The following is a 523,156-nucleotide window of genomic DNA, read 5'->3' as shown; positions in this document are numbered from 1 at the left end:
TGAATCAATTCCACGCTCAGCAGATTCCTCCTGGTTGTGTTTTTCCAATTAAGTGTCTGGATGGGTGCGTGAAAAGAGCGGTTTAAGGAGGTCTGGGGGAGAGGTGAGGTGTTTATTTTGCTCAGTAAATAACATTTATGCAAATTCCCCCCCGGGATGGATTGCTGACGGAGGTGTAAGGCATGTTAATACAGACATTTTTTACAGTCAGGTTGCTCCTCTAGACCTCAATATAGAGGCTGGATTAAGTCGAGAACTATTTGGTGCCAGGTCCACTACCTGAGGAGCTTATCGAAACTTGGAGTGTGGAAACTCAAGACATAAGCAGAAAATTATTACAGTTTAAAAACCATAACTGAGCACTGAGTTAAGGGGATAAGAGTCAAAAAAATTCTGCAACATGACATAGTACTTTTAAAGCTCGTGTGACAAGCTTTTGTTTTTGTCAGTTTTGGCGCCCCCTGTGGACGAAGCTAAACGGCTTATCTCTGTTTGTTTGGCTTGCATCTAAAAACTTTTTTTCAAACAAGAACTCTCCTGCTTTAAGTTAAACGTCTACTGTATTTTTCACTATGAGTTTAAAAACACCTCACAGGAGCTTTAAAGCCTAAATTTTGTCACTCTTGTAGTTAAAGTCTTGATCTCTCTGGAAGTGAGTGTAGCTGTATTAGAAGCTAGATCTTGTACCCTTACTACATTTTGTTTAAACCATATAGTCTGCAAAAAAAAATAAATCAGCAAGAATCAGAAAGCGCAGACCTCCACCAAGCACATTGTGATTGTCACCAACACTTTAGTCCAACTTTAATGTTATACTCCCTTTCAGCAGATTGTCTGCTACAATTTGGTGTTAGTTGCAGGTTTGTACGATAATTTGTTTCCTGACAGTGTTAAAAATTATGATGACTCAGTTCATATTTCATATTCTGGATCTTAGTATCCAGAATATTGCCAGGATCTGGATCTTACTTTTACACCTGTCAGAAATTATGGTGACCTTGTCTTGTATTGTTTTGCAAAGCAATCTGACCATTTATGGTGGAGTTATATACACACATGGTGAAAATGGCCCTATCTCACAATGATAAAGAATCCTTTACAAAAAACCTAGATCCAGAGTGTGATCCAAAATTTAATCACTTTTTCCTCATCCCATTTTGAAGATTTCCTGAAAATTTCTGTTTGTTAGTTTTGAGTTATGTGGTTCACAGAAAAACAGATAAACTTTCCAAAAGCATAACCTCCTTGGCGGAGGTAAATCTCACTTTTTTACTTCCTGATGTCATGTTTTCATATTACCAAATTTAAGCCTTAAAAAAAGTTTGACCCTCAACAGAAAAAGCAGCTGTAGAGACCAAAACTGTTTCTGCAGTAGGCTGTAAACATGTCTTTTTCAGCTGTACGAAGTTTTAACATGTGGCCCAATGGGAATTGATGCACTCTTGAGGTCAGCCTCAAGTGGTAGCTTAAGTTACTGCTGTTTTTTTGGCACATAGGCCTCATTTCCATTTCTTTACCCAGAAGCTCGCAGCTTCGAGCCAATTCTCAAAAACTGTTGGCAATCTGTCAGAAACAAGACTTCCATGAATACTTTCAGAAGGGGGAGTGTTTTCATTTCATGGAATATGAACACTATATAAGTTTTATTATATGAGATGAAAGTTTGACAGATAGTTTAAGTCTGTGAAAAAAGTGGAATCAAGCAAAAGAAGGATGGATGTGTTTCCCAGATGATCGTAAGCCTCCGCTTAGCTTTTCCTGGAGTTCTTCTGCCGTCTAGTGACCACAGAGACCGTTGATGCAGTTTAACATTTCAGAAAGGTTTCAAAGCGTGTTCCCTCTCAGAAACAGACGGCTAACCTGAATGTTTTTAAAGAGAATGGGATTTAAAAAGAGAAACAGAGTGAATGGCAGTGAGTCGGCTTGTTAATCCTCTCTGTGACCAGCCACTGACTTCAATAAGCTGCAGAGATGCTGTGTGCATGCATGAATATCAGTCCATCTGTGTCTGCACGCCTGTCCACACACTAAAACTACTCAATGTGTGTGTGTGTGCGTGTGTGTGAGTGTGTGCAGCCAACACCCCGGCTCATCCCCTCTTTTCCCTGATTTCCCCTTGGTAAAGAACTGTGGCTGTGAGCTGACCTGCAGCTCATTATACCCTCTGCTGAACCTCCTCTTCATGCTCCTCTCTCCTAATCTAACGGGACTTTCTCTCTGTGTATCTGTCTCCAGCAGCCCGCCGTATCAGGGTTCCACTAAAATGACTTCCTCAAGGCCAATGCCAGTATTTTCATTATCTGCCGCCATTATCTGCTGCTGGTTTTATGCCACATGTTCCCTCAAATTACAAATATTCCCTGGGAATGTTTATTTTTATCCATGTGGAGAAGGCCTCTGAATCTGTGTTTAAATAAGAATATATTTATCAGCATAAATTTGGGGATTGTGCAGGAATATTTAGGTTTGGAAGAGGGGGGTGAAAAAGACCCAGTTTGGCACTAATGAATACAAACTCATGGTGCTGCCTTGGAAATTAAACCAGCCTCAGAAAGAGTCTTTAGGGGAGGTTTCAGCTTGTTCTGAGAAGGTGGAAAGAATTATTAAAACTCAGTGGTTTGAAGTTCGTAAGTGTAAAATGAGCTTCAACCAGGAGAAGAATAGTGTCTACTTCAACAGAAACTAATCAGTTAATGTCAAAAAATAAATCATGTTGATATACTTTGCTGTGCAGCACAGCATTCTTTCATGTATTGGTTCCTTTTTGTGCAGCCCATTGGTCCATACTGGTCCATGTACTTCCTGGTTGTCGGGTGACAGCCAAAGAGTGTCAATGGGAGACTCGAAACTTTGCAGAGAAATGCAGTGGTGTGCAGGGGGGGGAGGGGTCGAAAAACACGGGCTGATGTGCTCACTTGAGAGCCAAAACATGTACCTAAGTGGCCTCTCAAATTGGGCGCTAAAGTGCCCTCTTGGAAGCAAAAAACAGGCACGCACTAAAGTATTCACTTGAGGAAACCAAAACAAGCACTCTTAGGAGCAAAAGCCCACGCTATAGTGGCCTCTTAGGGGCCAAAACTCATGCTAAACTGTTGGCTTGGGCACTAAAATGCTTGCTGAGGTGTCCTCTTGGGAGCCAAAATGAGCACTAAAGTGCCCGCTTAGGAGCCAACAGGGGTGCAAAAGTAGCCTCTTGGGAACCAAAACAGGCAACCGCCAGAGTGGCCTCTTCAGAGCCAAATTCAGGCCCCAAAGTGTCTTTTTGGTGGCCAAAGTGTGCTGATGTGCTGTTGCAGTTCTGGTGCCCCTGAACCTTGACCCCACCGTGGCCCTTCTTCCTCACCAATCAAGTATTTTACAATAAGACGCTTTGGTAAAGTGCCAATGTGACAGGTGGAACAAATGGGTGTGACACTTGTTTCCAGTCAGACCCCTTGAGGCTGATTTATGCTTTACCTGTCGGCAGGGTCCGTGTAGCTTCATGCCTATGAAGGATGTCATTTTTGCAACTTCATCCCCTCGCGTGGTTCTTTTCACACGATTAATTTCTGCACCGCGCACATTTGAAAATTTCCAACCTGCCGGGGGGAGACGCACAGACAAGATGTGGAAGAACAGGATCTCCTAGTGGTCTAAATGCAGAAATGCAGGCAACTGTTTGACTCAAAAAGAATGTCATGGAATTGCGGCCACTGGCACAGATATGTAAATGTGTTGTAAACAAAGGCAAACTTCTTCGACTCTCATCAGGTACTCTGATAGACGTACGGTAGTGATACACCGCCTCCTGCAGTTTTGGAATGGACACCAACGGACACCACGTGGGGTGTTAAAAAGCATAAAGGCTTCAAACGTTCTCTCGTACGGATCTCGTGTGTCTCATTTTCCCGTGTCACGTTGGGGAAGAAGGCATAACACAGCCTTTAGAGTGCTACACCAACAAAAGCTCACAGACTGCTGCACATGTGAAAGAGGAGGTGCCGTCGACAAAATCATCCAAACAAGATTGTCCATGAAGAATTTAAGTAAACAAAGATATGAAGTAGAGTCTGAAGGAGACCAAATTTTTATATGCTCGAACGCGTCTTAGTCCCTTTTGTCACAGTTAAATGTGCCCCTCTTACAACACCCCTTAGCCCCACCCTGATCCCCCCAGTAAAATTGGTCTAGAACAGGCATGGGCAATCTACGGCCCGGGGGCCACATGCGACCCGTTGAACATTTTAATCCGGCCCACCAAACTTGAAAAATTAAATGAATAAACCTTGTTAATGTTTTATTTTCCCGGAGAGCCGCTGTCCCTGCAGCAGGAGAATGAGAGTGGGGCGCACCAGAGGACATGAAGAACCGTGTGGGCCAGCTCCTCTGATATTTCTTGGTTTATCTGAGAGCAGATCAGACAGCAGCAGACTGTGCACTGACTGTCTCATTGAAACACACGGGAGTGTGCAGATGCACGTGGATAAGATGGAGTGGATAGTCAGCGATCTGTCACTTATAAAAAAAAAAAAAAAAAAAAGCTCAGGAACATGTCTGTATAAACCTTCAATGTGAGTTATTTGTCTAATTTTTATTATATTTATTTCTAGAGATGTTCACATTTTATATCAAAATATCACACAAACAATTTTGACACAATCTTGTATTATTTTTTGTTTTTTCATTTTTAAAACCACGACAGAAAAACTGCGTTTAGAACTGCGTTAAAAATCCCTTTATAATTCCATTCTCTCATATTCTAATTTTAATTTTTAAAAAAATCAAAACAGCAAAAAATTGACCATTATTTGTTTTCTGATTTTTGATTTGAAAACGAAAAATTGAATAACAAGTCGTTATCCATTTTCCGATTTTGGATTCTAAAACGGATATGGATTGAACGAATGATACCCTGATAGTTACCAAAGCACTCCATCCATCTGCTCCTGGTCCGGCCCCTTTGTGAAATGTTAGAACCCATTGTGGCCCACGTATCAAAAAGTTTGCCCACCCCTGGTCTAGAACCACCTCTGACAGTGTGCGCTAAAGTGCACTATTGGGAAACACCATAAGCCTGCTCTGAGGTACCCTCTTTAGAAAGAAGATACAGTCTAAAGCAGCGTTTCCACCAAGCAGACCGGTTTGGTTTGTCTCGGTACAGCACCCATTTTGTGGTGTTTCCACTAACTTACTGGGAAAGATCCCCAAATAACCGAGCTGAGCCGTCCCACTTTATGGGACCCTTCCGTATGAGTGCCAGACTGAACCAATCCACTCTCTGAAGGTGGAGCTACAACACTGCAGACTAATGATTGGTCAAAAGAATCGTCGCTTACCCCGACAGTGGCTGCTTTTCTCCTGGCGGCACACAGTCTTCTCTGAAACAAAGCTTGATTGCACTTTGTATCAAAGAGCTACATGCCAATCACAGAGAGGACGAACTACTGGATGTCTTCCTTTGTCGTTCTTTGTTTACTGTGTTGTGTTTTTCTTCTTCGTTGGATTTATAAGGGCGGTAAACTGTGTCACGCTTCTACAGTGCCAAGCTATTTTTTAACAGCTGCGGCTTTCGGCATCCAGCTTACGTGCCGCCTACCACGAGAGGGCACAGTTTGCTGTGGAAACGCAAACAGAATGAGGCTTAACTGTACCAAACCATGCCAAACCGTACTGAACCAAACCAGACTGCTTGGTGGAAACGCGGCTTAAAGTGTTTGCTTGTCTGGTTTAAGCATGACCAACTGCCCTCTTGGGGGTGCCTTTTTTTTTTCACTTTTGCCCTTCAAAGAGTCTGTGCACGCCACCGGATAAAAGCACCCCAGCTATAAAAAAACAGCATCCTGTGCAACTTTCCATACAAAGTGGTGGGTTTCTGGACCATGAGAATTTTTGAACATGTTGAAATAAGAAAATATAAACAGGCTCAATAATAAATCAAGTAAGTAAAGAAAGTTCTGCAATACCTTGTTGTGGCCAGTAGAGAGCAGGGGACATTTTTATAATCTGCGTTCTTAGTCAAATTTTTTTGCCTCTGGTTGTAAAATAGTCAGGGCCAAACCTCCAGGCCTTCAGTGAGATATGTATGGAAGAAACAGATCGTATCACTTTCTGAAGTTGGCGTTATCTGTGTTACGAAACAGCTCTTATTTATGTATCTCTGCCTCTGGGCTAGTGGAGTCTCCCAGTTTAACCCTCTTCATAATAAGATGATTGTGTAGTGATGCAAGCGCCGCACCGTCCATGCAACCCCAGCAATCAATCCAGCCACGTAGACTCCCCTCAGAGAGCCGAGCGGCACAACAGGCCCACACTTGTACTTCAAATCACCAAAGTCATAATTTAATTTCACACCTGCTCCTGCTTTCATGGGATACAGATGAGCTTTCTCCCAGGTGGAACGGGGACTTAAACGGCTCCAGCACCTGCTGCCCCGTCTCGACTCGCTCAGACGCGACTCATCTATTCAGCTCCACAATGAGATCCCTGAAGGACTGGTTCAGTCGAAGATGGACAGAATCCAGTGAGCTTAAAAAAAGGCTCAATGCAGTTTTTTTTATTAAAAGCATCAGGTTTTCTCTGCGCAGATCAGATGACGAAATGTTAAATTCCAAACTTTCATAAATATCAAAACAGCAAACGGATAAAAGGGAACAAGTTGAAAATGTTTGTCCTCTGCATTCATATATATATTTTTAAAAAAAACATTCAAATGCGTCAGATACAGAGTGAATCTGAATCGCTAACATCAAGGCTGGAGTTGTAAATCACCAGATTCCACTTGGTGCACACAGAAAGTCGGCCATTACAGTAGAGGCTGACATGATTGATGGTTGCAGCTGCGAGGACGGGGAGGGAAAAGTGACAGACGAAGGAGGGACAGCAGGAAGTGTAAGAAGGCAGATAGATCGTCCTTCTGCTCTCCCTTCAATCTGTCTCTACTCCCAGAGCACTGCGGAGAGAGGAGCTCCACAGATGTCGTCACCTTCATGAGTGACCCAACTTTTATTGAAAGGCCTGTGTCTTTACATCAAACCCTTCACACTTAAAACTTTAGAGCTATGGTCTAAGATTTGGAAGCTTGGTAATTATTAATAGCACCGTTTATGAGGCTGTTATGGTTCAATCTATGCAATATAAAAAGCAAAAAGAACCATTCAGTGCATCAGCTGCAAAACAGCATAATAACTGACCACTCTGAATCACCGTTCCCCTCATTTCAGGTTTGTGCGTGAGTCCATCCAATCCCCTGTCTCCCCTGCTCTGCATCGTCCCGCTAATGGTCCCGCCTCATCCTTCCCCACTACCCCTCTCACGTCAGCTAGCTGCTCAGCTACTGAAGAGTCATGGAGCCAGAGAAGACCAAACCAGGAGGCTATAACTGTTACCCTCCACAGCGAAGGGTAGAAAACAAAAAAAGTTTCGAGGAAAAGGCTGAAGCCAGGAAGAATTATGAGTGATACAGGTGCCACTGGCTAATGACTGAACGCTGCTGGTTGGAACGGGTCGGCTCTGTCAATAGATTTTAGCATAAGTTAGCCACACATCTTTAGCATTGTAAACTAAGCTGGTGAAGACACGCCGAGAAAGGTAAAGCCTCGCCCACAGTCGGCTCTACTCTGATCAGCTGGCAGTGGCAATGCCAGACCTGCTTCGCTGGCTAGTTTATGGTTTTGATCACACCGGTCCAACTGAAAAAGCTACCACCCTGTGTTACAAGGGGGATTACTGTCTTGTTTGTTACATTTCCTGCTGGCCGGCTTCTTGCTCTGTTGGAGGGGGCACGTTGTTAGGAGGTGAAGTAGGGCCGTACGAGCTGGGGGGCGGGATCTTGGAACACATAGGGAGGGGTGAGTGAAGCTGCATTTTTCAAATGTGACTCATCAACCAAACTGGGTTTCAGATCGTAGACCATAGCTTTAATTCACAAACCGTCCGACAAGTCAAGCAGCAAGTAAAATCGTCAATAGGAAAATAAATGAGTCCCCCATTGACGGCTTAAACTTTAGTTTTCTTTAACCACTGAAAAAACTTCTGTCCAATGACCTTGTTGTTAACTTAGATCATTTCACTCAACTTTCTTTTGAAAACCTGAATTTACTTTCAACATATTGCAGTTTTTTCTTGCAACACTATAGCCGAATATCAAACAAAATTGACAGCTCAATATACTTATTCCAGTCGATTCCATGGAGGTGGTTTCAAAGGTCTGGACCAATTATAAAACTTTTTTGTTGGGAAGAACTTTTATTTTTTTTTTATATATTGTTTTTATGGAAATACTCGACCTGATTCCCATCTTTCCCTCCAAAATGTGTATTATTACAACATCTTAAATAGAGAATGTTGTGTATTTGGATTAAAAAGAGTTTTTTTTTTTTACTTTTTACAGCCTCAGTGAAGCCCTGGAGGTTTCTGAGTCTTTGCAGCACCATGAAAACCTCACTTGAAAAAGTCCCAGCTCCTTCCTAATCCTTTGAGCTTTGATTGAAATTCACAGGGACCATTAACACCCTGGGGGTCTCGTCCAATTCAGGGATCCAAAAGGCCCTGTCGGGGACCCCAGCATGGCGCCGGTCCATCCTTCTTTTTCTGAGAGCTTCTCTGTCATATGTCAGGATTAGTCAGGCGGCGAGTGGACCTTGTTATTGAAAAGCTCACCTGTCTCACTCACCTCACTTTCTCCGGCTGAAGGAAATGTCCAATTTCAGTGATATTTTACTTTGTAATGAAAGTGTCAAAGGGATGTGAAAAGGAGGAGACGCACCATAAATCCCCGCCCTGGGAAAACAGGGTGGAGTGAACACTTGTCTGATCCGGTCCAAGTGCTCGGTGAGTCGATGTTTTATTCAGTCTGTCTGCGTTCTCTGCTTTGCTTTTGCTGTGGACGAGGAGAACGCTCTCCAGCTGAAGCCCACGGACAGCTCATCAATCCTTTTTTTTGTTGCTGTTTTATTAACCTCAGCTGTAGTTTCTGTCAAGATAGTTATTTCAAACCCTTTACAGGTAAAAAGAAAAAGGAAGAATAAAGAAATGGCTCCTGTAGTTCTGTAAAACCTCGTATTCTGATTTATCTTCCTTTTTTAACGGCACATTTTGTCCACATAAAGAAACTCAGAAGCTTCAAACAGCTGGTAAACTTTTTCACTTCTCCATAATGATACTGCCTCCCCTGTCACGCCGTGTTCTTAACCAACATACGGCCAATTTGTCAATTTCAATTACAACCTCCACTATCAGCCTTCAGGGATCTCTGTTGCTGATTGGACGGACGTAGATTCATTAGCCGAAGGAAAACACAATCACTTCTCACTTTCCTCCCTGTCTTTATCTCAGTTTCTATTCCCTCTCTGTGACACGTCTGCGTGAAAACAGGCCGACTCCAAAAAGTGTGGAGAAGTGACAAGGAAAACATGTCTGCATGAAGGATTGATTGCTAACCCGGATCTTAATCTGAAGTCTCAGGGTCCCCACAGGCTGCGAGCTGCATCCCCACATAGAGGAAAACATTGTTTGTGTCTGACAAAAAGCTGCTGTGATTTAGGAGTAGATGGCTCTAAAAGGAGAATGTCAGAAAGATAAGTCATGCTAGACCTCAGAGTTTCTTTCAAAATCGTCAAATCATCTTCATAAAATCACATATTTTTAAAATAGTCCCAGCTTCAATCAGCTGCTTCTGCACACAGCTTAAAGTCTTACTACTATTTTTAAAACACTTCTAAACACGTTTGGTGTTTTAACACTACTTTCTTTGAGGTGTGTCTTGCTTTTAGAACAAGCCTCTTGTGGACACTCTTGGAACTGCAGATTTCACCCCTTGGTATACCATCTGCTCCAGGCAGTGGTAGCTGCTGGTCAGTCAAGGAGGGGAAGCTCATTTTTTTCTGGCCTACATCATAAATTTGTTCATTTATTTAAACGTAAATTCTACCCTCCACTCCTTTTTCGAGGAAATGATCTGTGACCCTATCAAACCAACCAGGTGTTTTTTCCAGTGATTTTATCAGTGTTCTCTCAACGCTCGTCGTTTTTAAGAAAGGTAAACTCTCTGGGGATTGATAAAGCCTGTGGATCAGTCCAGAACAACTGAGAAGATGCTTTGGTGGGTGGTTATATTTCAAGATCGCTGACTGGCTCATTTCACTGTCAATCAAAAATGGATTCGGCCTCAGACAGATCATCCAATCATCATGCAGAAACCCAGCGTCCAGGCCAGCCCACTGCCTCATAGACCCCCAGAGACGCTCAGCGTCTGATGGGTGGGACAAAGCCCAGCGCTTATCCAATTACCGTCCAGTTTTCACAGTGGAACAACCCACTCTACGCTTCCCCGCTGAAGTCAGAAGACGCTCAGCGTCCGACTGTGTTAAAGCGCTGAGACGCTGCTGAGATGAATGAGAAGGAGGTGGAGCCAGTTACCTGTGATAGGTAGCTGATTCTGAACAAAAGATGAAGGAATTCTAATTCTCTACATAAAACAACTCCTTCTCTGTTCTTCTCTGTTCTTCTCTCCCCGCCCGGCTTCCTAAGCCTGGCTGATTTGACCGTAGGCTGGTGGCTGAGTTATTCCTGGGAGCTGCAGATAGACTGAAGCTGAAGCAGGCGGCTGATGGAGGAAGGAGAGGGCCGGGGGAGGCAAGGAGAGGAGGATGAGTCCGGGCAGTGGAGCGTTGACTCTGGATTGGATCTGAAGGAAACAGATTCAGAGATAAGACGTCGGGGAGAAGCAGAAACACGGTTGGAGGGATCTGGGTCTTCATGCAGCCCTGTGGACAGGAATGGTATTAACAAGATGAAACACGGCGCATGCTCTTCCTGCTGAAATTAAACATGTGGTCTAATGAAACCTTGAAGGCATCAAAGTCAGTCAGTAGAAGCCGTCATTCTTCAGCATCTTTCACCTTTTTGACTTCACCTCAAATGACAAGTGACATGAAAAGATCGGTGAACACACACACACACACACACACACACACACACACACACACACACACACACACACACACACACAGATATGACCCTCATGTCCCATGTCAGGACAAAGAGGAAGAACTGAATGAATGTGTGTGTGTGTGTGTGTGTGTGTGTGTGTGTGTGTGTGTGTGTGTGTGTGTGTGTGTGTGTGTGTGTGTGTGTGTGTGTGTGTGTGTGTGTGTGTGGGTGTGTGTGTGTGTGTGTGGGTGTGTGTGTGTGTGTCCTCGTCCCTCCCATTTCACCTCCTTCAGATTAGACCTTCCAGTGCAGTGAGGAAAAAATTAATTTAATTAGAGCTGAGATGTCCAATGACCTCCACACACAAAGATTCAAACACACACACACACACACATACACACACACACACTGTCCAAATTGAATCAGACTCCTCTCTGGTTATTAGCCCGACAACTTGAAGCTGCACAAAAGTGACCCAGGATGTACGCTGAGTCGTCGTAGTTCCTCAATATTGTAAAAAAACAACAACACTTTTTTAATATGTTTGCAGTTTGGCAACTAGAGTGTGTGTCCTCCTAGTTTAAATTCACCTGAACACACACTCAGAAACACACCATGTGTCTGCAGGGAACAGAGCAGCAGGAGGCTGGATGTTAGACTCCACCCACCCTGAGGTGTTAGGACCCAGCGAGTGGTCCCAGCAGGTGCAGGTCGAGACCCTCCTTCCATCAGGATGTGACTGACGTGAATCACGGCTTCAGTGACGTCCATGTGGGATTCTCTCACACAGCCGGACGCCACACAACAACACACAGACACTCTTACTTCGCAGATGCTGACTGATGAAACCACTGGGTGCTTTATTTCCATAAGAGCAAAGGTCAGAACCAACACTCCGCTGCTTCACGCCTGAAGGCAATAATCTGCACAACAAAGTGGTTTAGCATTTAAAAGGTCAGACATGCAAGATGAAGAGTATGTCTCTTTTTGGAAATATGACACTTTGTTAAGTGACTTTACCTGAAGGCGTGGCGTGTCAGAGGGTGTTAAACATAAACCCCTAGGTCCATTTTCATACAGCCTCCAGCTTTAATCTTACAATACATTAACTGTGACAGTGAGTCCTTCAGCAGCTGGATACACTCTGCAGAAATACAGACAGAGCAACAACTTGGAGGACAAACCAAGATCTTGGCATACAAGGGTTTCTTCAGCAACAAATGACTGCATCCTGATCCACATGTGCAGGGAAAACCAGCAAAACATCAAAGGAGCTTCAGCAGCGGCAGTCAAACCAAAGTGTTGTCCACCACACTCAGTGGGAGACAGAGGTTTGGCCCCAAACACACAAGAACTGGACCGCCGGGAACTGGAAGAAGATTCTGCGGTCAGGTGAGTCCAGTCTCCAGTTTTATCTTCCTCCTGTTAACGTGAGAGGACGCAGGATGCCATGTCCTCACGTAGCCAGGTATTTGGGAAACCACATTTTTTAATATATATATGTTTACGCCTGTCGTCCACACGAAACCGCAGCTTTACATCACAAAAAACAATGTTTTCTTAAAACTACGGCCAAAGTGAAGATTTTGGAAAACTCTGGTTTCATGGTTTCGTGTGGACGCCGGTAAACTGAGTTTTCGGTTCTCAAACGTCACAGCTGAATGACGGGGGCTCATTCTGATTGGCTGGCATGAGTTGTACGTCAGGAAAACACTGCTCACTATGGGTTTGGCGTGCTCGGAGCTGCACTCACGTCAGATCAACCCGTTGCATATGGACGAAAGTATTTTTTTAAAACAAACGAGGGGAGATCACTCGTTTTTGAAAATACCAATACATTGTCACAATGTTGAGAACTGACATACTGAACCATTTAAGACTTTAGTTTTTCTTGTAAATAATCATCAAAAGAATAATCATTTATATTTTTTGTGTCTGTCTAATGCAGCCACACCTTTTGAAACACAAACAAGATTCTTCTACAAATATTTCAAGATAATATTTAAGATTGTTTCAAATTTTGAGGGTGTCCAAACAATTTTTCAGCACTATTTATTGTGATGTGAAAAAATATGAGTTAAAAAACACATTTTAAAGGCACAACACTCTGTAAAAGTTAGGAATTGACGCATAAAAGAAAAAAATGTGAAGAAAAAGAGTTTGTAATACGAAATTAAAGATACTTGGGACTTAAAATGTTGTTTGCAGCAGATTTTGAACAAAACTTTCTGAACATGAAAAACAATCCAGGTAGGCTTCTGCGACGATAAACCTTGTTTTTATCTAACCTATTGATCTGCTCAGCTCTCACTAAAGACTGAATTGTTGAGTTTTCTCTTCCTTTGTGATCTGATGATATTGTTTTTTCCCATTTTCAGCCCTTTCAGCTCAGCGTGCTGTTTCAGTTGATCATCAGCGAGCCGTGAAACTGAGAAATCCTTCCACATTAATGAATCACCTCCACTGTCAGACACACACACACACACAGACGCTACTCCAGACCTCGTGGGGACTGTAATAAAGGGAGATGATTTCTAGGTGAGTGGAGTTCCTGCTGCTTCACACACACACACACACACACATGAACACACACTTACAGAGTGCCTCTTGCAGCAGAAAGCATCTGGTCTCAGCGATGACACAGGTGGTGGAGTGTGACTCTGACCACCTGGCCCCTTTAAGTATCCTTTTATAGATGAAGTGAATGACATTATGCCCCTATGTGTGTGTGTAAGTGTGTGTAAGTGTGATCTCATCAAAGCTCTCACCCTGTGGAGCCTCTTTATTAAAACACCTGTTGGTTTTCTCTGAGATCTCACCTGTCTGTCATGGTGCAGGTGTGGGTGACACTTTTACTGAGAGTGTGTGTGTGTGTGTGTGTGTGTGTGTGTGTGTGTGTGTGTGTGTGTGTGTGTGTGTGTGTGTGTGTGTGTGTGTGTGTAAGTGTGTGTGTAAGGTTTTTCTTTGTTCCTCAGACCAGGTTTGAGCACCTTAAGAAGAATTTCCAGAGGAATATTTTAATCCCAAACCACTCAGATACAGATTTTAACATAGTTTATATCCCCTGATAGATCCAAACCTTATAGAGAGGCTCTACGTCTTTCATCAGCAGGATTAATGGATTATATTTGTAGTAGAACTGGAGAGCCCAGGTTGAGCTCAGATCTGTGGAGAGAAGCCACAGAGTTTATTTCTAATCATGAGAGACTCAGCCCAAAGATGAACACCTGCACATGTTTATTTCCAAACCCAAAAACGGACCCTGAAGACCTGATTATTGGAGCTAGGAGCCAGAAACAGAACCAGGAAAGAGAGCATCCTGAAGCAGAGAAGGATTTTGTGCTGAACTGAGGAGAGGTACTAAGAGCCAAAACACGCAAACACAATCCTCCTGAAACACAGTCCTCGGTTTGGTGTGGCGCACTGCAGCACATTAACAAAAATTTACACACCCTGACATCCAGACAGGCCTTTGTACGGGCTGCCATCCCACAGTCTGTGAGGCCACACATGGCTCTGAGTCCAGGGCCAACACACACACACACACACACACCACACACACAGGGCTAACCATCGCTTCCAACATCCACCGTCTGCTCTGTCTTCGTGACCGGCCTATGAATGAAACATACACATGTGTGTTCCTATATGTGTGTGTGTGTGTGTGTTTGAGTACATCTGTCCTGGTTGGCATCAGATGACAGTGGAGTCTCCTCTGGGTCCAGCTGTTAGGAGTAGTTGAACTCTGATGATGATACAGCCACTAAAAACACGCTGACTTCAAAAGAAGTTTGAGCTTCATTCAGAAATAAATTCTGGGGGTTTTTTGCAGAAAAATGAAACGTGTAGAAGCCCCATGCAGTGATATGACACATATAGTATCCTTAACACATGCACCTTTTTACTTTTATGAGTTGTTTTGTCAGAAAACAGTCAAAGAAAATCAAAGAAAAACTTCCCTGAAAGCTTTTGTGTCACCTTCAGGGTGCTTATCAGAGACTATTTTCGAGGAATTTACAGTTTAATGAAGGAAAATGATAAAAAATGTGATCAATTAGGCATCACTGCATGTATACAGATTTCTTTAAAATGCAAAATAGAGACTTTCCTGTATTTTATTGGCTGCTCTCATGTATATGAGGCCTTAAATTGAATGCAAAAGGCAAACAGGAGAGGACCCATAACAGAACCCTGGGGAGTACCAAATCACAGAGTTCTAACATAGGAGGCATATTTACCAACAAAAGTGTTTCTGAAAGTTAAAGGCTCACCTATTTTTTTTACAAATTTCAGTTAATGAGTTCGTGTAGTTCTTCTTCCCCTTTTTATGGGTAATGTTTATACTTGTGTTGTGTTATTTTTGCTCAATTGTCTCCTTTGGAAGTTCTAGCCACTGTGTTGTAGTTTTTAGCTTTTAGTTAATCTCCCTGTTTTTCTTATTCTTGCAAGGAAAAAAGATATGTGATGCAGAACAGGAGTCAAATAGGGAATTAAAGGGGCTCAGGAGCATTTAGCTTTCACCACACGACATTACTCACTAGCAGGACACACTACAGGAAAGAGGACACCCATATTTCGTGATCTCAATATTTCCGTTGTTGGTTAACAGACAGGGAGAGTTTTATTGATCAGTAACTGGGATTTATGTTGTTCCCAGAACAGCCAATTTAACACTTGAAGGACTCTGCAGCTTCAGTTCAGACTGATTGGACTGAAATAAATCCGTCCCGCTGAGATCCTCCAAACAAAGCCAGCAGACACAGACAGAAACATCCCCCAGGAGACAGACCTTTAAAATGAATGAAGGTGAGTATCCTTCCAGCAAAAGCCCAAATCCCTACTTCCCAGGATGTTTTTTATGTTGTTGTTTACACAGTTTCGGACAGAGTCTTCCTCCAGAGCAGCAGAAGCAGCATTATTTACTTTCTCCTGTAGTGTATCCCAGCAGAGGCGTACATGCTGCGTATCAGGACGGCCTTAAATCAAACACGGTGAATCCCTGGCAGGTCAATTACTGTCTGACCTTGTGAGTTCAAAGTTAAACATGGAGTGAATCACAGTACAAGCGCTGACAGCTGACACTTCGTGCTGACTGTCACTACTGTGATTTATATAGCTGGAATAATAAAGTCTGAGAGGCTGTCTGCTCTTCTCTGACTTCCCTGATCTCTTTTTACAGCTTATACTCTAACAACACAGACACAGAAGGGTTCTGTTTTGGGTTTTTAGTAGGTTTACAGTCTGAGTAGTGTCAAACAATTTATGTATCAGCAGGAAAAGTAGTTGTGAGGGGAGCAAAAGCAGGCAGAATGACAATTTATGACTCTTTAAGTGCTTTGTAGCATCAAACCAGGTCCACACCTTAACTGTGCCTCTTCCAGCACAACTATAAATTCAAACCCATCACTTTCCTAACCTCTCTTCTCATTTCGCTATGACATTCTGCACCCCTACCCCACACTTTTTCTCTTGGTGTCTTTCTTTCTTTCTGTACAGAGACCTCTAAAAAGAAGTCCAGCCTGCCCAGGAGCTACGACAGATTTCTTAATAAGCCTCCACAAATCCACAGCAGCGGGAATTTCAACATCAATTTCAAAAACACTTTGATTATAACAGTTGCTAAGCACTACTCAAGTGGCCACTTGTTGCAGTAGCTCCTTCTCCCTTCTCCTTGTCTTCTACTTTTTCTTATCTTTTTGTCATCTTTGTATTTGGAGTCCGTGATCACTTTTATGTCTCTGTTGCCCATGGAAACCAAACTGGTCACATTTGCAGAGGTTTTTTGTTTGTTTGTTTGTTTGTTTTTGTTCCTGTGTTTGTACAGGGATCCTTCCTGTAATCATGGTCACATTGTTTACAAACAAGATCAGCTGTTAGGAGCCTCTAGCATCTCAAAGCTAACTGGTGCTGGGCCCAATGTTACCCGCTGGTGCTGCGGTTGGAGATCAGATGAGACAATATCTACCTGTCTTTCCATCCATCGATTGGTATGGGGAATCTAAGATCTATTTCCATTAAGACGGACAAGCTAACAGTGCTAACCCAGCAACAGAGCACACAAATGCTACACCAGAGGGATTTCACTATCTAAGTTACTCTTACAACATGATTTTATGTGATAAATTCTTGTAGTAAAGGTTTTTCACGGTACACTTTTTCATTTGCTGCTGTAACTCTGTTAATTCCCCTGCTGGGAACAAATGAAGGTGTCTATTATCTTATCTTACAGTGTGGTCCTTGCAAGTAAAGCAAATAAGGGCATGAAAGTGCAGCTAACAATCTTTCAGTTTTAGATTTACTTTATTTCTCTAACAAAAATTTTAAAAGCTCTTCTCTTCATGTCTTGAGGAAAGGGTTACTTTACATTTTACAAATCTGCATTACAATGTCGTTATTTCATCAGACATAAGACTTTTTAATCATGAAAAAATTGTTTATTTTTCAGCGTCATACCACTTATACCAGACTTACTGAGAAATTGGAAATTGGGAGTGCAAATGCTCCAGCCCTGCCTTTCCTAAAAGAATTTCTGTCAACAGGTTTTGATGCTTCATGTCGTTTCCAAAATCTTGAAAACTTATCTTTAATTTGACAGAATAATTCTGGAGGTGGTTTTAAATGATTCCCTTTGCAGCTTTAAAAGTGTTTGAAAAATAATAATCCTCCTGATTCTTCCAAACCTCCTCCTGAAGTGACAGGTTGTCTTTTTAATCCTGAAAACACAGCCTGACACGACGCCCTTCAGAGGACACTCAGGAGAAATGTCAGACGACAGAGGTGAGGCAAAGCACACGCAGGAAACAGACACCAGAAAATGTTAGCCAAAAAAAAAAAAGCACAACCATCACATTTGTGTGTTTCTGTCCTTGACTGCTCGGCTGACATTTACAGGAGCTTCGCTGACATCAGGGCACGGGCTGTCTTTCATCAGGACGACATTTGTGTCACAGGAAATCTGGAGGACACGAGCGTGCAGGATGTCAGGATGCTTAAGAAGCCAAAATGTGGCGACAGACAGCGCGGTTGGTGTGATTAGGAGTCGGGAACGATGGCAGCTCCATTTTCTGCTGGAGGCGGTTTGATTACAGACACTTTGATAAACAAGTAGGTGACACCTGAAGCGGAAAATTTCCCTTGTCAATTTGATTCTCTCATCTCTGTCCCCTCCTCACACACAAGCCTGCACAGCTGCACACACACACATTGTCTAATAATGCCTTAACTATGGCCCTGATAGAAAGCACTGGACTGTGACTGCCCTATAATAACCTCAGACACCTTTACCTGCCTGCTGGAGCCCAGCTGTGATCGAGCTCAGAGAGAGCCCAGTTAACCTCTCAGAATGCACAGATTTTTATCAGGATACAGTTTGTGGCTTTGTTTACCACAGATATGAAAATGTTCATGAAAGGAACGTCATTCTGATGTTCACTGTGACCCTCTGCAGCTGGATTGCACTCACAGCAGCATCACATTTACTACTTTAACTTCTTTTGATTTGTGCATTGTGCAGTGTCTCCATGACTCAGCCCTCTCACCTGACCAGGCGCCAACTCGTTTACTGCTCCAACATGAAAGTAGCAATTAGCCGCTGCAGCTCCTTCTGCTGTGTGTGACTCCAATCCAAAAAGTCTGCAGAGTCTCCAAACAAATTAACAAGACACTCAGAGAATCCAGCTGTTTTCAGCTTTGTTTCCAAACAAAATCCCTCTGTCTGTGTGTGCTGAGCTGCTGCCACACACACACACACCAACACACACGCATGCATGGACACACAGAGTTGGCTAAGGAGCCCAGGGCATCTGGGGCTTGGATTAGAAGCCATGACAGGGAGATGGAAGGGGGATTACTCTGCCTGCCTCGGTTTGTTTGCATAAGTGAGAGGAAAGGAGAAAAAACAAGATTTGGAGGGGCTGAGTGTGTTGGCCTTGACGTCTGCTTCATTATTGGAAAACAACAACAAAGAAAAAACAAACTGAAGCCCAGAAACACAACAATTTAAACAGTTTGAGAGTAGGGAGGATTGCAGATGATCTCTGGGTAAACAACAGCAGCTCTCAACAAATCTCACAGTGAGAGAAACGGCTGGGGGATGGTTTCTTCAAAGTAAAACACAAAAAACTGTGTGGGAGCCCGTTTTTTTTCTCTCAAAGTTATAAAAGCTGAGAGTCAAATCAAAGGCAATATGAGGACTATACGTTTGGGGTTGGTTGCAGTCTTGGATGAAGACTCTCTTTCCCATGAGCACTTGCACCTACTGTTGCAAAGCCATGACTCTAGCCAAGGCGTCCATTTGTTTTGAAAGCAAATGAACCGAGAGCAGATCTTCGATGAGGTAATGGGTTCAAAGTTATGTAGGGCTTTTGTTTGAAACCTGACAACAAGCAAACTTTGTAAACTGTGGTGTAGTTTAGTGTTCAGAAGGTGAGCAGACTTACTATTAGAAAGCCCATTAGTCGGAAAATTAGTTGAAGTTCTTCAAAATCGGCATATTTTTTGTTAATGATTTATGTTTTCATTGCCGTTATTCTTCTTTTTTTCTAATATTTATACTATTTCTTCTTCTATCCTTTGATCATTCATGTTATCTGTACCAGATCTGTCTTAATAACATCACAGGGCAAATCAGTACGTTGGGGCCACTTAAATGCTGACTTCTATCAGCAACCAAAAAAATGCAAAAGATAAATCTAATATTTTTTCATCAGTCTATGGGCCTGCCCTGGGCAACTTTCCACAGTGCCAATGAATAAAGACAGCTCTGAACTGTAAAAATTTTATAGGATACAAATTACTGAAATACTGGTCCAAATGAAAGAAGGTCACCGGTTCGATTCCCAGCTTGGGCGGTGGGCAGTTTGCATGTTCTCCCTCTGCATGCGTGGGTTCTCTCTGGGTCCTCCGGCTTCCTCCCACAGTCCCAAAACATGCTCACCAGTTTAATTGAGCACTCCAAATTGTCAGTAGGTGTGAGTGTGTGTGTGAATGGTTGTCTGTCTCCATGTGTCAGCCCTGCAATTGGCTGGGAACCAGTACAAGATATACCCCGCCTCTCGTCCAATGACAGCTAGGATAGACCCCAGCCACCCCTGACCCTGCACAGGATAAGCGGTTTAGAAAATGAATAAATTAATGGTCCAAATGATAGGGCTGTCACTTTAATTCGAGTTTTGAAACATGAGGTAAAAAGTTTAAGTTTGAACTCTAATGGTGAGTTTCATTTGTACTCAGAAGGTGGAATTGAGTGAGTTCCTAATTGGAATGCCCCCCCGCAGATGGCGGTCTGGATTAGTCTGCTGACAAGAACACACGCTCAGAGTGCACAGACATTCCTGGAACACACAGATATTTATGGGCCAGCTTTGCGAGTACCTGTTTCAACCTATGTCACACTGCGTTCCACTTGTACTCGTAAGAAGGAATTTCTGAGTTCCAAGTGGGAACGCCCCGCTGGAACACCCCCTGAGGCCGGAAGTTCTGACTAGTAAGTTGGAGAACCCACACTTCCCCTGGGTTCCCAGTAAGAAATTCTGAGTTCAGGGGTAAACGGTAATTAAGCTCCTGTTAAGGCAAGTTTTTCCTACTTGGCAACTGGAACACTGAACTTGGGTACGGCGTCACTCCCACTCCCGACTTCCCAGTACTGAGCACAAATGGAACAGCATAATAACCTGCTTGAAACGCCAGCTGCAGTCTCAACAGATGAATCTACCCACCCACTCTAAGAATTCACTACCGTGTTAACCTATCACTCAAAAAAGCTACACGAGAGCTACAGTGGGAGAAAAGGCAGCTGCTGCCCTGGGTGTGATGGGGAGCCTGTTTGGGGATGACTTTGGTAAAGGCAGCCAAGACGGTATCCTGGAGATGCAACCCGACATGAAGGAGACTCCCCTGTCTGCAGACAGACACCCGCTGTTTGGAGGAGTAATGCTGCGTTCAATTTGTACTCGGAACTGGGAAGTCGGGAGTGGGAGTGATGCTGTACCCAAGTTCAGTGTTCCAGTTGTACTCGTTGCCAAGTAGGAAAAACAACTATACAGCTGATCTATTGCGACAAACACTAGTTAGAAATTCTAAAATAAAAAGAATATAACAGAAGTTTAATTACTGTTTACTCCTGAACTCGGAATTACCTACTGGGAACTCAGGGGTGGTGTGGATTCTCCCACTTACAAGTCTCAAAGTCCGACCTCAAAGGGGCGTTTCAGCTGGGTTCCCACTTGGAACTCGGAAATTCCTACTTCTGAGTCCAAATGGAACGCAGCGTGACATAGGTTGCAATAGGTACCCACAAAGCTGACCCATAAATACCTGTGTGTGCTAGGAATGTCTGTGCACTCTGAGCACGTGTTCTTGACAGCAGACTTATCCAGACCGCTACCCATCTGCACCCCCATGCAGAGCAAATGTAACCCGGCCCTTCATCATACAAAAATTAATCAATTACACAATCTCATAACGTTTCTCTTGCTTCATCTGGTTTAATAATGCTTGTTGTTATTACATCCCAGAAATCAAGTTTCCTGATGGCAAACATTAATGTAAATGTGTGCAAATATTTATTATCCAAACGGAACTCTGAGCATTTAATTATGTTCCAGTTTGCAGGATAAATATTGTCTGTGTGGTCTGCGGGGCACGAGTCTTGGATTTTATCGTTTCTGATCTGACGGAAGACTTCCTCTTTAATAACTGTCCTCAGCTCAATATGCAGCAGATGCCAAATCCAACTGAAGGAGTGGCTTACAAGCGTCTCTTTTTCACGATTACAGTGAATGCATCAGGAGGATCACTCTGCCTCACACTCTCGAGGGAAATAAACGGTATGATGACCAGACCTTTAGATGGTTTTATCCTCCCATATCTCACCACAGAGGCGGATTGAAATGTCCACTTCCATATGTATCATCAGAGTTTCTTACATAGAAATATTTTGGCTAAAGTTTGGATGAATTCTGAGGAAAAACCTGCAGAAGACTTAAAACATAAAAGCTGCAATTTCATGAGTGGCCACTTGAGACTGGCTCCAAAGAGGAGTGAATCTCCTTTTGGGCCCATATTGAAACTTTTGCACCTAAGTTTGATTGTGATTTTATTGAAGCTGTCGTGAATATTTTGATGGCTGGAATGTGTGATTGTGTGGTTATGGTTCATGTGCTGCTCTGGTCTGGTCTGTGGTGGTGAGACTCTCTGTGATGTCTTGAATCCCAGGTGAGCTCCTGAGAAACCCATCGGCTCAGTCATTTGTATTCTGCTGATCCTTTCTTCCATCTTTTCCTAATCAGACTTGTTCCACCGAGCATCTTCTCCAGAGTATTTTTCATTCTCTTCCACTTCTCTGATGTCATTTACTGCAACTTAAGGAATGAAGCATCACAGATTGGAGGAGTCGGCTTCGTTTGCATTCACAGCGGTCTGTGTGGGTCTCTCTGAGGCAGCGAGGACTCGGTGACTGGATGAAATACACCTCTCTGTTTCCACAGACTGCTTCCATTCATCACTCGTTTCTAATCTTCTTCAACTAAGAACTCAATCATGGAAAAAAAGGAGTTAATTGTGATTGCCTCTGATCATTGATGGGGAATAATCTCAGCAGGAATCCACTTTTGTCACCCTGTCAGTTAGCCAAAATCTCACAGATTAAAGGTGTAGTCAGCGGTCTAGGAGAAAACAAGTGGAGAGGTTGTTGATAAACTAATTTAGACCCGCCTCTTCCCTTCATACCCCAACCCTGGCTCCACACCCGAAAGATGATGGACGTGAATCATGGTGGAAACAAACGGAAAAACTGCGTAGCTGACCAACATGGCGGAGACTGGACCAGTGAACACTCGAGGGTCAGTTCGCTATAATACGTGAAGCCGTAATTACTGTTTCAAAAATAGTAGTAGTGTGACAAGTTTTAGTAGTATTGTAGCAAAAGATATTATAATATCTAGATATATGAATATTTTCTGATCAAAGACGTGCGATGCTCCACAATAGAAAGGCCGAGGTTGTTGAGCTTGGCTTTGAAAGAGACTTGACCCGCAGATGTACGACGGAGTAGGAGGACACTGTCCTCGGGAGATTTAGCTGCAACACTCGCCGGCTCCAGCTGTTTTAAAGGTATTTCTATCTTTAGCTCGCTAATATTGTTTGGGTTTTGCGGTTCTTTGATTGTCGAATGGTGTTTGATGTTCACTCTAATCTTGGTGCGCTAAAGGCGCACGGTTGTGTGCGCACCGGAGGGAGAGAAAGAGAGGGAGGGACATGGCTTTTATTGTGGTACAGTGCCTTGTATATGTGAATTAGAACTTGGTACACACAATGGTAATGAATCCAGTAATGAACAAGAATTTGTGCCCCCTGCACCTGTCATAATGTCCCCCTGTTTAATTTTGTCTGACGCCGACTCTGGGTTAGCACACTGCTAAGCTGCAAAGCTAAGGTAACCTGACTCCTCAGACAACATAGCCACAACTCAACTGCCATAGTTGATAACGCCACAACAGTTCATTTTGGCAGATTAGACAATAAGATGAACGCCCGACGGCTGTTACTGTTATGTGAAGCACCACAAAGCTAATCTTGCTATCCTGTCCAGCAGAAAGACGGTGACATCCGCGTTTTCAGCTCTGTTAAATTGCGGAGTTCCCTCCACCGTCGGAAAGCCACACCAATGTTGACCCAGGTCTTCCCTCTATTATGGTCACAGACCTTCTTTTTCATTTTATGCTCTTCTCTCCTTTTTCTTTTGGGCTGTTTTTCAGCCATTGCTACTGTTTGTATCACACTGCTTTCTTACGCTAACCGCACACGCTACGTAACATACTACTCCCCCTCCCCCCTCTGTCTGATCTGCAAATGAGTATGATCCGCCCCCTGGGTGTGTGGGGGTGTACCCTGTTTTGGTGGCTCAGTCCAAGCCACAGTATTTACCTGCTCAAGTTCAGAGCCAAGGCTGTGTATTCAAACCAGACTTTTTTCCAACATGCTGTCAGTGATGATATCTTGTGAATGGAGAGGAGAAAAACTGTGATTTTGGCAAATAGTTCAGATTAGATGATCACTGACTACACCTTTAAGGAGGGTGTCAGGTCATTTAAAATAATAAAGTGATACATTTTGATATGTGCTTTTCTATCATGTTCAATGAGTCACATGTGGAGCTAGTGTTTCTTTTTTTATTCTTGTTGCATAGATAAGCAGAATCCAGATGAGAGCAGGAACAGGAATAGCTCATTCATCATTGTCCTCCTCCACTTTATGTTACTTTTAGTCCGCGCGGAGGGATTGTGGGACAGCCGCTCTGCAAACAGTTTGTAAAGCATCTTCCAACTCAAACAGATTAAGATCTTAAAACTACTGGAGGGGGTGGGGGGGACAGCTCTCCGCATCCGTCCCCCTGGACTGCAGATTTAGCCTCAGATTTAAACGCCAGCCAAGAGCAGCAGCGAGGCTCTCTGTCGCTCTCAGAAAGACTCTGACTCTTTCTTCATCCAGATACACGGTGACAGAAAATTCACAAGGATATCAAAATGAAAGCACATTAGTCATCTGACATATTTTTGTGGAAACTTTCACAGGCTACAAAAGAAAAATACGCCTGTGTTGACTCTTAAGCCCCCGTGCACATAAGACTACGCTCCCTGCAGCTGAAAAATTGACCTCAAGTGCAATATCCCCCTGCTCGAGTTTGGAAAGTTCACCTCCATCTTTCACCTGCTGTTTTTTTCTGCTCAGTCTGTTGAGAAATCCTCACCTTCCGGCTATGTCTTATAAAGTGTGTTGACTGTTTGGCTAACAGATCTCTCCTTGATTCCTGGAAATGCAAACAGCTTCATGAGAGCACGTCTCCCGGAAAAATGATGCAATCTACAATTTTTTCCAGCTGACAGGTGAGACTGAGAGCACGCTGAGTTTTACAGCCGGTCGTTTAAGAGCTATACATCCTGAGCTCAGATTTAGACAACAACGTCCTTGGATTAAAGATGTATGAGTGGTTTTGTACAAATGAAACTAAATCTTTATCATGCACAGGAAGAGACGGGAAGTGGGAGATCAGCTGGCTAAATTCTATATTTTTCATCATGTCGGCAAAACTTAATCTTTCACTGTCCTTCTCCTGACTCAAGGTGAATCTGCTCGTCTTGACACATTCCTGTTTGAAGAGGTCAGATCCAGACCTTCCACTGACCTCAAGATCAAGAGGCCTTGAATGATCTATTGTAAAATCAATAGCAACTTCTGCCCGGAAGAATCCTGTAGCATACAATGACATATGACTGTCAAATGGAAGGTCAGAGGTCAAATGTTTTAAAGGCACATAGAAGTTGAAGAGACAAAAAAAACAAACAAGGTGTTTGGAGAAAGAATAATGCCAACAATCAGCTTCAGAAAACCATCTTATATCTCTCAGCAGGATTACTAAAGGTGGCAGAAATGAAAGTTTCAAAAAGCCGAGTGCACCAGAGAGCATGAAATTTGTTATTGATCTGAATTCCCCTTTGACACAGAAATGTGGGGAGGGCGGCTGAAGAGCTGCAGCCGCAGAACGCTCTCCTGAACTGGTCAAGTGAAGCAAACCAATCGCACTGTGAGCATGAATTACGGCATGAAAGTGAGTCCAGCTCTTGCCTCTGTGTTGTATTCAACACATGATTCACTGCATGGTTTGTCAGGGATTAGGGGAGATGAAGAGTTCATTTCAAATCAAAACATTTAACTTTAGACCATCGACTTCTCAAACATCCTGGTTGTGTTTGGTGACTTCCAAACTCTGGAGTCTCAGTTTCACTGGAAACAGTAAGAGCACAGGTTGAGATATTTGTCTCTTGCTGTAATTTAAACCATTAATATTCTTATCTGCCAGTTGTGCTCACCATAGAGTGACTTCTCTAACCCCATTTCCTCTCTGTGTAAAATCTGTCCCACATCTTCTCAGCACACTAAATTAGGATTGAGAGCAGTCCCAGATTATTCACTGTACTGTATGTTTCAGTGTTTGGGATTACTGATATTCCTCTCAGTGGCTTTTACGTAATACAAATTGGGTCAGCTCAGAGATCCAGATGCAGGAGTTTGACTTTTTTTTCATCAGAATGTTTGCAAATAACATCTCTGATGGATTATGACAAGATCAGCAAAGAAATTGCGCTTACTTTGTCCACAGGGGGAAGTCCACACAAACCAAAAACTCCTCAAAGAATTTTTTAACCTCTTAAAGATCCTAAATTATGCTATTATTTAGTGGGCATGACCTTCATATGTAAATGAGCCACCACTGATACCGCCCCGCTCTTCCATGTCACTAAGAGCGATGCCAAGAGCTCTGAGTGCTTAGATGTTGTTTAGAAAACAGTGAGGCTCGTTTACCCTAACATTACAGACTAAAACAACAGGCTAACCGCAGCTAAAGTTAGCATCCTGAAGCTAACACAGAGACAGGGGGGACACTGAGGAAAAGCTCTTTCATCTGCTCCACAGCACACAGCATTTAAAATACTCACATTTCCAGGGTCTGAGGTTTGTTGGCGGATGGTTGGTAATGTGCCTGGATTCAGGACCAGTCTATTGGCTAGCCCTCTGTTGGACTGTCCAAAGTTGGAAAAGCAGTTGGCCGTGAAGTGACTAGCACACACATGCACAATTTTACTGAGTGTAGCGGGCACATTTTCTTAATAAATGAACTCCAGCCACTTAGACTTGTCTTCCTTTGAGATGGGAAGCTTGTGCATGGAACTATGTGGCTGTTCACAGCCAAAAACAGAGCAGTGATGGCTCCTCAACTTTGGCGTTCTCCTCTCAGGAGGAGTGGGGTGGGGAATGGGGTGGGGAGTGGGGTGGGGAGGGGGTTTGGGGGTATCTGCTCCGGTGGACCAATCAGGTCAGACTTGCTCCTGATTGGTCAAAAAAGGGAATCGCTGACGTCGGCAAATCTCCAAAATCCAAACCGCTCGTTTGAGGGTCAGGATTTTACATTCACAAGCACTACTAAGTACAGGTTTTGTCATTAAATATCACATTTTGTGGGCTGGGAGGAAAGCCAAAGACCCACAAATTTCACTAAAATACTTAATAAAGTGATTTTTGCATAATATGGGACCTTTAAGACCTGAGCTTTTGTCTGGTGTGAAATTCTAAACCCACTTTGCTAATTGGGATAAGTAAGAATAAGTTTAAAACTAAACTTGGTCATTGTACAGGAAGTTTGACTGTTTGTGTTACGAGTTATCTGTTAGTTGTTTGTAAGTAGTGTTATTTTACTCAGATACGTTGGGGGTTTTTTTGTTTTGTTTTGTTTTTTCACTAGAATGGGTGTAATGCTGTGATTTCACCAACAGATGGTGTGGGTAGCTTCCCTAATAAGGCTAATAGGTCAGAGTTTAAAAATATGAAGTATTGTGGTTCTGAGAGGCAGAAATGTAATGTCCACATATGTGGACCCTGGGTCTTAAGAGGTTTAGAGGAAACCGGATATTGATCAGTTTTATACTTTGTAGCTGTTTGAAAAGACAGTAACTGAAATGATGAAATTGGATGCAATAAGTGAGTTTATTGGGAGCTTATATAATTCAACAGTAAACCCAAACCAAAAAGCAATGAAACCAACAGAACAAGTCATTTAATACGAGAATATGTCAAATCAGATCCCAGGAAGAAGTTGTTGAAAATTATCAAACCACCAAAATTATTACGATTGAGAAATAGTTCGAGTCCAAAAACAAAAAAAGTAGAATAAACAGTCTGAATTCAGTTTCATCCTTATTATCAGCCAATTAAAGGGAGGTAAAAAGTAGTTTCAATGTTTTTTTTCTGCGTACAACCAAAAGATGGTTGCTAAAAAGAAAGTACAAATGCCAAATTTTTGGTCATGCAGGGATAGACCAGACCACATTTTGTACAATATATATTAAAAAATTTTATCAACACTTTGTGTAGCATTAAACTGGAAAGTCTATGAGATTGTGAACACTACCGTAAAAAAGAATAATAAGAGGAAAATCTTTACCTGGAAATCCTGAAAATACCAAACAGAGCTGGGCCGTGGTGATTCAAATAAAACCCCCTCTTGTTTTCCTGTATTCAATTTTCCAGACTTAAATCATAGCTTGTCTTTTGCAGTGAAGCAACAATTTGATTTGACTCACAGGTGAAACTAACAGCTGAAGCTGTACGTCGAATGAAGACTTCTTTTAAGCCAGTGGAGTTGCCCTCTGCTGGACACTAGAAAGAATGCAGGTTAAAGACTCTACATGTTCAACTCTGAGGCCAAATACAATTCTTGGATGCAGTTAATGCCCATGCTTTGTGTAAGTGACACCATTTTGTGAACTTGATTTCAGTTTTTACCTTTGTTTTTGATTTTTGTGTCGTCATGAAGGACCAAACATAATATAATCAAGAAATAATTAGCTTAAGTCTTATAAGTTGGAATACATGGCAAATAAGACAGAGAAAGAAAGAGGAGAATTTTAGGAAAGTCAAAGCACATCATTGGCTGGTTAAGAGGAAGATGAGGGTCTCTTCTTCAGGATCCTCCTCCCAGCCTGTCTGGGGACAGCAGCAGGAGCCGGATCAGCAGCCGGGGCAGCGTTGGCATTGTTAGCTCCTCCTGCCTTCATCTCGTCAATGAAGGTTTCTATGGCAGCAAACTTCTCGGTCAGGTCGCCCAGGTGAGATTTGAGGGCGTTGAACTCCTTGTAGAGGTCATCCAGAGCTTCAGAGAGCGGCTGGATCCTGAAAAACAAAAACGGAGCAGCTTCTCAATGTGAAACAGAAACACTGCAGCCATGCATTCAGCCAGAGCTTGTTTTGAATAAGTGTGGTCATCTGAGTGTGATGAGAGTTTAGTTTAGTCGTCCTTGGTGTTTTGAATGTGCTGAAATGAAACAGCCTGGGTGGTGAGTCTCCACAGGAATTTGGCAAATCCTTCAGACTGAAATTACGTCCGGCTCCGTTGGGAACGCTCTGTGACCCAAGTCGTCAAAAGAAACTGCTCCTGAACGTATAAAAATACACGTAAGGGAGCTTTCCGCAAGGAATTCTGGGGTTTTCTGCTCCTCACCGCAGTATGGAGGACAAGACGTCATTATGGTCCATCATTACAGAAACATTACTGCAGAGGACATGAGAAAGGGATACTCTGCCACCTCCACATCCAGAATTTTTACCTTTTTTGTTCTGTTTTTATTTTTCAGTATTCATTTATATTTTTTGTAAAAATATTTCTTGCAAGTTTTTCACCAAAGTTAATCAAACCATGAAAGGAAAGTTTAGAAATTTGTTTTGATGTCTTTAGACAGAACCACTGAGGACCACAAGAGGTCGCCTTCTAAATTCAGAAATAACAAAATATTTTTGCAATAACATGCTGCAAATATGATCCACACTGTTAAAGTTGTTAGAGTAAGTGCTAGGAATATAAATTTTCCGTTAAAAAAAACCTTCCAAGGCCTTGGTTGGTCTTGTTTTCATGTTTAGCTTTCTAATCATGAAGATAATGTTCTCCTGCAGAGCTGCAGCTTTCGTTTGTTTGCTTTTGACTCAAAATGATTTTTTCGACACAAACCCCACACCTCTTCGTACATTAATAAACACCACCAGCTCTCGTTGGAAACCCTGTGAGTCAGACTGAAGGCTTTTGTGAGCTCTCGGCAGCTGGAAGCAAACTTTTTAGCAGCAGAGAAAGAAACAACACAGAAAACCAAAATTATGACCTTGAGCTGCAACTTGGCAACCGTGACAAAGTCAGGCTGGTTAGTCAGAGAGTGAGGATGAAAAGAAACCAAAAAACAACTCAATGACTACTGGGGAAAGTGAATCTACTTATGAAGATGAAATTATCGGGTTAAAAGCTTTAGAAGGGACACTTAATGGATCTTGTGTCAGGAGTATTTCACTAACTTGCTGTCGTCATATTAGCTGAACATCTATTTATTATCCATACCTGGCGTAGTCGGGCAGCAGAGACTGGTGGTCGTTCTGTAGGAGTCCTCTCATCTGGTTCAAGATGTCGAAGCGCCAGTTGTCCAGAACCTGAGTCAGGTTGGCCACGTTCCGCATGTTCACCCTCTCAGCTGGAAATAAAAGAAAGCACATGTATTGTATTCATTTAAAGGTCCCTTATTATGCAAAAATCACTTTATTAAGTCTTTTAGTTAAATTTGTGGGTCTTTGGCTTTCCTCCCAGCCCACAAAATGTGATATTTAATGACAAAACCTGTACTTAGTAGTGCTTGTGAATGTAAAATCCTGACCTAAAACGAGCTGTTTGGATTTTGGGGATTTGCTGACGTCAGCGATTCCCTTCCTGTTGCTAGAGAAATCTCTCCAGCAGCGGGAAGGGGAATGTCAAAGTTGAAGAGCCATCACTGCTCTGTTTTTGGATGTAAACAGCCTCATAGTTCCATCATGCACAAGCTTCCCGTCTCAGAAGAAGACCAGACTAAGTGGCTAGAGTTCATTTATCAAGGAAATGTGCCAGCTACACTCAGTAAAACTGTGCATGTGTGTGCTAGTCACTTCACCGCCGACTGCTTTTCTAACTTTGGACAGTACAACAGAGGGCTAGCGAATAGATTGGTCCTGAATCCAGGCGCATTATCACCCATCCTCCAACAAACCTGGGACCCTGGAAATGTGAGTATTTTAAATGCTGTGTGCTGTGGAGCAGATGTAAGAGCTTTTCCTCAGTGTCCCCCCTGTCTCTGTGTTAGCTTCAGGATGCTAACTTTAGCTGTGGTTAGCCTGTTGTTTTAGCCTGTAATGTTACATTAAATGAGCGTCGCTGTTTTCTAAACATTGGGCACCTGAAGCTCGTGGCACCGCTCTCAGTGACGCGGAAGAGCGGGGGGGTATCAGTGGTGCCTCATTCACATATGAAGGTCACGCCCACTGAATCAGAGCGTTCTGAACAGAGGGGCTATGACAGCCTGGAAACAATGCTGCTGTGCTTCATTTATTGGCTTTTTGGACCAAAACATGTTACTACCATTTCATGAAGACATCAATGATCCATATTAAACTACAGAAAAGGAGCATAATATGGGACCTTTGAAGGGTTATTGCACCGAAAATTAGTTGTGAAGCTCAACGGCATACTCTAGATGAGCTTTTTTGCCACAGATGATAAACCAAATGGAGATTACTGAGTCCAAAACCTAAAGAAAAATCAGAACTTTGGCTAAAGATGTAGTGAAAACTGAAGTTGTCTTTCAAAGTTGAGGAGCAGCTTTTTGATAAGCAGTTTGAATCTTTACAAACATAAATGAAGAAAATCATTTACTCTAAATTTCTAAAAAAAAAAGATTGACACCTCGAAACAGGGACTCTCTGTGCACTTTTACACGCAGAAGTTTGAGCAAGAATGCACGTTTTTTTAATTTGATTTTAAGCAAGAATCAACAGCAAGGATTCAGCGTAATTTTCACCTCTAGCTTTGACATCACCATGAGGAGCCCTGAACTTGACCTTTGACCCAGAGAAAACAGAGAGTAATCTGGGTGCTCACAGCCATCCCTGTAGTTCCACTCGTCCGTGGCGGTCGATGTGGATGTCGTGCGTCGTCTCTGGGCCAGCACAGTTGCAGTGGTGACTGCCAGTAACAGCAGCAGCACGCTCAGTTTGGAGGCCATGATCGAACCAGCTCCTGGAGGAAGGAGTTACAGATTAATTTAACAACCAAACCCACAAACGATGGCAGTCATGCCTCCTTTCACACGCACCTCTGACATCACAGCAGACTTGTTCATTTGCAGCATGTGTTCAGCCAGTTCTGTTGTTATCATTGCGTTTAAAGACAATTTGTAAAGAGCATTTTAAAACTGTCCCGGGCAGCCTTTTGGATTTAAAAGCATACATATTGTTCAGTAATGTGTGTAAAATCATTTTTTGCTTCCCCTTTCAAACTGACTTCATGACTGCATGATGTCTTAGTTCTGTATGCCAGTCTGTTAGCCTGCACTGCAAAGTCTGCACACTGCAGGGATTAAACTCTTCCTTTGCAAGGTGTTAAAACCCTGTACGGCTTTGCCACCACTGTGGACCATCACTCCTGATAAAGCAGAGAAAAGGAAATCTAACTTTTCAGAGTTAAACTTCTAAGTCTTCCAGGCGTGTCAGAGGGTGGAACGGGAGACGAGGCCCCGAGGCTAAACTCTTGGCTCCTGCAGTCGACTCACATTAAGGAATGAGTCCGAGCACCAGTCAGAGAGCAGAGGCACCGGGCGAACTGACACAGAGACTTGGAAAAGTGAGACTTGGCATGTCTCTGCAGCTCTCCTCCAGAACTACCTCAGCAGCTTCATATTTGTTCCACGGAAATACACACCAAATCACACCCACCCACAGACGCACGCACACACACTCACAGACACACACACACACACACACACGCAGCTATAATAATACACAGACGCTGCAGAAGACTATACAGTTTGTCATCTTTGACATGTGTGTTTGGATAAATTTCACATATTTAAACGTGAACCTGCTCGTCAGCTCAAGTTGGGCCAGATGTGGACAAAACCCCTTTGTGTGACAGTCTGAGTCAAGGAGAAACAAAAAGAGCATTTACATTTACAGTCCAGTCCTCAAAAATTTGCATCCACATTAGTAACTTGTTTTTCAAGAGATTTTTTTTTTCAAAAATATCAACAAAAACATAGATTTTTCTCTTCCTGATGTTTGCTGCAGCACAAACAGTTTAACAAATGCAGTATTTACATGTGTTTAAAGATTCTTCAGTTGAAATCAGAGCCAACAGAGTTGTGAGATAAAAAAAAAAATTCATTTTCTGTCCTTTCTTAAGTAGTTTCCAAAATAACATGAGCGTTATCCTTTAATCCATAATAAGATTAGACATAACGGGAACACTTGCAGGATGTGCTGTCATTCTGAGTGAACACACATTAAAAAAAACTGTTGTCTTTTGAATATAAAATATTAATATTGATAGTAACTTTAATGCAAATAATAAAAGACACATTAAACACTAGTAAACAGCCATCTGCCCTCAGGCATGCACGCACTGAGACGCATTAAAACAACCACAGTCTGCAAACTTCTTCCCCTCCTCTGTAGGTTTTCTCTGATCAGGCTTTTTACACAACATAAATTATCTGTAACTAGACTCAGTCTGACCACCATGGATTGAGTTTGGCTCTGTGGTGAGAGAAGACACATGGGGGAAATTTCCCAGTACCATTCAACATTCAAAAGGCAGATGCCTTATTCAAAATCCTGCTCAAGATTAATAACGAGTTATTCAGTTTCATCTCAATCCCTGCTCATGCATTCATGCTGCATTCATACTCCCTTTCAAAGCCCTGACATAAAAAAAATCTTTCAGCTATAAGAGATTTTCATTAAAGCTACTGTTTCATGATCTTTATTATTATTTCTTTATTTCAATAAAGTAGCTTTTAAAAAGACAAAAGAACAAAGTTAGCATACAAATAAGAAGATAAATTAATGCTCTTTGCACATACCTGCAAAAAGATGGAGTATACCTGTTGTCCTGCAGCTCCTCTACAGTAAAGCTTCCAAATAGTCTTTACACAAGGCACTGACAGGCATGAAAGAGAAGAAAGAGAGAAGAAACACACACACCCCTGCTGCCACAAGCATGCATCCACATGCATATACAGTAGTCACACACACTCTTGCTTTGCTACACACACAGCATCAACTCTTTCCCCATCATTACAGAGGCCCGGTGGTCAGCACATTGTGGTTTGGGTTTGAGTAGAAGCTCCAGCACCAAAGTTGGTTTCATGTGTTTCAACCACTGATTGTGCACATTTGTGTTTTTGTGAATGTGTGTGTGTGTCTGTATTTTATACAACCCTTGTGTAAAGTCACATCTTGGAGTACATACAAGTATGAGATCATCAATGAATTTCACCAGGCTCTGCTTTTACTTAAGGCATAGAAATAGGGGGGAGCAAGATATGATCTGGAAATACTGGTAATTAAAAAAAAAAATCTGCATGTAAAAAGAGACAGACAGTGAAAGAAAGAAAGAAAGAAAGAAAGAAAGAAAGAAAGAAAGAAAGAAAGAAAGAAAGAAAGAAAGAAAGAAAGAAAGAAAGAAAGAAAGAAAGAAAGAAAGACGAGATAAATGAAATAAAGAAAGAAAGACGAGATAAATGAAATAAAGCTGAGATTTTCGCTTGTTCTCAAACATCCACACAGGCAAAGATTGGGAAAGATAAACGGGCCGGTTAGCGTGAGCATGTCCTCCAAAGTGATTGGTTGATACGCACGTCCGTCAATTGATTCCTTTCCGGTTTCCTCTGTTGCTAAGTAACAGCTCCTATGCGCCACTCAGTCCACCAAACACGAGCTAACTAGATGCTATATCAAAGATTTTTACGAATAACAAACATTTTATGTGACTTTTTGTCGTTGAAGTAACTCCTCTGAGACCATGACAGCCATAAAAGACGGAGAACACACGGCTACGATCTACAAACTGGTGAGAATACCGCTTTCTTTAGCTGCCAAGATAGCAAATAGCTCCAACGGTGCTCGAAACCGCATTCAGGAATTATTCAATTTTAAGTCCACTAAGACTGTAAAATACAAAAATAACTCACAGACACCCATCCGAAACGCTAATGATCTCCAAGTAAATTCGGCTTAAACTAAAACTACCCAGTGCTTTGAATTAACTCAAACTGGTATACTTTCTATAGTCAACTTGAGGGTCTCTGTAGTCTTCAGCTCTCAGTTTTAAAGTCCAGCTCTATGATGAATGTAACCTAATAAGTAGACAGGCGTTCCTTATAGTTCCACAAAATGTTAGAAATAGTTCAACCTGTGCATCATCTCGTCGTTTTTTGTGTTTCGTAACTGAGCACAACTAATTCTCACATTTCTTTTAGATTAAAGAAGGACAGTACGTGGAAGCAATTCATATCCTAAATGGACAGCTACAGAAACACACTAAGGTAAGTATGGGAAAATGTTATTCAGGTAGCGTAATCGGGAGTTTTTGTGTTTAATATATCTGTGAGCACTTTATGGCTCTTGTTTTGCAGATGTTTGGAAAATAAAAATATTTTACTGTACACAACCAAATAAATTAAGTTCTCCATATTAGGCGCATGCTGTAGAGTTAAATAAGTATGCACATGATTTTACTGTTGTATTATTTTCATTTTTCTTGTGTGCACATCATAGAAACTATGCAAGAGCATGTTATCTTGTGCTCATAGGTAGTATTGCATATACATGATGTTATAATGATTGCACAATAAAGCTACCTTGTAAATAGTAAATGGTAAATGAACCAGTGCTTATATAGCGCTTTTCTAGTCTTATTGACCCTTGTAGTATCTTTTGCTGACTTGACACTTAAACACACAAGAGATTTACTAGTTTGCACAAGATAAAAAATTTTCTGGATAAGACATAAACTTTATTTTGAAGCAATTTATTTTGAATTCAAGCTTATATAGTTTATGATAATAGTCAAATATTAATACCATGGTCCTCTAGTTTGAAAAAAAAACCACACCATATATTGTATTTGGGAATTTGTTTTTGGTTAAATAACTGGTCTTTCAAATGTACAAATATCGTGCTTCTATCATCTATGTGTTGTAGTTTTTTTCTTGAATGGGGGGATCTGGCTGGGTTTTTCCTCTGTTTTGTTTGTAAGAGGTCTCTACCATGAGTATAAATGCTGCAGGGTTAACAGAGACTAACCTTTATTTCTACTGTGTCTCAGTCCAGGGCGGCACTATCCCTACTTGGCTTCTGCTACTACCACATCCAGGACTTCACCAACTCTGCAGAGTGCTACGAGCAGCTGACCCAGCTGCACCCAGAGGTGGAGGAGTATAAGGTGTACCACGCCCAGTCCCTGTATAAAGCTGGTGCTTATCCTGAAGCCACCAAGGCCTCATTCGCGCTGGATAATCCAAACAGTCACACAGAGGTGCAGCACACACTCACAACCACACACACACTCACATACTATACCTCCAAAAGCCAACTTCTCAGCAGCTACACTTTCATTGCTTTTTTATGGGGAAGTTAAAATGTTTGGGTCCAGCTGTTCTACCACTGCCTCCAATTTGCTTTTTATCAACAACTCCAACTTATACACTTATGGTTTTATTCACTCTGTTCCCTCCATCTGTTACACACTTAAAATCACTGGAAGCTGTTGTTCAACAGAAGTTTTTTAACAAACCCATATGGACCATAAGTGGACGACAAGCTCTATGTGGCTCAGCAAATAAGAACACTTCCCTTTTCTTTTTAAACAAACGTGAAATAACAATAATGCTCGCCACTAAAATCTCATCTGTAACATTATTGAACCACCTCACATAGAATTCGTATCATCTTTTATTCGTCGCTGTCATTATTTTATCCGTGTTATGTTGTAAAACTCGAAGCATGTCTGCACTTAAAATTCATCTCTTATTTTGCAGACAGATTATGGATCATAAAATTAAATTATAGGTAGCAGTTTGGACCTGAATCTGTGGCTCGTGTTGATGCATGCAAGCAGCACTTGGCTTTCTACACCATGCCTCTGTTTTAACTTTGGTTCACTCCTCCTCCATCCCTCTCTGTCTCTCTTTCACTCTCCCCCTCTGTCTCTGGCACAGATGGTAAAGCTACAAGCATGCATCAAATATTGTGAGGAGGATTACTCTGCTACCAAGGTGACAAGCGCTCTCACATTATCTGTTAAAACATACAAATGATGCCGGTTTGGTTCAATATGGTGGCAATTTGGATCATCATTATTATCTGGCACCAGACCTGTGTGCTTACTCATTTTCTGGGTGCTGTAACTGTATTTGTGTATGTTCCTGTGTGTGTGTGTTCAGTCACTACTGGAGCAGCTGCCTCAGGAAGATCCAGACTACATCCACAATATGGGCTGTTTGCTCTACCAGGATGGGAAGCATGAGGAGGCCTGCAAGAAGTTCACGTCAGCCATGCAAGTGCTGGGATATGTTCCAGGTATACACATGGAAACACCCTCATTAACATTCAGCGTGGGTTCTCTTGTGCATTGCTTCAGATTTACTGTCAGAACAAGTCTTTGTCTTTGTCTCAGGTTTCATGAGAGAGTTTAAAGTTCTGCAGGTGTTCATGATTTATATCAGTTTTTCATTTTTACAGAATTTGAGATATTTGATCCTGAAACCTGATACAATGATCATTTTAGGCTACGTTCAGACTGCAGCCCTTAATGCTCAATTCCAGTTTATTGCTCAAATCCGATTTTTGTGTTTAGCTGTTCAGATAGCACCTGTAATGTGACCTGACTGCAGACTGTGATGTAAACAGCTCATGCTTCAGAAGTGACACGCATGCTCAGTTTAACATTAATGACATCACGCACAGCACGGTGTGAAGAGGAGCAACAAACAGAGCAAAACTGAGCTTCACAATGCTGGAAAGTTTGTTTCCATAACGCAAAACCTGATGTTACAGCAGCTCACTTTGAGTGAGCTCTTTTTAAAGTAATTACAGCTATATTTTATTTCTTATAAACCTTAAGGCGGACACTCTCTCCCGCACCGGGGTCTCTCCCGCCGGCCCTGCTACATCTCAGAGCGGTAGTGCGCTGAACAGGTGAATAAAGAGGCAAAAACTTAGTTTTGTCATCTGTTCTGATGTTCGTAGTTTATCTGAGGGCAGATCAGACAGGAGCAGATGGATCTCTGACTGACGCTGTCTCGTAGGAAAGTACAGCAGCGCACAAATACGCTCGGATGAGATGGACAGCAGTGGATCATCGGTGTCTCTGCGTCCTGTAAACTGTTATTTTAGCCTGATTAATCCATTCAAAAAGTCGGCGCAGTGTTAATAAACTAAGTTTATTAGATATTATAAGACAAACGTATGATTCATTCACTTTTATCCTTTATTGTGTGTGTAATGGAGACGCCAGTCGATCGCCCCAGCGCTCTCTCACTTTTTTCTCATCCTTTTATGCATCGTTTGATCAAGCTCGTAGCTGGATAAATAACTAAAACTCTTTATTTAAAAAAATAAAAGCATACACTTTTTAAGAATCATGTCTATATAAACCTCTAATTATGTTTTGTCCATGAAGTGACTTTGAAAACATTCGTCCTGAGGTAAACTGACGTCAAAGTAGCATTAAATGCGACCTGGCTGTTCAGACCGCAGTCGCATTCAAAAAAATCGGATATGTATCTGATTTAGTACCACATTTGAAAGTGGCCTGAATCTGGTTTGAAAAGGTCAGATTCATTGCGATTTGTGCTGTTCACACTGTCAGAAACAAATCAGATACAAGGAACAGATTCAGGTCACTTTTAACTGCAGTGTGAACGTAGCCATAGAGTCAACATTGGTTCCTCTGTGTCTTTCCTGCAGCATTGTCCTACAACATCGCCCTGTGTTACTACAGCCTGAAAAACTACAATCAGGCCCTGAAGTACATCGCAGAGATCATTGAACGAGGCATCAGGGAACATCCAGGTAAAAACACACCTCACTGTATCACCATCATCCCATCTCTGTTTGTTCTGCTGTAGACAAGCTGTCACCTCTGGTTCAGCCTGATCCTTTGGTGTGACATTACTCATCAAGCTCACAACCAATCATTTACCTGAAGTGTTTTTCCTGTCTGCTAGAGCTGAGCGTGGGGATGACGACTGAGGGTATCGATGTCCACAGTGTGGGCAACACTCTGGTACTTCATCAATCTGCCCTGATTGAAGCCTTCAACCTCAAAGCTGCCATCGAATATCAGCTGAAGAATTGTAAGATACTCTTAGTGTCTCGTAATGAAAAAGTGGTTTCTCACATGAATACAGCTACTCAGAGAAAACAGAGCTTTGCCTGTTATCTACAATCCCCTCAGCAGCGTCTGCAGCTCATGAGCTGACTGTATCATGCACAGGCACACTGCATCATTTTTATAAAACAGCTTTCCTGCACAAATTCTAAAAATTGGGTTAGAACACCACCAAGCATCGCAACAATGGCTTATGGAATAACAGTATTATATCTTATACAACCACAGGTTCTGTGATTCAGTCCCAAATCAGATCACTTTCATGCAGCTTTAAATGTAGCTACAGAGAGGGAGACAGGGGCAGAAATCTCCTGGAGAAGCACTTGTAGAGCCTTTTATCTTCAAAAGTGGGGCTGACCTCCTTCCTTTCTCCAACATCAAACAGAGGCTGAAGAGATGAGCTCCCATGTAGAGCTTAAAAGGAGTTAGAGGAAGTGTCCTGATACCCAGGTGGTTAAAGGACTTAACCATGAGGCCTCAATGTCCCTAAATTATCCCTTTTAATTCTCTTTTTTTCCTCTCTCTTTGATTTTTTGTCTGTAGCTCATCTCAGAACGGTATGTTAGGGGCACAGAAGAAAAGCTTGAGTATTTAGAAAACCCAAAAAGAAAAGCTCAATTGTTACCAAATGATGCCCTGAAATAGACACATATTGCTCTACTGGTGAAAATTTGGAAATAGCCAGTTCAAAAACACCCAGGGTGACCATTCTCATCTACCTAAAAGTTTCTTGTGGAGTTTTTAACCAGCTCTGTCACTGTGGGGCGATCTTCTTTATGAGGTAAAGGGAGGGAGGGATGCAAAAATGGAATTAGATATTCTGGATATCCCAATATACATAAAATCTGGATTTATTAGACCAAAAATGCCTTTGACAGAACAGAATGAGTGTTAGTTTAAAAAAATCACTGAAGATAAACAAATGTTCTTGTTCACAGGGCACCTCCCAGTGTTAATTATTGAGTTTCTCCAAAATCATTTTCGAGGCTGTACTCAGCTCATTTTGCTCATCCCACAACGAAAACTCACAACAGCACTGAAAGAGATTCAAACTAACTGCTCTCAATCCTCACTCCTCTGTTTCTCTGCAGTGAAAGGAGCTCAAGAAGCTTTGACGGACATGCCCCCCAGATCAGAGGAGGTAACATCACGACCACCGTACACCTTGGGAGTGTGTTTGTGTGTGTGTGTGTGCACCTTGGTTCCCCTCCCCCCTCGGCTAAGTGTGATAATTCTGCAGTAATGACAATGAAGGCTGTCTGGACCTGCCCCTCTGACAGCCTGCAGATAACACAGATTAATAGAATATCAGGACAGAGACGAGGTGTGGAGGCTTACATGGACATAGCTGTGATAGTTTTATCATTTAAATCTGCTTCATTAAAATTAATGTGCAGACGGGGGCACTGTCTATGGATCAGTCTCTAATTGTCATCCAGTGAGTCATGGCTGTTACGGTGCAAGCAAGAGCAGTGTGTAACTACTGCCCCCTTGTGGCGTTTGATATTAAGTGCATCTTTTTTTTTAAGATAAATTATTGTAAATATCGCTCTGTTTTAGTTTTTTTTAATCCTTAAGTTAAACCCTGATGTTTCTATGTGTTTTTCCAGGAACTTGATCCAGTGACTCTCCACAACCAGGCTCTGGTGAACATGGACTTGAAACCCTCAGAGGGTTTTGAGAAGCTGGCCTTCCTGCTGCAGCAGCCCTCCTTCCCCCCAGTCAACTTTGGAAACCTGCTGCTGCTCTACTGCAAACATGAGGTAAAAACAGGCCGAGGAGCAGGCTGCGCTTAATCTGAGGGGTCCCTGGAGCTGTCTTCATTAAACAGAAGCTGTGTTTCCATTACACCTGGAAATGCGCAAAACGTAAAAATCGCAATAAAAAAATGGTAATGGAAAGCCACATTTTCGAAAAACCTCTTAAATTTCGATAAAAAGTTTTTACGCTCTTATGAGGTGTTTTCGATATTGAAGTTTCTCGCAAAAGTGCAATGGAAACACCTTTTTCGCAAAAACGTCATGTTGTCATAACAACACACCTCCCTTACCTCCTTGTACATGTCCACTGCCACACAAACAGACTCTGACAGGATGGTTGTGAGCGGATCAGAGAGCAGCAGGAGGCAGGGGTGGAGGTCTGTGTGCGTGAGTGAGAGTATGTGAGCTGGAGATGATGATCTTCATTCATTGTTTTGTTCATGCCTGTTTTGAGTTAGCATGAACACGGCCGACAGTTTGAGCAGTGAAAAAAACACTAATGTTCAAGAATCAGCATCATCACGACTGCAGCATCCAGACGGACATTATGTTTTACTTTACTCAAGTTGTGCGCAATTCTGGTCATAATGGAAACACCGGCAAGGCAAAATTGTTCTTTATCGAAAATTCACAAACATCGCTTTGATTTTGCGAAAAAGTGTAATGGAAACGCAGCTAGAGACTTGTCATCAAGGTGACCCTGTGAATAATGAGGGGATGAGAAGGGGGTCTGCGTCAGTATTTCCACCATATGGTAAAAAACTGAGGTTCCACACAAGGAGGAACAATGTTTCTAAAAGGATTTGGGGTCATGTGATGTAAGTTCATTAAAATGGTGTTAAGACCGCTGCTGGATAGTTTCCCCCCTTCTCCCCTCTCTCTCAGTACTATGACCTGGCAGCTGACGTCCTGGCTGAGAACGCTCATCTCACCTACAAGTTCCTCTCCCCGGTAACTACCTCTCTGCATAAAGCATGACCTCTACAAACACATTAATATTCCTCCTCACCTGCACACCTGCTCAAATGTTCTCATCAATCATGGAAGGTTTCCTCTGCAGCAGCCATATGTTTATGTTTTTGTCTTTTGCAGTACATGTACGAGTTTCTTGATGCTTTGTTGACCTGCCAGACAGCCCCAGAGGAGGTACTGGACGGCATTCTTTACCAAAACCACATTCCTTGTTTTTGTTTTGTTCTGTTTTTATGTACCTGAGTTCTCTCATATCTCTTATTCTTAGAGTTACTTTTACCAAGTTCCCGTCTGTTTGCTTTGCAGGCTTTCAGAAAGTTTGATGAGATGAACGGCAAACTGACAGAGCAGTTACGCAAGCTGGCTAAGCAGGTAGCTATGTTCAAATTTGGTGGAGCGTTTTTTTCTTTGCATAATAATGTTTTATTCTGTATGAATTCCAAATTTCACATATCTTTTCTTTTAATTTACAATACTAATGTACCATACACATTTTTTCTCCTGATTATATATCCTCATCTTTGAGCTCTTCTTCTGTCTAACTGCAGTTTCTTCAGGAAACTTTATAAAGTTATAATTAACACTTTAACATGTACAAAATGTGTCTGTATCTGTTGTTAGTTTTATGCTAAAGCAAAATGCAGATTGTGAGGTAGATACAATCTGGCTCAGTTTGCTTCTGCATGTTTTTTTAAAGGTGCAGGAGGCTCGACTTGCTCGGGACGATGAAGTTCAGAAGAAAGCTTTACAGGACTACGACCTAATGCAGGAAAAGTGAGGATACACACACACACACACACACACACACACACTGTACATGTGTACAAATTGCAGGAATTTCAAACTAATGCTAACAGACTGAAGTCAAAGTTTCATGATGGAGATAGGAATGAAAGTATCATTTATACCAGCTGGTTGTCCTTGAACGAGTGTTAGCATTGTAAAAGTGAAGACATCATCTCGTCTCAGGTACATCGTTGTCCTCATGGCTCAAGCCAAGATCTACTGGAACCGAGAGAACTTCCAGATGGTGGAGAAGATTTTCCGAAAGTCGGTAGAGGTGTGTAACGAGGATGACACCTGGAAGCTGAACGTGGCTCACGTTCTCTTCATGCAGAACAAGTACAAGGAGGCCATCGGCTTCTACGAGCCCATCGTGAAGAAACACTACGATAACGTGAGTGCAGCAGGGGGACTTTAACACAGTCAGCTGCTCTGAGAGGAGGAAGTCAGGTCTGAACAGTTTGCCTTTTTGTCCAGGTGGAGCAGTGTAACATTCAGGAGTGTCCCTGCAAGTGCAAACCGTCGGTAAAGATAGACTGAAACGCTTTGATTCTTCTGGCGTGCCCTGAAATCTGTGCATGAAACAGAATTTTTTGTTTTCTATGTGGTTTGTTGGTTTGCAGTGGTGATTTTGTCGTTTACTTTTTATCTTTTTTTAACATCTGATCATGGATATCTTGGTTGAAGGTCTTTTATAGTTACTGACTGAAGAGGTACAAGAAATAGAAAATAATTAAACTATTGGATTGGCATTGTTTAGTAGAGTTATCATCCTGTGCAAGAAAAGTCCTAAAATGATAAAAGTTTAGAAAAGACTTAACATTTTCATTCCTTCTAGAGATTTGAATGCACCCACTGTTCTTGAAATAAAAGAGCGAACAGAGACAAGGCCATAAAAGAAGTTGTTAAAGAAGCTATTATAAACTAAAATGTGTGTGTGTTCCTTCTGTAGATCCTGAATGTGAGTGCTGTTGTCCTGGCCAACCTGTGTGTGTCTTACATCATGACCAGCCAGAACGAAGAGGTGCGGCACACAGTAATACAGAGCTGTTTATCTATCGTCAAGTGTCATTAGAACAATAAAAGGGTCCAGTCTGTTAGACAGTAACTGATCACAGAGATTTGTTGGCTTACTCTGTGCACTAAGCACTAATTTAAGGTGAGTTTTAAGATTTTATGTGACTCTTCCCTTACTTCAATGTGTTACAGAGGGACTCTGCTAACTTTCAGATTTATTTGTATGTACATTTTGATGGCAACACCTGTTTACTTCTGTTATCAAAAGTGCTCCAATTCCTAGTTTCTTCTTTCTTTCTGTCTCTTACCGTTCCGGTTCAACAGGCAGAGGAGCTGATGAGGAAGATCGAAAAAGAAGAAGAGCAGATCTCCTACGACGACCCTGAAAAGAAGGTTTTTCACCTCTGCATTGTCAACCTAGTCATCGGGTGAGTTCCAGATGCTGCTGCTTGTTCAATAATCCTGCTGAAAAACTCATCCAGGACTAGGAATGAGCATTGATAAGATTTTATTGATATCTATCCTCTTATCGATTCTGCTCATTGATTCAATTCTTTATCGATTCCCTTATCAATTCCTTCTTTTTCAAGTGAATAAATAAGTAATTGGTCACTGGATCTGGATATCTCCCGGCATAAACATAGATAAATAAATTAAAATTGCATGTCATGTGACGTTGATATACAGTTTTGTAATGTTATTGACTCAAGTAAGCCATCTACTGTCTCAAAGTAACTTTTCTTTCATTTGCCTGAAAGTATTTTGACATCTGGAGTTCTCAGTATTGTTTAAAAAGAGTAACTATGATATGCCTCTGTGATGAAAGTTGAGATTCTACTCTGAAGCCAAAGTTATACCGATGTATGCTAACCGCTAGCGTATCAATGCAATTTCCGGTTTACATTAGCATCAAGCTAGGCCTAGTTTGTTTATATTGTTTTTGGTAAATAAGGAGATTTAAATCATGTTGAATGTATTAAATAGGAATCTCCTGTGAGAGAGTAATTTACATTTCTTTGTGTGTTCAGTTCGTTAGTAAAACTTCCAGCTGGAAATCCTTAAATAGAGTTTTCTTGGGAAACGATACCTAACTGCTAAGCTAAGATAGCTGCTGCAGACTAGTCACATCAGAATTGTTAAGCGCAAAGGCTAACGATGTCGATGGATTGAAACATTTCTTATCGATTCTCAACAGGAACCGGTTTTTCGATTCCCAACCCTATCCAGGACCAAAACACCCATGGGCCTTTTTAGCTGCTCTGCTCCCCTTTAGAATCCAAGCTCCCACATTCGGTAACAGGAACTATCTGCTTTCAGACACCTAATCTAAAGCTGTGTTTTTAATTGTTTCTCCTAAGAACTCTGTACTGTGCTAAGGGGAACTACGACTTTGGCATCTCTCGAGTAATCAAAAGCCTGGAGCCGTACAATAAGAAGGTCAGATATTTATAAATGTCTCACTCTGCTTTGTTCAGACACCCTCACAGTCAAACTTTGTGAACAGATGACACAGAGGACACACTTTTTAGGTTTTATGGTCCTCATTAAAGTCATTGTTTGACCTTTAAATACCAAACATGAAAGAGGAGCATCATGTGTCCAACCTAAAATAACCATCTGAGCCTTTCAGGGGTCTCCCGCTGAGGTCTCTCCTCTGAGGCTGAGCTGCTCTTTTTAGGGACCTTTTGATCCAGTCCAGTCACAATAGCAGGGTCAGGCTGCAGCTGAGTCCACCAAGCTCCAGCTGAGAAAAACAAGCCGTCATTCCTCACAGTTTCCCTCTCCCAACTCCACACACAGTTACACACACAGTTAAACACACAATTATTGTAGATATTTTTTCACTTATCAACCTGTTTCTGTCTTTATTCTGCTGCAACACCTGAAATTCAAGTCTTACCAAATCCTGAAAACCAGCATTTAGGATATGTGTGTGTGTGTTTGTGTGTGTGTGTAGCTGGGGACGGACACATGGTTCTACGCCAAACGCTGTTTCCTATCTCTGCTGGAGAACATGTCCAAACACATGGTCATGCTGAGGGACGCTGTGGTGCAAGAGTGTATTCAGTTCCTGGAACACTGCGAGGGTAAGCTACAGTACACACACATCACACACATACACACACACCTGTGAAAATGCTAGCTGCCTGCGATAGCCATTGCTCAGAAATAAGAGCTGCTTTTGTTTCTCTCCAAACTGTGTGTGGATTCATTAAGAGTAGAGTCTCCTCCTGCTCATTTTAAGAGTCATACAGTAACATCTGTTGAAGCTTTTTTACGTCCGCCTTTCAGTTAAAAAAGTGTTTCTGTGTCATCTGCATGCAGTGTACGGGAAAGAGGTTCCTGCCATCATCGAGCAGCCTCTGGAGGAGGTCCGCATTCACATCGGCAAGAACACCGTCACCTATGAGGCCCGGCTGCTGAAGGCTTTGTTCTACGAGGTCATTGGCTGGAACAAGTGATGTCATCACACAGGTGCTGCTGATGATTCCATCACTATTTCACAGAATAATGGACTGGAGGTGGGGGACAGTCATCATGCTTGTACTGGTCCACAAACACACTCTTGCACTTCCACACTGATGTGTTTTGAGTTAAGTCTGTGTACAAGGGAAACAAAAGATTTCCAGTACCTGACTTTATTCAGGCAGCTTTTGGACTTATTTCACAGACAATCAAAGTCAGAGAGGATTAACATTTATTAACATCATTACACACTAATATGGATGATAACATGTTAAAAAACAGCATACTTTAATGGTTTCTTCATTCTCTTACATTTAATACATTATATCATTTTGTATGCAGGTTTGTTAACATGCATTTGAAGTGCATGCACATATCCGTGCTGACTCTTTCTGTGGCGTAAAAGGTTTGTGAAAATCGATTATTTAAAGAAAATAAAGAGTAATATTTTTGGATGAAAAAGTAACTCATTGTATTTTCTTTGAAGCTACTTTAAACAGGGGATGTTCCAATTAGATGCAGTTTCCAAATCATATCACTATCCAGACTCTGTAGAAAAGACCACAAAAAAAGGCAGATAAGCTTCAAACAAAAAGTTGTTTGATCATCAAAACCCCCTATCTCCAACTTCTGAAACTTTGTGCATGTATCTGTTATATTTTTACCTTAACTAAACAATTAAATCAACAAGCTGCTCTGCGATTTTGTGACCCATCTTTACAGCAGCACACAAATAAGAAGAAGGGCAGCAAAACATCACATTGAAAAAGCTGACATCAGTTTTATCTCTGTCCAAAAACACCTGAAAAGATCCATATTATCAAACACTGTACAAGTAAGACTTAGAGAGAAACACTGTGTTTTCTTTATCTCAGTAATTGGTTTTCAACAGGGGTCTTGTTTTCACAGCTGTGATCAATAAGACGCTGTGGCAAACCTCACTGGCGCATTCTTTAAAGAAATATGAAACTTGGTCGTACGCACACAAAAATCCTGAAAACCCCTCATTTTATTCAAAATGTGAAAAAAAAAGCTGAGCTTGTTTGATCTAGGCTCCCTGCAACCATGTGTGGAAACAACATCAGCAATAAGTTTTTTATTAAGATTACCTGTTAATTATAACATGAGGATAAACGTAAATGAGGCTTGTTCAGGATAATAAAACATCTTCCTCATTATAATCTCAGAACATAAATTAAAGTATGTTTCCACTGTAGGCCACATCCCAGAGTTTGGTTAATCATCAATCGTATCATTCTGTTCATGAAGCAACATAAAATGTCAGGGGCCTCTACCTGATGATCTACAAAGTTTGTGTTGGGGGGGGTACATCTGTGATGGTTGAGAAGGATTAGCATCCATGGAGGGAGGTTGTGTTCAGGAGAGCGGCCTCTTGGTTATGTCCTGTTCTGTCAGGTAAGAGTTCAGGTATCCTCCCAGAGCGCCCACAGCCACTGCCGTCATGTGACTGGAGCAGCCATCTGTGAAGTGAGAGGAAAGAGCAGAGCAGAAGTTAAGGGTGTCTTACTCAGGTGCCTGTGAGATGTATGTTTGTATATTAATCAGGTGGCTCCATCACCTGGCAGTATTTTCTCCCTCCTCTTCACTCTCCTGTGAGGCTGCAGCTGTTCCAGCAGCTCGTCTCCGATGATCTGAGAGATGATGCTTTCTGGGATCAGATGCAAAAAAAATACATTTTGAATCCATCTGTACAGAGCCTGTGCTCATTAAATGGATAATGCAAAGAAAGTTAAGATTCAAATTCAGAGGGGCTTGTGTAAAGTGAAGCTCAAGAACTTACTGTCCCTCCCAAAGCAGCCTACTTCCTCATCCTGGAGCCTGAGGATGTGCTGCAGCCAATCAGCTTTGTAGAAGTCTGAGAAACCAGCCAATCCACAAATGAGGACTGTTGATAGAGAGCAGAAGGACTCAGTCAGACAAGTCTTAAAGAATAAATCAACTTTTCTGAGCTGCTTTCCACCCTGCAGAGTCAACTCGGACTAAAAAAAGTTTAAAAAAGAAAAAAAAAAAAGACAAAAGAAAGCTGATGATCCAACGTTACTGGTGTTGATATGAGCAGACACTCACTGTTTTCGATGAAGATATCCACTGTCTGCTCAGTCAGGCCGTCTCTGATGATGTCCTCGTTGGTTTTCATCATGTTGGAGCAGAAGATCCTTTCGTAGCTGCGTTCAGTCATGTTGGCTCGGGATGCTCGAGTGTCGCCTTTCAGCAGGTTGGTGCAGCCTCTCTGAGGGGGAAACAGACAGATAACACTGAGTTATAAAACTGCAATTGTTATATGTTTATTTCTGGTGCATTAAATAAAATGAAACACCTTTCATCCTTCAGGAATTTGACATCCAAAGTTTCTATCTTTAATGAAAGTTTCTATCACTGAAAGGTTTCAGCCTCCATGACTGAAAATAGTTGAATTCCTCTAAAGTTAGAAATGCTTTTCCTCCGCTGATGATGTGCTGACATATCTCACCATTTTCCCAATCATGAAGTAGAGCAGCTGGTGGGACAGAGAGTAATGTGGACAACCAAAGCGAGTCATTGTGTCTCGACAGGGTTTAGTGACGATGCAGGGCGTCCCGTTCATCTTCCTATTTAGACACAAATAAGAAAAGTGAGCACAGTGTCTCAGGTTGTAATCTTTGATTAAAAAATACTAGGGATAGAACAATTATCGCCCGGGCCAATTATCAGGGCCAATATTTGGCATTTTGGGGCACATCTGCCTTTTTTTTAATCCAACAGCCGATAAGAAACTCTTTCAAAACTGTGTTGTTTTGGCTCTGATGCTTTTCTGGACAGAATTTCTCCCCGTCTACACTATGGAAGCCCTAGATGGTCATTTAAAACCAGTCATGTCAAACCAAACAGAAAATTAATTTAACTGCATTACATGCCTGTAAAAGGCAGCACAAACTCAATTCTGTCCAGTTTTATTGCAGTTAGATAGAAATTTTGGAAAACTTTATTTACTGTAGAAAACTTAAGCTATCTTTTTTTTAAGTTTTCATTTAACTTTACAAAACATGCTGCGAAGCGTGGGAGCTGTTTAATAGACATATGCTTGAAGTTTTGGAGTTTGTATAGTTCAAAATTTTTTACGCCAATATTTTAACTTTGACTGCAAATTAATACCGGCTTCAAATATCGGTCTATCTCAAAAAAAATACCACCACATTAATTAAATTCAGTATTTGTTAAGCAGACTATCTTTATATCTTGTTAGTGCCCAAAATTTCAAAGCGTCCTTTAAAATCTTCCTTATCTTTTTACTCTGAAGACTTGGCACACAGTATTTGGTTCAGACAAGCATCTCTGGCTCAAGTCTGGCTGCAGATCACCCCAACAAGCTCCACCAATCAGAGAGGAGATCACCCTGGCAGGCAACTGAGGGCGCAAATGCTGAAGTTTTCTTGGGGCTCCTCTTATCCAGATTTTGGCAGCTGAATTGTAAAAGGACTTAAGTAATTAAATCACAGTTGAAGCTGGGAGACCAAAATAGGTTCAGAAAGTGGATTAATTATTTCACCGTCAGCCTTCTCTTTAGTTCATGTGAGTGTTGGCAGCTGAATTGTTTGCTAAAGGCTTGTGAGGGAGCTTTTTTTAGCAGGTGAGAACCTCAGTCTGGTCTGTGTTATGTTTCCAGTCTGTTCTGTTTCTCTGTAGGTGTGTTTTCGTACCAGGTGCCCAGCAGCAATGTCAGACATTTGTCGCTGAGCTGCTCGTCATAGCACTCTGTCGTCATCGTGGAGGAGTAGACCAGGCTGGGGTCTGTGGAGCTCCACGTCTGAGGAACCAACCAGAAACTCCAAGACAGCAGGGGTTCAAACTCTGCATGGAGAGATATAATTAAACAGTGAAGACATGGCCACCTTTGAAAGAGATATGTAAGCTGTGAAATTTTTATTGTACTTATTTCAGGAATGAAAACTGAAGCTGCATTCACACATGCACAAAACTTCTCCAGGTGGGCTGTATGTGTGAATGGGACAATTCAGATGTACGCCCAGACTTCACCTACACTTTTTTCTACCAGCCTCCATTAAAGCGTAAGCTGTGCAAACCTGGAAGAGTGGCATGGATGAGTAAAAATCATCTGAGGCTAATAGAGAATCAGCTGAGCGGCAGTCGCCACTCTGAGATAAGAGCAGATGTTAAGATGTTAGTGCATCCGTCACAAAAATGCAAATACTGTCTGCAGAGTGAAGATCTGTTGATTCACCCACCACCGCCCTGACTCTTCCAGAGTGCTTTTAATGCCATGCCCTAACACTAAGGACTTACACACACACCCCTGCACGACAAGGAAGACCTCCCACTGTGAAGGACTTGTGTGAATGAGCAGCCCTGCAACAGAGGCAGAGCTCCAGAAATTTCAACTGATGTTCAGGAAACAGCTGAAATGGATATCTTATATTTTCTGCAGACATCTTTTTTAACCACTTTTTATTCATTCATTCCAAACATGCTTATCATTATTTTTATATAGTTCATATAGTTTATATAGTGTGAAACCTAGTTCTGAAAATGCTGCAATAATCCAACTGGCATTAAGTTTAACAATTGCCTTTTTTTTTTTACAACTTAGGGCTCCACACAGAAGCTCAATGTCAGAGGGCACGTTTCAGTATAAGTTTTTTTAAACTTGGAATAAAAATCTAAGCTACTCCGTCCGTGACAAGAAGAAGCTCTGTAAGTGGATCTTCTTTGATCCGGCACATTTCCAAGAAAGATTACTCGCAGGCCTTATGGTCAGCTTCAAAGATGCTGGATGAAGCGATCTACAGGTGGAGTCTTAAATTTTTTACATCCTATAATTGTTAACACTTGATAAAAGTTTAAAAATTGTAAAAATAAAAAAAGGGCCCAGCTTTTCTCTCTGTGTTACCTTTGACTAAAGCTCTGTGGACCTTATTGTGACTCTGTCTCACCTCTGAAGTATTTTGGATCATTCTGCTGCAGGGCAGTGACAGCCTTCTCAAAGCTTTGGTCCAGTCTTTTGACCAGAGCGACAGCTGTGGTTCTCTGAGCCCAGCTGACCGGGTCAGTGTGAGGCCACGTACGGACGGCTTCTTTCAGTTCAGCTGTGAGGAAAACAAGACGCAGAGAGAAATTCAGATCAGTGGATGAAATAAAAATCTAGTCCTAGCACAAAAACTGTAATGTGCAAACATTTAGTGTCCCCTGGGAACAAACCCTTCTGACTTTCTGGCAACACCACGAGGTACGCAAAACAGTCAAGAAAGGGGAAAAAAACTTGTTCAGCCTACTGAAATCGTGATATAGTTGCCCAAGGATTTACATTATCACACAAAGTCATAATAAAGAAATTCAAAATAAAATTTGTGTCAAACTTTTAATTTCCTACTAATTTTTCCATCTTTGGCAGGGTTGTATCATTTGTCAACATCATGTATGGTTTGAGTAAATACTTTATCATCATTAGGAGTTCAAGAGCCACTCTAGCTGCACCAAACCGTGGTGGATATTTTTAGTTTCAGATGTTTCCTTCAGCTGGAAGGTCATGTTTTGTCCTCCCTGCAGCCTGTTTGCAGCCGCACTAGCCGTGAGTACGTACCCTGCAGCATGAGGAACCCCACCACCCCGTCCAGGTTGATGTGCTCGTGCTGTTGCTCCAGGAAGGATGCTCCCCTGTTCAGGCTGCTCAGGATGTCATCGATCACCTCCGCACGCGACCCGGACACTGCGGCAAACAGAGCCAGGACTGCGGCCAGCGTGTGCGCCGCTGCCCGCATCGTCTCACACGGATAATCCCAGCCTGGAGGCTCCGGGACGGTTTACCCCGACCAGAAGGAGACCGAGAGAGGGGCAGGGAAGACGGACTGTTTCTGCTCCAAAACAAGGGGGAGTGAAAGTGAAGAGGCTGAGGGAGGAAACAGACATGACGTCAGAGAGGCTCCTATTACGAAAACAGAAATTAAAACGTTTAAAATGCTTACTTTTTAATTATTTCAGGGTCAGGTGTAATTTCACAGTTGTGTGTGTATTAAAGGAGGGATTTAGTGCAACCCTTTGCAACGCTTTACCGACAACATTATTTGTATGAAATAGAGGAAAAAATGTTGAAAAGTTTTGGTGTCGCGACCAAAACTGCGCGCTAAAGTCAAAATACTTAGTCACACCAGATGCATTATAAAAAACATCTACGATCTTTTATTACAGGTTGAACTTTATTTGATTTTATTGTTGTTTTTGTTTGTTTCATGTTTTGTGGAACCATCCAGTTTAATATCAAAAGTAGTTGTAATACTAAAATCATTATTATTATTATTATTACTATTATTATTATCATAATTATTATTAGTAGTAGTATTATTAGTATTATTATTATACATTTTTGAAAATATCTCTAAATAATAAAATTAAGAAAATGTATTTAAGAAAAACGTTTTTATGAGTATGTGCAGGAGAATTTTATGGTATCATAGATATCGCCAATCTTGTCATGAGTTTTTTTTTATATTTATTAAATGGCCGATTTTATGACATAGTTTTATGATCTGGACCAATAAGCTTGAGCACATCTCATATCCCTTTAATACTTATCTCCTGTGACATTTTGAGCAAGCTGCTGAGAACAGCCTGCAGTCTTATCCCCTGGATTAATCCAACACAGATTGCCTGATTACAATCTCACACTCATTTTATGGGTAATATTTATATTTATATTCAATCTGTTTGTGAAAGAAAGAAAGAAATAAATAAATAAAGAAAGAAAGAAAGAAAGAAAGAAAGAAAGAAAGAAAGAAAGAAAGAAAGAAAGAAAGAAAGAAAAGCATGATACGGCCAGTCTAAAAAGTATCACCCATGGTACTTATGTATGAAACATGGTAACCTACTGCTAATGTATTTTTACTCCCTAAAAAAAGACATGAAAGAGTGTCAAACAACTGTCTTTTGTTAAAAATAAATAAATACATTAATTATTAAAATAACAGTAATAATAATAATGGAAAAGAAATATATAAAAAAAATCCTATACTTACATAAAACTACAAACAGGCAAACTAGTTAATTTCCTGCCTCTTAAAAGGCCAAAACGCCAAAACATGAGACTTTATTTCAGTGTAATCTGATTAATTTGGTCGACAGTTTGGACTGTTCTGTCTCTTTAAATCTGAAGCCCCGCCTCCTCAATAATCCACGTCATTATAAACTACAAACAAACATGGCGACGTCCATCGCCTGCACAGCTCTCCTCTCTGCATTAATTCTCTCTTTTGCCCTTTTTCTGACTTTTTCCCCTTCCAGCTCGGGTATAACATGGCCGACTGTGTCCACCACGGTCGTAACCGTCCTCCTGCTGCTCTGGTTGTGGAGCTTACGGCGGCGGGACGCTGGGACCGACCGGCGGGTGTGTGTGCTTGTGCTTGGGGATATTGGTCGCAGCCCACGGATGCAGTATCACGCCTTGTCCCTCAGCAAACATGGATTTAATGTGACTTTTGTCGGATTTTTGGGTAAGAAAGTCACAAAAAGAAGAGAATGAACCCCTAACTCAGCCAACAAGGTTTGGTTGAATTGTAAAGTTGTCTCTTTCTTTATCTTCTAGACTCCAAACCTCATCAAGATGTGTTGAGAGAAGAGAAAATTAGGATCCTCCCGATAGCGGAAGTAAAAGGTGTCCGTGGTAAATGAAAGAGCTCTGTACTGTTACATGTTTTCACTGCTTCAGTTGCTGATGTCAGGGAATGAAGTTTGTGTTGTGTTTCTCTCTCAGTTGGACCAAAACTCCTCACATATGTGACGAAGGTGATCCTTCAGGTTGTGCAGCTTCTGTTTGTGCTGCTGAAGATGGACACACAGTCTCATATTTTAATGCAGGTACTGGATTTAAGATTAAAGGAGGAAATCTTTGGTTGCATAATTAGAATGACTACTGTAAAACCTTCTTTGTTTGAAAAAACCCTTGAAGTCTTACAGCTAATTTGACAGAAATTAATTGTCAGCGGTATATATGCCAGGCCTACATCTGCAGGTGACATCAGCAAACTGAGTTCAAGCTTTATTGTATACTATTTTGTTTTGCAACAATTAATGTCCAAAAGTATTTTCCACAGGTATCAATCAGACTGAAGTGCCACAGTAATTGTGTTCTCTTGTAAAGGGTGAAATTTGTGGTGTTTGTTTGTCCCCTAGAATCCTCCAGGCTTGCCCAGCATTGCTGTAGCGTGGCTCGTCAGCAGCCTGCGTGGGAGTAGATTCATCATTGACTGGCACAACTATGGCTACACCATCATGGCCCTGAGTCACGGACAGAAACACCCACTGGTCAGAGTCGCAAAGTGGTCAGTTAACTTAATGTTTTTAATCTATTAGAGACAGATTTATGACTGCCATATTTTATCCCAAGCCTACTAGATTTTTTAAAACTTTATCCTGTATTAAGTGTATTTAAGTTTCTAATTTGTGGATGTGTCAAAGTCCTCTTTAATTTCTATCAATAATCAAATTTGTATTCAGTGTTTTAATTTTTCTTTCCTCCAGGTATGAACACTTCTTTGGCCCTCTGGCAGATCACAACCTGTGTGTCACCAACGCAATGAAGGATGACTTGCAGAAAAACTGGGGCATCAAGTATGATTCTCTAGTAATAAACTATGTTAACATAAAGTTTATGGGGCATCAAGTTCATCACAGTTACTTCTAGGATTTGTTCCAAGCCTTTTTTCTTTTGGCTTGACGCAAAAGATTACAGCTTCTCTCACCTCTCTGGTTGATATCATGATATAAAGTCAGTGTTAAAGACAGTTTTTTGCCCACTCAGAGCAACGACGCTGTACGACAGACCAGCCTCCATCTTCAGAGAGACTCCACTGAAGCTGCAGCACGAGCTCTTCATGAGACTGGCAGTCACATACCCTCAGTTTCAGGGTAAAAGGTCAGAAATTTAGCTGGATAACACGTAACATGTAATGGTAACGATGTCATTTAGTGTTTCAGATGTTCAACAACAAACATGTAGTCATCTCTAACCATCTGTTGGAAGTAGACATGTTTTCAGTTTTCAGATTAAGCTGTAATCTGACACTGGTTGGACCTGGTGTGTGTTTCAGGTCGGAGGAAGAGGAGGAGGTTCAGGTGGAGAGGACAGTTTTCTCAGTTCATGATCGCACTGACGACTCAGTGACCTTGAGAGCGGAGCGACCAGCACTGCTGCTCAGCAGCACCAGCTGGACAGGTGAGAGGTCAAAACTGCTGATTTTACACTGATCCCAGTCTCAGCTTTAGGATTGAAGCTGATTTGGACTGTTTTTTAATTGATCATTGCTGACCACAGTTAGAAAGCAAATGGGAAAAATAACTGCTCAGTATTTACTGCTGTTTTGTGGCGGTATTGAGACAGACTGTCTCAACTCCACACAGGAACAACACAGGGCATGACATCACTTTGCTGCAGTGACATTATTGATTGAATGCTGTAAAGCAGAGCAGAATATGGAGGGAACTTGGAGCTGGGAGCACAATGTATTAGAGTCAGACTCAGTATCAGCAGATTGAAAATCGAATGCCTTGGACTTAGACTCAGGGGCAAAAAAGAAAAAAAAATTGATTTGGACATCCCGGGTCGCAGTGAGGCTGTTTCTCAAGGATCCTAAAATCAGACACTTTTAAATTCATGCTTGTTCCTTTTCTCCACAGAGGATGAAGATTTCTCCATCCTACTGAAAGCTCTTGAAGGTAAATCTCTTCTGTTTACCTCAGATGATGTTAAATATGTAGATGTCTTCACCTCTCACCTGTTTGTCCTCAACAGAATATGAAGGTTTGATCAAAGGAGGAGCTTCTCTACCTTCTTTAGTGTGTGTGATCACAGGTATACACCTGCTGTCTCTCTCTTTTTATGAATTTGAACTGGTTACATGTTTAATTTTTGTAAGGGTTTGTGTTCTGTGTGTGCGTGCAGGTAAAGGTCCTCAGAAGGAACACTACATGAAGGTGATTGAGTCTCTGAGTTTGGATCATGTCAAGATCTGCACTCCCTGGCTGGAGGCTGAAGACTATCCAGTTTTATTAGGTCAGACAGCAGAGACTAAAGGAACACAACCATTTCTTCTATTATATCAACTCAAAGCATCTTTTTAAGTTATGACTACTGAGTGTGCATGTGTGTGTGTTCAGGTTCAGCAGACCTTGGTGTGTGTCTCCACATGTCATCCAGCGGTTTGGATCTGCCCATGAAAGTGGTTGACATGTTTGGCTGCTGTCTGCCCGTCTGTGCCATTGACTTCAACTGGTGAGTACTGAGCAGGAAGTGTGACTCTGATTTAAATTTAGACTCAACATGTGCAAATATTTTTTTCCTTCTTTCTGCTTCTTTTTGGTTCTTTTTCAAAGTGATGAATACAAGTTCAAGTTTCAAGGCGTTAAATTCACATCATTTGTCGTTAACATTTATTTCCAAGTAGATTTTAAGTTAGTTTTGTCACAACAACTGGAAACGAAGAGGATTCTCTGTTATTCCTCAGTTTACATGAGCTGGTGAAGCACGAGGAGAACGGGCTGATCTTCAGAGACTCTCAGGAGCTCGCAGAGCAGCTCAGGGTGAGAGAGACACCTGAACATGAAAACACAGACACATGAAGGAGTGTGATCATGAGATAGATCAGTAGGATGTGATATTCAACTTTCTTCTTCTTAACTAATCCCTTGTAAAATGTTTCTGTGTTTCAGTCTCTTCTGTCAGACTTCCCCAGCTCAGACGGCAGACTGGCTGCATTTAGGAGGAACCTCCGCACCAGCAGAGGGCAGCGCTGGGATGATAACTGGGACCAGAATGTCTTGCCTTTGCTTACTGCTCCGTGATGATCAGCAGAAACACCAGTGAGAGTCTTCACAGACAATTTGATTTTCTTCAGATCAAAACAGTGAAGACTTGTTTTCTTAGCACTGTGCTGCATGGATGACTTTTATTCAAGACCAACCTGCAGGAACTCAAGTCTGAAACAGGAGATACAGAATGAGAAGTACAGAGAGAATATGTAGAGCCACAGATATTGGGGACATTTGTTTTACTGAAAGCATGAAAGCAGTATCTCTTATGAGTTTAGAAAGGAGCATGATCATTAAGGTTTGCAGATTTTCCAGAATGATAAAAATTTTGCTTGAAGAGCATGCAGTATCAAAAAACACTGCAACTGAAATGCGGCAAACTAAAGGGATGATGCTCTGCCTTTTCATTCCTACTTCAAAGCACTTGAATGTAAAAAAATGACTTTTTTAAGATGTACATTTGTAAATAAAACCTCCCCCTTGGTTATAGTTGTGTCACGTGTACAGTTGGATTAGTTCTATGTCAGAGTCTCTGTTGTAAGGAAACACGTGGCTGATGGGTTCTGTGATCACTCGATGCCTGATTCCTGACGTTTCTGTCAAAACAAAACAAACATGTCAGATTTTACCAGCATCAAAAAAGAAGCATGGCAGATTTAAAGTGTCTTGATGCGATCAGACTCTGATATCTGTACATCTAACCTCGTCTCTTACCGAGCTGCTGCTTGAAGCCGCTGTATGTGGTCTGGTTTCTGATGGTGGAGCAGATGAGGACCTCAGGAAGGACTGTATGAGATGAACACTTCAGGATCTTTGACAGCAGCTCCACCAGAGTCTCAACAACGTCAGGGTCGTACACAACATCTAAACCATAGGAGAGAGACCGGCTGTGTCACAAGCAATACTCCTTTATAAACATCTTGTAGGATGATGCACAGGATAAATCTGACCTGCAGCGATGACCACATCAGCACCAATCTGTTCAATCTTCTCCTGTGTCACTGCCCTCCAGTCCAGCTCCTCCACACTGACCTCAGGAGTCTCCCTCTTGGTTAGACTGTTCAGCTCCACGTTGTTTTGGAGTTTCTGCAGCACACTGGGGTGACAGTCACTAAAGACAAATCTGTTTGGGCTGCAGGAGCGACAGATGGTGATACCGGTCAAACCCACACCACTGCCCAGCTCCAGAATTGTCCTGGAAGCCCAAGGAGAAGCAGAGCTGAAACATGTGGTCCCACAAAATCCCTCTTTGAGAGCACCTGTTGGCTTGATGGGTCAGGTACCTGCCAGTAAAGGTTTGCTGGTGATCCAGAGCCCACTCTGCCAGGTAGAGAGCAGCCTCCCAGGTCACCAGGCCGGTCGTCCCCTCTGAGATCAGAGCTATGTTTTCCAATAGACTGACAGCGTCACCACTGGGCTGCAGGAGCCAAAAACAACACTGAAATGATGACGTCAGGGGAGATTTAACTTTGATGTTCAACTTTTATCCTGCATCATTGACACACAGATCCATATTATGTCCCATCACCACAGCTTTATACCAGTAAGTAGCTCTTGTAGCACTCCGACTTCTCCTCAGCTCCTACAACCACAGCCAGAGCATCATACAGCTCGTCCAGAGGATCACAGCCTGCAGCCTCCTGCTGCAGAGAGAAAGGAGGGGATTAACCCTGAGGAGGGTTTAGCTCCCAGACTTTTCCATTGGTAAAACTTTCCCTTTATTTAGAATTAACCACCAACCTGTTTGATGAGCTCAGAGAGAAATAATCTTCTGAATCTGACTGAAGGAGGAAACTTCTGACACAAGGGGTGAAGACACGTCTGTAAAAAATATAACAATAATTCAATAAAATAAGATAAAATAAAAACAGGGAAGATGCATCAATATTGTTAATTTCATAAAAACTCAACTGTTGAACAAGTAACAGACAATAAAATGTCTGTGCAGGCCGCCGTACCTGTTTCAGGATATCAAAAATCAAGTCTGAGGATTTGTTTCTTTCAAGGTCTTTCTCTAGAAACTGAAGAAAAGAGTTATTAGCAATCATGTACTAGATTGTTATAACTTTAACATTAATACTAAGAACATCTGCTGAATTATTTATAAGCCGATTTATATAGAAAAGTCCAAAGATTAGTGAAATAATACAAATCAGTGATTATTACTTATATGAAATGGAGTTTGGCGTGATGTTGCTGCTACATGATTTATAGAAATAACTCAAATAAACCTCAGTCACACTTACTGTCCAGGGAAAAGACACCAGGCGACACATAGCGAAAAATGAGACCTGAAATTTTTGCAAAATACCCGGATAATCATTTACTTCTCTGTCTAAAGTTCGGTTCTGCTCTGAATGCGCCATCTCCAACGTGCTAGTGTTTACTGTACTACTACCCACAATGCATTGCGATCATCTCACTAGACCTACCGGGGATTGTAGTTTTTCTTTGAACTAAAAAATTAATAGCGCTACAAATGTAATTTTTAATAAGAAATGAACAATGAATATTTTTTATATGTATATAAAAATTGAGAAAATTTGACAATTAAGTAGCAGAATGTTGGGGGGGGGGGGGGGGGGTGTTCATATTTATAGATTAATTGTAAAGTGAAGTTAAATATTTCTCAATAAGTTTAATTTATTTCGCTTTACTTTTACAATCAGGCCAATTATATTTACAAGGAAGGAGAATCAATAAGTTAAGTTTATTGTGTTTTCATTTAATCCAGGGAGAAAAACAGCCTCCTTATCATTATAATGGAGGACATTAATGTATTCCTGGCTCGCAAAATTGAATGCAAACTCCAGATAAACTAACATTTTATATTTATTTTGTTATCTGAAGATTTTCACGGGGCTTTCTTCCCGCCTTTTGTTGCCGTGTCACTGCTGGGCGAGATAAATATCGGGACAGTTGGGCCAACTCCTCATTAACAACTCTGACAGAAAAGTCACACACACTGTGCAATACATGGTAAGTTAAATGATTTATTATTTTTATTATTATAATTCGTGGTAGTAGTAGTAGTAGTAGCAGTAGTAGTAGTAGGGATATAAGTTATGTTTTATGTTAATAAAATATAACCTACTGCAGTAATTCCCCATTTACACTGAAGAATGTTTCCCATACTTTGTCTCTTTTGCTGTTTACTTATGTCTAGATTGGGTTTATATTTTACAAGGAATTCTTATGAAGACATTTCAAACCCTGAAGTTAGTCTACCATGATGATTCCATGTATTTAATACATTCATTCAAAGATTTATCTTCAGGTCTTGTTTTATCCTTGACTGATTCCAGTGATCAGTGTGCTGCCCTCCATGGCCACATTATGGCACTGCGACAACTTTTGTAATGCATAACTAAAATTGCCCAAACTTGTTTTTTAAATACAAAATTACACCAAATTCAATGACAAGTCAATGATTACAACTAATAGTAAAAGACGTCACGAACCTTTAGATAATGTTATGACAGAGTCAAGACGAACAGGATCAATTCAATTTAAGATGAACGTTAGCTTGGGCTATCAAAGCACTTTAGTGGATCTACAAATAAATTGATCAAAAGTAAATACACTCTACAAATAATAGTTCATATATTTAATCTCTACCTTAATTGAATTTCTTTCATTAATAAATAGGTGAACGGGAGAAACATGAACGGAACTTATTTCAGCCTGTGTTTCTATCCGGGCAGTTATTTCAAGGACTGTAAACAATAAGTATGGCGCCGCTCGTCACTTAGCTAAACTTGCCTCGATGAAATAAATGGAAAGAATCGGCTTCTTTGGTGTCTCCTTTTGAGGTAATATGGTTTATATTCTTCACATATATCTTGTATCAATCTTAGGTCGTCATGGTCTTAAATTTTCGCCGAATTAATTCATTTCGTTGTTAGTAATTGGGTTTGATTTGAGCGTTTTTAGGTTAAGTTCACTTTTGTGGATTTGCAATAGGTATGTGTCACCTTATACAAAGAGTAAAACGTTTTTTAATCTGTTTAATTTAGTGAAATGCTTGTTTAATTCCTATATTTGTCACTTTCCTTTGGATTTTCGCGTGCTAACACCACAGCTAACCTACTTTTATGTGCGCTCACTCACATCAATGACATCCAGCCTCGGGCTTTGTGTGTTGCCACAACAACGAGCTGCTAACTCAATATATGAAGGACATAAAGGAGGTCAGCCGTCTCGGCTTTATTCGTCCACTTTATAAAATCCCTTTAAATATGAATGGATATTGTTCTAACATTTATGTGAATAGGTAACAGAATGCCTAGTTTTAATTAATACGATTTTTAATCATATTAAAAGAAGGGTCCCCTTTGAAATCCTTTTAAAATAACAATCCCCCGTTTTGATTCTACTTACATCAGGTAAAGTATATTCTACTTTGAGCTATCATTTGTGGTTGTAATGTTTGTAAAAAGCTAGACGCTTTTTTCTCTTTCCTGTTCAAACGCTGAGTTTATTCCACTTTTGCAACGAATGTAAGACCAGTTTTGACCTGGGAATTTCTATTTTATGTCTGAAAGACAGAAAAATTGGCATTAAAATGCATAATTTAATGGTCACTCCTGTTTTCTTAAAGGGTCAGTTTTTCATCTGTTTATATTGTTACTGCACCCCTAAACTTAAATTAAAGTAAGTTTTTACATCACAGTTATTTAAAGGTGTCTTGCTGACATTTGACTTTTGGCAAACTTATAATGTGCATTTAGATTTTATGATTAAAAAAAACCTGCAGGACATAGGCAGCATTGCGGAGTAAAATACACTCATGAACCTTTATAAAGTATAGCTTTGAATAAAAATTATGTTCTGTTTGATGAAGATTTATGTCTTTAGGGGTAACTATTTGGGTTAATAGCTCAGAGCCAAAGATTCAGTCAGCAGTGAGACATAAGCCAACAAGTTTTTGTTTTATTTTGGACAAATGTTAATTGTCATTAGCTTTGTCTTTCTGTTCAGTCCACCAAATGTGAAAATCAACAAACTTGTTTGTTTTTTTGTCTCTATTTTTAGATCATCAGAGCACTGGAAGGCTAAACGCTGAGCTTCAGTGAAGCCATGGTGCTAAAGATCTTCTTCCCACAGTGCTGTAACCGGGCAGACAGCGGGCTTCTAGTCGGCCGCTGGATCTCTGGTCATGAATCCGCTGTGGTGTTGGCTGTAATCCACTACCCATTCATCCCTGGGCAAGTCAAACAGTACATACAACAGGTGGGTCCAGCATGGAACACACAGAACAAACCTCTTTGACCTGTTTTTGTAGTTGTGTCTTTTATTTAACCCAAACAAAGATAACAGCCAAAAGTGACAGTTTTACTAGATATAGTCAACATATTTTGTTGTCAGGGAATAAAAACTCTTTCCTTCATGTTTTCTTCCCAGATGCAGGCTCAGAGTGGAGTGGAGCTTTCAGTGCTGGGTTCATGGAGTTTACCTAAAGAGGGTCAAGAAGGGATGGAGAGCTTCCTCAGGGACCTCAGCACCATCTTCCCTCAGGAACGCTGGCTCCAGATCAAGCGGACGATGGGCAAGACAGGCTTCACCTGCCAGATCCTCAACAGGGACCAGAGTAGGTCCCTCAGACTTTTGTTTGTGTTTGATTTCTAAACACAGCTCACAAGGAATTTCTATTCACAGATTTTGACAAATAATAACTAATATGTTAAAAATATGTTTGTTATGACCAGATGGAAAGATAGTTCAACAGGAAATTACAAAGAAAAAGAAGAAAGTAAAAGAGGAGATTGAAGATGAAGACCACTGCGATGGAGGTGATAACAAAGAACAGAATCAGGAAGAAGAGGAGGAGGAGGGGGAGAAGGTGATCTTTGTTCACTATGAGCAGAGGAAGGTGATGCTGTCGCAGCTTCACCCCATTGAGAATGGAGTCCCAGACACCAAAACTGAGCCACCATCTGAGCTGAGACAGGTACGAGGCAGAGACATGGAGAAAAACTGCTCATTCTCAGTTCAGTTCATGCTAACTGATTTTATAATGAAAGTTAACTCATAAAAAACTGCAGACTTGGGCTTGTTAGGTAATGATTGCTGTGGGAATGAAAAAAATCCTATTTTCTTTTAAATGCTATAATGTTTTGTTGTGTTGTTTGAAGTAAGAGATCAACCTATAGACCATATAGAGGAGACTACATGTGTTAAAGCAGCACAGGTTTCAGGCTGACCTGCTCTTCTGTGTTCCAGGTGTTTCAGACAGTGGCCAGCAACCAGCCCCTGTTCTTCCTGGACAGATACGATGACGGGCCTCTGAAGTCAACACACTGGCAGTCTGAGGGTCGAGAGGCCAGCATCATCGTGGAGCTGCTTAAACAGGCTTCTGTCCCTCTCTGTTTCTTCATCAGCTGGCTGCTCTCCATCTGGACCTGGGTCTGTAACATGCGGTGAGAAGAGGGAACTTCAAGCAAAAGGCAAAATAAACACTCATCATTATCTCAAAACATTTTTTGAAATATCAACCATATTTTGTCACCAGGGTCTTCAGTCTTTACCCACTTAAGTTCCTGTCCAGTAAACTGTCCACCTGCATCCAGCTCAGCTACAGGACAGAGCACATGAGGACTATCAGCTCATCAACAGCAGCAAAAGGACACACAGAGTTCATGAGGTGATTGTTTGAAGAAGCAGTTGAGAAACTTCTAGAAGATCTGAACTTTTGAACTTGCATGTGTATGCTCTGTTTGGGTTCTTTATATGTGTGTGTGTATGTGTATTTGTGTGTGTGTGTTTGCAGGAAAGCAAACGTCTTGGTGTCCTTCCTGGTCGATGTGGCTCTCGGGTTGTTGCTCATCTCATGGCTCTACAGAGACAACCACATCAGCACGTTAGCCAACACACTGGTGCCTGCGGCCGATGTGAGTGTGTTTGTCTGTGTGTGTGTGTTTTATAAGTTACTTTTAATGGAAATAGTTCTCTCTTTCAAAATGTTACCATCCTCTTCTCCTTAGCATGTGGCGAAGGAGCTGGAGGAGCTGCTGCAGTGGCTGATGGGAGCTCCTGCAGGGCTGAAGATGAACCGGGCTCTGGACCAAGTTCTGGGTCGTTTCTTTCTCTACCACATCCACCTCTGGATTAGTGAGTCCCACTCAGAGCTTTATGTTACACTCAAATCCTCTTAAAACTCTATTTGGACATTTTATACCAAAATAAAACAGTAAACATCACATTGGTCAGACGTCAACGCTGAGGCATCTCTTTTCATTCAGGCTACATCCATCTGATGTCTCCTTTCATCGAGGGGATCCTGTGGTACGGTGGCCTCTCAGCCTGCCTGGGCCTGACCTTTGCCCTCTCGCTACTCTCTGACATGGTTGCCCTGCTCACCTTCCACATCTACTGCTTCTATGTCTATGGTGCCAGGTCAGATATTACACACTTATTATTATTTTTATTATTGTTATTATTATTATTGTTGTTGTTGTTGTTTTTATTATTATTTTTTTACTTCCAGATCCTTGTTACTCTAGTGTTAAAAAATTAGCAAATCAGCAAAAACAAGACTCAGTGTCTGCAGCAGCCACCTTTTTCACTGAATGACATGAAGCTTGCATCTAAAGTAGCTTTGAGTTCCTTTGGGTGAAATCTATTGTTGTTATCATTTGATTACATCTAAGTGACAAAATATAAATCATCTGAACCTGACTTTCACAACAGGAAGTTTTCTCTCACTTAGCTGTTACATAACACAGTCAGAAGGTCGTAAAACATGATTGAGTGCTTCACACCGTTTCCTTCAGCCTGCGTCACTTTAAACACCCTCTGCCCCAAGTTACTGTGTGAACGTTTAGGCGATATATTGACGACAGAATCTGATTATCTTGTGCTCATAGAAACTAAATCCTGTCTCTCAGGTTTATTCTCAGGCCCACACACCTCCTTGTTGTCTCTGTTGAAGGCTGAACACTGTGATAACAGTCTTGAACATTGCAGGAGGAGGATTGACTAAATTATGCATTTGCTCTAAAGATAGCTCGGCTCGCTCGCCTGTGGTGTATAATGAAATATTACCCACTTTCCTGGTTACATATTCATGCTTCAACAGCTTTTGGGAACGAGTCAAATGCACATCAAAGTCAGACTGAGGACCTTCGTCAGGGCTGGGCAATAAATCTGTATTATGTGGCCTAAATATAACTCCTGAAGAAAAGCAGGAGGGGACGGTGTAGGAGATGATCTGGCTGTTTCTCTGTAGGCGGGATTATGACGAAACGATTCAAGCCCAGAGTGTTTTAAGACACAGAAAGAGTGAAACTTGAAAGGATTGAGACTTAATCAAGATCTAGACCCAGACAAAGTGAGAAGATATCTGTGTACTTGTTTAGAATCAGTTTCTTGGATAAATTTTTGAAACACAAAGTTAAAATCTTAAATTCTGTTCTCTAACAGTGTTTGACCCACTTCTGTCTCCTTTCTTCCCTCGGTCAGGCTGTACTGTCTGAAGATCTACGGCCTCTCGTCTCTCTGGAGGCTCTTCAGAGGGAAGAAGTGGAACGTCCTGCGCCAGAGGGTGGACTCCTGCTCCTATGACCTGGACCAGGTAACACACACACACACACACACACACACACACTCACACACATCATTGACATAATCCCAGAGATGCAGATGCTAACTCTGAATGTTTGTGATGCACCAGCTCTTTATTGGGACCCTGCTCTTCACTGTCCTTCTGTTTCTTCTGCCCACCACGGCGCTCTACTACCTGGTCTTCACTCTGGTAAGGAAAAAACACATTTTTTATGAATGTGTAAAAGCTTGATTTAATGTGTGTTTGTTTTCAACATCTGCCCATCCCTGTATTTTTGCAGCTGCGTCTGGTGGTAGTGCTGTTCCAGGGCGTCCTCCACCTCAGCGTAGACTTTATTAACTCCTTCCCTCTGTTCGCCATGGGCCTCCGCATCTGTCGCTCCTACAGACTGGCAGGTATGTGTCCTTTAACCATTTCCCAACCTGCCTCTTGGATATTTCTGGATGTTTGATGAATGAGCTGGTTTCCTGCCTTGCTTGTTGTGTTTGTTTTATGTTGCTTTAAGTTGCACAGAGCTGGACGTTGGAAAACAAGAAAAGAAAAGTTTGAAAATGCCTCTTATGAGCATTTGTTCTAACTATAATTTTGCTTGTACAAAGATCAAATTGTGCTTTGGATAGTAGGGGAATAAAAGTTGTAGCTCCACAGCTGGATGAATGGATGGATGTCTTTATTGAATATCCTCTTGGTGGTGGGTTTGTCACGTGTGTTTCAGAGGGAGTAAAGTTCAGGGTGCTCTGTGAGGAGCCAGGGACAGCACTTCACCTGCTGATGGAGGTAAGAGGCCATGTTTGGTTTTCTTTGGGATCTTTGGCTACGGTCAAAAAGTCTGTCCTATCGTCTTTTCCCAACCACTTTTCCTTGACCTCGATGTGAAACGTCAAGGAAAGATGTGTAAGAGAATTCAGAAGGACTCAGGAATAGACAACCGTGGAGTTAAGAGAATCCAACTGCACTTACATGAGGCTATGTAATCATGCGACAGCAGATGTCAGTGAGGTCAGTTGGTCCTGGAACTACAATGTCCCGAAGATGGACTACAAAAAGCGCATCTCAGATACTCTATCCCTATTGTGTCATGCAAGCTATGTAAACATGGCCACCACAGTGAGAATATGACTTCATTACAAAGGTCGGAATTGAATTTTAAAAGGAAACGTAGGTTACTAGTCACAGTAGTTAAACACTGAAAATAGTTTGTTCATGCTCACCCTCCTGAAGGCCAATTGTATGAAAATAAATGTCAAAATGTAGCTTAAATTTACTTAATTTGCCATCACTATTTATCCTATTAACGTTTTGCCCCATAAATACAGGATACTTACTCCCAGCCTGACTTGGCCGCATTCCTCCTCCCACTGAAAAGATGCTCCAGTCGGACACGTGCCTTTATTAAGGCGAGCTTGTCAGCGTCTGTGACTTCAGTCAAATTAATTATTATTATTAATTATGATGTTGCTTAAGGGCCGCCAATAAATCAATGCTCAAATGACAACATGACTAATGCACACTTTATCTATCTTACACTAAAACATTAACTTGAATTTCATAATGTTACAACAGTAGGGCGACGTTCATAGTTTGTGTAAAGTATTAAACATACTGTAGAGAGTTCAAAACATTTAACGGTACGCATATTGGGAAGTTATAGCAAGAGATTGACAATGCTTTAAAATCAACAGTAACTTACATGGTGATCTCCGTCCTTTTTTGGTCATGTTTTCCTCTAGGTACCTTCTTCTTCGGGTTTATTCGTTTGTGTTCGTAAAGGGTTGGTCGCTTTAAATATTGTTGCCACAAGGAATTGTGAGACGACATTGTCTCCTTTCCTTTCGGAAAGGATGGTCAGGTGTACTCTACGCTAAAGGAGATTCGAAAGGAAGCATTGAATCTCCTTTCCTTTGCGTCAAGAGAATTCGAATAGCTTTTATCATGGCTGCCACTTGAATACTTCTGGGTCATTTCACTCCGTTAGGAACCTTCCTAAGCAAAAATGACTATTCGACCGCAGCCTTTGATGTTGTGGTTTTGTGAGGTTTGGCAGGCTGGGATAAACTTCCTCTCACTTGCTAATTGTAATCAAGACAACAGTTATGAAACAATCAAACAGAGGCTCTATTTTACAGTGGCATTTACAGCAAATGAAAACAATGATTTGATTTATCCAGGGGAATCATTTCTGGTGAATTGAAACCCTTCCTATTTATCAAATGTCACTTTACTGTGTAATACTTTAGAGCAACTTTGCCGCTTGAAGTCTGCACAGTCTGTTTTTCTTTAAAAGAAAGGAAAGTTTTTCTGAGGTTAAACGAGTATAACACCTGTAGGATTTAAGACGTCAGAGCCAGTTTGGATCATCATGAAGTATTCAGCTTGCGCTCACAGTGTGACATGGAAACCTGAAGTTTTCAGGCTGAGAACATTAAAAAATGGCTCAGCATTGAAGAAAAGATGGCTCGCTCTGTTAATGTATAAGTATTTTGTTTGATCATGTGCTAAGGGCTGTCTGTTTTCTTCCTCAGATTAACCCTCTAAAGTGCAGTACTGTGATCCAGACATACCGCACCCCAACATACAGCTGCTACCCCAAAGACTCCTGGGCAGCTCTGATCAAGAAACTCTTTGTCGGGGAGCTGATTTACCCCTGGAGACACAAAACCACCAAGACCGACTGAAATACATCAGATAGAAAGGTGTGTCAGAGAGGGAGAAAGGAGAGATGAGGGAACAGAGGAAAAGGAAGTGACTGAATAAATGATGAGGTGTAGACAGATGGAGGGAAAGATGGAAGCAAAGGTGAGTTCAGTAGCAAAAGCTGAAGGGTAACAGTGCTTTCATGTTTGACAAATAACAGAAAGAATAAGCTTCTGAGTCATCTCACTCTCTACATAATCTGTTTTCTGATCAGAGTGCACAAGAGAAACAAAATGAGTCAGAGTATTAGAGCTCAACGAACACGGCAGCGTCATCCATGGACCTAAAAACCAGCAAGCTGTCACGTCTCGCTGTTACAAGTTTTCTCACAGGAGCTTTAAAATGAAATTGGATTCCATCATCACATGACCGTAAATTACCTTTGGTATCTGTGACGTGATGAAAGTACTGTTCATCTTAAGAAAACCACTTTGAGTCCACTCCATGTTTGTATTAACTGCACTGACCAAGTAAAGAGATGTAACTTTCAGACTTAGATCATTAATATTACTCTCTACTTGAAGTGATGCTGACTGGACTTATACATTTGTCTTCATTTGTTATGTTTTTTTCTCAATCTTTAGTCTGATTCAAATGTTTATTGTATTAACTTGTGATCATTTGTTGCCATATTTCCTGCAAACACTGGAGCTGCTTGCCTCTGACAGACTGTTACAGAGAGAAATCAGCAGTCTTGCAGTTCTGTTGATTGTGTTAGTCTTTTTACGATATATTGTGCCTCCTTATGTCTACTTTAATCAGAGTGTTCTTTAATTCTTCATTAAGGATCTTCATTTCGCCTGATTCAAACCTTTTTACCAAGTCTTAAGCACACCCAGACCAATCTCTGTACTTGAAAAACAAAGAAAAAAACTGTGATTAACATTTTTATTTTACTCCAGCATAAGCAGAAAGCTTCATTGATTCCCACAATGTCAGAGTGCTTCTTTAATGTGAATTATTGCTGTTTGATTTGACCTAAATCCTCACAATGTACCTTGTAGCATCCTTCGATTAGATCTTAATTTCTAGACCTGATGATTCATGATTTATTTTGTAAACCTTTAATTTATCATGTAGCTTTACTAAATGTTAAGATGCCATTTAATTAAATTTAAATGTATTTTAACTGCTTGTGTCTTTTTTTTTTTTTTCAAAACAATCTTATCCTGTGTTTTTATTCAACCAAAACATCATATCAGACAAATCATCTAAGTCTTTCAGGATTTTATGTCAAAACAAGACAAGAAACAAACCTTTGAGCTGCACCATTATGGATATCTGTGTGGGAAGTATTTTACACCCACTAAAATAAACACAAAGAATGAAAGCGACAGACTTCAGAATGCATGTAGTTGCAGCAGGAGTAATACTGTTATCAGTTTTACACAATTTATAAATCCAAACTGATTCCTGATCAGTCAAATGGGACTGTAGAGGAAATGCCTGTAAATTGTATGTCCTGTTTCTACTCTGAATGAGCTTAACACATCATCTATTTATCATTATTGCTGTCCAAGAGATGCCTTACATACATATCTGGATGCTTCATTCATTATGTGTGAGTAGGTGCTCATCCTCAGCAGATTGTTCCCGCACAGCCAAAGACAGATGAGTCATGAGGAGATTAGACTTATATGTAGCATCAAATTCATGCTCAGCCTGTTACTGTACTTCACAGCTGTTATTAATATTCATGTTCCTTAATGCTATTATAAAATCACGGGAAGAAATGGCTTGAGCCCATTTTCTCTCCCACCTTTCAGTATGGCATCAGAAATTTGTCATTCTTTGAAGTAATGTGGGGAAAAAAATCTATTTTGCTGATAGAAAAAAGCCTGATATCAGGAAAAACAGTCTGCTAAGTGAGGCAGACGGTGTGAGCTCATTTCCATTCTTTAGATCATGTTATCCTTATTTTAAGCTGTTGATATGCATATTAAATGTACTCGAATCCCAACTAAAAAGCACATTCTAATTTTTCTTAGGGCTTGAAGTGTCAATAAAAAAAATATGATATCTCTAAGGTACAATAAAACCATGTTTCGTTGACGTGAGAGGTTGTGATTGCCATTGTTCTGCAAGAATTCAGTGAGAAATGAATCATCTTTGTTATCCACATTCCCCTTACCATCTGCGCGTTGTTGACAACAAATTATGATGGACGTTTTTCCCAGCCAATGCCTGGCCTCTCGTGGGCCACAGTGGAAATGTTGTCCAATCACCGAATGAAGAGGCGGGGCGTGTTACGAGAGGGCGGGAACAGTCAGAGGAGACAGGAGCGCACTGTGGCCAGCAGCCGATCTGTCAGCGGCGTATTCAGTGTTGTTTTGCGATATTTAGAAGCCACAGCTGTGATTGTAATTGGATATAATGGAGAAAAATGGAAAGATCACCGATTGAAATCACTGACTACATCTACAGAGATTTGGATTGGACGTAAAACTACAACTGCGGATACCATTTTATTCTGGATATAACGCAGTGAAGTTACGTTAATCTTTGTTACCAGACTGAAGGAAGACAAGGGGGCCTGAAATTACACGGACGACCGTTGAAGTTGAGACACGGGCTGCGCTAGCTCAGTTAGCATTTAGCTTGCTGTGAAGTCGTTTTGACCAGTGGGTTATTGGCCTACAAAGGGTAACACAATATTATACGTGACTGTTTGTTGTTTGGCCTAACGCTTAGCCGCTGACACTGCTTTTAATTAATCATCACGGCTCTTTCTGTTAGCACAAGCTAGGCTAACGAGCGAGGTATGTGGTGGGGCTAGCCTGTTGTTCCTCTGCTAATTCAGCCAGCAACCGTCCTTCAATTAGGCACTAAACACCTAAAGCTTTGATAGTTTCCTTTTTTACAGGAAAAATATTTTAGCAGAAGTATATGCTCGTGAAATAACTGCATCTACTACCGCCACATTGATTGTTATGATAATTATTGCAGACAATAAGCATGTTCTTCTTCCCTACATAGACTTTTGGTGGAGTCGTCCCGTCTGGGTGCAGGTTAAGTGACTCTGCCTTTTCCTCTTAGTCCTAATAGTTGGTAATCTGTCACTAAGATAAGGTTTTTTATGACTCAAGACTAAACTTAAGCTCATTTTTATTGTGGTTGCACCTATTTAAAAATGATTGTTTACAGGAGTTTTTGATTTGTCAACTGAGCAGCAACTGTGAGCAATATTTTTCCCCTTGAATTTAAGCAATAAGGAAACACAGCCAATGTCTTGGGTCCCAGTGTATTTTTCATAAAGAAAATTACCCCAAGTTTTCTATTTCTGGTGGTTTTATAGTATGAAAATTACCTACTTGGACACAGTATTCGTGGATTGTTAAGTTAACCAGGAAAAAAGCAAGGACTTCATGTTGTTGGACTCAGTTTAAGTCAATAAAGGAACGCACAAGAGGCTTGATTTGCTGGTTACACATCCTTGCGAGTAAAGGAGAAGATCAGAAACCCTCATCTTCACCCCCTGCCTTCTGGGCTCAGATGTGAGAAACGATGGGCAGCCAGGGCAGCCCAGTGAAAAGCTACGACTACCTGCTCAAGTTCCTCCTCGTTGGAGACAGCGATGTGGGCAAAGGAGAGATCCTGGACAGCCTGCAGGATGGATCAGCAGAATCTCCGTATGCTTACAGTAGTGGTGAGTCACTCCTGTCTCAGCTGATAGGGGATCATTTGGTTCTGTTTTGCCCTCATGCGATGATGAGCTTCTCCTGTTATGTCATGCTTGCTCATCACAAAGTCCTGAAAATACTAGCTTCTCGTTTTGCTGCGTGGACTGTGGAGAATACACAATGAGCCCTGTGATGCTCATCACACACAGCATTCATATAGATCCAAGTCATACAGTCATGACTGTTTGTGCATTGTTGTCGGGCTGGTGGGTTGTATCTCTAAATAAACAACAGTCTTTATGACCTCATTGACAGGACAGTAGGTTAAACCTCAGTTTTAAACACCACATATTTTCCAGGCAGTATCATCTCCTTTGTGATTCTTATCCTGCTTCTTTTTTTTCCTCAGAGGAAAATGCCCCTCTGTTAGTCTTAATTCATAATAGGTTTAAAGTATTTTGAAATTTCTGTATTGGACTGCCTTGGTTGGCAGCCGCCCAACAGGCTGTGATGGCTGTTAGAGTAATCTGTCGGGGCAAATGCGATCAAAGTATGTTCCTATAAACGCTTGTTTTTGCCACTGACAGTCTCTGATTGTTATTCGAAGTGATTGACAGTGTTACAGAGAGGATTTCCACACAGAACGACCTATTTCTGACTGTGAGCTGAAGCTATCTGCAGTTTGTTGTTTTCTAGTAGTCATTTACATCTCAAAACATGTTCAAAAGGGACCAAGGTGCCAAAACCAGTTAACAGCCTCACCTGTATTCAACTCTAGCTTACTGCATGTATGCACATGTGTTCAAGCAAGAAGTTACATAAAGGGATAGTTCAGTTTTTTTGAAGTGGGGTTGTATGAGCTCTATGTGACCACTAAGGACATTAGATACAGTAGAAAGTTGTCTCCTCTCCCTCAGTAAGACACAAACTGTAATCGATGGTGACAAGGAAATAGGCGCTAACAGGGAAAGACCGTACCAAATTCAAAGGCTATTTTCTCTGCCTACAAGAACTAAAATCAAAAAGTAATACCACAGTTTAAGAGTACGCTACATAAAATATTTTTTAAGTGCATTAAGTCTTTGGAAATATAAACATTTATCAGGACCTAACTAACTGGTCATGTGTCCTTCCGCGCAGCGCTAGTGCGCTCCGTCCCCCCTCCTCCTTTCAGCTGTAGGGAATGTAAACAAGCTATGTTATGCCGGTTGTAGCCTTGTGTAAGTCTGCTCAAGTATCGTAATTCTTTTGTTTGTACTCTAAGGATTGTGAGGCAGCGTAGGAAATTCAAAATGAGTGACTATGACAGCGACGATGAAGTTCAATTTTTTTTGGAACCAAAAGGAAACCTGTATGAACCGGAGCACACAGAAGAGGAGTTGCTACAGATGGCGACTGAAAGGAATACAGAGGAAACATCCACGGACTCTGGACATCAAGATGCTGAGTGTTACTGCTGCCACGACTGTTGTTGTTGTTGTTGCTGTTACAGGACACTCCAGAATTCAGAAGAGCAGGGAAATCTGTGTGATGAGTTATACAGACGGTTTGAGAGCCAGCAGTGTCCTCAGACAAATCCTGAAGAGTGTCTGTAACCAAGTTCCACTCGTGACAGCAGTAACACTCAGCATCCGTGGGCATTGAGTCACAGCTCAGACATTTACACCACTGAGTATTTCTGACTCTATCTTGATGTCCAGTGTCCGTGGATGTTTCCTCTGTATTCCTTTCAGTCGCCATCTGTAGCAGCTCTTCTTCTGTGTGCTCCGGTTCATACAGGTATCCTTTTGGTTCCAAAGTGAATGGAACTTCATCGTCGCTGTCATAGTCACTCATTTTGAATTTCCTACGCTGCCTCACAATCCTTAGAGTACAAACAAAAGAATTATGATACTTGATCAAACTTACACGAGGCTACAACCAGCGCCCGAAGCATAGCTTGTTTACATTCCCTACAGCTGAAAGGACAGAGTGCACTAGCGCTGCGGGGAAGGATACATGACCAGTTAGTTAGGTCTGGATTAATGTTTATATTTCCGAAGACTTAAAAAATATTTTATGTAGCGTACTCTTAAACTGTGGTATTACTTTTTGATTTTAGTTCTTGTAGGCAGAGAAAATAGCCTTTGAATCTGGTACGGTCTCTCCCTGTTAGCGCTTATTTCCTCGTCACCATCGATTACAGTCTGTGTCTTACTGAGGGAGAGGAGACAACTTTCTACTGTATCTAATGTCCTTAGTGGTCACATAGAGCTCTTACAACCCCACTTCAAAAAAACTGAACTATCTCTTTAATCATGGATGCAAGTATGCTGCTTGTACCTGTGAGATCATGTAGAGGGTTGATTTGGACATAAATGAAGCAAATTGAACTGCATTGTTAGTTCCGAGGGAATTTCCTTTGTTACTGTTGCTCCATGAAAACACTTCTGTGGTGCAGAGCTGATAGAGCCGTGCCCAGTCAGATGATGCCGCCCTGGGTGTGAGGTCTCAGTTCACCCGCCTTTCTTGCTGCTACTGCTCCAGGGCTGTGAGTTATCTGATCACTGCCTGCTGCTGCAGTGAGCTGGTGGGCTGCGGCTGCTGTAACACCCACAATCCCCCACACCTATCAACGTGAAGCCTCAAAAAGAGAGCAGATCAACCACAGGAGAGAAAGAGACATTTTTATTGCTTTTCATCCCATTGTCTATTTAGTATCTTACACGGCTTGGTCTTTATAAATAGCACATTGCTGCAGCTTCAGCGAGTCACACGTGAGTTTGCTTTGTTGTTGCTAAAGTATTTTCCCTTCTTTCTCGGAACACTTGCCAGCATTTCTTTCAAGGAATAAGAAGAAAATAAATCAAAAACTGAATTCCAAATGAATTTTGAATCACTTTGAACAGTCCGATCATGCTTAAATAGGTTGTTTGTTAGGAGACACTAATGGGGTTCTCAGCAGGACTTCCATTACATGCATTTCATTTACTCTCCTCTTCCTCTTTTTCTATAAAAGCAGCTCAGCTCCTCAGGTTTTGAAGGCAAAATGTGTCCACAAAATGCGCACGTTAAGATATTTGCTCAGGGAAGTGTCCCTCATCAGAGATGCAAGATGATTCCCTAAGTATCCGTTTAGTTTGTGAGATGAAGCAGATTTCATCCACTCCCCTCAGGATGAAAGCTACTGTTCATGAAAAATACATCAGTCCGCAGAATGACCCCTTTTCACCAGCGCGCATCTCTTAATGAATTCTACCAAAGAGTGGTGCTGCCTGTTGGCATTCTTCAGCAGTATGAAGACCAAAGTCATGTGTGTTTTCAACCCCCCACATTCACTGAAGGACTAACTTTTTGATGTAGCCGGGTACTATCAAAAACAAATATCCCTCCCCTCATTTTAAAAATACTTTTGTCGACACGCAGCAGAAAATCCGCTGGTGAGTGCAGCTTGACCATAGACTGTATAAAACATGGGCGTAGTCTCCCCGAAGTCACCCGTCTGTTTCCGAAATGGTAAATGAAGCACATCGGCTATGGCGGCCATATTGGTAGTGGCAGCTATAGGGCGCCGGTTCGTCACGTGACCCTGAGCTGTGCCTCTGATTGGGCAAGCTTGCGATCTTAATATCCTAATAATTATACAAAAAAAAATCACCCCCCGTACAGTGGGTGCAGTTCGTAAAATTAGCGACTCAGACAGGAGACATTTTTGAACTAAATAGGTTCATTTCTGCTTTGAAAACAGCTTTTTTGGCTTGGTGTGTTTGTGACTTCGGCACTTCCGGAGCCAGTCTCAAGCTGACACTTGGGAAACAGCAGATTTTAGTTCTTCTGCATTGTCTCATATTCTTAGACCAGAGGTTGCTGCTTGGGCTTGACACATGCCAAACCCATAATGGGAAGTGTTTTTCAGGACGTTAAACCTGTGCTGTCCAATCAGAATCAGCCCCCATCATTTAGCCGTGACGTTTGAGAACCGAAAACTCCGTTTACCAGCGCCATGAAACTGAAGTTTTCCAAAATCTTCACTTAGGTCAGAGTTTCAGAAAACATAGCTTTTAGTGATGTAAAACTCCGGTTTTGTGTGAGCGACAGGCTTTAACGTATGGAAATAAATGCGGTTTCCATAATATTAGGCTACATGCGGACATGGGTTTAGATTTTCTGTATCTAGGAAATAACAGAAGACCAAAAAAATTTGGCAAACTGCTGCTGGATGAGTCACAATTGGCAAAGTTAAGTTAAGTTAAGTAAAGTTAAGTTGGAATAAAGTCTTTTGTCTGAATGTCCTAAGTGCATGGTGCAGTTAAAGAAAACAACATAAATGCTCTGAGATGAAACTTCACTTGACAGGCTTAAATGTATTTCCTCAGAGCATCTAATTAAACCTTGGATGTTTTGGAACACCAAGCCAAAGGAGAACTAGTTGTTCTTGGAAAGAAAAACTGTCTCATAACGTGAGCCTGACCAGCTCCGGCTGCGTCCTCTCTGATTGAGGATGTTGTCTTAATTGATGCGGGCAACATCAAAAGCCTTCAAACAGCTTCATTAAATATGGAGGGCTGAAACGAAGGCTGCTGCTAAACGTGCTTCAGCCAAGATGTTTATGCAGACAGAAGCTCTGCTATTGATTTCCATCCCTCTGGCAAAGAGGGGTTAGCGGGGGGACTTGTGGGGAGCCTGAATATTTCAAGAGGAGAAAATCAGGAGAGAGGAGCAGGATTTAATTGGGTGACATCGTCCACAGGCTGTGATTGATGCTGCTCTTCCTGTTTTTGGAGCAGCTCTTGAAAATATCACGACTGGTTTCCTTCGATGTACGACTGGACATTAGAGCTGCACACTTTATTACGGTTTCTGTGTTATTGTAACATGAGGATTTGTAATATTTATTTCATGGAAAAAGAAAATAATCTGATGTAAACAATCCGTGCAACGAAACCTGCCACCGGCTATTCTCAGAAAAGCTTGTGCCAAACTATAAGCTTTGGGATGATTTTTTAAATATCTTTGTGGTAAAATGTGTAGTTTCCAGCGCTGACCCTTGATTGAAAACAACACGCCACTCTCTATCAAATATCCCAAACCTACTCCAGTTTGGAAAAAGATAAACACCTTCAGAGTACGTCTTTTGTTTCAGAACAATGATGATGAACACCACTAAATGATGGCAGAATAAGTCCAGCTGTAGTGTGTCTGAGCAACAAAGAAATCTGACAGGATCTGAAGATTAATTTGACACACTGCACGAAGGTTTTGAATTTCACAGTCGGTGGATGTTAGCCATCTGATAACGCCAGCCTTGGAGGGTTGAAGCCAATTAAAATGCAAAATCAGACTGAAAAGACACTTTTCAGAGCAGCTGCGAGACAAGTGGGACTCTTAAATCTTTTTTTTTTTCATTCAGCTTTACTCTAACAAAGGAATATTCCCCAGGGGTCAGGCAGGCACGGCGGCCCATTGTTCCTCTGCACCACAGACTGGCTGTGTTGACAGTCGCATATCCATACACAACAGTTATCTCTGGATGCAGGCCAGCTCACAGATACCCCCCTCCTCCTCTTTCCTCCTTGACGCTGCCCTGGAGAAGAGGAGTGGGATTAAGGGGTAGAAAGGTGAGCATAGAGCTGAACCTGATATAATCCTGCTGAACGATGCACAGACTGACACACTGAATGTTCAACATGAGCAGAGCTTTACAGTAAACAGAGTCTCTCTGCTGTGATTTACTGTACTCCTCTTCTTCACATTTCATTCACACCAGCACTTATGTGTTTCATAATTTATGTACATGTTAACAACACATTAACAACCCACTGCAGGTTTATTTTCTCTGTGATAAAGCAACACACACACAGTAGTGTGTTTCTCTACCAGGTTCCTGCTGGGGTAAAAATTCTTCTCCTACTTTGCCTCCTGGATTAATCTGCAGAAACATGACGTGAATTATTTAGGCCCACTGGAAAAGTATAAAACCCTGCTAACAATCCATGAAAGCAAGAAGTGAAGTGGATTTTTCTGAGGACTGTGGTTTGTTCTACGTCTGATGTTACGAATCCAAACCAGATCCAAACCACTGATGAGACTGTGACACTGTGCCTGTTTGGGAACAAACTCTTCATTAACGCTGGATACTATATTTTTGTTGTTGGTGTGTTTTTGTCTATAGCAGGGGTGCTCAAACACTTTTCAGTGAAGGGCCAAAAACAAATCAAGGTGAAGGGTTTCGGGCCAAAACTAAACATGTAGTCATGTTGCAGCGCATGATATCAAATATGGCTGTAGCATAATTGTGCAAAATAAATTACCATACAAGAAAACACTTTTCTTTATTGTATTTCACAGCATAAAGTTACTAAACATCCATATGGCACAAATGATAGGGCTATGTCTTTAAAGTAGTGGTGGGACTTGATTAAAATAATCAATCGAATTAATAAAGCCATTTGTAATTAATTAATCATAATTAATCACATTTTAATCACATCAATATTCAACATCAGAAGCAACACTTTTCAATTCAAACAGATTTTGGTAGAAGACTAAATCATTGAATATTCTCATACACAAGGCTAAACAACAAAATCCTGTTAATTTTGGTCAGAAGATGTTTTTTTTGTGGACACTACTTTCAAGTACATTCATCAGCCATTATGTGGTAAATAGTGCTGTCAGGAGATTAAAAAATAATTAATTAATTACAGTATTTGTAATTAATTGATCTAATTAATCAGATTTTAATCTTATATCTGCTTAAGGTCCCCACATAAAGAATTTGAATTTTAGGGTATTACAAAATTATAGTGCGTGACTAATCGAATGAATACACGAAAAAGAGACGTTTTTTTTTCAACTGGACAATATTAATTAAAATGTCTGTGTTCCCTGCCATTGACATTCGATTACTGTTTACTGCATCTATAGAAGTAAATTATATTTTTCAGCAGAGGGAGGCAGAGTCTGGTGGAGCTTGTTAATCAAAATCCTGCTTGTAAACTACTGTGGGTGAGAGCAGTGTGCTCTTTGGACGAGAGCTCAGCATGGATATGAGGAGAAATGTAAGATGACAGAGGCACAGCGAGATGCTGCCGGTCAGAAAAGTTCAGGCAGCTCATGCTCCAACTGAGGATGTGTCGCGGTAGTTCAGAGAAAGAGCAGCGCCATTGTGAGGAAAGTCGACGGAGATCATGGAGAGGATCAAAGGATGGAGTGCCCGAGGTGAACGCAATCAAAAAAGTTTGAAATTTCTATTTTTTGGACCAAAAACAGGAAGAAAGACATAAAAGAAGAGAGTCCACTCCTCTTACATGGTCAGAGAAAACATTATTATTTGGGTCTTAAAAGATCGTTCAAGATGCTCTGAAAATGGCTGGCAGCCAATGAGTTAAATCTTGCGTTGATTTTTATAACGCGTTAATGTGCGGTTTAATTAATGAATCTAATTAACGCATTAAAGTCAAAGCCCTACTTTAAAGACATTCAGTGCATAATAACCTAAACAAAATGGGACACAACATGCTCCTATCAAACAAAACTAGAGCACTTTCCATCCTTTTAAAATAAGGAATAGTAATAAAACTGGACACCTGCTTTAGACTTACTACTATATCTACATTAATTTACATTGATTTAAAGTATGTGATGAAAATTCAAATATGGGCTGCAGGCTGAAAAAAAAAAAATGCTTGTAGGCCAACTTTGGCCCATGGGCCCCAGATTGGACAGCCTTGCTTTATAGGAAGTAAACAAACGGAGAGGATGTTGGCTTTGAGAACTGAAAAAAAACTAGATTTTAATCCAAAACCCCTAACACTTATCTTTCAACAGACGATTTATCACCCAGCACTGCAAAGTATAAACATGAGGGACAAAGTCTCACTTTTGGTCGCAGTTTTGCACCAACTTGCAAGATTACATCCCAGAAACATTAACAGAAAAAAAAATCTGATCTGTACAGATGTTGCCTAACATTGACTATTTCTTGCATTATAAAACCTTTAATCTCTTTACTTTCTTTTACTCAGTTACGAAACTGAGGCAGACCTCTGAGGTTAACGTTTCCATCAACAGTCTCTTCATTGATTTTTTGTGAGAATCTTCTCATAATTAAATCTACTAATGACATTTCCTGTGAGGATGCTCGCATTAACGCCCACCCCACAAGTCTGTGTTCTGCGCAGTCCCAAAAAACATCATCTCATTACCACAGAGTTAAAACATAGCATCTCTGACACACTTACACAAAAAGTGAACATTAAAAGCTTCACACAGCTTTGAGCACATCCACAGAACAAACACAGTCAGCCTCGTCCTAGAATAGAAGCCGCCGCGTTCAGCGAAGACATCAGAGACATCAGAGAAGCTATTGATTATCCAGGATATCTAAGTGAGCCTTGGCAGCGCAAGGAGAGGAGAGGAGAGGAGCCACTCGGTACGAAGCTCTGCACTCACTCCAATTAAATTAGGCGAGGCTGAGCTCAGCACTTTAGCCCAGCAGCAGCAGCTTCATACCGCCTGGAAAATTGGAAGATATTGCTAATGTTGTTAGCCAGCAGCTGCTACCTGCCAGAGGCCGAGGCACAGTCATGTGTGAGGGTCTGGGAAACAGATGTAATGTTAAGGTCTTTTTCCCAGGAGTGTTAATAATAACAGAGCTCACATTAGAGCTGGCTGCCTTCAGGTAAAAGGCTGTGTATTCAAAACAAACTGAGTGAGCGCAAAAAAAGACACACACATTTCTTCCTGCTGTTCCTTAAAACGTCTGGTTTGCTTCACTAAAGATGCAAACAAATTATTTTCAGTCATCCTCTATTTTGGGGATTATTTTTTATTTCAGTCATTGCTTATGGAAATCCATTCACACTTCAAGTGGCAAAGTAGAGCAACAGATTCTCCTCTCACACCCATGAAGCTGAAACCATCTGAGGACTGAGCGTGCTCAGATCAGTTAAGCTCCTGTTTTTGGTAGAAAAGTAAGCCAAACACCATTTAAGCGCGTCAGGGCAGGGAGAGCAGCATTTTGTAACACGTTTTACACAATCACACATAAATCTGGTGCTTAGCAGAAGATAAACATCTCCCAGGCTGTGGAAACACTGATTATCTGAGTGGTTCACCTGTTTGGCCTCAGGTGCTGCCAGATTCAGTGAAAGCCGCGGAAAGCTGGTGAACATGTGGAGACACGGAGCAGCAGGGCGACAGGTGTAGCAGTCAGACAGGTTAGTCAGGGACGTGTTGGCCGCCTGGGGGTGAACGCAGCTACAGACGTCATGACTGTTAAACCGTAAAAGGGGGTTTTGTAATATTTATTTAATTTTTATTGTGCTGAGATCTGAGCTTAAGTGTACTCTGAAGAAAAATATAATTTGATTAAATCGTTGATCCTCACTCTTTTCTCTCTTGTGGTTTTTGGTCCAGTTTTTCATCAGCACTTAGGTTATAATATTATTTTTGAAATTAAAGTCCGCATGTTCCTAGCTTCTCTCTTTCAACATCATAGAATAGAATAAAATAGAATACAACAGAACAGAATAGAATAGACTTTTTTTTTCCCGGGAAGAAATTCAAGAGTCACAACAGCAATCAAGGAAACAAAAGTAAGAAAGTATATAGAAAGTCCAAAAAGGTCCGTAAGAATATATGATGACAGCTTGTCCATCATTCTCCAGTTCAGCCAGTCTCCACTTCCACAGGGTGCAGGACTGAGCTTCTTCAGCAGTCTGTTCAGTCTCTGTCTCCTGTATCCTGTCTGCTCACAGCAGGTGAAGCTCTTCCAATGTAGCAGCATTGAGGTGTTAGGTCTGTTAGCCATGTTTGTGAATAGCATGATGCTACTCTGCCCTCTGGTATTCCCTCTGTTGCTGGGTTAGCACAGCTAGCTTGTCCATCTTATTGGAGATAGACCTTATTTTCCCAATAATGATGGATGGAAGGACAGGTCCATGTCGTTACTTCTTAGCTCACACCTGAGAACCAGCACGTCATTCTCACCTCCTTCTCCTCACCTTGTGGGAAGACATCAGGCCTTGCACCAGTTAGCATTGACATGCTACAGGCTGCTAACAGCTGATTTCACATGTAAACAATGCGGTCAAGGTTACATGAAGGATCTCCAGACAAACACAGGAGCAGGAGTAGTAAAAATATCACTGAAGACAAAACCAGTTTGGTGTCCATGACCAACAAATGAGCCATACAAAGTCATGATGCACTCCAAATATAAAGATTACAAAAAAGAGACGTAAAAAATACAAGAAACGGACAAAGAAGAGAGAGCTGCCACAACAGGGCGGTGCCTAACAACAACAACAACAAAAAAAATCATTATCATCTGATGTTGATAATATTTCATGGTTTATATAGCGGAGAGATCTCCTGGATCATATGCTCAGGATAAGTTAAAGTGTTATGAGTTTCAGGTGTGATGTTCAGTCTGTAAAGACTACTTTGCTTCATATTGTCTGAACTGATTTTCAAGCAGTGCAGATGTTCTTAACTTGATGTGAGCATTAAATGCTCTAAAGGGTGGAGTGTGATGACATGACATGCTGCACACCACTCAACAAAACTTGGTATACTACTAAGCTACATACCAAACATAGTTTGTACATTTTGGAGCGAGTTGAGTCTCAAGGACACTTGTCCTCCTGGAAGAGGTGAATCATTTGACTACTCGCTGTGGGAATAATGTCCGAAAAAGGAATGTACACGTGTGACAGTGAGTTTGCTGACTACAAAGCTAACTTAATAAAAACTTATTGGCACATTCAGGCGAAGCACTCCTGGTGCTGGTGGATGTAGCTGATTGCGACTGAGTCATGGTCATCTGTCCTGTTGTTTTGTCTTTGAAATGACCACATCTTTGGTTCGTGATGATTACTTTTGTTGACTGATAATGTTCTAGTTTTCAAGTTTTGTTTTTTGTAGGCTTGGACGAATAACAAATTTTGTTGGACGATATATTGCCCCACAGTTATTGACAATAAACGATATTGACAGTATTAATTTGAGACCAAATTAACCACAAATATAAATATCTCTAGCCATTTTTATACACGTTTGTCCTCTCAGTCATGAGGCTTCATTAGCCTCATTAGCTTCATCCCAAACTATAAACCCTCCAGTTGTCTTGGTTTAAAGTGTTCGGAATACAATTTCTGTGAGTGCACACTATTTTGCGATGGTCTGTTTGTTTGTACTTTGTCAATCAAACTTCCAGTGAGTGTTGACAGTGGGAACGAAGGCTCTGCATCTGCAGTTTCTTCCCTAGCTGGGCAAACAGGGTCGGGTGGTTGTGTTTTAGATGGGTATGGGAGTTTGTTGTGTTGCCTTTTTTTGTTGCTGCACACTGGCTGCACCTTGCTCATTTGGTTTTTAGCGGAAATATTTTTACATTTGGGCTGTGGCGTTTGCCTTACAATCATCTGTTTTCCTCCTAATAGAATAGAATAAAATAGTGATGTCCTTCAATTAGGCCTGTCACGATAATCAATAAATCAATTAACTGAACGATAAATAAAAACGTCCTCGGTAAGTTTGCCAGCCTCAATAAACTGACACGTGCATGCATGTTTGCTTTCCTCCTCTCTTTCGACCAAAGAGGCTGAATGAGAAGATGGCTCACTACGTCTATCTTTCCTAACATCGGGGTGCATAGGTTCTATAGCGGATTTAGCAGATTTATAGCGGAGTGAGCATCTGTCAAAAATGCGATCTTTGGGGTGAAGACAGGGCTGCTCGCGTGTACACACGTAGAGAGCTGAAGCGAGTGTCCTGAGGGGTAAGGAGGAAACACACGCTAATATGATTAATGACACGAAAGATACGGTTCTTAAGCCACCTGCCACAGTCCCAGTGTGGGAATATTTTGTTTTTTATCAGAATGAACAAAGTGTGAGCTCATGAACACCAACGAGCTGATATGTCGCATTTGTTTGAAAATAGTGGCGACGAAGAAGAAGAAGAAGAAGAAGAAGAGGGAGGTGCAGCGGAGCCTTTTTCTTTGACAATCCGCTCTTACTGAGGCTTTTGGTCTGCGAAGTAAATAGAAATAAAAGCGCCAAATGGTGGCGCTCAAAGACAGCTACATTGCCAAAGAAATGCAGCCCTTCCATACGGTTGAAAGCCAGAAATGTTAAAAATGTTTGACAGACAGTACGAATTGACTGGGAAAAAGTACATGTTACAAACAATTCAGGAACTGTATAAACTCCCTTTTATTTAGGCTACAGTTTTTATTGTTGTGGGTTTTTTTGGGGGGGAGTCTTTTCGTTTTTTCTTTAGAGACAGGGTCTATGTTTTATTGTTTTTGATTAGTATTAATTATTTTCACTGACATGTATTTTTTTTTAAAAGAGAGTCAATTTCATATTCATTGTATTTTTTCTCTTCCTTGTTTGTTAAATTTATTATAGTTTTTGTTTAATTTATTTTATTTAAAAGATCCTGACCTTTTAATTACAGTTAAATACCATTAAGAAATTAAAGTTTCTTACTTTTGATATGGTGTACTCACTTTATTATCCCATTTATCATAATTACATCAATGAAAAAATGGAGAAAAAAAAATCAAAATAATATTGACAATAATATCGTTTGTTGGCAATAATATTTTGGAAAAATATCATCAAGCAAAATTTGTAATCGTGACAGGCCTACCTTCAAAGTAACAAAACAAAAGGTGTGTGGTTAAGTGTGGTAACAGACAGCTATAAATGTTCAAAAAAGAGTTAGTAACGGAAGAATTTAACGTCTTTTCTTGCATCAGAATGACTCGCTCTAAAAAATGTCTTAAAAAATAGTTAAACACTGCCTAACTTTGGATTCTTTTATCTCTCTGCTCAGGTATCGACTACAAAACCACCACCATCCTTCTGGACGGGAGGAGAGTGAAGCTGGAGCTTTGGTAAGCACACATCACAGCTGTAACAAAAACCTCTTGTTGTCTGAACAATAGAGAGACACGGCTGCTCTTTTTCTGGGGTGTTCCCTTAGATTACTCAGAGCAACAAGGTTAAATTTTTAAGGCCAGACAAGACAACCCTCCACACACACGCACACACACACAGATCCCTGCGTGGCTAATATTCACTATCAGTGGAGATGCAGCAGAAACATGTAGCTGTCAGTAAAGCCACTCTGCAGTGTATCTCCCGGCCTGTTTGGTGGAAGTAGGCCAAAGAATCCAACTCCTCAGCGAAGCAGCAACGCCTCGTCCTCCCTGTGGATGCAGAAGTTTAGACGCAGTTTGCTGAAGGAGAATCTTCTCTCCTCTTTCCACCATCACACAGCTCTCTCTCAGTCTGGATGTTGACTTTTCTTCTACCATTCTTTGCTTCATCATGTGTTTTTTTTCCATTTCTGCCTTCTCTGCCATCTGTGTCTACATTCTGTTATTTATTTTGACTCAGTCACATATACACCATCCTCCTGCCGCCCCAAATACTGAACCAATTCACTAATCCGACACCAAATGTGGATTAATCCACACCTGAAAATAACACCAACAAAGGGGCTGTTTATTCAGATTGTGCAACACAAAGAAAACCACTTCAGAGGTGGCCTGTTTTTACTCCAAATTAGACGTAATAGACTGTGAAGAACAAAAAGTTTTGGTGGAACGTCTAGTACTCCTTCTTGTTCTTGAGGGTTGGGAAACTACAACCATGTCCTGACAGAGAACACACGAGTTCTTCGATCTGTTGGTTATTTTGTGCAGATTTTCTCACCACACCTCAACAAAAAGATCATCTCATGCCAGAGTAATACGAGCTCAGAAGATTCCTCTTTCTCCTTCCAAACTTTCTGTTATCCTAGGTTAAATAAGCATTAGACTCACAGTGTGAGGTGAATTATAACAAATTTAAATCTCATCCCAAATCCTTTTGCACCCAAATCCCCCCTCACATGATCCTTTATTAAATATGTGTGTTTGTTGTTTTGTAGAGAATGAAATAAAGCCTTTCTGGGAATAGGGAGGTGTTTGTTCCTGGGACATCAGCTTTTGTAAGTCTACACAAAACCAAAGACTAAAGTGTAAAATGTGACCAGCCTTAAAAATACTCCCCGATGAAAAGTGTGAGAAAGATGAGGTGGATTAATACCAACATTAACATCCACTTTTAGTTTATGTTGTGGTCTATGAATAGATCGTAAAAACCAGGAAAGACGTGAGTTAAAAATGTCAGATCAATGAAGATTTCAGTGATGAACTTGCAGCTTGCAGCACTCTGACATTCACTCGTTTTGACTTGAAACAAATTAAAAACAGTCGCTCTGCAGAGCACCAGCACTCAAACGAATGTACCACATGGATCCTGATGATCAGTGTGAATTTATTCACGTTGTTCGTCTTGTTGTGCTCAGTTTGGGGAGCTGCTTCTCTGCTTCTCTGAGCCAGGACATGAAAGTTTGATCACTGCTGCTCTGCCAAAAGCGATGAAGACATTTTTGGATGAGAAAGTCAGACTCGTTTCCAGGCCAACGTTTTGTCCTCAATGCTGAAGCGTCTCTTTTTCCATCCCTGCAGCTGAGGAAATGTGAGCTGACTTTAAATCTCTCTCTGTGTCGTTTCTTTTCCTCCTCAGGGACACGTCGGGACAGGGGAGGTTCTGCACCATCTTTCGCTCATACTCCCGAGGGGCTCAGGTGAGGAAACATAACTGGACTGAACTGAGAGCTGCTTCACTCTGCTCTCGAGTCTCTTGGCGGCCTGTTTATCTGTGATTGTATCGATCAAATGCAGATTTAAAAACCAGCTGTTGTGCTTACTCTGCTGCTCAGAGACGTGTTGTTTATTCTGTGTGTGTTTATGTGTGTGTGTGTGTAGGGGATCCTGCTGGTGTACGACATCACTAACCGGTGGTCCTTTGATGGAATCGACAGGTGGATCAGAGAGATTGATGAGGTGAGTCCAGGAGATGAGTGGATCTGTTATGACTGGATGTTGGCAGCTCTGTCTAGACTCATGAGGGGAGTGAGTCAGATTTTGAAGAGACAGTTGAAAGTTGCTGAACCACATCAGAAGCTTAAAATGTGGTACCTGATTTCAGAGTTATCCCTAAGACTTGTTTTTTCAGGGATTCTTTGTCAGGGTTTATTTTAGGGGTGGGAGAAAAAATCAAATCCATATATCGGGATTTTCTTTTTTACAAATATCAAAATCAGGATTCTTGGTCAAAAAAATGTTTTTTTTTTCCAAATCCAAATTCTTCATTTCAGTCTTTGTTTATAAACTGGATTGGAAAAAAGTTACCATTTTTCTCTAGCAGAGGGTGAAATGTTTCTCTCTAGATGCATTTCCATTACACTTTTTCGCAAATTAAAGCGATATTTTTGAAGTTTCGATAAAGAACAATTGTGCCTTGCTGGTGTTTCCATTACGGCTAGAATTGCCCACAACTTGAGTTGAGTTAAGTAGTCAGCATCATCATCAGTGTAACGTCCGTCCAGACGCTGCACTGATGATGATGCTGATTCATGAACATTAGTGTTTTTATTCACTGGTCAAACTTTTGGCAGGAACAAAACACTGAATGAAAATCATCTCCAGCTCACATACTCCCTCTCACACAGACACACAAGTGTCGTTCAAAAACACAAACATCTGCATTGGACGTATAAATAAGAACAGAGCTGATAAAATATGAATGCTGCAGTCTGTTTGTGTGGCAGTGGACGCGTACGAGGAGGTGACGGAGGAGCTTTGTAATCACAATGACCGGTAAAGGTGTTTCCATTGCACTTTTGCGACAAAGTTCAGTATCAAAATTTCTGAAAAACCACCTCATGAGAGCGTAAAAACTTTTTAGCCAAATTTGAGAGGTTTTTCGAAAATGTGGTGTTTCCATTGCCGTTTCTTCAATGCGATATTTAGGTTTTGCCTAAATCTAGGTGTAATGCTTCTGACTCACGTGATGTGCATATTATGGGAAAAAAAATTTAAGGATGCATGATTTATCATTTTTAGACATTTCTAGGGATGCACGATTTATCGGTATCAATATCGTTATCTGCCGATGTTGGTAATTTTTTTAACATATTGTCATCGGCTTATGTCTAAAAGTGGGCTGATATCTACTCATTAGCTGCCCGCCATTTTCAGAGCATCTTAAACAATTTTTCAAAGACTCAAATAATATCGTTTTCTATGACTATGTAAACACCAAAACTACCTAAGAAGAGTGGACTCTCTTCTTTTATGTCTGTCTTCCTGTTTTTGATCCAAAAAACAGACCAAATGTACTTTTTTGATCACGTTCATCTCGGGCACTACATCCTTTGATCCTCTCCATGGTCGTCTTTTCTCACAGTCGTGCCGCTCTTTCTCTCAGAACTTCCTTAGCACATCAACTCAGATTTTTTTATTTTTTTAACCAGTATTGATATAGGTAAATATCGGTTATCGGCCATAACAGCAACATTGATATTGATATCAGTATCGGCCAAAATTTTTATATCGGTGCATCCCTAGACATTACAGCCCGACCGATATGGGATTTTTGGGGCAGATGCCGATACCGATACTGGGGGCAAAAAAAAAGCCAATATCCAATATATCGGCCTATATCCAATATATCGGCTGATATATACAATAAATTCATTGATCTACACAGGATATATACTGTATATAAACACAAATCATTATAATACCCATATGATTCAAGCCAGAGGCAGAACACTATTAAATTAAACCAAGGAACTTAAGTTATAAAACTGTCAACATAAGAACTGTAGTATTAACCAATGATAAATAAGAACAAGCTGTAAAAACAATAATAAATTAAGAAGTCAAACTGTAAACACCTTAAATAAATAAGTCAAACTTTAAACACAGTAAGTATAAAAAAATTAAAACTAAAACACAATGAGCAACTTACACGACGTGAAAACGCTGTATTATAGTCTTACATAAGATAATGGTGGACATATGAATTCACAGTAGTATCTATCTCTGTTTATCTCACAAAAAAGCAACTCACTCGATGTTAAAACGTCAATGTTGGACGGAGAGGGCGGGCACTCGGGCAGTGTGCAGCCCAACACACAGACACACAGCAACAGGAGCGACAGAATCTCCATGGAGCAAAAATTTTTATAATCTGCTCCATTTTGGCAGATGTTGATTAATTGGTGACAGGCATAACCGGTCGGGCTCTACTAGGCATTGTTATCATTTACCATCATTTAACTTTTTCACATGGTCTGGTGTCGACAAAGCAAACTAAAAATCATAATAAATCAAAAAATAGCAGTTTAAATTGAATCGACACGCCAAAAATTGTTACAGAATCTAATCACAAAAATAGCGTATCATCCCAGCCCTAGTTTATTTGTCGGGGTTTGGGACAGTAATGATCTGTTCAGTTTTTTAAAAATGTTGCTGGGTCTCCACGTGACACCAGGCGACTAATTTGATTTTATCCCTTTGCTTTTAGACCTCAGCAATTATAAAAACGTTCCACTTCTATGAGATGGAACAAAGGGTCAATGGAGGGAGTTAAGTGAACCACTTGAAGACAACCACATCTGTGTGTGTGTGTGGGTGTGTGTGTAGCTGTGTGGGCTACTCTCATCATGTCCTTCCTGCTGACTTGGAAAAAAAGGATGTCCTGTGTGTGTATGTGTGTGTGAGATATTTTCAGCCTGTGGAATGTATGTTTCAGTTTGCTCTTTCCTGCTCCACCTCCGCAGACGTGGTGTGGTCAGCAGCAGAGTGAAGGTGGTCAGATGGAGAAGATGGAAACTATGTGTACGCTGAAAGTTAAACCGTGGTGAACATTTGAAGACATGCCATACAAACTTGAGACCTCTCTTTTGAATGTGGGAGTCTTTGGATTTAGGAGCGTCTGTTGTGATAATGTGAGATGAGTCAGACACTTTATCACTTGTGATCTTTATGGACACTCAAGGAACAAAGTCTGGAGCTTGTAAAAACCTCCTGCTTTGGTTATAGATGTTAAAGCTGGTTCTCTTCCCCCTGCTGCTGCTGCAGGAGCAACCTCTGTGCAGAGCCTCAGAGCATGAAAAGGCAAGAGAGAGGCCTCACAGAGGAGAGGCTGATGAGCAGTGACAGTCAGGAGGAGAGAAGGAGTGAAGGAGGAGAGAGGGCGACCTTTTGATACCATCATGTTTTATCCAGTTTGTCAGAACAGACGGGGGAGGAATCAGAGGGACATGAGCCTGAGCGGCAGGATGAGACTCAAGCTTCCTCTTTGAGCTTGTTGAATTAATAACAAACCTCTGCAGGTCCTTTTTTTATGAATGCAGCATCTTTAATTCACTCTCTTCTCTGTCTCGTGCTGAAAAACAAGCAGAGATGCTGTGTAGCTGACAGAATTTAATCAGAATATGACAACCGTGTTGTTAGATGTTGTAGAAATAGGAGTGGAAAAACAGAGCTGCTGTTTTTGTGTTTGGTGATTTGATTCTATTTTTGGTTTATTTGAACTCATTTAGTCAAAGGTGTCTCATTGAAAATGCTCTTTTAAAGCAGAGCTGCATCAAGACTTCATCAAACTAAGACTCTGTTTAAGTGTTAAAAGAGGTTTTAACAGATAAGTTCCCTTTGATTTCCAGCTTCTGTTAATCCTCTCCCATGTCTGATTTTCATTCCCAGCATGCTCCAGGTGTGCCCCGTATCCTCGTCGGTAACCGTCTGCACCTGGCCTTCAAGCGGCAGGTTCCCACTGAGCAGGCAAGGGCGTACGCAGAGAAGAACGGCATGACCTTCTTCGAGGTGAGCCCTCTGTGCAACTTCAACGTCATCGAGTCGTTCACGGAGCTGTCGCGCATCGTCCTGATGAGGCACGGCATGGAGAAGTTCTGGAAACCGAACCGGGGTGAGTGGACGAGTTTGGTGAACTGTGGAAACTGAACGACTCTGAAGAAGTTTCCAAAAGAAGGAGGCCATCAAGAAATGTTAAAAAGATTGATTCGTTTTATAGACCTGACAGCAGAGAGTGGGCGAGGGTGAGGAAACAGAGGAAACACCAAAGACTCACTGAGTCAGATGTTAACACTGCCCTAGTTCTCTTTACAAAGAGCTGATGGGATTTTTCCGAGGAGTGGAATAAAAACATACCACTTCTTTCTATGCTGTGGTAAAAGAAAACTTAAAGAGAAATGACAGCAGGGTTGAGCCCTGGAAACAAAAATTGGATACTAGACTAGATTTCTGATTTCTCTGCCAAATTTTAAAAAGCTAATGTTCTTAATGGTTCCAAGGTTTCTGTCATCACCACTAATGTCCCAATTCTTTTTAATGTAGCGCAGAGCCTTTTAATCTCCCTAATATCCTCTTTAGTCTCATGAAGCCATTTGAAAGCAGCTCAGAAAAGGCAACTTCCTCAAGGCTTCCTATAAAAACCTTGAGAAAAAGGACGCAGACGTACAGAAATATTGAAGACATCTCATGTCTAGAGTTCATTTCTGCAGCATTGAGCAGTAAGATAGCTGTAGTCAGGGACTCTAAGACATGGAGACAGTGTTGGAAACAGAGAAATGAAATAAAAAGTCATTACCGGCCTCTAATACAGAATTTATTGGTTTGCAGCAGTGATTAGTCAGGATTTATTTGTTAGAATTAAATCTGTCTTTTTGAATAACAATACGATCTCAGCTGGATTAACCGCTCTTCACTGGATATTCAGCACTCTAGAGGCCGCGCTCTGCTAATGTGCCTCAGCCGTCTGATGGGATGACACATCGCCTCATAGGCTAATTAATTCTCCCTCATGCCTGTCATCGTTTTGTCTGTAATTAAAGAGGAAATCAGGCTGAAGTGGTGTTCTGCTAAACCTTAGAGAATGGCTGATTAACAGTTGACTGGATACAAAATAAATCACTTATCTTTTGTTCTTTTGAGGTCATAAAAAGTCTGAGAGCCTCCTCACATCATTGATCAGTCTGTTAGATGCTTTTCTACTCTTCTCAGGGAGCTTAAAGGTTCCATATTCTGCTCCTTTTCTGCAGTTTAATATGGATCATTGATGTCTTCATGAAATGGTAGTAACATGTTTTGGTCCAAAAAGCCAATAAATCAAGCACAGCAGCATTGTTTCCAGGCTCTCATAGCCCCTCTGTTCAGAACGCTCTGATTTAGTGGGCGTGACCTTCATATGTAAATGAGCCACCACTGACACCACCCCACTCTTCCATGCCACGTGCTCCAAGTGCACAATGTTTAGAAAACAGTGAAGCTCGTTTACCGTAACATTACAGGCTAATACAACAGGCTAACTGCAGCTAAAGTTAGCATCCTGAAGCTAACACAGAGACAGGGGGGACACTGAGGAAAAGCTCTTACATCTGCTCCACAGCACACAGCATTTAAAATACTCACATGTCCAGGGTCCCAGGTTTGTTGGAGGATGGTTGGTAATGCACCTGGATTCAGGACCAGTCTATTCGCTAGCCCTCTGTTGTACTGTCCAAAGTTGGAAAAGCAGTGACTAGCACACACATGCACAGTTTTACTGAGTGTAGCTGGCACAGTTCCCTCATAAATGAACTCTAGTCACTTAGTCTTGTCTTCTCCTGAGATGGGAAGCTTGTGCATGGAACTATGTGGCTGTTTACAGCCAAAAACAGAGCAGTGATGGCTCTTCAAATTTTGCATTCTCCTCCTGGGGAGGTGAGTGGGCGGGGAGGGTGTCCGGGGTATCTGCGCCGTTGGACCAATCAGGTCAGGCTTGCTCCTGATTGGTCAAAAAAGGGAATTGTTGACGTCGGCAAATCCTGGAAACTCCAAACAGCTCGTTTTAGGTCAGGATTTTACATTCACAAGCACTACTAAGAACAGGTTTTGTCATTAAATATCACATTTTGTGGGCTGGGAGGAAAGCCAAAGACCCACAAATTTCACTTAAAAGACTTAATAAAGTGATTTTTGCATAATATGGGACCTTTAAGGCCTGAGTGCTAACCTCTTAACCTCTGCCCTCCTCTCTGCAGTCTTCAGCCTACAGGACCTCTGCTGTAGAGCCATCGTGTCGTGCACGCCGGTCCATCTCATCGACAAGCTCCCACTCCCAGTCGCCATCAAGTCCCACCTCAAGTCCTTCTCCATGGCTAACGGCATGAACGCCGTCATGATGCATGGACGCTCGTACTCGCTGGCCAACCCTGCCGGTGGCTCTAAAGGCAACAGCCTGAAGCGCTCCAAGTCCATCCGTCCACCACAGAGCCCTCCGCAGAACTGCACTCGCAACAACTGTAAAATCTCCTAATTGGGCGATTAGCAGGGGGCGGGGTTAGAGACAAAAAATGACGCACAGCATGAGATCAGGAGACGGAAATACAGGTTTTGATTTTTTGAAAGAAAGGAGCACGTCCCTGCCTGAAGAGCTGAGGAGCAGAATGATGGATAAAGGGATGGATGAGCACTACCTCTCATCTTTGTGTTTAAAAAATACTTTGCAGGTGGACAGAGAGGTGCAAGAAGGTGCCTGAGGACTTCAGAGAACAACTGTAAACATGAAGGTCTCCACAGACCCGATTCTCACCACTTCTAACTGCTATGAATGAGAGAAAGAGACTCTGGATTCACTCTCGTCTGCTTGAGATTTAACTACATGTACAAAAATCCTTCACCAACTCAAGCAACTGTATTTAGTTCCTCGACAAGACGCACGCCACGGTTTGTGTCTGTGCATCACAGAAATCACCTCAAGAACGGTTCTTCACCTATTTGTCTCACGTTTCTGTTCGTCCGTCTGTCTGTCTGTTTATATTTACACCTCTTCTTCCCACATGGGCTGTTTTACCGACCAATAAGTTAATGAGCGAGACACTAATAAGCAGTCAGTCGGTTACTGATCATTATTTATCCCCAGCTGGTGTGAACAGATGAGTTTGAACACTTGTTAGAAAATGAGGAACACTCGGGGAAGGGGAACGGTGGTGAAGCTGGGTGAAGGTCGTGCAGGTCGTAACACAAACACTCACCCCGCACTACCATCACCACTTCACAGCAGAGGAACCTGATGTGGGTTCAGCAAAAAATCAAATCTCATCACAAATTCACTAAATGTGTTAAAACATACTGTAGACATGATTTTACTGAGGTGTCAGATTGATGAACTGAGCCACTTGATGGAAAAATGATATCCAGCTCTTGATTTGGTTATCCTATTTCAAGTAAAGCTCATGAATATTTCACGCTTCAAGCTTCTCTGATGTGATGTTTTGCTGCTTTTATCCCTCAAGTGTTTTGTTTAACTTAACTTTTTATGGCTGTTGAAGCTGATCGGTAAAAACGAGTTAGTTTATGGTGTGTACTTAGACTTTGGAGCATTTTTAACTCTTCTTACTGTTTGCCCTCCAAAATTATAGAAAATAACACAAATGTTAACAATGCAAAGATTATAAGGCAAGTGAATCAAGCAGTGTTTTGGCCCGGATTGATGGTTGAGAAGTTCTTGTTGACATGTGATACTTTAAAAATGTAATGCCTGCAGAGACCAGTGTTTGGGGTGATAACCCATTTCCAGTCTGAGCGTGAAACCCCCTCTATGCTTTGACCTCATGTGTTTCCATACGTTTGTTTCAGCGTTAGACCCAGAGGGAGAGGAAGCTCGGATTTCTGAGGTGGCCTGAAAAACGTAGCTCCAGGTGGAGACGCAGTGATGAGGGAAAGTAGAAACCGGTCAGAGTAGCTGGACAGGAGCAAGGAATGAGGAGTGTTCAGGTAAAGTGTTGACAGTAAACAGATACCCCTGTTGTGTGGCCAGATAGACCCTGTGTCACTGTGAAGGACCAGGTGTTTGTGCAGGATTCAGTGTTGTCTTATGGTGAAACAGCAGATCTTAAGATAACACGTCCCCCTTATGAGGCTTGCATGAGCGACTGTTCAGTTTGTCCGTTACAGGCTACCATACAAAAACAACCTTTTTCTGAGGTTTGAACAAGAAATTTTTTCAAGCTATTTCTTCTCATTAATGGTTTTCTTTTAATGTTTTATATCATGGTTTAATCAATTTTGGAGCAAAAATGCCAAAACATTGCTTTTTAAGACACTTTAAACTGTGTTTTTGAATAATAGTAGATTTAAAATTTGGGGCTCCAAAGAAAGACATTTTGTCAAGGGTGAAAATTATGTTGTGATTTTTCACCATTCCTACACTTAATTCCAGTAAAATTGATGGATTAGTCGACTCTCAAAATAGTCTTTACTATTTTAACCCATTTAAAAAACTTTAACGGTGAACATTTAGTCATATTTATCTGGAAGCACCGATCTAACAAACAGCAAACAGGCTTTATACTCAACCTGATGCATTTCCTCTCAATGCTGCGTTTAGGTCAAGTGGGAAGAACCACAAACACAGGTGGACCAGGTGTAAATATTGTTCAACAGCATTATTACATGTCCCCACTGTGTCACATCCTGTGGGTGAAAAAATGATCCGACAGTCGAGTCTAAACAAACTCCAACACGTGAACTCTTCCCCGTCGCTGTTTTTTTAACACCAAACCTTTTCCGACTGGATCTCCCACGGGAACCAACGCAGCATGTTTTCTTCTCTCTCCCCCTTCTCTGATCTGCTCCACCGCCTCCGCCTGCTTGCTGTCCCATGATTCATAGCTGCTGAATAATAGATGCTCTTTTCAGAGATCTCTGGAGGGCTTCATCAGTACGCCCTGGCTGCGTCTCTCTGTCTTTCTTTCTCTTTCATCCTCCTCGCTGCTCCTCCTCAGGAAGCTCAGAGTGGTTTGTTTCTCTGTGCTCCTCTCCTCTGCTATCTTTTATTCTCCTCTTATATAAAAAATCTGCCTGGCTGCTTCTTGTTTTATCTTGTTTGAGTTTGATTTTGGTTGCTCCTCCTCAGTTTTTCCTAGTCCAGTCTGAACTCCTCATCTTTTCCCCTCCTCTTCCTCCTGCTCTGATCACAGTTGTCTCAGTCTTTAGACTTTGACATGTCTTGACACACTCAGCAAAGCTTCTCTGCTTAAGGGAAGCTTTCATTGATCCAGAAACACTGTCACAATGATCTTCAGCTTGCTTCAAAGTGTTTGCAGTGAATCATTTGAACCTAAAATCTATGGTTTGACTTCTGCTCAAACAAAAATAGTTCTGCTGTCTTGTGACACCTCAGCTTGTAAGGAGAGTGATTATTGTTGGTTCTACAGCTGATAGACTTTTTGGTTTGAGGAATTAAAACCAGAAGCTGCAATAATATATTGAGAACACATTTTTAAAAGCAGAATAATCAAGAGTTTTAATCTGGCTTTATGAGAATCTTATTTTCTCTACAGTCAGGAGGTTAAAGAGTGAAGGTGAGTTTTTAGATCAGCTCATGTTTTGTTTTGTCACCATCAGTGTTTTATAAGAGCAGAAGCAGAGAAATGCCAAGTTTTTAGTAAAATTTTCCTTCTTAGGTTTTTGTTGCTGCTGACTTGTAGAGCACATTCGCCCTCATTGTTTTCGTGTCGTATCTTCCTCCCATCTCCCTCCTTGTGTTGGATCTTCATCTTCTTTTCCCCTCAGTGTTTGTGTTTCCCTGAACAGATTTTATATTTCATGAGACATTTTTAAAGATGATTGTGTAGGACGGTGAAAGATTCAGGGACACTCTCTGATGTATTCAGTGTTTGTACAGAGGAGCAGACTGTTGTGATAACGAAAAAAAAAAACATAATACACTACTCTGGTTTGTGGCTGAAGCTGCTGAGTAATCTGAAGTGAGTGAGTGAGTGTGTGTGAATGTTGTTTAAACACCAAGCTGACCGTTTTTCTTATTTTAAATTATTGATTGTACAGTTTCAAGGCAAGGGGCTGAAGAGACTGACTTTTTCACAATAAAACTATTGAATGTTGGAGTCAAGATGTCTCTGCTGAGTGATTTTGGAGTTTACCTTGACTTGCTGTTCTGAAGTAGTTTGTTTCATTTGAGAAGGATGCCATCTGCTGGACGTTTCACGACACATCTGGAGAAAAAAAAAGACTCAGGCCACTTATAAACAACTAGTGGCAACAAATTCAAAAGCACAGAGTTAAAAGGTAACTATAAAATACATTTAATGAAACAACTAAGAACTTTTATGTTGTTATTGTGAATCTTATGATCAAATTTCAGCAGACTGAAACTGTATTTTTAATTTTTGGCCCTACTTTTCATCAAAACCCTCCACTCCAATCCAGGTAACATTTTGATTATGTGTTTCAAACCCAATTATTTGACATTTCAAAACAGTTTTGAGTCCATATCGGCTATGGAAACCATTTTTTACCAGGCTTCAATTTGGGAATCAAACAAATGCCTTAAAATGTTTCTAATGATTTTGACTTTTAGATTTGTTATTTACTCAAACATTACTTCATGGATTACAGTGTTACACGTTAAATGTGCAGAAGTGCATGCACAAAATATCAGTGTGTCAATATACTGTGCAGATTTCCAGAGATGATTCTGATAGGTTGCTGATGTCCAAGGATTCCTTGTTAATACAACTTTTTAGGCATTCTGGTATTCTGTTTCTTAGATGTTCTTTATTTGTAAAACTGTTGTTTCAGTGACAGTAAGCATGAACCGTCTCATCGCACCAACTGGAGAAGCTGAGTCCTCCACATTATTGACTGGTGAGTAGTTTGCAGCTTTGATTATGGTTACCCACACAAGTCCAAAACACAGTTGATTTTTCTAGTGAACATCAAATGATGTTCTTACTATGATGATGATAATCTTCTAAAGCTCCTGTGAGGAATTTTTTTTAAGTTGATTTTGGTGCCCTCCTTGGACAAAAGTTAACATGTTGGTCTCATTCCTTCGCTGATTTTGGCCTGCTCATGCCAAAGTAATATCTTTTGGGACAAAGACCTGATCCTGCTCTTTTTGACACCTGCTTTTCTGCTACTCCTTCATTTGTTGCTGGTGGTTTTTATCAGCCTTTGTAGATTACAGAGAATCACTATTACTGAGTTCAGAAGACAGACTCAAATGTGTCAGTGTGGAACTTCGGTGTGTAAAACATTAACAAGTGCAGCTGTTCAGCACTTGTTGTAAACTTTTGTTAGAAATAGTTTGTGAACCCTTTGGAATTACATGGATTTCTGCATTAACTGGTAATAAAATGTGATCTGATCCAACATTAAGTTCTAACATATACAACAGGGAAACCATACTTTTTTCTTGCAACTGTAAGTATTAAACATAACTATGGAGAAATAATAAATGTTGTTGAGGGTAGTCTAGTTTTCCTTTAAAAAACAAAAACGAAGTCACATGTTTTTATTTCAGTTATTATTATTATCATTATTATTATTATTTTAGTAGTAGTATTATATCATTATTATGACTAAAAACTCCTCATTTGAGTTTTAAATTGTAGTTTATTTTAAATTTTATTAGTTGGTTTTATTTTGAAAAGACACCAGATATGTTTTAATCATTGGCTGTATAAAACATTTTTAATAGCGCAACACAGGAACAACATCCGGTTTAAAAGGAATATCAGGAGCTTGTCCAATCAGAGGAGCAGCTCGTGTGACTGACAGGTCTGGTACCTTGTAGCTGTCAGTGAGGAGGCTCAAAGCCCGGCTCTGGGGTCAGCGATCCCAACATGTCCCCCGCCGAGCTTTGGCTTCATTACTGTTTTGTTCCAGAAACACTTTCTAACTTGACATAGTGAACCACTACAGCCGAGCTGCGGTTTTCGCTTGTGCAGACAATGTACTGAGACACACGATGTTCAGCGTCTGAACACAACCGAGTGCCGGTCCGCAGTATGTCGAGCATCCAGCTGCTCAGGGTGCTCATCGACGAGCGTCTGTCCGCGGCGGCGGAGGAGATCTTTGAGGCGGTGAAGAAAATCATCGTAGGCCACGAGGAGGAGATCCTGCTCTCCAGACGGGAGACCCGACGGCAGCGCGGGATGCTGCAGACAGTTTCAGGAAGTGGCTATAAATTCAACGCAGACTCAGGTTGGTTAATTATAAATATTCAGTTCTGTGTTCTCTAGTCCCACTCGTTTTTTTTGTCATTACATTTCATGTTTATGCAAGTTTACCTCTTACCACTACAAGCTCGTAATAACTAACTTTTAAAAAACATTTCCTGTGCCTGAAGTCAGTTTACAGTAGAGGTAAGTTGGGAATACAAGCTAGATTAACTAGAAGCTGCAGCCCCAGTTAGACGCAGTAAAGAGCTCCTGTCTTTATCAGGATGCTAAGTCATGTAGATGTCCTCGATGCATCAGGTTTGTTTTACCTGCCTTGTTTTTGCCTTATTCTCGTTTCATTCTTAGATCAACCACAGCTCGCTCTCTCTGTCTGGGATGATGGGTTGTGCCCCGGCCTAGAGGAGTCCCTGAATGATGAAAAGAGTGAGGTGAACCCCCCTGGCAGCCAGGAGGAGGAAGAGCCAAATCAGCAGTCGCTGGAGGACACCACCATCAGGATCATCTTCACACCTCCACATGAAGAAAGCGAGCTCAACCTACAGCAGCCAGAGTATGAGACTACTCAAGAAGAAGTAGAAGTAAAAGTCGAAGAAGATTCTCTGCCCGGCACTTCAGACGAGCAAAATGAGACAAACGCTGAGGCCGAGGGTGAAAGTCCTCCCAGCTCTCCTGCTACTGACGTCAGTGACACTGAGTGGAGGGGAAGCGCAATATCTCAGAGTGAAGACAGTGAGAGTGAAAGCGACCCGGAGAGGAAGTCATCCTGTCTACCAATGGCTCAAAAGCTGAATCCTACTAAAAAATTAGGATTAAGAATCTACTGTCAAGTCTGCAGGAAAGCCTTTCACGCTGTTGTTTCTCTGGTTAATCACATGGAGGTGCACCCAAAGGACGTGTGCGGTGTGTGTGGGGAACATTTGGAAACAGAAGAGGAATTTGAGGTCCATGTGAAGACGCATGTGAAAGCTGCAGTCTGCGGCGTGTGCGGGAAATGTTTTAGGACCTCAAGCTCTCTGCAGACTCACATGAGAGTCCACACAGGGGAGAAGCCGTTTCTCTGCAACGAGTGCGGGAAAACCTTCAACTGTCGCCACAACATGATACGTCACACCCGGACGCACACAGGAGAGAAGCCGTATGCTTGCATAGTGTGTGGAAAATGCTTTAATGATTACTCCACGCTCAAACGACACCTGAACATTCACAAGGACAAAAATGACCCAGTGTCTGGCGTAAAAGTAGAAAATGGTGAAGACGGTGAAAAGACAGTAAAAATATCTCCACAGAAGAAGCAGCAGGCTCGGACCGTTTGTGAAGTCTGCGGAAAAGCCTTTCACTCCATTGCTTCTCTGGTGAATCACGTCAAAAGTCACTCAGCCAACATGTGTGGCGTGTGTGGGACACATTTTGACTCTGAGGACAGCATGAAAAACCACCTGAAAACTCATGAAAGTGGAAAAGTGTGCGCAGTGTGTGGAAAGTGTTTCGACAGTCAGAGGAACCTGGAAATGCACATTAGGATCCACACAGGGGAGAAGCCGTTTCTGTGCAACGAGTGCGGGAAATCTTTCAACTGCCGCCACAACATGACACGTCACATCCGGACACACACAGGAGAGAAGCCGTATGCTTGCACAGTGTGCGGGAAATGCTTTAACGACTACTCCACGCTCAAACGCCACCTGAACATTCACAAGAACAACAGTGACCCAACACCTGCAAACAACATAAAAAACAGTCCAGACGGTGAAAAGGATGTAACATCGACACCAAAGAAGCAGCAGACTAGGACTGTTTGTGAGGTGTGTGGGAAAATGTTCCACTCCATGGTTTCATTGGTAAATCACGCCAAAAGCCACTCCGCCAACACATGTGGCGTCTGTGGGATACGTTTTGATTCAGAGGACGGCGTAAAAAACCACCTGAAAACTCACAAAAGTGGTAAACTGTGCGAAGTGTGCGGGAAGTGTTTCCAAAGTCAGAAGAACCTGGAGATGCACATAAGGGTTCACACAGGGGAGAAGCCGTTTCTCTGCAACGAGTGCGGGAAATCTTTCAACTGCCACCACAACATGACGCGCCACATCCGGACGCACACAGGAGGGAAGCCGTACCTGTGCAGCGTCTGCGGGCGCTGTTTCAGCGACCACTCCAGCCTGAAGCAGCACAGCAGTACACACAGCGGAGAGAAACCACACCGCTGCGAGATCTGTGGAAAAGCTTTTTACAGAAAGGCTTACCTGAAGCTCCACATGAAGAGCCATTCCACAGAGAAGTGATCTGATCTTGTACATGCGACAGCAGCTTTTTCTGGCAAAACTCTCAACTTGCTTTCTGTGATTACTCAAATGTGAATATCTGATGTCGTAAACTCCAAAGAAAAGCTGACTTTCTACTCACTGAGTTGTTTTTTTACCTGTTATGCTGCTCAAATCTAACTTTGTAAGAATGAAAAAGCAGTAAATATCTCTGAGGTATGAGTAGTGTCCTTTTTTTTTTCCTCTGCAGTTTGCACACACAAGAATGGGTTATAAAACATCTCATCAGTAAAGTTTTGTTATTTTCACTAGGTGGCAGCAGAACAAGCTGAAAAACCAAAGATCGTCTGAATGAAGAGAACATCACCCTCTGGTTTGTGCTTTGCAACCTTGAAGCTCTGAGTGTTGCATGTTGTGCAACCTTACGTAAAAACATCCCATGTTTTAACTAAAGTCTTGTAAACTTTGCTACTTTAAGTTCTGACATAATGCATCAGTCACTAAAAAATGCAAGTGTTATTTTTATGTCAAGAAAATGTAAGAATTTGGTGCATTATGTAATAAATCACCAAAATGGGTGTAAAAACTTATTACATAATGCAGCAAAGTTTATTACACATTGCAAACTTCAGTATAAGTTGGGTTAAAGGGTTTTATCACAAAATTTGGCAAATTAATACACAGTGATGCGTTATTACGTAATGTGGTGCTACACAGCGTTTTGTCTTCCTGCTTCTTAAGTCTACTCTAAGTTTCACTTCTAAAGTAGGGATCCTTTTATGGATAGACTAGCTTCTTTGATGTTTCAGTTTTGTTTCACTTGAAATCATCAGCAGTGTGCAGCGACTTCAGTCGAAAATGAGGTGTGTCGGGATGTGACTCAAAAAGAAATTCCTCCCTTAATGTTCAGTTTTTTACTTTGAGCATGTTAAATCAAAGCAAGGCGTAGACAGATTGACCCCAACTAAGACAGACAAAACTTTATGATCCTACAGGGGGACGTTCAGGTGTGGCAGCGAAGTGAAGATGGAATAAAGAATATATTACTGTGTGGGATAAACTGACACTGTGCAACATGATGAATAGCAAGAAGTTGACCTCAGTTCAGTGCACACTGTGACATGAGTTAAAACAGACTATTGTAAATCCAAAGACTTTTCTTATAATATCTAAGTCTGTAAACAATAATAATAATATGTTTATGTGTAGCACCTTTAAAAACATAAAACTTACAATGTGCTTAGGCAATCAAAAACATGGCAGAGAATCAGAGAGATGACAAGAAATATTCAGCAGAGGGAGGTTAGTGGTGAGTGACTGTAATGTTTTTTAAAGACAAAAAGATTAAAAAGAAGGAGAAATAATAACATCAAAACAGTTGATAAAAAGGAAATAGATTGAGATAGAGATAAAAGAAATTAAAACATTGAATGACATGTATATATAAACATACACATACATACAATATATACAAGGGTAAAACCATTAAAAGAAGATAATAAATGAATTAAAGTCAAATGAATAACAATCAAATTAAAATCAAAACTGCTTCAGTCACAGCACTTTTTATTCTTTAATGTATCCCCAATGCTACATTGTAAATATTGTTTGCACAAATCATCTTGTGAATATTTTTCTTAAGGCACTTGAACCTGAAAAGTTTCCCTGAAGAGACAAAGTGTCTTATATCACAGCCCAATGCCACACATCTCATAGTGATTGCATCACATTTTAAGTACTAGACTTGTAGTCAAGACCACCAAGACCAAGACCTCGTTGAGACCAAAATAAAAACAAAACAAACTAGTGTTAGAATTAACATTACACAATAATTCGCATGAGTTGTAGAACAAAAGCACTATACCAGGGTTTGGCTGAACAATGTTAATATTAGGTTGTATTATTTGAACTACAGGCACAACAACAGGTACATATGTCTTATTTTGTCACCATAAATGTTTTTCACCAATTGGGTAAAACTCAGGGCTGTTACTGCACTTTTAGAGGACTGACTCTTGTGTGCTGGCGAGAACTGACATGACTACTGGCTAGTCCCAAAGTCCAACTGTAAAAATAACAAACCTCCCACACCACATTGTACCTTTAACAACTGTATAAGGAATGGAAAATATGTAACCGATCTAAATTAAATTGAATATATAGATGAGAACATATCATCACTGAAAAAGCTTAGGCCTAATGCTTAGTCAACAACACACAGATGTTATTTAAGGTCAATGATGACATTTATTTGGTCAAACAATGCCATCATAAGTATAATACTGTAATCAAACAGCACACAGGCACACTCACGTTAGACTGCGTGAGACCGCTGAGACCAAAGACTGTCAAGGCCGCAACAAAACCAAAACCTCCTAAAAGTGGTCTTGAGACCAAGACCATTCTCAATGTATCGCATCAAACTGCAACATGGTACTGTATCCAATTCAAACATTTAAAACATCACTAACACAGCTCTATACAAACATTAAAAAGTGGTGCTTCAGCAAAGAGCTTTATACAAAGTCTTTCAACCAATCATAAAACTAATAACTCAGTAGAAAATAGCCTTGAAACTTTGGGAGTTTCTCCACCTTGCTGTAATTTCCGCACAAATTCTCAAAACATCCCAACGCACACGTATGCAAACAGAACCGTCTGCGCTCCGCTATCTTTGCTGCTCAAGGTAAAGTTTCCAGTTCTCCCACATCAGCTCAAACAACCAATCTTTCCTCTGAGAAGACACACGCAGAAAGATCCACAGTCGGCTGTAAGTACTTTCTAATTCACTGTTCAAAGTTTGAAACTTTGAGATGCTTATTCACAGTTTGTTTGTTGAAGTGTTGTTCTGTGGTTAAGCTGTGAAAATCAATCACCCATAACACAAGACAAAAACAACAAAAACACTGCATGACAAAGTTGAAATCTGTGTGTGAAAGAGGTGTTAATGCAGAAAGAAGAACAGATGAGTCAGGATGGGTGACGTGTTTTGGATTAAAGCAGATACTAAAAGGTTTATGTGTCATCAGTTTATCGGTGTCGCTCAGGAAATATCAAATTGATTTACCCCTATCCTGACATCTTATTAGGTGCTCTCAATCCTGTATGAATGATTTATTGCTGTTTCAAGCTGAAGTTTCATGATGAGTCAGCATATTAAACACTCACGGTCTGTTTCTGTCACACTTGGGGAGGAGAAAAAGGGGTCAACCACCAAGAGCATCAAGTGTTTCATTGATGCGTTTTCTAATGTGATCTTAAAATAAGAAGAGAGTAGAAAAACAAACTTTTTGAGCAGAGCATCAAGGCAAATGTTGAATAGATTAATGGAAACTGATTTGATCTGCTCCATTCTTCAGCAGAGGAACACGCTGTGACGGCTGCCCTGATTTCAAAACTTCCTGGATTAACGTCAGCCATGACAAGTATTTCCTCGAAGCACTCATCATGTTTATTTTTTATGTTTTTCCACCTCTGCATTAACCTGCACCCATCAAACCCCTGCACAGATACTGAGGTTAGACAATGAATTTGTGATTTCTATTTTAGAAAAACAGTATTTAACACTTTTCTAAAAAGGTTGCTATAAAGAATAGAATATAAAAAAGAATAGAACTTTATTGTCATTGTAACAAGTACAACGAAATTGAAGTCACAGCAGCAATCAAGAAAACAAAAGTAAGAAAGTGTATAGAAAGTGCAAAAAGCTCCATAAGAAAATAGATGCTGACAGCTTGTCCATCATTGTCCAGTTCAGCCAGCCTCCACCTCCACAGGGTCCAGGACTGAGCTTCTTCAGTCATGCTCCATCTTTGTCTCCTGGATCCTGCCTGCTCACAGCAGGTGAAGCTCTTCCAACTTGGCGTTTGTGTCTTATGTTAGCTCTGTTAGCCATGTCTGTGAATATCATGATGCTACTCTGCCCTCTGGTATTCCCTCTGTTGCTAGGTTAGCACAGCTAGCTCTTCCATCTTACTGGAGGTAGATCTTACGTTCCCAATAACGATGGATGAAAGGACAGGTCCATGTCGTCACTTCTTAGCTCACACCTGAGAACCACCACGTTGTCCTCACCTCCTTTTCCTCACCTTGTGGGGAAACATCAGGCCTTGCACCAGTTAGCATTGACATGCTACAGACTGCTAACAGCTGAGTTTACATGTAAACAATGTGGCCATGGTTACATGTAGGATCTTCAGACAAACACAGGAGAAAAGTAGTAAAAATATCACTGAAGCCACAAAAAGTTTGGTGTCCATGACCAACAATAAACCATACAAAGTAATGATCCACTCCAAATACAAAAATTACAAAAAAGTAGAATAGTAAAAAATAAATATAATAATACAAATAAATATAAAATAGTACCAAAAAAGGCCTGAAGTCACACAAAAACCCACTCAATCTGACAGTTTCAGGCAAAAGAAGGCACAATCTCAAATCAAAGTGTTCCTCTGTATACGTCACTTAAATTTGGATTAATTCCCTCTTTAGCTCCAACACTTACACCAGAGTAACCACATAACCTCCAAACGGAGCTTCTCTTGTCTCTCAGCAGGCTCCAGCGAGATAGTTAAGGCAAAACAAGACAGCATCAAACAAGACTCCACACTGTGGAATGTAGGAAGTACCTGAACACCAGCCTGTCACTGAAAGTTGAATAACTTTCACTAAATATAGATTTTAACTTGCAGTGCAGGTCATCTGCTTCTTTTTTTGTTTTTCTTGCAGGCCCCTCCAACAGAGGAAAAACTTTATCCACGACCTAACAGGAAAGTCCTGGGAAGTCCCACAACTTTCCTGTTTACTGCCACAGCCTTCCTACTGGCAGCTCTTCAAAACAAAATATGTGAATGAAAGTCAAAGTTGAGAACCCATGAAATGAAAGTGAAACTGGGAGTGAATTTACCGCCAAAAGCCTGAAGTTGGTATAAAAGCTCAGTGACCTCGCAGCCCACCATTAAGGAGGAAAGGCACAAGAGGAAAGGTATGTGGACTCACACTTTGTTCCTTCTGCTTGTATTAAGTGACAATTTATAAGCACAGCACACACAGTTTGTTAGTAATCTGATTCAAATCTTGATTTTATTACAGGATGTTTTGTGTAAAAGTTTTTTGTCACACTAAAGCAGATTGACGAAAGTCTCAGAACAGAGTTTCATAAGTGAGAAGCTGATGTTATTCTTTTTCCAGAACTTTAACTTTTACTCGGCTTGTGCTGATGACTGAAAGATCAGTTCTCACTGGGCATCTAAAAGTTGTTTTGAAAAAGAGGAAATAAACGTAAAATCATACGATTATGCTGTTTCAAAAAACAGCCAGTTCATACCACCATAAAAACACAGTGTGTACCAGTTAAAGGAGTCAATTTGTGGAATAAATGCAGTGAAAAAATGAAAACATGTAGATCACTGAAACAGTTTAAACTGATTTATATCAATCTTATTCAAAGTAGATACAAGAGTGATATTGAAGCAAATGTAAACTAATTTAAAAAAATGTTGTGTTCTTTTTGTTCTCTTTATTGGGATAGATTTTCTTTTCGTCTGTTTTGTTTTTCTGCACATGCTCAGACAGATTAGATTATAAATATACAAAAACAAAGGGTTTGGACTAGAAAAGCTTTCTGACTTCACCCTACACCCTTTCAATCAAGGTATAAAGATCTATGTTATTAGAGTGGTTTCTTTAAATGTTTTGGGTTTTTAAATAAATTTTACATCTTATTTATCTCTGTTCTGTTTTTGTTTCGTTTTGTTATGTCTTTCACTTGTTCAAATAAACTAATGAAATAATTGAAAACACACGATATAGTGTGGAAGAATTGGGGGATGTTTACTCAGCAACAGAAAAATACAAAAGACGTTTTGAAGACAAGCTGACTCCTGTACTATCACTGCCACACAGCAGCAACATGTTGTCAAAGGCAGTTTGTGAAAATGTAAAACTGAATGGAAAATAAAGTCAGGGACCAGTGGTGTGCACAGTCTCTTTGAAGGGCAGAGGCAAAAACAAAGAAGAAAAAAAAAGGTGTGTTCTCATCTCCTAAGAGGGCATTTGTATCACATTTTAATCAGCCTAGGGAAAGTTAAGTGTGTTTTCCCAACCAAGAGGGCACTTCAACGCATGTTTTTTTTTTTAACAATTTGGTCACTGGGAGGTCAACTCCCCCCATTACCACATGCATGCCAGTGTCAGGGGCTGTTACTTTTATGCACAAAGAAACTCACTGATGGACTGAATTTGGGAGCCTGTAAAACCACTTATGTTATATTCATATCTGACACAGTAGAGATTTCAGATTGATGACGTGATCCTCTCTCTTACAGGGACCACTCTGACAACAACATGTCTTATCAGTGGGCTGAAGACGACGGTGGTCTACCCTATGGGGTACCACGACTGGGTCACTCTGAGCCAATCAGTGGTAACAGGTATGTTATGTACCACGGCACCACCAAGCGTGCTGCTCAATCTATCTTGGCCAGTGGATTTCGCCAGTCTGCAGGCGGGATGCTCGGTCCTGGTGTCTACCTCAGCAGAGACCTGGACAAAGCCAGCCGCTACCCCATAAAACACCCTGAGTATGACAAGGTCGTCATCAGGGTTGTGGTCAACGTGGGGAGTGTGATCATCATCAATCGCCAAGGCCACCCTCGTCAGAAGACCTGGCATGACTCCAGATTCGGCCCAGTGTATGACAGCGCCTGGGTGCCACCAAACTGTGGGATGGTGCCGAGCGGTCTGGAGGAGAATTGTGTCTGGGATCCCAATCGAATCCAGATCATTGATACCATCTCACCACGTCCAGTGCAAACTTTTGGTGCATATGGCTACATGTGAGCTTAACAAGCTGTTTCCAATTGTTAAATGGATGTATTTATATGCATCGGGTTAAAATCAGTTGGTACTGTATTTTTTACTTTACGCTTAGGAAGTAACTTTGTTCTCATGTTGTAACTTCTTTATTCGATTTAACTGCATCAATCTTAATGTATTACAATACAATCTATAATGTATTATTAATTCTTATCAGTTTTTACACCTAAAGTCTTCTTTATTAATGATTTTCATGGCCATGTTAAATCAAAAATGGTTTCATTAAATATTCCTCTCTCTCTCCACAGCAACAACTCTGACAACAACATGTCTTATCAGTGGGTTGAAGATGATGGCGATATTCCCTTTGGGGTTGGAAGACTGGGGCTCTCTGAGCCAGTGAGTGGTAGAAAGTACGTCATGTACCACGGCACCACCAGTCAGGCTGCTCAGGCTATCAGGACATCAGGATTTCGCCAGTCTGCAGATGGGATGCTTGGCCGTGGTGTCTACCTCAGCAGGGACCTGGAGAAAGCTAGACGCTATCCTATTGATCATCCTGAGCATGACAAAGTGGTCATCAAGGTTGTGGCGAATGTGGGGAAAGTCATCGCCATCAATAAACAACACCACCCACTTCGGACTACCTGGCATGACCATGGATACGACACCGCCTGGGTGCCACCAAACTGTGGAATGGTGAAGAGCGGTTTGGAGGAGGATTGTGTCTGGGATCCCGATCGGATCAAGATCATTAGTACCATTAAACCAAAAGCAGCCCCAGGCCAAGTCCTGGTCCCTCGTGAATGTGCTGCACGAGGCTACATGTGAGCTCCTGGAGCTGTAACCAGTTTTATTTGTATGTTCAAATGTATTTTGATATATTTGGCTGAGTCCATGATGTCACATTTTGTAACATGTCTGGTACTAAGTTGAAAATAAATTGGTTGTGTTACTTTGTTTTACTGTCTGCTTTGATTTCAAACTCAATTAGATTTTTTTTTTATTCGAGATTTTTTTTTATTATTAGAGATATTCTCTGTCACCTGCTGCCACTCTGACACAAAGGAGATAAGTTAACAAAGGCCTTCACAGGGATTGGTTCACTTTTGGAAGCAGCCTTAGGTGGCTGTTTTGGGGATTGCAGTTTTTGCTGTTAAAAGGTTTTATTTGGCAAACCCCTAAAAGTCTGATAGTTTGGTATAAAATCTCATATAAAAGATTTAGCAAAGACAATATAAAAAAACCCAACATTTTTTAAATTTTATTTACCAATGAAAACAATGTGATACACTGAAAAAAAACGCAAAGCTATACCTCACACAGGTTCACCAGGAGGGCAGACCTCAGTCCAAGATGTTGGGAAACAAAAGCCTGAGAGGAAAAGAGGGAAAAAAAAAAAGTTGTGGAAAAAGGGAGGGCACGTCTATTTTTAGAATTAGTTCAATTAGATTGCTGGCACTTCTCCGCGATCCGCATGAAATCAAACTAATCTGCCGGAAAGTGTATTAATAGGCAAGTAGAGCAAGATTCATGGAGCCGCTGGAGCACAAAGCATGTGCGTGTTTTCTGCATGGCTGAAGACACATAATGTATGGAGAGGTAATCATCTCCTCCAACCACACAAAGGACACTTTGTTTATCACTTTGAATCATTCTAGGATTGAAGGAAGGGTAGCATAGTTGCTTTAAACGCTGCATAAATAAATGACTTTTTTCTGTCACATTTTGTTAAAAATAATGGATTTTTCCAAACTGTCAAAATTAAAATGTATAGTGCAAGAAAAGTTCTAAATTAAACTTTTGCTTATTTGAACAAGTGAAATCTGAAGTTTACAGTTAAAGTTGGTTTTTTTTTAGCAACTTAAGACGTTTCACCTGCTTTTCTTTCTTGAGGAGAGGTTACAAATTAAAACAGATAAAAATGAAAGAATCAAAAAGGAGCAAAAACAAATTAAAATGACCTTTGATCTCTAAAAATTTATTACTAGGGATGTGACAAAGCAAAGCAAAGGTTTTAGCATTTGCTTGATTAAAGTTATTTGTTTATTTTCTGCAGATAGCCTCACAAAAATTACCGTCTTCAGTTTAAGTTTTACAATCAAAAAACAATGTAACCTTAAAACTTTTTATAGCACACACCAACCACCTTTGTTTTCTTCTAATAAATGCATTTTGGGCAGCCTCAGTTTGTATAATATTCAGGTGATAATTCTTCTTCTGTTCATACTGCACTTTACCTTGGGTGGATGTTAAAATTTAGCCCAGGCCGTGCAGAAGTAGCTGACGGCCCTGCAAAGACAGCCTCAGCTTAGCGTCAATTCAGCTGCGTCATTCTTTGTAATTGAGGAAATAACAGCTTTTACTAAACTGTTGATTCGTTTCTGGCCACAGGGGGTCGTCCTCGTCCTCTCCGCTGCTTCCTAACCTCTCTCCTCATTTTAAGCCTTTGCCAAATTCCCTCCTCCCTCCCTCCCTCCTCCTCTCTGCCTGCCAGAAGCCCCTCTCTGGCGGTGTAGGGGAGCATTCACACCCCGCTGTCGGCGTTTAGCGGATGGGGCTCACAGCCTGAGCCGGAGGGAGGAGGAGGAGAAGGATGAACGGTAACCCGTGTGCCCGCAGGCTCGCCCGGCGCTCCAAGTCCGCCCTGCTGGTCGCGGCTCTGGCCGTGCTGCTCGTCCAGACTCTGATCGTGTGGAACTTCAGCAGCTTGGACTCTGCTGGCGGGGACGGAGGCGCCAGGAGCCGGGAGAAGAGAGAGGAGCGAGTCGGGGGTCTCAACAAAGCCGACAGGGAGCACCCTCGGAGGGGGCTGCAGAAGAAGAGCGACCCGCCGCCCCCGTTTGGAAAAGCGGCCGTTCGACACAAGCTGCAGGCGGTAGGTTTGAATGAAATCTGCCTCAGTTGTCGTGTGAGCGGGGTTGTGTGTGTGTGAGTGTGTAACGAGGTTTTAACACCTGTGTTTCTCTGCCATCTGGAGAATGAGCGATTATCCCCGAGGAAAGCCGCATGGCTGCGAAAGAGAAGATGCTGCTGAGCGGCTGCAGCTGCTCGTCTGTTGTTTTGGCGTTTGCATCTACAGTGAGGCACAGATGTGTCGGCAGGCCAAACTTCATATCAGAATCTGCCAATTTTAGGTCAACATGAATGGTGAAGATATCCGAGCACACACATTTCATGATAATATAAGCTGATGTTTATTTCACTGGAATCAGCTGACGAGCTCAGGCTTCATTTACACAGTTTGAGCAACTCAGCTGGAGTCAGTGTTTGTTGCACCCCGTTTTCCCTCCTTAATGTAGAGCTATTTACACCTGAGCATTTACAGAATTTATTGATTCAAAATACGCCGAATATAAATATGTTATTTTTTGTGCCAAGATATCTAAATTTTAGTGCAACACCTTAAATAAGTCGATGGCAATCGTACAATTTTGCTTTTTTTGAACAGGATTTGGTGCAACATCCCTGTGCTCGCTTTTTAAATGACGTTTTCTGCCTTTTTTTAATGTTTATGGTTAAAAGTTTCTTATTAATTGACCCTGTTTAAAACCTTAACAACCACAGCTTTTAGTTTGAATGTAATTCAGAAAAAAGCTGTAAAGGTTGAAGGTGTGAGCTTTGATTTAGTGGTTTAATTAAAACCCACCTCTTTGTGGTGTTGGGAGACCCTCTGACACCTGAAGAAATCTGGGCAAGCTGACGCCACTTATATCAAAGGAAACTGATCTCTTTTCCTGTATCATTTTGGAAAAAAAAGTAAGGACCAAATCACTATAATTTAGATCCATATACATCCTGGGATATCACCAGTTAAGCTCTCCTAATATTAAGGGTCTTAGACTCACATCAGTGTAATCACTGCGCTGTTCCCACATGTCTCATCTGGTGATTCTCTTCTGAAAATAATGCTTTGTGTGTGTGTGTGTGTGTGTGTGTGTGTGTGTGTGTGTGTGTGTGTGTGTGTGTGTGTGTGTGTGTGTGTGTGTGTGTTGCTGTACCTGGTGGGATCCAGGTGTTCTCCTGTGTTGTTAGGACATGAACATACTGTATATGCTGCTGCTGTGTGTGTGTGTGTGTGTGTGTGTGAAGGAGAGAGAAGCAGAGACGTGGGCTGTGTTGCAGGCATCCGTTTTTACGTCCCTTTCATTACAGTTAACCGGATACCCTGTGATCTTCCTTCTGTGTGTATGTGTGTATGTGTGTGTGTGTGTGTGTGTTAATGTGTGTGAGTGGTGAAATGTCCTGACAGTTATTGGCTTTAAAATGGTAGAGATACATGCCAGCACTCTTTATAGAAAGGGAGTTTTGGGAGGAGAAGAGGGAGATAAAATGAAGCTCTGACTGTGAAGGAATGACCTGCGTGAGGAGGAACTTTGTCATATTGAACGTCTTAAATCTAAAACACTGAGCCGACACTTCACTCCTGGAGATTTACTTATATTTAAGTATTTTCAAAACCTATGAAACAGCTCTGAATTTTTCCAGGCACTTCTCTTCCTCTTTTTGTTTTCCTCCATTTAACGTCGCTCTTTTGTACTTTTACGAGGTGTCAACAGCTTCAGGTGAAGTGTGCTTTTTTTTTTTCTCCTATCCTTGCCTTTGATCATGCGCCCTCTGAAACTTCCTTCATTGATGCACTGATGGAAGGATGTGAAGATGATTTAGCTCTGTGTTTTGAGTATAGGTCTGTAACTTAATGACATATTTAGTGCCAGCATAAATTACAGAAAAACAAACCATCACGTCCTCCAGATATTAAAGTTTTACAGCATCAAGCTCTTTTGCTCCTCCTGCATCGCTAATGCTTCAATTTTTGCCTCCACTTGTTCTTGTTTCAAGCAGCGCTTCAAGTGTTTTAAAACTGAGCAGGCTTGTTGGTAATGGTTAGAGATATGTAGCATTTTGTTCCATCACTTCATGTTGTAAATGAAGAGAAAGGTCACAAAGCTGCGTCTTACTTTGTGGACTCAAAGACTTAATCAAAAGTGTAATGTTGAATAAAAACGAAGTCTAGAATGATCTATAAAACTAACGATATCACTTCTTATTGGTGCTTTTAATACAAACATATTCTGTGGTGCAACATGACAATGTTGTGTTAGTTGTGTTGTGTTAAGTTCAGGTGAAAATCGGTGAAGGTTGAACATGTGTAGAGGTGATAAACTGAGTGGAGAGGTGTGTTTATTGACAGGAAGAGGCATCCTTTTTCCAATAAAAGATTGGAGGCAGCTCAATAAAACCTGTGTGTGTGTGTGTGTGTGTGTGTGTGTGTGTGTGTGTGTGTGTGTGTGTGTGTGTGTGTGTGTGTGTGTGTGTTTAACTTTCACTGCAGAAACCTTCACAGTAAACACATTCACATCTCAGGTACCCCAGAATACCAGCAGTGTTCAGCTTTCCATCAACCAGACTGCAAGAGAGGTGTGTGTTTACAGGTGTGTGTATGTGTCAGTGTGTGTGTTGCGCTACTGGCTGTCGATGTCCAGTGGAGTGTGTTTACAGCAGTCGAGGATGGCGCCGCGGTTTAATAACTCTTACATTCAGCACACCAATGAGGGGATGCATATACAGACACACACATACACACACACGCAAACACACGCAGTGCTGACCACATGTGTTTCCGGCAAAGCTGTTTCACATCCTGACAGCCAGGTCAGATCAGATTAAAGGATTGGTTTGGATCAGGTTTCTCTGATGGGATTTATGCTTTCTAATCTAGTTTAGATTGTCCAATAATCCCTAAATACCGTGTGTGTGTGTGCATGTTTTTGTGTCTGTGTGTGTGTGCTCTGTTACATCCCAATTTGTGAAGACCAGTTTCAGACCTTCACAATAAGGGGAATTTGAAACTAGGTTATTTAGACCTCAAAGCGCCAAACACCTTGAAACTTGAACACCTTTTTTTCTAAGTTACTCCTCTGTGGTCAGTATTTTAGGAATTCGCTGTTTTACTGACTTCATATACTGATGGAAGTCTCCACAGCTTACAAAAACGAAGTCAAAGTCCTCCCATGACAGAGAAATTAAGTGCTGATGTCTGACATCCTGATGAACAGTTTTTGTGTCTTGACCGCATTTTCCACATCCAATGTTACTAAGGGTTTTTTTTCAACAGACCAGAGTGTACAACCACATTTGTTTGTATTTTTAGTCACACCTAAAATGCATAAAACAATCACACCTGGTGCTAGCACTGGTTCAGAGTTGGTTACCTCTTTGCCTCTAAACCAGTTCCAGGGCCTAATCTAAAACCAGTTCGTTGTGTTTCTCCCACAAAAGAAACCTTTTCGGACCTAAATGTTTTTTTTCACAAGACATCATGAATTATAAGCACATGTTTCTAGTAGAGATGCACCGATCTGATCCTGGTATCAGGTATCGGCACAGATTGGTGGGAAATGATTGGTCCAAACTTGACACTATGGCTTAACTATGATTTTGTCTACAAGGTATGAAATTTTACAGTAGGTTTTCCGTAAATGTAGCATTTTCACTCAAACTGCTGTTAAACATTTAAACACTTTAAGTTTAAATAAATATCAATTTCAGTCATTCCATATGTGCTCATTTTTGTCTTTTACTCAAAACATTACCAGTCTTATCCCACAGTAGAGCATGCAGGTTATTATTTAACACTAGTATCAGTCCAGATGATGACATGGCTCTCTTGTGCCCCTGACCTGGCAAGATCGATGCAATGACAGAAACTATTTTTAACAACTTTTATTTGATTTGAACTTTTATTTTGAAAGTTGACTCATGGACCATCTCTAAACATGGAGAAGGCAGGCTTTATGCCCCCTGTCAATACTGATGCCATTATCAATTCTGCTTGTGGGTCTGATTCTTTATCGATTCCCTTATCAATTCCTGTTGTGAATTTTCTTGGTACAGAAAGTAGCTTTACAGGTTTTCTGTGTTAACAACATTTAATTGAGTTTATACTGTAAGTGAATAACATGTAATTGGTCCCTGAGTCTGGATATTTCTGGGCATAATTATACAGAAACAGGTAAAAATTGCACACAATATGCCGTTGATGTACTATGTTGTAATATTTCAACAATTCAAGTAGGCCATCTAGTGTCTCAAAGTGGTTATAGCAATGGTTTAAGTTGTTTGGAAGCTTTCCGTAGTTATGAAGTCAGCCATGAGCCTTTAAATTGCCTGTTAGCTTTTGACATTTGAAATTCTCAGTATTTTACACAAAGAGTTGATGTGATATGTTTCTGTGATGACAGTTGAAATTCTATTCTGAAGCTGAAGTAATACTGATGTATGCTAACTGCTAGCATATGAGTGCAGTTTCCCATACAACACGGTAGCTTCAAGCTTGCGCTATTTTGTTATTTTGGTAAATAAGGTGATTTATACCATTTTGAATGTACTGAATATGAATCTCCTGAGAGATAGTAATGTACATTTCTTTATGAAGTCAGTTCTTAAGTAAAACTTCAAGCTGAAAATCCTGAATCAGAGTTTTCTTGGCAAACGTTATCTGACTGCTAAGCTAGGATAGCTGCAGCAGACTGGTCAACGTAAGGCCCGGCAGCTCCGGCACAATGTATAGAATTGATAAGGGAATCATTTAGCACACACGCTAATGATATCGATGGATTGAAACATTTCTTATCGATTCTCATCTGGAACCGGTTTTCGATTCCCATCCCTACCTACTGCAGCCAGTCAATGGTGGGCACTGAAAATGGTTTGTCCTCTCTTAGTGGGAGTTATGTCGTCCTTTTTTAAGTGTAGATTTCGTCAAACACACAAAAGTCTGTACTCTTTATCCAAAAATCCCCCAGAACCATATTTACTCCTCATTCTTTAGATCCTTGTTTGATATTCCCTTGCATTTCATAACCTCACTCTGTAATTTACAGTTAAAAAGACTCTTTATGTGATTTATTGTGATTTTGTGTCATACGTCATTGTTTTGCCAGCGGGCTTAAAGGTGCAGCATCAAAGTGCAGGCAGAGCGTCTGATTATTCTCTGTTTCATCACGCTGGCACGTTTCTTCTCTGTTTGGCGATTAGTCTGAGCTCACTGCTGTTAAAACCAGAAAGCTGCTTTATGTGTGTTTTTTTCTATTTTCTTTGGGATAATTCTCACTAAATCTGGTATAGATAGACTTAATGCCTGATGTAATCCCGCCCCGTCCTGTGAGTGCTGCTGCAGCCAGGTTTCACAGCACCACGCCTCCTCTTTAGAATAGTCCATTTAGCTTACTTTCTCTCCATCTGGCTCCTTTTTTTTTTTTTTTTTTTACTTTTCCTCCACCTCTATTTTCAGCAGAGATAACCTCCTTTTTATCTTAAGTGTCTTCTCTTGCTTTAATCCTGAACTCCTTTGATCCTCATCAGCTCCTCAGATTTTCTCTTACTACTTTTACTGTTTTTTTTTTTAAATCATCGTCACGTCAAATTATGGGATTGGCGGAGTGAAATGTGCTGGTTTTCTGTTCTGTACATCAGCAGAGTCAAACATATTTGAAGCCAGTGTATGAGCAACGTGTAACAGATCATGTTTCAGTTTTGATCCTGGTTTAATGAGACCCTTAAGTCTCTATCTCCTCTGATTTATAGTCGGGCTGAGCTCTTCCACACTTAAGCTTTATCACAGGCTGCAGATCTAACCTGTCATTCAGCATTTTCAAGCCTTCATCTTTGTAACGTCAAGACCTGGGCTGACATTTCTCTTAGGTTAGCCTCTCATCATGCTCACTCTGGTCTTCTTTACAAACATACACAGCCTTTTATCCAGCCTTTACAGCTATGAATACATTTTTGTAATACAAAGTGAAATCAGGCAGTGTCCTCAAATTTTTTCAGACCAAGGACCACTTGTCCCCCCAGAAAAACCTTGTGGGCCACCAGGCTACATAGCCCCAGAACAACACCTCAGAGAAAAAATAAGAGATACAATAAACTCGAATCATACATGTCACAACTTGCTTAGGCTGCAACTAACAATGATTTTGATAACTGATTAATCTGACAATTACAAACATAAATTTTATTTCTTCAACTCCCTTTATTCAGAACTAGTATTTTTCACAGTAACAGTGACTACAGAGTAAAACGTATGGTTTGTTTTCTTTCAGAGTGAGGGACCCAAAAATCTGAGTATAACTACATTACTGAAATATTATTCTATAATAATACAAATTTTCAGCATTTAAATACTTAAGTGCTTTGATTAGATGAAATTACTCACCACCCTCTGTGTCTAAATACTTAAATGTCACCACTCAGACTTTCTTTTAAAGAATTAAAAGTGTTATTTTCATGGATTGGGCAACATGTGTTTGCTACTGTTATGTCAAGTTAAATTAAGTTTAATTTAAATTAATAGACGTTGTTATGGGAGTTCCTTGGCTTTCCTTAATGTCAGTAAATATGTTGGATTTATTACGGTGTAACGTGAGAGGCTGTTAGCCTGTCAGTCATCACTGATGTGACCGGTATCTGTATGAGAGAGCACGCACGTGATTGGCTGATGGGCAAAGGAGGCGGGTGTTTTAGTGTGTGTGTGCCTGTAGCGAGCCTTTTATCGATTTGTGTAGCAAACTGCGGATTTTGGTCAAGAAACATGAAATTCCTGGGAGAAAAGGAGCTGCTAACATGTTTATTTAAGGTTGAAACCAGTGCAAGGTGATTCACAGCGAGTGCTTAAGGGTCTTGATTAGTTGTTTCTTCGCTCCTCATGGAGGTGAGTATGATGCGAAGCGACACACGTCATGACGTAAAACGTACAGAAAAAGCCCGCGCAGAAAGTTAAAATGTCATCACCCATGCCTTTTTGTTTTATTGCACACAAACTAGTTGACCTTAGAGAGCTGTGAAAAGTCGATTTATGAATAGTTTTTATGAGTATCATTTTCCTGTGACAAATGCGTTAGTTGTCTTTTGAATGGGAAAAATGTCATAGAAGGGAGAAAAGGAAAAAAAAACGCAAATGTGCATACTATGTGCAACCAAATCAAATTGTTGATATTCGTATAATCATAAGCTTGGTCTCATAGAAATACTAATGTTTCAGGGTTAGATGGACATGAATTAAAATTTAATTCTATGTTTTAGCGTTGCAGTAAGTCCCACATTGTCCCGCACAAACACACTCCTTGTCCCACATGTGGCTTATAAGCACTGGTTACCTTAGGGTTGTCTGAAGCTAATGTGTTCATCATGGTCTTTAAAGAGGTTTTTCATCATAAAAAGCTGGAATTAAATTATCTTAACTGTTAATAAAGAGTTTGTTTTCAGTCTGAGAAGCAGTCTTTATATCATCTCCAGTGTAAGACTTTAATCTGGACCCAGAGAGCAGCTTCTTATATGCAGCACGTTCCCGAAAACCCTGCTCAACCTTTCGTATGATTTCATAAACACGGGTCACACAAGGCTCTTCTTCTTAAAGACATTTTTTCTTCACCCAGCAACTGAAACAAATTCGCTCAGTGTTTTCCCTCAGGTGAACCCAGCACAAACACACATGCTGAAATGTTTGATTAATGCATCAGCAGGGCCTCTGGGTGCTGTACACAGGCTGCTGAAAGAGCTCTTTCTCTGAAGGTGTTTTTAACTCACTCACACATTTATGCTCACCCTGTTAACGGTTCATTATGAAGCAGCTCAGATGTGAAAAACCAAAAAGGAAAACACAGAAATCTCCTTAATGAGTGTTTGTGCTGGATGATGAAGTGAGGGCTCTAGATTTGAAGCTGCTGTTGTACAAAATTTACAGATTTGTCACCTATGAAGTAAAAAGTCAAGTTGTGCTGTCTCTGCTACATTTACATGTTGGAAAATGTCTGTTTTGACTGACACAGATCAAACACTCCTCTCCAGCTGTTTCACTGGTTGAAAATTCAGATTTCAGAGCCAGAAAGTGACGTTTTCTTGATTCTACCTCAAACATGGCCTCACGTCAACAGATGTCAGAGCAACAGGTCTTTTCCTCCCCCCTCTTTCTCTTTCTCCTCTTTCTCTTTTAATGTTTCTCACCCTGAGGGTTCGAGCTCTCTTGTCTCTTTTCTGCTCGCCTTTATCACCGAGCAGCAGGCGGTCTGAAGGCAGCGTAGACGACTTCAATAAGAACCTGCTGAGGAGGAGAGCAAACTGACTCCCACAACACTCAGAGAGAAAGCAGTCACTCTGTGCAAGTGTGTGTGTGTGTGTGTAGCTGGTGTTTGTATAAAGAATGATGTCTTTGTAGGTAAGCGGTGGTATTTTTGCTTGAGCTGGTCTCCATGGAGTGCAAAGGCTTCTGGGAAAGAAACTAAGGCAGAGAGAAACGGCTGTTTGTATCAATCTGTGTGCAAACTCAAACACTTTCAGCAACATTTTTTAAATTTTGAAAGTATGTTTTTTAATGTCAGTAACCACTTTGAGGGGGTCTTAGCCACAACTTAATGCTAGACTTGAATCTGGAGTCTCGTCACTGAGGAACCCCCGTGCTTCCTGTCCCAACAATGAGCCTCTTTCTAGAGATGAGTCGTGATTTTCCAATATTCAAATAACTGTTAAATTATTTTTAAAAAATCCTATCGTCCACACAACTATTATATCATCTTAATTTTTCTTAAGAGAATAACAAAAAGGTTTGAGCTTGGATTCAGCCGGACCGCAATGGAGCAGATCCAGTTTGAGTTGAGTCTTTGAATTAATCTGGTGTTTTCTAGCTGTTAGCAGTGACTCTCAGATAGATTTTGCTGTAGATAATTTATTTTGACTCTATTGGTGTCTGAAAAACCTGGGCTGTGTCCGAAATCACTCCTTATATACTATATATAGTGAATACATCATTTTGTAGTGCTGTCTGAAATCTGAGTGAGCATAGTCATTCACTATATTGCCCACTCAATGTATCCCACAATGCATTTTGAGAAGTAGTGTATTAGCGTTGCTCACTATATTAGCAATATTTACCATCGTGCATTTCAAACAGAAGAAATGGCTGATTACATGATTAGTGATTACTGATAACATGAAACAACATTTAAAACCGTCATAGAATAACACTTAGCTCTCTGTTTAACTCTCGGATGAGCCCGTCTCACACCTTCGAGCAGAGAAACAAACAACACGAACGGTAGTCGCTAAACCGTTAATCGCGGGTGATGCATTCACTGGACATTGTAATTCTCAAACACGGCATAAGTTGCTGCGCAAATATACTTTTAAAAAATAATCTGTAATACATGTCTCTATTATATTTGTAGTATATTTGTATATTTGTAAGTATAATATCGTTATCACTGAAATAAGTACCATTTTGTAGTGTTTCAGAAAAATGATAACTACATTCCCAGCCGTCCGAGAGTGACGCGAGAGTAATTACGTCACTGTCAGCGGCTGGTGAGTGAGTGAGTTATTTACCAAATGTTGCTGATTGAGTGGACTATATAGTCCTATATAGGTGTTTTTTTGTTTGTTTGTTTGTTTGTATTTTTTTTAGATAAAAAAGTGTTTTATTTATAAAATCAACCAGGTATTTTAATGTCGTTGCTCTGTGCTGATTGATGCTCTGTGATCCGGTATCCAAAAAAAAGACGTCTTGTGTTGACTCAAAAAAAACCTAAACGTGTGAACTCTGGCTTTTTGGAGGCAGAAACTGAGCAGAGGCCATTGGGTGATTAAATGTGCCATCAAACTCATGGAAGGCTGTGTGGTTCAACTGGCAATACAAGAGAGAAAAATATTAACTTTAACTGCACCTACACACACAGACACACACTCACACAGACAGACACACACACACACACACACACACACACACACACACACACACACACACACACAAAGGCATATTTCTTAGCTGATATTACAGATGAGATAATAAAAGCCTATGTGAGGAGCAGGTGGGGGGAGCTGATATTTCTGCCTTCTGACAGACTCTCTGAGTTTTGTGTGTGTGTGTGTGTGTGTGTGTGTGTGTGTGTGTGTGTGTGTGTGTGTGTGTGTGTGTGTGTGAGAGAGAGACAGATGCAGGTTGGTCTTTGGGATTAAAATACCCGTCAAGGTCACGTGTCTTTGCTAATAAAACTCACACACAAACACACGCAGGTCTCTATCATCACCTGACTCTGGGAGGTCAAGGCCAGAGCTGCAGCTGTCTCAGGGGTCAGAGGTCACATGAGCTCATTATCAGGCCTTCTCCTGTTTCCTCCTCCTCTGGGTTTTTTTTGTTTCCTAGATAGAGGAAGGGAATGGGATATTGTACCTGAGTGTGTACTTTTTCCTGCTTGTACTGCAGAAAGTTTGTGAGTGAAGAATCAACTTTGGAGAGGCAGCGCTTCTTGAATTCTTATAGCTTTAAAACTGTATTTCTGAAAAAAGTTGTAGATTCACTGCCGCTCATATGACTGAGAGATTCTTCAAAAGGAGTTGAAGAAAATTGTTTTTAGTGATTTAACTCTTCTTTTTTTTATCCTTCACAGGATGTTTACCATTCCCACCGCCCAAAAGAGAAACTTCGCCCTGACAGCAACAACAATGAGAACTCAGTCCCCAAAGACTTTGACACCATCGACAGCAACAGCAACCTCGGAGCTCGGTCTCAACGCCAGCGACTGCCGCTCCCAAACTCCAAACGCAAGCTGGATAAAGCCCAAGCACAGGGAATTCTGGGAAACACAGCAAACGAGGTCCTCAAGTACCCCGCCATCCAGCCCAGAAGTGGTGGCCACAACCACAACCGCACCCTCAACCGCAGACCCCATCCTCAGATTCCCACCATCTCTGCACCGCTCCAAGGGTCCAATCAGGATTCGGCCCCTGACCAGGTGAAGAAGTCGGGGCCTCTGCTGCAGACGGGTTTGGAGGCAAGGAAGGAGCAGCCGCAGTGTGAGATCAGCGGGAAGGAAGCCATCTCCGCTCTGTCCAGGGCTAAGAGCCGGGAGTGTCGGCAGCAGATCGTAGAGGTGTACTGCAAACACAAAGAGAAGGCGCTGATGCCCGAGAAGGTGCCTCGCTTCTGCCCCATCGAAGGTAAGAGCGTCAGACTGAGACTTAAAGACCCGTTAAATAAAACATAATCTCACAGAAGGCCGCATTACAGCCTGCTGCTTGGACCCAGATGATCCGGTCTGCTCATGTAGGTCATTACGAGGCATCACTGTTCACTGTGGAAGTCCCTAAATGACAGACTGAGTCACTGAAAGGAGGAGGGTGAGGGAATTAGACCAACAGTCAGCTTCTTTGAAGTCAAAGCGACATATTTTCTCCCAATTCAGCCTCTAAGAAACATTTTTAACCCTGCACGTGCCGACACCGCAGGGAGGCTTCCAGCTTTTTCTATTCGTGGAGCATGAATGGACACAGGGAGGCTGCTCGCCACCAGGATACTCATCCACCATGATTACACTCTAATTAAACAGTTTGTCGTCTTATTTTTGGAACGGCTGACTAATGATTTACTTGTAGCTGAGCTCTCAGAACCTCCCTGTGCCGATTGAGGTTTCATTTATATGATTATAGGTTACTTTGATGATACAGTAGTCGTTATACCCAAAGACCGAAGCAGCGTCACGGCAGCGCCTTCGAGCTCCTGAATCTGTGTAAGAGGACTGATGGGTCCTTGAAACCTAGGTTGGTGGTTCTGCGCTCACGCAGGCATTAAAGTGTACATCCCTAACCCGTGTATGACATCCCAGCCTCCCTCTCCACTAAGCCACCTGATTACAGTCATTTCTCCTCTAACTCCAATCCCAGCATGCCCCACAGCCGGGGAAGGTCACTAATTATGCCGAGCAGGCCTCAACCAGTGCCATCTTTAGAGCGAGCAGGATGATGGAGAGGCATTTCTCTGTCAGAGGGTTTTATATACAAGACGCAGACTTGGCTCGGTCAGCTCTGGACACAGAATGTTTCCAGGAAAGGCGGAAATGAGGATAAAGAGAGTGAGTCGTAAACTAAGAGGCAAGAGGCTTAAATCTAGAAGTGGTAGTGTTTTTTCTATTGTCTTTGTGGAGTCTTGATAACTAACATCTAATATATTAGTGCTTTAAGTGGCTGATTAAGAAATCTTCAGACTGCAGACTTTTTAAAATTTTATTGCAAGGATTAAATGCCGCTAATTCTTCAAATTTACTGTTTTATTTTGGATAAAAGAAAAAAAAAGTGTTTAGTTAATTTTGCAATACCTGAATTGTTGATGTTCTGATAACAAAGAGAGCAGGAAGTCTTGGCATTTGAAAAACTGGGACTAGAGCTTGGATCCCTTGACTCTTGACTCCAAAGATTCGAGCTGCAGACACTGTATGTTGTAGGGCTGTAGATCCATGTTGCTGATCTAGGCAACCAGCTCTAGGCCTTTATTTTACCGGCGCTCTTTGCCACTTGATTTGAAATTTTTCCTGTGATGCACTTGCTTTGTTTTTTGCTGCATTATCAGTCTACAGGGTATAAAAGTTTACATTTGAAAAAAACTTGTGTACAGTCTGAAGAAGTATTTTGATGGGTAACGTTTAAATATTTCATACTTCATTGATTCCATATCCTCATTTTTTGCCTTTTACCCAAAACATTATCTCATAGTAGGGCACGCAGGTTGTTTTTAAACACTGGTATCAGATTGGTATCGGTATCGGCCGATACCAAAGCCTAGGTATCGGTAGAGCTGGGGGATATATCGAATTTACTCGATGTATGGCAGGTTTTTGCATGTGAGGTGTATAAAATGGCTATATTGCAACCATTGAGTATAAACAGCAACCTAAATGTCTTCAGTCGTCGGAACGTAAATCTCTTCGGTGATTCGCTCGTTTCACTCTCTTCTGCCCAGATGGTGCTCCTCTCACAGCGAGCACAATGCTCCCCCGCCCACCCAGTAAAACTTTTGCGCGCCTGCGTATTTTCATATTAGGAGAGGAGACAAGAAAGTCGCTTGCACGTCATTTCAGTCGCGGGTTGTAGGTTCCCGGGGCTTGTTTTCTAGAGTGTAGTTGCTTATTTGGGTTTGCTTTGCTGCCTGTATGATCCCTGATTGTCTCCCAAGTTCTCACAATGAGAAACAAACACGACGTGTTTGAGTTTCACTTTCGCTTTTCTGCGCACTCTGCCCCCCCTCTGAGTGCCTTTCAGTCACGGCAATCAGCTGTGTGCTGCCTGAAACATGACAGCCGATGAGTTTGATGCAATTTAAAATACCCCTTGCTGGGATATTATAAGAAGACAAACCCAAATCCAACACAATTCAACCAGACCCCAGGCTCAAAGACAGAAATCACTAGAGTCCTTTCAGCATGACCAACATTATGAAGGTAGCTGTTGTATGGAAATAAAAGTAAAATGTTTGCCAAACTTTACCTGATTGAGGTTTCCCTTTTTTGCATTCAAAGTTTAAAAATCCAACTAAAAGGTCTGCTTAAACCATTAATGTCATTTTATGCATCAAAGGGCTGAATTAATTTAAATAGAGATTTAGGAGGAGAAATCAGAATTTGAGATATGTATTGTTTGTGGAGGTATAGCCCACAAATATCGAGATATTGGATTTTGGCCATATCGTGCAGCCCTGAGTATTGGTCTCTGTTGGAGCCACTAATGACAGAATGCAATATAAGTTCATAATTTCCTTGATCTTTAATTTTTTTATGTTTTTACATTTAATATTGAAATACTGTGTTATAGTAGTTTTGTCGCTGCATTTCTCTATTTGTGTGTCTTGCTCTTTAAGTTCGGCCATCGTAAAGTGTCAGCTAATGTCATAGATGACTAGCTGAGCCAGAGGAGGAGTAAAGCTCTAGTCAGAAATGTGTTTCGAGCAGGACGAGGAGCAACAGTTTTCTGACACTGTTAGGATGTTAGGAAAGATAGCAAGCATAATATTATTTTGTAACCCTCAGCTTTACTTCCTGTTTGTGGAATAAAAATGTTCCCTTTGAATTGATGTCACTTTCATGTTTGGATCCTACACGAACATCCAGGTCAGAAGTAACAAGTCCTGCTGTGAAGTCTCATGGGAGCTTTTGTATGAATTAAGTTGGTCACTACAGTATCAGAACCACAAAAGTTGGATCAGTGCATCCCCAGTATGTTGTATTCAAAGAGGATATAGATGCAAAAATGTCAGATGTTATATTTTGCATGTTTTTGTCTCCAGGTAAAGCTAATGTGAATGTACCGTGGGATGATGACCCCTTGGATGCTTCCCGCTACGTGCCTGTACGGATCGCCTTCGTTCTGGTCGTTCACGGCCGAGCCTCGCGTCAGTTCATGCGTCTCTTTAAAGCCATATACCACACCTCACACTTCTACTACATCCACGTGGACAAGGTGAGCCCACCGACTCACATTATGTGGCTATGACATCCAAAGCAGGGGTCACATCAGCTCAACTTTTTCATCTTATCTTTCTCAGAGGTCAAACTTCCTCCACAGAGAGGTTCTGTCACTGGTTGGCCGGTATTCCAACGTCCGGGTGACTCCCTGGCGGATGTCGACCATCTGGGGCGGAGCCAGTCTGTTGACGATGTACCTGCGCAGCATGGAAGACCTTCTCAAAATGACTGACTGGTCTTGGGACTTTTTTATCAACCTCAGCGCTGCAGACTATCCCATCAGGTGAGAGCCAGTCACAAAGAGGGTAAATATTTCTGTTGTTTCCCATTGAGTTTGAGTTTTAAACCTGGGTCATATAAAGAACATTTATGAGTCTATGTTTTAAAATAGTGCAGTTAAGATTTCTTGGCTTGTAGCTTTAAAAAAAAGCTGCGAAGGAATAAAACACATGGAATAATGGACACTTCTGGTCCCCATTAGTCAGCCTCCTGAAGACACATTGATTTGTAAAAACACTGTAGCAGCTAATGAACACCAAACAGCGATCCGCCAGGTTTGGTTTGGTTTAAGGTTTTATGGATCCGGTTATGTAGCCTGAAGTGCATCGACTCAGAATGGATCATGAGTCCACACGGCTGTAACGGCTGTCCTGCTGCTCCTGGATCTGAGGGGGTCTTTGTTGTTGAGGAAGGATTGTGATCATTGGAGATATTGACTGATGATTTACTCCCTGCAGCAGTGAAGGAAGAAGATAAAATAACGAGGTGTTGTGTTTGGTTTATTGATGTGTTTTAGCTCAAGTGGGAACGTTGTGTTTCAGCAGTCAGATAATTGCAGCTGGGTGTTTCCTGGACTTAGGGGCTAAGTCCTATTCCTTGTTTTGGCTGCTCTGCTGTATGTGTGTAAGTTCAGGTGCTTGTTAACCAGAGGTACCGAAACCTGCCCTCCATGACTCCTCTGACCCAATAAAAGTAATTGCAGTAAACCTCTGGACCAGCAGAGGGCAGGAAGATGGTGCAATGGATGGGCCGGTAACATCATGTATTAATGCTACGTTCCGTTTGTACTCGGAACTGGGGAGTGGAGAGTGGGAATGACGTCATCTCCGAGTTCAGCGTTCTAGTTGCCAAGTTGGAAAAACTTGCCATAACAGCATTATTTCTGTATTTGAACACTGAATAATACTATAAATACGGCTGATTTATTACGACAAACACTAGTCAAAAATTTTAAAATTAAAAGAACACATGTATAACAGGACCTTAATCACTGTTTACCCCTAAACTCGGAATTTCCTACAGGGAACTCAGGGGTGGTGTAGGTGTTCAGAATTACAAGTTGGGCATTCTGACCTCAGCAGGCGTTCCCACTCAGAACTCAGAAATTACGACTAATGAGTACAAAGGTAACGCACCATAAACTACAGTTAGCCAATCATGGCAGAGATTAACCATTGCTTTAGTTAAAAGAACAAGTTAGAGACTTTGAGTCGGATGTGTCTGTAGAACATCATTTGATATTTGTATGCTGTGGATGTTTAAAATCTTAACATGAAACTAAACTAGAACATGTTCCCGAGGACTTCTTCTTCTGTGTTTGAACAGCTGTTGTAAAATGTATCCACTGACATGTTCAGGCAAAGGTCTCCAGTTTACAGGGTCACTCTTTAAAGTGTAACACCAGGACCTGACAGAGGCGCATTTTACTCTGTCAGGCTCAAAGAAGACCATTGTTTAGAAGTGATCAAACCAAGCCAATCACAGCTAGATGTCATCTTATTGTGGACAGAGGGAAGGAGCTCCAACAATCACAAACCTTCAGCATTGCAGGCCCTGCCCATAGATTTTATAAAACATGGCCGAAGCATCAGTGACGTCATCCGTCTGTTCCTGAAACCGTGAAATGAAGCCAATCCGCGAACACAGCCAAATTCGCTATGATACCGGCTGTGTCCGCGAGTTTTTCTTGGAGCAGCTACTGGGCTCCTGGTGGTCATGTGACCTGAGCTGTGCCTCTGATTGGACAATCAAACGATTCTAATAACTTCCAAACTGCAGAGATAGAAAAAAAAAGTACTCACCATATAGTGTGTGCTGGTAGTGAAATCAGTGTTTGAGACCCAAGCCGTTTTTTGAACCAGGCTGTAAATATGTTTTTAAATGCTATAAAAGTCTTTTTTTATGGCTGGGTGTGAATGTGACTTCTGGTCTTTCTACAGCAAGCCTCAAGCGGATTCTCAATGAACAGCGACTTTTAGCACTTCTGCATAGGCTTCATTTTTACTGACCGGATGTTACCCCTTGGCCCCGCCCCCAAAGTTCCTTGTCTTTTGGAAAATGCTACAGGCTTCTCAGGTGGAAGATGAACTACTCAGGAACTACTTTTGGACCATAGAACTTGCTGTCAAAATGCAAATAGTTAAGAGAGAGATAAATCTTTTTAAAACTTAATCCCACGTCTGTTTTTAACCTTGAATTTAATCTTGGTCTCTTGCTCCAAACTGAACCAATCCCAAAGACGTACCTGATGTCTGAAAGAGCAACGCTGCAACTTTTATGTCTTTCTATTCCAGTGAGTGCTCCTCACAAGGTTAAAAATACAAGACACACACACACACACACACACACACACACACACACACACACACACACACACACACACACACACACACTGATGTGCTCTCCTGTCCTCCCATCAAAGTGACTGTTTGAACAGCCTCCCAGCTAAAATCCATAGAGCAGCCAGCCGCAGCATTAACACAACCATCAATAGCTGTGACATCATGAGGCAGCGCGGAGAGTGAGTCAATGGAACTGTGTGCGTGTGTGTGTGTGTGTGTGTGTGTGTGTGTGTGTGTGTGTGTGTGTGTGTGTGTGTGTGTGTGTGTGTTAATAGCCACTGCATGTTTCTCTGTAATTGTCAGGAGAAGGTCACGTCTTCTTGTGAATATTAAACAGAGGTTTTCCTCCGTCCACTGCCCTACATTTGTTTAAAGCTTAAAGGAATTATAATGAAGTTTTCCCTAGTTACTCTCAGAGAAAAAGACAAAAATGATCTTCCTCGTGAAGCGCTCTCATTCAAAATATCGTATCCAAAGAGAAAGTGGTTTGTGATACATAACTCTTGGACGAGAAGGATCCTGCGTGATGTATGACTGTCTGTAGGTTTAATACCCAGCTGCCTCAGTGAGATTTAAAATGTGTGTTGAACACAAACATGCCCACAAACACACACATGCGTGCCTGTGGTTCATCTTAACGACTGTAATCACACGTAATCAAAGTGATCCGTCTGTCTGTCCGCTCTTCTGTCCACTAATTAGTGCGACACCAGCACCGAGTCGTGCGTGTGCTCACAGCTCACACTGCGTGAGCAGAGAGGGTCTCTGCTTCAGGCCACACTCTGCAGATTAACTGTTTTCTCTCAGCTGGAGAAGGAAGCTAAATAACCGGTCCAGCTGTCCCAAACACAGTCACACTGAGTCTCTTTAATGCCCTTTAATGGAAGATTGTTTTACGTTGTTTGCAGTTAATGTCGTCCTGTTTGGACATGATGAATCCTGATTGGAGAAAAGCCTCCTGTGAACAGTGCTGAAAAACAGCTGTTCTGATCTTTTTTTTTTCTTCTTGTGGCTGAATAAAGATGACTGTAAAGCAGATGTTTTCTAATGTAAGCACAAATCTTCAAATGAAAGGTAAAGAAGGTGAAAATATAAGGTTGTGCTGCAAAGAGTGGACTCAGATTTGATCATAAAAGTGTTTGAAAACATCAGATCTGGCCTCTGAAGTGCAGAATGGAGAGTTCAAGGATCTGAAATGAAATAAAACTCTAATTCCAAAAGAGTTAGACTTTGATGAACTCAGTTAAAATGGTCCAAAGGCATCAGATCAGATGTTGAAACTGGAAAAATGGATTGTTTTATAAAAGCTATCTGCTGATTTTAGATTTTATTTTTGATGGCAAAGACAGAGACATGTTTACCATCAGCTCTTCTTTGGACAGCACTCTGTGAACTTTTGCTTTCCAGTCTCTGGAATTTGGCAAGTGAAGTATTGTCCTGTTCTTCCCCAATAATGGATTTTAGCTGCTCAACAGTAACTGGTCTCATTTCTTTTTTGCCAAATATTTTAAGAAAAATCACGACTCCAGGCTGACCAGTTTAGCACCTGGACTCTTCTACTACAGAGCCATTAAGTTGCAATAGAGTAGTTTGACATTTGAGTGGTGAGGGGACTGGAGAAAGTGCTATATTGGGACAGGACTTTTGAAAAGTATTATTTTTTTAGTTTTTGAACATTTGTATGAAGTAATTTGTTTGAGCTGATTATTTCTTATGTCTTCCTTCAGGACCAACGAACAGCTGGTGGCTTTTCTGTCAAAGTATCGAAATATGAACTTCATCAAATCTCACGGCAGAGACAACGCTCGGTAAGAGAGAAGCTGCAAAAATGGATAGATTCTCTTGAACTCAATACAGACTTTCTTCTTTTAAAATAATCTCATTCTGAGCTTTCATTTGTTTTTCTATGAACTGGACGGTTTTATGATTCCTGTGCCATTTATCTTTTTTGATGGAACATGCAAAAACTGCAGCTACAAAAGATTCCATGCTATAGTTTAAGTTATTCCTAAAACGACATTGAAACAGATTCCTCTTAATGTTCATTTTCTAAATTTTAATATTATTTATTTGCATTTTTGCCTTGAAGAGACAGTAAATGTGGTGAGTAGAGAGCAGGGTAAGACATGAAGCAAAGGCTGAGAGTCAAATCAGGGAGCGCTGCAACAAGGGCTCGACCCTCTGTACATGGGGCGCATGCTTTAACTGCTGGGCCAACCAGCACCCCAACATCTGCTTTTTTTTTACTGTCCTTAAGTTTTGTTCACACAAGTTATGAAGCTACAGACTACATTTGAACAAATTCAGTCCCAAATACGCATACAGCAAACCTGTTTCCCATTTTTGTGTTACACTAAGTTTCAGCTGAACCTTGAATACCATGTCTCCTCTCAGGTTTATCCGTAAGCAGGGTTTGGACCGTCTCTTCCTCGAGTGTGACACACACATGTGGCGTCTCGGGGACCGCAAGATCCCAGAGGGCATCGCGGTGGACGGAGGCTCCGATTGGTTCCTGGTGAACCGGCCTTTTGTGGACTATGTGGTGAACTCCCAGGACGAGCTGGTCAGCAATATGAAGCGGTTCTACGCCTACACACTGCTGCCAGCTGAGGTAACACACACACACACATACACAGACACACACACATGCACTGGAGTAACCCTTCAGACACAGTTAACACCCTTTTAAAAGAGAACATGAACACTCATCAGATACTTCAGGGTTGAGTCAGAGTCTCTTTAAATAAGCTAAATTACAGAATCAGCCTCGTCACCTAGCTTGCGCACTCTTCCTCCTGATGAAAATATCTTCTCTTTAAATCCTCTCATGAGTTTTGTCTTCTTCTCCCCCTTGCAGTCATTTTTCCACACTGTCCTGGAGAACAGCGCCCACTGTGAGACCATGGTGGATAACAACCTGCGGCTCACCAACTGGAACCGTAAACTGGGATGTAAATGTCAGTACAAGCACATCGTAGATTGGTGTGGCTGCTCGCCAAACGACTTCAAGCCCTCGGACCTGCCACGCTTCCAGGTGAGACTTTTGAATATTTAACACATCTTTCTGACTTTGCTTTGCTTTTCTTAAGGTGATTTTATTTTAGACTTTTTTATATCAAAGCAGAAACTTCTTCTGCCCCTTCACAGCTTGTACAGTAAAGAACAGCTACAAATAACCTTCACCGTTGGGTCATATAACCATAAGCTTTAGTCTCTCTCAGGCCCTCAGAGGCTGCCGACCAGAATAGCCTTGTATTCACAAATTAGCGGTGCTGCTTTTACTCGCTCCCTGGCTCCTCATAACGACAGACCTGGACACAGACCTGTGGTCGAGCTGCTGATGGTTTCTATAAGAGGAGCTGATCCTGGAAACAGCTGTACTCGTCAGCCAGTCGGTATTTTTAGAGCTTTGTAGCTCGCTGCCGCTGAGGCTTTATAAGGTTGTCATTATCATAATGCCAGGGTTTGCCAGCTAGAAAGGCGGCTCGGAGACCTGAATGTAAGGTCAGAACACACATGCACAGATATACAGTAAAACACATACTCTGTTTCCATCTGTCACTCTGGCTTTGATGTATGTAATCGACACAAAAGACACTTAAAAATCTGATTTTAGGGCTCAGATTGGCACGAAAATAACGCTGACTGAGTATTTTAACCAGCTCCCAATGTGGCTCGGCGCTGGTCGACAAACCGGGAAACTTCGAAGAAAGGAGTTTGGCAGGAAGTCTGGACAAGATTTGGACGCTTGCTCTGTTTAAGTTTGAGGAATTATTCTGCTTTTCAGGAAACAGCAGTGAAACATCAGCAAAGACACACAGTGCACACAGTAAGCATCCATTTAAATGAGGAATTTGCTCAACAAATGTCACCAAAAAGAGCTATTACCTAGTTAAACAATTAGATAATATTTTTTTAAATTGCATTTATTTGTCAATCTGTGAGTGGAAATGTCAAAGTTTATCACCCCAGCTCCCAGTTTGTAAATATTAACCAGTTTTTCATTCCTCTTTATAAGTTAAACTACATTTCTTCTGGATGAAACTTTGCTTAAATATCTGAAAAATTAATTTGGCAGTTAATCTGTTATCTGGTTTTTTATTGTTGATGTAAAGAGCCTGTTAAATATATCATCATTCAAACCGTCATATACAAGAATCTGACATCTCTTGCCCCTCTATGTGTGTGGTCACGTCGTCAGTTCATTAAATGTTGATCCAAGTGTTTGAAAAGTTGATCCCCAATAAAAGAATTTCAGCTCTAGTCTGAATTAAGGCCGAAATAAAACTGTCTGAGGATGGATCAAAAGCAGCTTGTTCTGTAAAAACCCCGTCCCTGTCGAGAGCAGCTGCTGGGGTCACATTTGGCCGCCTTCCTTCAGGGAGGGTAGAAAACGTACAGTAAAGACACGGCTCCCCTCTGATCCTCTGATGAAGGACTCTAAAAGGCCTCCTGACCCTGTAAGTAGTGGTTGGCTCTGTTGTCTTTAGCTGAGAGGACACGGATCGTTTGGTCACAGTCCCAGAATTAGCTCACAGATTGAACAGAGTCCACTGGTCTATGATGAGGTTTCCTGGAGCTGCCGGAGCCCACCAAGAGCTCTGGTTTGGTGAGGTCACGCCTCAGGCTGGGCCCCAGTGTGTGTGTGTGTGAAAGGGGTGGCTAAAGTGTCTGCATAAGTTGGGCCACCCTGGTCCAAAAGGTCTGAACACGCCTCTGTGTGTGGAAGTCTGCAGAGATGGTTCTGAAGAATGTGTGTGGATAGGAGCGGTGTTATAACCGGTACGGTTAAAGGCGTCACAGGCACAGCCATTGGTAGCAGTTGTGCAGCCAGAGTCTGCTCAGTAGAGACTATGAGGGATTCTGGGAGAATCTGAGTGGAGCTGGGTGACAAAAATGATAGTCATTTTTCCTTCTGGAGTCTAATCACTTCCTGACTCTACCTCCCGACATATTTTACAGTCCCCGAAAAAAATACACGAGAACGGCAGCTGTCAGTCTTCGTTAAATACCTTGTTTTTAACCTCGTATAACTAATGAAAATGAAACTTTTCAGAAAAAAGAGGACTTGAATACAAGGCAGCTAAATAATATCTTCAAACCACCACAAAAATCAGACGTGAGAAACATTTCTACGAGGTGTGTTAATTTAAAGTTTGACTACGGTCCATCTGGAATGACTGGAGAGCTGGATTTTTTGACCTATACTGCAACCAGCCACCAGAGGGAGCAGTTTTGTGGCAACCCCACTTCAAGCCGAGCAGGCGGACGTCCATTTTTTACAGTCTCTGGTTGTAACATGTGGTCTAGTTTTATAATGGAATGAAAACCTGAAAATCTCTGTTCAAGCTCTTGAATATGGAGATAAAGACGTTAAAATTGTTTGTTTTTTTTTTAACTCAGGTGAGATGTTTAAAAGGGTAAAAGGATATAACTGGCATATTTTAGTTAATTTTGCTCGGTTTCGACTGTTCTCTGAGTGTTTAGACCTTCAAACTCATTTGGTAGTCAGAATTTAAACTTTCTGCTCTTGTCATTAGGATATTTGAAACACGCAGCAAACTTCTCAACAGTTTGTAAGGTTTGTCTGATTTCTAAATGCTATACAGGGTTGGTAAACTGTGATTGGTGTTCATTTGTGCAGCGTGGTGCATTTCTGTCGCAAACAGCCCTGAAGCTCTGAAGCTGCTTTATTTGCTGTTGATCAGTTTTACTCGAGTGGTCGCGGAGGCATGTTGGACGTAAACACAGGAAAGTGAAAAGCATCATTCATGAACTCCTCAGGCCTCCCATAGCGACTGCCAGATCCTAAAGAGGGGCCAGATATTCCAAAGTGCAGACTTTTATTTCAGGAATATTAGAGTTGATTACTGAGTTGTCATTGTAACCACATTAGTTTTTAAGCATCTAGAGTCTCCTGTCTCTCTCCTCTCTGTCTTCTCTGACCCTTTCCTCTCTTTGTCTCTGACCCTCAGCAAGCGTCTCGACCAACCTTCTTTGCCCGAAAGTTTGAAGCCAGCGTGAGTCAGGAGATAATCAACCAGCTGGATTCGTACCTGTTTGGGACGTACCCCCCAGGTTCCCCGAGCCTCCAGGCCTACTGGGAAAACATCTACGAGAAGGAGACGGACGGCCCAGCCAGCCTATCAGACTCCACACTCAGCCACTACCACGCCTTTGTTCGTATGGGGCTCTCCCGGGCCGCCAGCTCGCTACAGGGACATCCCAATGACAACAGCTGCAGGTAGGAGCGTGTGTACCAAGCGTGGATTAGGATCTGGATTTAGTTTGGCAGAGTCACCTTGTCACAGTGTTGAATAACAGTTCTTGAAAAAAGATTAAAAGGACTTTGCCCCTGAATTAAAGATCTGAATCATGAGTAAGGAAACATAAAGTTACTGTAAGCTTCTCAAAGAGTTCTGTCGTCACCTGTTCAGGGTGTGTGAGGTTTCCACAGACGTTAAGTCGTTGTGTCAGCATATTTCAGACAAACTGCAGAGTCACTGTCTGAGCAGAGCGAGGACTGAGCGAGGACTGAGCAGGGACTGGCAGATAAATGTGTCTTTCCACTGAAATAACCAGCGCCTATTTTTGTGAGTCTAAATTAAATACAAAGATAACGTTAGCTTGTCTCAGGACACAATCAGGCCACAGTGTGAGCCCAGACTGGATTTTTCCAGCTGTGTGTGTGTGTCGGGTGGAGACCCACTGTAGGTACAAGGAGGTACTTGTTGGAGTTTTGGTGGGGACTGGTGGTTGGAATGGGTGGGAGGGGTGGAGGGAGGACATGGGGGAAAGTGTGTGTGTATGTGTGAGTGTGTGTGTGTGTGTGTGTGTGTGTGTGTGTGTGTGTGTGTGTGTGTGTGTGTGAGTGTGTGTGTGTGTGTGTGTGTGTGTGTGTGTGTGTGTGTGTGTGTGTGTGTGTGTGTGTGTGTGTGTGTGTGTGTGTAAAGGGGGGAAAAGGGAGGGGGTAAAAACAGGACGACTCTGTTCCCTTCAGTTTTAGTGTTGCAACATCTCAGATGTGCCACCTACATGTTAGAATCACAGATTTCAGTCGGCATCAGAAACTAGACAACCTTTCAAAGAGTGCAGACCTCCTTCAAGCATATTGTGATTGTCACCAACACTTAAGTCTGACTTTAATGTTATACTTCCTTTCAGCAGACTGTCTGCTACAATTTGGTGTTAGCTGCAGGTTTGTTTGATAATTTGTTTCCTGACAGTGTTGAAAATTATGATGACCCAGTACATATTTAATATTCCAGATCTTAGTATCCAGAATATTGTCAGGATCTGGATCATACATTTACATCTGTCAGAAGTTATGGTGACCTTGTCTTGTATTGTTTTGCAAAGCAATCCAACCATTTATGGTGGAGTTATATACACATGGTGAAAACAGCCCTATCTCACAATGATAAAGAATCCTTTAAAAAAAAGTCCTGGATCCAGACGGTGATCCAGATCACCTCCAAAATTTCATTACTCCTTCCTTATTTTATTTTGAACATTTCCTGAAAATTTCATTAAGATCCGTTACTTTTTGAGTTATGTTGTTCACAGACAAACTCTCCCAAAAACATAACCTCATCGGTGGAGATAACAAACAGAGAATTGTGTCCCTTCTCTTTCTCTTTAACCTATGAAATAATCCTGACAGCTTGTTAAAGTAGATTTGATGTTTAGCACTTAGACTCTTATCTTTGACATTTCCATGCAGCTGATGTGTGATAATTCTCTCATGCTGTCCCAGAACTAGACGAGTCATTTGATTGTCAGTTTTTGCCTCACAGAGCTCCGAACACTTCCTGGGATTCAGCTCTCAAACCTTCTTTTAAAGCACTGATTTTTAGTTGCGTGTCTGAACCACTTTGCTCTGGAGCTAATCGATGAGTTTGGCTTCAGTCCAGCCAAAAGCAGCAGACCTATTGACAGACCTGGTTCTTCATGGAGCCGTGCTGCCAGAGTGGCTCTGATATGACCCCAAAGTGTATCAGGTGGTGAGATAAATGGGTCAGCCTGCTTACTTTGGGTTTAACTCAATCATGTCGGAGGCTGGAAGCAAATGGATGCAACAAATTTACAAATATTCCATGAGGAAGAAAAACAAGACATAAATTATTCATAGCAAGCTTAAATTCTCATCATTACTTAACATTTTGTCGTCTTTTTTTACTCTGTCTGTAACCAAATCTTCCAGCAGGTGTGTTAAACTCTTGAACCTCTCTGTGCTGGATTGTTTCCTCTCCTGCAGTGATGGTTTGAACAAAGTGTGTGTGTGTTTTTTCCCAGGTACGTAGCCATGAGCCATCCAGTGTCGGTCCACCTTTACTTCCTGTCAGACCAGTTTCAGGGCTACCTGGTGCATCATGTGGCCACTAACCGAGCCTCAACCCAGCTGGAGACCCTGGAGACCTGGGTTACCCCCAGAGACCACTTCACCTTGGCTAGTCCAGCCTACCCCAACAACAGGCTGCAGCACATCCAGGTAAAGCAAATACACACACCAACAAACACACAACATACAGCATGTTTATGCAAACATCAGTCCTTCTCTAAATGACAGAAGAGAAAGAGGATTTGAGCCTCCTGAAACACATTTTTTAGAAATTGGGCTAAGAAGTCTGATTTTAATCGTGAAATTCTCGAACTCTGAGAAAACGTCAGAATTCCATCTTTAATCCTAAAATTCTTGAAATCTGTTTTAGAAATTTGAGAATAGAAAGAATATGGACATAAATTTGTCAGAATTCCACAAAAAATTTAACACTAGAAATTTGAGAATTCTGAGAAAAAAAAAAATTTTTAGAAGGTAATCCTAGTATTTTAGATTTCTGAGAATAAAGTAATCCTGATTTTAATCTCAGAATTCTAATATTTTAGAAAGCACGATCAGAAGTCTGACATTAATTCCTAAATTCTAACATTCTGAGAAAAAGTCCAAACTCTGCGAGAAGCTTTCAGACAAATCCAGGCGCCTGAGCTGCCCAGTGAACTTCACCCTTTCAGTTTGTGGTGTTCCCTAAAGGACTGATGTCTTCCTCCTTCAGGTTGGGACAGACTGGGATCCCAAAGAGCGTCTCTTCAGGAACTGGGGAGGTCTTGTGGGGCCAGAGGACGAGCCGGTGGCGGTGCAGCGATGGAGCCGCAGTCAAACCAACCTGACAGCCACGGTGGTGTGGATCGACCCCACGAATGTCATCGCAGCCACTTATGACATCCTGGTGGACGCCTCCGCTGAGGTCACCCACTACAGGCCGCCGCTCACCCTGCCTCTGAGGCCCGGTCTGTGGACGCTGCGGGTGCTTCACCACTGGAACCCGCTCGGTCAGACCAGCTTCGTCGTGGCTCCGCTGGAGTTCCACCGACAGCAGCCTTTACTCCAGGGTGAGTGATCCAAACCACGTCACGAGTTCACACCCAAGAAAGATCAGTAAACCAGAGGGTTTTATCAAGATTATCCAGATGTTTGAAAAATAATAATAATAATACATTTTATTTCGGGGGGCGCTAGCGAGCAGGTGATGGAGTAGGCAGCAGAAACGACAAGCTCTGCTGAAATTTGGATTAAAAGTTGTTTTAAGGCACTTTATACCCACAAATAGAAACGAAGTACTATTTTAAGTTTGTTACTTTCATTTTCTGTCAGTTCAGCTGTGAAATAGCCGTGATAATGGCTAACAATTTGCGAAAGTTCAAGTATACCGGAGCATCCTCCAGTGCCGGGCCCAAAGCATCGAGCTCGAGTGACTCACCGACCGAGAGCGGCACTTCGCCACCGCGGCGTGATAACCAGACGGGCATGGCGGATCTTAAAGTTGAGATCTTGACGTCATTGAAGAAAGATATCTCTGCAATGCTTAGACTGGAGTTAAAGACTGCCCTGTCCGAGGAATTTGACGTTGTTAAGGCCGAGCTACACGCAGTGAAGGCTGAGGTGGCTAACAACACCGCAGCCATCCGCTCCGAGGTGGAGAAGATGAAAGCTACTATATCAGACATGGAACAAGGGCTCTCATCGTGCTCAGATGACGTGACTTCGCTGATAACCAAGGTGGGGAAACTCGAGACAGAGGTAACCAACCTCCGGGAGAAATGCCTTGATATGGAGGGGAGAATGAGGCGCTCCAATATCCGAATACTAAATGTCCCCGAGACCCCAGGCTCAAGCACACCGGCTGCAGTATCCAAGCTGCTTAAAGAAGTATTGAAAATGGAAAAAGATATACTGATCGACAGATCTCACCGGGGTCTACAAGCAAGGAGACCAGACGGCAAACCTCGTGTTATCGTGGCGAGAGTGCATTATTACCAAGATTGTGCGGACATTCTTCGCCGTGCTCGGGAGTCTGGACCGCTGCAGTTTAAAGGTACCGCCATCTCCATATTTCCGGACTATCCCCCCAGCGTCGCACAGGCCAGATCCGCTTTCAGCGAGGTGAGACGTCTGCTCCGCGGAATAGATGGTGTTAAATACGGCTTAGTCTACCCAGCACGGCTTCGTGTCACTTATAATGGAACTGAGAAACAGTTTCAAAACCCGGTGGATGCCATGGCTTACGTGAGAACCACGATCCTACAGGATGCTGCAGTGGACTGAATGTGAGTGATATGGTGGTGATTAACCCACATCAGAATAAGGTTGGTGCTGTACACTCTGGCGCCTGGATGTATCACTTTGACTGATATATTGTGTTTACAAAGTTGTTAGTGAACTTTGTTTTGATTTGAAGCTCACTTTTCTTTTTTTCTCTCTCTTATGCATGTTTTATATTTGTACATAGTGAGCAAAGCCACTGTAGTTGGTTAGGATATTGCTGTGTTTACAAATATTTTTGATAAAATCCACCCTTCCCGTGGCTGACGGTATAATGTGGGCTTCTCTATTGCTTATATACTTCGTTTCTCATTATTTTTCTTTTTTATTGTTATGTTAAGATATTGTTGCTATAAACTTCACACACTTAATAAGGGAAGAGAAGATATTATCTCTACTAATTTTGCACACCTGCTTGTGATTATTTTTATTTTATTTATTTATTAATTTTAATTTACCTTTTTTTTTTTTTTTTTTTTTTTTTTTTTTCATTGATCCTTTAGACTGTGCAGCAATGGGGGCAATATTTTACTTTTTATGTTTCTTTAATAGTATTAATAATACTGACATCAAGCAACCCAATGTTGAGATGACATTGGGAAATCCAATTTATTTCTTATTTCATATTTTTATTTTTTATCCTTCCTTCTCATTCTTCTAAGTTGAAGTAATTGATTGCATTTAGAGTTTTAAATGTGCCTTATATTAAACTATGTTCTATTTACAGTAGAGTTTGGCCTTCTAGAGCTAGTGCATCCTCATACAAACACTTAAATGTGTAGATGCTATTGCGAGGGGTTTGGGGATCACCTTGTTCTAATAGGTGAGGGTTGGGGAATTACTGTACCAGACTTCATTAGATGTCTCCTTTTCTTTTGTTTTATTGTTTTTATTAAGGGCTTCTTTCAGTACTCTAGAAAATGTAAGATTTTCTGTACACCTTTAATCTTCCTTCTTGAATATGACCACAGCTAGTTCGAACTCCAGAAGTTGCGATGTAACCTTTATAAGCTGGAATGTAAAATCCCTAAACCATCCGGTCAAAAGAAAAAAAGTATTATCCCATCTGAGAGATCTTGATGTGGGCATAGCCTATCTTCAGGAAACACATCTTCGAACTTCTGATCATTTTCGACTCAGGGGGGGTTGGATTGGTCAATCATACCATTCCAACTTCCATTCTAAATCCAGAGGTGCGGCCATCCTTATTAACAAGAAAATTCCATTTGTTATGTCAAGAGTTGAGGCAGATACATCAGGACGTTACATAATCGTAGTAGGCAGGATATACAATACGCCAGTCATCCTGGCTAATGTCTATGCACCACACTGGGATGACAGCTCATTCTTTCTGAATTTTTTCACACAACTTCCAAACATGGACACACACCACCTTATTCTTGGAGGGGACATGAATTGTGCATTATCACCTACTTTAGATCGTAGTTCATCCAGAGTAATATCCCAGTCTAAGGCTGCCTCTCAAATACAGCTATTTCTTAACACAAATGGTATATCTGATGCATGGCGTTTCAAAAATCCAACATCTAGAAGTTATTCCTTTTTTTCACCCGTGCACAGGACATACTCCCGTATAGATTACTTCTTTTTAGATAAAAGACTTCTCCCATTAATGAGTAAGTGTGACTACCAGGCAATAGTTATCTCAGATCACGCCCCCCTTCTGATGACTCTATGCATACCAATCTCCCACAGCAACTATCACCCTTGGCGCCTCAATACTTTATTACTCTCAGATGAAGATTTTATTAAATTTATGTCATCTGAAATAACATCCTTTCTGGATTTTAATCAGACCCCAGGAATGCGTCCCTCAACAATATGGGAATCAATGAAGGCCTATCTCAGGGGACAAATAATAGCATACAGCGCACGGCAAAAGAAATGTCGTAATGCGAGGCTTGAACAACTAACAAATGATATTCTTAATTTAGATGCAGCACTCACCCTTATGCCATCTGAGGATTTATTCAAACAACGTCAAAACTTACAAACAGAATTCAATTTATACTCAACTAGGCACATTGAAAACCTAATTAATAAAACACAAAGTAAGACATATGAGTTTGGAGAAAAGGCTGGAAAAATTCTTGCTCACCAGCTCCATCAAAAAACTGCAAATAGAACAATAGCCGAGATAAATGATGAATTGGGAAATAACCACAGGGAACACTCAGAGATTAATTTGTGTTTTCATAAATTCTACTCAAAGTTATATGCTACAGAGTCTCTTGGGAATAGTGCTCTTTTTGACTCTTTTTTTGAGAAAATAAATATTCCCACAGTTGATAACGAGATTGTATCTGATCTAGACAAACCATTCTCTATAGAAGAACTTATAAACGCGATTAAATCCATGAAAAACGGGAAATCCCCAGGACCAGATGGGTTTCCAAGTGAATTTTTTATGAAATTTGCCACCCAACTTGCCCCTATCTTGCTCTCTGTATTTGAGGAATCACTTGCTACTGGCTCCCTTCCTCCAACCATGCGGCAAGCAACTATTTCTCTCATCCCCAAAGACAACAGAAATCTTTTAGATTGCAGCTCTTTTCGACCCATTTCACTCTTAAATGTGGATAGTAAAATTCTTTCAAAAATGTTGGCATGCCGTTTAGAAAAAGTTTTACCCTCGATAGTTTCTGATGACCAAACAGGATTTATTAAAGGCCGCCATTCTTTTTTTAATATCAGACGCCTATTCAATATCCTCTATGATCCCACTCCACCCGACATCCCAGAAATATTAGTATCACTTGACGCTGAGAAAGCTTTTGATCGGGTGGAGTGGGATTATCTTTTTTATGTCCTTAAACAATTCGGCTTTGGTGAAAGATTTATTTCTTGGATACAAGTGCTTTATTCCTCTCCCTTAGCGGCAGTCCGGACAAATAACAATCTCTCCTCCTTTTTCCCTCTCCACCGCGGCACTCGGCAAGGCTGTCCCTTGTCACCACTTTTATTCGCTATCGCGATAGAGCCATTAGCAATTGCGTTACGCAATGAGGCCAATATAAAGGGAATACAAAGAAATGGCTCTGAAAATAAAGTATCCCTTTATGCGGATGACATGCTTTTGTATCTGTCTCACCCTTTAACTAGTTTACCAAACACTCTTACCCTACTTGAAGAATTTAGTAAAATATCAGGATACAAAATTAACCTACAAAAAAGTGAGATCATGCCAGTAAATCCTGCAGCTAAGCTCATCAATTTTGGCTCATACCCATTCAAAATCAGTACACAAAAATTTAAGTATTTAGGAATTTGGATAACACAGGCCTTTAAAGATATTTTTAAAGCTAACTTTTCACCTTTATTACATAACCTTAAGCAAGATTTGGAGCGTTGGAATTTATTACCCTTATCACTGGGAGGAAGAATTAATACAATTAAAATGAATGTGTTGCCCAAATTTTTATATGTGTTTCAGTGTGTTCCCATATTTTTGTCAAAATCATTCTTTATAGCAATAGATGAATTGATATCAAACTTCATTTGGAATAAAAAACGTCCTCGTATACGGAAAGGCATGTTACAACGGCATCGTCAACATGGTGGACTAGCCCTTCCTAATTTCCAGCTTTACTATTGGGCTGCCAACATTAGGACTATGTTATACTGGAAGGAGTCTTTGCCTAATGATAAATGGTTGCAATTGGAAAACCTATCTTGTTGCCACACATCTCTGTACTCCTTGCTTTGTTCCAAGCTCCCTCTTTTGGACCCTATATCCAAGTACACCTCAAATCCAATCGTAAAACATTCTTTCAAAATTTGGACACAATTTAGACGATTCTTCTCTCTCAAGGACCTCTCAGTCTGTGCTCCTATTGTGAGAAATCATCTCTTCGCACCATCAACTATAGATAGAGCTTTTGACGAATGGATTAAGAGAGGGATTGCCACAATAGAAGATTTATTTATTGATAATACATTCATATCCTTTGATCAGTTGATGCTGAAATTTAATATCCCCCGTCCTCATTTTTTCAGATACTTACAGCTTCGCAATTTTGTATCAACATCGTTCACTTATTTTCCATCACAGCCACCTAGCTCTCTTTTGGACTCAATTTTGAGACTTAATCCATGCTCCAAAGGGATTATTGGAACAATTTACTCCTTACTAACTGTATATAACTTGGAATCCTTGACATCGCTGAAGAATAAGTGGAGGGAGGATTTGGGGATTGACTTTTCTGATGAGATTTGGAATAACGCCCTTAAAAGAGTACATTCTTCCTCAATATGCCTACGGCATACAGTTATCCAGTTCAAGGTTTTACACCGCCTTCATTGGTCGAAAGTGAAATTAGCAAAGTTCACATCTAATGTCAATCCTATGTGTGACCGATGTATGCAAGCATCAGCCACCCTCGCACACATGTTTTGGTTTTGTCCAAAATTAAATAGTTTCTGGCGATCAGTATTCAAAACCCTTTCAGATGTCCTAAAAATACCCATAGAACCCTCTGCTGTCACTGCAATATTTGGAGTAATTCCACAAGATACGCACCTTAGTCGACAAGCAAAGGATGCAATAGCCTTCATATCTCTTCTAGCCAGACGACTTATACTCCTTAAGTGGAAGGAGAAGTTTCCGCCAACCTTTAAAATGTTGATTAAAGACCTCTTACATCATTTAGTGTTAGAGAAAATTCGTTACTCCACAAGAGGGTGTGCCCAAAAGTTTTATACTATATGGCAACCTTTTTTGACATACATAGAAAAAGTAGATGACACCAACATTTGAAATTTATAAAATAGATCCCATATTGTAATTATTTATAGCCCGTGTATATAAGTTGCATTTTTGTTTATTTGTTTTTATGTGTATTTTTTTATTTATTTATTTATTTATTTATTTATTTTATTTCTATTTTTATTTCCTTTTATCATACTCTGAATACTTCCATATTATCTTGACTGTTATTGTATTTATTTTACTTTTATTTATCCATTTGATTTATTTATCTTCTGACTTTTATCTTAAATTATTTTTATATTTTTAAGTACGAGAATAACTCTTTATAAGATTATCATTATTTAACTATCTAACGGTACAGTAATACTGTTGTAGGGATGGGGCTCTGTTGAGCGGGGGGGGGGGGGGTTGTATTGTGTTCATGTAATTTCTTCTGTATACTCCTATGTATGATTTGAATATGTCAATAAAAATACTTTGAGCAAAAAAAAAATAATACATTTTATTTCAAGGCGCCTTTCAAGACACCCAAGGACGCCGTACAAAACATAGTTTAAAAGCATTTTAACAGAAGTTAAAACAAGAAAATGGATAAAAGTTTAAAAAGAAAAATGATTTAAAAGATGAGATGGATGGAGGACAGTCAGGTTAAGCAGGCCCGGCGGAATAGATGGATTTTGAGGCGGGATTTGAAACAGTCAGAGTCAATATCTCTACACTAAAAGGTTTACCCTGAGAGTCTTTAAAGAAGCACTTAAAGTGTCCCAGTGGGTTCAAGATCTTGAAAAAAAAGATGTAAGGGGTCAGCCCATGTTTTTTTTTTTTTTTTTTAATTTCACAACACCAGAAAAAAGTCCTGAGAGTTTTTTTTACCCCTAAGCGTGTTTTTATTAGGGCGCTAGGAGTGTCTAAGTGTGTTTTTTTAGCATTTTATTTCTGCTCAAAATCCTGCAAAAGACATCAGAGGTTAGCCCATGTGTTTTTTGGGGCCCATGTCCTTTTTTTCTCTTGAAAATTCCTGGATGTTTAAAAAATTACTAAAAGGTGAACCCTTAGGGCTCATCAACCCCTCAGAGCCCTTGGAGTGTGCCCGAAATTCGAAAAAAAAACGAAATTCTGAAAAAAAAAGAAAAGGGTCACTCTTAGGGCTAATATGAAGATACTGAAGGGGTAAATAACCTCTCAGGTAATGCATTGGGTTTTTGGTATCTCATAAAAAATGAGAAGTTCTAAAGCCTGTATCTTTTTTTTTTCAGAATTTTAAAATGACGTAAATTTTGTATTGATCCTTTCCTTTCCCTTTGCTCTGGGATCCAGAGGACGCTCTACGTCTGCATGGTGGCCCAGCGAGAAACTCTTACATGGAGCAGAGCTTCCACGGCCTGAACCCGGTGCTGCGTCTGCCTGTGAGCCTCGGTGCTGTTGAGGAAGCAGAGGCTAACGCTGGCCTGACCGGAGCACCACTGCGTCGCTGGCTGGACAGTCTCCTGGAGAGCCACTGGACCACCTCAGACGTCTGCTCCATGGGACCCAGCGCCTGTCCTGTGATGCAGCGATGTCCTCAAACGGTCTGGAGCTCGGCCAGCCCGGATCCCAAGTCTGAACTGAGCACACCCAGAAAGGATGGACGGATCAGGTAGCAGGCAGACGGACTGAGGGAGGGATAAATGAAGGAAGGCACGGGCTGTTGTCCCGTCTGCGTCTGGTATTTATTTATTTAAAGTGTGCAGTGAAAGTAAAGAGGTGGACCAAACTCTGGAGGCGCTGAGAGGAAGAAGAGGAACAGATCTGAAAACTGAGGAATGAAAAACCTCCTTCAGTCCTCTTTCAGTAATTTGGGACTATACAGTGTACTATATGTGTGTGTGTGTGTGTGTGTGTGTGTGTGTGTGTGTGTGTGTGTGTGTGTGTGTGTGTGTGTGTGTGTGTGTGTGTGTGTGTGTGTGTGAAGAACTTTTTACCTCTTGATGTGAGTGTTTCACTGAGTTAAGTTACGGCCGTGTGTTTGACATTTATCTTAAAGCAATCACAACCCTCATAGTGCCAAAACTCAGCGCTCGCCCTGACGTTACCTCCATGACAACAAATCCTTCTTCATATTTGGACCCTGTCTGTGTGTGTTCATGGGTAATGTCTGGAGCCGCTGTGCTGGGACTCAGAAGAGAATTCCCTTTCTGACTTTGAACTGTACACTTTTTATTTTTCTTTTGTGACTGTGTCAGAGTGTGAGTAATTTATTCAGAGGTTTATATAAAAGGATTTTAGTCGGTGACTAATGTTTGATTTGCTGATATTTGGTGCAGCGGGTGGGATTTGTTTCTGCCTTTGTTTCTAAAGGCCTTGAAGTATTCGTCAGCCCTGATGTTTGTTTGTATCCGTCAGTTTTGGGTGGATCTCCTTACTTCTCCTTCTCTCATCGACTCCAGATTCAACCTGCATAACACGATACAGGCTACAAATACAATATATGTTAAAGGGCATTTTGCAGGTGAATTTTTTTTTTTTGAGTTAACACTTAACATTGTCTGATAAAGGCAGTAGATTAAGTCAGTCGCTGATTTAATATGATATTCAACAAAAAAAGGCACAAATTCAGAGGAAGTGGCTGTTTTCAGTATTGCTGTTTAAAACGCTCTTTTTTTCAGCATCACATCATTTGATGTAACAAAAGCGACTCGCTTACTCCGCTTTGAGCTAATGTGAATAACAGGTTGTCATGAGTGAGATTGGGCACTCTGGGTCGTACTTGTGTTTCTTCCTCAGTATTATTTAATTTGACCATCCATTAAGATGAATCAGAGGTGTTTGGATGGATGGATGCAGAAATATTAGCTTAACAGGACATTGAGTCCACTTTTTCGGACTCGGTGGGTTAGCTTTTCGTGCTCGTTTTTGGCAGATTGATGTGATGGAGTCTGTTTATTAAAGTCTATGTTCTACGTATTCATAAATTTTAAGCTACATAATCCATACACTTGCACACATATTACTCTCCTTTCCGTTGAGTTGGCTGCAGCAGGTGAGGAGGGGGAATTGGTGGAGGCCGCCCAAAATTTTTAAATGCACCTTTAACTTCAGTGCTGCTGCTCAGTGATGGATTTTAACGTCCCTGAGAAGAGTCAAACAGAGTTTTACTTGCACCAACAAGGACTAAAATCCCTCTCTGGAGGTTTTTATGATATTTTACACTCATGATGAAAATAAGTGCAACCTCTAAACCTGTTTAGTACATTTACGTGAGGCTTAACTTGCAGATTATTTGGACTAGACTTTAAGTCAAACTCAGTTTTTTTGCAAATAGAGCTTTGAAAGTTCAGAGGAAAGCATGAAATTAATAAATATGTCCATGTGAGGACCATTAGTTAACATGTGATGGTAAGAAGCCAGAGCACTCATAGCACATACAACAGATAGTACAAGAGTTAAGAGATCTGAAGCCAGTCTAACTTGCTCATAAATGCAGATCAAATTTCTGAAAATGCATCACAAAAATCTCATGATATATTTCAAATTTCATACTAATAAAGCTTTTCTTTTTGGTGACATCAGTCTTTGATATGTAATCACTTTTTCACAGTTTTCCCTGGACCAAAACTGGAGAGCAGCAGCATGATGGTTCACCTCAGTTTGACAGTCAGCACTTAAAGAAAGAATCAACTGGAGAAACTGTTACTTTCTGTTTCTGCTCGAGAGGTTTGAAAATAAAGAAGAGTCTTTTTACTGGATTGATGTATAAATCAGTGTTTTGGAATCAAAACAGTCATGATGTACAGTTTTTTTAAATTAATGATGTTGAAGATCCAGCTGTCTTTAAGAAAGTGATGATGTGAAAAAAAAGTCTTCAGACTCTTGTTCTTTTCATCCTAAAACACCAACCTCATCCCTGTTTTTTGTTTCCTTGATCCATGTATGGTCTCTTTTGTTAATTTGTTTCTGTCTCTCTCTCTGGGAGTAGTGCTGTGCCTTAGCTGTGCTCCTGTTTTAGGAAATCCTCTCAAAAAGCATCAAAAAACATCCAAAAACCAAAAGAGAAATGTGTTGTGAATGCCTTATAAATGACTGTAGTGGTTCTGAAGTACAATTTTTGACAATAAAACAGAATCTCCCTTTAATTCATGCCTGTGCTCTTTATTTCATATCTTAAGAACTAGAAATCAAACTTTTGCTGAGCTGTGATGTAATTTCCTCTCATAGTAAATTAAATTATTTTAGAATGTTTTTACTAACAGGATCTTAAAAACTTCACATCTGAACCTTCACAAACACGTCATATCTGCAGTGAAACTCACCCAGAGCCAGCAGGGATGGAATCATCAATACATGTGATCGATGGCACGCCGCTGGAAGGACAGAGCTAATTATTTTCTGCAGCCGGCGACATGTGACACTGACCATCTTTAACCCTGAAACTCAGGGATCAGACTGAATCTAAGAGGATTGATCTTAAAAAAAATTGGAAAAATTCAAACAGACATCTGTGCCACCACATTGTTAAATATTAGAAATAAAAATACTCCTCTTTGAACTTTATTAAAACAAAGTGTTGGGGAATTTGCATCAATGAGCAGTTTTATTTATTGGACTGAAATGAATCGTTGAGTATTTAGACAGTTTCACATGATAAGGGTGATGGTAACAAATAATTTGAAATGTAAAAATAATTTCAATGTATACTTTATAATAATATTTATCTATGACTGATCTGAAAAAAGTAATCTTAATATTCTAAATATATTTAAAACAAATGATAAAAGCTAAATGTACACATAATTCAAAACTCTAATAATATCTGACATAAATCAATGATACATTTTTATTTGGTGAAGAGCAGATTTCTGATTTGATTTCTCCAGATTTCAGTACAGTCCATGGTGATGAGGCAATCGTTACCGCTTACAGACTGTTACAGGTACGGGATCCGCCTACCAATATGTGATCAGTACGGGTTCCATCTCTTTGCTACAAACAGGGTCAAACTCCTGTACCTGTACCCCTGAACACAAAGCTCCCGATTTACCAGTTTTCACCTGTTTCTTCATCATCCAGCTGTCGTGAGCTCTGCAAGTTTATGATGGAAAAATAACAGAAAAAGTTCCAACATCACAAACTATGGAGGAGAAACACTAAATAACTTCTCAAGTATCTTTATTCTATGCTTGGTCGATTTCAATCAAGACCGCAGACAAATCAGAATATACTATAAACATTAGGTAAGGTTGGTAAGGTCATATCATGGGTCATACATCACCTTTGTCAATTTGCTTCTCAAATGTGAGTTAGAACTCTGCTGCCCCCTTGTGTTCAATGTTACAATTACACTTCAACTATCACCACTACCAGCTTTGTTAAACAATCACTTTTAGCCACAAAGCTGCCTTCAGGTTAGATCCAAAACAAAACTACAACACCAAGTCTTATTTACTCTGTCAAAGAATGATTAAGCTTTTAAAAATTCACCTGGTTCTGATTTTTTTTCAAGAAAAAGGAGGTGAAGACTTGTGGTCCATGATTGATTGAAATCTAACATCAATAAATACCTCTTTCCTTAAATATTAGGAATAAAATTTGCCTCTAAAACTAACGCACACATAAGTAATAAAATCACCTTTACTTAGCTTGCTGAACCAGTGAGTTTTGATGCCTTTTAAGAGTATCACATGAGCAGACAACAGGCTATGGTTTAATCATTCAGCTACCTGAACTCTATATAAATCGAACTCTTCATGTTGATGTTACTGTAGTGCACTCTCCCTTCTGAGAGGTGTTTTTTCCTGATGCTGGTAAAAAAAAATACAGGAGGATTTGAGACTGTTTCAACTCAAAAGCCCTCTCTTGAAAAAATCAAAAGACAAATGTTTGATTTTCTGAAATATATTTAAGAAAATACAGACAGATGCTACCAACAGCTATATACATAAAGTTTTCAGTACAGCAGAATGTGGCTGAGTGAGGATGTTATAAAACAGACGAACTGATGAACAGATGACTCCTCTCCTCACTTCTTGGACAGCTTGGCTTGTTTATTTTTAGGGGGCGCCCACTTCAGACACATTGTGTCCACTGTGAAGAGATGAGTTGAAGCGTCAGAGCAGGAAATATCAGTGTTTCTGAACGACTCATTGTGGTTGTCAGGAGATGAGGTCTGGACTTACCTGTGATGGGGGGTTTCTTGTACTGAGCACTCTTTAGATGCTCCTCCACCAGTTTGGGTGTGACGCAGATGACATGCTGACCTTTCCAGTACTTCACCATGTTGAGCGACTGCAGTGTGCTGATGATGTCGCTCTGTGTGATGCTGGTCATCTGGCTAGAGAATCAGATAAGAAGAGGGGAGGGTCAACATCACAACAGTTTAAACTAATAGAAGAAGAACAGGAGTGTGTGATGGTGTTTGGAGTGTGTACCTGAGGTCTTTGATCGACAACGTTCCTCTGAAGTCCCTCAGGATCTCCAGCAGGACCCACGACCAGTAACTTCTGTAGCTCAGTTTCCCAAGATCTGACAGAGGCTTCTCTGGAGAGCCGACTGCACCCTCCAACTTAGACAGTTCATAACCTGAACACAGACACACGGACGTCAGGACAAGACTGACTGAATGTGTTTGTCTTGTTATACACTGATGCAAAAATTGACAGCAAGGCGAGCTAATGGCTGCTAAATTCACGTTTGTTTCCACTGAACTGTATCACAAAGACCCAACAGATGCAATCAATGTGGCAAACACAGAAAAGCAAGTTCATGTTCAAAACTGCTAGCTCTCATTCACTGAATCACCGATACATTTGCTAACTTACTAAAAGCGATGAGGAACTTTCCGTAGCCTCTGCGTTGGTACGGTGGCAACGTGAGAATACACGCCACATTATTGCCATCTGGGGACTCTTTCTCCTGGAAAGGAATGCAGACAGAAGAATCCAAATTTAAGAATAATACACTTACCATTAGGGCTGCACGATTATCGCAATCGCAATCGCATGTCAGCACATGCAATTACGTAATCGCAACAGAGGATATCGCAATCGCAATGTCAGCACATGCAATTCAGATTTTTTTCCATGATAACCAAGCAAGTCTGTAGACTCATCATGACACAACTTTTTTTTATTAAATCGCACGCACAATCGCAATCGCAATATTGTCTACCTAATCGCACCTTTTCCCCAAATCGTGCAGCACTACTTACCATGTTCAGATTTTGCTGTATCATAAGCCACATTTCCACCAAGCAATCTGGTTTATAACTTGGCTATAGTAGAAATGTTAATACATATAATATAACACAGGCCCAGGAATACACAAAGTGTTTCTCAGAACCCACTGAGGACAAAGCTAGCCTTTTAGGTTTACACACAAGCCTTACTTTGGAGAAGTAGCCGACGATGTGCGCTCCCTGTTTGTTGACTTCAGTCAGGATGTAAAAGATAAAAGGCTCCACGTCAAAATAAAGCGTCTTGTGGTCAAGGAATAGTTTTGCTAGTAGACAAAGGTTCTGACAGTAGATCTGTAACAAAGAATCAGAAACATGGAGAACTAAATTAGTTTTTCTTTATCTTAGTTTTACAGATTTTCCATAAATCTTACATCTTCTGACCCTTCACTCACCTTGTGGTCCCGCCCATCTACTTCATACACTGATATGTTGCTCCTTCTGTAGATTTCTTTACCAGACGGCTGTTTCCACTGACAGTGAGACTGAGGAGACAGAGGGTCAAAACTATTAAAGGCTGCAAGAAATGCACTCTTGACTGATGACAAAAACTTTGGAGGAACACACAAAAATGCACACAAATGGCTTCACCAGAGTCCTTCCAAAAAAAAATTCTGCCATATAATTAACAGTTGAATTCATTTAACTTAATTTTTTGGGGTCATGTCTCCTTTCTTGGACTCAAAAATGATGACAAAAGAAAAAGACAAGCAGCTACTCCTTCCTGATGTTTTTTAAACACTATAGTTAAACTTTTTGTAACTTAAGGATGTTGCAGGGCAGTTTTAACCTCCCCCCCATTATCTGAGTGATAGATGCACTCACCAGGTGGTGTCTGAAAGTTTTTTCGTACTTCATATATTTAAGGCAGTACTCGCAGATCCACAGCTTTGGCTGTTTGCCGTAGTCCTCAGGGAACGGAGAGAAATACCACGCATCAATCTCATAGTTTCCTATCTGGATCTTGTCCACGTATTTCACTTTCGTGATCTGAGAAATAAACAGTGTACAGTAAATAATACGAAAGTGTAGTAAACAAAAGGAGATCATGTAAAACTGAAACTACAGAAAACTTACCGCCTCATGTTCCTTTTCTAACGCAGCTGTTGTTGGGTCCATCTCTGCATACGTCTGCAAATGAAACCGTATCATGTGAATACCAACTACTTTATATTTCAATGTAACACCACATACAGCTTAAAACATGCTTCTAACCTTCTGTACATGGTTGATCTCATCATGTTTGCGCTTCTGGTTGCGAGTGATCTTCCTCTCCGGCTGTTCTCCTAAATCACCCACTCCTCCAATCTCTGTGCTCTTCCTCACTGCGTCCTTCACTGTCTTGGTGAGGGCTAGGCGAGCTTTTCCCACCCACTCATCTAGACGCCTGTTGACTGCATGCAGAAAAGGAGAAGACAATCCCTCAGTTATTGTTTAGACAAGTTTAAAAATTGTAATAAACATCATACCCTGGACTTGTTATCCATCTATGTTTCTATCACAGAATTCTGACACTGTTTCATCTCTTATCTGTTGAGTAGAGACACTTGTGTTGTACTTACATCCTACATAATGAACATAAAACTCCTCTCTGCCCTCCTGTTCATTCAGCCGGGACTGAATCACCTCTGCAGTATCTGAAAGAGAGAAAGATTCAACAGTTAACGACACTTTGTCTGAGCTATGCACGCTCTTTATGTTATCAATGAGCTGACTCACCGAAATCCATTTAAAATATACTTTTAAGCCACTCTAAGGTCATAAAACAACTGATAAACTGTCAGTTTACATGGAGAATAATAACGTTTGTGTGCCTTAGAGCTATTATCCAACTAAATAATCATGTAGTGCCCAAAAGCTTAGTGTTAGCCAAGTTAAAACCATGTAAAATCTACTTCCAGGGGCAGCTGTTCTATATTTTGGACTGTTACAAATATCATTATAACGTTAAAATATGTACAAAAAAAACTCCTTTGTTCAAATTTGTTCAGAAGTTGGATCCATGACCGCCTTTGGTTAGCAATATAATCGTTAAATTTCAATTTTATGAATTTAATTCCACGAAAATAAATTATCAAGCTTATGGAAATAGATAATATAGATTTCATAACTTACGCCATGACTTGTCAGCTCGTTGGCATAAATACGTTTCTCCAATTTCGACCGACACCTCCTGCTCCCTGCCGCCGCAGTAAACCCCACCTCCGTCCGGGATATGCTGACTACTCGAGCCTCCGGCTTCTCTGGAACGTCCAATGGCCTCCGCCTCGTCCTCTTCCCCGCCACTGCCGTTAGAGGAGCACGCAGCCGGGATACCGCTATCCAGTTCGCCCCGCTCATTTTCAATGTGACCAGAATCCATATCAACATCCATCCCTGGCTCAGAGTCTTTATTATTGTTATAGCTTTTGTGAAACTCGGTCCCGCCAGTCATCACCTCTGCCGTTTTGAAAACAACAACACGCCTCTGTGAGGGGCTGGACTACAGCGAAGAAATATCCAAGATGGCGTCGGAAGGACCCACGTTGTATTCATGTGCTGCAAGAGTAATCGGAAAATAGGCTTGTTGAGTCTGTCGTGTCAGACTTACTGGACGGTTTGAATAAATGTCGATTACAGGCGTATAAAAATGTTGGATTTTAACATTGACGTCACCTTTCATTTCATAGTTTGAGCGTCGTTTATGCTTTGTGAACGCGCTTCAGTCTAAAGATTTTAGAAACTCCGAGCATCCGAGAAGCACGTGAAGGCACCAAAGGGTTTCGTTTCTCTCTCCCATAATTCGCGTAGCTCAGATACAAACTACAACTCCCAAGAGCATTATCGTAACGTTACTTTATTCTAACTTCTTTTAAAATTTAAATGGAACGCACAAACAATTTCTCGTCCCTTAAAAAACGCCATGATATCACTTTCACGCATTAATGTTAATATTTAAAGAAAAAAAATACTAAAATACAAGAATCCTTCTGTCACAGGGTTTTTAGATAATCTAAGTTTTGTGTAGAGTGAATAATAAAACTCATTTTGTTAAATAAAACAGCACAAATATGCATCCTGGAAGCAATTGGTTAAATATAAAGAGAATGTTCAAATTAGGTCGTTCACTGCTCCTTATATGTTTCATTCCATTGTGAAATCTCATATCTAAATAGAAGATTAAAAGGACAGAATTGGAAATAAAATTTCAGCACAGACTCAGTTATATCCAGATAAGATTTAATTTGTAGTTCTTTCAAGTCATATTGCACCACAACAAAAAGCAACAACCATCCGCATCTAAAATTTGTGTGCATGAGAATGCATAGCAGAGACCAGGGGAACAGTGATGTACAGAAGGATAAGACACTACACTGAATGTCATTTCTGGTGCAGGGCTTTAATCTATGCAGACTGATGATGGAGGCACTCATACACTTGTTCATCGGCCCTCCTGTAGCCCTTTGTCATAGCACCTCTTCTCTGCCTCTGTCTCTCTCCACCACCCTGTGGTAACCCCTGCCATGACCCCTGCGAGGCCCCCCTCTGTTGAAATGATTATTGGGTCCACCCCTGCTTCTTGGAGCCCGTCCGTCCCAGTGGTAGTGTGCAGGCCCAGGGGCCCCAGTGTAGTGGGCAGGCCTGTAAGGACCCCTTCTCCTCCCAGGATGACCATGACTGCCTGTTGCATCTGCAGGATCTTTTGCGAAGCCTGCCTCCAAGGCTTCCTGGCATGCTGGCTGATCACCCAGAAGCACAGGTCTCTCTTTTTGCTCATTAACATCCCTGCCTGCATTAGTCTGACAGAACTCTACATTTGATTGCATCTTCTGACCATCGTAACCCTGAGCTTTGGCTTTATTTGGTCCTTCAGTGCTGTCTGAGGACAGAGAGAGCTTGTCCAGGTGCTCTGTGATGGGGGCTCTTCCATGTTGTGGTCTGGACCTACCTCCCCTCCTCTGCCCCCTCATGTGGTTTTGACGCCTTTGGCCCTGCCCGCCTCTGCCATGGGACAGTCCAGGAGGAAACCTGTCTGCTCTGGCACCGGTTTCATTAGAGGTGGCATTAGAAGCAGAGGGTAATGGGGGGTCAGGAGAAACATCTTCATCCAAGTTTCCGTTTTCAGTGGGAGGTGGAGGCTGTGAATTACAACATAGTATAAATAAAGTATGAAGGCGTGCTTGAACACTCCAGAGTGAGCTGGTAAAGCAGAGAGCACCGGCTTTCAGTTACTGTTAAACGAACTCCAACAATAACTCTTCAATGCGGGTCTACACTGACCTCTGATTTATTCTCACCTCATTGATATGGATAAGGAAACGATTGGACTCCACTTCCGGGTCGATGATCCCGCCCTTGGATCTTTGCCTTTCCAGAATCTTTTGGAGTTCACACCACTTCTTTTGAAAACTTGAACCAATGGCAGCTTCATCCAGCTAAACAACAAACACAAAGCTTTAAAATGCTCTGATCATTCAAACACTGAAAGCAGAGACTAAGTGTCAAAGGTGTGTACTAGACGCTGGTTCTACCTCTGGCAGCTGAGGTGCAGGGGAGGCCAGAAGCTGATCTGCATCATAGGTCAGAGTCTCTCTGCAGACCGGACACACCACTGTCAGCTCCTGTGAGAAGAGTCAGTAATTAGAGAGCTTGTAGAAAAAGATTTCTTCATACTAAAGTGTGCGTCTGATCCAGACCTGATGGTCTGATCTGTCTCTGGTCTTGTCCTCCTCCAGCTCCTTCTCCCTCTGCCGCAGCTCGCTCTCAGAGTGGCTGACGTAGCGGCCAAGGCAGTGGCAGTGGAAGTAGTGGTAGCAGCTCGTCTTGGTGAACGTCTCTCCCTCCTGAAAATCAGAGAGTCAGAAATTTGTTTCTACACAGACCCTTTGAATAATGTGCAGAGTTTCTGAGAAGGGACTCAGACTGCAGACAAAATGAGAGATAGGAAGCAGCTTACCTTAAAGCCATAAAGGCAAATGACACAGTTCCCATAAGGAATGTTGCTCTCTGTCAGGATTTCTTTTGCTTTCTGAAGAAAATAGGGAGAGGAGAGTTCTTGATGATCCTCTCAGCAGGAGCATCAACATTTTAAATATATTTGTTCATTTATCATACATTTAAGCATACATTATCTTACCTCAATGAGCTGATATAACACTGGTGAGCCCAGACAGGACTGAGCCTCCAGCTGCAGACACTTTTGGACACTAAGAGAAAGAGGAAGCTCATGATTACAGGGGTTTAATTTCAGTGTAACGTAGAGAAGCTTATCAGTGCACAGCTTCACTGTTTACCTGCTGAGCTTGTCATCAGAGAGCCCCCGAGGGTTATGAATGGAGATGGCAGGAGAGGAGGAGGGGTACTGGAGGCAGGAAATGGACAGAGAAGACCATAACTCACTTATAAATAACCATTAATGAAACAAGAGTTGTTTCTCTGCTCACAGAATCTCCAGGATAAGATAGTGTACAGCGTACCTGATGATCAAGGGTCAAAGTCAGGGTGAGTCGCACAAACTGGGAGACTGAGTCCTCAGCTGTGGACGGGTACAAGACCAGGCTCACCTCCCAGCTCCTGGAAGAGACAATACAACAGCAGCTTTAGCATCAGTTCTTAAAAACTGGAGTGAAGTGAGTGTAGGGCAGTCTCAGCATAAAGGACTCATATCTCTGAAAGACTTTTATGGTCCAGGGCGTCGCCCGGGATTCAGCACACCATGAAAAGACAAATTAAAAACACAGTTTTTATAACCACACCTCCATTACGTAATCAATACTTTGAATTACTACACCTGAGATGTTTGTTTTTGATTATGTAACATTTTTGTATTTTTTTCAGTATTTCTGGTTTAAAAAATTCTCACGACTTCAACAATTTAGTCCTAAATCATTCAAACAAAGAACTATTTTGAGGAACATGATACTTCGAAAAAAACAGTGGGCTCCCCTGTCCTTGGCCAAACTTTATATCTTACCCCACTATGTTAAATACTTGGTTTTAAATGGTCAAAAACCCTTGAACTTGATTTTAAACCCAGATGAGTGATGCCAATCACACGTCATACTCCATGGCCGTGGTTATTTTCATGTATCACTTGTCATTTTATTTCTTATAATGTGTCATAATCTAGGCTCATGTCTTGCATGTACAGATACTTATTGGTTAGATGAAGTTTTGTTAACTGGGCTGCTTTTCTTTAACAGAATAGTCTTGAAAAATAATTCTCAATGCCTTTTCCTGGCTCACAAAAGGTTCATTAAATTGAAATACAGTAAATTAAATATAGAAACAGGTGATGTTTGAGACAGGGAACTCAGAGCTTCATTGCAATTCGGAAACACTAATTACAGACTGAATGGCACAGATTCTTTCCTCGTGTATTGATCCTCAAATATGTTCAAAACAATGATACATTTAACAAACACACCTCAAAGCTAATGAAAATGGTGAATGTGAAGCTAGCTGTTATCTCACCCGTCCTCTCTCCTGTTGACCAGCAGTTCATCCAGGTAGATGGACTGAAGCACCTCGATTTCAGAGAGCACACTGCAAAGAAAAACATACGACAGATTACATCACAACTACTCTGAGATATTTTATGACACAAATTCTGCTAACATTAGCATGCTAGCGCTTTAACGACATTTAACGCCAGCTAACTCCAAAAAGCCGGCTACTTAAAATTTTACGTAAAGCGTAGTGAATATATTATTACATAAGCTGTATGTTGAATGAGCTAAGTGTCCTGTAATGTGTCTGAGACTTGCTGTCAGTAAACTTACTCGCACTCCGCTGCCATGATGATGTTTCTGGGGTAGCCGTGAGCAGCTAGCAACTACACAGAGAACTACAGACCCTTCAAAACAAAAGTAATGGAGTACAATATATCGTTAAGGTGGGTCAAAAACATTAAAATCAATCGACTGTTAATTTCTGTTACAGCTACGACCCCCTCATTTCTTCACCTCTCTACCCAGACGCGTTGGTTCCGTAATAAAAAATGGAAATTTTATTTTGAAAGAAGGTAACGGAAGTATCGGGGTATTTCTGTTTTCCGGGTTAAGGAAGAGTGTTTACTGCCCTCTGGTGGTCACAGTGCGTAACTGCATAACCTTATTTTTTTTTTCTAATGAATCTTGAAATTTTGTCATAATCTTATCATATAAATTGATAACTTTGTATAATCTATTTCTTTTTCAATGAAATGAATATTGATTTAAAAAAAAAACCAGACATCTGTATTGAGCAAAAAGGGACAACTTTCTTGTTTAATCCCTTTGTTAGTTTATGTGGGTTGTAGGTTGTTTTTGAAAAATATCTTATTCTGCTATCTCCCTTTGTTTAAATACATATATCACTAAATCAGACTTTCCTTTTAGTAAAAAAAAAAACGCGTGAATGAAGCACATAAACATTTTGATTGCCAAATTACAAGTTTTTATCACATTCTAAGGAGAAAAATACAGAAATAATGGTTTGTTGGGATAACGTTAACTCTCATTTCAATGCACGAAAAAAAAATCGCAGTTCACACTGTGACCACTGGAGGGAAGTCATAATCGACGTTGTGTCCAGTTTCCCTTAAATTTACTAGACGAAGAAGACTTCGATAACATAGAAGAAGAAGTAAACCCGCCAGACCCTGTTACACTATTTAGAATCTATAACTTGATGATTACTGATCTATAAACTTAAACTTCTTATTTTATAACAGCGTTTTCTGCAATGATGTCTTCAAGCACGCATGTGTTTGCGTCATGTGAAAAGACCGGCCTGATTTACCTCTACTAGCTTGCTGTTTTTGGCTGAAGAAAGTGGAAAAAATGGAAGAAATAATGATGGAATCGGAACCAGCAGAGCTGTCAGGATCCGCTTCACATCAAGGTGTTGCTGAAGCTTGGGAAACTGTTACTGCAGCTTTGGTAAGTGGGCTTTTTCCCCTTATATGCTATCTGCTACATTGACATTGCCGAACCACATTAGAAGAGTTAACGATTTAGTGTTTTCCTCCATTAGCGGAGGTTTACACACAGTTAGTAATGATTACTGGTATTTTACTAAGTACTAAAAGTGTTCGGTCAAATTCGGCTGTCATGTAATGCTGCAAACCATCAAAACCCCTGGAGAAGTAGCTGGAAGAGTACAGCTTGTTGTGCAGTCCTTAGGTACAGTGCACCTTTAAAAATGACCTGTTGATGAATAGAGTTTGGTGAGGCGCACTCTATCTTTAATAGCATGAAAAGAATCTCCTGAAAATAGTTATATTTACAGTCCTGAAGTTTCTACCGTCTTTAAAAAAAAAAAACTTATCTTCATATTTCAGGTGTCTCCTGGCTGCTCGGTGTCAGAACAGAAACTCTCAGAGTCCCTGGCCTTGCTGTCTCACCAGGGTCTCGACCACCTACTTGGGAGCTGGTTGCTTGAGACTCTGCAGATGCGTCTGTCCTCCTCGGTGGTTCCTGAGTTCTGGTCTGGACTCAAACAGCCAGAGAATGAGCTGGAGGAGAGAGGCAGGGCTTGGGTTCTCCTCACTGCATTTCGGACTCTGTTGGGGCAGCTGGAACCTTTCCTTGGTACCTGAAGGAGCTCATTTCTGTACTGATCATGGTTGTTTATATGAGCAGCTTATTCAAGCATTCTTTCATCTTCCTGATAGATGGATTGGAGAAGCTGGGGATGCGGCAGGATAAGGGTGAAGGCGGTGTCTGCAGCCCAGGATCTAAGGGCCTCCAGGAGCGGGCCTTCACCATCATCAGGGCCCTCCTCCTCTTCTCCCCTTCTCCAGTCCTTCAGGAGAGAGTGCTGGAGTTTTACAGCAGGACCTTCACCGTCTACATGACCCAGGAAGGAGAGACAGAGGAACCAGAGGGTCCTGAGGGTGGAGGGGTCTGCCGGGGCTGTGGGGTCCTGGCTCAGCAGTGCTGGTGTCGGGAGGCCTTGGAGCAGCTGCAGGAGCTCAGCCACATACTGTAAACAAGAACACTCATCTACTGCTGCCCTGCCTGTTAGCTTGTTTGAAATATTGTGATTAATTTATTTCTCTATGACTGTTATGTTTCCTCTCTTTGGTTGTAGTTCCAAACTCCAGCTGCTGGAGTGGGTCAGCTCTGAGGCCGTCACCTCCATCCTGCACAAGCTCATTGAGCAGCGGATGGAGCAGCACTGCAGAGGAGAGTACGAGCGCTCCTTCCTGCTGGAGTTCCAGGAGGTAAAACATCCCCTGTCTCTACTTTAACACCGAATTTAAGGCGTTTTCTTGATAAATCTTTAATTTTAAACATGTCACGTTCCATGAGTGCAGTGGCTGGAGCTGGTGCTGGGATGGCTCAGCAAAGTGTTTGCAAGCGAGGCAGAAAAAGAGGGTCTGACTTCGACCCCTAGTGCTTCCACTACTCCCAGCGCGCAGGTCGGCCAGGCTGCCAGCTCCGTCCTAAAGCAGTGGAGGTGTCACATGCATCAGTTCTTCTGCAGGATCTACGTCAACATGAGGATAGAGGAGCTCTTCAGTATCATAAGAGGTGAGAGGAAGATGGATCAGTTATTGCAAAGTGTCCCAGCAGGGTCAGAGATTAATAACAAGCTTTCTATTTCTTTGTCAGATTTCCCAGAATCAAAAGCAGCCATCGAGGATCTGAAGTTCTGTCTGGAGAGAACGAATCAGAGACAGCAGCTCCTCACCTCACTGAAATCTGCTTTTGAGAGCCGTCTGCTGCACCCAGGTCAGACCGGAGGGGAAAACTCTCTCTGAATGTGTCTTATAAGTATTTTTTGAGATTTTATTTTACTAAAGCTGTGTTTGCTTTCTCTTCCCCCAGGAGTTCACACATCTGACATCCTCACTGTGTACATCTCAGCCATCAAAGCCCTGAGAGAGCTCGACCCGTCCATGGTCATCCTGCAGGTCGCCTGTCAGCCGATCCGCAAGTACCTCAGGTGAGTTACGTTGAATTTTTATTGAACTTAAACACATGAAAAAGAGATCTTGAAAAATTAAAGAACAGTAAAAAGACTTTCCAAATAATTAAACTGAAAGAGAAAATAAGAAGAAGAATCCTCTTTCCCGGTGTGTTCAAGGACCCGGGAGGACACAGTGCGACAGATCGTTGCTGGTCTGACAGGAGACGCTGAGGGCTGCACAGATTTGGCCTCTGAGCTGTCCAGAGGAGACCCAGTCACTCTGGAGATGCAGGACAGTGATGAGGAGGGAAATGACCCTGAAGACTGGACTCCAGACCCGACCGACGCTGTCCCAGGTCAGTGAACGCATCACTACTTCTTGTTAAGTTGAACTTACAGCATGTGCTGTTTGGTTTCACTGACAGTCGATCGTGGTTTTCAGATAAGATGGGCTCCAAACGTCGTTCCTCTGACATCATCAGTCTGCTGGTCAGTATCTACGGCAGTAAAGGAATCTTCATCGACGAGTACAGAGCTGTGCTGGCCGACCGGCTACTGCACCAACTCAACTACAACACTGCCAGGTACAGCTATACACACACTGACTGAAGATTCAGGTCTTATCGTAAGAAAAGTTTAATCTTACGTTTATTTTCAGGGAGATCCGTAACGTGGAGCTTCTGAAGCTGCGGTTTGGAGAATCTCACATGCATTACTGTGAGGTCATGCTGAAGGTAAATACTCAGACAGCAAGTCTCAGTCATCCTGGTTTTGATACTTTTTATATACCTTCACACCATCACACATCCCATCCTCTGTCTTCGTCCAGGACATGGCCGACTCACGCAGGATCAACAGCAACATCCGTGAGGAGGAGTCGAGGCTGAGCGAGGAGGAGCAGCCGCCTCTGTCCCTGTCCGCCATCATCCTGTCCTCTGAGTTCTGGCCGCCACTGAAGGAAGACAAGCTGGAGCTCCCTCCGCTCATCTGCCAGAGCATGGAGGCCTACACACACCGCTACGAGAAACTGAAGGTGGAGTTCAGCTCCTGCATGACCCCAAGTCATCAAATGATTTAAAAACAACCAGAAAATCGATCTGCGGCTTAAAGAGAGAATTTCATACGCACAAGTGAAGTTTTTTTGGAGTTAGGTGATAACAGTGCTCTGTCTTCTGTGTTTCAGGCCATGAGGACGCTGAGCTGGAAGCCTCACCTGGGCTCCGTTACTCTGGATGTGGAGCTGGAGGACCGCACACTCACCAACCTCAACGTCTCTCCCATCCACGCCGCCATCATCCTGCACTTCCAGGAGAAAAGTAAAGGCGTTTACTTCAAACTGACGTCATGTTTGGTTTCCTTCGGTCATTTCCTGTCAAAATTTTGTCGTTGCATGTTAAGAGACTGAATGCCAGTTTCCCTCCCATCAGGTTCGTGGACTCTGGAGGAGCTAAGCACGAAGCTGGGCGCTCCAAAGGAGCTGGTGCACAGGAAGCTGGCTCTGTGGCAGCAGCATGGCGTTCTGAGGGAGGAGGCGGGCGGGCGCTACTACGTGGTGGAGACAGGCTCATCCAAAGAGAAGATGGAGAGAGGCGTGATGCTGATCGACAGCGACGAGGAGAGAGACTCCAACACCACCACCCAATCCGAGCAAAGGGAGGAGAAGCTGCAGGTACTTAAAGAACATGTTTATACAGCTCAGAGAAATGAAACTAAAAGGAAAATTTAAAGCAGAAAGTTGGAATATGAAGGTGTCTGAAAGCTCTGTCTCTTTCCCTGCAGCTGTTCTGGGCCTACATCCAGGCCATGCTGACCAACCTGGACAGTATGACGCTGGACCGCATCCACTCCATGCTCCGGATGTTTGTCGCCACAGGACCCGTCGTCACGGAGATGGACATCAATGAGCTGGAGGCTTTCCTGCAGAGGAAGGTTCGGGAGCATCAGCTGCTCACTTCGGCAGGCGTCTACAGACTCCCTAAGTCCACCTGATGGGTGAGGAGCAAGAGAGCCAGACGGAGAGTGCTGCAGCGTGATGCTGCGTTCATGTGCTGTGGGAGTCTGTACTTCCCCTCCACGAGAATACTTCAGCTGTGAGTCATGTGGTTTGTTTGTCAGACTGTCAGAATCATCACACAGCTGAGAGACGGACTGCTCTCCAGTTTCCTGAGGATCCAGCAGACGGGACATGGACTGATGTGGATTTTGAATTCAGCTCAGTTTGATGAAAACTGTTCCCGTGTAGGGTTTGGGTCAAATAAAAGCACTGACTAATCCCACTTGCTGTTAAATTATTAAATTACAAAGTTAACTAGATTGCAAGGCAGCACTTGTCTCTTTACATTAGTAACTTTTACAAAAAAACTCTGGATTTATTGCTTTATTTGGATTTTGACACTTTTCGCTAGGCCACAGAGATTTACATTAAAAAACATCTTAATAATAAGTTGAACAATTTGGGCTTGGACTGTGTTGAGGTTACACACACACACACACACACACACATACTGTAGTCTTGGATTACTGGCCTCATCTGGAAATAAGGCATACAGACTGAACTCATCACACCTGTTAGTGGCTCACAGTTACAATTTAGTCACAACTCCAACCAGTTTCCCTTTCAGTGGTAAAAACGATTTTACTGGATTAAAAAAAAGACAAATTTTAAAACGTTGCTCCAAACAGTGGTTCATGAGTGCAGAGCTAAAGGAGCAGTCTGGTGTTTTTAGATCCCTTTGTTCACCAGAATCTAAAGCAGACTTGTCCCTTTGGCTGAATGTTCTGTGATGGATTGTCAAACACATCAATAAAACTCTTTAATCGGAGCGTTTAATTAACGATTATTCTGAGGTGTTTAGGAAAATCAAATGTTGCAGTTGTGCGATGTTTAAGTCTTATGTGAGATATTTGAATAGAAATTTGAATCATTACCATTCATCCCGCTGGGAGAAGAAATCCAGTGAGTATCTTTCCTATATTTAAACTTCATGATGCTCTCACTCTAAAGGTGAGGGCTTCAGAAAATTTTAATAATGCTAAAAGAAGCTACTGAGACAAAATCCTTCATGTTGATCAGAACAAAGATTTCTGTGTTAGGATTTAATTTTTAATCTTGTAGTAGCCGTTGTTTACTGAGTTTTTGTTCTCTTGGGGCAATAAATTAAAAAACACCAGAGTGATCCTTTAACTCCTGTAACCCCAGACTGTCCCATGAGTCAGTGCAGACAGACAGTTCCTCCCCCTCTCTGTTTCCTCTACACCCGCAGTGAAGCACACCGACCTGTCGCCCGCTGAGTTGTAACTCTGCATAGTCAACAGCGAAGCGCTCAGATTCAAACATTCACGGCTGCAGGATGAAACTTCTCTCCTAAGGCACGCTTTCCTCCATCTTCTGTCGACGCTTTTTCTGTGCGAGCGGCGAGTTGCTTTGGCGTCTGTGGCGGGTTTCAGCAGCACTTCTTCCCTCTCTTCCGGCGGTCCCGGTCTCTCTGGGCGTTCATGTTGACCGTGTCTTTCTCCCGCTCGCGCTCTCTTTCCGCTCTGTTCTGGCTCTGCTTCTTGGCGCGGAGAACCATGTGGGTGAAGGCCATGAACATCTGAGGGAAACAACAATGACAGGGGCTCTTAAAATGCAGCTGCGACGAATTGATGAGTTGATGTGAAGAGTAGCGATGGTTGAATTTATGATCAGCAGAATATTTAATAAAAAGATGATAAACAGAATAAATCATACCTCTTCTACATTTATGTTCTCTTTGGCACTCGTCTCAAAAACTCGGACTCCCATTGACTCCCCAAAACGTACAGCGTCCTGAGTGTCCACCTGTTTCTTGGCGGGGTCGTCGTTCTTGTTCCCGACTGAGAGAGAGCATACAGGAAACTCTGACTTTAACTTTAGACACTGGTAATTGGAGGCAACTTTCTTACTGTCTTCATCAAATTTCAAGGAACTTTAACTTGATTTAACATCAGGAACTTTGCTCCAGTTTTGGTTCCTGGGTCTTAAAAAGTTCCTGCTTCAAAAACCAGCCGATAAACCAGGGGTGGCCAACCAGTCAGAGACCCAGAGCCGCACAAATTACCGTGGTACTACAAAGACCCACATCACACACGTCTATCTATCTATCTATCTATCTATCTATCTATCTATCTATCTATCTATCTAGATAGATAGGAGCGATTGAGAGGAGCACATGTAGAGAAGAGAAACCGAAACTTAAGTATCAATCTCATCACCCAAGTATAGATCAAGAGTGATCTCAACATTGGCATCAACACGAAGATGTTTTAGATTGATTGGCACACCACCACTACTCATAATATCTGTATTTTTTTATGAATGGACCGAAGAGTCGTACACTGAAAGGCAAAGAGCCACATGCGGCTCACGAGCCACAGGTTGGCCACCCCTGAGATAAACTGAGCGGTGGAGCTGTGTGAGTGATAAATGAGCCAAACTGGGGGTCGACTTCAAGGTTACCTGTGATTAACGCAGCCAACAGTCTAAGTTCATCAGAGGTGTTTTCAAAATGCATAAAACTAAACCAGCCAATAAATTTCTTTGTATGTTGGATCATCAGGTAGCCCATTAAAAATAATTAAAACTGCAACAATCTCAAACTTACGGGACCTGTGAGTCATTTAAACCCCAAAATATGTTTGAACAAAAAAAGCCCAGTTTTGAAAATTTAAAGCTGATCCAAGGTTGTTTTAGTCATGATTTAAAGAGCATAAATTTTCCTTCTTTTAGCATGACCAACAACCAGCACCAGAAAAAAGTGACAAAGTGCTCAGTAAAAACTCGATCCTCACCTAGTATCTTGCAGACGTTGTCACAGTTCTGAGAGATTTCATTCAACCACCTCTTCACGTTTACGAAGGACTCTGGATTTGTCACGTCGTACACGATGATGACGCCGTGTGTGTTTCTGTAGTACCTGAACACAGAGAGGTGAAGCAGAAAGACGTTAGCAACACCCTCATCAGCAAAACAGAAAGCTAGGATCATAAAAGCAGCTTTATTGTTAGTGTTTTATTACGTTGATGTGATGGTCCTGAACCGCTCCTGCCCCGCTGTGTCCCAGATCTGCAGCTTGACCCGCTCGCCATCTATGTCCACTGTGCGGATCTTGAAGTCGACGCCGATGGTGGTGATGTAGCTGCCTGAAGGAGAAAAGAGTGTTTCAGGAATGACAGCATGAAAGGAGACGCTGTACATTTTGCTAAGTGGATGCATTGATGTAATCAGCTGAGCTGTCAGCTGATGGAGCTGTGTCATGATCAGGTGATGACTTTATGGCCTGCCTGAACTAACCCGATGCACTCTTTGTGGTCAAGGAGGTTCTTCAATCTGTTCTTTTACTTTCACAATGATTTTCAATCAATGAGTCAATAAGCAACATCAAATCCTACAACCTGTCTGACAGGATTCATTTGTTTTCGCTTTCATTTCTTCTCATGCAGTAATGACTCCCCTTATTTCCTGAAAACAAACATCAGTGCTTCTTTAAAGTGTCTCTACATTTACATGGACTGAGAGGTGAGTATTAGAGCTGAAACGATTCCTCGAATGATTCGAGGTACTCGATTACAAAAAATACTCGAGTAATTTTCTCCGCCTCGAGGAATCGTTTAATTTTAAAAAAGATCAAAGAGTGGTATTTCAAATAGAGCTGAGGCCATATCAAGAGAGTTTTCAGACCCCTCAAGCTACCTCTTATACAAAATAGCAACTAGCAACAAATCTAACTTCTTTTCTGGAGTTTGGAGACTAATGGGTCATTCTACGAAACGGGTGCCATTTGGGTCTGCAACATTTGATGAGATGTACAAGGCACAAAAAATGTGTCAAAGTGTATTTACAAATTTTGGAGCTACCAAAGCAAGTGCTCTTATTGACATGCTGTATCAGAAAATTCTATTTCTTAAAGAGAAAAATTTTCATGTGAAAAATAACTGCTCTTTAACTAAACAAAAATGGATTTTATCCGATTACTCGATTAATCGATGGGATTTTCAGTAGAATACTCGAATACTAAAATATTCGATAGCTGCAGCCCTAGTGAGTATGCAGTGATGTTTGTGCTAACAGTCTCCAGAATCCATGTCCTGCACCTGTTCAGCAACTTAACACATATAAATTATTTTCTCCAAGATGTTGCAGCCTTTGTTTTCTCTAACACAGGGAAGATTGAGGATGGTGATAAAATCTATAAATCACATTTTGAGGGCTAATCCCTGCTGCAGCAGCTGCACGTCCCTGCTGCCAAGTGAAGCCCATTCACACCCTCTCCGTCCATCCTCACAGATGTTTTCACTCACTCAGGCTGCTATGGCCTCTTGTCAGAGCTGTGTACGAGTATGCATGTTGAATTACATTAAGGATATGGCATCTAAACGTCTCATTACTGGTACATTCTTAGCATGCAGTCATCCAGAAGTTGGAAGCTGTTGAACCCATGAACCCAATGCTGCTTCTCTGACACTCCTTTAGCTGTTAACTAAATTATTTGATTGCACTGTAATAAAAAAAAGGTGGTGTGTTTCATTTTAGGGTGGTATGTTTGGTTTGGATTTACAACTCTGACCTGAACAGGTGTCCTGAAACCACTTAACAACAAACTGAAACCTTACTTAAAAAAAGAAAAAAACATTGTTTTTTTGGGCGACAAAAAGTGAGATGCTTTCTCTGCATCGATGTTCATCAATATTCATAATGAATTCTAAGTATTATAAACTGATGTTACGTACCAGAGAAGGAGTTGTCTGCAAAGCGGAGCAGGAGGCTGCTTTTCCCCACATCTGAGAGAGAAGAAGAGATGAAAGGGAGGAGATAATCAGCGAGACACTCTGACGACATGAATGTGAGCGATCAGGAACAGCCAGTTATGTTGTGGTTTACTTTGAGGAGGATTAGACCGTCCCATCCCGAGTGACAGACTGAAAGTTGTCATGAAATACCAGAAAAACAGAGGGAGAAACAAGAGCAGCAATCAAAATCCTAGTGGGAAGAAAAACACCTGAGGAGAACTTGCTGAAGTGAATAATCGCAAAGGAACCTGTGCTAACTTGTTCAAATGTTGACAAACCAGATTGAAGCAGCAGCAAACTGGAAAATATCAAGATTTGTCTGAGATTATCTACAAACAGATATGCATTTGTTTAACGCTGAGAAATTTCTGTGTAACCCACAGGAGGAAATTAAAAACTGTCAAAGGGTGACTACCTGCAGGCAAAGAGGAACGACTGACTGTGAGATGAGAGGTCATACAAGCGAAGCATCGGAAGTGAAAGCTGTGATGCTGCACTTAAAAAAAACATGAACTGAAGATAAAAGACAAAGCTGTTAAAAGATGGCAAAACTAAGACAAAGTTCACAGGAAACAGGATCAGAAACTGAAATCTGTAACCTTCCAACAACCCATTTACAAATGATGCTACATGTTGGAAACAGACTCAAAATCTGTCCTGCAAAGTGAAAATTTAATTTGAAGATGTGATACCTCTTCACAAGACTGTCTTATCAAAAGGACTTGAAACTCTGAAGACAAACTACACAAGTCAAAGTAAAACAAGAACACAGTTCAGAAACGAGAAGCTCTGCTGCACGTGAGCTGAAACTTGTTGATTAAATGAGGAGAGCGTTTCAGAAACTGTGTCACTGAAAGTGAATTTTGAGGCAAACAAGCCGTCAGCTGATGGTACTGGGGTTAAGAGCAGCTGATTTTCTGTGGGTTGAGCTCGATTTCAAGGACTGCCTGATCGAACGCTATGCTGAGTATTTGCTGGGAGTGTTTGGGTGCATTTGTCCTCAACGATTACAGCGCAGCTGTGACTTAGACTCTTACTTGTGTTAAAGTTTGTCCAAAAATGTTTTAAAAACTACCTTATAGGTGTCACCCTTCACCTCTCGGACGCCATAACAACAAATTAAAATGTCAGCAAATCTCAGAATGAATGAAAAAAATGTACTAACTGGAGTCTCCAATGATGAGCAGTTTAAAGAGATGATTGTAGTCCTTCCCCGCCATTTTCACAGCCTCTTATTGGACCTCCAAGTAAAGTCAATTTCATAGGAGGAGCTAATTCTCTTTATCTTCCCAGTGTTTTTGTTTTTGCTCCCACCTCCTGATGCTACGAGCTCTGAGCAGTCCAACAATCAGGCATTCCCATGCTGATAAGAGGACACTTCCAGTTTAAACTCTGCCTTTGGGTTTCAGTGCTAATGTTCACATCATTTCCTCTGGTTTCAAAGTGAAACCGCAGCAGCCAGCAGAAAAACTAAGCGCTTCTGTAAAGCTCGGCACTAATGATTCATGCTGGACGGTGGAGCAGGATCGCATGCTTCCACCTTGGTTCCAGTTCCACCCAGTGACGCTCCAGCGGGGATTTCCAACTTGGGAGGACTCATAGATTTCTGCATTGATTTCTTAAATTCACAGTTGTGTCAGTGCAGTGTGGACACTCCCTTCTGTCTGTCATGTATGTTTTCACAGGAGTCTCTGCATTAAGGCGCTGAGAGTCACACATCTAAGGATCTGTGATGGAGCGACTTTGTGGTTGTTCCTCTGACAGCTTAATGGAGGGTTGAGATGACGTTCACTCATGAATCCAGTTACTGCGCTGAGCTCCTCCACTGCTCACTCATTAACTCCATCCCTTTAAAAAAGACTGAGTCCTTCCTCTTTTTACTCCAGTTCAGTAGTGGTCACATCTGCTGAGGTTCCTTTAAACTGATCCCGTAGTCCCACTTCAGTTCCTCTGGTGGGCGGGTAAAGAGTCAACCGTTCCCTGTTTCGTTACATGAGAAGGACTCTCGCTTCTTGCTTCTCCACCAGGTGCTAAACAAAGACAGGTAGAAAAGAAGATCAATCACTGTAGCTGTCATATTATCTTTATTTGCTGCATGCAGTGTGTGCCCCTCCTTTCAGTACCTCCCTGCTCCTCAAACAACAGCTGAGTCACTAAATATAACTTCCTCATCCTGCTTTATCCACCCCCATCCTATATCTTAACAGGGTTAGCTAGGTAGCAACATCACAAGCTCCCTGACAGACAGCTTCTCTTGTTGTCATTGCCTTTTCCTGATTCATTGGGTTGAATAGGGAAGTTTAAAAAAGGCAGCTGGGCCTGTTAACGTTTGGGCAGTTTTCCATGAAAACAGGAAAGGCTGCTGTGACTTTCAAAGTAATGAACCAAGCCTTTTGATTCAAGAACAACTGAGTGGCAGGACGACTACTCGCTTTGAAAATGCCACACATTAATATTACTTGTTCAAGAAAAGGTACTCAATATCTTTTTATAGAATTCCAGCTATCATCGAGTCTTACTTTTGAAGTCACTTAAATCGGCTTGGTTTAAGTTTCAAAACCGATCTGTCATTTGATGAAAGTATCAGACTAACAAGGTTGTGCCTGAAATGAAAGACAGCTGTTAGCCAACAACAGCAAACAGCTTGTTTTGAGTCTAACACAGTGCACAATTTAATATCTACATATGCCGAATTGAAGACGAATATCTATTCGTCGAGATTAAGTCTCGATACCTTGAAAATCAGAAAAGGCAGCATGCCAGAAGACGAGCAGGTTTCTTTTACCAAGATTTTGAACGAAGTTTGCGCACGAAGACAACACTCCGGGTCAACCACCTAAAAGCTGAACACAACTCTACAGCTTCAACTAAAAGTCAAATTTAACGTCTACATCAGCAGCTGTGGTGACACTTATCTTTACTATAGCAACTATAACTGAGCCGTTGCAGTAATAAGGTTTCTTGTTGGTTCACCTCTCCTTGAATGACCCGATCCGGGCTCAAGCGCACCAAACCTCCAACGTAATTACACTGATTTTTGGAAATCAAAGTCATTGACGCTCTCATACGCGATAACGTGACATCTGTGAAGGTGTCAACATAAATTAGAGGGTGCTCTTGAATTCGGCACACCTTAACAAACTATTGCGGTTATGTACGGACGATGAGATGCTTTCTTTTAGACTTGTAGCTACAACAGCTTTCCTAAAACGCCCGTTGCTGCTCTTCCATAGACGTTGTGAAATCATGCACTAGTAAAGCGTGGGAACAGATTACTTTGTCGTGAATGGATAACAATATATATATAAAAGCTTTAGTTTATTATGTCTTGTTTGATTGGACCTGTTACCAAACCGCGACAAATCATCTAAAATTTTCGTCCCAGTGTGGAGTGACGGTCAGTGGGCCTGACCCCGGCCTGCCTCTGGTTCGTTCGCCCCTGATGCCAAGACGTCAGAAAACTTCTCACTCCTTCAAAAACTTTAAAAAACTAGCGAATAAAATCAGACTTACTCTGGTCTTAGTGCTGTACTTTGTATTCCGAAGGTGGTTCATGGTTATAGTGTCGCAGTAGGCGCTGTTTTTGTTCCGGAGGAGTGATCTGGATCTCCGCTCCGGTCGGAATGTCTCCCAGCCGACCACACCTGACTGTCTGCAGCTGATGACCCATTCTCATCATCTGATGCTGCGTTCACGTCATGTGGGAAAATCTATGCAAAGCAAATTGGGTGGGCCAACTATACTATAACGTATTTCTAAAATAATGAAGTTAAACTAAGGCCTTTTAAAAAAAAAATTATGTTAAAGGTAACACTTTTTTCAATTGCAACCTGCTCTGTTTTGATCTCAACTTTTTTTTTTTATTTCTCACTTATTTTCTTTTGCTTACAAATCTCTTTTTTTGTTACAAATCTATTCTTTTTGATTGAATAATATAGAAACAAAATTCTCTCCATATAACACTAATTCAAACAAAAAAAATGGGTGAAAATTGTCGATTGTTTTAGTGAATTAAATAAAACATGAAATAATGTAAGAGCTGCATGATTGCTGGATCTGGGTGACATAAAATTCAAAATCTGTGAGTCAGCTTCACATCTTTTCCACTAAAGCTTATTCTTTTATCAAAAAAATAAAAGAAATTACAAACAATGACACAGCTCATACTGATGTCGCCATCCCTGTTGTAAAACTGCAGACAAGGCAAAGTTCTAGTTCCGGTCAGTTCAGCTTGAGTAATATTTCCGTTCGTTACTCTTACTACTTCTGAAAACTTAAGCAATACATTGGTTGGCCTGTCAAAATTTTTGAGTGTGTAACCTGAAAAACAGAGTTATGTTCTTCTTCTTTTGGGAAGGAAATATGTTTTTATGCAGCCATAAATGAAAAGATTTCCTCCTCAACTGGAAGCTTCAAATCCCAACCCCAAGTTAACAAAAAATCACTTTTATTAGTTTGTTTCTTTGCTAAGCTTTTTACAAAGTAAGATTTCCAGATCTTAATCTCCAAAAACACCATACAAACACATATTTAATGTGTAAAATTGAGAATTAATGTTTCCTGTTTCATTGTAACTCATTACACAAACTCTTCCAAATAAAATGTACAATGCGTTTTTATTATTATTAACCATTTCAACAAAGAAATTACCACATTTCAGTTTCTGTTACATCCGTTACATAGTAATAACCAAAATACAGACAGCTCATATCTACAGGTAGAATGCAACAAACAGTACAAGCACAGAGGAAAATTGTTAGAGTTACATGTCACTACACTGTGATTGTGTATGTGATGTGCACGTCTTTTATCTATCTCATCAAGAGAAATGTTTACGCCAGCCTCTGCTTGTTGATAACTTGTGTGTTGTGGCTCAGAACCAGTGCACTGACATTCACAGTTGTATCTCTTCTGGCCGCTGGCTGTTCAGTCCAGTTGAAACCATCAGGTGCTGAGCAGAGAAACAACTTAGAGGGGAAAGTGAAGCGTTTCGAGCTCTCTCCTCATTTCCTTTGTCTGCTGCTGGACGGTCGGCTGGGTGACTGCCTGCTGCCGCTCCTACCAGGGAGAAAAAGACGGGAATGATTAGAGCAAATATTAAAGTTCTGGTGTCGTAAAAACCCTAATTCCATAAAGCTCTGACACCAGCTGTTGCAGGTTTCGAATTAAAGCTGCTCTTGGATACAGACCTGTGGCTCTGCGAAGACGGCGCGGCTCTCATGTATCTCGGAGGAGAGTAACTGAGTGAGCGTGAGTCTCTCAGCGAATCAGCCGGCACCCTCCCAGGCCGGTCAGGGCTGTGGGGGAAAACACAGGTGTCACAACTTTGGCGAATGAAGTTCATTGAGAAATTCTGTGTTTTTTCTACACTCAGAGTGACATTAGTTTACAGTTCTTTTCTTACCGTTCTTTCTTTGTGTTGCTTTCGTCCTCTGATGAGGATGATGATGAAGAAGAGCTCTGAGCTTTATCAGCTTTACTGTAAAAAAACAGTAACAAGAGTCAAAACTTTTTTTAATTTAAGGTTTTAATTTCATGCTGTAACTCCGCTCTTCTCATGCTTACCCTTTTCCTTGCTCAGCTTCAGAGTCAGAGCTGTCTGAGGAGGAAGATGAAGAGGAGGAGGAGGAGGAAGAGGAAGATGATGATGAGGATGAGGAGCTGGAGCTGCTGTTCATTTTGGCGGCTTTGGGCGCCTCTTTCCCGTTCACGGCGCTCTCACTTCTGGCTGTCTGGTGTGGCTGTTTGGGGGCGGGCACAGGTGACTCCTTCCTGCTTGGACCATGTGAGGACTGTTTGCTTTCTGATTGGCTGACAGCTGGAGACCTCCTGGAGGTCACGTCAGAGCGCCGGGAATCTGGCTGTGAGCTTCTCTGAGCATGTGAGGAGTCTGTGGACGGTCGCTGTGAAGAGGAGGAGCGGCTCTTCTGCTCTCTGTCCTCCTTCTTCTCGGCCTCACGCTCTTCTCTTCTGTCTCTCTCTGTTGGTGCTTTGGTCTCTTTCCTCTCGCGCTGCGGGGAGGGAGAGGAGGAAGAGGACGAAGAGGAGCTTGAGGAGGAGGAGGATGAAGAGGACCTGTGTGATTTTGAAGCATCTTTAATGGGAGGACGCTCCTTTTCTTTTAGTCTCTCTTGTTCTAACGCCCTCTGCTTGATCCTCTCCTGTTCCTGTTCTCTGGATAAGGAGCGGCTCGTCCTCCTCCTGCGCTGAGGCGATGGCGAGCGGCTTGTTATTCTCCTGCGCTGAGGAGAGGGGGAGCGGCTTGTTATCCTCCTGCGCTGAGGAGAGGGGGAGCGGCTTGTCCGTCTGCGCTGAGGAGACGGAGAGCGGCTCACCCTCCTCCTCCGCTGAGGAGACGGAGAGCGGCTCATCCTCCTCCTGCGCTGAGGAGAGGGGGAGCGGCTTGTCCTCCTCCTGCGCTGAGGAGACGGAGAGCGGCTCATCCTCCTCCTGCGCTGAGGGGATGGAGAGCGACTTGTCCTCCTCCTGCGCTGAGGAGACGGAGAGCGACGTACCCTGAGGAGAAAAGCAGAAGGTTAAATGACATCATGTAGGCGTGGAGGCGGCTGACAGGAGATGCTCAGTGGTCCTTATCTCACCTGCTGGGTGGGCTTCTCCTCCTTGGACTCCTGGATCGGCTTCTGCTCCTCCTCGCCCCCCGCTCCCTCTGCCTCTCTCGGTCGCGCTCTGACCTGGCCATGGGAGGAGAGGCTCTTCTGGATCGAGGCGCTGGTTCCTGATACTGCCTTGGCGGAGTGCGTCGGGCTGGGGATGCTGCGGAGGTTTTCTGAGGCGGGGAGGGGGACCTCCTGGCCGGGGGGCTGGACCTCACAGGCCTCCTGGCTGCCTCCCTCTCACGGCCTCTGTCCTTTTCGCTCCCTTTCAGCTCTGTCCGTGTTTTCTCTGCTTCAGTCTGAGAGGGGGAATACCTGCTGCTGCCTCTGCCAGGGCCGGCTCTTCTTGGTGGGGAGGCAGGTGGACTGGGGCTGTCCATCTGTGAGGGGCTGTAGCGCTCCTGACCTCTGTTGCTGGAGGAGTAACTCTCTGGAGGAGCTCTGTTGGAGCCTCTCTCCTTCTCTTGCTTGTCTCCTCCATCACTTCTCTCCCTCTGAGCTCGCCTGTCCCCCTCAGGCGCCGGCGGCGGGCTTTCCTTCCTACCATTGGATAAATACCTGTGGACCGCAGCGCCGATGGCTGATGCAGAATTTTTGGCAGGGCTACTTTTTGAGCCAGCTTCTTTGCCTTTTCCTCCTTTGCCCTCGTCTTCAGAGGAAGAGGAGGATGAGGATGAAGATGACGAGGAGGATGAGGAGCTATCACTGTCGCTGTCACTGCTACTGTTGCTACTGCTACTGCTGCTGCTGCTCTCTCCTTTCTTCTCCGCCTGTTTGGCCACAGGCTCCTCTTTTTTAGGAGGGCTTCTTCGCTCCTCTTTCCTCGCGTTGGTTTCTTCTTTTTCACTTCTTCCTTTCTCTGAAGTCCTCCCTCCATCTCGCCGACTCTCAGCAGATGGTCGGACGGCGTTGTCTCTTTTTCTGCTTCCCTCTTGGTCTCTGTCCTGCTCCCTCTGTTTGTTCATGTTCCTGTCCCTCTCCTCCCTTCTCCTCTCCTCCTCTCTGTCCCTCTGGCGCCCGGTGCTGACAGGAGAACGTGAAGGGGGTGAGACAGAATCACGGGGAGGAGGTCCATCCCTTCGTCTGTCGTTTTTCTGCTGGTAAGGAGGAGACCCATCTCTGTCCTGTCTCCTCCCTGTGTCTCTCCTGTTGTCCGATTCATTTTGCAGCCTAGAACGCACGTCTCTGTCAGTCCTGCGCTCCCTCTCACCACTCCTCTCCCTCCTGGACTTTTCCTTCTCAGGTGGAGGAGAAGGGGATGAGGAGTCGTGTCTTGTGTTTTTCTCCTGCCTATTCCTGTCTTTTTCTCTACTCCTTTCTCTCCTAATCTCCTGTTTAGGAGGAGGAGGAGGAGGAGGAGGAGAGCAGGAAGAGGAGGAGGATGAATCATGTCTGGTCTTCTGAGAAACACTGTCCTTTCCTTTGTCCCTTCTTTCCTTACTTCTTGATCTCCTCCCTTTATCCATATCCCTGCTCCTGGATCTCCTCCCTCTCTCCATATCTCTGCTCCTGGATCTCCTCCCCCTCTCCATATCTCTGCTCCTGGACCGCCTCCCTTTCTCCAGGTCTTTACTCCTTGATTGAATTAGTTTCTCGCCCTCTCTACTCTTGGAGCTCTTCCGTGTCTCCCTCTTGTTGTCTCTGCTCCTCGACCGCCTTCCTTTCACAATTTCCACACTTACTGACCGCCTCCCTCTCTGTCTCTCGTCTTCCTTGCTCCCTGAATGTCTTCCTTTCTCCATCTCTCTGCTTCTGGAGCGTCTTCCTCTGTCTTTTTCATTCTCTATGCTCCTGGAGCGCCTCCTCTTTTCACTCTCCTTCTGTTTGCTTCTGGATCGTCTCCCTCTTTCCCTCTCTCTGTTTTTTTCTGGTGCTGGAGAAGGGGATGAGGAGTCATGTCTCCTCTTGGTGGAGGTCTTCTCTGGCTCCCTTGGCGGCTCTTTTTCTCTCTCAAGATTGGGCCTTTTCTAGACACATGAAAAAAAAGCTCAATTATTAACAAAAAAAGAGAGAAATTTATAACACTTTATATAAAATAGGATACTTTGATGTAAAACACTATGAGCGACAGTTTCAGCCTTACCCCTTCACCTCCACGATGCTGTGGGCTATGCTCCTCGTAACCACGTCTTCTCCTGTCTGGTGATCTCCCTTTTCTACCTTCATCAGTTTTTCGTGCAGCTGGTTCCTGCTGACGTGATTTTGGAGGAGCTGGAGATGAGCTGTTAGAAAAGAAAGAACACCCTAGTTTGTAAAAGAATTGGAAAAATTTCCCCTCAAAGCTCATCTGCGATTGAAAAAGCCTTATCATCATCTCTTACCTGTTGGCCGAGCTGGAGGAGACACTCCTTCGCTGCACTGTCTTTGCTTTTGGAGGACTGGAACCATCATGCTTCCTCCCCTTCTTCTTCTTTGACACTTTGTGCTTCTCATCAGAAGAACTGAGCGAAGGACAAAATTATTGACCAAATGTTCTCACTGATTTGTGACAAAACTATCACAGTAAATTATTTGGCTTTTGTAAAACTAAGAATTACATAAAATGATTAAATTTATGGAAAACCTACCTCTCTTCTTCCTCATCTTCAGATACCTCACTGCAACGACAACACGAAGTCAGCTGATAATCAATGTCCATGTGAAATCAGGAATTGATTAAAAAGATAAGAATCTAGTTTTACCGTTTCTTTTTCTTCTTCTTGGATTTCTTCTTCTCTCTCCGAGGAGATGGAGAGGGACTCTCTGAGCTGTAAGAAAATATAAAAGTCACACCTCTTCTCTCTCTGTCATAGTGACTTTTTTTCTGCTCATATTCAGTTAATTTTCTTACCTGTCTCTGTTCTTGTTTTTCTTCTTCTTCTTTCGACTGCGCTTCTTCGGGGGAGAATCTGAATCATCTGAATCCTCCACCAACCTGAGAGTAGAGAAGCAACAGGCCACAAGTCAGGGTGGTGAAAGTGTATCATAAACTGTAAACATACTTCAAACCATACTCAGGAGAAGAAACAACTGAACTCAGAAGAAGAAGAAGAAGAAGAAGAGGCGTCAATCTAACGCCCATCAGTGTCGTGACTTTATTCCGTGCTCTTCCTACTCACGTGTATTGCTGCTGCTTCTCCCTCTCCAAGCGTTCCTGCTCTCTCTTCTCTTTCTCTTTCTCCTTGCGGTCAGCATGGAAGGATGACCCATCAACGTAGTCGCTGGCGATTCCAAAAGCAGCGCGGAGACGGTCATTCTTCTGCTGGTTTGCTGCAGCCAGAGCATGAGTCTCTGTTGCCCTGGGAGAAAATAGATACACACCATTGTCTGACTCATTCTGTGAAAGATGAGTGGAAGCTAAAAATAAGGTTTCATCTTTTTAAAGATTTATTAAATGGCTGCTTTTGTGAGATGAGAGATTGAGAAATCCTGCTGCCTGAACTTACGTTGGTCTCTCATTTGGGGCAGGAGCTGGCTCCTCCTTCTCTTGGAGCATCATACGGAAACTGTTCACCTTCTCCTCGATTTCCTCAGCTGAATACCTGACAGAACCAACAGAGAATATTTAAAACCACACATATTAGCGTTAACAGCTCCCCTTATTCTTAACCCCTTGTATCAAGAGCTGTCTACTGTATGCAGTCTTACATATCAAAAAAATTAGCGGTCAGTCCCACTCCATCCCTCCTGATCTACCTGGAAACAAAATAAATCAAAGCTGATATTTACCCCTGCTCCTCCATCATGTCCTGCAGCTCAGCACACTTGACCTCCAGCTGCCTCTTGCGTTGGTGCTCCAGGATGTCCGCATTGGGCTGCCTGTTGAGCTGACTCTCTAGCCTTTCCCGGTCCTTCTCATCACGCTCGCCACCCCGTTCATCCCGCGGCCGCTTGACCCGCAGGCTGGACAGGTTCCGCTGCACATAGCCATTAGTGCCACTGCCCCGTGGAGTCGTCAGGCCAATACCATTGTACATGACTCTGCAGAAATAAGAAGAGGACACAGATAAGATTGGAGTTACGATCCACACCAGGTTCAGACATTTCTTTAAAAAAGTGCAAAAAAAACAGTAAATGAAGAGCATTATCTGCCTCCCATTCGTGTTTCAGGGATGATGTCATCTGCTACAGGAAGCTTAGTTTGATCATAGTGTTGGTAAAACGTCTTCTGACTTAAACACAAATCGTTATGCAGGCATCTTTGAAAACGTAAAAGAAGTTGCAAATTCATCATCGACATTCAACGTTTCATCAAGCAAAAAAATCCACAAGCACTTGCTTCTGTACTTTCACCACTAACCATTTTGACCATTTTAATATACTGAAGGACTTTGTTATCTAAAATGGCTGACATAAATAAGACAGGAGACTCTCGAGACTAGCACTGGCTCTATTTGAAGTCTTTGAGAAGATGAAGCTTAATTACAAAAGAACACGGTTTCATGAGATCACAGAAACACTCTCGTCCAGCTGTGGATGCGTTTGCTACGGATGACTATAGGTTTGGTTTGTTGACAGCCTATTACAGTGGTAGCCCGGACCCCTTATACAGTGTCGCAGTAAACGAATAAAAAGATGATACGCGTTGCTTTTTCAAAGTTTACTAAACGCGATATTCTGGGTCTTTCTCCAACAAGTTTAGGCGATATAATCCAGTTTGACTTGCATTAACACGTGCGGCACAAGAGGCCTGTTGCAACGTCTGAATGTGAAACAGCGAATACATGATGTCTAAGACCAAAATTAACAATGTAATGCTAACTATAATTCATTAGATCACTCTTGGAAGGCTTATACACGCTGCCTTAGTCAATAGTTGAATAAAAACGCGCTAAATTTAAAACCATATTAACCAAGGCCCAACTTTTATCTAAGCTAGCTTGCTAACGTATTTGTTACGTACCTGTGTTTCCTCCTCGAGCGAACAAAAATCTACGTAGCAAGTTATTTGCCGTAAAAAAATTCCCGTGTACCAGAAAACCAAAGAAGGGCTTTAAAAACGCAAAAATGTAGACCAGTGGAGATATCTAATACGGTTTGTTAGCTCTTGTCTCGCTAGTTAGCTTTCAGTTAGCCGCTCTCTCAAATCGGAGGGGGAAACGAGATCAAGTGACGTCAGACGTACGGTACTACCGTTTTACGCGTGGTGCGTTCAAGTGCCGGGACCAGCATTCACATTAGATAAGGGCATTTGATCGTCAGTTAATGTATAGTTTATCTAAATACAGGAATTTTTAACCCATGACAAACTTTTTTTTTTATTTTTGGCTTTTTCATTTTCTGATATTTGCAATGAACATTTAAAAAATTGAAATAGAGCTTATGTGTAAAATAAATAAATAAGATGTATTGATAATGGGCCCAAAAATGAAAGCTATGAAAGCACTGTTTCCACTTAAATGACAGTATCAAGGAATCAAGATTATTAACCAAAACGCATTTTTTGTCAACAGGGCTGTCGGTAGCCAAGCCATAGAAAATTTTTGTACATTTATAGTATTGCTAAAGCTCTATTTTGCAGAAATGCCTGTATCAACATCTAATTTTATTTCTAATATGGCACTTGTGAATGAAGTTGATAGCTTAAGGAGGTAGAGATGTTAAGTTCTTGTAAGACAGAATATATTGGTTAGAAGTATCCTCTTATTCATACCTGAGTATGTTTTATTGTCTATGAAGTCTAGCATGCTGGAAATAATGAAGTAAAAACTCCTTGGTGACACAGTTTATGTAAAAGAGAAGTGGGAAAAAGAGGCTAGTATTACAATATCGATAAAGGAGGGAAAAGAGATGAATGAGCAAATATGGAAAACAACCTGCTCCCTCTCATGGTGAGAGTTTGATTGGAGAAATATCATGAGGTATTTCATTATCACCAACACAACAGGAGTATAACACAAAAATACAAGGTGTTGGAGAGGTTGTAGAGAGGGGAGGGCCAATCACTTTCATATCTTTTGGACTGTCTCTCAATAAATTCTTACTGGCTGGAGATCCGGAAGAGTATAGAGACCATTATGAGAGCTACGCTTTGTGGAAGCATCATTTTCTATCTTAGAAAAATGACAGCAGAAGGATTTGTAAAGAAATATATGTTCAGGGTAATGTTAGTATCAGGTTAAAGGCCATACTTTGACCATACAACTGTCAAGGATTTGAGATACTAATAACTTTTAATGCATTAGGGTCAATAAACAACATCAAAATTTAGTAATAAGATATTCACTTGGTTCAGCTGTGAATGGAAAACACTTCATTATACTTCTCCCAAGCAGCCATATCCTCTTTGGTATCAAAGAACTCTCCCTCCTTCCTTCATGCCCTCCCCCACATACCAGTGAACAAAGGCGCGCCTTACCAACGTCAGATCAAAGTTGTGGTTGAGCAAACCCAAGGCCTCTTCAGTGGTGGTGGTGTTGCTTAAAACCTTCACATCTCCCTCCCTCTCTGGTTGAAGCCAGCCATGATTAGTGGAGTACCAGTCCTTGAACTGGTAGATGAGCTTGATCTTAAATGGTGCTCTAAGAATGATATAACACCATCTCTAGTCATTGTTTTCTGAAGATTTATTTAAAAAGCACTCTCAGACTTGTTGCAGTGTTCATGTTGGTGATAAAATCTTTATTAAACAATCTTTGATTTCACTAAAGCTCAGACAAAGTGAGTGAGGTACATCCATACAGTCAAAGAGTACACTGACATCTGGTGGACAACAAAAGCAACTTCAGAGACATGAGCTGTGTACGATGAACAGTTTCTTATTACTTTGATTTAACTTATCCGTCATGATCACATAACTGTTGCAGCTACAAATCATTGGTGCATTAGTACTGCTGTTGATCACATTTAAAAAAAGTCGAAGTCAGTTATCAGTTATGGACAAGAAGGTGATATTTTTACACACATTATTCAACAAAAGAGGTCCACAAAAATAACAATAAGACAAATCTTTTCCAACATTCCCGTCATCTTACGTCTTAGTGTTTGAGTAAAATGTCCGTGTTTAGAAGGCACTGAAGGCACACTGAGATCAGCGGATACGCTGTCTGCTGGATGGGCACTACCTTGAGATGATGGAGCTGGCTTGTGATTGGCTGGAGGAAGTGGTGGCAGCACTCAGTAGAGAGAAACCACTGTGACTGGACTCCAGACTGCTCATGGATCCCCTGGAAGAGGAACATTTTAAAAAATGTAACGGTGTGTTTCTTTTAAAACAGAACAAGCGCAAAATATCTGACAAACATGGAGATAAAACTTTGAACTAACAGGGAGATGAAGATGCTCACCTGAAGTCGTGGGAGGCCAGCACCTCAGTGTAGTACATGATCTTACACTTGTGGGATGAGACCTGCAGTGAGGCCAGCACATCGTCTACGCGAGGCAGGCTGGAGGCGGTGCAGGCTGGAGAGCTGTGGAAGCGCCACTGGAGGATAAAAAAGCCGGGCCAGCGTGTCACATGGGAACCCTGTTAGACCAGAGGAAAGAAGCAGAGATGGGAAACTGAACAGAGACAAATTAAGTTAAGCTGCTGAAAGAATACACTCCTCCAACTCTTCTCCCACCTGCACACTTTCCCCCTCCCTGCAGATCAGGGCTTTCTCCACCATGCTGTAATCCTGACCCAGCACCCAGCTCTTGTCTATCAGCTGAGCATTAACAGTCCCAAGGGATGGTATGCTATGGGTTCCCAGTGTGTCCCTCTTTGGAGGCTGAGGGGTCCTCTTGGAGTGATAAATGTTGAAAATCACATCTCCTTTGGAGACATCAAAGTCCCAGGTGATGACAGAGGAGGCTTCTGAGATCTCGATCAGCATCTGTGGGAGGATGTGAAATGAATGGACTCAGAAAAGCAAAAAGTCTGACTTTAGGCAACTTTTCTCCAGCTGGTGGCACTCTAATCCAAAGTATACAATCAAGCATGGGCACATTTCTAAGTAGTGACAGTTAAGACGTCTAAAAATATGAGTAAAAAAATACGGTACAAATAAAAAATTGCGAGATAACAGGTCATAATGAGTGATCAAAGAGAATAACATGAAGAAAGATTCCCACTGATGATACAGAGAAGTCTAACTAGAAAATAAAAAGTCTAAATCATAGAAAAAGTCATAACTATGGTATTAAGTCATAAATCATCCATAACTTTAAGATAAAGTAACAAAAAGAGTCATAGTTGTGAGTAAAACATCAAAATAGCAGCTAGGCAGGTGGTTAATAAGAGTTAAGATTAGACCTTTCAAGAAATACATGTGATTTTAACCCACAGAAGTGACCTCAGGTCTTATATTTCCTACTTTTAGTTTCATGATCATTATAGTGAAAAATCTAAAAATGTTGACTTTTTCATCCCACAATAACTTCTAATTTTCCTTTTATTATTTTAAACTAACTCTGAATCATAGCTTTCCATCTCTTACTGTCTTCTTTTTTTATTATAAGATGGTCATTATTCAACCCTCCAGCTCTGTGTGCAGGGTTTGAAGCGGGAAATGTACCTCATACGGAGCTCCCTTGAAAATACTGGCACTCTTATAGACGGAGTCAGTCAGCAGGCGGTTTTCTTCACTCTCCAGCTCCTCTGCTGTCCTGTACAGAGATTTGGGCACCAAACCTCCTTCAGGGATGTCACACTAGAGAGGAGGAAAGAAAAAACAAAGCTTAGCCAAGGCAACAAGAGACAGCTCAGACTGCCGCATGAGAGAATTCAGAGTTTGGTTTGAATATTTTCTGACTTCTCTTTGAATATAAAACCTGGGAGCATACTATTCATCCTTTTCAGAACACAGGTGCAAAGATTTTAGGGTGCTTCTGCTGTGATTTGAGTCTCACCATGCAGTCCCCTCCTAAGAACTCAGGGATGATTTCTCTGTCGATGTAGTCGACGAGTCCTCCTGGACCCTGGTAGTCATTTCCAGCATAAACAAGAAACTTCTTCCGGGTGTTTTCATCAATCAGAGGGCTGACCTGTGCAAGAAAACGCCAAGCTTTGAGATGCTGCCCAAAATCTTAAAGCTTTTGGTCCTTTAACACCTCGGCTGCGTGCAGTTTTGTAATTTAATTACTTCCTAAATTATTCCTACATATTTGTGCACTTGTACAGCAACTCATCTTTATTACTCTGCAGAGCATCATTACTCATCTATGAACTATACCATTGTATGTTGGTGCAGCACTAATCAAGTTCCCCTCATGCATTATGCATAGCTGTAATTATCTCCCTCACCATTTCTGCTTTATTTTATTTATAATTCACAATGTTTCCCTCCTCAGCCATTAGGAGCTCCAGCAAGAGAAAAATCCAAAAGGGGATTCTGTTACAACTTCTACTAAATCCATTTTCTCAGTCAGAGGATTAATTAAATCCACATTAGCAGGTGCAGATTAAAATAAAAGCTCTAAAATGTGTCCTCACCAGAGTCCAGAGCACTGGAAACACTCTGGGCGCCCTGAGGATGAGCAGACGGCCCAAAGTTTCAGGGTAGTTGGCCTCCACCACCTCGATGATTCTCAGCAGAGCTTTCACACCTGGTCTCCACAGGTGACGCATGTTCAGACCCTCCAGATCCACCAAGCAGGTCCAACAACTTCAAGAGAAAAACATGGACGTTACAAGGCTGCATGAGCGAGTGTGAACATCTGATTAATGAGACACAGAGAGAGGAAGGAGTTTTTATGTATGCACCTGATAGGTCGGCCAAAGACTCTGGTGTTTTCTTCACATCGTCTCAGACCCTCCTCGTTCAGGGACAGGACCTGCGTCATGTTCATCAAGTTAAAAACAAATGTAAACAAAAATACTTAAAACTAAGGCTGAACAATCTTGGAAAATAAACTTATTGCGATTTTTGGGGCCAATATTGCATTTTTTGGGGGGTGGGTGTTTATCTTCTGTACTTTTCACTAACACAAGCAATAAATCATCTTATAGTGTGACCAACATGACAGAAGATACTGTTAACATGTAAACAATTCTTTCCTGTAGGACAGGCCTACATGTTATGATAAAATGAGATGAATTAGTGCATGAATTGATACAAATAAGATATCTTTATTTGATTATTATGACCAATGCAAAATATTTACTGATTGATTTAACTTAAAGCCTCGTAGACGTATAACATTTTTTCCAGAAAAAACTACATATTGACTTTTGCTGGTTTTAAGAAAGAACATGTACAAGTTTTTGTATTTCCCCCCAGGTCTGTGTACATGAAACTTTTTTGTTTCTTTATTTTCTAATATTATTTATTTATTTATTTTAATTGCAGCCTTTGTGGTTTGCAAATTGCATTCCTTTTTGATTAGCTGTTCAGCCCTACTTAAAACTGAGAATGGCTACATATGTACACTGTGAGGTGGAAGGATCATGTCACCTGTCTCAGTAGCACCTCCTCTCCGAGAGCTCGAACCAAACCTTTCGTGTCCATTTGCCCCAGACGCAAGACATAAAGAGGACGGCCATCTATAACAGACATCACACACACACACACACACACACACACACACACACACACACACACACACACACACACACACACACACAGATTTGTTCAATGGTGAATGAGTCAGATCTTTTTATAGAGATAATTTTTCTAAGCTTAGACTCATTTCTTGTACTTGAGGTTGCAGTTTCACCTTGTTAAAGACGTAATAAAGCGTGTGAACATAGGGTTCTTCCTATGTGAATGTCATCAGGTTGATAAGCTGAGCCGTTAAAAGCGATGACTCACCCTCCAACATGTGAGCTCAGACAGATGGTGCTCAGACTGAACAGTTAACCATTAACAGAAACTCAGACTGGTGTGGACTTTATAAATACAATGTGAAGTGAATCACTCCGCCTCATCGCTATCTTTGTTTTCACTTTCACTCAACACAATACACTAATCTCATGAAACAGCACAAGTCATGATGCTGGCTACACGTGCCTCTGTCACCACCTGGATTACAGAGGAAGGGAGGGATCATCAAAGTATTAGTCCCTCATCATCACCTCTGTCGTGGTGATGCCAGCCTCCAGTGTAGTAGTCCTGCATCAGCTGTGGGCGCTCCCATGTGTCCAACAGGAAATCCACCTGGTGCTGCTTCCTCCAGGTGAGCGACTGACACAGCAGCTCTCTGCTTTTGTCCAGGTTGAAATCTCTGGCCCTCAGAAAACGCAGCACATGCTGATCTTTGGGAATCTGGAAAGCAACACCAAAACCTGTATTTTTATCGTGTTACATTCCCAACTTCTGGCTTTAGCAGCAAGAAATGAGCCGCAGATTGTCTGAAATATTTTCATGGAGGTAAAAATGCTCGGTGTTGGTGTATGTCTGACCTTGCCCTTGTGGTTTTCTTGGAGCCACTGGCGCAGTCGAATCAAACAGCTCTCCTGCATGAGCGTAAGATCACCAAGGTAACGCCTGATGTAATCAGCGTCCAACTTGTCTGCAGGCGGAAACACAGACGCAGTATTAATTTGGAACATATGGCGTACATAAACATGACAAAAAGGAACAAGCAGGTTATCCCAGCAAGCCTTGTGGTGTTAGCTGCTGCTGAATAATGTGAGCAATAACATTTAAACACTGAGTATAGAACTGTTACATTTAATCACTTTAATGGTTTCCTTCTACGCCTTTTTGTTATGAAATACTGACCGTCAGGAGAGCCAGCCGGCAGCTCTGAAGGGCCAGCCAGCTCTTTGCTGTCCTGCCCGAGGTTAGCTCCCCTCCCTGGGATGGCTCTGGCTAGAGAGAGCGTTAGAGGCTGCAGCCGAGCAGCGGCAGAGCCAGAGACGACAGGGGGCGTCCACGGAGGTATGTATGTGACGCCTTCTTCCTCCAGCTCTCTGAGGTAGTACTCGATTATTTCTTTCCCCTACGGCACAGGAAAGAGGATAACTTCAAGTCACTGCAACTTAGGTTTTCAAAGCCTGAGGCTGATTTCCAAAAAGCGTCAAACCTTTTTGATGCTGCTGGCGTACTGTTTCATAGCAATCTTCTCTGCTGAGCTCTCAAAGCCAAAAAACGACTTGATATCGAGACTGGCTGTTTGTTCAAAGCACGTCCAGTCCTCATTTTCTGGATGAACCTGAGAGAGATGAGCATGAAACAAAAATTACCCAATCAATAACAATCAGACTTTCCTGTCTCCTTGTTTTTGCTTGGACTCACCGTGTAGTTGCAGGCCTCTCGAACTATGACTCTGTTGGAAAAAGTCTCATTGTGGACTTCGATGTGGAGCGTCCTGTCTCTGCGATTCAGAGTGTTCTTCTGGATGAAGTAAAGGTAGTCGACACCGGCGATCTAGAAGCAGAAAGAGAAAAAAGAAACAGTTTACAAAAATATTCAGAAGAAGGGGACAAAAAACTGCAATCTAGGTCAGCAGAGATACCCTCTTGAGCAGCCGTGGGGCCTCGATGTCAATGACACATCGCCTCTCCGTCACCAGTGTAGATCCGTCTTTGCTTTGGCTCTCGTTGATGATCTCACTGTCTACAAACACAGGGATCAGGGGACACTTCGGGAACCTCCTCATGTAGGCCTAAGGGAGAATATCATGAGAGTCAGAATTTATAGTTATTTACTTTTTAGCAACATCCTTTCTGCTTCATTGAAGCTCCATTTACCAGTCAGTGGCTTTCCTTTGTTCATAAAATTACAAATAAAACTGAACATTCAGCACAGCAGCAGCCGGTATCTGTGCCAGCTTCCACAGCCCTGATTACTCCGTGTTTTATTGCTCATGGTGAGAACATTTGTCCTGACTGATCCATCCAGGACTCACCTGTCAATATTGACTGATCAGCTGTTTCAGGATATACAGGAATAGACCCGGCTATGTAACAAGTGACTGAGTAACTACAGGCAGGGAGGGAACTCTTACACCACCACCAGCTGTGTGACGCAGGGAGTGGACAAATATTACAGATTAAAGAGCAACATACAAACCAAAGACACAGAAAATGTATAAAAAGTGAAGAAATCTTTTTTTTCTTATCCTGATTCAACCTTAAAGACACACACCTTCACAAACAAGCCAACGCCTGTATTGATGAAGCACAGCACGCAAGCGGCCCAATCAATACGATGACATTACTCACTGAGCTAATTGATAGGAGAGCTTTTCTTGGTAAATAAGCAGCATTGACTGATCTTACGTAACTCACAGACTCCACAGTGAAAACAATGTGTCCCTGATTGCTGACAAATGAACAAACTACAACCAAAGCACGAAGGCCTGATCAGCTGTTTGGATCTGTGAGCCACGAATGAGACAAAACCAAACCAAACCATGACATTGTGTTTGCTTTTGACCTTTGTGATTCAGAGTTTACAGAGGAGGAATGAGACTCAGCAGACTGAAAGAAAAAGTGGAGAAACTTCCATGCTAACCTGGTAGATATCAGGGGTTTCACCTACTAATCAACAAGTCAAGGCTGTAGGCACAGGTCAGCTAGATGTGTTCAGACAAAACCCTACTAGAAGCTTACTGGCCATTCAAGCCACAAGCACTCCAAGTAACCCTATTTTTTCCCTCACAGGAAACACTACATCTCTCCCACATTGATGCCTTAATTTTCCTCAATGCCTTGTTTATTTGTTTGCCTCCGTTGTCATGCCACCAACATCAAGCTGCTGCATCTCATTAATAAAGAAAACTGTTTAAAGCTCTTCATTCAGAAAGGCCGCACTGCCACAAAATGTTGTTAGAAATTTGTCATACATTGTATTCTGAATGGTGTTATATGTCACAGTAAGGGATGGGTTCTGCATTAGGTACTTTTATAGGTACCGACCGAATTCTGTCAAAGCACCAGGTATTGATTCATGTAAAATCAAAAGGTACCATGTTTAGGTACCTAAATGCATCCTTGTGACTGTGAGGGAGTAGAAGAGTAGGTGATTTCTATGCTGGACATGAACACAGTATTGCAAGGTTATATATTGAAGAATAAATTTGTTAAATTGAATAAAATTTGTATTTTATTATTACACAAATTGATATTTTTTACCACATAAACACAAAAAAGTACCCAAAAAATTGGTACCGTTACGATCCCCAGGTACCAGGCATTGGTACCGTATCGTTTCAAATGTGAAAGGTACCCATCCCTAGTCACAGTGGAATGCTTAGATATGATACCAATATTGCAGCCTTGAGTAATGGCAGATGCTGATATTGATCTGATAGCCCAAATGGTGTGACGTTCAGCTCTATATGTAGGTCTTTGAGGTTGAATAAGCCTTCTGGGAGTTTGAGTTTAAATGTATAAAAGTTCATTTAAGTTTGTTTATTTGTTTTTATATATTTTTTTTTTATTTCTCTTTTTATTTCCTTTTATCATTTTCTGAATACTTCCATATTATCTTGACTGTTATTGTATTTATTTTACTTTTATTTATCTATTTAATTAATTTATTTTTTGACTATTATCTAAAATTACTTTTATATTTGTAGGTACAAGAATAACTCTTTATAAGATCATCATTATTTGATTATCTAACGGTACAGTAATACTGTTGTAGGGATGGGGCTGTGTTGAGCAGAAAGGGGGGAAGGGGGGAAATAGGGTTGTATTGAGTGCATGTAATTCCATCTGTATACTCCTATGTATAATTTGAATATGTCTATAAAAATACTTTGAGCAAAAAAAAAAAAAATGTATAAAAGTTCCTCAATTCTTTTTTAGAGTTTGACCACAGCTCATCTGGAATGGCTGGGGACACCGATATTTTGACCTATACTGGAGCCAGACACTAGGGGGAGCATTTTTGGGGTGATTTCACTTTAAGCCGAGGAAGATGGCGTTCATTGTTGATCGTGACACAACCCATAGACTGTATATAGAATGGACTTTGCCATTTATCATCGTACGGTTTTGAAGCCAAAATACCCAGTCACAGGCGCCGCCATTGTGCAGCCAGAGTCTGTGCAGTAGAGACTGTGAGGGATTTGGGGAGAATCTGAGTGGGGCTGGGTGACAAAAATAATAACTTTTTTTTTCAAGAGTCTAATCTCTTCTTGACTCCACCTCCTGACATATTTCACAATCCCCCCCCAAAAAACCCACAAAAACAGCAGCTGTCAATTATCATCATCATGTCAAACGTGACGTAAAGCCTTATTTTTAACCTCTTATAACTAATGAAAATGAAACTTTTCAGAGAAAAAGAGAACTTGAATAAAAGGCAGCCAAATTATATCTTCAAATCACCACAACAATTGGATGTGAGAAACATTTCTACGAGGAGTATTAATTTTTTAAAGTTTGACCACAGGCAATTGGAATGACTGGGGAGCCAGATTTTTTGACCTATACTGCAGCCAGCCACCAGAGGGAGCAGTTTTTGGGTGACCTCACTTTGAGTCAAGCAGGATGACGTCTATGATCGTGACACACATCACAGTCTATGTATTATGTTAACATTACCGAAACGTTGTCTGATTGTCATCATCAGACGGCAGAGACAATTGTTGAGTCTATGGGGGGTTAAGTCAACACCTCCTTTGGCTCTGTTACAGTGCAGTCTGCTGAAGTTTGTTGCACACGTGCCGAAGTGAGGCTGCGTGTGGCCCCCTCGGTGTCTGTGCAGTGGCATTTGTGCAAGTCTTGAAGTTTTTGCTTGTTGTTATCATGTGCTTATATGCTGAGGTGTTTTTTTTTCTTGATCTCAAACTTTGGGACATGGTATGGACTTTACTTTCTTTCCCCCTCTCCTCCCTCTTGTTTTCATTTTATGTCTAAACTGAAACAAAAAAAAACTCTACACATTACTGGGTCAGTCTGATCATTTTAAGCACCTGTTCTTTAAATTAATGTCAAACCAAGATGCAAAAAGACCAAAATTCATTATAAAACAGCCAGCTCGGCAAAAGAAAAGTTGACTTGTTCATCAGTAAGTTTCCAAATCGAATTAGCTTTCTGACAGCTGAGTAAGAAAAAACGCCCAGTGATATTTGGCTTTCTCAGAATTACCTTAACTGGAGCTAGATCTCGCTCTTCTGATCGTATCTTTCCTAAAGAGCCTGAGCTCATGCTCATCCCCTGTGGTTAACACACTTACTATTGACAAGTATCAAATGTTAGCAGCCCCAGGAGACTTTTCAACTTCAGCAAAAACACCTATGCCTCCACCATACTTCACTTGGGCACAGCTATTAACAGACTAATGGCTGTAACTGCAGAGCAAAAGGAGCTTTATTTCCTCCTGCAGTATTGATTGAATGGAATTATGCTGTTTAAAGGAAGCATAGTGTATCTGTGTGTAAACAAACGCTGTGAGTTTCACTAACAGGAAGATAAAGGAAGTCTAAAAGTCACGTCGATGTCTATGTTTGATGATAACATAATGTCCAGGACACTGAATCTGGTTGTTAGCAGGAGGAATAACCCAAAGACAGGATCAGTCGGGCACTAATGAGAAAAACTAAGATACATGGGAGCCGAGCAGGGTTACTCTTTTCACTGGATTCTCTCTTTTATTCCGTCAAGGCCTGGATCTTTTCATTGGAGCTGTTACTCTCCACAAAAAGCCTTTTTATGATCCTTTTCAATAACGTGCAGCGATGCAGGAGGAATAGGAGAGTGAAAGAGGGAGATATTTCAGGGAAAATGCAGCTTGTGTAGGTGTGGACTCGGACCGTTGGGTGAAGGAGCTGCAGAGCAAAGTGTGAGTGCCTGCAGCATCACGGTCTTTACCCCACGCTGAGGATGTTTCATAAGTCTTTGGTTTAATATGTAACAGCAGAGAACAATAAACATAACACAGAAGGAGAAAAAAAAGAGTCTTTCTCATGAAAATGCACGCTTATCTTACTTCTGACCTACTTTTGCTTCCCAGTTTGCAGCATCGAGTTTTAGTTTGTAGGTAAAGAGGAAACATATGAGTAAAGGTTTATTCTTCTCTAGACTGTGTGGGCTCATCTTGTGGTGAAAAAGAAAGTCTTAAAAATTAAAATCTTTTCCTTTACATTAGCAGATTTCCTTAGGGGGACTGCGGAACATGGCAGCACTGCAATGTAAATATTTTGACAGTTAAATTAATTCAGTGAGACACGAAGGAATTCAAGGAATCTTACATAACTCACCATTTTTTTTCACTGCAGCAATACATCATAAAAATAATAATGGCTCAATGACCCTCTCGACTTCTTGAAGCATTGTATGAAAAGCAACCATCACAAAAAAAACAGAATCATCCAAAAGTTGCACAGATTTGAACCCGGTATTGAATTAAGAGAGAAACTTCCGTAAAGGTTAATAAGCAGCTCTCTCACAGTCTGCTCCCTGAAGATTACTGTATTTATCATCCCATCGAAACAAAAAAGCAGAAAGGAGACGGTATATTTTGCGATGAATGCCGTGCACAAACAGCATTGATGGCAGGAAAGTGAATCTCTGTAGAGAGGTGGATGACCCTGTGAGGCAGACAAGGCTACAGACACTTTGTAGGTGTCTGAAAGGTTTTAAGTTTGCTGTAAATTACCATCTCTGCTCAACAAACAGGAGATTTCATACATTTTCTCACCAGTTTTGAATGTGACTCCTGAGATATAAGCATGGTTAGGTCTCACAGTGGGTCCTGTACATGTTGTCTTATCATGAGATCTGTACAGTAGTTGGGATGTTTATGGTCAGACAAAAAGAGGAAATAAATGTCTGTGTTCAATGCTTCATACCTGATTTTTTTCTGATTTTTTAATCAGGAACGGCAAAAAGAGTTGATCTAACTCATAATTTGTGAGGATTTTCTGTTTTTTTCTGAGACTAATAAGTATTTTTTTTTGCTTTTGGACAGCTCCAGTGAGAAATTTTATGTTTGTGTCTATTTTTGCACCACCTGTAGACAGATCAGCAGCTTATCTCTATGCAGATCTTGTTCTGCAACATTTAGTGGAGTTAGCTGACAGAAAATCTGATCCTTTCTGAAAATCAGTGATCTTTTTTTTCTTCATTTTTATTACTGTGTGTTGTTTTATATTATGATTTTATGCTGTGTAAAGCATCACTGAGTGTTTAGAAAGTTCTATATGAATAAAATGTATTATTATTTTTATTATTATCATTAGCCCTGTGATTAACTGGCTAGTCCAGAGTATACCCCACCTCTCGCCCAATGACAGCTGAGATAGACTCCAGTCGCCCGTGACCCTGAACAGGATAAGCAGTTAAGAAAATGAATGAATTATTATCATTATTATCATTATCGTTATCATTATTATTAATATAAAATTTGGAATAAAGGCACTTACGGCCATGCAGTGGGTACAGGCATCAAAATTTACAAAAAAAAACAAAAAAACTCACTTTTATATCAAGTCATTTTCAGAAGTGGCTAAGAGTTTCTTCACAGGAGCTCCAAATAAGCAGACAAAGAAAACTTTTAAAATTTTCAAAGCTACCCAGATTTTGATCCAAGGGACTTAAGTTTTTGTTGAATATGCATTTTATTTTCCCTTACCTTTTGGGATTAGTACCTAATACAGGGTATATGCTAAAATCCTGAGGTTGATTTCAATACCTTTTTCAAAAACCTTTAGAAAAGTTTTAAGACTTTATCGCAACTTTCAGTTGTTGTTCACATCCACTTTTTAACAGTTGTAGTTTACATTTTTACAGAAATAATGTAAGCTAAGGAGGAATAAAGCTTGATAGAACAAATGAAACTAAAAGCAGGTTTATCGACACTCCCACAACAAGAAACAGTAGTTATTAAAGGCCAACTTGCTGAAGAAAATGAGAAATTATTTAATCATTTTAAAAATTTAGGACATGTGCCGGAGATTGTGTGATTTGCTTTAATGTTGTATTTAATTTCTCTTTACTGACTCCATCGATTTCTGCTGTTAACACAACATTTTTCCAGTTTGGGATCAATAAAGTAACTCTATTCTTTTCTATTCTATTCTATTTTAGAACTTTATCAACTGAATGTTTAACGTCCCAATCAGGGGACAGTTGCAAGGAGGAAAATAAATATTCATGAATATTTTTTGGGTCAAAGCTTGAATATCTATGAAACTTAATACCTCATAAAACCACAATTAAGACTTTTTAATACTTTTTAAGGCCCTTAACTTTCCCAAAATTGAATTATCAACTTTTAATACTTTTTAAGACCCCGTGGACACCCTGTAATAAGTGTAAAATCTGAGCCCTGTCCTGGAATAGGAATTAGTTCATGATGTTCTCATATGAGGACCTTTGGTTTTAAACACCGTGTAATACAACAGAGTACTATGCCACAGAAAAGCATAAATGTTATGTCCCCATATGAGGGCACAGGGTCTCAGGAGGTGAAGTCCCAAGCTGTGTTATGCAAGAACCTGATAAGGAAGACACTCTGGATCTTCACTTGGACTACAGCCTGGATAATAACATTACTCACCGCCATTATAAGCTCAAAAGGGTGCTTGTAGACCCGAACAGGGGACTGGTATTCCTGCACCATGGTTGATTCTTATTCACAGGAAGCCTCTGTTAAACAAACACAGACAGAAACATAACACAGCTGCGATATGACATTTAAACCAGCTTGAGGGCAATTTACATCATGTGGTTTTTATTGAAGCGGTAAAGGACTAAAAGTTTCTATCTCAGACAGAGAGAGGAAAAAGTTCAAAATGTAAAAGTAACACGGCACTGCTTTGCGGTGAATTCAGAAGGCGCATTAATCTGAACCATAGTTATCACAGGTTATATGGGCTGTGATAGTTGTTATTGAAGTTACATAATACTGAATAACGGCCAGAGAAGGACCGTACCAGGCTGGTGTTTGCAGAGACAAACGGTCCGAACAAGCAAGAAACAAAGGCGAAAATTACTTACAGGAGTTTTAAATCCAACTTATAAATTTATAATGAGTCACTGTCCGACTCTGTGCGTATTTCCCATGTGTTTGGACGGTGTTTACGCCGTATTTCCCTCCATAATAAATTAACAAAAAACTACTTTGCGTTGGTCTGTCAGTCCCGAGGTCTGGTTCACTCCCCTATCACGAGTGGGCGGAGTCTGATTGTTGCTCTGTATGGAAAGCCCACAGGGTCATAATTCATCTTCAGCACAATACATGAACGTGTGTGATTGCGACCTTCACTCTTTGTCTTTTACATTACAGCCACTGAGTATAAGCAGTTCTTCACCCTGACACATTTACAGTTGATAATGATCGACAGTACAGCATAAGATAACTTCATCCAGGAAATTACATTGTGGAGGTACTCACTGTCTCTGTACTGTTTCTAACATGCCCTTCCAGAGGGATGCAGCTGGCCCCCATTGAGACCCCTGATGCTGCAGTGATGTGAGAGGATTCAAAGCTTCTGAATTTGGCAGCCTACAAAAGGTACTCCAGTCCAGCATGGGAGTTCCTGAGAAGGGGAAGTGGAGTTCAGATAAGCTCTTTTTTTCTAATCAGCCTCAGGCAAAAAGAATTATTGCTCTCAGCAACTCTTACCCCACAATTTTGGATTTAAAAAAAAAACTTTGGCACCTTTATTGAACTACAGTCGTTTTGCTTTTTGTCGGAAAATGCTACAAAGTATATGAGCTTTGGGTTCATTTCTCAGTCATTGCTTTGTTAAGGTCATGCAAGCTCAGAGTTACATTAAAGAGGTAATCTGTCATTTTAACAGTGATGGATGAAAAAAATCAAAGTAACAGATGAATGTTGAAAAAGAACTGCTTTATTTATTTATTTACAACAAAGTTATGACAAACTTATAACTTTTGACTTTATTCTCACAACATTAAAACTTTTCATGGATCTAAGACAGCTTTATTCTTGTTACATGACACATTTATTTTCATGGCACTTTAACTTTATTTTTGTAGCTTTACAGTATCCTTCTCAGAATTGTACAACTTTTTCCTGTAGCTTCTTCACTTACTCTCCTTACATTACTGCTTTAATCTTGTAACTTTCATCCTATTATTGATATTTTTTTCACTGTGGCCCTAATCATGTGTTGTACAAAAGATACCCAGACTGAAAATCAATAATGTTTCTGGTATATCTGATAAGAGGGTAATTTTGGTTGTTTATTGTAAAAGCTTGGGTTCCATTTCCATAAATAACTGGTCATGATGAATAGAAAGCCATAAACGTCTCCTTGAATCCATTATGACAACAATTATTGTTTTGAAATCCGTGTTGTGCCAGCGAACTCCACCCTGTCAGAGTTACACGACAAACACCGTGACTCATCCGTTCCCTCCAATTAAAATGATCTCCCACTCTCTCTGTTGTTAGTTAATTGTCATCCATGGTTGGAAAATATGGAGGTTTACTCATCGTCTCCTTTCAGCTAGGCTCATTGCGTCTCAGAGCTCATCATCCTTCCTACAATCCTCTCAGCACTCCTGTCTAATTATCTCCAATAATGACTGAAGCATATTGGATGTGTTTCTTTGCCCAGACTTCCAGTGGCTCCACACACCTCCACTGCTGAGCTGAAGCCTCTGGCAATAAATTCCACGGAGATTATGCGGTCATACGGCTTTTTATTCATGCATTGGTGATTCAGGGCACGAATAAACCTCTTTCATCAGCTGTTCACCTACAGTAATAAAAGAATAATGTGCTCCGAATGGATCTGTTAAATAAAATTATACTTTTAAACACTATAGGAAAGCTATCCATAAATGGACTCATTATGTGTCCTGGGTTAATGATCATTCGTGGGCAGATATCCACTCATGTTTGTTAAATAAGAGCATAGGTGAAGTAGTGCGTTTGTCTTCTTCTGCCTCTTTGAATGGATAAAAAGTCAAATGGGAGATATTTATACAGATGAGGGGGCTCTGGACATTTAAATCTTGTACTTTAAGTTTGACTTGACTCATGAAATTTGCAGCTTTGAGTCTGTTTTTCAAGGATTTGCGTTTCAGGGAGCAAGTTTATTTGAGTAAAAATAGAGGCCAAATTTAACACCCCGATTTGAGGAATTCAAAAGACTTTTCAGTCAAAGACTTTATTCAGAACCGGCAGGGTTTAACACTTTGAATGAGGTCATTTTAGGTTTAAATAAAGATCCCACTGACCCAGTTCTACCCAGCTCTCTAAACCCCATAAACACAGATTAATTAAGTGTGTAAGCATGTTAATGGTGACACTCTCTGTGCCCTGTAACTCCTCATGAGCATTGTCCTCAAGAGTATTATGGGAGGTAGCCGGGGTAGGGAGAAATACATCCTCTCTTTTTTTAAAGATTAAAACTTTTTATAGTTATTAAAATGTTTGAATGGACATTTAAATTCTGTCCAAACCGCTCGACTAAAAGAATTTTTTTTAAAAAACGGAAACAGTCAAATTTAGCATTACAAATTTAGCATAGCTAACACAGAATCACAGAGTCTGAAGGTAAATAATGTCAAACTGGCTGTAGCATGGCGCCACCCTGCTGGCTATGGCTGCCTTTTGCAGCAGCTCTCTCTTCTTTGTCCGTTTCTTGTAGTTTTTTGTCTCTTTTTCATAATCTTTGTATTTGGAGTGGATCATTACTCTGTATGGCTCATTTGTTGGTCATGGACACCAAACTTTTTGTGTCTTCAGTGATATTTTTACTACTTTTTCTCCTGTGTTTGTCTGGAGATCCTACATGTAACCATGGCTGTATTGTTTACATGTGAACTCAGCTTTTAGCAGCCTGTAGCATGTCAATGCTAACTGGTGCAAGGCCTGATGTTTTCCCACAAGGTGAGGAGAAGAAGGTGAGGACGACGTGCTGGTTCTCAGGTGTGAGCTAGGAAGTGACGACATGGACCTGTCCTTCCATCCATCGTTATTGTGAATGTAAGATCTATCTCCAATAAGATGAATGAGCTGGCCGTGCTAACCCAGCAACAGAGGGAATACCAGAGGGCAGAGTAGCATCATGCTATTCACAGACATGGCTAACAGAGCTAACATCAGACACCAACTGCTGTGAGCAGACAGGATCCAGGAGACAGAGACTGAACAGACTGCTGAAGAAGCTCAGTCCTGGACCCTGTGGAGGTGGAGGCTGGCTGAACTGGACAATGATGCTGTCAGCATCTATTTTCTTACGGACCTTTTTGCACTTTCTATACACTTTTTTACTCTAGTTTTCTTGATTGCTGCTGTGACTTCAATTTTGTTGTACTTGTTATGATGACAAAAAAGTCCTATTCTATTCTATTCTATTCTAACATCATGACAAGATAAGGAGTCTTATCTCATCTTAATCCACCATGAGTACAGGACTTTGCAGCATTAAGCAAGTTACAATGGCAAGGAAAAACTTCCCTTTAACAGGCAGAAACCTCGGACAGAACCAGACTGATGTTAGACAGACATCTGCCTCGACTGTGATGACTGTATGTTGATCATATAGCACACACTGTTACATGAGCCATAAATGCTATAACGCTAATAAGCCACACATGTTGTTGATGCTCTATGAAGATAAGGGAATCTCCCCACCTTCCGGGGATTATTTCTGACTGATGAGAGAGAAAAAAAAATGATTGCACGTGGCATTTTTTTGCCCCTGAATCGGAACAAAGCAAACTAGCCACAGGTGATAATACACCGTAAGAGAGCTTTAAAAATTACCGCTTTGAGTGGGTTTGAACATCATACCAGGATACTTATCATGCCTCATGTCTTGGAGTGCATGGAGCACGACCTCTCTGTCCTGCAGCTGGGGATCTGAGCTGTAAGGTCTGATTTGAGCTGACACATCAGGCTAAAGCTCCAACTCTTGGGCTTTCTCTGCTAGCACAGCCTGCAGCTTCACCTCAACCTCAGAGTCTTATAAATGTCAGGTTAATATTCAGATTCAGAGAGCCGCTCCGGGGCGTATGACACAGAATGAGATACTATACTAAAAATATTCTATCATTAGTCCAGATACCCTCAGACCCATCGTCCATCATCGGATGATGAGAAAGCTGCTGGGAACGACGGCCAAGGCTTCAGGGCTTCTGATGGAACCAGTGGTTAGTGACATATTTCCCAGGTCAGGAGAGTCTGATACCTGTTTGGAGATATTATTTAAAGCTATTTCATCCTAACACGAATACAAATGCAGCTATCCTAAAGGCTAGTTATACACTTATGAAAAAGCAAAACATGTTAATTAAGTGTTTGAATATCCTTGCTGAAAAATTTTTATTGCAGATTTTAAAAACGCAGAGTTCACTCTCTGAGGTAGAACAAGCACTTTTGTGCAGTTTGAACCTCAAGGCTTTTTGTTATTAGGAAGCTTCTAGAGGCAGGAAAAATTCTTCACATTCACCTCCTGCAATATAAATCCAATTCTACTTGTGTATTTTTCTTTTACAGTCAAATATTTTCCTCTCTCGGTCTCTGAACACCCACACACTCTGGCCCTGTGTGAAAGCTCTGGGCTTCTTCTTCTGCACTTTCATGAATCTAACTTTAAAGAGCGCTGGCATGAAGAATAGAGCAAGGATGGATTACAAAGAAATGCGAGGTGGTTTTTGGGCAAAGTAAAAACAAACAGTGTGTCCTAATTAGAGTTAGACTCACTTTGGAGTGCAGATTTCTGTCAGGCCTGGATTAATGCATGGATATCCTGTACAAGAAGAAGCATAGAAGAAGAGAAAACAGCAGAAGAAAAACCTTTAGATGAGGATGTTTTTTCTTTGCACTTTTCAAAACTTGATGTTTTCTCTCAGGGTTTACGATCCTAAAGATTGCTGTCACCTGGAGGCTTCTTCCCTGTAAAACGTCCAGCCTTCAAACAGAGTCACAGTTTTCAATAACCCTCACACTAAAACTTTCACGCAAAGCCTTCTGAAATAAATCCCCTCTACACAGCCCAGATCAAACCCTGCCAGCTTCAAGCGTGCCCCCGAGGATAAAAATCATAAACAGAGCGGAGAGATGAGGCGTGATTAATGAAATCCCATGCCTCTGATCTGAGAGGGAAAAACAGATTCTTGAAGTGCACATCTTTCAAAGAAACATCAAGCAGAGCAAGGAAACTTAAAATTAGTCTTCGTAAGTCACAGAAAAGCACATTATTGCCTCAGAGTGGGTTAAAATAATTACATCTGAGAGCGATGCAGTCCAACAGTGGATTAAAAGAGGATGCTGAGAGCAGGGAAAGAGGCCCAGCAGACAGAGAGGCGTGAGGAGGGAGGCAACATCGTGATGAAGAACATTACACAGATGCTGTTTTCAAGCTCCCTCCAAACCAACAGGCGTAGTCGTCCAGGAGGCATGCTTCCTCACTACACCTGTGAAATGCTGGCAGAGAGGCACGCACAGATGATCCGCGTGGAACAGAAGAGCTCCACATAAGGATGGTATGCAGGAGAAATGTGGCTGAACGAGTCTGGGATTACAGAAAATCTGATTTCATGCACATTTAAAGACGGATTACAGAGGAATTTAACATCTCAGTGCAGATTTATAGCTGGACAGTGGATTGTGCATGGAGATTTCTTTAAAATTTTGACAAAGATCTTTTAGCAGCATATAAGCAAATATGAAGAACTTAACAGTTAATACACTCACTGGCCTCATTAATGGAAATTTCTAATCAGCCAATCACATGGCAGCAACTCAATGCATTTATTCATGTAGACATGGTCAAGATGATCTGTTGTAGCTCAAACCGAGCATCAGAATGAGGAAGAAAGGTGATTTAAGGGACTTTGAACGTGTCATGGTTGTTGGTGCCAGACGGGCTGCTCTGAGTATTTCAGAAACTGATGATCTACTGGGATTTTCACCCACAACCATCTCTAGGGTTTACAGAGAATGGTCCCAAAAAGAGAAAATATCCAGTGAGCGTCAGTTCTGTGGGCCAAAATGTCTTGTTGATGCCAGAGGTCAGAGGAGAATGGACAGACTGGTTGGAGCTGATAGAAAGGCAACAGTAACTCAAATAACCACTGGTTACAACCGAGGTCTGCAGAAGAGCATCTCTGAACACACAACACGTCCAACCTTGAGGCAGATGGGCTACAGCAGCAGAAGACCACACCGGGTGACCCTCCTGTCAGCTAAGAACAGGAAACTGAGGCTACAATTCACACAGCAACACCAAAACTGGACAATAGAAGATTGGAAAAACGTTGCCTGGTCTGATGTGTCTGGATTTCTGCTCCACATTCAGATGGTAGGGTCAGAATTTGGCGTCAACAACATGAAAGCATGGATCCATCCTGCCTTGTTTCAACGGTTCAGGCTGCTGCTGGTGGTGTGATGGTGTGGGGGATATTTTCTTGGCTCACTTTGGGCCCCTTAGTACCAACTGAGCATGGTTTAAAGTCCACAGCCTACCTGAGTATTGTTGCTGACCATGTCCATCCCTTTATGAGCACAGTGTACCCATCTTCTGATGGCTACTTCCAGCAGGATAACGCTCCATGTCATAAAGCTGGAATCATCTCAGACTGGTTTCTTCAACATGACAATGAGTTCCCTGTTCTCAAATGTCCTCCACAGTCTCCAGATCTCAATCCAATAGAGCACCTTTGTGATGTGGTGGAACGGGAGATTCTCATCATGGATGTTCAGCCGACAAATCTGCAGCTACTGTGTGATGCTGTCATGTCAATATGGACCAAACTCTCCGAGGAATGTTTCCAGTACCTTGTTGAATCTATGCCACCAAGGATTAAGGCAGGTCTGAAGACAAAAGGGGGTCCAACCCAGTACTAGCAAAGTGTACAGATAGAGTGGCTGGTGAGTGTATATGCTGATTGTAAAGTGATTGCTCTTCTTCAATAAAGAAAGAATGTAAATAAAACAAAATTAGATTAAATATTGACAAAGAAAGAAGCCAGATTTTTTTTTTTTTTTTTCACACTAGAATGTGCTGCTCACCCTGTTGATATTCTAATTTGTATGCCACCTGTTAACTCACTAAACTTGACTCTGTACCCAATTAATTTTATGAAACTGATAGTTCTTCAGTCTCAAATCTGGGCTGAGATTCTCCCTCTTGCTGTTTTTCTCTCCATCCTCTTGTGTTTTCCTTCAAGATATCAGCACACAGAACAATTCATAAGACATCCATACATGTACTGTATCGCACTGACATCACAAGCAGCACAGCACACGCTCCGCTCCTAGCAGCCCAGACTGTCTCTGCAGAGATCAAGCGTGTGCTGAAACTTGAATGATGTTGGAGACAGAAAGTGGGAATCCTCAGGTGTGCCTTTGTTCTGCGGTGAGCGATACATAAGTTAGTGTCACCGGCAGCTGTGACGTGTAATCTGTGAACAGCTGTGTCTGTCAGCGGAGGGGCTGTGTTATTGATTAGCAAGGAGCCGCGGCATTGATCAAACGTCGTCTCTGGTCTGCCAACAGGTGGAAGAGCTGAGGCTGTGAAGGGGAGAAGGAGCATCTTGAGTTAGTGAAAACACTGCAGAGATTAACCAAACGGGAGGAGGGTTTTAGAAAGACAAGCTGGAACATGAAGTCAACAAATGCAAAGAAAAGACAGGGATGATAAGAAGAAGATGAGATAATCTGCAGCTCTCCTTTGTTTAGAGACTTTTTAAACCCATGTCTTTGTAAGTTATTCCTTCTTTTTCCATGTACCAGGAATTATTAAAACTTTGTGCTTGATCAATAAGAACATACTGTACAGATCACCCACATTCAGCCTCAATCGCCAGCTCCAGTCAATACCACACTGAATAACTCATAAGAACATGCTGCCTGAAGAGTCTGCAGATATCTCTGAAAACTTTTCTGCACTGATCCAAGAAAAAAAAACATATTTTCAGGATTCCTATTGGAGAGCATTCACTTTTTTTCTCTGCTGTGAAGTTTGAAAGAGATGACTTTGAAGTCACGCAGAGAAACTGTTGTAAAAGCAAAGATACACACATGCTGCTTTCCTTTCCTTTCTTTTCGTCGCTGTCTTTCTACATTCTCTCAACACCTCTCCATGGCCTCTCCTCCAGTCTTTTTCCCTGCTTTTCAATCATTTGTCCTCTCATCTCTGCGTTCCTCCCTGCTGGTGCATTTTCTCTGCACCATGGTCAACCTTCTCGCACTTTTCTCCCATAACCCAATCTCCCTCACGCCACCAAAATCACTTTCCATTACAGGCTGACAGTCCATTCAGACAACAGGGTCACTAGGGCGGACTGGCTGTCCTCTTTTCTCTCATACACCCTCATCCGCTCTCTCAGCCTGTTATTTGTCAGGACTGAAGGTGTGCAGTCTCAGATCTACCTTAAAGCTGAGCTGCAGACAGCCAGCCCCTCTCCTCTGTCTGAAGCTGCCATGTCTGTCTAACACGAGCCTGTGGAGGATTGGTTCATGCGTCTGGTGCTCTTCTCCTCAGCTTTATAGATCCAGTAATGGATTGGCCTCAGAGGTTCACTCTGAGACAGCTGTGACAGACGCAGGCTGGAGGTTTCTGGCTCTGCGACACACATCCAGAATGACTGCAGAGAGGCCTTTTGACTTCGTCTGTGTGCCTCAGACTCCCCCTCAGGACAGGCATTACTGAGGCAAAACACACAGATACAGAAGGTGTAATGTGAAATGTGTCAGTTTACCATAAGAGGGAAGGATATGCAGCAAAAGGAGGCTCTACCTCAGGGCAGTTACTGTCAGAGAGGGAATGGATTTTCCAGGATTCAAAACTTTGACTCTTCTTTCATTTGGGGACAAAAAGACACCCCCACTTGCTCTCTAACTAAACTTTTCAACCAGCTCAATAGAAAGAAATAATTCAGCATGTCTGGGAGTTAACTTATTCTCAAGTCATATGGGAAGACTGATTAGACACACAAGGCTTACGACTTTGAATAAAGGCTGGAAGAAGTCATCATGCAAAATTTAAAGGTTGAAAAGAGTCAAGTCTCCCAGCACTTCTGAAGCTCACTATTTAATGATGTATTTGTCAGAGTCAAACAGAAACAAAATAGCCGAAGTATGACTCCATCCAAATTCAAAACCTGTATGAGAAAGCAAGACTTTCAAGTCAGGTGTTTGAAAATGTTAAAGTATTACCTGCAGTAGCTGATTCTTTCCACGAGGGGAAGTGCAACGTAGAATCGCATCTGCAGTCGCATGTTGCATCTCATCTCTAAAGCTGTTTTTGTGTCGTCCAAAGAATTGATGCACATTGAGAGTGAAATTGAAATCAGCTTGGATATTGTACAATGAGCGTTGCAACATTAAGGGCTAGTTGTTCTTTCGCCTGGCTCTGTTCGCGGGTGGCGTGCGCACCTCAATAGAGCGCAGTGGCATTTATGCTTGGCGCATTCTCTGCGTGTGGCTGCGTCCGCAAATTCATTTCAAGTGTCAGGAACAAACGGGTGACGTCGTGGAGGCTACATCCATATTTTATACAGTCTATGCTTTCAACTTACGAAGCCCCGCTCAGTCTTTTTTCAGTTTATTTTAAGTTAATTCAGAAAATGTCCAAAAGAAATGGTTTTTTTTTCCTATTTCTAAGGAGTTAAAACTGTGGCTAACACAGTTTTTCAAATGCTTTTGTTTCACATGTATTTTCAGTTACATTTTTCCTTATTAAAAAAAACCTTTGGCCTCAAAAAGGTCTCGATTTATACTTGATTTTACTGGTTTAAAAAGGCACAATATGTTTTTAATCACCCCAGTGTTGTATGTTTAGTTTAGCACAGCAGGGCATCATATAATCATCTAACAGCATTCAAACTTGCTTTACGTGTTTACATCAAATCCTTCAAAAAAACTAGAAAAGCACTCAGAGCGCAGACCTCCACCAAGCATATTGTGATTGTCACCAACACTTTAGTCCTACTTTAATGTTATACTCCCTTTCAGCAGACTGTCTGCTACAATTTGGTGTTAGTTGCAGGTTTGTACGATAATTTTTTTCATGACAGTGTTGAAAATTATGATGACCCAGTACGTATTCAGGATCTTAGTATCCAGAATTTTGCCAGGATCTGGATCGTACTTTGACATCTGCCAGAAATTATGGTGACCTTGTTTTGTATTGTTTTGCAAAGAAATCCCACCATTTATGGTGGAGTTATATACACATATGGTGAAAACTGCCCTATATCACAATGATAAAGAATACTTTTAAAAAGTCCTGGATCCAGACGGTGATCCGGATCACCTCCAAAATTCAATCACTTCGTCCCTATTCCATTTTGAACATTTCCTGAAAATTTCATAAAGATCAGTTCTGGCCTGAACTCTGAGTGACCGTTCTAGTGCGTCCATCCTGTGCTACTGCAAACATGGAGGTTCAAAATTTCTCAGAGTGTGAATAAAAGCACAAAAGCTACGTTTTCATTCATTAATCTGCATAATGAGCAAGAATTCAATTACAAGAGTGTGTTTTTTTCCCCTCGAGGTAAGTGATATTATTTCCCTGTCACAGCTGGCATTCTGCACATTATGAGTAAAAAGAAGGCAGGAATAGATTAGGAGAAAGATGGTTCCTCTATCTGATTTATTCCCAATCCACTAACAGTTTAATTCCTTTATTAATTGATCTTTATTACATACAAAACTGCAGCAAAGCCAACATTTACCTGGGGCAGAGCGCTACATATTAAACTGACAAATACGTTTTTCATTCTGCAGTTATTTAGTCATAACACTCTTCGCTGAGTAAATTCTGGAGTGACAGTTTTTCAGATGTCTGTTCTTAAAGAGGACAATATCTGCATACAGAGCACACAAACACACAAACAGCAGGGCACAGAGTCATTGTGTGTGTGATGAATTTCTCTCTGTGGGAGGCAGCGAGAGCAGACGGCAGCCACTTTTTTACAGAAAACAGAGAGAAACACAAGTGAAAGGCTGGATTTGAAGGGCACAGAGAAGTCATTTAAAAGACGGAGTGATTAGAAAAACCTTCTGGAATAAATTATCTTTAGTTTCAGGAGGTGAAGATTGAGATTTTCAGATAGAAAGGAGATTAAGATCCAGAGAAACCCTGAGGAGTTATGGAGCAGAGAGGACATCAGTGAGGAGGAGGAGGAGGAGGAGGAGGAGGAGGAGGGATGAAGGTCCACTGGGTGCAGAGGAACATTAATCCTAGTCTGCATAACCTCTCTGCTCAGCGAAGGTGGTCTGCGACGCCATGAATCAACTCTGTTTCATTCTCGAGCGATGAAAACAGGGTCGATGCGGTGCAACACATGCAGACATGTCGAGATTTGTTCCATGCACAGGCAAAACATCACACATTATTTATAGGCTTTGAATAAATTAGCTTACATATTTCAAGGCCTCTTTTTTAAAAATGTGCAGATATTGATTTCTCTGTAAAATATGCACAGATTTTAACGCTACTTTTTTTTGCAGCCTCCATGTTTTTTGGCACTTTTAGACGCTTCTCTGTGTAATGAGCAGATTTACTTCACCTGTTGAGATGATAAGAAAAAGTTCTCTCTAACTTTAGCTTGCCCTGTTACTGGAAATATCCCTGCAGTGCCACTCTGGCTCATAAAATCTCATTTTTCCCTGCGTACTGATGACACTTTGGAGGCGGTGAGGAGCAAAAATAGAGGTTATATCTTTCTATGCACCTTAATACAAAAGTATAAGCTGTGGGTGCAGCTCTGCAGGTTCGGCCTCTTAAAAAATACGGTTTCAGAAAAACCTGAAGTCGTATATTTATATTCTTCCTCCTTTGTAGCTTTAAGCCTCAGAGGGTTTTGTTCACCACGCTGACTTCTCACCATAACAAAGACTTAAAGCTTTCCTTACTGCTGCTTCCACACACACACATATATATTTTCTTTTGCCGCTGGTTTTTGCAGATCACGAGAAAGTTCAATATTAGTTCAGAGATTATATACTGTAGTGGAGGGATGAGTATATTGTGAAATGGTCCTTACTATCAGTCAAAGAGACACCAGCACCATCATTAAATGAAAACCGTCTCACACTAAGGCTGTCTTTTGAGGATGTCTCATTAAAATCCTCTTATCTTGGAGGAGGTTTCAGCTTCAGTGGAGCAGCAGGGCTCTCCGTAATGACTCCAGTGACATTGCTGCATTTCAGAGCAGATTATGATGTCCATGTGTAAAGGTAATTTTAAGTAGCTGAAGATATTCAGGGATGTTTCCGTTGATGAAGTCCACACAAACAAAATAACAGAGAGGAGACAAATGGAAATGTGCCTGAAGGTTTCAGACGTAAAACTGTTTGTGCATTTTAAAGAGCTGAGCAAATAAAACATCATCTCTCTCTCTGTTTTCATAAAATATCTTTGTCAGAAAGGACATTTCAAAGTCAGCCTGCAACCTCACACCACACAAAACACCTTATAGTACTGAACACTAGTCATGTAGAGTCTGGTGCCTCCCTCTAAAGCAGCTCCATTGTTTCTGCTTGTATATCAGAGACGTGTAACACATTAAACCTCACTTCATCCCTTCAGGCTGTTCTCATATCTGTACAAGCTACCTGTCATTATTTTTCTACTCTCCAGACCAGCACAGAGTGTTTTACCACAGTGTCAACAGGCAGAGAGGAGGTGCAAAATACTAATTCAAATGGGTTAGATTATTACAATGTGTGATCAGGCTGTTTGTAGCTTCACTTTGGTTACTGAAAGTTAATCAGTGTTCGATTTTCACCAATAAGTTATCACCAATAAATATTCTATTCTATGGCATTGTATAATGTATAACTCTATTGTCCTCTGTTGCATTCTTTTCCAGTCAACTGTATTCTTTATTCCATTATACTGTATTGGACTCTACTTGTGCTCTACTTGTGTTCTACTTCCTTGATTCCATTCTGTTTGATTCTATTTTATTACTATCCTATATACTATACACTATTTCATTGTATGGTATTGTATTGCGTAGCATTCTGGTGTCTACTAATTGATTCTATAGAATTTATTTTCATTCTACTGTAGTGCATTCTAGTTGATTTTTATTTTTATTAAACTGCATGGCTGTTTCATTATATCCCTATTCCATTGCCTTTTATTGTATTACACTGCATGTTATTATGATCAATTACACTGTATTCTACTCTATTCATTGTATTCTATTTTACTGCACTGCATTCTTTAACTATCAAGTCTATTTCATTTTGATTTAACTATCCTAAAGCTATTAATCATATCCCATTCTATTGGATTGTATTCTTTTCTATACTATTTCATTGGGCCCTGTGCTTTTCTATTTAACTGTATATTATATTGCAATGCAGTCTATAGTGTTCAATATTTTTTATTTTTATTTAATCATATTCTACTATCAATTTGGATCTATCCTATCAGAAATCATTCTATTTGGTTCTGTTTTATTCTATTTTATTCTGTTTTATTCCGCTCTATTCCCTATCATTACCTCCACCAAGGAGATTATGCTTTTGGGAGAGTTTGTTTGTCTGTGAAGGACATAACCCAAAAGGTAAGGAACAGATCTTGATGAAATTTTCAGGAAATGTTCAAATTGGTATAAGGAAGAAGCAATTCAATTTTGGAGGTGATCCGGATCAACGCCTGGATCCAGGACCTTTTTAAAAGATTTTTTTTATCATTGTGAGATAGGGCCGTTTTCACCATATGTGTATATAACTCCGTAAATGGTCAGATTGCTTTGCAAAACAACACAAGACAAGGTCACCATAATTTCTGACAGATGTAAAAGTATGATCCAGATCCTGGCAATATTCTAGATACTAAAATCTGGAATATAAAATATGTACTTGGTCATCATGATTTTCAACAATGTCAGGTAAAAAATTATCATACAAACCTGCAACTAACACCAAATTGTAGCAGACAGGCTGCTGAAAGGGAGTATAACATTAAAGTAGGAGTTAAATGTTGGCTGACAATATGCTTGGTGGAGGTCTGTGCTCTTTGAGTGCTTTTCTAATTTTATTTCATTTCATTTTATTGCAATCAATTATATTTGATCCTATCCTACTCAATCCTATCAGAATTTGATCTATTCTTATCCGTCAACAGGCGGTGGTAAAATGTGACAGAACTTCTCGGACTGTTTGGTTTGGTGTGAAGTGTGATCAGATCGATTCTGTTGTCATTTTTGTGGTTGAGAGTTAGTCGTTGTTGTTCCAGGTTTCCACCAATCATCACCAATAACTTCCTCTGCTGGAGCCAGGAGGGAGATGAACACTTGTTTCGTCGACCACAGCTCTGATGTTCTTTGTATTCAAACCACAGACTGCTTTACAAACCAATGAGTGTGAGGAGCTCTGTTTGCATATAAATCACGCTCTGAAAGAAGTTATTAGATATTTCCCACTCTAAGCTCTGAGAAATGGACTGTTAAAGATTAATGAGATCTTCTAATTGAACTGAGCCCAACTTCTTAATAAAGAAAATTAATCTGAATTATTTCCTGTTGTAAATAACAGCCGCATGTTTTTCCCTCATTGTTTTATTAAACAACACTTATGTACAAATATATTCATTACAGGACATGTAAAATAGTACATCTCATCATGGTGTAAATGGCTTTGGGTGCATCTAGTACAAATATCCAAACTCCACAATGAAACTGTAGGTTTTCACACAACACCGAGTAAACACACTTGTGAAATTCAAGCATCTGTAACATTTTTTTCAAAAAGCTGAACTTCTGATTGCTTACAGTCCTTCAAAAGATGCATTTTAAATTTACTGATGCAGCCATGAAAACCTTGAAACCAACGCTCACACCAGGTTTAGATACAATCATGCAGTTCCCTGAGAGGTAAGAACTTTACCTTCTTTGGCAGCCGGTCTGTGGTCAGAGGTAAAGAGCAGACTCACTTCATCAGCGTTTCCCACAGACTTTCATCTTCAGAAAGAAAAGAGTCTCTGTGCACGGCTCCCCCTCTGGTCATAGGCAGTCTCTGCACAGCGCCACCTGGCCGTTCACAAAGTCCCTGCAGGGGCACAGGCGCTGGTATTTGGGGCTGGAGCCGGCACAGCTGAACAGCAGCGGGTCTTGCTGCAGGCCACATTCAGCGTGCTCTGCTGAGAAGGCAGGGAAGAGGTGGTTCATCTCCGACTCCACACCCTCACACTGGAAGTCCAACCTGAAGGGATGCAGAACGACAGCGCGAGGACAAGAAATGAGTTCTTATCCCACTCATTCAGCACACCTACACGTGTAACATATGGAAGTTAGCTGGAATGCCACAGGGTCTAAGTGATTATTCAACAGATATGTTTAATATTTATAGTGCAGCGCAGCCTTGAAGACCTCAGGGGAAGAGGAGAAATATTCCAGGAAAAGGGTGAGCTGGTGTCTCCTCCTGTACTTTCTCCCAGCTGCATAATTCTAAAACTACGAGTGCAAATGAGGCGTGATGTCTGGAGGGAAGCTTAGTTATTCAAATTTATTGTTGTAAAAGAATACACTCACTGAGAAACAGCATTTTCTTCCTGGAAGGTCCTGACAAGGCGTTCTATTAAATTATCAGAAATGCCAACGGTGCATTGAAGTAGAAGTCATTCTTAGCTTCATTTGGTATTTAAAACTCCTGAGAACCAACGTGTGGTACGGCAAAGTCTGCTCCTGTGTGCTTTTCACAGTCAAATGTGGATCTCACAGAGAATCTCTTTGTGGGAAACATTTCTAAAGGAGTTGAGGTCTGCACACTGTAAGTAGCTTTGTCACAAACCAGCCTACAGCGATGTTTCTAGGTATTAAAAATGACTGAATAGCAGACTCACACCTCATTCCCTCATTTGTTTGGCAGGTCGCAGGTATCTTTATTCATTTCTATACAAAAAAAACTGAGCCAGAGAAGAGGAGAATTATTTCAAGAATAAGTCTCAAATTTGTGTCACTCAAGGCTCATTTTTGTGTGATTAAGAAGTGGCACAGTTTTAGGGAAAAACAATCAAAAGGGTATGAGAAAAAATAAATTCTTTACTCAGTAGGAAATAAAGGGTTAGATTGTGGTCCTACTCAGTGATTCCATAACTCTGCACTAAAAACTTAATGAACAGTACAAGAACAACAGTTTGGGCTCAAACACTGAGTCCTGTGGTTAGCTCTGCACACGGCCAGGCCTCCAGAGGGCTGGCCAATCAGATAGAAGGGGGTCTATGGAGCAGAGAACCTTAAAGAGACAGCAGCCAAAAGAAAGATGGTCACACTTGCGTAATATAAAGACAAAGTCTTTTCTTATTTCTTTGAAATTAGCACATAACTTCTTTAAAATAATGTCCAAATGTATTGTCGCAAGTCATAATTGGTAGGTCACTGTTTTTTCCCCAGTTTCTTTTAAATTTAGTTCAAATTGTAAGGTAAAAAGGTGACGATTAACAAATAATTTAGTTTTCAAAATGTTTTTACAAGTATCTCAACGTTTCTGCTATTTCCAGAGAATCAGGTGATAAATAGCTGCTTAGTTCTTGAAAACAGAAGTTTGGTTCATTGTTTCCTCTGATAATTACCTTTGAAATGTTAAGTGAATAATTCAGTTTCCCAAAAAGCAGTTGATAGTTAGCTATTTCTTATTAGATTTCACCAAGTTCTTTAGTACCAAGTTTGTTGATATGTACAATTGAGATCACATGCAAAATGATAAACCTTTATGATTAGGTCTATAATGTTTTACATGATACAACATGATACATTGCCACTAGGGGGCGCTGTACTTTCTGGTTAAAATAACGAAATGGCTGTGTCCGGGGTGCAACACTGAACATGTATGTCTATTTTCGTGCAAATTGGACATAGTTGAAAAATTCCGAACTTAGAGCCAATGTCGTAGCGACAGCGAAAAAAATAAAAAAAATTTAATTATGATTATTGATCTTCAGTGAGTGTAGTATACTCAGGCCAAGTTTGGAGTTGAAAAGTCAAAAAACATACAGGTGTGATATTCACCATGAGTGGGGTTGTAAATTGGCCTTACCTGATTGTGATAGACACTGTGAGTACAGGCGCACTGCAAAACAGCATCTAGCCAGAAGTTATGTGCTAATTTTCACCAAATTCTCATGAAATTTCGGGGGTAATTCAAAGAAATAAGAAAAAAACTTTGTCTTATTATTGCCTAAGTGAGATGAAATTTGTGGACTTCTAAGGTTAAGTGTGTCAGACGGAGGCTGGAATAAAAAAATTTAAATTCAGGGTGAGAAAAATAGGGATTTTTGGAGCTATAGATCATGTTAAGTCACTTTGGGGACCAGCAGGACAACATGAAGCCCCACAAAAACTTCCCCTCAAAGTAACTTGTCATGTCACAGAAAATTACTTCCTGATCAGTCTGACTATCAACGGGCTTGAACCAGACCAATGGAATTATAACTGAGTGGTTAAGGTGAAGCATTGTTATTCTGATCAGGCTCACATAAAACATGGTTTATTCAAACACAGGAGAGTATTGGCTTCACTTTTCTGCACGTTGTCCATCTTTATAGCCAGTCTGTGTTTGAACTGAGTATTTCTTTAACAGATTTGAGCAGATTCTGCCCAATCACTGTAGATGTGATCTCAGTGCAGGAACGTCTTACGCGCTGAAGGTTTCCTTGATGTTGATGAAACGATACAGGGCGGGTTCACAGATGAGTCCTGCGCTCTGACACGCCTTCACACAGGACTGGCCCTCGGGCGAAGCCAGCAGCCGCAGCGCACTGAGGGGGGGCCAGGATGTGTAGGAGGTGGCGTTGGAGGCCCAGGTGAGGATGCTGGAGTTGGGGAGGAGGATGAAAGGACTTGGAGGGCTGCCGGGCCAGGAGCCAGAGGAGTTCGCAGGAGGAAACGGAGCCTCAGGGGAGCAGAAGTCCTGCAGGTGTAAAGATATAACCCAGATCAGTCCTATTTTTGGTGTTCAATTCAACACACTCTGACCCGTCAGCTCAAATGAAGCAGCGTTTCCCCCTCACACAGTTTTAAATTATACCTTCAGCTCAGCTCGCACAACCTCTGACACAGGAAATAATAAAAGAACTGTAACAGTACAGAGCTGCTTATCAGAGCTGACAGTCCTCGTCAATCATCCAGGAAAAGATACAAACAGTTATGCCACCCAATAACAAATGAGGACCGGAGGCTGAATTAGGCTCTGGTGAGAGGCCTGATTAGATTCCCCCTCCAGCTGCGGCTTTTCATAAGACCCGAGTAATAACATTTCTCTGACATATCCCACTGGCCTCCAGACCCGTTTATTAAACAGGCTCCCAGCGCCCACAGGCAATAACCAGGCCTCCAATCTCTCCATCTCTGCTGCAACTTCACTCCTACAAGCAGACAGCAACTCTGACACAAACACAGGCGCCAAGACAGAAACGCAAGAGCGGGATGAGCTACTCAAGGAGCAGAGATAAGGTTGCGTTATGTTGATTTCATACATTTCTTTTCATAATTTTCATTGACGAATGGATGGAGTATTAAAAAAAGCAGCGCAGCTTGGAGGTCAGCAGTCTGCAAGCAACATGGGGCGCCATCTTTTCTCAAACAGTAACAGAGCAGAAATCTAAGTTGGAAAAAAAAAAGAAGTTGTGAGAGAGTCCAGAAGTTGGAAATAAGAAAGTGTGACAGCTGAAGAAGAGACGGAGAGAAAGAAAGAAGAAGGAGAGAAGAGAGTCTGACCTTAAACATGCGAGACGGGCAGTCACAGTCTCAGTCGGTCACAGCTCACTGATCAGTGTGTGTGTGTGTGAGTGTGTGGGTGTGTGTGTGTGTGACAGCAGGAGGAAGAGGTGCTGTCAGAGCAGTGCAGAGGCTAACACACTTCCTTAACCTGTCACAGCCAAACACAACACCAATTTACACAACATGACGGCTTCACTGCAGGACAACCTTTCTAAATATGCTGCAGTCGTCTGGACTCACTGTGAGTTTACCATCACCTGGAGAAACCCCCTAAACGAGCCCCATTCTTCTGTAAAATCATTTTTTTTCTCAAGGTTGAATAAAATTAGTGTGTGGCTCCAAAAACTACAACACCTATCAGAGCAGCAGAAGTATAAATATTGTGTCCAAGCGGCTCAGGAAAGCAAAGGAAATGATCAACCTTCAAAAATCCAGTGTTTTTGAACCTCTATAACAACATTTATTGAAAATCGTCACGACACATCTGACCACATCTGGTCAAGGTCGGCGGAGTAGAAAAGATGTGAGCATAAATCAGACCCAGAGCCAGAGGAATAAAAGGGCTGCAGGTGATCATTGTTGTCTCAGAGCATCAGACACCGACTGACACGGCACCTTTATGAATCATGAAGCCAAACAAGAGAACACAGGTGTGTCATTCAAAGCACAGGCTGGTGTCTGACTTCCTTCTTTCCTTCTCTGTGAGATCGATTTGTCTTTTGCAGGATGCAAAGCCACGAGGTGATGATGGAGTACTTTTTGCATATGATATTCAGAAATAATCGAAATGACTGTTTCAAACAGAAAAGTAAACACAGACGTTTCCCTGGGATGATCACAACTATATCTGAGTCTAAACACACTTTGCACAGTCTCAGTCCCCGCTTCCCGCCCTGCACCGGTCTATTATTAACACCAGCTGCAGGAGTCACACACCACTGACCCGACAATTAATCTTGTGGTTCCAGCGCCGATTCTCCCCAAACTGTGACCAGCCTAATCTGCTGGGAGGTAACACACGCAGCTACAAACACCTTCTGTCACCTCATAACGACCCCCAGCAGCCCGCACCTGATGATGCTGTTCAGTCCTGACACACACCTGGTTCTGGATGTAGGCATGAACTCTCTCCAGCATCCCCTCGCAGGTGTACTCGTAGGGCAGGAACGGCTCCACCTGCAAGAAAAAAACGAGGAAGAAGTGTGTGAATGTGTGTGTGTGAGATAAAAACAAGCCCCTGTAATTACAGGACCTAAAAAGCAGACAGTTAATCAAAGCTGACACATTCATTAGCGTAATTGTGAAGGCTTATATCATGCCACAAGCCTCACATTAAAATCAATGACCTAATACATCACAGGTGACAGCTTTGAAAATTGATTTCATTATTTTTAGTGAAGACTCCATCAAAGTGTCACACAATGGATTTAAGTGACAGCAGAGGACTGGTCAGCAGGTAGAGAAGAGGCTGGAGTGTCTGTGCACCAGGTCCTTCGTAGGATGTCTGAAAAATCACTCATTGCTCGACTTTTTGAGCAGCTGATGGATTTATTTACACAAAGAGCCCTGTTGTGTTTTTTTCAGAGCACTTTCAAGTGATCAAGCTTCTGCAGAAAATAGAGAATGCCTTCTCATTATTATGTTCAAATTACTTTTCTTATCAGCCGCTTAAAGAGACACACTTTCCATTTTTTTCACATTGCAGGATACGTGTTTGTGTTTGATGCACCCAGGAGATCACGCAGAAAACTTTCTCTTTCATTCCACATTTTTATCTTTTCAAAGATCCTGAAACAAAAGGCTCGGTCTCACTGAAACTGAGGAGTTGGGGTGTCATCACACCACCACACACACTTACGGTGGTCCGTTTGTTGACACTCAACAAGCTATCAGCATGTAAGTAGTTGCATATCAACTGTGTATCAGTTGATAAATAACAAGACTAGGCAACAGACAAGTAAAACACAAGGTGCATTACTAGTTGATATGTAGTTTCATATCAACAGTTTATCAGTTTGTATCTAACAAGACTCATCAGTCTGTCAGTTAAAATACTTACCACAGATAAGACAAATTCAAGCTGCTTCTGGTTTCCTTCATGGGATCTTTTTCAGAAAATAATTGTACAGTTGTTTTTGGGAAAAAATAAGTAAAAGTATGCTGATATGTCATCATAATTTTTTGTGACTACTGAGTATGCTTTGTAATTCAAATAAATGTGCTTTCCTTCTCTGATATGGAGTTGTGCAAACTTGTCTGTGTTTGGCTCTGTAAAAAAGGCAATTTTTGTAAATGTAAAACCTTAAAATGCACCTTAAAGTCTACTTATAGTTAGTTGAATGTATGTTGTCTGTTGAAAAATTTACATTGAATGTCTACTGATAGCTTGTTGAGTGTCAGCAGACGGACTATCAAAATAAAGTGTTACCCAAGCATCTCTTCCTAGACCTCTATGGCAGCATACTTAGGAGTAATACCAGTCCAAACAGCCAATAATCATTTGTAATATGCTGATGATAGGTGCATCATCATCATCATCATCATCATCATCATCATCATCATCATCATCATCATCATAATTATAAGGCTGTGATATGTTCATTGTCATGTGCAAGATAATGCTTAATGTTATGGCTTAAATATGTAAACAATCATGCACAGTTTTACATTGAATATAGGGATGCACGTTCATGGATATTTGCAGATATCCGATATGCCGAAATATCGAAACCCCTTTTGGCCGATACCGATAATCACAAGTTTGTTTGTTTTTTTCACTGTGAAGAAAGCTAAGTCTATCCTGTACTGGAATTTATATGTTACTCTTAATGTGACGGTCTTATTTGTTTAAGAAACACGCATAAAACAAGACAAAAAACATTTGATTTTACCATAAATAAGAAATGTACTATTTGTTCAAACTCAAGACATTCAGTATTGAAATACAGAAAAATAATTTCTTTAGATCACATGAACTTTAAATGTACAATGCATTTTTAAACATAACCAAGTTGCATTTGATTATTTTAGAGCTACTGTAACAACCTGGTGACAGACACAGAGCTCTGCAGTGCAAATAAATGAAGTGCTACATTTTATTTAAGGAGCTTATTTTTCAGATGGAAAATAATAATAATCCTAACTGAATAGCACCTTATCGGCTGTGCCTATCTGCAGAAATTTTCATATCTGCCGATACCGATAAACGTGTTTTTAAGCTTTTATCAGCCGATACTGATATTGTGCCGATAATATCGTGCATCCTTAATTAAATATGAGAAATATTGTGTTTACGGTAATGTGCAATATTCTAAAAACATTAGGCTGTAATTTGTCCATTATCATGCACAAAAAAATCTTTCATATTAGGACATGTTGAATGTGCAATATTACTTTTCTATAAACCTTATCATGAGTGATATAATGGTAAGAAATTGGGATTTATTGTGTTCAATAGCATGTGCAAAATAATGATAGATATCAAACTTAAACACCAATTTTTTTTTTTTACATTTAGTACTCTAGCTTGTATTTTTTCTGTTGTAGCTTTGGAGCAAACTGTTATCTCAGACAGAAGCAAACATGAGACCAGGCGCTGGCTGAAGGTGACACATTTGCTGCATGTGCAGAAAAACCGAGTGCAGGTTGATTTCTTTGGGGATCCGCTTGGATTAATCACTTCGTCCTGAGAGCTTTTGTGTTTTGATATCTTCTGTAATGATGAAACATAGCAGACTGTGATATGTCGTGTCATGATGTACATCGCAGATCCCCTCTGAACATGTCCCGTGGCAGCAGCTGGAGTGAGATCTCATCGTTTGCTATCGGGCCACTAAAGCACTCAGGCTCTTATATTGATAAATGGTCTCTTTCAGTGTTGTGTTCCTCTTAGCACTCTCTTATTACTTTATTTCATCTGAGTTTAATGAAATGTATCTGGCACTTCATCAGCCTTTCTGCAATGCAATTTGCCTTTTGGGCATCTTTATATGATAGAACAGAGGGAGGAGGAGAGAAAGCTTCATCCAGAGTGATTTGAATTCCAAAGCAGGAAACATTTCTGTGCGATTTATATCCCTAAACTGATTGCATTGCTCTGCTACTAAAATATGCGAGGAACATTCACCATTTCCTGCCGTCAGTGGTGACATGGAATGAAAAATCCTCAACATTGCTGGAAGCAGCCATGTCCAGGAAATGCAAACAAACCCAGCTCGCCGGCGCGCTCAGGCAGGTGCTCTGGACATTTCACAGCTTCCTTTATTTTTAGCGCTTCCTACTTTCTTTATCCGTCACAAAGTGTTGCTATGGTGCCGTGAAAATCTGAAGTAACGGAGCTTCAGACAGACAGGCAGCCCAGCAGCAATAACATGAGCAGCTGAAAACAAATAAAGCTTCTCAGAGAAACGCTGCTGAGTAAAGAAAGTGATGAGCTGAGCAGGCTGTGGGTATATTAAAGGAAAAAAAACTGCTCAGACTCTGCACAGGCTGTGAGCTGCTTTTTATGGTGAAATCTTTGTGTTTCTGTGACATTATGACCGCTGACAGGTGAAGTGCACAACATCAGATTTCTCTTTACAACAGCACCTGTCAGCGGCGAGGCAGCAAGTGAACGTTTGTCCCTGAAGTTGATGTTGGAAGCAGAAGAAAAGAGCAGCAGTGAGGATGTAAGAGATGTAACGCCCGTGTGTTTTCTTTCTGTCACAGAGGTTTGGCTCCCCCTTGATGCTGGCTATGTCCTGGTCTCATGTGGCAGAGTGAGGCTTCCTGGTTGTTTGGAGGCTTCGCTCAGCTGGGATGGCTGACAGTTAGCGCCTGGGCAGGAGTGCAGCACAGCCAGCTCCTCTCAGCCTTCACTCTGTCCTGAACAGTCAGCTGTCTGCTTTATTTGTTAAAACCAGCTGATCATAACGCTGAATTTGTAGAGGGGTGATTCTTTTTTCCCATATTTCAATCACAGATATAAAGTAGAAATGCTGGATGTTCAGACTCAACGTGTGCAGATTTTAAAACCTCTACAAATTCAAACTTAGTATAAAACCTGAATCTCTCTGTATACTGATCAAAACGCTTTGTTATTACAACAAGACGAGTTCTGCACCAGACCTGCTGAGGTGATGAGGTAATCGTTGCTGGTTACTGTCAGCTGATTGGTTCATGACACATTGCAGGGGTGAGCCTCAAACATCAAGGTCTTCACAAAGCTCTCCCCCTGACAGGCCTAAAAAGGGGCTAGCCAATCATACCACTCCTCCATCATAAGAACCAGGGACTGGTTCAGTGCTTGTGTTCAGTCGGTTATAATCAAATTTTGCCTGAGAGTCGGTTTAGGGGGCCGCCAGAAGGTACTGGGGGGCCTTAGAAGATTGGAGGGAAGGGAAAAAATATTATTTTTAATTCATTTAATTGCTTTTTTATCTTTATAACCATTTTTCCTGAACATACAACACGTAAAGTGCCATAATTATCAGGTTCTCAAGTTTCCGATTGTACCAAACTGCACCTCGTGTGACAGCAGCAACTTCAGCATGATGATGTCATGATCCCTGTTGACCTGGCGGTTTGCGCGTGTTATAAAGCTATTTAAAAAAATTAAACTGAACTTTGAAGCTCTTCTCCTGTCTAACTACTGGCTACATGTAAGAAAGGACTATCCCACCTTGGCTGACAGAGCTCTGAAATACGTTCTCCCTTTTCCAACAACATACTTGTGTGAGTCTGGATTTTGTTTGTTAATAATTCCCTGTTCCAAACAAATGTAGTAAATATTGAAAAGTGAATAAAAGTTAGAAAATACATTCTTAAAGTTTCTTTACATATTTTGAAAAGTTGTCTGTTTCCAAAGGGGATCCCCAAGCAGGAGGAAGTGTTGTTTGTGGGGGCCTTGGCATAGTAAAGTTTGAGAACGCACATCAGTACATTACTGCATACCTGGCCATTTACCAAAGGAAGCCCACAAAGCAACAACAGGGGAGCCCATCGTATGCATGCACTGCTGCGTCAACATTGCCTCCATTTCAAGTTCGAATGAGAAACTCCATCGAAACAACAGACTCGCTCAGCAGCTTTCTTTTTAGAAATGTCTGTTTCCCACCGCTGGTTACTGTTAACGTTAACCCCAGCCCCTGGTGTAGCACATGGTTTACTCTGGCTGGGCAAAGGGTGCTTGCTAAGGACCAGCTTTTAGCATCTGGAGGTAGGGCTGCACGATATGGCCAAAATCTAATATCATATTTGTAGGCTTTATCTCGATACACGATATATATCTCGATATTCTGATTTCTCCTCTAGATCACCATTATTAATGTTAAATCCAACCCTTTGATGCAAAAATTACATCATTATAAGGATTCAAGCAGACCTTTTAGTTGGATTTTTAAAATTTAAATGCAAAAAGGGGAAATCTCAATCAGGTAAGTTTAGCAAACCTTTTATTTTAAACCAAACTTTATGTAGTTATACTTTAAGTTCCAGTAAAAAAAATCATTCATATATATATTAAACTGGCTTTATATTATATTATATTATATTATATTATATTATATTATATTATATTATACTTTCAAAATATTATGAACTAAAGTTGGAGATAATGATACTCTTATTTCCATAAATCAGCTCCCTGGATAATGTTGGTCATGCTGAAAGGACTCTAGTGATTTCTGTCTTTGAGCCTGGGGTCTGGTTAAATTGTGTTGGATTTGGGTTTGTCTTCTGATAATATCCCAGCAAGCACTTTTTTTTGTATTCAACTGTAAAATAGCATCAAACTCATCTGCCGTCATGATTTGAGCAGTGATCAGCTGATTGCTTTGACCGAACGGCACTCAGAGAGTGAGGCAGAGTGCGTAGAAAAGCGAAAGTGAAAGTTTAAAACATGTCGTGGTTGTTTCTCGTTGTGCAGAGCTGGAAGAGAATCAGGGATCATAAAGGCAGCAAAGCAAACCAAATGGGCAACTACACTCTGGAAAACAAGCCACAGGAACCTGCAACCCGAGACTGATCAGACGTGCAAGCGACTTTTCTTCTCTCCTCTCCTAGTATCATATCACGCATGCGCAGGAGAACCTTTCTGGGTGGGCGGGGGAAGCGTGGTGCTCGCTGTGAGAGGAGCACCGCCTGAACAGCAGAGAGTGAAACGAGCGAATCACCGAAGAGATTTACGTTGTGACGTCTGAAAAAAAAAATAGTTTTCTGTTTATACCCGAAGATTGCGATATAGCCATTTTATACATCTCACATGCAAAAGCCCACGATACATCGAGTATACTCGATATATCCCCCAGCTCTACCTGGAGGCACTAACCTTGGGCTAGCACTATCACCAGCTTGGTCGCAAAGGAGGTATCAGAGGGGAAGGGGTTTGTGGATGCTCAAACTGACAAGAGTGTATCCCTTCATCTGCAAGCTCCATTTGAATCATTCTGGTGTCTTATTGAAGGGAACACTTCTCAAGTTTGTTCAGAGGTGTTAGTATTAGTGTTTTTGTCACTAAGAAAAATAAGAGTTTCACTTCATGCCTTTTGTTGTAAAGCAACCTCAAAGTCCCCTGACTGAGGGACCTTAGGGGTCAAAGGGTTAAAAAGCCAGCTGCTAAAACAAAGCAGTTCAGACAGAGGCTGAAATAAAGGTTTCCTAAAACACTAGTGAGAGGAAACTGGGATTTTTTGGGAGTTATCAATGATGTTTCAAAGTTGAAAACTGAAAAAAAGGTGCTTTAAAAAACAAAACACAGAGCTTTGCTGAGCGAATTTTGTAAAATAGTGAAACTAAACTGGTCTGGGTTGATGAAAATGTAACACAACCATTAAAGTGAGCAAGTGTTGAAACTTTTGAAGTTTAAATGTGACTGCAGATGAATAACTGTACATTTCAGGCTGTGAGGAGAACAAACACACACATGCATGTACCCATTTTCCTGGTAAAGATCATGAAAAATGAAGCTGCTTAGAGTTTCACTTGATCGCCTTAATGTTGAGTGAACTTTTTAAATATTAATCTGCACCACAACTGGCACTTCATTTCCCCTCTATCAGCAGGAAACAGGGTGTATTTAGCACACCTGACAGGAGAGCCACACACACACACACACCCACCCTGGCACTGTGAGGCTTGGTGCTGTGGCTCCACGTTGTTCTGGTGACAGATTGAGCACAGCGAGATTGATTAACATGATCTGCTGCGGATAATGCTTCCTGCCGGTGGGTCTCGCCTCTGGAACAGCGCCATGTGATCCCAGGTGTGGGCAAAGTTTACCTACTGAGCCGCTCGATATCTGAAGTAATTAGCGGTGCGCAGAGCAGAGGGGGAGCCAGCTAAGCATTTTGCTGTAACGTCGGATGCTGTGATTAAGAGCTCCATTAAAGGCTTAGGGCTGCAGAAGTGGGTCAAAACAAACTTTGAAGTGTGCAGGAGCAAATTATCATCATAACTATCATCACACAGCAGCTTAAAGTGCTGACGTACTACAGAGGAACTTTATTTAAACCAGCAGAGCTGAGAGGAGACGTACTTTACTCCTCATGATCTCACGGATGGTTGCATCGAAATCTTCGTGGTTGTCGAAGTCGATGGTGACGACGTGCGGCTTGCCGATGTACTGCTCTGCATACGGGTGCTGAGACGCCACCTGAGGGAGGAATAAATACATCCCATTAATAATGAATACACCTGCATATTTTTGCTGAAGCTGAAATTTGATTTAAAGATAATGTATCTACCTTCCTGGAGGTGGGTTTCCCTCTGAAGAAGTCATGATTGAGGGAGCTGTGAGGGGGGTTGAACCTCGGCTGGAGGAAGACGCAGCCATTGGCGATGGCCTCCAAAGGGGCGGGGCCTTCGTAGGGGAATCCAAATCCGATAAACAGCTTGAAAGCAAAGTGAGAAAAGAGGAAAACGAGGAGCCAAAGCTGAGCTACTCATATTCAGGTTGAAGCTTTATCAGAGGAACCTGGATTTGTAATAACTTATCAATCAATATAAATAATTATTTTTAATATCTGCAGCTCATTTATTCACAGATTTGCTATTTTTTTCTCGAACATCTGAGAGTTTCCTGCTCCCACCTTTGCCTTCCTGAGGAGCTGCTGCAGCTCCTGCTGAGGCAGCAGACCGTGGTTCTTTACAAAGGCCGGCACCTCGGGGGGACGCTGCGTCTCATAGTACACCGTGCCATGGATGTCCATGTAGCGGTGCAGGATAGAGAGGAACTTCTCCTTTCCCTGAGAGGCAGAAAGAGGAGGCAGCTGATTAACCGATGGAGAGCAGGATATCTTAGTTTGTATTTCTTGTGATTTTTTCATCGCTTTTTCATCATCTTTGTATTTGGAGTGGATCATTACTTTTTTATGGCTCATTTGTTGGTCATGGACACCAAACTGTTTTTGTCTTCAGATATTTTTACTATTTTTCTCCTGTGTTTGTCTGGAGATCCTACATGTAACCATGGCTGCATTGTTTACATGTGAAATCAGCTATTAGCAGCCTGTAGCATGCCAATGCTAACTGGTGCTAGGCCAGATGTTTCCCCACAAGGTGAGGAGAAGGAGGTGAGGACGACGTGCTGGTTTTCAGGTGTGAGCTAAGAAGTGACGACATGGACCTGTCCTTCCATTCATTGTTACTGGGAACGTAAGATCTATCTCCAGTAAGATGGACGAGCTAGCTGTGCTAACCCAGCAACAGAGGGTATATCAGAGGGCAGAGTAGCATCATGCTATTCACAGACATGCTAATGGAGCTAACATCAGACACCAACGCCACATTGGAAGAGCTTCACCTGCTGTGAGCAGACAGGATCCAGGAGACAGAGATGGAGCATAACTGAAGAAGCTCAGTCCTCGACCCTGTGGAGGTGGAGGCTGGCTGAACTGGAGAATGATGGACAAGCTGTCATCATCTATTTTCTTATGGACCTTTTTGTACTTTCTATACACTTTCTTACTTTTGTTTTCTTGACTGCTGCTGTGACTCCTGAATTTCCCCTCAGGGATAAAGAAAGTATTTTCTATTCTATTCTAAGGACAATATTTTCTCTTTTCTGCTGAGAAACTTGTTTTTAAGTCTGTGAGCTTGTTGGTTCAAACCATCTTTGACCTGAGGTGTTGACAGATTTTCTGACAGCTGTTTAAGTTTCTTTTATAGGCATGGATTTAGCATCTGTTTCTGCAGTGGCAGCTCTCAAACAAGCCTTAGTTAAAAGACTGAAGCAGATTTAATGAGTTTAGAATCTCCTTGTTAACATCACCATAAAGCCTTCATAAGTGACACCAAACCAAACCTACCTGTAGAGTTATGAAAGAACTGAATCAACAGATGGACCCGAGATACCCCTTCAGAGACAACTCACTACGATCATTAACAGATGGAAACTAAATTAGTTGATCCTGAAAAGTCTCCCTCAGGGAAGATTATGAATTATTCACTATCGCAACAACTTCAAGGCATAAATCCTCTTTAAATGTCATCTTAGATTGATTCTGGTTTTTCATCTTCAGTTGCTTTAATGTCTTTCAGTGGCACAAAGGGGAAGTCCATCTCACTCTTTTTTTAATGAAAGTTACAAAAATCTCCTTTGAGAATCAAACATCAGGGATTAATAAATACTAAAAGTTAACTTTTTTCCTGTCATTAAAAAATGTTCACATCTTGCCACTTAAGGATTAAATCTGGATGTTTGATGGTGTTGAAAAGAGGCAATATGAAGGCTGAAACTCCTGGATAGAATTGAGGTGTGTATTTGTTAACCCCCTGTGAAAAAAAACAGGTGTAACTTTTTTCCTGACAAAATGTTGAGGAAAAGTTTTGGTTTGCGTTTTGGCAGCACTTGAAAAAAAGGTGTTCTTATTTGAAGCTTTGTGAATCCACCAGCGTTGCATCATGGGACGTTGAACACAGAGCAGCACCAGCTGAGCAGAAGTGCTGGTGGAAGGAAGTCAATACACTGGCAGGAAAAGAAAGGATAAAGACTTCAACAGTCCTCTCATGTGTGCCTCAAACTGGGGAGGAAGAAGTGATGCAGCGATCTGGGAGGAGGGGGCTTCATCGTCTGGAGGAAACTGATACACTCTTGGCTTTTATACCGCAATCCTTGGCTATGACAAATGTTACACAGCAGCTCAGGTTCTGACAAACAGCGAGTGTTAGAGCAGAGCTGGAACAAAGCTGCAGTCAGATTCAATTGAACCACACCTTTGGGGGAGGCAAACACACTTCAAAGTTACAGTAAGAGTGAGAGACCGCGCCAGCAGCTCAGAGGGAAAATTGACTCTAAACAAAAACAATTGTTCCTCTACCAGCACACCGCAGGTCAAATTCCTGCAGGAGTCACCCGCTCGCAGGAAATGTAGCATCAAATGTGTGTTCAAAGTGAACGTTTGGAGAGGAAAGTTGTGTTCAAAGGCTTCCTAAACTTTATACTTGTCCTGAGTTTATCGGGTTCAAAAAGTCTGACAGATGAGGAAAAATCAAACACTTTGAGCTCCTTTTATAACCTTAAACAAACAGAAAGGTTGCAGTCTTGATTCCTTACAAGCTATTAAGTGGTATTCTGACTTACAAGTGTCCCAACTAACATGTTTTTGGCTGATATTTGCTTTCAATTGAGAGTTAAAATTCAAGTTATGACCTAGGGGCAACATCCATCCATTTCTGAACCACTAATCTTGTTCCGGGTCGCAGGTGGCTGGAGTCTCTCCGAGCTGTCATTGGGCGAGAGGCAGGTACACCCTGGACTGGTCGCCAGCCAATCACAGGGCTGACACAGAGACAGACAACCATTCACTCATACACTCACACCTAGGGACAATTTAGAGTGACCAATTAACCTGGTGAGCATGTCTTTGGACTGTGGGAGGAAGCCGAAGTACCTGGAGAAGAACCCACACATGCACAAGGAGAACATGCAAACTCCACACAGAAAGGGCAAGCTGGGAATCGAACCGGTGACCGTCTTGCTGTGAGGCTGCAGCGCCAACTGTTGCGCCACTGTGGGGCAAAATCCGGTTAGTAAAAATAAAGTCTACGTGGAAGTGCTAAACGTAGCTGCTCGTCGAGAATCCACTTGGGGTTGACCGCAGAAAGACCAGAAGTCACACACACACACAGCCATAAAAACAGACTTTTATGACATTAAAAACATATTTACAGCCTGGTTCAAAAACAGCTTGAGTCTCGAACACTGATTTGCTGATCTAGAACACACTGAACAGTGAGTGAATTTTTTCTATCTATGTGGTTTAGAAGTTATGGGATTGTTTGATTTTCAAATCAGAGGAACAGCTCAGGTCACCGGACCGCTGGGCGCCTTGTAGCTGCTCAAAGAAAAACTCACAGCCGGCGTCAAAGCAAATGTGGCTGCGTCCATTGATTGGCTTTATTTCATGGTTTCAGGAACAGACGGGTGACGTCGCAGAGGCTACGTCCATATTTTATACAGTCTATGAGTATGACCCTGCTTCAGATACCCCACTGTTGGTGCAACACCCGTTAGCATCCCATGTCTCATTCAATCACTTTAAGCGGTTAGCTTACAGTGGTAGCATTAGCCTTATGCTCGCATTTGTGCATGCAGTTATTTTGCAAAACTTTTGAACTTTATTCAAAAGAAACAACCAGAAAAAATTGCAACTGGGCGTGGGACGGCGCCCAACTCTAAAAAACCTGCAGATGAAAGTAAGAAAAGCGTGGCAATGAGGACAAAATCAACCAATAAGATTCAGTTATTCGTCTCCATTATTATGTCTACAAGATATTTGCTGAACATTATATTTCATAAAAACAGTTTATTGCTGTAAATTGTACTGTACTGTGTTTTTATACGTTATTTTAAGAACATTTTTATCATTTAAAAATGTAACAAAAAAAACGGTGGTAATTTGGGGGGTTTGGAACGGATTAATCGCATTTTAATTCATTTCAATGGGGCAAACTGATTTGACAAATGAGTAATTTGAGTAAAGAAACTTGTAAGTCAAGGCATGACTGTAATTGTTTCCTGTTTTTACTTTTTGTTTCCACTCTTGACTTTCTTATTGAGTGATACTGACCTTCCACCTGCTGGCTTCTTTCCCGTAGACAACAGCCATATTGTTCACTTTGTTCCTCTGAATGTTCAGCCTCTCCGTCTCATTCAGCTCTTCCGCCACAAAACCCATAAAAGAGTTATCTGGAGTGTGAGCTGTCAAGGACAAACAAAGACAAAACAAGTAATAATAGTTTAACAAATGAACCGAAGAAGCTGCTGTGCGGAAAACAGGACGGAAACCTGCAGAGCTGAAATTCAGAAAGTATCAGATGAGAAGTGCACAGCTCACAAACCTGCTGCTAATTTTACCAACATGCATTCACAGACTGTTTCCACAGCACAAAGCTCTCCTGCAGCACTCAGAGATGTTGTTGAAACTTCGTCTCAGTCATTAGTGTCACTGTTTCTGTCACAATCACTCCTTGGTGGATTAATATCTGTAATTATAAAGCTGAGAACAGCCTCGACGTGCTCTTTGTGTGAAGTGACAAGAGATAACTTTTTATCAGCTGTTAGAACAAAATCTGACTGAGTGATTTTTTTTCCAGCGCTGAGCTTTTTCATAACAGCAAGTTCTCTGGAAACAGCAGGGCAGCAAATTAACCACCCAATAATTAGAGATCACACAAACAGATGAGGATTCATCGGCTGTGATTTGCAGAAACTTGGCCTCAGGCGTACAAGGCGATTCCTGCAGGAGTTTTTCTACAGACCTGGTTTAATCAGATGATATTAGGCTGATATCTGAGCAGAGTGGGCCAAGGTGGGAGTCAGGATAAATGCCAAGAAAGCTGAGGTCACCACTGACAACGTCCTCCCAGACCATTGGCCTGAAAGGACAACAGGAGCTGCTGGACTAAAAGAGGTCAGCGTCTTCAAATATCTGAGGTCACAGATTCGCTGGTTGGAGAGAGGAGGGCTGGAGCTTTTAATGTCAGTACGTGGGAATCCAACCTCCTCTAAAATACAGTCAAGATCTGAAAAATACAATTATGGAATTTCATTGTCTTACATTTAGATCCAAGATTCCAGTCCAGTGGCTTACACTGACTTTTTGGAGGGCAGCAGCGAATAAAAAAGGCACACACAACACGTTTTTACCACCCAGAAAGGCAATTTATCATATTTTAACCAGCCAAGATGTCAGTTTAGTGGTTTTGCCAACCAGGAGAGCATTTCAGCATGCATTTTGGCTCTAAAAGGGAACTTTGGTGCAGGTTTTGGTTTCACTTAAGGGGCACTTTAGCAGGTATTGCTCCCAAGAGGCCACTGTAAGGTGCATTTTGGCTCCACAGAGGGCACTTTAGCACACATATTGGCTCTTAAAGGGAACTCTGCATGTTTTGGCTTAAATAAGGGGATTTAAGCACATATTAGCACCCAAGTGGGCACTTTAGCACACATATTAGCTCCCAAAGGGGACTTCGGTGCATGTTTTGACCCCAAAAAAGGACTAGAGTGTGTATTTGGCTACTGAGAAGGTAGTATAGGGCATGTTTTGTCTCAAAAAAGTGTCTTAGGTGTGCAGTTTGGCTCAAAAAAAGGACTTTAGCATTCATTTGTCTCCCAAAAGGATACTTTAGCTGGTGTAATTGCTCCTAAAAGGCCACTTGGCACCCAAGAATGCACACATAGTGGCTTGAAAAAGGGACAAAAGCACTTGTTTTTGCTCCCAGGGGTTAGGGATGGGTACCGAATTAGGTACTTTTATAGGTACCAACTAAATTCTGCTAAAAGCACCGGGTACCGATACATGTAAAGTCAAAAGGTACCATGTTTAGGTACCTAAATGCATCCTTGTGACTGTGAGGGAGTGGAAGAGTAGGTGATTTTCCATGCTGTCATGAATACAGCATTACAAGATTACATATTGAAGAATAAACATGTTAAATTGAAAAAAAAACCCATAATCTATTATTCAAAAAATTGATGTTTTTTAACACATAAACACAAAAAGAAGTATCGAAAATGGGCTTCATTGAGTAGCATAGGTACCTAATAGTTCCAAATGTGAAAGGTACCCATCCCTACCAGGGGGGCACTTAAGCACACGTTCTGGCCTCGAAAAGGGCACTTTAGTACATGTTTTGGCTCTCAAGAGGACACTTTATGGGGCCTTTTAGCTCCACAGAAGACACTTAAGCTTGCGTATTTGCTCCAAGGCACTTCAGCACATGTCTCTAAAGAGGGCACTTTATAGTGCATGTTTTTCACAATTTGGCCATGTGCTCACTGTTTCTTAGCATCGTAGTATGAAAATCCACGTACGAAACATGGTCATGTACTGCTGCCCGTGCAGGTTCCAGTATCCCCAGTTGGTCCTGTAGCCGTGCAGTGTGGCGTACTCCTCGTGGTTGTACGCAGGCTCAGTGCCGAAGGTATCAATCACTCGTATGTGGCATCTGTGAAGAAGAATGAGAAAATCCAATGAGCTGAAATGTGTCTCAGATTTGTCAGAAACGTGTCTCATGTAACCGTGTTTTTCATTTTAAAATTTGACTCATATCACGCCATCTCACTCCCTTTCAGAAGGACTCTCACACAGCTTTCCATCCAATGTTACTAAAATGCAGAGTCTGCGATGCTGAGGAAGAATAACAGCGACCCAGAGGCCTGCATCTGTCTGATTTATCACTGTGCAAAGAGGCAGAATTGGATTCCCCCCAAAGGCTGAGTTCTGTGGTGCAAAGTGAAGGAACCAGCCTCTCAATAAGCCAATAGTCAAGCTTTTAATGAGGAATCAATTACTGCTTCCAAACAAACAGAGCACTGAGGGCTCGGCAATATTTGACGAGACAGAGACAGAGAGGGAGTGCAGCACTGACTTGTGTTTCCTCAGGGACAGACCCATGTGCTGCTTCATCTGCTGCAAGCCGTGGTAGTCTGTGTAGATGAGGTCGAAGGGGAGGGGTCCTGTGAGGGGGCAGCTTCCTCTTCCTGGAGGGACGCCCAAAAACCTGCAGATGGAGCAGTTCTGATTGTTAGCATCAAAGTCAGCCAAAGAGCGAGCACAGAGGCAGAAAACAATCAGACAGAGGAGATGACACACAAAGAGCCAGCAGGGAAGAGAGAAGAAGAGGAGGAGCAAGTTTTCCTCCTGACAGAGACTCAGAAAATCAGAGAAAACATAAAACTGAAAAAGTATTTTGAAGCCCTTAAATGCAGGTTACCATGACTCAAAATAACTTCAGGCTAATCTAGAAACTGTCCCTAGGCTTAGGTCGATAAAAAATTTTGTTGGACGATATATTGTCCCACAATTATTGACGATGAACAATATTATTGACAATATTATTTTGAGACCAAATTAACTTCTAATATTAAGAAAATATCATAATAATGCAATACACTCTTTCAAATGCAATAAACTTTTATTTCTCAAGAATATTTTATTAAAATGGTATTGGAATATCAATAACTTTTAAATATCCCCCAAAAAACAACAAAAAACAAAGAAAATGAAATGGGCTCTCAGTCAAAAATTGCACTTGAATAAAAAACTGAGTTAAATGCAGAATTTCTTTCGTGATGTAACAAACTACTCTCTCTGTGTCCATGTAAATTCTCATCATCCAGGTCAGAGTTATTCTGAATGCTCCAAACTGAGGCAACTGGACTGTTCAGAGTTTGTGAAGACGTTGCTCCTCTTATCCATATGGTTCCACCTGATTCATCCTGAACTACAAAAACAAACACGCATGCACATGGCGATATATTGAAGCTGGCAAAATGATTGAGTTCATTTTATTTATTAAATGATTAATTGATTTATTGACTATCGTCCCAGGCCGAACTGTCACAGAGGTGGGGTTTAGGCCTTGCTGTCAGGTATACAACTGCTACATGCTCACACAACCCTCAACACAGTTTAGTAAAATTATACATGTACAAGTTTAACTCTTGGCCTCAATGCCAACTTAATCTCAAAATCTCCATCAGATGTGTTTTAAAAACCCTGGACAGATTTTGAGAATTGAGAATTGAGGTATTGATGCCAAAACTGTTTTCCTTTGGCCTGGGTGTTATTGAAATGGGCCCTAATGGAGACTCTTTGGCTTTTTGGAAACAGCCTCAAGTGGACACTAAAGAAACTGCAGTCTTCTGGCACCTCTGCACTGGGATTTTATTTTTTGTACACCAACAGTTGCAGCTTAGTTTGAATAAATTTCCAAAAAATTACCTTTTTTTTTCTTTAACCAAAGCTGAACTCACTGACCAGTTGATGTTTGAAAAATCATTAAAAATAATGATAATGAAATAAAAGAATAAAATGAAAACTCAGACTGTTCTATCATCACACATGAAGCAAAGAACATGTTTTTGAACTTAAATATTATCTTTATGGGCTCTGATGGGGATTGACTCACTTTTGCATCCAAGGAACTGCAACATTAAATGTTATTCCTTTGCTTAAATATATCATTTTATATCTGACTGTCTTGTTTTTATAACGTTTTTAGATCTGCAACATGACTTTCCTCAAAGTTACCTCCGCCAAGGAGGTTATCTTTTTGGAAGAGAATGTCTGTTTGTCTGTGAACATAACTCAAAAACTAACAAATGTATCTTGATGAAATTTTCAGGAAATGATTAAAATGGGATAAGGAAGAAGTGATTAAATTTTGGAGGTGATCTGGATCACCGTCTGGATCCAGGATTATTTTAAAGGATTCTTTATCATTGTGAGATAGGGCCGTTTTCAACACGTGTATATAACTCCACCATAAATGGTCAGATTGCTTTGCAAAACAATACAAGACAAGGTCGCCATAATTTCTGATGGATGTAAAAGTACGATCCAGATCCTGGCAATATTCTGGATACTAAGATCCATAATATGAAATATGTACTGGGTCATCATAATTTTCATCACTGTCAGGAAACAAATTATTGTACAAACCTGCAACTAACACCAAATTGTAGCAGACAGTCTGCTGAAAGGGAGTATAACATTAAAGTAGGACTAAAGTGTTGGTGACAATCACAATATGCTTGGTGGAGGTCTGCGCTGTCTAAGTGCTTTTCTAGTTATCAGAATAAATGTTGATCAACCGAACAATCTCTGTGTTACAGCATCGTTCCTCTTCATCCAAAATAAATGAATCTTTACGACCATTACAGATTCATCATGGTGCAATGATTTTACAGACATGGTGAATTATTCTCCATAAAAACACTCTGAAAAAGACAAATGCTTAAAAGTACATCCAACACTCTAAATGCTAAAAAAAGACTAACAGGTGGTGTCAACGGGACTGTCCTACTTTTCACAGCTGTTCTCTCCATTTTCTCCCTTTTCACTGAATCTCTGTGTGTGTTTGTGCGTGTGTGGGTGTGTGTGGTGGTTTGCATGTATAAGTTGAACGTGTTTGACAGAGATAGTTGAAGAAAGGAAGAAAAAGATCCCACTAGTGTTGTGAAGCATGTCAGTGTTTTCAGCGTGCGAAGGCCGAGCCATTCAGCCGCAGAAAATTTAATTCAAGGCTACAAAGCATCAAAACGTCACGTCAGGAAGTCAAAACAAGTTCTCACACATGAAAACACACATATCATCCTGACATGTTAGGAGTTAAAACCAGCCCAAAAGTTTCCGGTCCCCAGAGGATGAATCCACCTCACTTTCCTGAACCGGTTACGTTAACTCCAGCACCACCGTGAGTGTGTGAGTTTGCTGTTCTCTATTCTGACTCGGCTTCATCAGTCTCTGCTGCCTGAAAAATGAGACTTGTCTGAAACCCAGAAAAGAGCAGAAGCAGGAAAGCTATGAGACCAAAAATAGTGAAGACAGGGGGTATAAATTTGTTTTCTTCTGTGACAAAGTACAGCACAGATTCAGAGCGCTGAGCTTTCAGCTGGAGTTAAGGTAGCTCTTTGTTTGAGCACAACACAATCACCTAAGTCTGTTTTCATTACAACCGAAAGTATTACTCTGTCAGACTTCAGCAGTTCTTATAAGCAACGTCACAGAACACAGACTGAGACAAAACAACCTGCAGACTTGGATATATACACGCAAAACACTTTATCAGGGTTACTTTGTTTGTCTTGTGGTTAAAAATCCACGACTTTAAAAATGACTTCTATTCAGAAACTTAGCGCTGTCAAGGCTGCTCTTTGAATAAAAATGACAGCCTCATATTTTAAACAGCAACAAAGCATCAGACATCAGAGGAGTTGATTAAAGTTAATAAAGAAAGGATTAAAATGGGTCACTGTGCATTGGAAATATGAAGCTTTTGTTGTTTCAAACTTCAGATAAGTTCCTACAGCTGAGGTCACAAACTCATAAACCTTACATTTCTCTGCTGCTCGCTCTAGAAACACAACAAACACACACACAAACACACACACACCTGCAGAAAAGAAGCTTGCATTGATTTTTCTTCGGACAGAGAACTTATTCTAGTCAGCGACGCAGCCTTGTGGAAACGGGCACAGCGGTTGGTTTCTCAGGATAATGAGCAACAGGGTGTCAGCCACGGTGCTTTAAGGTAAACGCCTAGGTGATCACTGCTTACACAAACAAAAACGCTCCTCTCTGCTCATGCTTCAGTTCTTTAAAGTTTGCAGCCAGGTTAATAAAATCAGTGAGATGGTGAAGTTCTTTAAATTAAGGATAGTGAGAGTGAAGCACATATTAATGCACTTTCTGCTGTATTTGAGTGTGTGTTTGATGTGAGTTTGTATTGGATTACGCTCACAGTCTAACAGTAATGTGAGAGCAGAGGTATTACAGCGACGGGGAGCAGAACACTTCCTCACTCCTCTCTGTTCCTCTGAAGCTGCAGCTCAGGTTTAATTGGATATATGTAAATCCAGGAAAACTTTAAGGGAAGAGTAAAAGGATTAAAGGGCATTACGCAGACAGGAGGGGGAAATGGAAGTGTACTAAAACACACATATATACGCTTCTACAGTACGGCACAAATAACACACTCTGTCTTCATTTCACTCTATCTCTCACACACACACACAGATTAAAAGATGAAGCTGGTATTATTTTATCTGTGAATCATTATCAACAAAGTCCACTGAAATCTCTTTGTAAACCAGCAACAAATCTATCCCAAGACGTCACTCTCACTGCAGTGGACGGTGGAAGTAGTGATGTTGGCATTGGGCTGCAGTGTAATGAGGTTGGTAATTACATTGAAGGTGTGTTTGGGAGCTTTTAAAGTAACAGAAACAGAAAGTTGGTGAGTCATTGTGTAGAGAAACTTGCAAAGACAGACGTTACCACCTTACAGGTTCCTTCGCTAACCAGTTCACGTATTTCAAGAGCCCTTTTCATGGTTGTGGGTGGCTAGAGCCGATCCCAGCCAGGGTACACCCCAGTCAGTCTATTAAAGGGCTGACACCATAGACTGTATATAGAGTGGACAGCGTGGCTCCACCTTTTTTACGCTAAATTTTAAGCTAAAATTCCCCCGTCACAGGCGCAGCCATTGGCAGCAATTGTGCAGCAAGAGTCTGTGCAGTAGAGACGATGAGGGATTCTGGGAGAATCTGAGTGGAGCTGGGTGACAAAAATAATAATAATTTTTTTTCTTTTGAGAGTCTAATCGCTTCTTGGCTCTACCTCCTGACATATTTTACAGTACCCAAAAATATACACAAGACCGGCAGCTGTCAATCATCATTAAACGTGACGTAAAACCTCATTCTTAACCTCTTATAACTAATGAAAACAAAAATTTTCAGAAAAAAGAGGACTTGAATACAAGGCAGCTAAATGATATGTTCAAATTACCACAACAATTGGATGTGAGAAACATTTCTACGAGGTGTATTAATTTCTTAAATTTTGACCACAGTCCATCTAGAATGACTGGAGAGCTGGATTTTTTGACCTATGCTGCAGCCAGCCACCAGGGGAAGCAGTTTTTGGGGAGACCTCACTTCGAGCTGAGCAAGATGACGTCCATTTTTTTTACAGTCTATGGCTGACACACAGAGAAAGCCAACCTTTCTTGCACACACTCAAACCTGTGGGCAATTTAGACTCACCAATTAACCTGATGAGCATGTTTTTGGGCTGTGGGAGGAAGCTGGAGTACCCGGAGAGAGCCCACATATGCACAGGGAGAACATGCAAACTCCACACAGAAACGCCCAACCAGCCTTGACCGGGATTTCAGCCCATAAAAAATGTTAAATTCTAAATATCTTAAAGATTTAAGACTCCTGGTCCAACCACCTCTGATAGGAAACCTGCAACAACCAGGAGGAGCCAGAGAGGAGCAGACTTGCTACCGCGCTACAGACAGGTCTGGTATGGATTTAGATTTGTGTCAAAAAGAATCAAACAAAAAAAAAGGGTTAGGGTGCGTCCTCATCGGTTGACCAGTTTTTGGGCGACACCTATAGCCCAGGATGTTGTTCTGTGCAGCGGGTGACACCCTTAGTCAGCAATGGTAAACCACAGCAGTTTAAAATAATAACATTCAGGATTTTTTTTTTCAAATTTGTGTATCCTTTTTTTAAAATTGATATCTAATCATGAATAAAAAAACAAGACATTAACAGTTCATTTTGCAATTTTTTTCCTTTTTGAAATGAAAACAAATAAATGAAAATCTGTTCATTTTTTAATATTCTGTTTGATAATATAGCTCACATAAAGGGAAGTTGAGTTATGGTCCAGGGGCTGATTTTGATTCTGTTATTCTATTTCTCTGATCATCGTGACCCAGAAGCTGTATCTTCTCTGTTAAGAGAGCATGGAAGAAGCTGGTTTAAAGGTAGATGTACGCATGCTGATGGACAGCTACGTTTGGTTCAAAGGAGCTAAACGAGCGACTCTTAAGGATGACAATCAGCAGTATGTTTGTTTTCTTATGAAATACGCCATGCGTTTCTCATTAAGCTGTTTACTTTACGACAAGTGTTGCTGGGGTTTCCCTGCATCCTTTGCTTCTACAGCTCACGAGCAAGGCAGCAAATGCAAACAAAGCTGTACCCAGAGCCAAGAGGATAACTCCAGAGAAGAGCAGCTTGTGGCGTTGTTTACCCAGATTCTTTTCTTCGATTTTTGTCGCTGTCGACAGAACACACGCTAGGACGGCCAGCTGACGACGTTATTCACCCTCTGTGTTTGTTTACCTCTTGCAGTGTGGTGTAGCAGTCTTAAGAAACTGTTCAAAATCTGTCCGAACTGTTATGTCTTGTCTCCCAAAATTTGAAACACTAGTTAAGATCTTAAAGTCGTCTTCTGTGACGCTGACCTTACTTGTTTAGACTTCACATTGCACAGAACAAAAAAACACCAGCAGCATAATTGAGGCTACACAAAAGATGGCAGGAAAGACAGGTTTTGAGGGACGGATTTAAAAAAAAAAAGAGACTCCAAAGGCAAAGAAAACTGGCAGCAACACTTCTGTAAATTTCCAGACAAAACTGAAAAACCACCATCGGGCACAATTTGTGTTTCACAGCCGGCCACTGGCACCGTGGCAGCTCAGCAGTTTGGGGAAAAGGAGAAGAACCAAAGAAATAAACAAGTGTAAGGGACTCCAGAGTCACACTGCATTACTTCTTAAAGGAAGGCTGCACATGTCCTGCAGTGAGGGGAATTGGCCGGGGCAGATTTCCCAGCACACACGAGGGGCTGCAGCTGGGGGCGAAGAGTTTACTGAGGGCTGCACGGAGGGCGCGCAGCATGAGGAGAATGACACGGGCAGAAAGAAAGCTGATGTGCCACTGTTTGTGAAGCAAAGGAAGTGGGGTCTGGCATGCTAATCAGCTACTTGAGACAGCAGGATGGCGGAGAGGAGACAAAACTCTGACGCTGGCTTTGGTATGATCAGATACAGCTTGTGCGCTGCTTTGATGTGAAGTTCCTGCCTGCAATTTCTATTAAAATAGCTCGTAAAAAAGGCAGAGCTGTCTGTTTCTTTGTCAGGAACAGATGTAACAGCACAAGAAAAGATCTAGGGCTCATTATTTTTAACTTTTATCTAAAATAAATCTTTGTTTTTTACTTTGTAAGAGGGACTGAAGTGCAAAATCAGCAGCTCCTTTCAGTTTTCTTACCCATTTCATTTCTCAAAGCTCTCTGTAGGCTGTCAACAACACACGGGGAGCTACTTATATCTGAAATCAGTGAAATGTCTGTCGAAAAAATGATAACTGTGAGCATGTGAGGACTGAAACACAATGAGAAATTAGCTCAAACCTTTCAGGTCGTTGGAAATTGTTTTTTTTTTCAGAAAGCAAAACAAAGCGCTAAACTTACAGGGTCAACATCTATTAAAAACATCTTTAGATGTTTGATCTCAGGCAACATGAGCAGTCTAAATTGCGTGATATCACACTGTTTGATTGCAAAACAAGCATTTACCTTAATTAGTCGCCACTGATGTATGATGTAAAGGCTGAGGATGTTGTTAATGATGGCCGACACTGACTATTTTTAACCACACTGCTGTTTCTCTTTTCATCTCGGAGCAGAGTAACAGAGCTCAGTAAGCAGAGGGCTGCAGGGTGACAGTGCATCAGCACAAACTGAGATTGGCAGCACAACAAGGCTCTTTGTTGGTGCTTTAATGTTTCCTGTTACCACAAACCCTGCACATCCTCTTCATTAAATCTATTAAATCATTCCTTAGGGTTATGGATCACACAAGACTGTACATTTGCAACACGGTAAATTTAACCTGCAACTGTACTCGTGCTCAAAGAAGCCTTGAACATAACTAATGGGGGCCTGAGAAGCTGTTACACTGTTGTTCTGATGTGCAGCAGATTTTATTTGACAGCTGTTAACATTTACTGCCTTTCGCTCAATAAGCAACTAAAAAGACAACCAGTGTTAAAACCCAGAGGGGAACTATGTCATACATCAAGTAGAAACGACTCAATTTGTACCTATCAGCTTTGAAGTTCCAGTTCCTCGTAAAAATAATGTCAGCTAGTAGGCTACACCTTTCCTGTTGTACACAATAAACACAAACAATAGCTAATAATTCGTCAAACACCTATGTCATGTTGTCTGAACCTACCTTCAAATGCTATTACCAGTTAGGATGTGTTTGCTAGGACATTTACACTGTTTCTATACTAATGACATGATTTTTTTTCTTTTTAATTTGAAACATGTCAATTAAGCTCATATTTCTGTTGGCTAAAGCCATTTAGTTTTATAAGCGGCAAAATTATTTTTTAGTGGCTAAAAGCTAATGTTAGCTGTTGCTGACATTTAATAGGCTATGAAACATTTTCTAACTTGAACTTTTACACCCTTTTTATTCTATTTTATTTTATTTTTTTGTTTGTTATTGATTTATTTTATAAAACTTAACTAAATATAAATGGCTTTTAGCTAGTAGCAGAGTTGTACTCCTATGTTAGCTGTTGTTTGGCTTCAGCTAATGGGTTAGCCTGTTGTTTTTACTTGACTTGGGACATTTCCTCCATCTTTTTCTTGGCTTACATTGTCTTGACTAGGAACCTGTGTTGTTCTTAACACTTTCAACATGTTATACTTTCTAGGTTTAGTAATGCTAATGCTAGTGGTTGTCTCATATTTGATGATGAATGATTAATGATTTCTTAAGTACTTGAACTTCAAACGTGTGGCCTGAAACTCCTGAAATTACTGTTGTATTTTAAAAAGATTAAATCCTTCTACTCTGCCAAACAGTAATATTAGCTTTTACACTTTAGCGAGTAAGTGGCTAAATGCTAACGCTATCTGTTGTTTTACCACAGCCATGAGTTTTATGCTGGTTTACCTTGAAATGTGGCTACTTTTTTACACTTTCCTTGTTAATATCTTGAAATTAACACAACTCTGATGTATCATGTAACTAAACAGAAACATTAGCTTCAGCTACAATTTTAGCTTTTAAGCAGCTTAAGTTTTAAATTCATTGTTTAAACGTAAAGCTAAACTTTATTTTCTGAAGCCTGCTCTCTGGCAGATATTCTGTAAACAGGAAACTGAAACCAATTTTAGCATTTAACTTGGCTATATGTTAGTATTAGGTGCAGATACTGGGTGGTTGAATATGTTGTTTAGCTTGAAATCAGAGATTTTCTCTTTTCCCTGTCTTGTCATATGCAGATAACTTACAAAGGCCTGAAATACTGTTTCCTACAGAGTCTCTGGATCACATCACGACTTCTTCCCCTGCAGCAGTGAGTGTGCATTAATTCTGTACTCTGTCGACAGAACAAGCTGCTGATATTCCTTACTCCTTATCCTCCCTCGTATCTCTGTTTCCCCCTCCACCCCCCCATCCATCCACATCACTTCAGGTGTTGAGACAGCATGGTCTGTTGCCGGCTAATTACCCATGTCGCACTGAGAGGAGATGAGGGGATATCCCCGGGCAGAAGTGACAGCTGTCTTGCTCCTGCATCGACAGCATGCCACAAGCGCCGCCGGTACCAGCAGATATGATGTCACAGCCAGCAGAGCCTCGACTTCGATTAATAAACATGCACAAGGGCGAGAGACGAAGAGCGCTTCTTTTTGTTTCCACTCCTCTGACTCTCGGAGCTTACTGTTAAACTCCTCTCATAGTCTAACTCTTCAATTTGTCTTCAAGGAAACGTTGACTGATATTACACGGAGTGATGCATTCTGGTTAGATCTGAAAATGTGAATGTTTCCGCATGGTTGTTTCCAGAAATTAAACACTGGTTCATCTTTGGTGTTGAATCAAACCTGCAGTGAAACAGATGCCACAAAAGATGTGAGCAGATGTGTTTTAAATTTCACAGCCTGTGATAATAAATCAAGATGAAGGAAAGTTTACAGACATGCTAGCAGCTCTGTGGAGTGTTAACCAAGGATGCTGATGGCTTAGACTTGAAGAGAAAAAGACTGGACTGGAAAATGAAAAGACTAAAATGCCTCCATGGCATGGCAACAATGGCTACCTCAAACTTTTTTCAGCAGTTCTTGCCTTGTTCATTGTAAGGCTGAAAGGAGACAGAAAATGAGGGTCCAGGTGAGTTGGGACATTGCTGGAAGTCACACCAGCAACCATTGCCTGCAGTTCCCTCCATACATGGGGTACATGCTTATACTGCTAAGCTATCTGGTGGCCGAGCTAGTTCAAACTCAACACAAGAGCAGCTCAGGATTATGGGAATGCTGTAGTTCATGAAGAAATATTGCACAACACATGTTTTGAGCTCATCTTATGTGTAGATAGATTGAAGCATTGTCAGGATGCGAGCACACATTACAGCTCTGCACAGCTCAGAGTGGAGATGCCAACAGCTCATCTCACACAGAATCTTGAGCAAAACTGGAGCAAACTGTGTAGGGTTGCAGAACTTGGCGGGCCCTTTATCAGATCAGGTTGTTTCCTGAGACCTAGCACATTTTTGTGCCCAATTAGACCTCTCAACCGCACCAACACGGCGATTTCACCCACATGAAGAGAGATTTTTAAAACAGATAAAAAAGTGAAGAAATAAAAAGATATCAGGTTTAGTGGATCTGTGTAGCGTCGTTAAATGGAGCTGGTGTTGACGAGATGATGACAAGCGCCTAGCAACAAGTCACTGTAGCAATGGTTGCCAACAACGAGAACGATGGCCGATATTTACCGCGCTATTTCTGTGTTCTTTGCACTTTTTGCCCTCATTACAGCTCTACAGATGAATGTAATGTTGTTTTTAATGTCCATAAAATAACAAGTCCCCGACTCAATTTCATTTTATTTTTTTATGCCATCTCCTTACTCCATTGACTGCTTCTTCTTCCTGTTTTGACTGTGCATGCTCATAACGTTCTTCTTCTATGGTGTTCACATTTTGCTAACCTGCCACTTATTGGCCAGGCATTGCATTGCAGGCTTCAGAGGTGATCGTTCTCAGTTTTGCCTCTTCATATGAACAGAGATGTTTCTGTGGTGTGGACTGAGTTTTTTTTTAAACAAGGACAAAAAAAATATCCATATACGTGTGGTCCAGGCCTCAATCCGACCTTGAGATGGAGTGGGTGGCAGGGGCAGGTGTTGCACAATTCTTGGTGCCATCACTTCTTTACAAAACCAAACAAACATGTCATTTTCAACGTATGTTCATTATCATGCTCTTTCCTTCCCAAGTAAACAAAACAATATTAATTAAAGCCAAAAGAAGAGAGCAAAAACTGCAACACAAAATCAGTCTTTGCACTACCATCTGTCCCATCTGTTGTGCACAAAGCTGACTTAACCCCACATGTTTTAAAAAAACTCATTTTAACCAAGTAATATTTACTTGCTGAATTTATTATTAAAACAGTCACAGTATTTGAAAAAACAGCACACCGCAGATCAGAGCATTCCTTGAAAACATTTTAGAGTCTGTGGAAATAGGAAAAGACTGGAACATCTTGTTCAGAGATAAAACCTCAGCGGAGCATCTGCAGGAAATCTAAGCTCCAGATCTCGCGGCAGAAAAAAAGGCTGGAAGAAGGATGTGTGAGCATAAATGATCTGTCTGAGAAGGACAGCAAAGGGAAGATGCCAGCGAAAGCGACATCTGAATAAAGCCACCAGAGAGCGTGAATGTTACCCATTAGAGGCAATTATGTGCTGCAAACCAACAGCTTGACTCCGACTGTAACTAAGCTCCTGGTGTGGCTAATCTGTCCATCTGAGGAAAATCCAAACATATCCACAATCCTGTCCACACAAGAGCCACAGCAGGCCGCTCAGTGATATTAAGCTCCTTTCCAAAGCCTGGGTGGGAAAGTGAAGAGTGGGAAATGTAAATAGATACAAGCCTGAGGGAATCTGTGGGAGCACAACCCACATAACGATCTGTCAATTTAACAGCGTGTGGGAGTGTAAGAGTAAGGGATGGAGAGAAATGTTCCCTTTCTCTTCTCATTAATAGTCACAGAGAGGGAATTCATAGATGTTCAGCATCCACCATTAGACGGCCAATTTGAGGAGCTGTTAAAAGAGTGGGAAACGTACACATAGGTGTGTTTGAGAGGCTTAAAGTGAAAGGGAAGCTCACCACTTGGGTTAGACTTCAGCTCTTCATTATATTCCCTCTCACGGTGAAGGTTTCGTTTCCTGATGGATTGAGTATCAGTACACTAAACTGCATATATACTGAGAAAACCTCACACGACTGTATTCAGCTACTGGAGCTCTTACCTTCACCTGTGTTTCTTTGCTGTTTCTGTCAGAACTCTGTCTGCAATTTTTATGAACGTTCCTGGTTATTCTTCCGATGATTCAATACACAATGACACCAATTAGCGGGCTAAATAATAACCCAGGCAGCAGAAGCATTCCATCTGCTGCATCTTCCCCACCTCTCTGATCTCTGCAGACTGTTTTTATCAAAGCGCTTTTCTTCACAGCCTGAAATTTAAGATCAAAGGGCAGCTCTAACTCATCAATGCCCTCACCTCTTCCCCGCAGCAGAGGACCCAGAGCTCAATAACAAGCACACATTATCATCAGCATGTCTGCTTCACATCTCCCACCAGCAGGGAAAAAATTGACAGCAAATCTTGTCTAGTACGCGATTATTTTCCCCCAACCAACCAGCGTGGAGCCAAGTTCTGAAGGAGTCCACAGCAGACCTGGACCAGCCGGCTGTCTGAACTCCTCTCTTCTCACCTCACAGGTGTGAAAATCAATACTCTTACATTTCAAGATGAAACCATCTGCTCCATCTGACTGAGAGGCACAGTGTGTGTACATATGTTTGTGTGCATGTGTCCTCCAGCAGAGGCACTTCTGTTTGTGATGACAAGCCACAGGCCCGTTATCACTCTGGAGTCAGTGAGCTGCAGCAGGAAGGAGACAGCACAAACTGTGGAGGGGCTATCAGGCCTTCAGGCTGAAAAAACACTATGCAGGAAGAACAGATAGCTTATCTATGTGCGGGTAAAGGGTGATCAAAGAAACAGCATGGGGTTACTGATCATGTTCAGAGCACGCTGAATAGACAAACAGTCAAAAAGTAGAGATCTAACAGCACAGATAGCGGTCAAGGTAACGCCTCCAGTACGCAGTGAAAACAATAATCCACCAATCTAAGTCCAGATTTCATTAGCTCCCTAAAAAAATCAACTTGTTTCTTCTTTTCTAACACAGTAGACTGAGCAGAAATAATATATATTACAGCTGCCACCGTCATTGATTGCATTAAAGCAGAAAAGAAGAATTGATTTCAGGTACATGAGCATCTGACAAGAGAGGTGCTGGTAAATGTGTGTGATAAATCAAAGCTGGAGAAGTGGCAGAAATCTGTGTTGCAACATCAACCTTTAAAGGTTTCATTTAAATATATAAAGAGAGGATGACTGGAATGGAAAGCAGCAGAAAACAGATGATGGAAAAAAGGCGATGCATAGCAGCGGTGATATCACTGCTGCAAAATATTCACAGTAAAATAAAATATAAAGTGGCGTATTATAACCTGATGTACCAAAACACGTTATTACAATGTTGATTATTGTCATGTACGATATTGTAACATACCATATCAAAACATATGGTACCATAAAGTACAAAAACGTAACATGTCACATTGTAATAAGTTACGCCTGAAATACACCAGATACGTCTGCAGTGTGACTCCATTGGGCTGCGTCTTGACTGCGTTTTTGAACTTACACCGGCTGCGTGTCCAGTCCCACACGCAGCATGACTGACAGACAGCTGGAGTCACAGACCGGGCTGAAAACCTCAAATCTGTTGACTCCTGGTCTGGCTCCACTCATTAGGTCCGTTCATCGTCGTTGTCAAGCTAAATACATACTGATTTTGACACTTAAAAAAAAAAGTTTTTGAAAGTCACTTGGTGTTTTTAGGTAGTTTCTGGTCACGTTTTCCTCTTCAGCTGGATCTCCCCTGCTCTGAATTGATGCATCACAGCTCTGTGTCCATCAAAAATAGGATGGCTGCGTATTTCCTGCAATACAACAGACCAGCCACGCAGACTTACTGCAACAGAATGTAATTTAGCCGTTCTATCCAACACACAACAGTGTAATATATATCATAACATGCCAGGTTGCATCATGTTGAAACAAATAATTTCATAACCTACCAATTCATTACGTGCCATACAGTGGTGGCTGCTGGTCAGTCAAGGAGGGGAAGCTAATTTTTTCCCTGCCTGCATCATAAAATTGTCTATTTATTTAAACGTAAATTCTACCCTCCGTACTATCTGCTATGATGTGCAGCTTGCTAGCAGTTGGAGCTGCGTGAGACTACGACAGGCTGTAAGTGTGAGTGACAGGGGGAGAAGCGCCAATAAGCAGCTGTAGCCATTTACTGGTGAAAGGAGAGAGAATCTTTAAACACAACACTTGTCGTTTTTAAGAAAGGTAAACTCGCTGGGGATCAATCAAGCCTCCGGATCAGTCCAGAACAACTGACTGTAAAACTCAGAAGATGCTCCAGTGGAGGGTTATACTTCAAGATCGCTGACTGGCTCATTTCACTGTCAATCAAAAAGAGATTTGGCCTCAGACAGATCATCCAATCATCATGCAGAAGCCCAGCGTCCAGGCCAGCCCACTGCCTCATAGACCCCCAGAGACGCTGAGCGTCCGAGGGCGGGACAAAGCCCAGCGTTTATCCAATGACCGTCCAGTTTCCAGAGCGGAACAACCCACTCTACGCTTCCCTGCTGAAGTCAGAAGACGCTCAGCGTCCGACTGTCTCAAAGCGCTGCAGGGATGAGTGAGAAGGAGGTCGAGCCAGTTACCTGTGATAGGTAGCTGATTCTGGACAAAAGATGAAGGAATTCTAGCGCATATTTAGTCAATAAAATGTACACACAGCAGTACATATCACCACTTTTTTGGGGACATTTTAGGGGAAGCTGAGCTTCCCTTGCAGTCTCAGAGCACTCGCCACTGGTGCCATATCATAATATGTCATTCCGTAAAGTTTCATATTGTAACACAACATATCACAATGTATCATATCTCAATGCACTATATCGTGGAATATTATACCATATTGCAAACTAGTTACTAATGAAATTGTAACATCAAATTGTAATGTGTGATATGGTAATGTTTTGTGCTGTATAAAAACATATTGTGTGTTGTATTGTATCATTTTGTATAGTATTGAACAATGATGTATCATATCATATCTCTTGGCTTTGAATGTCTCAGTGGTGTTTTTGTAATCAGAACTCACATGATTGAGAACTCTGTCACCTTTGGTTTGAGGAATCAGGGAGGAAACAAATCTTTCTACTTTATTTCCACTCCTACACCTCAGACAGGTTCATAACACAGTCAAATGAAATGGGCAGGACATGACCACACAAAGCTGGGTTTGGCACAGGGACTGCAGTTTTCTTGCCCTCGGCATGAAAACACTGATCAGAGTAAAAGTCGAGTCCAAACTTACCCATGCAGCTCTTTGAGAGAAACTGAGACCTTCAGGTCGTGTCCGAGCACATGGAGGGCAGTGAGGATGTCGGCCCATTGCACCATCTCACCCAGAGGCCCCCCCTTCAGCACCTTTGGACTGAACACATCCCCTGACTCCTCTGTCAGAAATCCCACGTGAACGAGAATCTGAAGGAGAAAAGTGAAGGCAGGAGAAAGTTTAGTCCACACAGCAGCGTGATGGGCGTCAGGACAATGAAGGAGTCGTTTCAGATGTTTATACTCCAGTCCTGCGTGTCGAATAATAAAGATTTTGTGGGAGCAAATTTCATCATTGCTTCGTACGCTTCACATGTGAACAATTCCACATATTTGGCATGGATCAGTGATGTCAAATTTAAATGTAATTTACTCTCTAATGAAAGGGGAGAAAGCAGAGTGACAGCATTTTCACAGCAATGTGACGGCGGAGGAATACAATCAAGTGAGTCGGGAGCAGAAATGAAAATTGATCTGCTGACGGCTGATTGATATGCAGGAGGATAAAGGAGCGCTTTAATTGCTGATGAGGAAGGATAGATTTCCCGGGCTGTTAAATATGTAATGAAATTAGATTTTTCAACAGATGGCGGCATTTAATCTTTTTCTCAATTACTTTTGTCCTAAAAAAAATCCTGCAGAGACAGTTTAGTTCATCCGCAGGAGAAAACTTTCATTTGTTTAGAGGAGATAACTGCTAATTCTTTTTTAATAATAGACATCAACATGATCCCTTTAAACAACTGTTTCACCACACAGCAATTTTCATGTGTGCTCGTTCTGTATCCAATTAGAAAACTAAAAATCCTATTCCTTCTAAACTTCCACACAAAATCAATTTCTCTTTTCAGAGCAACAAATTATCTTTTGGAGAGATGATAATGAGGTTTTAAAAGTTGAAAGATGACTTTCATGTTTAGTGGGCTAGGCTCCTACAGTCTGATTTGTTCCCAAACCAGTATGTTTTTTAATACAACGAAAACTATTGCTGTGGCTTCACAACAGTTTTCCAGTTACTCTGTTCGTGAGACAGAAAGCTGCATCAATGTCCACATGAAGCTTCACATGTTAGACGTAAAACTTTCAGCCACAGGGTAAAATGTGGCTGTGCTCGCAGGAAAAGTTTCATCAACAACAGGGTGAAAATATCAGCCAAGAAACTGCCCTTGTCAGAAGTTTTGCATCATTTCTCTCATGGTTGTCTCCATTTTATTTTATCTTTATTGAACCTTTCTAGGGCTGCAACAACGAACTGATAAAAACGATGAGTAAAAGAGTTGACATTTTTCCATAATCAATGCACTGTGCTGCGTCATTACTGTATTTGTTTTTTTTTTTTTCAGTTTAATTGTCTTCTTCCTTTTTGTTCGATTATTAGGCGGTTAGCAACTAGCTGAAGGTGCTCTACCGCCACCTACTGGACTGGAGTGTAGATTACCTGGGCTGCAGGGGCTGTATTCATCACTAGGGGTGGGCGATACTGGGAATTTTGGTATCGATCCGATACCAAGTAAATACAGGTCTGGTATCCCCGATACCGATACTTTTTACATGAACTGTAAAGATCATTGAATAATTTTGTGATTTTGCCTTGAGTTGGTTGATTATGATTATGATTTTGGTAAAACACAGCACAAAGGTTTTAGGTTCTAAAAAGTTTTTTTTTTTAACTAACCACAACAATAAAACAACATTTTAACTCTAAAAAAAAAAGTAATTATTCTACCACCACAATTGTTTAGGGAAAAAAATCACAAGTGCAAAATAACAAAAAGTTCCCTCCCATTTCCACAGGAAAGTAAAGTAAAGTAAATTGCTGGACGACAGACACATCTTGGTATCGATACTATCAATATTTAAATCGATACATCCACCCCTATTCGTCACATGTAAACAGATCAGCGCGGCGGAGGAGAAGCTGAGCCGGCAGGTGAGGGAAACGAGTAAACACAAGAATAATGGCAGAGCTGGAGAGGCCGTTCGTCCAAATTATTCCTGAGTTTGGGAGTATTTCACACTGAGTGAAAGCACACAGCGTGTTAATTGACAAAAATGACATCCCATGGCACGGCAGTATGACTGCAATGATCCAGCACTCATAATACATCGATGACGAGCCTGGAGCTCAACAGCGAGGTGAGAAGCTACAAAATCCCACATACACTCCTTTATATGTTGTGAAATGCATGGTATGTCTTTTGTGACTCTTTTAGTCTTTTAATTAAATCGTCACCCTTTTTAAAAACCACGAGGAGTTCATTAAACTAGCATTAGCGTTAGCGCTAGCTGCTACAGATAGTGGTAGAGCAGAGAGGGTGAACTGTTTGACTCACAGGTGAAAAGATTGAGGACACATTTTTATTTATTTGCCTTTTTAGCCCACTAAGTTCTTTATTTGATGACCTAACAATATATTTTTCTGTTATTTTTCCCAAACTGTTGATTCTTTAAGTGACAAGACATTTATGTCGTTTGTTATACTTAATAAATGCAGCATCTGATCAACTTTTTATGTTTAAATATGTTGTTTCTTTGTATATATCTTTAAGCAAAGAATAGTCCTTACCTAAAATAACAATGCATGTTTTCGTTTGCATGCGTTCTCATCTTTTTTCCTACTTCTATCAATTATTATCGTCAGAGTAATCTATTACTAAAATAATCGTTAGTTGCAGCCCTAAGCAAGGTTAGTACACTTGGATTAATGTTCTCGTTTTCAAGGAAAACCACGGAGCAACGCAAAGTTTCCGCAGTAAAACAACTAGAATCATACAGTAGAAGAAGTCATCCAAGTCACTAGCATACAGAAAGCCTGAGGTCACACTTATAACTTCTCTAATGTACTGACTGAATATGAGGGGGAAGACTGCAGGGCTGACTTCGGACCAGGTTTTGGATAGTCTATGGTGTAGTCACCTTCAGGGTCCCAGAGATAGGAACACACCACCTGCACACCTGATGACATCACTGTAAGATGCTCACGGTGCCTCCTGGTCCTCTTTCTATCATGCTCTTCCCTCTGTTCTCCTCTCTTCCTCTGTGGAGTGTGGGTATAGGTGAGAGCATGTTGGAGGCTGAGGTGTCTACTTGATAACCTCAGTGATGTACTGGCTCTGGCTACTCATTTATCTTCACGCTCGTACCGCTGAGGACATTAGGTGTGGTGGGCTATGTAACTTATCGGTGGAGAATAAATATCGGGATGGGACCACAGTGGAACAGGTCTGGGTGTTTATCCTTTTCATGAGAGCAGAGTATCTCGTGTTCATTTGAAATACAGACAGATGGAGCAGAGATAGAAGGCATTGTTGTAAAACTGACTCACTCTTGGTCACTGATTTCATTCTGAAAGCAGAACACAGAGTAACCACAGAGCAGGAGAAGCTGCAGCAGCATGATAGAAAGTTGGAACGAGATGGAAGTGAATGCATCATGTAACCCGGTAATCCTCCTCGATACAAATGAGTCATCACGCTCTCGTTTTGCTTCAGGTTGGAGAACAAACAGATGGAAAACGCTCGTCTGTGAGTCAAAACTCTTATTAATGAAACACTAACAGAGGAGCACAAACCAACAACAGTCAAAAAAAAAACAGCAGGAAGCAGAAAAACAGAGCAGACTGGATGGAGACTTAACATAAAACTCTCTTCAGATTTTCATTTCTATTTTGTCTCCTGCATCAGCGTGTCAGTGATGGAGCCAAGCCTGCAGGCTCTGCTTAATGGACAGTCACCATTACTGTCAAACACACCATTACAATAAACAAAGCCCTCTCCCCAGCGGGGGAGCAGGGACAGCGTTTAAACAGAGTGTAATGTTATTTACAGAACGAGCTCCCAGCTTTGATTTATCCAGCCGAAGGAAACCGATCAAACCTCACACACACACACACACACACACACACACACACACACACACACACACACACACACACACACACACAAACACTAACACACACTAACACAAGCGTGGGGCAGAATGCCAGGATGCCGTCAGCTAATTTACAAAAACAAAAAAACTCTACGAATGAATTTATTTTGTTTGTTGTGTTTGATTTGCGCTGTTGGAGCTTCAAACTCACAGCTGGGTGGCGGGGAATGATGACAGACAGTTTTGACTGACAGAAAAGTGTTAAACTCCTTAAACTGTTCACCAAAAAGCTTTCTGCAGTTTGAAGAAAAAGTGCTTCTTTAAAAGTTCAAAAGGCAAAAATAACTCAGAAATCAAAGGATGAAGGAGAAGAACTTAGAGCAGTAACTCAGCGCTGTCCAGGGTGTGAGATTCCCTGCACCAGTGTCAGCGACTGTAGCTTTTAAATGTTTGAAACACACCAAAAGAAGCCTCATATTGTTAAAGTTTCTCAGTCTGCTCCCGCTCGTGCTACTCTTTGACACTTTGTGGAAGCGTCCCTGTAAATGTCAGCAGTGAAAGTGCACCAAAGGCAATCGATGCAGGCTACAGTTCCTCCCCATCATTATCCCTGCAGTATGGCTGACACCACGAGTAGCCACAGATTAAAAGAGTAAATGTTAGTCAAACAAAATGCCACAGCTGTTCTGGTAACTCAGCAGCAAAGCAAAGAGGCATTTAAAGACAGACTGTTTCTTTCTGATCTGTTTGATCCAAAACATCCAGCAGTAAGTGATTCTCTTTCTTTACAGCCTGAACAGATGGATTTGCATCAAATTAGAGGCTGAGTAAAGGAAAAAAACAAGAAAGAGAATCTGTTGGGCTACAAGAACCTCTTTGCTGGCTCATCATGTTGGAACTGCCACGCCACTTTGAAGAGATGAAACAACAACACAGACTCTTGTCCTACACTTTCATCCCCCGGCCGGTTGCAGGAGCAGATTGCTGTGTGTGTGAGAAGAATGCCACCTCACCCTTTTCTGCTCTCTCCAGCGATTTCTGAGCTTGTCATCAAGCCGGCGAGCAGCGGAGGCCCACTGTGCAGCCAACCTGCGGATGCGTCTCTTCATGAAGCTCAGAGATTCCTTCCCGGTGCCGATCTGCTCCAGCAGAGTCCCGATGTCGGACTGGAAAACGGCCTAAACCAGAAACAGGGATTTTCATATTAGAAAAACTATACAACAGGCTGCTCAGGTCTATGAATCCTCCTCTGTTTAGTCAGAGGCTGTTATGACAGTTTGTTACCCAACTGTGTGCGACTCATGCTGCGCTCTATCCAACGCCACCTTTCAGTTAGACTTCTGGATGTCGACGCTAAATATGAGCAAAGTTTCAAACTGTGAGGTAAACATGTTGGCAGGATGAGTCTGCACACGGCACTTCAGTGCTTGTTTAAAAAGTCACACGAAAATTCAACAAGATTAACACAAGATTTGAGCAAACTGTGAGATCACAAGTTGGTGAATCTACAAAAAAGGGGCATTAGTCATTAAAATAAGGGGCCATATACACAACAACAGTTTTAAGACGATATGCTAAGGTACTGTTACTTTTAAGACGGTCATTTACCTGGAAAAGGGGTTTAAACCAACCTAAAACAGAAACCTTTGAAAACAGCCTCCAGAGTGGAATACTTCTGAAACACTGTGGCTGTGTAAACAGAAGCTGGTGATTTCAGTGGAAACGCTGGCGTCACACTTAGCTTTGCATATGAGTATTACACTTTTATTGTGGCAACGTAAATTTCTATGCACAAACCAGACAACAACGGTAACGATGGAAGGCTGTCGTGTTGTGCTTGAGCTGCTGAATCTGCTGACTGCCTTTTGACACAATGTGCATCTGTTGCATCCACAGACTGTAAAAAAAATGGACGTCATCTTGCTTGGGTCAAAGTGAGGTCACCACAAAAACTGCTCCCCCTGGTGACTGGTTGCAGTATGGGTCAAAAAATCCAGCTCCCAGCTCAAAGTCATCCCAGATGGGCTGTGGTCAAACTTTAAAAAATTAATACACCTCGTAGAAATGTTTCTCACGTCTGATTTTTGAGGTGATTTCTAGATACCATTTGGCTGTATTGTATTTAAGTTCTCTTTTTTCTGAAGAGTTTTGTTTTCATTATAAGAGGTAAAAAATTAAGTTTTACATTGCATTTAACAATGATTGACAGCTGACGTTCTTGTGTATTTTTTTCAGGGACTGTAAAATATGTCAGGAGGTAGAGTCAAGAAGTGATTAGACTCAGGAAAGAAAAAAAAATGTTATTTTGTCACCCAACTCCACTCAGATTCTCCCAGAATCCCTTGCAGTCTCCACTGCATGGACTCTGGCTGCACTACTGCTTCAATGGCATCGCCTGTGCAAGGGAATTTGGTACTTTGGTGCCTGTGACTGTACAATGGTAAATGGCGGAGCCACGCTGTCAATTCTAAATACAGTCCATGGTTACACCACCTCTGAATCAGGGAAGACACGTCAATATATACACCAGATGACCAGCCCACCTCTACTTCACCAGGGAGCTACCAAGACACTTCATTCAACCGCTGATGTCCAGCATGGATACTCGCCTACTCTTTCACTCCCTTACATTCACAAGGATGCATTTAGGTACCTAAACATCTTTTGATTTTACATGAATCAGTGCCTGGTACTTTTGACTGAATTTGTCGATACCTATTAAAGTACCTAATTCGGCACCCATCCTTAAATCAGAGAAAACTCTTGTCGTGTTGTCACTTATGTTTAGTTTGCATTTTTACTTCAACCTCATCTTTCATGATGTCATCAACTTTTATTTTGTGGTCAAATCTCTCCACTGGTTTTGGGCAACTTCACATCCTGTGCTCATGTTTTCCCACCAATGTGATTGTGAACCTAGCCCTTTATTGTTTCCTCCTGTGCCCCATTGCCTCTGATATAAAAGTCTGTATCTACCTTTGTTTTGTGCCAGATCCTTAAGTCTTCACGTTCACGTTCATCACATTCATGTTTCTGAGTTTCTATCGTTTTTAGACTTAAGTGAAAACTGTGATTTTAAGTTAATTCTTAGTCATCCAAGTTTTCTTCAGCGTGGCTGAGACTTTAGTTCTACTTTTGTGTGACAATTACTCAATTAAGAGTCTTTTTGTTTTCATTCTGAGCTGAGAATTTCAATCTTTGTACTGGTTGTCTTTGTGACTTTTCTGTTAGCATGATTTTATTTAACATTTAACCATATTTTGACTTTGTTATCAAAAAATGAAGGATGAAATTTGCAACCTTGAATCTGTTTTTTGAAAGCATCTTGCAACCCTTCTAAAGTGTTTTGACCTTCACTTTGGGACCCACGGCTCTACGGTCTGCAGTAGAAAACATTGTCATATATTCAGCTGAAGTAGCCCAGACAACTTAGAGTCACTAAAAGCATCTCAAAATCAATATTTTCAGGTTGAATTGTTGACTTCTTTAGCGAGAGGTCGAATTAAATGCTGAAAAATGTGCAGTGACGAGGTACAGTCATGGCCCTGCCTCACCTGTACTGTTCCAGTCTGCTGTAACAAGCGGCTCACTCTACATTATCCCTTAGCATAGAGAGCATTTCAGACTCTGTTATCTACAACTGCCATGGGGCCAAGGCTTTCAGACAGGTTGACAGAGGGATTCCAGGTTTCTCCTCATAAACAGACCGTTCCCATTTTATATCTCCTCCTCTGTGAGCTATTATCACTGCTTCACAGCACAAATAGCAGCCAGAGAATATTAATCAATGAAGTAAGTGCATCGAGGAAGCACAGCGGACTTATAAAAGTACAGAAAAGAAACCGACACTCACATACTGCCTGTCCTTCTCAAATACACCTACGCTGTAAAAGTAACTGAGACTCTTCCGACCCTCTCCAGGACTGAATCAATATGCAGAGCTGTACAGTACTCGCACAATGCAGGTGAATTATTGCTCCGGGAAGCGACTCCCGTACGGTGCAGCAGAATGCAGAGCACCCAGGGGAAGCTTTGGGATTAGACTCAGTGAACGCAGACGTGCAATTAGAGCAGGAGGTAGAGCTGCAGAGTGAATGCACATCAGGGCGCGCTGTGCAGGCTGAACATTACTCTGGGGAGCGAGGGGCGGAGGGGACCGAGGTAAACTGGGGGATAGAGACGCAGGAGGGATTGTAGCTATCATGCATTGGTGCTGAAATTAGAAATTAACAGTACAGAGAGACAGAGACGGAGGAGAGCTGCGTGTTTAAAGTCTCCTAGGAGTTATTGATCAAACAAAGATGTGATAAGTGCTCTACTTATGCTTATGCTACCATGTCTCAAGAAACCTCCAGCAGTCTGTCAATCTGTGCTGTGCATTTTCACGTCATTGTCAATCAAGTTCAGTTTTCCCCAGACCTCGTTTCACTGAATGATAAAGAGTTTTTCAGCCGAGGGGTGTGAATCTTTTCTTCATAAGACAGACTGATGGACACACACCCATTAGAGATTTGATTACGTTTATTTCATTTTAAACAAAGTTATAAGTTAGATCTAAAAATGAAATTTAACTTCATTCAGGGTTCAGAGAAATGCATAGTAGGTAGCAGCAAAGTATCGTCTGCATAAAAAGAGATGCTACAGTCAGTTATTGGAAAAGTCTATAAGTTGTTTTTTGGTTCCAGATAGCTTGCCAATCAAAAGAGAGTGGGCTGTAAGGAGAGAAAGTAAAAGTAAAGAAAAAAGTACAGAGGCACCTTGGTTTACAGGTGTAAATTTATAATCTAAATAACTTGTGTATAAAATAAATTTTCCGGACTGAAATAAATTAAAATGCCATTAACCCATTTCAAAATCTCAAAAAAATGTAATTTTTTGTTACATGTTTTTAAATAAGAAAAAATGTACTTCTACATAAAAGATAATGAAAAAAAAAACAAAAAACAAAAAAACACAATATAATTGATTGGACTGAGTTAGCCAGGTGTCATTACATAGCGCTGCTGCACGCCCAGTTGCAACTTTTTCTGAGTGTTTCTTTTTAATAAAGTCGGAAAATTTTGCAAAAATAACTAAATGCACAAACATAAGCACAACACTGATGCTTTCGGCGCGAGCTAACCGCTTAAAGTGAAGGAGTGAGACCCAGGATGCTGGGCCAGTGGTGGGGTATCTGAAGCCGGCTCTAACCCAAATTTAGCTCTCAAGGCAAGGCAAAAATCAGCCAGAAATGGCCTGTATCTCAAAAAACTTGTTAGTTGGGAAAATCATAAATCAAGGTTCCACTGTACCCAAAATCTCCTGTGTCTCCTGAGTTTAAGGCTCACAAGGGTTGGATAAATAAGTTGTTTGTGAACTGTGAATCATGGAAAGCTTCTGCAGAAGTTTTATAGAATGAAAATAAAAAGTTTAAAGAGTTTCATATCACCGTTCAAAAAATTATAATGTAAAGAAGACAGGACTGAGGGGTGATCCTTGCGGAACACCACTTCAACACAAACAGTACTGGAGGGCATGGAAATGTTGTCTCACCTGTTTCTTTGGCGGAGGCTTCAGTGTGGGTGTTACAGTCTGGTTCCTCCACGCCAAAGGGGGACAGAACCACTCCACCTCACTCAGGTAGACCAGAAAAGAGCAATCAGAGCCATCTACACCGTAGAAAGCGTAGCAGGGGTCTGAGGTCCAACGAGCCCGCATCCACTGCAGGATGAAGAATAAGGTAATTAGCTAACAAACACATCTGATGGATCCGTGGTTTATTTCTGTGACTGGAAACTAAACCATAGTACAGCGTTCTGGATAAAATTTGGATCAACATGAGTCTGACAACGGTGTTAGCTGGACTAAGTTTAATGGGATCACGCAGTATAATACAACCCATGGTTATACATGAAACTCTCAGACACTGCTACAGCTTCAACAAAAAATGTGCATTGTTCTCTCTCTTCTAATGTGTTTACTCAGATTTTCACAAAAAGAAGCACATAAAGGTAGTGCTGCATTCTTTGTGCTCCCCGTACACACTTCACACTTGTTCTGCAGCGCATAAAAAGGGCGCTGATAAAACCCTCCTTTGTCGTATTGTTTCTAAAATGTTGTTTTTCTCTTCTTTCACCCAGGACAATTTATTCCTCAGACACACTCTCCTCTACAAAGAACCCTTATCTGATTTCACCAAATTTATGTTGCACCAAGGTGAGCGGCCGACAGGATGAGGTTTTTCTCTGCGTGTGAAACAGTTTGGGCTGAGTTAAGATATGAGGACTTACATCCATCTTGCTGGCGCAGTCTGGATAACGGGGGTCTTTAGGAGTATCACATTGTCCTAAGCTGCCATCCCGAGCTGGAGAGGAGAAAAACGCAGGGTGTTTATCGAAGCCTGTAAACACACTCCAACAAAAAGACCAAACTCATCAGACACTGGCACCAATCAGCACAAAAGCTGCGGCGTGTGGGTTTTTTTTCCAGACAGTAAATGGACAAGAAGACAAACACAGAGAGGAAGGTGAGAAAAACAAACACAGACAGTCTAAAAACACTCTTTGGTTTTATATCTTTGATGGCAGTCTGTTCAAAGTGTACGTTTTATATCTCAATTAGCATCTCCTCATAGCTTTTATTTTGCACTCAGCAGCTCATTAAAATGATTCAGATTAAATGTTTGTTTTAAAACATGCAGTAACAGTTAAACCAGAGCGATCTGAGTAGGAGCTGTGGTGCTTTTCACACGGACAGTCTGCTTTATTCAACTAACCAGACAAAATGATCGGCAGTTTAAGTCCAGGATTAAAGCTCCTGTAGGAAACTGGTCTTTGCTTATTTTATCTTATACACATACAATTATTTTATCTTGACAACTAATCTCATCTGGGAGTTGTTTATAACCAATCGTGGGCTTTTCCAGCTCCACTTCATGTCAGTTAACCTCAGAGCTCAAAGATGATGCACACACCTGATCAAAACTTTAAGACCAGCTGGAAAATTGCACAAAATAATATTTTTCACTGTTGTATCTTAAAAATGTTTTGAGTAGAGTTTTAAAATGCAAAAAGAAGAAATGGGAGTGAGACAATTGAGCAAACAATTTAAGTTTATTCACAGTTGAAGTGAATGAAATAGGCTGTTAATCAGCTGATCGACAGTTAGAGATCACAACCTTGAGATGTAAACAAAGAGCAAACATGGAAGACATACAGCAAGTCGTTCTCTTTGTGATTGGCATGTAGCTCTTTGATAGAAAGTGCAATCAAGCTTTATTTCAGAGAAGACTATGGGCCGCCAGGAGAGATACAGTCCTCGTCAGGCGGTAAGCGATGACTCTGTCGACCAATGAACGGTCTGCAGTGTTGTAGCTTCACCTTCCGAGATTTAGTCTGAGTCGGTTTTGTTCATAGAATGTAAAAAAAAGGCAGCATTTGGCTGGCTCAAAATGAGGTTGCCACAAAAACTGCTCCCCCTGGTGGCTGGCTGCAGTATAGGTTAAAAAAAAAAAGTCCAGCTCCCCAGTCATTTCAGATGGGCTGTGGTCAAACTTTAAAAAATTAATACACCTCATAGAAATGTTTCTCACATCTCATTATTGTGGTGATTTGAAGATATTATTTGGCTGCCTTGTATTTAAGTCCTCTTTTTTCTGAAAAGTTTTGTTTTCATTAGTTACACGAGGTTAAAAACGAGGTTTTACGTAACGTGTAAGGATGATTGACAGCTGCCATTCTTGTGTATTTTTTCGGGGATTGTAAAATATGTCGGGAGGTAGAGCCAAGAAGTGATAAGACTCCTGAAAGAAAGAAATAATTATTATTTTTGTCACCCAGCTCCACTCAGATTCTCACAGAATCCCTCATCGTCTCTACTGTGCAGACTCTGGCTGCACAACTGCTACAATGGCTGAGGCTGTGACGGGGGAATTTTGGCTTTCAAACCGTACAGTGGAACGGGATCTGTCCTGGGATTAGTCAACGGTGACACCATAAAATGTGTGCCAGACAAACCGAACTGAATTGTTTGGTTGAAACGGGGCATAAGATGGACATCAGTTCCAGTCCGTGGATGGTCTTCTATGAAGCCATCTTCACCACCTTGAGTAACGTCCCCCCTAGCCTCCTGGAAACTCTTTCATCAAGCATGCTGAAACTAATGTTTGCAGTGATCAAAAGGAACGGTGGAGCTCTTCTTTTCTGAGTCCTTTTTCAAAATTGTATTTCTATTTTAGAGAGGTTTTCAGGGTTTTTTTGAGCTGCGATCTTAAACTTTGATCAGCCGATGAACGGACGATTTCACTTTTACTGCTGTAATGAATTGCTCTCTCATATTTTTTGTCTCACTCACATTTCTTTGTTGTGCTGTTTGAAACTCTACTCTACTCTCTTCCAGAGATCCAACAGTGCAGAATATAAATTCATGCATTTTTTCAACTGGTCTTTTAGTTTTGATCATGTGTTCATGTTCCACTGACTTGTTTACATGAAAAATTCATGTTCCAATCATCGTGCAACAACACGGAACCCTTACTCCCGATTGGTCAAATGTCAAAGGAGGCCATTACTGTGTTTACCTCAGCATTACACCTGTTTGTCTTTTACATTACAGAATATATCCTCACGCCGTCGGGACCAGCGCTGATTAATTAGCGAGTATGGGAAGCTTACAAGCTCCTGTAAAAGCTCAGCCTCCCCTGCTGATTGGCAAATCGTCTTTTACAGCCCACTCACTGGATTTACTATAAATATACCGCATTAGTGTGTTTCATAAAAATCATTATCCCCTTTTTTTTTGCTCTGACCGTCTTTCTAGTCTCTTTTTACTGCTTGGCCAACTCCCCCTCCCTCTCCTCTTCCTTCCACTCGCCTCCTTTCTTCTCTTGGAAGCCGACACTTTCACCGAGCCCAATTAAAGGAGCAGTTGCAACTCCTCCACCGCCATCCTGCAGAGCATCCGAGAGCACAATCACAGAGCAATAATTGCCCATCGTTCGGTCTGATTAGCATGACAACGGCAGACCTCTCACCGAGAGAAGAGCAGCTGCCTGCTGTTGTCAAAACTTATCCAGGTTCAGGTCATCCTCGTTTAAACGATCCCGCACATTATGAAAATGATCCAAACCCTTTAATGAGACACGACGCGGCAGAGTTTGAAGCTCCTAAATGCAAAGCAGCACATATGGAAGACAAACTGCATCACGTTTGATCATCCTGTCTGGTTCCTCTTCTGTGTGCGATACGGAAATTGAGAGTGAAGGCTAATAAAGAAAGCTGACAGGCTTGGATCCTATTAACCATGCAGCACTTCATCACCATGATTTAAACATCCTGCGGTCGAGTGGTTTTGACAGAGCAGCAACAACAGGGCTCTTCCACCCTGACACCAACAGTTGCTTGCTATTTGAACGGGTAATGCGGCGTGAATAATGTCTGTCATGTTCTATATGATCAACCAGCAAGTGTGCTTTAGACGTTAAATGTGCAGTGAAGCGTTGGACTGGATCCAGGCCTGACAGGATGGAAAGTGTCTTCAGATTGGAGGGTTCGGAAAATGACTCGGGGGATTCATCTGGATATATCTGGTTCACCCCACATGTGAGTGTGTGTGTGTGTTATGTGGAAACTCTGTGTGTGCTGGTACCTCTGTTTTTGGCCATGCTGCGCTGCAGGATCTGCTCCACCCTCACCGCCATGTCAGACATGTTCTGGGCGATCGCTTGAATCCGCTCCACCAGGCCCACAGGTTGGATCCTGTTCACACAAAGAAGGAGAAAGAGCGTCTGACACCAACACAAGAAGCATAATCTGCTCTTAATTCTCTGTTTACTTCAGAGGACTATATTTTTCATTCATAGGTCCGCCCATCCAGCTGTATATGTTGTTTTCTGGCTCATCACAGTTAACTTGTTGATGTGGAAGAAATTGTAGCTGTCCAGAATTTGAGGCATGAAATCGAAAAAGCTTTTAAAACACAGACGGATAATTTATTTGTTGAGCTTAAAACGGAAAGCCAGCGTACTGAAATTGGTCTCAGGGGGGAAAATACAAACAGAAGACAATTAGGTTGTTAGCAAATATCTTTCACTGGACTTGACCTCCACGGCCTGGAAGCTGTCGGGCATAAATTTAGATAGAAGAGGGAGTGAGGGGGATGAAACGTCGAGTGAATAATGAGTAGGAGAGGGTTAGAGACCAGGACTTGGATGTGGCAAAACCTGGACTTGAGTATTTACTGTATTAAAGGAGGATTCAGGCTTGTCATTGATGAGGATTGTGTACCAAATCTTTGTTTTTTCAACAAGGTTTTTGTTGAGTGGATGTTCTCAATTATAACATGTTGTTGGTTGTTTATGTTTTTGTGTTTATTATGAGAATCTGTGGGATTGTTTTTGTGGGCGTGTTTAATAAATGGCGTGCACCTGCAGCTGATTCTGGTTGTTGCTGTTGAGTAGCTGCAAGATGAGAGCATGGAGTCCCGGTTGATCTTTTTCCTTCTTTGACCAGTTCTTGATTATTGTTCTTTCTTTTTTGGTTCACGTCACGAAATCTCCACAAAAACTGCTCCCCCTGGTGGCTGGTTGCGGTATAGGTTAAAAAATCCGTCTCTCCAGTCATTCCAGATGGGCTGTGGCCAAACTTTAAAAAATTAATACACCTCATAGAAATGTTTCTCACATCTCATTATTGTGGTGATTTGAAGATATTATTTGGCTGCCTTGTATTTAAGTCCTCTTTTTTCTGAAAAGTTTTGTTTTCATTAGTTACACGAGGTTAAAAACGAGGTTTTACGTAACGTGTAAGGATGATTGACAGCTGCCATTCTTGTGTATTTTTTTCGGGGATTGTAAAATATGTTGGGAGGTAGAGTCAAGAAGTGATTAGACTCTAGAAAGAAAAAAATATATATTATTTTTGTCACCCGGCTCCACTCAGATTCTCCCAGAATCCCTCATCGTCTCTACTGCGCAGACTCTGGCTGCACAACTGTAGAATGGCTACACCTGTGACGGGGGTATTTTGGCTTCAAAACTGTACAATGACAAATGGCGGAGCCACTCTGACCACTCTATATACAGTCTATGGTCTTGACTTCTTTTTGACGGAGACGAAAAGAACTACGAGCTATGGGAGGCAAAGTTCTTGGGCCACCTTCGTTCGCAGAGCCAGAAAAACATAATTGAGCTGCTCAATAATGATGATGGCAAAAATGCCGAGGCGTATGCATAACTCATTCAGTTTCTGAATGATAAAAGTCTATCACTCATTTTGCCAGATGCAGCCGACAGCAGACGGGAAGCTCTGAAGATTTTAGGAGACTATTACCAAGGCAAAAGAAAGGCATGTATAATCAGCCTGTATACTGAACTGACATCACTTAAAAGCCAGGAAGTGAAAGTGTGACTGAGTACGTGATTCACGCCATCACTGCGCTGAGGGATGCTGGTGACGTGTTAAGTGATGGACTACTGGTAGCTATGGTTCTGAAGGGGCTGCCCAAATCCTACAAACCATTTGCGATCCATGTCACACAGTGTGATGAGACTGTATCCTTTGCTGAGTTTAAAACAAAGCTACGCACGGACACGGAGAAGATGCGGGCTGCAGCGAGTGATGAAAGTGCACTGAAGATTGTGAAAGACATGCTAACCGCAAGGTTTGAAATGAAGGACTTGGGCAAACTTGGATATTTTCTTGGCATTGGTTTGTTCCAGACGGTGATCCAGTTCACCTCCAAAATTTAATCACTTCTTCCCTATCCCATTTTGAAAATTTCATCACAATCCATTTGTTACTTTTTGAGTTATGTTGTTCACAGACAAACAAACAAACTCCCTATAACCCCCTTGGCGGAGATAAAAATTGTTCAATTTTGGACATGTCCAGGGGCGTGTATGTGATTTCATTCATTTCTATACCGGCTATCCCTTTCGAGGTTGCGGGGTGGGTGCAGCTGTCACTGGGCGAGAGGCGGTAGCAGAGAGGTAGTAGAGAGCGGAACCGGTCGCCAGTCGATCGCAGGGTAACACAGTACACGGACAACCATGTGAATTATGTGATTTCTAACTTGATTATTCAGCCGCTGGTCTTCAGCCATCGTTGACTGACGCTCAGGGGAGGAGGAGTACAGCTAGATACAACACAGGAGGGTCCGGGGATGCATAGAGATAGAGGCTGTCTGTGAATCTGTGCTCGATTAGTCTCCCTACAGGCACAAGATGACGTAACGGTCATGCCGCTCTGAATTGAAATTGAATTTTAAAACTTAATCTGCCTTTTGAGAAATGAAATTGAATTCTGTGTTTTTGAATTGAAGGTATAAAAAGTTGAATTTTCATCGGTAAAATACACTTTCAAATTCAATTTAAAAAATAAATTCAATTTCAAAACATTGGATTCCATTACACATCATGCTTTTTCAAATCCAATATTTTAATTCAAATTCAGTTTCTGATGGCTCAAATATAACCTCATACATGTCCTTGTCAACATCTGTCACAAGTCTAAACAAAAATCCATAAAACACCAAATGTATGGTGGTCCTGAAGGTCAACCGCATTAACATCACACTAAACCCAAAATATTAAAAGAAAATCACAATAATATTTAATGAAAAACAAATGTTACACAAAGTCAAACCTAACCTCAAAGTTCCTTGCCTGTTAGTGCAGCAGAAACAGTCCTGTGGTGTCTGAACTCTGCTGCAGGGTGCAAACACTCAAAAACCATCTTTTAAACAATAAACCCCCAAAATGATCATTTTTTTCGCTAATGCTTTAACACCTTAGGTACGCACTGCGGCTACCTGCATAAATGCGTAATGGATTCATGGTATGAATTATAAAATAATCCTGAAAAGGACCTCTGCCTTCAGCCTCGAAAAAAAGCAAAGAGTAATAAAATCAGTCTGAATGTGAAGAGATGTGAGCTGAGTTCAAGCCCCAGTTGTGTCACTGCTCGCTTCATAAATAATTTCACTGTGGATTATCTTTTATAATAGATTCAGTTACATATTGTAACAGAATGAATTATTGAGCTGTTTAGTCTCTGAAGTGTCAGCAAATAATAAAAAGTATTCACATTCAGAGTCAGCTGCTCTGGTGGTAAAAGGGAGCAGGAAATATGAGCAGGAAACTAACAACACAGAAGCAATATTAGCGATCTTAACGATTTGTTTAACCGAGGAGAGTAATGGCGTTTCAATGGCTCAACCATCACACCTCAAACAACCCCGCTCTAACAAACAAACACCTCTTTAAGATGAAAACTTTAGTGCTTTACTTACTTTAATCTCTATTTGTTGCAGCGGTGTGTTTAATCGCTGAGTATTTTGCAAATAAAAATCTCATAAATACTTAATGGTTCAAGTTAACGATGGATCCCATTGGGCAGGAGTCAACACAGTGTTAATAAAACCTTCTCAGACCTCCTGGAGGAGGAGGAGAGTCGATGTAAAAATCTAAGTTTACCAACAAGGTAACGACTTTTTCTGATGTGGCCTGCATTTATAATAATCAAACCCAAACTTGTTGACTGTGAAGCTGTATCATTCTCCTGTTTTACAAGCAGAACAAACACTTAAATGAATGATTTTAATGAGCTTCTCTTGTTACGCAGCAGTAATTCTGTGGTTTACACTGCTCATTAAACAGCTCGGAGGATGTAAACTCAAACAAACAAAGGGAACAGGCAATACTGAAACACTAGCAGCCAGATTTCATTGCTGCAGCGTGTGTGAGATACTTAAAGAGTGGGTATGGTCCTTTATTTTGACCTACCATTGTATCTACAACACAAAAAATCCCTATTTTTCTCACACTGGTGCTTTAGAAAAAAAACTCAGCCTCTGTTAGCTGCTGTCTCTTAAGCCCCTTTAAGGCTCCCTGCTCCACAAACCCTCTTCCCTCTGATTGGTCAGCCCCCTGGAGGCCTGTTGGTCCATGGGCAGACCTTTGTGTTTGAAGCCCACTCCTTTAATGTATCAAGAGCCAATCAGGATATTCTTCTGTAATGGAAATCTGCACACATTTATTGTGAGCATTCAGCACTGTGACTCTATATCTAATTTTAAAATATGAGAATGCAGAATACCCCTCTTTAAGTGTGCTTAACTTTCTTTTACACCTCTGACTGAGGAACATATACTCACCACCTACTTTATTAGGCACACCTGTTCAACTGCTTGTCAACGCAAACTTCTAATCAGCCAATCACATGGCAGCAACTCAGCGCATTTGTCCATGTAGACACATTCAAGACGGTCTGCTGCAGTTCAAACCGAGCATCAGAATGGGGAAGAAAGGTGATTTAAGGGACTTTGAACGTGGCATGGTTGTTGGTGCCAGACGGGCTGGTCTGAGTATTTCAGAATCTGCTGATCTACTGGGATTTTAACCCACAACCATCTCTAGGGTTTACAGAGAATGGTCCCAAAAAGAGAAAATATCCAGTGAGCAGCAGTTCTGTGGGACAAAATGTCTTGTTGATGCCAGAGGTCAGAGGAGAATGGACAGACTGGTTGGAGCTGATAGAAAGGCAACAGTTACTCAAATAACCACTGGTTACAACCGAGGTCTGCAGAAGAGCATCTCTGAACGCACAACACGTCCAACCTTGAGGCAGATGGGCTACAGCAGCAGAAGACCACACGAGGTGACCCTCCTGTCAGCTATGAACAGGAAACTGAGGCTACAATTCACACAGCAACACCAAAACTGGACAACAGAAGATTGGAGAAACGTTGCCTGGTCTGATGAGTCTGGATTTCTGCTCCACATTCAGATGGTAGGGTCAGAATTTGGCGTCAACAACATGAAAGCATGGATCCATCCTGCCTTGGATCAACGGTTCAGGCTGCTGCTGCTGGTGTAATGGTGTGGGGGATATTTTCTTGGCTCACTTTGGGCCCCTTAGTACCAACTGAGCATGGTTTAAAGTCCACAGCCTACCTGAGTACTGTTGCTGACCATGTCCATCCCTTTATGAGCCCAGTTTACCCATCTTGTGATGGCTACTTCCAGCAGGATAACGCTCCATGTCATAAAGCTGGAATCATCTCAGACTGGTTTCTTCAACATCATAATGAGTTCCCTGTACTCAAATGTCCTCCACAGTCCCCAGATCTCAATCCAATAGAGCACCTTTGGGATGTGGTGGAACGGGAGATTCTCATCATGGATGTTCAGCCGACAAATCTGCAGCAACTGTGTGATGCTATCATGTCAATATGGACCAAACTCTCTGAGGAATGTTTCCAGTACCTTTTAGAATCTATGAAACCAAGGATTAAGGCAGTTCTGAAGGTAAAAGGGGGTCCAACCCGGTGAGTGTATACACAGGAGCTCTGCAGGCATCATGCTTTAAACCACTTTTGACCCAGTGACAGGACGGATTCAAACTTCTTCATGATGGTCTATTAGTTTTTGTTGCTCATTTACGAGACTTCAGTTTTAATCTGAGTCTGTTTTATGACTCCATAAAAACTCCTCACTTAACTTAAAGATACATCACAGTTTAATTTATTCATGTCAGACTCTGCAGGAAAACAGCAGCCAAGCCTTCTTTGTTTACTCTTAGAGCAGCAGGTCAGCATAAAATGACCACCAATTATACAGAATATACAGTCAGCAGAGCACACACAGGAATCAGTGCACACAATGCACGGAGAAAAGTGCTGTTTTATAACCTACACCACATCCTAATGGTTGCTATCATCCGTTAAAAACAAGAGGACGTAAGGTTTCTCCATTTGAATATCTCAATAATCTCCGGCCTCAACTCTGACCCTGAGCCATACAGAGAGTTTCATTACCTGAGCAGAGAGGTAAAAAGTGAGTCACGACATATGGGCATGAGATTCATTTCTACCACCGAGTTAGTTTTAAAACTATTTGGCCTTTGCCACTGTAACACTCACAGTTCAGTCCCTGAGGGGCCAATTAAATGAGCTGGAGCTATATGCCTGAGAGTATATCCACAGGGCATTGTGTAGAGAAAATTAAATTCTGTGAGTGTAATATCAAACTGTAGATAGAAGTAATTATAAGCTGAGTTTTGGCCGGGGTATAATAAATGTTTTCCAGCTGCCTATTGAAGACAAGAGCGTCAGACTGGAGGAAAGTTTATTACTTACAAAAGTATTTTCTTCATTCCATCAGAGATAAATCCTCCTCTTATCTCCATGAGCTCTATGAAAGCAGGAGTTATATTGCTCTGCTCGTAACCTTTAAGGGTTTTATCAAACTTCTTTATTAAAGTCTCATCGTTAAATAGGAAACACTCGACCAAGTGTTTGGAAAGACAAACAATAAACCCTTCACATAGACGTTTGTCAGCATCACTTCAACGCGTCAGGATTAAACCTTTGAATTAATGGTTAATGTCAGACCTCTGCTTCAAACTCAGCTCCAAGAGAAAGAGAGTTCAAAAAGTAAAACTCTGTTTGAAAGTGAGGTGGAGTTGGATTTTCAGACATCTACTTTGTGCCAGCTAATGTGAAGTGAGTGATTATTTATAAAGCTTTGATGACAGAACAAAGACTGCGGCTAATGCTTTTCTTCTAATAAAATATTTAGCTATAGATATCTTCATTTACTGATTTATTCTTTGGCCTATTCAATAAAGTAGAGGAAAAGATCACAATATGACACCATAAGACACGGCACGACATGTCACAATAAGATAAGCTAGGATACAATAAGAAACAACATGCCACGCTGGATTTTGGGGAACTTTTATAATGTCTTTTTTTAGTTGCTAGGCGCCGCCCTGTTGGCTGTGGCTGCCCTTTGCAGCAGCTCTCTCTTCATGTCATGGACACCAAACTTTTTGTGGCTCCAGCGATATTTTTACTACTTTTTCTCCTGTGTTTGTCTGGAGATCCTACATGTAACCATGGCTGCATTGTTTACATGTGAAATCAGTTGTTAGCAGCCTGTAGTATGTCAATGCTAACTGGTGCAAGGCCTGATGTTTCCCACAAGGTGAGGAGAAGAAGGTGTGGACAACGTGCTGGTTCTCAGGTGTGAGCTAAGAAGTGACGACATGGACCTGTCCTTCCATCTATCGTTATTGGGAACGTAAGATCTATCTCCAATAAGATGGATGAGCTAGCTGTGCTAACCCAGCAACAGAGGGAATACCAGGGGGCAGAGTAGCATCATGCTATTCACAGACATGGCTAACGAAGCTAACACCAGACACCAACGCCATGTTGGAAGAGCTTCACCTGCTGTGAGCAGACAGGATCCAGGAGCCAGAGACTGAACAGACTGCTGAAGAAGCTCAGTCCTGGACCCTGTGGAGGTGGAGGCTGGCTGAACTGGAGAATGATGGACAAGCTGTCATCATCTATTTTCTCATGGACCTTTTTGCACTTTCTATACACTTTCTTACTTTTGTTTTTTTGATTAGAGCTGTGACTTCAATTTCGTTGTATTTGTTACAATGACAATAAAGTCCTATTCTATTCTATTCTATTCTTAAAATCCTGAATCATAAGATGTACTGGCAACCCAGTCCAAAGAGAGTTTTGAGGGGAGAGCAGAAAATTTATTTGTTGAATTTGTTGCCCTTCAAACCATGTTCTTGTTTCTAAGACATTAAAAATGGTTTATGGTGAAAGTTTTTTTGTAGATCTTGTTTCAGTCTTTTGTGGATCAAACAAGCCTTGAATTTGATCACTAACGTTTATTTTTGGGGCTACTTAAGAAGTCAATGAAGGGTTTTTTTTTTTACTCAAAGTTGTTTTCAAAAGGGGGCTATTCAAGCCATGTGGTGAATTGGTGAAATGAGAGAAATTCAAGATCTAAAATTGGGATCAGGCTGAAAAAAAGCCACACAGATGTTAAAATGAGCTCACCCATGTCTCGAAGAACAGGCCACACACCTTTAAGGGAAAGCTGCTGCAGGTTTCAGGTCTTTCATGTACAGTCTGCAGCAGTTACACAGTGGCCACACATGTTGAAATCTACCTGCACGATTACAAAGTGTTTTTTTTTCTGCCACTAAAGGAAGTCGCACTAATGTGTTTGAGCTTTCAGGGCTGCTTCATTTGGAGGAGACATTTCCAGGCTGTAAAACCAGGACGGGTGGGAAATGAACAGCAAAGCCGGGGACAGGAGGGAGCTTCCTCTCCTCAAACCCTGAGCAGGTGCAGGCATGAGAGCAAGTCTGTCACCATGGTAACAGCTGAGCGCACGCAACTCAGGGCTCGGAGCTTCAACTTGTCCAGCAAGACCAAAGCCCTGGCTTTTTCTTTTTCCAGTTTATATAAGAGTCTCTTTTATATCTCCTTCTGTCAGAGAGGCGGAGGGAGTTTGTTCTAACACGTAGCATCTGCTTCAACATCGAGGCTCTTTCAACGTTAGAGGCCGGCTCTGCAGGGATGCCCCAAGGCTCAATACTGGGCCCACCTTTTTTCTTTACTCTGGATTTTTGAGGTCCTCTACAAAAGCATCACTTTGCCAATGACTTACTACTTTTGGCACACAAGCTGAGCCAATCAAGAAGAAGTCGCAAAATGTTGCAGTGTGGCTATCGAATATATTGTCATTAATATTTTATAGATAAAGTAATTTCTGGGCCTGATTCCTTTTATCCAGTCAGTGAGATTCCCCTTGAACTTTTAATAGAAACAGTCCCTTACTCACCTGTCTACCCCAATTACCTGACGTTTGTGCAGTGAAACTAACCCGACACGACAGCTGGTGGCCTTTGGCTTGAGCTCTATCTAATTCAAAACACTTTTGACAGGCGTTAGAAACCAAGCGTCTCTACCTGTCGAGAGCCGAGCTGAGCTCATCCAGCCTGTGTGTGTCCGTGGTGTTTCCAAGTTTGGACAGAGCATCCATCCTCTTCATTATGACCTCCAGCATGTCGCTGATTTTCCTCAGCACGCCTCGAGACTCCTGGCCACCAAGTACTGAAACACAAAAATAAAAACACAAATTTTTATGAGATGGTGGAAAGAGGCGAATGTGGCATCAGTCACCATTTACCACAATTTTTCAGTCACTTCTTGTTCAAATTGTGTGAATACTGCTATAGATTATTTTCAGTGTTGCACTCTGGTGCCCTCTGGTGGCACCACTGCAGAAATGAGGGCTGCTCCCCATGTTGTGTTGATATGAAATGTGTTCTCCAACAAATACAGGTGTATAACATGGTTTGTTGGAATGAATTTACAAATTTAAGATTTATACGTTTTTGTGATGATTGAGACTCGCTGTAGAAAAAATTCAGAGCACTACATTTTTAAGCTTCATCATTTCTTCATCTCTCTTCACTGCTTAAATGTACGATATAGGTGGCTGTAAGTGATGTAATATGCTTGTTTCTATGAAATTAAACAGCGTATTGGAGTCAAAAGCAACTTATTTTGTCTCATCACACAGCAGATGCCACAAAACTGGACATGCTATGAACAAGATAAAAGGTATCCCTTAAAAGGACTTTAGCAACTTCATATGAAGGTGTTGGAAAAAAAACATAACTGTGATTTGAACCAATATGAACTCAAAAAGACTTCAAAAATAATACACTTCTCTCTTTAAATTGATTTACTGACACCCTCAGGGTCAAATTTAATTCCATTTTTCACGTTCAAAGTTACCCAATGTTCGCCTCAGCCTTGTTTCTATTTTCTTTTGCCCTTCTCACTAAATCAGCAGCACAGCTTTGCAGCAAAGCACATGTGCAAATTAGCCTGACAGTATTGTTTTTCTATTTGTGCTGGTCTGAAATTATTAACAACCTGACAGGTGGTAAACCAGCAGCATGCTGTTAGCAGACAACTAGTCAATTAAAGGGCCGCAAGCTACAGCAATTAGGTCAGAGCAGGTTGAAGACTGCAGAGCTGGTGAGAGGAGGTCCCGACCCAGAGACGTTTTCTGTGATTGGATTAAGCTCTACAGAGAGTAATTATAAACATATAACTGCTGCAGTCTCTAATCACCAAAGGGCTGCTCAGGAAACACAGTGAAAAAAAGTGGCTGATCAGGAGAAAAACTCACATAATCAAGATAAATAACACCCAGGCTGGGGTTCAGAGTGAATTTGTGGTTTGAACCTCTGAGAAAAAATAAAAGAGCCAACAGCCTCAGATTGTTCCTCCTTTTTCGGTAACTGAGTCAAAGTAAAGTCTCCCTACTCGCTGCTGCTCCCTCTGCAATCGCATTAGGCTTTAGAAAAGTGCGATGTGTGCACACACTCACTCCTCCAGTCAGAGTTCATCCATCACAGCTCGGCCAAAAGTCACCTTCCTCTGCTGAAAAGAAATTGTATTACATCACCAGTCAATAAAATAAGGACCAGGACAGAAACCTCCGAAGTCTCTGGTTCTCTTGGCTTCTCAAAAAGAAAGGAGTTCTGAGGATCAGAAAGCAGGATTAGAAAATCTGTTGGAGTGTCCCCTTCAGCCAGAAAGAGAATCAAATTAGGAGGAGCCCAGATATCCTGTTAAATCTCTTCCCTTTCTGCCTGCACATATTTTCTTTCCTGGCTTAGCATAGTTTCAACCATTTCTAGAATAACTTCAGTCACACTGCCCTAAAGAAGTCAAACTGAATAATTCAGGAGTTCACAACATTTCTCTTCAGCAGACAGGAAGAGGGGGTAAATGAATTTCCATTCAGACGTGCAGCTTTGTAACAGCGGTCTATTAATTCATTTTTAAGGCAGAGTGGCACGGGCAAGAATCAGGGGAAAGAGTTAGAGCTGAGGAAAACATCACAGGGTGTTCATTTACTGAAGCTCTAAACAACATCCATCATGTCTGTCCACAATCTCTGGCTCTGGGATTTGGCAGAAACTTCTTGGTCATTCAGTTTTTGTAAGGAATGTTAACTTAACCATCACCTGTCATCACTGCCTGCTATTCGTCCAAATCTGTCCAAATCTGTAGATGTGTGAGACAGGTAAAAGACAAAATCTTGATCACTAAAACTAAATTTTCCATACTTTCGTGCATTTTTGTGAGGATTTATTTCTGCTTTTTCTGAGTTAAGAGCTTTCCAGAAGCAGTGTAGTCTCTGCACTGAGTGCAAGCAAAGCCTGGAGGGTAAAGTGTGGGAGAAACTCAGATTTCTTCACAGTCCCGCTCCTCGCTGCTCACACCGTGCTCGTTTATCACCATTACCGAGTGCCATACCACCTCTCTTCCTACACAGAACATTTTTAGAGCTCAGGATTATATAGGTTTGCAATCAACTCTTCATCAGGCAGCCCCTCACTCTTGCTTCCTGCAGCCTCTCGGGAAACACTGAGGTTTTTTTTTCACTCGGGAGTCTAGCAGAGGCAGATGGTAACTATGCGCTAACGTACGGCCTCCTCTGTGTCGTCTCTCATCTGCTGGTTAATAAAGGGCAGAGTTAGCAGCAGCTAATCTCCTTTAACGACTCAATTTCCGGAGTGCCACAGCACAATCGATACAGTGGACAAATTCCAATTAGAGCACCATTTGTACTGTAGCCTGCTGTGTACACAGTGCGATGCCGGTGAGTCTGCGATAAACAACTGACCGTGCGGTGACTCACCAAAACAAAACTAAAACAGACTCAGATGAAGACACTTTGAGGCAGCAGTTTCTAAACTTCTGCAACTTCAAGAACTTTACATGAAAATATAACTCAAATGTATATCATTCTATTAATTGTAAACCTGTGATTAAAGATGCTATGAGGAGGATCTGTTTTAATTGCACTCCCTCGCCACCTTGTGGCCCGGAGTCTCCACACACTGTTGTGAATTACTGTTAGTGAGGCATATGATTGTTTTGGAATCAAACGGAGCAAAACAAATTTTCTTTGTTCAAAACAATTTTTTACTGGATATGGCGCGCCGTGGTAGTTATGTGGCTCTACAGTTTAAAACGTGGCATCAAGCAAATGTTGTAGCAGCCAGTTATATGTTAGCAACATCGTCAGCCTGGTGCTCCAATGTATCTGTAGACAAACGTGGCAACAAGTAAACACTGTCAGTTTGTAAGTACTTTAGTAGCTGTTTATATTTAGCACAGCTGGCAGCCCGGAGCTCTAACACATGAACGTAATGTGTAATGTTAGTGAGTCCTGGTAAGCTATGTCCTGCCAGTCATCTACCAATCAGAGCTAACGTAACCTCACTCTTCATTTTATTGATAGACTCTCAAGTTTGAACAGACCACTGCAGAATAACTGCTGACTGTGGGTTGGAATGAACATTATCACAAACAGTTTAGCCCCTGTGTTATAGAGTGATGCAGCCCAAGCTAAAGGCTAACTAGCCTTTAGCTTGGGCTGTATCACTCTCCCATTAAGCTTTCTTCTGCTCTTCTGTCCTTTTTCTGTCTGACAGTTAGGCTCCAGTGTCCATTATCACTACAAAAATAAACACAGAAATCATTTTCAGCTTGACCTGAGCTGGAAACTAAGTAGCAATTTAAAATAACCTGTAACCAGCAATATTGGTGCTGATAATCTTTTAAAGTGTGGATTACAATCAGGTAAATATCTAGAAGGGAGACTTTTTCAAGATCACTTTCAAACTCCTCACAGCCCCTTTAAAGAGAGTTGGTGATATAATGACTGTGACAGAGGGCTGAGAAGAGAGACACACAGCAGAGAGGAAGAAGCATGCTTTATGACACCTTCCAGCGCGTTAATGCAGAGGTGAGGACCAGCAGTGTATCAATGGCTGTGCCTGGGCCCGCCCACTTCTCGCCTTAGTCCAGCCATTCAAGCTGCTTTATTGTTGATAAATCTGTTTTTATAAAATTACTAAAGATGACTCAGCCCAGCAGCCGCCATGCATGTCCTGTCACGGGTGAGGACACACAGAGGGGCATCTATAGGCAGACAGTAACACTAAATGCTATTGTGAATTTTGCGCTCCATCTACTTTTATTCAGCTCCTGCCCTTACGAAAGAAAAATATATGTACCAATATACTTTTTGAAATGTATTGTAATATATCATTGATATATTATGATATACATGGCACAATATATTGAGGGCATATATACAATATATTACATATTCATGAAATATATTGCAGTATATTGCAAAATATACAAATGATTGCCGCTTTTCATATATTGCAATATATTAGAAAATATAAATACTAAATCTCATATATGGGAATATATTACCTAATATATAACCTGATATTTTCCAATATGCTGCAATATATTTTTCTTTCTGAAGAAGCTGCAGGTTAATTTCTGGCTACGCCACTGGTGAGGACGCGTTTTTAGGTTCTTCGGAGAGTAAGGGCTGTGAAACAATCAGAAAAGAACTTTCTCACTTTTTTTAATGTAATTTAGATTTTTTCTGAAATACTGAGATGTTCTCTACATCTTTTGCTCGCAGCAGCCTTTGATCAACTTTCCCTATAGATCTAGTTTTGATTAATGAACGTAAGAGCTTTCTGATACTCTTGAACCTGAAAATATCAGCTATAGTACCAGTCAAGACAGCTGTGAACCTAGTAATATTTAAACTCACAACTTGTAAAAATATTAAAAAAATCTTCCACTTGTCAGAAAAATGATTTATTTAGACAAAAACATGTTTATTTTTGTTGTAAAGACCTGCTTCTTTGAATGGTTGTGTATGTGGCTCCTGGTGCTTTGGCAGCCAGCCTCTAGTGGACACTCATTGAACTGCAGGTTTTCCACATTGGCTCCATTCCTCTTCCTGCAGCAGCCTTTACACAGATGAAAAATAAGCCTAACAAACAGGAGCAGCGCTGCGGTTTCACCACTGGAATCCATGTTTCTACATTTAGTAATTTATTCATCGACAAAACAATTCATTGTGGCGATGTGTCATGATTTATTTATGTTGGAAAAAAATCCTCTCTCCTCCCTGCTGGCACAACTGAGAGCCTAATAAATAAATCCTGTCATCTCTGATACGCTCGCTGGCTCGGCTAGTTTTCTCAGCGAGGGGGCTCAGGGTCAGACCTCTCCATCTCACCTGACAGCTGGAGAAATTCACACAATCCCTGCTCCACACACACACACACACACTTTCCCAGCATGCCTCTCTCACTCTTAATTCAAATATTCATTACAAAAAGCAGCTGATTGAAAATGAGTTTCTCTCTTCTTTTTGGCACCTTTGGGGGAGATGACAGATCTAAAAGCAACCAGGAGCCAAAAACCGTCTGTCACTTCCTCTCCTCGCTGCAGCTACAGCCACTCATTTGTCCTGACAGCTGGAAAACTACCTGCACTATTTTTTAAACACGGGTCTCTGTCTGCAGCTTCAATTATTATCTAAATCCATCTTCTCAAACAGCCTCATTCTCCTCTCAGGCTGCAGGCGGAAACCAACACCTCCAGCTGGATGCATGGAGATGTTTGCTTGTACTCTGCACACTGTACTGCTGCAGTGTTTATTGATTGAATTCAGCTTTACATGGGAGGATACACTCCTCAGGAAAGAACAGCAGCACCGTGTTTGCTGCTGTTGTCTTTAAACACACCACCATCCCAGCATTCGATCCATCTCCAGACTGGGAGTTTTGTCGTATTATTCTCTTTTATGCTCCCACTCTTCACACCGTGCTGAGCCATGAAAGTATGATGAGCATTTGCATAAACATATTTCCTGTTTTCACACAAAAAAAAGAAACAACAAGAATAGAAAATGCTACCTAAAGCACGTCTGAAAGTGAACTTCCTGACCCACTTTCACTACTCACTCTACAGGGCTCGGATCTCCTGATAAACAATACATTAGCACTAAAAACAGGCTGAAATCTGACTACCAAATGCACTTTAAGCAGCTGTTATTTAATAACTGAGCACAGAGCGCAATGCATGTGATGCTTGTGCATAAATTACAAGGAAACGGATTGTGTTTGTGTGTTTCTGGCATGTATGAGCACACACACGCACACACTGCAGATAAAGGTAAAAATCCTGCAGCTAATTTTAAAAAACGGTAGCAATCAGAGACGAGGTGTTTAACTTTTCTCTGCGCCCCCTTTCCCAGAGCTAGTGTAATCAGCCAACAGGTCTGCACAAACACGTCTGCACACAAAACTAAACCAATGCTCTAAATCAGTCTCAATCAAAAGCTCACCGGCAAAAATAAAAAACACATCCTCGCTAAGAGTCACTGCCGACCAATCAGGAGGACCCCCAACCTGCTGCACAATCAACCAGGAAATCACCGCTCCCCCACCAGGTGGCTTCAGCGTGTGACAGAGAGAACAATGAGCTGCTGCGGTTTCTTCACACCTTCTGTATTTCTTCCCGGCTGACAGCTGCATATTAATTTCCAGTTATTCTTAACCGCTGCTGAGGACACATCAGAAGCAAAGGTCAGTTTATTTTATTCATAATACTTTGAGGAGGAGGAGTAGGAGGAGGAAGAAGAAGATGCGCTTCTATTTCAGGCTGATTATTTGTCCCATATTTTTAACAAACTACAGCTCGCAGCTTTCACAGACCTGTAAATGCAACATCCTCGAGGAAGAGATGACAGGGATTGGACCAATTTTTCATGCATCACATCAGGAGGACGCTGAGCCATGAAATAACAGTGTTGGAGAAAGGATGATGGTGAACAAGATGCTGAACCTGATGCATACTTCATGCTCTGCTGCACAAATAAATGATGGATTAAAAACTTTAGGGGAGAAGAGGGTGAGATAATACACTGTATGATGGGGTGATGGGACGATAAAGGAAAGTTTTGGAGGAGGATGGTTGGAAGAAGTGTGCAGGACCATTACAGAGCCCTCAAACTTTTGCACCAGAGAGTACAGTTTGTGCTGATAGTAAACTTAGCAATTTAGACAGGAGACATTTTTTTAACCAGGCTGTAAAAAGGTTAATTTCTGCTTTGAAAACAGCTTTTTTTTGGCTTGGTGTGTATGTGACTTCTGGTACTTCAGGGGCCAGCCTCAAGCGAACACTCAAAAACAACATTGTCTCATATTCTTAGACCAGAAATTGCAGCTTGGTTTGACTGCACTCATACACAACATGCAGTGTACAGGACCAGAAGTCATGCATACACACACTTTAAACACATATCACCCACTCTAGCATCATTATCAACAAAGCTGCACACCTACAGGATCACAGAACAACTCTGCTCTGCAACCAAACAGGGCCCTGGTGCGTCCCTCTCATGTGTGCAACTGTGCTACAAGCTTTATCTGAGACAAAACTCTTCTATATTCTGAAAACACAACTTGCTTTTGAAATGGCATCTAAGTGACAAGAAAAACTGAGAAAATGATGCTATACACACTAGAGCTGAAACGATTCCTCGAATGATTCGAGGTACTCGATTACAAAAATTACACGAGTAATTTTCTCCGCCTCGAGGAATTGTTTAATTTTAAAAAAGATCAAAGAGTGGTGTTGAAAATAGAGTTGAGGCCATATTAAGAGAGTTTTCAGACCCCTCAAGCTACCTCTGATACAAAATAGCAACTAGCGACAAATCTAGCTTCTTTTCTGGAGTTTGTGTGTCACTGTGTCAAAGTGTGTTTACAAATTTTGGAGCTACCAAAGCAAGTGCTCTTACTGACATGCTGTATCAGAAAATTCTATTTCTTAAAGAGAAAAAATGTCATTTGAAAAATAACTGCTCTTTAACTAAACAAAAATGTATTTTATCCGATTACTCGATTAATCAATGGGATTTTCGGTAGAATACTCGAATGCTAAAATATTCGATAGCTGCAGCCCTAATACACACTTCTCAAGAGACCCCTCAAATTTTGAGCTTGAGGCTTTAAGGGGGTCTCTCACACATTGCTGTAAGGGGGTGAACTTTCTCACAATTCGGCAGTGATTACGATTACGATTACGAATTGGTCCAATCAGACGCAGAGATAGGCACCCTGTAGCTGTGAGCAGGGACGCTCAAAGCCCGCTTCTTTATCTCACTCTACCTTGGCAGAAGCTAAATTGAGTTTAGCATTTTTTCGACATGGCCTCTGACGATGATGGGCTTTAAAACTCCAGATGGCTGACGTCACTGAGACGTCATTTAGCAGCAGGTGGGCTGAGGAAACAATGCAGAGGCTTTCTCACTTCACACTCTCAGGTTTGCCAGGATGGAGGATGACTCAAGTTTATATAAAATAAGCAAAAAAAATGTGATGTTTATTAAAAGGTCCCTTAAAGAGAGTATCTACCTTCTTGCAGGGATGCAATGATCTGTGTGCCTGCAGCAAACACAGATTTCTTCCATCGCTGACAGAACGCTGGTTGAGGTTAGAGCTTCAGGCAGGAAGAGGAGAAGGCTTTAACACCTGAACCATTTAGTCACGCTCTGACCGAGGTAAAAACCTGAAAGCTTCCTCGGCCTCCCGCTCCCTTTGTGTTAAAGCTGCATTAAGACCCTGGAGGTAAAGGGGACCTGCTGCGAAGGTGGTCTTCAAAGAGCTTATTAGAAAGCTACAGTACACCTCTGCAGCCTTTAAGATATCTAGGATCAAATGCCTCAGCCTTTTAAGCCTCTCACTTTTGCAGAAATAGCTCAAACCCCCAACCCACCTTGGCCCTTCCTCCTCCTCTTCCTCCTCTTCCTCCTTTTTTAGCATCATTAGTTCCCTGTACCTTCAAACGGGAGTAATGACAAAAATGCTGCATTTTCAATCAGGACAAAGCCAAGATGCACCAAATGAACCTAAGTGGTTCAATTTAAAATCTGATGGACTTTCAAAAATAGAGATTTTGTACAAATAACATAAAAATCTATAACAAAGAGATAAGACTCAAAAGAAAGAAAAGTCTGTTAGCAGTTAGAAGAGTGTTTGGGCATCTTGAGGAATGGTTTATTAGAAAAAACAATACTCAGAAAGATAGAGCAGATCTGCAGAGGAGTAATGAAATAAAGAGGCAGAGGGAGACAGACAGGCAGGGAGCACAGAGAGAAACAAAGGCAGCGAGACAATAATTACATTTTTTCTTTTCACCTTTTGCTCTCAGGCAATTGTTGCCATTCACAAGAGCAGCTGTAAATGAGGTGGTTGTTCCTCTCGGCGCTGCTTGGCCATTTCGCTTACCCTTTTCGTTTCAAAACACTGCATTGACTCTGCCGCCGCTGCTGGAATGACATTTTTACATTTCCTGCTTGAATGCATGTTGCACACATGTTTTTTTGTGAAAACACTGTGTATCCATCCACAGTGTCCAGCAGCTCAGATTGGAGTGTGTGTGTGTGTGTGTGTGTGTGTGTGTGTGTGTGTGTATGTGTATGTGTGTGTGTGTGTGTGTGCACAGTATCTGAATGATGAACTTCAGTTCATTCATCACACTACCTCCCCGTGCAGTTAATCCTACGTCCCACACATGCTCACGAGCACAAACACAAACGGAGGGTGAGAATTTACACAGCCTGACTCTCCCTGGTTAGCAGCCAGGCAGCGTTTAATGAGCTGGAGGCCAGATGCCTTCCCCTGACTGCAGCTTATGAGTGGTTAATTAATCAGACAGCTTTCCTTTCCTCACCCCCACATCCCCCGTCCCCAACACCACCAACACCACCAACACCTCCTTTCCATATCTCAGCTCTGCTCATGTTATCTCAATAACAGATGAGATTCTTTGAATCATCTCTCATGATGACACCTGAAGCACTGTAAACAACATCTGCTGCATCGTCACATTTTCAGAATTACACAGGTACTCCAGCAATCAGCCAATTTAAATCTTTATGTCACAAAAAGTATTTATCATTCTGTTATAATTTACTTTTTATTTGAATGTTAGGGTAGAGACAATGGAGCTGTCACAAGTTAGACCTCTGGTCTAACAGACTCGTGGACTCAACCACTTTCCATCTTAAACTCGAAAAGCACTCAGAGAGCACAGACCTCCACTGAGCTTATTGTGATTGTCACCAACACTTTAGTCCTACTTTAATGTTATACTCCCTTTCAGCAGACTGTCTGCTACAATTTGGTGTTAGTTGCAGGTTTGTACGATAATTTGTTACCTGACAGTGTTGAAAATTATGATGACCCAGTACATATTTCATATTCCAGATCTTAGTATCCAGAATATTGCCAGGATCTGGATCGTACTTTTACAACTGTCAGAAATTATGGTGACCTTGTCTTGTATTGTTTTTCAAAGAAATCCGACCATTTATGGTGGAGTTATATACAAATATGGTGAGAACAGCCCTATATCACATGAAGATCTGTTTGTAACTTTTTAGGTTATGTTGTTCACAAACAAACAAACAAACAGACAAACTCTTCCAAAAGCATAACCTCCTTGGTGAAGTAAAAGGCTCAGGGTTTAGGCGGGACACTGACATTCAGGTTTTCTATTTCTGATTCCAACTCCTGTTCCAACTGTGGTTTCAATTCCAGTTCTGATTCTGGTTCCTATCCCACGTAGCCTCCGCAATGTCACTGGTCTGTTCCTGAAACAGTGAAATAAAGCCAATCGGCAGCCACATTTGATACAATTTAATATGACGCTGGCTGTGAGATTCCTCTTGAATAATTACAGGGTGCCAATCAGTCACATGACCTGAGCTGTGTCTCTGATTGGATAATCAAACGATCCTAATAACTTCTAAACCAAGTTAGAAAAAAATTCACTCACCGTACAGTGTGTGTTGATAGTGAAATCAGCATTTTAGACCCTAGCCATTTTTTGAACCAGGCTGAAAATATGCTTTTTTATGCCGTAAAAGTCTGTTTTTATGGCTGGGTGTGTAAGTGACTTTCAGTCTTTCTGTAGCCAACCTCAGGCGGTTCCTCGATGAACAGCGACTTCTAGAACCTTCGCATAGACTTAATTTTTACTAACTGGATGTTGCCCCTTGGCTCTGACTCCAGTTTCACTTCCTGTTCCAGTTTTTGTTAATTCTTGATTCCAGTTCCAGCTCATACGGACTCCTGTTCTCAGTCCCAACTCCAATTCCAATTCACATCAGTTCTTGATTCCAGTTCGCTTCAGACCACTGACAGGTTTCCAGATTTTCATTTAATAAATTGTTCACCACCAACACACCAATTGAACTTAATTGCAGCTACTTCAATCATTCCGCTTATTCTGTTCAGAGTCGCGGATATTTGGAGCCTATCCCAGCTGTCGTAGGGAGAGAGACGGGGTACACCCTGAACTGGTCGCCAGTCAATCCCAGGTCTGACACACAGGGACAGACAACTTTCACAGTCTCACACTCACACCTATGGGCGAATTATGAATCACAAATTAACCCATTGAACATGTTTTTGGGCTGTGGGAGGAAGCCAGAGTACCCAGAGAGAAATTACGCATGCATAGGGACAACATGCGAACTCCACACAAAGACCCAGAAAGAAGAAAGGCCAAGCTTTGAGCGCAGATTGCCTTGTGGTCTTGGTTGCACTCTCTAAGGTTCACCTTGGGTTCGAATCCAGCCTGTGGCCTGTTTCCCGCATGTCACTCCGCACTCTCACCCTGTTTCCTACTTATCCTCTGTCCTCTCCTATCTCATTAAAAGCAAGATATTAAAAGGCCCTTCTTGCCTGAACCAGGATTCAAACCAGGGACCTTCTTACTGTTAGCCAACAGCGCTAACCACTGCATCACCATGCAGCCCTGGCCAGAATCGAACCAACAACTTGCAGTTTCACAGTCAGATGTCTACATCTATAAACCAAGAGACAGCAGAAATCTTTAAATCAAATTAAACTCAAGCAAAGAAAATGTCTACAAGAGAAGATTTAACGTGGTTTTTTTTGTCTTTGATATTTGACATGCCCAAAGTACAGACACCAGAATCAGTGCTGGGTCAGAAAATCAGGTATTTGGAACATCCCTGTGGTTAAAGTTAAATATACAACACTATACTGAAATCTTATAGGACAAACCCCTACATGGAAAAAAATTACCACTAATCACATGACGGAGAAATGACTGCTCCCTCAGTGAGCAGAAATAAAAACAATCAGTGAAATTCTTCATAACAACAATCAACCGGTGTCCTCAGGCGTTCTGACGGATAGCTGCGCCTCTTCTCCCTCTGCCAGCTGGTATCGGTCACAGAGCAGAGGATGACACGCAGAGTCAACACTGTGCCAGGCTGAGATAAAAAGGTGAGAGACAATAGTCCGAAAGCTAACACTGACTCCCCCCAAAGGCTCGTGCTGTACTGGTTTATATGCAGAGGCACAAAGCGCAAACACAGAGGACGTGCTGGGAAAGATAACCAGCTTCTCTCAGGGGTGGAAAGAGGGGTGGGATAGTTTGGATTTCTAATCAGCTGTGGATTTGATTTCTAAGTCTCTTTACACCTTACAGCAAACAACGTACAGGATAATGTAGAATTACGAAAGCTGCCATTCTGATAAATATATAATTATATATGAACACACATGAAGCTGGAAGAGCGCAGAAAAGATGAAGTTGTGCTGTTGCTGCATGCTAAATCTAGAGCTACGCCTGTACACCTACATCAAAGCAGACGGGGTCAAAACAACAACGTGAACAGATTCTGCTTCAGCCTCCACAAACTTACAACTTCTGGAAAAAAATGACCAAAAGTGAGTCTGCGTAGGTCAGAGCGAGGTCATGTGTGCAGTGAGCAGAGATGAAAGCAGGTGTTTAAAAAGATGGAGGTGTAGATGAGAGGAGAGAGGAGCGTCTCCCCCCTGACACGCTCCTGATGAGTAAAGTGAGCAGGTCGCTCAGCCTGCTGGCAGCAATCAAGGGAACCCCACGAATCTCTCAGCGTGTTCACAGCCTGTTCATTACTCGGGAGCGAGAGGCGACTGAGCAGAGCAGCACTGACATGAAACAGAAAGTGTCCTACCTTCTGCTCGCACCGTGAACGGGGAATCTCCGGGTCTCTTGGCCGAGAACTGGCCCCCGAGAGAGGTCATTAGGAAGCACAGGCTGAAGAAGCCGATCCCCAACACAAAGATCCTGCAGGAGGGGGACAAAATGACAAGGTGAGAGCGCACAGGAGAGGGACAAAAATAAGGAGCGCACAGGAAGAGGAGAGTTTGATAAGATGTTTGACTACACAAACTGTGACTCACACAATTCAGAAAAACTTTACAAAGAGTTTCAAAACAGTTTTAAAAGGAGAAGAAAATAAAACACAAGAAGTTAGGAAAAGCAGCAAGAGGGACTAAGACAAGACCAAAACAGGAAAAGAAAGACTGGTGATTGTTTGAGTTTCATGTTTAGAGGATGAGGAGTGACAAAAGCTTCTTGGCCTTTCATAACATGCTACTGTAACAGGAAACTAAACTCAATACCCAGGTCCAAGTAAAAAAGGAAGCAGTGACATAAAATACAACAATAATAAAAATCTGTTATGTTTGGTTGAAGAACTACGGTTTTAAAGAAGGGTTACTCTACTTTTCTATCTTTGAATTAACAATTCAATGTTCTCAAAAAAAAACAAAAAAAAAACATGAGACTTACACAAGATTTGCTAATATGACCATGACACACTGGGGGGTGGGGCCTCAAACACTGAGGTCTGTTCATGATTCAGGAACATGACAAGCCTCCAGAGAGCTGGCCAATCAGACTGAAGGGGGTTTGTGCAGTGGGGACACTAGTATTAACAAAGCGTTTCAGATTGAGACTGAAATGAGTTCTAAAACACTGCTGTGGGAAAAACAGTATTTTTTTTTTTTTGCTTTGAATCATGTGAAGCTACTACCAGACAGACATAATGAAGCCTAAATGAAAAGCACAACCCATCCTCTTGGGTTGTGACCTGAATCGGCCGTTACAAACAATAATTTGCCCAAATAATCTTAAAGTGTGTGGTATCGGTGTGACATCTATTATTCTGCCTTTTTGATCAGGAAATATAAATATTGAAATATTTTTTTAAACTCAGGAAGCTGATATTTTAAAAATATGCAGAAGTAAAAATCATAACCCACAGATCAGCAGAGTGCTCGTAAATTTTTTATTTTCATTTTATCGATTAATTTGTAGCCTAGCAGTTTGGCATGCGAGTGGACCTGGCCGTAATGAACCCTATTTGTTCCCTAATCTGTGACAGTTGCAGACCGAATATTTCAACGGAATCAAACCGACACTGCTGAGGTGAATAAATTGATAACACGATTTGGAGATCTTCAAACTTCATTTTCCTCAGCCCTAGGAGTTTACTGAAGTGATGTAACCAGGTAAAAACGTAAAACATCACCACACAGTTTAAAATCCAGACTTAACCCCATATTTACCTCGATAACAGCAGATCCACATTCGTTGTTAATGACAGGGATGGCTGATCGCGTGGACTTCCATTCGCGGCTGTTTATCTGCTGAAGTCACGTTCGATCACGCGAGAGTTTATGACTGACCGTTAGCGCGTGTTATGAAGGGATTTTTTTAAATAAAGTTTAGGCTGGTAAGAATAAAATAAAGTCAAATTAAATCGATAAATGTTTAATAATTAATAATTATTTCTTTTTAAATCCAATTTAAAATTAAGACTTCTGGGACTATTGACAGAATTCAAATGAATGTTTTTTTCTTTCATTTATTTATTTTTTTACTGGTCTTACCTACAATCAGTGGCCCTAATCCTGTTTTGGATGGGGATCCAGGGGGCATGATGTTTATCAGTCTGAACTTTTGAAATGTGTGGTCTCTCAATATTTTAAAATCAGTTCAGATCTGCTATTTTGAGAGAGTCATGATCAGCTCTATTACCATCCTACCTTTACACTGACCAAAATAAACATTTTACATACTGATAAAACTGTGAAGGTCCTTAAAGAGAGTACTGTTATTGTATTCCATCGTATGGACCACCTAATGAACCTGTATGTTCCCCTGTTTTACTCTATTTTGCTGCTTTCAGTTCACATTTGTGTCATTTTTTGGATTGGTGACTTCCTCCATGTTTCTTTTCTTTTTGCTCCAGGTTGTGTTTCTGTTATTTGGGAAAATATTCGCTTCATAGAGCCTGGCGAGGGCATTCGAGGTGAAGAAGAGTAGCCCTATACTCTTCCTCTTGTGTGTTACCATGCAGTCAGGAACCATCACTCGGGGTCTTTTTCTTTGTGAGGCTTTTTGGAGCGTAGAAATAGTTTCATATTGTACCAATCAACTCACAGAAAAGCCTTGTGCACTCGCTTGGCTGTGTCATGGCAAATAAAGCGTTACACAAACGCTCTGGTTTTCTACCTCACACTGTGCTCGGTGAGCTAACAGCCCCCAAATAAAAGCATTAAATTACAGGCGAATGGTTGAGTTTTGAACGGAGCTGTAAACACAGTGAGAGTTGACAAGTTTTCAGGCTCTTAGAGCAAAAGGCTGAGGACACATTGGCTCAACTCTATCTCTTACCTGCAGAGAAACAACACTTAAAAAAAATAAAAAATAAAAAATAAAAATCACTTTGTAACATATCTCACCAAAAATGTTTTTAAATTCATTTTGCTAAAAGAGATTTAACGTCTTTGTGGATATCAGAAAAAGTGTAGCTGAAGCTGTCTTTGTCTCAGTCTTGGACTTTGGGGATATAATCTACAGACTTTCAAATCAATATTCAGTTTAACTGCTCCTAGATTCATAACCAAATGTCCCTCTGCATCTTGTTTTTTTCAGGGTGTGAATAAAAGTATTGAATACATAAATAATCACAGAAGACTTGCAAGAGAAATAGAGAGCCTGCATACACTCAGCCAACACCTGATAAAGTGATACCTGCATTTTTACCATCCAATATATAAGGTAATGGTGAAACAAACAGGATCTGATGCTCAGGGAAGCATGCAAGTCTGCACGAGGTAACAAGTGCTACTCCTCTTCCCTCTGTATCTGTTCAGAATGAGCCTGCAGCTAATTTATTAGCGTGTTAAATCCTTCTTGTAGCACATCCTTATTTACTCAGACGATCATTTGTCTGAGAGTGTGACATGGACTCCTTCTTTAACTCTCTGATCACTAATTCCTGAGTGCTAATGAGTCCTCCTGCTTGTGTACAAGCTTTGTGCTCAAGCCGGTAAGTTTTAATGAGTTTAAGGATGCTCCATTTGCCTTCAGCTTTGTGGTGAAACTTTCAGCTGCAGAGCCAAACTTTAATTAAAGCACAGCAGGCGGCCAAGTTGTTCTAATTAATGCAAACTGCAAGAGTCCTGTCTGAAGGAACATTATTTATCCATCAGAAGGTAACAACATTCATTTAAACACAACAAATAGCTAAGAGTGAAGAGATAAAGGTGCTTCTTAAAGCCACCAGGAAGGGGAAGTTCACCTTATATATGCATTTTAAAATTAATTCACACAGCAGGTTTATGGTGACTTCATTTTATTTATCTCTGTGAGTTGAAACTACTTCCGTTTTCTATTCTTGTTTTAAAAAATCAACAGTTTTCTTTCATATTTTAAATTTAATTATTTTTGACGTTTTTCTTTGTTTTTTAATCTAAAGGTGTTTTTATGTCCCTTTTTTTTTTTTTTTTTTTTTTTTTTTTTTTTTTTTTTTAATTTTTAGCTCTGGTTAACTTGGCAAATCAACATTGTGTTTCGATTCATAAAAAGGCATTTTTTAAAACAATTTTATGAAAAATAAAATGAGGATAATTTAACTAAGCCATACAAATATTTATAACATTTTTCTTTGGCATTAACTAAAAAATATATAGGCTACATGTTTGGTGTACTCACCTGAACGGTTTGAAAGTGAGAAGACATCTCCTCACCATAATGAAAAGCTCGTTGCTGTTTGCAATCATTTTCCATACACGAACACAGCTCCGGCTCTCCTTACCATGGCGAAAGTCTTTCTCATAGAAAACCAGAGCATTAAAAACCGCAACTTTCCACCCTTGGACAGTCCAGAGTCTACAACACAACCGGTAACTTCCCTGTCCAACTTCAGCACTGACACCGCAGCTGCGGGTCCTTCAGCGGGGCTTCAGTCTTCCTCCCGCCCGGAGCAGCAGAGGAACCAATGGGAGCAGAAACGTGGAGCCTCACATTATAAATGACGCCGTCAGTGTTGTGTGAAAGTCCAAGTGATGGAGCTACACCGGGTGCAATAACGTAGGACTGATGAGTTCTCTGACTTCCTCTGAATGAATGAAGAACCGACTGATTTTCTCCTCTCCTCCACCAGATCGCTCCTACACTGTGGCCTTTACACAGCGCCCAGAGCGCCACCTATAGAGCAAGGCTGAAACAGTTCAACATCTTTTGCTTTCTGTTTTTGTTGGAAAAATAGCCTTGGCGTCAGAGTAAGCAATAAATGCATTATAACAGTATAATACTGTCAACTTATTTATTAAAGACTCTAAACTATATCCTCAGACTGAAAACCGCAAAATCTAAGTAAAAACTAAAAATATGCATATAGAGAGCGAGAAAGCCAAAAACTCTTCAAAGTGTATTACATTCGTTGCAGATAAAGATCTGAGATCCACTTGATGAATAATTCAGGAAATTACTTGATAAAGACCGCTTTGTGTTTTCAAGGAAATTGAAAACTCATGTTATGATTGTCTTTAAGTTTGGACTAATGCTCTTGTTTTAATAGCTTCATCCTTTTTGATGACTGACTCCAATAATTGCTTTCTAACATTTGAGTACTTTCATTTTCACTATTAGAAAGAAAGAAAGAAAGAAAGAAAGAAAGAAAGAAAGAAAGAAAGAAAGAAATTGTTTCATTGTTCAGAAAGATTTTGGCACTGTCAGCACCACGGACAGCTCTAGCTGTGATCCTGCACGCAGCCCAGCAGCGACACCCAGCGGTCTCAACAGAGAATACACCTAAAGGAGAGAGAAACGATGGTGTAGTGGCTGTTCAAAGTACTACAGTTCTTCAAATGGCCACTAGAAGCTGGCTCTAAAAGCGAGTCTCAGGTCCATTAGATCTTATTTCAATCTCCAAACTTTGCAGCAGAATTAAAAACTTTTTCAACCTGGTCAGAAACCAATAACATTCCCTTTCACCTTTTTTGCATTAATCAAAGTTTACAGGTGTTTTTTTTTTTTTTTTTTTTTTTTTACAAGTAATCCATTTGAACTATATTAAGGCTTAAAGTTATCTGTAATTTGGAGTGTGGTTGTTATAACTGATACATGACTATCTACTGTTATTATTTATTTCCTTGTCATGTCAGCACCATTTGGGAGGTTTCAGTGTCATCTTCACCTGGCTTGTTAGCCATTATATTTTTTCCCAACATTAACCTTTGTGTTACAGCCAATACTTATGAATCAGAATGTACATTTGAAAATTATTCTATTAAGAATGTATATATTTGATAAATAAAACAAAAACAATTAAACCACATATATTATTTTTTACTTCAACTGTTGCTTTCTTTATGTTTTTCATTCTGTTAGCTCTGTCGACCATCTCAGAGCCATCATAGAAAGAGTGAGCATAAAGTGTCAATAAATAAAAAGTCTTCCAGGGCCACATCCTAATGGAGCAGCAGCATCCTCTGTTTCCATAACAACTGTTTTCACTCTCTGTGTGTTGTGTTTTCTTGGCTCTGCTGTTGTTGTTTTTCTGCAGCCTCTCAGCCTGCAGCCCAGAAATCCTGGCTCTGCTCACACAATGCTCCCAGCATTGGATATTTAAATGCTCCGTTGGTCGGTTCACGTTCAGTCACTGTAAAATGACAACGAGGCCTCCATCAGAGTCTCTGCGGGGAATCATTTCTTTATTACAGGGATGGATGACAGAAAAGCTCAGCGGGAGGAGGAGTGTAACAAAGCAGATTGTTTGTGAGTGATTGAAAAAACACTGATAGCGTTTTAAAGCAGATGCACAGATCCATGTCAGTATGACATTATTGTAGAATGATAAAACAAAGATTGTGAGCAGGCACGTCCTGAGTGTGAGGAACAGATTAAAACGTTTGTTAGCGTTTCCAATAGGCAGAGGAATACTTTGGCACACATTGGACAATCTGCGTGATGAATGCATCTTTTTAATCAATGAACTTTTTTAATGAAGAAAAATTCTCTCTTCAATTTTAACACCCATCTTCACACATTTAGAGTCAAAATTGCTTTGGGACTTCTCACCAGACTGGTGGAGAATTTGAAGACAAAATAAAGAAGTCAACTGTAAATTACATCTTCTTCAGCTGCTTATAAAACTCAACCCCATACACTTTAAAGGTCCCATATTATGCAAAAATCACTTCATTAAGTCTTTTAGTTAAATCTGTGGGTCTCTGACTTTCCTCCCAGCCCACAAAATGAGATATTTAATGACAAAACCTGTACTTAGTAGTGTTTGTGAATCATGTAAAATCCTGACCTAAAACGAGCTGTTTGGATTTAGGGGAATTTGCAGACGTCAGTGATTCCCTTTTTTGACCAACCAAGCAAGTCTGACCTGATTGGTCCACCGGAGCAGATACTCGAACCTCCTCCCCTGCTGCTGGAGAGAGGAGTGTGGCTGTTTTTGGCTGTAAACAGCCACCAAGTTCCATGCACAAGCTTCTCATTTTGCAAGAAGACAAGACAAAGTGGCTTGAGCTCATTTATCAAGGAAATGTACCAGCTACACTCAGTAAAACTGTGCATGTGTGTGCTAGTCACTTCACAGCCGCCTGCTTTTCCAACTTTGGACAGTACAACAGAGGGCTAGCGAATAGACTGGTCCTGAATCCAGGTGCATTACCAACCATCCACCAACAAACCTCGGACCCTGGAAATGGGAGTATTTTAAATGCTGTGTGCTGTGGAGCAGATGTAAGAGCTTTTCCTCAGTGTCCCCCTGTCTCTGTGTTAGCTCCAGGATGCTAACTTTAGCTGCTGTTAGCCTGTTGTTTTAGCCTGTAATGTTACGGTATAGGAGCTTTGCTGTTTTCTAAACATTGTGCACTCGGAGCTCGTGGTGCTGATCTCAGTGACGCTGAAGAGCGGGGTGGTATCAGCGGTGACTCATTTACATATGAAGGTCACGCCCACTAAATCAGAGCGTTCTGAACAGAGGGGCTATGAGAGCCTGGAAACAATGCTGCTGTGCTTGATTTATTGGCTTTTTGGACCAAAACATGTTACTAACATTTCATGAAGACATCAATGATCCATATTAAACTGCAGAAAAGGAGCAGAATATGGGACCTTCAAAGAAAACAAATGAAAGCATCTCACACTGTTGAACTGCTTACACGGTTAATCTAAATACACAAAGTAAAATACTCTCATCAAACACACAGAGAATCAATTAACCATGATTCACTTTATCAAAAGCTGCCAGAAAAAAAACACCCAACTCTGATTCACAGATAAGCAAAGATGAACTTGTGTTTGATGATTTCGAGAAACAAGATGAGTCATACACCTGTTGACAGTTTGTCTGAGGACACAAACACCAGTGTTTTCCTCTCTCATCTTTTATTTCTATTCTCTTTGCACCTTCTTATCCCACTCTGGAGTGATTCTTCTGCCGGGTGTTTTTCTTACTTCTCTTCTTCACCATCTCTTGCTTTAAGCCAACCTCTCTGCCACAATATTTGTTATCTTTCTGCCTCACAGTCTAATTTTTTTATCTCCCTTTCTGTCTCTTGGGTATTTACTTCCACTGCAGCAATCCTGTTTGGATCGGGCTTCCTGCAGCAGAAGGACGCCCAAGGACAGAGAACTTGTTTAAGTTCTGCATTATTACCCAGTGTTGTATAAGTATTCACAGAGGAGAGCAGAAATATCTTCAGGCTGAATGTGTTAAAAAGCTGCACAAAAAAACAGACTTGAAAAGGTTTTGTGGTATAAACATATGTATTTTAATCTAACCTCTTTTACAAGGACACATGGCCAAAGAATTAGCTTAAAAAGGTGCAAAAAATACAAAATAAGACAACAGGATCAACATAGAGAAAGAGAAAATAACACTGAGGTTAAAAAGAGCAGGCTGAAAACAGACAAGGATGAAGTCATTATCAGACTTAAGGGTTTCAGGTTGTTTCTTGTTGCAGAGATTTTCACAGAGCCCCTAAGGAAGTCCTGAACCAGAATAAAAACCTGTTCCTCAGATTCTTTTATTCTGCTCATGTCCCCTTAAGTGCTCTGTGAGATCAAACTAAAACACAAGCAGAGAAGCATCCTCATGAACAGAGATATTAAATAATCTGTATACACTTCTGTCTAAGAGGTATTTTGATGTTGTAGGTGGTTTCAGTGACAGCAATTAGATTTAACTAGACCAGTTAAATGTGCAATATTTCTATCCCGTGAAGTGAAGGAGTAATAAATAATGAGTTAAGCAGCACCTGACTCTCTGGAGATGGATTCCTAAGAATAAAACATTCATTTAAGTCAGCTCATACCGCAGAGAAGTGTTAGCATGTGGCTATGCTGGTAGACTATCACAGATACTAAGCTGTTAATAGATTAAATCTGATGCCCTCTAAAAACTTAAACAGTGTTCCTGAACCAATGATTTCAGAAAGTGATGGTTAAATGATGAATTTGAAGAAATAACCAGTCCATGAACAGCTTCCAAAACGTCCCTCAGCTCCAGTGCTACTGCGTCATTTATTTACCAGAAGGAGGAAAGAAAGACGAGTATTTAGTATCCTCTGATTGACGGACGACGATGAAGGTGATTCTGTGAACTCTCTGCCGCTCCCTCAGGTTACATATTCCGCCCGCCATTGATGACGTTCCCCCCAGGAGGAGCGATGTGGATGGAGTCCAGGATGGGTCGCAGGATCTGTCCGAACGGTCTGCAGAGGAAAGAAAGAGATGTGATTATAATCTGTTGCATTTAGATTCTTTAAATATGTCTCCTTATTTTATCTTGACTGTTTTGAAGCTGAGTCGTTAAACTCACGTCGAGAGGACTTCAGATGGCAGGTCGGTGATATAGCTGGGGATGCTCCTGCCCGTCAGGAACTGAGCCACCTCGTTGGTGAAGGTGTTGCAGTTGTGCTCAAACAGACGATACCTGTCACCTCTGAAGGAGAAACAAAGAAAGAACAGCTTCAGTCTGCGTCTGCTGTGGGACATTTTTACATTTTCACATGTGATTGAGGAAAAGTTGTTTTAAATCCACCTGTATGTGCTTTCCCCCAGGGAGGAGAGGTAATCCATGAAGATCTCTTCAGACACTTCAGTCTCTCCCAGCTCCACCACTGTGTCCGGAGGTCCCAGCATCGTTCCACCCTGTAAAAACACACACATGTAAACTCATTGAATGTGCACAGAATAACTAGAGCACTTTTTGCTCTGTATGTTTTAAAACTGATTTTCAAAAGTTGTTTTCTACCATTATAACCCAGACACGGCCTGAAACCTCAGGAGTTAAACATGAGTAAATCGACTGTCAACAAGTCACAGGTTTTCACAAATGCTTCATCTCAGATTTCAAATAATGATTCAAGTTGTCAAGATTTGAAATCAGGCCGCCATACTATACTATACTGTTTTTTTAATTCTTGGCTCACATGTCTTACATTTTCACAGTTAGTTGAACAGATTGCTCAGTCTCATGCACTGCACACATTTACCAAAGTCTTCCTTATCAAAACTCATACTTTTCATTTTTCTTAACATTGAGCCATCCCACATATGCAGCCAGCCCGAGCAGGACTTCCAGTGTGTGGTGTACTTCTGGCAGGGCTCACCTTTACCTTCTCCCTGCAGAAGAAGTTTGAGAGTCTTTTCCTGGAAAAACTTAAGATATCACCACTCTTTCAGACAAATGATCAGAGCCTTGTGTGCTTGTCACAGCTTCAGTTTAAAATAGTCTTCTTGTGTTTTACTTTTTCAGGTTGTCTGAATGACTCAGCAGCAGGAGAACCTGAAGTTCCTGTCTCATATCAAGAGAAAGTTCATCATCCACTAAGGGAAGAGGAAACAGAAGACTAAAATGTCTTCTTTTTTTATGGAAAATTTGGTGGAGTTACAACTGGTTGGGACATGTTTTGATGAAAAAGTACTTAACTTAGTTTATTCTGACAGGGACAGTGTACAGCGACCTAGGCATACCATAGTTAGCTACTCACTCATTTACATCTGTATTCCTCAGGCAGGACACAGAAGCAATGCCTCTAACAACAGTATTTTCAATAGATTTTTGAAAAACAGGAAAATGATTAATAACATCAGCTTTAAAAAATAACATTTTTGCTCTGCAAATAAATGGAGCGATGGGGAATTCAGGCCATCTTGAGTCATTGTCACAAATACCAATCCACCACGCTTGTGATTGGCAAGCACTTGGGGTGCTGTTAATCCGAATAGCAGATATCAAACTATGAGCAGTTTTGGTTTAACAACTGTAAGTTTGCACACTTTTTCTTGATGAGTTTGTTTGATGACGAACAGGCAGGGGTCAGTATGTTTGGCAGACTTACTGGTGAACAGCTAGAGATCCCCTCCCCTCCAAAGAAGAACTCATCCCCGTATGCAACTATAGCTGTATGCCTGGAAAAAAAAACACAAGAATAAAAAATCACATTTAAGCAAAATGTAGAAATGCATCACAGAAAATGACAAATTCTGCACTATGCAAACATTTTAGCCTCTTTTGGTGTCATAAATATTCACAAACTAATGACAAATGATAGGAAAAGGCTTAATTTTCTGCTCATTGACCAGATTTAGGTCACAGGCCTGCACCTGCATGATCAAGAAGATTTATTTAACATGACTCAGGTGGTCACAGGTGAGTCAGCCATTAAAGCAGCAGAAAAGGTGATACATACCAGATACCCTCCAGTTGCTTTCCTACAACAAAAGAAACGGGAAAAATAAATTAAGAAAATGTTTCATGTAAACCTGCGAACAAACAGGGCACACATAACCTCCCACCCCCGCTCGTTAGAATTAATCTGTCACGACTCATTGTGTATTATTTTTTGAAATACCAAAAAATAACCAAAATTTAATAAGTGATATAAAAGATACTGCGGTGTACTGAAGCAGAAATAAGAGTGTGTTTCTGTAAACGAATGTCCTGTTGGTATCAGTTATTATCACCCCTCGTCCCCCAGGCCAGGCTGTAACGGTTTCGTTATCTGGACTTACCTAACATGATGGGACTGAGGCTTCGCGCCATTCCTCTCGACAGGTCATAAATATATAACTGTACGTTGTATCGAGTTGCATTCTTGTCCATAACTTAAACCCTAACGGAGATAAATTAAAGTCTCTATTTGCTCTGCTAAGCTACAGATAGAGATATTAAATGGCACAGCTGACAGGGAGGTTCTCTATGGATGATGTCATCACGTCCAAAACGAAGTACGATTCGTTTGCCTTCAAAATAAAAGCCCACTCGAGTAGCTTGAATGTTTCATTGAGACGTTGCAGGCTTTTGAAGTTTTATTTTGACAGCAGGTTGCATATTTTCAGTTTTAACCCCGGTTATCTCAAAATGACTTGACACAATTTAAATATACTCATTTTTGTTGGGTATGCGCGTCAGTAAAAGAGAAACTTCAGGGGCAAGTTCTTCTTTATTAGGGCAAGTTTTCTTGATTTTTTTTTTCATTTTGACTGGCGGAAACGGGCTTCCATTAAAGAGAGTTTCTTAAAGAAATTAAATATTCAGTAGTGTTGCTCGACAACCAATACTTACAAAACTCATGTTTAATTAAAACTTTCGTCGAAAGGAAGTCAAATAGCAATTACGTGACGTTTTAATTTTCATGACCCCAACGTGACTGTGGGACTTACTGAATGCAAATTTGATGAATGCTTATACTATAAAACAGAAACTTTTAATCTTCCAGCAGATATTTCTCCATTTTCACACTTCCAGCAGCTTCAGCTCTAAAGCAAACGTTTGTCAAACACCTTGACTTGAAAAGAAAGAGGGGAAAACACCTTCATTACTTCCTCTAGCTCTGTGACCTATTCAATGTTTTTTCATGATTTTGACTAACTTTAGTCCATCAGTTGTTTACAATAACTTGGTTAAAACTTCATTTTTTTTCTATTTATCCTTTACCAGCTTGGTGGAAACTCCAAAGCTCCTCTCAAAAGTCACAATGTACAGGATAAAGTCACAATGTACAGGATAAATGTTAAATGACAAAGAAAGTTTAATGTGACATTTTATTTTAATATAAAATACATAAATAAAGCATCTGCAGGTGGCATCAGGAGCATGTGCACATAATCATATACACACATACAGGACATATGCATGTAGGACTCAAACACTCTATCAGGCATACAATTCACCCCACAAATAAAGTTAAATGAGAGAAGATGCAGCCATTTTAAACATCTGTTGCTTGGATCAATGCCTGTGTGTAAAACAGGAAAAACTATCACAAGAAGCAGGGCAGCAGTTCTGCTCAGCCTGTGATGAGTCAAATGATGGAAGTGCAGTAGAACCAGCAGTTTTATTATATATTTGTAAAGATATTTATCTCAAATGGTGCAACAGATCTCCCAATGAAATCACACATGAAGAGTTTTGCTCCAAAAATACCACGCTTTAGTCTTTCAAAAATAATTTGACTTGATTTTGGAAATAAACTCCTCAGCTTAGTTCATCCTCTCTTCAACATTTGATGAGTTAAACGCAGCCTGTAACATAGAATACACTTCTATGTAGTCTCAGTATCTCCAAGGCTCTACTGATTGCACATATAAATATATCTGCCCTTACATTTAAACACAAACAAGGCGTTGTCTCACAACCTGTAACTTGCACCCTGTTATCTGCCCAGATTTCTTTGGCCAAAAAGATTTAGCTTCATCTTTGCTCCTCAGAGACAATTTGAATCAGTATCTTTTGTCTTAGATCAGAACAGACATCAGGTGAATGGACAAGTTAGAGGAAGTGAGACTGACACAGACTGTCGGAGGGAAACAGTCCCCGTTTTAGAAGGCGCGTGGGGCAGACACACACAAACAGCAAACAGAACAACAGATATGAAAACCGACATTCCTCAGAAAAACAAGTATAGTGCTGAATCCTGTTCACTCCCTTAGACACGAGAAAGAAAACTGTAAAACTGAACTGTATTTGCCTTAAACTGCTTCAAATGAGCTGTGCAAAATGGCACCAAGCAAAGAGGAGCGAGTCCTCGTCTGAAAACTATTGACCATGCAGCCAAAGCCACGTGAAAGCACCCAATCTGGGTTCTTATAAAGCCTCTGTACACCTTTCCACCCATTTCATCTGAAAACAATATTCTTTCATTAAAACAGACTTGCTGCTAAAAAAGCTTGTAGTAAAAAACTGATTATGCAGTTTGTCTCGTAGACGAGTAACCGGACGACAACGCCTCGATCGTACGAGTCTGCTGCAGGATAGAGGGAGGGAGGGGATCAGGGCTTAGGGAGAGGCAGGGATAGACATCATCTTAATCTTACAGGTAGAAAACTACATGGCAGCGAATAGATTTGATGTAGCGGTTTTGTGCGTGGATGTAAGCGTTCATCTACGAGGGCGGAGTTTTGAAAGCACCCCAGGCGTGGAAGCAGCGTGTGAAGCAGTGCGGCTCGTTTCCCTTCCGCACCAGTCGAAGCTTCCGTGGGTGCTCGGGGTGCTTGGAGCGCATGTGCTGGATGTAAACCTGCAGAGGAGGAAGAGGGGGAGACAGGTTAGAGCACAAACTCCTCCACCTGTTGTTCAAGATGAAATAACTCCTCACAGTTTCTTCCTCACCTGGCAGGCTTTGAGGCTGAGTTTGATCTCCACCTGGCTTGTCTGAGTACCAACCCACATGTACACCTGAGGCAGAGTCAGAGAGGAGGAGAATGAGAAACAGTCACATGAATTCATCACAGACATTTCATCAAATCTGGGATTCATTCTCACCTCATTGCCGTTGTCTAGCAACATGATGTCATCATCCGCCAGATCGTCCTGACAGAAGTCGGAGCACTTCTCTGACACGGAGAAATAACCTTTCTCGTTGGAACACCTGAGACAGGAGGATGAGGAGGGTGAGTGCAAAGCCACAGCAGACAGTTCGACAAATACTTTTAAATAATGAAATGTTGTCTCACCTAAAGAGTCGAGCGTGTTTCATATAATCAGCATCTTCATCGTACTCCTTCTGAGAACCAATCCCTACCCAGAAGAAGTTCTCAGGCTCCTCCCCCTCGTTAATTACCTGCAGATAAACAAAGAGAACAAATCAGTGACCAGCAGGGGGCGTGGAATGCTGTAATATTAGCAATACAGATTGTTTTCACTGCAGGATACTACGATACTATGAGGGATGGGTATTGATAAGATTTTATTTATAACAATCCGATTCTTTATCGATTCTTTCTCAGTTCCTCCTGTGAATTTTCTCTGTACAAAAAGAAGCTTCACAGGTTTTCTGGGCCAACAGTATTAAACTGAATTTATAAGTGAAATAATATGTATTTGGTCACTGGATCTGGATATTTCTGGGCATAAATTCACAGAAATGAGTAAAAATTGCACATCCTGGTGTTGATTTACTGTTTTGTTATATATTGACTCAAGTAGGCCAACTAGTGTCTGGAAATGGTTATAGCATTATTTTAAGTTGTTTGGAACCTTGCCATTGTTATGAAAGCAGCCATGAGACTGCACATACCTTTTTATCCCCATTTGCCTTTGAGTATTTTGACATTTGGCGTTTTCAGTAGTTTTTACAAAGCGTAATTGAGATATGTCTCCTTGTGATGAAAATTCTATTCTGAAGCTGAAGTTATACCGATGTATGCTAACCGCTAGCATATCAATGAAATTTCCTGCATACCTTAGCATCAAGCTAGGGCTATTTTCTTTATCTTCTTCAGTAAAACTTTAAGCGGTAAATCGTGAATCAAACTTTTCTTAGGAAACGTTATCTAATTGCTAAGCTAAGATAGCTGGCAGACTAGTTGTCATAAGATCCGGCAGCTCCGCATAGTGCAAAAAGTGGATAGGGGAATCGTTGTGCTCAAAAGCAAACGGTATCAAGGAATTGAAACATTTCTTATTGATTCTCAACAGGAACTGATTTTTGATTCCATGGGCTGTGTGATTACCTGTTTGCTGTACGTGTCGTCAAACATGCTGTTCATGATGTCCTCGGCCAGTTTGGCCTCGTCTGGGTCGGCGGCTCGGCCCACCCAGGTGTAAACGATACCCTGATTGTCTGTGCTCTCAAATGGTACCTATAAACAGAGTCACACACATCGGAGTTATTCATCTTAACTGAAATGTAACACGAAAGAAGACACAGGAGGCGTCTCTGGAAGAGTTTAGGATCAAAATAAATCCCGACCTTGAGAATGAAGCAGAACTCTGAGTTGAGGTTGCTTGAATCTGTCCCGATCTGGATCGTCCTAAAGAAGAGATTGAAGGTTAAAATGACACAGAAAAAGGTAAAAGAGGTTTGAAAGCTAAGTTTCGGTGCATTAATCTGATTAAAGTTTGATGTCTACCTGGTGCAAAGTGCGCTGCCGTTAGTGCGTATGTGGTAGAGTGAGGGCTGAGCAGAGTCTGTCTTCTGTTTCCTCTTCCCTTTGTGGATGATGAACTTTCTCTTGAAATGAGACAGGAACTTCAGGTTCTCCTGCTGCTGAGTCATTCGAACAACCTGAAAAAAAAGACACGAGAAGATTTTAAATCAAAGCTGTGACAAGCACACGAGGCACACAAGGTTCTGATCCTTTGTCTGAAAAAGTCACGTTACCTTCAGTTTTCCTGGGAAAAGACTTTCAAACTTCTTCTGCAGGGAGAAGGTAAAGGTGAGCCAGCCCATGTTGGAGGCCTGCCTGCCCTGCCAGAAGTACACCACACACTGGAAGTCCTCCTCGGGCTGTTTGTCTTCATCGTCCTCTGCTGCTGATCCTCGTCCTTCACCTCCTTCACCTTCTTCACCCTCCTTCTTCTCCTTCTGATCGTCCTCGTACTCCACAGGGACCCAGTACCTGAGTGAACAGGACGACAGTGAGACTCACTGTGACGGGAGTGGGTTCAGGTTTGTGTGACTCTCTTGATCTGCTTCAGACATTCTTACCTGCAGAGGAAGACGTAGCAGTCCTGAGTGTGGAAGTGTCCGAACTCCTCCTCTGGCAGCCGGGCAAACTTCTTTCCTTCCAACACGAAACCCTCCATACCATCGAGGTCTTCATTCCACTCCTCCATCAGCTGCTCGGCCTGAAGAGAAGACATAAACATGTCAGAGCAGAGGCAAAGAGAAGAGTTTTAATCAGGATAAAGGAGTCAGATGGTACCTCAGTGAGAGCCATGGCAGGCTGTCTGGGCAGGAAGAGAGCTGTGAGGTCTGCCTTCATCTGATCTTTCTGCTCCGCGTCTTTCTTCACCTGAGAGGAGAGCGGGGATTGAATCAGACTTAAACAGAAGAAGGTCTGATGTCACATGGAGGCATCAAACAAACACGTCTGTGCGTCTGACCTTGCCCTGCAGGTTGTCGTTCTGCTGGACGGTCTCAGCTGCTCGGGTGTAGTCCACCTTCAAGACGTCGTCCCAGTTCTTGAACTTGGATTTAAACACCTGGAGAGAAAGAATCAGTATCATGTTTGCAACGTTTCTCCTCAAGTTAAGAAACAGGATGTGTATCTTTGGTGTTTCTGTTACCTGACATTCGGTGCCCTCCAGGTTTCGAGTGACGCAGGCGTGTTTGGGCCGGTGCAGCATGGAGCAGATCTCTTGACCCAGTTTCAACGCTGCTGCTCGCACAAGACGAGGCGACTTCCTCCCGATCCAGATGAAGACGTCTGACCAGCAGTCCAGGATGTACACGCCCTTCGTGTCCAGGAGCGACTGCAGCTGCAGAGAGGGGTGGAGTCAGACAAGACGCTCAGTGAGAGTGGTTAACGTGGCTTTTTCTGAGTGTTGTCATCCGGTGAACGTACCAGTCTCAGCTCTGGCAGGGTGTCCAGTTTGATCTTGTGGTCTTTGTGCTCGACTGACAGCTTGTAGTTAATCTGCGGCAGCTCCAGGTAACCGAGGCCCAAGCCGACCTATGAAACAGAGCGAAAGTAAATCCCACACACATCCTACAACACTCTGAGCACCTACACGCTGAAAACTGAATGATTTCTCCTCACCTTGTACAGTTTGGGTCTAATTGGAGAGAAATCATCTGGTACGTGCTTCTTGATCTCCTCTGGTTGTCCACCCAGAGTTTCCCAGAACTCTGGAGGCTCTTGCTTCTGCATGAGGGTGGTGATCTCCGCTTTCCCCTTACGCTCGTTTTTGTTTATCTTTTCTGCAAACAACCTGAAAATTGGAACGAAACCAGCTTTACATCTCTCCGTTTATGGGCTGAAATCAGCGATCAAAGTGTCTCACGGTGGATTTTCCAAACACGTGGCGGGAATGTTTGCGTTAGCTCGTGATTTGTGTCTCACCTCGCCTTTGTGGTGGCGCTCAGCGTGGCGTTGGCTCCTCTCCAGACGAAGATTTCCAGGCCTGTGTCCAACAGGAAGACGAAACTGAAGGAAAGAAAGAGTAAACATTTTAAACTCAGTGACACTCAGCGCTGGTTGACAGAAAGTGCAGTGTTGATGTCAAACTGAGAGGAGTGATGTGAGAAGAGGATGAAAGAGAGTTACCGAGGGTCCAGGGAGGAACCCTTCAAAGGAACAGACTCCAGACGGATGTTTTTCTTCCCATAAACTCTGTACAACCTGAAAAACACCAAAGGATCCAGCATTAAAAAAAGTTCACCTGGCACAGAGTTCACGATTAACTGAAGCAGTGAAGAAACACGTTTAAACTCCAGAATGATTCGATTTTTCTCATAAGAAACTTGCAAAAAGTGGCAATGGGGAGTTTACTTCAGCTGAACTCTTCTTTTTTTACAAAATCAGGAACTTGCGCAAAATTTAATTTTCAAAAGTTCCTTCCAGCCTACCTGACAGAGTAGTGTGTGTCCTCCACGGTGTAGAAGCCACTGGCTGTTCCTCCCTCAATGTAGGAGATCTCATTGTTGAACACCTGAACACACAAGGAGAAGAGTCCGCCACAGCAGCACAATAAGGTTTATCATCCATACAGGTGTGACGCAAAATAAGCTGTAAGTGTAAACGTTTCCTCTCTGTAAAGCTGTTTTTAATTTTTGTGTGTGTTACATAAAATTTAAGAAGAATAAAAGACAAACTGAAAGAAGGAACATGAGTCACAATAAGGTAAATCTTTCAGACGGTGTTGGAGCTTGTGTGGATGCTTGTGTCGTAAATAAAGAAATCTGTTGGTGTAATGAGATTCAAAAACGGTTTAAGAGAAATGCATTTAAGTCGTAATCAGGTTTCTACGCACAGCACTGAACTCCTCGCTCTCATCCCCCATCTCCTCCCGTATCGTCCTGCACTCAGCTCCCAGGAAGTTTCTGAGGTTCACGGCGTGGATGGCTGAGCCCGCCTTCTTGTCCAAAGTGGCATCCTGTCCGATCCAGTAATAGATCTGCCAGCTCAGTGCACCGTTGTCATCCAGGTAGGTCTACAGAAGAGTGTTCGATAAGTTATGGGTCTCAGTCTATAATGTGTCTCTTCAGTAAACACTGTAAGATTTGGTGATTTACCTTGAGGACGATGTAGCAATCTGCCTCGTAGAACTTCCCTTGCAAAGCTTCATCCACTTGGATGGGAATAAAGTTCTCTATCTGCCAAACTGTGACACCTGGAACCTGCAGGACAGAGACAAAGACGAGTCGTACCAGGGTGCTCTTTAAAAAATGATGAATTCAACAGAAAGAGACACAGTACCTGTCCCGCGTCGTCCATGAAGAACTCAGAGTAGTCCAGCTGAGGTTTCTCCAGACTTTTGTCCCAGCGCCGGATCTTTAAGTCCCCATACTTCAGATCTCCGTTTTCCTGTGAAATGATCAGATTGGTCAGTAGAAGAAACTCTGTTGTGTGTCTGTGTCATCCTGTGGCCTGAGCAGGCTTCTATCTTTTCTTATTTCTTCCTCACCTCCATGTTTTTCTTCTCCTGTGCAACGTCGCTCATGCCCTTCAGCACCTGTTTTGCCTGATCGTCCTGAGAGCAGTCCTTCCTCCTCCTCAGCCTCATCTTCCTCGCCAGGGGATCTCTGGGACTAGCTCCTACACAAAAACACGCACACGCACGTATTCCACACATCAGCTGCTCTATTTTCCCAGATTTCTCCCATTAAAATCCAAAAATACTATTCACAACAATCCCTTGACAGAGTCCTGCTCACCTCCTCCAGCAGCAGCCACAGTGGCAGGCGAGGCCCCAGCCAGCCGGAGCTGGTTCTGCAAAGAGAAGTCGATGTTGTACCACTCAGCTGCTCTGTCTACAGGTTTAGGGGGCATCACCAGGTTTGGGTTCTCGCGCACATCCAGAACCTACACAGAGATCCATCACACATGCTTTGAGTAAAGTCTATGAGCAAATTCTCAACATCAGAGCAGTCTCAGACTTCATTTCAAAAATATGACATTTGTTTTAAATCTTAAGTAAAGTACAATTTTCAAAAGTTCTCTCTCCAGTCCACCGGAAGTTACAGATTTAATCTTCTTTTCTGACACTTTTACAAACGTATCAAGCTCAGATTAATCCATCATTATGTGTTTCTAAAAACTGTTAGGAGTCCGGTAATAACAGATTACCTCTAAATCAGTTAAGAAGTGGATGGCCTCGGGCAGCGTGACCAGGCGATTTTTATTCAGCACCAACTTTTTCAGCTTTCCACACCTAAAAAAAGAATCACAAAATCACACAAAAATGTATCAAACAATCTAATCTATCAGCTTCTTAATTTTTAGGGTAAACTGTATAAGGCAGAATCAGTAAAGAGAAAAAAACTGGAGCTACACGGATTAAAATACAAAATTTGCCAAAACCTTTTACCACGTCTTTCCTCTTTCTCTACTTCACATTTTCCAAATAACTGAAAATACTCCAAAAAACAATTTAGAAAAAAAAAGCCTTCAAGTATTCAGGGCATATCTCAAAAAAATTAAAATCAGCAAAAGCGCCAACTTTTAGTAACAGCTCTGTGCTCATCTCACCTGCAGAGTCCCTCAGGAATAAGTTCGAGGTTGTTGTTAGCAGCCATGAACTCAGTGAGGCTGGACAGCTTCCCCACTCCAGGTGGAACTCCATCAAAGTCCAGTTTATTTGAGTTCACGTACAGCTTCTTCAGTTTGGACAGCTTACAGATGGCAGACTGGAGAGACAGACCAACGTAAAACTTTAATACGTTGATAAAAATGCTTTTTAAACTCTTTATTTCTTCTTCCTTACAGGCAGAGAGGTGAGCTGGTTGCGACTCAGGTTCAGCGTCTCCAGCTGAGTCCACTGGTCGATGCAGAGAGACAGCTCTGAGATCTGATTACTGCTCAGGTTGAGTCGCTTCAAACTGCCCAGGGAGTAGAGGCACTCCGGGACCCGGGTCAGGTCGTTACAGGAGAGGTCAACATCTGGGAAGGACAGGAGAGACAGAGGGTTTACACGACAACAGGCAGGAGCAGGAGGATATAATCGAGGCGTGCAGGTCACTAAACAGGAGTGTGTGTGTGTGTGTGTGTTACCTGCTAAATGTGTCAGACCCTCCAGGCTGGTGGGCATGTTGCTCTGGGTCCTCTGTGTGTTCCTCAGGTGGAGGGTCTGCAACGCCACCATGGCTGGCAGCTGGCTGCTCAGACAAACACAAAGACAGAATCAAAACTGCTCTAAATTGAAACATTTCTGTTTTTTAAAACAATATAAAACATCAGAACCTCCAGGTCTGTGTTCTGACGACGACCTTGTGTATTTTACCGTAACTGGGCGTGCATCAAAGGGTTGTTGTTCAGAATGAGCGTTTGCAGGTGAACCAGGCGTCTCATCTGCGGCGGCAGGCTGTCCAGCTTGTTGTCGCTCAGGTCCAGATACAGCAGGTCTGTCAGGTTTATGAACAGCTGGTTGGGGATGGCGTCGATGCCGTTGTGGCTCAGATTCAGCACCAGCATGTTTTTGCTGTTCTCCAGGTCCCGGGGGATCTCCGTCAGCTGGTTGTAGCTCAGGTCCTGGAGGAAGGAAAACAAGACTCATGTTGGAAAAACACAATCCTGTTTTTGTTGTAAACACCATCTGGATGCCAGAGTTATTTTTGGAAGAGTGAAGTATCACAGTTATCCAGAGAGAGGGACGTTTGTGGGTGTGAAGCTGGATGCTGAAATATGATACATCTCTGTTTTTTGATTCCATTCAAGTTACTCCACAGTTTGAGAGCTGCTGTTTTATTTGTTTCCTGCTTCTGTCACACGTGTAAATCTATTTATAAACAATGATTATAATCTGACTCTGACTTGGAGTGTGGGCTTTATTACTCACCAGCACAGAGAGGTCATCCAGCTGGAAGATGTCATCTGGTACTCCAGAGTTCTTCAGGTTGTTGGCTCTGGCTACCACCGCCTACAGAGTGAAATACATTTAAGACACGATTATATCACTGGTTCAAGTCAGAGCAGATCAGTACACTGACTTTCTATGAACTTTAAAAGTAAGATGTGCTTTGTGTGTGAGTGTTTTTGTTACCCGTAGGTTGGGCAAGCTGGACAGTTCTCCATGTAAGGTGGTCAGACTGTTGTGACTCACTGAAAGATGCTCCTAAAGACAGAAAACAAACATGCTTGATTTGCAGAAACACCCATAAAAAACTAAGTCATCATCCCTCAACTAACGCAGGAAGAGTTTGTTCTCACTTGATAAAATCAAGGTATACTGCGGGTAAACAAACCCCAGACACACCGACTCCCCGCCAACGATAACAGACTAATCTTATTTATCACACCTGGGAAGATCAAGCATGTTAGCACAGCTCATCCTCAGTCTGAATACAGCTTTAGAGGTTTAGTAGAGCTAACCCAATCAGAGATTCTGATGGCTGAAGTAACGCGTGTCCTTAATCAGCTGATGTCAGTTCCCCACATATCAAGATTAAAAAGCTTTGACTCAGAGATTGACGAGACTAAGACTTAAAACAGGGAAACACTAATCTAGAGCTGATGATTTAACATGACTACAGTTAACTATCACTGACAAATATAACAGTCTCACTTCCTTTGTGATAAATCAAACTATTATTCACACAAAGAATCAGGCAAAATGAGAAAGAAGAGATATGTAGAGCAAAGCTGCTTTTGGTGACAGATACAGATTTTAATGAGAGGCTCCATATTCACACGAGTGAGGATAAGCTCCTATCTATACAAGTGGAAGTAAATCATCTCACCAGTTTCTGCAGAGAGGCCAGCTCCTCTGGGAGGTAACACAGTCCAGTCCTGTTCAGTTTCAGCCATCGCAGGCTGCTCATAGACTTGACATGCTCAGGGAAGTACCCACCCTGTGAGGACAGAAAGACAGAAGAGGGATGAGGACAAAGAAGAGGTCATAATTTGCCACCTTGTGTTTTTGAAAGTGGAAGACAGAAGTTTGCCTTTGAATGCTAAAGCAGAAAATAAAGCATTTCACTTTTTTTCTACTGGTTTTGGCTGGTGAGATGATGTCATTCAAATGTCAGCTGCATTTAGACCTTTATCATCAGTCTGACAGACTAATATGGCTATCTCACCTTTTTGTTTGAACCACTTTACCCCAACATGTAGCTCACGATAAGAACACATACCTCAAATACAAGCCTGATGACGCAAGATGTTACTGCTGCAAGACAGGCTGCTTTCCATTCTAGCAAACTAAGCCCACAAAGTTGGATGAATTCAACGAGCAGGACAGCAAACAGCCTCTAGTATGTCAGCTAATTACATTATTTCAAGATGAAAGCATTTTCTAGCTTTGATTTATGACAGCCAGCAGGTGTGCAGCAGGGGGTTAGCTGCAATTTACAGTCCTTAGAAACAGATACTGTTCCCATTTTCAGACTTTATGGTGCTTTTGATCACTTTGCAGCAACTTTATATGATCATCAGCAAAAGCACTCTTTGCCTATCTTGGCTGGTGTCTTCAATAACACTACTTTAGGTCTCTGTTTAAGTTGCCCTCCTTAATTGAACCACTGTTTCTCTTATTACAATAATTAATTATGATACATGGATGTATGTTTAAGTCCCTAGATCTGACTGAAAAAGACTGGATTATATTAAATTTGTTTATTTCCTTCTTTTAATGAGATTCAGCAATTAGTGATGTCATAAATTGAGCAAACCTTGCATGCAATGTAACTCTCAAGCAACTTTTTTTGAACAACCTGTTCAGCACAGCCTGTGGCATCATCCTGGGATTACTCAACCACACAAAAACATTCTGTCTCAATATTTATTTTCACAACAAGAAAAGAAAAATGACACTACTTTAAAGAAACAACCGCTAGTTTATTTTTTGCCTTCTCTTGTGTTACTTTTTTACAGTTACCATACGGTACATAATGTCAGTTTTTGCATTAGAAGAGATAGAAAATTAGGATTTTTATTCATACATGTGTTCCTACCAACCCTGCATGAGTCAGTGACCCTGTTAGGCCACCCTAGACAAAAAGAAAAAAGAAAAACACAAAGTCTAGATCCGCCCCTGATTGTGCTTCTGACTCAGACAAAGTTAGCCAACACTGAAGCTAAACTAGCTCGGTAGCCAGCGTGACGTACGAAATAATCTAAATAATGTCCAAAAACTACACTGAAGATTGTGTTATGTATTGCGAGTTCACACGTAACATTTTTAAACCCATAACCGCTTGATATGTTTCTGTAAACAGCAGGCTTTTAGCGGAGGCTAGGCTGCTACTTGGTTCATGTCAAGAAATCTGACAACTGGCTAACGCCCAATGCTAACAGCACTGAGCTAATCTGACTCTCTGTGTCTAACCTGGATTAGCTTTAGCAAAGGAGCTAAATGTGTCGGTTTTTCATTAGCGAATGGTATAAAATCAACGACTGGAGACTAAAATCCTTACTTTGAAGTCGTTTCCACTGAGGTCTACCCCCCTTATGAAGGGGAGAACTCCGGTGGCAGCCATTTCTGGTTGATGTCAGCAGCTGAGCCTCAACTCACTATTTTGGTCCAGGAGCAGAGAAGGGGGAGGCTGTAGCAGGGCAGGAGGCTGCTCCTCTTCTTCTCTGGACTAATGACGGAGCGCAAACAACTTTGAGGTGCATACTGCCCCCTGCTGTACAGGCAGCATTAAATTACTGATACGCAATACTCGGGGCGCCTTCCTGAATATATTTTATCCCCCCTACTACAACTACGTCCTGCAGCTGCTCCGTCTCAGCAGCATGTTGATATCAGCGTAATAGTATGCTCTACATTTTCTCGTCTTCCACCAACCTCTTTCTGCCAAAAATCCATCCAAACTATGCTGAATATTCATGGTTAAATCTTGCCTGAAGACTTTTGAATACTTAATGCTCCCTAAAGCAGTTGTTAAGGTCTGTGAACCCCACCATCCTGACTGTCTAACCTCCCCCACCCACTGAGGATAACAGCATTGGTACACAGACACATAGGAAAACCTGTTTAAAATGATCTTGTACATTTTATGAATAATTTTCCTAAGACGCGGCCAATTTTGATATTCCTAGTTACAATTCTGGATGCGATTTACAAGCAGCAAACTGGCGTCCTTTCTGTCTCTGCTGCCATTAGCTGGGCTGAGTGGTACATTAATAAACGACATAAGAATTAGTTTTTTAATTTCATTTATTTTATTTTTCTTAAGTCCTTTATTGCTTTATAACATAGAGGAGCTAATGTGATCTGTCAGGAGGGTTTTCCTGAGACTCAGACATGAGAAAAAAGAAAAAACACAGTGTCTCATTTACCCACAGTCACATGACAAAACGACACACACACATTTGGGTTAACAGTTTTAAAGGTTCAGATAGAGCTATGCCATGCTTTACATTATGTTTTATCATATGCTGCAAGCTGCACGACAATATAACAGTTCATAAACCTTTTACAGTTAACAGAAAAACAGATAATTCTGCTATTTTCGTAAAAAAAAGAAAAAAAGAAAAGAAGGAAAAAGAAAGAAACATTTGTGAAAATATCTGAGGAGAATCTGTACAAAGACTTTGGTTGAATATCTGCACCTGTATATACCTCTAGTGTACAATATACATATTTAGATAAGTCTAATTTAAATACTAATTTGACTAAAATGGATATCAGAAAATAGTTTGTATATCACACACACGCAGAGACTCCACATGCGTCTCTTCCCTTTCTATCAACAACACTTGAACATGTTTGTTGTAGCTTCATTAGCAGTTTTAAAACACAGACACACACCAAGCCAAGCTGAATGAAAGAATAACTACACATGGTTAAGATCACTTTGTATAAAATAGATTTTTTTTTTTAAATATTACAAAGATAAAATTTGAAATGGTTGGACATAGTGAAACCAGACAGTCCAGGCTCTGTTCCACATGTAAGAGTCCTCATTAAAAATAAACAAAAACAACTGGTCACAATATAACATGTTAATCTTAACAGGGATGATGTTATTACATTTGTTTGATATGCAGTTTATTTTTTAGTTAATTGAGCTGTATTTCTGTCTTTGAAATATGAACTGGTCCAAAAATCCTTGACCTAAAGTGACATCTTCAAGTCCTTTCGTGGTCAAGCACAATCCATAAATGAAGGACTTTTCATTCGCTGTCATAAATGAAAATAAAGCAGCACACTGAAGAATCTGGAAACAACTAATATGACAACTTGGTTTAGGAATAATTGGAAAGAGTTGATAAGTCTTGATTATCCTAAACCGATTACTGAAATTACAGTGGTAGCTTTAATAGTATAAGTGTTTTGAGTGTCTAACTTAAATTTGTTTGAAAAATAAAGTAACTCGAGCAAACACTGATTTAGTGAGATACTTTTTGCTTGTTTTGATTTTCGTTAAATTGCTTTTAAATCCTCCCATAGCTGCCAATTACTCCAAAACATCAAAACAACATTTGGAGGGCCTTTTTTTAAGGTGAGTTTTTAAACTGACAGTCATTTAATTTTTGCTGCCATAACTTTCAGTTTACGTTGACCTCTATTTTTTTTAAATCAGGTATATCACTTGAAGACAGAACTGCCCACCTTTATGTGGACAGTTTTTTTTTAAAGGATGTTTACTCTGGTTACATGCAAATAACTGAGTATAAAAAGTAGATTGATGCTCCTAGTTTTACACCCTTCTTAATGGCCAGCAGGGGGCGACCACACCACTTGGAAGAAGTCCTGTAAAAAGGTGTTCAGTTGTCCATGAACCAACATGGTTTCATCCATTTTTTATAAACAGTTCATGTATTACACAGTGAGTTTGAGGTTTACCTGTATTTTTAAAGCAAACTCATAATGAAAGAAGTTAATGTTAAAAGTACAATTTAACAGGATACAAAATAAATAGGTGATTTTCAATGTCTTAATTCATAAGAAACAAATGCTTAAAGGAGACTTGTAGATTCTTTCAGCGACTAACAGTACTTAGCAGAACTCTTTACACCGTCATAAAGATAAAACTTCATGTTACAATATTAGTGTATAACAAGTTTCATGATAATCTGCCTCACAGTGGGCTGAAAACACAACGCTGGTCCAACTTTAGTGTCTCTGTTTGGTTCATGTTCGATAAGACACGACAACACGAGCAATAAAAAGGTTAAAAAAAGGAATCTGTTTTTTCAAACGGATTCAGCTGTCTGTTAGAATCGAGCCGAGGAGTTTGTTGAGGAAAGGAGATTAAGTGCTGGTGTTTAAACTTTGCTTCCTCCTTTGTGTAGTTCATAGTGGAAGGGTGAAATGTCTCCGTCAGTCCTCCTCTGTCTCTTTCTCTGGTTCACTTCCTGAGCTTTGAGTAAAAAGTTTCTTTTAGCTAAAGTCCTCATTCCAGCATGGCGTCCAGTTGGTCGGCGAGGTCGTCGAACATGTTGCCAATGTCGTCCAGAATGGTCCCTGCTGACTTCACTGAGTTTGAAACACTAAAAAGAAAACAGACAAACAGTAGAAATTAGTATAAAGCATTTAGATCCAACCAAGAGGTGTCCCTTTAATGCTGAATTACTTTCTGTTGAGTCTACTTGCCTTTCCATGTTGTCCTCCCGGTTTAGTTTTTTCTCCACAGCCTTCAAAGCTGCCTCCAGAGACGTGCTGGTCTGATCTAGTCTCTGCTGAACCACTTCAGTCCCAGACTCTGGGACGTTACCTCGACCCATCATACACACTTGAGTCCTTCCAGCTTTCATGGAGGGACTCTGCGGGGCCTGAGGGGACGGCGCTCTGGGGATGTGGACTGGAGAAGATGGAGAGCTGAAGGCCACAGTTTGAACCCCGCTGACAGTCACAGAAGGAGACAAATGTCCAGCTGCTGAGGAAAAGAGCGGGTTAAATCCTGACCTGAATAAGTACAAAGTCAAATTAAACCAGTGCAGACTGACTCAAAACCAAGAAATCTGAACTCTAGACCAGCAGGACTCAGCTCAACACCCAAAGCCTTAAAGTTGATGGAATCACTTCCTAGATTGAGAATTTAACTTCTGGTTTTAAATGCAAAAATTAAACCAACGTGTTCATTCTTGTCTTCACATTAGCATCAAAACGACTCAGACACTGAAGGTCTTTTACCTTGTGTTGACAGCAGACTGTGGCGAACAGGTTTTGGAGCAACAGCAGGAGGTTTGGGAGAGAGGGGGCGTCTGATGGGGGATCCTGTAGCTGGACTGGCTGGCCTCATCAAACCAACCTCACTTATCCTTAGACTAGCTTCCTCCTGGCTCTTATGAGGAGACCGGCTGCGACTGGACTCCTCTGTTTCTGCTCCCACTCTACTCGGCGAACCCTCACCCTGCTCTTTGTCTTTGGGTTTGTGTCGACGTTTCACCGTGTCCGACTCCTTCAGGTTGAACTCTGGGACTTCGAGGTTCTTGGAGTCTTGTTTCTCAGGGGGCTCCAGCACAGCCTCGGCTCGTGGTGGCCCTGGAGCTTTGGGTCTCTGTTTAATGGTCAGGTTTCCCTCTTCAGCAAAAGGGATGCACTCACTAGAGCTGTTGTGGGGCGATGAAGACCGATCCAGTGCACCCCCTTTGGATTCTTCCTCCTCAGTGTCAGACTTCACTCCTCGATCTGGTTCAGTGCTCCTGGTCTGGGAGGGGATGCACTCACTCTGCACCCTCCTCCTGACACTCCCAGCCTCTCTTGGGTCCAGCCCTGCAGAGCTGAGGGAAGGAGAAGACGGGGCGTGCTGGACGAGGTCTGGTTTAGACCCTGAGAGGTCTTTTTTCTCCGTCTTTCCTTCCAGAGAGGCTGCGATGCTTCTGACGCTCACCGGACTGTCTGTCACACCTCCAACAGAGGAAGTCGTGCTGCTGTCGCTCAGCTCCCCGCTGGTTGTGCTGCTCACTGAGCTCAGTCTTTTCGGGGGTGGAGGAGGGGGACCTTTTTTGCGAGCGCGCACAGCAAAGGACTGGCTGCGCCCAACATTTCCATTCTTTTCCGGACTTGACTGTAGTCGAGCCAACTGGCTGCGTCCAGGTTTGCGAGTCAAAGTGGCGTAGGATGACAGGTTTCCAGAGCGGTACGCTGCCTCCTCGTCATCTTCATCAGGCTCACCATCTGACAGGGCATAGCGGGTCTTGCTCTGGTTGCGCTTCTTCGGTGGGGTCAGGGTCATGGTGTAGTCCACAGGCCTCTGAGAGGAGCTCAGGTCTGTGGAGCCACAGTGAGAATGCAGGTAGCTGAAACCTTTGAGGGCTGGAGAGCCGTGAGGGGAGGAACCGCACGATCCAGGCAGTTTGGGCTTGGCTGGGATTGCTGGGTACTTAAAAACAGTTGCCGTCCCTAAAGGCACCTGCTTTGGCAGCAGCTGCTGCAGAGGCCTCTGATCCCAGCCCTCAGGGTGGTTCCTCTCCTTGGCGGGGCTGCCATCGAGGCTCTCTTGAGACCAGCTGTGGGGGGTGATGGATGCCATAGGGGGCTCCTGGGAGCGCCCAGAGCCTCTAGATCTGGTATCGAGGCTCTCCTCGCTTTGGGACATTCCCACTGCGTTCTTTATGGCCAAACCTTCCTCGCAGCCTCCGTAGTGACTGGACATGGCGGTCTGCAGCTCAGAGCTCAGCTCGCTGTCCTGGAAGGTCTGCATCTTTGGGGTGTGAGGAGAAGAGCATTCCCCGGCTGAGTCAGGGGGCTCGATGGTGACCAGGTGAAGGGCTCCTGGACCTTTACGACGTAATGTTCCCTGTCCTGACTCAGCCTGCAGGATCGCTCTGTGGATGTCGCACAGCTTCTTCACCGCCAGCATCAACTTCTTCTGATGACCTGAAGGGAATAATCACACCAAAATAAACATCACTCGTAGTAAAAGTCATACTGAACACAAGACAAAGTGTTAGCATCATTACCCAGCTTGGTGATGCCTATCTCCTGCAGGTCCTCCCATGTGAGGTCTTTGACGATGCTGATGCAGTCGTAGCCGTTTTCAGATAGCTTTTTATGGTACTGCGGGAGGCCGATGGCACTGAGCCACTCACCCAGATCAGACTGTAAGAAAGACAGGATCACTCAGACAAACGATAACACAGAGTTAGGAGATTCATTCAGCAGTAAACAAACGTCAGTCTTACGGGGATGTACTCAGGAAGCCACTCAGGGATGTTCAGGTTGTTGATCTCAAGGGAGATTTTCTTGCGGTGGCCTGGTTTGGTGACTCCAATGGCTGTGAGATCCTGCACACACAACAAGATGACATGTTGGTAGTTCACAGTCAAGAAGGGAAACAACCAGAACCAGTAAATAAAACCATTCAGATAGTGGTGAGTGAACAGTGGGCGTTTCTTTACCTCTGGTGTCATCCTGCTGATGGTGGGAACATCATAACCAGCACTGATGAAGTTCCCAGTATACTGCTCCAGCTGGAACTCACTCAGCCACTGATAAATGGCCTCTGCATCCTGCAATGCAAAGTACGTTAGCGATGCAGTAAAAGTGAAAGAATTTTTTTTTAAAAAGCAGACAGAAAGAAATACAGGTTTGATCAGAACCTTTCCCTCGAGGAGCTGCTGAGGACGAACAAACTGCTGAGAGAAACTCTGCTCTGCAGGTCGCTGCACGGACACCGTCTGCCTCCGAGGAGTCCCACCTGTAGTGACGTCACAGCAGAGCTCAGCAGGTGACACGGCAAAGTGAAAACACATCTGACACTTTGAATTTAAAGACTTACTACAAAGGGAAGCTGTTTTACTGTTATGTTACCTCAAGGGAAAGAGATGAGTAATGTTGGGATAAAAATATGACATCTTGTAAAGGAAAATAAAAAATATTAACAAAAACTCCTTGAAAGGAAATGGATAAATAATGGACAGAACCTCACTTTAATGAAATGTGACCTGTGAAAAAGTATATCTTATACAAAGTATGCATGTAACTCTTTTTTATTCCATAAAAGTAATAGAAAAGGGACTAAAACTAACTGAGAGAGTAACATTTCCCTACATAAATTCAGTTTAATATTGTCATGTAGAAACAAGTGTTTTACGGAAGAACTGAAGTTAAAATTACTATAGCTAAGTAGTTATACTCTTTCATTACACACACACAAATACACTGCAGTTAATACAGAATTTAAAGTAGATCTTTGAAAGCCTAATACTAAGATAAAGCTGGATTACTGAGGACAGTACCTGCAGGATGATCGGGCTGTTTACTGGAGTCTGAGTGTCCACAGTCAACAGCAGAGGGAGCCGGCTGCACACAGAAAAAAGAAACTCAGGAGTCAGTGAGCTACATCAAACTAAAGAGCAGAGAAATAAAAAAAGAAAAAATGACACCAGTTTCAAAACATCAAATTCAACTTTTTTGGCAACAGAAAGCTTACTACTTTAATCTTACTGTTACTTTAATGTTATACTCCCTTTCAGCAGACTGTCTGCTACAATTTGGTGTTAGCTGCAGGTTTGTACGATAATTTGTTTCCTGACAGTGTTGAAAATGATGATGACCCAGTTCATATTTCATATTCTGGATCTTAGTATCCAGAATATTGCTAGGATCTTGATCCTACTTTAACATCTGTCAAAAATTATGGTGACCTTGTCTTTTATTGTTTTGCAAAGCAATCCGACCATTTATCATGGAGTTATACACACATATGGTGAAAACAGCCCTATCTCACAATGATAAAGAATCCTTTAAAAAAAAAAAAACCAGGATCCAGACGGTGATCCAGATCACCTCCAAAAGTTAATCACTTCTTCCTTATCCCTTTTTGAACATTTACTGAAAATTTCATCTACCTTGGCAGAGGTAACAACACAAAACAACATGATATACAGAAGTTAACCTGTTACAGTCAGCCAATCAGAAAGTGTTATGGACGGGACATTAAGTGAGATAAAACACACCAGCAGCAGAGTCAAAGTAGCTCACTGTTAATCTCTGGATCTTGTTTTCATCAGTCAAATATCAGACTTCATATTCAGCCTAATCAATCAATGCTGATTATCTGTAAAATACCCGGGCAGATTAAAACCTAAGTTATCTGTTCAAAATGTGATAAAGATCATTTCAGTCTGAGCGCCCGACTTCTTGATCTCTGAACTGATGCAGATAATAAAGTTAAAGTGTGCAGACTTGTTTTAAAAAAGAGGGTATAAATAAAAATCTACTTCCTCCAAAGTCTTGAACACACCATCTTTTGTGTACCCGATCACAAAGCATCTGTATTAATGTGCGGATGATCTGAGTACCTTGTTGTTATTGTCATGGTGTACAGGTGTGTGGTGTTGAATCCCGTTGGGTGCGTTGTTGCTCTCAGTGCTTTGTCCGCTCCCGGCACTCCGGGTGCTGCCAACACTTCCAGTGCTCCCAACGCTGTTCCTGTCTCCAGCTGCAAACGAAACAAACCAGGAAATAAATTTTAAATGATGACGAGGGAGGAGAGATGAGAGCGTCGACGTCAGGTTTCAGGAAGCAGCAGGTACTTTCACTAAACAACAACAAGCCTGCAGAGGCAAACGGCTGAGGGGCTGGTGGGTGTGGACGGTCGGCTGGATGCAGGTTTCTAGAACAAAAGCTGTGCTGTGGCAGTGCAGAAGAGCATCCATTAATGAAAGTCATGTAGCCGGCAGCATCGAGATTCAAGGACAGACAGAGTGAGTACAACATTCACTCCGTTTCTACGTTTCACTACCACAGTCTGAGACGTTTGAGACTCTCACTGCAGGCTAAGAAGGCTACCATAGTCTGACAGAAATGGCAAAAGCTTTGAAGCCAAGCAACTGAACTTGCACTTTAATAGGGCGTCCTGAATTAAAAACAGTTGAATTTAAAACAAGAACACACTCTCCAAAAGTAAATCCATCTAGTTTAAGATGTGGGATCAGTTCTAGCTGTAAAGTCTAACTGCATGAAAAAGATCGTTATCGTCTTTATGTTTTTTAAAACGACCGACGAGGTCCTGACAGTCAGACACTCTGAAGCAGACGACACAGTGAATCATTCAGTGATGGACACGACACACCGAGGTGAACATCAGTCAACCAATGTGAGACTCAAAAGATGATGAGACAAGACAACCCTAAAAATACAGCAGGGGGTTGATTCGCACTGCCTCAGTGATGGCACGAAGTAAAGATCGGCTCAGATAGGGTACACAGAAAATGTCATGAGGTCAAGAGAAGAGCTATGAGGTGAAGAAAGATGGCATCAGGTATAGAGATAGGGCATGAGGTTAAAAAAATGTCATGAGGTCAAGGGATATAGCATAAGATAATTAGGGGGACATAAGGTGTAGAGATAGGGCATGAGGTCAAGAAATATAGTATGAGGTAATTAAGAGTGGCATGAGGCAAAGAAAAGAGCTATGAGGTACAAAGATGGGACATGAGGTAAAAAATGGCTGACGAGGTCGAGAAATATGGCAAAAGGTCACTGATTATGACATGAGGTACAGAGATAGGTAAAAAAAATGGCATGAGGTCAAGAAATTTAGCAAAAGGTAATTAAGGGTGGCATGAGGTAAAGAAAAATGGCATAAGGTAAAAAAATGGCATGAGGTCAAAAGGTATAGCATAAGGTAATTAAAAGTGGTATGAGGCAAAGAAAGGAGCTATGAGGTACAGAGATGGGACATGAGCTAAAAAAATGACATGAGGTCAAGAAATAAAGCATAAGGTTATTAAAGGTTGCATGAGGTCAAGAAAAATGGCATGAGGTAATGAAATGACACAAGGTCAAGAAATATAACATAAGGTTATAAAGCGTGGCATGAGGTTAAAAAAATGGCTTGAGGCATAGAGATAGGGCATGAGGTAAAAAAAAATGGTATGAGGTCAAGAAATATAGCATAAGGTAATTAAGGGTGGCATGAGGTAAAGAAAGAGCTATGAGGTTTAGAGACAGGTCATGAGGTAAAGAAAAAATAGCATAAGGTTAAGGAGGATAGCATGAGTTAACTGAAGGTGGCATGAGGTTAAGCAAAATAGCTTGAGGTAATGAGAGGCAGTATGAGATGAAATGTGAGTAAGTATATCAGGTTTAATTTGTCTACATGACGGCATGAGATAATATGAGATAACATGAAATGGCATGAGGTAGGGGATTTAATAAGGATGTGTGAAAAAGTTCAAGGTTGCATGATGTGAGTTGTGACATGAGCAAATGGGAAGCAACATGAGGTCAGGTGACAAAGCCGTCTCATTTCATGGGCCACATCGTGCATCTCGGTGTGTCGGGTCCGTGTACGGAGCGTTGAGCCGGGCAGCGAGGCAGCTTCAGAACAGCCAGGGGGGTGAAGCTGATGTTCGGGGGCTCTTACCATGACACGAGTCCCTGAGAACCCAGATGTCCTCGAAGGGAAAATCAGATTGAGACAGGCGGCTGGGACACAAACCTATCAGACACAGAGACTCTGATGGACTGGGTTCTGTCAGGGGGGCTGACTCAGGGGGGTAAGGCTTGTTGGAGGACACAGATAAGAAAGCAAAGGCTTCTACAAAGATTTAAAAAAGGAAATGTAGGAGCTAATCTGAGACCCTTAAGGTGGACAGAGAAAAACCATCATGCACATTAGTGACGCTCCTTCCTGCTGGATCAGGGTTAGAGTTAGAGACAAACCTGTGCAGGTGAGCAGTCAGTGAGATGAAAAAGAGTGTGTGTACCTGCGTTGGTAGTGAGGCCATTGGCTAGCGGCAGCACCACGTGGGTGGGGGGTGCATACAGAGTGTAGGAGTCGTCAGTCTGAGGGGCGGAGCTGAGGCTGGAGGAGAGGGGGGCTCTGGAGTGCAGCTGCTGGCGCTGGGTGGGCAGAGAGGCGTGCCGGGACAGGGTGCCCCCTACAGGGCGAGATGGGGAGGACAAGGAGGGGTGGGAGGAGGAGGGGGAGGTTATCAAGCTGATGGTTAGAGGTGGAGGTCAGTCATTATTTGGTATGATGGAGCGATGGATGCAGGAGGGAGGAGAGAGGAGGTGGAAGCATGGGATGGCTCTGGAAGCAGGTGGATTAGTTTCTGAGGGGGGTTCAAATCTAAACCATGTCCTGCATGAGGAGGTGCTGCTGCGTAAAACTGAGATGAACTGTAGTGGAACTAAAGATCGGGTGATTTGTTGACAAAGAGTGCTGAGGAACTGGATGTTTTCATGGAGTCTGAGTTTAGATGACCGATGTTTGCAGGACTGACCGTTTCGTCTGCTGATGACTTCAACGATGGCTGGAGAGAAGAAGCCGACCCGGTCTGTCCCTCTCTGGGTGTCATGGATGTGGCCTTTCCAGCGTCCATCCACGTGCTGCTCCAGCACCTGTTAAAGACAAGAGAGCTCATATAATCAGGCTAAAATCAACCTTCTGATTTTTTTTATCAGGTCTGAGCACAAAGGAAAAATACTGTGGTTTGATTTTGTAATCATCCAGACTTTGATGCAAGTCCTTACATGAGCAACACCTGTATCATATCGTCCAGGTTTACTCACCAGTCTGTTTCACTGTGAGAAACAGACTGAGGATTTACAGAAGAGAGAAGGTTGTGCTTAAATAAACCCAAGAATATCAGTCTTAGATTAATAATTTATAATATATAACATTTTAAATGTGCAAAGACGTAGGAGAGTCGGGGAAGATTATTTTATAATGTTCTGACTGACTGTACTCCATCATCCCTCCAGAGACAGCAGGGAGTTAAAAAGACTTACAGAGATGCAATTCTTACATGTGAACAGAGCAGACGTGACACAAAGACGAGTTATTTGATCCTGAAGTCTGACGTAACTCTGCAGAACTTTCAGGTTTGTCAGTGAAGTGTATAAACTACAGTTTGAGTCCCTCACAAGATGAGTGATGGAGTGACAGCTGCTTCCATCAAAGAGCTTTCAACAAGCTCAGAGTGTTTCTTAGACAGAAATTATGCTTTGTGCTACAAGAGAAGCGCTAAAGGGACGTGTGTGTATGTGTGAGTGTGTAAAGCCCTCACAGTGTGTATTTGCATGAGTGTGTAGGACTTGTCTCCACCTGTTCTGAAAGACGTTCACTTGCTCAGACACTAAAGGTTTGTCACAGTTGGCGTCAGAAGGTGGAGTTCAAACAGCTGACAGGAAACATTTATCGGATTGTTTCTCTCACTGAAATATGAAATCAGCCTGAAATATGTGGAGGAACTTTCAACAAGTGTTAGAAACTTCTGCTCATGATCCATCAGGGTTTTGTTGCTTGGAAAACGTACATTAGAAAATGATCTTTATCAATTTAGGAGCGTCTATTTGTAGAGTGTGTGAGTGCCCCAAAGGTCTCACCGTGATGACGTCTCCGGCCCGGATGTTGAGAGCAGTGGGATCGTGCAGGTTCCAGTAATCCTTCAGTGCTCGGACCTGCAGGATCCCTGTAGCATCTGTTGAAGAAATATCCAGGGAGAGCGGTCAGACACGACTTATAAAGAAAATTTTGGAAACATTTTAATCAAAACTTCTTGATAAAAACCCAAACAAATAGCTGCATGTATAATCTTGCTCGACTACCCCGTTGTAAACAAGCACAGATGAAAAAAGTTATCTCTTAGCATGTCGCTGTTTTTTAGTATGTCGATGTAGTAAATAGAAATAAAGTTTTGTGCATGGTGTGTCACTCAACCAGCACAGCTTTGTGGACGTTAACCTTCAAGGAGGACTGAGGGCTACCAGTGCTAGCTCTGCTAACTTTAGCCACCCTCAGTACAGCAGTTTGACTTTCTTATCCTGTACTTTCTAACAGTCTGTCATTCTGAAATTAAATTCATGCTAAAATGACTCTGAAATCAGTCGCTATAAAACAATGGTCCCCAAACTATGGCCTGGGGGGCTGGATACAGCCCACCTCTACATTTTGCCCGGCCCCCCTGAACAATACCAGAGGCGCATTTTGATTTTTTTAATTTATTTTTTTCAGTCTGGCCATGTGATCGAGACTTACACATGCATAGAACGTAACTCTCTATTCCACCCTTTTGTGCCTTATCTGAAACCCCTCCCTTTAAAAAAAGGATTCTGTTATACAACCATACTGGTAGTAAAATGTATTGAGCTGGTAGGTGTTGTATCACTTAGTTTGGTTTCTTAGCCTGCTTGATTTCTGGTTTTCACATTGAAGTTAATGAGAGAGAGCTGCAAACAGTGGTGTCTACAAGAAAGTTAATATTTCATGGGTTTTTTTTATTGTGAAAAACCTGAAAAGGGTTATTTAGTGTTATAAATTTCATAAATAATGTTATATATTTCATTAAAACTGTTATTATTTATTTTCTGATTTTTTTTTCTCTGTCAAGATCCCAGAAAGGGTTATCAATATTTGGTTATGTGTGGCCTTCTGGGAAACGATAAATATTTACGTTTGGACACCTCTGCGATCGTCACACTTTGTTTTACAAACTGACCCTGGCCCCCCATCAGGGAAGGGAAAAGTTGTTTGGCCCAGACGGGAAAAAGTTTGGGGACCCCTGCTTTAAAACATCAGGTTGCTAAATGAGCTACAGAATGAGTTTCAAACAGAAATCCTAACACCAGTCAGTCGTGGGAGTCGATGGAGTGTTGTCGATATTACTGTGATTTATCCCCCTCACAGGATCAACAGACATGTTCAGCCGCAAACACAACACATCAATAATTAATGTGTGTTCAGTCATGTATCTGTGCAGCCGTAAACATGATGGGAAAGTCTCTCCATCCATGTTTAAATCACTTCTTCAACACAACCGCTCATTATTCCTTCAGCCTGTTCCCACAGGAACTTCAAAAGCCTGCAGGATTACAGAGCAGAGAGCACACACTCACACACACACTCACACACACACTCACACACACACTCACAGAGTATATACAGTTCTGTTAAATTTGAGGCTGAATGTGAGCAGTCTGCTCTTTGAAGCTGTGAGAGCTGACTGATAAAGAGTTTGACGTTACGTAACCCCAAAATTTAAACACAGCTGCTGTTTGAATTATGTCAGGTGAAGCTCAGAGACCCAGATACAGACAGAGGAGGAGACGGGAGAAGGTGTGACGAAAAGAAGAGGAGGAGAAAGAGGGAACTTTAGTGGAAGTTTTAAGTACGAGGCAGAAAAAGTGTTGTAGGAACTGAAAGTGTAACAAGAACCTAAAATAAAGGTAGAAACTTCCTCAAACTGATTAGCAGCTTCACTTTAGTCACCGTCATCCAGCACTGACCTCGCAGCAGCTGCTTGATGTCTCTGCTGGCGTGCGATGTGGTGAACTGGTTGACGATATCCAGCGCCGTCTGGTTGTACGTGTTTCGGATGTTGACGTCCACCCCGGCCTGCAGGGACGACACAAAGGGCGATTAGAGTTCCTGTCTTCAGACCAGATTTTTGTTCTTTAACTAATCTTATCTCTTTGATGTAGTCTGGAAATATGCAGTTTGCCCTCCGGGGTTTGGTTTAGGCTTGATCTGATCTTACGTCAGTGTTGAACTGCGAGGGGAAGTGTAGCTGCAGGGGGACTGAAAGATGAATGGAAGTGAAGTCACTGCGGGTTAAACAGAGCAGCTCTGCCAAAGACTCTGATTGGACAAAAGTGAATCATGAAGAACATTTTCAAAGAAATGTAACGCTGCTCTTTATCCATTTTTAAAACGATCCTGCAAACATTTCCTGCGGTGATGCCCTCAGAAGCCTGTCATGGAGGAAGTCCAACAGAGCGTGCAAGGTAATGAAACGATGTCATAAGTGAAGAAATATTAAAAATCAGAGTGTTCTCTCATTAAACTTTGACACTCGAAATGTTCTGGGGCAAAAGCTTCTTTAAAAGTTAAACTACTACTTTTTATTTTTCAGATTTCTTTTTCGTTTGAAAAGAAAAACGATCTAGCTCTTCTCAGGTGAACTTACATCCAGCAGCAGCCGCACCACCTCCGTTTTCCCGTACAGCGAGGCTTCATGCAGAGCAGTTCCAGACTTTGTGGTCTTGTTGATGTCGATGCCGGCCTTTAGAAGAAGCCTGACAGAAAACACAGGTATAAAAAATCCAGCTTTAAGTTGCAGAGCTTATTATGAATAATGATTCAACAAAGGAAGAAAGATTCCAACATTTCAGAGATGGCTTGTCTGAGGGCGGGTACACACAACAGGATAATCTGGCTGATTTTTGTCCCGATCTCCCTTATGATCAAAGCCAGTAAAGGCCTGATTGTCTGATGACATCATGTGTGATTTTCCTGTGGTGTGGGGTGTGTTAAGGGTGATTTCTTCTGGTCCGAGCCGCTTGGAAGGCCTCAGATTCAGTGAAAGTAGATAATGAACATGTTTAATATTTGAGACTAAAAATCCTGTAGTGTGTAAGGCGACCCACGAGGAGCCCAGCAGGTACAGAATGTAATGCTGTAATGTAGTGATAGACCGATTATCGTCCGGGCCGATTAGTGGGGCGGATATTTGGCATTTTGGGGTATATCGGCAGATATGAAGCCCATTCAAAACTGTGTTGTTTTGACTCAGATGCTTCTCTGCACAGAGTTTCTTCCTGTCTACACTACGGAAGCCCTAAATGGTCATTTAAAAAAATATAAAAAAATTAATTTAGCTGCATTGCATGCCTGTAAAAGGCAGCACAAACTCAATTCTGTCCAGTTTTATTGCAGTTATATTGAATCTTTGAAAACTTTATTTACTATAGAAAACATTAACTATTTATTTTTTTTAAGTTTTCATTTAACTTTATAAAACATGCTGCTAAGCCTGGGACCTGTTTAATAAACTCATGTTTAAAGGTATTTGTTCAAAATTTTGACACCAATATTTTCACTTTGACTGCAAATTAATATCGGCTTCAAATATCGGTTTGGCCTCCTTTCCTACAAATAATCAGTCTCCGCATCGGCCCGGATAAATCTGTATTGGTCTATCTCTACTGTAATGTAATGCTGTACCTGGAGCAAAGCCAATCAAGACGTGAGCTGACTCAGCTGACAGACAGAAGAGGAGGAATCTGTAATACTTGAAACAACTTTACACACCAACAACTCACATTGTTATTCATACAGCACACATCCCCGTCGTCTCCACAACCTTTTTCATAATCCGTTTTCTTTTGTGTGTTTTTTCGAACATCTAGAGTCCGAAAACAAACATCCTTTCTTTTTCCTGTGCGTCCGTCATGTTTGTTTACACCAAAGTCACGTTTTGCTACACAAGATTTGGAATATTGAGCGTGAAGAAGCTGAAGCTCTACTGAAGAATCTGTTACTGTGTATCTTACACAGTAAGATCAGGAGAGAGAAATCTTGTGCGATCTGTCTTTTGTTATTATGAAGTGTGTGGTCTCTAAATGTGTGAAGTTTTGGAGAATCCTGTAATGTGTGCCAACCTTTAGACATCCCAGGGTCCACCTAACCTCAGCTGATTTCTGTAAAATTTGTAAATTTTGCCAAAAAAGTGGTAAAAAAACTATCAGAGAGAAAAAAGGTGAGAAATTTTGGAGTAAATAAGAACTTTCTTGCACTGATCTTGCTCTTAGCTCAGATTTTCATGTGTTAAAGTGTTACTGGGTGATTCAGTAAAGCAGCTCTGCCTCATTTGCATGTCTCTACTCTTTGAAATCAGCCTCAGACAAACCATCACCCAGCAGGTTCATGAAGAAATGTAAAATGCTGACTGGCTTCCAAACACACACACACACACACACACACACACACACACACACAATGATGCACACTCTTACACACAGATGTAACGTGGATAAGTGGGTCACAGGGATGCTGTGGTATCTTCAGCGCTCTGCAGGGTATTTGAGGCATGAATAAGAGACCAGCTCACACAGCTAGAGTCCTGGATCCCACATCCCCATCACTCAAACGTGTTGGCTCGATGGTAAACAACCACATGCACACAAGCCCCGCCCACTCCTCTTACTTTATGATATCTTTGTGTCCGTTGCGTGCAGCGAGGTGCAGCGGCGTGGTGAAAGCGGAGTCCGTTGGCTCCTTCCTCTCTCCCTCCAACAGCGCCACCACCATGTTACTGCTCAGCAGCAGCTGGGCCACCTGAGAATGAGGAGACGAGGAGGGGGAGGAAATGATTAACTAAATGATAGAAAAGTACAGCCAGCAGTCTGAAGACACACCAGGGAGGAACAGAGAGCGCCAGAGAGCACAGGTGAGGATGAGCTAACACCTCAGAGACCAGAACACCAGAAGAGATCCAGATGTTGGCAGCAGACTGGATGGGAAACAGACGGGAGTTAGAATAACTGAGAGCGGATCTGACGGCTCGTTAACTGATTTTCTCATACGTCTGTCATCACAGTAAGAAGTTCTTTGACCGAAGTGAGGTTAGGTTTGTGAAATACTGAAATACTGAAGAGAAAAACTATGTTTTTTTAACATTTTATGCTCAACTTTCTAACTTCAGTGAAGTTCTGGTTTGTTCTGTCAGTCAGATGTTTGGAGGAGGAGTTGACACAGAGGAGAGCTGAATGGAAACACAGCAGCTGCTGCCGACACACCCGGACATCACTGAGTGGCAACTGACACACACACACATACACACACACACACACACACACACACACACACACACACACACACACACACACACACACACACACACACACACACACACACACACTTTCTCTAAAGATATCTCAGTGAAGTTTGAATCAGCTGTGGAGGATCAGGCTTCACTTTCATGTCTCATTTAACAAACTAACAGGTCAAAACAAAGACGAAATGTTTCACTCTATTAAATCAAACAGATTCAGAGACTACTAATGGAAAAAAGGACTTCCTTTAGGACTTAAACTATTATATGCTTTACTTACTTAATTCTAAAAAAATAAAAAATATATCGCTTTTTTCTATTGTTATTTTCTTTGCTTACTTTACGTAACCATTTTTTAATATTTTTCCTTTTTTAGGTTAATATTTATATCTGTACTTTATAGACATTTACATAAAGTTATGTTACATAAAGTTATGTAAATAAGAAACAATTTCAACCTTTCATCCTGCATCTCAGGTTCTGTATCTGACTCTTTTTATTCAATTTTTAGTTTTTATTGAAAAAAAAAAAAGAATTTGAAGAAAAAAAAAATCTTGTGAAATTTTTCAACTTTCCTTTAAATCTATATAAGTTAAAACCTGAGCAAGGGTAGCATCTTAAGAGGACAAAAAAAGTTCTTTATACTTAAAAGAATTCAGCTTTTTATCTAATACACAATCCTTGATTTAAACTTTTTTTTGTTACACTTCTCGAAAAAAATCAATAACAAAACTTTTTTAGAGCTTTATTAAAATTTCACATAAAATAAAAGTGAAGCTGCCCAGCTGTTATACACATTTTTGCAGCTTTACTAACCATTTAGTCTGCCTGTAGCTTTAGTAAACTCTCTGCACATTTGTTCTGATCAGAAAAAAAAACTCATTTTAAAACTTCAGACAAGTTTAGGAGCAGGAACGTTTCAACAGGATTAAAATTTTGACGGTGTTCTTGAAAAATCTAAAAAAAACCACAAACACAAAGGCAGGATTTTAGTTTCTGAGGCTCATACAGTAATCTGTGTTCTGTGCATCATAATGTTGAAATATGTCTGGGCAAAGAGAGAAATCGTGTTCCAACAAGCTGATTTTTCTTTTTTTCTTCTTTGTGTAGCAGAGAGTGAGAGGGATCAACACGAAGACAAAGACACAAAGATATCAGCCGTGTTTACAGAGGGAGAAAAGTAACTGTGGCAACGCAATCTAACCTGAGTGTGTGTGTGTGTGTGTGTGTGTGTGTGTGTGTGTGTGTGTGTGTGTGTGTGTGTGTGTGTGTGTGTGTGTGTTTGTCCAGCTGTGACGGTGTGTTCTCAATCCATCACTCTCAAACTGAAGCAGGATTTTGCTTTGACTTGTGTTCAGTCCCTGTGGACATAAACTCTCACCTCGACCCCGAAACGCTCCATAGGTTGAACGTTTGAAGACTGACTTTGTTTTCATCTCCCTGTTGGTGCCTACATTTGGATTTTTACATTATATAAAGCAAATCTTCACATTCTTCATATCTTTGTTAGCACTAAAGTGCCTAAAAATTTCAACACACAACAGCTGACAAACTACATTGCCACCTTGTGTTTTGGGGGTGTAACTGCAGAGCAACCTGGACGCTTTTGTTGAAGTTAAAATACACACAGCTTAGGTTGAAAATAAGAAGTGATCCTCACCTGGACTCTCCCAAACTCACAGGCCAGATCCAGAGGAGTCTTCTTGGCCTTGTTGACTAGACACGGGTTTGACTGATGCTGCAGCAACATCTCAGACTGACACAAACACACACAGACAGACACACACACGTCATGACTCCATGGTAAACACAATCAGTGCAGACTTTCCACAGATTGAAAACTCCTGCTGAGGTGTCGTCATCGTCTCGCTCTCTGAGGTTTTGAGTGTTTTGTTGGGGCTGAAATTTGTGGAACGTCTCACTATCTTTCGGTCCATCAGATGATGTAATCTGGGACACACTCGGGACTCACACAGGCTGTATAAACAAAGACGGTCGTCGTGTTATTATCGCGGCTCAGCAGGGACCCTGGGGGAGGGATTACAGAGATGAAGGAGGTGATTTCAGTTTGATCCCAACGAAAAAACTCAAAACCTTTTAATGCTAATCTGGAGCTATGAAAATGTCTATTATCCCGGAGTGTTTACAAAAGCAAGGAGTGTGTTTAGACTTTTATTTTGAAAGCTCAAATCAAGAAGACAAATCTGTAACTTGTGCTTGAGCAGAATGAGTGTTTTACTTTTACTCCTGAGCTGATTAAATAAGAAATCCCATATCTTTTATCCCCAGTAGTTTTTTGAGATTGCTCATATACTTCACACTTTGAATTAAAAAAGAGCAGCTCACAGTCAAAACAAAGCCTCAGTCAGATGTAAACAAAAGATATTCTCAGATAAATCGGACTAAACTGTCTGAAAGTGTTTCTCAGCAGGGGTCAAAGATAAAAACAGATAATTTGGTTCACCTACATTCATCCTAATCTCGACCTGACACACAACAGAAGGGTGTTTGTGTGTGTGTGTGTGTGTGTGTGTGTGCGTGTGTGTGTGTGTGTGTGTGTGTGTGTGTGTGTGTGTGTGTGTGTGATTACAGCAGGAGCCACCCTCAAATCTGTCCTCAGGATTAATAGAAATTAAAATAAAAAACTCTGCAGTGTTCATTTCATCCGATCAAACATCGCTCACATCTGCTCGGCTGAGACACACAACAACACAAACAAGGTCACTAATTACACCTCCTCTTCATCACTATCATCATCATCATCATCATCATCGCTGTATAAATCCCTTCAAATCCAGACATGATTAACCCTCGAGAGCTCTTGTTGCAGTCGAAGAAGGAAGACCACACAGTGAAAAAAATCTAATCTTTTGTTTGTTTGAAAGCAGAATTGAAAATTAAAGATTTGACCTTCAGCCCGCTAATCTCATCCCAAACAAAACACAGAAACATGAATTATCTTCAAGCACCCTGACGAAGCATAAGAGCCACTTTATGGAAGGACCAAAAATTAGACTTTTGGGAGTTAAGTTGTAAGTTCAAGTGGCATAAAATAATAAGAAAAAGTAGGGATGCACGATATTATAGGCACAATATCGCTATCGGCTGATAAAAGTTTAAAAACATGTTTATCGGTATCGACAGATATGAACATTTCTGCCGATAAGCACAGCCGATAAGGTGCTATACAGTTAGGATTATTATTATTTTCCATCTGAAAAATAAGCTCCTTAAATAAAATGTAGCACTTCATTTATTTGCACTGCAGAGCTCTGTGTCTGTCACCAGGTTGTTACAGTAGCTCTGAAATAATCAAATGCAACTTGGTTATGTTTAAAAATGCATTGTACATTTAAAGTTCATGTGATCTAATGAAATTATTTTTCTGTATTTCAATACTGAATGTCTTGAGTTTGGAAAAAATAATACATTTCTTATTTATGGTAAAATCAAATGTTTTTGACTTGTTTTATGTGTGTTTCTTAAACAAATAAGAAAGTCACAATAAGAGTAACATAAATTCCAGTACAGGATAGACTTAGCTTTCTTTACAGTGAAAAAAACAAACAAATTTGTGATTATCGTCATCGGTATCGGCCAAAAGGGGTTTCGATATATCGACATATCGGATATCGGCAAAAATCCAATATCGTGCATCCCTAAGAAAAAGTTCTTAATAGTTCTCAATTTTGAGGCACTGACTCCACGTTGTATCTGGATTTCAAAGTTGCAGGAGTTTTTTTAAATCAACATTTTACGCCAGGTCAAAACTTCTTTAGAGTTGAAGTTGCTAAAGAATATAAAATGTTAAAATATTCGATAAAGTGAAAGTGTGAACTGACCACTTGGAAGTGTCCGTACTGAGCTGCCAGGTGTAGAGGAATGTGTCCGTCCAGAGAGACGCCGTTCACTGAAGCTCCGGCGCGGAGCAGCATCAGGACCGACTCCGCTTTCCCCTGCCAGGCGGCGTAATGCAGCGGGCGCATCCCTGCATGCATCAAGCACAAACATCACAACTTTAACACACTGAAATCTGAGGAGTTTTACCTCAGTTAGATATGTGGCGCTATAAAAAGTGTGTGTGTTTGACTAACCGTTGCTGTCCTTGACGTCGACGGTGGCCTGAGCCTCGAGCAGAGCAGACAGTAGCTCTGTGGTCCCTGTGAGAGCGGCGTGATGCAGAGCTGAGAACCTGAGACAGACAGAGACACAGAGCGTCATTTAAAGTCAAACTTAAAGAGTTTATGAAGAGACAGGTTACACCACAAACACTTCAAGTCCCCACATCACAACATAAACAAGACTGTGTGTGTCATAAAGTCCTCACAAGACCCTATAAACCAGATCATTAGACTTCAAACACACAGTTTATGAGACAAACTGATAAACTTCTTCATCATCTTCTTTTTTCCTCTCTTTACTTCTCACTTATCTTCTTTCCTCATCTCCTACACATCTTTCCTTCCTTTTTCTCCTCCAGTTCCTCCTCTTTCTGACCCATCTCTCCTTTATTCCTCAGTTCTTTGCTGCTCTTTCCTTCCTTTGTTCTCTTTTTTAACCTTTCCTTTTCTTTCTTTGCAAACTCTTTCATCCTGACCTCTTTCTCCAACCTTCTCCTCTTCTCCATTACCCTCATCTCGTCCTTCTTCTCCACTTTCCTACTCTTATCCTTTTTACCTCATCTTCCTCCTCCTCCTATTTATTCTTTCTTCTTCTCTCATCTGTTGCCTCTTCCTCATCAGCTCAGCTACTTTCTTGAAACTCTTTCTCATTTTTCCATTTCCTTAAATTCATCTCCTCTTCATCATCTCCTCTTCCTTTCATCCTTGCATCTTCTCTCTTCCTCTCCCTTTTCTGTCTCCTCCTCTCCATCTTTGATCAGGTTTCAACGCCTCATTTCTGACGCTTTAACAATCCATCACTGAACCTGACCTGATCTGAATACAGCGCAGAGCTCTGTGTGTGTGAGTTATGTGTGTGTGTGTGTGATTAATAGATGTATCATGTTCTCTTTATCTGCTGTGCACAGACTGAGCAGATGCTTCACACTGAGAGGGCCAGAGGCGGCTGAGGCTCAGACGGTTTCCTCTCAGCGCTGCTTTATTAAAAATATATAAAAAGTGACTCCAGATCCCGAGCAGATGTAGAAGGAAGAGAACAAAAGATGTGAAATCTCCTGATGTTTGAGCCTGTTGTTTTCAGGACGTGTTTCTGTAAAAACTTACTTAAAAAGTTTGACATCCTGCGTCTATACGTACATGATTATCACCACAGACTGACACTGAGCTCTGAGAGAGGGACGACTGTCAGAGGATTAAATATAAGGATGAGTTTTTTCTTCTGCGCAAAACTGAGCGATACCTTAAAAACTCTGAGATATCTGAAGTTCTTCTCACGGTGTTTCCATATTTGGATAAATTCCATCCTCTGCGGTGTCTCTTGAGAAAATTAAAAGGCCGGTGGATGAAATATTGGAAGAGAAAAACATCTGTTACAGTCGGTATGTGCTTAAGAATTGGTTAAATGTTTACTCTACTGCTGCAAAGCCTCCTGGGAAACAGTTTTCAGTCTGCGCTCACTCTGTCGGTCATAATAAACCGCTGACTTACACTTCCTGACGATGCAGACAGATTTAAGTCTAGTGAAGAATGTGTGGGTTTGTTTGAGCCTCTGTGTGTGTGTGTGTGTGTGTGTGTGCGTGTGTGAGAGAAATGATCTGAGGTGTGTCCTTACTCGCAGTCTGAGTGAAATGGAAGTGGAGTCACATCATCGTGTTATTGTGTGAGTCAGACGTAACCTGCAGCTACAGGTCCACCACAACACCTGGAAATACACCTCTGCATCGGACACGCCTCGAACACAGTGAGCCGGATTAGATTCAAACACTGAGGTTTTTAAAATCCACCAGGACAGTTTGGAACTGAACAAAACGTCTTATGTGTTACAAAAACTACAAATTCAGATTCATTTCAAACATTTAGAAATTCACAAATTAACAAATGGACGTGATCTTCAGGCCCTTGAGCAGCATGTCTGTTAAAAACAAGCATGACTCCTCAGTGGAAGTCACCGCATGAGCTCAAAATCACTTCCAAAAAAATGTATCACTTCATGCCAGTTTAAGTGAACCATGTCAAGAGGAAGCAAGATATAAACTTGATACAGAAACTTTAGAAAGATGGACTGAGGGGATGTAGAAAACCGTCCTTTGGTCCGATGAATCCAAACTTGGCATTCTTTTTGGAAGCCATGGTCGATGCATCTTCCACCATCCCAAGAATCCATGGCACTGGGAGCTTGCACATCTGTGAAGTCTTCATTAATTCTGAAGTCTACATGTTTTGGAGCAACACATGCATCCAGACAATGACATATTTCTGCAAATCAATCCACACCTTGATCGTTTTACAACAGCATGGCTCCGTATTAGAAGAGGTCAGGTGCTAAAATGATCCTGATTTATTAAGCGGATGAAGTCCTGATGCGCACAAGAATGGGACAACTTTTCCCCTTAGAAACTCCATAAACTGGTCTCCTGGGTTCAGAAACATTTGCAGTGTTTCAACACATTGGTAAACTTGACACTGGTCTGACTTTTGGACGTGGTTTCTGTGATGTCACCCGTCCGTTCCTGAACAGAGTAACGAAGCCAATCTTCAGTGGGGCCTTTGGAAACGCTGACTCAAGAGGCGGGCTTTGAGGGCTTTGAGCCTTCTTACTAACAGCTACACGGCGCCAGACCAGTCAGTCACATGAGCTGCACCTCTGACTGGACAAACTCCTGATCTAAGCATCCTCTAAACTGCCGAGTTACAAAAAACTTCCCCCCTCCCGTACAGTGTATGCCGATAGAGAAATATGTGATTCAGAATGAGCAGGCTGTAAATGTACTGTAATGCTTTAAAAGTTTTTTTTGGCTTGGTGTGTGTGAGTTCCAGTCTTTCTGTTCATGTTTGGACACAAAAGACGAGTATATCCACTTAAGTTAACGAAATGATGCTTAACTCAATTAGACCTGATGCAATGTTTATGTGTATACAGTATAACTGTAAAGCCAGAGGCAACGTGTGGATCATTTCAGATGGTATCATCATTTTCAAGTCATCATGTATCATGATGTAATATCATCATGTAAATTAGGGGTGGGAGAAAAACCAAAATACAATAAATCAGGATTTTTGGATTGGCAATATCAAAATCAGGATTCTTTGTCAAAAAAACCTTTTTTTTCAAATTCATTTGTTTATAAACTGGATTGGAAAAAAGTTACCACTTTTCTCCAGCGGAGGTGAAATGTTTGTCTCTGATTCATGTGATGTGCATTTTATGAGAAAATATGGCTCCTTATATAATCTGTAGACATTATCATCATCATTTAACTTTTCACATGGTCTGGTGTTAAAAAAGCAAACTAAGAATCGTAAATATCGAAGAATTGCAATGTGATAAATTAAATCCAATCAAGGACTCCTTTCATAAAATTTAATTGATTTTGGTCCCTTTAAAAACCTCAACGTGCACAATCTCAGCATCCTCCCGCCACGTGATGTACAGGAAAGAGGAAATAAAGCTACAGGCTACATGTGTTTGTCTCAGAAACATTGGAAAAGAATAAAGACAGAAAGGGATGGGGGATGTTTTTAGTGCTGCTCTTCCATCTTTTCTTTCTGTTGGGTAATGTAAGCGATGGCATTCATAGGGGTCGGTAAGAGACAGAGCCGAGGGGCAGCTCCACACATAATGGACGGGCTGGGGAGAGGAAGTGGACTTCAGCAGCCTGTCTGAGGAACAAAGGTTTAAAGCTGTCTTCAGATGATTAAGCTGATGAAGGGAGTGAAGATCTTCGAATTCAGACCCTAAACTTTCAGTTTTGCTTTAACAAGTGAGCTTCAGCCCCAGGCTTTAATACTTGATAGGGAAAAATCTATCAAGAAATCACAGCTGACTGTCCCACTGCAGCCGTTGAGTTTTTCTCCCCTCCTCGGATGGGAGACGGCCGCTGGGAGCCTGGAGTCTCCTCCTCACAAAGGACCAGATCTCCCACCAACACAGCAACTCTCAGGGACCCATTCCAGATCTGCTCTCCATAGAAACACGTCTGAGCAGCGAGCCAACAGGCCGCCAAGGAGCCGGCACGGACTCAAATACTAATTTGTCACACAGGGAAGCAGAGAGAAGCCTCCTTTATTCCCCGTGTGTGTTTGTTTCTCTCTTTCTCACACACATCCACAAACACAGAGGAATGCATGTCAATAAAGACGAAAAATCCTGGTGATGAATGGTCGACCTGCGCAAACACTAACATGCCCGCAATAACAATGATTTATACGTTTTCACCACTCCTTCCTCTGCAGGCAAGCCCTCGCTTCTTTACAGATAAACTCTTCCTAATAGAAGTTCAGACTGCAGGTCTGTGCACACCTGGACAGGAGGAGCAGCAGACCCCCGTGGATGGAGAAGCTGTGATGAGAACTTGGCTAATTGTCTCTGAGCCAGGAGGAAAGTATGTCAGCTTTTGTTGAGACAAGAGTTTTGGCGAGCGGAGCGAGATGCCGTTCTGTTTCATTAAACATAACCTCCAGCTCTGTTCTTCTGTGAGTCATTTCTGAGTGTTACCGACGTGCTCGTTCACTTATTCAGAGGCTTGTCTGTCAACAAGATGCTCAACCAGAGACGACGAAAGCTCCTGAGAGTTAAACAATCAGATAAATATATAGAAAACACAGAGGGCTGGGAGCAGAGAGCTGCAGAGTTTACAAGAAGTATTTTATTTTAATGCCAGAAATTGACGCATGTAGATATACACCATGTGCATTATACTGTGTTATCTGGAGAAATACAAACCTGGACTATTGATCGTAACCAGGAGAAACTCCATAATCCCTGATCCTCTTACTCATCACAACTTCTCCACATTTCAGCTGAATCACAAAACGTTAGTCGAGGCTGACGAAACACGTAAAACAACAACGAGCAACAAACACTTAACTCGTGAGAAACTCAGACCCCGTCTGACGGGGACTAATGAAGCTGCAGCCGCATGCCAGGCAGGCACAGGAGGATTGTGGGAAGTTGTGTGTTAGGGATATTGTGTTAAGATTCAGCGCTGTGATAACTGCAGCAGAGGCACAACTTCTCCCAGCGAGCCGCCAGCAGCTCTGATGAATAATGAAAAACCTTTTCCTTCCTGAGACCCGACTCCCCGAGGAGGCTATTAGCCCCAAAACACACATGCACACACACACACACACACACACAGGGAAAAAGCACCAATTAAAGTTCAGACATGCGAACGCTGTCCCCAAACATTTCACACTCTTGAACCACTGCGACATTTCCAGAATGTGACTTTTAAGACACGAAATGTTTCATAACAGAATCGTCTCAGTGTTGAAATTTCTTTACAAAGAGTATACATCATCCTTAACTTTAAAGAAGAGGTTAAAAAAGTATTTTTCCTTATTGTTTTTCAAACTTAAAATGTGGAAAAGTTTCACGAATCCAGAGTCGTATTGTCTTTACGTGAATAATTGGGATTCTACGGGAGCACAAAGTTTTTGTTTTTATTTCAAACTTTTTTTTCTGTACTTTGTTTGGCGTGTCTCTAAGGCTATGTTCACACTGCAGTCAAAAGTGACCTGAATCTGATTTTTTGGCTCAAATGTGACCTGTATCTGATTTGTTTCTGACAGTGTGAACAGCACAAGTCACATTGAATCTGACCTTTTAAAATCAGATTCAGGCCACTTTCAAATGTGGTGCTAAATCAGATACGTATCCAATTTTTTTGAATGCGACCGCGGTCTGAACAGCCAGGTCGCATTTAATGCGACTTTGACATCATTCTACAGCAGCAGTTTTACCTCAAGACAAATGTTTTCAAAGTCACTTCATGGACAGAACATAATTAGAGGTTAATATAGACATGATTATTAAAAAGTGTATGCTTTTTTTTTTTTAAATAAAGAGTTTTAGTTATTTATCCAGCTACAAGCTTGATCAAACAATGCATAAAAGGACAAGTGATGAGAAAAAGTGAGAGAGCGCTGGGACATCGACTGGCGTCTCCATTACACACACAATAAAGGATAAATGTGAATGAATCGTACGTTTGTATAATGATATCTAATAAACTTAGTTTATTAACACTGCGCCAACTTTTTGAATGGATTAATCAGGCTAAAATAACAGTTTACAGGACGCAGATGATCTGCAGATGATCCACTGCTGTCCATCTTATCCGTGTGTATTTGCGCTGCTGTACTTTCCTACGAGACAGCGTCAGTCAGAGATCCGTCTGCTCCTGTCTGATCTGCCCTCAGATAAACTACGAACATCAGAACGGATGACAAAACTAAGATTTTGCCTCTTTGTTCACCTGTTCAGCGCACTACGGATCTGAGATGTAGCAGGGTCGGCAGGAGAGACCGCGGTGCAGGAGAGACCCCGGTGCGGGAGAGAGCGTCCACCTTAAGGTTTATAAGAAACAAAATAAAGCCGTAATTACTTTAAAAAGAGCTCACTCAAAGTGAGCTGCTGTAACATCAGGTTTTGCGTTATGGAAACAAACTTTCCAGCATTGTGAAGCACAGTTTTGCTCTGTGTTTGTTGCTCCTCATCACACCGTGCTGTGATGTGATGTCATCAATGTTAAACTGAGCATGCGTGTCACTTCTGAAGCGTGAGCTGTTCACATCACAGTCTGCAGTCAGGTCACATTTACAGGTGCTATCTGAACAGCTAAACACAAAAATCGGATCTGAGCAATAAATCGTAATTGAGCATTAAGGGCTGCAGGCTGCGTAGCCTAAGTCTTCTGGATGGACCTCGTCTCTGAAGTGAAGCACTAATGGCCCTAATTGCCTCCTGATATCATCACCTCAGCTCTGTGACCGTCTTTCTTCAGATGTTCGGCCTGTCAGAGCTGCATTAAGTCATCAGCCTCTTTGTAAACACTCCTATCTGTTTGGTCGCGGTCTGTCCTCCTCTCCCTGACCTTTGACCTCTGTGCTGCCACCCCCTGCCCCCTGAGAGGCCAACAAAAGGACGACGTCTCAGGACTGATGTCGTGCTCCACAGTGACTGTGGATCTACTGGTTTACGGCCTCTCGGCTCGTCGTCTCTCTTTGTTACGGAAACAATGTCGACTTGGAGCTGAAGAGGCTCAGGGTTGTTTTAGCAGCAAGTCATTAAATCACAAACGGATGAGGGGGAATCTGACAGGAGACATTTTCTTTCTGTCAGCAAATCCCTAAAAAAAGGCTGAGGGTTCATCTTCAGTCCGTTATCTGTTGTTTCCTCAGAAGTTTTCTTTCCGGCCATCTCCAAAGTCTGTTACTTCCTGTCTTATTGCCTTATTGGACAGGGTGTCTAAAACTTGACTTTAAACATGCTGATCCCTAAAGACCTGTTTTGTTTTTGTTTTACCACCAAAACTAAGAATAGCTGCTGCTCTACTGACTGGGCAGAATCAGCACACCATCAAAGAGTTTCTGCTGCTAATTTAAACAAATGTTGCCATAAAATTCAGATATTTACGTAAGAGAAAGAGAGGGAAGTAAAACAAGCAGCTGATGAGCCTATAAAGGGGACACACCTCAGAGTCTGGAGGAAACCGAATTATAAAGAGAGTAAAAATAACTCTGAACAAAGAGAAATATTGATAAGGAGAGACTAAACTCAGCGTAATGAGCTACAACAGAGGATTTAACCAGTCAGCAGAGTGAGAGTGGGTTCAAACTGAGACAAAGTTTAACTCCAGACTTCAGCATCACTGATCTGCTGACGGCTCTGATTCTGCAGGAGTTACTGCCGAGTGGAAACAGTTTTATGGACGTACAGGGAGCAGAGTAATGACTGGACACAGAGCAGAAAATGTCTCTTTATGCCGATGACTTCATCACTTACCCATCTGAGTCCTGGTAGTTCACGTTCAGTCTCTTGGTGGAGCCGAGCAATTCTGAAACACACAAAGCAACACAAACATTAATGCAAAGAGAAGATAGTTCACTCATCAGATACTGGCATCACTTGTGGAAATCCAGGAAGGAGGCATGTGGATGTGTCCTGCAGAGACACCTGATCATAAATCCGGCTCTCTGTTTCTCTGCTGGACCTCCCGAGGAAGCTTCATTAGCCTTTGACCTCGGTTTGACCTCTCAGGCTGGGTCATGTGATGGTCCTCTGAAGAGACACTGAAGAACAAAACTAACGTCTCTTTGATGTGCCGGCACAAAGACTCCCTGCTTCTTCTTCTTCTCCTCCACTGACCATATGTGCACTTTGACATCAGGCTGACGATCTTAAACTCTGTTATCATCATGTTTTGCTTTGTTGGGGATATTGTTCCTATGAAGATACCGTTCCCTTAGGGGGCAGAGAGTAAAACACTAAAGCACTAAGTCTGATACATCTATCAGATAAATGTGAAGTCACAGCTGTACGACACCACACAAGTATTTTAGGTTTCCTTCCTGAGCTTTGCGTCACTGGAAAAATGAACACAGGGTCACATTTTGGAAAAAGCATCAGAGTGAGACCTCCAGCAGCTCGTCCTTGTATCCCCTCCCACTCCCTGGCATGTCAGACTGTGGAGTCGTCCTGACAGGCAGGGCTCTGTGTGGTACAGTGGTGGCTTGGCTTGTGTCTAATCAGCATGTCATTATAAATCCACGGTCACTGACTCGGGGCTGGAAGTCACAGCACTGCATTCAAAGTTGGACTGCTGCTTCTGAATCATCACACAATCAGAGATCTGTGCGAAGGCACGTCATGTAAATCAGTTCAACACTCGCTAACCCAGTTACTGAAAGGTTTCTGCAGTCACATGATTCCTACTGGGAACCTGACGTTCAGGGATCAGAGGAAGCTGCTGTAAAACTGCTGGATCTCTGCAGGAGGATCTGCTGACAGGTGAGCTCATGTTTACAAGACCTGGACGTCACATCTGGAGCCTGAAAGTGAAGCTGCTGCAGTTTCTTTTACGCTCTTTTTCAGACTTTAGATTGTCCCTCTGTTTGCTCTGTAGTAGATTCACATGAGTTACAGCTCAAATAATTCCTTGTAATTACTTGTCTCCAGCTGTCTTCTTTGAAAACCCTCATATCAGCCTCTGTCTGAAACGCTTCATTTCAGCTACTGTCTCTTTAAGGCCTGTGAGGCATTCCGGAACCAGTATTCCTCCACTGGAGGGTTCCGGAACTTTCTATATCATTAATGGACGTTTCCTTCAATGGAAACACTTTCTCTCTCTCTTTCTCTCTCGCCAGCCACCGACAGTGACACAATCACTCTCATGTTGCTCACGGACAGCTGGGGATTTTCAGTTATAATTTTTCTCAAAAACAGCAAAACATTATGGATTCATTGATAACTCATGTTATACTTGGCATATCTTTCATTAACCACCAAATTCAACTACATTTATGACAAGGTTTTTTGGTAAATAAATAACATATTGCTTTGTTAGACATAACAACCGCTATGTTTGTCTATGGCAGATTTTGGGAGACAGAAAGAGTGGAACGCGTTTTTCAGTATGAGCGAGGCTACTGGTCCTGAAATCCACCTGGAAGCCAGGCGGAGAAGAGGAGGATAAATGATACCCAGCATTCCAGAACCCTGCATTCTAGAAGCCTCCATCACTGCTGCCATGCGTCAAAGTTGCTTTTTTCTTTGTAAAATGACAAATTTGCCATTTTAAAGTGATTCACCAACTAGTGATGTCACTAGTTCAGCAAATCTTGTGCTGATCTCATTGATTTAATGGAAGCTTCTTTCAACGGAGGCTTCCAGACTGCTTGAAAGGTCTTCAAGAAACCGCAGCTGAAAGTGGTCTCCATTGATGATATACAGTACATCATTCAGAAACCTAGCATTTTAAGACGCCTCCTCCACTGCTGCCTCACAAAAAGTTGTGTTTCTCTGTTTACAGTGACAAATTTGCTCTTTCTGAAAAATGATTCACCAACTGGCAATGTCACAAGTTCAACAAATCTTGTGCTGATCTCACTGAATTCTCGCATTAGTTTTTTAAAAACTATTACTATTACTTATTTCTTATTTATTTATTTTACATTTTTATGTTTCTTTTTACGTATTTTTTTTATTTGGCATATTTTTACGCATGAGTTTTTAACACAAGACTAATAAAGGAATCCCTCCAATACGCTAACTTCGCAGTTCAAAACTTTGTCCATGTTCAGAACTGACATGCAACATTTTAACTCCATATTTGCATTCAAATGTGGAAAAAAAAGGAAAAATACCACCTTTATTGAAGAAACCACAAAGAAGAAGAAGAATGCTGAGCAGCTCTGACTGTGAAGGATGCTGACAGAGGGTTGATCAGGATGATGGTCAGGATTTTGCAAGAGCCCGATGGCTGACAGTAACAGGCAGATCAAAAATGTATCAGTTTGAACATCTTCAAAGACCAGAGAGACAAACTTTTGCTTTAAGTTTTCCTTTTTCTTACAGGAGCTGTGGATGTCTTCTTAACAATGGTGAAATGATTATCTCATCACCAAAATTAGCATCCCACTCATACCACAGCTTACTTCCTTCATGTTTCCTTATCAGTACAGTACATAAACCAGCAGGAACTTTGCTGTTCATCCTTTGAACACGTCTGTATGTCATCTTTAGTCTCTGTGCCCCTGCCCCTCCAAATTTAACCCCCACCGCCCCTCCCCCACAACAATGGGCCTTTTGAAGTGTTTAAAAAACTCAGGGTAACACAGCAGGCTCCCCCTCCGGGTTTGAAGCGCTGCTTTGATAATGACCTGGATTTTATAATTAATGGGAATAAATCAGAGAAAAATTAAAACCCAGACACAAACTAAACAACACAGCTGGGTGAGGAAACAGTCTCTGCTCATTAAAAGTCTTCTTTACTGCACTGAAGACTGCAAGACCGCTGAAACCCTGATGCTACAAACTGAAGCCTCGTTATCTTCTCTTCACGTCTCCTCTAAGGAAATTAAATTCAGCCGTAAATCCACTCCAATCTCATCAAACACCAACCACCTTTATTATAACGGTTTTATTTGATTGTGAGCAGATTTGGTCTGTATTTATGGTACAAATCTGAACTACATTTGATTCTTTTGGGTTTATTTTTGAGCTTTAAATCCTCTATTGAGAGGACAGGATAGTGGGTAGAGCCGGAAACTGGAACACGGAGTGTGGAGTGATAGGGGATAAAGAGACACAGATTGGACGAGCTGGATGTTTCCCACTGGACGACCAAAACCAATCTGATATCAAACCCCCCCTCGACAGAAATGGACACCGCTCGATTCTAAATATTGTATCCAGCAGTCTCCTGAAGCCTGTCATCATCTGCTGCACATTTGCTCAGAGTTATTTTTGAGGCTGTTTGCGGAGCAGAGCTGGACTCAAGCCTCTCTTTTTATAAATTCAGCTGAAAGTTTAACGTGCCGCAGAAATCTGCTGCCACAAAAATGCACCAAAAGGAGGAGGTTTTGCAGCAGTCTGCACTTTTAAGAGGGATCAGATTCAGGCTGAAATGTTCAAATCTACAGACTAAAATAAGACGCCTGCCGTGAGAGTCAAATGTATGATTATACTCCAGCAGGGCACGCCTCACACTTCTTTTTGTCTCTTCAGACAAAGCTGTAAACAAACGACATGGCAGCTCCTCTCCTCTCATTGCGGTGGAGTTTGGAGGCCAAGCAGCAGCTCAGCACTAAATTTAAGTTTTCTGACATGAAAACTGGACGTCCTCCAAACACTACAGTCAGAAAAAAAAAGTCTCCACGACTGGATCCACTTTAGATTCAGACTGCAGATTACATCTCCACGTCTAAATATAAAGAGAGCAGCTTCTTTTACAGCAGCCATAAAAACACTAAACATGCCTTCATCTGGTTATTAAAGAAAGACTGAAACCAGATCTGACTCAATAAGACGAGCAGGTCACATGATGCTGTAGATACACCGCTCAGAGTGTGTGTGTTTTAATGAGTAAGAAAAGCTGCATCTGTGCTCTGATTTGTTTTATATGTAGAAACTAAAACAGTATCAGGAAAACCTTGAGTCCAGAAAACATTATAAACGTCTGTAGTATCTTTGCTGGTTTCGTTCTCAGCCCTCAGTATCAAAGCTCCAGCCTTGTAGTCTCACATTTCGCCCTGGCCTTCACCGCCCCTCTCTTTGGTTCTTGATAAACTGTTGTGCAGAGTCACGTAGAGATAGACCGTTTGTTTGATGCAGCAGGTCTGTTTGAAGATTTGGAGGTCTCGCAGGGGAACATGGGCACCAATCAGCAGCTCCCCCTCTTCCTCCCTCTTCCTCCCTCTTCCTCCCCCTCCCTGGCCTTGTGAGGGCCTGGCACAGGAACACAGGAAGCAGTGGAAGTGTCGGTCCACAGCAGGAGAGGGTAACGTCTGCCTGTTATCTGCAGACTGAATGAGGACGCTGAACATCAGCTCAGCAGTGGAGGACGGTGGAGGCTGTCTCACATCTTATCAAGGACTAAGTATTCTACATGTGTTTTCATGGTTTTTACAAAAATAAACATGTTTACACTATCTGTTTTGACTTCTGGTATCAAAAAATTCTGTTTGTCCTTGCTGGCCACCATACATCAAAGCTCCAACAAGACTTTCTTGGAGACATGTTATTTTCTGTCTTATCGTTTTGAAGACATTTGAGTGAAAACACGTTCAGAGAGTCAGACATGACGGATCACCTGGCTGGTCCCTGAAACTCTAAACGGTAATTCTCCAAGATTAATCATCCTGGAGCAGAATCCTCACTGTGAGCTTGTCTACGGAGAAACACCACAGCTGTAAATGTTAGACCTGGAGAATGTGTTTGCTTTGGACTCAGTCTGCTTATTGAACACCATTACACAGAACATAAACTCTTTAGTGTCCTGCTGCTGCTGCAGTGTCAGGTTCAAGCTGCTAGGTGGTAGATCTCTTCAGGGGCTTGAATGAGAAAAAATCAAAAATCAATATATCGGGATTTTTTGTTTGACAATGTCAAAATTGGGATTCTATGGCGGCGTATTAAGCCCACTTAAAGGAATTTAAAAAATATAAATTTTCAAAAAAATTTAACTAGAAATTTTCGAGTACGTAATGTCACAAATTTACAACATATTGAACTCAAAAACTTACTAGTATATAAAGTCGCAATTTTACAACTTTATAGACCAGTAAACTCAGATTTCTCAATGTGGCTTCGAATGTGTAGGTTGTTATGTATTTCACTGCAAGATGGACCGAATTGACAGCCTCATCAGATTGTACTTTCGAGTTGGTCTCAGCAATACGGAGAGAACACTGGTTTTAGCCCAGAGTCATTGCATTTTTATAAGCAGTCAGACTCTGAAAAGACTTTGTCGTACCATGGGGCTATTCAGAAGAAAGCAGCAAACTGAACTTGAGGAGGTGTTTGCGTTTATCCAACAAGAAGTTCAACGCAGCGGGCAGATGCAGGGATATAGATGGTTACATCTCCGAACTATACAGATGGGGTTTGTGGTTCAATAGGACACGAACGACAGAGCGAGTCTTTGAACTTTCCTTCTCAGGAGCATTTAATAGAAGGAATGAAAAAAAGTAAATAGGCGATCTCGCGCTTCTGCAGCTGAGACCAGAGCAATCGATTACAGTTCACAGTCCACCCAGACTTCTTAGTAGATCACAGATGTACAAATAGACCACAGAGAGACATGAAAACATCTGATATCTCCCATATCTGTTGATATGCCTGTTGTAAATTTTCCACTTTATAAACTTGTAAATTTTTTAGTTTCTAACGCCGTAAATTTGCGACTTTAGAAACTTGTCGTAGAATTCTTTGTCCAAAAAATGTTTGTTTTTTTTCCGTCAAATTCTTCATTTCAGTCTTTGTTAATAAACTGGATTTGAAAAAAGTTAGCACTTTTCTCCAGGAGAGAGCAAAATGTTTCTCTCTGACTCATGGATGTGCATTTAAGGGAAAATATGGCTCCTGATACAGTCTGTAGAAATTTAAGCATTGTTAACACCTTTTTTTCCATGGTCTGGTGACAAAAAAGCAAACTTAAAATCATAGGAAACGTAAAAATCATAAAAATCGTAAAAAATCGTAAAAAAAATTGAAGAATCGCAATTTAAATTGAATCGGCATCCCAAAAATCACAATGGAATCGAATCACAATTCGTCCCAGCCCTAATAACCAGAACATAAACACATTCAAACCATGTTGCAAGGGAGGGAAAATTTGCACAAAAGCACCTTTAGTCTGGTTACCATGACATGCAACATAACATGACTTTTGCAAATTTCACACTAAGACTTGAGGAATTCTGCAGCAATGCATTTATTCACAAAAATAATCAGCATTATTAATTATAACGCTGTTATTTTTTCTGTAAAAATCCAGAAAGTGTATGTGCTTCAAGAAAGTGAATACATTGTCTTAAGTGATTAAAATGTATTTCCTTTGTTTCCTTTGTAGTTTAAGTTGCAGGTGCAACTTACATATAAAAAACTAGAAGGTGTTTTTGGTCTGTCTTTTTCTTCCTGCTCACTTCCTTTTCAAGATTTGGCAAAGCCTGGACTTTCCTTTCACTTTGTCTTCTTGAATTTAAGCTATGCAGTGTTTAACAGACTATCAGTGGAGCGGTAGCCGCTGTAAAATGTGCTGTAGAATTTGTTGTTTACATTCCTTTAGAGGCTGTAAAGTGCTGGGTCATGTAGTTCAGAGACGTCTGGAGGTGTAGACCAAGTAGGGATGGTGACGGAGGAATGAGGCCGCCCTTATCGGCTCTGTTGTGTTGGCGTGACGTCTCTGTTATCGGTTTATTCCCGTCTGCTGATAAAAATGGCAGAAACAAAGCAGCAGGGAGGCGCCGGGCTTACACACATGGCTGAAGAACAGGAAAGATTCACGATGGGTTCAAACCTAGTGAGATACATTGTTTTGCCATTGGATGACATAGGTTTTTATCCCCAGGAGACAACAAATGTCTGAGGTAAAATAAAAAAATGGCCAATAGCAAGATACTTTGCTCAAAGCTGAAATTATGGAGCTTGAGATGGCATTAAAAGAAACTCTCAGCATCACTTAAGTCCAAAAGATTCATACTCTGGGGACCATGCATGAATCAAGTTGACCAAGATGAAAGCATGTTTTGTAGAGTCATGTTTGAATCAGAATTACATGTGTTAAATTTGTGTTGTCACTATAGGAAAGTTACAGGATCTCAGGGTTTGACCTTTGGAGACAACAAATGTTATGGATTTTTATACCCATGGGACCATGATGGACAATTTTGCAATATTTGTATTTCAGAAAGATACTTCACTGAAAAAAATAAGTATGAAAATGATTATGTCAAAGGAAAATCCAAGTCAAAAAGATTCAGCCTTTGAGGATCGAGGGTATTATTTAAGTCGTAGGTCTTGGTATCTGGGAACCAGGAGTATTTTAAGCCGGCCATCTATCCAAAAGAGGGATTTATATAAAAAAATGTATGAAAGTTCAAACAGGAAGCTCATAATGGCACTAAAATAAAAAGTGAGTAGACTGCTGGGTCCAACCTCTGGAGAATATGAACGTCAAACCAGAATTTCTAGGGATTAAGAAATCGGGAGTAGTTGTTGAAACATTTAACAGGTATGAGAAAATTTCAAGATATACCAGAAAATGATTCACTTTACAAGGTTTTATCTTCAGGAAACCATGAATGTCTGTACTGATATGTATCTGAGAGCCCCAAAAGCAGCATACTGTTTCAACAAAGCTGAGAAAGTGAGTGTCCGTCTATCTATCAGTCAGTGAGTCTGTCGTTTCCCTCGGGGTGGAGGGCTCTTAGCTGACACAATGCTTCGTGCCTCTGCTCTGTGAAACAATAGTGTTGGGAAAGGAAGTGTGTAAGGGGCCCTGCTCTGCTCCGAGTCCTGGCTTTGTTCCTGAGAGCTGCTCCACGCCTCGAAAGCCTCTGTCCACACAACACACCAACCCTCCCCCTGGTCATGACAGAGAGTCATGGCCAGGTTACAGCCCAACGCTTCCACAACACACAGACCACAGACGTCGAATATTCTTGATAATGGACACTGTGTTGGGCATCATACCTGGCATATCCACCTCAGGAACGTTTAGTCGATCTGAGAGAGAGAAGTCTGTGTCTGTTTATTTATGGGTTAATTTTCAACGTCTTACTTTTTAAGAGTTGCTCATTTTCAGGCTTTATTTTGTCTTTCTGGTAGCTCTGTATGAGCTTACAAGATCTAAAACTCGAACACTTCTTTACTTGTCTCAGGCCTTTAAAACGCCTCATTTAAGGTACTGTCTCTTTAAGGCTTCTTTTAGCATTCCGGAACCCAGCATTCAGTGAAGGAGGGTCTGGAATGCTCTATTTCATTAATGGAAGAAGCCTCCTTTTCTAGATACAGTTCGTTTTAGCTACAGTCTCCATAGTCCATAACTTGGAATTTCTAGAAGCTTCCATCACTGCTGCTGTGCAAAAAAAGTTGTTTTTCTCCTTTCATTTGCCCTTTTACGAAAATTCACCAACTGATGATGTCACATGTTGATCAAATCTTATGCCAATCCTATGTGAACCGTTTTTTGAATATGCAAAAAGTTCATTTTCAGATTCTTAAGAAAACTTTGACTGACAGGAAGTGAGTTCCTGCCAGCCAGAGAGATGGTTTCTCTCCCTGTTTACTTCCAGCTTTAACCGCTTCATTTACGCTCAGCTGTGGAAATGCTGATCGGGACCCTTCAGGAGACAAACATCCTCATGACTCTGTGTCTGACATAATGGGAGCTAATGGACTGTTGACAGTGAGGTGGCAGCAGACGGAGTCCTGGTCCTGGTCTTGTCTGGGCAGTAAATAATCTGAATGTGCCAGCAGCTTGTTAATGAGACACTTGTTGTCCCAGAGGAGGGCATGTTTGGACTCTGGGTGGGAAATACAACAAACCTCTGAGGTATTCTCCCGGAAATCTGGTCTGACAGCTCGGGATGAAGGAGGGAACTGGACAAGTCAATGTTTTTCACTAGAGACCAGAGAAAAATCTATATCTAGATATTCATCCTGCATGTTTGAACAGAGACAGAGTGGTGACGGGAAGAATTTCTGAAATGTGGCTTTTTAAACTGATTCAAGAAGTCAGATCTTAAATTTAATTGGTTTAAAAGAATGCCAAAATACTGAAAACGTAATGTAGAGGACACTTTTATTCCTGCACTAACAGAGAAGTTTAGTATCAGTTTACTCTGTGAATCCTTTGGAGTCTGGTTCCCTGTGAAGTGTTGCTGGGTGGAGTGTGATGAGTCTGTGATGTGTTTCTCTTCTAATCAGAGCCTGAAAACGAGAGCCCGGGCTCAGCGCTCGGCACACATTGTTCAGCCGGATGTGAGATCACCTCCACACCCGTTCCTCTACTCATAATGGACTTTTCCTCACAGACAATCCTCCATCCTTCTGCACTGTCAGAGCACCACCTATCCCTCACACTCGCCCTCCCACCCCTCCGCCTGCCCGTCTGTAGCATGTGACCGGGCATGCTTGTTTGGCGGTCAGCCTGGGCGTGTCAGACGGAGCCTCCACTTACAGTAAGGCAGATAAGATGTCAGATTAACAGCAGCAGAGATCACAACCAACTTTCCTTTCAGATTCTCTCAGCTCACAAAATCCACAAGGATGACAAAACATTTATCAAATGCGTCAAAGCTGTTTTCCCACCGTGTCAGCCAGTGTTAGCCATTTATTAATCTAAAGTGACACAAGCTTTGACACACTGTGTTATGGAAGTACTCTGGTTTCTGTTTGCAGTAAAATTGTAGTCTGAGTATTGACCAATCACATAAAACTCTGCTCTTTATGTTACAGCTGGATGTTGTGTTGGTGCTTTCTCCTCTGCAGAGTCCAAGTTTTTATTTATTGAAGCTCATATTATATTGTTTTTTTAAAATAATTTATGTTAATATTATTTTTATGTAATTTATGTCAACATTATTTTATATAATTTATGCTTATATTTTTTATACTACGTTTATATCATTTTCATGTGTTTAAGGCAGCAGCCAACATTTCGGTATCAGCATTGACTGAGCAGTGAGCACTATGTTGAACTGTAAAATAAACAGTATTACAAAATATTTACTCTGACCTTTTTGAATCCTGCACCTGGTTATTAAGGTATGAAAAAACTAAAACTAAATTAAAACTAAACTAAAATTAAACTAAAACCAAACTAAAACTAAGCCTTGTTGCAAAAATCAAAACTAAATAAAAACTAGAATGCCTGCTCAAAAACTAATTAAAACTAAACTGTAATGGAAAAAAATGACAAAACTAACTAAAACTAAACTATAATGACAAATCCAAAACTATTAATAACCTTGTTCACAACATCCAAGGTCAAAGGATGCAAATGACATGAAATGGGAGGTGCAAATGGCGTAAACTCGCGACACGTTCCATGCTCTGCTCTGTTAGAGAATCTGGGGCCAAATACATGTTCAGCCATTTGCGGAAAAAAAGGACCATTTGTGGTGGAAAAAAACAAAACAAAACGATGAAAGGTGAAATATGCATGGATGTTTAAGGATTGAATGAATCTTTTGGAAAATTGTGATGATGTCGAGATATACCACAACATGAGATTTTTAATCTTTCATTACTGTTTATAGGGAGTATGCATGCACAAGTCCAATTTGTTGGATAGAGGTTTTCCAGGAAGTTCCCCGGACATTTAACGTTGATTGCAGTTAGTTCATTGGCCAATTTTTGGTATGGTACGTTGAGACCATAGACATGGGTGTAGCCTCTGCGACGTCACCCGTCGGTTCCTGAAACCATGAAATGAAGCCATTCCACGGACACAGCGGCATTTAATATGACACCGTTTCCTGCAGTCACATGATCTGAGCTGTGTCTCTGATTGTACAATCAAACAATCCCAATAACTTATCAACCGCGAATTTTAAAAAAAGATAGGGGTGCACCAATCACAATTTTCTGGCTGATCACTGATCTTTAAAAAGCGTGACCTGCCGATACTGATTTTTACTTTTTTTTTTTATTATAACTGACAGCATATGCCTTCAATGTTGTAATCTTATTTTACTGAAAATCATTGAAACAATAAAATATTTATGTTTTAACTTAAATACCCAAAAAAGTGTCCTGAGTTTTAGGTCTCAGAGCAAAAAGCAACGATGGCTGGCTGTCAGACCTTTCCGGAGGTAAATAAGATCAGATTCATATGTGAGGATGAGCCCATCACCGATCTCTAATCTCTGATCACCTATCCCCCAAAATTAAGGAACACTGTACAGCCTGTGTCAAGCCATTTGTTGAACCAGGCTGTAAATAAGCTTTTTAATGCCATAAAAGTCAGTTCTTATGGCTGGATGTGTACGTGACTTCTGGTCTTTCTGCAGCCAGCCTCAAGCGGATTCTCGACGAACAGCGACTTTTATTTCCTCATAGGCTTATCCGTATGTTGCTCCTTGGTTGAGACTAATGGTTACCAAATCATTCACGGTGATGTATAGACAAATCGACCTGCTGAGGGTTTGTTCTTCTAGGTAAGCAGAACTTTGTCACTATGTTTTATTTATTTATTTTTTATGGAAACAGAAATCAAAAGGAACTTGTTTTAAAGTTTGTGAGGAAATCTGATTCTCTGATAACTTCTGGAAACCTTTACCTGTCACCTTATTCTCACATAAGATCAATGCAATGTAGTGGAGAGTGACCTTTGTTAAAAAACAGACCTGAGTGAAGGAAACCCCTTCTTTCTTGTGAAATTTTTGTCCTTGAGTACTCAGGAATGGGATCAAGTTATTCATACAAATTTGATAGGCATTAAAAAAAATGCAAACTTTCGGTCTGTTCTGTCATACATCATTGTCATAGGTCTTGAAAATTAGGGAACAAAACCAGAAGAGGGTTGACTGTGCCGCATACAACTCACTCAATCTGCTTCAATCACATCACTTGATTTATCCACTTATGGGAATGATTTAATTTACAGTAAAAGTGGTTCTTATAAAAAACCTTTTAATTATTGTATATTTGACTCTAAACTGGTTGTGTTCTTATAAGACAATGGACGGATTAGACAAAGATGAAACGTAAAATAAAAGTTTTAAACTCTTTAAGGACACATACAAATGCATGGCAGAAATGAGACCAAACTTTTGTGATCAAACAACGAGGATGGTTTGTCTGAAGTTCCCTCTCTTCTTCTTTGAGTGAGTCTGTTTGAAGTTCTCTTAAAGCTTTGCTGGGAAAAGAGCAGCGAGAGTCTGCTGGCAGCGCTTCAACACCGACACACCACTCTCTCCTTTTCTCTCTTTGTCATCAGCTGCAAACTTCAGGAAACTCTCTGTACGCCGGATTTCACCAGAGTCAAATTCCAGCCTCAGAAAAGGGGCTCGAAGGTGCTGTGACGGGGTCCACATACCAGCACCATGACATCACCGCCTCCATTCTTCGCTCTGCATTCACGCTCTGCTCGGACAATAGCTGGCACAGGGACAGCTCGGGGGGATTTTTAGGGGAGAAATAAGAGAAACTCAGAGTCCACAGCTGTGAGTCGCACGTCACGCTGAGCTCAAACTGCAGCCGTACTAAAGCTTTCAGCGAGGTTTGAGGTCCTGAGAGGAGCAGACCTGGAGCGTAACATACCTCGATACGGACTGGCCAAGTTTTCAGGGAGAAAATAACTCCATCTTTAGCAGCTTACCACAATTCTGACCTAAATTAGGGCTCTTTGAATTCCTCTCATGCTCAGCGGTGGGAATGTTCCTCGTGCACAGTCAGACTCAAATCAGAACTCATAAGTCAAATTATTGACAGTCTGCTTAACACGAGAAAACGAGAGAAATGTCCACGAATACAGAGACGTCTTCATCCTGAGAGAAACTTTCTAAGCCAGCACAGAGTTAACATCTTCTAAGACAGAAAACACAGAGCTAAATCATAAACAATACAACTTACTGCATGCTGTGAGCAATGTTTTTACACTCTTTTCCAGGGTGATGAATACCGAGCTAACTGTTAGCCACCCTAAGGTTACCTGGTGTTTATTCAGAGTTGAGTATTCCAAACTTAAAGCCCATTATCAGAAAAAGTAGATTTTATGATATCCTGAAGGAAGAAAAAAGACAAACCCATCCTGTGACACTTTCCCAGCAGTGTTTTTGTGCAGCAGAAGCCCAGAGTGCACGCACCAAACACCCCCTCCCTGCTCCTCTGCCGGTTTCCTCTGCACTTAGACGGGGCCATATTTTACTTGACCAAAAACACAAATAAACTGACTCCCACTGAAAAAATTTGATATCAGTCTGCATTCACGCTTTATTAATAGAATTTTCCGCGCGTTACTTTCACACAAAAACACCGCTAAATAAGGCTCTAGTTCTCATCGTGTCGTAAAACGGTGCTACCTCCGCTGCAGAGCCACAGCTGGCTACAAGGCGCTCACCGCTTAGTGTATCAGTCCGCGCGCGGCGTGCCAGATATAAACAAACGCAGGTAGTCTGCCAGGACGAAGAGACACGATGAGAACTAGAGCCTTATTTAGCGGTGTTTTTGTGTGAAAGTAACGCGCGGAAAATTCTCTAAATAAAGCGTGAATGCAGACCGATATCAGATTTTTTCAGTGGGAGTCCGTTTATTTGTGTTTTTGGTCAAGTAAAAAATGGCCCCGTCTGAGTGCAGAGGAAACCGGCAGAGGAGCAGGGAGGGTGTTTGGTGCGAGCGCTCTGGGCTTCTGCAGCACAAAAACACTGCTGTAGGGGTAATTTCTGCCCTAAACCTTGTGATAGGACCCAACTTGTTACATCCCAGAGTATCACTTTAAGTTTGCAACTTCCAACTATTTGTTTTGTCCAACGTACAGTCCTAAGAAGATGCCCAATTTGCCCAACATCTACTTTTTTGAGGTAGCGAAAGCAAGTGATCTATCTGTTAGATTGTTACTATCAGAAAAAAAAAATAATAATAATTTCTCAAATTTCAGAAACAGACTTCACTGAACTTGTGGTATTTTCAGTTTCAGATTGATCGGTTGACTCTTTCCAGAAATCTCAGTGAAGCTTCACAGCCTGATGCATCAAACTTATAAATCCTAAATTGGTAGAAACTTAACAAAGCATGACAACAGTCCAAGAACAACCAGGAGCTGCTTTTCGCCCTTTTCCATTCACATGAATCAGACTGTAGTCCAGGAGTTTATTGTTCCATCCAGTGTTTGTGTTTGAATGCTGCCCATCCCTGTTGTTGTTTTCAGCGACCTCAAAGAGGCGTCATAACAAGTGTTTACGGCCTCTAACCTGACAGGATGCACACATTGTCACGTCATACAATACTCACATGTTCCGTCATGTGACCTCCGAGCTGCACACTTACAAAGAAAAGCCTTGAGAAAACCTCCCAACATGAGCGCTGAGTGCAGAACCTCCGTTACATAACTCACCGAATAAAGAAAAACACCAGCAGCCATTACTCCTCCGAGCACCGACTGCCTCCCACTACACAACACACACACAATACACACAGGAGATAGCCTCCAACTAGATTCATTATCTCCTTGTTTTCATTTCAAAGCAACTATAAAAAGTGAAGAGAGGCCGCTGTGAGCTAGCTCCGAGGCAGGTTATACTGAGAGGGGCTAATCTAATTATAACAGAGAATGTGTGTTTATAAGGAGGAACATAAGGAGACTGCAACAAGGCGCGACACGAGAGCAGCAGTTCAGCAGCAGTTCAGCAGACGTCCCACAGGCCAAACGGACTAGGAAAGACTTTAAAACCCAGAGCCAGGACCAGTATTTAGACTAACTTCTGGGTAAACTGGTGTAAAACTCAGTCACTATACTGGAAATGCTGACTCAACCCAGACTCTGACTGATCCAACCACAGACTAAAGGTGGAGCTGGATCAGACGTGAAGCCTCCAGGCAAACTGCACCTAACTCAAGCATGTTTATAATACTTAACCTTAAAAATAAAGGAGATTTTAGGAAAAACTAAAACAAAACAACAAGATATTAGAATCGAAACTGTCTCAAACCAGCTTTTCAGCTTGTTCATTTAACCCAAAACATCCACTGGCTGCATGCTGCGGTTTGGCTCTGTGCTCCTTCATCTATCAACACCCGCTGTCTCCGTTTTCAGCGCCCAGAACCACCAGACAGACAGCTGGAGTTGCGAAACAAAAGATCTCCCATGATAATTAAAGAATCTGGTTTCCTATCACCGAGATCTTCATCGATGTAGTCTTCACTGGTCTCTGAAAATGTCCAACCTGTTGACTCCAATCCTGGCTTCACTAACTCTGACAGTTGGTTGGTGATGTCAGCTTGGCCATCATTCTCCCGTCAGCCTCCACCTCCACAGGGTCCAGTGGGCAGCCAAGCCCACAACAGGTGAAATCGCTCCCATGTGGTGTTCTATCTGGTGTTAGCTCTGTTAGCCATGTCCATGAGTAGCATGATGCTACTCTGCCCTGGTATTCCCTGTAGTGATGGGTTAGCACTGCTAGCTCGTCCATCTTATTGGAGATAAATCTTACATCCACATCACAACATACAGCACAGAGTCTTAAATATAGAAAATCAGCCAATGATCAAATGTTGTTTTTCCAACTGATGTGCCACACTCTGAGAACAAAGAAATCTTGAGTATCTGCTGTGGAAGATTCCCAAATCAAAGACGTAGCAGAGCCAGCTGACAGACACATATCGACAAGAGTGGAGCTCAGAGATGTAATGAAGTCAGATCTGGCGTAAGTTTGAATTTGAATTTATTTATTTGATAAGGACGATGCAGTTCAACGTAGTTCACAACAAAGCATGAATCTGATGTGTTGCACAGAGAGTCTATGGCAAGTGCTTGTTCTCAGCTCTTGTCCCTAATTGGGCCTTTAAAGAAGTAGATCATAAAATGAGCATTTACCAGCAACAAAATGGAAAGAAAAAAAACAGGATAAAAGTTAATTTACAAAGATAGCATCAAACTAAAAAACAACAAATTCACAGTTCAAAATAGGAAGTTAAAACATGGCAGAGTGTAAAGAAGAAAAGCAGACTAAAGTTCCCTTTAACATGAGTGTTAATGCCACTACTTGGTGTTTTCAGCCAGCCCCAAGTGGACACTTGAAGAACTGCATTTTTTAGGACTCATTTTTCCCAGCAGCAGTAACTATTTGGTTCCTTCTTCTTCCAAACGTAAACTAATGGCCTTTCTATTTAGTTCGGCTTTATGTATGGTTAACATGATTTTAAAACAAAAAGTTATTTTATTTCAATATTTTATTTGCTAGATCATTTTTAATGCCCTTTGTACCGTTTTAGCACATTGGTATCTTTGGTGCTTTTATTTACTTTCAACTTTTATCCTTAAATTCATTTATTATATATCTTTATAATATAATTGCTATTCTAACACGTTAACCTACTTTTAAAGTGTTTTAGATGATATCTTTTATAGGTTTCCAATAGGCCCTACTCTAATATTCATAAATATGTAAATGTTTTGCCATTATTCTTTTTTACAAATTCTTTATTGTAGTTTTTTTTTTCCAGCTACTGTGAAAACACTTTTACCTACATTGTATTTAAAAATGCTGTATAAAAGTTGACTTCTGTCAGAGTGAGACTGGGTTGAAGTCCTGGATCATCTTTCTTTGCACTTGAACCAACGTTAAAAAGTTGATCTTTTTCTCAGGTTGGAGACAGATTCTTCTCTAGGATGGCTCCAGGTTGATCTCTGCTTTCATCCCATTGAGCTGGACTAGTTGGAGACCTAGTTTATCTCACTTTAGGGGAGAAATAATGAAAATTCATCTTGTCTTTCCTTTTTTATTGTACCTCTAGAGCAGGGATGGTTTTAGTCCAAGTTTCTCTTTCTGGATTGGAATTATTTTAATTTGTCTCTAGTTTAAATCTAATGCAGGTAGATCTGATTTAAGTGGTGGTTTATCTTTCTTTGTGTTTGACTGGTTAAGTCTGAGTTTCACTAAGTTTTGACCCAGAGCTTGGTTTAAAAAAGTCAGTCCTTGTTGGTTTTCTCCTCCTTCCTGACGCCTCTGAGTCGACCAGGCTGCAGACATTCAGGGTCCAGAGGGACCCTCAGCAACAACACACAGGAGCTTTGTTTCCCTCTTCAGAGGTATGCCTGGTCTGCTTTAAGCCTATAGGCATCCTGTGTGTTTAGTGGACCAATTAAACATTTAACACACCAACAGCAGAGCTGACAGGCAAACTCTATCAGCTCAAACGCAGAGGCAGAATTTCACAGACCGTCTGAAAGGTTTTAACACATTCGCTCAAATCTGGGCCGTCTGGAGGGGAGTGGAAACTTCCCTCCTCATTACGCAGCCGGTTTATAGTTTTATGTTTGGAGATGAGAGGTAAAAGTGGAGCAAGCAGAGTCCCACTGAACTCCTCCAACACTCTCGGATGGAGAGAAGTGATTGGCTGAACACACCGACCTTCTTCTCTGAGAGGAGTTATGTAAAAGAAAACTCCTGTTTCTGCAGAGTCTAACTGGAGGAGTGAGGGTGTGAAAGCCTCAGTGTGTTCCAATTACATCCAGGCATGTCAAGTGACTCCAATTTTCCCCTTTTGTCAGCAGGAAAACCAGAATATGACAGCAAGCGAGGAACGCTGCTGTAAATGACTTTTCTGGGGGGGACAGGTTTGCAAATCCAGGCTGGTAATCATTAAGCATCTTAAGGTAAAAATTCACACCTCACTGTCTGAAAATCTCACTGAGGCATTTTTGTCCTTCAGTAAAGAAGAGGAATAAAGACAGTGAGACACTTTTCTTCAGCAGTGAACTACGTTAATATTCAGGGGCTGTCAGAGGCTGCAGCAGCAGGAGGTCGCTGCATGAAGAAGAGCCGCTAAAGTTCATTTTTACAACAAAGATATCCATTTTGAGGGCTGACCTTACTTTCATAAGGCTGTAGCTTTCTGGATCAATTCTTTTAATGACAAAAAGTGGGACAATACTTCAAACAGGCCATTGAAAGTTTCCAGGATTGGGGTCTCTTAAGTCTTGCTGACCATCCAAAGAGATTCACCTAACAGGAAGGCAGTTGTGAGCTGCTTCCCTCACATTGAGTCTCATAATCCAACACGTCTTTATTTCTGCATCAAATATTAAAGCGACCTTGACAAGTTACCTGTACTATTTACTAAAACTTCCACTCAAGCAGCCGCTGCCTCTCTCTGCATTTTAAGTCTCATCCGAAAGACGACAGGTTTCATTCTGACTTTAAAGTTATTGAGATCAAACAAGACAATCCAGCGAAGCAGGGAAGTTTTTCTGAGGTGAACAGGACTTCAAAGGCCAAACTGTGAGGATCTGCAGCGTGAAACCGTCCCGAATAAGACAGCAGCTCTGCCAGCGGCGCTCCGCAAAGGGAGGATTTTGTGGGGCGTGATTGGCTGAGTCGAGTTTGAACCCAAACTCATGAATAAAACATGGCAGAGATTGGGTCTGAGAGCGGAGACGGCAGACATCCAGAGTGGGTGGTAGTCTCCCCACCTCTCACCCCCTCCACCCTCCGACATGCTGCTCGCCGTTTTGTTTCGTTCTCAACGGCCAGCTTTTCATAGAGAGACGACAGGTTTACGAGGCTCCAATAATGGGACACTGATGAGCTTCAGCAGCAAACATCACTCCTCCGGGTCAATAATAACACCTCCTGCAGCACACTTTTGTTAAAGAAGACAGATGGAGATGTTAGAGGCCAAAAAAGCTGTTATCTCCCTTTGTTTGAGGTTTAAATGCAAAATAACTCAATTTTTCTCCTTTTACCGAGACATCAGATTACAACTACAACTAAACATTTCTGGATTAAGCTGTGGAAATTTATTTGATTTTTTAAATAAAGATCTGTGGCCTTATAAACTGCTCATAAGAGCACATTAATTTAATATATCATTAAATTCTTGTTCTGCTGAAGAGGACAAAGCTCTGGGTGAAGTTGAGTCAAACACTCTTTTCTTTAAATTTAGAGTCCATGCTTTTACTTTTAGGGCATTTTATGGCATTTTGCTTGTTTCAAATGCTGTAAAAAAACATGTATTTGAAATTCTTGTGCAAGAAACAGAAACTTTTTCTATAAAGAAACAAGATTTCCCCTCTAAAATATACAATCTTCAACAGATCTGATAACTTTGGTGAAGCAGGTTTGTATTTTCTTCAGACTTGAGCTCCCAACGGACCGCAGGAGGACTCTATTCAAACTGAAGAAACTATTGTCATTTGTCTTTCTGTCTTTATATTTATTTCAGATTTTCAATTTCAGCCATATGCAGTTTAATACATATTAAAGCTCCTGTGTGTTGATTTTGGCGCCCCCTGTGGCAGAGGAGTATGTTGAAGAGGCCGTGTCCACTAAGGTGTCAATTTGGCAGCACTAATAACTTCAGTGTCTGTTTCAACGTTGTCCCAAGGCTTTTTGGTTTCCTGTTACCTCCGTTTAAAGTCTGTGTTACATCTACATGCCTCAAATTTACTTTATTCAACAACATTTCAACAAGAAGCTGTGAAAACTATGAATAGAAATCATGATCAGAAGCTAGAGGTGTCCCAGTCCGGTTCGATATCAGCAAAAAAACAAGTATCGATATCGTATCAGAATGCATCTAAAATCTCCGATATAAGCAGCTTCTGTTACCCATTGGTTAATAATAAATGGGTAAGTTTTTCCTCATACCTACTGTTGCTGACTACTGTTCTTTGTTTGAATAATATCACTTAATCAAGCCTTTTTTAACATGACAGACATACTACAAAATAAGTAATAAAAGTATGCATGTTTAATGCTGATATTGTATCATATTAATATCAGTATCAGTCAATACTCAATGCTGCAGTATCGGTATCGTATCGCAAGATGCTAGATTCTGATTGGTCAAAGATTAAGAGGTGACACTGACGAGTGCAGCAGTGTTCCAGAAGTAAAACTCTTTAAAGAGGAGAGCGCTAAGACAAAACTCAGCCCATACTGAGGAAGTCTTTGTGCTGGGACCTGCACTAAAGGTTTGTTTTTTACTTTGCTGATTTTTTCATGTAGGTGTGTAAGTAGTGTTTCAAAGCACACATCTCATTCTGCTTCCTTTAAATGATCAACTGTATGAATTATCCAATGCAACTTTTGTAAGTGACATCCTCCCTGTTGTAGTTGATACAGGCATCTGTGAGGGCTTTCACACCAGCACTGCTCTGTGCTGGTCCTGGTTCCCAAACCAATATTTTGGTTTGGGAACCAGCTCGAGAACTAGGGGGGGTACTGACCAGAACTTCTCGATACGCATCACGTTACGATAGTATCACGATGTATCACAATATTGTGATACACTTTAATAGAATATTTTAGAATGGAAAATACTTTTTCTTTTTTTGGAGGGAAATTCTAAACAGAAAACTAAGAAAAAAATAAATAATAAATCAAACTATTACTCAAAATTCAAATAACCAGGGAAAAAACTGATGTCTTTAGCACACTGCTTTGCTCAGTAAAACAAAAACCCACATTATCAAGTTTAAAAATGAAATATTTTGAATATACTTCGAGATGATATATATATCATACAATGTATTGGCTACACAGAGGGTAGTAGCTCTTTGGTGCAATCTACTACAGTGGCAGTGCGGAAGTCGAATTTTACTGTCAACTTGCTAACATATAAATTTTTATTTTTACAAAGAAAAAAATATAAAGGATATTGTATCTGTGATCAAAGTATCAAGATGTATTGCCGTATCAATATAGTTTTCACACCTCTATCCTGAACCATGATATCATCAGTAGGCATGTCATATCCTGAGTTAATAAAATGAGCAGGAAGTCGAGGTAACTTGCTCTTACTTTTGTTATGCTCACACCGGGCTGATGAACGTGAGCCAGTTTGCTAGAAAGCACCAATGTTCTGACAACCCAGAACGGAACCAGTTCCAGAACCAGAACCATGCCAGTGTGAAAGCCCTCAATAATCCAGTATAGAAAAATAATCAGCCTTGTTTTCTTGGATGCATTACTGTATTGTAAAAACACTTAGGAATAAGATGTAAAGACTCTGAATTACAGTAAAAGAATGGAATAAAAATACTTTACATGTTATTTTTTGTTCTGTGGTGAAGGCGCCTTCCAGAAAACTGGTGCAGCTCTCACAGACTGATTTGATCCTTTTGTAACTGTTCTTAGTTCCAAAAACAGCCTGCGCATCGTTCACCTCGCTTGTCAAAGAATGCTTCAGACCTAAATTGAGGTTATGAGATTAGACCATTAAGTCCTAATTCAACAGAGCAGAGCGGTCACAGTGTACCGACTGTAAACAGCAGAGCTATGAGAATGAGATGCCACAGCTCTGGGACAGACCAGCCCCCCTCCACCACCACCACACACACACACACACACACACACCACCAACACCACCACCACCCCTCCCAAATACTATAAATCCTTTTAATCCTGGCTGGGCACCATCTGGGAGCTCCTTGTGATTTGGGTGATAGCAGTTGGGGGCGACACTAAAGCACCAGATGTCAAATGTGTCCTTTAAAAACACATAAAATGTCCTTAATGTGGAAAAAAAGGTGATAAACATTATTTTGTTTGGTTATTAACATGAAGGTGTCTTAAAACATATCTGCATCCTCAGAACTGAAACACTCAGCAGAGACCTGATGGTTCAAAGAGCCGGCTGTAACAATAGTAGAAAGTCTCTGTCACGTTTGAGGTGATGGATCAGGCGTGTTGAGGTGGAGAACAATGGCTCAGGGTCATGTGATAGTCTGCAGGAAGTCCCTGAGGGAGCGGGACAGGCCCGTCAGCTGGCCGGGGAGAGATCTACACCCTGATCTACATCCTCCTCTCTACACCTGCTGCTGATGTTGGGATGAAGTTGCGTTCAGGTAATGCAAAATTAAACTTCTGTTTCACATTCCCTCATCGTCCTGCTGGGTTTCTGAGCACGCTCCTCTTCCTACATCACTGTGTGCTGCTCTGACGCTGAGATGTTGAAACTGTTTCATAAGAATCATGGGACCTCATACTCTTAAAACTTTGTCACACCCACTCCTAAGCCTGCGTTCAGGCTGCTGCAAACCCTCAGCTTGTTTTTCAGATGTCAACACTAAAGCCTGAGCATTATGATTCACGCATTTAAAGCAAATCTGCAGACTTCATGCAGAAAAAAAGAACATTACTGGGTGTGTAAAAGTCTGTCTTTCCCGTCAATGTCACAGCACCGCCTCCACATCCTGTCCATGTTTGGTATACAGTCCAACTCTTCACCCTCCTTCACAGAGGTCAGAGGTCACTGATCACACTGGATGTTATGTTTGGACGGTCGTGTGACAGGTGAGAGGTTATCTGCCTGATACAAACTGACCTCCTGCTGCCCTCCTGGGGCCTCTGAGGGGGCCCTTTTTCCAGGCAGAGAGGCGACAACGTCCGTCAAAGAGAGAAAGGTCAGAGTGTTCCCCACATGAGCCTCACCACGGTCACATCGTGGTGTGAAATGCGTGAGCTCCAGAGGACTCAAACCGGCAGCAAACAGACAGAAAATCTGCCTCTTCTCGTCTAAACTGGCTTTTAGAGAATCACTTGCATCAAGTTTACAGTTCAAGGACGAGTGACGGCTTCAGGAGACAAAACTCAGCCAAAAGCTTGTTTGAGCAAGTCAACGCCTCCACAGCCTCTGAGGAGGAAACCTGCAGGAGATCAAGGGGAAAAAAAACGGAGCTGCTGCCTGTAACCTCAGTCTGCAGAGAAAACCAACCCAAAATAAGAGCGGATCCAAAAAATATAGAAGAAGCATCCCGCAGCTTCGACTCTGAGTTTGTTTTTGTGCTTTCAGGAGAAAAAATTAGCAAAACAGTCAGAAAAAAATGACGACGCCAAAGAGATGACAACTGATGGAAGTTTTCAGGACAGGAAACTGCGGCATACACCAGTTAGATACAACAATGACTTAAAACCACATCTTATTCACTAATTCAGCTGAAACAGTCTTCTTGAAGTCAACAGAAATATCAAAGCAACTGCTGATGATCCACTCAGTATGGAAACTTCTGACCAATCAGATGGAGCAAAGGATGTGAAGTCAAGTCTGTCACATGAACAGCTGTGAGGTACCCTCAGATCATCTGCTGTAAATCTGAAGGGGCTGTGCTCTCAGGTCGTACGAACTAGCATCCTGTCAAGTTCTACATTAAAGAGGGGTATTGTGCTTTACTTAGTCTTTATTTTGTCCCTCTTGTGCCCCTGTAGTAGCTTTGAATGATTTACAGCTCAAATACATTTCTGTTTTTCTCTGGAAGGTGTATTAGAAAACCATTAGTTCAGCTTCAATCTGACACACTTTGTTTTAGCTGCTGTCTCTTTAAGGCACTCCACTCCTCAAACCCTCTACCCTCTGATTGGCCAGCCCTCTGTAAGGGGAAGCAAGGTCAGACCTTAGTATTAGAGAGAAGCCCCTGTTAGGAGATCCTTGTGCCACATTCCATTTATACTCAGAAGTTGGAATTTTAGAGTTGGGACGCCCCCGAGGTCGGGATTTCCGACTTGTAAATCGGAGCACCCACACCACTCCTGAGTTCCCAGGAGGAAATTACGAGTTCAGGAGTAAACAGTAATTAAACTCCTGTTATTTTCTTAACATTTTAGAGTTTCTGACGAGTGTTGGTCACAATAAATCAGCCGTCTATATAGTATTATTCGATGTTTAAATACAGAATTGCTGCTGTTAAGGCAGGTTTTTCCAACTTGGCAACTGCAACGCTGAACTCGGAGATAAATCATTTCCACTCACGGCTTCTCAGTTCCAAGTACAAATGGGGCGCAGCATTAGATGACGTAGAGGTTTGAAAGTCTGCACACATTTAGTCTGAACGTCCAGCAGTTACTTTAAGTCAAGCAGCCCTACCTTCTTAAATCACTCAGGTCCTCTACGTAGGTAAAAGTCACTCTTTACTCCACTTGGGGTAAAAAGTTTGAAAGTATAATGGGCAAAATATTCCACAATCAAGCAGCTGAAAGTATTAATCATGCAAAAAAAAATGGTCCCTGATGTCATTTGGGATGTTTCTTTGTTTACAGTTCCTGTATTAACATGTAGATTGTATTACAGGGGTAGCCAATCACAGGGCTGATGCAGATGCTCCTATTGTAGAATAAGGACCATTAGGAGTGGGAAAAAATCAACATATCAGGATTTTTTGTTTGACAATATAGAAATCCGGGTTCTTTGTCAAAAAATCCATTTTATTTTCAAATTCAAATTCTTCATTTCAGTCTTTGTTCATAAACTGGATTGGAAAAAAAGTTATTACTTTTCTCCAGCAGAGGGTGAAATGTTTCTCTCTGACTGGTGTGATGTGCATTTTATGGGAAAACATGGCTCCTGATACAGTCTGTAGAGATTATCACCATCATTTAACTTTTTCACATAGTCTGGTGTTAGAAAAGCAAACTAAAAATTGCAAAAGCCGCAAAAATCAAAGAACAGCAATTTAAATTGAATCACCACCCCAAATCTTAACAGAATCAAATCACAAGGCTAGCATATCATCCCAGCCTTAAGGACCATAACTTGTTGCATGAAAGTATATTTTGCATTATTCTGCTGTCACTGCATGAGCAGACTGATATTTCAGAATAAAAGTCCCTGTAAGGTGAGTACTCACTGTTTCTGTTGTTTTTGAGTTTGGACAGCAGCTTCTGAGTGGACATCAGGTCTCCGTTCTTCACCGCCTGCAGCAGGTCCTGCTCCTTCCCCATGCTCGCGCCCTCCTCACGTTCCAACCAGCTTTATTTAAATTCCCGCTGCTGCGTCCTGAGTCAGAGCCTCCGCATGCTGAGCATCGGAGACATGGACCCGCCCCAGGTGAGACTCCCTGTCTTCCTGTTTCTGACGCTCAGCTGACAGCCAGGAAACAGCCACACACCCTCTGAAGTTTCCCCAGATGGAAAACCTGCTGCGCTTATTAATTTCCTGCTCAGGTTTCTCAGACTTTATTTAAGGAGAGACGATATTTCCAGCGTCAGGAGTCTAGTGGAGCTACTGTTTGAGGAGTCGGGGGGAGCTGATGCGGTCAGAGCTGGAAAGAAACGAGAAAAACAGATCAGATGGTCTTTTAGGGAACAGAAGCTTTTCCCTCTGCTGAGAGGAAACTGAAGGTGTTGGACATGATAGAGGGACTGCTCAGAGCCGCAGATAAATTCCAATTAAACAGAAACAGACTCAGCATGGAGCCAAAACATGCAGCAAGGGTCTGAGTTCAATCACATTTAATCAGCCTTAAACCCTCTTTGAATCCACTCATTAGAGCCTGATCCTTTTAAAGTCCTGAATCCAATTAAAAGTTAATGCTTTTATTGTGAAAAGTTGGCCTTTTTTTTATAAATATGTCAAGGTTTGAATAATTTGTGGGTACAAGTTCCAGCAAAACAAGTCAGCCAGCAGCTTTAAGTTAGGTGGCAATGTTCCCCTCAAGGAAAAATGTATGGTGCACTAAAATTGTTTCAACCATTGAGATCACAGAAAGGGTTACTGCAGTGATGAACCTTTTTTTTCCAGTTATCGCTGCTTTAAATTACTAAAGTTAAAATGACAAACAATCAAAAACACTCATTAAATCGTCTCTGCTCTGATAAATGTCCCTGTGGGTTGTATTCCCTCTGATGTAAGGTCTTAAAAGCAAACGCTTCGGTGTGAACAGGCCTGTAAACACACCTGTTACCTCTCACAGGTGAGTGGAGGGCAGTGTGACCACAGAGACCGTGTGTAAACCTGCTGCGAGCTCAGAGGTCACTTTAATTACAGCTCACCAGCCCTTCAAACACTAACAGCTCATGAGGGATCCACTTGCGGGTTTCCTCTGCTGTGTAAACACTGACGGGACACCCAGAGTCCTCACTAACAGCGCCATGTGTTGGAGACAGTTTTGCACCAAACTCCATGAGTTTTGTTGAACCAAACATGATAAAAGTCAGTCTGTGAGACTTAAAGCGGACTGGTGTAGCTCTGCTGCTTCCCTCAGGGCTCTGTGACAGAGTCTGCGCTCACTATGGACTTTATTTCAACTTTAGAGCAGCTACTTAAACTCTTCCAGACCAGTGGCCAGACTCAGCTCACAGATACCAGAGAGAGGTTAAGTCTCGAGGCATCGTCTCTGCTCCAGTGTCCAGACAGTCTGGACCTTTTGCATGAAAACCTGATCACCCCTGCAGGAACTGTCCCTGAAAACAGTAGAAAAACAAGACTTTTGCAGCTGGATCTGAGTCCAGAGAGAGGTCTGGCCTTGCAGCGAGCTCTGCACCGCTCTCCTGGTGTTGAACATTACATAAGCATGCAGGCAGAGAGGAGCACAGGGCCTAAGCAGAGCTGTCAGTCCCATTTACACCGATCACGTCCCCTTCTTTCTTCCACCTCCCTCAGGGCATTTTGTATCCTCACTGCATTCATGACAAGAGGAACAATAACTCTTACATTTTCACTCTGACACAGCAGGGACTCCAAGGCTCAGTGAAGTGGTCCCAAGTGGACATGAATAAGTCAGTTTATGGCTGACAAACAAGAGTCACTTGACAGTTATTGCTTTGAAGTAAAGTTATGGCAGTCCATGATGAAGTGGTTTACCACCCTTGCATCCACTGTTGTTGTCTCTCTGCTGTGAAGCTGTTCACCAGAAAAGAAGAAAAGTCTGAAAAAACAGTTCCTAATCACCTTTAAAAAGCTCCCTTTTACCATTAATGCACAATTTCTCAATAATATCGAGGAATCCATTTACAATTTTGATTGTATTTCTATTTGCTTTGTTACCACATAAATGACAAGGAATTTAATACAAGGCTTTATATGAATTTCTAGTATCTTATCTCCAATTCGGGAGCAGTTAAAGCCTTATAAAGTACATATTGAACATAAGAGCTCTTAGTACACACGTTGGTTTTAAGCTCTGCTGGAAGAGTTTACTATTCAACTTGTCTAAAATACAAGTCTCTAACCCACGCCGAAGTGGATATAGGTCTCTTAAGTCGCAGAAAAGCTATAATTGATAGAATATAAAGTCATTTTAATGTTTTTCTGCTCCAGTTTGTGGGGGTGTGAGGTTTTTCCACCCCGACCCTCTGGCCGCACCGGAGAAAGTGGCATATCGCGGCAGGAGTCTGGCATGTAAACACACCGTCACCTCCACAACCGCCGACCTTTGTACCGTGATAGTTAATGCTCTTGTTAAGATAGTTTTAAAATGAGATGTTAACTAATAGAAATACTTACCTTTAGCTCTCCAAGTATGCCAGAAACTCCCTAAACCCCTAAATGAAGGGAACACGGTGGCAGTTTGTAGGAAAACTCCGTGTGGAGGGGACAGAGTATTCCTTAAATGATATTCCGGAAAAGTCAAGGTCCTTCTTTGAGTTGTTTTAATCCTGGAGTTTTCGCTTCCAAAAATACACACTTTACTGTAATCCCTGCGAAGTATTCCCATGAAAACGCGAGTGTTAATAGGACTTTGGTACTTTTTACTACACTTCATAGATTGACGTTCCTCCTGGTTTTCCCTCCTCGCCCTGAATGCCACATTCTCTCCGCTTGGCTCTCCAGAATGTGGACGAGGCGTCAAGTTAGACAGCTCGGTAAACTGTACATCCGGCAAATACCTTCAAAATAAAACATTACTGGACCCATTATTTAGAATCCTATCAGTCCAATGACACAAATGCTAGTGATGGCTAATGTAGTGATGAAATGCCCTATATTTGTGTTTAAATGATTTGACTCTGTTTTTTTTTAATACATAACCATCTTTTTCAGCCAAATCCATGTCAGAATTCACAATTCATAGATATTTTGAGCGAATAAATCCTCTTTATAAGAGTGATTACGTTTCGAGTGGACCTAGCTTGTATCAGGGGTCCAACATGGGCACGAGACATACCTCTTATCTTTTCTTTTTCTTTTTTTTTTCTTTTTCTTTTTTATCAATGAAGGTCTTTGGCCTCATTCATTGAAAATGTCACATCAACCGGTCTGAAAAGCTTTCTTTCCCTCCAGAATGTTTACCAGAAAAACAAGATTTTGCCAAAACAGTACATTTCTATCATTAGAAGTTTTAAGTTCTTGCGTCTTTGCCTTTTAACACCATTTATTATGCTAAAAATATCCAATTAAGATATCAGCTATGCTTTTAATCTGAAGGGAACTCCAATAGGTTTCCTGTTTTGCTGTCGCTGTCGTTACTTCACAAATCATCCTCCTTCCAAACTAAGCGGTGGGAACAGTTGATGAAGCTATATAACTTAACCAGCGAACTTTAATTTGAGGTAATATTTTGAAACTCTTAACGAACGTTAAGCTACAGTTTAAACATCTTTTACCGTTTTGTCTTTGCTCTTCTTCTTCTTCTTCTTTTTCATTTTTTACAACTTTAAAAAAAAAATACATTCACCGCATCCGAAGGATTTTTGTCCGATACTTAAGACTTCCAATTAAGACTAATTTATCACTAAAACTTTTTCTACCACTTATTTGTTCAAGATTATGCATATTTTACAACGTTAACCAAATATTTTTAAACATCATTCTTTTACTTCGCCTGCACATTCACGATCCGTGAAACCTGCTGTATTTAAAGATCTTTAATGCCATCTTCAGGCCAGGCGTGGTGTTGCAGGTCAGAAACTAAATACGTGCACAGAAAACTACCTAAAATTCTGTTTTGAAATCAGAAGACAAAAACTCTGTCCAAAATATAAAAATATAAAAAACATACAAAAATCAATAATATATATATTTTTAAGAAATTACAAAAGCAATAGATAAATACAAAATATTTTTGTTTTATTAGATATATCCAATAGGGACAACAACAACAATAAAAAATTCTATATATTAAGCAAAAATAAATAAATAAATATTCAGGTATTTTTGAGTAATACTTTTCCACTGTTGAGAATCCTTCAGATTTCTTTATAAACCAGATTGGCTGCACTCAGACATCCTCTGTCTTCAGGGTGATGATCATCATGAGCACACTGTGGTTTCCAGGAAGTGTGGATCTGGCCAGCTCTGATTTATCAGCATCAAAAGTTTCCAACCGAACATCAACACAGTTCAGTTTCCATTTGTAGAGCAATGCTTCGATTGACCAGTCAGCACTGAAACCCAGAGAGCAAGAATAGTCAAAACACACCTCTATGTGTATTTTATATGCCAAAAGATAGAATCTGAAGAGGGACTAAGGCTGTTAAAATCAAACACGGGCACCTTAAATTAATATTAAATAAATGTACTAATAAAATAACCTTGCTTTTCAAAATGCATTTAAATTTAAAGGAAGTGTAATCTTCTTGTTGTTTTTGTTGATGTTGTTGTAGTTACTGTTGTTGTTGTACTGTACCTTCTTACTTGGTATGTGGTCCAGAACTGAGCTTTTGGGTTTCCCCTCAACAGAAAAGCAACAGTGAGGAGGACATCTTCAAAATCTGGAAGAAGAAAAAAAACAGCACAACAAGTTTTACAAACAGAATGCTATCAGATGTTGTGTCTGTGAACCTGATACGGCCACCAACCTTGTGGGTCGTAGAAAACATCAGACCCCAATATGACATCCAGCTTGGGAAGCAGAACCAGATCTGGTGACACTTCTCCCCAGGTGAGACCCACAACCTCTACATCATGGATGTTGTTTGCTTCACAGCTCCGCCTGCCATTCTCCAGACACATAGGAGTCTGAGCATTGTCTGACAGGATCACTTTTGCTCCACACTTTGCAGCCACCACACCTGGCAGACTCACACCTGCACCAAGCTATGGACACAGAGGAGTTTTTCAAGGTTTCAGTTCAGGTTCTAAAATTTCAGATTAAATGTGGTTCGTGTTCTTACCTCCAGAATTGTCTTGCTTCTCAGCTCGTCTCTCTTCTTCCATAAATACTGTGCGAGCACCACTGCACAAGGCCACACGTACATGCCATATTGTGGATCAAGAACCTGAGATGGGATATGGACAATAAGGTGCACTGCTGTGCTTGAAGTGTAGTATTAGGTTTAAAATCTTGAACAAACCTCGGGTATGGTGACTGAAAGTAACTCCTTTTTGTTGTTGCTTTCCTCAAACGTGAATACTCTGCTGGCGGTGCAAAGAGTTTCATCTCCTATTTGTGCCATTTGTGCAAGTAAATATTATTTTTTTACAAAACCAGCTAGTACCCTGAACCTTTGGTATAAACACATTTAACTTGCGCAGTTGGAGTGATATAAGGGCAATGGAAGTCGTGCTTTTTCGTATTTCCGCATTGACCGCGATGTGTCAGTCGTGAACGTTCAAGCCGACTCTCCGAAGTGCTCAACGGGAACCGATTCTTTTGGCTCTTTTTTTTTCCCGTCACAGTCGCTTGTCAAGATGCGATGCAGCGTTTGGGTGTCCACCTTGCTGCCTTTTTATTTTTCTCATTTTAATCTATATTTTATTGTGTGATTCACTAAGTTTGTCTATGTTGTTTCTCTAAAAATGGTCAAAATATTACCTGATTATACAATCAGTGTTTTTACCTTTCTGTCTTCTTTAGATGGGTGATTGTTTTTGTACTTTATGATTTATTATTAGTAGTACTCTTTTCCATGTTGAATATATAAATAAAGCCATATAAAAATACTCATTCAATGTATTTACAGAAAGAGTAGTAACTTATTGTGCACACTTTTACATTATTTTTTGAAAATATATTAATTTACGCAAAAAGAAAATCTGGGGAGCCACTTGGGAGCTGATAGAGTTAGCTCTTTTTCGTAGACCGAGCCAAAAGAACCGTTTCTCTTATGAGAGCTTGAATCCTCATCACTGGCAACAGGCAATAGAATCCACGTAAATGCCGGGCGGGAAGTCTTAGCCTAAATTCTATCCAATCAGCGGCTGTTTTGTGGACGCTGTGACCAATCGGTTTTTTATATCCTTAAAGGGGGCGGGTGCGACACATGTCAATCAGTTGCTTAACGTTGTGGTCCTCTCTAGTCAGCCTGAAGCTACTCTTGTTAGCTGTTTAGCCCACTGTACCGAAAAGGCAGGTTTTTAAAGTGTTCTAATTTTTGTTGGAGTGTATTTAAAGACGTGTTTGAAACATTGTACGACTTGTGGCCTTGTTGTGTAACCTAATAAACAAGGTGAGACTGTCAGAACAGAAGCACGCAGCTAGCCGGCTTCAGGTTAGCTCTTTGCTAGCTGCGCAGAGATAACACGTTTTCTCTTTTAAAGTCTCCAGGAGGAGGAATGAACCATAAGAGTAAGAAGAGGATTAAAGAGGCGAAACGGAGCGCCAGACCTGAACTGAAGGACTCTTTAGACTGGATAAAACATGGTTATCATGAGACTTTCGACCTGTCACACAACACTGTAAAGGTAACTGTCAATATAGCATTTGAAGCTAGGCTAACACAAGCTATCCGCCGCTCCCGGCAGGAGTGCAGCTGGTCACGTAGACACTGAGGAGCCAAATAATGTGACATGTTTATCCCAGTTTTATATTTTTATTCCTTCATTAAAATATTCCACCTTTCCATATATGAATAAAGAATAATCGACACGTTTTTATAATAATTATGAGGGAACATATTTAGTTATTTTAATGATGGCAAAGTGTCAGATATGAAGACTAAATCAAGTTTTCCAACATTAAACTAACCTGGATATCAAATTTCGACAGTCAGTCTTCCTTCTGAAGGCAAATTCTCATTGCATGTTTTATACAATGTTATCTAATGTTTATAAGAAGTCTGGGTACATCTTAGAATGATTTAATATCTAAAAAAGTTTAATTTTACCCATTAGGTATCAAATTAAGTAGAAGTATCACGAAGTCTGGACTCATTACCTGCAAACAAAAATGTTTCAAGGGTTAGGGCTCATTTTTTTGAAAACTGCAACATACAAAAATGTAATGCAACTAATATAAATACTTATGCACAAACTTTCCCAACAATGCCTGTCAGGTAAGTCATTGAACTGTAAAACTGGTTGATCCACAGGAGTCTCTTTTGATCTAATTGGAGACACCTTTATGCTTCAGACAACCCTTAAAACTTGATTTGACTGAAAATAAACACCAAGAAATTCTTGATAAGGGTAACATTTAATGTCCTGTAAAGATGATGGATAAGTATAGGATTAAAGCCTCTTTCCTTGATGACATAGAGTCATTGTTGTTGTTTGAAGACAGACATTAAAACCTGAATAAGCCTTAAAAAATAGGTTGTGCAACCAGGCTTACTGCCTACATAGTATCGAAAAGCAATTCAGCTTTTTGTAGGAATAAAGAGCACCAAGGAGTCTGAGATTTTAAGGCACAGTGAGTTTGGTAGTTATGGGTGTGCCCTGGAGGTATCAATAAGGTGAAGTAGAACATAGAACAGACCTGCATTCCTCAGCACAGGAATGTGCTGTTCCAATACTCACACCCAGCCTCTGTTTGGTGTTCTGAAGTCAACCCTAGGAGCTTTGTAAATTTGAATGTTAAACATTGTTTAAGATATTGTGGAAAAACACACTGCTTCTTTCAAAAACTTCTCCAGAGAGAAAATAGAGTGAAAGGTTTTTAGAAGACCTCATGTTAGACTTGAGGACTCAGGATAATATCCATGTGACTCTGTCTATATTAACCTTATTACAGGACAATGTTGAGCGCGTTGACACCCTCCATATCACCCCTGAAGACTTTATCCAGCACTACGAGCGACCCTACAAACCTGTCGTACTGCTGAACTGCCAAGAGACCTGGCCTGCTCGAGAAAAATGGACTCTGGAGCGCCTCAAACGCAAATACCGCAACCAGAAATTCAAGTGTGGGGAGGACAACGACGGATACTCGGTGAAGATGAAAATGAAATATTATGTGGAGTATCTGGAGGGCACAAAGGACGACAGCCCACTCTACATCTTTGACAGCAGCTATGGTGAACATGCCAAACGCCGGAAGCTTCTAGAAGACTACCAGGTGCCAGTCTTCTTCAGGGACGACCTGTTCCAGTTTGCAGGAGAGAAGCGCAGACCGCCATACAGGTTTGAAACAAAGTTAAAGGTTAAAGGGGACATATCATGCTGATCTCAGATTTAATACTTACATATAATATTATAAATTTGAAAACAAGACCTTTCACCCCCTGAATTTTCAAAAAATGAGATATTGTATTTTTTCTGATATCCTAGAATGAGATTTGATGCCTCTGAAAATAGGTCATTGCCATTTGGCCGCGAGATTCCGACCTTCATGACGACATGAGGATCCTTTCTTTTTATTGGAGTGATCTGATAAAGCAGCTCCTCCTCTATGATGTCAATTAGTCACACAACCCCCCCCGAGGGATACACCCACCAAGAGCCGACTGACTGAGTGCTGGATGCAGGGACTCAGCTCTGCTGAGCAGCTCGGCTTTACATGGTGTATTAGCAGTTAAAACACTGTAGTTTTAGCAGACGTGGTAATACTTGTGAGACTGTGATATTTGCATGCTTGTTCTGGCATGCACTGTGAACCTGGACCACAATAATGCTGCGGTAATAACATAGTGATGACCTGACAGTAGAGGCGATCTTTAGACTACACTTTCAGCATGATGGATAAAACAGACAGAGAAAAGTGAAGGAGCAGGATGGAGCCCTGTTATAGAAATAGTTTATTGGTGAAGTCTGCCTATATTTCCACGTAGAAACTGCACGTGTTACAGTACCGGTTTGACTCACCACACTGAAGCGTCCTGAGATGATCTGTGTCGAGGTGGATTTTCTTCCTCCTGAGCTGCAGAACCGTCCGGGTCTGACTCGGGGTCCAATACAAAAGGACGTATCCTACACTCTGCCATTTTATTAGTGCTATCAATGCCTTACGGTGAAGTTTTGGCAAACAGCAAACACGCTCGGTCTGCTCCATTCAATGTGGCGATTTTGTAAATACTGCCATGCTGCAAAAACCGCCCCCTGGCTCTACCCCCTCCACCCCTCTGATAGAACCGACCAATCAGAGCACAAAGGGCTGTGATGTTGCAAGGTTACTGGAGGTCATTCTCGAAATGGAGCGTTCAGAATGGCCTAAAATGAGGATATTGAGAACGCTATTGTGGGGAAATAAAGGAACTAAATGACTTGTACTGAGGGCAGAAATGCTTTACAGGCATCCTAGTCTGGCATAGTGAAAAGAAGAAACAAGCATGATATGTCCCCTTTAAATAATCAGACAAACTTTAATCAACAAAGACTCTCATTTACACGTCTGTCCTCTGGTCCCTTTCAGGTGGTTTGTAATGGGCCCGGCTCGCTCTGGCACAGGCATCCACATCGACCCGCTGGGCACCAGTGCCTGGAATGCTCTGGTTCAAGGACACAAGAGATGGTGCCTCTTCCCCACTAATACTCCTCGTGAGCTCATCAAGGTGACCAGAGATGATGGAGGCAACCAGCAGGACGAGGCTATCACCTGGTTCACTGTGATCTACCCCAGAACGCAGCAACCAAACTGGCCTCCAGAGTTCAAGCCACTGGAGATCCTTCAAGGACCTGGGGAGACCGTGTTTGTGCCTGGTCAGTAAAGAAATGTCTCTTCTTAACCTCCACCAGATTTAAAATGTTTACTTCTCCTGCTGAGATGTTTTCAGCTTTCCTTTCAGCAAATTAATTCTTATGTCAGTAAAACTTAGTGTAAACATTCAGTCCTGCACAAAACACTTCTTTCACTTTTTTTTGTCTCTTAACATCCACATCCACACACACTTAGCAGTGACCTGAGGGGTGTGTGGACAGTTCAGACAGCTCAGGGTTTCCACTGTGACCTTAATTCACTCAACGCTGAGACGCTGACTGTGTGGAGGATAGATTAAACCCAGGAATTAGACCTCACCTGTCTGACCTGTAGAGACAGCATGCAGTGAATTCCACAGGAGGTTGTTCCTGTTGTTGTTCTTACAGCATTTACAAAATAACCTGACTCACTGGGACAGACTCTGCTGTTTAAAATTCACATCATCATGTCGTCAATAAACCAGAACCAAGAAGAGCAGTGATTAAATAAGTCTCTGTCTCATTATTTTCTCTCAGATTTAAACAGTGCTCTTCTGTGTCTCTGCAGGTGGGTGGTGGCACGTGGTCCTCAACCTGGACACAACAATCGCCGTCACTCAGAACTTTGCCAGCACGACTAACTTCCCCATTGTTTGGCACAAAACCGTCCGTGGACGACCCAAACTGTCCAGGAAGTGGTATCGGTAAGAATAAGTGTGAAGGATGCTTGAGTGATGTCATATAAATAATTAGATTCATCTCATAACGAGAGTCTGGATTACTGCCTGGTAGGTTCACACCTAGAAGGAATCAGTTGTGGAGTAAAACTACAGAACAAGTTTGTAGAAAAAAAAAGAGGGAAAGCTGCCAAACAGAAGCACTCCCACTGTCAGGAAACGAAATAAGACAGGATTATTTTTTTGAATTCTTGATTAATTTCATTTTTTGACAAAGAGTAACAGGAAGTTAAACTGTTAAACTCTGTGGGACTTTCAAGAACTCAAACAATTGGTCTGCTTTAATTTACTGTGTTTTACCTGCATGCTTTCTATTGAATCGATTGTTCAGGCACACAACGTAACGTTAATGACTTTGATTTGTGGTAAGAATTCAAAACACTATAAGGGTGCAGAAACAGATTTTTTTTTAGCTGAGACAACAAAAGAGCTGGATGACACTGCTTCAACTGAAGTGGGAACAACAAACACAGCAATCACAGCTCTCATAAGGAGAGAGGACAAAGTAAGAAATTAGTGACAGGTCAGCAAAGGAAAACAGCCGGAGGTGACAGATACCAACCAAAACAAAACAACTGTCTCTGACATCCAAGTGTTTACAAAGAGATCATCAGAGGTCATTAGAGGGTGAAGAGACGAAAAACAAAAGCATTCAGTCAGGACAACAGAGGAGGATGTTTTACAGCTCCTAAAATGTGACGTGCACAGATAGTTGAAGCTAGAACAGCCTGTGTTGGTTGGAAGGTGGATAGAACTTTCACAAATATGAAAAAAAACAACCACCTCTTTTCTTTTTTGTTGTTGTAGTGTTTGCATCAGTAGCAGATTATAAATGCTTTCTAACCTCCTCTCAGATTACATCCCATCTGTCTGACTTAATGCTGACTGGTTTTTGTGTTTGTGATGTGTCAGGATTTTAAAGCAGGAGAGGCCCGACCTGGCCGCACTCGCAGACAAAGTTGACCTGCAGGAGTCCACAGGCATCGCATCAGACAGCTCCAGTGACTCTTCATCATCATCATCCTCCAGCTCATCTGACTCAGACTCTGATGTATGTGCTCACACACACACACACACACACCACACACTGTGATGAAAGTGATAACGTTGAACACTAAGGGTGTTTTTTTTAAGTTATAAATTGTTTGAGGAGGAAACACATTTGGTTTTCTTTTTCAGAAAAATCATAATTTTTCAATGAGTAATTGTTAATTGATCTGCGATATTTTAAATGATCGAAGAGGTTTAGTCAAGAGGAACATGTCAAATTTAAAGTGACCCTAAAGGAATGAGACTCCACTTCCAGCTGTGTCTGTGTCAATAAGTTGTGTCTGAAGTCTCCGCTCCCATAAATCCTTTTTGTCACGCTCACATGTGTCAGTCTAAAGTTAGCTCAGCCAACAGATGCTAACATGTGACTTGTGTCTTTAAAACAACACACGTATGGCATGTTGTGGCTGACTGTCTGCTCCCTCCATTTCCTGCAGGCCGGGTCGGGCTCCGAGGGAGACGCCATGTCCCACCGCCGGAAGAAGAGAAAGACCTGCGGGATGATGGCGAACGGAGACACAAGCGGTCAGGACGACTGCGTCAGCAAGGAGAGGAGCTCGTCTCGGTGACATCCAGCCTCCGTCCTGCCTCCAGGGGTGACTCCTCCACTCACAAACACACCAACAGCTGCTTCTAGTCCAGGTTAGGTAGATGGCCGAGTTCCTGAATCAGAGACGAGACGGCTGCCGCTGCTCCGAGAAGAGGTGTGTTCAAAGGAGGAGGATCTGCTGGAGACCTGCCACCACTGTGCTTTCAACATGAATCGTTTTCCGTTTGTCTCTGTGGGTTGTGTAATGTGAGGAAACATAAAGAGAGATTATGAGCTGTCAGAAACTTGGGGAGGGGAGGGGGTTCGTTGTGGTCTGTGAAAGTCTGTGCGTTTGATGAAAATCAGAGTGTTTTTTGAAGGTTGGGGACACATTCAGCCACCAGAGGAGTTTTAACAGCAAAAAAAACAGGCTTTAACAAGTTATAATATCAGAAAAATCATCACATCATCAGATAAATGCAGGTTATCCAGAGACAGCAGAAGGCTTTGTTTGGGATTTTCAAGTTTCATATTTTTTTTACGTTTTGTTTAAAATTCAAATCATATCATATTCACATTTCTCTCTCATAGTCCCAGAATGCAATCTTTTTGCATTTCATAGTGCCAAAACATATCCTAAAATCACAACATGAGGAAGGTCTGTCAGATGCTTATTTTATATCTGTTCATTTAACCTCACTTTTGGAGCGTCTGGCTCTCAGTCCTCTGTTGTTGAGCATCTTGCCTTATGATTTTAACATTTCATTCCCCTCTAACCCAGAATTAAGAGCCTTGACTGTCTTGGTACAGATTTTGATTAAGATAAACTCTCTGGTGGTTGTTCCCTCTGCCTCTGTGATTAACTGTGTCTCATGCTCAATTCGAAGGTGTCCCTTCTAGCCTGCCTTACTGTAAGTGTAGTTATGGAGTGTATGTCTGCTGTAGGTGTGTGTGTGTGACAGAAGAGTCTCTGGTCTCTGCTGCACATGACATGACCTGCTCTGAGGTGCCACAGCCCTGATCAGTGAGGGTGCCTGACAGCAGAGGGCGCTGTGTTCATCTGAATCCATCAAGTGGATGGAGGAGCTGAAAAGGCTCTACTGCGATTCTTCAGACTGTGTATCTTGATCCACATTTTTTTCTTAAGCTTTTTGGAGACAGGTTATGAATCTTCGGTTAACAGATCCTTCATGTTCGGTCAAATTGACACTAAAATTAACAACATACTTTATTTTTAATCTGCTGAAACGTGTGAATCAATAAGAACATTTTCACAACACTTATTAAAACTTTAAAATGATTTTCAGAAGATGTTCAACTTAAAATATCTTTCTTCAAGTCTTTAACTGTGACTTTGTTTTTTTGTTTTTGTCCTGTGACAGTTAGCTGAATCTACGTTTTGGACGTTTGGTCGAACAATACAAGAAAGCCTCTAAAGAGGCTTGCAAAGCCTCTAAAGAAATTATGAATTTAAGTAGACTAAAAGAGCAGATATGCCTGAACTGTTTCAGACAATTCTGACTCTGAAAAATGTGCCTCAATAGCAGAAGGTTTAACTTTAATACAATGTCAATAAAACAATATTCTTATCACAGCGGGAAAAAAATAGTGCTGCTCCTTTTGTTTTCCAACTTGCACAATGTACTGGAACAGAAAAACTGAGCAACAGTTTGCAGACGGTTTTTACCAATGAAGGCAAAATGTTGTCTCAGAATCCATCTTGTTTTGTCTGACCAACAGTTAAAAACTTAGAGATGAAGTTATTGACACAGAAAACTAAAAATCTGCACTTTTAAACTGTTTTTGTTAATCATCAGCACTGACTGATTGATCTCTTTGTGTGTCAGCGCTTCAAAGTTTGTGCAGTTTTCCCGGATCTACAATCCTTTCAAATCAGCTGTGAAGTCGTGCTGAAAGCAAAATTTTGTGCAGTTCATGTGAATCTGTTGCTTTAGACTAAAGTGCCTACAAAGCAGTGATGTGTGTTAGTGTGTCTGTAGGGGAGTTTGTGTTTCTGTGTTCTCTCATATCAAAGGCACGATGTTGGTCTGTGAGGTCGGTCACATGGTGCCTTCTGTCTCTGGTGTCCCTGCGTTGTCTTAACGTACGGGACGAGGTTGGAAGCTGATGCTGTTTCTCGTCTCTGGGTTAGATGTTGATTTGAGGAGAGGAGACTCTTCATTTTGTTTCTCAATAAAATCTTTTCTATGACTAAAAACTTTCTTTGTCTGATCTGACTTTAAGGCTAACTCAGTGTGTCATGTTTATATTCAGATCTTGAGTTTTTACTCTGGTCCAAAATAAAAAGTATTTTTTATTCTTCAATATTTTAAAAAAAGGAAATGTGAAAATCTGGAATATTATAGCCATAACTACTTAAATTGAAAAAGAAAATTCCAGTGATGGCAATGAAGTAATCAACATCACTCGCTTAAAAGTAAAAAGGGTAGTGGTAGTAATTGGCCATGCATAGCATTTATTTATTTATTTTGCAATTAAAAGTGTTACTTATTCTGGATAATTTATTCTTTTTTTTTTTTTAATCTCCATACTAATTTATTTTACATCTTATTAAAACTGATACTTAACTTATTTATTCATATTTTATATTTAGCGAATTTTATTTTTGTTTTACAGATGTTTAATCATTGCGTAAATATTTCTTTAATAATTTTTGCACCTGTTTCCTGTTAGTGCTTTTATTTTGAAGGCACACCCGGATGTGGGTCGTTGTTTCGCTCGCTGCTTCCGTTGACAGCTGTTCAGTGCAGATTGTGAGGAGAGGCGGGACACAGCTGAGCTCAGTGTGTGTGTTACTGCAGCCTGATTAACACACACCCTCCTCCTTCTTTCAAACACACACACGCACACACACTCCTGACATTTACACACTTTTCACTTTTAAGAACTTTTTCTCCATAAATCCGGCACCATGGACCTGGACCCAGCCGTTATCATCCCCGCCATCCTCTTCACTGTTGTTGCCATCTATTTCGCTACTTCACTCCTGAGCAAGAAGCCCGACGCCTCCTCATCCTCAGCCGCGAAAAAGAAGCCCCAAGTCGGCTACGGAGATGACATCCCTCCGTCCAGAGCTCTGGGTCAACATATCCCTCCCGCGCCCAAAGTAGAGCCTCCTGCCCCGGCTGTAGAGACCATCAAAGCTGCTGAGATCAAAGAGTCGCCGGTAAAGGTAAGACCGCGCTGTTGTGTCATACATAACGAATTAATTTGACTTGAAATCACTTTTCTCCCTCAAGAACTCAACAAATTTATTTTTGTTTGTACAAATGAATTGTTCTTAACTAGAAATGTCTGGTTGACAATAAAAGTGAATTTGAATTTCGTGTTGGCAATGGAGATGTTAAAAACATCAAGTTCATAAAGATTCAAACATGTCTCAAAGTGTTTAATTTCAAGTCAACGGAAGGTTTAGACACTGCTTCTTGCAGACATTTTTCAGAAAATCAAAGGAACATTAGGAAATATTTTGCCTTTTCCAACAAAATTTTTAAGCTTTTCACAATATATTGCACTTCTTTATGTAAGTAAAATAGAAATGTTTGATTTTCTGTATTGTAGAGTATTTTACTGGTTCTCTATGAGGAACTCTCAGCTTGTGTTAACTTGGGCACCCCCTTTGGACAAACCAGGAAGTTTAACCTCTGTATTTTCTGAGAGGGAAACCTCATCCTGATTTGTTTTGAAAGTCTAGTTCACAACATATCTGTGGCATGGAAAATATCAAAGATATAAAAAGGAAGATGTTTCTGCAGCTTTCATCAGGGATACAAATAGCTAAACAAATCAGTCCTGTTGCTGAGGGTTTGTTTTATGTATGTCGCTCCAAAAGTCTTTTCAGTTTGAGATTTATCCCATTTTATAACCCACTAAAACCCACTCATAAGAGCTTTAAAGTTTTAGTTCTTACTTGAACCTTTCCGCCTGGTTAAGTTTGATTTCAATGTTTCTATTCAGCTCTTCTTGTTTGTTTGGTATTTTCTCATACTGATTTTAAAACACTTTACGCTGTATCCAGTGTTTGCAGGCTGACTCTTAAAAAAAAAAGTTTGTTTCGTAAAGATGCAGACACTCAGAACCTACAATGTAAATGTTACTTACATCTTGGTTTGAATTTACTTTTTATTTTGAAGTATTTACATACTCAGGTTCAGAATTCCCATCTGATATTGATTCAGGAAGTTAATTTCAATTTGCACGCCAGATAAAGATGAACTCTTATCTTCTCCGGCCTTGTCATAGTTTATGTTTGGCTGCTTCACATCCAAATGTAGTCATCAGCATCCTTCCCTGAGTAGCAGACATGCGTGCTCTCACAGTAACAAAATTTATGTGTGTTTCAAGGAGCACAGTGGGCGCCTTGTGTTGTTGCAGAATTTGAATGTTACTGTGGCTATAACCTGACATGCAAATCCAGTTTAGCCAGCAGCAGTTACAGATGCCTCTCTGGACACAGTCAGTCTCCAGAGGTCATTTTGCATTTTGACCTCGGTCTGTTGGATCCTTCTGACCTTCTTCCTCCTGCAGGAGCACAACCTTTAAAAAGCCTGAAGAATGTGCACACAGCGGCTATAACATGCAACAAACTCGTTGCACTATATTTGGTGTCCAACATGAATCCTATATTTACACCTGTGTATGTTCACGGTGTCACATGTCCATGAAATTGAGTCTGCTGCTGCAGGGAGGGGTAGAGATGGGTGCGTCGCCTTCACATGGCTTCATGTGATGTTTGAGAATGGGGACGTCTGGTGCTATTCCTTCTTGCTTATTCAGGAACACCACAGGCTGGTCATCCATTAGTGTTGAAGTGGCTGAAGCTGTTCTACCTCTGTTAAATCACAATTCAGCGGTTGATGATGGTTTACTTAACAGAAGACAGAAAACAGAAGCACAAAAGTCTTTTGTGTTGGCCCCAACCTATTTTATTGAAAACATTCACCCGGAGGGCCAAATCTGTAGAGGTGTCCCAGTCCGATATTGATATCGGATATCGGTCCGATATCAGCAAAAAAACAAGTATTGTTATCGTATCGGAATGCATCTAAAATCTCCGATATAAGCAGTTTCTGTTACTCATAATAAATGGGTACGTTTTTCCTCATACCACCTGAATTAATCAGTGTGAAGCTTCTGTGACTTATTATTTACAGTGAAACTGAGACCTACTAGAAACTAATGAGTGAGAAGAAGTTCTTTTGACAGAAGTAGTGATCCAAGAGATTATAAGGTTAATTTTAACAACATATTTGAAGGATAAAACTTTATTATGCTTTCAACCCAAGCTAAGGACATGTTGGTTTTTTAATATTTGAAAATAAACCATCCGCCAGACTTGCTGGTCAGTTGATCAAGCTTTTGATAAATTTGAATATTATTGGCCTGCTATAACAGAAATGTTGTCTAAAGTAAAGTGTAGCCACCCACCTCTAGCTGGGCTGTAGCTCTGGTTAATGGCCATTGTCATAATGCTATACAGCTCTACTACCTAGATGTAAACAAACACAGATGACAGATGTTGTCTTGAAGCATGGTGTGGTCTGTTGGTATATTGATCTAGTAAATATTTCCAAACTGACATGTAACTAGCACAGAGATGTAGACATCAACCTGCACAGATGACAGAAGTTGTGATGCTAGCTCTGCAAGTGTTAGCCACACTCTGCAAACCAAAGTGTTGCAGTTACCTGCTGTCCCTGTTTTTTGTGCAAAGTTTTGACTGTGTTCTGAGTGTTTCTTACCTTAAGGCCAGAAATTCATCCAGCGACCCTGGAACATTTGTAGTGTGATCTCTTGGTCACTTCCTAAGTTGCTGAGTGATGTGTAAACAATGCAGCACGCAGAACAGAAAGTCTTACCTGGAAGACATTTGTCGCTAACTGCTAAATACTTGAGGAGCACTGCAAAGTTAACCATCTTTGCTCCAAGTGTAATTGGCTCTGGGGCTGTAAACAGGGTCATCTTGTGCCTGAGCTTTAAGATCTCACCCTCGCTAGCATGTTTAGAACAGTAACAAAGCAAATACTTAATTACATTTCAAGTTGTATCAAGATGCTTTAAAAAAACATTCTGAAACTTGAGTTTGCAGCATCCTCAAATTTGGTGCTAAGATTCTACCAACATGCAAAGGTTTCAACAGGATTTTTGACTTTCAGTCCCGAAATAAGCAGTATAAATCACATGTGCACATGTGGTTTTGACTAACAAACATGTTTGTCTCCCCAAACCACTTTCCATGGTGTTCTGCGGAGGAATTTAACCTTTCGTATTTTCTGGCATTGTTGGCATTTGATCTGGGTGTAGATGTTAACAGAAAAATTTCTTATCAGTGCATGTCTTGGCTGTTGTTTTGGTTATATTGAGCCAAAAAATGGAGATGAGCCCTGAGGTTTAATACCAGAGAGCAAGTTGAGGGAAAGATCTGCTGACTAAATCTGAGCTCGGAGGTGGTCAGCTGGACAACTTAGAGACACATGACGGACAGATTGGCGTCTTAGCCGGCCTAAAGGCATTTTAAAAAAGTGTTAATAGAGTCTCAGTGAGTAGATTTCTCTGCTACTGGTTCCAGCATTCACTTTCTTGTAGCCAGACATAAAGTATGTGAGCATTAAGAAATTGTATCATTTTCCTCAGGAGAAATATGTGTTGGGAAAAAATAAACAGTTTGAAATTATCAACAGATAATCAGAAAGAAAGACAGTAAATCTTCTACTGTATTTGATAAAAGTGAAATGTGATGTTGCTCTAAGCCTTGTGTAAACAGACCTTTGCTTTTCAGTCTGCTGTTTAAGTTACATGCTCACAAATCATGTGGCAACGTGATACAGAGCAGCTTAAACCCTTCCGTCACACCCTTCACTTTCACTGATAACACTCTGTACGTGTGTGTCACAGCAGCTTCATGGTGTGTTTTACAGTTTTCTCTGCGTAAACGTCCACATAAAGGAGGTCGCTGTTTGTGGGGCACAAACACAGAAAGGCTTGTTCCTGCTTCATCTGACCTGACTGACAGTTGTGGGAGTCATACTGTATGCTGGTTTTCTCGAAGCGTGACACAAAAGAGCATCCTTTACTTTAGGAGTACAGAGACATCATTGAAAATATGTCTTTAACAGTGAAAGTTCTGGATTCATAATGTTACAGCCAAAAACATTTTTAAATTAACATGTAGAGCTTTTATAGATGGTTTAAACAGTCAAATTCAACAAAACTGGTCCTTGTTAGTGTTATAGTGTTAGCAAGATGCTACAAGCTGGAACCTGTTAGCTTAAGACTCTGTCAGCATATCTGTTAGCAAGGTTTAATGAGCCTAGTAAACATGCTAACTTAGTATTTTAGAATATCATTTTGTGGCATAACCCAAACCTGTTAGCTTTAGTCATTGTCTTTGTTAAATGTATCAATACTTGAGCTTAGCCCACTGGCTATTGATTCAATATCACGAGCTTGAACATTTTAGCATGCTACCATTAGCAAGAACAAGCTAACTTCAGTCTCAGTGTGTTAGCTTGACATAACTGAGCATCAGTCTTAGTCAGTTGTAATAAAATTATTCGTTGGGACTAGTTAGCCTGATGTCACGAGTCAGTAATTGTACATCCTGGGCTTAGACTTAACCTGTCAGCATAGTTTACAATGCTGGAAGCTAGTCTGTTAGCATGTGGTGATAAACTTAAGAAACCTGCTCACTTAGGGGCAAGTAAGTTAGCTTGTCATATTGTGGCATTTTTAGCTTTAAAGCCTGCAAGTAGTATATCAAAGCCTTTCACCAGTTAGCATTAGCTTTGGTCTTTTTCTATAGGCTGAAGTCTTAGTCTGTTAGCATTATAGCACAACCTGGTACTTGTTTACAATATTGTTAGCCAAATCCCATAATATCCTGATCTCAGATTAGTTAGCCCGATTTCATCAGTTATCAAACCAGTTAGCCATAGTTCTAATCTGTTAGCGTGAATCAAGGTTTTGGACTTGTTAGCTTTAACATCAGTTTGTTGGCATTTCAATGCAATGCAGGATTTTCCAGCATTAGCCCAAGTCTTTTGCTATCAAATGATTAACTAGGAAATGGTCATTTTTAACAGTTAAGCTTTAGTTTGCTAGCATTAGCAAATACTTCAACTTGGGACATGTTAGCTTAAACCCCAGAAGTTAGCCTGACTTTGGTCTTTTAGCTTTAAATATGCTAGGATGATAACAAGAATGGCGGACCTGTTAGCTTTAGCCTTAGCCTGTTAACATGATACCACAAGGTGGTATTAGCTAGATATAGCCCCTGAATGTTGAGATAATCTGGGTTTATTTGCTCAAGCTTTGATGGTTAGCGTGGTATTCTGACTCAAGCCCTGTTAGCTTTGGTATAACACTCTGAACTGGGGTCTGGAAACTTAAGCTACGGTTTGTTAGAGTTATACAGTGGTCTTGTACCTGTAAGTATTAGCCTGTTTGTTAGCCAGTCAAGAACTTCAGTTTACCATTTTCAGATGATGCATTTTTCTACACAGAAGTTTTAACCAATATATTTTACAGTGTAACCAAAGCACTCCTCCTGAATATGGATAAACTTGGTAATAACAATGTTTCTGAGTTCAGGCTGTTCTCTGCCTCAGCACCTGGCTGTGGCAGCTTCCTGTTTATAGATTTACATTCCTACATACACTCCATGTATCACTGTCATCAGCCCAGGAGCCGATGTGCCTCCCTGACATTTATGTGCTTAGCATGTTCCCTCTTCTTAAGTTACAGCTGCGTTGGCTCCACCTTCATCTATCGTGTAGCCTAAAATGGCAACAGGACAAACTGCTGCATGGTAACAAAAAAAAAGTGTGTTAAAAAATTAGTTTTTTTTTAAATTTAGTTCATGGATGCTTTTCAATGCATTAAGTACAAAAAGTGATGCTTTTGTTTGAAAAAGAGGAGTGTGAGTGAAGGAAATGGCTCCAAGTCTGCAGAAAAAAGTAAACACTACGTTAAATGTGCTCCTCAGCATTCAAACACCTCAACATTTCTTCTCATTGTCATTTTTTAAAACTCACCGCCTTGATACTTGTAGCAATGCAGCTGTCCATATATGGAGATGTGAGTGTGCACACATTGGAGCAGTTTGAAGGAGGAAAGATGGTGTCAGAGCAGCTGTCTGCTTACTTCAGAGAGGGAGTTTAGTCTGTATGTTTCTGTGTAATCACAGGGCTGCTCCAAGTGTCCCTCTTCCCCTCGTTTACCTAATATAATGATTTATCATCCCGTCTCTTGACCTATTGCTAATGAAACAGTCTTACTAAATATCCAGAAGTGAAACTGTGGGTACATTATGTACAGTAGGGCTAAAAATGATTCCTCAAATAACTCTTGTGACTTGATTAATAAAAAGCCTCGAGGCTTTGTTTAAATCCCTGCAACGGAGCCGCTATAGGTTTTATTTGTTGTCATAATGCAAATATTACAACATATAATATCCTGTCAGCAACATCATGCAGAGTCCTCTCTGTTGATCCTGTCACTCAAATTTCTGATAGTTCATCCTCCTCATGCAAGTATGCAGCAAGTTAGATGTATTTTTCAGCTTTTACACCTTTTATTTGGAGAGGAAAGGAGAGTGGATAGAACAGTAAACTGGGAAACCCCGACTAATGTGGGTGAAGGCATCCCTTTCATGCATGCATAGTCAAGTAGAAAAACAAAAAGCATCTTTTCAGTCCCAACACAGAGAACTCTGCGGCACCAAAGGCAAGTCTTAAACGATTGATCACCAGAATAATTGAAAAAACATTAAAATAATCATCACTTCAGCCCAAGGAGGATAAAAGACCTCAAGATGCCTCAGGATAAATCCAGATTTTTAGGTCTTATCTTCATATCACACCCCCTGAGTGAGTCCTCTAAGTATGAGTCATCCAGTGGGCATGGCCACTGTGGCATTCACAGACCTCTCATCTCTTTGGCTTACATCAGACTGTGAACAGCAGTGCATTATGGGCTACCAGCGACTGTTTTATCATTACACATACCTCTCTTGGTATTTCCCCCTTGGCCCAGCCCAGTTCCTGTCCCTCCTCCCTCTGAGGCCTGGTCTGGCATGGTCTGGTCTGGTTATGTCTGATCTGGTCTGGCTGATTGAACCTTTGCTGTTGGCTGAGCATCAAATCCAGGAGCAAACAATGGCTTCATAACACAACATGGCAGCTCATTTCTTGACTGTGGTAAGTGGTGGGTGCCAAAACACCAGGGCTGCTGCTGCTGCCGCCACACTCAGTCCTGAGTGCTAACTTCAGGATCCTGCAAATACAGTTTTATGGAGTCAGGCAGGAGCTTTTTATAAGAGTAACAGTCTTTAAGAGAAACCAAACAGCACAGAGATGCTGGTGTCTACCTTGTTTGAATAAGAAAGCTGATTCAGACAGACAAGATCCTTTTATTGGACTCATAAAATCTTAAGTGACATCCTTAGATTTCTTCTTTCATCCAACAAATGTTTAAAACCCCAAAGACCTGACATTCATGGGCATAAATTCCAAGGAAAAAACAGCAAATATTCTTATTTTAGAGAAAAGCCAATGATTGAGTTTCCCAGCTCATCCGGGCTCCGCAGACGTCTTTCAGACATCCAGTGGAATGATTGCTCCTCCTAAATAACACAAGAATACAGACTGTGAGGTAATTCATGTATAACTGAAGGAACCTCATACCGTGATGAAACTTTCTGTACATAACACGCTTATGTCTTGTCCTTTACCAGAACTGATGAATCTGAAATGGTGTTTTAAAGGCCAGGGATGATGCTAGTTAAGATTTTATCTGGACTTAAGTCACCACCAAGTCTGGCTTAAGAGAGAAGGCTTTGGCAAACATATTTAAAGCTCCAGTGAGGAGTTTTTCACTGGTTATGTAATGGACTGAAATTAATACGAATGTCTCCTTATGACCTTTAGAGGTAAACGAGACCATCAACAAGAACAGGAAGTGCTTCTTTACAGTCAGCTTGAATGTCAGAAACCACTGGTAGGGGGGCAGGCATCAGACCAAGCGACAAGTTTGACATGTGCCACAGCAGCAGGGATGGGTACCTTTCACATTTGAAACGATATGGTACCGATGTCTGGTACCTGGCAATTGGTTTCGGTAATCAATAGTACCAATTTTCAGTACTTTTTTTTTGTTTATGTGGTAAAAAATATCATTTGTTTAAGAATAAAATATCAAACTTTTTCAATTTTACATTTATTCTTCAATATATAACCTTGCAATGCTGAGTTCATGTCCAGCATGGAAAATTGACTACTCTTCCACTCCCTCTCAGTCACAAGGATGTGTTTAGGTACCTAGCCATGGTACCTTTCGATTTAATGTGAATCGATACCTGGTATGTTTGATAGAATTTGGTCGGTACCTATAGAACCTAGTATAGATACCTAATTCGATACCCATCCCCACACAGCACAGAGTCCAGAGAAGATACTTGTACTTGTATGGGACAGTCAACAATAAACACTTTGTCCACAGAGGGCGTCAAAGTCAACAATTAGAGGGAAAAATCCTTATCGGTCTGTCTCTACATGAGATCCACTGACTCTTGTTAATACAACATTTTTATTTCATTAAGCTTTGACACCAGGTTCAAAATCTTCCTATGCAGATGATAATTCAGAGGGATTGGTATCTGATACTGCCTTATAACAATGATTCTCAACCTTAGGATCATAAGATAATTCCTGGTGTTGGTTATATGTTGTTGACCAAAGATTGAATATTATATCAAGAATGAGACAGCATTTTTAAAGCTGTATACATTTTCGCCGTTAGATGTTTAATAGGAAAACTAAACAAAGACTATAGCTTCTGTACATGGGGCGCCCTAAGTGCTTAAAACAGGGTAAAATATTTTACATCAAAACACTGGTGTCAGTGACATTTGTTTCAGACTGGCTGTGAGTTTACTGCCTGACAGCTGCAAGTGATGGGTGTGGGGGCGGGGCCTCTAACACCTGCGATGTTGCTCTTCGGGGTCATGACTCGTAATGATTAAGTTAGTTTTGTAACGGTCAGAACTGAAAAAAGAAACCCAGAAATGTTTGTTAAATGCTTTGTTGTGTTTGCACAAAATAACATGGTTTTTGAGTCCAACAAACAGCTCACAGTGTTAGTTTCGTCTGAAAATAACGCCGAGCAGATGTGGAGGTGAACTGAGTTCACCTGCACTGGTGTGTTTTGAGTTTTTGGTCCAGGGCAGCAGACACTCCTGCAGACGTTTTCCCTGCAGAGAACAGAGTGGAAGTGTCTCACTGTCTCTCTCGCTTATGGAGGCGGCGTCACAGAGCTGAAGTAGAGACGAGGCCGAGAGCTGAAGGGGAACAATGGGTCTGTGTTTGAACAGAGACACTGGGCAGAGATGGAGGCTCTCTGCCACAACAACTGTCTATCTCACACAGATGCCCCCCTCACACACGCACACACACACAAACGCACACACACACACACCCTGCTGCCTCTGTACTGCAACATAGAAGAAAGCACTAGTATTTATTAGATCCTGCATTAAGAGTGTGAGGAACTCATTTGCCCTCTGTCAAACGGTAAAAAACGAGACACACTCCACCGTCTCCTCCGCTGGACGAACAGCTTGCCAGCCTCACATGGACAGCCTCGGGCCCCCTCACTACTTCCTCTTTAGTGTTTGCTCAGGTTGTTCGCTCAACGCCACACATGCCAGGAGATCTAATGCCCATCCTCTGTGCCCTGTTACAGAGCTAAAATGGCTTTTAAGAGAGAAGCACTCAGGGTAATGTTACGGATATATTTATCAGGAAACACTCTGAGAGGTCGCAAAGGCCCGAATTACTCAGACTAATCTGGGCGTCTTGTTTCCCTAAATGTCTCACAGCTTCTTGAAATTACATCTTTTAGTTTGTTTGGCAGTTTAGTTCATCCTCAGTAAGACAATCCTCGCTTTAGTCTTACATAATCTTAAATCAGTCATTCATTATCATAATTAAAAGTTTTGTTACTTTAATTTAGTTTTTTATTATCTTGATGTAGTCATGTATCTTGATTTAATGACTTTTCATCATTAACTCAAATTTTATTTTTACAACCTCATGAATTTTAATCCAGATTTCGTATTGTATAATTTTGATTATGTATGTAACCTACCTTAGATTATATATTCGTTATCTTGATATGGTATCATAATAGAGACTTAATTACCCATAATCTTGGCTGAATAGTCTCACCAAAATTCTTTGACATGCTATAATCTTAATTTCAGTTGCAAATAACTGACTTTAATCTTGATATTACTCAGAATCAGCATTTCCTACTCAAATGTCTCTATAATCTCAGTTTGTATGACCTATAAAAGTTATCTTAATTAAGTTTTTTTGATATTCAGAGTGACATAATCTTGATTTAATAACTCAATCATGATAAAGTAGCTTTGAAATATAATCTTATTCTAGTTGCACAATCAAAATAATAAAGAACAAAATCGTTATTCAGAGTCAGTCTATATTTAGTTTTCTATAATTGGATGTCTTTTAATCTTGATTTGGACACTCAAAATAATATTTCTTAAATTGTTTTGCAACTCATGATCTTTATTTAGTGTTATTTTTTCTCAAACTGTTGCAGCTGTTGATCTAGTGAACTCATTTCCTTTGTTTGTCATTTGTAGTCCTGTTTATTCTGGGTTTAACATGTTAGGATCATGAGTTTCTGATCCTTCTGTCTGTTTCATCTCCTCTTGTCAGTAATGGACTCCCATGATTCCCTCTCATGGTTTTTGGTTGATTCATCCTCCAAACCAGAAATAAAACAGAGATTGCCTGAAACAGAAACTCTCTTCACAATGATCTCATTAATGGCTTACTCATCCAACCAGCATATTTGACCAATTTAGGCCGGCAGTACTCCGGGCCTCAGACTCCCCAAAGAATATAATTTATCATCCAGCTGAGTCATGAAATGATTTAATGAGTCTGCATTTAGCATCATGGCCCAGAACACTTCATCTCAGCGAGTCGGCTCTTTGGTGTTGAGATTGTTGTATCATCGTTCAGGAATCCAGAGGCAGAGGAAAGGACAAGTGTTTAGTTCATTTATCAGACAGATGCTATTCCAGTTTGAGGGTGTGAGGGAAGGTGGGGGGCGCTGTGGGATTAGAGCAGGCTGACAGCAGGGGGCCGGCAGGACTAGTTTAAAACAGTCAGACCTTATTCATTTCACTGTACAACCCCCCCTGGTGCCACCAGTTGTCACTGAATGAGTCATTAGTGGCAGGACAGTGGAGTCAGTCCGGATCGAGACCGACTTATCCCATAACACACCAACAGTCCTTGTTTTGACCACATCTTTTCTTCTCCTTGTAAATATATATAAATATATTTCATTCTTCATTTTATTTCCTGGGGTACTAAAATTACCAAGGAATAGGTTTATACATTGTTTTTGTAGCTTTGCGAAAAATATACTGGACACTATTATCACTACTAACTTAGGCATCAGTACCAAGTTATTGAGGCTGAAAAGCTAATTTTAAGTTAAACAGATAAAGAAGCTAAATTTGAACTCAACTACACCAAAAACAATGCAATGCTAAAGAAACCTAGCCTGTATCACTGTGCTGAAGGAACCCAAGAGCTAACCAAAAGCTTAAAACCCTCAAAAGCTAACTCCAAAGCCAAAAGGATCCAGAAGCTAGCTCGAAAGCTAAAGGCATCCAGAAGCTAATTCCAAGGCATAAACAAACTACAAGCTAACTCGTAAGCTGAAATTACTCACAAAGGTTCCTCAAAAATGAGCTAATTCTCAGCTTGAAGAACCAAAACGCTAACTTGAAGAAATAGTTGTCCAGAAGCTAACTCTAAGCTAAGAGGACCAGAAATAAAATTAAATGCGTTTTTATTATATAGGTAACAAGATGATACATTTGAGCTCAAAGGACCTAATAGCCAATCACTAGCTAGCAAAATAATCCAAGAGCTAACTCAGAGCTACAGGGCCCAAAAAGCTAACGCTGGTTTAAAACATTTGTTCCATGAAAACTTTGTTGAACTGCTCCTCTGGCAGAGAGCTGGACTAATAGTTTTATTATGAAACAACAAACAAATTTGCTTTTTGAATTAGTTTTAAAATGTTAACATCCTTGAATAAAATCTTAGTTGAAAGTTGTGCTCGAGGTCTTCAGCGTTGCCATGTTTGTTTGTTGTGACCGCACAGAGGCTCAACCAGAAACCAGACCCACCTCCAAAATGTCGATCAGTGCAAAGTCAGCACTTTACAAAAGACAGACAGGTGCTTCAGTACAGATGAGCAGGGAGGTCACTCATTGACAAGTTACATATATATAGTCTCTCTCTCCATATATATGTGTGTGTACGTGTGTGTGGGCTGTCAGGTGTCAGGGAGAGGACAGGTTGGCATTCACTGAAGAGGGTTTCGTTTGTCCCGGTGTCAGTGGCAGGCGGAGGCTGATCTTCAACAAGGAGCTGCAGCTGACAGAGATCACTTCAACGCGAGTCTCTGCAAACTGTTTTTAACACCCACTGTTAAAAAGATCCGTTCATGAGACGTGTTACTGTTTATAGATTCATCACTCTGAGGGTTTCAGAGACACCAGTCTAGGACCAGGATAGAGTACTTCCAATCAGATTTATGTTGTCTCCATGTTTCCGTGAGGCTTTCTGAGGTCTGTTTGTGTCTCTGTTTACGTTAACTTATGACACGTTTAAGTCTCAAAGTCCTGCAGCCACATCACAACCAGTCGAGACATTTTATCGTGCAGACGCTGATAAACACGCTGCTGCTCATGTCAACAGTCAATAACTCTGAGTTTGTTTTTCTTTGTCTCCCCAGGCCGCCCCTGAACCTGTGAAAGTACCAGAACCAGTTAAAGTACCAGAACCTGAACCAGAACCAGTAAAAGTACCAGAGCCTGTACCAGAACCAGTTAAAGCACCAGAGCCAGAGCCTGTACCAGAACCAGTAAAGGTACCAGAGCCAGAGCCAGAGCCTGTACCAGAACCAGTCAAAGTACCAGAGCCTGTACCGGAGCCAGAGCCCGTACCAGAACCAGTCAAAGTACCAGAGCCTGTCCCAGAGCCAGAGCTTGTGCCAGTATCAGTTGCAGTCCCAGAAGTAGCCGCAGTACCAGAGCCTGCTCCAGAGCCAGTAGCAGAACCTGAACCTGTTCCAGAACCTGAAGTTGTTGCAGAGCCTGAACCAGAACCTGTGGTGGTGGCTGAGCCTGAACCAGAGCTGATCCCTGAACCCACAGAAGAGACTGTCGTAGAGGCTCCTGTTGAGCCCAAACCAGAACCTGAGGCAGAGACCGTCCTGAACAACGGTAAGATCTCAGCCTGAAGTCGCCTGATGTTGAAATCCTGCACATGGGGTCATGATGGGGTGTCACTGATACAGCATTATGACTAACAGAACCGGATCTGAACTCACAGGTTGGATGGATTCGTAGAGAGGCTCACTCTGTTTACATTAAATATAATCTTTGAGTTTCTGAAGCAGGCAGATGTAAACGTCTGTGTCTGACAGATAAGTTACTTCCAGGAAGAGTCAACAGAGTGGAGCTCTCAGCACATGCAGACGTCGTGTTGCAGCACAGGACGGAGGCTTACAGTCATTACATTTACATTACGATAATAAACATCCCGATTCCAACCAGCAGAAAATCATCCATCCCAAAGATTAAGCTCCGCTCGGGACATTCAATTCAATTCACATAACTTTATTAATCCCTCAGGAGACAATCGCTTTGAGCAGCTTGTGCACAAACATAAACAGAGACCGAGACGTACAGAAAACAATGAATAATGCTCAAGAGATCTGTGTGGAATCTCAAGCAAAGTATGTTTGCTGAGCTGAATCTGATTGAAATATTACATCACTGAGCTGATTTCAATAAAGCAGCTTTTACTTTCTCAAACAGGAAGTCCAGTCTTCAACCGTTGTTTACCTCTGGTCTCCTGAGCTCTGCATCAGTGGGTTAAGTTTGCGTGTAGAGATATTTAGCTGCCACCTGCCTCACTGGGGTGATACCTAATCTTAAACTGTCAGTTAAGCACTTGGCAGCTCTGAACAACAGCCGCCGTCAACAGTGACAATCTGCTTATTGTCTCTGCAGCCTGTGACACAGCAGGTGGAGCAGCAGGTGTGTGTGTGACATGCTGGTTATCGATGACGTTGAATCAGCAGTTAAACACCAAAGTGATCTAAATGTTTGAAGTAGCTGGACCTCTGGCATAAAAATTATATATAAGTCTGGTTTTATGTTCCATTAATTAATAATTTCTTGGAATAATTAACTTCTTAGATGAAACAAAAACAAAAACAAAACAAGGCCTCCAAACGTCAAAAGGATGATTTTCTGCTCTTGTTTTAACCTCTATTCTCTCCTCTGCCTCTGCTCTGTTGTGTCAGATGTGGCTGCAGCTGAGGACACGGTGAAGTTCACTCCAGGAAAGAAACAGAGCAAGTTTGAGACGCTGATGACCAAGGAGGAGATCGAGGAGGAGCAGAGGTCAGTCCAAGCTCTCTAACTTTGTCAGTGATGCTACCATGGCTGGATACCTGTGCATGTTTATATGCATGCTAAAACAAACCTACAAGCACTTCTGCTCGCTGCCGTGTTGCCTGAATTTCACCTGCATGAATATAGAGCCGCCTGGTTTGAGGGATGCTTATCCTGCGTTACTGGAGGCGGGTTGGAGGCTTTTGCTCTGTTTTCTGAAGCATGCGGCTCAACAGCTTGAGGAAAAATGATGTGAACTAAAAGAAGTGAAGAGAAAAATAGTTTGACTTTTTCTTCAAGGTGTGATTTTCTCTGTCTGTGTGACCCTAACGCAGAGAGGTTGGAATTTCTCTGCTGCTCATTTACATTCAGTCAACGGCACTGACACAAAAGTAGATACAGTTGTTTATAAAGATAATAAAATACTACTGTTGAGAAATTTACTGCAACAAGTGAAACTAAAATAAACTTTGAGGTTATCCACTGAAATACATAACTTATTGCAGAATAAAAGTTAATGATGGAAATTTGTATTTCCAAGTGAGCTTTATATTCTGATAGTTTAATAAAGCCGCTATGTTACGGCATCACTTCTGGACAATAGTGTTTTATTGTGCTTTGTTGACCTCTAGAGTCACAGTCAGTTGATATTCTCGAGTTAAAGGTCCCATATCCTGCTCCTTTTCTGCAGTTTAATATGGATCATTGATGTCTTCATGAAATGTTAGTAACATGTTTTGGTCCAAAAAGCCAATAAATCAAGCACAGCAGCATTGTTTCCAGGCTCTCATAGCCCCTCTGTTCAGAACGCTCTGATTTAGTGGGCGTGGCCTTCATATGTAAATGAGCCACCGCTGATACGGCCCCGCTCTTCAGCGTCACTGAGAGCGGTGCCACGAGCTCCGAGTGCACAATGTTTAGAAAACAGAGAAGCTCGTTTACGATAACATTACAGGCTAAAACAACAGGCTAACCGCAGCTACAGTTAGCATCCTGAAGCTAACACAGAGACAGAGGGAGGAGGAAAAGCTCTTACATCTGCTCCACAGCACACAGCATTTAAAATACTCACATTTCCAGGGTCCGAGGTTTGTTGGTGGATGGTTGGTAATGCCCCTGGATTCAGGACCAGTCTATTCGCTAGCCCTCTGTTGTACTGTCCAAAGTTGGAAAGCAGTCGGACGTGAAGTGACTAGCACACACATGCACAGTTTTACTGAGTGTAGCTGGAACATTTCTCTCCAGCAGTGTGGAGGGGAGTGGGCGGGGAGGGGTTTTAGGGGTATCTGCTCCGGTGGGCCAATCAGGTCAGACTTGCTCCTGATTGGTCAAAAAAGGGAATTGCTGACGTCGGCAAATCCCCAAAATCCAAACAGCTCGTTTTAGGTCAGGATTTTACATTCACAAGCACTAATAAGTACAGGTTTTGTCATTAAATATCACATTTTGTGGGCTGGGAGGAAAGCCAAAGACCCACAAATTTAGCTAAAAGACTTTATAAAGTGATTTTTGCATATTATGGGATCTTTAATGCCCAGTGCAAAAAAAATAAAAGAATAATTTAAGAGTATGATAAATCAAGCAATGACATATTAAGACTGTATTAAAACATAGGATTACAGGAACCAGACAATAAACGATCAGGGCCCCACCGAGACAGAAAAACAAACTAAGGTTTCCTCTATAACCTAAGAAATATAAGGGGAAAAATGTATAAATTACAAAATTAAATTGTAAAAAGACCTGATAAAAGCTCTAAATTTGTGAAAACAGGGCATTCATTTTAAAGAATTATCTCCTGAATTTGTTAGATGGATGACATAAATCTATAGGATTTATGTTTTCAAGATACATGTGAAGAAAAGATGAAATGCAAGGGAATTCACTCTTGAAAGAACTGACAAGGATAAACTTGAAAGCTGTACATTTATGAAAAAGATGTCAATTTTTAACGAAAAATCTTGTGAATAAAAAATTAATTTCAAATCTACAAGATAAAAAAGGTGAGAAGGAAAAAAAGTTTAAAATTTAACCTTGTTCATCATCCAGATTTATGTCGTAAATTTACAAGCAAAAATCTGTAAAACAAACAAAAACAAAGAGACAACACCAAGGCAGGAAGATGAGTCTGATCTCATCTTAACCGGACATGAGTAGAGACCTTTACAGTGTTTAGTGAGTTACAGAGGTAAGAACAAACTTCTATTAACTGAGACCGTGTTGGGGTCAGAGAGAGACGGACAGAGACAAATAACAGTAACAACAGATGAAGATAATAAATGGCACCAGTAAGCTTAGAAGACCCAGTTCATCACTTCTTTTTTTCTTTGACACAAGGCTCTCATGTAGCTGAGCTTTTGAGGCTTTTAAAAGTTTTCCCCTCTTCCAACAACAATGAGTTTATTTTTGTCTCAGTTTTGGGTTTATTTTTAAGCATCTCCTCCATTCATTCCTCTGCTCTACACTTCCTGAGGCCTGAAACACAAATGAATAAAGGCATTCGTTGTGTAATCACTGTTACATTTGCCGTCGGTGAAAGAAAAGTGAGTGAACAGGAGGAAAAAGTACATTCTTCAGCTCAGTACAGTTTGACTTCTGCTGTTTTTCTCTTTTCCTCAGCAGGGAGGGAGTGAACGTCTGCAGCTCTCCTGATTGGAGGCTCTTTTTTTTTTGACTCTTAAAATGTTCCTTGGCAGCGCCGCTTTATTGTGTTTCTATCGAGTTTTAAAGAGACTCAGAGGAGAGGAGGGAGCGTCTTTGTTTCCTCCTCGTCTCAGTCTGAGTTGCGTCTCAGGGCTACATCGCGTCACAGTTGAATAAATATTTCTGCAGCAGAGGGAAAAGTTTGATGTTGAACCGCTTCCAAAGTCCTCATTCCATCTCCCCTCACTAAGTTTCTATAAACTGTGAGCTCTGCTCATGGGAATATTTCCCGAGCCCATCCCAGCTGGAGTGTTTCTCTTTTTCCTGCTTGTTACAGAGTCTAACACCTGCCACGCCTTTAACCATGGCTGGGCATCAAACCTCAGAAATGTGACCACAGCTACCAGACATGTTGTGTTTTGAATCAGATTTATCAGGGCAGCTTAAAACAGGATCAAACAAATCAGTTAAAGTCATTCATACGCACTTCCATGTTTTGTTTTAAAGCTAATCTTTATTTTTGCAGTTTTTTGGGGCGTGAATGTCAGAGAAACTTCAGGTTTTAGATTTGTCTCAGTAGATCACGAGCTGAAAGTCATGTCATCAATTATAAAGGCTGCAACTGAGGCTGGAGTTATGGTATCATGATATTATGACTCTAATCTTGAACTTTTACGACTTCATCCTTGTGACATTCTTTTTTTTGTACTACTGCATTTTTTTCCTGTAATGGAGTCACTTGATTCTCATAACATTTTAATTTTAATATCCTAACAATACAGCTTTGCTCTTGTAGAGTTAGAACTTTGCTCTTGTAACAACCAAAGTTATAATAGTTTTTGATTTGTCATTATACTTCAGTTTAAGTTAGTTTTGACATTTTTTTCCATTAAAGTTTAGTTTTAATTAGTTTTAGAGCGGGCATTCTAGTTTTTATTTAGTTTTGATTTTTGCAACAAGGCTTAGTTTTAGTTTAGTTTCAGTTTAGTTTTAGTTTTTCATACCTTATTTTCCAGGTGCAGGATTCAAAAAGGTCAGAGTAAATATTTTGTAATACTGTTAATTTTCAAGCCCAACATAGTGCTCACTGCTCAGTCAATGCTGATACTGAACTGTTGGCTGCCGCCTTCATCACAAGAAAATAATATAAACTTAATATAAGAAATATTAACATAAATTATATAAAACAATATAATATGAGCTTTAATAATTAGAAACTTGGACTCTGTAACAATAAAGTCAGACTCACATGAAATTAAACTGTTACAGATGCTCTGATTCATTGCTCCACTACGTTTGGTCGCAGCACAGAGCACAGCCAGTCAGTGCAGTAAACAAGTACGTCCCAGTACGTCCCTGTGATGGTGCCGTACGGCGCTGACAACTGCCGAAAACTGTCGTAAAATTGGTTGGGAAAATGTGTCAGATTAATTTAAATCCTACAGGCTATTAACATTGTCAAAAACTATAACTAAGGACAATTTGTCCATAATTTTGATTAATTTCAGTTAGTTTTGTAAACACAAGATAAAGCTTTAGTTTATTTATCGTTTTTGTTTTCTTTTCTAGTTTTTATTAGTTTGAGTTAACTGCAATGTATTTTAAATTTTAGTTTTTCGTTTTAAGTTTCGTTTTAGTTAACTATTATAACCTTGGTAACAACTTAAATTTCCTAACATTGAGTCTTAAATCTTGTAACAATACGACTTTGCACACTTAACGTTATGGCTTTCTTCTTGTGATCATCTCAACTTGATTCTCGTAACAGTACGATTTTAATCTTGTACCATGACAACTCAGCTATCGTAGGGTAATGACTTTACTCTGTAACATCTCAACTTTAATCTCGTAACATTGGGAATAGATCTCATAACATTACAGTTTAGTCTTCACTTAGTCTTGTGACATTGCGACTTCACTTTTTTTGGGTAACAACTTTACAATTCAACTTTATTTTTGTTCTATTACATCTATGGTATCTTGACATTGAGACTTCACCTTTGCAGCATTACAAGTTAACAACCTTACTTTTAAAATATTTTCACTTGGTCCTAATCCCCTGACGTTCTTGTCAATGTGGAGGAACAATTGAATGTAAAAGAAAGCTGTGAAGGAGAAGACATCAACCAGGGAACAAATACATCAGAGTAATGCTGATTTATCCAGTTTACACACACAGCAGATGAAGATAAGGTTTTATAGAACAGCAGCATTAAATGAGCTGCATTAAGTTATGACAGGAATGATTCGCAGCCTTGCCCTCCCTTTTTGATTCCAGCTGTATTCAAGCATCCAGGCATGTCCCTGAATTTTTATTTGGGTTTTCCTTTTTTTGGCATCAACAACCACAACATATGTTTGCTGATTGGCCAAGGTTGTTTGTGTGTTTCCTCTCAGCAGGGTGTCTGACTGACTCAACCTTTATCTTTTCAGGATAGAGCTTACATCTGATTTTACTTCTCTATAATCAACCTGAGCAGACACACAGGGTGTTAGGAAGGACATGGTAAGGTCATACTTTCATTGAAATAATCTGAATAACTATTCCCAGACCTTCATCACCCCCCAGCATCCTATGAGTACGGATAGATTGATAGCAGACTTAAAATCAGATAAAATGACTCCAGGTCATATTAAAGGTTTCAGGGAGCCGGATTCACTCAGTTGATTGAGCAAGTGCCCCGTGTTCAGAGGCTACAGTCCTCATTCTTTCTCTGCAACCGTCCTTTCAATGTAAAGGCCTATGCTAAAAAAAAAAAATCCAGAGAAAAAGTAAGAATTTCTTAATTTTTTTTGCAATGCTGAAACAAAAATATCATTAAAGTGTTCAGAAATTATAAAAACTAAAAGAACAAACTTAAGTTGCTTGGTTCAATCTTCTCTTAGGTGTAGATAATGTTAAGGCACATTTTTTATTTAAAGCACCTATAAGGAACTTTTTAATCCATGTTGGTCATGACGCCCCCTTTGGACAAAGCACAACATCTTATCACTTTTTGGATCATGTCCTTCACCTGAAATATTTCCATCATGTTCTTTGAGCCGTTGCAAAGATCAAATGTAAACAAAGTCTGTTAATCATGGGTGCTAAATAAGAGATCAGTCTATCCGTACTGATACACCTCCTGTCCCTCCTGTGACGCCTTCACTGACCTCCTCCTCCTTCAGTCCTCCTGAGTCACCCCCCCCACGGCTCTCCTGGTAAATGGGTCACATGGTTCATCTGTTCCCACGGTGACAGCCAACACTTTTAGTGTGTCACAGAACAGATGGAGGCGGCTCTCATCCTCTTATTGTTCACCTCCTGCTGGACCTCAGCGCACAGAAAACACACACCAGGAATCACTAAACCAGAGAACAGCAACCTTCTTCTCGCCTGAGAGGCCTCAGTGTACACTCACACACACACACACACACAGGCAGAGGGGACAAAGGAGGCCTGAGACACTGGGGGCCGATGTGGGTCATGTGTGTTCACAAGGGATAAGACATCTATACAGGAAACACAAAGGATCCTATAGGAAGCTTCAGCCAGCTAAGGAGGAAGCACAAAGGAGACTTTCTCCATCAGCGAGGACACACAGTGTCCACTTCATAACTGAGTCAATTAGACGACATGAAGAGACGCACAAAAGAAAAGTCTTATAAACACTCCACTGATTTTAAACGGTCAGGTTCATGACCGACTTTACTTTTATTTCTGACATGAATGGCTGGTAGACCAGTAAGAAAATACACGGATAGAATATAAATAAAGCTTTTTTTTCCAAATATAACTCTTGAGACGGAATCCAGAGGAAAAAATAAAAACTCTTCTGATTTTAATTACAGAAATCAGACTGTTTTTTCTTTGGATTCTGACTTCCTCTGTCACAATTATGAGAATAAGCTTTGAATTTATAGATTAAAGTTAGGAGTCTGAGATTAGAGTTAGTTTTTTTCCACACAAATCCAGACTTTTAAGCCAGATTTTTTTTAATGGAAGAAAGAAAAAAGGAGTTTTACTGGTCAAACCTCCAATAAAATAATTTTAAAAAAAATCTGCAGCTCAAAATGAACTCATCATTTTTTATTATTAAAAGTTCTGTGAAAATGTAAAAAAAATAAAATAAAAAAAATTCTTGTGTCACAATTAGGCTTTAAATAAAACATCAGTTTCTTTGTATAGCCTGAAAAAAAACTCCTCACAGTAGCTTAAATGTGGAGGTATATCAAAATAATGATGTATTCTCCTGACCCACTCCCTTTTTTATAATGAAATATTTTAAAAGCAGAATTTTTTGTGCTTTTACTTGTTACACAGAAATTTTTTGTCTCTGCAAAAATCAGATTAATGAGCCGCAAACCAGCTTTGAAACCACTGCAACAAATCCTCACAGGATTCAGTAGAGTCCAACATTTGAACCATTTAAGTACAGGAGTTTAATTTAACGTAGATTTTCTTAATTAGAGATGCCTTAAATACTTTTAAAATCACAATTAAGATACAATCAAGTTTGAGTTACTGCCAAAAATGCTTCTCATAATCAGGTTTTTACTTTTACTGTCTGCTTCTGGCTAACCCAGAGAGCTTACATGTTGCATGTGCACGCCCTCTGCTGGACAAACTTTGTAATTACATGTCAAATGAGATGTGACGTTTATTCTGAACTCTTTATAGTTTAAGTTTCAGAAACAAGTACATAAGATTTGCTGCTGCATTGGTTAAAGCTTCACTTTCATGATGTTAGAATTTCAAAATAAAAGCACAGATAAGACTTTTGTCACATCCTGACCAAAGTATTTGAGGACACTGCTTTTAGAAGTCACAAATCAGGTCAAAATAGTCGATTTCCAGCAGCACATCCCTCTTCGTGTGTGATCCTGGTTTCTTTGTTCAGTTTCTGCCTCCATCTGTGCCACTTTGGTTTTGGTTCTGATTCTGGTTCTGGTGCTGCTTACTGTCACTGAGGACAAAGTTCTTGCTTCCTTTACTTCATCATTTATTTCAGCTTCCGTTCATCTGCTAACCCTGCATGCTGCCCGCTAACACCTCAGCTAACGGTGAGTGCTTAGACAAACACACTCACACACTAACCGACATTCAGCCTCTCTTTTCCTCAAGTTTGATTTAAGCCTGGAGATTTTTAAAGATTAGAAACACTGAATTTCACTCCTGTTGAATGAAAAAGTCTGTTTCACATCATGAAATCTGACATCTGGTCTTCACGTCTCTTCACAGAGCAGCTGAGTGATCGACATCAGACACCAAACTTCTCTTTACATCGTCTTTTTTTCTTCCAGCTGATCTATGACGACGATGACAAGCGCCGAGGAAAGACTCGGCTGTCTCCTCTCTGCAGTTTGAAGGGAGATAAACTCCTTCAGTTTCATGTCAGAGCTGCTTGTGAATAGCAAACGTCTTTACACCAAAGTGCCTTCAAGAATTTGTGTTTTTACCCGTCTGAGTTTTGTGCTGAGAGTTTTAAAGAGGAGGAGTTTCAGAGTGTGAAGTTCTAGTTTTAGAGACAGAGAGAAACTAGTGTGATGTTGTTTAAAACTATTAAACTGTGATCTAAATGGAAGTGAAGTTTCGCCTGACTTTAGTCTAGTTTGTCAGTTAAAACCCTAACTTTAAACTATCGGCTCTCGGATGAACTGCTTTAATTTAAAAGTCAGAAGTTTGACATCTTCTGAGCTTCGGGTCTTGGATGTTTATTTGAGGTTTCAGTTCTGTTTGCTTTAAATGTTGGAAAATAATGCAATAAATGTGTGAAACAATGCCAGTTGTCGTTTACTGAGTATGTTTAAAATGTTCACATGCACCGTTTGGTGTTGGTGCTGGTTTATTCAAGGTCCAGCATATGTTCATAATGAATCACAAGAGTGAATATTGTTACCTAAATACCTGATATGTTTAATATCCTATTAAAACAGAAGTAGAAGAAGTAGAATCGCAGTTGCAACAACCAGGTGAGAGTTAAAACGAAGCCAGTGATTTAGGTTTTTTCACTGTTTTAGAGTTAGAACTTGTATTTTGCTAAGGATTCTGCAAATATCCAGGAAAATTTGAGAAAGATTAAAAGCGCTAACACAATAAATCCTTAAATAGTCTGAAAAATATAATTTTTGCAACAATGTTTGGTGTGAGTTTTGAAGGAATATGAAGCAGCAGGAGCTAGCACAAGCACCAAGAATAGAGAAGTCCTGTAGTGCAGATTTATCAGGTTTGTATGGGCTGAGATTTATGCCACGAGAAGCTGAATTTGAATTTTTTCATTGGATTTGAAAAGGATGATTTGAAATTGATTGTAATGTTTTGGAAATGAATTTGTTTGCTTTAAGAGTTTAAATAACTTACTTGGAAATTCAACTCTTGATATTCCCTAAATTCAAAAATGCAAAATTCAATTTCATTTTCAGCCTGGCATGACTATTTTATCGCCTATGTCTCTAAGGAAGAGTAATCAAGCTCAGATTCACAGAAACCCTCTTCACAACCACAAAAATTACTTAACAGTCTGTGGCTGTACTCCTGACCTGAGCAAGATGAAAAAGCCCCATTTTGTGATGTCTAAGACCAGGGACTGACATTTCAGGTTTGCTTGAAATGTCAGTTTCTCACAAAGGTGAAGAGGATTTCCATGAATCTGTGCTCGTTTGCTCTTCCTCATGGATGTAAACGACATAGTGGTTATGCTTCACTGAACTGAAATTGAGTTGTTAAACTGAATGAAACTAAATTTTGAACTGAAGGAATGAAGAGAGTTGAATTTTCAGTAGCTTAAATAAAACTTCAGATCAAGCCTTTCAAATTCAATATAATGACTCCAATTCAGTTTCCAGTGGCTCTAATCTCAGCCCATACATTTGAGAACAGCAGAAAGTTTACCAGAGTCAACTCAGAGCTGGAGCCATTAATAATAGTCAGTGAAATCACAACGCTCAGTGACCCACTGGTTCCTACGATAGCAGAGCGAGGGATTCCTCTGCTTACAGTTCATCTAGAACAGAATCCTGAGTTTCTGCTGCTGCAGATATTCACAGTCTACTCTACAACATCAGCGACAGACACTCAACCACATATAGACCTCTGATGTTAGTTTATTGGGTTATCCTAAGTGCAGTAAAATAAATGACAGTTAAAGAGTCAGGATGGTTCTGTTTCCTTGCAAGTGGAAGGTCAGACTGACCTTTAAGACTGACCCTTTAACTACAGAACATATGTGATGCTTTATGAAGGCTTGAAAAACATTTGTGAGCACAAATGAAGAGCAAATCCAAAGAAACGGAGGAGTTTTAATTGACAGATAAAATCATATTACTTCCTGTAGACCGTAAGGGGCGCTCTACAGGCATATAAAAATGTTTAGGATGACACACTCAGCAAGTGTGTGCATTCTGGTCCTGATGCAACATAATACAAGAGAGCTAGTGAGGTTTACCTGATGATTTCACAATGGTCTCAAGATACTTTTTTGTGGGTCTTGGCATGGTAGTTATGGGTGAAAAATTTCAGGGCTGTAGCTCAAAGTGGGAAGGGCTGCAGTTTCAAGCCCCTGGGTGGCGCTATGGAGCATTAATGTTTGCAAAAAAAAGTGATAGAAATGCACTCAGGCTGTGGTTATGAACGCTTGTGTGCATTTTGGTCCTGAACCAACAATGTACAAGAGAGCTATTAAGGTTTTCATGAAGCGTCTGAAATGGTCAAATTTCGTGGTCATTTGCGGCCACGCCCATTGAGTTACAAAAAATCTTTAAATAACTTTTCATCGTCAATGTGTGTAGCATACAGAAGCCAAGTTTGGAGTTGATTAGATGAAAAACCTGAGAGTAGTTGGTTGAAATACGTACCCTGTAACGGTAATTCTTCCTGTTGCCATTTGGGGGCGCTGTACTTTCTGGTGAAAATAATGACATGGTTACAACTGGGCCATTACACTGAACATCCATTTTCATGAATATCGGACATAGTTGAAAAAATGCCGAACTTTTAGCCCTTGTCCTGGCCACGCACATTGAGATTCTATAAATGGTCTAATAACTTTTAATTATCAATGTGTCTACGCAAGCCAAGTTTGGAGTTGATCTGATCTAAAACCTCGGACTAGTTCGTTCAAATACATACCCTATAAATCACCAAAATCCAATTTTTAAGTCCAAATCTCGAACTTCCTGTTTGGAATTCACAATGGTCATGAGAGACTTTTTTGTAAGTCTAGGCATGATCGTTACGCATACAAAATTTCGGGGCTCTATCTCAGTGGAGCCCTAGGGGCTGCAGTTTTAGGCCACTAGGGTTTGCTATGGAGCATATTTTTGTGCTAATACTGGATTCATAAATTTTCACAGCCGACTAAGTTTTGTTGCTAGGTGCGTTCACGTTTATCTCAAGCGATAGGCACGCAATTTGGGGTTGAAAAAAGTGGTAAGAATAATCCTTAAGGTTTCAAGAGAGTCTTAGCCCCAATTCTCTGGCTTGGGCCTTAATAAATCATAATAACAACAACAACAACAACAATAAAAAAAAAAAATAGAATAAAACACTGCTTCTCGTTGCTAAATAGAATACTGTATGTGTGTGTGTGTGTCCTGATTTCCCAGAGTGCAGCAAGAGCAGCTGGCCGCCATCTTTCTCCTGCTGAAGGAGAACCAGGAAGCACTGGGGGAGGTGACGGAGGGAGACATGGAGGAGCAGATGAAGCTGTACTCCCTCTGAGATGCAGTTTGACATCACACGGACAGAAACACTCGGATATCAGATGCTGTAGATGCTCACATGGAGGCTGTTATTTATTGTGGTTTAGTTATTTGTTGTTTTCTTCAGACGTTTGCTGTGAATGGACTGAGGAAAACTTTCTGATCAATGTTGCACCGCAGATTGTGATTATTGTTGATGCTGTAGATAACACTGTTGATTTGTTTGTAATAAATGGGAAGTCAATAAACTACACAACAGGTAACCACAACAGGACAAAAGCTAAAGTTAGCTGCACTGATGGTATGTTTTTAATCTGCTGAGGACCTGTTTCACAGTCAGCCTAGCTCACATCATCACATCATCAAGTTTTCCAAGGATTTAACGGTGTGCCTTCTCAACAGGGAGTGAACAAAAATGAGAACAAGAAGTCAGTTTACACCAAATTCATCCAAAGAGTTTTCTGGTACATCAAATATGTTATTCTTCCTGGTACGGGTTTATTTCTGCTTTTTAAAATTGGTGTGTATGTGGACTCTGGTGTTTCTGCAGCCGCCCTCAAGTGGACATTTGAAGAACTGCAGTTTTTTTTTAGCACATAGACTTTATTCTTTAAGGTGAGGGATTGCTTTAATTATAACTTGTGGTAAAAAGCAGCACACAGATGTCATAAGTAAAAGATAAATGTCTCACAAATACTACAATAATGTTTTATTATTTTTCTGTGTCCTCAAAACAGCATCGTCTTGTCTCTACTGCTGTAGATTTACTCTATCAGAATATAATATTAGAAACATATGAGCAGGATGTTTGTGCAATAGCTGGAAGTGTTGCATTCTGGGAAATGCAGTGTTATTTCACACTAGCCTGGTTTCTGTGTGTATTTTCCGTTTTACTTTAAAGCATTCATTGACTGTTTATGTTTATAAATGTAAAGATTTGTTCGTTAGATTTTAATGTTGTTGTTTTTTTATTTGAATTAACCTTTAAGTTTATTTTCAGAGGTGATGCAGCAGAAGAACCTCTCAAATGTGCTGATATGTTCCTAAACAAATAAAATGTGATAAAGAAATGTGAGTGGTGAAATTGGTGGGAAAAAAACACACACAAATAATGATGCTTCAAAGCTTTAATGCAAAGATGATGCTGAATAAACCTGAGCGGTGGGGAGTGAGCGTTAAATTATCAACTGCTCAGGAAGGTTTAGACTTCAGCAGAAGCTTCCTTGTCCTGGTTGATGTAGCCGTTGATGTAACCCACGTAGCTGGAAACACGGGTGTAGACGCCAGGGCGGTTGGGGACACCACAACTCCCGTAGCTCATGATGCCCACCTGGACGAAGCCACGAGCTGTGCGACACACCAGCGGGCCGCCGTAGTCCCCCTAAAGAACAAAACACAAGAAAGCAGCCAATGAACTTCCAAGAATCTAGATCTGGAAATTAGGCAAGGGTGGAAAACCAAAGTCTGAGGTGGGGAGAGCACATTCAAGGCTGGGAGAGCAGCAGCAAAGAAGAAGTGAGGATTCATATGGCAAAGGTAAACTGAATACTGAAGGAATAAAGGACACTCACATTGCAGGCGTCCTTCCCTCCTGCCAGGTCTCCTGCACACAGCTGTTTGTCAGTCAGATGAGGATACTTCTCCTTACACACGTCCTGAGGGATGATGGAGACTCTCAGCTGCTGAAGGGTTTCTGGAGCAGGAAGTGGAACTGTGAAGGCAAACAAAATACATCTTGAATATCTTAAAAATCAGCACATTTTCACTTAAAAGGCAACTTTTACTTTGCTACTTTTACAGAAACCCAGGCAGGAATTTTGTACCCAATAAGTATTGATAGGTACTCATTATTGAATACTTATAAAGTATTAAATAGGATCCCACCTCTTTAGATGGTCAAATAATGTGACTTTTTAAACTGAAAGCACAAATATCCATAACTTTAGACCCTTCAGTGGTGTCTCAGACCGCCACTAGGGGGCGACTTAATTGGAGCACAGTGAACAATTCCTTTCATAGTTTGCAGTCTCATTTTACTAGCCAAGTAGAAATGTGACTCCCTCTATTTGAAAAAAAAGATCATTTCTTGCAAGAAAAATAACCAAGATCTGCCAAATGCCTTGAAATTGATGATTCAAAAGTTCACCAAAGATCACATTAAAGTAACACAATTTAAAGTAACCACAAACAAGAAATGTAAAGATCCCCCTCCTGGCCCAGTTGTTGAAAAACAAGCACCAAGGAGGTAAAAGCGCAGTGGCGTAGAAAACAAGGGGACCCTCATAAGTGGTGAGAACATGCTGTATGTGCCTTTTTTTCCCACACACCACTGTATTTAAGATAACTCTTTAGTTTAGTGTCACTCCTCTCTTAGCATCGTGAACTCACCACCATTCCCGATGTTCCCCCAGCCGATGATCCAGCACTCAGAGGACGAATCAAAAGTGTCGCTGGGCATTGGCAGCGCCACTGGAGTGACTGTCGAACTGATTTTTTTCTTCAGCTTCAGCAGGGCCAGGTCGTTCACAGAGCCTTCACCCATCTCTCTGAACTCTTGGTGACACATGTAGGAATTGAGGCCCATGAAGCGAGCGGATGATTTCCGCAGTTGATATGAGCCGACCCAGACCATGGACCGAGTCACTGAAGGCCTCAGCTCACTGGAAACCAACACAGACAGGTTAGATGTGGTGGCTCTCAAGTGCAAACCACAGAGAGGAATCAAGAAACACATCAACAGATCAGAAAAAACACACACTAAAAGAAAACACTCCAAAATTAACATGTATCAGAAAAGGTGAGGATCTGGTTTTTGCTCTGCTGTCATAGAAAACTCTTTTACCTCTTCCAGCAGTTAGCAGCACTGAGCACCCATTGGTTGTTGAGGATGGTGCCGCCACAACGCCATTTTTTGGTCCCGTCAGTGATGTTGAGGTGAACCATCCACGGCCAGAGGTTCCTTGGAGCATCCTGCCCCCCGATGATGGAGCTCTTCACCTCAGACCCAAGTGCACCTGAACAAGAGATGAATAAGCCAAACAAATTAAATCAGAGGCAGAGCAGTCAGAAAGTTTGGATTTGACTGATACTTCAATTTCATATATTTCATATTAGAGTAACTGAAATTTTCTTGGCTTTCCATCATTTTGATTCCTCAGTATTATACTTTAAGAATACCCGTGAAAGCAGTTAATCAGTTAATGCTTACATCTTTTAAAGTATCTCGACAAATTAAACTCAGATGAAAAGCAGAGAATACAGTTTGTGTTTCTCACCTCCACAGCTGAGGATCAGCACCAGCGCAGTGAGGAGTTTGCAGAAAGCCATCACGGCTGAGGCAGAGTGCAGCTCTGCTACAGGCTGCAGCTTCATATAAAGCTGAGGCTTATCAGAATCATCAGTCCTCCCTTTCTGTTCAGCATATGTCAAAAATCTGAGGTGTGGTTTAAAGACGCTGATACTTTGCATGAGTATTTAGAATTTTTAAAGCTTATCTGGATGTTTTCTCTTTTGAACTTCTTGTGCATCTTAAAAACAAAAATTCATGGGAGATTACAGGTAGATAATGCTTTGTAGGCATCCTGTCTCTTGTCATTATTTGTACCTGCCCCAGAAAACTGTATGATATTTTCAGATATGCTGCAAGGCAGAATATCTTTTCGTCATGGATAACTGAAAAAAACACCATCTAAATAAAACTGGCAGAAGATAATCATGGAACGCTTTCCTCTTTGACAAAAAAAACCAGTTCATGCAAATACAGTCTCATACACCCATTTTGATGCAACTGTAGCTTCAACACCTGCAAATATTGTAAGTGACAAAGTATGGACACCGCTCTGCTTTGGAAAAAAGAAGGGCCAGAGTGATGTTACTCCTTTCTTATGTGTATGTTTTCTTTGTTTGTATGATCTATAGTGAATGTGTAGACCACTGTTGTTCTGAGGCCTTTGTTGATGTGGATGCATATGAGAGGCAATAAAAATTCACAGTGCTTAACAAATTTATCAGATCACCTGCCAAACAAATTAAAAACCCATCCATCATGAAGTGCTTCACTTTAACACTGGATCTTTGTTTTTCCTGATATTTTTCCATGGAGTTTCAAACTGATTCCATGTTTTTAATCCAAAATTTGAGCCAGAAAATTTTAAATATCTGAGGAGTCAGAAATTATTACATACACATTAGAACATACAACTACTTACATATTTTTTCTGTTGAAAGGAATGAGAGTAAATAAATATAATTTGACAACCAAAAGATATTCCTTTTTTTTTGCTATTTGTCCTTATTGTAAAATAGAAAATTTTGAAATTTATGGATAAAAAATATTTATATTTTAGCATTACAGATGTTGTTTTAAATAAAGACAGAAACATAAAACAGTTTTTGGTAATTAGCAGTATACGTTTAATGTAAGGCAGCGCAGGACAAACACCTAACACTGGATGGTGGTCTAATAATTTGTTGTGTACTATTTATAGGTCTATATATTTTATATATTATACACTTATATATTTTATACTCATATATATTTTTTAATTACATTTAAAGCACCATAACTCACCGCAGCCAGATGGTAAAAATAACAAAAGAAAGAATACTGTCATTAAATTAATGACAGCTATAATAAATAAGTACAACCAATATATATTTTGAGTAAATAAAATAGGTATAATTTGCGAACAGCTTCGTTTTTGTCTTGAAGCCTCATGGAAATGGAACCGTTAGTTTAGGTTTTGTTTCTGCGGGAGTTTATTTTTATGGAACACCGCTCTCATATGACTCCAATGAGTGAAATGTCAAACAGAGAAAGGAGCTAAAGCAGAAGAAATAGAGTTTATTCCAAGATATGAGAAAGCCGTCGATGTGTGCAGTGGTCCTATCGTCCCAGTAGAGATGTCTTTACTGTTTTAAAGAGTTTTAATTTATTTTAACCTTTTTTTATTGACTCTAACCGTCTGTGGTTCGATCCTTTATCCGGGTGTAAACATGGAGCAGACTGACAGCGTCACCACAGATCCTGTTCAACGCCCAGACAACCACGGTTTGTTCCCCGTCTGGTAGTTTTAGAAACTAAACAATAGTCTGTATTTTTTATTTATTGACTCAGAGTCTGTATTCACAGGGCGTTCAGCAGGATGGCGGAACTGGTCTGGGTTTTGGTGAGTAGCCTACTGTGCCGCATCAGTCTGGTGCTGAATTTAGCTTGGATAAAAACCAAATATGTCAGTGAGAACATGATGTATTTTTTTGAAAACTGAATTAACGCAAGATTTCAAGATGTGGTACAAACCATTAAAGACCCTAGCTTCCTTATTCCAGCACTAATTCACACTTTGACACAAATACAAAAACAACAGGAACCTTTAATCTACAAATGCATGAAGAAGTGAAACCCACTCTGTAGTTTCTGTCAGCTTTAATAACTTACACATGAAAAAAAAGTATCCATTGTGAAATGAAGGGTCCTTTAGAAGATAAAATGGAAATAGAAATTGTGTGGAGCACTCACACAAGTAATTAAGTTCTGTTCATTCCATGAAAGTTTTATGTAGGATATTTAGAATAACTTATTGAAAACATACTGACACAGAGTCACAAATCTGTCTGTAATCTAAAGTTTGTCATGACTGAAAGCCAAACAAAGGTGGAGCAACATACAGATGTCAACAGAAAGGGTGAAATTACAAAAGTCATGAGTCAAAGAAAAAATAATTGTTGAAAAAAAGCAGCGTAAAATTTGAAATCCCCGTCTCTCTGACACTTTCAGGACTGTGAGTTTGGTTATCAGGCAGCAGGCCACCCAAAGAGTTTTGTAAAACTCAAAGTGATGCGTTGAAACATAAAGAACACGTTCAGCTGGAAAAGTTTTGTCTGGACAATAGTTTGAGCTTATGAAAACTTCCCTCACATGTGTTCTGATACTTATGCAGGTGGATTTTTCTAGAAACTTTCTTGAAAGGTTGAACCTTTCAGTTAGTGGTTCAGTTACTGCTTATTGATGCATTTGAGTCTGCCCACGCTGTGTAATCTGCTTCTTATCTCCCCAGGCTCCTCGGATTGTGCAACAACTTTGCTTATGTTGTCATGCTGAGCGCCGCTCACGACATCCTCAAAAAGCAAGAGTCCGAAAACGCCACAGTGACGGTTAGGAGATAAAATTGTTTGCTTTTCATTTTGGACTTTAATCTATGAAGTCTGTTTGAATAAAGAAGGAAAGAAAGAATCTTCAAAAGTATCTCATTTTCTCATTTCCATTTTTCTGTTCAGGCCTCGGTCACTCTGACTGTGGGAGGAGGGAACAGCAGCAACAGCAGCCGCTATGACTGCAACCCTGTTTCTACTGCGGTAAATGAAGATGCACAACACTGAGCACGAATCAGTCTGTACTGACAATAAAACACAAGTTCTCCCTTTTTAGGATTAATTGCAGCTTGACATTTAGATATGTCCCCACAAAGCATCTTTAACACAGGTTATAAATGAGGGGTCATTTTCTCCTCTCATTTTATCATCATCTATTATAAAATAAGTAACAAAGAGTGTCTGATCTCATGCTAACCCTCTGTGAGTGCGCTTTTGGAGGATTTAGTCAGCTACAGTCAAAAGGACAGACTTCCTTTGACAAATAGGAACCTTGATGGAGCTGGTCTGAGCAACAGTTGCGATGTTTTTCTCCTCAGGCTGTTCTGTTAGCCGACATCCTCCCAACACTCGTCATCAAACTCCTTGCTCCTTTTTTCATCCACAAAATGCCGTACGGGTAAGATCCACGACGTTCTCAGAGCAACTAAACTTTTATATTTACTGGATGTGGATGATTTCATTCACTTTAAGCAGCAATAAATAAGAAAAGATAAGTCAATGGTCAAATGTCTGATAAACTTTGTTTTGTTTCCAGCTTTCGAGTCTTGTTCTGCGCCACCATGGCAGCGATGAGTTTCCTACTTGTGTCGTTCTCTTCAGCTGTGTGGATGAGCATCCTGGGTAAAGAATAAAACACATAAGACCTTATTTAACCTTCACTTATCTTTTTTTATCATGTTGGGTAAAAGGGCTGTGCTCTGATGAAGGATTGGATTCAGTTTCATATTCTTCAGTTTCCTGTCGTCTTATCTCAGTGAAGTTAATTCGCAGAAATACGACAACATCTTCATGTTCCTTTGACATGAGGGCCCCTGACCTTTAAGTGCTTGTATTTATTCAAGTTTTAAAAGAAGGTGGCAGATTGATATGAAATTGAACATTAATCTGAATTTATTACATTTTATTATTCTTTTATTTATTTTATTATTACAAAGCAGAGGGTGAGACTGATGTGCTGCACAGACAGTTAGCAGCTTTGTGCAAACTTTATCTCTAATTGGCCTTTAAGGAAGATATTATTTCTTGATGCATGTGTAATAAACTTTGTTATTATTTAATTATTATCCATTACAACCGTATTGCTCGTCTTTTTCAGATGAACTTTCTCTGTTTTTCAGGAGTGATCTTTGCCAGCTCCAGCTCAGGGCTTGGGGAGCTCTCCTTCCTGTCCCTCACTGTCTTCTTCAGCAGGTAAACCGTCATTCTTACTCTTACTCTAAGCCAGGACACTGATGAGAGGGGGTGAGATAGAAGAAGTGACGTGACTTCTCTGTATTAATTAAGTTTTAAAAGTTTGGTTGTGTGTAGTATCCGAGTTGCAACAAAGGAAATGTTTTTAAAAACAGAATTTAGTGGTTTGAAAATAACTCTGGTTTCCTTCCTGCCTCAGGGACGTTCTGGCAGGTTGGGGCTCAGGTACAGGTGGTGCTGGTGTTGCTGGAGCTCTCCTCTACTCTGGGCTCACACAGCTGGGACTCTCCCCTCGAATCACCCTCCTCATTATGCTCGTGGTCCCTGTCGCCATGTTGATAAGGTATGTGTGGAAGGGGGGACAAAAGACAAAGAACAAAACCTTTAAAAAAAAAAAAAAGTATGAATCCTTCAGGCTTTTACCCTCTAAAAATAAAAAATTTCCCCTCCATCTGGCTCAATCCTAAACTTTGCTAGGGGAAGTCATCTTTCTCCTGGAAACAATGAGTGGACAAAGGAATCCTGGTCCTTGGGGACTTATATGAAGGAGACGCACATAAGTCCTTCAATTGTTTAAAACACAATTTAGCGTACCACAGAATCAGTTCTGGAAGTATTTACAACTCAGACATCTATTAATGCACACCTTTGGTCCTGTCACAACACTGCCCACTAATTCAAGCTTCCTATCTCAAATAAAAGAGGTTTATGGCAAAGGACACGAGGCATCTCTCTATTATGCAATGCTTATGAAATCATTAGATAAAGGCAGGTCAACATTAAGATCATCTTGGGAGGCAGACCTTGGTGTGAAATATACAAAGGAAAGATAGAACAAGATGCTGTGTAACACTAAAAAGATGAAAGAGGTTTAAGATTCTGAACAGGTTATATTGGACTCCGTCAACAAACCCCTGAGTGCTGGAGATGCAATAATGAACAAGGCACATTAATTCATATGTTATGGAGTTGTCCCAGGATACAGGACTTTTAGTCTGACATCCACAGAAATTTAGTTAATATTATTCAGCACAGCATTCCCGTTTGTCCAGGTTTATTTATCCCTGGGGACCCAAGGCCCTTTGGGGAACTTCCTCCCCCTGTGGCAGAAGGGGTACAAACAGCAATAATGTTAGGGCGTAGGCTAATTGTGTTGGGTTGGAAAGCTTACTCTGCCCCATCGGTTAACCTCTGGAACAATCACTTGGGTAGACTAGCTGCTCTAGAGAGTTTATCATTTAATCTTATAGATAGAATAAATTCTATAATCTTAAGTGGAAACGATATCTGTGCAGTATTAATGCTGCAAACTGAGGTGTGAGAGACTGGTGAAGCTTTCAAAACGATGTCATACTGCTGTGTACATTGTTGCCAAGCTTTGACTTTAACCTTTGTTAAATAACGTATTGTTTTGTTCTTTTTCCTTTTTGTTTAAGTCTTATTTTTTCTTTTTCCCTTCCCCTTTGCTCACTAATTTTTTGGTATATATGCATTTCTATATATATATTTCTCTTTTCTTTCTTCTATTTGGTGTAAAATTGCTAAATAATTGATAAACTAACTGTACTAGATGTCACAAAATGTCAACAAAATGTTTATCATAAAAAATAAAACTATATTTTTTTACTCTTCTAGCTATTTCTTCCTCCTGGATCCTCCGGCTTCATTACCTCAGTGGCGAAGCACAGAGACAGAATACTTACCTGTGAGTTCAGAGGAGAGACAGCGGCTGATGGACGAATCAGATGAGGAGGGGGAGAAATCAACTCCAGGTACGAGCTTCCGCTGAGAACAATGAATTAGTGGAGAATAATTTGATTTACGTCAGGGATGGAGAGATGAAGCCTAAAGAAGCTCTGTGTTTTTCTGTCAAGCTTTGCAGCATCAGACTTTGTTGAACTGCACAGCTTGATTCTTGTAAAAAAAATGCTGTTTTTAAGAATTTCTCTTTTTTACCTTAAAAATAAACACAACACCAAGAAGGCCTCCTAACTTTACGTCTGATTTGATGATAATCGAAAGCTTTGCGCAGTTTGTGGGGCAGAAATTTAGATAGGGATGTAAAGATAAGTTTTAGTTTTCATCATAGCTGAGTCACCACTTTGAAGCAACGTCACCTCATGCAGCTTTTCTCTTTATCTCAGGCTGTTTGGAGGAAGTTGTGTTATATCAGTACGTGTTTGTGGGCTGTAGAGGAGATAAGGTCATCAGTGTGGCTTTGTCTGGAAAAAAACACAGATAATAAGTCTGATGTTATCATGCTGCGTAGAAACTAAACTATAACTGATATCTGATGATGCTGTGATTAGAATTGAATATACAGAATAAGGAATCAAGAAAAACATGTTTTTATATATATTAGTGTTTTTAGAGTGAATCAACAAATATTTTCACAAGTGAGGAAAACGTACTATTAGAGAAAGTTTTGATCCTCACTTAAGAAATTTAACATGTCCAGAAAAAGCTCAACTTCAGGTACTTCTGGACACAATCAAACTCTGATGTGAGTCATTAGACCCACAGACGATGAAAGAGTCTCCTGAGTTCTTGTTTTAATATTCTGCTGTTGTCGAATAACTACACAGTCCGTGTTCTCTTTCACCTGAATGTACCAGAGGACCGACACACTGGACGTCTCACCTTCACAGAGAAACTGCACGTCGTCAAAGTGAGCATGGTTTCTTCCTCATTCTGACTCCAGTGTTTTTACATCTCTGTGTTTAATCTGATACTCCTCTTCTTTTCTGTGAGCAGGGCCTGCTGAAGTTCATCTTTCCTCTGGGACTGGTCTACTTTGCTGAGTATTTCATCAACCAGGGCCTGGTAAGCTCTCTGGTGGACACAGGTTTAACTGTTTCACTGTCCTGATACAGTGGGGGAAATAAGTATTGAATGCATCAACTTTTTTCTCATTACATTTATTTCCAAAGCTGCAATTCTAACGAAATTCCTGCCAGACAAATGAACTCAAATCATCCACATGTAAAAAGAAATCACAACATTCAGGTCCATAAATAATGATTATGTGGAATTAAGTACGATAACACAGGAAAAAAGTATTGAACACACCATGGAAAGGCTGTATACTTTGGCAAGGAAATGAATCATACTACCTGAAATCTGTCAGTATTTATAACTTGAACTTCCAATTAGTGCAAACCAACATCAGCTGGGCTAGAGCAAATTGATGGTCCTATAAAAAAGGTCGTTTTTTTCACCAAGCACTTAAATACCACACACCTCATGAAGGGTAAAGGCAAAGAGCTCTCTGAAGACATTCACAACCTGATTGTTGCTCAGCATCAGAATGGAACTGGTTACAGACTTATATCAAAGCACCTGAATATTCCAGTCAGCACCGTTGGGGCCATTATTCACAAGTGGAAGAAGCACCACCTTACCATCAACAGGCCACGCACAGGAGCTCCTTGCAAGATTTCTGACCAGGGAGTCAGAAAGATAGTCAGAAAAATACCCAACAAGCCAAGGACCACCCTGAAAGTGCTCCAGAAAGACTTGGAGGCAGCATGTACAATTGTTACAGAGGAAACAATAGGCAATGCACTCCACTGCCATGGCCTCTAAGCCTGCAAGACTACATTGCTCAAGAAAAGGCATGTTGAAGCTATTTAAAGTTTGCTAAACAGCATCTTGACAAGCCTGTAGAATACTGGGAGAATGTTGTCTGGTCAGATGAGATTAAAACTGAACTTTTGGGCTGTCATACTACATACCATGTTTGGAGGAGAAATGGCACTGCACATCACCCAAAATACACTACACCAACAGTGAAGTTTGGAGGTGGAAGCATCATGGCATGGGGTTGTTTCTCATCTCATGGTGTTGGCAAACTTCATATAACTGACGGAGCAATGAATGGAGCCATGTATGGGGAAATTCTCAATATGAATCTGCTTCCCTCCACCAGGATGATGAAGATGAGACGTGGCTGGACCTTCCAGCAGGACAACGATCCAAAGCACACGGCAAAGTTGACTCTCAAATGGTTTCAGAAAGAGAAATTCAATCTGCTAGAATGGCTTAGCCAATCACCTGACTTCAATCCAATTGAACATTAGTGGAAAGAACTAAAGAAAATGGTTCACCAGAGGGCACCAAACAATATTCAAGACTTAAAGACAATCTGTGCAGAGGAATGGGCCAAAATCACACCTGAGCAGTGTGGGCCATTTGTTAAAACATACAAGAAGCATCTGGAAGCTGTCATTGCAAACAAAGGCTTCTCCACTAAGTATTAGATGAGTCTCAATTAGCGTATTCAATACTTTTTTCCTGTTTTATCGTACTTAATTCCACATAATCATTATTTATGGACCTGAACGTTGTGATTTCTTTTCATGTGTGGATTATTTGAGTTAATACCAATGTCTGGGAGAAATTTTGTTTGAATTGCATCTTTGGAAATATATGTGATGAGAAAAAAGTTGACGCGTTCAATACTTATTTCCCCCACTGTATTCGGACCTATGAGGTATCAGGTATTAGTGTTGCGTATGTTGAATATTTGCTGGAATATTTGGGTCAATATCTTTGTTTGCTCTGACCTGTCTTAGTGAGCAACATGCTGAGCAAACATCCAGCTCACAGGATGAATCAGGGAGCTGACGTGTTGAAATGTCTTAAAGCTGCCTGTGAAATAATGTAACTCTTCTCTTTTCTCAGATGGAGCTTCTTTACTTCCCAAACTTCTTCCTCTCACATGCAGAACAGTATCGCTGGTCAGTAAAACCTCACTTGTGTTTTATTTTAAGGGATTTGCTTCATTTACACCACCTGTGCATGTTGTTTTCTTCTTCTTCATTTTGTGTGTTCAGGTACCAAACGCTGTACCAGGTGGGTGTGCTGGTGTCTCGATCATCCCTGTGCTGTGTGAAGATCAGGAAGCTTTGGACTCTTTCTCTGCTGCAGGTGGGGGGCAGAAACTAAAGCAGCAGCTTTATATGTGCATTAACAACCTGAAGCTTGTGGTGGAAATGTAGCCTGACTGATAATTTAGAGCAGAGGTCTTCGAAAGGGGGGGCCACATGTTTCATACTGGCTCTGTCAGGCTCCCCAGAATAGCTTCATACTGAATGCACACTAACAAGGTACGTTTGTCCCTGCTCTGCCTCTCCATCAGTTAGGGGGTCCATTGAAGATCCCTGATTTAGAGGCCTAAGAAAAGCTGTAACTTCATAGGGAAAGAAAAAAAAAGCAGGTGCTTTTTGAGCATTTTTGAAGGTTTTAGGCTTTCTTTAACATCAAAAAGAAACGCACAATACCATAAAAAATGCAGAGCTGTTATGAAAAACAACCCGAGGGCTTGTGAAAGATTAAAAATGATCCCGATCTCTCTGCCTTCCTCAGGTTGTGAATGCAGTGCTGCTTCTGTTTGCAGTGAAATACCAGTTCCTTCCCAGCGCCTGGGTGGTGTTTGTCATCATCCTATATGAGGGTCTGCTGGGTGGAGCTGCCTACGTCAACACCTTCTACTTCATCAGCAAAGAGGTCAGGTTCACAGGGCTGTGTTGAAACATAACGAGAATCTGAGTTTTATTGCTCTGCATATAAAGTTTTGTGTGTTTACCCTGCTGTCTGTCTGTCTGTGTCTCTCCTCACAGACTGAGGACAGACAGAGGGAGTTTGCGATGGCTGCTGCCAGCGTGGGAGACAGTCTGGGCATCGCTCTGGCCGGACTCGCTGCTTTCCCCGTCCACAGATACTTCTGTTCCCTGTGAGCCGCCCACACAGCAGTAGCTCGGTGAATAAGACAGACGTAGGAGCTATTCATTTGAAGATTTATTTTCAGTCTGATATGAGAGAGACTCTGACAGGAGCAGACTTTCCTCCTACATGAAACAGAGGAGGTACAAACACACTGTCACTCGACTTCAGCAGAGTTTCAGGTGCTGAAGTTTTTTATTTCCTTATCCTCTTTTTACCTCTAACACCAAAAATCTTTTCTTTTTATGCCTCATATTTTCAGAGCAGGCTTTGGGGATTTTAATTCTTTTATTTTGCATCTTTGCACATCTCCTGCACAACATTAGGACCAACTCCAGCCTAAATGGAGAAGTCAGTAGCTCATAAAATAAGACTATTTATGAGTTGCATCAGTGCATGGAGCACCAACTTGTTTTACATCTCATTCCATGTTTTAGGAGGAAAATCTGATTGTTTTTTTCAAGATGGTAGAAGAGCTTGTTGAAAGCTTGTTTTTCATTAAGCTCACTGACAAAAAACTGCGCTATGATTCAACTGTTAAATGCTTTAAATATGAAAAGGCATGAGCTGGACGGACACCTACAAAAGTGCCTTTTAATTTTAGTTCTTTAAAAGGATTAATAAAGGTTATTGTATGTGTTAACATGCATGGTGTTGTTCTAGAAAACAGGAAAACACAGCATTATACAACGTTGTATACATACGGTACAAAGCGTAAAACTCTCTGTCTTAAACACGTCTTAAAGAATACCAATATGCACATTCCTGCTGAGGTTTGTACTACCTGTGTTTTATTATGTGTTTCTTTTTTAACATTTTGTTGTTGTCTGCTCTGCACTTATGATTAAAACATTCTCATATCAGTGAATAAAATTTTATTTCACTTTTTATCTCAACGTGCAATGCCTTTGGCTTCATTCCATACACTTGGGCTCCAAAATAAACTTCAGGATTCTTTTCTTTACAGATTTTTTGGAGGCTAATTGCTTTGCTTGCTTGATTTATTTTTTCATTCTTATTTTTTTTAAATGTTCACTGACAGCCCCACTTAAAAACACCCCAAACAAAGCGTGTAATCAGTGTCAACTCCAGACTTTTTCATACGTTGTTTGAAATTCCTTACAGGAGCTTTAAATTTTCTGGTCCTGTTATGTTATTCAGATGGTACCATAAGACTTCAAAGTGTCATATTTTTTCTTTTTCTGTATATCTTTACTAATTCTAAATTAACGAACTTACCCGTACAACTTAATGAAAAAAAAAACTGTTCAGCAGCTTCACGCTGTTCAAGCCAAGCTGTGCGCGTTCCCGACTCCGGAAGTTACAGTCTGGTCGTTGGCGTTCATGAGCAGGGCTGGAGTGAACCGGCAACGGCGAAACTGAGAAGGAGACGAGGAGCCGGCGGACCCAGAATCCACGGAATGAGATCTATCCATATAGGTTTTCCTAGAGTTCAACCGTCATTCACCTTAGGGTAACTATTTCTTTTCGTCTTTGATCGAACAAGAGCGATGAATCAGGTCGGGTTTGCCATAGTGAGACTTGTTAGCATTAGCTCTTGAAATTAGCCAAAAAGTGCTAACCAGTGTTGACGCCGTCTGTTCAAGTTAGCCAGGTGCCTCGGTGTTCTGCGGAAAAATGCGACTATGGCGCTGAGTGGTAGCAGCGACTGTCATTTCGCACCGTATTTATATGATTTTTGATTTAAAACAGAGATATGATATTGCTAGAAATACGCGCATGTGTTGCTATATTTTGTTTAATTCATATTCCATATATCATCTGGAGCCAGATAAAACAGTTTTACCTTTCGGAAGTTCTTCATTAGAGTATTACTTTAAACTACGCCACAACTCAGTTGAATTGCTCTTCAAATTTATTTTTATGGAATTCACTCACTAAGTCCATAAAATGATTTCGATAGAACTGGGTCTTCAGTAACCCCTCTCCTGACTCAAAGAGTACGCTTTGTAATGACAAACGCACGGGTTGTGCCTTGGCGCATGCGCAGAACCGCCACCTACCACATCTTGTTAGGATGCACTGATCGATAGAACACCAGCAGCCGTGGTTAACTGGCTAACATAGAACATTTCGCAAGCAACCTAGATACGTTTTTCTCATCGTGTAAAAGAGATAAGCGTGTGTAGTGGTAATGTGTGATGTGGCAGACGTTACGGCTTACATTCGGAATGAAATCCTGAACAAAATGGTTGACGAAGTTATCACAGAATCAGTTGTTCTCTGACGTCGTTAGCAGTAATGTAAGCTAACGGGCTAATAGTTAGCTTTCTGTGTAGCTACGCCCATAGGCCTCACATACCTCAAAGAATAACTTCAGTTTTATCAGGTCCAATTTATACCACTTCATATTTGTGTCTATACACCAAGTATTTCATATATTTTTTACTGCTGTAACTATATGAAACTGCCAAGATGTGGCTGCTCGGTAGCACTCGGGAACGAGTTATGAAGCTACAGACGTTTCCTAAACATTCATCGTTTTGTATTTTAGTTTCTTGTGACAGTATTAAACAATGAGGGGTGTAAAACAAAATATCAAATACTGAGATTAGTTTCTAAAACATTCTTAAAATTTAAACCAACCGACATAAAATGCAATTAAACTTATTTGCAAGTATAAAATTTGCAACATGTTTGATTCAAATGATTTATCTAGCAGAAGAGTTACCAGAGCCTAAAAGCCCTGTAAGTAGTTTACAAGTGATCTATAGATGGCCTCATTTGAATGTATTTGCCTTTTCATAACTTACAATTTAAAATGAGATTATTGGCACCAAAATCAGTTATTTCTCAGTAACTCAGCATCATTGCCCCATGATGACACCACAGCGGTTGGCATGTTTTGCAGTGGGAAGCAAGATCCGTCCTTTTCACAAATGTGAGGCTTAATTTCCCTCATAATTCCAAAATAAAGTGGGAATGCATTTTTTTTAATCGTCTCTAAATTAGTGTGAAATAACTGAGGATAACGGATAGCTTGAGAGTAATCAAATGGCATCTTAATGGTTTAAAGTCTGTTTGTTATGTCCAGGCATCTGTTTACAAGTGGAGATGTATGAAGCTGTGTGAGAAACACAGCTAGCTTACTTTTTTTTTTACTGATTTATTGCAATAAATTCAGATCTTTGTAGTGTGTAAATGTGACATTGAAATTTAATGTGCAGCCTTTTTAATGGATGTAAGTTTGTGATTGACTTTCTTGAACTTGTTTCCCTCTTCAGCTGCTCAGTCAGAACATCCTCAAATTGAAGTTCTGACAAGCAAAATCACAGGAGCCTCGTCCATTTTCCAAGACTGCCTGCCCAGCTGCCGGGGAATTTAAGAGCAAGTTATTTCAGCAGCCCCGGAGTGAGAAGAGGAGTGTGAGCATAGTGTGTGAGCAGCTCTCCCTATGTGTGTCACAATGGGAGACATCAGTGACCTGGACCGACAGATAGAGCAGCTCCGACGCTGTGAGCTCATTAAGGAAAATGAAGTCAAAGCACTGTGTGCTAAAGCCAGGTACTGGATGAACCCGAAACACTTACACAAAAACAAAAGCAAAAAATGATCTCAGAAGGATAATTTAAAAACAAGATTTAGAGCTAAAACTTGGGGACAGTCAGATTCAGAGTCTTTAGACTTATATAATATCATGCAGTCATGCTCCTTGGTCTGTGTAGTGGCTGTACAAAGGGTGCAGTGTAGCAAATGATTCAGACTTTAATTGGATAATGTATACATACCTTTATGTTTAAAGATGAACAGAAACTGTCCCCGTTAGGTAGACCATGTGTCATAAAATCCTTCTGCTGTCAGCTTCTCTCTGGTGTTCCTGGATTAAGATATGAAGGACACACTGTTCTCATTTTGGTCGCATAATGAAAATGAAGGCAGCACTGTACCAGGAAGTTGTGCTCTATTGTTATTATTCTCAGTCTCTTATAACACACATCACTATAATTTAACAACACTGAGTGTGCTTCTTTGATTTTCAGAGAGATTCTGGTTGAAGAAAGCAACGTTCAGAGAGTAGACTCTCCTGTCACAGTAAGGATTGTTTTTTTTGTTCATCGAGACCCGAACTACAAAGACATGAAACATGATATTAACATTCCGTTTTCTCCCCAGGTGTGTGGGGATATCCACGGTCAGTTCTATGACCTAAAAGAGCTGTTCAGAGTGAGTCTCTTCATTCTTCTTGAAGTTACTTCATTATCACATTAGTATCAGTTGGTGTTATTTTTTTAATGCTGGAGGAAGTTGTCATTCAGGGCCAGAAAGTGTCGATGTGGGCATAGGTGTATAAGTGTGTGCTGCAGTCACGTTGCAGGACATGTGTTTTCCTGTTATCAGTCACACCTTGTCCAGGTGCCTCAGGAGGTGGAGCCTGTGTTAGACTGGGTTTGGTGAAGCTCTAATTACCTCACTCACCCTTTAACTTAAGCACCTTTCTCTTTTTAATAAGTGACCTGGGCATCCAGATACACTCTTTAGATATTCTAGAAAACAGTTTTAATCACCTATGATCATGATGGTGATAAAAGTAATGATTGATTAGATTTATAAAGTGCTTTTCTAGATACTCAGAAAGGCTTGACTTATTGTGACAGATGATAAAGGTATTGTTTACAACTTCCAGGTTGGTGGCGATGTTCCAGAGACAAATTATCTCTTCATGGGCGACTTTGTGGACAGAGGCTTCTACAGCGTGGAGACTTTCCTTCTCCTGCTAGCTCTTAAGGTAGACACAACGATGACTTCTCCAACATAAGATGTATGTTACCTTCAGCACATACATGGGCTCAGTGCTCGTCTTCTGCCCCTCAGGTGCGCTATCCAGACAGGATAACCCTGATTCGAGGGAACCATGAGTCTCGCCAAATCACCCAGGTCTACGGCTTCTATGATGAGTGCCTCCGCAAATATGGCTCAGTCACTGTGTGGAGATACTGCACGGAGATATTCGACTACCTGTCACTCTCTGCTATCATTGACGGCAAGGTGAGACAGACAGTCCATGGTGAGAATGATACGTGACGTTTAGAGGAACCTGGTGTGATATTCCTCTTCTCTTTCAGATTTTCTGTGTGCACGGCGGTTTGTCTCCTTCCATCCAGACTCTGGACCAGATCAGGACCATTGACAGAAAACAAGAAGTACCTCATGACGGACCAATGTGCGACCTGCTGTGGTCGGACCCTGAAGGTAAACACGCATCCTGTCAAGTCTTCTAAGAAAATGGATGGACAGCAGTAATCTCATGACCTCTCTGTTCTCTCCTCAGACACCACAGGGTGGGGGGTGAGTCCCCGAGGTGCAGGCTACCTGTTTGGGAGTGATGTGGTGGCACAGTTCAACGCTGCCAACGACATCCACATGATCTGTCGAGCCCATCAACTCGTGATGGAGGGCTACAAGTGGCACTTCAACGAGACGGTGCTCACTGTGTGGTCAGCACCAAACTACTGCTACAGGTGAGAGGACAGAGGAAATTGCAAATTTGACATCACTTTTTACTCCCGGGATATTCGTTGCAAAAATACCAAGTACTAAAATTACACACAATCAACAGTCCTATTTTTATCACGTGAGACTGAAACGATTTTGTATTTCTTCTAACAAAGAAAAATAAAAATCTCCTGTTAGCAAAAGGAATGGGTAAGGAACAAGGTACTTTTATAGGTACCGACCGAATTCTGTCTGAAGTACAGAGTTCACGTGAAATAAACCGTACCATGTTTAGGTACCTAAATGCATCCTTGTGACTACAAGGGAGTAGGCAATTTTTGGTGCGGGACATGAACGCAGCATTGCAAGTTTATGTATTGAGAAATAAAAATGTTTAATTGGAAAAGTTTGATAATTCATTATCAAACAAATCAATATTTATCACCACATAAACACACAAAAGAACTAAAAACTTGTATTGCTGTGTACCAATACCGATTGCGAGGTACCAGGCATTGGTACCATATCGCTTCAAATGTGAAAGGTACCCATCCCTAGTTAGCACACTCTCAAAAAAAGAAAACTGGTGGAGCAACCTTTGGTGCAACAACTGGTCAGGCGAGTCCCAGTGGTGGAGCTTCCACGTTATCTTCCTTTTCTGACCGTGTTCAAAGTCATGTTTGATCTACATGTCTGGACCAGCCCTGACAGCAGCCTTAAGGAACCGAACGCCCTGGCCTTGCACAGCCCGTCTGCACACACAACACTGTGCTGAACAGGCTCAAAGAAAGTGATCTTTAGCTGATTTGTTTTGTGAGCTGTCTCAGCTTCAAACACCAACAGGACGAGGCATCACAACAGAAACACCCTCAGAAGCTTCCATGTGTAACTGAACACCTGCCCCAAGCACACAGCTGACATAATCTATGACAGGAACAGTTTATGAGCAGGTGACTCTACACGCACAGCTGTCAGCTCACTTCTCTATCACATAGATCATGAGAATCAAACAGATTTCCATCCGTAGCCTCAGGAAAACAATAAACCGTGTGTTGTTATTTTGTGAGCTGGGTTACCGTCAGACAAAGTCATTTCTGGCACGCTGTTGAGGCAGCCTGTTTACACATTCCCAGAACAAGTATGCATGCTGGTTGAAAGGAAGCAAAAGAAGATTTGATGTCGTAGAGCTATGCCTAACATGTTCAGGAGAGAATCAGCAAAGATGAGAGACGTGCAGCTTGTTCACAGTGGCTCAGAATCCACAAGTAAAAGCAGCACACAGACCTACAGTCTATTTCTGACCTGTCTTTCTGTTTGTTCATTCAGATGTGGCAATGTGGCGGCCATCTTGGAGCTGGACGAGCATCTACAGCGAGAGTTCATCATATTTGAAGCAGCTCCACAAGAGACCAGAGGCATCCCCTCCAAGAAGCCAGTAGCCGACTATTTCCTGTGAAGTTTTTTCAGAAACATAACAAAGCAGCCATGATGTGTTGAAAACCTCCCGCACCATTTCACACCGGCCTCCCTCCATCCTGCTGCTGGACGCTCCTGTCAGTCTGAACTCAGGGCGGCATGACAGAAAACCTGCTGAGCCCCTCGACGAGCTGGATTTTTGCTGCGCTGTCTGAGCCAGACGGGGCGGTCACTGTGAAAGGTGTCAGGGGGGCGAGGCGGATTCGGGGCCCATGACTGTTGTCTCTTCACCTCAGATAAATAAAGACGGTCATTTTCTTTCTCCCCTCAGCCTCCTTCCACCTCAGCCTCTCTCCTCCCCTTCTCTCTCTTTCTGTAGATATGACTCTCCCTGATTAACCTCCACCTTCTGTAGTATTTTTTCATGACGAACACTTAGTTTTAGAAATAATTGGAAGGAGTTAATCTTTTTTTTCCTCCCCCAAATTATGCAGATGTAGGAACAATTTTATCTTTCAAGGAATTCCTTCGATGCATACGTCGTCTTTTTGTTTTATTGATTTTTGTATAATTGTTGCTGCCAGGTTTGAATGCAAACTGCTCTCATCTTTCTGTTGAGCTGTCGTGTGTTGTCACTATTTAACAAACTGGGTGCTGCTGCTGCTCAGCACGTCACAAATAAACACCAGAAATGTAAAGACTGTCCACCAGGAGTCGCTATATTCACTGTTGTTTTCACTCTTAATTCATCTTAATCTACAAATCTCTGTAGGTCTGTCATTTTTGATATTGTGAGAATAAAGTTTTTGTATCAATGCTGGCATATTTTCATGTGTGCTTCAATGAAAATCAAACAAGACTAAGGGAGGCTTTTAAAGTCAGATTTCATCCTGATTTATTTGTCTCCAACTCAGGATAAACTTGACTCATCCACCTGAGACATAGAACAAAAAAAGTGTTGTCATTTCTTTTTATTTTTTTTGCATTACGTAGTTGTCTTGGTCTACAAAAGCGTGCAGCATTTTTACATGAATATTTTTTATTTCATTTTTCAAATGGAGTGTCCTTGGCAGTCACCGGCCAGACTTCCTTGTACTGAAAAACAGTCTTTATCTGTCATCTTTTCTACAGTTCTACAGTTTCATTTAGCTGATACTTTTGTCCAAAGCAATGTAAAACATAAGCAAAAATTTTGATAGAATGGAAGAACTTAATTAGTGCCACTAAGTGCTACAACTTATTTGGCGGCAGGTGCTGCCATTAAGAGCAAGACTTTTTTTTTTTCCCTTGTAGAAAAATGTAGCCATGGCTAACCACAATTAATCACTGCAACAGTATAGTTCAACCTTCAGAAATATTCAATGATCAATGCTAAATATTCACCAAGAGCTGGGTCTGAGACCTTCTGACTCATTCTACCCCTGAGGAAAAAGAGGAGAAGGGTCAGCTTAAGTGTTCCCTGAACAGATGAGTCTTCAGACATCTCTCAAAAGCAGAAAGGGACTCTGCGGAATGTATAGAGTAAAATAATTCATTCCATTATTTGGGAACAACAGAGGAGAGGAGTCTGGCTAGAGATTTAGAGCCGTATATATATATATATATATATATATATATATATATATATATATATATATATATATATATATATATATATATATATATATATATATATATATATATATATATATATATATATATATATATATGTATATATGTATGTATGTATATATGTATATATACATACACACATATATATAGGCTATATATATATATAGGCTATATATATATATATATATAACTTTGGAGTCAAAGTTCACAACCGGCTGTGCGGGATGAAAATGCAAAATCACTGCCTCTCACCCGGCGAGTTTAAGGGCAAGTTTTTCGAGATCAGCCAAAACCTCCAAACCTTCCCTCCCTCCCTCCTATCTCCCAGAAGTCCTCCGTGAACCGGTAGTCAGACTGAGCACAGCACCCGGAAACACGGAAGCTTTCCCTGATTCCAGCGTTTCTCCAGCACAGGGAGCGGCAGAGGGTCTGCAGGTCTGAGGAAAACACAGGTAAACAGGCAAACAACCTGCTGAGTTCCTATTTTAATATATTTTCTGTTCTGTCAGCAGAATACTCACACACGTGGATGAATACCACGACAAAGTTTTTGTAAAATCCTGCAGTTTCCGACAAAAGTTGTAAGTGCAGAACTTATCTTTTACAAAATAGCCTGAAACCTCTGTCTAACATTACTAACATTAACTCGGCAGTTAAAGTAAGATCATTTTTTGTTAAATCACCGCATGTCACTCACTGCTGAGAGTTTAAACAGTCACCTGACTGTCTGCACGCGGACTGGTCGTTCGGCGATGACTCATTGAAAAATAAAACATTTTTAATATTTTGCTTTCTACTTTAGCAAAACAGATTAGAAGTAGGCCAAATCAGATACGGTCAAACTTCGAGAAGTTGTCATATATTCGGCGCACATATATATCACACATAATTCATCCCGCCCTGCGAAATATTGCGAAACGCATTCAGGTGTGTCTCTAATCCCACTGAGTCCGATAGACAAAGCTACCGGAGTCAGGTCATCTAAAGAAATGGTAAACGATGTGTGAGCAGAAATGCTCAAAATAAACCAAAACTGATTAAAACCCGGGCTCAGATTTGTGAGGTGTGTGAGTTTTTTTTTTAAATATTTTTGCAAAATACCCCCCTCATAATTCTGATTTTAACCTTAAATACTATCATCACCGTTTAGTGTCAAAATTTTGACATTAAACTTAAAGTTATGGGATCAAAATCAGAACTCAATCAAATAAGTAAATCCAGGGGCCCTAATCACTGGCAAAGGGTTTTGAGCCCATGCAGTGAATTCCACTACAGAGTCATCTCTTAATGCAGTGCTTCCTCTCTAGATTATGAATTCCCCAAGTTCAGTGCAGTTTGACACTAAGGGACATTGTGAAGTTGTTGAACTAGTTGCACAGTCTCTCACAGGGTGGTGAACCTTAGCCTTTTTGGATAACCCTTTGTACACAGTGTCACATTACTAACCTGTCACAGTCAATTTTTCAGTTATGTTTTGTTCTCGGTCTCGCCTTTTTTTGCAACATCAGAGTTAGGTTTTATGCCAAGTACATTTACACATACAAGGAATCTGACTTGGTGTATTGGTGCTAAACAATTAACGAGGAAATAAAGGAAAATCAACAACAACTTAAATAATACAGAAAGAGATGCTATACTTTATATGAAATAGAATATAAAAAGGTTAAGACATAAAAATATAAAATAAATAAAAAAATTAAAACAAAATATAGAAAGGTTGCAAACGTTGTTTTTGAATATTTTCTCTCACCGGTGTTTTAGAAAACTCTTCTTTAAGCCTCTGTCTGATGTGCCTCATTTTAGCTGCTGTCTCTTTAAGGCTCTCCACGCCACAAACCCCTTCCCTCTGATTGGCCAGTCTTCGTGAGGCCTGTCAGGGGCAGAGCTATAATTAAACCTTGGTGTTTGAGGCCTGTCCTTTCTATGTCAATGTTTAATGTCTAACTGGTTCCAGTGTCATAAATCATGTGATGCCCTCCCCATTTCAGCAAGTGTTACGTAATAAACCCATGGCATACATTTTTTTAACCGTGTTTTGATCAGTTTACAGGAAGATTCAGAGATTTGTACAACATATGAATATGAAGCAATTTGAAAATCTGCACGTTTAGTCTGAACATCCAGCATTGTGTGTGTTTACAGGAGTAAAAATGGAGACACACAGCCAGGTTGTTGACCGGTTGAGGTCAGTGTTTTGTTCTGGTATCACGATACCGGAAGAGTTTCGTCGAGCTCAGCTGACCAAGCTGATGTCCATGATCAAAGAAAACGAGGAAGTGATTCTGAATGCTCTGCACAAAGACCTCTCGAAGGTACGAGACTGTGCTCATGTTCCACACACACACACACACACACACACACACACACACACACACACACACACACACACACACACACACACACACACACACACACACACACACACACACACACACACACACACACACACAGACTTTTCTGACTCATACATACCTCAAGCTAACCCAGAAAGCTTTGCTAGCATCAGGAGGGTCAGTTCTATCTGGATGTTTAAAGCCTTGAAAATGAGTCACTAAATATTTTATCTATTTTATTTTTAATTTGCACTAGTTTTAATGATGGAAATATAGAAACTGACCATTTTCCTTAATTTCATTTTTACATCATTACATTTTTACATCCTGCCATTTTTTTTTTATTTTTAAATTTTTTCATTTATAAAAAATGTCACCACCTTTTATCTTGACATCTTCTACAACACTTCATGTCCAGTGAGCCTGTCACTTTAAATCTTGATGTCATGTAATTGGTGTCAGTCACAGAAACAAGCTACTTAATGTGTTGACAAAATCAAAAAGGAGGAGGTTTTGAGACTGATCGATGTTTTGAGATGGATTCAGTCTGCCTTGATTAGGGAAATGTACTGTGACATATTACAGGGTGTCACCAGTGTAACAGTAAAACTTTGTGTCATGTTTGCTGTAGAAACATTATTTATTTACAACCATGTGTGTAAAGTTGTTTTAATCAACACTAGATTTCTAATTTCTAATTTCTTTCTCCTACCTCAGCCAAAATTTGAGGCTGCCCTTGCCGAACTTGACATTGTGACCAACGATCTTCACTATGCCATCAACAACTTCTCAAGCTGGATGAAGCCAGAGTATGTTGGCACGAACCTGGTATGCTGTACATGGACTTCTTTCTTAGGGGTGTTTTATAATAGTTAGATACTCATGGTGATTTGTAGGTGAAGTTTTAGACCTGACAATGACTGTTATGTTGACCATTGAGATGATTCTGATTATGTTTTTCCAGAAGAATGAAGACATATTTAACACATATTTAACATATTAAGTTGTACTGATTTATTTCCTGTGTTTGAAAATATATATTTTCTTGATTCCTGTGAACTTTCAGGCAACAAAGCTGGACACTTGTTTTGTGCGGAGGGAGCCGCTGGGTGTAGTATTGATCATCGGGCCGTGGAACTACCCTCTGCAGCTCCTCCTCTTACCTCTGGTTGGAGCCATTGCTGCAGGTATCATCCACACATTCATGAGCCAGCAGGGAAGCTGCATAAATAAATAATTTATCATGATAATGAATTATTGGCTCAGTGGAAAGCTAAAGGGGTTAACTGGCATAAAGATCCCACAGAGAATAGGTTTAAATCTATAATACACTTGGGCCCAGCGTAGCTTTAAGCCTCTTCAAACTGAGCACTCACTAAGCTGCTTGTCACCTTTTTAAGGAGGTTAAAATGTTAATTTCATCTTAAAGAGAGTGTATAAAATGCTGAAGTGATTTTGTCTTTTGTCTAACAAGGGAACTGTGTGGTCCTCAAACCATCAGAGTTAAGTCCTGCCACAGGAAGTCTGTTGGCAGAGCTCGTCCCTAAATATTTGTCCCAGGTAACAAATCTTTGCCCAAAATTTTCTTTCAACAAAATCCCAGAAATCACTCATTCACATGTAGGCTGTACCTGGACAGATGGAGTGTGACTCTCACAGAGAAATGGGATCTTTTTTTGTTTCACAGGACTGTTATGCAGTTGTTTGTGGAGCAGCAGAGGAGACGAAAGCACTTCTACAAAACCGCTTTGATCACATCTTCTACACAGGTGAGAGAACAGATCACCACATAACAGTCACCAAGATTAGACCAAGAGTAGGTGATCAGAAACTGGAAGTAAAAATGTATCTATTTGTACGCATTTGTGCTTTCACAGTGAGACTGCAGGGGTCTGACATTCAAACTAATCCCTCAGTTCTGTCTCTCAGGCTCTCAGACTGTAGCCCGCAGCATCCTGCAGGCGGCCTCAGTCCACTTAACCCCGGTGACATTGGAGCTGGGAGGAAAATGTCCCTGCTTCATCCAAGGTCGTGTCGACATTGCAGCTGCTGCTCGCCGTTTGGTGTGGTCCAAGTTTTTTAACGCTGGTCAGAGCTGTGTGGCTCCGGATTATGTGCTGTGCTCCCAATCGACCCGGGACGCCCTGCTGCCTGAACTCCGCCAGGCTTTGGAGGATTTCTACACCAAGGATCCTCAGAAGTGTCCTGACCTGTGCCGCATTGTGTCCCCTCGACACTGGACTCGACTGATAGAGTTGCTCAAAAAGACCCGCGGGAAGGTTGTTATTGGAGGAGAGAGCAACGAAGAGGACAAATACATTGGTGGGTCAAGATAAAGTGTAAAAGATGACTACCTGGAGTTTGGTGAAACCAACACACACACACCTATGACATTTCCTTCATAACACTCCTATATTTTTAAGGTTGTTTGTGTTCTCTCAGCCCCCACAGTGGTGGTGGATGTGGCAGAAGACGACGCCCTCATGGAGGAGGAGATTTTTGGCCCCATCCTGCCCATCCTGACCGTGGAGTCCCTGCAGGAAGGTATCGACCTCATCAACCGCAAAGAAAGACCGCTCGCCCTCTACGTTTTCTCTGACGAATCCTCTGTAAGAACACAAACTTCTGACAGCTCTTACATCACACTTTTAAACACAACGTCCTGTTATTAACCCTTACATTGTGCTTCTTTTTGAAGATTGTGAACACGGTGTTGGAAAAGACCAAGAGTGGAGGATTCTGCTCCAATGATGGGATCGTCCACATGACCCTACCCACGCTGCCCTTTGGAGGAATAGGTACGTGTATTCTAGCACATTTTATTATCTCAAGTTTCCCAGTGGCTATAGACCCACTTTTTAGAAGATCATTTGAATAAAACTTGTGAAATTAAAAAATATATTTTTCAGGGGCTAGTGGTTGTGGCAGCTATCACGGACGCTATAGCTTTGAGACATTCAGTCACCGGCGGGCCTGCATGCTGCGTGGCTGGGGTTTGGAGAGACTGAACGCTCTACGTTACCCTCCCTACTCGGAGGACAAACTGAGCTGGCTGCGCTGGACCACCTCACCCAAGAGCTGCTCCATTATGTGAAGACAGGCAGTGTGTGTGTGTGTGTGTGTGTGTGTGTGTGTGTGTGTGTGTGTGTGTGTGTGTGTGTGTGTGTGTGTGTGTGTGTGTGTGTGTGTGTGTGTGAATGTTTGCGCGTGTGTGTGTGAGGATTCATTTATACTTATAAAAATCATCTGCATAAATTTAAATGTTGGAGAAACTCGGCTGTAATGTAGGGTGGATCCTTTCCTTTTTTAACCTGTGGGTAGGTCATGTTTGCTTGATGTTTTGTGGGCTATTGCAATGTTTTGTGTATCTTTGCACACTTTCTTACTAATTGAAACCTTCTGTATTTGTCTTACTAACATTAACTTTTTAGCTGCCGTCATTACTTTTCCTGTGGAAATATTTTTTCTTTCTGCGAGTTCTTTTAAGGCTCCTTGTTGCACAACGGTGATTAGAAACAGGTTTGTTACAATATTTTATGAAACTGTCTAAGATATCTTTATATTTAGGAACCACTGCATGCTTGTTTTATCCTCTTGCACAAATTTTGTAATAGCTGTTATAAATCTTTTCTACTGTTTGTTGGATTTTCCCCTGGGTTTGTAGTTTTTTAAACTTTTTTTTGTTTTTCTTTGCTACGAAATAATGTAAATACATTAGATTTGAACTAATAAAAGATATTTTTATGCTTATGGAGGCATGTTTTTTTGCAGAAGTTGTAATACTCCTGTCAAGTTTGAACAGAGATTTTTAGGGATTTCAGTGTACAAGCATGATGTGAGATCTATGCAGTCAGAACCTCAGTTAGCTTTTACATAAGTTATATATTTTTTAGGCTTTTTTAATGAAAATTAGAACTGTGATGGCACATAAATACTTATAGGAAATTAGAGAAAGATGTAGATACAAATGCAAATACATGTTTTAAATATATTAATTTATTTTCATTTCCAATGGGAAAACAATTGCAAGAAAAAGATGTTCAGGGAGAGACTCAGAAAAATATGTCACAATAATAAATGTCCTCAATACATTTGTGGATGATACTCAAACTGAGTCACTTTTTTGTTTTATGCTTGTCCAAAAAATGCATATGCTCTGCTGATGTTGTAAATAATCGTACTTTTTGGCAAGTACAGCGTTTTGTGAGCTGAATTTTACTTTATTCCATCCCTGCATAAGTCAGTGACCCTGGTGGGCCACTGCAGCCCATAAGATTATCAATCTACCCTGATAATGTCAGGTACGCAAAACAGATTGCTTATTGAAAACATCAACAATGCTTTTATTTTGAAAGTCTGCCCCGGATGTCTGGTGTTGTATGATAACAGTTAGCCTCATAGAAGAGAAATCAGATCATGAAGTTACGTTATGTGAATGGAGCAGTGTTGATGGTCGGTTTAAAATCTAATATTCTGAGTCTATATTTCTTCAAACCACTAACAGCCGGGCGGCGTGTGTCTCTTTAAGCTCTTGAAAGTACGACCAGTCATTTCTGCTGTCGACTTCACACTTTTTGGGAGACCTGGAGAAAAAAAAACACTGAAGCTAACGATAAGTAGCCACCATGTCGTGGGAAGAAATGTCTTGTGTGGCCTCGCCTCTGCGCTCGGTGCTTCCCCGTCTCTCTGCTCTTTGATCCGGACTAAACAAGCACAGGTGACTTCGCCTACAGCTGTCAATGCAGGTAACCGTTAGCCTTATAAATTAGTCAACGCCAACGGTTTAACTCTAGCGTACTAGCTCCCGAGCCATGGCGGACAGCTTCGGGGACAAGTCCGGCGGCGGTGCCCTTGGCTTAGGCGTTACTGGACAGGGCGGCGGAGCTCCGCTCCTGCCGACTTTGACCAACTCTCTTCCGGGGGGACACTCGGCAGCAAGCGGTGCTCACTCCAACGCCAACCCGGCCTCCCCTCCCCTCGCCGCGGCCGCGCAGAGTGGCCTAACCGCTGTGGTGGCCCCTATCTCCGCTGTCACTGCTAACCCAGTCGGATTCGGGAACACTTTCACCCCGGGTTCTTCACCTCCAGCCGTGGCCGTGTCCCCCACCGTTCACTCATCTTCACCTCTACCCGGGGTGGGACTCGGGGTCGCCGGGGTGGCAGGAGCGGGCCTCCTGTCCCAAATCCACGCCACCTCCTGGGACCCGACCCTCAGTACGGACTGGGACAACGAGAAGGCTTCTCAGCAGTGCATCCTGAGGATAAAGAGGTAAATTAACTGAAGTGGGAAAAAAATAAATGAACTGTCATTTTTTGTGTTTACAGTTCACCCTAGGCCCTCATAAAGCCTGACAGGAGGAGTGTTCAAACCGAAAGTAACTTAACTTTCCATAACTGGAAACCACCAGGGTTAAACGATAGAGGAACTTGGGCAACAACTGAAACTTAGCTTCATCACGTAGATTCAACATGTGGTCCCAGCAAGAAATAGCCTTTTAATGTACACAGTTTCACATGAAACACTAATTAAAATATAGGAAAGTCTGTGTAGTTGAGTTCTTTTACAAAGTACATTGCAATTTCATTTTCAAAATTATGAATTGATAAGTAATATGAGTATTTTATACTTCCAAGCAATACAAATTCTCCCCATGAGAATAATCCAGTTTGGTCTGTTTTCTTGTCAGATGTACCTCAAAACATAACCTGACCCCCTCCCTCTATTTGTGCAGGGATATCATGTCCATCTACAAGGAGCCTCCACCAGGGATGTTTGTGGTCCCAGATCCTCAAGACATGACCAAGGTAAAGACAGACTCCATCTTCACAGAGCATTCACACTATGGCCTGAACTACCTTTGACATTTTGGTCACGTATGGTAAATGTTTACAAAAATCTGGTCTGTCATGACTGAGACTAAAAGTAGATTGTTGGTTATTTCCCATCATGCTCCCGGTGGAAATTTACAAGAAACAGTCAAACAATGGAGCTGAAACAAAGGGTGCTTTTGACTTCAGCTGCCCGTCACTGTGTAATGGTTGGCGCTGTCTGTTGTTGTCTGCACTGATTATTTATGTAAGTTTAACTGGGTTAGCATTCATCAGTGGTATTTGTGGAGTTAGGACTGTATATTTTACTGTGCTATGGTCTAAAACTCCCCACAGTATTAGACTTGTCTGGTTTTATTTTAATATCAAGATGAGAAAAGCCAAACTTCAGAGTAAAGACTTGAACAAAAGATGAAGCATCATGATGAGTGTGTTCACAGGAAGGATATGTTTCTCTAGAGCCCTGCAGAACTTGTTTGACTCTAAGTTTTGTTTGAAATTCGGTGTAGACATAAAGCGAGGCCTCACTGAGAGACAAAAGCTGTTATCAGAGCAGTTTGTTTTTGTTCCTGATGCTGTATTTTATTGTTACAGTAACCCTGACATGATTTGTATCCTGAGCAAACTAATTGAGTTTTTTGTTCGATGAGAAGAATCCTTCTCTTTCCTTAAGCCTCTTTTATGATCTCTCTGCCCCTTTACACTCTCCTCTTCTCTCCCTCTGCAGATCCATGCCCTGATCACAGGCCCTTTCGACACACCGTATGAGGGCGGTTTCTTCCTCTTCCTGTTCCGCTGTCCCCCTGACTATCCCATCCACCCGCCTCGAGTAAAGCTCATCACCACCGGTCACAACACTGTTCGCTTCAACCCCAACTTTTACCGCAATGGGAAAGTCTGCCTCAGCATTCTGGGGTGAGTCAGGGTTCATTCCTGTCAGACTCTCTTCAGATGAAACCAAGACTTAAAATATGTCAGACTTCTTAACATGCTGCTTAAATCTGTGTTTGAAGGACGTGGACAGGTCCAGCATGGAGTCCAGCTCAGAGTATTTCCTCAGTCCTCATCTCCATCCAGTCTCTGATGACGGAGAACCCGTACCACAACGAGCCTGGCTTTGAGCAGGTACTGCATGGTCTACATGATGAAGCGGGCTCTGTACCGCTGCGAGTCAACAGGAGGAGCTCTTTGTTTTTGCTTCAGCTTTTATAAACTGCTGCGCCGTCCATCTTTTTGTAGTCTTTATTTTCCAAAACTCAGAAACAGGCATGTTACTAGTTTTATGATCCCTGTTCAGTTAAGTTTGCATGTGATCTATGTTTGTGTGTCTCTTAGGAGCGCCACCCAGGTGACAGCAAGAACTACAACGAGTGTATCCGCCATGAGACCATGAGGGTGGCTGTGTGCGACATGTTGGAGGGCAAAGTTCCCTGCCCAGAGGCTCTGTGGTGAAAACAGACATATTTCATCAATCTTTTCTATCTGTTGTCTTCTTGTCACTCTCCTCATGAGCTGACTTGCATGTTTTTATCATGTGTGTGTTTTCAGGAGCGTGATGGAAAAATCGTTCCTTGAGTACTATGATTTCTACGAGGGAGTCTGCAAAGAGAGACTTCACCTGCAGGGACAGAACATGCAGGTGAGTTATAACATGTTTCAATCCAGTTCTCACCCACATTTCACAAGTCGATGTATTTTTAGTGACCTTGTAAGAAGATCAAAGGTGTGAAGGCTTGCGATGTTATTTCTTATCTGAGGCTTACACTCTTTGTTTGGTTTCATTACTCTCATCTCTGTTCAGGACCCGTTTGGCGAAAAGCGCGGACGTTTTGACTACCAGGGCCTGCTTGCTCGCCTCAGCGCCACCCACAGGCGCATACGAGAGAAAAGTCTCGCAGAGGACGACCACAACGATGACTCAGACTCAGACACCAGCTCCTCAGGGACAGACCCTGACAGCCAGGGCAGCACCCAGCCCTGACTCCTTGCACGGTGCGCCACTCAAAGCCAAGGACCACAAAGACAAAGGCACTTTTTTGTTTGTTTTGTTTACAGCGGAGGAACATAATCACTGCAGAGATTAAAACGCCTGCTTTACAGGCTTTAGTGAGTCCAGGATCCAGGATGGGAATCAGACCTTGCAGAAAGAGAACTGTAGACTTTGGACGACAAAAACTGAGCTCCATCCACTCGTCAAATGCTGGCAGATTTGGCCTGGAGCGGAGTGATTGTGCTACTTTTGTAGCTAACCAGCTGTCGGTTTGATTCTGCCCAAACGCTCAGAAGATTTTGAGACCAACCAACCATTGTTGCTCTTGGATACAAAGAGTTATTTCATGGCTCAAATGTTCCAGACACAGATAAAAACACTTGGGATTCTCAGACTCCTTTTTTGACCCACAAGCTCAAACAGAAACATGTCGAGGCTTTGAAGTCCGGGCTGATTTGGGACAAATGAAGGGACCCTAAATCGAGCGAGTCAGTGTGATCGTCAAAGAAAGGAAGCCGACTCTCCTTCACAGTAGCTCAGTTTTCTTTGAATTCAAGAGGAGAGGAAAAGAAAAAAGACCTTTCTTTGAGGCAGTTTTTGAGGGTGACACTTTGGCTTTTTTTGAGTCCCGTGCCTTGTCTCCTCTGGTTCCAACAGCTCTCTCAATCAGACCTCAACCGCCTCCAACTGGGCCACATCAACCATCAGCAGCTCACTGTACTGAAAACAATGATTCCTGTGTGTGATTCCAAAAGTTCTGCTTAGTTTTCATTTCTTCTCGTGCTGTTGAAATCTGTTTTCCAGATCAGAAGCCTTTAGAGAAATGTCATTGTCATCCTTCTTTGTACCCCTCTGTTATGCCTTGTGTTATGCTGATGTTTTCTTCATCGTCGTGCTGAAACTGATGCTGATTTGCAGTGTTTAGGTGCATTTTTTTTCTATGTGTAACCTGCTGTTCTTTTGGTTAGAGGCACTTGTGATAAACCAGTCATGAAGCAAAGCGAAACATCCTCTTCTTTAGCTCAACCCCACAGATTCTGGGGAACAAATGGAGGCAAGAAAAGTCACTTCCCATGTGTTCACACTGCGAGTTACTCAGCTGCTCTGCTCTGTCTGAACGGGTTAAACCCGATCCCTTACTGCTCTGGATTTGGATTTTACGTAATTTGATTTAATTCTTCCCGCATTTGGTGAATAAGTGTTAAAATAAACACAAGTACTGAAAATAACTCAATTTCTTTTTCATTTGCACTTTTCTCCACTAGATGTCGGCCTTGACAAGCGCTCTGTCTTAAAACCTGGTTTTTGTGATATCTGATCAAAAAATGAATCGAAATAAGAAAAAAGATTGGAAGCACCACTGCCACTGCTGTGAGACTGATACAGAACAACATATGAAGAAATAACAATAAAATATGCACTATACACAAATTTTGTGTATGAAAGAGCCAACAGGAAGCTCTTACAAAATCTGGTTTATGGGGGAAAGTGATTTGAAGATATGAGTCGTCAGTTTAAGTTAATCTTTTTAGCTTTATTTTGTTTTTTGTTTTTCATTTTAAGTTTGAATCATTAATTACCAGAAACATCAAATAAAAATTGAAAACTAACTCCCTAAAAAACTTTCCCATGAACTTGACCGAACCATTCTCTGAGTTTCAAACTCAAAGAGATCATTTTAATAAGATAATTTGCAAGAAGTGATGTCATACTCCACTCAGTTTATGCTCAGGCTGAACAAAGATAAAACATGTTAGAGTAGATTCTTTAACCTGATGTCATGACCACGTCAAGTGAAAACTTGTAAAATGAGATCAATCTAAGTTTTCATCTATATTTTGCATTATTTTGGGGTATGTGATATTCGACCCATAACCAACTATTTATAAAAAATTGATTGTATTATATTTTATTTCTACCATCCTTTGTGTTCACATGGCCTCAGGGAGGAAAAAAAGAAACAGAAAAATGGGCTCAAGGATAGCAAACATGTTCAGGTTTCAGAGCAGCAGTTTCAAGCTTGACTAAAAAGTTGAACTGCTCCTTTACCTCCACGTCTGTCCTTCTTTTCCTTTACTTTGAAAGAGGTAAAATGTATGTTTGTTTCTTGCGCTCCATTGTCCTCCAGTGTCTGCCTTTAACACCTCGTCAGTTTCCTCAGACTTCCTTGGTTCGGGCATTCCTCCTTTTAATGTGTCTTTTTTTGATTTCAAAGACTGGTTTTATGAGAAGCAGCTACAGCAGATTATATGTGATTGCCAAAATGTTGAAGTGGAGGTGAAGAGATCCTGTTTCTGTTTGGTTGTGTCGTGTCGTGCTTAACTAAAGCAGGGTTCTTCTGTATAACACCTGGAGAGGTGACGTCCAGGTGCTGAAAATGTTGCTATTATTGTACAGAAGTTCTGGGAAAAACAGAATAAAATGTTGTCCAGTCTTCATTGAGTAAAGTCTTTTTTTGTCACATTACTGACACCAAGTGGTCATCACTGTGAAGTGTTTTGCTTCTGATACCATAGGAAGAATCTAAAATGTTCAAAGGTTAACCTTTCAGCTGTTTATTTGAGAATTTCCAATAACTTAATGCCTGATTGCACCATCTGCAGACACAACAGATTATTTCTAAATGTTATGCTGGGCTGTGGAAAGATGCCAGAGAAAACACCTTTTGTTTATTATTGTTTGTCAACACTGTGTGAACTTAGGATCCACTTTCTTTTGCAGTTTGTTTGATCTTCACAGAAACAAAGGGGTGAAAAAAATTAAAACGTGATCTCCAGAAAGGTAATTGAGTGTTTACAAGAGCAAAAGATGAATTCAACACAAAATGTTAAGAGTTATCGTCATTTTGAGAAAAAGGTTTGAATTTATTTATTTGATGCAAAAATAATCAGCCGATTCAACAACAACAACAAAATAAAGAAGAACACACACACAAAAATATAATAGTTAAAAAAAAAGAAATTAAAAAAAAAACCCAGAAAAAAAGAAATTAATTTTCTGTGATTGCAAATCTGTCAAGATACTTCACATTTTATTATTTGTAGTTACCATCCTGTGTGTCGCCATCTTAATTAAAGTTCATTTATTAAATAAATAAAGTCGATCATGTAGCTAAGAGACAAAAAATCCAGTTGGGGACGTTCCCATCATGCATCTGTCCTGTCGGCACACCTGAGCACCTGTAGACAGTAGCACGCGGACGCTGCGAGAGCAGAACGAGGGCGTCTGTGCAGAGAGGGGAACGATCAGGTCGGCTGCTGGTTTTCTGTCGGACAGGACGCCGAGGAACGAGTTCAAACAGGTAAACTTGTTTAAAAATATGCCTAAAACTGTATTTTAACCGAACATAATTTAAAATTGGAATTTAAATTTTATTAAACTATGAAGACTTGAAAGAAATTACTTGGGGCACTTTAAATTCCCGCGTGTTTCAATTAACGTGTGCGTTTTGAATGATGTTTGAACTGCTGGAGATGTTTGACTTAAAATATTTGACTGCACCGAAGAAACGTCGTTAAACTCCTTCTTTTTTTCGCATTTTCTCTGCTTTTCTTGGTATTGTGTAATACCTGTGCCAAAAAAATGTCAGAACGCTCAAAGAGAATATTTCATTTACTAATTTCAGTCACATTAAATGTGTCGAAAGTTGTTTCTCACGCTGTTTTTCTGGGTTTGGGGTGTTGTTCAGTCGAATCAAACCTGTTTAATAAGCCTGCTACCTGTCCGCACCTGTTCTTCTTACTGGGTGCTCTCACTTTCTCCACAAACCAGTTTATTGTGTCGTCTTGTTTGGAAATTTAAAGTGAAGTTTGTGACACCCACATTTAAAACTCTGATGGAGCAATGTAGTCAAATGAGAAGACGTTTATCTGAACAGGGAGCTCAAACCCAGTTAAATGTCGTTTTTTACTGGAGGAGTTCAAAAGATTTTTATATATTTATGTTCTGTGCCCATTTTTTTTGTTTGTTTTTGAAAATTCTCACTGTTTTGGTGGATGCAAAAGTGACCCATGCTTGGTGGGTTACAGGCCTTTGCTGGACAAATTAAAGGGAGAAAAAGTCTTTGTTTTTTTATGCAGCAGGGTGCCATGTTTCCACAGTCCTAAACAGCAGGTGCATTGAAGCCCAGGAACGTTAACTGACTCTCACTAATCCCCTGTAAAAAAAGACCTGCAAAGTTTGTTTTCATTACTGAAGTAGGGATGTGAATGATGAAAGATGTGAATTTTTAGGGTTGTGACTTGTCATCAAAGGATGGTGGTAAGTAGGATCAGACATCAATTCACCACCACTCGATAGTTCAGCAGCTAAGTATAAAAAAGAGAGCAAAACACTGCTTTATGTTTCAAGTATTCTATTTGATTAATGATGTAACAATTTATTTCTCCCAGGTCAACATTAAAGTTCTCAAATGATGATCGCCTCTTAAGAGGTAGCGTTAACATGGAACTGGTCGAATGCTTACTTTAGCTGTTACAAATAGGCTTTTCAAATAACTTTATAAATATGTTTTCATAGCTCCTTTGATTTGACTCTTGTATTAATCATTCAACCAAGCTCTAGAGCTGTGTCTCAAATTAGATACTTCTCTGGTACATGACGTACACTGTGTACACTAGCAGTGCACAGATTTACAAAGTAGTGTTGTCTTATATTAAGCACTGCTGCTTCACGCTTTGCAAAAAGTGCACCAAACTGCCCTCTTGGCTGATTAAAACCATAGTTTCCCTGACATCATCCATCTGTTTGTGAAACAGATTTTTGAAGCAGATCGGCTGACGCAGCCATATCGAAAGTGAGACGAGCTTTGAGTCTCCACACGAACAGTTATAGGGCGCCCAACAGTCACGTGAGCTAAATTATGCCTCTGATTGGGTAAACTCTTGATCTTAAGATCATCTGAACTGCTGAGTTCAACAAAAACTCACCCCCTACACAGTGTGTGCCAGTAGGGAAATCTACGATTCAGACGGGAGATGTTTTTTGCACTATGCTGTAAATATTTTGATGTAAAACAGCTTTATTGGCTTGGTGTGTGGTTTTCTGGTAATTCTGGAGCCAGCCTCTAGTGGACACAGGAGACACAGCAGATTTTAGTACTTCCACATTGTCTCGTATTTTTAGACCAGAGGTTGCTGATTGGTTAAAATATGACAAACTGTCTTCTTGTTTGACGAGAACTAGCTGTATCCCCTTGTATTCTTTTTTTTTTTTTTTTTTTTTAGCTCTTTGCTAACAAGCTTTCCCTATAATAAATTTTAGCTGGCAGATGTCCTGGTCTTGTTGACATTTTCAGTACTTTCCTACTACTAGCAACCAGGGGTGGCATTATGGGTGGGCCCAAAGGTCCAAGGCCCACCCTAAACTTTTTAAAATTATATATATATATATATATATATATATATATATATATATATATAAAATCAGTTTAAAGAGATCATGCTAAAATTTTGTCACCTCATGTTCTTTTAGTTAGCGTAAGATGCTCTGTCTTTTTTTTTAGCCTGTTGGAAAAAAAAAAAAAACGTACAAAACATTCAGCTTCTTGTGGGCAGGATCAGAACATTATTGTGGGAAAGACTACATTTTTACTTATTTATTTTGTTTAACTATGGTAAATGTCCTTGCACTTATAGCTCATAATAAACTGTAGCGATGCAGCCTACTGCTGCATTAAAGCGCCACTCTTTGGTCAGTACCACGGAGAGCAATTGCAGGTAGAGTCATCTGATGCAGAAAAAGGTTATAAAAATTTAATTAAAGGTGAAAAATGCAACCAAATCTGTTTTAAAACCACACTTTATAACATTATTGTTAGTCATTTTTACGAATTAAATAAATGATCTACAAACTTTTGTAACTTATGGCCCACCCAAAACTGAAATCCTGGCTCCGTCCCTGCTAGCAATGATGCCCACTAACTTAACATGAGTAGCTGAGAGTTTATTGGGACTTCATGTGATTTACAAATTGTGGGTCTATTTATCGTGGTGTTCACTAACATAAAGCCCTGTTATGTGAACAAGTGAATGAACCGAGGTGTTATTTACTCCGTGTGCTGTTGCTATGCATGTCTTTGACTCCCTGGAAGATTTCCCCACAGTTAAGTTCTTTATTTTCGTCTTCACTGTGAAAGATGACGAGAGTAGATGCACACAGTCACAAGTCACTTGACTCGTCTTTCTGTTGCACATATTAAAATATAGCTACACCCCAAACTGTAACGCTGGCTTGTAAACACGTTTGAACACAGAAATCCGTCACGTGTCAGGTCAGCTGCTGCATGTGGCTCTGGAACATTCCTGGATGGGAGAGAAGAGGTAAAAGCTGGAGGAGAGATGAAACAGAGCGAGAGAACCGGTCTGTTCAGGTCTGCGTCTGAGGTGACATCAATCCAACACAAATATGAGAGAACATACTGTTCTGGAAAACGCTGGTCTCGTACCAAACATGATGATGTAATCTTTGTGATAAAGCAAATAGTTTTAGATTAAAAAAGGGAGATCTGTTTGGTGTCTCTTCTGTTTAACGTGAGATGAATGGATGAATCTGAACATTAGTGCCAGCTCACAACAACAAGAAACTGCAGTTCTTTGTGCAGCCACTTGATGCTGGCTCCAAAATGAGACTGGAAGAGTCTAATATAAAATCCCACTCACTTTACTGAGGGATGTTTTAGGGTCACACTGATGAATTACTATTGAACACAAGTGGAAGCTAAAGATTATGTTAGTGGCAGCATCTCGAAACCAGCTGTGAATTATTGCTGGCATGTTGGACATTGATTGAACTCACAGGGTTCAGAAAACAAATAGTGCAAATTTCACTAGCTCGGTTTTCTGCTTCGGGCAAGTTTGAAACGATGTTTATTAAGCCATGCTGTCAGAGCGGTGTCTCAATCTGCTCTGGCGTACTAGTTGGACCGCATACCTCTCATAGTCGTTCCGCTCATCTTCCTCTGTCCTAGTTCATGACTGAAAATCTCAGCGTCATACCCCGGTCGTGATTTTGAAAGCATGTCACTGTAGATGGGGTAGAGCTGAGGGCTTGTTCATGAGTGACAACAGGTCCTCAGGGTGACATTTCACTAACAGGAAGAGCAGGATGCCAAAATAAGTTTTCACTTAGACTTTGGTTTCTGAATCGCAACTTTTTGTGTTATTTGAAATCCAACTTGTAACTGTCAGCTTATCCAATCCTGTGGTTGTCAGCTTACTCAACTGAATGAGATTTTAAAAAAAGGATAATGACTGCAAACCTCTGTTGAATCTGGTTCTGCAGGATGAAATAGACTTGAGCATGTGAAAGCAAAAGAAGCAGCAAGGACAATTTTATACATTGTAAATATGAACACACTAGAGGTGTCATAATAACAACAAAAACAAACTCTTATGGGCTTAAAATGTTTGATTTTGTTTTTTTATTTCCAGCTTTGGTAACTGCATGCACAACAGATAGACCAGCATTTTTAAGAATTTTATTGAAATATTGCAAACCCAGATAATAAAAAACCTTTGAAATCCTCTGAATTATCATCCGGAGCCCAGGGAAGATTTGAATATCTGCCCAAACAGCGCTCTCCCTGTGTCTTCCAATTTTCTTATTTTGAGGATCAGTTGTTGTGCAGTTTTGTGAAGCTTATATTCATACAAATAGCTTTATGGCTCAGTATATTTGTGTCATGTTGCGTGTGTCAGTCATATGTAGTGGCCGTGACAGAGGGCGGAGCACAAAGAAAAAGCAGGACATACAGTATCTGTATCATCAAAGTGTGAGACAAGTTTATCAGTTTTGCCCTTGTTCCCACGACTTTCCATACATTGTCTGAAAACTTAAAGCGATACTGCTATGAGGCTAACAATATACTAGTGTTTATATAACGAATAATAAGCTCCTAGACTAAATGCATCATTATGCAGCTTAATTCATAACATAAGCTCACAGTAATTACCTTTTCTTAATTAAAAAAAACACAGTCATAGTCTCAGCTACGTCACCAGAGAGCTGTTAGAAGACCTGATGAAGGCGGTTGCTATATTGGAAATTCTGACTCAACCTAACTTTAGGTTAATCTGGAAACTAGAGATGGACACAACACACCCACCTGTTAGTCAACTCACACACGTCTTTCTATGCAAATGATGCACACCTCTTGACCTTTATTTACAGAATACTGATGCGTAACAAAACTTATTGTGAGAAGTGAAAGAATCAAGAAGTGAAGCCAAAACTGTTTTTTAGCTGACTAGGTTGATACAGGGAACAGTATTTATATTATAACTGAGGTGACATCATCTGAACAGAGAAGTTATTTTGTTTTTGTGATCTAAGAAAGCGAATAGGTCACTGAAGCCGCCACCTCCTTGTTTCTACAGTAGCACAGAATGGACAAACTAATTACATATGTGCTTTGTGTTTAGCGAATGGGTGCGCAAAATGCCCTGGTTAGAAGATAAGTGGCACAAAATGAGATACATTAATCGACATGTTTGATGTTTGAGGCCTCTGTAGCTTAACTCATTGGAGGGGTGAGCATGGGAGCATTTCAGTTTAATCACCAGATATTGCTTAATATTTAAATTTCTTCAAGCTGTGCCTTTGTCGATAGTGGTAATTTAGCTTTTGGCCTGAAATATATTTGGGTCCAGTGGCTGTAGTATAACTTGAATAATGCCTCTCAGATGTGACAATCCACAGAGATAAGTTGGTATCTAAGTTAAACATGTCCCCCCTATTAGATGAGGAGTGTCTCTACGGCTGCTCCCAATGTTTACAAAAGAAATAAGCACATGTAAGGAGAGTTATGAAGGACACCAACAACAAAAGAAACTGAGCGTTCATTAAATTTAAAAACAGGGCAATCCCTCAAAGTTCCTCCCTGATGCGTCCTCTGCCTTATAAGGTGTGTGTGGTGATTGTCCCTAACCTGAATGTCGTACAGTGAGTAACAGAGACATGCAACAGTGATATGTAATCACTCGATGATGTGCTGTAGAAAGCATGTGGAGAATGTCTCGGCTCTCTTTCTGCTCTTCTTGTTATTTTTTTTCTGTTTTGTGGTGGTGGCTGGAAAACTCCCAAAGTCAAACTGGATATTACCGGATGCTATTTGACCAGATTTGTTTTCTTTTGAGGTACAAAATCAAACAAGACCATCGGCATAAGCCCCGAAAACCACAGCGGCAGCAGGGTGGGTGTCAGATGAGCCGTTAAAAAGCACAGAGTATAAGCAGAACTTTAATTTTTCCCATAGATATTCTTAACAGGGAAGCAGATGTTTTTGGATATAATGGAGCGCCAAATTTGAAAAAACTTTTCCCTGTAGGAGCTTTCAGGAACAAGAAATTTGCAAAAAAGTAGTTTCTTTACACATCATCACTCTCCCTAGTCGGCACCTCAATAACTCACTGATGAAATGTTTTAGATGTTTTTATTCATGTAGGCCCTGAACACTGGTCGTATTATTGCGATGATGCCCCAAAGCTTTACTACCCTGATATAAACAAGCACAGATGACATCTTGTAGCCCTGCTCAGTTTGTAATTTTTTTTTCAAGTTCTTGTTTCGGGCTTTTAATGCCTTTAATTTGAGAGGATAGGACAGTGGATAGAGTAAGAAACAGAGTGAAGGCGGGTGAATGACATGCGGTAAACAAGACACAGGCTGGATTCCAACCTGGGTGAACCTGATGGGGCATGACCTACACCAATAGGTGTTCTGTGCCTTGGATTGTCAGTTTTTTTTATCTAGAATATGAAGATCAATTTGTAGGTTAAACTGGTACACAATCACTAGGACATTGTGCAACAGACCTGAGGATGTGAACCTGTGGGGTGAAGGCTGGTGGAGCTACAGCTGCTAACTTAAGACAAACTCTGCCAAGTACTTTGAGGTTTTTCTCCGATACAGACAAACATTTGCTCCTCCTGGAGTTTATAGAGACAAAAAATAACTCGAAGGTTAAATTTTATTTTGCTTTAGTCCACACATTTTCTTCATTCTCCGAGGAATAGAAATTAAAAACACGTCTTCTTAAACCCAGGCAACACATAAGGTAGCGGCACTGACTGACAGTGGTATGGTTGGACCAGAGCGCCTCCTGATTCTTGTATTTTTATTGTTTCAGTAACTTCTACCAGCTTAATGTGTTCATGGTTCTTGTTTGATTTAAAGGTTCCTGATTTTTGGAAGTTTTCTGGCAGGTCTAAGCTTTGTTTCGGAGTGGGATCGAAGAGTTATGTTTTCTCAAGAGAAGAAACCTTGGACAGTTTTTAAAGGTCTTGAGAGTTTGCAGTAGGGGCACTGTTGTAGTTTGGATGCATGCCCCATGTGTAAGCAGTGCACAGCAAAAAACTTAAATCTTATCAAGTGTTTTTGTCTTGTTTTAAGTAAAAACTGTCTTATTACACTTGATATGAGTCTTATTCAACTCATCAGTCCAGAAAAATGACTTGTTTCAAGTTGCTTCAAGACAAAAACGAGGTCTGAGTTGCTTGTAACAAGTAAAAAAAAATCTGCCAATGGAACAAGAAAAATCTGCAAAAAATATTGCTTGAAACTAGGTTAATGTCTCAATACAAGTAACTGGCAGATTTTTTTTTAACTTGCCTCAAGCAATTCAGACCTCATTTTAGTCTTTAAATAACTTGAAATAAGACATTTTTCTGGACTAGTCAGGTTAATGAGGCTCATAAAGGTCTAATAAGACATTTTCTCCTGAAATTAAGACAAAAACACTTGATAAGAGTTCAGTTTTTTTGGCGATGTAGGTGCTAGTTCAGATACCAGCCTTGACGCATGTCTATTCCCTCTTTTTCTGCTCCTGTCCAGTGATGGTGAAAACACCTCAAATGTAAAACTTTAAAATTCAAATTAAACTACATGATCCTGTTGATTACTCACACAATGGTGCACTGCACACATTTCCAGCGGTCACATCTCAGATCTCACGGATACTTCTCTCACACTGAAATCTCAGGAACTTTGAACCTTGATTAACATAGATGACAAAAAGCTTGAGGAAAAAGACAATCCAATGCATATGCTATTGTGTCCTGAATTTACATAGAAGCATTAAGATAAAAAGATCTCAAACATTAAAAAATGCTGTTTTTAAATCCTAAATCAGGGCAAAGTGAGCAGATTTTTCTGCCTCTTTGATTTTAGAATCCCTTTTTAACACAACTCGGTGGTTTTCTCATGTTTATAAAGCTCAGCAGCTGGAAACAAATCTGTTGCAGATCTCCTCGTCCTCATGATGACAGAGCTGGCAGGCCTGTTTGGTCAGGTAGGAGTCTGCAGCTCCTCTTCCAGCCCCGCCCAGATACCTGCCGGCTTTGATATACACAAGTCTGACAAGCAGCTCATCAGTCAGGTGTCTGTGCTCTCTGTGAGGCCGATGGCAGATTTTCAGGAGACATTTTAAAGCTGAAGGAAAAGGAATAAAGACATCCTACTTTCTTTTTTCAAATTACTTTTTTTCTATTTTTACAGGAGCTTTGAGGAGGAATCTGCAGCTCTGCTCATATTTTTAAAGGACAGTTGAAGGAAGTGTGTGTGTGGACAACAACAGGAGCAGTGGCCTGTAATAAACCAGGCCTACACACAGGTGTGTTCATTTGTTATTGTGCAGCCATAACTTTTAATTGTTGCTCTACTTTGCATATTTTTGGTTTGATCTACTTTGGTTTTACAGCTTTGACCCACTGTCACAGATTCTGGTGTCCTCTTTTTCATTTACACTCCTCACAGGAACAGATTATCTAATGAGACTATGATTATTAAAGGTGCTGATATAAAATTTGGCTTTAATGAACTTATGCATTAAATTGCAGAATTTATGCTCAATATTTTCCAATATAGCCGCTGTGCAATTAGGTAAAAAATAAATTGCATTAGAATTTTACCTTTCTTTAATGTTTTAATATTATCTTGCATTGGTTAACATGTCAGTATATAAAATTATATCCAATATAGGAAAATATTGACTGTGTTTAGGTTTTTTTTAAAGATTATGAATCCATGTTTGATTTAAAACGGTCTAATTTTCTTTTTCAAAAAGCATCGTTTTTCATGCTTTAAGCGTATTTTCAACCAACCAACAAATTTTCTTTTAGAGTGCATAATCTACAAAAAATATATTAATATGTTTTGTGGAAGAGTAGGTCTAGAAAGTCTTGAGTATATTTTTAAAGGGCTTTTACATTAATCCAAAATGAGCAACTTTAGCAACAACAGCAATGAAAGCTTCCTTCAACAGGCAGAAACCTTGAGCGGGACCAGACATTTGCTTCAACAGCCGAGAAATAAAAAGGGATTTTTTCATTTTTCTTTAATAACAAACATGTTAATAGATGCATAAAAAACAAAAACTTCCCGCAGATTTAGTTTGGCCTTTTTCAAACCCTTAACTGGTATTTCCACCTTAAGCACTTCCTCTAACAGACTGTTTGCACCCGCTGGATGAGAAGCAGGAATGCCAGCGATGGAGGGAGGAGACAGAGAGGATCTATTGTCTGTGGTTTCAGCCTAATTATGTATTCATTGTTCATTCACTGTGTTCTGTCTGACCCAATGAGTCAGCGGCATTCAGGCGTTCATTTGTTTAACTTTATGTAAATCTGTCAATATTTGACTCTTAGACTAGATGTGTTTTATTTGTGGCTGCAATCACAGAGTGCAAGGTTTGATTTTTTTAAACCACAATGGTAAAAACAAGCCAACAACAAACAATCCTCTTACATATTCGTTCATTCGTGATCTTTTTACCTGGGACACTAGAAATGTATTTTTAAAAATTTCTTTCTGGCTTATTCTAAATTATAATAAAGTTTTAAGATCACAAAATGTAATTGGGGAGTAGTTAAAACCAAGTTTTGTCAAGTCTAAGATTCATAAGTTTTGACTCGATGCTGTAACAGGAGTCTGTAAAAGTTTTATGATTGGATCTCTTAAAATCCCACATTACTTCACGTCAGTAAACTAACCTTATTCTGGTGTTGGATATTGTGTCTGATATTGTAATATTAATATTTTTCATTCTCTATCTTTTGCAGTGTCGTCCATTTTGCCATGAGACACAACCTGAGGTGATTTTTCTTATCCCTCCACATGCAGCGCTATCCTCAACACCTGGTCCCCATGGACCCTCAGGTGTGCCCGCCTCCTCTGAGCAGCAGCCAATCGATGATCAGCGGCCTTGACAAATCTCCGGCCAGTACGTTCAAACCCAGCCACTCACGGAGCAGCAGCACAGGCTCCTCCAAACAAACAAAACAGGTAAAAGAAAAAGAAAAAAAACAATCCGACTTTCTAAAAAGTTGTACAGTCTGAACACCAAAACTTTACACAGATGTTTTCACTCAACAAACTCTAAAAAGTTTATGTTTTTTTTTAATCTTTGTGTTTCAGTCTCGTCACTGGGAGGTGATGGATGATCTGCAGAACGTGGACATGTACTCGGTCCCTGGTTCCACTCTGGACCTCAGTATTCCTGGGATCTGTGAGGGATACCTGATGAAGAGGAGGAAGTACCCACTCAAAGGTTGGCACAAGGTGAGGAAAACAACTTCCGCAGGCTGTCAGTCCTCTGGTTTGATGCCACCAGATGCTATCAGAGGATCTGTTAGCATTCTTAATTTTCATTTTTGGAAAGCTTCATTTCTAAACTATGAGATAACACGATGAGTCTGTGCCGATCAGTTTCAGCTTTTAGGAATGTTCTGAGGATTTTTAAATACTTCAGATATTTCATGTGCAAATCTTATGTCAGACTTTGTTTTGTTTTTTTCAGAGATACTTCCTGTTGGAGAAAGGAATCCTGAAGTACTCCAAGACTCAGCAAGATGTGAGTATAAAAAAAGAAACCTCATCAATCTAAACTGTGATAGAGTCTAAAGTCTTTTCTTGACTTAACAGCTTAAAAATTTTATGATTTAAGTCTTAAAAAAAAACTTTGTGTTATAGATTCAGAGAGGGAAGCTCCACGGCTCACTGGACGTCAGCGTCGCTGTGATGTCCGTCAACAAGAAGTCCAGACGTATCGACCTGGACGCTGGAGACAACCTCTACCACCTCATGGTATCTTGCACAATACAAACCTGCAGAAACAGCAGCAAATTATCAAACTTAAAGAAAATGAAAGAGTCTTATTTTTTCCCTAAAAGCTTTCTCCAAAATGTGAAATGTTTTCAATCTCTTTACCAAAGGCTAAAAGTCAGGACATCTTCTACATCTGGCTCACCAAGCTGTGTGCCCATCGGGTGTTCAGGAAAAACGAGGCCATGAGCGTCCATCACGGCGTCCTTCATGCGCTCTCTATGGGCTCGGGCAACCTGCCCGCCATGGCCACGCTGGCTCAGCAGAGCAGATCAACGGTGGGTTCAGACTCTGACGCTGTTCAACACCAAGCATCTGTTTCTTGTTCTTTGGGAGTTTAGAGTCTGTTGCTGTTTTTAAATTGAACTTTCACTCTCCAGCCTCCTCACTACGCCAGCTCAGCATCAGTGTACCAACCAGAGATGATGAACCCCGCCCCCGTGGTCGCCAGCCCTCCAGGTGTGACCAACAAGGTGTCTGCTTGGCTGCAGCAGACCCATGACATCGATGCAACCTCAAACGGTGAGAACGAAGAGTCTGACTCCTAATCAGACAAACTTTGTGGTTACAAAGAGAAACCTCCTCTTACCTGTGACCTTTGACCTCTGTCTGTCTGTCAGACCTGGCTCGCTGTCAGGCCGAGCTGACTGAACTCGCTCAGCTCATCCAGCGTCTTCATTGGCTGGAGGGAGGTTTGCCCATCACAAACACAGACCTGGAGATGAGGATCAGTATGCAGGTGAGTCCTCAGGAAGCAGAGATCAGATATGACTGGATTTCTTTTGTTATTCAGACCAATAAAGACTCTCCTGCACTAACAAGAGGAGGTTTAAAGAGGGAGCTATAACCCTGCTGCTGTTTCAGAATCTCTCTCTGGAAAAACCAAAGAAGAAGATGGGAAAAGGGTTCGGTCACTCCAGGACTTTGTCTCGTGTTGAAGCTCTGGGAATGGTAGGACAGAGTTTGGTTTCATTTTAAAAACATTTTTTAAACATCAGGTTGAATATTTAAGTCCTGATACCACACCTTATTTTACGCCTTGTCTTCCTCAGTTCACCTCCAGCCACCTGAGCACCAACGGCGGTCTGGGCTCGTCTGTTCAGTCCATCCCAGACTACGTCTACTCTCAGCTGTCTAACCCTCAGGTGACTTCACCTGAAGCCAAGAAGCTTCACCAGGACATCTGCACGGTTTCTCAGAGAGGTACTCACACACACTCTAACACACACTTTACACAGACAGATTAAAGCTGTATTCATATTTTTATCGATCTCAATTCTTATTTACCTCCAGGAAGGTCTGACAGCCAACTATTGTTTATTTTTGCCCTGAGACCTAAAACTCAGGACACTTTATTGGTTGTTTCAGTTAAAACCTAAAGATTGTATTGTTTTACAGGTATTGTTCAATGATTTACAATAAAATAAGATTCGAACATTGAAGGTTTATGCTGTCTGTTATAAAAAAATAAAAAATAAAGCTCTGTATCGGCAGGTCAGGCTTTTTTAAGATTGGTGATTGGCCAGAAAGTTGTGATCGGTGCACCACTAATCACATCCACACACAAGTGGACCTTTAAAAATTAAATGAAATGAATAAAAAATAACAATTAAAGGGGTAAAATAACTTCCTGTTAATAATGTGTTTTTATGATAAAACAGTAATGATGTGAAAAAACGAGAAGTGTGTGGACTTTCTAACAATTGAATAAAGACCTGAGAGATTCTGGAGCGTCTACTTTCTCTGACTTTTGTGTTTGGGTTTGGTGACTTGACATGAGTTACACTACAGCTGTTAATGGTGAAGCTTCTGTGACGGTTTCTCAATAAAGAGGACAATCTGACAAGGATCCCTTTGACTTAAACACTTCAAACGATCAAACGTCCTTACTCCAAAGAGGCTGAACTCTTCCTGTAGCCTCCTCTGATGTCTCCTGGCTGGTTCCATTTCTTTTTCTACAAACCTGCACCAGAGTTACTGAACTTTTTGTGCAAGGATAGAAGTGTTATGAGTGTTAAAGCAGTACAAGATGTGTAAATATAAATCAAATCAGCGAGTTGTAATGTTTTTTTTTGGTGTTTCTTGTAGTTCACGCTTCCCTCAAGTCCATCCATGAGGTCCTGACCTTTGAGAGAGAGAGACTGAGGCAGGCATGGACCAGCCCGGACCTGAGAGAAAACACTTCACATCAGCTCGCCACACTCTGCAGCACACTGTCTGAGGTAACACACACCCGCAGAGACACACACGTAAAAAATCAAAATTCACATGACCTGGTTTTTCCTTTTTGCGGAAATGCTCGAGGAAAATGATTTCCAAAAGTCTGCTTCATATAAATTTTTAGGACTGTCCTCTTCACGTCTTATCACCTGCACTTTTTCTCCTTTCTGGATTAAAAACACACACATTAGTTTATGATCATAAAAAGAGGAGAAGAGTATCGGCCTGAGAGGACAAAGAGACCCAGCCCTCTCCGTCTGTTGGTGTGTGAAACTGTTGAGCAGGTTTGGGTTGTTTTTTTTAGGCACAAGTTATCACAGGCAGGTCCTGCAGGAACACACCTCGTCTCTCTCTGTCTCCACACACACACACACTGACACACACTGACACACACACACACCTGTCAGCAGAGCAGTGATTTGATTTTTCTGCTGTGGAGCTGTCATCTCAGTGGCTTTTCCTGTTGTGTGCTGCGCGAGCTTTCCTCTGCATGTTTTCTGTCTCTGCTGCGTGTGACCTGCTGTCTGTCTCCACCAGCTGAACATCGCTTGTTGTGTCTCTGGGTTTTGTTTGGTTGTTTGGTTGCCTGGCAGCTCGCTGTCACTCACAAGCCAACATGTTAGATTATTTCTGTGAACTGCAGTAGGAAGTAATTCATCTGGAGTTTCCCCGTAAACATTTTTAAAACAAATTTCCTTGAACGCACAGCTGAATTAGCCAGCTGTAACATTAAACTGCACTAACAGTGTTTAAAAGATGAGACTTACTTATTAGATGTAATAAAAGCTGCAGAGCTCCTCAAAGACTCGTTTTTTTCTCTTCACAGCATCACGTTCATGCTTTGTCTCTGCTTCAGGCTCTCTTCACTGGTCTGATGTTTTTAGTTTTGCTCTGCTGTGTTTCCTCTTGCATGGCTGATCTGTGTTTGTGTATTTCTTGTATTGCATGTGGTTCTAGCTTGATATACAGTCACGTCTGACCAAAGTCCACTCGCTTTCCCTGTCCTCTGACTCTACTGAGGAATCCTTCTGCACCGTCCGTCCCGACCAGGTGTGTACTGCGCTGTGTGTCCACGTTTGTGTGTGTGTGTGTGCGTGGGATGCTTTCTCCCTCTGTGCATTGTTTGATTTCATCACTGTCACTCATTTGCATGAAACCATGGAGGATATTAACACACACCTGTTGAAAAAGTTGCAAGAATTTACATTCTTTACTGTTGGATCTTAAAATGGTTCAAAGTAGATTATCAGAATGCAAAAAGAAGAAATGGGAATGAAACAGAAAACATTGAGTAACCAGTTTATTGAAAACAACAATTAAAGTGAAATAGGCTGTTCATCAGCTGATGAAAAGTTTGAGACCACAGCTCAATTGAGCAAGTGTTTCCGGGAGGCTAGTGTGAACATTGCTCCAACTGGTGAAGATGTCTTCATGGAGGATCATCCACTGTCTGGAACTGATGTCCATTTCTATAAACTTCCCTCTCCATCCATTCCCAAATGTTCTCAGAGTGATTTAGATCAGGGGAACACACAGGATGGTCAAAGAGTGAGGTTATTCCTCTGGAAGAAGTCCTTTGTCAGGCGGGCTTTGTGAACTGCAGCGTTGTCCTGTTGAAAAACCGAGTCATTACCACACAGACCAGGGCCCTCAGTCATGAAGGAGGCCCCCTGCAACATCTCTACATAACCGTTGTTTGACGACCCTGAACAACCTAAAGCTCCATTGGTCCATTGAAGGAAAAAGGCCCAGATCATGATGGCGCCCCCTCCATCGTGCCGCCGCGAAAACATCTCCAGTGGGATCTCCTCGACATGTCAGTAATGCTGGAAGCCATCAGAACCATCAAGGTTCAGTTTTTTCATCCTGTGTCTTGATGGACAGTCAATTGGATCCGACTCAGCGCTGGTGGAAATTTTCTGAGTCTACCACTTTTTTCCATAACTTTCAGGATCTTTAAGAAAATCAACATGAGTGTATTACTGTGGCCAACCTCAGCAGAGGTGGCGCGTTGTGAGAGGCCTTGTTTATTCAGCTCAACAGTCTGAACCACATTCAAAGAGAGAAAACTTTTTAGTCTTTGAAAATGACATTGAATCAAAATTTTTCCTCAGATTTTGTCTTTTGAAGGCAGTGGTCTTAAACTTTTGATCAGCTGATGAACAGACTATTTAACTTTAACTATTTGCAATAAATTGTTTACACACTTTTTAAGATCCAACAGAAAAAATGTAAATTTGTGAAGTTTTTTAACTGGTCTTAAAATTTGAACAGGTGTGTATAAACACAAATGACTAACAGTGTTGTCGTGTGATGTTGGGGTTTAGTTTTGTCTCCTCATGCTTTAGATACGGGCTGCATCAATCCATTATCTCTACACAGTTAATCTGCAGACTGTTTCTATGATCACTTTCTGACTCTGACCAAATCCCTCCTCAGCTCTCCTCCTCTCTGAGAAAACCACAGATTGATCCTGATTGATCCCCAGTTGCAGATCTACTAAAGAAACTTCTTTGTTGGCTCATGATTCAGTCCAACTCTGACTCTCTTCAAACTTTTCATGTAAAAAAAATCTGATTCTGAAACTTGGACCTCTTTGCTTCACAGAGGACTCCATCGATGGGTCGTCACAGTCACCGGGCGCCTTCTGTGGCCGACTCCATGGCTGAGTATTTTGACGCCAGCGAGGTCATCCTGTGCGACACGTCGTCTGAGGCTGAGGCGTCAGATGAGTCTGGTCTGAGCGACATCACAACCACGAGTAACTCCGAGCCTGAGGAGGGACACGGTGAGTTCTTACCCTCCATCCAGCTCAAGTTTCTGATCGTACAACTGAAAACTTTTATCACATGTGGAGCCTTACTGAGTTCCTCCTTTCTCTTCTCTAGCTACGGCCACCCTCAACTACAGAGCCAGTCTGAATAATGCTCAGGAAAGACCCATAGTGCGACGCAACACAGGTAACTAACACAGCCTTTCATTGGTCTACATGATCCCTGAGAGTGTGGTGTCAATACGATGTGTTTCTGCGATCCAGGCCGACGCACCACCCTCCCCGCTGCGTGCACAGACAACAGCCACATCGGCATCATGACCATCCTGTACAACAACATCGGGAAGGATCTGTCCAGAGTGTCGATGCCGGTCGCTCTGAACGAGCCGGTGTCTCTGCTGCAGAGACTCAGCGAGGAGCTGGAGTACACCGACCTGCTCGACATCGCCAACACCATTGATGATCCGTACGAGAGGATGGTGAGCTCGGTCACTTTGTTCTTTCACGCTAACAAACAGAAACTAAACTATCATGATGATAACGTTTCGTCTGGCTTCTGTTTTCCCTCCAGGTGTACGTGGCGGCGTTCTCCATCTCTGGATATGCCTGGGCAACATGGAGGTATCGCTACAAACCTTTCAACCCCGTGCTGGGAGAAACCTACGAGAGTCACAGAGAGGACCGAGGCTTCCACTACATCAGTGAGCAGGTGAGAGGAGGAGAAAGATCCAGAAACATCCTGATAAATCTCATCGAAATAAACTGTAATGATGATTCATGTTTGTTCCTCCAGGTCAGCCATCACCCGCCCATCTCTGCGTGTCACGCCGAGTCCGAAAACTTCACTTTCTGGCAAGGTAGGAGTCTGATCCTGCAGCGAGGGATTCACTTGAAGGTCGTGTGGAGTGAAACCTGATGTTTGCTTTTTTCTCTCTTTCAGATCAGAGATGGAAGAACAAGTTTTGGGGGAAGTCGGTGGAGATCATCTCATCTGGACTGGTCAACGTCAGTCTGCCAAAGTGAGACTCAGATTCTGTTAGATTCTGTTTTCACACATTTTAGTTCAACCTCAGCAGGAGTTTGGGGTTTTTCTAAAATTTAAACCTGAATAAAAAATCAAAACCGTAACTTAAGTGCTAGATTTTACTGTGTGTGTGTGAACATTGTGTGTTCTGTGTGTAGATACGGTGATCACTACGAGTGGAACAAGGCGGTGACGTGTATCCACAACGTGCTGAGTCAGCAGCGCTGGTTGGAGCACTACGGTGAGGTCGTCATCAGAAACACGAAGAGTGACGTGTGCACCTGCAAGATCACGTTCGTCAAGGTGACCACACACACACACACACACACACACACACACACACACACACAGAATAAAAACAGCTCCTGTAAACTCTCCTCCTTCTGTCTAACCTCCTGGTTTCCCTCCTCTTGCGTCAGTCTCGTTACTGGAGCTCAGATAACAGTAAGAACGAGGTGCAGGGCGTCGTCCTGGATCAGGCCGGAGAGGTGGTGCATCGTTTTGGAGGTTTATGGCACGAAGGAATCTTCTGCGACACACTCGCGACACCAAAGTGCATCTGGAAGCCCAGTGAGTGTCGCCCTTCGATGCCCAGACATGTTTCTTTGTTATATTGATTTTTTTAAAATTGTTTTGGTGTCATCATATTTGTTGTTGAGTTGTTGATTCATTCAGAAAGTTTACACACACAGTGAAGTCGAGCTTCAGGTACAGCCTGGTTAAATCATCTGGCTGAACTTTCTCCATGTCAGTGCACAATCACCTTTTGGGTCTGTTTGGGGTGTTTATGCGCAACAAGTTAAAGGGTCCCCCTCTACATTTTCTGGGTTCAACTTCAGCTTTACTATTTTAGCTAAATTAACATGTTTACATGTTTTTCAAAAGTCCGTATTTAGTTGGAACAACAATAATTCTTTAAGTATACAAAAGTACTGATTGATTCAGACATTAGCTATGTAAATACTTACCTTACTTTTCAAATCGTTCAGATTCTAAATTAGTATTACAATCATCACAGCTGCCACTTTATACATTTCTAGCCCACTTTACAAGGATAACATCTCATTTTTAAAAAAGAAACACAGATTTAAAGGGATTGATTTCCAATTTTTTTTACACCACGTCTTGATATGTACGATGTCTCTTCCTGTTCAGATCTGCAGCCCGATGACCACGCCCAGTTTTACGGCTTCTCTCAATACGCCCGAGAATCAAACGAACTGACGCCACAGCTGAAGGCCGTCCTCCCTCCCACAGACACGCGCTTCAGACCCGACCAGAGGTACTAACAGGATCCAGATCTGTTCAAAATAAAACTCAGACTCTATCTCTTCTGCCAAGTTTGTCTAAATCTCTCGTTTGATGGTTTCATTCAGGCTCCTGGAGGAAGGAAAGGTGGCAGAGGCTGATAAAAAGAAAGACGAGGTGGAGCAGAAGCAGAGAGAAAGGAGGAAGGAGATGGAGAAGAGAGGAGAGGAGCACATCCCCAGGTTCTTCAGGTGAGGAGGAAGAAATCAAAAGTTGTTGTAGATTTGTACTTGGAGTGTTTTTGCTTTGCCTTGAATTCATCTGGAAAAGTGTGGAATGTACCTTTAGCTTGAGAAACAAAATGTTTCCATCCAGCTCCTCAAAGGGTTTTAAAAGTATAAGTGGTGAAATGTTGAGACAAATATTACCTCTGTGGTTTGGTTGACCAACAGTACATTTTTTATTTCTCATCACAGGAAAGCTCTGGACGAGGCAGGCAGGGAGGTTTGGCTCTACAACGGGACTTACTGGAAGCTCCGAGAAGACCCCGGCTTTGCCTACACCGATAACCTGGACCTGTGGTGCTGAAGCTTGGTGACACTTTAGATACGAGATGAACAGGCAGTAATACAAAGAAGAGAATTAATTATCTCTTTTAAGAATATTAATAACCATTCCAGTGCTGGCTACATATAATCACTCTGGATGTAAAGGAAAAGGGCGCTGAGAAGCATAAATGAACCTCTGATTGGATGATTTTTGTACAGCAGAGGTGAGATGCCACAGTGGAACAGATGAAGACTTACTTTGATGAAGCCGGATGTCTTTTCAGCCCTTTGTTTACCTCTAAACAAAACCTACACCTAAAATTATAACTCATGATTAAAAAATATAAACCTTTTTTAAATCACTGCCCATGAGAAAATAGTAGATAAATCATTTTTCTGATGTCACGTCTTGTGTCAGACTGTTTTATTTTTAACATGTCCATATAAATATTTTAGTGAGGCTCTTTTTGGCGTCCTGCTGTGGACTCCGAGCACACAGAGGTTTTATTTTGGGTGTATTACAGGTGAACTGGTGCTGTCCTGCTCTTTCTTCGTGGTGGGTCTTATTGTATAAACTTGTTTATTTGTAAAGTCAGTGTGTATTTTATTATTCATACAACACGCTGGTGATGTGTCAACTTTTCTGGTGCTGGTGAAGTCCATTAATCCTGCCAGCTCATTTTAAAAACTGAGAAAGGGAGAAATCAAACTGACAAAGATGCACCTCTTGGATTTTTTTCTGTGCTCAGTTGATGCAATGACGTATTTTTTATTGATGTTTCAACAAAGGATTTTATTAGGAAAAGAGACTGCTGTTAAAACCCAGTGAATGTTTTTTCTTCATAGTTTTGTTCCAAATAAAAGATTTCATAATCAGTCGTGTCTGGCCTTCTTTTTCAAACACTCACCATGCTAAACTGGGCGCTGTTGGTGTTTGATGTGTGTTTGTAGTATTTAGCAAAAAGACATGTGTTAGCATTTTTAATCAGCTGAAAAAATGTTTCTAACTGAGACAAAGCCCTTCATAAAGGAAGACACCACTTAATCTCTTATTAAGATAGTCAAGGGTTAAATAATCCCACAGGGTTAATAAAAACAACATTTTTTTTGAAACATGTACAAATTCAGAAAAAAAGACAAAAGCTGACCTCGTGGATTCATTTTTCAAACTGTTCAAATTAAAGCAACGCAAAAAAAAGTCCTAACACATTAAGGACTCTCCAAGGGGTCTTATAAAGGCACTTCTAGTTCAATAAGCTCCCAGGGTCCACTTTTTATGTTTCAGGCTTCTGAAAAAATAAAATAAAATTTAAAAAAACGTATTGAAACCATCAGCTAACCCCATACGTGTGTTGCTGAATTTTAACTGGAAATTAGATGCTAAAGAATTATGTGTAGGACAATCTTTGAGCACATATAAAGACACCCTGGGGATAGATTAAAAGCAAAACAAAACAAAACATTATCTAAAAAAAAAAAAAGAAAAAAAAGGCTTACTTTGGTATTTTGCTGAACTTTGACCAAAATTAAAATGCTGAAAATCACCAAAACACTGGGGACACTCTTAAGGCTTCTAAAAAGACACTTTTTGGTAAACAAAAGCTTTCAGGGTCATTTTCTGGTGTTTTTCAAATGTGCAAAAAATTGAAAAAAGCAGCACCAAAAACGTTCAAAAATAGGCTAACCCCTGATGATTTTTAGTATTTTGACTGAAAACTAAATGCTGAAAACATGCTCTTATGCCCTTTAATTGCTCCTCAAAAGAACACCCTGGTGGTGTAGAAGCTCTAAGGGTCATTTTTTTATATTGATTTTTGCATTTCCAAATATTTTGAAAAACAAAGTTTTTTTCAGATTTTTGACCACAAAGAAAAAAAAAAAAAAGGAAAGTTTGAAAATACTCACTGGGAACACTCTCATGGCTCTTGAAAAGTCAGCACAGGGATAATTAAGATTTAAAGGTCCATGTTTTGATATTTATTAGCACTTCTGAAAAGTTTTAGGTTTTTGGCAGAAGTTTGTCAAAAACATAAAATGCTGGAAAAAAGGGGTCTGGAAACACTTCGAGGGCTCCTAACTCATAAACCAGCTCTCAGGGCTCATTTTTTATAAACCTGCAAAAATTTTGGGGAAAAAAAAGATAAAAGCTAACGTGGGCTACCCCTTATCTTTTTTTTTCTACGTATTTTGACCCAAAATAAAATGCTAAAAAACTTTGGCATGGGCACTTCTTGGGCTTAAGGCTTTTAAAAAAAGACACCCAAAGGATAAACAAGCTCTCAGGGCCTTGTTTCCTAATTTCTGGAAAGTTAGTGTAAATTTTTGGGCTTACCCCTTTCTTTCTTTCTTTCTTTCTTTCTTTCTTTCTTTCTTTCTTTCTTTCTTTCTTTCTTTCTTTCTTTCTTTCTTTCTTTCTTTTTTGTGCAAAATTTTGTCCAGAAATAAAAAACGCAAAATAAATAAATAAATAACAATTTATTTTAAAAAAATGGGGATGTGGTTTAACTTGCTCTGCACATATATTTTCTCCATACAGTAATCATTTTATTCTATCTGAAATATTTGGATTGTAAATTTGTTTACAATATTCACTATCTTTAGCTATTTTTATTCTGTTATTTTCTCCATTGTGTAAGGAATTAAAGGATTTAAAAAAAAAAAAAAAAAATGTATGTGGCTTTTTCAGGTATTTGGAAAAGAAAAACATAACAACAAGGCTATACCCTTTTGGCTCTTTTCAGTATTCTTAAATAAATCCTTGGTATTCAACCTTTTTCTTTCAGATTATATTTTAATTGTGAACAAAACCCAAAGGTTAACTCTCAGGGTTTTTACATACATACATTAACATAAACATAAATGTACATTCATACATTCTCACACATACACACACCTCCCTACAGACACATTGATTCACACACATATTAATTTACACAGCAGAGTTTTTTTTAATTGAACCCTTTATTACTCTTTCTTATTTAAGATCATTTACAGAGCAAACCATCATTCACATGTTCCTACACATGGTTTGTTAATGCACTCAGCCTCTTCTTTCTCTCTCTGATGTAAACAGTGAAGTTACAGTGAGGTATTCATGGAAACAGGGGGTGGAACGGACAGACGACGCCCCCTGCTGGCTGCATTCACATCCTCATCTAAAAAAAGCTGAAAGAATAATTGCATACACGTTTTTCTTTTTCTTTCTTTTTTTTTTTTTTTTTAAAGAGAAGATAGCTATCAGTGAAGTTAATAATTACATGAATACAGAAAAACATTAACAGCAGAAAATATTTAAGGTTTTTTTTTATTTTTTCATCACATAACAAAAAAAAGGTATTTTTGCTTCTTTCCAAAACCTTCTGTTTAGCAAATCCCATACTGCTCAGGAATATATATCTTGTTTATAGCCTGTCTCCAACTTGTTATTTTTCTTTTCAGCATTTATTTAAGCAACAGTTTTATTGTTAATATCATGGAAGCAACAAAAATCAACCGTAAAATGTGTCTTATTTTTCCTATAAACTGACTCTTACTTTCATGTGAGGAAAACAAAGCTTGTTGGTGGGCATTGGTAAAAGTAAAATCAGCTACAAAGCAACATGTGTAGCCCTAAAAATAGCAGAAAAGAGAAATAAAAATATATTTTTTACACATATTCTTCACTTTCAGACAGTTTTTCTGGAGCAGCATATTGTAAATTATTTAACATTTTAAGGAAATGAAGAGTAACCTGAAGTGATTTTTCATGTTATAGCCCTAACCTAGTGTATTTGAGTTTTATGTACAATATATTGGTTCGTTTGGAGTAATATTGTACATTTACATTTTACTATTTACACTAGATCTGCACTGAAAGTCAGTGTTTCATTACGAGCAAACTTGATTAATTCAACTAACTCTCTGAAAAAATGGAGCAACAAGTTATTTTCTGCAGCAACACAATTATTTTATAGGAGTGAGCTTTACGCACAGTCTTGTGTGCATTTAATAATAAGTTATCAGGAGTGTAAGATAATTATCTTCACATGATAATTATTACTATTTTGTCAGAATGATTTAATATTTTGTGCACTCAAGATAACTTGTTGTTTTGGAAGCTGATGGACAGAGAGGATGTTGAATTCACACAGATGCTGAGTCTGTCAGGAGTCAGAAAGTTTCTCCGAGCGCCTCGAGCTTCACTTTCAGTCTTTGTTCAGGTACAGCTCTTCAGACTCCTCGGCTGTTCCAGGAATCAGTCGTTACAATGAGGATTACTTTTTGCTTCAGTGTGGTTATATTGTTTAATTTTTTGCTTCATCAAGTGATAGTTTGGCTTTCATCCTTTTAACAATAACAGCTGCAAGTCAAATCTTCTCTTGCATTTCTTTTAAAGTATCAGGTCAGGTGAGAACAGGATGTTGTTCAGTTGTTGATGGAAGTGCTGAGTTTAATCAGCATCAGGAAGCTGGTTGTGACCTCTGCTTCTATTCAAGATAGAGCTGCATATCGTAAAAAGAAACATAAACACATAAATAAATAGGAACACTTTAAATCTTCCAGGTTTTAAATTTATCAAGTTTAACAACATGATTCAGGGACATGTCAAGCTACTTCACACTCTGAATCATATGTAGAAACTGTTATAGCTAAGTAGCTCTAATTATCTGATGTTATCTTTAAAAGCTATGATACTATCGTTATAAGCTATGGCACACTTTCTAAACTAATGGTACAGTGTGTAAAAATGAGAAAAAAAAACTGAAGCTATGGTGGCCTCTAAGGACAAGAAGCTCCTGTAAATTTTGCCTTTTATGATTCGCCATTTGTCGACAGAAGTAGGAATTTCTTTGAACATGAAAACTGCTTCACATTTGGCTGCAAACCACCCCAGTGTGAGCTGGAGGTCAGTGTTCGATAAGGCTAACAGGACCATATCATCCGCACTGAGACCCTCTAACCTGACTCCCTCCACCACTTGACTGCACCTAGAAATCCTGTCCATACAAGTAATGAACAGAATCTGTGACAAAGGGCAGCCCTGGAGGAGTCCAACCCTGACTGGGGACGAGTTTGACTTACTGTTGGCGATACGGACCAAGCTCTCACTCCGAAAATACAGAGACCGAACAGCCCGTAACTACAGGCCATCGACTCTAGTCGGGATGAAGATCAGCACCTCTAAATCTGAGGCCATGGTTCTCAGTGGGAAAAGGGTGGACTGCCCACTCCAGGTTGGGGGAGAGTCTTCGCCCCAAGTGGAGGAGTACAAGTATCTCCGGTCTTGTTCACGAGTGAGGGGAAAATGGAACGAGAGATTGACAAAAGGGGTCGGGGCGGCAATGATGACAATGATGTGGGCACTATACTGGTCTGTTGTGGTGAAGAGAGCTGAGCCAGAATACAAGGCTCTCAATTTATTGATCAATCTATGTTCCAACCCTCATCCACGATCTGTGGGTAGTGACAGAAAGAACAAGACTGTGGATACAAGCGGCTGAAATGAGCTTTCTCTGCGGGGTGTCTGGGCTCAGCCTTAGGGATAGGGTTCAGAGCTCGGACATCCGGGAGAGGCTCGGAGTAGAACCACTGCTACTCCACATTGAAAGGAGCCAGATGAGGTGGTTCGGGCATCTGGTGAGGATGCCTCCTGGACGCCTCCCTCGGGAGGTGTTCCGGGCATGTCCAACTGGGAGGAGACCCCGGGTTAGACCCAGGACACGGTGGAGAGATTTTATCTCTCAACTGGCCTGGGAACACCTTGGTATCCCCTCAGAGGAGCTTTTCCATGACCCGGATAAGCAGAAGAAATGGATGGATGGATGGAAAACTGCTCTTTTTTTCCTTATCCAATTCATGTGACTATTTTGTCCATTCCGAGATACCATAGAAGCAAAATGGCAAAAAAAAACACACTGTACCTTTAATTTGTACCTTTTCTATCTTATTTGGGAACTCATAATTTCATCTCACTCTGCTACAATACTTTACTATCTGGGGCCAAAAAACAAAGTTTTTGTTGTACTATGAGTCTGACTCAGTTTTACTCTTTTAGGAAGAAGATAAATTAAAGAGTAACTCTGAACTCTATGAAGCTCAAACTTTTACAAACAGAAAGTCAAATAAAAAAAGATAAATAATCCTTATTATCAGATTCTTCATTTCAATATTCACACTTATGTCATGATTTTCAGCTCTAAATCTTATTAGCTCACAGCATTTTTTTTGTTAAATCATTTGTTCTCTGTCTGCAGAGCTGATCTCAGACCAGCATCATCAGTTTGTGTCTCGTCCTTTCTGTCTCTCCTTCATGTGCTGTTTCACCAGCGCTGAGGTTTATGTACACGTCACTACAGAGTGTTTCTGTCCAAGAGATGATTTGATGATAAACTGGTGGTATGACGTCTATGCCTCCTTCAAACTGGACAAATACTTGGTCTGAAAGTCATGACTTAATGTCCAAATACTGAGAGATGGAGCGGCGGAGACAGGGCGTTACTTTCTGTACCAGAAGTCTGTGGGATCATCCAGCCCCTTCTGGATTAATGGTGAGAAACACTCCATCAACAGTCAGATTTTGCTGTTTTCCAGGTGAGAGTCAATGTGTTTGATGAGGGCGTCGTCAGGGTAACCAGTTGGGAAGGTGAGCTGACACAGGGGACAACTACGAACAGCGCTCTCTTCAGACTCCATCCATAACTGCAGACAGAGGAGGACACTGGGGTCAGAGCACAGAGAAAAAACAGACTCCAAAGTCCAGAGCTGCAAATAAACAAAGATTGATCTCCTCCCATTTGGAGCTTTAAATCAATCAGATCTGATTTATTTTGGTTTGTTTCGTATCTGGCAGACTGAAGGGATCTGTTTCTGTTTTGTGTGGTTCTTTCGTCTACTCACGTTGATGGAGGGCCACGACTGAGCATGCTCAGTGTTCATATAGGGAGGCAGATGGCAGGAGAGGGTGGCAGGACCCTCGGGGGCAGAGAAGGAGGGGTGGTGGGGCTGTTTCCTAGGAGACGGGAAAGGCGGGTGTAGAGGCTGTTCCCTGGGCGACGATGAGCCGATCCCGATGGCGCCGAGCGTCCGGGGTGGGCTGGCGGCCGGCGAAAGATACGGACAGACATCCTGAAAGTGTACACACCACAGTCAGCTTAACGAGCCAGTCAGCTCAGACACAGAAAGACTGCCGCTCTATTTATATCTTCATCACCTCCTCATCGTCAGAGGACTGTGGGGGGGTCACCAGAGGGGTGGGCTCAGGAGGGTTGTCATGGTGGCGGAAGTGATGAATCTGAAAGGAGACAAAGGAAAAATGAGTTCATTTGGAAACTTAAAACAAAACATCAGCTGCTCTGTTTGTTTCCCCACCTCAGCGTTCAGAGGGAAGCTCAGGTCCAGGGCGCAGTGATGAGGACTGCTGCTCAGACTGCTTCCTCCTCCTCTCTCCACCCCAACTCCTCCTCCTCCTCCAAGCTCGCCCCCATGAGCCGAGGCAGGTCTGACCAGGCCCACCAGGGAGGCCCGGAGCTGATGTTTGGTTTGGGTGTAACCCTGGGTCTCCCCGAGGAGGGAGCGGGGTTTGGGCAGGGTGGAGACGGGGTCCCTCAAGAGGCGAGCCTGGGGCCTCTGGATGGCTGACGGGTCAGAGACCTGAAGGTCAAAGAGGTTCACTGTAAACTTTATGCAGTGATATTAAAATACTTTTTCTCAAATGATATTTTAGTGTTTGAAGAGAAATAAAAAATAAAATAAAAATTATACAGAATGGTTAAAGCTGCTGTGAGGAGGATCTGTTTTAATTGCACTCCCTCGCCACCTTCTGGCCCGGGGTCTCACGCACATTGTCTTAAATTACTTTTAGCGAGGCGTGTGTTTGTTTTGGAATGAAATAGAGATCAGAGCAAAACAAATTTTCTTTCTTCAAGTCAACTTTTTACTGAATACAACGCGCGCTGAGGTAAGGTATTTATCAGCACAGTTACATAGCGCTACAGTTTGAAACGTGGCGTCAAGTGAACGTTGTAGCCGGCTATATGTTAGCTTGGTGCTCCAATATATCTGTGGGCTAATGTAACGACAAGTAAACACTGTTATCTTGTAAGTAGTTTAGTAGCTGTTTAAATTGAGCACAACTGGCAGCCCGGTGCTCTAAGACATGTCTATAATGTGTAACGTTGGTGAATCTTGTTTAGCTATGTCCTGCCAGTCATCTACCAATCAGAGCTAACGTAACCTCACTCTTCATTTTATTGATCGACTCTCAAGTTTGAACAGACCACTGCAGAATAACTGCTGACTGTGGGTTGAAATGAACATTAGCACAAACAGCTTAGCTCCTGTGTTATAGAGTGATACAGCCCAGGCTAATTAGCCTTTCGCTTGGGCTGTATCTCTCTCCTGTTTATCTTTCTTCTGCTCCTCTGTCCTTTTTCTGTCTGACAGTTAGGCTCCTGTGTCCAACATCACTACAAAATTAATCACAGAAATTGTTTTTAGCAGAGAAAACACAGATCTCTGTGCTTTATCTCTTCTCATCACTAAACTACATCAGCTGGTGTGGTGTTGTCATAGAAACAAAGACGTGCGGTAAATCAATCCGGTCCTGGTCGACCCAAACTGGAAGCTAAGAAGTAGCTTAAAATAACCTCTAACCAGCAATATTGGTGCTGATAATCTCATTTGAAAGTGTGGATTACGATCAGGTAAATATCTAGAAGGGAAACTTTTTCATGATCACTTTCAATCTCCTCACAGCCCCTTTAATAAACTAATAAAAAAATTCTTACTCTGGACAAAAGTGTCTCAGTAGTAGAGAGTGTTGATAGAATTCAAGCTGCGATCCCTGCAGTACCTTATGCGTCCACTAGAGGCTGCCTCCAGGAGTGAGTCAACCCCAATTTGACCCCACATTAAAAGGGTCAACAATCCCTCCTTACCTCTGAGTAACTCCGGCGTCCCTGGAACTTTGCTCGTAGGCGGCTGCTGGTTGGCTGATGAGAGTAGGAGGCGGGGCCATCATTTGGAGACAGAGGAGGAGAGGGTGTGGGGAGGAGCCTGTCAGGAGAGAGTGAGGGGCGCTGGGGGGAGGTTGGGGAGAGACGCTGGGGTGCAGGAGGAGGGCGAGAAACTGTCAAAACAGAAAGAGAAGAAGAATGGTGAGAGGTTTTGTAAAATATAAATATGACCCTCTGTTGACTCCGTAGTATCCAGTCATGTGACTCACCCTGCTCCTGTGAGACGTGTCGCAGGAGGTCACTCTGTTTCACAGACAGATTTCTGATGCGACCCAGCTCCTCCGTCAGCTCGGTGTAGGCTAACGCTAAATTCACCCTGCAGGTAAATACATCAAACATCAACAAATAAGAACCAAACATTCATTCTGAGATAACTCCAGTTTGAAAAATGACTCACTGTTCGTCGCCTGCTTTCTTTATCCACTCCACATCACAGTGCTCACAGTGGGACTCCTGAGACTGACACACACAGGAGGTGTTAGTGCTCGAGCACATCGAGGTCGAAATAAGACTAAAGAGGACATGTACCTGTCTCTGTGCTTCTCGTAGCTGAGCCACTTCCTGTTGCAGCCTCTGAAGCTCCGCCCTCAGCTCCTTCTCCCTCTTACACGCTCCGTCCGCCTCGTGCCGGGCCCCCTCCAGCTCCGCCTCCAGGCGCTGCAGCTTCAGGTCAGACAGAGCGTCCAGGCTGCGAGAGCTCTGCAGCGTCGGCCCTCGACCCTCTGACGAAACCAGACAGACAATAAGCAAAAACTCTCATGATGATGGATCAAGAAGGTGGTTCTGGTTAAACTCACCTCTGGGTACGACCAGACCGATGAGTTTCTGAGCCTGCTGTAAGTCTTTGCTGTGCAGCTGAGCGCTCAGTTTCTGGAGCGACGTTTCCCTCTGTCTGAGAGCCGACTCCAGACTACGGATCTGCTCCACATGCTGCTCTGCAAGAGTTGTCTAGCACGCACACACACACACACACACACACACACACACACACACACACCAACACATGTGAGACCCAAACTGTAGCATAAACATAAACAATGGTCGGTCTGTGTGGGTGTGTGTAAGTTGTCACCATCTTATCGAGGTCTCTCTGGATGTTGCTCTTCTCCAAGTGAATCTTCTCGTACGCCTGAATGACTTCCTCCAGCCTCTCCTCCCTCTCCTTACTCTTCTGGAGCTGAGACAGAGAAACAGAGGAAGGAGAGACTTTTACTCCTTTTTTAATTTTCACTTGATTCAACCCTGACCTGCCTTTCCAGACTTCTGATCAAACTTTGGTGTAAATCATATTTACCTCGGCCAAGGAGGTTATGTTTTTAGGAGAGTTTGTTTGTTTGTTTAACTCAAAAACTAACAAACAGATCTTGATGAAATTTTCAGGAAATGCTCGAAATGGGATCAGGAAGAAGTGATTAAATTTTGGAGGTGATCCAGATCACTGTCTGGATCCAGGACTTTTTTAAAGGATTCTTTATCATTGTGAGATAGGGCTGTTTCCATTATATGTGAATATAACTCCATGAAAAATGGTCAGCTTGCTTTGCAAAACAATACAAGACAAGGTCACCATAATTTCTGACAGATGTTAAAGTACGATCCAGATCCTGGCAATATTCTGGATACTAAGATCTGGAATATGAAATACGTACTGGGTCATCATAATTTTCAACACTATCAGGAAACAAATTATTGTACAAACCGGCAACTAACACCAAATTGTAGCAGACAGTCTGCTGAAAGGGAGTATAACATTAAAGTAGGACTAAAGTGTTGGTGACAATCACAATATGCTTGGTGGAGGTCTGAGCTCTCTGAGTGCTTTTCTAGTTTTATTTCTACCTCCTGAGTAAGGGAGTTGACCCTCTGTTGCAGGTTGGTGGTCTCTGATTGGATGATGCTGGTATCCTTGATGATTGGCTCACAGGAACAGCACAGTATCCTCTCCTCCCCAAAATCACTCATCATAGGAAACTACAGAAGAGAAAAGAGGAGAGTCACTTCCTGGAAAATGAAGCGTTCACACTTAAACTTTATGTTGTGTTACATTTGTGTGTGTGAATGTGTGTGTTTGCAATTGTGTGTGTGTGTTGCTCTCCACCTTGACCTCGTAGTGTTTGAGCTTCCTCTTGATGCTGCTGTTTTCCCGCTCCAGACTGGCCAGCCTGGTTTTGATGTCGTGATAGGCGGCGGCCAGAGCCAATCCTGATGCCGGGTACATGTCGTCCGGCAGCCGATTGGTTGTCCAGCTGATCCCGGATACGCCGACATCGTCTCTCAGCCCTTCTCCTCCTCCCAGCAGCCCCAGCTCTCCTCGGCGAAACAGATCCATCATCAGTTAGCTGCAGGGCAGAGGGAGAAAGAGGAGTGATTACTTTCGTTCAAACAGCCTCAAGTGGACACTCGAGGAACTGCAGTTTTTTTGTATCGTCCTTGTGTTTGCAGACCAGAAGTTGCTGCTTGTTTGGGTTAAAATCTTACAGAATTGCACACTTTCAATGGTTAAACACATATAAAGTAGAACATTATTACAGTAATGGATTTCAAACCTGAGACTGACACCTGAGTAAACACGCTCAACGTTTGCTTGGTCTGAGTCACTTTGCACCTCCACCTCGCACAGCAGGGGCACTAATGGACATAAATCTTTTGAGCCCCATGCTTTGGCAGAGGTGACAGTCTGAGAGTGTGTGTGTGTGTGTGTGTGTGTGTGTGTGTGTGTGTGTGTGTGTGTGTGTGTGTGTGTGTGTGTGTGTTCACTCTGCAGCCAGGAGCCAACAGAGCCAGCCAGCCAAAGGTTTGTTGTTTCCCATCTGCTGCTGTAAAAGAACATCGTCCCCTGAACTGGCCCATGACTCTCGCTGACAGTTTCTTTCAAAAACATCTTTCATAAATGACGCCTGCAAAAGTTGGGATTGATAAGAAAAATACAGAAACACAGGCTGCAAAAACAGCACTGCAAATCTGAAAGTTCAGGAAATTGAACGCAATTTTCAATCATTATCTGTTTCAGTTCTGTCCTGAGACGTGGACCAGCCGCAGCAAAAATTCCAGGAAATACATTTTTTTCCCACCTCCATGTTTACATCATTTTTCATCCTGCAGCTCAAGTTTTTATGAGAGAAAAAAGATGTCAGACTGTGTAAAATAAAAAATACATTCAGCCGCAAGTGTAACATTATTCAGCTGCCGAGCTGCAGGAGATCAGAGCAGCTCTGCAGCACATTAACATTTCATACATGAACATCTTACACCGGCCATAACTCTTCCTTTATATCCGCAGACAGCTGCACACATCTGCAGGCGCACAGACGGCTAAAGCTGCTCGATGAATTATTATTTCATCACCCTCACTATGTGAACATGCATGCATGATCTTTAAAATGCAGTCACACTCAGCATGTTTGTGCTTTTGAGTTTAGCCCTGCTTACACCGTGCATTCAGCCTCCAGCTGCAGCTAGCCGTTAGCTTGCTCAAACTCACTGGTGGCAGTTTTGGCTCTGAGCAGCCAGCCAGTAAAAAAATAGAAGAGAAAGAGGAGTGAGGTTAATGTTGTTGCTTAAAACATTGCACTCAAAAAGAGGACAACATTCTGTTTTTCATTATTAATTTGGATTCAGTGGAGACAGCAAGTTGGCTCTGTGTTTAACATGCAGAATAACAAAAAAGACAAAAGAAGCATCATCGGCTGATGTGCATGCTTCAGTTTCTATGCAGATAAAAAAGAGTGAGAGATTGAGGAAGCCCAGCTGAAGCTAGAAGAATAAACTGTAGCTTCAAGAGTGATATAAGAACCACGTCAGTTGAACTGTTTCTTCCTTTGAACTTAGAGCACAGCTGTTCAAAGAGCCTTGAGTCAACATCTGTGTAACGTCAGAGTCAGGAGGATGCGTCTGGGACTGTTCCTGTTCCTGTTTTTGGGGTTTGAGCAGCAAATTTAAAGCAAAAGTTAGCCACCAACAAACAGCAACAGCAATAAATCAGCAAGTTTCTGCTGATTTATCTCATGTTAAGCCCACATAAAAAGATTTCTAAAATCTTAACAGATGCTGAAGATGAGAGAAACCCCACGTGTCGACAGATAATGACAGATGTGATAGTTCAGTTCTTACACTGAGTTGTGTGTGGGGATGTTTTAATGAACTGGAGACTGCAGCACATCGAGGACAAAGCGTTCCCTCAGACTTGCATTGTTTCAGAATAAATCTCATAATAGACATGCAATCACTTTTAGTGAAGCTTAACCAAACATCAGATTGTTGTTGCGTACATCCATGACTGTTCTCTCACAACACACACTTATATCACATTCTAGCATTCTATTTCTATTCTATTCTTCACAAGTTACACTTAAAGAGCTGGTTAAGCTAAGCTAAGCTAAGCTAAGAAAAGATAAGAAAAACTTAATACAGAATTCTAAAGATTTATGGTTCTGTGAAGAAGAAAAATGCTCAACTGATATACACGTGTTGACAAATCCCAGAAATTGAGGCTAGTAATGGATCAAGCCCCCTTGACAAACAAAAACACACACTAGGCTCACCCAAAAAAATAAAAATAAAATCTATTCTTTTGCACTGACAATTTGATAAAGGAGGTGAACTTTCTGACCTATAGTGCAGCCAGCCAGTAGGGGGAGTCTTTCCTATTTTGGCTTCACTTTCAGGCAGCTGTTGTGTCAGCCATCTGTTTATACAGTCTGTGGACTAGATGCCAAGGCCGTTGTGTCTCTGCGTGATGATATTACAGACTATTTGTTTTTAAGCCCCTTGTTTTGGTCACAGCTCAGTCTGTTTGTCAGAAAAGGAGCATGCCACTTTTTTATTTTGGAAAGAGAAGGTTTACTCGAGCTCTGAGGCCGTTTCAGGATCATTTCAACTCAAACAACTCACTCTCCCTCTCTGTTTCACTGATATGTGAGTACTCCATGTACCCTTTATGTGTGTGTGTGTGTGTGTGTTTGTGTGTGTGTGTGCGTGTGTGTGTAAAGCCCAAAGGCAGCTGCAGTTGCAGGGAGGTCAAAGCATCTCTCTGCAGAAAACTCCCACTCTTCCAGCCCACAGACTCTGAACACACACACACACACACTCACACACACATTCAACCCACACACTGCCTGTGTCTATTGTCTCTTTCTCCCACTCATCCTCGTCCTCTATTCCTCAATTTTCTACTCAATTCACTCAGCTCGATTGACTTTTTTTTGGAGGAGCACACACACACACACACACACACACACACACACACACACACACACACACACACACACACACACACACACACACACGTGGAGCCAGCCGAGGGCAGATCAGAGCAGGGCCATATGTCTTCATCACATGGTTGTTTCATTTATTAATGGACTAACGGTCTGCGTTACCCACAATCCCCTGCGGTCAAACATGAAGCCCGGTGGACTGGCTCATCATCATCATCATCAGAGTTTGCAGCGATGAAACTTGGAATAATTTATTCTATTTGAATATTCAGAGTTTAGACAAAGAGACTCTGGAGAAGAGTCGAATAAAGAAGAATGCAGCAAACATATAATTACCATTTAACCTTGGAAGTTAGCGTAAAGCTTAGAATATAGGTGCAACGGTATTTGGATACAGTCTGTTTTAGAGAATTCAAGATGGAAAAAGATTCACAATGAAAAGTGCAGTTTCTGTGCAGATGTGAAGCTCATCCTTAAATTATCCTTTATCACCGCCCTGACATGAATATTTTTCACATAATGCTGATCCAAAACCCTTAAATCAACCTGTTTTAGGCACAAATTATAAAATCCAAGACCTCACATGAACTCAGCAAATCAAACGGAGAACACATTATTCCTCTGTGCAGACGGTGCTCTTACTATAAACCCTCAGACGCCCACACATTAGTGCAGTTGCCACCAAATTATGTGAAAGCCTGGATGGAGTGAGAAACTCTGAAGGACCTGAAACCTTTAGAAAGACTGCTATTCGACTGATATTTGCTGCATCAACATCATTAATTAATAAAAAAGAGACTGAAACTAAGAAGTTTCTGACCTTGATGATAAAAAACGCTGCAAACATAAAGAAAAAGTAAAATCCTCATTAAAGCCGGGCGAGGACAAGAAAAGAGACAGAAGAAGAAGAAGAAGAAGAAGAAGAAGAAGAAGAAGAAGAAGAAGAAGAAAGAGTCCTTGAGGATATGTGCTGGTATGTAAGCACAGCTGAGGGCTAATGCAGCGTGTGTGTCTGTGTGTGTGTGTGTGTGTGTGTGTGTGTATGTGTGTGTGTGTGTGTGTGTGTGTGTGTGTGTGTGTGTGTGTGTGTGTGTGTGTGTGTGCGTGTGTGTGTGTGTGTGTGTGTGTGCAAAGCTGAGAGACAAAGGGAGTCTCAAAGAGGCAGAGATGAGTGATGGAATTGAAATAACTAGACGAGCACATCATGACATGTAGAGAAAAGATGAAAGAGGGGAAGAAGTGAAAGGGGTGAAGAAAATTAGTAGTTAGGTTGTGTGACCTTTTCAACATGGAACATACACATCTGCACATGCACTATGACGAAAGCTGAACTATAATAACCTTCATTAAGCTTATGAGACCTTTTCTGTCTTCTGAAAGCTGACCAGCTTTAGATCGTTGACTTTATGTAGACTTTATGTAACTGTTCAAAGTAACATCAGTCATTTGACCGATGTAATTGTGTAAAAAACATTTATAGTGCAGTAAACAACATAAACCGTGAACCTAAACTAACCTACATTATGTTGAGAATGTCAGCACAATCACATGTCCTTATTTGACTTTCTCTGTTTGTTGTTAACACTTAGCTACTCTCTCTGTTGTGCAGTAGGTCATCCTCTCCTCCCACTCAAATACCACCTTAAAACGTGCTCTCCAAACCCCTTCATCTCCCTCCACCTCCTGCAGCACACATCTCTGCCGCTGCTGCTGCTGCTGCATCCCAACACATGCACCACAAAACTCTCTGATACTCTTCACCTCATTGGACTCCATCCAGCGGCCTTATCAGAGAGCGGCTGAGCCCACCACCCACCTCCAGCTCATTTTAGTCCTCACATGGACGAGAAAGAACGAGTGAGGAGGAACGACAGGTATGGGGATGTGATAAGTCAATCTGCAGCTTGAAATCCAAGACGAGCGGATGGAAAAGAGGAAACTGAAAAGTCTGCAGGTTATATATCATGAAGGAAAGCTGAAAGCTGAGGTGCTGAATTTCAACTTCTGAGACAAAAAGCAATCTGATAGAAACGTCTGCACAAGCAAAAAGCATCAGAGATTGATGCTAAAGTTTGTACCTAAGCTTCTCACATCTTTGAGGGCGGTCGGCTGATCCAGGTTCAGAAGAACTCAAGCTTGAATCTGTGAGGAGTTTTTGACTGGATGTGACTCAGGCTCAAACAACGATGTTCTCTTTAATCCACAAAAAAAGCATGAAGGTTGAGTCTGCTGTTGATGAAAACTATTTCTTCTTAAAACCCACAGAAAACGCTAAAACTACTGCCATCATCTTTAGGTGACCAGGGTCACTTCAAACAACATAGTTTAAAAAGTCCCTTACAAGGGCTTTAACTGGACCTAATGGCCAAATGTATGGTGGCTGGTAGGTGTCAGATGATTTGGAAAAGTCACATCTCAACCAAAGTTAAGAGATGGTTATCGAATTGGACACAGACAAGTTGTGAAAGTAATTAAAACATTGTTTTCTTGTTTTAACTTCACTTATAATAAATATAGCTATACTGCTATTGTTATGGCATGACTTATTCTTTAAGCTAAATATAATAAGACACATTACTGGTAAATATCATAGACAGTACCACGAAAGAATCACAAAGAGAGAGTCCTGTAGAGCTAAATTAATCAAAGCCGATGAGACAACCTAAACCTTTAGAAAACCTCCAAAGTTGACCTCAGCTAACTTCTGTTGAGGCTGTATTACATTGTGTTGTTGCTTTTGCAAATCATCTGGCACCTACAAGCCACCATACGTATGTCATATTTTGCACAATTTCAGAATTCAAAAGCAACAATTTGAGAATAAAATTTTTTTTTTTAGAGATGTAGCTAAATATATGTTTCTGTGGGTAAACTAATGAATAACGATAATGGATGGCACAACAGCTCCCCAAAAATGAAGTCCAAATACTAAAAAGAATCATCAAGAAGAGGATGGGGACAAACTCAAACTAAACAGACGTCATTTACAAAATAAAACCCAGGGAACAAAAAGATGGATAAACTACTTGCATGGTTACTGTTACAGAGCTTTTAGCTAATGGAAAATAATGTTTGCTTGGTTTGAATTCTGAATTTTTTTACGGGTGGTTGCAGGGATTTTTTAGACACTTTCAGTTTTCTCAGTGAAGCAGAATCGATGAGCGAGGTGATAATTTAAGTCTCCAAACACATCGACAAGATCTTCCAGTATCTAATGCTAACACGTGTGAGATGTGTCGTTGCTCACTCATAAGGTTCAAGACAGTAATTCCAGGTTCAGACAGCCTCGTTTAGAGTCAAAGAGCTCGTCTTTAGAATAAATAACAATACTAATCAGACCCAGACTCAACACTTGAGGTTTGGTGACTTGTTCAAGCAAGCAAAGAGACACCATACTGTCACTTTTACACTTCTGCTTACATAATTTACATTTACAGCTAATTCAAACACTCATAAATAAAGTTAAGAGGAATCTAACTGAAGAAAAACAGGATGTGCTTGGAGCCACTGGTGCATAAAGGGAGCTGTAACATCAAGACAATACAACATGTTCCGTGAAGCACAACGTGGCGTTTATCCGGTAAAACGCTGTTTACAGGTTGAAAACACAACAGTGTCCTACTGCTGTCAGTGCCAGACGGTTTATTTACATGACAAATGATGACAGCTTCAAGGAAACCGACGACACCTGAACGCAACACGTGCACCCGTGTCTTTGTTGGCTCTAAACGCGTCTCTGTTCAATGAAAACGAGCTAATTCTCTGTGTTATTTTACACTAAGCGACAGATTAACGCCTCCTCAGTGAAAATACATTTATTTGGTATGCACCGCATTGAGGTTCAGGCTGGTGCTGGAGCCTCGGAGTTTTTCATCATCCTGAAGGAGCATGGTGACATTTCCTCGTCTTTCACATGCTCTCTGTGAGTGAGTGAGGCACATAACGGTGCTTTTCCTCTGCTATCTTTACAGAGATCATCACAGCGTCAGAGCAGAGCCTGAAAACTGAGCCTGCATTCACCGCTGCGCAACCAAAACATCCAGCCTGACCTGCTTGGGAAGGCTGAAACCCCGTTTTTAACCGGTGAACGGGGTTTCAGAGGACAGCAGAGGAAAGCGGACATGAACCGGCAGCAAACACAGAGAGGAGAGTAAGAGCATGAAAGCTTTTCAGCTGGTTTACTTACGTCTGTGCAGAGAAGCCAAGAAGATGATGGTGCTGAGGAGGGTCGACATGACTGGAGTCTGACATCAGCAGAGGATGCTGCCGTGTGTGTACCTCCCCCCTCCCCCATTTAAGTACATAGGGAGGAGGGGAGGGTGAGGGAGGTGAGGAAGACTGTCAGGGGAGGAAGATCAGCTCAGTGTTCTGTTATCACTCACACAAGAAACTTAAATGATCAAGAGACTAAGAATGACTTTTATCTGTTCCAGATGAAAGTCAGCATCTATCTTTTCAACACATTTTGCATTGATAATAAAGAAGATAATTTTTAACCCCTTACACTCTGGAAGGTGGCTGCAGCAGAAAACGTCCTGCACCACTCCAACATGTTTCACTAAGGGAGGAATGTAATGCAAAATCAAAAACACAAAAAAATATTTAAAAATGAAAATAATAAACATCTGGGAAATTTAAAAAAAAAGTGCTTAAGGAGGCTTGTAATCATATATTATATGATATACATAATATTCAGTCAAAACAACCTCAATGCAAATACATTCAAAGTGAAAGTACTCCAGGCCTGCAGGGGGCGCTGATCACAGTGAAACAAGTGTTGAATGAAAACATTATATAAAAAAACTGAAAGGTCAAAGTAAAGACATGGATTTCAGTTCAACCATGTAACAAAATCAATTCAAACATTTTCATAGTACCCCGCACAGGTCAGAGACTCCGCCCCTTTTTGGGATCTCACTTTAAAAAATTGGGCCTAATTGCTGTTCCTCATATACAGACCAGAGTGAGTTTTTAAATATTCTGACAGCAAATAAAAAACCCTAAAAGAAAAAAGTACACATTATGTTTTGACAGTATTCTTAGCAAGCTAGCAAGCCACCAACAGCTGCTTTTTATGCTAACATGAATGAACCAATCAGATTTTATAAATTGACTAAATTGAAACTCAGATATCTTAGGAATTCTAAGAGGAAACAGCTGACTTTTTTTTTTCTATTTTGCCATGAAAAAAAACAACAAACTATAATCAATAGGCACTGAGCTATAGTGAATGAGCTGACACATCAGCACACAAAGTCATCTGTAACTTTAAGACTTCATACCAAAATAAAAGTAATTTTGATTGAAAAAGTATCTGAAATATTTTGTAAATATGCTTCATTCTGATGGAAAGTCTGATTTTTTTTAAAGTGTCCTAAAGGAGGATTAATGATATAACTATTTACTCATTTTTGATACAGCCTCTAGTGGACATTTGAGGTACTGCAGGATAGCTTTTTTTTTTTACTCCTGCAAAGACCTAATTTCTCAGCTCCAGTTTGCTGCTGCTTTAAAAAGTGTGCATCACAGACATATAGATAAGGAAGAATAAATAAATTCAGTTTGACAATTTTAAGCATCTGACAAAAAGAAAAAAAAAAAGGCACAAAGTAACTTGTTTATCCGGGATTAATTTGACCAACATGGACCGATGCCATTTTCTGTGTCAGAGCCAAACGTGTCCCCGCTGGACTTACTCTTTCTGTCTCTCACACACAGTGGCTTTAATTTGCTGTGTCAGTGGTTTTGAATGTGTGTGTGTGTGTGTGTGTGTGTGTGTGTGTGTGTGTGTGTGTGTGTGTGTGTGTGTGTGTGTGTGTGTTATTTCCCTGTGCTGCTACAAACTGTGCCGACTTCTCAGACATGAGTCACGTTGGCTCCACTGGCCTACATTTAGTCCTGATTTCAAACTGCATAACTAACTCTAATAAAACCCTTAATTTAATTATTTCTGACCCATAAATGACAAAATTAAACACATTTCATCACATATTCAACACATACTAATTTTATTTCTTAATTCATTACCACTGTTTTTAATATTCTCTGCATATTTCTTCCAAGAAAAATCTCTGAAGCATTTGTGTAATGACTGTAACGATGCATGCTAACAAAGAGCTCAGTGTGGATTCATTGGTTTTAATGTGTATGTAAATATAATCTAAAGCAGGACTTTATGGGCTGCAACAGCAAAGGTCAGCAGCAGGGTGCTCATCCTGTAGCTGCAGGGAGCTCCACAGGTGATGTCAATACTTCCACTGAGCAGATCCCCAAAGATGGCCTGGAGCACACAGAGGTTGTTGGAGATACAGCCCCGAATCATTAGCTGTGTGGAGTTCAGTGCTGCAGAGGAAGGAGGGAAACATTCAGATACTCAATCAGTTTTTATTCAGTTTTCAAAAAATGGGTAAGGGTAATATAAATGTCTAAGAAATCTGAGTCACTGCAGAGCTGAATTTACTGGTGCTGTTGAAGCAGCGGTCCTCCACTCCCTCACAGGACACCGTAGCGTTGCAGGACCCGTTCAGGCTCTCAGCAGAGCTTGCACACCCGGGACACTGCCTCCCATTTATCACGCTGTTAGGAACTGGAGACATAACGGATGTCAGACAACATGAGCCACATGATGAGTCTGATGATGAGGGTAATGGATCTTACCGGCCAGTGTCCGCATGTTGCAGTCGTTTGTTATGCAGCAGAGCTGACGGCGAGCTTCTCTGGCAAACCCTTGGTTCACAGACCACTCAGTTTCAGAGCCGAGTAAAGAGGGGCAGGAGGGCAGAGTGGAGCAGTTTTTATTCACTGTCACAGTCGTGGATGTGCCAGACCTCCTCACTGACAAGTAAGGCAGTGTTCAAAACTCAACATCAGAAACAGGTGAGTGACATCACAGACTACACCCATACACACAACTCATCAATGTTTCAAGACCAGTTGAAACATTGCGAAGATTAACATTTTGCACTGTTTGATCTTAAAAAAGTTGAAAGCAGAGTTTCAAAATGCCAAAAGAAGAAATTGGACTGAAACAAAATAAAGTTTGGGCAAGAAATTTTAAAAGTAAAAAATTTAAGACCACATCCTTTAAATGCCAAAATCTGCACAAAAATGTGGACTCAATGTAATTTTCTGTCAGGTATTTGCTCTGTTATGACCTCCTGATGGCAAATGAAAAAAGCTTTCTCTCTTTGAACGTGGTTGGATTGTTGAGCGACACGAGCCCGACCTCTCACAATGTGCCATCACTGCTGAGGTTGGACGCCATACGACACTCATGTTGAATTTCTTCAAAGATCCTGAAGGTTATAGAACAAAAAAGTCAAGTAGAACACCCCAAAAAAATTTACCAGCGCTGCGCCAGAGGATCTGATTGGCTGTCTGTCAAGACACAGGACGATCCTGAACCCAAATTAAGTCTGTTACTGGAGTGGACTGCAGCCCAATAACCATCAGACGGCATCTGAGTGAGAGGAGCTTTAAGAACAAAAAACGTCTCTAAAGGCCTCGTCTCTTTTGACGCCACAAAATTTCCCAGAGTTTGGACTATGAGAGCGCCCAACATGTGACGATAAGAGTTGGAACAAAGTTTTATCTTGAGGGAGAAAAAACTGTACCATGACGATTGTGATGGAGGAGATCATGCCAGTCGTTTGTTCTTTACAGGTCAGAGTCTGAACATTTTAGAGAGCTGTCAAAGGTCAGGGCAGTGACAACTTTTCTGTGGACTGCAAATGTTTATAAACATGCCAAATAATTAAAGCAGTTACACATTTTTTTTCTCCTAGGATCCTGTTCTTGTTTTATTATGACCTGTTTCCTCCTTATAATTTCGACGCTTCCTTTGTTCTTGTATAATTTGACATTGGGAAAGTTCTGGAGTAACACACACTTTTTGGAAATGCACTACAAAATCTGAAAGCACAAAAGTAGGGATTGAACTGACATACTGACACAAAGTGTTAGCATAAATTATGCAAAGTTTAGACTATGATATGCTTAACATGGGGGAGGAGATCCCGCTAGAGATGTTTTCATGGCGGCAGGGTGGAGGGGACGCCATCATGATCTGGGGCTCTTTCCTTCAATGGACCAATGGAGCTTCAGGTTGTTCAGGGGCGTCGAACAGCGGCTGGCTCTGTGGAGATGTTGCAGGGGGCCTCCTTCATGACTGAGGGCCCTGGTCTGTGTGGTAATGACTGGGTTTATCAACAGGAGAACGCTGCAGGTCACAAAGCCCGCCTGACAAAGGACTTCTTCCAGAGGAATAACCTCACTGTTTGGATCATCCTGATATTCCCCTGATCTAAATCACATCGAGAACATTTGGGGATGGAAGTTTATAGAAATGGACATCAGGTCCAGACAGTGGATGATCCTCCATGAAGACATCTTCAGCACTTGGAGCAATGTTCCTACATCAAGAACGGTGGAGTCCTTTTTTCAAACTTTTATTTCTATTTTAGGGATTTTCAGGGTTTTTGATCAGCTGATTAACAGACCTTTACACTTAAATTTATGTTTGAATAACTTTTGTTGCATTTTGAAGCTCTACTTACATCCTTTCTAAGATGTGACATTGCAAAATGTAAATTTCTTGCAATTTTTTAACTGGTCTTAATGTTTTAATCAGATGTGTATTACACAGTGGCTTTGAAAAATCTTACGTCTGATATTGTTATGTTAAAAAAACTTACACAAAGTGACCGTGCTGCATACTGAGAAGGCTGGACATGCAACTGAGGTCGAAGTGGAGCAGTTTTGGTTGGCACACACGTGGCAGTTCAGCGACTCAGCTGAAAAAATAAACAGTCCTCTCGGCCAGCTGACACACGATGCTCAAGAGAGAAAACTTGAAACATCTGACTTCAATCTGCTTCATTTAACTTCACTAAAGTTTGAAACAAGTCTAACTTTCAGGAAGTGTCACATAGAGTCAGTTACCTGTGATCAGCAGAGCGCAGGTGAAACACAGCGTAAGCAGCAGCTTCATGTCTGATGAAGGTCACAGCTCTTCTCTCTTCCAGAGTAAATATGTCGAGTCAATCAGTTGGTAAAAACTGTCAGAGAACGGTGGGTGGTTCTTGAACGCAGTCTGGCGTCGTGTGATGTTTGTGAACCAGTTTAGCTTCTATTAATCTGATCACTTCAGTCAAAGGTAACAGAGCTGCTCTAAGATAGGATCTCAGTGAGAGGATGTTGTAACTCTGTAGTGAACATACCCCTCATAACTTTCAGAGTCCTGGCACAGATTTTTATCTTCATCACAATAAGTCTGATCACGTAACATCACCAGGAAATCTCTTTCAGTCTCTGGTCTCACAAAGGAAATAGTGCTGAACAGTCACATGACTCAGCTTATCAACTTAAAGTGAATCAGACAAGCAGGGTGTGAGTCTGTGAAGCACAAACGAGATTTTATCTTGACATAGAGCTTTACCTGTGAACCAACATCAGCATTAGATGATTCTAGAAGACACACCTGTCGTATGTTCTTAACAGTTCAGAGTCTGAACATTTCAGAGCTGTCAAAGGTCAAAGGTCAGGGCAGAATGTTCATGAACATGCCAAATAATTGAAGCAGTCACGCACTTTTTCTTCCTCCTAGGATCCTGTTCTTCTTGTTTTATTATGACCTGTTTCTTCCTAATAATTTCTATTTTGGAAATGCACGACTAAATCTGAAAGCACAAAAGCTGGAATTCAACCTACATACTGAAACAAAGTGTTTGCATAAATTTTGAAGAGTTTGGTGCAAAGACCAGCTACAGATCGATTCAAAGGTTGGGAGCAGAATAACACTGCAGGGGAGAGATGTCTGGGTCAACTTGCTGCTATTTGTGACCTGAAAACTAATCAAGCTCCCAGCGCATCGACTCGTTCTGTTTTTTGTTCAGTCTGTGGAAAAGGATTACAAATTAGGTGATGCAAACTGTGTAAGTCAATCTGTAGTTGAACTGATAACATATAAATGATAAATCTATGTGATTTATTTGGCTAACTAATCATTTTAATGTCTCTAAATGCTTCACAGCCTTAGTTGCAGTGTCAACTTTAGTCCACCAGGGGGTTGGTCTGTTTACAACCTCTACATCTGTAGAATCTGTGGGAATGTGGAATCTGGACAATGTGGAAAAGCTTAAACCTGCTGTTTCTTGAGTGTCCACTCGAGGCTGGATCAAAACGTAAAAAGTAGCGGAAGTCACATACACTGAACAAACAAAAAATATTAAGGTTTTCACAGCAGAAATAAATTTAGTAACAGCCTGAAACAAAAACATCTCCCATTTGAATAACTAACAGGGGCTGATTTTTTTTGTAACTTGGCAGCTTAGAGGATGATAAGAAGCCCTCCCCACTTCCAATATGGCTGCACCAGCCAATTTGCTTCAAAAATCTGTTTGACAAACAAATGGGTGACATCAGGGAGACTATGTCCATTTATGATACAGTCTATGGGCCTGATGCCCAAACTTTCTTTATTTCCACATTTGATTTTGTGGAAATGACCAAGGCTCAGCAGCTCTTACTGACGTACCTATAGATGGTGAAAGTAACGAATGAATGCTCTATTTGTTAATGTTTTCTTTTAGAGATTTCTAGTCACTAAGTGTGCTCAAACATCCTTGAGTCATCCTCACAGACTGATGAAATCAAACCTCACCTGTCCCTCAGGTGTATTTTAATACCAGATGACAAGTGGTCAGATTCCTGCAGTGTTATGTGCTGTAAACATCAGCAAAGTGCTTCTGACCAAGGAAAATGTTCTCCATTAGGGGGCGCTATGGGCACAATATGTCAGTTTTTTTTTTTATGGCTAGATCAGGATCTGGATTTTATTTCGAAGACTATTTTGATCAGCAAACAATATTTTTAGCCCCAAATATTCATTGTTGTGCATTTTGAACTAGTTTTATGCACCACTTTTGTCTTTTCAGCACCATTTCATAACTTGAGCAAATCTTGTGTTTTTTAATACACAGATGGCCAACCAGTCTGAGACCAAGAGCCACAAAAATTACCAACCTACATCACACACATGAGGTCTTACAAATTCACACATAAACAAAATGACATAAAATGAAAATTAATACATTTCCAATCGCCAAAGCAAAATTTATTGCGTTTGTAAGTGTGTTCAAATTCATACACGGAGCCGTGTCAAAGACAAATTCCTGATTTTACAGCAGAAGAGACAAAGTTCTATCTATCTATCTATCTATCTATCTATCTATCTATCTATCTATCTATCTATCTATCTATCTATCTATCTATCTATCTATCTATCTATCTATCGAGCTATGAGCACATCAGCGATTGAGAAGAGCACATGCAGAGAAGAGAAGAGAAACTAAAACTTAAGTATCACTCTCATCACCCAAATATTGATCAATACTGATTCCAAGGTTGGCATCAGTATATAAGTATTTTAGATTGAACAGCACACCACTACTCATAACAATATATTTTTTAATGAATGGATCAAAGAGCCACATGCAGCTTGTGAGCCGCAGGTTGGCCACCCCAGCTTTAATGTGTTATTTAATCCCCATAGAAGTTGTTGTGTTTTTTCGAATAGTGCGGAGCTTTAGCTTTATACAGGTAGCATATGCACAGTCTAGATGTAGTTAAATGAGATGTTACTAGATACACTTTGATTTGGTTTTGGTAGAAAATGTAAGTGTACACAGAATTTGGTGCCATATTTAATACATTGTTGGATGAAAGCTATGGGGGGAGTGTTTTTTCTTTTCAAAAGTTTTCTTCTTTTTTTATCAATTCAGTACATTTCAGTGCCATTTTAGGAGGTTTTAGTAGAAATTCAGTGTAAGATTATGGAGCTGAGTTGTCTTTGTATTAACTCCAACCTCCAGCAGATGGCGCAGTTGAGCTGTGGAGTGGCAGCCTCCCTGACACTTGCAGCTGAAGATGAATAATCATAGTGCTCTACAAAATGTCCAAAAAGAAAATCCCTGTGTAATATTAATCCCCTGTAAACGGGGTCAGATGTCTGGGTCAGAGTTTGAGGCAGTGACAGACATTCCTGAGCAGACGTGTAACAGTTTCTCCCCCTCACAGGGCCTCCTCAGGGTGCTGCAGGTCCCTCTCCCCCACATTCCTGATGACCCAAAGCTGCTCCGCCATCACAACAAGCTACACTTTAAAGACTTCACTGAGAGGTGATGACACACACCACAGCCCAGATGCAGACTGTTGTATAACCAATAAAAACAAAACCAAACTCTTAGGCTCTGCTCCGCTCTCTTTTCATGCAGGTGTGAGGACGCCCGGAGGAAGACTGAAACCCTGATGGGAGCAGATCAGACGAAGAGCCGGATAATGAAGCAAAAGGAGCTCAGGGTCCTCTCAGAAACCGCAAGATCCCTGAGCTGCACAGACCCCTGCCAGTTCAGACAATACAAACACAACAGTAACATGAGAAATCAAGCACACACACACGCACACACACGCCTACACACGGAAACACACAGATGAGCTCATGCTGCTTCTGCTGAACAATACAGACGAGCAACATGAAAGAAACTTCAGCTCAGGACTCAGATTTTACAGTAAAGGGACAAAAATCTGGAAGTTTCAACATTAAAAACAAGTTTAAAGTTTCCTCACCATAATGGGAAGGCTTTGAGATGAAACTGTCACCATATGTTGGTGTTTCTTATCTGCTTTGGCATCAGCTGTGTGTGTGTGTGCACGTGAGCGTCTGAAGTCTGTAGGTTTATAATCAGAAACAGAGCTTCAGTCTGCAGCACCTGCTACACAAAGCTTCAATCCTGAGCACACAGGCTGTTCATGTCAAACTTCGACTGTGAGGTAAGAAAAAAAGAAAAGAAAATTGTGGTTTTCGCTCTTTTTTTTCTCACTCCAAGGTGGTATGATCCATTTTTCTTGGGGGCCTTCGTGTATAAAATCCAAAACACCAGCTCCAGAAATTCGCCACACCTCATTCCATCTGGTCCCCACCCCCACCGCATTACACACCAACTGTCACCAACACACACGCACCGTCCTCCTCCTCCTGAGTCACCCTGTCATGCCATAATCCCCCCTCCGACCAAACACACACTTGTCACCTCTTCTCCATCTCCCCCGTTAGCGCCACTCTCACACCTCTGCTGGAGAAAACTCAGCTGTTTGTCCTGGAAGTTTATCTGCTCTGTAAACATGGAGGAAAAGACAGCGACATGTCAGCGTTAGGGAAAAGTCTCCTCACAGTGATCAGGTTTTAACTCTGCCAAACATATTCTTGGTTCACTGAGTTTGTTCTGTTTTCTTTCTGCTTCTCTTACATTTGTCCGCCTTGTGCGTCAGTTTGTCGGGGATCTTTATCCAAACTATGCTGAGCTGCAGCCACCGCCAGACGAAGTAATTAAGTAGTTGGAGAGAAGTTTCTTTTGTTATCAACAGACTGAATTATTGACATTCCTCTTCCTCATTTACCCGCCCATCCCTCCTTATTAGAATCCATTACACGGTGGAAGCACAGGCTTTCGTTCTGGGAGTAAATGCCAAAGACAGGAGGATTTTAAACTGTCTCAAAATGATGCAGAAAAACTAGTCCATGCATTTGTAACTTCTGGGCCTCTAGGGACTCCCCAGCTGGTCTAAACAGCGGCAGCACATCAGTGAGAAAAAGAGGTCATATTTCCTCTCTTGGTGAAATCTAGAGCAGGATCTGGAGCATTTTCCTGTCCACAAAGCTCGGAGCAGTCAGGCAGCATCATATCTTTAAGAGCTCGCAGACCTGCTGGTTATAGCCTTTTTGTTTCCTTTGTTACGATAAACTTGGAAAAGCCAGCACCAAAAACACCTGATACTCCTCTGTGTTGCTTCCAGTTCTTGATCTGAAACACGGATGGAAGTAATTCCATCTGATTAGTTCACTTGTAGTAGTTTCTGGACGATATTTAACCACACTCATCTCTTCAGTCACCCAGGCCTCGTAGAAGCTCCACACCAAACTTTTATTCCTCGGTTCTGGAGACAAAGCAAAGATGAATCTGGTCCAGATGTCGTGCTGGCTCCCTTTTTCCATACCGTTCATCCAATTTCCTGTGGCTGTGCGATGATCCTCTTTATAGCCTGCGATGTTTGTCTGGTTTACCAGGATGAAGGCCCCACGGTTATGATCAGGCACTTAAAAGCACTCCAAGGCGCTCAGTTGATCAGAGGTGAAGGGGGTGAGATTATCAGAAGATCACTTCATCTGAACTTTCACAGGTTTACACGAAACAGAGAGAGACAGGAAGTCAAGAGGTTTGCAACTGTTAATCAAAAACTATTCGTTCTTGAATTATCAGAAACCTGATGGTCTTGAATCATTTTGTTTTTTTTCTTTGCTGTTATCGATAACTGAACCGATAACTTAACACCTGAGCACAGGCTGCAATGCATGTATCAATGTTCTGTATCAATTTATGATAAACACTGAACGAGCAAACATGTTACACAACTTTAAGAGGAGGGGCCGTGACAAATAAGGGTTTGTATGATGTCCAAATCAAAAATCCAAAACTTGATAAAACAACGTGTTAAATGTTTGTTTAACTGTGTAGTTTGTCTTTATGTTGGTAGCAAGGAATATCATATGGCAATTCTACCATTTGTAACTAATTAAAGAATTAGGCCCATTAAATTGTCAAATGGTGTAACCACAAAAGCATGACAAGTGTTAAATAATTTCCCTTCCTAGAAGTTATGCAAGTGTTCTGATGAAACGAGCTGTTTGCGATGAAGTTTCATCTCAAAGTACGGTTAAAATATGTCATTTCCAAACTTGATAACATGGGTTTTTGTTGTTCTGTAGTAGCGCATGATCAGATTTTTTTTAAGAGAAACACTGGCCAAAATACGTGAAGTCTTAAAAGGGTAATTAATAGTTTACATTTATAAATATATATAAAAGGCTCATTTTAAGTTAATTGAATAAAACTTTTTTTTTAATTCAGGTGATTATACATTAAATTAGACAAACTCTTGAATCAAAATTTTAATTTCTATCATGTCTGTGCTTTTGGATGCTGCAAGGGCTCACTCATTGTACCTCGAAGATAGCTCTTCATAAAAACAAAAAAAACCCTGTCAGGTGAGTTTTTCTTAAAATCATGGTAAGTTATAAAACATTCATCACTGTACAGTACTGTAAGCCCTAAATTTACATATTTGCAAAAATCAAACAATATTTTTTGCTTTATTTAATTACAACTTTTATATTAAATTTTCTTCCTGGTTAGACAGAGCCTCCAAGGAAAATTATTTCACAATAATTTACTGTAAATCCGAATATAAAGAAGTAGGTCATCGAGTTCAAAGCTCTGCTCTTCAATACAAATGAGTATTTTAGAGTGGACTTACCCCAAAAAGCATTTTACCCTGCCAAATAAGGGCATGCATTTCATTCATAAGCCCTTCCTAGTGAATAAAATGTATAACTATTTCACATTTTTATTGAATTATTTAAGCATTGCATTATCTCTTAACATTTCTATTTTTCTTGTTATTTCTATTGCTGTGGTTATTTAAAATTGTTGTATTATATTTTGATATATTATTTTTTATGATCTATTATTTAATATTCTTTCAATTCTTTCAACTTTAAGCTACCCAAAGTCCAACCAACATTTAAAAATATTAAAGACCCCCCCCCCCCCCCAAAAAAAAAAAAAAAAAAAAAAAAAAAAAAGTGCTGCAACAATTGGTGGTAGTGGGATTAATCATATCAATAACCATTGATTCACTTTTGGAGCCAGCCTCAGGTGGCCGCTCAGGGTACTGCACCCTCGGTCGCTCCAGCCGGAGGATGCTACCTTCCTTGCGGCCGCTGGCCCTTTAAGAGAGGCGGAGGGGGGCGCGATCATCTCGGCTGCGGTGTTTTTGTCTCCGTCAGTGAGCGCTCCTCCCGGGCCGAGGCGGCTGAAAGGATTTCCAGAGGGCAGGTAAGAACCGCAGATAAGTTCCTGTGATTGAAAGCTTTGGTTCTTTCTGTCTGCTTGTGTTTTTCTTCAACCGCTTTCTTTGGACGAAGCGCCTTTTCGCGAGTGTGACTTCTTTTGTGAAGCATCGGTCCTGCCCATTCCTCCGCTCCTCTATCCTCCAAGTAACGGCTCCTTTATCCTCTGAGAGCTTACCCTAGACATTTAAACACCTCCTGTTCTGCCTGGTTGAGGTTAATAATCCCACCTTTAGGATTTATTTACCTTCGGAGTGTTTGGCTCAGTCTCGTGGTCGCTCCTCCGGTGCGTGTCTTTTTGTTCAGAGCATCACTGGAGGCGCTGCATGGAGACGGAAAAACACAACAATATCATCATAATAAAAATATTGCGCGCGTTAAAATGAAATATGACAAATCTGTGATACTATGTTGAATCAAGCTGTCAGACATGATCACAGAAGGGGTTCCGAAATCTGTGCATTAAATGTCCAGTATCCTCGTTAAACCCTCCTGTCCGTTCACTGTTATTGTCATAGACCGCTTATAGAGGGAGGATTGTGCCACGCGGCCTCAACTTTAGTCCTAATTGATAAAAGCAGGACTTCTGCTGTTACATGAGCTCACACACTCTGTTGCAAAATCCCTTTTTTCCTCACACCATAATTTCTAAATGAGCAGCACATTTTGGTGTTTGTCTCTGTGTCAACCTTCACACTTGATCTGTTTCCACAATCCAACCATTCCCAGTTTCATTAAGAAAGTGAAAAAGTCTCGCAGTGAGGACTCCGGGGAGAGGGTGGGTCCGTGCAGAAGTTTTTCATTACTTCCAGATGTTCATCAGCTTTTCCTCCAGCACTGCTCACCCGCAATCTGCCGCTCTGTCCGGCTGTAGATGGTCAGTTTGTGTCGTCTGGTGATGGATGAGGGCTGGGCAGGAGGAGGATAAACACTCCTCAGAGGCTTTTTGAGTCTGTTTGTGCTTTTTTTAGAGCTAGTAGAAGTGAAACAATGTTGCATAAACAAGCGTTTGTCTTTTAATAATTCACACTTTGGAGTATTTATGTCCTGAGCTGTGCAAAAGGAGATGAAACCCACTTTTCGGTGCTTTATCCATGATGCAAAAACTGTGAGGTGAACTTTAAGATTCATTGCTCTCCTCAGTCTATCAACGCGAAATTCTTCAAAGTTGCTTTTCTGCTGGTTTTATTGTTTGTTGAGTTAAAATGTTGCACGTGAGCTGGAAAATAGGAAGATAAACCCACCAAGGAGTTTATTTAGTTTTTGTGATGCTTTGTTTAGGGAATTTAAACACTTTAGGAGTGGACTAGTGCAAACATAATGCAAGTTATGATATCCCTCATTAAACAAATACACTAGGTTTGACCTCCTATGATGTGTAAATGAAAGTTCTTTAGCATTGAGGGTATAAAGAAGAATGACTTCTTACTTATTGGTTCACTATATGGAGGAAAAATCTATCTGTTTATTTCAACAAATTCAAGAGCTATCGGGAAAACCGAGAATTTAGTGTCTATTAAAGAACCAATGACTTTTATTTTATGACTTAAAATACAGGCAGGATGTTTCCGTAAAGGTATTTGTTTTTTTATTTTGGAGCTATAATGAATGATAATAAAAAACAAGCCAAGATTTACAGCCCTTAATGAATTTATTGATGTTTCCTCTGCTTAATGTTGATCAGAAGGCTTGTTTGTCCCACGCTAAGTGCCGTAGATCCATCAGTAAACACATCAGACCTTGTTGTGATGAGGGACATGCAGAAGTTGGCAGGATGTGGGGGTGTAGTCACCAGCCTGTTACACTGCATCATACAATACACAGCACTGTCCTGCTGTTGTGTAATGGGCTGCTGGATGGATTAAATCACCTACCAGTGAATAACAGGGATTGTAGCAGCTGCATGGCGCTCAGATGAGCTCAGTGCTGTCGTTCACGTTGCTGCACGAGTGCCAGGGAAACCCTGACGGATCGGAGCAGAAGTTAATGATTAACGACGGGGCAGCAAATAATGTCACGGGGGGCAACACAGCTGAGATGCACATCGTGTGAGTGTAAATGTGTAATGCTAACGAAAGTTAATGATAAAAAACCCAAACAAGTTTAAAACTGTACGTTCGTCTAATGTTTCATTGGAGAAAGAAAAACAAACTTCAAAAGCAAACTTACAGAATGAAAGCAGACACTCTTCATCTTTGTCTTCCTCATTATCCTCCAACTTTGAGTCACGATGCTGGTACTGCCTGAAGTAGCAGTCTGTGAATGTCGCCCCAGTCATCGCCCTCTCTTTGAAATCTTATCTGTAACAGAAGTCAGATGATCTGTGATCAGCTGATGGATAAATCATAAAGATTTCAATCTGGAAGGAACATCAAGAGAAGAAGGGAACTTTTTACTCTGATGTATGTTCACTTGGACTTGTAACGATGCAAAAACACAATTTTTTTTACCCCCGAGATAAGATGGAATCAGAGGTGGCAGATTGTTTTTGGAAACAGCAATATGTGCAGAAAGGTCATCTGCTTAATTGAGTCGTTTTTTTTTTTTGTCGGGACTCTGACACCCAGGGTTGGACAGTCATTTCTGCATCAGTACACCTTCTGCTACACTGTCTGTGGTGATAATGTAGCTAAAACTGAGCACCATCTACAATAAATGAAACGTGAAGAAGAATAATATTAGCTCTGTGCATTGTGGGAAACATACGAGATAGACCGGCTGCTGCATGCTAAGAATTTTTCTTGAACCAGTATGACGTCTGGGTATTTTTGGTGTTGTAACAGTCAAGTTTATGAAATGTCCCTTTATCAAGGTCTGTGTTGCACCGATCCAACTTTCTTGGTTCTGATACCGATACCAATCTGATACCAGTGTTAAATAAATAGCCTGCATAACCTACTGTGGGGTAACATGGATAATGTTTTGGGTAAAAGGCAAAAAATGAATAGATGAAATTAATGAAGTCAATACTTATTTAAACTATAATGTACTGAAATGTTTACCAGCAAAACAAAGCTTCAGCATGTACAGAAGTTTATTTTCAAATGTGAACTTTTACACCCTGTAGACTGGTGATGCAGCAAAAAACAAAAAAGTGCATCAGAGGCAACATTTCAAATCAATTAGCCGAGAGCGCTGGTATAAAAAAAAAAGGCCTTGAGCTGGTTGCCTGGATCAGCACCATGGATTAGCCCTTTACCACTGATACCGATCCAACTTTGAGGGGCACGATACACCAGGATCGGTATCAGTGCATCCCTACCATGTTGTGTCGCCTGGTGGTGACATCATCAAGCAGTGCCCACTTTTGCTTTACTTCATGATGAGACACACCATGCTGGTCGGACGTACTTTTTGTTTCTCAAAGATGCGGTGATGGTTAAAGGCGGCAACTTTTGTGTTTATGAATATGAGAGGAGTAGCCGTACAACCGGGCTGGGTAAGATTAGAGTGTTAAAAGACTGATGAGCAGTTTGCAAAATCCCAGTATCTTGTCGACCTGAGTTTGTTTTCCTCTTTTTTTCCACTGCCTCCACTAGGAATGGGTACTAAACTAGGTACTTTTATAAGTACCGATCGAAATTCTTTCAAAAGTTCAGAGTATCGATTCCCGTAAGACCAAAAGGTACCATGTTTAGGTACCTAAATACATCCTTGTGACTGTGAGAGAGTGGAAGAGTAGGTGATTTTCCATGCTGGACATGAACACAGCATCACAAGATTATGCACAGTAAAATGAATATGTTAAATTATTTTTTTCATATTTTATTAGTAAACAAATAGATATTCTTAACCACATAAACACAAGAAAGTTCCGAAAATTGGTAACGTTGAGTACTGGTACCAATTACCAGGTACCGGGCATTGGTACCGGGCATTGGTACCGGGCATTGGTACCGGGCATTGGTACCGGGCATTGGTACCGTATCATTTCAGATGTAAAAGGTACCCATCCCTAGTCTCCACAAACCTGCACAGACCTAAAACCGTTACACTGTACTGCAGATTTTGCTCACTTTCACACACCAGATACAGCGTTTCCCCACCAAATCAGTATGTACTACTCAGATCCTTAGAACCTGAAGTGATCTGAAGAAAGCTCTCCAAGCACCATGACCGACTCCTCTGAACTGAACAAATATGAAGGATTGAAAGCAGAGCTCTTTCTTGGTCTCCACTTTAAACTGTATATAATATATCCTCAATGTTTTGAGCCAGAGACAGTTTGAGTGTAAAAACGCTGAAACCTGACTCTTCCACGTTTCTTGGGGGACTCCTGGAATCCCACCAGAGACCCCACCAGATGCCCACTCTGGGATCTCAGGTTTGTCAGGAGCAGGGATTCCTGTTCTTTTTCTTTCTTTTTTTTTTTTTGCAGAGCAGGAATGTGATTGTCTCGTTGCAGCATTTGGACCCAGGGGTGCTGTGGTGGAATGCAGGGTTATAAACTCCATTTGCACACCAGGCCACACGCCGGGCATTTAAATGGTTTAGGGGAGGCTAATGAAATTACACCCTGAAGACGCACGAGACTGTCCGTCACCTTTAAGGAAACACTGCTGATGAGCTAATCCAGACTGCTGGCTTCACTATGAATTAACCGCTCTGATGAAACAAGGCTGACAGTTATTCCGTACCACCTGATAGAAAGGGATCCACGTTTTCAGTTTGTTTGTCCTGTAATTACAATACTGATGAGTCAAAGCAGCCTGAAACACCGCTAACATCATAAAAACATGTTTATAGGGTAATTTGTTGCCTCTTCAGCAGGGATTAACGTGCATATTTTGGTCCAAACATGGAGGGTTAATACTCCTACTCAGCGTTATTAATTGGAACATCTGCTGTAGTAATGTTTTCAGTCGTCTAATCTGGCTTTAGAAGTTCTTGGGACAGTAATTCATTATCTGCCTGAATAATCTGACTTGATCTCCTTTAATACTTTAATCGTTCAGAAAAGCATGACGGACTTTTGCGTACAGTAAAGCACACAAACATGTCGGAGGAGCAGACCGTGCAGCAGAGTCTTTTTCTCTGCTCTGTTTTCTTTCGATCAGCCGCTCTCATTGAATCAGGAAGTAATTGATAAGATTCCTGAGAGGGAAACACTTAACAACGGGAGGATTACTTCCTCTGCAGAATGCTCGAAGCCAGAGCTGAAAGATGCAAGAAAAATCTGCAGGAGGTGTGTGTTCACATCTTTGCATATTGCAGTGACAGTGAGAAGTTCAGAATGCAAGTTTCTACTGGTTTTGGATTATGATGATATCTTATACATGCATTCCTCTGAATAATAACTAGGGATAGACCGATTATCGGCCTGATTGATTATCTGGGCCAATATTTGGCATTTTGCATTGGCCTTTTTTTAAATTCAACGGCCGATAAAAAAACAAATTTAAAACTGCGTTGTTGCGGCTCTGATGCAGCCGCTCCACTGTCTGCAGTCACTACCCAGTCCCCAGCACTGTCCCACCCACAGTACCATCTGATTGGTTACAAGCAGAGCCATGGATTGGGAAACAGCCAATCAGCAGTGCACTTATTACAGTTATTGCAGTTACAATGAAATGTTGGAAAACTTTATCTACTGTGGAAAACTTGAGCTATTTATTTTTAAAGTTTTTATTTAACTGTATAAAACATGCTGCCAAGCCTGGGAGCTGTTTAATAACCTCATGCTTAAAGGTATTTGAATGAAGTTAAGTGTTGGAGTTTGTATTGTTCAAAATTTCGACACCAATATTTGCACTTTGACTTCAAAATATCAGTTATCGGCCTCCTTGACTAAAAATAATCGGTACCGGCCCGGAAAAATCCATACCTGTCTATCCCTAATAATAACTCAGTGTTATTGATACGGCTTTCGATGCACCCTTGAGCATTTGTGTGCACAGAGGGGTGTGTGTTGCCCAATTGTGTAAAAACAAGAACTAAGGTGCCTTCTTTGGAGCTAAAACATGCACTAAAGTGCTCATTTGGTAGCCAAAATGTTTAGAAATCCCCGTTTGGGAGCCAAAATAGGCACTGGTGCTAGCTTAAAAGCCAAAAAGGTGCTCAAGTGCTTGCTTGGAAACCAAACCCCTGCCCTTCAAAAAGTCTATGCAACCCACTGCCCTGGAGGCCCATTTTGCAAAGCTCTGAGTTAGAGGTTCCCAAAGTGGGGGTTTAGAAATGCCATCCAAAATTGGAAACTATTAACAACAACATATTTCATCCATTATTTAAAAGTATAAACAAAAATAGGGGCTCATTTTGATATGAAAACATGTAAACAAGGGATGGGTACCTTTCACATTTGAAATGATATGGCACTGCTTCCCGGTACCTGGCAATCAGTATTGGTACTCAACTCAACTTTCGGTACTTTTGTGTGGTAAAAAATATCAATTTGTTTAATTATAAAATGTTAATCCTTTTTAATTTAACATATTTATTCTGCAATATATAACCTTGCAATGCTGTGTTCATGTCCAGCGTGAAAAATCACCTACTCTTCCACTCCCTCACAGTCACAAGGATGCATTTAGGTACCTAACCATGGTACCTTTTGATTTTACGTGAATTGGTACCCGGTTCTTTTGACAGAATTCGGTTGGTACCTGTAATAGTACCTAATTCATGTACTTTCTTCTGTTTTATTTATATTCTGTTCATTGTTGTCTCTTTTTGCTGTTTGTAGATATATGTGTAGCCTAGGTGGACTGCAAAATGAGAATTGCTCATTGGGATAAATAAAGTTGTCTAAACTAAACTAAACTGAACTAAACTGAACTAAACTGAACTTACCTAATTCGGTACCTATCCCTGATACAAACAGAAACAGTTTGATCTGTTTTCAGTTTGAGGCCCCATGAGGAGACTAAACCAGGATAATGGTGGCATCAGTGGAGGCAGATTGATTTAGAAAACACAGAAACTTGTGCCTATAGGTGGTTTGATGCAGATCTGTTAAGTTAAGAAACTTCAGCCTTTTTTTGGAGGGGGGTTGTTTTTGGGTTGGTGTGTTATGAACATCTGATGGTAGGGGGTTACCGGTCTTTGGGGGTCACAGGCTGAAAAGTTTAGGCTGACATCAAACAGACACCAAGACTTTTTAACTTTGGGTACGGGGGGAAAAAAATGGAACATTTCTATTTAGGGTGAAATAGTGATTGATCATGGAGCCCTGATCTGGACTACAACACACCCTGACTCCATCTTTGACCCCACATTGCTCCACACAGTCCGTCTTCCTGCCGTCTGGACTTCATCGCCCTCCCTCCCGACCCCACACTCCCCAGAAACAGTCTCTGCTTGACATCATTCCTAATCCCACCTCCACAAACTGCACAGGAATTTTTCTCCCCAAATACCCCCCTCTCCCTCCTCCTCCTCCTCCTCCTCCTTTTTAATGTCTTTTTTTCCCGGTGCCGCTCCTTGCCGCTCGGCCCCACCCTTGCTCAGTTTCCTGTTGGAGGTCAGCACAATGACCAATGAGCAGCAGACTTGCTGGATGTTTACTCTTCTCCTGTTCCAGGAGTCGATCCAGTCTGTCTGTCCCTCCCCTCCTCTTAGACTGTCTGCTCCTCCACACCTCCTCTACTGCTCCTTAATGTAAAAACCATCCAGAGAGTCCTGAGGAGAAAGTCCCATGAGCTCATGATTTCACTTTCCGCGTTTTTTCAAAGCTCATATTAGTCATATACCACATGTCCAGGAGCAGCACAAGAGCTCACTGTACCGCCATGTTGATGTGAGATCATGTGGCTCCGTCACGCTCGATGAAGGCCCCGTCTGTCAGGCGCTGACGTACCCTTTTCTGCCACATTATCCCTCGCTACAAGTTTTCTGTTGTTGCTTCTGCATCAAGCATTCTTCGAGCTTGTTCAGGGGAGAGATTTGATGTTAAATTTCCTGATTTATTATTCATTAAGGAGCAGTTGGCTGAATGAAGCCATCTGTGCTGCAGAGTGAGGAGGAGGAGGAGGACAGAGAAGAAGATAGGTCAACTACTGGCTCTTCTGATCTCTGAGTAACATTTCAAACTCCTCCAGCAGCAGTCTGTTTTCTTTGGTGCAGCTCCTCGTCTGATTCTCCATTGTTGCTCTAATTTTAGTCAAGGAATGCACAAATGATGGTAATCTTCTAGGCGGGGTTGTTGGAGATTATGAGGAGAGGTCCTGTGAAACTTTATACTGTCTTCCTGATGAGCTCTGTTTTGGTCGATCTTTCTGGCGTCTGATTCATTCTTCTGGAGCCGAACTCTGGGAACAGTCATGGTCTCCTCATCTGAGAAGTTTCCATCTAAAACTCTCAGCAGCCCCTTTTCTTCCCCCTCCTCCTTCTCCTCCTCCTCTTACAGTTCTGCCTTTCTCTCCTCTGCATTCTCTCCTTCTCACCCCTGTGCCTGTTTTTTTCTTATTTTACGCTCTCCTTCTCCTTGTTACTCTTTCTCCTGGGCTGGGAGGAAGTGACTTGGTTGTTTCTTGATCCTTGGGGAATAGACAGATGGAGCTCCTTTTCCTGTAACCCTTTCTTCATCACACATCTCCCTGTTTGCCTCAGATAACAGCGATGACCATCTGAACCTGTCCTGGTTGTTTTTATTTTCAGACTTCACTGTCATGAAATAATCTGGTGTTATAAAAGTGAGAGGATAGGGTCCAGAAAAAAACAGGTAGAAGAAAAATACAAAGAAACTGGATTGGTAATCTGATCGGGGCCTTGACGGTGACGTTTTTCTCCATTTCTCCATGAGAAATGTGATCCGGTGGTGACAGTCAGAACCAAAGTTTCCACCACAGTAACGTCAGCTGTGCAAGATGGCACCGACTTCATCCTTTGGGAGGATAATAAATCAGAAGTTTATGCTCACACCGTCTGATTTATCATCACCAACGCAGACAAACAACTGAATCATTTGGCTCTTCTCTACCTGAATAAATCAGCTTCAAAGCTACAGCTGTGTTTGTGGGTCTGTGGGAGCCCTCAGACCGCACAGCGTTGGAGATATGAGTGTGTGTTTTGATCGCTGCCGCGTGGGAGTCGACGGGAGTTCGAGTTGTAAAGATTGGTATTCATCTTTGAACGTACTTGCCAACTGCAACAACACGTGGTGAAAGCCTTACCCTCTTTTTTTCACTCATCTCTTTATGAAATATGGACACTGAATTTTAATCACACATCGTAGCTTTTGGAGCGTTTCCAGAAGCTGCCTGTTCCTCCTCTGTGCATTTCCACTTTCTGTCAGCCTGTGGGTCAATAACAGCACTTCATCAGCTGTTTGTTTGTTTTGAGGCAAATTTCCTCGCCACACACTGTTCCTCTCTGTCTCCCTCTCTGTCTCACATGCCCCTCCTTGCTTTATATTAGAACCAGCTGTGGAGCCAGAGCACCGATGAATGGCTCTTTGTGATTTAGCAAGTCTAAAAGGTCTGTTTCTCCCCCTGCCCCTCCACCCTCTGCAGCAATGGCAAGAAAATGAAACAATGCACCCAACAACAGAAAGTCTTGTTATGAAATCATGCAAAGGTCAACTATCAGGGTGTTCTCAGGCCGACTGAACGTCCAACACACTTCACAATGCAGCTGGAGGCTCATAGTATGAGACTCCGCAGACACAGACCGACAGGCAGCTTATCTGTGGGTTACAGGGCGCTGTGAGTCTGCTCTGTCCATAAAGGGAACACATTATAAGCTCATGAAGTCACTCTGGCTTTAACTCTTTGAAGGTGATCTGTGTCAGGAACAGTACTGAGAACGCCTCAGTCCAACCAAAGAGCAGGATCAGGTAACAGTGAGCTGTCAGTGCTGTGGATCTCCATCCAAAACATTTTAACCCTGGCTCCTGATTTCTGCTCCAAAACTCTGACCTGAAAAGTGCTGATAAATATGATGTTTGACCCCAGTAGCTTCTGTTTTAAGGCAGAGATGTGAAAAAATATTGATACAGCAAAATATTGCAATACTTTGACCTAATATCGATATTAACCTCCACCAAGGAGGACATGTTTTAGCGTGTTTGTTTGTCTGTATCATAACTCAAAATGTTGCTAACAGATCTTGGTGAAGTTTTCAGAAAATGTTCAAAATGGGATAAGGAAGAAGTTATTAATTTTTGGAAGTGAACTGGATCACCGTCTGGATCTAGGACTCTTTTTAAAGGATTCTTTATCATTGTGAGATAGGGCTGTTTTCACCATATGTGTATATAACTCCATGATAAATGGTCAGATTGCTTTGCAAAACAACAAAACAGAGCTACTCCCCTGTATGTTGCTCATAAACTGTTTAATAAATAGAACCTGAAAGTGTATTCTAAGTATTTTACTCCTAAACTTGTTAATGTGGGTTTTGATGATGTAAACATCAATGTTTCTCTCTATTCTTGGGTCAGCTGGTTTAAAATTATCTTAAGTTTAATTTTTACAGTGTTGTAGATTGATAAAATAAAAATCATAGTTATGTTTTGTGCAATATTAGATTTTTTTTATGAGTAGCATTGGTTACACCAAGTGACATTTATCAGTTTCACCAACTGACCACATCATTCACTCAGTAATTCCTTTTGCAGTATTAGTTTAATGTCACAGTAGTTTATGCGACAAACTTGACACACTTCATGTTTTCATATTAAGTGTGCGTATGAAACACTGCATCTGACTTTAATTATTTTAACACAATAGAATAAAAAAGCTATTTTCATTCAAAGAGTTAACTGTGTAGAATATCAAAATCGATCGCATTATTGTGATATTGGTCATCATATCATGACCCAAGTATAAAACTCTGTTTTAGAATAGAATAGAACTTTGTTGTCATTGTAACAAGTACAACAAAATTGAAGTCACAGCAGCAATCAAGAAAACAAAAGTAAGAAAGTGTATAGAAAGTGCAAAAAAGCTCCATAAGAAAATAGATGATGACAGCTTGTCCATCATTGTCCAGTTCAGCCAGCCTCCACCTCCACAGGGTCCAGGACTGAGCTTCTTCAGCAGTCTGTTCAGTCTCTGTCTCCTGGACCCTGTCTGCTCACAGCAGGTGAAGCTCTTCCAATGTGGCGCTGGTGTCTGATGTTAGCTCTGTTAGCCATGTCTGTGAATAGCATGATGCTACTCTGCCCTCTGGTATTCCCTCTGTTGTTGGGTTAGCACAGCTAGCTCGTCCATCTTATTGGAAATAGATCTTACGTTCCAAATAACGATGGAAGGAAGCACAGGTCCATTTCTTAGCTCACACCTGGGAACCAGCACGCCGTCCTCACCTCCTTCTCCTCACTTTGTGGGAAGACATCAGGCCTAACACCAGTTAGCATTGATGTGCTAACAGAGCAGTAAAGAAAGCAGAATAACACCAGTCACTACCATGAAATGGTTTTTAGGATCGCCAGATGTACTGACCAGTTTATTCCAGTAAGCTCCCAGAATACGTTATTACTTCAAGCTAGCTAATCTGTAAAGGTTCGATAATCTGCACACATTTATCATGAACATTGTGACTCTTGTAATACTGTATTCCTGGTGGATGACTTGTTTGAAAGTTTTTTTCTCAACTGTGTTAAATACTAGAAGAAGAAAATCTAAAAACATTGCAAAGCCAAAATATTGTGATATCTGTGCAGCCATTCAGACATCTTTTGGTGCCAAAGGCGTCAGTTTAAAGGGGTGTCAGACTTTTTGTCAGGGGGCATCCATACACACAAATCCTGTGGGTATAAGCTGTTGTAACCCCGATCATTTCCCCGTAGTTTAGAATATTTGATGCCCCTGAACTCACACAGCACATCTCTGCTATACTGCTGCTGTGGATTTGGATCTGCGCTAAATTTAAAGGGAGCTCTGATTGGGCGCCTTTTCCTCTGACACAACATGAAATAAGCCCACGCCGCAGATAGATTTTATAATAGCACACATACACGTACACATTTTTCAAAACAAACCGTTGCCCTTGTATTGTTCAACTCGTGTTTTCGATTTTAAGGGTTTACTAACAACATGACATAAAACAGCAGGGATAGTACTCAGTTAATTGTATCTACAAAAGTTTGGGGTTGGGTCATGATTTTTCCTTAAAGCATAAATGGAAAATTTTACAAGAGTCGTCAGTGGAAGAAAAATTAGCAGTGAATTTTGTCACTGTCACAGAAAGATGTACCTCCTTCATTGGTGTGAAAGGGTATCAATGTTTTATTTATCTTATTTAGCTGGGGTGAACACTGGGAGTGTTTTTCTGTCCCTGAGTGTATTTGGTAACGTCTAGGTGTCAGAGACAGCTCTGCGCTGCAGAAAATGCCATTGGAACATCTCTCATGTGTTTACATGACGGATGTTCCCACATCAACTGGAGGGCGTGGGTTTGTACCAGTGGATTTGGAAGTGTTAGTCACACAGGCAAGAAAACAGAAAGCGTTGCCCAATCACATGTCAGGGAGGCTCCAGGCCTTGGATTGATTAGAGCGCCTTGAATCGCAGAGAGGAAAGTGTTTCTCTGGAGCTGTGAGAGCGGCTCTGTGTGGATCAGGATCCATCCAGGCTGTTTGACATGGAGGTCAGAGAGTGATTGGCATTTCACGGAAGGCTATCGTCCACATCCGGCGTGTCAGTAAGAACCACAGGGATGCTTTGAGTCCTGGGAAGGCGGCTCTTTGGCAATCTGTTAGACGTCTGTTTCTGTGAACACATCTTTCAACACTTTAACTGATGAATTCTTTGATTTTCTGTGCTCAAAACTGCTGAAAAGCTTTGACCATGAAGTTAAGATCTCCTTTTTTTGTGTTTCCAACAGGTGCAAACTGTAAGAGTGCAAGAACAGGAAGGGACAGCAAGGAGCCTGGGGAGGAGAGATCCCGTCCTCGCAGCGCAAGCAGCTGGTATGAAGCTGAAAAGAAATCCCTCATTTCCTAATTCACAAACCATTCCTGAAGTGGAGGAGAATAGTAATGACCAAAAGCTGAGCGAGTCAGTGGAAAAAATCCTCAAAGATCTCCCATGGGTGGCGGGAGGACTGGTATTTCTGACTTAGCAATACTGAAGTCTAATCCTTTGTAATGGCAATAATAATAAGGTGACTCACTGAGTGGAGGCAATGAGTTTGATAAACTTGGGAGAGCTGACCTCGAAATGAAGCCTGGCGTCTTAAATTACTTTTCAGGGTGGTCTCAATCCTCTGATACACCAAAGGCTCCAGATTCTGTATACACGAGGTAAATCAAATCCAGTTTTTAACCCCCGAGACGCTGGCACGCAGAAAGCTCTATGCACGAACAGACACACTGTGCAGGGAAGAAGCAGCAGCAGTAACACAGATAATGTCCTGACATCTTACAGGACATACCACAGACGTGTAATTTGTGCTGGGTGACCTGCATCTTACCCCCTCAGGGTCGTTTTAATCTTAATAGCCGGTGATGGAGGGAGGGGACCAGGCGGCGTTAGCTTCCGTTTGTACGGTTTGGAGCTGAAGGGGGGAAGGGGAGGATGGGGGAGTAATGGGGGTGAGGGGTTTGCCCTGGATAAAGCTGGCAGGGGGGGAGACATCTTAGGAATGTTTTCTGGAGAGGCGTGATGATAAAATGACCTCGATATGGAGCTGGGATAAAATTCAGACTGATGAGTGAAGCTATGGTTAAAAAAGTTATGACAGCTCAGCTAGCAGCCCCCTAGTGGTCACGCTGTGTCCGCCTAAAGCAGGAAATCCACTGCAAGACCATCACAACAACTGATATTGATAATAACCATCTTTTTAAAGTAATGAAATAGTGATATCAAGCTAAAAAAAATTAGCTCAAGGTGATATCAAAAAGAGTGTGTGACTGGAGGGTTTACAGCAGGAGGTGGCAGAAGTTAGACCAGTAAAAGCGAAAGGAGGAAGAGAAGAAGACGGCTCAGTTGTCAGTGAGTCTTTAACACAGCTCCTACTGCTGTCAAAGAGACAGAAGCCTTTTGGGTTTTGTAAATGAAGATGAGGTGTTTATAAACCTGAAGAAAAATCCAGAATTAGCAGTTATTGGTAGGGATGGGTACCATTTACATTTGAAACAATATGGTACCGATGCCCTGGAGATTGGTACCAGTACTCAATGGTACCTTGATTCGGTACCTTTTTGTGTTTATGTGGCAAAAAAATATCAATCTCTGTAATAATAAAATATTTTCAATTCAACAAATTTATTTTTTAATGTATAACCTTGCAATGCTGTGTTCATGTCCAGCATGGAAAATCACCTACTCTTCGAGTCCCGCACAGTCACAAGGATGCATTTAGCTACTTAAACATGGTACCTTTTGATTTTACATGAATTGGTACCCAGTACTTTTCACAGAATTTGGTCAGTACCTATAAAAGTACCTCATTTGGTACTCATCCATAGTTATGGGATTAAAGAATCAGGTAAGATTTGGCATCAGTTGGCTGATCGTTTTACCGCCTCATGAGCAATGCATCAAAGATGAATTTTGCTGAAACCTGGGACTGTTCTGTTAAAATTGCTCCTACTTTAAACAAAAAAAAATAAACTGTTTGAGTTAATGAGTAGTAAAAAGTCAGAATAATTTGCATCAAAGCAATATCGTCAAACATGGAAGCTGCGGCTCTATTTCATCCTATAGTTCAGGGATCTCAAACTCCTACCCTGGAGTTTTTGGTTGGGAAGAAAACATGCAGCCTCTCGGCCCTCCGGGGTAGAAGTTAGAGATCCCTGCTATAGTTAATCCTCAGGTCATTTTTGACCACTTTTGATATAACCTTTATGTTTCACCTTAAAAATGGTTCATCTTGACTTGTTTAGTTTCTTTTTATTATAAGCACTTCTTCACCTTTGTGAATAGAATACATTTTGATATTATATATAAGTCCACTGGACCTAAAACAAAAACAAAAACAAAAAAATTCAAATAGGAAAAAAAACATTTTTTTTCCCGTTGAAACCACAAACATTTAATGAATCAATTTTATAGCACAGACCTCAAATATATAAATTGTAAATTTCAAAATACCAATGTACCCATTTAGCAAACAATACAATTAAATACAACTATTTGTTGTATGTATGTGTGTAATTACGTTTTGGACAAAAGCCTCTGCCAAATGAAACTGTATTCCCATAAAAATTCAGAAATTTTAGGCGTTTTTTTTTACAACCGTATACAAAACCATCAGAGGTTATGATAAGATTTTACAGAATTATCGTCATAAATCGCCTCATTGGTCAAAACTTGCAAAACTCAGGTTCATGCTATTTCTCTCCTGCCTCTGTAAAAAATCTTACCAGCAACCACATCATTTTGTGATTGGCTGATGTGGTGCACTTTTGCCCAATAGGAAAGAAATGTCATGTTTCTCTGTTGTTGTTTTTTTTTTCTTGCTGGCACTTATGGCTTGCTGGCATCATGCAGCCAGCCACCAGGGGGAGCTCTAATAGTTTTGCCTTCAGCTTGTGGAGCTGTTGGGCCCAGATTTTTACACAGACAATGATAAAACCAGCAAAAAATGAGCTCTGAGTGATTCCAAATCAGACAGAGAGGATTGTTTTTTTACGGATGAAAACTGAAATCCTTCGTACATAAACAAGCTGAGCTCACAGAAGAGTTTGAGCTCTCAACATGCCACGATAGAAACAAACTCTTAAGAGGTGTTTAACGAAAGGCCACAGTGATGAGAGCTTTTACCTTCAATGTTTTCTCTCTTTTAAAGAAAGAAAGCAGCCTCATGACACAATGACACACCTTCAGATTTCCTGATATTCATCAATGGAGAAAATGTTCCCCTGATCGTACGATCTGCCACATCACAGCGCTGGTTTCTGTTCACATGACGTCTCAAAGAAACTCTGTTAGAGAGCTGAAAGAGAGCAAGAGAGGTCAAGTTCTCCAACCCAGCCACACAAACACACAGACTCGCACACTAACACACACACACGCTCTGGGGGAGCACGTACACACATGCCAACACATCTGAAACACACAGCAGCCCCAGCGCGCTGGAGGAGCAGATGTGCAGCCCTGGCGGTGTGGGCGTCCTGGGGGGGTGACGTGGGAGGAAAGACACCCGGAGAGGAGACTTTGAAGCAGAGTTCAGATTTTATAAACCGAGTTTTAGACGTTGAAGAGGAGTTGAGTGGACAGTGTCAGCCGTCCTGTCTGCTGGGCCGGGACGTTTGGTTGCAAAAGTGTAGCTTCTAATTATATCTCATCATCTGTCCTCTGTCAGCGCTGTCCTCCACCCTCCTGTCCACACACACACACACACACACACTCTCACAGTCAGTTTCTCACACACAACCAGTTCTCTTCTCTCCGTCCTGCACCACAGAGGAGTAAACAAACTACCCAGCTGTTCCCAAACACCAGAAACAAAATTCTTATACACTTAAATGGTTTTCAAGGCGGATAGAGATGCTAATTATCAGAACTAAATTAGAACTAGAAAAGCTCTCAGAGAGCACAGACCTCCACCAAGCATATTGTGATTGTCACCAACACTTTAGTCCGACTTTAATGTTATACTCCCTTTCAGCAGACTGTCTGCTACAATTTGGTGTTAGTTGCAGGTTTGTACAATATTTTGTTTCCTGACAGTGTTGAAAATTATGATGACCCAGTTCATGTTTCATATTCCAGATCTTAGTATCCAGAATATTACCAGGATCTGGATCGTACTTTTACATCTGTCAGAAATTATGGTGACCTTGTCTTGTATTGTTTTGCAAATCAATCCGACCATTTATCATGGAGTTATATAAACATATGGTGAAAACGGCCCTATCTCACAATGATAAAGAATCCTTTAAAAAAGTCCTGGATCCAGGCGGTGATCCAGATCACCTCCAAAATGTAATCTCTTCTTCTTATCCCATTTTGAACATTTCATGAAAATTTCATGAAGATCTGTTTGGTACTTTTTGAGTTATGTTGTTCACAGACAGACAAACTCTTCCAAAAACATAACCTCCTTGGTGGAGGTAATGACGACCGATATCTGGATCAAAGTGTATTTATAGTAAAAAAAGAAAGAGCCAGCACAAATTTTAGAGACAGAGCTTTTGAAAATCAGAAAGATAGGGACCAAGGTTTAGGACTTTGTGTCTGTGATCTTTGATCTTAGGCTGTAATCGTTTCTTATCGTGCTGGTGTGAGAGGACAGCTTCTAATTCTGTGTCACGGTGACTTTGCTGGTGCATGCGTTCAGTGTTTCCGTGCCTCAGAGTGTGAGCTAATCTCTCTGTAAGAGAGTGGCGAAGGGGCACAGATTAGGGGAATCGCACCGAGACATTAAACTGACTACAGGACTTCATGAAATACCAAATCAAGCCAGTCAGTGTTTCCAAGTGCCCTACTTTTTACAAACCAGCGAACGCTGAGCCGGGTCACAAGATAGAGCGCGAGGGAGGGAGAGGAAGAGAGAAGAGAAAGTAGCTTCAAACAAACAGAGTTTGGACTTTTAACACTTCAATACTGAGGATGACTTCAGCTTTACATCCCTGGTTCCCTCAAAGAGATGACCTCGAGAGTTAATCTTTAGCAAAAGACAAACTCAGAGGTTGTGCTGTCGTACGTGGAGCTGGCAATGGGAGGGTGGGAAAAAAAACACACAAAGAGGCAGAAAGCATCAACGCAGCATGAAAAATCCATCAACGTTCTCAGAAGTGCGCTCAATATTTCTGCATCTGCGAGAGACAGTGACCAGCTGAGACCTCCTGATCATCAGCTGACAGAGGCAGAGAGCAGGCAGGAAAACAGAGAGGATGGAGCAGGAGGGGCCGAACGTGGAGGAAAGAGAAGGAGAGCGTGTGTAAACCCTAAATTCAGAGGCGAAGTGAGCGTGCTCAGATGATTCCTAATAAGGTTGTAACTGGCAGACTCAAAGCTCTGTCCTGGAGTTAGCTGCCAGGAAACTTTCCCCAGTAACTCCTCTGCTCGGAGCGCTCTGAGCAGAAACAAACACACAATCCAGGGTGACCCACAATGCTCCCAAAACTGAGCGGACAAATTTAGAAACAAGGGGAGGAAGGAGACGGAGAGGAACTATTTCTGACCTTTCAAAAAGAAACAATTGAGTTCAGAAAAAGCTCAAAATACAAACCTGTGTTGTTTTCTTTAAAAGTGTTATTTATTCTCTCCTCTCTCGTCCTCTGACAGGTTTGAGTTTGTTTGACAAGCTGCTGCAGACTCGTCATGGCTCAGGTGCTGCACATGGACCCGGGCTTCCCAGGTGCTTCTTCTTCTTCTTCTTGTAAAAACTGAGTATTCTGCAGAACAATGAGGTTATTTTGAGAGGACAGTAGAGACAGGATCAGGTCAGAGTTCTGCATCTTTCTCCACTTTGTCTCTAATTTGATGATTGTTTGAGAGTAAATACTCAAAAACAAAGTTAAAACAAAGTTAATGCTATTTTCTAAAGTCTGAGCCTGAGATTAGACGCAGATTTCCGTTTGTTTAAAGTTGATTTCCTTCCCCCTCAGGGAAACTCAACCCGCCTGCTCCCCCCTCCCTGCACGGCAAAGAACAAGAGGCCAACTACTCAGTGGAGACCCCCTATGGTTACCGTCTGGACCTGGACTTCCTCAAGTATGTTAACGACATCGAGAAGGGGAACACCATCAAGAAGGTGCCCATCCAACGCCGGCCTCGCTATGGCTCGCTGCCCCGCGGCTACGGCTACGCCGGCTCCTGGTGGACCTCCACGGAGTCTCTGTGCTCCAACACCAGCATGGACAGTCGGCACTCCTCCTTCTCCTACTGCGCCCCGGGTTACCACACGTCCCAGAGGCCCAGCTTCAGCACCGCCCGGGTGGAGAAGACACTTCTGGACGCACGCAGGAAACTGGAGGAGGAGAAGGAGGGCAGGAGATTCTCCAACTTAGGGAGCATGCACAGCAGTGTGGCCGGCTCCAACACCTCCATCAGCAGCGCGCACAGCTTCAACCGAGCACACGGAGGAGGCGGGGCTTTCACTCCCATGAGTTCTGGACTCTCCACTCCTGTGACGCCGACGCCGGCTCACCTGCAGCACGTCAGGGAGCAGATGGCTGCGGCCCTCAGGAAGATCAAGGAGCTGGAGGAGCAGGTGAAGACCATCCCTGTGCTGCAGGTCAAAATCTCCGTGCTGCAGGAGGAGAAACGGCAGCTCAGCGTTCAGCTCAAGAGCCAGAAGTTCCTGGGGCACACGCTGGGTTTCAGCCGGGGTCGTCCAAGAGGAGAGCTCTACATCGACATCCCCGAGGAAGAGACGAGCGCTGCAGCAAAGAGCAGCAACAAACCGGCAGAGCCGCTGTCTCCCTCCTCACCTGAGACTGCCAAGCAGGACTCAGGCTGCGAGATCGAGGACACGGTGATTGTGGCTGGAGCGAGACCGGACGCAAAGCGTGAAGTTCGCACAGTTGGAGTTGGACCGGAGGACTTGAAGGGAACTTGTGAGGTGGGTGTTGGGGTTCGGGAGGAGGATCTGGGGCTGATTCCAGAGACAGAGGCTCTCAGGAATCAGGTGGGTCAGCTGGAGGGTCACTTAAAGAGGACGATGCAGGAGCTGCAGGCGGCGCAGCAGCAGGTGGAGGCGGCGCAGAAATCACCTCAGGCGGAGCATCCCGTCATGGCCACCAGCATGGGCTGGCAGGAGCCGCAGGGCTGCAGTCTGCACACGCTGGTCAGCTTCACCCAGCTGCCCCAGCAGAGGGAGCAGAGGACAGTGGGGATCCAGGTCTACACACTGGAGCAGCCCACTGTGAAGGAGGTGGGGACTCTGATCCGAGCTGAGACCTGCGCACTCCCGACCCCCCAGACAGCTGAGGGAGTCCTGGAGCAGCATCACAGAGAGCACGTTGGTATGTTTGTAACACCTGGAACAAAACCCTGAACGCGTCTCACAGTTTGAGTCTGAAACTCTCTGTCTGTCTCTCAGATGCTCCGGTGCCACTCGCCATCAGCTCAAAGGAGGTGCGGGACGTCCTGAAGAGCGAAGTGTCCACGTCAGAACCTGTAGCTTCTCCCATCATGGCTGTGGAGGCGTCTGCTGATCACATCAGTTTGGTGGCTTCAAAAGTGACAGAAACAATCCTGCAAACATCCACAGAGGTCGTCCAGTCACAGGACAGCGCTCAGACCGGTAACCAGACTGTTCAAAACACCTAGACCTTTTCTTTAACCTGTGGAGACCTTATCACGTGTATGATCACTGTTTTTTGTTTCAGGCTCGTCTCCTCCGTCCTCTCTGAGGTCCATCATGAAGCGGAGAGAACAGGGGGAGCCAGGATCCCCGTCTACAAAGAAAAACTTGCAGTTTATCGGAGTCAATGGAGGGTAAGTTTCCACTTCTGACAGCCGTCACAGTAATCCTGGTCAGAGTTATAAAGACTTTGTGTTTGTCTTGCAGCTACGAGTCCACGTCATCAGACAACAGCAGCAGTGAGAGCTCAGACGAAGGGAGCGACTCCAGCGAATATCATGAAGCTAGAGAGAAACTGCCAGAGTCAGCGATCCAGAACCAGCAAACAACGCAGAGCAACAGCTTACCTCAGCAAACCACCGTCCAACCACCAGCCGTCCCCCCAGACTCAAGCCACAACCAGCTCCAATCTGCAGACACTGCACTGCCAGACAGCGACCTGCAGCCACCAGCGATAGACGGCGCTCTGCAAACATGTGCCTCACAGACACCAGACTGCGACCTTCCTCTTCCTCCTCCGCCGCCAGAAGAAAGCATGGAGACGCTCTCAGAACAAACCGTCACCTCTACATCTTCAAACACTGAATCCATCCTCAATCAGAGCGCCGTATCATCACTGTGTGCAACCAAAACCACTGAGCAACCCGTCCAATCAGAACCAGCCGCCCTCTCCAGCCAGACCCAGTCTCAACCAGCAACAACAACAACAACAACAACCACGACGGAGTCTACAGCACAAGTCAGGTAGATACACAGGTGTTAGTTTACAGGTTAAACAGATCAGGTGTGTGTGTGATGTTGTAACCATCAGGTGTGTTTCTGTGCGTCTCAGACTGGAGCTCAGCGACAGCCTGATGTCGTCGCTTCACGCGCTGCAGAAAGCTCTGGGAGAACCAAACGCCTTCAGCCAACCGGGAGCGGTGAGTTTCTGCTCGATCTGGATTATGTCTGAGTGAGTCCAGGAGGGTTGAGACCAAAGAAGCACAACGAGCAGGAACTACAGCAGTGAAGGTTTCTAAAGATAGAGGAGGAGCTCTGCAAATGTCACTGGAGTAATAGTCAGTCATTTTGAGAACTGAGTCGTACTATCACAAGAAAAAAAGTCGTAATTTTACAAGAATAAAGTCACGAGAAGAAAAACTTGTAATTGAAACAGGGCAGAAGTCAAAGTCCTGAATTTGCAAGTCATAGATTAACAAAATTAAAGTCAAAACTGAAGAAGAAATAAGTTTAAATTTCATCCATAGATGTTTTTAAACCACAGGAACTTTTTTGTAGATCCAGGAACTAGGGATGAAACCGGTTCAACTTTTCTGGTCTCAATACTGATACCTGGGCTCTGGGTATCGACCAATACCGATTCTGATCTGATACCAGTGTTAAATAATTACCTGCACCCTCTACTGTGGGATAAGACTGGTAATGTTAGAGTAAAAGACAAAAATGAGTACATATAGAATTACTGAATATTTATCTAAACTTTAAGTGCTTAAATGTTTAACAGCAGTTTGGTTAAAAAATGCTTCAGAATTTACAGAAATGACTACTTGATTGTGAAATTTTACACCTTGTAGACTAAATCATAGTAGTGTCTTAGTGTCAAGTTGGGACCGATTTCCCACCGATACACGATCCAGCTTTAAGGGGCTGGATCAGCGCTGATACCCAAGACCAGGATCAGATCAGTGCACCCCTACCAGGAACTACAGGAACCCTCAAGTATTAACTGTTTTAGTTCCTAGAACCCTGTTTAGAAGAAACTGTTCAGCTCCTGCTACAGATTCAGTCCTCTCCTGGCAGTGGAGGGACTTTAAGTGCTCTGTGATTGGACCATAAGTGAGTAATGATCAAACAAACTTACCGATTAAGAACCACCAACAGCCTGACTTTAAACTTTGGCAGAACATCAGCAAAATATCAGTCAGAGAAAGTTCTTCAGGCTGTTAAAAACAAAGAGAAAAACCAGGAAATGGAGCCAGAATAAAGTCCAGGCTCCACTCAGTGTTTATGTGACATGATTTAGACGCAGCAGAGCGTAATATTACTATTTTTGGAGCTAAGAGAAGATAAGGAAACTCAAACAAGAGCAAAGAGTGGTGTGTGAGCTTTTCAGGAAACTCCTGAGTAGATTGTTCCTCTTTAAAAGTTCCCAGAACTGTTTGAGCTGAAAACGCCTCCTGATGGAGAGCACTGTCTGTCTTTTTATCTCTAAAAATGTCAGCCTTTCTTCGATCCAAATTCAGGCTCGAGGGTCTTTCACAATAAAGAAAACTTTTATTCTGGATCTGCAAACACAAGACTTCTCCTGTGTTTCAAAGCGTCTGTTTCGTGTCTCTGAGCGTCCTCTTTCTGTCTCTTCTCAGAGGGCCGCTTACACCGCCGTGCTGCAAGAGTGGCTGCGCGTCTCTTGTCACAAAGCGGCCGACACAGCGGTGGTGAAGGCCCACATGAGCGCCTTCGCCTCCATCTCCCCTCAGCTGCTGCAGTTTGTGATCAACATGGCAGACGGCAACGGGAACACGGCGCTTCACTACACTGTGTCGCACTCCAACTTCCCCGTGGTGAAACTGCTGCTGGACACAGGTGAGCTGGACAAAGTTGCTCCTTTTAGGTCAGTCAGAGTGCGTAGGAAAAGGTGAAAAAGTCATCCTGGCTCACACACACGGTCCTGAAACGCGCCCGTCAGTGTTTGTGCGGTTGTCAGAGCGGTTCCTCTCCTCTCCTCGACAGGTCTGTGTAACGCTGACAAGCAGAACAAGGCGGGCTACACGGCCATCATGCTGACCGCTCTGGCTGCTTTTCACTCAGACAGCGACCTTCAGACAGTCCTGCAGCTGCTGCGCACCGGGGATGTAAACGCTAAAGCCAGCCAGGTGCGCCCTCTGCTGTTTGTTACATTTCACTGCAACTGCACAGAAACAAACTTCTGATTTATATCAGGTTTTCAGCTCTGATCACTTCACAGACTTTCCAAGATCTGTCAGGATTCTTCGATACATCTTTAAATGCAGATTATTGACTTTTGCAGCATTTTTTATTTTTTATCCTCATTTTTCATCAACTTGATCGATTCCTAAAATCAACACAGCAGCATGTCAGATTGATAAATAATGAGGAAGATGTTGAAGATGAGGGAAATACTAAAATATTTATTTTTTGCAGGCTGGACAGACGGCTCTGATGCTTGCGGTCAGTCACGGTCGGGGTGACATGGTGCGGGCGCTGCTCTCCTGTGGCGCTCAAGTCAACATCCGAGATGACGACGGCTCCACGGCACTCATGTGCGCCTGCGAACACGGACACGTGGACATTGTGCGTCAGCTGCTGTCCGTGCCGGGCTGTGATGCTACGCTAACAGATAACGTAGGATCACATTCACCCTCCCTCTTCCTTCCTTCCTCTGAAACCTTGACTGTTTCGACCTTGGACCTCTAACCTTTAACCTTCATTGTTTCGTGTCTCACAGGACGGCAGCACAGCTTTGTCCATCGCCCTGGAGGCCAGCCAGAACGACATCGCTGTGCTTCTGTACGCTCACCTCAACTTTGCAAAACCTCCCTCTCCTGTGAGTGCTCAGACACACAACTTGAAATACTTTGAAATTACATTTTTCTGGACTGGTCAGGTGAATGTGGCTCATGTTAAGTCTAAAAAGCCATTTTTTACTGAAATAAGACAAAACACTTGTTTGCCAATCAGCGAAAAAAAAGGGTTTATATGCAGGTTAAGGTGTTTCATTTGATAATACATATTTAAACAGAGCCTGAAGACAGAACCGACTCATCTGGACTCTGAAGAGTATTTTTACACAGATGATGAAAGTAAAGGTGGGATGTGGTAATAAATGGACCAGTTGATGAAATGTAAACATGTTTTTTGAGCCGAAGTGATAGTTTTAGTCTTTCCATGAGACACAGTCCATGTTTTCTTATGTTATAGTATCAGATTAAAGGGGCTGTGAGGAGTTTGAAAGTGATCTTGAAAAAGTAACCCTTTCAGATATATGCCTGATGGTAATCCACACTTTGACATGAGATTGTGCTAACACCACACTGGCTAATGAAGTTTAGTAGAGAGAAGAGATAAAACACAGACATCTGTTTTTTCTATGCTGAAAACAATTTCTGTGACTAATTTTGTAGTGATGGTGGACACTGGAGCCTAACTGTCAGACAGAAAAAGGACAGAAGAGAAGAAGATAGATAAACAGGAGAGTGATACAGCCTGAGCTAAAGGTTAATTAGCCTTTAGCTCAGGCTGTATCACTCTATAACACAGGGGCTAAGCTGTTTGTGATAATGTTGATTCCAACCCACAGTCTGCAGTTATTCTGCAGTGGTCTGTTGAGAGTCTATCAATAAAATGAAGAGTGAGGTTACGTTAGCTCTGATTGGTAGATGACTGGCAGGACATAGCTAACCAGGATTCACTAACGTTACACATTACAGAAACGTCTTAGAGCACTGCGCTGCCAGCTGTGCTAAATATAAACAGCTACTAAACTACTTACAAACTGACAGTGTTTACTTGTTGTCGGGATAACATATAACCGGCTGCTACAACGTTTGCCTGATGTCACGTTTCAAACTGTAATGCTACATAACTGTACTTATAAATACCTTACCTCTGCGCGTTGTATCCAGTAAAAAGTTGCCCTGAACAAAGAAAATTTGTTTTGATCTGATCTCAATTTAATTAAAAAAAAAAAACGTAATTTACAACAGTGTGGGGAGACTCCAGGCCACAAGGTGGCGAGGGAGTGTAATTAAAACAGATTCTCCTCATAGCATCTTTAAAGTTTGTTGACTTTCAGTTTATAATAACTTCCAAGAGTGTTTAATAAAAACTTTTCTACCTCCTCCAGGTTTCTCCAAAGTCTCCTCTCCTGGGTTCATCTCCTCCAGCCGGTGAAACAAAATAAACTCTTCCAGCGACTCTTCGTCAGCGTCTCACATCACAGTGTTTGTGTTTGGATCTGTAATCAAAACAAACAGTTTGAGTGTTTGTTTCCATCCTTCTTATTTATCATAACCTGCAGATGATTACAGCTTTCACTGCTGCTGCTTTTCGTTCACTTCTTAGTCACAGTGTTGGAGTTCTTACGTGGTACGTCCTTCAGTAATGGACCATCTCCAGTCCTAAAAACACTCCATTCAACTCAAGTCTTAGCGGCACAATGAGGCCCAAACATTCCCCTGAATCCCATCATGCACCTCTTTGTACACTCATGTCTGTCGCTCCATATGAATTACTTACTTTCATGTGTTTCCATTGTACAAAATCTCTGATGGTAGCATCGTGTGTTTCATTAGCATCACCTGGAATAACAGAAGCCACCCTCTCATAAAGAAGTGTCCTTGCATCAACGAGCTCATTGGTGCTACGAAAATCGAACACAAACATCACTCCAGCAGAAAATCAATATTTATACACCAGATTTATTTACACCAGAGTATTTTTGATATTATTTTTTTTAATTCAGGACCTTACAGATCAAATTTTAACCCCTTGGTGATGATTAACTTATCTTTTCAACCAGAGGACGACATTTATGTTTTATTGTGTTCCCTAAGTGAGCCCAAAGAAGTGTGAGCTCTGTGTGGTGTTAGAATAAAAACACAGGTCTGGTATCGAAGGAGTTAGTCTGTTTTATTCTGAAGGCTGAGGTACGATAGGTTTGGTGTTTTAGAGTGTTGTAAGATGAGATGAGAGCGTAACTGTGTGTAAAATTCTTATATAACAAGACTGAAAGTGCTGGTGAAGCCAGACGAGTCAGGGAAGCAGAAAGTGTCCGATGGGCTCTTTAAAGGACGTGTAAGATATGAATATCTAAATAATATATGTCAGTATAAACTGGTAGTTACCACGCCTAACGTCAAACTCCTCAGACTAAAGTGCATAGGCTATTGATGTCAGAATTTCTAAGACCTTTTAAAGATTTTACACAAGTTTCATATTCACTTTTAAGCAATTAAATTTTTATAAACTTTTTAATTTAAGTATCTATCTTTTATACATTTAGAATTTTTAAGCTCACTCCGACTTTATGTAACCACACAGCTCTTCAGTTTGTTTTTTGAAGGTTTATGTACAATTTTAGATTGTTTCTCAATTAATTAATAAATGTGGACCACACTGTCTCTGCTGCATTATTTATGACTGTTGATTTGCATCAAGGTTACACAATTCACACCAGATTTTCCTTTCATGTCTTCATTTAAAACTTTCAGAAATGAATAAATCTTTTTAGCATTTTTCATCAAAAGCAGAAAAATCAAAGAAGAATCTGCTAAAAACAAAAAAAAAAACAATCATGCACATGGTCTGCAGAATCTGCTCCACACTCCCTCAGCAGGAAGATTTCCAGATTTGGACTTTAGATTTATGGTTGAATTAAAGAGTGGAGCTCATTTTTCTGGAACAATCACCTCCAAGGAAAATAAAAAAAATATGAGGATGTGGATTTAATTTGCAACAACTGGAGCCTGATATTTGACGTGCTAACATTTCTGTGCAAGAGTGACCACTAGAGGGAGTGCTAAAACCAATAGTTAAGTTTAAGCTTTGTCCATCGCCTTAAGACCATCAAGATGTTCTGTTTTATTTTACACGTCACCTCGGCCTTATCAGGTATCATTTCCCACTTTTTCTTCTTCATCTTCATCTTCTTCTTCAAATAATAATAATAATGATACAAATAATAGTACTACTTATGAAAATCAAAGGTTTTTTGTCACACTAACATGAAATCACAAATTTGTAGGGAAAATATTAAATATTAATAAAAATTATACAAATTATAATAATAATAATAATATTATATAAAAATATAATAATAATAATAATAATAATAATAATAATAATAATAATAATAAGGATAATAATAATAATAATAATAATAATAATAATAATAATTATTATTATTATTATTATTATTATTATTATTATTATTATTATTATTATCATTATTATAAGTATTTATATACCCCCTTTTAAATACATTAGTTTACAAAGAGAAAAAAACAGATAAAATACGATAAAAAATCAAATAAATAAATAAATAAATAAATAACAGTGACTAAAAGATCCAGTCAGGGAAACAACCTTCATAAAACCAAATGGCAGGCACAGAAAACCCAACAACATAGACCAAGACCACAGAGACCAGAGGTCAGAGGAAGTGAAGGAAGGAAAATGAAATGGTGAAAAAAGGTCCAACAGAAATAATAGAATAGATAAATGCAGGAAGATAAAGGTGATAACAGCACAAGCCAAAGTTAAAATAGCCAAATAATGTTAAGTTCAATAAGATTTTAAAGTAAACAAGTTAAAATGATACAAAAATATTTATAACAAAGTATAAAAATAGATACAACACTGAGAGCACTGCCAGAAAAACCTAACTCCAGTTAGAACAAAAAAACTTCCTTCGGAAGCCGTCTGTCCTGACAGGTGAAGGTTAGATATTAATGTAGGCTGGAGGTAAACTGAAAAACTCAAAATAACATTTTTGAAGATTGAAATTACAGACATGAAAAGAGAGAGATTTATTTTACTTCCTAATACGAGTATTAAAGTTTAGGTCCAATCATGAATGTTTGTGTCGTCTGCGAAGAGAATGAAACTAATATTTTGGGGCGTTTTCACCTTTGGGTAGAATAGCTAAACAGGAAACATTAAGAGCAGTGCAGGAAGACAGATGGCAAGTGGTCAAGACTGGAAGTTATGGTAACAGTATCATCTGAAATATAAGTACAAAGCAACATGTAACTGAGAGTGAATACGTGCTGCAGGATAATATTTCTTGATTAGAAACAACGTAAAGTGTTTTAAAAGTCTGGAAGGCGTGCACCTCAGCGAGCTGCACGCCTTCACTCTGCGTGTGAGGAACAGCTGGTTTCTTCAGACAGCTGTTTATCTTTGAGCAGAGTCAGTGAGATAACATTCAGCTCACACATATCTTAAACATGCAGAAACACAACTAATTTAGTTCCACTTCATGTCTTTATATGTGTGAAATGACAATAAAGCTCCTTGAATCCTTAATCATATACCCTACATCACAGTGTTTCGATGCTACGAGCTAGCTAAACAAAAGATCCATGCTTTAGCATAAATTGTTTGTGCACTGTCTTCAATGTATGCCCATACACTTAAATTTCAGTACTCTGCTATTTTTGGCGACGTGATCCACTTTTCCACCAGATATCAGCTGTTCTACGTCTTAAATTCGATAAAACATCTTATCTATTTGTTGTTTTCAGTGCATCTGCCCTCCAGCTGTGTTGTTGTGGTTTAGATAAGTTCTCGTGACTTCACACTGTATTGTTACGTAAAGGGTGCAGATGTCTGCTGCATGTTTGGAGGTTTCAAGGAGATAAACAAATCTATTTCTGGGACCTTGTTGTTTAATTTTGGAGAGTGGGGGACTTTAAATTTTACTTAAAAACCATCTCTGGGCTCATCAGATTGTTTTAGATATTTGTCAACAACATCCCATTTTATGGAAAGTGATTAATTCAATTCAAAATTGTGACATTATGAAAAGAGGGTTCATTAAAAAAAAATCCCTCATGGAAAAAACAGGAAAAGAGATGCTCTGGTGACGTAATTTTTTAATTAAGAGGTTTAATAACCTTCCCCATTTTTTCTTTTTTTTTTTCAGGTGTTATCTCTCACATTAAGTAAAATATCTGCACATTTGTTGGTGAAAACTGTTCCTTCCAGCATCTCAGAAATGCTTTTACATTGTTTTAATGTATTTAAACACATTCTAATGTAAAATATAAGAACAAAAATTAATCAAACTAACACAGCAGGCTGCATGAGCTGCTGTCAGAAACTAAAGATGTAATTTCTGGGGGAAATATTTTGCACATTTTGTTCCACTGTGTTAATGGTTTAATCTTGCTATTATTTATTATAAAAAAGAAATGCTTCCTTTTTTGTCACTGTCAGACGTAAACCTTATATTTCATTTCCGGGAGAAAAAATAAGTACTGATATTAGTCTAACAGTTTAAGGTCTATAATGTATAATAATACATGATAATATTTGTATGTGCCAAAATGGATGAAACTTGACTGAAGAAGGTTATCTGGCTCGGAGCAGCTCCTGTCATGGTGAGCAGGTTAATTTCTTTATCTCATCGATCTGTGACCCCTCAGTGAGACCGCCCCGTGCAGCTTATCTTTGAGGGAGGTGTTACAGGGTGTGCCCACACTCTGTTTCAAGTATAAAACCTCCACGGTTACGGCTCCTCACATCACTCAACTTTAGTCCAACCAAGGCAAGATGACCAGTCTCACTGACAAGGACAAGGCCAGAGTCAGAGCCTTCTGGGAGAAAGTGGGGCCAAAGTCAGAGGAGATCGGCACCGAGGCTCTGGCCAGGTAAACATCACCAGAGATCTCTCTGACACTGATCATTGTACACATGAAAGATTTGGTGCTTCACTTGTTTGATTTTCTCCAGGCTGCTGATTGTGTACCCCCAAACCAAGACCTACTTTGCCCACTGGAAGGACCAGAGCCCCACCTCTCCCTCTGCTAAGAAGCATGGGATAACTATAATGTCTGGAATAGGGTTTGCTGTGACCAAACTGGATGACCTGAAAGCTGGTCTGCTGAACCTCAGCGAGCTGCACGCCTTCACTCTGCGTGTGGACCCGGCCAACTTCAAGGTGAGCAGCCACAGAGACTCAAACATGACAGCCTGGGATGTGTGTTAGATCTTCTGCATCATGTATTGACTGTGTGATTACCTTCTTACACAGCTCATCATCCACTGCATCCTGGTGGTCATGGCCATCATGTTCCCTCAAGAGTTCACCCCTCAGATCCATGTCTCCATGGACAAGTTCCTGGCCTGTGTGGCTCTGGCCCTGGCTGAGAAGTACAGATGAACAGCAGGAGGAGAGGATGGAGACTGCAGCACGAGTTCACAGTGCATGATGTTGAATAAATGCATGAACAAAGCAGAAAATTCTGTCCTCTTTCATTTCTGTGACATAGACACATTTTCAATGCTTGGTTAAAAATGACTTGTTGGTATAACTTTAGAAAATCTTTCGGGGAATATATTTTCCAATGTTTAAAAGTTAAAAAGTGCAATTTTTGTTTGTTTCCAGCGCCTTAGATGTGAAGATTTTATTCCTTCTTTAGCAAATAACGGTAAACATTTAGTATGTTTTCGTAGACGGCGTAGCTTGACAATGCGTTAGTTCAGTTTGATAGTTAGCGTTATCTGAGCTTTAACAGAAAACTTCAAATCCTGAATCACAACAAAACTTTTTTAGAAAACTAGAAACGTTTGGGGCCTGTAAATGAAATAAATTAACGAATGTTCAAGGTCCAAACAACTCACACAATTCTTGATAAATATCCGACATGTAGAAAAACTTTCACTCGTAAGATTCGTGTCTGCACCTGGTTGATGCCCAAGCGGTACGACTTTGAACAGCGCATGCGCCCACTAAGCCCCGCCCACCCGCCAAGCTTCCGGCTACAAACAAAAAGTTGACTGAAAATCACCTGACACTTTTAAAACGTATTTAATCATTAAGCCCCCCCCCCACATCCATACCAAACCAAAATTTTTGCTTTTTTAAAAAAAAAACAAAAAAAAAACAAAACAAACAACAACAAAAAAACGTATTTTTATTTTTTAACATTATTAAGCAATGAAAAAAAATCTATATTTCTAAAATATTTCTTTTATTGTAAATCCATTTTGCTACATGGCAACAGGGCCTGCTTATAATATCAAAATTTTGTATGAGTTAATATGAAGTGTATCATGGCTTTATTGCTAGTTTTGTTTCGTTAAAACTAAAATAATATATATTTTTGTGTTTGATTAGAAAACACTTTTTATGTAAAAGCACATTAAAAACAGAGACTTAAACTGCTTTAAAGTAAACCTGACTAATGGTTAAGTATTTTTTCTCTTCAGCTTTATTTTTAGATATATTTTAGACAAAAACAAATCCAGTTCCAAATAGTAAATGACACATGACTTATCTGGTTTAACTACATTATAAAAGATGCTTTTCACACTTAAATATTTCATGCAAGTCATCTTTTTATTTCTCTCGCGTCATCTGTCTTCTGTTATCTCATTTCAGTCATGTACTTTTTTTTTTTTTGGGTCGGACAAACTTATTTACCATTTTCACAGCCTTTGCAGGTGCTTGTCATTCAATAATTTCAGCCAGTTGCAAGAGAGCATGGAGTTTTCAAAGCCCTGTCTCTCCCATATGGGTCTTAAGTTTCAAATCTAGAAGCAAGCAAGATATTCACAGAAAGTCTTAAAAGTCTATCTGCAGATCAAATGAAAAAAAGAAAGAAAAACAATTTAAAAAGAAAAAAAAAGATATCTGTCATGTGATAGTGGTAATGACTTTGGGATCAAACATTTAAATACTGCAGTGTGATGAAGAGAGACGGGTCATGCTTAAAGCTCCTGTAAGTAGATTTTTTCTGATCATTAAACTGACTGAAATTAATACTAATGCCTCTGACACAACCTGATAGTTCCTCACAGGAGCTTTCAGGTTGATTCAGCAAGAGATCAAATGTTCAATTTAATTTAATTTCTCTGTGGGTAAAAAAGAACAAACAGGAGGGAAAACTGTTGAATTTGCTTATTGTTTTATTTGCTTTTGAGACAAAATCAAAAGGCTTTAAGACAAAAGCTCTGCACATGGTGTTCCTCTGCTCTGCTGCAGCTCTCTAATGGTACTGTTTGCCCAGTGAGGACACCACAACGGCCAGAAACTTCTGGAAAGCAGCCTGCATATCACCGGTGAAGTCCTTGCCCCACTTAGCAGCAACCACGATGGTCAGGCAGTCAGACAGCAGCTGGAAAACAAGAAGCATCAGAAAATAAACAAACTGACAAACCAGGTTTTTTACAAGTTTGAGAAGTTGTGATACTTTACCCTGAAGTTGTCAGGGTCCACGTGGAGTTTCTCAGAGTGCAGCACGCTCAGCTCAGCGTAGGTGTCCTTGATGTTATCCATGTTCTTCACAGCCCGGTCCATACCGTGCAGGATGACTTTCCCGTGTTTTGCTACCATTGGATTAGCAATGATAGCATCAGCGTTGTAAAGGTTTCCAAAGTTTCCAAAGTACCTCTGAGTCCAGGGGTAGACCACCAGACACCTGAGGAAACGTGTCAGAGCACAAATATTAAAGGGTTAGGTCAGAAAGTGCAGTCAGTGGTTGAAAAATCATCTCATATTATTGACAGAGACATGTCTGACCTATTGAGAGCTGCAGGGCCCACAATTTCATAGTCCATCTTTGCAAAGATGTCCTGAATGGTGGCGCGCTCAAAGTCTGTCCACTCAACCATGATGCCGGCTTTAGAGGTTTCTCTGCAGGTCTGTAGGTCCTACCTTCCCTCTGCAGCTTTTAAAGCAGCTCTGCCCCCTCCCAAAGGGTGTGACATGACTGGACAACATCTGCATGAGCAATTTTTAGCTCTGATAAGACAAGGAAGCATCTGTACAGCTCAGATTGTCACTGACACAGAGAAAAAAAAAAGCAAGACAGAGAAAACAAATCCCAAATTTCATATATTTTCAAACAAAAGTTGAATCAAAACTTTGTATTTTTCCTGTCTTCAGTGCTGACATTTAGTGATAAGTCTGCACATTTGTTGGTAAAATCTTTTTGAAGCTTGTCTCAATTGTTTTTATATTGTTTAAATGTATTTCAACATATTCTTGTGTGCATTAAACAAACAAACTAATTAGTAATTATTAAAGAAAGAAACATAAGATGTGTTTTCAGAGGGAAGTATTTTAAACAAAATGTTTCACTGTGTTAATGGTTAAATCTTGCTTTGACATATTATAAATTAGAAATGCTTACTTTTTTTGTCACTGTCAGACGTAAACCTCATATTTCATTTCCGGGAGAAAAAAATAAGTCCTACTTTAGTCTAACCGTGTCTATAATGTCTTGATATTTGTATGTGCCAAAATGGATGAAACTTGACTGAAGAAGGTTATCTGGCTCGGAGCAGCTCCTGTCATGGTGAGCAGGTTAATTTCTTTATCTCAGCGATCTGTGACCCCTCAGTGAGACCGCCCCGTGCAGCTTATCTTTGAGGGGGGTGTTACAGGGTGTGCCCACACTCTGTTTCAAGTATAAAACCTCCACGGTTACGGCTCCTCACATCACTCAACTTTAGTCCAACCAAGGCAAGATGACCAGTCTCACTGACAAGGACAAGGCCAGAGTCAGAGCCTTCTGGGAGAAAGTGGGGCCAAAGTCAGAGGAGATCGGCACCGAGGCTCTGGCAAGGTAAACATCACCAGAGATCTCTCTGACACTGATCATTGTACACATGAAAGATTTGGTGCTTCACTTGTTTGATTTTCTCCAGGCTGCTGATTGTGTACCCCCAAACCAAGACCTACTTTGCCCACTGGAAGGACCAGAGCCCCACCTCTCCCTCTGCTAAGAAGCATGGGATAACTATAATGTCTGGAATTGGGTTTGCTGTGACCAAACTGGATGACCTGAAAGCTGGTCTGCTGAACCTCAGCGAGCTGCACGCCTTCACTCTGCGTGTGGACCCGGCGAACTTCAAGGTGAGCAGCCACAGAGACTCAAACATGACAGCCTGGGACGTGTGTTAGATCTTCTGCATCATGTATTGACTGTCTGATTACCTTCTTTCACAGCTCATCATCCACTGCATCCTTGTGGTCATGGCCATCATGTTCCCTCAAGAATTCACCCCTCAGATCCATGTCTCCATGGACAAGTTCCTGGCCTGTGTGGCTCTGGCCCTGGCTGAGAAGTACAGATGAACAGCAGGAGGAGAGGATGGAGACTGCAGCATGAGTTCACAGTGCATGATGTTGAATAAATGCATGAACAAAGCAGAAAATTCTGTCCTCTTTCATTTCTGTGAGATGTGAAACTGAATCATTACAGCTGCAATATCAAATCGAATCAAACTTTAGGTTTTATATGATGTAAATACAACAGTAGTGCGAGCAAAATAAGAGAGCAATTCTTTGAGACTTAATAACATTGACGGAGTTAAAATAGAAATAATTCACAATGCTTACATGAATATCTTTGAGACCTTTGCCAGTTAAACTGTCAAAACTTGGTATTAATTTTCCAAAGCAATGATCTGTGGTCAAAGTGCCATTTAGCTTTAGAAAGAAATAAGAAGAGACCAAGAGACGATAGTGGCAACATCAACAACAACAACAAGAATAATAAAAATGATGATTATAATAATAATTTAAATAAATAAATAAATAAATAAATAAAATAAATAAATGATAATAATAAAAAAATTATCATTATAATCAATAAGAATAAAAAAAAATAAAAAAATTAAATATTTATTATTATTATTATTATTATTATTATTATTATTATTATTATTATTATTATTATTATTATTATTATCATTATTATTATTATTATCTTACCTAGTCAATAAAGGAGTCACTTTTTCAACTTAAAAAAAATCCTTGAAATAAATTATTTTTGATTTTTTTTTTAAGTAAAAAAATCCAAATGTTTATGGTTCCAGCTCATCAAACAACTTTTTCCCCCCACATTTTGACAGCCTTTACAAGTAAATATCATCCAAAATTTTCATTCAGTAACAACTCAATATGCAATATTCATTAATTCAAACCCTCTTCTGTCCTCTTCTCCCATATGGTTCTTTGATTTCAAATATATATGCAAGCAACATATTAAGTCTTCTTAAAGATAGATAATAACACAATAATGTGAACAAACAATAAAACAACAAAGGTGAAGAGAAACAGGTAACACAGCATAGATCTAGCTGAGTAGCAGGACTGTGATGTTGTTTTTCATCATGCTTAAAGCTCCTGTAAGTAGTTTTTTTTTTTTCTTGAGTCATTAAACTGACTGATATTGATAATGATGCCTCTGACACAATTTCAATGTTCCTTACAGGAGCTTTTAAAGTGATTCAGCAAGAGATCAAATGTTCAATTTAATAAAATTTCTCTGTAGGTTAAAAAAAAACAAACAGGAGAGAAAACTGTTGAATTTGCTTATTGTTTTATTTGCTTTTGAGACAAAATCAAAAGGCTTTAAGACAAAAGCTCTGCATGTGGTGTTCCTCTGCTCTGCTGCAGCTCTCTAATGGTACTGTTTGCCCAGTGAGGACACCACAACGGCCAGAAACTTCTGGAAAGCAGCCTGCATATCACCGGTGAAGTCCTTGCCCCACTTAGCAGCAACCACGATGGTCAGGCAGTCAGACAGCAGCTGGAAAACAAGAAGCATCAGAAAATAAACAAACTGACAAACCAGGTTTTTTACAAGTTTGAGAAGTTGTGAAACTTTACCCTGAAGTTGTCAGGGTCCACGTGGAGTTTCTCAGAGTGCAGCACGCTCAGCTCAGCGTAGGTGTCCTTGATGTTATCCATGTTCTTCACTGCCCGGTCCATACCGTGCAGGATGACTTTCCCATGATTTGCTACCATTGGATTAGCAATGATAGCATCAGCGTTGTAAAGGTTTCCAAAGTTTCCAAAGTACCTCTGAGTCCAGGGGTAGACCACCAGACACCTGTGGAAACGTTTCAGAGCACAAATATTAAAGGGTTAGGTCAGAAAGTGCAGTCAGTGGTTGAAAAATCATCTCATATTATTGACAGAGACATGTCTGACCTATTGAGAGCTGCAGGGCCCACAATTTCATAGTCCATCTTTGAAAAGATGTCCTGAATGGTGGCGCGCTCAAAGTCTGTCCACTCAACCATGATGCCGGCTTTAGAGGTTTCTCTGCAGGTCTGTAGGTCCTACCTTCCCTCTGCAGCTTTTAAAGCAGCTCTGCTCCCCTCCCAAAGGGTGTGACATGACTGGACAACATCTGCATGAGCAATTTTTAGCTCTGATAAGACAAGGAAGCATCTGTACAGCTCAGATTGTCACTGACACAAAGAAAAAATACCTTCACAGCCTCACAGAGGCCAGACAATCAGCAATGTAGTATCACTGACACACACCCTGCACCTCTGTATGCTGCCTTATCTGAGCACCTTCAGCCATGAGACAGCAGGGCAGCACCCCAGGGTGCTCTCTACCTGTGACCACTCAACTTCAAAACTTCTCTACGCTCTGCATCAGGAAACAAAATTGGACTTTCCTTTTCATGTGCAAGATTACTTTCTACAATTGTTATGTGAAACATTAGCCTGGTTCCAGGAATGCACAAATAAACCAGAATTCACATTCATGTGAGGCATTACTTTTAATTATACAATGTCACTTTCATAACATGTGCAGGCTGATGTTACCAGAAATTGAGCTGTATGTCATGTGATGTATCTTCTTCACTGTTGTGTGCAAAAATTATTTTGCATTATATCTATTGTCATGTGCAATATAGCTTCTTCATTGGGATGTGAGACAATGATCATCTTGTGTAGGAATTTCTTTCAATGTTCAGCTTCATCATCCTGTGCAACATGATTTTTCAACAACAGGCAATTGTGGTTCATCATATGCAATTTTACTTTTCATATAAGGTGCAATTTCACATTTTAATACTCTAATTATACTAAATACTTTAATACTTTGTTAAAAAAAATGTGTGATCCAACATTTTAAGTGATGTGCAATATTACCTCTCTTATCATGTGCAAAATAATGTCAGGCTACAGCATACTTAAATATGCAATATTACTCTTTACCCTTGGGCTGCATCATGTGTGAACATGTGCAAAAGTGTTTTTAATTGCCATGTGCAAAATTACTTTTTAGCAGCAAGATTTGTCTTGTGAAGTGTGACGTCTTTTATCTTGTGGAGGCTGCAGCCTCACGTGAAATGCATCTTTGCAGCCTATCTTTGAGGAACCACCAGAGCATAGGGCTTTTGAGCATAGGGCTGGGTTCTGCAATGACAAAAGGACACCACTAGGAGGAGGAATGAGGTGCAGACTGGACACATCACATTTTTGCAAGAAGCATTTTTGTTGCCTGTACAAAGGATACACACACACACACACACACACACACACACACACACACACACACACACACACACACACACACACACACACACACACACACACTTTTAGTAAGGGGCCTCCATCTGCTGGACAATGGATGTTATTACACTACAGCCAAATAAAAAAAAACACAACTATTGTAAAATAATGCAAAAAAAATTATTTGTATTTGCGTAGTTATCAGTATTTAAACATTTCAGAGCCATTCACAGCTTAGATCATGTTAAACACCTAAAGCTCTAGATTTGCATTTGAGAAAATGATCCAAAAACTTCTGTAAAGCCTTTCCTGCCAAACAATATTAATTGTAAACTCTGCAAGGCAAATTTGGGACAATAGGGACAAAATAATGCATTATTAAGTAAAAAAAAAAAAAAAGATACCTGGATTAAGAGAATAAAGCTGAATCAGATTACGCTAAAAACACTGAAAATATAACAGGATACAAAACATGCTTTAACACACGTAACAGAGGTATCAATAACTTTTCCATTATGAATGTGAGAGGAGACAGCTCAGCAGCAGAGAGATGCTAACACTCGACAAAGCTGCACTCAGGCCTAAAGAGCCTGAGTTTAGCTTCATGTTGCCCACACCGGGCAGGGAACAGGGACTGTACTTTGCTCCGAGTGTGGACACGCCCTCAGAGGCCAGCAGGACTCCAGAGAAGGTGATGGTTCTGGAGACGGCGCTGGCCCAGGCACAACTCGAAGGAGTGTGTCTCATCCACACCTTGTCACCTTTCTTCAGCTGGTCCATGTAGTAACAGGTGTTTAGGGTCGTATCCCGTCCAGACACCTAAGGGACATGAGTGAAGGTTGAAATCAAACCCTATCACTGAGTCTCAGCGCTAGTCAGTTTTTACTTCGAGGCTGTATTGTTGCACTTCTTGTGTACCTGAGCATGGCAGACCATTTTTTGTTCCTCCTTCACAACGAAGTACCAAGCATTGTTGTGGTCCCCACGGCAGAGCTGGGCAGCAAACACAAACTGGTAGATACCAGAGACTGGTGCGGTGAACATGCCTGTGTCATTGCTGTAGCCGTAGCCCTGGTTCACCACCACCTCGTTGAAGATGATTGGGTTGTATTCGATCTCTCTCAGGCTGCCCTGGTGTGAAGCGTAAAACAGAACAGCAGACCCTGGGGCACAGATCCATTCATCAAGACATTGTTACACTAACAACAAATAAGTTTACAACCATTAATATCTACAATTGTTAATCTTAGATGATACATTTAGTCTTTTTCTCTATGATTTACAAATTCCCCCATGCTTACTCCTATCCTACCCTGCTTTTGGACGGCAGTCTGACGAGGAGTCTGTGGAGGAAGGAGAAATTTGACAATCAGTTATTGTTTCATATGCATTTAGCAATGTTGAAAATATTAAAAGTTAAAAATCTGGAGTCTCAGGCCATAATTCAGGTCAGATATTGATAATACATCAACTACTGCAAGACCAGAGCTAATATTTCAAACCAGAATGTACATTTAAAGAACATTGCACTATGTATTTAATTTTATAATACTGTATTTATTTATTTATTTTTTTCCTCTTCTTTTTCTTACTTGCATTTATCTATGTACTTACTCTTTGTAAACCCTGATAGATGAGAAGTGGGGTAGGTGGGTTGGGACCAGGGTTATTTTAGTTTGCACTATATGTTGATGTTCTTTTTGTATTTATGCACTGTATTGCAAAAACTTCAATAAATATATGTTCATAAAAAAAGGAAACATTCAATCGCTTCATGTGTATTATTAACTGTCAGGTAGATGTTAGCAGAATGCTACTGTAGCTATATGATAAAAAAGGCATACAAAGAGTTAACTTTGATAAAAGCAACATATTTTTTTTATATGTTAGCTACCTTTAGACTGTATTAAAATGATATAGATACTGGTAAGCTAAAAACAAAAATCACTTAGTTAGCACATAGCTAAATGCTAATATTATTCTTTGAAGTGAAATAAAATAAGAATGAAATGACTTCACAAAAGACAAACTCCTATTTACCACTACATACGTTAAGTACATAATGTAATTTAGCATTTAGTCACCTTTAACGTATAATACTGTTAACTTATAAATGTCTGTATGCTAACATTGACATAAGTTTTCCAAAAGACATGAAGCATTTTGCTACTTACTAACCTGGCTACATTAACATGTAGCCATTCCTAAGCTAATATAGCTTGTAGCTAGAAGGTAGCTAAGCGCCAACATTGTTTTTTTAAAAACTGTTATATGAGAGGTTTAAAAGGAATTAACAACCATAACTATAATTATACAATTGACGATTCAACCATTAGCCACCTTGAAACTTATACTACTGTTAGCTGGGAAATGTTTAAATGCCAACCAATGATTCACACTTAAAGCATGAGCGCCGCACACTATGCTGTACTCAGAAACTATTCTAGTCAATCATTGCATTCACACAGTACGCATTGCAGTCCATCTGTGGTATAAGTCACCAACGACTGTGCGAGCCATAAGCTAGCTAGAAACTGATGCTGCGGTTAGCTCAGAAAGATGCTAACACCTCCTTGAGTGCCATATTATACAATACAGAAAGCATGAAAACACCTTATTTTGTACAAAAGCAGTGTAGACTTTTTACATAAGCTAACTAATCCACTTTCATTTTTGGCCATTTCTAGGCTAATGTAACTGTTAGCAAAAAGGTAGCTAAATGCTAATATTACTTTCTGAAGTGTTTTTTTTTCAATGTTATAACCATGTTAGGTGAGAGTGAATGCTCACTTTACTTCTTTATTTAATATGATTGAAGAGGCATGAAGATTTAACTTTATGAAACTCAGTTATAAACCTATTAAGCTGAAACAGCTAACTTTCACTTATTTGCCAAAGCAAATACAATCAATTTATATTAATGTGATGTTCACAATGTAGCACAAGCATTTACACACAAGAGGCACCATTTGTGTTTTTACACATCTATGAACAGCAGTCAGAGGAGTAAGTGGGGAGTGAGGCTTCTAGGTTGAAGCCAACAGGAGCTAGCTGTAAATTAGCCTTGAGCCAAGGGTGAAAAGGCCACCGCTTAGATTCAAAACAAAAGTATGTATAAGGATCACAGGTCACGTTACTTACACGGTGCAGCAATTCTGATGCAGTCAAGCTAGTTACCAACAAGGTCGTCAAAACAGCAAAAACAGAACACACCTGGGACATGAAGGAAGCAAAAATGGTTACCAACAAATCCAAACAAATGAAGAAGCTGATGCCACAGCCGGAGAGATACCTTTTTGTTAGTCATCGTATTGCTTAAGGGCAGCGCTGCTCTTGTACTCTCTACCAGGCTTCTGCTAAAGTGTCTCTGTGCCAAACAAACAAAGTCCACTTGCTGCTGCTTTGTTACAAAATCTGTTTGACTAACTCAACCCAACAACAAATAAAAGAAAAGCTGAAGAGTTAATAAGTGAATGGTCGGCTTCACGGAGGAACCAAAGGTGCCACAAGAACTAAGTTTATGTTTCTTTTTAGCTTTAAAATCAACTTCTATAGAAAGCGACACACTCAGTCATTGAACAAGTAACCCAATGTAAATGAAGTTCATAAAGTTTGTACAATTAATGTGACAAAGCCCTCTGGTGGCCGTTCTGAACATGATGAAAGAACAGAGGGGCTCACATGACCACCATGGATTAGGTTGTTCAATTGATTGGAAGGCATTGGACTTAATGTGGGAAACAACTTGATATATATTTTTTGATTACATCACACCAAACTTGTTGTACTTAACATGAATCCAAAATTAGGGAAAATTGACACAACTATTGGTAAAACTGAATGTTTCTTTTAGCGTTTTGACTCTTGACTTCAACATTTGCTACTGTGCCTTAAAGTTCAAATCAGTGCAGCCAGTTTGTGTGTTTTGATGACCTTATAGAGGGGGCATTGACACAGTTAGAGGCTAGAAGAAATTGGAGTTTGACCTCTAATGGACGGGAAACAATTTGACACAGACCTGCTATAACCCACAGATGAGCAGCATAGAAAACAAACAAGGTGGCAAGAGAGGTGAAGATAAGAACAGGAAAGTGCTAAACTCCAAAACATGGCACACCCTTGAACTGCCTTCCTGTGAGAAGTGAACATGTTCTCAAAGTTCCCTCCATCAACTCTGGTTTCCTCCTGCAGCCAGAAAACCAAGGCCTTTGGTTAAATGGTCACTCTAATGAGGCTTTTGGCTCTGTTTTTGGTCTCCACCAACTTTCAAAAAAGTACCTGGTGCTGTAAGATGTCACATTTTCTCTACGACTTTCTGGACTCTGCTTCTGTGTGTCTTTTATGCAGTGGCGTGGCGTGGGAATTTTTTTTGAGGAAGCCAAGTGAGACAAAGCCTCTAATCTGTATGATTTTTAGGGAGTGGGGTACATAAAAGACTTTGTTGCAGCTTGTATATCGCTTTTTCATGTAATGGAATGACCTGTAAGAGCGCCCAGAGAGCGCTCATTTTACTTACTATGAACACCGACACACGCCCTTTCACTCTCCCACCCTCACTCACTCATTCACACTCGTACATTGTCCTCTTGACTTAGCTTAAATGTCTTATTTATTTACTCAACCGCCCACTCAAACGCACAACCTGCCGCTTCATGCACACTGCTAATGTGCTAATCTCGCTGATTTCATTCAGTGGCTTGATGATGATGATTCTGTCATTTGATTGGTTTGAGGCCAAAGACGGGGTGGC

At 41.2% G+C, this 523,156-nt stretch overlaps 35 protein-coding genes and 3 long non-coding RNA genes across 55 annotated transcripts; 18 read left to right on the top strand and 20 right to left on the bottom strand.

Moving 5' to 3' along the window:
* Nucleotides 1-27,550: 27,550 nt before the first annotated feature.
* On the bottom strand, nucleotides 27,551-34,593 carry LOC141809629 (uncharacterized). Of its 2 annotated transcripts, none has more exons than XM_074696735.1 (4): nucleotides 34,494-34,593; nucleotides 31,406-31,543; nucleotides 29,843-29,972; nucleotides 27,551-28,632 (listed from the first exon to the last, which is right to left on the bottom strand). In XM_074696735.1, exons 2-4 carry the CDS (start codon nucleotides 31,527-31,529, stop codon nucleotides 28,398-28,400), a joined length of 489 nt encoding a protein of 162 aa, XP_074552836.1. In that variant the 5' UTR covers nucleotides 31,530-31,543; nucleotides 34,494-34,593; the 3' UTR covers nucleotides 27,551-28,397. The 2 variants fall into 2 exon arrangements, with proteins under 2 accessions (XP_074552836.1, XP_074552837.1); XM_074696736.1 differs by lacking the exon at nucleotides 34,494-34,593 and adding an exon at nucleotides 33,384-33,505.
* ift70 (intraflagellar transport 70) lies at nucleotides 34,148-45,851 on the top strand. 2 transcript variants are annotated; one of them, XM_074696731.1, is made up of 19 exons: nucleotides 34,148-34,372; nucleotides 34,782-34,847; nucleotides 35,630-35,839; nucleotides 36,522-36,578; nucleotides 36,747-36,882; nucleotides 38,272-38,376; nucleotides 38,532-38,660; nucleotides 39,787-39,836; nucleotides 40,306-40,458; nucleotides 41,341-41,406; nucleotides 41,548-41,601; nucleotides 41,734-41,799; nucleotides 42,125-42,201; nucleotides 42,397-42,604; nucleotides 43,163-43,234; nucleotides 43,552-43,655; nucleotides 44,586-44,664; nucleotides 45,185-45,314; nucleotides 45,553-45,851. In XM_074696731.1, the coding sequence occupies exons 1-19, from the start codon at nucleotides 34,325-34,327 to the stop codon at nucleotides 45,687-45,689; spliced, it is 1,947 nt and encodes a 648-aa protein (XP_074552832.1). In that variant the 5' UTR covers nucleotides 34,148-34,324; the 3' UTR covers nucleotides 45,690-45,851. The 2 variants fall into 2 exon arrangements, with proteins under 2 accessions (XP_074552832.1, XP_074552833.1); XM_074696732.1 differs by lacking the exon at nucleotides 36,522-36,578.
* Nucleotides 45,852-45,908: 57 nt separating this feature from the next.
* Nucleotides 45,909-51,602, bottom strand: cunh16orf89 (chromosome unknown C16orf89 homolog). The gene is made up of 8 exons (XM_074696733.1): nucleotides 51,290-51,602; nucleotides 50,643-50,795; nucleotides 49,392-49,542; nucleotides 48,185-48,302; nucleotides 47,782-47,944; nucleotides 47,495-47,599; nucleotides 47,273-47,362; nucleotides 45,909-47,174 (listed from the first exon to the last, which is right to left on the bottom strand). Exons 1-8 carry the CDS (start codon nucleotides 51,465-51,467, stop codon nucleotides 47,071-47,073), a joined length of 1,062 nt encoding a protein of 353 aa, XP_074552834.1. The 5' UTR covers nucleotides 51,468-51,602; the 3' UTR covers nucleotides 45,909-47,070.
* Nucleotides 51,603-52,065: 463 nt separating this feature from the next.
* On the top strand, nucleotides 52,066-56,634 carry alg1 (ALG1 chitobiosyldiphosphodolichol beta-mannosyltransferase). Its single transcript, XM_074696045.1, has 13 exons — nucleotides 52,066-53,192; nucleotides 53,285-53,362; nucleotides 53,453-53,556; nucleotides 53,872-54,020; nucleotides 54,220-54,309; nucleotides 54,500-54,613; nucleotides 54,789-54,913; nucleotides 55,375-55,413; nucleotides 55,490-55,549; nucleotides 55,640-55,750; nucleotides 55,855-55,969; nucleotides 56,202-56,277; nucleotides 56,407-56,634. The coding sequence occupies exons 1-13, from the start codon at nucleotides 52,901-52,903 to the stop codon at nucleotides 56,536-56,538; spliced, it is 1,485 nt and encodes a 494-aa protein (XP_074552146.1). The 5' UTR covers nucleotides 52,066-52,900; the 3' UTR covers nucleotides 56,539-56,634.
* A 329-nt stretch (nucleotides 56,635-56,963) lies between these two features.
* On the bottom strand, nucleotides 56,964-58,906 carry eef2kmt (eukaryotic elongation factor 2 lysine methyltransferase). Of its 2 annotated transcripts, none has more exons than XM_074696046.1 (8): nucleotides 58,752-58,906; nucleotides 58,464-58,526; nucleotides 58,246-58,326; nucleotides 58,047-58,148; nucleotides 57,789-57,922; nucleotides 57,456-57,700; nucleotides 57,220-57,369; nucleotides 56,964-57,101 (listed from the first exon to the last, which is right to left on the bottom strand). In XM_074696046.1, exons 1-8 carry the CDS (start codon nucleotides 58,869-58,871, stop codon nucleotides 57,001-57,003), a joined length of 996 nt encoding a protein of 331 aa, XP_074552147.1. In that variant the 5' UTR covers nucleotides 58,872-58,906; the 3' UTR covers nucleotides 56,964-57,000. The 2 variants fall into 2 exon arrangements, with proteins under 2 accessions (XP_074552147.1, XP_074552148.1); XM_074696047.1 differs by having other exon boundaries at nucleotides 58,047-58,145.
* A 1,301-nt stretch (nucleotides 58,907-60,207) lies between these two features.
* On the top strand, nucleotides 60,208-68,858 carry pigq (phosphatidylinositol glycan anchor biosynthesis, class Q). Its single transcript, XM_074695739.1, has 14 exons — nucleotides 60,208-60,317; nucleotides 61,540-61,737; nucleotides 61,909-62,095; nucleotides 62,214-62,455; nucleotides 62,728-62,924; nucleotides 63,017-63,148; nucleotides 63,275-63,395; nucleotides 63,489-63,615; nucleotides 63,747-63,900; nucleotides 64,966-65,077; nucleotides 65,177-65,257; nucleotides 65,349-65,463; nucleotides 65,784-65,845; nucleotides 67,591-68,858. The coding sequence occupies exons 2-14, from the start codon at nucleotides 61,585-61,587 to the stop codon at nucleotides 67,741-67,743; spliced, it is 1,836 nt and encodes a 611-aa protein (XP_074551840.1). The 5' UTR covers nucleotides 60,208-60,317; nucleotides 61,540-61,584; the 3' UTR covers nucleotides 67,744-68,858.
* A 1,160-nt stretch (nucleotides 68,859-70,018) lies between these two features.
* Nucleotides 70,019-96,188, top strand: LOC141809430 (ras-related protein Rab-40C). The gene is made up of 6 exons (XM_074696444.1): nucleotides 70,019-71,408; nucleotides 84,208-84,268; nucleotides 85,950-86,010; nucleotides 86,192-86,269; nucleotides 89,981-90,203; nucleotides 92,317-96,188. The coding sequence occupies exons 1-6, from the start codon at nucleotides 71,267-71,269 to the stop codon at nucleotides 92,589-92,591; spliced, it is 840 nt and encodes a 279-aa protein (XP_074552545.1). The 5' UTR covers nucleotides 70,019-71,266; the 3' UTR covers nucleotides 92,592-96,188.
* Nucleotides 96,189-97,849: 1,661 nt separating this feature from the next.
* Nucleotides 97,850-105,502, top strand: LOC141810058 (uncharacterized). Its single transcript, XM_074697377.1, has 5 exons — nucleotides 97,850-98,284; nucleotides 98,608-100,736; nucleotides 100,833-100,893; nucleotides 103,207-103,290; nucleotides 105,252-105,502. The coding sequence occupies exons 1-2, from the start codon at nucleotides 98,089-98,091 to the stop codon at nucleotides 100,539-100,541; spliced, it is 2,130 nt and encodes a 709-aa protein (XP_074553478.1). The 5' UTR covers nucleotides 97,850-98,088; the 3' UTR covers nucleotides 100,542-100,736; nucleotides 100,833-100,893; nucleotides 103,207-103,290; nucleotides 105,252-105,502.
* A 4,324-nt stretch (nucleotides 105,503-109,826) lies between these two features.
* On the top strand, nucleotides 109,827-146,675 carry LOC141809175 (xylosyltransferase 1-like). Its single transcript, XM_074696044.1, has 11 exons — nucleotides 109,827-110,217; nucleotides 120,782-121,331; nucleotides 124,447-124,619; nucleotides 124,705-124,907; nucleotides 128,973-129,053; nucleotides 129,640-129,856; nucleotides 130,103-130,279; nucleotides 133,221-133,489; nucleotides 135,541-135,736; nucleotides 136,299-136,635; nucleotides 143,892-146,675. The coding sequence occupies exons 1-11, from the start codon at nucleotides 109,936-109,938 to the stop codon at nucleotides 144,212-144,214; spliced, it is 2,808 nt and encodes a 935-aa protein (XP_074552145.1). The 5' UTR covers nucleotides 109,827-109,935; the 3' UTR covers nucleotides 144,215-146,675.
* A 1,798-nt stretch (nucleotides 146,676-148,473) lies between these two features.
* On the bottom strand, nucleotides 148,474-152,312 carry kat8 (K(lysine) acetyltransferase 8). The gene is made up of 11 exons (XM_074696662.1): nucleotides 151,897-152,312; nucleotides 151,344-151,418; nucleotides 150,997-151,175; nucleotides 150,859-150,912; nucleotides 150,607-150,771; nucleotides 150,177-150,266; nucleotides 149,935-150,075; nucleotides 149,369-149,462; nucleotides 148,979-149,129; nucleotides 148,727-148,881; nucleotides 148,474-148,634 (listed from the first exon to the last, which is right to left on the bottom strand). The coding sequence occupies exons 1-11, from the start codon at nucleotides 152,213-152,215 to the stop codon at nucleotides 148,570-148,572; spliced, it is 1,488 nt and encodes a 495-aa protein (XP_074552763.1). The 5' UTR covers nucleotides 152,216-152,312; the 3' UTR covers nucleotides 148,474-148,569.
* A 683-nt stretch (nucleotides 152,313-152,995) lies between these two features.
* On the bottom strand, nucleotides 152,996-156,773 carry rnf25 (ring finger protein 25). The gene is made up of 10 exons (XM_074696679.1): nucleotides 156,543-156,773; nucleotides 156,235-156,306; nucleotides 155,238-155,334; nucleotides 155,055-155,122; nucleotides 154,898-154,967; nucleotides 154,718-154,789; nucleotides 154,458-154,604; nucleotides 154,293-154,382; nucleotides 154,059-154,196; nucleotides 152,996-153,899 (listed from the first exon to the last, which is right to left on the bottom strand). Exons 1-10 carry the CDS (start codon nucleotides 156,557-156,559, stop codon nucleotides 153,228-153,230), a joined length of 1,443 nt encoding a protein of 480 aa, XP_074552780.1. The 5' UTR covers nucleotides 156,560-156,773; the 3' UTR covers nucleotides 152,996-153,227.
* A 573-nt stretch (nucleotides 156,774-157,346) lies between these two features.
* Nucleotides 157,347-162,100, top strand: anapc2 (anaphase promoting complex subunit 2). Its single transcript, XM_074696516.1, has 14 exons — nucleotides 157,347-157,682; nucleotides 158,084-158,333; nucleotides 158,417-158,729; nucleotides 158,836-158,968; nucleotides 159,062-159,278; nucleotides 159,360-159,479; nucleotides 159,576-159,693; nucleotides 159,835-160,013; nucleotides 160,100-160,241; nucleotides 160,316-160,391; nucleotides 160,487-160,690; nucleotides 160,841-160,973; nucleotides 161,085-161,326; nucleotides 161,437-162,100. The coding sequence occupies exons 1-14, from the start codon at nucleotides 157,584-157,586 to the stop codon at nucleotides 161,644-161,646; spliced, it is 2,436 nt and encodes an 811-aa protein (XP_074552617.1). The 5' UTR covers nucleotides 157,347-157,583; the 3' UTR covers nucleotides 161,647-162,100.
* Nucleotides 162,054-170,148, bottom strand: LOC141809473 (ras-related protein Rab-35). Of its 2 annotated transcripts, XM_074696517.1 has the most exons (7): nucleotides 169,978-170,143; nucleotides 167,630-168,494; nucleotides 166,405-166,455; nucleotides 164,694-164,817; nucleotides 164,467-164,591; nucleotides 163,388-163,512; nucleotides 162,054-163,250 (listed from the first exon to the last, which is right to left on the bottom strand). In XM_074696517.1, the coding sequence occupies exons 2-7, from the start codon at nucleotides 167,682-167,684 to the stop codon at nucleotides 163,101-163,103; spliced, it is 630 nt and encodes a 209-aa protein (XP_074552618.1). In that variant the 5' UTR covers nucleotides 167,685-168,494; nucleotides 169,978-170,143; the 3' UTR covers nucleotides 162,054-163,100. The 2 variants fall into 2 exon arrangements, with proteins under 2 accessions (XP_074552618.1, XP_074552619.1); XM_074696518.1 differs by lacking the exon at nucleotides 162,054-163,250 and having other exon boundaries at nucleotides 163,382-163,512; nucleotides 169,978-170,148.
* An 867-nt stretch (nucleotides 170,149-171,015) lies between these two features.
* Nucleotides 171,016-178,216, bottom strand: srrm2 (serine/arginine repetitive matrix 2). The gene is made up of 14 exons (XM_074696368.1): nucleotides 177,961-178,216; nucleotides 176,787-177,038; nucleotides 176,504-176,599; nucleotides 176,177-176,356; nucleotides 175,909-175,992; nucleotides 175,760-175,825; nucleotides 175,646-175,675; nucleotides 175,400-175,519; nucleotides 175,162-175,300; nucleotides 173,064-175,045; nucleotides 172,030-172,980; nucleotides 171,869-171,943; nucleotides 171,654-171,761; nucleotides 171,016-171,522 (listed from the first exon to the last, which is right to left on the bottom strand). The coding sequence occupies exons 2-14, from the start codon at nucleotides 177,032-177,034 to the stop codon at nucleotides 171,468-171,470; spliced, it is 4,134 nt and encodes a 1,377-aa protein (XP_074552469.1). The 5' UTR covers nucleotides 177,035-177,038; nucleotides 177,961-178,216; the 3' UTR covers nucleotides 171,016-171,467.
* A 1,441-nt stretch (nucleotides 178,217-179,657) lies between these two features.
* LOC141809419 (SEC14-like protein 1) lies at nucleotides 179,658-193,060 on the bottom strand. Its single transcript, XM_074696419.1, has 16 exons — nucleotides 192,874-193,060; nucleotides 192,434-192,522; nucleotides 185,436-185,585; nucleotides 185,216-185,347; nucleotides 185,004-185,132; nucleotides 184,700-184,919; nucleotides 184,378-184,487; nucleotides 184,051-184,240; nucleotides 183,431-183,519; nucleotides 182,740-182,810; nucleotides 182,470-182,641; nucleotides 181,887-182,021; nucleotides 181,553-181,687; nucleotides 180,620-180,871; nucleotides 180,344-180,522; nucleotides 179,658-180,223 (listed from the first exon to the last, which is right to left on the bottom strand). The coding sequence occupies exons 2-16, from the start codon at nucleotides 192,494-192,496 to the stop codon at nucleotides 180,118-180,120; spliced, it is 2,133 nt and encodes a 710-aa protein (XP_074552520.1). The 5' UTR covers nucleotides 192,497-192,522; nucleotides 192,874-193,060; the 3' UTR covers nucleotides 179,658-180,117.
* Nucleotides 193,061-207,363: 14,303 nt separating this feature from the next.
* Nucleotides 207,364-282,832, bottom strand: LOC141809550 (alpha-1,6-mannosylglycoprotein 6-beta-N-acetylglucosaminyltransferase B-like). The gene is made up of 17 exons (XM_074696629.1): nucleotides 282,375-282,832; nucleotides 278,542-278,654; nucleotides 265,556-265,700; nucleotides 256,422-256,531; nucleotides 253,067-253,140; nucleotides 252,330-252,497; nucleotides 247,811-247,975; nucleotides 242,908-243,077; nucleotides 227,389-227,520; nucleotides 226,832-226,965; nucleotides 224,586-224,716; nucleotides 220,605-220,760; nucleotides 220,260-220,406; nucleotides 220,052-220,168; nucleotides 212,641-212,715; nucleotides 210,459-210,730; nucleotides 207,364-208,024 (listed from the first exon to the last, which is right to left on the bottom strand). Exons 1-17 carry the CDS (start codon nucleotides 282,440-282,442, stop codon nucleotides 207,826-207,828), a joined length of 2,376 nt encoding a protein of 791 aa, XP_074552730.1. The 5' UTR covers nucleotides 282,443-282,832; the 3' UTR covers nucleotides 207,364-207,825.
* Nucleotides 234,176-237,054, top strand: LOC141809551 (uncharacterized). Its single transcript, XR_012600004.1, has 3 exons — nucleotides 234,176-234,359; nucleotides 236,628-236,701; nucleotides 236,822-237,054. It is a non-coding gene; the product is annotated as an uncharacterized LOC141809551 (long non-coding RNA).
* A 3,581-nt stretch (nucleotides 282,833-286,413) lies between the features above and the next one.
* On the bottom strand, nucleotides 286,414-289,907 carry desi1a (desumoylating isopeptidase 1a). Its single transcript, XM_074695830.1, has 6 exons — nucleotides 289,701-289,907; nucleotides 289,379-289,400; nucleotides 289,028-289,097; nucleotides 287,725-287,834; nucleotides 287,503-287,625; nucleotides 286,414-287,395 (listed from the first exon to the last, which is right to left on the bottom strand). The coding sequence occupies exons 1-6, from the start codon at nucleotides 289,789-289,791 to the stop codon at nucleotides 287,305-287,307; spliced, it is 507 nt and encodes a 168-aa protein (XP_074551931.1). The 5' UTR covers nucleotides 289,792-289,907; the 3' UTR covers nucleotides 286,414-287,304.
* Nucleotides 289,908-290,718: 811 nt separating this feature from the next.
* flii (FLII actin remodeling protein) lies at nucleotides 290,719-302,645 on the bottom strand. Its single transcript, XM_074696877.1, has 31 exons — nucleotides 302,486-302,645; nucleotides 300,812-300,922; nucleotides 300,115-300,186; nucleotides 299,911-299,991; nucleotides 299,356-299,603; nucleotides 299,127-299,230; nucleotides 298,840-299,015; nucleotides 298,605-298,762; nucleotides 298,203-298,287; nucleotides 297,791-297,938; nucleotides 297,541-297,671; nucleotides 297,333-297,440; nucleotides 297,149-297,253; nucleotides 296,887-297,066; nucleotides 296,483-296,565; nucleotides 296,181-296,255; nucleotides 295,977-296,060; nucleotides 295,674-295,845; nucleotides 295,479-295,586; nucleotides 295,201-295,392; nucleotides 295,018-295,116; nucleotides 294,837-294,926; nucleotides 294,620-294,759; nucleotides 294,293-294,530; nucleotides 294,042-294,196; nucleotides 293,882-293,942; nucleotides 293,643-293,771; nucleotides 292,644-292,750; nucleotides 292,453-292,558; nucleotides 292,300-292,365; nucleotides 290,719-292,207 (listed from the first exon to the last, which is right to left on the bottom strand). Exons 1-31 carry the CDS (start codon nucleotides 302,546-302,548, stop codon nucleotides 292,073-292,075), a joined length of 3,810 nt encoding a protein of 1,269 aa, XP_074552978.1. The 5' UTR covers nucleotides 302,549-302,645; the 3' UTR covers nucleotides 290,719-292,072.
* A 568-nt stretch (nucleotides 302,646-303,213) lies between these two features.
* On the bottom strand, nucleotides 303,214-359,164 carry LOC141809634 (CASK interacting protein 2). 4 transcript variants are annotated; one of them, XM_074696744.1, is made up of 22 exons: nucleotides 358,821-359,164; nucleotides 356,224-356,637; nucleotides 331,437-331,488; nucleotides 323,624-323,721; nucleotides 323,372-323,517; nucleotides 321,190-321,285; nucleotides 318,903-319,033; nucleotides 316,884-316,992; nucleotides 316,204-316,312; nucleotides 314,305-314,399; nucleotides 313,200-313,317; nucleotides 312,681-312,854; nucleotides 312,338-312,412; nucleotides 310,269-310,408; nucleotides 309,204-309,267; nucleotides 308,565-308,662; nucleotides 308,364-308,474; nucleotides 308,148-308,249; nucleotides 307,926-308,064; nucleotides 306,154-307,842; nucleotides 305,614-305,896; nucleotides 303,214-305,510 (listed from the first exon to the last, which is right to left on the bottom strand). In XM_074696744.1, the coding sequence occupies exons 2-22, from the start codon at nucleotides 356,315-356,317 to the stop codon at nucleotides 305,414-305,416; spliced, it is 4,020 nt and encodes a 1,339-aa protein (XP_074552845.1). In that variant the 5' UTR covers nucleotides 356,318-356,637; nucleotides 358,821-359,164; the 3' UTR covers nucleotides 303,214-305,413. The 4 variants fall into 4 exon arrangements, with proteins under 4 accessions (XP_074552845.1, XP_074552846.1, XP_074552847.1 ...); XM_074696745.1 differs by having other exon boundaries at nucleotides 305,614-305,893; XM_074696746.1 differs by lacking the exon at nucleotides 312,338-312,412.
* A 1,031-nt stretch (nucleotides 359,165-360,195) lies between these two features.
* mettl23 (methyltransferase 23, arginine) lies at nucleotides 360,196-361,894 on the bottom strand. Its single transcript, XM_074697111.1, has 5 exons — nucleotides 361,610-361,894; nucleotides 361,430-361,534; nucleotides 361,115-361,352; nucleotides 360,943-361,027; nucleotides 360,196-360,700 (listed from the first exon to the last, which is right to left on the bottom strand). Exons 1-5 carry the CDS (start codon nucleotides 361,709-361,711, stop codon nucleotides 360,535-360,537), a joined length of 696 nt encoding a protein of 231 aa, XP_074553212.1. The 5' UTR covers nucleotides 361,712-361,894; the 3' UTR covers nucleotides 360,196-360,534.
* A 638-nt stretch (nucleotides 361,895-362,532) lies between these two features.
* Nucleotides 362,533-368,815, top strand: jmjd6 (jumonji domain containing 6, arginine demethylase and lysine hydroxylase). Of its 4 annotated transcripts, none has more exons than XM_074697109.1 (7): nucleotides 362,533-362,604; nucleotides 362,796-362,939; nucleotides 364,207-364,595; nucleotides 365,824-366,110; nucleotides 366,655-366,790; nucleotides 367,736-367,874; nucleotides 368,311-368,815. In XM_074697109.1, exons 2-7 carry the CDS (start codon nucleotides 362,811-362,813, stop codon nucleotides 368,440-368,442), a joined length of 1,212 nt encoding a protein of 403 aa, XP_074553210.1. In that variant the 5' UTR covers nucleotides 362,533-362,604; nucleotides 362,796-362,810; the 3' UTR covers nucleotides 368,443-368,815. The 4 variants fall into 4 exon arrangements, with proteins under 4 accessions (XP_074553210.1, XP_074553209.1, XP_074553208.1 ...); XM_074697108.1 differs by having other exon boundaries at nucleotides 362,533-362,704; nucleotides 362,803-362,939; XM_074697107.1 differs by having other exon boundaries at nucleotides 362,533-362,704.
* Nucleotides 368,816-371,146: 2,331 nt separating this feature from the next.
* Nucleotides 371,147-398,101, top strand: LOC141809871 (uncharacterized). Of its 5 annotated transcripts, none has more exons than XM_074697096.1 (5): nucleotides 371,148-371,595; nucleotides 384,267-384,756; nucleotides 385,845-385,944; nucleotides 391,012-391,084; nucleotides 393,805-394,329. In XM_074697096.1, the coding sequence occupies exons 1-4, from the start codon at nucleotides 371,335-371,337 to the stop codon at nucleotides 391,043-391,045; spliced, it is 885 nt and encodes a 294-aa protein (XP_074553197.1). In that variant the 5' UTR covers nucleotides 371,148-371,334; the 3' UTR covers nucleotides 391,046-391,084; nucleotides 393,805-394,329. The 5 variants fall into 5 exon arrangements, with proteins under 5 accessions (XP_074553195.1, XP_074553197.1, XP_074553198.1 ...); XM_074697097.1 differs by having other exon boundaries at nucleotides 393,862-394,328; XM_074697095.1 differs by having other exon boundaries at nucleotides 393,800-394,328.
* Nucleotides 398,102-398,382: 281 nt separating this feature from the next.
* LOC141809872 (tryptase-2-like) lies at nucleotides 398,383-400,639 on the bottom strand. Its single transcript, XM_074697099.1, has 5 exons — nucleotides 400,533-400,639; nucleotides 400,100-400,271; nucleotides 399,646-399,917; nucleotides 398,829-398,968; nucleotides 398,383-398,638 (listed from the first exon to the last, which is right to left on the bottom strand). Exons 1-5 carry the CDS (start codon nucleotides 400,627-400,629, stop codon nucleotides 398,459-398,461), a joined length of 861 nt encoding a protein of 286 aa, XP_074553200.1. The 5' UTR covers nucleotides 400,630-400,639; the 3' UTR covers nucleotides 398,383-398,458.
* Nucleotides 400,640-402,037: 1,398 nt separating this feature from the next.
* On the top strand, nucleotides 402,038-411,399 carry cln3 (CLN3 lysosomal/endosomal transmembrane protein, battenin). The gene is made up of 15 exons (XM_074696161.1): nucleotides 402,038-402,307; nucleotides 402,389-402,425; nucleotides 403,314-403,410; nucleotides 403,534-403,611; nucleotides 403,947-404,026; nucleotides 404,165-404,250; nucleotides 404,748-404,820; nucleotides 405,020-405,163; nucleotides 406,456-406,592; nucleotides 407,436-407,488; nucleotides 407,575-407,643; nucleotides 409,504-409,559; nucleotides 409,656-409,749; nucleotides 410,188-410,328; nucleotides 410,442-411,399. Exons 1-15 carry the CDS (start codon nucleotides 402,253-402,255, stop codon nucleotides 410,556-410,558), a joined length of 1,317 nt encoding a protein of 438 aa, XP_074552262.1. The 5' UTR covers nucleotides 402,038-402,252; the 3' UTR covers nucleotides 410,559-411,399.
* A 448-nt stretch (nucleotides 411,400-411,847) lies between these two features.
* On the top strand, nucleotides 411,848-418,231 carry LOC141809245 (serine/threonine-protein phosphatase 4 catalytic subunit B). The gene is made up of 9 exons (XM_074696162.1): nucleotides 411,848-412,018; nucleotides 413,790-414,069; nucleotides 414,546-414,597; nucleotides 414,679-414,729; nucleotides 415,190-415,291; nucleotides 415,378-415,551; nucleotides 415,629-415,755; nucleotides 415,835-416,024; nucleotides 417,325-418,231. The coding sequence occupies exons 2-9, from the start codon at nucleotides 413,960-413,962 to the stop codon at nucleotides 417,452-417,454; spliced, it is 936 nt and encodes a 311-aa protein (XP_074552263.1). The 5' UTR covers nucleotides 411,848-412,018; nucleotides 413,790-413,959; the 3' UTR covers nucleotides 417,455-418,231.
* A 1,070-nt stretch (nucleotides 418,232-419,301) lies between these two features.
* Nucleotides 419,302-425,414, top strand: aldh3b1 (aldehyde dehydrogenase 3 family, member B1). 2 transcript variants are annotated; one of them, XM_074696528.1, is made up of 10 exons: nucleotides 419,302-419,477; nucleotides 421,168-421,337; nucleotides 422,076-422,186; nucleotides 422,425-422,545; nucleotides 422,833-422,918; nucleotides 423,046-423,127; nucleotides 423,288-423,680; nucleotides 423,801-423,967; nucleotides 424,057-424,156; nucleotides 424,268-425,414. In XM_074696528.1, the coding sequence occupies exons 2-10, from the start codon at nucleotides 421,176-421,178 to the stop codon at nucleotides 424,450-424,452; spliced, it is 1,407 nt and encodes a 468-aa protein (XP_074552629.1). In that variant the 5' UTR covers nucleotides 419,302-419,477; nucleotides 421,168-421,175; the 3' UTR covers nucleotides 424,453-425,414. The 2 variants fall into 2 exon arrangements, with proteins under 2 accessions (XP_074552629.1, XP_074552628.1); XM_074696527.1 differs by having other exon boundaries at nucleotides 419,302-419,485.
* A 332-nt stretch (nucleotides 425,415-425,746) lies between these two features.
* ube2z (ubiquitin-conjugating enzyme E2Z) lies at nucleotides 425,747-430,406 on the top strand. Its single transcript, XM_074697161.1, has 7 exons — nucleotides 425,747-426,627; nucleotides 427,091-427,163; nucleotides 427,915-428,102; nucleotides 428,201-428,312; nucleotides 428,523-428,635; nucleotides 428,736-428,826; nucleotides 428,989-430,406. Exons 1-7 carry the CDS (start codon nucleotides 426,170-426,172, stop codon nucleotides 429,166-429,168), a joined length of 1,215 nt encoding a protein of 404 aa, XP_074553262.1. The 5' UTR covers nucleotides 425,747-426,169; the 3' UTR covers nucleotides 429,169-430,406.
* Nucleotides 430,407-432,315: 1,909 nt separating this feature from the next.
* LOC141810017 (oxysterol-binding protein-related protein 7-like) lies at nucleotides 432,316-451,909 on the top strand. Its single transcript, XM_074697313.1, has 24 exons — nucleotides 432,316-432,478; nucleotides 440,671-440,785; nucleotides 442,233-442,455; nucleotides 442,588-442,731; nucleotides 442,970-443,023; nucleotides 443,143-443,256; nucleotides 443,385-443,552; nucleotides 443,655-443,796; nucleotides 443,895-444,013; nucleotides 444,139-444,225; nucleotides 444,327-444,477; nucleotides 445,363-445,496; nucleotides 446,452-446,544; nucleotides 448,102-448,282; nucleotides 448,383-448,454; nucleotides 448,532-448,746; nucleotides 448,839-448,976; nucleotides 449,061-449,124; nucleotides 449,208-449,286; nucleotides 449,450-449,594; nucleotides 449,711-449,861; nucleotides 450,447-450,573; nucleotides 450,668-450,790; nucleotides 451,016-451,909. The coding sequence occupies exons 3-24, from the start codon at nucleotides 442,288-442,290 to the stop codon at nucleotides 451,125-451,127; spliced, it is 2,781 nt and encodes a 926-aa protein (XP_074553414.1). The 5' UTR covers nucleotides 432,316-432,478; nucleotides 440,671-440,785; nucleotides 442,233-442,287; the 3' UTR covers nucleotides 451,128-451,909.
* A 2,366-nt stretch (nucleotides 451,910-454,275) lies between these two features.
* LOC141810006 (TANK-binding kinase 1-binding protein 1-like) lies at nucleotides 454,276-469,623 on the bottom strand. Its single transcript, XM_074697300.1, has 12 exons — nucleotides 469,480-469,623; nucleotides 462,185-462,419; nucleotides 461,920-462,051; nucleotides 461,153-461,257; nucleotides 460,878-461,028; nucleotides 460,609-460,802; nucleotides 460,478-460,539; nucleotides 460,003-460,396; nucleotides 458,435-458,716; nucleotides 458,277-458,357; nucleotides 457,964-458,191; nucleotides 454,276-457,765 (listed from the first exon to the last, which is right to left on the bottom strand). Exons 2-12 carry the CDS (start codon nucleotides 462,410-462,412, stop codon nucleotides 457,637-457,639), a joined length of 1,986 nt encoding a protein of 661 aa, XP_074553401.1. The 5' UTR covers nucleotides 462,413-462,419; nucleotides 469,480-469,623; the 3' UTR covers nucleotides 454,276-457,636.
* Nucleotides 469,624-471,342: 1,719 nt separating this feature from the next.
* LOC141810197 (uncharacterized) lies at nucleotides 471,343-474,577 on the bottom strand. The gene is made up of 5 exons (XM_074697577.1): nucleotides 474,234-474,577; nucleotides 473,987-474,085; nucleotides 471,951-472,127; nucleotides 471,754-471,879; nucleotides 471,343-471,635 (listed from the first exon to the last, which is right to left on the bottom strand). Exons 1-5 carry the CDS (start codon nucleotides 474,280-474,282, stop codon nucleotides 471,454-471,456), a joined length of 633 nt encoding a protein of 210 aa, XP_074553678.1. The 5' UTR covers nucleotides 474,283-474,577; the 3' UTR covers nucleotides 471,343-471,453.
* Nucleotides 474,578-477,934: 3,357 nt separating this feature from the next.
* Nucleotides 477,935-515,135, bottom strand: LOC141810201 (uncharacterized). 3 transcript variants are annotated; one of them, XR_012600059.1, is made up of 6 exons: nucleotides 515,081-515,135; nucleotides 506,252-506,371; nucleotides 483,427-483,557; nucleotides 483,132-483,220; nucleotides 481,505-481,579; nucleotides 477,935-479,519 (listed from the first exon to the last, which is right to left on the bottom strand). It is a non-coding gene; the product is annotated as an uncharacterized LOC141810201 (long non-coding RNA). The 3 variants fall into 3 exon arrangements; XR_012600060.1 differs by having other exon boundaries at nucleotides 477,935-479,514; XR_012600058.1 differs by lacking the exons at nucleotides 477,935-479,519; nucleotides 481,505-481,579; nucleotides 483,132-483,220; nucleotides 483,427-483,557; nucleotides 515,081-515,135 and adding exons at nucleotides 511,160-511,283; nucleotides 511,762-511,891 and having other exon boundaries at nucleotides 506,307-506,371.
* kank2 (KN motif and ankyrin repeat domains 2) lies at nucleotides 481,135-507,521 on the top strand. Its single transcript, XM_074697576.1, has 13 exons — nucleotides 481,135-481,243; nucleotides 494,023-494,107; nucleotides 499,374-499,446; nucleotides 499,697-501,055; nucleotides 501,133-501,336; nucleotides 501,422-501,530; nucleotides 501,604-502,140; nucleotides 502,229-502,316; nucleotides 503,760-503,979; nucleotides 504,127-504,269; nucleotides 504,559-504,759; nucleotides 504,863-504,961; nucleotides 506,261-507,521. Exons 3-13 carry the CDS (start codon nucleotides 499,410-499,412, stop codon nucleotides 506,315-506,317), a joined length of 3,054 nt encoding a protein of 1,017 aa, XP_074553677.1. The 5' UTR covers nucleotides 481,135-481,243; nucleotides 494,023-494,107; nucleotides 499,374-499,409; the 3' UTR covers nucleotides 506,318-507,521.
* On the bottom strand, nucleotides 499,414-503,802 carry LOC141810202 (uncharacterized). The gene is made up of 3 exons (XR_012600061.1): nucleotides 503,258-503,802; nucleotides 502,202-502,411; nucleotides 499,414-499,483 (listed from the first exon to the last, which is right to left on the bottom strand). It is a non-coding gene; the product is annotated as an uncharacterized LOC141810202 (long non-coding RNA).
* Nucleotides 510,665-511,300, top strand: LOC141810200 (hemoglobin embryonic subunit alpha-like). Its single transcript, XM_074697579.1, has 3 exons — nucleotides 510,665-510,788; nucleotides 510,871-511,078; nucleotides 511,172-511,300. The coding sequence occupies exons 1-3, from the start codon at nucleotides 510,691-510,693 to the stop codon at nucleotides 511,298-511,300; spliced, it is 435 nt and encodes a 144-aa protein (XP_074553680.1). The 5' UTR covers nucleotides 510,665-510,690.
* On the bottom strand, nucleotides 513,116-513,770 carry LOC141809275 (hemoglobin subunit beta-2). The gene is made up of 3 exons (XM_074696234.1): nucleotides 513,662-513,770; nucleotides 513,338-513,560; nucleotides 513,116-513,257 (listed from the first exon to the last, which is right to left on the bottom strand). The coding sequence occupies exons 1-3, from the start codon at nucleotides 513,751-513,753 to the stop codon at nucleotides 513,129-513,131; spliced, it is 444 nt and encodes a 147-aa protein (XP_074552335.1). The 5' UTR covers nucleotides 513,754-513,770; the 3' UTR covers nucleotides 513,116-513,128.
* Nucleotides 514,612-515,221, top strand: LOC141810198 (hemoglobin embryonic subunit alpha-like). Its single transcript, XM_074697578.1, has 3 exons — nucleotides 514,612-514,709; nucleotides 514,792-514,999; nucleotides 515,093-515,221. Exons 1-3 carry the CDS (start codon nucleotides 514,612-514,614, stop codon nucleotides 515,219-515,221), a joined length of 435 nt encoding a protein of 144 aa, XP_074553679.1.
* A 1,310-nt stretch (nucleotides 515,222-516,531) lies between these two features.
* LOC141809276 (hemoglobin subunit beta-2-like) lies at nucleotides 516,532-517,207 on the bottom strand. Its single transcript, XM_074696235.1, has 3 exons — nucleotides 517,085-517,207; nucleotides 516,761-516,983; nucleotides 516,532-516,680 (listed from the first exon to the last, which is right to left on the bottom strand). The coding sequence occupies exons 1-3, from the start codon at nucleotides 517,174-517,176 to the stop codon at nucleotides 516,552-516,554; spliced, it is 444 nt and encodes a 147-aa protein (XP_074552336.1). The 5' UTR covers nucleotides 517,177-517,207; the 3' UTR covers nucleotides 516,532-516,551.
* Nucleotides 517,208-523,156: the final 5,949 nt, after the last annotated feature.

This window comes from Halichoeres trimaculatus, unplaced genomic scaffold, assembly GCF_033239565.1.
Source record: "Halichoeres trimaculatus isolate MK-OKI-2021-1 unplaced genomic scaffold, fHalTri1.1 fHalTri1_scaffold_20, whole genome shotgun sequence".
Taxonomy (NCBI): Eukaryota; Metazoa; Chordata; class Actinopteri; order Labriformes; family Labridae; genus Halichoeres; species Halichoeres trimaculatus.
The sequence above is the reverse complement of the archived record's forward strand: the minus strand, read 5'-3'. Positions and strand labels throughout refer to the sequence as shown.

Excerpts from the sequence above, each read along its gene's own strand:
- LOC141809629 (XM_074696735.1), bottom strand. The coding sequence starts at position 31,529 with ATGGCCTCCAAACTGAGCGTGCTGCTGCTGTTACTGGCAGTCACCACT. Across the intron at positions 29,973-31,405 it reads GTGGAACTACAGGGATGGCT|CTGAGAGGGTGAACATGCGG; the intron begins GTGAGCACCCAG and ends TTTTATTTCCAG. Across the intron at positions 28,633-29,842 it reads CTGCTGCCCGACTACGCCAG|GATCCAGCCGCTCTCTGAAG; the intron begins GTATGGATAATA and ends TTTGTTTTTCAG.
- ift70 (XM_074696731.1), top strand. The coding sequence starts at position 34,325 with ATGACAGCCATAAAAGACGGAGAACACACGGCTACGATCTACAAACTG. Across the intron at positions 42,605-43,162 it reads TGAAGAAACACTACGATAAC|ATCCTGAATGTGAGTGCTGT; the intron begins GTGAGTGCAGCA and ends TTCCTTCTGTAG. Across the intron at positions 45,315-45,552 it reads GTTCCTGGAACACTGCGAGG|TGTACGGGAAAGAGGTTCCT; the intron begins GTAAGCTACAGT and ends ATCTGCATGCAG.
- cunh16orf89 (XM_074696733.1), bottom strand. The coding sequence starts at position 51,467 with ATGCGGGCAGCGGCGCACACGCTGGCCGCAGTCCTGGCTCTGTTTGCC. Across the intron at positions 50,796-51,289 it reads GGGGTTCCTCATGCTGCAGG|CTGAACTGAAAGAAGCCGTC; the intron begins GTACGTACTCAC and ends TTTTCCTCACAG. Across the intron at positions 47,600-47,781 it reads GGATATCTTCATCGAAAACA|TCCTCATTTGTGGATTGGCT; the intron begins GTGAGTGTCTGC and ends CTCTATCAACAG.
- alg1 (XM_074696045.1), top strand. The coding sequence starts at position 52,901 with ATGGCGACGTCCATCGCCTGCACAGCTCTCCTCTCTGCATTAATTCTC. Across the intron at positions 54,021-54,219 it reads CTGGTCAGAGTCGCAAAGTG|GTATGAACACTTCTTTGGCC; the intron begins GTCAGTTAACTT and ends TCTTTCCTCCAG. Across the intron at positions 54,310-54,499 it reads CAGAAAAACTGGGGCATCAA|AGCAACGACGCTGTACGACA; the intron begins GTATGATTCTCT and ends TTGCCCACTCAG.
- eef2kmt (XM_074696046.1), bottom strand. The coding sequence starts at position 58,871 with ATGGCGCATTCAGAGCAGAACCGAACTTTAGACAGAGAAGTAAATGAT. Across the intron at positions 58,527-58,751 it reads TGGTGTCTTTTCCCTGGACA|TTTCTAGAGAAAGACCTTGA; the intron begins GTAAGTGTGACT and ends TCTTTTCTTCAG. Across the intron at positions 57,102-57,219 it reads CGGCTTCAAGCAGCAGCTCG|AAACGTCAGGAATCAGGCAT; the intron begins GTAAGAGACGAG and ends TTGTTTTGACAG.
- pigq (XM_074695739.1), top strand. The coding sequence starts at position 61,585 with ATGGTGCTAAAGATCTTCTTCCCACAGTGCTGTAACCGGGCAGACAGC. Across the intron at positions 63,396-63,488 it reads CACTGGTGCCTGCGGCCGAT|CATGTGGCGAAGGAGCTGGA; the intron begins GTGAGTGTGTTT and ends TCTTCTCCTTAG. Across the intron at positions 65,078-65,176 it reads GCTCCTATGACCTGGACCAG|CTCTTTATTGGGACCCTGCT; the intron begins GTAACACACACA and ends GTGATGCACCAG.
- LOC141809430 (XM_074696444.1), top strand. The coding sequence starts at position 71,267 with ATGGGCAGCCAGGGCAGCCCAGTGAAAAGCTACGACTACCTGCTCAAG. Across the intron at positions 86,011-86,191 it reads CATACTCCCGAGGGGCTCAG|GGGATCCTGCTGGTGTACGA; the intron begins GTGAGGAAACAT and ends GTGTGTGTGTAG. Across the intron at positions 86,270-89,980 it reads GGATCAGAGAGATTGATGAG|CATGCTCCAGGTGTGCCCCG; the intron begins GTGAGTCCAGGA and ends TTTCATTCCCAG.
- LOC141810058 (XM_074697377.1), top strand. The coding sequence starts at position 98,089 with ATGTCGAGCATCCAGCTGCTCAGGGTGCTCATCGACGAGCGTCTGTCC. Across the intron at positions 98,285-98,607 it reads TAAATTCAACGCAGACTCAG|ATCAACCACAGCTCGCTCTC; the intron begins GTTGGTTAATTA and ends TTTCATTCTTAG.
- LOC141809175 (XM_074696044.1), top strand. The coding sequence starts at position 109,936 with ATGAACGGTAACCCGTGTGCCCGCAGGCTCGCCCGGCGCTCCAAGTCC. Across the intron at positions 129,857-130,102 it reads ACACACTGCTGCCAGCTGAG|TCATTTTTCCACACTGTCCT; the intron begins GTAACACACACA and ends TCCCCCTTGCAG. Across the intron at positions 130,280-133,220 it reads CGGACCTGCCACGCTTCCAG|CAAGCGTCTCGACCAACCTT; the intron begins GTGAGACTTTTG and ends TCTGACCCTCAG.
- kat8 (XM_074696662.1), bottom strand. The coding sequence starts at position 152,215 with ATGACTGGCGGGACCGAGTTTCACAAAAGCTATAACAATAATAAAGAC. Across the intron at positions 149,130-149,368 it reads AAAGTTCCTCATCGCTTTTA|GTTATGAACTGTCTAAGTTG; the intron begins GTAAGTTAGCAA and ends GTCTGTGTTCAG. Across the intron at positions 148,635-148,726 it reads CAAGAAACCCCCCATCACAG|TGGACACAATGTGTCTGAAG; the intron begins GTAAGTCCAGAC and ends ATCTCTTCACAG.
- rnf25 (XM_074696679.1), bottom strand. Across the intron at positions 154,968-155,054 it reads TCTGATGACAAGCTCAGCAG|TGTCCAAAAGTGTCTGCAGC; the intron begins GTAAACAGTGAA and ends TCTTTCTCTTAG. Across the intron at positions 154,790-154,897 it reads TGTTATATCAGCTCATTGAG|AAAGCAAAAGAAATCCTGAC; the intron begins GTAAGATAATGT and ends TATTTTCTTCAG.
- anapc2 (XM_074696516.1), top strand. The coding sequence starts at position 157,584 with ATGGAAGAAATAATGATGGAATCGGAACCAGCAGAGCTGTCAGGATCC. Across the intron at positions 159,279-159,359 it reads GCTCTTCAGTATCATAAGAG|ATTTCCCAGAATCAAAAGCA; the intron begins GTGAGAGGAAGA and ends TTTCTTTGTCAG. Across the intron at positions 160,242-160,315 it reads CTCAACTACAACACTGCCAG|GGAGATCCGTAACGTGGAGC; the intron begins GTACAGCTATAC and ends GTTTATTTTCAG.
- LOC141809473 (XM_074696517.1), bottom strand. The coding sequence starts at position 167,684 with ATGGCGGGGAAGGACTACAATCATCTCTTTAAACTGCTCATCATTGGA. Across the intron at positions 164,818-166,404 it reads TGCAGACAACTCCTTCTCTG|GCAGCTACATCACCACCATC; the intron begins GTACGTAACATC and ends TTTCTCCTTCAG. Across the intron at positions 164,592-164,693 it reads TTCAGGACCATCACATCAAC|GTACTACAGAAACACACACG; the intron begins GTAATAAAACAC and ends CTCTGTGTTCAG.
- srrm2 (XM_074696368.1), bottom strand. The coding sequence starts at position 177,034 with ATGTACAATGGTATTGGCCTGACGACTCCACGGGGCAGTGGCACTAAT. Across the intron at positions 175,826-175,908 it reads AAAAACAAGAACAGAGACAG|CTCAGAGAGTCCCTCTCCAT; the intron begins GTAAGAAAATTA and ends ATTTTCTTACAG. Across the intron at positions 175,301-175,399 it reads TCCTCCAGCTCGGCCAACAG|CTCATCTCCAGCTCCTCCAA; the intron begins GTAAGAGATGAT and ends CTTTTCTAACAG.
- LOC141809419 (XM_074696419.1), bottom strand. The coding sequence starts at position 192,496 with ATGGTGCAGGAATACCAGTCCCCTGTTCGGGTCTACAAGCACCCTTTT. Across the intron at positions 185,586-192,433 it reads CTTTTGAGCTTATAATGGCG|GCCTACATGAGGAGGTTCCC; the intron begins GTGAGTAATGTT and ends ATTCTCCCTTAG. Across the intron at positions 180,224-180,343 it reads CTGGCCTCCCACGACTTCAG|GGGATCCATGAGCAGTCTGG; the intron begins GTGAGCATCTTC and ends TTCCTCTTCCAG.
- LOC141809550 (XM_074696629.1), bottom strand. The coding sequence starts at position 282,442 with ATGATTGCAAACAGCAACGAGCTTTTCATTATGGTGAGGAGATGTCTT. Across the intron at positions 253,141-256,421 it reads CAGCATGGCCAAAAACAGAG|CTCGGGATGGCAGCTTAGGA; the intron begins GTACCAGCACAC and ends TCTCCTCTCCAG. Across the intron at positions 224,717-226,831 it reads GCAGTACATGACCATGTTTC|CTCACACTCCAGATAACTCT; the intron begins GTACGTGGATTT and ends TGTCCTTGACAG.
- desi1a (XM_074695830.1), bottom strand. The coding sequence starts at position 289,791 with ATGGACAAGAATGCAACTCGATACAACGTACAGTTATATATTTATGAC. Across the intron at positions 287,835-289,027 it reads GGATCTCTAGCTGTTCACCA|GGTGGAACGATGCTGGGACC; the intron begins GTAAGTCTGCCA and ends GTGTTTTTACAG. Across the intron at positions 287,626-287,724 it reads CTGGGGGAAAGCACATACAG|AGGTGACAGGTATCGTCTGT; the intron begins GTGGATTTAAAA and ends TTTCTCCTTCAG.
- flii (XM_074696877.1), bottom strand. The coding sequence starts at position 302,548 with ATGGCTGCCACCGGAGTTCTCCCCTTCATAAGGGGGGTAGACCTCAGT. Across the intron at positions 300,187-300,811 it reads TGGCCTCTCTGCAGAAACTG|GAGCATCTTTCAGTGAGTCA; the intron begins GTGAGATGATTT and ends TTCTGTCTTTAG. Across the intron at positions 292,559-292,643 it reads AAACACGCTCGACTCTTTAG|GTGTTCCAACGAGAAAGGTT; the intron begins GTGAGACAACAT and ends CTCCTGTCTCAG.
- LOC141809634 (XM_074696744.1), bottom strand. The coding sequence starts at position 356,317 with ATGGGGAAGGAGCAGGACCTGCTGCAGGCGGTGAAGAACGGAGACCTG. Across the intron at positions 308,250-308,363 it reads TCAGCAGGATGACACCAGAG|GATCTCACAGCCATTGGAGT; the intron begins GTAAAGAAACGC and ends TTGTGTGTGCAG. Across the intron at positions 307,843-307,925 it reads GATAGGCATCACCAAGCTGG|GTCATCAGAAGAAGTTGATG; the intron begins GTAATGATGCTA and ends TATTCCCTTCAG.
- mettl23 (XM_074697111.1), bottom strand. The coding sequence starts at position 361,711 with ATGGCACAAATAGGAGATGAAACTCTTTGCACCGCCAGCAGAGTATTC. Across the intron at positions 361,353-361,429 it reads GAAGCAAGACAATTCTGGAG|CTTGGTGCAGGTGTGAGTCT; the intron begins GTAAGAACACGA and ends CTGTGTCCATAG. Across the intron at positions 360,701-360,942 it reads ACCACATACCAAGTAAGAAG|TGCTGACTGGTCAATCGAAG; the intron begins GTACAGTACAAC and ends TCTGGGTTTCAG.
- jmjd6 (XM_074697109.1), top strand. The coding sequence starts at position 362,811 with ATGAACCATAAGAGTAAGAAGAGGATTAAAGAGGCGAAACGGAGCGCC. Across the intron at positions 362,940-364,206 it reads TGTCACACAACACTGTAAAG|GACAATGTTGAGCGCGTTGA; the intron begins GTAACTGTCAAT and ends ACCTTATTACAG. Across the intron at positions 366,111-366,654 it reads GGAGACCGTGTTTGTGCCTG|GTGGGTGGTGGCACGTGGTC; the intron begins GTCAGTAAAGAA and ends GTGTCTCTGCAG.
- LOC141809871 (XM_074697094.1), top strand. The coding sequence starts at position 371,335 with ATGGACCTGGACCCAGCCGTTATCATCCCCGCCATCCTCTTCACTGTT. Across the intron at positions 384,757-385,844 it reads AGAGACCGTCCTGAACAACG|ATGTGGCTGCAGCTGAGGAC; the intron begins GTAAGATCTCAG and ends CTGTTGTGTCAG. Across the intron at positions 385,945-397,161 it reads GAGATCGAGGAGGAGCAGAG|AGTGCAGCAAGAGCAGCTGG; the intron begins GTCAGTCCAAGC and ends CTGATTTCCCAG.
- LOC141809872 (XM_074697099.1), bottom strand. The coding sequence starts at position 400,629 with ATGAAGCTGCAGCCTGTAGCAGAGCTGCACTCTGCCTCAGCCGTGATG. Across the intron at positions 400,272-400,532 it reads GCTGATCCTCAGCTGTGGAG|GTGCACTTGGGTCTGAGGTG; the intron begins GTGAGAAACACA and ends TCTCTTGTTCAG. Across the intron at positions 399,918-400,099 it reads GCTGCTAACTGCTGGAAGAG|TGAGCTGAGGCCTTCAGTGA; the intron begins GTAAAAGAGTTT and ends GTTGGTTTCCAG.
- cln3 (XM_074696161.1), top strand. The coding sequence starts at position 402,253 with ATGGAGCAGACTGACAGCGTCACCACAGATCCTGTTCAACGCCCAGAC. Across the intron at positions 404,027-404,164 it reads ATCCACAAAATGCCGTACGG|CTTTCGAGTCTTGTTCTGCG; the intron begins GTAAGATCCACG and ends TTTTGTTTCCAG. Across the intron at positions 407,644-409,503 it reads ATTTCATCAACCAGGGCCTG|ATGGAGCTTCTTTACTTCCC; the intron begins GTAAGCTCTCTG and ends CTCTTTTCTCAG.
- LOC141809245 (XM_074696162.1), top strand. The coding sequence starts at position 413,960 with ATGTGTGTCACAATGGGAGACATCAGTGACCTGGACCGACAGATAGAG. Across the intron at positions 415,756-415,834 it reads GCTGTGGTCGGACCCTGAAG|ACACCACAGGGTGGGGGGTG; the intron begins GTAAACACGCAT and ends TTCTCTCCTCAG. Across the intron at positions 416,025-417,324 it reads GCACCAAACTACTGCTACAG|ATGTGGCAATGTGGCGGCCA; the intron begins GTGAGAGGACAG and ends TTGTTCATTCAG.
- aldh3b1 (XM_074696528.1), top strand. The coding sequence starts at position 421,176 with ATGGAGACACACAGCCAGGTTGTTGACCGGTTGAGGTCAGTGTTTTGT. Across the intron at positions 422,187-422,424 it reads AGTATGTTGGCACGAACCTG|GCAACAAAGCTGGACACTTG; the intron begins GTATGCTGTACA and ends GTGAACTTTCAG. Across the intron at positions 423,681-423,800 it reads CGAAGAGGACAAATACATTG|CCCCCACAGTGGTGGTGGAT; the intron begins GTGGGTCAAGAT and ends GTGTTCTCTCAG.
- ube2z (XM_074697161.1), top strand. The coding sequence starts at position 426,170 with ATGGCGGACAGCTTCGGGGACAAGTCCGGCGGCGGTGCCCTTGGCTTA. Across the intron at positions 428,313-428,522 it reads ACGAGCCTGGCTTTGAGCAG|GAGCGCCACCCAGGTGACAG; the intron begins GTACTGCATGGT and ends TGTGTCTCTTAG. Across the intron at positions 428,636-428,735 it reads CCCTGCCCAGAGGCTCTGTG|GAGCGTGATGGAAAAATCGT; the intron begins GTGAAAACAGAC and ends GTGTGTTTTCAG.
- LOC141810017 (XM_074697313.1), top strand. The coding sequence starts at position 442,288 with ATGCAGCGCTATCCTCAACACCTGGTCCCCATGGACCCTCAGGTGTGC. Across the intron at positions 443,553-443,654 it reads CTCAGCAGAGCAGATCAACG|CCTCCTCACTACGCCAGCTC; the intron begins GTGGGTTCAGAC and ends TTCACTCTCCAG. Across the intron at positions 449,862-450,446 it reads AAAGTGCATCTGGAAGCCCA|ATCTGCAGCCCGATGACCAC; the intron begins GTGAGTGTCGCC and ends CTTCCTGTTCAG.
- LOC141810006 (XM_074697300.1), bottom strand. The coding sequence starts at position 462,412 with ATGATGGATCTGTTTCGCCGAGGAGAGCTGGGGCTGCTGGGAGGAGGA. Across the intron at positions 462,052-462,184 it reads GGAAGCTCAAACACTACGAG|TTTCCTATGATGAGTGATTT; the intron begins GTCAAGGTGGAG and ends TCTCTTCTGTAG. Across the intron at positions 458,192-458,276 it reads AGTCCTCTGACGATGAGGAG|GATGTCTGTCCGTATCTTTC; the intron begins GTGATGAAGATA and ends GTACACTTTCAG.
- LOC141810197 (XM_074697577.1), bottom strand. The coding sequence starts at position 474,282 with ATGAAGCTGCTGCTTACGCTGTGTTTCACCTGCGCTCTGCTGATCACA. Across the intron at positions 472,128-473,986 it reads ATGCAGCACGGTCACTTTGT|TGAGGAGGTCTGGCACATCC; the intron begins GTAAGTTTTTTT and ends CTTACTTGTCAG. Across the intron at positions 471,880-471,950 it reads CAACATGCGGACACTGGCCG|TTCCTAACAGCGTGATAAAT; the intron begins GTAAGATCCATT and ends TTATGTCTCCAG.
- kank2 (XM_074697576.1), top strand. The coding sequence starts at position 499,410 with ATGGCTCAGGTGCTGCACATGGACCCGGGCTTCCCAG. Across the intron at positions 503,980-504,126 it reads GAAACTGCTGCTGGACACAG|GTCTGTGTAACGCTGACAAG; the intron begins GTGAGCTGGACA and ends TCTCCTCGACAG. Across the intron at positions 504,270-504,558 it reads TAAACGCTAAAGCCAGCCAG|GCTGGACAGACGGCTCTGAT; the intron begins GTGCGCCCTCTG and ends TATTTTTTGCAG.
- LOC141810200 (XM_074697579.1), top strand. The coding sequence starts at position 510,691 with ATGACCAGTCTCACTGACAAGGACAAGGCCAGAGTCAGAGCCTTCTGG. Across the intron at positions 510,789-510,870 it reads GGCACCGAGGCTCTGGCCAG|GCTGCTGATTGTGTACCCCC; the intron begins GTAAACATCACC and ends GATTTTCTCCAG. Across the intron at positions 511,079-511,171 it reads TGGACCCGGCCAACTTCAAG|CTCATCATCCACTGCATCCT; the intron begins GTGAGCAGCCAC and ends CTTCTTACACAG.
- LOC141809275 (XM_074696234.1), bottom strand. The coding sequence starts at position 513,753 with ATGGTTGAGTGGACAGACTTTGAGCGCGCCACCATTCAGGACATCTTT. Across the intron at positions 513,561-513,661 it reads GGCCCTGCAGCTCTCAATAG|GTGTCTGGTGGTCTACCCCT; the intron begins GTCAGACATGTC and ends ACGTTTCCTCAG. Across the intron at positions 513,258-513,337 it reads TGGACCCTGACAACTTCAGG|CTGCTGTCTGACTGCCTGAC; the intron begins GTAAAGTATCAC and ends CTTGTTTTCCAG.
- LOC141810198 (XM_074697578.1), top strand. The coding sequence starts at position 514,612 with ATGACCAGTCTCACTGACAAGGACAAGGCCAGAGTCAGAGCCTTCTGG. Across the intron at positions 514,710-514,791 it reads GGCACCGAGGCTCTGGCAAG|GCTGCTGATTGTGTACCCCC; the intron begins GTAAACATCACC and ends GATTTTCTCCAG. Across the intron at positions 515,000-515,092 it reads TGGACCCGGCGAACTTCAAG|CTCATCATCCACTGCATCCT; the intron begins GTGAGCAGCCAC and ends CTTCTTTCACAG.
- LOC141809276 (XM_074696235.1), bottom strand. The coding sequence starts at position 517,176 with ATGGTTGAGTGGACAGACTTTGAGCGCGCCACCATTCAGGACATCTTT. Across the intron at positions 516,984-517,084 it reads GGCCCTGCAGCTCTCAATAG|GTGTCTGGTGGTCTACCCCT; the intron begins GTCAGACATGTC and ends ACGTTTCCACAG. Across the intron at positions 516,681-516,760 it reads TGGACCCTGACAACTTCAGG|CTGCTGTCTGACTGCCTGAC; the intron begins GTAAAGTTTCAC and ends CTTGTTTTCCAG.